The following is a 526,657-nucleotide window of genomic DNA, read 5'->3' as shown; positions in this document are numbered from 1 at the left end:
ATGTCCGGCACATAGCTCGCGTGCGATTGAAGCGGTATTGAATAGCATATTTCGTGACAGCGGATTTGTTGTCGAAGCACCATACCGTGGCCCGCACGTTCACCGGATCTGACGTCCCCAGATTTCTTTCTGTGGGGAAAGTTGAAGGATATTTGCTATGGTGATCCACCGACAACGCCTGACAACATGCGTCGGCGCATTGTCAATGCATGTGCGAACATTACGGAAGGCGAACTACTCGCTGTTGAGAGGAATGTCGTTACACGCATTGCCAAATGCATTGAGGTTGACGGACATCATTTTGAGCATTTATTGCATTAATGTGATATTTACAGGTAATCACAATGTAACCGCATGCGTTCTCAGAAATGAAAAGTTCACAAAGGTACATGTATCACATTGGAACAACCGAAATAAAATGTTCAAATGTACCTACGTTCTGCCTTTTAATTTAATAAACCTACATGTTACCAACTGTTCGTCTAAAATTGTGAGCCATGTGGTGTCACCGCCAGACACCACACTTGCTAGGTGGTAGCCTTTAAATCGGCCGCGGTCCGTTAGTATACGTCGGACCCGCGTGTCGCCACTGTCAGTGATAGCAGACCGAGCGCCGCCACACGGCAGGTCTAGAGAGACTCCCTAGCACTCGCCCCAGTTGTACAACCGACTTTGCTAGCGACGCTTCACTGACAACTACCCTCTCATTTGCCGAGACAATAGTATTAGCATAGCCTTCAGCTACATTTGCTACGACCTAGCAAGGCGCCGTATTCAATTGATAATTAATATTATGAAGAATGTATCATCAAGAGAGATGTTCTACAATTGTGGATTAAAGTTAAGTATTACATCATCTACGTACCTTATTGACAATTCTCAAGATATTGTCCTGTTCCAGACCTCACGCCAGTCAGCGTGTAATTAAACGCGTGCATTTCGGCCTCCTCTAGAAAAACAATGTTGGCTCTTCTGCCAACACTACAAGCCATATGTTTGTGACTATTACAGCGCCGCTTATCACAAAGCGAAAAAAGCGGTCCATCTAAAACATTCATATTTCTTTACGTACTACACGAATATGTAATAAAAAATTGGGATTCCTATTAAAAAAAAAAAAAGTTGATATCCATTTGACCTATGGCAGCGCTATCTAGCGGGCTAACCATAGCGCCATCTAGTTTCCCCCTTCAAGCTAGACAAGTTTCGTTCTTTGTAGTTTTTTTGTTTGACGCTTATTTCGTGAGATATTTGGACGGCCACGGTCAATGGACCACCCTGTATATACATGTATAAAAAACGGTTAGCGTCCGCGCTGTGGTAGAGAGTCGTAGGCGGGGCGGCTGTTCGAATCCCGCTAACACTTCTGTTTTAAGAAGTTTGTTTGCGTGGCCATCCTCCGCAGCAAGCACAAAAATATTAGTTTTGTAAGTAAAAACTGCGTTTTCTTGCTGTATGATGATCTAAAACCAACACATATCAAAACAAAACTGTATCGTTCTAGATCCCACGGAAAACGCCTTAGAGTAAAAAAAAAAAAAAAAAAAAAAAAAAAAAAAAAAAAAAAAAAAATTGTGGATGGCGTCTTGCAGAAATAAATTAAAGCGCAGCAAGAAAAGGCGGTTTTTATTTACAAATCAAATACTTCTTCTTTAGCCTATATTTTTTTCATCACTGGCCACATTATTTAAGTTATATGACAGCTGAGAGGTAACATAATGAAAATACCCACGTGCATTTTAATGAAGTTGTAGCGAATTTCACATTTTATTTGACTATTTTCTATTTGTAATTAAATTTCCAGAGACGAGGGACAGGCTTCCAAAGCCCATGTCAAATCTCGCTAAATAATGACGCGAATGACGTTTTTCACATACAGTAATATAGGGATAAGAGTGTGCCCGACCACAAGAGTAATTTTCGATTACTCGGATGTGCTCCCGTCATCACACGCTACCGGCTTGTGTTTGTTATACTGACGTGGAAAACATTAATTGAAACTTCTTCCAACTACACGTTTTTTCAGTGTATTATCTTAGGAATGTTATATAAATTAAATAACATGAACAGTGATGGAAGAAAAAATCAGTTTGAGCGGGAATCGACCCGTCGCCTCAAACTCATTCGTCTTACGTTGCTCGATGGTTAATTACTTTTTTTTTTCATTTTGTTAGTTCTTATTCTTTGTGTTTGGTCGAAGCGGACATCACATGACATCCGTCGAAGTTCGTTGTTGATCATTACAGGGGCAGTGTGTGATCTGTGCTTTTACCAGTGGGGAGGATGTCTTAGGGGGTTAATAAAATTATATACGTTACTAGCTTGGACCGTGGCGTTACCCGTGGTTAAACAGTTATTTATAAATAGATGTTAATGCCGAAACTCACTATTCACGCGTATGTACTATCAGAAAAGCCATCCCTTGTTATATCTTTAAAAGTACATTATAGGTGAAGCTTATTTACAAAATCATCTACATACAGATATACGAGGGGAATTCAAAAAGTAAAGGCACATTTGTGAAAAGCTGTACTTATTCTGATGATAGAAAACTGAAACATGCGTTATTTTTCTACGTAACCTCCCTGGACTTCAATGCAGTTTTTCCGACGTTTTACGAGTTTTTTTATTTCATCAGAAAATACGATCATCAGTTGCATCTGTAACCAATTTTGCACCGCAGAAATGACGCCTTCATCGCTTTCAAATCTTCTTCCCTGTAGTGCTTCCGTTAAGGGTCCAAACATGTGAAAATCGGTTGGAGCCAGGTCTGGACTGTATGGTGGGTGTTCCAGCACCTCGAATCTCAACTCCTTTATTGCGTCGGCTGTCCGTTCGGCAGGATGTGGGCGAGCGTTATCTTGCTGCAGGATGACACCCCTTCGCAGTTTTCCACGACGTTTGGATCTGATTGCAGGTTTTAGTTTCGTACGCAACACATCACATCCACCATACAATACAGACCTGGCTCTAAAGCCTCGTTTACGCTGGGGCGGCGTCTTGCAACATTGTGGCATGCTACGGAAATGTGGCGTGCGTCGTCTTGTCGTTTAGTTCTAAATGTTTTGAATTGCTTACCTACTACATAACACTTTTTCAAAGTTAATAACCGAGCATAATAATAGTATTAATAGTAAGACTGTATTAAGAACTTTCAGTGCTCGGCTCCACAAATTTAAATTATCTGTAAAGTTTTACTCCAGTGCGTGGGAAATAAACATCCCAGGTTGGGATGCATAAACTAAAACCATGCTAAGGGGGGGGGGGGGGAAATCTCCCCCCCCCCCCCTGCAAATCGCACACTGTACTGAGGGTAGCTCAACCGTCTGACGGAACACACTGAGCTACCGTAACGGTCGTTTGATCATAAACTCTGTCTGATACCTACGCGCAGATATATAAGGCACATAATAGACGCGTAAAACTTCTCTTGCAATTTTCTTGGAATTTCGAAAGTAGTGCACCTTGCTACTTGTCACATAGTGTTGTTTTAATGGCCTACTAAAGGTGCACAAAGTTTGAAGTAAATCTGTGATCCCAACACATGGCCTCCCCTTGTTAAGTGAAAAAACGAACAGTTTCGGGCTTCCGATGCAATGCAGTTCGTATTTCGCCGTTCACTGCTTACAAGGGAACCTCCCCATCGCACCCCCCTCAGATTTAGTTATAAGTTGACGCAGTGGATAGGCCTTGAAAAACTGAACACAGATCAATTGAGAAAACAGGAAGAAGTTGTGTGGAACTATGAAAAAATAAGCAAAATATACAAACTGAGTAGTTCATGGGAAGATATGTAACATTAAGGACACTAGGAACGCAGGAGCGCCGTGGTCTCGTGGCAACGTGAGCAGCTACGGAGAGGATAGTAATAACACAACATTATTTTACAATGAATAGAGCACATCCTCAACTCAAAACATCTACAAAAATAATAACAATAATAATACCATAACTAGTAATAAGTAAAATTCCATAAAATAACTTTGTTTTCTTATATACTAATTATTCTCTGTAAATAACTAGATCGTACAATCAAATCTTACTCCATATTCACTCCGCCATACGTATAAATGTAGCGTACAAAGGCTCAGAAACGCTAAATTGCTAAACTACAACAATAAACGGTGCAAGAACCAACTAAAAAACCTCTGACTGACAGACTTTCGAAAAATATTAAAAAAATTAAAAAAACAAAAAAAATACCAAATGAAATAATTACCTGGACAGTACAGTAACAGAAAAATAAAAGCAAAGAATGGATTGTCTCGTCTTTACAAGTAAAATGTAAACTGTATTTTGTAAAACGAAATTGTTATTTTGTAAATAAAAGTCTATATACGATAAAAAAAAAAAGAACGGAAGGTCCTTGGTTTAAATCTTCCGTCGAGTGAAAAAGTTTAACTTTTTATTTTCAGTTTATGTGACAAACTCTTATGTTTTCATCACTTTTTTGGGAGTGATTATCACATCCACAAGCAAACCTAAATCGGGCAAGGTAGAAGAATATTTTTACCCATTCGCCAAGTGTACAAGTTAGGTGGGTCGACAACATATTCCTGTCATGTGACGCACATGCCGTCACCAGTGTCGTATAGAATATATCAGATGTGTTTTCCTGTGGAGGAATCGGTTGACCTATGACCTTACGATCAAATGTTTTCTGTTCCCATTGGAGAGGCACGTCCTTTCGTCTACTAATCGCACGGTTTTGCGATGCGGTCGCAAAACGCAGACACTAAACTTATTACAGTGAACAGAGATGTCAATGAACGAACGGACAGATAATAACTATGCGAAAATAAAGAAAGTAAAATTTTCAGTCGAGGGAAGACTTGAACCAAGGACCTCTTGTTACGCAGCTGCTCACGCTACCACGGCGCTCCTAATTTCGCGCTGTCCATTATGTTGCTTATGTTACCCATGGACTACTCAGTTTGTATATTTTGCTTATTTTTTCACTGTTCCACACAACTTCTTCCTGTTTTCTCAATTGATCTGTGTTCAGTTTATCAAGGCCTATCCACTGCGCCAACTTATAACTAAATCTGAGGGGGGTGCGATGGGGAGGTTCCCTTGTTAGAAGTTCGGACGCATGGGTCCAGAGTCCAGGAAGGGATGGATGGTTCACTTTTTATCTGAAACTACCAATAAGTAAGACCGCTTTTATTGCCCAAAATATTTTTTTTTCTGATAAAACATTGCAAGAAAAGCAGTCCTGTTTTAGATGTAGCAGAGACGAATTTGAATGCGAGTGTGGGGCCTAGAATACTGGAACTGGATATGAACAAAACTAAGTGAACTAATGGAGCGATTTCGGTCTTCCGATCCGACGTAGTTCGTAGTCATGGCGCTTTTTAGGGGGGAGCGGACCAGTGGAGTGCGCTCAATACCAAGCGAGGGGAGAATCGCGCATGCGCACTGTAGCTCCCAGTATATAAGGGAAGCGATGGGTTAAGCGAACTAAAGAACTATAGTTTACTAAAAGAAAAATCGCTTAGAAGAGTTCCTTTCCGGGATTAGTTAATTTGCATTAGTTCGTTCACGAACTACAACATAGAAACTCAGGCGGAACAAAGACTGCGAGTGGCGTCAATACAAGGTACGGACTGACGTCATCAGATGGCGTTAGCTGTCCGATGCGGTTCTCATGACGTCACGAATTTCACCCAATCAGCATCAGATTTTGTGCGCAGCGAGTCCCTGCACCGCGGGAAGGTAGGTATTGATTGGGGGGTGATCCTTCGCAGTTCATGTCAAGCGCCCGTTGAGGCTGCGTCGCTGCGCATCAAAGACGTTTCAAGGTACGAATTTAAATGTAGTAAAGAAACAGCACGCCAAAGAATTGTATAATGGTGCTAATAATGATGATATTTAGTGTATGGTTCTGCAAATCGAAGAGGTTTAGGTGAATAATCTGTGATGTAACTTGGCATCAAGGGTCACGTTCGTTTTATCGACGTCCGTAGTCTGCAAACCACCATGAAATTCTTGGCTGATGTGTACAACGCATTTTTCGGGTTGCTTCTTGTATGATTACGTACGAGCCTGGAAAGAACGATTACACAAATGCGTCTTTGTGCGTTGTAAGTAGACCATCTTGTCTTCGCGGCCATCATGGGGGAGATACGTAGGGGCTTGGGATATATTTCCTCGATTACTTACTTAGAGCTAGTTATGAAACGAGAAGGTTTTTGCGGAATAGTTTGCGTGTATCTTTGTAAATATCTGCCTGTTGAGGATTTTTCAGCATCTGTGCGATGCTCTCCCAAGGGTCTTTCGAACCTGCGGCCATTTGGTCTCCCTTTGTGTTCTATTTAGTGTCAGAACGCAAGCGAAATCTGTAAAATTAAAACGAAAATAATACCGCGTGTTAGCCAACGAGAAACACAAGCAGTCGTTTTTAAATTTTGAGATATCGAGTGATTAACTGTCAAAACTCACGAGTTCTAGTAGAAGTGGAGCAAAATCTGACTTTGGGAAAATGTTCAGCGGTTCTAATGCAAATTTTTGACAATCGCCTAAATTAAATGTCTGTTCGGCACGAGTGCAGTAGAATACCTTACATTAGAACAGAAAGAAGTGAATGCTTCGTGCTGAGTAAGAAAAGAATAGTTTGGGCTGAGGAAGAGATATTGCACGCAGTAAATTGGAAATTAAATATGCCGCCAATAAATTACCCAGTGACTATTGTCGCTAGTTTCGTGACACGACCAGGACCTACAAGCAATAACTTTTTGCTGCCGATACTTCTGCCCGACAATATTCGCACGACTACAGTACCAACTAATAACAGAGTAGGACGCCTATAAAATAAATTTTTGCTTCTTTAATGAGAAGGGGTGTCAAATGGCTGTTCGTAATACCAAAATGTAATATATGAACATAAGGATAAGGAGGCACGGGGTAACTGGCCCACTGTTTTTCAGCATGCCATTTTAAGACCTACTGTTTGTTTTATTCAACATAATTTTTAAATATTCTAATATAAAATGAAAGTTTCATATAGAAAGGGAATGCGGAAGTGTCCGTATCGACCCGTCTGCATAGACCCATGACGTCACCAATATGGCGGAAATGGCTTTTCTGGACGTCTCGAATATGGCACTTATGATACCACTACATACACACAACAACAAACATGAAAATACGTATAAATAACACTTCCCTCCAAATATACAAACTATCGGGACAACCGCGGGAAATTGGGGAATGTCAGATTCCACCCGTCTGCTTTGAACCATGACGTCGCCAATATGGCGGAAATGTCTAGTCTATGCGTCTCCAATATGGCGCCTATACCATAGGCAACAAACGCGAAAATACATACCCTCCAAAATTACAAACTATCGGGACATCTGCGGGAAATTGGGGGTTTTAGGGAGGGGAAAGGCTAAATGTAACAGGAAAAAACCACGATCCTAAAACACGCAAGATGAAATCTGCAGGAATTCCAAAGTCTACGGGAATCACACACATCCCTTGATCTATCTAAGTCAACGGCATCTGAAGATACCAAAACACCAACGCCTACAGCAAAAACTACTGAAATTGGGACCACAGCTGACAGTACCAAAACACCTATACCTACATATAAAAAACATGAAAATTGGGATCGGCCATTTCCCTTGACCTATATAGGTCAACTATAACTACTGATACGAAAAAACAAACACCTACAACTATGAAAAACAAAACCACAATACGTCAAAAAATATAAAACTCAAACATTTCTGCGTAAATTAAAACGCATTAAATACACAAAATATTACAACTCGACAAAATAGACAAAAAAGTTACTTACCACAAACGAATTCCCCCCCCCCCCCCCCCTATAAACACACACACACTGAGACCGAGAGAGAATACCCTTATGTCAGAGGGTCAAAGCAGACGGGTGGAATCGGATGCTTCCGTTGACCCTAAAAATTTTTTTGGGGGGGGGGGGGGGAGGGAATTGGACCTAACCAGTCTATAATCTGTGTATGCTGTTTTTTGATTTGGTGTATTTGTGCCTGTTGACGAGCATTAAAGCCACACTGCAAAATCAAACTTACTTCAATAATTCTATTAGTACCAATATCAGAGGAGTTGTATCACAGGCTGTCGTTTATAGCAACAAAACATCGAAGGGTTGTGAAGTGTCAGTGGTATGAGAAGAGATTTCATGATAGTAACATGGTCTTAATAAGCTTATCTGGATCAATTTACTTGGTATGTGCATTATGCATGCATAATAAATTAATAATGCTGGCCTCTGTGAGTTAATATTATTTAAAACAGTAACACTGGCCCAGTTAACAAATGGTGCCGGTCTCTATCCAAGCCTGTTTGTAGGCACCTCTGCCAATCCTGCTCTCTAATACATACCATTCTTTCCTTTAAGCATGCAAAGAAGTGGCATCATTTAACAACTGACAAACATGGTAAGGCTAGTGTTTACTCGTCTGATAGAACTCGTCTTATGTTTCCTTTCAAATGCTAACTGCTCCAACAATTCTAGGCTTAGAAGGGTCATGAGTGAATGAGGGTTCATAACTTATGTTTGTCCTGGTTTTCCCCATAGGTTTAGTTCTTTCACAGTGGCAGTGAGCTTTTAAAAAATGGCAAAGGGATGATCACAATAAGAATGTGAAATATCGAGAGCTCCCCTTATGGGAGGTGAAAGATAAATAATTAATCCATTCACAGTTATTGTAGTTTGTTTGATGTAGCATTCAAATATACCCAGCACATCACCTGATTACAACCCCAATCTGTCTTACATTAAAGACTTTCGTGGTTAATATGGAGAACCATCAGCTGTATAATGGAACGTCGACAATGAAAATTTGTGCCGCACCTGTACTCGAACCCGTATTTTCTGCTTATCACGATGCTTTTCTGTTTGGGTATCCAAGCATAACTCACAGCTAGACTGAAACTTCCATATGTCATCAACTGTGTGTCTGCAACTTGTACTCGTACATCCTTTATGTATGTTCCCGTATAGGGGAGACATTTCACTTAAGTCGCTTGTCCAGTGTTGGTGGATAAATACAATATTGCAGTGCTTTTGTTATTCCAAGTTACGAAACAATGTACCTTCAGACATAAATATCGTCTGTTAGGCTTCTGTTCCATCTATGAAAAATGGGCCTATGAGCTCATGGTTCATTCTATCACACCACAGGTTTACACTTCATAGACACTTTCTACCCAGCGAAGTGTACGGGGGTTGTCAGCAGACCAATAGAGCATGTTCCTACAGTTTATCTGGCCGTGATTGATAAATGTGGTGCCATCAATAAACAAGATATGATACATTTGAAGTATCCTGTCTTAGAGCCCATGTACAGAGGTTAACAAGATTCATTTCTATGCAGCTATTGAGGGAGACGATACGATAGGGATGGTGATGGGACCTATGTCGATGGAAAATGCACAGGTCACTTGCCCGACTCACGCTGCTTCCTTGTGTGATTGCAGAGGTGCTAATGTCCAGATCAACTGCAACAGCAGCAGCAACATTACTTTTCTTCTCTTCTGTCATCACTTGTTTCCTTCTGTTGCACTGTCTAGGTGCTACAGTATCAGTTTCACGTAAATGGTCGAAGAGGTTCATAAATAATTGCCAAGGTGGTTGATATCTGTTTGGATGTCTTACCGCATGTGCCGTACAAGAATGAACTGCCTTCTTCCTAACTCTCCATACAACATGAGCATGTTGGTTTTTTCTGCACTGGTAAATCCCAACATTCAACCTTCTGCTTGTACTGTCACGCACTGACTAGCAAGTCGCAATGCCCTCAAGGAACACGCTTGCACACTGTAAGAAAATGTAACATCGTACCTAGCGACAACGCAGGTTGAAAATCACAAACAATTATCAGTGTGAGAACTTCTCAGAATGCAATAGCTCGTAGATGACTCGAACTAGAATCCTGCAGCAAACACCACTGACATGCTTTTAGTTTGTGAATGTCAACATGCATTGTTCCGTTTAAAACGGTGTATGTCTGCACAAAAAATACTTGCTATGTGTTATTACGATCTGTTTATTGGCTAACAGTATGAGCCCCTGACTACCAATCCACTCTCTGAAAACTGCACATCACCCACTTGTACATTCCCGCAATATTTGCAGTGGAACTTCTAGGTTGTCTAATAAAGGATTAGTGGCTCTCTGTGGGAATTATTAAGTCCACCCATTGCACCACATTATTATGGTGGAAAACAGTTGGAAAAGTTACATCTCATATGACTGAGAAGATAGTGCTGTTAAGATTTCTGTCAGCAGGGATAATTATAAAGACTAGGAATATTTCGACTCCTGTCCAAGCAAAGCTAAATACACTATTATGGAGGAGGATCTCATGATGACACCTAAAGTACCTCCGATTTCATTATTTAGCTCTTTGTGGCAAACAGTGCCCAAATTTTTTTAAAATTTTAGTTAATGATTATTTTATTTTTGCCTTGTTTGTCACTGATACAGCTGCTTTCATTTTCTGCATTAATTGTAGGCAGGTGCCTTCTTACCCAACCACAGTATTTCTTGCCCTTAACTTTCCACTAATGCTTGTGACTTCTGTGTATTTCTATAAATTCAGCAGTGAACTCTCTGGGACACTGACGCGTACCACCCATTTTAGAATTCAGGCTGCACACTGGGTTAGTGGGTTGTTGCGGGAATTATTAAATCCTCCATTGCACAACATTGTTATGGTGGAAAATTTACAGCCTAGCTACATCTCACATGACTGGCACTGTCTTAGTGCCGTTAAGATTCCTGAAGCACTAGACAGCAGAAGCAGAAGTTATCTGATTATGTACAGTATATAAACCATGGATTTAATGTACAGGGGACTCATCAGTATAAGTAATATAGGTCCTTATAGTGGAGATGTTGAGTTGCAGATAGGCATAAGAAAAGACTGTCACACATAAGCATTTAGCCGAAAACACGTTTATCAGAATTACACACACAAGACGACAGTCTCTGTCTGCCGAGGCCAGGCCCATTATTCCATCCTGGGTTTTCCGTTGGTTATTATAGGCCGTAGTGGAGACACATATAATGTGTCAAAGAAAACTACAATTAATCTTAATTTATAGCCGTCAGTACAAGTTAATTACATTAGCCAGCAAAGAAAGCTGTATCATTATTTAAAAATAGTTACTGAATGACATTTTTGCACAAGGTTGGGATGTAATTTTCTTGGGCTTACTGGAGACTGGGATATCACTCATCTACTGTGATGAGGGACCTCACCGTGCTGAAAACCTGTATTTTGAGCGTATCCAACATGGCCACCAAAACATTGATCCTAACACCTGCAAAAGTACAAATAACATGCAAAGCAATTCAGTGACTAAACCCAATGAAATTAGTGGAACAACCGTGGGAAACATTTTTTGGGTGTGGGGGAGGAGGCAAACTTAAAATTCAATAGTAAATACAACAGTTAGAGATCGAACACAACAAAAAATAGAAACTGCAAAAAAAGACAAAATCATACAAAACACATCATAAGTTCATGGTATCCAAAACTAGGATTAACTTACATAGCCCAATCCTCAGCCCTAGACAAGGATACTAGTACCCCACCCTCACCCCACAACTACAGAAGCCGAGGAAGATTACAGGGGTCGACAGAAGCGTCCGATCTCACGCGTCGGCTTTCGCCCGTGATGTAAGGGTGTTGTCGTGTGTGACGTAATGACGGCGCGGAGCGTGTTAGTAAACATCGTTGTGTTGCCATTTGTTGTGCTCTCTGGTGGTTTGTTCAGGGTTTTCGTTTGTGTGGTGCAATGGCCTCAGTTTGCTTTTGCTCATTATCCAGAATTGTTAGCGTCGGCTGTGTTTGTAGCGGAATTCGTTTCAGTGAGTTCACGAATTTGTGTGAAGGTTAATTTAGTGTTGTCCGCTTTACGTCGTGTGGTAATTTTAGTAAAATTAATCAGTTGTTGTTTTTGTTCAGGAATGGTTATGACGGATAAAATTAACAGTGCACAGGTCAAGGGAAGTGTTCGATCCCAATGTGTAGGTGTGTGTGTTGCTATTGGTATCGGGAGATGTTTGAGCTATATAGGCCAAGGGAAGTGTTTCATCCTAATTTATGGGATCGGGATCTGCTGTTGAGCTATGTAGGTCAAATGAAGTGTCCGATTCCAGATGATATTGTGTTTAGTGTGGGGAGTTTTGTGATGTCTGTTTTTTTTCGGCGTTTTTTGTGGTTTTGTATGGAGGTGGGTGTCTAAATTTGTTTGTATTTAGTTTGCCCCCACCCAAAAACACCCCATTTCCTGTGCTTGTCCTGTTAGTGTCATTAGGCTTTTTGTGGAAAGTGTGTGTGTTTGTTTTTTGATGTATTTTCGTCCTCATAATGTGTACGTAACGACTTTATATGCACCATATTGGAATCGTGGTTTATGGTCGTTTCCGCCATATTTGTGAAGTCATGGGTCAAAGCAGATGGGCGGGATCGGACGCTTCCGTATTTCCGATTACAGCCTTAAGGCATCGAGGTCATTAGAGACTGAGCTCAATTTTGGGCTGTTGAAAGGATGGGGAAGGAAATTGGTTGTGCCCTTTCAAAGGAACTGTTCTGGCATTTGCCTGGAGTGATTTGAGGAAATTGTGGAAAACCTAACCCTGAATGACCAGACACAGATTTGAACCATTATCCTCCCAAACATGAATCCAGTGTGCCATCTCACTCGTTGATTTTGCTATGAAATTTTAGACGAGAGTTGCAACAAGTTTTCAGATATTTTTGAGATGATAGAAGACCTAAATGTCAGTAGTTTTCTACAATACGAGAGAAGGAAAGTTGCTACTCACCATATAGTGGAGATGCTGAGTCGTGATAGGCACAAGAAAAAGATTCACACAATCATAGCTTACGGCCATTAAGGCCTTTGTCAGCAGCACGCGCGCACACACACACACACACACACACACACACACACACACACACACACACACACACACACACACACACACACAGGCAGTGTAGTTTCAGCTCTCTGAGACTACAGACGTGTGTGCAAGTTGCGCTTGCATGGGTGTGTGCGTGTAAAGCTATGATTGTGTGAATCTTTTTCTTGTGCCTATTGCGACTCAGCATATCTGCTATATGGTGAGTAGCAACTTTCTTTCTCTCGTATTGTTACATTCCATCCTGGATTTTCAGTAGTTTTCTACAGTTTCATTTGAGCCTTTGTTGAATAACAGCTTTGCTACTGCATACTTTAGAGCATCTGGGAAACCATTTCTTCGAAAGACTGATCCATTAATTGGTATAGGGGTCTGACATTGTGCTAGAATCTGTATTAATTATTTTAGTGGGTATTATCATTTCATCAAGAAGAGTTTTTATTTTCTAATGATAATATTAGTTTTCTAAATATTTAGCTGTAATGCTTTCAAATTTCATTAGAACTACTGTACTATCCTGATTGAAATGAAGTTATGGACATTATCTAAGTAACCTCTTACATCCACATTTAATTTTGATATATTTATAAACTGTTTTTAAAAAGCTCATTGAAGTCTTCTGATATAAGGATGTCACCAAACTTAATTTTGGAGATTTGTGGTTTGCCAGCTATGATGTAAAGTTAAGAGTTGATGACTGATGATACTGCCTTTGATTTGTGCCGTTCAGAATGAATTTTTTACGTGGCATTTAATTTGTTGCTTTTACCACTCTTCGAAATTTTCAAGAAATGTCTCAGGATTTTTAGAACTTGTAATACAATGATCCAGTGGCCAGTTTACTTCAAATCTACAAAAGAACAAGTTTATATTTTCTTTACTGAAGTACAATTTGCGTACTTTTCCTAATGTCTGGTTCATTTAATTTTTTGCAGCCCCGAAAACAACCCAGACTGATCAGAAGACCGTGGCTCAATGCAGAATTTCCTCGCATCATCAAATGTATATAATTTGTCAGAATGTGCAGTTTTGCTATCACGTGTGAATTCTGTGAAGTTTAGCTTCAAACCAAATACTCGAATGCTGAAGAAACAGGCGAATCTGACGTAGTTTACACACCAGATTTGTTGCACTTTCTAGGCTGCAGTTTATCTGCATTTGTAATCTGCAGCCCTAGATTGAGTCACATTTGCTCAAACTTAACTCCAACTTCCATGTTTTGCATTCATCTCACACTTGTGGAAGTTAAATATTCACTCACCTCGATGAAGTGTCCATTGGTGTTGCCTGCTCACTCGTGACGTCATTGCCATACGATTTACACATTGGAATCTAGCGCACACCTGCTACGAATAGCCGATGTAGACAATAATGAAACTTTGTTGTCTAGTACATGAAACCAGCAATTTTTATCAATTTTGGAGTTTGTTTTTGAGATAAATGGGACAAGTTGACAGAAAAAATTAGCAAAAAATAAGTGACTCGTATATAGGTAGGGACATCTGATCCTCACTTACAGTAACCACAACCTTTTTTCTCTAAAAAATATATTTTAAGTCGTATTTTTAAGGTCTAAAACTGCCCACTAAAGTTTCTCATGCAAAGCACTATTTCAAAGCATCATTCTGTAGTATGACATTGAAATCACGTGATCGATGCCTCCTTCCCTCGTCCCATAAAACAATTTAGCGTAGAACCATATATCTTTTTAAACAGTGGAAAGTCCAAAATGGACTAACTATTTTATGAAAAATAGCTTCCTACGCACTGTATAGAGGAGACATTGCGTGATAGGCAGACAACTCACACACGTAGGTGTGACAACTGTCTCTGGCCACTGTAGCCGGTCTGGGACTCCAACTGCACCTGACTGTTGGCAGAATAGAAGGCTGTATAGTGCTGCAGTGGGGGTAGGGAAGGTGATAAGTAGGTGGAGGATGGGACTGGTGAAGGTTGAGGTCAGGCGAGTTACGGGGACAGAGGATATGTTCCAGGGGTAGCTCCCATCTGTGCAATTCAGAAAAGCTGGTGTTGATAGGAAGCATTGTCCCAGCCTTGTACAGAAACAGATGTGTGGTGCCATCTCTCTCCAGTCACCTCCCACATAGCCACTGTCTGGCCACAAAAGAGCACTCACCTTGTGACTCGGCACCACCTAGGGCTGGGAGCAATTGAATCACTTTCTCTGCCAGGATTTCAGCTACCTCTCATCCCCTGAAATGAGGAATGTCCTACTCACTACCCTTCCCACCCCTCCCACAGTGATATCCTGCCACCCATTGAACCTACACAATAATCTCGTCCGTCCCTACTCCGACCGAGCCTCGTCTCTTGGCTCACATACCTGCAATTGTCCTATATGTGAAACCTGTTCCATACATCCTCCCATCACCAGCTACTGCATCCAATCACAAGCATCACCTATCCCATCAGAGGCACAGCTAAATGTGAATGCAATCAGGTGATCTACAAACTAAGCTGCAACCCCTGTTATGCAGTCTACATGGGTGTGACAATTGACAAGATGCCTGTCTGCATGAATGGCCAGAGACTAACTGTGGCTGAGAGACAGCTGAACGTGTTGCCCAACATGATGTGCTTCACTTAAATGACTGCTTCACGGCCTGCATCTCTGTATCCTTCCTACCAACACTGGCTTTTCTGATTACAATATGTCCTACATTCCCGTAACTCTCCTGGCTTCAACTTTGGCTAGCCATTGTGTTTCACCCATCAACACCAGCTTTGTGTTTAAAAAAGGACAAGCCTGGTTTTATGCAATTGACAAAGTACAGATATTTCAGACTATGTTTGGCTAAAATATAATTGGTGTTTGGTTGTTAAGATATTACTGTGATGCTGTTTCCGTTTGGTGTTAACTTTTACGTTTGAGGTACTTCTTGGCCACCATGTGATGATACGACAAGGTCTCCTTACAAAATGCTTATGTCATTGTACAGTAAGTCCTTTTTCCATGCCGTGCAGCACAGTATGGAGCCCATCCTGGAGCCTGCCATGGATTTCTCAACAATTCAAGTACATATTGGGTATTCAATGTAAAACGGTTCAGTTAGTTCAGACTTGAAGTTGATTGATCCTTGGATATATCTTCAAGTTGTTAATTGTACATTCCAGTGTTTTAAGATTGATGCATCGATTATAAAGAGTCATTATCCACTACATGGGCTTTATATCGTTAGTTAGGAAACAATCACAAGAAGATTTTTTTTGTCTATTTTCAGGGTTGTCGTCTGACCAGTGCTGGGGCATAACAGCAAGAAGTTGTGCTTCGTCACCCACTCTCGCACTTTTCTGAACTCTCCAGGTGAGAACTCTCCCTGCAACACATCCCGTGTTCCTGTAGCCTCTCTGGCCTCAATTGAAGATGGTGATGCAGAAAAAATTCCAAGCTTCATTGTGAGCACACTGGATACCCTAGAAAACTGGTTCCAGTGAAATGGGTGAAACTGAACATTGCAAAAACCCATATGGTACATTTCCAAACCAAACACTCAAACTGTGCAGAGCTTAAAATACTATGCAATAATCAACTTATGGAAGAAGTTCACACTGTCAAATTCCTAGGAGTAAATATGGACAAGAACTTGAACTGGAACACACATATTGACTCCTTATCAAATAAACTAAGCAGTTTTGCATTTGCAATGCAGATAATTGCAAATTCTACCGACACGAGTACACAAAAAATAGCATACCATAGTTATTTTTAATCTGTTATTAGGTATGGTAAAATTTTCTGGGGAAGTTCAAGTAGAGTAACTCGTACACTGAAACTTCAGAAAAACTTATCAGATATGTGTACCAGACAGAAAACAGAATCTTATTGCCCATTATTTCAACAACTGCAAATCCTAACTGTACTCTCCATATACACTCCTGGAAATGGAAAAAAGAACACATTGACACCGGTGTGTCAGACCCACCATACTTGCTCCGGACACTGCGAGAGGGCTGTACAAGCATTGATCACACGCACGGCACAGCCAACACACCAGGAACCGCGGTGTTGGCCGTCGAATGGCGCTAGCTGCGCAGCATTTGTGCACCGCCGCCGTCAGTGTCAGCCAGTTTGCCGTGGCATACGGAGCTCCATCGCAGTCTTTAACACTGGTAGCATGCCGCGACAGCGTGGACGTGAACCGTATGTGCAGTTGACGGACTTTGAGCGAGGGCGTATAGTGGGCATGCGGGAGGCCGGGTGGACGTACCGCCGAATTGCTCAACACGTGGGGCGTGAGGTCTCCACAGTACATCGATGTTGTCACCAGTGGTCGGCGGAAGGTGCACGTGCCCGTCGACCTGGGACCGGACCGCAGCGACGCACGGATGCACGCCAAGACCGTAGGATCCTACGCAGTGCCGTAGGGGACCACACCGCCACTTCCCAGCAAATTAGGGACACTGTTGCTCCTGGGATATCGGCGACGACCATTCGCAACAGTCTCCATGAAGCTGGGCTACGGTCCCGCACACCGTTAGGCCGTCTTCCGCTCACGCCCCAACATCGTGCAGCCCGCCTCCAGTGGTGTCGCGACAGGCGTGAATGGGGGGACGAATGGAGACGTGTCGTCTTCAGCGATGAGTCGCTTCTGCCTTGGTGCCAATGATGGTCGTATGCGTGTTTGGCGCCGCGCAGGTGAGCGTCACAATCGGGACTGCATACGACCGAGGCACACAGGGCCAACACCCGGCATCATGGTGTGGGGAGCGATCTCCTACACTGGCCGTACACCACTGGTGATCGTCGAGGGGACACTGAATAGTGCACGGTACATCCAAACCGTCATCGAACCCATCGTTCTACCATTCCTAGACCGGCAAGGGAACTTGCTGTTCCAACAGGACAATGCACGTCCGCATCTATCCCGTGCCACCCAACGTGCTCTAGAAGGTGTAAGTAAACTACCCTGGCCAGCAAGATCTCCGGATCTGTCCCCCATTCAGCATGTTCGGGACTGGATGAAGCGTCGTCTCGCGCGGCCTGCACGTCTAGCACGAACGCTGGTCCAACTGAGGTGCCAGGTGGAAATGGCATGGCAAGCTGTTCCACAGGACTACATCCAGCATCTCTACGATCGTCTCCATGGGAGAATAGCAGCCTGCATTGCTGCGAAAGGTGGATATACACTGTACTAGTGCCGACATTGTGCATGCTCTGTTGCCTGTGTCTATGTGCCTGTGGTTCTGTCAGTGTGATCATGTGATGTATCTGACCCCAGGAATGTGTCAATAAAGTTTCCCCTTCCTGGGACAATGAATTCACGGTGTTCTTATTTCAATTTCCAGGAGTGTACATTTATGAAACTATCTTCCTACACAGCAGGCAAAAATTTGAGGAAAATCATTTTAACCACACATACAACACAAGAAATAAAAATAATTTTATGCTTCCCACACAAATTGAAATTATATGAACGGGTTCCATAGTATATGGGGATGACAATATATAACAAATTAATGGGCAAAAATATATTTAATGTTTAGCCAGAGATACTAAAAAATAAGGCTACATTAGACTCTGGGAGAGAAATGCTACTATTTGATAGAAGAATTTTTAGAGGACGACATGATAATTTGAGCTAGGGTAATTTAGTGTTAGATTTTTAGATACTATTATTATTGTTGTTGTTGTTATTATTATTATTGTTGTTATTATTATTATTGTTGTTATTATTATTATTGTTATTATTATTATTATTATTATTATGCTGTATGTAAACATAAGCTTTCTAAGTTTACGGTAAATTTTACCAAACTTTTGATGTCTCCTGTACCTGAATCAAATGATTTTTGATTATGTATGATGTTGTTGTTGTTGTCTTCAGTCATGAGACTGGTTTGATGCAGCTCTCCATGCTACTCTATCCTGTGCAAGCTTCATCTCCCAGTACTTACTGCAACCTACATCGTTCCGAATCTGCTTAGTGTATTCATCTCTTGGTCTCCCTCTACGATTTTTACCGTCCACGCTGCCCTCCAATGCTAAATTTGTGATCCCTTGATGCCTCAGAACATGTCCTATCAACCGATTTCTTCTTGTCAAGTTGTGCCACAAACTCCTCTTCTCCCCAATTCTGTTCAATACTTCATCATTAGTTATGTGATCTACCCACCTAATCTTCAGCATTCTTCTGTAGCACCACATTTCGAAAGCTTCTATTCTCTTCTTGTCCAAACTATTTATTGTCCATGTTTCACTTCCATACAAGGCTACACTCCATACAAATACTTTCAGAAACGGCTTCCTGACACTTAAATCTATACTTTCTTCTTCAGAAACGCTTTCCTTGCCAGTGCCAGTCTACATTTTATATCCTCTCTACTTCGACTGTCATAGGTTATTTTGCTCCCCAAATAGCAAAACTCCTTTACTACTTTAAGTGTCTCATTTCCTAATCTAATTCCCTCAGCATCACCCGACTTAATTCGACCACATTATGTACGTTATGATACTAATAAACCCCAATTCTTCACTAGTCCCTGTCATCCACTTACCCGTCCCAGTCTCTGCACCCAGTCCAACACTACACAGCCGTGTATTCCACTGAGGCCCCCACTAATATTTTTCTCCCTGCGCTACTTCTCTCCCTGCGCTACTTCTCTCCTTCCCCCCCCCCCCCTCCCCCTTACCCACTACTTAGCCTCCCGACTGCAGCCAGGAGTCCTGCCATGTCCTTTCACCCTCCCATAGGAAGCAATTCACCTTCCTCCACCCCTACCTTGCTATCCCGCCCCCTCCCCACTGCACCAAATTACAGTTGCACCTGCACTCTGGCTGCAGTGGCCGGAGACAGTGGTCGTGCACGTGTGAGTTGCGCTCATGTGTGTGTTTTCTACTTCATAAGGTGGCCTTCTGGCCAAAAGCTTACATGTGTAGCAGTCTTTTCGTTGTGCCTATCTTTGACTCGACATCTCCGCCGTTTATGTTTTGCATTTATCAATAGCTAGAATGCACGGCAACTTTCAGAGAATAAAATAGCAAGTAAAAAATCACAAGAATGACAAGGAATTGTAAAAAATTACAAGTTATGTTTAATGCAGGATATTTTTCAGATTCTTGTGCAGAGGACATTCCGGCCAGGAAAAGCCACCGATTAACAGGCTGGTCGTACTGTGGTGCCTAAAAGTCCACAAGTATAACCGGCAAAACACAAAAAATTGAATAAGTCGAGGCGGAAGTATACACCGAGGAAAAAACAGAATATCAGCCTGACTTCCCGAACGTAAGGGGAGACGACTGAAAGAAATAGTGGCAACCTGATCTAGGTGCTTCTATGGCTGTAGTCTGCAGACCCGTGTTCACAAACGTAGTGCTGAGTGAATTACTGATAGCTGTGAGGCAACACTTTAATTTTGTGTTGTGTAAAATATGACTGTAAAAATTGTAAGATTTTGTTGCTGTTGTAGTCCTTATTTAATTACATGAGACATGGATGTCTCAAATTTTCAGAAATATGCCTTTTTAAAATGCTATAGTTATATGTACTGGAATAGCTTGAATATTGTAAATTGGTGTACTAAGCACTGATGTAAATAAATTATTATAATATTAAAACATACTAGAGAAATGTCATTACCCAAACAATACATAGACCCAGTAACACTTTAGCATCCATTTCTGTTGTTCAAATGATAATGCCATGTTTACTGACAATCCTGAAATGAAAGAAAGCATTGTCTTTCACTACCTTCTAAATTATTACCCATAAAATTGTGTTTCTGTCGCCTTTAATTAGAGGTATTCTGTTTCAAAGAGAGAGTACATTATTTTGGGACACCCTGTATATAAATTAGTGTACACAGGTCATGTTGTGAAGATGATTTGTATACACTATTATTTATATATATTTGACAATGCTGGCACTGATTTTGTGTGTAGCATTTGACAATACCACTATGGCTCCTGTTTATTAGGACATGTTTTTATAAAATAGATCTGAAGATGTCATTATAGACTGAAACTGGTAGTCCGATGACAAAAAAATTAGTGACCATAGACATGAGGTGAAAGAAATTCATTCAATATTTGGATCACTGTTCAATTTGCAACCATATTACAGCTTGTGAAAGTTTGTTAAATAGTTCAAGTGATGCTTTGCTAGTCTAAGGCAGTTGTGAATTATCCAGAACTCCAGTGGCAAAGAACTGTGTCAAAGGTAAGTAAATCTTTATTCATTTATGTAATAAAGTGAACTAATATTTCATGTGTTAAAGTTTGATGTGCCACAGCATGAAAGAGTTTGAAGAACACTCAGTTGTGGTGAGACAAAATTAGTGTCACCTGATCACAACACTGTGAGTCAGGATGTTGGACAGTTTATCACTGAAGTTATTCAGTATCTACATTGATGACATTGTAAGATATAGAAACAAGGACATCCTGAGTTACACATATCAGAGTATGGGACAATAAATGCCTGCATTTTGCAGACTATCAGATTTTGTTTGGTGATGAAATGAAATTACAATGTCCCATACCTAAGTTGCATGTGGTGGGCTAAGAACACAACATGGAAATCTCAATAGAAAGAAGGTAATGGTATTTAAAGAAGTTGAGCCAAAAGGATAAAAATTGTCAATAACAAAGATTTAGCAAGTCAACAGTTTTAATTGTTTGGGAAATCAATTAGGTTGTCACCATAATAGATGTGGACAACAAACTTCATCAGTTTCAGTATATATGAGGCACTATTAAAAAAACCTTAAAGAACAGTTTGAAAGCAAACAAAAATAGTTGTCTAAAATTATTGCAGTGATATCTCGGCTGGGTTCTCACACATGGGGATAAGATTAAAATGCTAGCAGGTGAAATGATATTTCTAAGAACAGTGAAATGTTGCACCTGCCAAACCCAGATTAGGAACGAGCAAATTGGAGAGTAGACTGTTGAAGGGATAACCAACAAAATAAAGAAATATCTGGGGGGGGGGGGGATTGATGTAACGCATTTTTCAATGACTCACTTTGCTTTTGTTCACTGCCAGGTCTGTGCAGACATTCTGAAAGCAGCAATGAATATCTGTGATGCTGTGGTTTTCCACCAGAAAAACTCTGCTTGGAATGTGCGCAACAGCAGAAAAGTGTTAACTGCTTTTCTGTTGCATGAGTCTGTGCCTCACATCTCTGATGACCTACACCTTATTTTAAGTATTGTTCCATCCATGAATTTTCATTATTGCTGCTCATCAAATTGATTCTTTATTTTTCCTGTAGGTTGGTTAAGTATGTAATTGTAGGTTGATACTGGATAATTCAGTTGTAATGTAATGAAAGTTCATATTCATTGCTGCTTACAGAATAAGTGAACCATACACGATACCATGTTCTGACAACTGAAAGTGAAAACACACTAATCCCTGTTGAATTAAGACATACGTATTCTTAATATTTACACCTAAATTACATGCACCAAATAGAATACACACCTGATTAATAACATGTTGATCTATATCTTCCAAACACAATGCTACAGCTACTGTCTGAGGCATGGAGTCGAAGTACTCAGTGGGTCTCCAGAGGCATGTGGCAGTAGATGCCTATGCTCAGATCACACTGTTCTCATAGCCTACAAAATGGCCTACAATGAAGATCTCTACTTACTTCACTAATGATCAATACGCAAGGTTTTTATAGGGCAGTCATACATAAGTGATCTATCTACCATCTGGTGAACAAGATGTATGAGACAGGCGAAATACCCTCAGACTTCAAGAAGAATATAATAATTCCAATCCCAAAGAAAGCCAGGTGTTGACAGATGTGAAAATTACCGAACTATCAGTTTAATAAGTCACAGCTGCAAAATACTAACGCGAGTTCTTTATAGACGAATGGAAAAACTGGTAGAAGCCGACCTCGGTGAAGATCAGTTTGGATTTCGCAGAAATGTTGGAACACGTGAAGCAGTACTGACCCTATGACTTATGTTAGAAAATAGATTAAGGAAAGGCAAACCTACATTTCTACCATTTGTAGACTTAGAGAAAGCTTTTGACAATGTCGACTGGAATACTCTTTCAAATTCTAAAGGTGGCAGGGGTAAAATACAGGGAGCGAAAGGCTATTTACAATTTGTACAGAAACCAGATGGCAGTTATAAGAGTCGAGGGGCATGAAAGGGAGTGAGACAAGGTTGTAGCCTGTCCCCGATGTTATTCAATCTGTATATTGAGCAAGCAGTAAAGGAAACAAAAGAAAAATTCGGAGTAGGTATTAAAGTCCATGGAGAAGAAATAAAAACGTTAAGGTTTGCCGATGACATTGTAATTCTGTCAGAGACAGCAAAGGACTTGGAAGAGCAGTTGAACGGAATGGACAGTGTCCTGAAAGGAGGGTATAAGATGAACATCAACAAAAGCAAAACGAAGATAATGGAATGTAGTCAAATTAAATCGGGTGATGCTGCGGGAATTAGACTAGGAAATGAGACATTTAAAGTAGTAAAGGAGTTTTGCTATTTGGGGAGCAAAATAACTGATGATGGTCGAAGTAGAGAGGATATAAAATGGAGACTGGCAATGGCAAGGAAAGCGTTCCTGAAGAAGAGAAATTTGTGAACATCAAGTATAGATTTAAGTGTCAGGAAGTCGTTTCTGAAAGTATTTGTATGGAGTGTAGCCTTGTATGGAAGTGAAACATGGATGATAAATATTTTGGACAAGAAGAGAATAGAAGCTTTCGAAATGTGGTGTTACAGAAGAATGCTGAAGATTAGGTGGGTAGATCACATAACTAATGAGGAGGTATTGAATAGGATTGGGGAGAAGTGCAGTTTGTGGCACAACTTGACAAGAAGAAGAAGGGACCGGTTGGTAGGACATGTTCTGAGGCATCAAGGGATCACCAATTTAGCATTGGAGGGCAGCATGGAGGGTAAAAATCGTAGAGGGAGACCAAGAGATGAATACACTAAGCAGATTCAGAAGGATGTAGGTTGCAGTAAGTACTGGGAGATGAAGAAGCTTGCACAGGATAGAATAGCATGGAGAGCTGCATCAAACCAGTCTGAGACAACAACATTTTGAAAAGGGTAAATAACTTACAGAAATGTTTGATACTGTGCTGAATGCAGCACATCATAGTTTTATTCCCTGCCTAACGCTGTTAGTTCCTGATGTTTCCACTAGGTGGTATATGCGAATGAGTTGTTTCAGCAGTCATCACGGGGTCATATTGCAATTCAGAGCATGCACAGTGTTGTTTTATGGTTTCATGACTCCAAATCCACTACTAAAATTCAGAGATAATTCAGGACTAAGTATTGCAAGCCACTACTTCACAGACAAACTGTTATTAACTGGTACAGTGATATAAAACCAGTTGCAGGTTCAGCCAGCAGTCGCTGATGCTGCAATTGAACAACTTTGGCAGCCTCACATTTGTTGCCTATGTAAATCAAGATGCAGCAGCTCGGAGTTGAATTTGCAAAGTGGTAGTGTGGAAGATGATATGGAAAGGCCTTTCAGTCGAACGCTACAAACTGGAACAGTTGCAATTTTTTAAAAGCAAGTGACAAAGAAATTGGGTGAGTTCTGTGTAGGACTGTTTGACTAGAACTGGATATAGTGAAACAATATCCTGGCTACCACAATAATCTGATTTAACCCCAATGGATTTATGTGTATGGGATTACATTAAAGGGGAACATCAGTCAGCTGCGACAATGTATAACACGAGCAGCAACATCGAGCCGGCCACTGTGGCCGAGTGGTTCTAGGCGCTTCAGTCCAGAACCACACGACTGCTACGGTCGCAGGTTCGAATCCTGCCTTGGGCACGGATGTGTGTGATGTCCTTAGGTTAGTTAGGTTTAAGTAGTTCTAAGTTCTGCTCAGAGTCATTTGAACCATTTTTTGAGCAACATCGAATATTGTGTAATAGGATTTGGCAGGAAATTGATTACGGGTGGGACATCTGTTGTTACAAAAGATAGCCACATTGAATATTTATAAATAAAGCTTCAAGATACACTACATTCAGTGCTATATCAAACATTTTTGTAAGTTATTTACCTTTTCATGATTAAAATTTACTTTTGTATAACTAGTTTACAAACCACCTGGATACAACTGATATAGCACCATCATGGGTGTGGATGATACTGCCGTCAGCACCCAAGATTCACAGTTTGCCAAAACTGAGGATGTACTGAGAGAAGACCTTGACATAACTTGTGAAAATCTACAGAAAAAAGTGGGTTCAATCCAAACAAAACTGATGTTACACTGTTTCAGCTTTACAGAGAAGCTAGAAGTGCTCTTATCGTTCCCTATGATGAAGTCACTTTGAAACATAATCCACGCCCTATGTACCTCAATCTCACTCTTGACAGAACACACACCTTCAACCACCACTTGAAAAAATTGTCAGCAAAAATCAAAACTAGAAGTAAGCTGATACAGAAGCTGGCCAATGTATTGTGGGTGCTACCAGTAAACAGTTCAAGAATCAGTACAATACGCCTCATATATTCAGCTGCCATACCAACTTGACACACACCTAAACAAGACAATGCGAGCCATAACTGGAACCGTTAGAGCAACTCTGCTCCAGTGGCTACCATTACTGAGTAGTATGAAACCTCCCAAACTAGACTGTCAGACCGACCCTCAAATCATAGATAGAAAAAATGTAATGCCACCCATTCCTGTTGATGCAGGTTTCCTTCGATGGCAGCAACTGAGACTGAAATAAAGATAGCGAATGCAGGTCCAGTGTTCCGGAGACTTCAGCATCTATGATCACAGAAGACAGTGCTGAAACATGAGCTGGAGATATAAAGTGGAAAATAAAAGTATATAACATTACACACAGCGTGACAAATGAATTAAAAATTATAAGAACTATTAAACACGTAAACTAAAGGAACTGATGCCTATTTTGTCCACTGCACTTTATCATCAACAAAAGTAACTGTGGTCAAGCCAGTCCATTTCTTCTGCAATGAGGTCATGTATGCCTTGTAATGCACCCCTGAAGGATGTATCTTGGCAAACCAGGGCCAGCTCCTAAGTGGTCACATTGGGTCCATTCTGAAGTTCCCCATTGACTCACTCTTGTTGCAGATATCACAGTTTGTGTGAATCCTGCTGCTGTTGGATGACAGTCTTCTGTATGAGAAAATCCTGGTAGCTTCAAAGTTGGATCTGTCACGAGGTGGGAGTTCATGACACTCTGATCTCGCCAAACTGATGTCTACTGAGCATTTTGTGGCAGAGACATCGTGAGTTCACAATTTTGCTCCTTCACAAATACTGCTCCTCTATCATGTCCATTAACTTTTATAACTGTGACTTAGCTGCTGTAGAAGTTCTAGATAATGTTTCACTGCCTGCATTTTATCACTGCTAACTTCGCAATTGAAGGTCAACCTTCTCATAAAGTTTCTGTGACCCTGAAAGTAGATGTTTGCCTTTCTTTCATTCTATGCATATATGACAACAAATTGCAGCATTTTAATTTTCTGTCAGTGAAATAAGTAAATAAATGTTCAAGGTAAGTACCTTAATTTTGCCATAAGTTCTCTACTTCTTTATTTACATGTTATTGGCAATATGGATCTCATCAAATTGAGGCTTTTTGTGAACTAAGTTGACACATGTAAGTGCTGTCACTTCGGGCTTTGTGGGAAAGACAGCTTTTAGTCTGAATGTTGTGACAATTGCACTCCTACTATTCACCCACCACAGGAGGTAAGGCAAAAAATATATATCACTCAGATCATGGGTGAATACTCATAAAGTGCATTAAGCATAGGGTTGGCATGTTATTTTTATTTATTAATTGCAATCATATAAAAAACATTCCCTTCTGTGTGACTAAAGCAGTTGTACAATACATTCAGTACATTAAAATTTATTTACATAATGATGGTTCAAATGGCTCTGAGCACTATGGGACTTGACATCTGTGGTCATCAGTCCCCTAGAACTTAGAACTACTTAAACCTAACTAACCTAAGTACATCACAAACTATGCCCGAGGCAGGATTCGAACCTGCGACCGTAGCAGTCGCGCGGTTCCGGACTGAGCGCCTAGAACCGCTAGACGACCGCGGCCGGCATAATGATGGTACACATTTGTTTTCTTAACTCTAAAAGTGTAATATTAAGAAAGTAATTCATACAATTTAACTTAATAATAATCATACAGAATAATTAAAGAAAACACAAACTACTAGAGAGACTATAAAATCAGGGTAAGTAATGAAACAAAAGGAATGTATTATGTTTCCAGAATGAGATTTTCACTCTGCAGCAGAGTGTGCGCTGATATGAAACTTCCTGGCAGATTAAAACTGTGTGCCGAACCGAGACTCGAACTCGGGCCCCGAGTTCGAGACTCAGTCCGGCACACAGTTTTAATCTGCCAGGAAGTTTCATGTATTATGTTACTTATTATGTAAATTTCTCCAGCTGACATTTGGTTTGCAGCCACTTCGGTACATAAAGTTTAGCCTCTGCTGAATGGGAAAACAGACTACAGTTCAGCCATGTGTTCATTTCCTACATATATTGCACTTATAGATCTCATCGGGAACATTCAAAATTGTAATTATAATTTACTGATCAGTCTTTGCAAGAGTTAGCAAAAAACATGGCCCTCACAGTAATTTGTAAATGGCAATACTATGCTGTTGTTAATAACTCAAGTGCGAGGGTGTGCTAAAAAGTAAGCTCCGAATTTTTCATGTGAAAACTCTCAAAGGCTTTTTAAATGCAACAAGCATTATTAACATTGTACATCTTTGTACGTCATGTCTAAATATTTGCAGCCCTCTGTCACCATGGTGTGTACCGTGGCAGTCTGTAACATAACTATGTCAGTGTGTGAGGAACAGTGTACTGTAACAGAACTGCAAGTTCAAGGAGTTTGTCCATACATGGAGCTCAGCCTCCTTCAGCATGACAATGCTGGACCACACACTGGCACTGCAACAATCTGATGCTTCACGTTCACTGTTGTCGGTAATGCTGCACGCAATCCCGATTTGGCCCCATCTGATTTTCATCTGTTTCCAAAATGTAAAGAATATGTTTGAGGATATCACTTTGACAGTGATGAAGCGGTGCAAGCAGAGGGGAGGGTGTGGCGTGGCCCACAAGGAAGACAGGCTGCAGTGTGTATGTCACGGAGGTAGGCTTGAGCTCACTCGCTCACTTGAATCAGCAAACAAAATGCGTTTCTCAACTTGTTAACTCACAACTGGCATGTACGTACTAATGACGACCGTATCTTCTACAGTGAGCTAGCGTTATGAAATCTTACTGATTACTAGTTGTACAACAAAGTTTAAGATCAATTCTCAACATAAACCATACACTACTGGCCATTAATATTGCTACACCATGAGGATGACGTGCTACAGACGCGAAATTTAACTGACAGGAAGAAGACGCTATGATATGCAAATGATTAGCTTTTCAGAGCATTCACACAAGGTTGGCACCGGTGGCGATACCTACAATGTGCTGACATGAGGAAAGTTTCCATACACAAACAGCAGTTGACTGGCATTGCCTGGTGAAACGTTGTTGTGATGCCTTGTGTAAGGCAGAGAAATGCGAACCATCACGTTTCCGACTTTGATAAAGGTCAGATTGTAGTCTATCGCAATTGCGGTTTATCGAATCGCGACATTGCTGCTCGCGTTAGTCGAGATCCAATGACTGTTAGAAAAAAATGGAATCTGTGGGTTCAGGAGGGTAATATGGAACGGTGTGCTGGATCCCAATGGCCTCGTATCATTAGCAGTCGAGGTGACAGGCATCTTATCCGCACGGCTGTAACGGATCATGCAGCCACATCTCGATCCCTGAGTCAACAGATGGGGACATTTGGAAGACAACAACCATCTGCACGAACAGTTTGATGACGTTTGCAGCAGCATGGACTATCAGCTCAAAGACCGTGGCTGCAGTTACCCTTGACGCTGCATCACAGACAGGAGCGCCTGCGATGGTGTACTCGACGACGAACCTGGGTGCACGAATGGCAAAACGTCATTTTTTTCGGATGAATCCAGGTTCTGTTTACAGCATCATGATGGTCGCATCTGTGTTTGGTGACATCGCGGTGAACGCACATTGGAAGCGTGTATTCGTCATCGCCATACTGGCGTATCACTCGGCACGATGATATGGGGTGTCATTGGTTACATGTCTCAGTCGCCTCTTGTTAATATTGACGGCACTTTGAACAGTGGACATTACATTTCAGATGTGTTACGGCCCGTGGCTCTACCCTTCATTCAATCCCTGCAAAACCCTACATTTCAGCAGGATAATGCATGACCACATGTTGCAGGTCCTGTATGGGCTTTTCTGAATACAGAAAATGTTCGACTGCTGCCCTTGCCAGCACATTCTCCAGATCTTTCACCAACTGAAAACGTCTGGTCAATGGTGGTCGAGCTGCTGGCTCATCAAAATACGCCAGTCATTACTCTTGATGAACTGTGGTATCATTTTGAAGCTGCATGGGCATCTGTACCTGTACACACCATCCAAGCTCCGTTTGACTCAATGCCCAGGCGTATCAAGGCTGTTATTACGGCCAGAGGTAGTTGTTCTGGGAAGTGATTTCTCAGGATCTATGCACCAAAATTGCATGAAAATGTAATCACATATCAGTTCTAGTATAATATATTTGTCCAATGAGTGCCCATTTATCATCTGCATTTCCTGGTGTAGCAATTTCAATCGCCAGTAGTGTATAACAGCTTGTTTGTAGAATTTACTCTCTTCTGTGTAACAATTCTCATTTCACACAAGATGTGGTGCCTTGTGCAACTGATAATCATTTCGACATGATTTTAATTTTATTGTACCTCAGTACAGCCATAACAAATTATTAGTAGGCCTATGCACTTTCTGCCATTGTAGGACTAATAACAGTAAGATTTCATAATAATTGATTGTAGTAGAAGATGCAACTCTTGTTTGCCTATACACACGCAGTTATGAGTTGACGTGTGTAGAAACGCAGTTTTCCCACCGAGTTGAGCGAGTGAGCTCGGCCTACATTTGTGACGTACACGCCGCGGCCTGTCTTTCTCGTAGGCCTTGGGTTGTGGCTCTGTCCAGAAAGTCAAACATTATACAGTGATGGTATCAACAAACTAGTCTCTTGTTGGGGGAAATGTGTTCATTGCCAGGCTGAGTACCTCGAGAAATAAATACATAGACATGAAGAATAAATATGTAGAATGTTAATAATGTTTATTTTATTTAAGAAGCTTTAAGAGTTTCCACGTACAAAATTCAGAGGCACTGCATGTCAGCATGGCCTCATATTTATATTCAAATTAATTACAATTACATATGCTCCTATAGACTGACACAACGTTACACTGATCCGACGGTGTTCTTACACTACTTGCGCGCTTATCATTCCCTATCAGCACTACTGCTGTCCTTCAATACTTCCTCATCATTCACGCATTCTGTCTCTCTCCTCTCTTCTGTTAATGTCCCTTACACAAGTATTTCTGTCTACAATGGATAATCTGAACTTTATAGTGTATTGCCAGGTGTACTGTCTGTGACTATCTTCAATAACTCTAATGTGTCGGGAGGGGGGGATGCGTCATGTCTCTTAGCATCCACTTTGGAGTGGACACGAGGACACCACATGCTCAGACTGTTCTAAATCATACAGTGCTGACAGCCTCTTTTTTTATAGTGTGTACGTATTGGGGGTAGGGCTTGCACGGTTTTTTAATTGTCTCTGTGGCACAGTCCATCAACCTGAAACACTGGTTCAGCATTTTGGTATGTGCTTGCCTTGCATGTTGATTTTCTATTTCTAGAAGTGTTCTCACTGATGTAGTTAGCCTTAGTAATTTATTCTGAACAGCAGCTTCACATTTATTTGATTTCACATGAGTTCACAATCCATGTCCAGCACTAACAACTTTCTTACCTGGTTCTTTAAGAATAGGAAGTCCCGCTATATAGCACAGTCAATGAAGACCAAAACAATGTCGACTGGAGGAAAAAATTAATTTTATCACAATTTTTTGTACAGTGGTAGGATGGGGTGCCATTAACAGTATAGTCAAAATCTTGGCCGGGGGGTGGGGGGGGGGGGGAGTGGGGGGGGGTGAGCATAAGTGTTGGGATGGGGAAAGGGGTGGCATTTAAAGATAACTTTTTTACATTTTTCTTGAATATCCAAAAAACCACAGCATCAAACGAAAATGTTTCCCAGTACAAAATTAAACTACATTAGAAATCCTGTAAAAAAAGTCCAGTTCATTTTTTCTTAGGATTAATAGATTCCATGTTGCAGGGGATGGAAAAATTGCAATTATTAAAAACAGTGTTTTGATCATATAAAATTGGTGTTTATTGTTGATGCAGTGGATTAAGAACAAATATTAAATGTATTGCAACATATAAATGCAGTAGAACCATATTAAGGATTAAGTTGTGTCTTGGGGGTGTTGATGTGGGAATGTGAGGGTGGACGTTAGAAGTGTGAGGGAAAGTAGGTAGCCATATTGTGTTCAAACCTTCTACATAAGTCTGCAAAATGAAGGGTGAGCAGGCAGTTCCACGTCCTCTCTACTGCACTATGCCACAAAAAGCAACTACAGGGTATTACACCAACTCTGGTGCAATGCAAACTATGAATCACTGGTGATGCAGTGTGCAGACAGTCCTGGGGGGGGAGTGGGAATACAGATATGAGTTGGTAATAATACAAACACAAGAAAAGCATGTGGACAGATTCTACATAAATCTCTGCACACTGTTCTACACTGTATACGGGAAGTAGATTATTAGTCGTCTTATACAGCAGTTGGTGCATTCTTCTGGCAAAGGTGACTTCCTCCAACACGAGTGCTGTTTGCTTTTCACTTTACAGGTAGACTATATCTCTCCAGCATTTCCCCACCCTCATGCTCATCCTTGGCCTCAACTATAGAAACTAAAAATATCGCATTATTGATGGGGCTGTAAAAGCTATGAGTGCCCAATAAGACATGGACTGATGTCGTGGCTTAACAAAGCTTAATTTTTCAAGAGAAAAAAGGGTAATGCTAATATTCCTCAAATTTGTGCAACATTTGAAATAATGCAAGGGAAAACTGTTTCATAATTGGAAAGAAAGCAACACAAACTTTAAGTGACTAGCTTAAAAATAAATGGTATGATACAGAAAACAAAGCTCTGGGACATTTCACATCACACAAGGAGTGTTTGGGGACAGCAGGGCAATTTGTGAAAAGACTGTCTCGGAAAAATCAGGACGGATGGGAACACTAATCGTGCATAAAAGTGTGTGTTCAAATTCAAAACACCCATCACAGGCATCTACTTCAGCTGAAAGCATGATACAAAATCATTACTATTTTCAGAATCAACTATTGTTACATGTGATTTTAAATTAAACCAATTAGCCTGAAATTATGAATGATGACAGCAAATATGGAGCAATGTATACTGAAAATGCATAACAGCAGGGTTTTAAGTTGTATATTACAAAGTATATTGTGGTTCAGAATTTAAATCTAAAGTGTCCATTCCAGTAGTTGGGGCAGCACTGCTCTAATTTCACTTTCATATTACTCATTCATTTACACATCATGTTCTGTAAACCCCATCACGAAGGAGAGCTTTCAGTGATGTGTCGCAAGTCGGGCTACACAGGAACAGGCAGAAGCACCACTGCTGGCTACTTCTGTAAACTATATTGGAAACAAATTATGACTATGCTAATCTACTCCAGTTGTTGATTATGGTAATTGCTTTGAGAGTGCTTTATCAGTAACCATGCCACAGCATGCTTACCAATAAGTCCTGAAACACTGCACATAAAAATGGTATTTTGCTGGGACTCATACCTCAGATTCTGTTGGTGACTCAGGTGTTTTGGATAGCTCTTGTGCTAGGAATCATTTGTAAACCCAACAGAAGGATTATCTTAGTGTCACTATGCTGCAGTACAGGGTCAAAGTATGAACATTACACACTTCCTCCTGCTTATCTAATAGAGCAAATCAGTTGGTTCTTTTGGCATTTGATGTGATCTACTGTGGGCTTTAAAAGGTTATGGAGGCACCATTAGTTTGTGGGCAGTTCCTTACAACCCCCCCCCCCCCCCCCAAAAAAAAAGTTTGTTTACCATTTTTTCAAACCAAAACCGAGCTGCAGATTCCAAGACGGCTACTCACAGCAAATGGCTAAAATCTGTACAGTATGTCCCTAAGATCCCGATCTCAAATAACCTTGAAAATTTTCTTGATATCTTTATCCTTTTTTAAGATACAGAGGTTCAAAGTTACCCTACTTCTGCACATAAAATATGGTATGGGGCTAAATCTGAATAACAATTAACTCCAGCAATTTGCACAAGTTTTAACAGTATAATGTCTAAGAGAGGATATAAAATGTAGACTGGCAATGGCAAGGAAAGCGTTTCCGAAGAAGAGAAATTTGCTAACATCGAGTATAGCTTTAAGTGTCAGGAAGTCGTTTCTGAAAGTATTTGTATGGAGCATAGCCGTAACTAGTTTGGACAAGAAGAGAATAAAAGCTTTCAAAATGTGGTGCTACAGAAGAATGCTGAAGATTAGATGGGTGTAGATCACATAACTAATGAGGAGGTATTGAATAGGATTGGGGAGAAGAGAAGTTTGTGGCACAACTTGACTAGAAGAAGGGATCGGTTGGCAGGACATGTTCTGAGGCATTGAGGGATCACCAGTTTAGTATTGGAGGGCAGCATGGAGGGTAAAAATCGTAGAGGGAGACCAAGAGATGAATACGCTAAACAGATTCAGAAGGATGTAGGTTGCAGTAGGAACTGGGAGATGAAGAAGCTTGCGCAGGACCAACAACAACATTGTGTAAGCTTCTTTCTAAAAGTACCATATTACTGTTTACAAAAATCTTAATCCATTATCAATAAACGTCACAAAAACTTTGGTTATGGGTGCCAAAACTGAGCTGTGGATTCCAAGAAATCTATTGCAGCAGATGGCTGTAATTTTTATGATATATTCCTAAGACACCAATCTTGAACCACCTTAAAAATTTTCTTGATATCTTTATCCCTTCCTGAGATGACAAAGTTTCAAGGTTATCCTACTTGTATATGTACAATACACATGTAAAATCCAATGTGAGGTGCAATGTAGTTTATTGGCATAGCATGGAGAAATATGTTGTAAAATGTCTGTTACAATCATAAGGCTTCTGGGAACCCCATGTTGCAGGACTGAGACACGTGCAATATTTTTCAGCATGTAAAGTCTGAGGTATAAAATTAGTTTTATATTATTTCAATTTCACATAAGTAGACTATCAAAATTTCACTGATCAGTATATTTCTTTTCATATTAGTGACATGCCTTGCTCCAAGAGGGAAAAGAAGGGAACCAGTGGAAAAATCAAAATATGTTTCTGTTTATTTTAAAAAACTGACTGAAAAGTGCAGTACCAGTTGCCTCATTCTACCTTTCTCTGCACTCAAAAATTTTAGCAAGCAAACATATTTTCACTTTTGTATAGTGAGAGAGAAGGAGAAAGGGGACAGTGGTAGTGGCAAAGAGACGGAAAAGTAACAAATAATGGTAAATAGCAGACAGTGGTTGAGCTATAAAAAGAGCGAAGGAGACAACAGCAGCACAAAATGAAAATGAAAGTGTAACCATCTGTATAAGCTGGCAAGTCAGTATTGTAGAAAAAATGCAAAAAATGGAGGTGTATGTATCTTTACTAAATCAAGTATCAGGTACAAAAGAAGGTGTGAAGCTGAATCAGTGGAAAACCATTCTGAAGCAGCAGATATATAGTTGTATAAAATACAGGGAAAAGTCATAGTGTTAGCAATATACAGGCCATGTGATATCGTAGACTTTACCAGCGTAATAACTGCTGATATTCTTTACGGGTTTGCACCCGGATCATGTCGTCGTCCAGACACAATATTTTGGTGGACCAGCTGGCTGCCATCTTCAGGTGAAAAAAATGGAAGACTCCCTCACTTTTAAAGAAGAGCTCCTTACCTAGTGATGTCATCAAGAAACTTCGTCCTGGTGCTGCGGTTCCTCCGAGATTATGGTTTACCCAAGATTCATAAGAGTGGTATTCCTCTGTGTCCCACTGTCAGCAACTTGGGCACTCCTACCTATAATTTGGCCAAATATTTAGCTTCAGTCCTCAGGCCATGTGTGGGAAAATGTGAACATCACATATCAAATTCGTCCGACTATATTCGACAATTAAAATCGTTCTACTGTGGTCCTTCTGACTTGCTCGTCAGCTTTGATGTTATTTCTCTCTTTACTCGGGTTCCTCTTGAAGAGTCCCTGTTACTAATCAGTGAGAAATTAGATGACGAAACCACCAAGTTATGTCATCATGTGTTGACTTCAACGTATTTTCTTTTTAATTATGTATATTTTGAGCAAACTGATGGAGTGGCTATGGGGAGTCCACTCTCCCCCATAGTCGCCTACCTTTTTATGGAAGACTTTGAGGAGATGGCACTCAATACTTCCTGTTTTTTGAGATACGTTGATGACATTTTTATGGTTTGGCCACATGGAATTGATGCTTTGGATTGCCTTTTAGAGCATTTTAATTGTCTACATCCAAGTATTCAGTTTACTATGGAAATTGAAAGTGATGGTAAAATTCCATTTCTTGATGTTTTAGTGCAAAGAAATGATGATGGGACTTTTGGACACAGTGTATATCAGAAACCTACTCATACTGACCACTATCTTCATGCAACCAGCTATCATCCACCACACCAATGTAGTGGAGTTTTGTGGACTCTGGTGAAAAGAGCTTATGCCATTTATGACAAGGAACATTTGAAAGAAGAACTTGATCATTTGAAGATTGTTTTTAAACAGAATGGATATACGGAACAACAAATATGCCATGCTCTTCATTTTGGTCCATCGCGCGAGCCAATACAGGATACTTTTGAAGCTGTTGCTTATTTACCCTTTGCAGGAAGTATATCATCCAAAATTTCAAGAATTTTAAGAAAATATGATATTAAAAGTGTTTTTAGGTCAGTGGCTAAGACTAGAGCCCTTCTTGGCTCAGTTAAAGATAATTTGGGCTTGACGAATCCCGGGGTTTATGAAATTCCGTGTCACTGTGGAAAGAAGTATATTGGTCAAACTATTCAAACTATTCAGGACCGGTGTACAGAACATCATCGGCACACTTGGTTATTCCAGCCTGAGAAGTCGGCAGCAGTGGAACACTGCCTTAACGAAGGACACAGGATAATATATGACAAGACACAATTGATCTCTCCTGCTTCTCGCTATTGGGAATGTGTTCTTAAAGAATCCATTGAAATTAGATTATCAAGTAATATTAACAGAGATAAAGGTTTTCCTCTAAGATATGGAATCCGATTTTGTCCCACATTAAACAACAAGTCTTCTTTTCGATCACTGGATTCTTCCAACTTGTGCTGTTGCAATTTATCGTTTCTGCCGTCTTCTCCCACTGGCGTGCTGCGTGTCTACTTGCCGCCAGGAGGTGCTGCCCATCATCTCGCGCATGTGCGGAGCTCTGTCTGTGGTGTATAAAGGTTTCCATCGTTGTGGCTGGAATTCAGTTCCAGCAAGGCGGTGCACGAGCATTAACTCACCTGAAGATGGCAGCCATATAGTTCACTGAAATATTGTGTCTGGATGATGACATGATCCAGCTGCAAACAGGTGAAGAACATTACTAAATATACAGACCACCTACTGAGTGAAACACTGCTTAACATTCTTTTTACTGAAAGAGCCACTGTAGTTGTCTGTGGAGATTTCAAGATAAATCTTATGAATGAAAGTAGGCTAAAAAATCCATTTCTAAATCTGTTATGTAGTTTCGATCTGTTTCCGCACATACACGAACCCACAAGAATAACATATGACACAAACAGTCTTATAGATAATATATTTTCAAATGTACAATACACAGAAGTAAAAGTAATAAATACAGATTTGGGATTTTCTGACCATAATGCTCTTGCCCTCAAAATTCCTTCAGTGCCACTGTGAGAAAAAAGTGGACTTCATGTATAAAAGAAAATTTTCCACTGAAACCTGTGTAAAATTTACAAATATGCTAACTAGTGAGTCCTGGACAGAAGTGCTGTCCCAAACATGAATGATTCATATAACACTTTTTCTTCAGTATTCATGGGATATTTTGAAATATGCTTTCCCAAAAAGCTGTAAAGAATCACATCTCATCACAATACAAAGCCACATTCTTGGATCACAGCTGGCATCAAAACATCTCGTGGAACTCTAAAGAGACTAAATTCAAAATTCAAGACATCTACAGATCCACAGTTCATGTAATATGTTAAGAACTACAAGAGGGTATATTGAAAAGTAATTTCCAAGGCAAAATTTACGTTTAATGACAATGTAATAAGAGAGTCTCATAACAAATCAAAAGCCATAGGGGTGTTGTGAAGACAATGATTTTACTCGGTAAATGACTATTTCGGCCAATAAAAAATTCTGATAATGTTTATATTAAGGCAAAACTGAAAACACTGTCTTTCATCCACTAAAGTTTCTGTTAATTTTGTATATCTGATGGTCGGCTATTGAGTGTGGTAAAATCTCTACTGAATTATTGAACCGAATATAAGGGCTTCCTGTTTACGGAAGACAAAAGTAAAGCCTTAGGGCACACAGACTATGCAGTTACAATACTGTTAGTATTCATGTATAAAATGTTGTATTACTGTGTCTTGTATGACCAAGTATTATTCTTTGTATTTTTTTAATGTAACTTTATATGTATTATCCTTTCACATAACTAATGAGGAGGTACTGAATAGGATTGGGGAGAAGAGGAGTTTGTGGCACAACTTGACCAGAAGAAGGGATCGGTTGGTAGGACATGTTCTGAGGCATCAAGGGATCACCAATTTAGTATTGGAGGGCAGCGTGGAGGGTAAAAATCGTAGGGGGAGACCAAGAGATGAATACACTAAGCAGATTCAGAAGGATGTAGGTTGCAGTAGGTACTGGGAGATGAAGAAGCTTGCACATGATAGAGTAGCATGGAGAGCTGCATCAAACCAGTCTCAGGACTGAAGACCACAACAACAGCATCCTTTGTACTTTTGTTATATAATTTTATATGTATTATTCTTTGTACTACTTGATGTAAAATTTTGTATGCTCCTTTTCCATAAATTGTTTCCCATAAATTTACATGTACTTTTGGACAACATCCATGCTTTATTTATTGTCTAAAGGTGGATAAATAAATAAAAGTGTGAGAGAAAGAAAAGGACTGACAAGGGGAGGCCGCCAATTGTGAAATTCAGATTCGATTCATACTGCGCATAATAAAAGCTCATATATATATATATATATAATTCCCGGCAATCAGTTGCAACAATTATGCATATAATAAGTTGTTGAAAGTCGTTTGTCGTGGCGACTTCGAACATCATTATGTTTTCCGCAAACAAAGTTGTATTTCACAAATGTTATTAATTGTCTTCATAATGTTAACCACGTATAGTTAACGGAAAACGTAGAAACGATATTCCGAAACGAATACGTATAGCGTAAGTCAAACGTTCGAATTAGAATAGAAACCCCACGAACAAAAATTTGGTGTGGCAGGTATGAAATATAAACTCCGTTACTCGCTCGTTACACTTGAAGGACAGATGTTGAATGGGCCGAAATGAGCTGCTGCATAACAGCGTAGTTGCCTGCTAACTTCGAAAGAAGGTAGATGCGGTCCCTAGCGCAACTTATAACATCGTCGAAAATCAGTGCGGACGGGAGAGCTTTGGTACACCCTGTTAAAAAAACGGAAAAATGGAGGCGGTACAATTGGAGAGTGATCCGCCTTCACCAACATGCATAAGCAATTTATATATATATATATATATTTTTGAATTACAAAAAACTAATAATAATTCGATCCGGCGACCTTCAGATTACGAACCCGAGAGCTTACCGCTGCGCCAGGACGCTCTGGAAAACTATTAATCGTAGAGAGTATTTCACCGCAACGGTTTCTTTTAACTGTCGATTTTCTCGACAACGGCTGAGAAGTGCATCTTGGTGCTTTGCCACATTACTCCTCTGGTCATGAGCTTTTATTATGCGCAGTATGAATCGAATCTGAATTTCACAATTGGCGGCCTCCCCTTGTGAGTGGCAGTGGAGCATAGTTGACAGTGACTGAACAGTGCAAGGAAAGAGTGAAGGAGAGAGTGCCGGTGACAGAAGAGCAAAGAGAAGGAAAAAGTGGAAGTGGGTGAGAGCCAGTGATAATGAGAGACAGAACTATGACAAGCAGGGAAAGAGACATGGTGGCAGTGAGAAGAGACAACAGCTGTGTGAAGAAATGAAGGAGACAGTAACTGTGAGAGAGAACAAGAGGGAGACAGCAGTAACAGGACAGAATGGAGGAGACAGAGGCTGCAACAGTTAGAGAGGTGCAAAAGACAATGACAGTGAGTTTGACTGAATGAGTAAGTAGAATGTGTGACTTGAGTTACAGTTAGAGGAGCTTGTGGAAGTGAGAGGTGAATTGCTTGTTAAAAAGAGTGTGAATATGTTCACATGCCAAACTTTTTAAACATGCTGAGAAAGGTAGAACGAGGCAGCTGGTATCCAACTTTTCAGTCAGTCTTGCAAGTAAACAGGAACATATTTATATTTCTTGTGCTCCAATAGGAGCATTTTCCCACCGGTGTATTTATGCTAGAGAAACAGATACTTTGAAACAAAAAAGTCATTGCTGCTCCTCCTATACTATTCTGTTGCTGTTATTGTCTAAAAAATCAAACAAAGGATTTATGTATAATACAATGGGATGGATAAAAAACTACTCACCAACTGTCAGCAGGAGGAAACACATATAAAAGTTACGGAAATGTGCAGACCTACGGACGCAGTGACTCCTTTTTCTGGCAGCAAGGTTGAAGGAGGCGGAGGAGGGATGAAGGAAAAGGGGTGGCATTGTTTAGGTAATGTGGAAAGTCACAGAAAAGTTGCCCAGAGCCCCAGATCAGGGAAGGTTTACCGGACAGTATCAGAAGGTAAGACTGACTGTTGAGGACTGCACCGGATGAGATCTGAAAATCTGGGAGCTTAAATGTGGAAGTTAGGGTAATAAGCAAGACAGTGATGATTGATAAACCATAGTGCAATAGTTAATAAGAGTGGATAGCTAAGTAAATTATACATGATAGACAGGTGGAGGTTTAGGGGTGGGGGAAAATAGGTCAGAAAATAAGATATAGAAAACTAGAAAAGAGTGTAGAAAGGAATAGTTACTGAGAAAAAATGCTGATACCAAAGAAATTAACATAAAACAAGGGCAGGTGGGTGGCGAGAACCGAGGACATATTGTAATGCCAGTTCCTACCTGCAGAGTTCTGAGAAACTGTTGTCGGGGAAGGATACAGCTAGCAAGTGTGGTGAAATAGGCATTTGTGATTGTCATGTAGAGGATGTTCTCAACAGTATATTGTATGTTGCCTGTATACAGCCTCTGTTTGTACCCATTCATTCTAACTGGTAACTTTGTTGTAGATGTACCAGTGTAGAAGGCTGCACAGTATTTACATGACAGCTGGTACATGACATTTATGTTTTGTATGTTTTGCCAGTTACAAGGCTGGCATAGGTGGTGGTAGGAGGATGCATACGGAAAGTTTTACTGTCAGGACAGTTACAGGTGTTGGAGTCACAAGATACTGTGGAGACTGGGAGGGTGACAAAAAGCTATTTTCTATGTGTGATGGGCTATATGTTGGACAGAATGAACCTCATTTCAGGGCACGATTTTAGGAAGTCAAGGCTTATTGAAGTAGCTGATTAATACAGTCAAGACCAGGATAATACTGTGAAAAGGGGAGTACACTCAATGAAGCCTGAGATAAGAATGGTGGGGTATTGCACAAAGAGCCTGCATGTGAACAAATACATTTGCTTGGAATGCCAAGGCTGTATGGGAGGGAGAGTTTGATGTGGAAAGATTTGCAACTTTCAAAATGTAAGCACTATTGTTTGTTAGCAGGTTTAATGTGAACAGAAGTGTGTAGCTGACTCTTGGTGAGAATGGGATCAACGTCAAGGAAAGTGGTATGGGATTCGAAATAGAAACCTGTGAAATTTAACTGGGAGAACATATTTAGAGGTTTCAAAAATATTGGCAGTTCAGCCTTTCCGTAAGGCCGTATGGCAAAGATATCAGTTTATGCCACTTTGTACAGGTCCCTACCCAGCCCTCTATGAATTAGCAACGTCAGGATCTTTAGAACATAATTATTAGAATGATGTAGAATTTATATTCTTGAACCAAATATTCTGATAAGCTGGAGGAGTGGCTATTGAGGTGTTCTTGCATATTGTTTTATAAAATCTGGGGATATAAAATTTCCTGCTTGATGTCTACAGGCAACCTGTTTCAGATTATTTTGTGGTACATACTACTCCAGTGGATATCCCCACATCTTTTTTGTGTCCAATTCTACTTGTAACAAAGGTAATTTACATAGTACAAGGCGGAGTTGGAAAATAAGTTTTCCCTGTCGACTGTGGGCAGAGTTGTGTGATATGGGCAACAGATGACACAGCAAGTGAATGCGCACGTGCAGGACACCACACACCATTGGGTAGAGGTCAACCATGATCAAGCAGATGGCACTGTCGCAGTACCTGCGCAAAGTGGAGGCCAGTCACTCAGTCTTTCCCGGAGCTATGGAGAGAAGGTGTGTTTTGGAGTTGTGGTCAAAGGCTGAAGTGAGAGCTGTTATCCGCTAAGAATGGGCACGTGGAGTATCAGGCACAGAAATTCATAACCACCTTGGAGAGGTGTACGGGTCAGGTGTGATGTCGAGGCAAATGGTGCGGAGATGGTGCCAGCAATTCAGTGGTGGACGTCAGCAAGTGCAGGACACACCGAGACCTGGACGGACGTGCACGGCCACTACAGATGCAAGTGTCAGGAAGGTGGATGACACGATTAGAGAGAACTGGCATATCACCATCAATGGAGTAGCAGCAGAGCTTTGAATCGGCCACGAGCGAGCTCACAAGATCATCCACTACAATCTTCAATACAGGAGGTGTCAGCGCAACAGGTGCCCCGCTAACTGACCCCGACACACGTGGAACAACGCATGGCATTCAGCCTGGAACAGCTTGTGCATTACCACGAATCTGACAATGACCTTCTGTTTCAGACTGCGACGGGGGATGAAACGTGGGTCCACCGTTACATGCTCGAATCAAAGGCCGCATCCGTGGAGTGGAAACGTCCATCATCATCTGTCCGAAAGAAGTTCGTAAGCACTCCGTCTGCAGGTAAAGTGCTACTCACCAACGCCAAAGGAGTTTTGCTGCTGGACTTTCTGGAGGATGCAACCGTCAGTGCTGCGCGGTACTGGGCCACTCTGCCGAAATTGGAAGAGGTGATTCGGAAAAATCGGCCTGGCCTTCTCAGATCTGGCGTTCTGCTGTCAGATGACAATGCGAGACAACACACGGCGACGGCAACGCAAAACCGTATTGCAACTCATGGTTGGCAGCGTCTACACCATCCGCCTTACAGTCCGGATCTTGCACCGAGTGACTTCCATCTGTTTCCTGCTTTGAAGAAGACTCTCGGCGGAAGGCGCTTTGGCAGCAATGCTGATGTCAGACGATCCGTTCAACGCTTCTTCCATATGCAACGCCCTGTTTTTTTCCTGGAAAGCCTTTTGAAGTTTATAATGTCTCAATGTACTTGGAAATTATGTAGAAAAATAAAGATATGTCTTTATCTTTAATGCATCATTCTCTTTTTTTCCTTTCACACACAACTCTGACCATAGTCGACAGGGGAAACTTATTTTCCAACTCCCCCTCATAAGAAAATAAAAATGTAACATAATGACTAATACAAATACGGAGATATTGTGTGTCCATTTTGTTTTACTGTACACACAGAGAGCCATGCTGAGGGATGACAAACGTCTTCAGCACAGGGCAGCAGTCACAGTGATTTAATGAGCTGCAATACCTGCTGAAAGATGGAAATAAAGTATTCCATGCTGTGCCATGCCACCCTGGAGATGTGTGAAATTCCCAAGAAAGTATATTAAAGCAGTACAGGCATGCTGTACAGAAAGGTAGGGAAACTTTTGAGAATGAGAATGATGATGTGAACTGAAATACAAGTTGTCACTGTACTCATATCTAAAGGATGGAAAATATACCAAATGTTAAACTACAACTGGTGTGGAATCAAACTTCCTGGCAGATTAAAACTGTGTGCAGGATCGAGACTCGAACTCGGGACCTTTGCCTTTCGCGGGCAAGTGCTCTACCAACTGAGCTACCCAAGCACGACTCATGCCCCGTCCTCATTCTAGAAACACCCCCCAGGCTGTGGCTAAGCCATGTCTCAGCAATATCCTTTCTTCCAGGAGTGCTAGTTCTGCAAGGTTCGCAGGAGAGCTTCTGTAAAGTTTGGAAGGTAGGAGACGAGGTACTGGCGGAATTAAAGCTGTGAGGACAGGGCATGATTCATGCTTGGGTAGATCAGTTGGTAGAGCACTTGCCTGCGAAAGGCAAAGGTCCCAAGTTCGAGTCTCGGTCCAGCACACAGTTTTAATCTGCCAGGAAGTTTCATATCAGCGCACACTCCGCTGTAGAGTGTTAAAAAACAAAGTGATGTAACTTACCAAATGAAAGCGTTGGTATGTTGATAGAGTCTCTGACAAACACAAACACACACACAAAATTCAATCTTTCACAACCTACGGTTGCTTCATCAGGAAAGAGGGAAGGAGAGGGAAAGATGAGATGAAAGGATGTGGGTTTTAAGGGGGAGGGTAAGGAGTCATTCCAATCCCGGGAGCGGAAGACTTACCTTATGGGAAAAAAAGGACAGGTATACACTCGCACACACACACATATCCATCCGCACACATATGTGTGTGTGTCCGAGTGTATACCTGTCCTTTTTTCCCCATAAGGTAAGTCTTTTCGCTCCCGGGACTGGAATGACTCCTTACCCTCCCCCTTAAAACCCACATCCTTTCGTCTTTCCCTCTCCTTCCCTCTTTCCTGATGAAGCAACCGTGGGTTGTGAAAGATTGAATTTTGTGTGTGGTGTTTGTCAGTGTCTCTATCAACATACTAACGCTTTCGTTTGGTAAGTTACATCACTTTGTTTTTAGATATATTTTTCCCACATGGAATGTTTCCTTCTATTATATACATAAATTTAAAGTAGTAAATACAGCTTTGGTGATGAAGTCCAGAAGATCAGGATTGGAAGTACATGGTCAAACTACTGTTATATACTACAGCATCTGAAGCAACAGGTAGACTGAAACTTTTGCTCTAGAATATAAAACCTTAGACAGGGTTGTGTATTCTGTCTGGAAATTATTCATACTTCTAGTATTGTGGCTGTGAACTGCTTAGTTCGTCCAAAATTAACTTTCATTACTAACTAGAAATACCAGTAGGGAGTGTGTATATCAGCATGTGAGTGAAGAGCCCCAAGGCCTCTGGACAGACTTCTGCACTACTTTGCCCAACTTTACACAACATTCTTTCTGCCCACTTCTGTAACATAAATTTAATTTTTCATATTAACTGCAGTGCCACAGAAGATTGTTCCATTCAATAGAACTAAGCAAAAGTATGCTAGGAGTCTGGTATCTAATGATACTCAGCAGTAAATTCTGACTCCACAGATATGTACTTCCAAACTGACTCCAGTATTTTGGATACTGTTATGGCTTCAATTCCTAATAAAGTTATTATTTGTTTCACAAGATCTATTCTTTCATTCTGGACCCCTTGAATGTTGATGAACTCACATTTGCAGATATGCAGGTGGTGCAAAACTTATTTTGAGCAGTTTGCTTCTGTCTGCAGCACTAGTTAACTAAACATCAGGATCTGTCCTTTGCATTCCTTTTCTAATTAAATTACATAAATTTCTATGATCTTTGTTTGCCTTTACACCAACACGCAAAATTCTCGATTTGCATCATGCAACTTTTATTTAACCATATTTGGGCGCATTTTTTGTAGCAGCTGAGTGAATTAATTTTTTTGATGTCAAAACTAGAATTTTGATAAAAGGCTATATGTAATTTTTGATAATTTTATTTTTCTGATTTAGAACCAAGAACTATCATGGTAAGTATTCTTCCCACTGCCCTTCTATGCATTATTATGCATTGGCATTATGTGTGAAAAATAATGGCATTTTATGTTTTTATTTTATCTGCCACTATTAGTAAAATAATCTGAGAAACTTCATTTACCTCAAAATAAAGAAATGAGCTAATGCAAGTCACAATACTATATATTGTAGAAATGAAGCAACATGTTCAGGCTTCATATGTGACAACAACAGAGAATTCACAACAAAACATACTAATTGCAGTAGCAGTTTTTATACAGTTGTTACACATGCAGAGGTGGTAAGACATGTTCCAATGAATGTAGTAAAACAGTTAAATTTGTGGTAAGTATGTTTCCTGCAGTCCACAAAGATATGTTTTAACTTTGCAGTAAGTACACTTCCCATGTCTTGTGGAGAAACACTTTGAAGGTAGAGCATTCTTCCCACTGGACTTTAAAAATGTATGATTTGGTGATGCGTATACTTTCCATGTACCCTGAAAGGCATAAAAAGACTTTCCGAAATAATTAAAAGCTATATTTAACTAGAAACTACAGCTGTTGCAGCAAACGACCACTCGATGACAGGAGTGTACAAAGATGGCACTACATATTCTTACAAATGTAGTAAAGAAATAAAGTTGTTGGTAAGTATATTTTCTGCTGCCTGCAAAAGGGTTAAATTCTTGCAGATATTTCCAATACAGTCTATATAACATAGAAATGAAATAACACCCCCCCCCCCCAAAAAAAAAAAAAAAACTGTAATTGCATTATACAACATCATTTTCACTCTGTGTTCCAGTTTACTGGAGATCTCAGCAGAACAAAGAGTCCATGTAAAGAAAAGACTGTGCAGTTTACTTTTTGTTTATATTCCTTTGACATACTGCAGTAGGTAAGTATACATGATCCTTTTTATCAACTTATTTGTAATTATCTTTCAAATTTCTAGGGACCCCAAATTTGTTGCTTCATTTTAAATGGGACCTTGATGAATATTTTCCCCACCAGAGAATATAACACCTTTCTGAACCCTAGACGAGGAGGCAAGGACTACGTGAAAATTATTTTTTGTCTTGCATTGTGACTGTGTAACTCACATTTCAGCTAAAATTGATTTTTGTCATGAGCAATAAAAATCCTCAAGATGTAAATATATTTGGAAGTGAATAAGCATTCCAAGATCCTTATCTTCTGCAAGACATACAGGTATCTACTGTACATAATATTGTCATATCCCAAGCACCTTATTCATTAGTTCAGTGAATGAGGATTCTCCACCAATTATGGTCTTTAAACTTTTGTTCCTCTTCAATGCAGTCTGTCTTTCAAACCATACATTAGTCTTGGTAGCCTGTTGGCAGCCATTCGTTGCATACATTCACACCATCTCAGCCACTGTGATGTTAATCTGAAAACAGCCTCAAGTTGTGGGACTGCAAGATGGAATAACATCACAGTGGCTGAGATGGTATGAATGTATGCAACGAATGGCTGCCAACAGGCTACCAAGACTAATGTATGGTTTGAAAGACAGACTGCATTGAAGAGGAACAAAAGTTTATATATACTCCTGGAAATGGAAAACAGAACACATTGACACCGGTGTGTCAGACCCACCATACTTGCTCCGGACACTGCGAGAGGGCTGTACAAGCAATGATCACACGCACGGCACAGCGGACACACCAGGAACCGCGGTGTTGGCCGTCGAATGGCGCTAGCTGCGCAGCATTTGTGCACCGCCGCCGTCAGTGTCAGCCAGTTTGCCGTGGCATACGGAGCTCCATCGCAGTCTTTAACACTGGTAGCATGCCGCGACAGCGTGGACGTGAACCGTATGTGCAGTTGACGGACTTTGAGCGAGGGCGTATAGTGGGCATGCGGGAGGCCGGGTGGACGGACCGCCGAATTGCTCAACACGTGGGGCGTGAGGTCTCCACAGTACATCGATGTTGTCGCCAGTGGTCGGCGGAAGGTGCACGTGCCCGTCGACCTGGGACCGGACCACAGCGACGCACGGATGCACGCCAAGACCGTAGGATCCTACGCAGTGCTGTAGGGGACCGCACCGCCACTTCCCAGCAAATTAGGGACACTGTTGCTCCTGGGGTATCGGCGAGGACCATTCGCAACCGTCTCCATGAAGCTGGGCTACGGTCCCGCACACCGTTAGGCCGTCTTCCGCTCACGCCCCAACATCGTGCAGCCCGCCTCCAGTGGTGTCGCGACAGGCGTGAATGAAGGGACGAATGGAGACGTGTCGTCTTCAGCGATGAGAGTCGCTTCAGCCTTGGTGCCAATGATGGTCGTATGCGTGTTTGGCGCCGTGCAGGTGAGCGCCACAATCAGGACTGCATACGACCGAGGCACACAGGGCCAACACCCGGCATCATGGTGTGGGGAGCGATCTCCTACACTGGCCGTACACCACTGGTGATCGTCGAGGGGACACTGAATAGTGCACAGTACATCCAAACCGTCATCGAACCCATCGTTCTACCATTCCTAGACCGGCAAGGGAACTTGCTGTTCCAACAGGACAATGCACGTCTGCATGTATCCCGTGCCACCCAACGTGCTCTAGAAGGTGTAAGTCAACTACCCTGGCCAGCAAGATCTCCGGATCTGTCCCCCATTGAGCATGTTTGGGACTGGATGAAGCGTCGTCTCACGCGGTCTGCACGTCCAGCACGAACGCTGGTCCAACTGAGGCGCCAGGTGGAAATGGCATGGCAAGCCGTTCCACAGGACTACATCCAGCATCTCTACGATCGTCTCCATGGGAGAATAGCAGCCTGCATTGCTGCGAAAGGTGGATATACACTGTACTAGTGCCGACATTGTGCATGCTCTGTTGCCTGTGTCTATGTGCCTGTGGTTCTGTCAGTGTGATCATGTGATGTATCTGACCCCAGGAATGTGTCAATAAAGTTTCCCCTTCCTGGGACATTGAATTCACGGTGTTCTTATTTCAATTTCCAGGAGTGTATATATATATATATATATATTTTACAAAATCTCATTTGTGCTTATTAATTAATGATATGGACAGTCATCTTCTCGCTTTTTCAGTAATTTGTATGGTGTCCCTGATTATGTAGAGAGTCTTCCACTCATATGCCAAAACTCTCTGCAAGTACTGCTGTCTCTCCATGGATGGCTGAGTTCCATTCCTCCTGAACACATGCAATAAGTTGGTCTCTGTTGCATGTACAATGTTAATTGAAGAATGCATCCCATAGTCTGGCCTACAGGTGCTCTGCAGGGTCTGTATCTGGATTTAGCTTCAGTTTTGGCAATGCAGAAACCATCATACATCATTCTTTCATAAAATTCTTGACGATAAACAATATTTTTTTGTTACAGCATGGGTTTTGTTGGCTGGGCATGACATTTTGTTTCCCAGAAGTGTCTACCAACAACGTCTTTTACAGTTATGCTTCTGGTGGTCTTCTGTCTTTTTTGGTAGCCATTTGGGAAATTCAGGCGTTTGACAACTGCTCAGCTACTAACGGCAGTTTTACACTTTACCGTATGTCTGATTTGGTTTTAGTGTATCGTGTGAGTTTTGTTGGTTATTCACCTCCATTTCTGTTACTAACATTAACACGAAGTCTAAAGAATTTTGGAACAACACCCAGTGATTGAGTGATTTTGGCATTACAGATTCCACTGGCATGGGGGCCTTGAATGTGGGAACGAACGTTTTTACACTTTGGTCTCAGTTTTTGATCATGACACCCTTAAAAAAGATGAAAAACAAAAATTACCATGCAATATATAGACAAAGTTAAAAATTATTTTACATAAGCAATATTTAAATCCAATAAATTGAAGAAAATTAAACTTTTACATCAATACTTTTTATCTGTCTCATTAAAATTGAGTGATAAAATTGTTTTTCTGTTCTTCCATTAGGTGGTGATGATGATGTTTGGTTCATGTGTCGTTCAACTGCGTGGTCATCAGTGCCCGTACACAGTCCATTCTAGCCACTGTCATGAATGATGATGATGATGAAATGATGAGGACGACTCAAACACCCAGTCCCCGGGCGGAGAAAATCCTCAACCCGGCCAGGAATCGAACCTGGGACCCAGAGGTAGCAATGCTAGCCTCTAGACCACGAGCTGTGGACAACTTTCTTTCTTCTATTAGGTCAAGGCATAAAAATAGCTAATACAATTACTGAATGGCAAATTTTCATTAACATACCAAGTACAGGTGTGTTAAATTTAGGAAAATGTTCTGCTTATATGTAGTGCACCCCATAACAACTGTTGAGATGTATCCACAATGATGCAACAAGCAATACAGACTAGCATGAAGTTCATACAGCCAGCACTACCTGTTGGTGTAAAGTGATACTATCTCCACAGACCATCAAACTTCAGTGGCTCTGTTGATAAAAGAGGGGATAAACTTTCTGTCCATCGAGTAGGTTTCATAGAAAACACTGTCATATTTTAGTGGTACTTTTTTGAGCAATATTAGGTCTTTATTTGTTTGGTAGTAGTTACTATCCACTTGAATCTTGTGAATTATTTCTTTGTCTTCAGAATCTGTATCAGAGACAACACTACCAAGATATTTAAAAGATGTTTCCCCTCCGATTCAACATGCATTGTTAATACTGGCAGATGAAGTGGCCCTCCTTCCTGGAGCTTAAAGGGTGACAGAAGCACTACCTTGTGGCAGGTGGGAACTCCATAGGCTAAGGGAGATGACTCTGATGGACAAATCTCCACAAGTGATATGGCTAGTGAGTCACCCTCCGAAAAAATGAATTTGCTTTCAAAGTTAAATCTGGCCTTGAATGAAAGCAAACTGTTGTACCACAGGAAAATTCCATAGAGAAAACGTGGGTAGGGGAGAGGGGTATGTTGGGGAAGACATACATACATATATACATTAATCATTGTCCCATAGATCATGAATACGACATTTTGTAATGGAATGCCTCACTTTAACATAAGTTTTCTTCATGTCATTTTTTTTTCAGTTACTACTTCATATCTAAGAATTCATCGACTGAGTAGAAGTAGTTGTCATTCAGAAATTCTTTTAATTTGCTTTTAAATGTTGGCTGGCTATCTTTCAGACTTTTAATACTATTTGGCAAATGACAAAAGATTTTTCTGGCAGCATAATTCACCCCTTTCTGGGCCAAAGTGAGATTTAATCCAGAACAGTGATCATCCATTCTTCTAATGTTGTAGCTATGCACTTCGCTGTTATTTTTGAACTGGGATCAGTTATTTATGACAAATTTCATAAGTGAATATATGTATTGTGAAGGTACTGTGAATATCCCGAGTTCCTTAAATAAACATCTGCAAAGTGATCTTGGGTGGGCTCCCGCTATTATTGTGATTACACGCTTTTGTGCAATGAATAATTTCTCTCTTAATGACAAATTGCCCCAAAATATGATGCCATATGAAAGCAGTGAATGAAAATACGCATAGTAGGCTAATTTATTGATATGTTTATCACCAAAATTTTCAATAACCCTAATAGCATAAGTGGCTGAACCTAAGAGTTTCAGCAGATCATTGATCTGTTTCTTCCAATTTGATTTCACATCAGTGCACACACCCAGAAATATTGAGTATTCTGCCTTAGCAACAGACTTCTTCTGTTCATAGTCTATATTTATCAGTTGTGTTGTGCCATTTACTGTACAGAATTGTATAAACTGTGTTTTCCCAAAATTTAGTGAGAGTCCATTTGCAGCTCGCTCAGACCCTGGGATAAGTGTTGAGGATGAGGTGAAACAAAGATGTTCGCCGGAAAGGAGACAGTGTGTGCCCCAGTTGTGAGTAAGAGCAATCAAAAGTCTTACACCAGAGGACAATTTGGAAAGTGATCAACGGATAAGTACATACTTTACATACGAGGGCACTTCAAAAAGTAAGTTATAGACGCTGTTCCATGCAAAGATCTGTGGTAGCACAAGTTGCTATTCCAGACAACAACACAACCAACTTCCCTTCTACTTTGCCGACAAAAGATAGTTGCATAGAATCCTTAATTTATGGTAGTAGTGCCAGAGGAAAGACTGCACACTGTGCGGATACTTTTTATGTGTGCGCTGATACGAAACACAAATGTAAGCACACTACAGCCACAAGGTGTGACAGAGGACGACGGTTTTATTGGTGGGAAGGAGCAGTTTACACCCTGACTTTGCAACTTCTGAGTGCCACCAACGCCAAAGAAGAAGAGGTCGGGACAACAATGTCTGTTGTTCTGGAAGAAAAAAGAAGAAGAAGATTGTATGGAATTACATAATTAATTACTTCCTTCCTTCCTTCTTGGCTTTGAGATACTAATGATCTATCAGTCTACAAGTTTGGTTATTAAGAGCTTAAATGTGAGTGTTGAAAGTGTATGGAGACTATTAAAACAGAAGAATTTTGAAAAAGACTATTAAAACAGAAGAATTTTGATTTCACAGCTAGTGGGTGGCAAACATAATTTTCCACTATCACAGTGCTTTCTTGCAGACAGTGAAGAAGAACAATACAGCTACAAGTGGCATTGCACTGCAGGACCAAAACTTCAAGGAGCGACACGTGTGTAGAAAGAGATATGAAATTAAAGGTAACTACGAACATATGACTGACAGATCACATTCACAAAATTGGTACCCTGATTAAGTTCTCCGACAGCGAATACCAGCGGTAACATTTCAGACCACCGCCCAAGAGTGGCGCGTAGTCAGAAGATAGTACACATCCAGCATTTCCTGCACAGTTCCTGCAGTGTAACATGTTGTTCATCTAGAAATACATGTTTCAACCCTTCCTCACAATCAGATAAAAGATGATTGTGTATAAAAATGTTATTTAGTTATTACGGAGAGGACTTCCTACGAGTTACAGCGAAACACCGAGCGCAAAATGTCACCGACTGAGCATCTCCAACTGCTGTTTAGGGGTTGCTAATGCTTCAGTGGTGCTTTAGAAGGCAGACAAAATGGTGCTGCCTAAAGTGACAGTGTCCACAACCAATTGAAAGAAGCTGAAGAGGAATATCATTACATTCTTTTCTGCTCTACTATCAGATGATCTGATTAATAAGAGATCTGTGCAACCAATGCTGTAATTGGTATATAAGAGTAACAAAATACAGAAGAGTTTAAAAAGCAGTTAAACCACTTCATAACGAATTGGCGTGGATGTGAGTTCTCTTACAGCCTTCGACCCTCTGCAGGTGGAGAAGAAATAATACGGTACTGAGTAGCCGGTCCAGAGCTTCGAGAAAGTACGAGAAGGTGAGTGTAATAAAATAGAATTAACAGTTATCATGTAGAACATCAGGATGGCAGATCATTAGTGAAGTTTTTGACTCAGTTACAACCCATAACTTGAGCTGTAACACTTCAGTCTGATGTGGTATCAATAACAGATGCATCACATTGTGCGAATGAAATGGCGCGACAACTGGAAACGTACTCCAACGTTGAAGTATGCGGGACACGATTCTTGTGGCAAAATGTCTGAATTGCACACAGATTCACTTGAAATCTCAGCAGTATACGGACCAAATGCAGTATTGCATCCACCGCAGTATAAAGGCGCCAACTACCTGACCGAGGCCACGTGGCACGAGTGATTTTGATCGCGAAGGAAGGCTGTTGACACTGACCACAGACAACCGTGTCCGGGCAACTGAAGAACCGACTGGCAGAAATCGTAAAATTCCCAGTGAAGAGGAGGACATCCATACAGCTAGTTAGTAATACCATCGGCACACGGGAGGAGTTAGCTAACGTTGACACGATGCTCGACGAGTTTTGTGACGTCACTTCCTGCTATTCCTCGTTGAGAAGCCATTTCGTCACTTGAAACACAAAATGAGTTCTGCGATATTTCGGCAATGTGCCATGTGAAGTAGAACCAATAGGAAGAAAGAATGCTCCCTACATCACAAGCAGGAAGCAAGATGCCATACTGTACTTGTTGAGTTCAGCAGAAGCCCATATTCGATGGGTTTTATGTCGTACATTACACCATATGAATATATACTGTTTTTAAGCAGCAGCACATTCGTGGTCCCGAGATGAATCATTATTGGTACTAGTTGTAATAAAATGACTGGAAAAGTCATATAGGCAATTAAAGAAATTTTGCATTTAGTTATTTTCCCATTATAGCTCGTAAGTAAAGAGAATAAACCATTTTAAAGCAATGATCCATTTAAGATTAATGAAAACATGTCATTCTTATTATGATTGATCATACAATTAAGAATCAGTAATATTTCAGAGAATAAAATACAAATAAAAGAAGGTGTGGAAGGTGCATATCAGTTAGCATATTTGGTTGTAGCACTGCCTCACCGAACCACTGATAGATCGGACACAGCTTTGCATCTCGCTATATACAATTTTTTTTTTCACCTTCACATTTCCCAAAAGGTTGTGGGAGTTTCATATGAAATTAATAGTAATAATATCTGTAATATTTGTTATGTAAATATGAGTGCACCCTGTGTTAGAAGGGAGTGTGTTTGATTTGGTGAACTTTTAATAAGCTGATGTGTTTCCTGAGTGGACATGTATCTTCCATTTTCATCTTATTACATGTTCACAGATATTAAAATTTTTTATTTATGTATACCACAGAGAGAACAATATGACTAGCTTACGGCCAGAAAAGGAAATGCTCATTTTAATAGAGCTAAGGTAAGAAGTCTACATCTACATCTACATTTATACTCTGCAAGCCACCCAATGGTGTGTGGTGGAGGGCACTTTACGTGCCACTGTCATTACCTCCCTTTCCTGTTCCAGTTGCGTACGGTTTGCGGGGCGAACGACTGCCGGAAAGCCTCTGTGTACGGTCGAATCTCTCTAATTTTACATTCGTGAGCTCCTCAGGAGGTATAAGTAGGGGGAAGCAATATATTCGATATCTCGTCCAGAAACGCACCCTCTCGAAACCTGGACAGCAAGCTACACCGCGATGCAGAGTGCCTCTCTTGCAGAGTCTGCCACTCGAGTTTGCTAAACATCTCCGTAACGCTATCACGCTTACCAAATGACCCTGTGACGAAACGCACCTCTCTTCTTTGGATCTTCTCTATCTCCTCTGTCAACCCGACCTGATACAGATCCCACACTGATGAGCAATACTGGTGTATAGGTCGAACGAGCATTTTGTAAGCCACCTCCTTTGTTGATGGACTACATTTTCTAAGGACTCTCCCAATGAATCTCAACCTGGCACCCACCTTACCAACAATTAATTGAATATGATCATTCCACTTCAAATCGTTCCGTACACATACTCCCAGATATTTTACAGAAGTAACTGCTACCAGTGTTTGTTCCGCTATCATATAATCATACAATAAAGGATCCTTCTTTCTACGTATTTGCAATACATTACATTTATATGCGCATGTAAGGGTATACGGGTTGCACCCTGCCGTACGGTACGTAACATGTGCTCGCCAGCCAGCTTATTTGGAATCCTGACAATTTGCTTGGTCAGTACACGTGTGTCTGGTCGCAGTGCGATGCAGCGAGTACACCACTGACCGCAGCGGCCTTGAGTGCGAATATGTCTCTATTCTTATTTCACCATGGAGCCTTTCGATATGACTGTAATTAGAATGTCAGACACAGTGATGATGGGTGGATGTAGCATGCATGTTTTATAATCCGCCTTTGTTAATAAAACTGTTTAAACTTAATTCTCGTGTTAGCGTATTGCCATACCGCAAGGACCAACCACTTACAAATCCAGACAAAATATTCATGTAAATCATCATCCGGGGCAACAACACAAACTATCCCCTTATAGAAGTGGTGTCAACATGGGGATAATTATGGAAAATATACAGTCCTGAAGAGGTGCAGATGCGGAGACATCCAACGCTGGAATTCAGGTTGGTCTACACCATTTTGGCTAGAATACGAAAGGCAGTGATGGATTTTTATTTTACATTTGAGTGACTCATTGGCGTTAAATTAGACGAAATGTCACATTTCAGTCAGAGTATTGTTGTCGATCTACAAATTGTTATTAATGAACTGCAAAGAGAGATTCGGCAGTTAAAAGCAGAAAGAAGTGAGCGCAACATTCCGAAAGACTTGTCAAATGACAGTTCATGCAGTACAGGTACAACCATAATAAAGAATTTTTCATTATTGCCATCAGTACCAGTGTTTAGCGGGAAACCAGAAGATGATGTGAAAGTGTTTTTCTGTAAACTTGAAGGTGCCGACCTGTTAGGATCATGGACAGATTCTGATAAGCTAGTGGTTGCCAAATTAAGAATTCAGGGAGCAGCACAAGAGCACAAGATTTCATTAGTTTGGAGCCTACTTGCATGAAAACAGAAGATTACAATGAGTTTAGAATGATTGTTGTTCAGAGATTTAAATGTAAAAACTGTGATCAGATTTTACAGAGAGCAGCTTCACAGTTTGCGAATGTGATGAACAAATCTATCGAGCAGTTTGCCGACAGAATTCGAAACATCAACACTCAAACGTACGAGTTAGTAGAAGATGAAAATGAAAATCGCATTCAGTTGTTCGAAGCCGACCAGAAAGCCTTGGACACATTCATTCGTGGGTTGCACAGAGAGGAAGCAAGCAAAGCTATTCGATTGGCATGATGTAAAACATTTCAGGAAGCGGTAGAATCAGCCGTTGGTTTCGTTGAAGCACTAACACGACCGAATGAGATGCAGAAACAAGAACGCAGAGTTTTCAACACAACAGTACAATGCAACAGATGCAGTAATCTGGGTCACAAGCGTAAGGATTGTCAAGATAATCGAATCTGCTATAATTGTGGGATGCAGGGTGATGTTTCGAGAGATTGTTGCAACAAGAAGAAAAGTAATGCGAGCAACAGACATTCTGCCAGAGACAGTGATTCCTGTTAGTTCCAGTGAAAATCAGACCGAAAATGACTTCGTTATAGGTGCTGTATATCATGGGAGAAACATCAAATTACTTATTGACACAGGAGCACAGACCTCATTAATGTGGTGTAGCATAGAAATTGAAACTGCCGCTATTAAAAGTGTGAGAGTTAAACGGAGGAAAGCTACGTAACTTTGGAGAAATGACGTAGAATTAATTCTTGGCCAGGGCCAAGATGAAGGTGAAAATAAAGATAAAGATAAATACACAGCAAGGGTGCAAGCAGTTTCAAATAACGAAACGCGTTACGACGGTGTACTTGGATTTGATTTCTTGTCCACTAACGAGGTAGAGATATTTGTCGCAGAAAGAAAGATCAGACTAGGCTGTAGCAACTACAACCTAGGAAATCGTTCTTCAGATTGTACTCAACTAGCAGCAACACTGACGCCATGGGAATGGACTGTCCAAACGATGCAGCAGTTCAAACCATACCAGTCAATGTTCAAATAAATCAGCCTCAGCAAATTCCCAAGGGAGCAGGAAAGACAATCTACGTTGAAGTTAAGTCACACCGATGCAAGGAAGGAACTTTGTTATTAATTGAGCGATCCGAGAAAAGTGAGTTACTGGATACAATGCATTGCTATGATGCTAGAAGTGCAGGTGTCACTAAAATGGTGAGACAGAATGTCGTAAAAGTCCCAGTTACAACAACGAACATGAGCAATGAGGATGTTGTTTTGCCATGAGGAATAAAAGTTTCTGAAGTGTCGAGCGAAGTAAAAGTGACGTAATACAGATTCCAGATGAGGTAACAAATGCTGCAGTTATAAACACAGATTTTTGTAACAGTACCGCAAAATTGCAATAAGGAGATGAAGCTAATAATGAACGGAAGTGCAAGATTTGGAAGAAGATAGAACATTTGACAGCTGATGAACAGAAGATTTTAGTGCCTGTTTTGTTGGAGTATGCAGATTTATTCCGAGAACATGCAAATTTACCTGTCACTCATTTAATTCAGCATTGTATTCAAACAGGGAATGCAGCCCCAATCACACAGAAACCTTACCGAATACCATTCAGTCAAAGAGTGTTGGTAGAACACATGGTTAAAGAACAATTAGAAGCCGGAATTATAAAACCGAGAGATCCTTCAGACCCACCGTGGTGTTCGCCTGTTGTAATTGTATAGAAGAAATCAATTTCTGGAGAACCACAGTTCCGTTTTTGTGTTCATTACCAATCTTTGAATGCTGTGACCACACCCAACATTTACCCCTTACCAAATTTAGTGGAAACCTTGGGTTACTTGGGCAGATGTCGAATATTTTCTGTATGTGATTTAACATGTGGTTATCCCCAGTTAACAGTGCGTCCAGATGATCAAGCAAAAACTTCATTTGTAACTGCAGCAGGAGTATACAAGTATCTTCGTATGCCGTTTGGACTTCGTAATGCTCCAGCTACATTTTAACACCTGATGCATTCAGTTTTACGAGGGCTCACCCCAACACAAGCACTTGTTTACCTTGATGATGTAACAATTTTTGGTGAAAACATGAAGCAGCATACTGAGAGAGCTGTTTTTGAGCATATAAGAAGTGCAAACCTGTCTTTATCAATAGATAAATGTCATTTTGCGCAAAGTAAAGTTAACTATCTTGGTCATGTTATAACCAGTAAAGGTGTTCGACCTGATCCAAAGTTAATTGAAGATGTAAAGTATTTTCCTGAACCACAGAATTTGAAAGAACTATACCGTATTTATTCGAATCTAAGCCGCGCTTTTTTTCCGGTTTTTGTAATCCAAAAAACCGCCTGCGGCTTAGAATCGAGTGCAAAGTAAGCGGAAGTTCTGTAAAATGTTGGTAGGTGCCGCCACAAGCAACTTTTGCCATCGAATATATGTAGCGCTACACAGGCATGCTTTGCAGGCACAAAGATAAATACTGGCGCCAAAACCTCTGCGACAGTAAATAAATTAAAAAAGAAAAAGATGGAAGACGAGCTTTTTTCTCCGCCCCGAGTTTCGACCACTGCATTTTCATACATTATCCAACGAAGTAAATACAAATTCCGTATTGTTCATCTTTGAATGTAGCAGCCTTTCAATGTACTACGAAAATCCAACTGGCAAGACTGTTTGGGATGTTTGTCAATTTGGCCAACTCTACGTTCTGAATTTTTTCCTACCTGTGATAAGAGATGGTTGCTAATAGGAACTTTTATGAATTGTGAATCACATGCAGTGTTCTCTTCATCATAAGAATAATACGAATATAAACGTTTTGCCATGTATTCTTTTGTGTTTGCTGCTATTTCATTTAAATCCTGTCTGCCTAATAAACTACGAAACTAGAGTGAGACAACAGCAATCGCGGAAGAATATACATATCATGCCATGTTTATATTAGTATTATTCTTACGCCAATTAGAGATACAGTCAGAAATGAAGCACGACAACTGACTAGATTTTTAAATCTAAGATGACTAATTTCTGTGCAGAAGGTAACGTACTAAAGAGGTATCTGCAAAGATATTCAAACGGAGAAAAATTTTCGCTAAACTCTCCTTCACAACATCTTCTATCATACGCAGTCTATTATTTGGTTCTTGTTGATCATTATCAAAGAAAGCAGCAGTGTACGTAACAAGAAGTAGCAGTCTCTTGCCATTGTTTCGCTAATGAGACGATTTTATTTATTTATTTATTTTTTCAATTGTAAGCGGCGGTAGCGCGTACAAAAGCAAGTCATGCCGCGGGCGGCGACAGGTCGTAAACACTCATTATCAGAATGCGACAAACAATGCGTGACACAGTACAATAATGCATTTTCAGCTTTGAGTGACGTAAACACCCATAACAAAGTAACGGCACTTATCAGATCAAAGAAAAATAAGCAATCAATTCAACCCAGACAAAGCACTTGAAAAAGGAAGGGTACCCGTATAAATACGGACGGAGTGCCTGACGCATAGCAATGGCTACCTGGTAAAGCTTAACTGCTAAGCTTACGACTCGAACCATACTACTGTAGCTGTATCGTCATTCATTCGACCTAAATTGTGTCTCCTATTACAATGGACCAACTTTGTTTCGATTTGGAGGTGCGGCCTAAATCTTCTCTCTCCTCTTGAATTTCGAATCTCAAATTTCAGGTGCGGCTTAGATTCGGGAAAAATTTTTTCCCTTGATTTCGAGTCTCATTTTTCAGGTGCGGCTTAGATTCGAGTAAATACGTTAATCATTCTTGGGATTGTCAAATTTCTACAGACGATTTATGGCTGGTTATGCAAATATAGCATGTCCACTGACACAGCTACTGAAGAAAGGGGCAACATTTAATTGGTCATCAGAATGCAAAAAGGCAATGGAAGAACTTAAAACTGCTCTAACCACAGCCCCAGTGTTAGCCTATACGGATTTCAGTAAACCTTTTAATCTTTCAACAGATGCATCCAATTTTGCCAGAGGTGCAATCTTGTCTCAAGAAGTTGATGGTCATGAACATCCAATCTCATCTGCTCCCAGACAATTAAACAAAGGAGAATGTAATTATACAGGATGGTGCATGAAATGTGTTACCAATTGTTTCTTCCACAATTTACGACGCACATTAGATATCCTGCTGGGATCTCTAAAGCAGTACCAGCAGAGCTTGGAAAAACAAATGAGTTACAAAATGATGTGTAATTCAGGATACTGCCACCAGGAGACTAGTAAGCAGCAATGGCTGACAATGGAAGACTGACGACACAGTAACGATTGGCAATTGTGTTACTTTTTCATTAAACAAAAAGCCTTGTTGTGACTCAGAGGTGTTTTCGACAACAGTTTAACACACAATGGGACCCTTGCAAGAAGACCATCCACAGGTTGTACGATAAATTTGTACAGGAAGGAACAGTATTGGAAGCGAAGTGACCTCGGCCTAAGCCCGTTTCTTCACCGGAGAATATTGAAGCGGTAGGAGTCGCTGTACAGAGAAGTCCCGGGAAATCGTGTAGAAAGGCAGCAGTGCAACTGGGAATATCCATACGCTCCGTTCAAAGCATTCTTAAAAGTGCCCTCCATATGTACCCATATAAGATGACCTGTGCACAGAAGCTCACTGAAGAACACAAGCAGCAGAGACTACTGTTTGCTCAGTGGGCGAAGGATAGGGAAGAAACTCTCAACAACGTTTGGTTTTCAGACGAGGCGCATTTTCATTTAGACGGTGTGGTTAACAGACAAAATGTACGCTTTTGGGGCACTGAAAACCCACAAGTGCTTCATGAGGATTACAGTAGTGTGGGCAGCAGTTTCCAGTCACGCACTTGGACAAGAAAACTGTGAACAGCGAGCGTTATTTGAGCATGCTTCGCAATAGCTTCATTCCACAGCTTCTTGCTACTGCCTTGCCCTTCAACACGCAGTGGTTCATGCAAGATGGAGCAAGGCCACACACTGCAAACACTGTGTTGGAGTTTCTACACGAGCATTTCGACATGCTGATCGATTCACTCAGGTTTCCAGGTCGCTTCAATGACGGACAAAATTGGGCCCCCAATAGTCCAGACCTCAATCCGTGTGACTTTTTTCTTTGGGGGTACCTATAGGAAAAAATTTTCCAGAAACACCCACATGATTTAATGGAGCTCCAGAAGACTTATTCTTCAAGCTTGCAGTGAAATTATGGAAGACATGTGCCGTAGGGTAATAACTAACTTCAGTGTTGGTTTGAAGGAAGTTAGGAAACGAAATGGTAGACATATTGAGCATGTGCTGAGTTATAACAAATCTCGATGGACGGCTCTTCATTGTAGTATATGTTCCTTTCAGATTGTATTGACAATAAAGTTTATATTCAAAAACAAAATGGTAACACATTTCGTGTGCCACCCTGTACTATTACTGAGAAGGAGCATTGTGCTTTGGTATAACACATAACAGATGTTTCTTAACAGGAAGAGAATTTACAGTTATTACAGATCATGCCGCATTTAAATGGTTATTGAGCTTAAAGAATCCAAGTTCCAGATTAACAAGATGGGCATTAAGACTGAGTGAGTACCAATTTAAGGTTATTCACCGACCTGGTAAACAACATGTGAATGCTGACACAATGAGTCGAAAAGTCAACATTTGTGTTACAATAAGTTGAGAAGAGTTAAAGGCAGCTCAAGAAGAAGGTCCACAATGCAAATCATGGAAAAATGCTCAACGCTTTGTCGAAATAGATGGAGTAGTGTACAAAATCACTAGTAAAGGAAACCGCCTAGTTATTCCGGAAAGCATGAAAGAGCAAATCATGAGAGAACAACACGTCTTTATTATCAGGACATTGTGGTAAAGAAGCAACAAAAATTAAAATAGCTCAAATTTTTTGGTGGCCGAGCCGCAAAGTTGACGTTTTTGAGTTTGTTTCACAATGCGATTCCTGTAACGGATGGAATAATGTAGGAAAAAATAGAGAACGATTGCAAGAACTGCCAGAGACAAGTGAACCACTTGAACGAGTAGGACTAGATGTCGTAGGACCGTTGCCTAAGACTAAAGATGGAAAGCAATGCATATTGACAATGTTAGATCATTTCTCAAGATACCTTCTCATGATACCAATACCTGATCAGAGCACTGAGACTATAGCTAAAGTTTTTGTAAAAGAATGGATTCTTATGTTTGGATCACCATGAAGTAGTGATCAAGGAACGAATTTTATGAGCGAATTACTTAAACAGACTTGTAAGCTCATGAAAATAACTCAGCACACCCTGAAGGAAATGGAAGAGTCAAGCGAGTCCACAGAACAATTATTAAAATGGTTAGCCATTATGCGAGCAGCAAACCCGACAATTGGGGTGTCCATTTACCATAGTTGGTAAATTGTTACAATGCCAAAATGCACAATGTAACTGGCCTAAGTCCATATGAGATCGTCTACGGAAGAAGAAATTCGCCCATGGACTTTGCACGATCAACTGCCGGAATCAGCAATGAACATGTAAGGGATCTAGCACGCAAGCTAAAAGGAAGCATGGAGGGGAGTGAAACAGCGAACTCATCAATCGTCTCTTCAGCTAGCAAGACAACACGACCACCAAGCAGCAGTGCCACAGTATTGAGCTGGAGATCTTGTGTATCTGAGCAATGTGGTGTTAGAACACTACGGTATCAGAGGAATTGCATACAACTGGATTGCTACATTCCTAACCAATTGGATGCAGAGAGTCAGCATGAAATATACTAATAGGCAAAGCAACTCAATAACCGAAATACTATCAAGTAATAAAATTGTATAAAGCAAGGTGTTCCACAGGGCTCAGTATTGGGACCCTTACTTTTCCTCCTGTATATTAATGACTTGAGCCTCAATGTTGATGCACACAAAACAATAATATTTGCTGATGACACATCTGTACTCCTCAAAGGGGAGAATACAGAGGCTGTGCAAAAAGCTGTAAACTTGGCTACTGATCAACTCAGCAACTGGGCAAAAATCAACAGATTAACTATCAACGCCAAAAAGACAGCTTCCATGAACTTTCACACAACACAAAATGCAAATTCCTCTCAGTCATTTGTCACTATAAATAACCAGTCAATAGATACTGACACTGTTTTCAAATTCTTAGGTCTGTGGGTTAAAGATAACCTGAAATGGAATATACATACGGGAAAGGTAAATGCCAGGATTTGTACTGGCTGTTATGCATTGAGTGTACTGAAAACGTGCTAGCCTGAAAACATTAACCAGTGCATACTACGTTTACATACAAGCCCACCTAAAATATGGTGTAATATTCTGGGGAAATTCTCCAACTGCTCTGAGCACATTCAGAATCCAGAAGAGAGCAATGAGGATTATTAGTGGGAGCAAACCCAGAGACTCCTGCAAACCCATCTTCAGAAAGTTGGAAATCCTTACGCTGCCTTGCCTCTACATTCTTGAGACTCTGAAATTTTTCAGAAACCACATAGTGCCAACTGACCCCAGAGTCGTAAAAAAAATGAAATACATGAACACGACGCCAGGAAAAACGCAAACCTGCATGTTATACGTACAAACACTCAACTGTGTAAAAAGGCAGTTTTCCACATGGGCCTCCAACTGTTCAACAATCTTCCCACTAGTATTAAGTCCATCGAAGACAACATAAAATTTAGCAAAGCTGTGAAGTCATATTTGTTGTGTCAATGTTTTTACTCTGTAAATGAATACTTAGAACAGTAATCTTGCTGTTTGTGTTAAATTGAAAACATTGAGCAATATAATACATTAGGATACTATAGGCCTACGTTAATATATGTTAATGATGTTAAATGATATTTTCTGACATCTGCAACACACTGTGTACCATCAGATCACATGGAATAAATAAATACACTCCTGGAAATGGAAAAAAGAACACATTGACACCGGTGTGTCAGACCCACCATACTTGCTCCGGACACTGCGAGAGGGCTGTACAAGCAATGATCACACGCATGGCACAGCGAACACACCAGGAACCGCGATGTTGGCCGTCGAATGGCGCTAGCTGCGCAGAATTTGTGCACCGCCGCCGTCAGTGTCAGCCAGTTTGCCGTAGCATACGTAGCTCCATCGCAGTCTTTAACACTGGTAGCTTTGAGCGGGGGCGTATAGTGGGCATGCGGGAGGCCGGGTGGACGTACCGCCGAATTGCTCAACACGTGGGGCGTGAGGTCTCCACAGTACATCGATGTTGTCGCCAGTGGTCGGCGGAAGGTGCACGTGCCTGTCGACCTGGGACCGGACCGCAGCGACGCACGGATGCACGCCAAGACCGTAGGATCCTACGCAGTGCCGTAGGGGACCACACCGCCACTTCCCAGCAAATTAGGGACACTGTTGCTCCTGGGGTATCGGCGAGGACCATTCGCAACCGTCTCCATGAAGCTGGGCTACGGTCCCGCACACCGTTAGGCCGTCTTCCGCTCACGCCCCAACATCGTGCAGCCCGCCTCCAGTGGTGTCGCGACAGGCGTGAATGGAGGGACGAATGGAGACGTGTCGTCTTCAGCGATGAGAGTCGCTTCTGTCTTGGTGCCAATGATGGTCGTATGCGTGTTTGGCGCCGTGCAGGTGAGCGCCACAATCAGGACTGCATACGACCGAGGCACACAGGGCCAACACCCGGCATCATGGTGTGGGGAGCGATCTCCTACACTGGCCGTACACCACTGGTGATCGTCGAGGGGACACTGAATAGTGCACGGTACATCCAAACCGTCATCGAACCCATCGTTCTACCATTCCTAGACCGGCAAGGGAACTTGCTGTTCCAACAGGACAATGCACGTCCGCATGTATCCCGTGCCACCCAACGTGCTCTAGAAGGTGTAAGTCAACTACCCTGGCCAGCAAGATCTCCAGATCTGTCCCCCATTGAGCATGTTTGGGACTGGATGAAGCGTCGTCTCACGTGGTCTGCACGTCCAGCACGAACGCTGGTCCAACTGAGGCGCCAGGTGGAAATGGCATGGCAAGCCGTTCCACAGGACTACATCCAGCATCTCTACGATCGTCTCCATGGGAGAATAGCAGCCTGCATTGCTGCGAAAGGTGGATATACACTGTACTAGTGCCGACATTGTGCATGCTCTGTTGCCTGCGTCTATGTGCCTGTGGTTCTGTCAGTGTGATCATGTGATGTATCTGACCCCAGGAATGTGTCAATAAAGTTTCCCCTTTCTGGGACAATGAATTCACGGTGTTCTTATTTCAATTTCCAGGAGTGTAAATAAAGAAGAGTCAAGTCAAAAAGTTTAATAAGTTTTGGAAAGGACCATATACAATCTCGGAGGTGTTGTCGCCAGTCACTCTTAAGCTCCAACTACCCTTTCGTTTAATTGTTGTTCATGTCAATCATGTAAAGCCATTTTTGGGTAGATTTTCTGTAGTATCGCAAGACGATGAGGACCGACCGAGAGGCAGACCTGCTGTTCTCAAACCCAGGAAGTGAGAATCGCGAGGTCGCAGTCCAGACTTCGAGGCCGAGGCATCGCCACGTTCCGAGCGATCCTGTTCCAGACACCCCTACAATGTGTGTAAACGTGTGTAGTGTGTGTGAGAGCAATGTTGTTGTGGTCTTCAGTCCTGAGACTGGTTTGATGCAGCTCTCCATGCTACTCTATCCTGTGCAAGCTTTTTCATCTCCCAGTACCTACTGCAACCTACATCCTTCTAAATCTGCTTAGTGTATTCATCTCTTGGTCTCCCTCTACGATTTTTACCCTCCACGCTGCCCTCCAATACTAAATTGGTGATCCCTTGATGCCTCAGAACATGTCCTACCAACCGATCCCTTCTTCTGGTCAAGTTGTGTCACAAACTTCTCTTCTCCCCAATCCTATTCAATACTTCCTCATTAGTTATGTGATCTACCCATCTAATCTTCAGCATTCTTCTGTAGCACCACATTTCAAAAGCTTCTATTCTCTTCTTGTTCAAACTATTTATCGTCCATGTTTCACTTCCATACATGGCTACACTCCATACAAATACTTTCAGAAATGACTTCCTGACACTTAAATCAATACTGGATGTTAACAAATTTCTCTTCTTCAGAAATGCTTTCCTTGCCATTGCCAGCCTACGTTTTATATCCTCTCTACTTCGACCATCATCAGTTATTTTGCTCCCCAAATAGCAAAACTCCTTTACTACTTTAAGTGCCTCATTTCCTAATCTAATTCCCTCAGCATCACCCGACTTAATTCGACTACATTCCATTATCCTTGTTTTGCTTTTGTTGATGTTCATCTTATATCCTCCTTTCAAGACACTGTCCATTCCATTCAACTGCTCTTCCAAGTCCTTTGCTGTCTCTGACAGAATTACGTCATCGGCGAACCTCAAAGTTTTTATTTCTTCTCCATGAATTTTAATACCTACTACGAATTTTTCTTTTGTTTCCTTTACTGCTTGCTCAATATACAGATTGAACAACATCGGAGAGAGGCTACAACCCTGTCTTACTCCCTTCCCAACCACTGCTTCCCTTTCATGTCCCTCGACTCTTATAACTGCCATCTGGTTTCTGTACAAATTGTAAATAGCCTTTCTCTCCCTGTATTTTACCCCTGCCACCTTCAGAATTTGAAAAAGAGTATTCCAGTCAACATTGTCAAAAGCTTTCTCTAAGTCTACAAATGCTAGAAACGTAGGTTTGCCTTTCCTTAATCTTTCTTCTAAGATAAGTCGTAAGGTCAGTATTGCCTCACGTGTTGCAGTGTTTCTACGGAATCCAAACTGATCTTCCCCGAGGTTGGCTTCTACTAGTTTTTCCATTCGTCTGTAAAGAATTCGTGTTAGTATTTTGCAGCTGTGACTTATTAAACTGATAGTTCGGTAATTTTCAGATCTGTCAACACCTGATTTCTTTGGGATTGGAATTATTATATTCTTCTTGAAGTCTGAGGGTATTTCGCCTGTTTCATACATCTTGCTCACCAGATGGTAGAGTTTTGTCAGGAATGACTCTCCCACGGCCGTCAGTAGTTCCAATGGAATATTGTCTACTCCGGGGGCCTTGTTTCGACGTAGGTCTTTCACTGCTCTGTCAAACTCTTCACGCAGTATCGTATCTCCCATTTCATCTTCATCTACATCCTCTTCCCTTTCCATAATATTGTCCTCAAGTACATTGCCCTTGTATAGGCCCTCTATATACTCCCTCCACCTTTCTGCTTTCCCTTCTTTGCTTAGGACTGGGTTTCCGTCTGAGCACTTGATATTCATACAAGTCGTTCTCTTATCTCCAAAGGTCTCTTTAATTTTCCTGTAGGCGGTATCTATCTTACCCCTAGTGAGATAGGCCTCTACATCCTTACATTTGTCCTCTAGCCATCCCTGCTTAGCCATTTTGCACTTCCTGTCGATCTCATTTTTGAGACGTTTGTATTCCTTTTTGCCTGCTTCACTTACTGCATTTTTGTATTTTCTCCTTTCATCAATTAAATTCAATATTTCTTCTGTTACCCAAGGATTTCTACTAGTCCTCGTCTTTTTACCTACTTGATCCTCTGCTGCCTTCACTACTTCATCCCTTAAAGCTACCCATTCTTCTTCTACTGTATTTATTTCCCCCATTCCTGTCAATTGCTCCCTTATGCTTTCCCTGAATCTCTGTACAACCTCTGGTTCTTTTAGTTTATCCAGGTCCCATCTCCTTAAATTCCCACCTTTTTGCAGTTTCTTCAGTTTTAATCTACAGGTCATAACCAATAGATTGTGGTCAGAGTCCACATCTGCCCCTGGAAATGTCTTACAATTTAAAACCTGGTTCCTAAATCTCTGTCGTACCATTATATAATCTATCTGATACCTTTTAGTATCTCCAGGGTTCTTCCATGTATACAACCTTCTTTCATGATTCTTAAACCAAGTGTTAGTTATGATTATGTTGTGCTCTGTGCAAAATTCTACCAGGCGGCTTCCTCTTTCGTTTCTTAGCCCCAATCCATATTCACCTACTATGTTTCCTTCTCTCCCTTTTCCTACACTCGAATTCCAGTCGCCCATGACTATTAAATTTTCGTCTCCCTTCACAATCTGAATAATTTCTTTTATTTCATCATACATTTCTTCAATTTCCTCGTCATCTGCAGAGCCAGTTGGCATATAAACTTGTACTACTGTAGTAGGTGTGGGCTTCGTATCTATCTTGGCCACAATAATGCGTTCACTATGCTGTTTGTAGTAGCTTACCCGCACTCCTATTTTTTTTATTGATTATTAAACCTACTCCTGCATTACCCCTATTTGATTTTGTGTTTATAACCCTGTAGTCACCTGACCAGAAGTCTTGTTCCTCCTGCCACCGAACTTCACTAATTCCCACTATATCTAACTTTAACCTATCCATTTCCCTTTTTAAATTTTCTAACCTACCTGCCCGATTAAGGGATCTGACATTCCACGCTCCGATCCGTAGAACGCCAGTTTTCTTTCTCCTGATAACGACATCCTCTTGAGTAGTCCCCGCCCGGAGATCCGAATGGGGGACTATTTTACCTCTGGAATATTTTACCCAAGAGGACGCCATCATCATGTAATCATACAGTAAAGCTGCAATGAGTGTGTGTATTTCAGCCATGTGTTGTGAAAATTTTGTATTGAAGCTATTACACGAGTGCACAAGTTAAACTAAACCTTTTATTCCACAGGTTACCACAAAAAACTTATTTATTTTATGGTCATTGTTAACTCTAGTATTTAGAACTAACTAACCATGTTCATTTTTATTCTAATGTTTGCTATAATAGTGTATTCTACTAATGCTGTAGTAATAGTATCACAGAGTACAGGTGTTTTGTTTGAACCACGATCAGACATGGTAGTTTCAACAAGTAATGCAAAACTTGTCCTCAAGTACAATTTGAGTGAAATCCAGCAACAGTTCAATTTTGTCAAGAAGCAAATTGATCTAATTTGTTCTTTTAAGGGTAATGATACAATTTTGGAAATGGGTACATCTTGGTGTAATAACTGGATCACAGCCAAAATGCAGGTAGAGTCTACATTTGCTAATTATTAACAAGAGACTTTTTTTTTTTTTAAGCTTTTGTCACACAAAACTTTAATTAGGCATAAACGTGCCCGGTTTGTACTGTATTTGTTACTTTAACTAGTCGAGATCTACTTGAAGTTAAAGGCAAAATATTAGCTCTTGAACAACAGTCCAGTACAGATTCAACTAACCTCTCTAATGGAATTATCGTATTAAAGAATGCAAAGAACTATTACTAACCACACAGTTTTCATTGAACAGATTGTAAAGCAATTTATCTCACATTTCCACATAACTCGTAATGAAACGAAAGCAAATATCCAAGAATTATTCCAAGAATTAAATGCTGTGAGTACACACTTAGATTTAAACACTCTTTTGTTAAGGATTACTGATAGTTTATCAAATGCTAGAATTGATGCCCTTAACTTAAGAACAGCCTTAGAAAGTAGTTCAAGTGATTGAGCAGTGTACTACTACATCCAGGACAATTTTTACATCTCCTATCAATTGAATGAAAGCTAGATGCAACCTATACTATGATTTACCCTGTTAACTCTTACAGTTTATATGCTTACTACAAGTTAACTAGCACACACTCTTTAATGATTGAAGATGAATTAACTGTTATTGTTTCTATTCCCATTGCTAGATCAAAGCATAATTTTGAAATGTATAAGATTTATACTTGCCCTGTGAAATGGAGACAGGCAAGTATTCATGTAAAGTATGTACTGAATGATTATCTACTGATCAGCAAGGATCAAAGATATTTTGTGTTCCTAAATGAAAACGATTTGCATATGTGTAAATGTAGTAATGAGTTAATTTGCCCTGAATAGGCAGTATTCTTAGACAGTAGAGTGTACAGGTGTGAGAAAGAATTGTTTACGAATCATCCCCTAAGAGACGATTGCCCTAGAATTTTAACGCATCTTTATCATCCATGTCTTCAAAGATGTTCTGAAGGTATAATTTTCTCATTTAACTTCACCCTTGATGTCAGATTTACATGTAAAAATTGTGTACACCTGCACTACCCTTTACACTCAAATTGAATAATAGTGGATTAATCTCGAATGCAAGATGGCCGCGAGTGTAGAAGTGTGTGAATCTAACTTGAGAAATAGTTATAGTTATGCTGTTAAAAAGGGTGTTTGTAAGAATTGTAACACTGAAATAACAACGCTAAAAGAACGAATTGCTAGCTTACAATTCATAGTCAGTTCCTTAAGAAGCGATATTGACTCACTCAAGAAAGAAAATCGGGATCTGCGATCGAAGCCAACACTAAGTGAAGTGATGCAAGACAAAAGTAATATATCGTCCGAGTGGGTAAAAGTGCCGTACAAAAATAGTGTTCCAACTACAAAAAGAACAACAAAGTCTGCTAAAACTGCCACATTTTCGGAGAAAAACAAATATCATGTTTTGCAAACAAGTGACTGTGATAACGACTCTCCAAATGATCGTGAACTTGAAAAAGACAGTGAACTGAAAATGAATAGCGTTTTTTCAAATAATGTCAACAACAAACACAGATCATCAGGGAAAAAGAGTAGTGTACTATTACTAACAGACAGTCATGGCAGGAATCTACTCAGCATGCTCCGTGAGAAAAATCGCGACATAGCAGTGACTAGTGTAGTGAAACCGGGAGCGGGATGTAAAAATGTTGTAGACATTAACTCTCAGACGAAATTAATGCAAGAAAATGACTTTATCGTCTGTATAATGGGTTCAAACGATGTGGCAAAAAATGAAGCAGAGGTATGCTTGAAAACGCTACAGAATTTTTTACAAGCTAATAAATGCAGAAACACAGTAGTTGCCACACTTCCTCATAGGCATGATCTGATTTATAGTTCGTGTGTAAACAAAGAAATTCGGAAAACAAACATTAAAATAAGGAAACTGTGTTCTCAATACACTAAGTGCGATGTACTGGATATAAGCAAGCTACATGGAAATCTGCACACGAAGCATGGAATGCATTTGAACTATGATGGGAAAAGATTTGTTTGTGATCGTGTTAGTGAAATAATCAAAGAAAGACTTGTAAGGGATAGAACAATTTATCAGCTTCCTGAACATCCTTCCAACAGCGAGGAAAACAAAATAAACAAGAAAGAAGAACGAAAACACAACGCTGCTGACGTTCCTAATTTAAACTAGAGGTATGTGATGCTGTAAATATGATTCCCAATTACCAAATCGTGAATACGCCCGAACTAAAAATTTATCACCATAATGTGCAATCCCTGCGTAATAAGATCGATGAAATTAACATTCTATTAACACATGAACTTAATGATATCTCAGTGTTATGCATTTCTGAGCACTGGCTTAACCCAGAATTAATCCAGAATACGAAAATAAACAAATTTGTCTTGGCTGCTTACTACTGCAGGAAAAACAGCAAACAGGGTGGGGTAGCAATTTACACAAAGGATAATGTAGATTTTATTACACTACCTGACTTAACTAGGGCAAATGTCGAAAAGGATTATGAAATTGCAGCTATAAAAATTACTCAGTTCAACCTGGTTATTGCTACAGTTTACCGATCACCGTCCGGGAATTTTGAACTTTTCTTAAACAAAATGGAGTCATTGCTAAATATAGTAAATAAAATGGATTGTGAATTGATAATCTGTGGTGACTTCAATATTGACTTCCTCACAAATAGTGGAAATAGGGAGACCATCTTGAACCTTGCAACGTCCTACAATTTAAAGGCTGAAGTAAAAGCAGCTACCCGAGTATCAGAAACTTGTCAAACAGCTCTTGATCAGTTTCTAGTAAAGAAGAGTTTACACAACACCTCACTAAAAATTTTCAATGCAGGTTTTAGTGATCATCTTGCTCAAATATTAAGCATAAAAGTACAAGGCAGTATTATTAACAACATGTCTTTTAGAACAGCATATCGAAGCTATAATCAGCATAATGTAAACTACTTCAACAACTTATTACAGAAAGAAAAATGGCTAGGAGTGTACAAAATGAACGATATAAATGAAAAATTCGACACTTTCATTGATACATTAACCCATTTCTTTGAACTTGCATTCCCACTGAAAACATTAACCATACGGGGAAACTCTACAACAAACAGCTGGATCACAAAGGGAATAAGGGTTTCATGCCAGAAGAAAAGACTACTTCATGAAATATGTAACTCGAAAAATTTCTCACCTGTAGTACGCGCATACTATAAAAAATACTCCACAATATTAAGAAAAGTAATAAAAGCAGCAAAAATAATGCATAATGATGAAGTCATTTATAATTCAGCTACTAAATCAAAGGCCATGTGGAGTGTTATAAAAAAAGAATGTGGAGAATACAGACAACCTTGGAAAAATATAACACTATCACATAAAAATAAAAAAGTAACAAACCCCTTAGAAGTAGCTAACACATTTAACAACTTTTTCACAGGTGTTGCTGAAAATATGTTACAATCAAACTTTAAGAGCATCCAGGCAAATGAATATAAAACAAGTACATGTAGAGGATCAATGTACATCAGTTCTGTTTCACAAGATGAAGTAGCTAAAGCAATAAAAGGACTAAAAAATTCCAAATCGGCAGGTGTTGATGGTATACCTGCAACAATGTTAAAGAAGAGCGCATCAAACCTAATTGAAGTACTCACACATTTATGCGACTGCTCACTTCAGGCAGGCACTTTCCCTGATGTGTTAAAAACATCAAAAGTTATTCCTGTATATAAAAAAGGGGATAAAGACAATGTAAATAACTACAGACCCATCACAATTTCCTCCTGCATCTCTAAAGTACTGGAAAAAGTTATGTATGAGAAACTTATGAAATTTATAAATAAAAACAGCATCCTATGTAATGAACAACATGGATTCAGAAATAAGAGGTCAACGACAACTGCTGTCTATGAGTGCATCAATTCCATCCTAAACCTGATGGACAAAAAACAGGAAACAATAGGAGTCTTTATTGACTTGTCAAAAGCTTTTGACATGGTGGACCATAAAATTCTGCTATCAAAGCTAGAAAGATATGGTATTCGAGGTCTGTTCAACAAGTGGATCAGTTCCTTCCTGACAAATCGTATGCAGGCAGTGTGCGTCAAGCACACAAATATTGAACTAAAAACTGTATCTAATCACTTATCTGACTATAAACAAATAAAATGTGGTGTACCCCAAGGATCCGTATTGGGACCCCTTCTGTTTCTTCTGTACATAAATGATCTAAGCTTAAATATTGATGCACACAAATCAATCATACACTCCTGGAAATGGAAAAAAGAACACATTGACACCGGTGTGTCAGACCCACCATACTTGCTCCGGACACTGCGAGAGGGCTGTACAAGCAATGATCACACGCACGGCACAGCGGACACACCAGGAACCGCGGTGTTGGCCGTCGAATGGCGCTAGCTGCGCAGCATTTGTGCACCGCCGCCGTCAGTGTCAGCCACTTTGCCGTGGCATACGGAGCTCCATCGCAGTCTTTAACACTGATAGCATGCCGCGACAGCGTGGACGTGAACCGTATGTACAGTTGACGGACTTTGAGCGAGGGCGTATAGTGGGCATGCGGGAGGCCGGCTGGACGTACCGCCGAATTGCTCAACACGTGGGGCGTGAGGTCTCCACAGTACATCGATGTTGTCGCCAGTGGTCGGCGGAAGGTGGACGTGCCCGTCGACCTGGGACCGGACCGCAGCGACGCACGGATGCACGCCAAGACCGTAGGATCCTACGCAGTGCCGTAGGGGACCGCACCGCCACTTCCCAGAAAATTAGGGACACTGTTGCTCCTGGGGTATCGGCGAGGACCATTCGCAACCGTCTCCATGAAGCTGGGCTACGGTCCCGCACACCGTTAGGCCGTCTTCCGCTCACGCCCCAACATCGTGCAGCCCGCCTCCAGTGGTGTCGCGACAGGCGTGAATGGAGGGACGAATGGAGACGTGTCGTCTTCAGCGATGAGAGTCGCTTCTGCCTTGGTGCCAATGATGGTCGTATGCGTGTTTGGCGCTGTGCAGGTGAGCGCCACAATCAGGACTGCATACGACCGAGGCACACAGAGCCAACACCCGGCATCATGGTGTGGGGAGCGATCTCCTACACTGGCCGTACACCACTGGTGATCGTCGAGGGGACACTGAATAGTGCACGGTACAGCCAAACCGTCATCGAACCCATCGTTCTATCATTCCTAGACCAGCAAGGGAACTTGCTGTTCCAACAGGACAATGCACGTCCGCATGTATCCCGTGCCACCCAACGTGCTCTAGAAGGTGTAAGTCAACTACCCTGGCCAGCAAGATCTCCGGATCTGTCCCCCATTGAGCATGTTTGGGACTGGATGAAGCGTCGTCTCACGCGGTCTGCACGTCCAGCACGAACGCTGGTCCAACTGAGGCGCCAGGTGGAAATGGCGTGGCAAGCCGTTCCACAGGACTACATCCAGCACCTCTACGATCGTCTCCATGGGAGAATAGTAGCCTGCATTGCTGCGAAAGGTGGATATACACTGTACTAGTGCCGACATTGTGCATGCTCTGTTGCCTGTGTCTATGTGCCTGTGGTTCTGTCAGTGTGATCATGTGATGTATCTGACCCCAGGAATGTGTCAATAAAGTTTCCCCTTCCTGGGACAATGAATTCACGGTGTTCTTATTTCAATTTCCAGGAGTGTATTTGCAGATGACACCACGATTCTACTAAAAGGAGACGACGATGAACAGTTACAGCAGACAGTAAACACGGTCACGAAACAACTTAGCAGCTGGGCACAGAGTAATCAGCTTGTAATAAACAGTAAGAAAACCGTTGCTCTAAAATTCCACAATGTTCCTAACAAGGATATGTTTATCCCATCAGTCTCTATCAATGACGAACCAGTTGGTAACAGTACTGAAACCAAATTCTTAGGACTTTGGCTGCAGAGTAACATCAGATGGAATAAGCATATTGAATGTCTCAATGCAGAACTGAGCAAAACATGTTATCTTCTTTGTTCATTAAAATCATGCTGTAGTGAGAAAACAGTATTGAATGCATATCATGCATACTTTCATTCTCGTCTTAGATATGGGGTCACCTTCTGGGGAAACTCTAAAATAGCTAATAGCACTTTTAAACTACAAAAAAGGGCCATTAGAATCTTGTTTGGGTGCAAGCCTAGAGACTCTTGTAAACCCCTGTTTAAGAAATCTGGTATTCCCCCATTACCGTGTGTATACATTATGGAAACCCTTTGGTTCTTTAAATTAAATGTAATAGGCAAGGACCAGAGGCTACAAAAAAAACTGTGATATACATGAGCACTTTACCAGACAAAACAGGAACTTACATATGACTCAAATCAGCACAGCACTGTGCCAAAAAGGTACTTTTCACATGGGAGTTAAGCTTTATAACAAACTTCCTGAAAACATAAAAGCTATCACTGAGGTCAATACATTTGGAAAATCTCTAAAGTCATATTTACAGCATCACTGCTTTTATTCCATTGAAGAATATTTAAATTTATGAAATGTGTTATATAAATACTTGTGTGCAAAGTGTATTATTGTAAGCTTAAATATGTATGCCTTGAAATTACTTTCAGCCTGTATATTTATAACTTGACTTGTCCAATGTCTTATGCATAAGCTGCTATGTAGACAACAGGACCAATAAAATACAATCTACAATCTACACTACATTTCATGCAACTGGACATTTGATATTAATGAGAAAGTTAACTAAATTTTTAAGGCTTTCGTGGCCACTTGTTGACAAACTGCCTATTGGCTTCTGTCTTGGGTTCTTCGGCCGACGTTCATCTAATGATTTTTCTGACGTTTCGCCAGCACGAGTGGCTGGCATTGTCAAAGCTTCACCCTCCATTGCCGGTGGTGAACTGGAGCCGAGCTCGCAGCCGCAGACTATATGTACCTGGCGCGCCAACGTCCGAGGGCTTCTCCGCGGTCACTTCCGGTGCGGTTCTCCTCTTGCTACCTGCGACGGTTGTTCGCTGCAGTAGGGGATGCCAGGATCCGTTTACCTTAAGGCGAGCCAGTTCACGTGGAATGGTGATTTCTACGAACAGCTGGAAGGTGTCGCCATGGGTAGTCCTCTCAGTCCAGTGGTGGCCAACTTCTTCATGGAACAATTCGAAGCACAGGCACTGGACTCGGCGACTTGCAAATCTAAGGTGCGGTACAGGTACGTCGATGATACTTTCGTGGTGTGGAGCCATGGTGAAGAACAGCTCGGTGACTTCCTAAGGCACTTGAACAACCTCCATGCCAACATAACATTTACCATGGAAGTAGAAAAAGACAATAAACTGCCATTTCTACATGTGCTGGTCACAAGGGACGGCGAAAACCCGGGACACAGCGTGTATCGAAAACCGACACACACGGACCGATACCTGCACAAACTGTCAAAACCACCACCCGAGCCAGAAAAGAGGCATGATTAGCACGCTCGTAACGAGAGCAGGATGAATATGTGAGCCGCAACACCTCAAACGACAAATGCAACACCTGGAAACTGCTCTGAGGAGCATTGGGTACTCCACAAATTACATTAGAAGTGTAACAGAGCCAAACACTCGGCGAAGTAAGGAACCAGAAGAAGAAATGTCGTGTACGGCCTTTCTGCCATACATACCCAGAGTGACGGACAGAATCAGCCGTATATTGTGCAAACATGGCGTAAAGACGATTTTCAAACCGACAAGGAAGATCAAAGAGTGTCTTAGATCGGCGAAGGAGAAAAGAGATCCACTTGCAATGTCGGGAATATACCGTATACCAAGCACATGCGGAAAAGTTTATGTCGGAATGACTGGACGATCCATTAACACCAGGATCAAAGAGCATAAGCGACATTGCAGGTTGGGGCAGGTGGAGAAATCGGCCATGGCAGAGCACGTACTGAATGAGACCGACCACGTAATAAAATTTGCCGACACGGAAGTTCTGGCTGTAGAGAAGCACTATCACACGCGCTTGTTTAGAGAAGCTGTAGAAATACAAAAACATGCGAACAGTTTCAACAAGAAAGAGGAAAGCCTTAAGGTAAACGGATTCTGGCTTCCCGCACTGCAGTGAACGACCGTCGCAGGTAGCAAGAGGAGAACCGCACCAGAAATGACTGCAGAGAAGCCCTCGGACGTTGGCGCGCCACGTACATATAGTCTGAGGCCGCGAGCTCGGCTCCAGTTCACCACCGGCAATGGAGGGTGAAGCTTTGACAATGCCAGCCACTCGTGCTGGCGAAACGTCAGGAAAATCATTAGATGAACGTCGGCCGAAGAACCCGAGACAGAAGCCAATAGGCAGTTTGTCAGAATGTTATCTGTTTATTACAGTGATTCATACATATTAACGTAAGGAAAGCATTCCTTATCCAGTTTTTCTTAAGACAAAATTTAATTAAGGGTATTTATGAAAATTTGATTTCTTCCAATAATGAGTTAAACTTCATTGAAGCAGCAAATAAAATTAAGTCCTTTGATTCATCCAGTAATGTTGATGCATACTTGATTGTCAGTATTGTGTTTTTATTGCTTTTATTAATTTGTCTTTTGTCAACAGCATTTGTCATGTATGAAACTGTCTTCTTGAAGGCACGCTTCCCTGTACCGAACGTTACTGTGTCTGCAAATTAAATATATGTTGCAATGCCTTCTGAGGCAAAAAAAGGCGAAATAGGTTCATAGTGCCCTGGAGGTCATTGCTCTTTCTCTGGGGAGAGTGATGTAAGGGTCTACGGGTTGCACGCAGCCGTACGGTACGTAACACGCGCTCGCTAGCCGGCCTATCTGGAACGCTCACAATTTGCTTGGTCAGTACACGTGCGTCCGGGCAGAGTGTGACGCAGCCAATTGCGCCACCGGCCGCCGTATTAACTAGCGTGGCCTTGGGAGCGAATATGTCTCTTTTCTTAGCTCACCATGGAGCCTTTCGATATGACCGTAATTAGGATGTCAGACATAGTGATGAAGGGTGCACGTAGCGTGCATGTTTTATAATCCGCCTTTGTTAATAAAACTGTTTAAACTTACTTCTCGTGTTTGCATATTGCCGTACCTCAAGGATTCACCACTTACAAATCCTGACAAAATATTTGCGTAAATCATCATCCAGGGCAAAAACGCAAACTACCCCGATATACACATCTATTCTGGTGAACAAACTGTATGGTTTGCAAGACAAATATATTCACAACCACCGATTGAGAGCACAAAATCACGTCAACCAGTTTGTGGTGTGTGCCTACGGCACTGTCTCTCCTGATGTGGGATATACCGTTTGCATGGACGTCGGTGTTACCTGCCTCGTCCCATGTGCCGACAGCTTTAGTCCTGATCCATGGATAACTTCCATTTTAGATCATAATGATGTGGAATGCGTCATTTTACATTCACATCACAAATTAATCAGTAAATACAGCCACTTGCTGAACATTTATGTTTTATTACTATTATTATTATTATTATTAAATATACAGATGTGAGTTAGTAAGTCCTATCCACCAACTTTTACACACTACAATAACAGAAATAAGTCTACATAATGGATGGAGTTGTCAAGTGAAACTTTTCCAGTTTTCAAATATTACTGTACTGTTTGTTCAGACATTTTATATCACTGATAAATGATCAAATTTTTTAGTTGCAGCATTGTGCAATCCTTTTAATTAGGAGTAATGAATGTCATTCTGATATTGTAATTATATACATCGTTGTTCCTCTTGAACTGCAGTGTATTATTTACAACCATCTTCATTAGGGAATAATATAGTAGTAGTCAGAATGCCAAATTCCTTAACCAGTTATTTACAATATGATCATGGCTGAGCATCACCACATTTTTGGGCAATGAAGGCTTTTTAAAAAAGGTGAGTTACTCCAATTATTATTCCATACGACATTATTGAAGGAAAATATGCAAAATATTTCAACTTACTGATTTGTCTCTCCCCAGGGTTTGTAATGATTCCAAGTGGATTTGCAAAAATTCCAAATGTGACTAAACTAAGTTGTTTTAGGAGTTCTAAAATATGCTTTTCCCAGTTTAAATTCTCAATTTGGAAACCTACAATTTTTGAACTTTCCACCATATTCATTAATTCCTCACCATATGTTACACTTATTGTTGTACCCTAGATATGCAGAGCTGAATAAAAACTGAAGGTGAGACTATTTGTAGAAAACCAATGACACTTAAGAACATTGTTTACTATTTCTTCTGTTGCTGTGTTTATGTTTGCATCAATTACAATACTAGTTTCATCCGCAAAAGGAACTAATTCTGCTTGTATATTACATGGAAAATGGTTTAGCTGTATAACGAACAATGAGGGAGCTGAGAGTGAGCCTTGGGGAACTCCCTATGCGATTTCTCACCATTCAGAGGAATCTCTGCTGATTACGTTGGTTGCATTCTGCATTCTTTTGGTTAGATATCATATCATCCATCAGTCAGTTACACCATCAGTGATTCTTGAATGGATCCGCAACTGAAGACAGGGTTTTTATCAGCAAGGAACTGAGAGTAGGTAGAATGTTCCAACCAATGTTTACAAAGACTTCATGACTAAGTTGAAAAGTAGTGTCATGTATCTGTGTCGCCTCTGAATGTAGTGCAGCATTCAATGAAAGTTACTTGGTCTGCCATAATAATGTGTAACTTACTTTTCAAAGTCCCCTTGCAAATAGGTGGAAAGACCCATTCTTGTTTGTACACACAGTTCCAATCAATCACTGACATCAGTCACATCCACTACATATATAGGAGTGTGCAATTGCAGCAATTTTAAGTGGAACGACCCCATAAAACTAAACATACAAAAGGCAGATGCCAGACAGAGAGTCATTGGAAGACTCTCCAGGAGATAGGTTACAAAAATCTCTTTGGTCTGACACCCATACCAGAAAGAACTGATAGAGGAAACAGAAAGCATCAAAAGAAGATAAAATACATTTTTTCAGAGGTTCATTTGTTAGTGTGGAAATGTCACATAGATGATCAGGCACACCAGTGGCAGGTGCTATAAAGGAAGTTTTCTCCAAAATGGTGCAGTTTACTTTAAAATTCTGCAAGTGTAGGTTCACAGAATACTCAACCAATGTATCACTTCCTCCTACATATATCTCACAAACAGACCATGAAGGTATACTTACAGAGATTCGATCTCACATGGGGGCTTATCAACAATCATTCTTCCTGCAGGCTATTTGGGACTGTAAAAGGAGAGGGGGGTGGGCAAGGTGGCAGTAACAACAAAAACACTGTGTCACACTCAGTTAAGATGGCTTGGGAAGTGCAAAGTTTGCAAGCTCACTATCGAATCAAATAACTTGTCTATACCCACATTTTGTAACTATTTCTGTAGTGGAAGAGAGAATCTTTCCAAACATAATTATTTATATTTTACTCAGATTTTTTTTTCCTGTTACAATGGATACAGTTACTGCCCATGGAAACCTTGGCAGCTTTCTCCTCCTCCTTTGAGAGACAGAAGGATTCATGTTTTACGTCTGAATTCCAGCCTTTGAAATAGGAAATATTTCGGGCCCACCTTGTCATCTCATTCCGATCCTTTACATTTCCTGCATACAATGTATGTAGATTACTACTAAGCAACTGTGTGCAAATGAGGTGAGGTGTAGTGAGCTTAAAAGATAAAAGAAATGTAGCAGCCATATACGAAAATGTAATTTAATGTTCTTTTGACATAATACTTTACAACAGGTTCTAGTACAGAACTGTGTATGCTAAGTGAAACACAGAGGCTTATACTTAACAACAATTTGATCATTTGCAATCATTACTGACATAATATTTTTTATACATGAAACACATCAAAGGATATCTGAATGTTATATCACAATTACAGTTATTTAAAGTATTCAACATGCAAACAAACTAATCTTATCATGTTGACCTTAATTCTGCAAGCCAAAGAAGATAGCAGGAACCACACTTGAAGTGGAATCTTAGTCATTAAAGCCAATTAACCCAGAGTATATTGCCATAAAAATATTTTAAACAGGAAGGGATTCATAAGGAGTTTGACATAGAATACCTAAAACTGAGCATACACTAAAATGTTTTTATAAATACAGATCTATCTGTTAAAAAATCTATGCAGTTAATTGTCAAAAGAACACATTAAATTATGTTGTATATACACTTAAATACATATATGCAATATAAAAATATAAACAAATAACATAATACTTTTCAGTTACTTAAAAAAGAAGAGGAAAAAAATAACAGGAGGATGTGGAAGAGAAAAACAGATTAAAAAGTTATCCACAGTTGCATAAAAATTGACAATTTTGTTCTTTAAACCTTATTCATGGATTAGAATATCTATAATATGTAACACATTTCTTTCATAAACATCATCAGGCACCTAAATGTGCACTTTGTCTAAACTTTGCCATTGTAGCCAGATGTGTGGTCTGAACAAAAAAATATTTCTCCACCTGATACACTTCACACCATCTCAGTTTTTCACAACATGCACTGCAGAGTAAATTTTACGATATATATCATTCCACCATCAGCTGTAATAATTTAAAATTCCTAGTCTTAACATACCCTAAAATTTTCCAATAAGAATGGCAATGTTAACAAATTATGACAATTCCTGTCAGTTAGTCTTTGAAAATCTTTGTAGATACAATGTTCACTGTGGACATTCTTTTGAAGCTCCTATATTCCCTCACTAGTGTCAAACTCTTTCTTAAAATAAATTAATCATCCTTCACTTGTGCCTCCTGGGGGTGAACATACAAGCCACAAAATTAATTTCAAACTGTGATGTCCCATAGTGAAAGATTGCAGGAAAGTCATCCACAGTGTCTGCAACTCATATAAATCCATAGGAGACAGAACTGCTGAAAGGGAATTTGAGCACTATCAGCCATTCTATCCTCCCAGAGTTTTACATTTTTCTTAAGCACATTTTCCTTCGGATATACACACAAATTCCCAATAAATAATACTGTTCCTTAGTTTAGTGACGAAAGTTCTTATTACAGAAAAATTGGAGTTAGTGGTTGAATTGTTTGCAGATGAAACGTGAAGAATTAATATAAAGATGGCTCCGGCTCATATCTTACACTCATTTTGATGAGAACATGTGACTAATTTGCCACAGCAACCCATGGCTCAGGACTTTTGAGGCTATTCCACAGCTGTGTTAAATGCTCAAAACATTACTGTGGGGCAGGAAATTTTAACAGTTTTGATAAAACTCCAAAACTTTGCTACCAGATGGCATCAGAGTTTACATTTTACAGCCTCAGACAATTTAACGCACTTTTTTGCAGCTGCGACCTTCACATTGTTTTTATATCTGTAAACACTAACATAAAAGCAGCTGGACTTCAGAACTCAAAGATCCACAGCTGATACAACAGAGGTGTGGCACTCACTCTAATAACCATAGGCAGATTCCCAACCTAAGTGAGGACAATCTTCACCCACACAACCCTCCCCATAGAATAATTTCTATAATTGTGTAAAACACTGAAGATGTGATGGGCCTTGAACTGACAAAATTTTTCTTGCTAGAGTAATAAGGAACATATATACTGTAAAATATAAACAGTATTGTGATTCTGTCATGTTTCCTTCGTTTAAAATAATAAGAACCACAATTTCCTTTTAACTGAATTCTTAATGACATTTATTCTTGTGACGTTACCTATCTTCTGTGACAAAGACGAACTTAGTGAGAATCTGTAAGTGTGTGCTGTCCCTTGCAATCCTCTAATATGTTTTGTCATTATGATGTACCACAATTTATGAGTAATTTCACACAGTGATTGTATAAGATAAAGATAACTGACCATTCTAAGCAACTGTTCCACACTGCTGAGTGAACAAAGACAGATTTCTGCTGCCAGAAACGTATACACCTGGGCGTCCAGACTCCACCGCATTCCACTCTGCTCATTTCTTCTTGCGGTCCGCTGTGCATTTTGGACAGAACCACTTGCCCTTTGGTTTTGTCACCAGACCCACGCACGCAAAGTGGAACCACTCTATCGGACACTGCAAGCACACAGACACATTTACTAGAATAGTGAACAAGGGCTACTGCAATAACAAACAGCGCAAAAATTAGGGATATATTTAAATTAATGACATCACATTTTTTCTTCAGCTCTCCCTGGAACTGTATGTTCTGAAAGTAGCAAGTGCAACATCAGTGAAAACAAAAATGCAATTACATGGAATTTAATCTGGCTTAGATGAAACTGAGTTTTTACCAAAAGAAAAAAGAAATTTAAATTACAAGAATGTAGCTGGATGCAATGCGTAATGTTGTCATAGTTGTGGTTTTCAGTCGTACGACTTGTTTCATGCAGCACACGAATTTTTGTCTACATAACACTCAAATAACACTGGGTGTAGCAATATAACTTCCCAATTTCAAAATGCAATAAAATCACCTTCATAAAGCAGAATTTTTTATGAAACTTCCTGGCAGATTAAAACTATGTGCCCGAACGAGACTCGAACTCGGGACCTTTGCCTTTCGCGGGCAACTGCTCTACCATCTGAGCTACCGAAGCACGACTCACGCCCGGCAAGATACTGGCAGAAGTAAAGCTGTGAGGACTGGGCGTGAGTCGTGCCTCGGTAGCTCAGATGGTAGAGCAGTTGCCCGCGAAAGGCAAAGGTCCCGAGTTCGAGTCTCGGTCGGGCACACAGTTTTAATCTTCCAGGAAGTTTCATATCAGCGCACACTCTGCTGCAGAGTGAAAATCTCATTCCAGAATTTTTATATTTATTTTTAATACTGTAGGTATATACTTAATGTTTTGTTTAACACAGTTTTGAAAATCATATTGGGGAAGTGCACCTCCCCATTCTCCCCATTGTCCAGGTGCGCCAATGTAGCTTCCTTGGTATATCAACAATATAAGAAAAAGACAGATTACTACTCACCAGTGAGTAGTAATCTATTCCTTATATTGTCAATGTCATTTCCTTCTTTAACACGGGCACCATTCAAGCTGCAGCAGTCACAGCAGGGCAGGAGTGGCCTTATTCGACAGGTGCAGTTCTGAAGTGTTGTCCTCTTCCAGGTCAGTCAATATCATGCGTCTGAGCACTGAGGAGCCTACTTTTTGAACAAATGCTGTGTCACGCAACCCAGCTCTTCTTTTGAAATCGATTCAACGCAATCCCGTTGGTCCACGTTCTGGACTGGAAATCAATTCTTGCACGGGCCATCAAATTCAGACAAACCGCGAGTACAACAATGAGAAGCACTGGAGTCCCTCAGCCCATCACATCATGTGATTGCATTGAGAGCTTCAATCTCACAATCCCCACAGCATTCCGTGTGCAGTCAAGTGTCTGTCATTGCACTTTCCGATTGCTGAATAAGGCAAATTCTTCATTATCATCCGTAGAAGTTGGTGATTGTGCAGAAGCTCTCTGAACGTGACCCCAATTCTTGGAGGAACACACACACACACACACACACACACACACACACACACACACACACACACACACACACACACGACCACTGCCTCTGGCTGCCGAGGCTGGACTGTGAGCAACTGTGCATGATGGGAAAAGCAATCTGTGTGGGTGAGGTAAGGAGGAGTTTGGGGGGGGGTGGGGGAGGGATAGTGGGGGACAGTAAAGTGCTTCTTCTACCCACTATTCTTCCCACCCCTCTCGCAGGGGTATTCCGCTGGCTACTGAACCCACACAATATCCTCATCCATCTTTATTCTCCCACTACCCCAACACATGGCTCATATCCCTGTAATAGACCTAGATGCAAGACCTGTCCCTGACATCCTCCCACCACTACATACTCCAGTCCGGTCACAAGCATCACCTATCCCATCAAAGGCAGGGCTACCTGTGAAACCAGTCATATCATCCACAAGCTAAGCTGCAACCTCTGTGCAGCATTATACGTGGGCACAACAACTGACAAGCTGCCTGTCTGCATGAATGGCCAACACCAAATTGTGTCCAAGAGAGTGCAGGATCACCCAGTTGCTGAATATGCTGCCCAACACAATGTTCTTCACTTCAATGACTGCTCCGCAGCCTGCACCATCTGGATACTTCCTAGCAACACCAGCTTTTCTGATTGCAAGATGTCCTACATTCTCTTAACTCCCCTGGCCTCAACCTAGCTTAGTCACTGTCCTTCACCCTGCTCCGGCCCCAATACTACACAACCTTCTATGCACCAATGCACACACAGTTTCTTTCCCCTCCTCTTGTATCTCTTTTTCCCCTTTCCCTCTCCCGCCTAACCCTCCCGACTGCACCTAGCTGCCCTACCCTGTCCCAACAATGTCTCTGAATGCTCCCACAAGCCCTTCCCAACACCACCCCAGCCACCTCCTTATGCCCACCACTCTGATTTCTTCTCCAATCACGTGCAGTTGGTCACAGTCCAGCCTCAGCAGCAAGAGACAGTGATCATGTGTGTCAGAGTTGTGAATGCTGCTATTGATATTACCCTACATTTGTCTGACCAGAAATCCTCATTCCTATCCATTTCACTTTTCTGAACTTGACTATATCTTCAATGGGCCTTCACATTCCCCTTTCCAGACTTTCTAGCTTCCCTACCACACTCAAATCTCCAACATTCCACACCCTGACTCTTAGAATGTTAATCTTTTGTTGGTTGTTCAATATTCTTCTCTTGGACACCATCCTTTCGGCAGTCCCCTCTTGAAGACCTCATTAGGAGACTAATTCAGAATCTTCTGTACTGGAGAGATCACTGTGACACTTTTTCAATTACTGGCCACAAGTCCTGTGGATACGCATTATGTATCTGTAATGCAGTGGTTCCCACTGCCTTCTGCAGTCTCATAACATCGATCACTGCTGATTATTCCACCTTTTAGGGGCAGTTTCCCACTGGAAGGGAAAGGGTGTGTCCTGCTGCTATGTCAGCTCCCCCGCCCTTTTCAAAGAGGCCATTGGCAGAACAAGGGTGATTTCTTGTGCCGGAAGTGTTTGCCCGCCATTGCTGACGATTTTTATTCAAAATTTAAGCAATGGCATTGTTCAAACCTGGGACCCAGGACGCTTTTGATCATTGACACATCATATTTTGGAAACAACCGAGCTCATTTAAGTACTTTTTACTTTTTGATTACTGAGATAGCTCACTCAGCAACAGATCATCTAGTTATTTATTGTTATCTCCCCCCCCCCCCCCCTCCAAAAAAAAAGGAAAAAAAAAAATATCCGGGTCATACTAACTGTGAAGTCTGAAGTCTATATTCCACAAAAAAATCAAATGAAAATTATGAAAAGTCTTAAAAATGGCTGTGAAACAGCAATTGTGTAATTCAGAATAGACTGGAAAAAAAGCCAAACAGTTGCAAATTGAGGTTTATTTTCCCTTGACCATGGTTTTGATATTTGTAAAAATATCTTCTCCGGAAGTATTGGCCTTACTACATCACGTGATCCCTTCTGAAGAAGATATTTATATAAACATTGAAACCATGGTCAAGGAATAATAGACCTTTATATACAACTGGTTGGCTGATTTTTTCAATCTATTCCAAAAATTATGAAATTCACATATGGTATAGAACTCTATGGGTCTCTAGCAAGTCAAATTAATTTCATTTGGGACTGGAGATGCATTTATTTTTTAAAGGGGCAAATTCCCAAGCCTTAACAAATTTCCTACTTGAGAACTGGCAAGCAAAATGCTTTGCACAACAGAAGTGTCAACACAGTGAGATCTCTCATGCCAGTAGTATAAAGATGCCATTGGTGTAGTGTTTGGCTGAAACGGTCAGCCCACTACCTGTCTAGTACCTGCTACTTTAAATTGGACTACAGGGTAAAATGAAGGACACGGATTTAATCTGAAGAGCACACTAGACTGACAGTGTCACTTGCGCAGAATCTAACACAATAATTGAGAATTAAAATCGGTCAGCAAAGTATGTGACGTTGGTAGTGGGGCATCCCGAGAAAGGCGAGAGGTTTCGGGTCCGAATACCCAGCCGGCACACGACACGAAAGCAGAAGCAGTACTCACATCGGGGTTGTCGCAGCCGATCATCTCACCATAGGAGACCTGGTGGCAGAGGCAGTAGGTGGGCTCATTGGGATCCACCGGCATGTCCAGCACGTCAGACGGGTGTGCGATGCCCGCCAATGCTGCCGCCACTGCCGCACCGCCACCCAAATCCCCGCTGTCGCCACTGCCCGCACCCCCTGACCCTCCTCCGCTCCCGGCACCGCCGCCCGCACCGCCACCTCCGCCCTTCTTCTGCTTCTTACGGGACGACTTGACCGTGCCGGACCCGCCGTCGTCTTCTGAGGATACGCCGCCACGCTTCTTGCTGCGCTCCTTGTCCCTCAGCTTCTTCCGGCCTTCTGTCAAAACAAGGTACACGGTTAGGGCAACTGAGACAGTTGAAATTTCACCAACAGTTTGTGTCAAACTGGTTGGCTGTGTTGTTTCTCCACTGAAACGTATATATGGTTGCTGAAAGAAAGTGGTGTTCAATATTGTAAGTTTGTGCCAGTTGAGAAGTGTTCAATCTGGACTAGGCATATGTTTACAGCAAGATGAGGTGCTACCTGAAAGTCAACATCATTTGAATTTTGGGTGCAAATAGTTACAAGTGCAAAGTGTGGTGTCCTCCAAATGAATACTAAAAAGAAACCATTAAATTTTTGTTACACAATAAAACACACAAGTTTAAAGATCGTCAATTAAACTAAATACCTAGGGTTGAAAATTAAGAACAACTTAAACTGGAGCCATCACATAGAAAATGTTGTGGAAAGGGTGATCTATAGACTTGGTTTTATTGGCAGAAAACTCTGATGATGCAGTCTACTAGGGACTGTACACCATGCTTGCCCGTCCTCTTCTGGAGTACTGCTGTACGGTATGGAATCCTTATCAGATAGGACTGACAGAGGACATCAAAAAATATCACGATATAGGAGGAAGAGTTTCACGGCCATGATACACAAGTTCCAGTGGCCATCATTACAACGTAGGCAAACTGTTTGATCTGCCAGGAAGTTTCATATCAGTACCCACTCTGCTGCAGAGTGAAAATTCATTCTAGAAACAATCTCTCCCACACAGTGGGTAGCTAAGCCACATCTTCACATTATATAATTTATTCCAGGAGAGCTTGTCCCGCAAGGTACACAGGAGAAATTCTGTGACTTTTGAAAGTTAGGAGACAAAGTACTGGCAGAAGTAAAGCTGTGAGGATGGGTCGTCAGTTGTGCTTGGGTAACTGTTGGTAGAGCACTTGCCCACAAAAGGCAAAGGTCCTGGGTTCAAATCCTGATTTGGCACACAGTTTTAAAATGCCAGGAAGTTTCAGTCTGAAAAGTGATTCCATGAATCTTCTGCCAAACACTTAAGTGTCAATTGCATAGCAGTCGTGTGGATGTAGAAGTACCACTACGTGTCTTTCTGTATCTCCTACTCGAATCAAGAAGGAAAATGGTCATGCCCTGTATGATCCGACCTGTTATTGGTGAGCACATTTCTATTGTCATGCTTCTGTCAGTTTGTGGTTTTGCAATGGTTGTTAAGAGCAGCATACCTGTATAAAATTTCGTTTTAAACTTGAGCAAACTGCTGTGGAAACACACCAACCATTGAACCAAGTTTTATGAGACAAAGTCAGTTACAGAATTATGACTGGTTAAAGCATTTCAGAAATGGACAAACATTGATTGTTGGGTGCCATTTCTGTCAGCACTCAACTGGCATCTAACCATAATATGTTGAGAAAGTAAGAAATGCGATTCTGCAACGTCACAGACAGACCGCTAGACACCTCTGCAACGCCTTGGGCACATGCAAATATACTGAGTCAGAGGATTTTAACATAACAAGGCTATGCCGAAGTTAATGCCATGACTGCTTGCTGATGACTAAATATAACATGTTCAAGTCTGCAGGGAACTTAATCAATTGCTTCAAGACAAGTAAAAAGTTGGGCTTACGACTATGGCAGTGGAACTAAGAAGCTAGCACCACAATGGAAGAGCCCTCATTTCACTTTGGCCAATTAAAGCTCAACAAGCCAAGAGTATAATAGTAAGCCCACATGGATCTCTCTCTCTCTCTCTCTCTCTCTCTCTCTCTCTCTCTCTCTCTGTGTGTGTGTGTGTGTGTGTGTGTGTGTGTGTGTGTGATAGAGAGAGAGAGAGAGAGAGAGAGAGAGAGAGAGAGAGAGAGAGAGAGAGAGAGAAAATGTTCATAAAGAACTTGTTGCTTTTTGTTATCTGGTCAATGTGTTCTACTGCAATGTTAAGGGTGAAGTACATGAGAAGAAAATGTGTACAGAAATAATGTAGATTTTTTTTCACAGTGTCTACCACAGCAATGAATTAACTAAAGAAAGTGACATTTTCCACATTTGCTGTATTAATATCATTTGTTCACAAATAGTGCCTTCTAGGCTTTCCTCAAATACACATACAAATATACAGTCATAGTATTTGAAATTATTATTAAATTTCTTCCACACTTAGCTTTACTCTTTATCAATATAAAACCTTTGTAAATGTCAAAGCTGTTAAACCAATGAGACAACATTTAAGAACCAATGCAAATAGAAAACACAACTATAAAGATACTGTCATTTCAGTACATAAAGCATAGTTTTCTCTTGCAGGTAAATGCATTTCAAATATGTGTACATTCACATCATTACATTTCTATTCCTGGAGGTAATATAATATATTCTGTTTTGTACAGAACCACAAAATCTCTTGAGAATGGTCTGTAAGACTGAAACTAGTTTTGAACAAAATAAATTAGCGCGGCAAAGGTGGAAAATGTCGCTTTCTATTAGTGAACAAGTGACTTGGTCACTCCACAGTGATAACTCACAACCGCTTACAGGCTAAATTATTCAGTAATTTTAGATTAAAAACACCCACCATACCGCCAGACTGGAGGCTGCCTGTGACTGGATTCAAAAGTAGGAATATTTTTAGTAGCAAAAATTATTCCATTTCATTGTTGTAGGATATTGCAGCAACCAGTTTCAAATCTATTTGAGAATAAAAAAAAAACCTTTGTTGCAAAATTATTTAGTGCCAATGACTCGTTTCACTCTTTATGGTTATCATCAGATTGTCTATGATCTATAAAAGCAAGAAACCAAAGAATTAGTAACAGATAGAAGAAGGGGCATGGTCCTATCATGGTCGTAAAATGAACTGAAAGCAAAGGAGACTTATGTAAAAGTAGCTCAATATGAAACCCATCATCATATAGCCATATAAAATGGAAAATGGATGCAACATTAACTGGATACCAGAATGAGATTTTCACTCTGCAGCGGATATATAATCGATCCATTATAAGAACACATAAGGTCGACCTAGTTCAAAGAAAAGAAACCACCCCGTTTATCATCAAAATGGTACAGGAAGGTGGCAGACAAATTTCACAGATGTACTGCATTTTACCTCACACCACCTGACACAGCCATAATAGCACAAAATAGGGCCACACTTACAAAAATAAAGGCAGTATGAGCCGCACACAGCACAGTGTCCTTTTGGCAAGCACACATACACTAAATAATAATAATAATAATAATAATAATAATAATATTTATTCAACATCGAATAATCAAATACAATCCCTAGAAATAATAAAGTTTCAGGACATCATACAGATTATTCTTCTGAATACGTCAGTTTATAAACTAGAAACTAAAGATTTATTTGTATTAATAAATTTTACATTTGGTAGTATACAATCATTATATTACAAATATTGTTTTTATCAACATTATATTAGTTGTAGGTTACTTAGAACTATGAGCTTGACATACTTATGAAGCACTTTTCATACGGATATAATACTCGTCTAGGGAATAAAAAGGGTTTTCAATTAGAATTCTTTTTAGCTGATCTTTTAATTTGTTAGTAGGAAGGGCTGTGAGACTTTTTGGTAGGGCATTGGCTAGCTTCAGCCCAGCATGAAGAGCATTTTTTTCATATAAAGCTGTTCTTTGGCTATTTACATGGTATCTGAACTTTTGCCTTGTATCATACTGGTGCAGGTCACAGTTGAAATTTGGATTTATTGTTTTCACAAGCAATATAACTTTCAATATGTATACACCTATAATGTAAGCACACCTAACTTTGAGAACAGATTCCGACATGATTCTCGAGGTTTGGCACCACAAATAATTCTGATAACTTTTTTCTGTAGTATTAATAATGTACTTAGGTTGGCTTGAGTTGTTGCACCCCATATTTCTACAGCATAGTTTAAGTTTGATGAGAATAGGGCATGATAAGCAGTTTTTAGTACACACATGTCCTTACAATATTTGCTAATCATATTTATAGCAAACACATTCTTCGACAGCTTACATGCTAAGGAATCAATATGCATGTCCCATTTGAGGCTGTCCTGGATAGTAATTCCCAAGAACTTTGTCCATTTTTCCTTTTTTACAATGTCACTTCCTATGGATAATTTCATGTCAAATTCTATTTGTTTCCTTGTGTTAAATTCCATCATTGCAGTCTTTGAAGCACTTACATTTAGATGGCTTTCATTAAAATACTTGACTATTTCATTAGTTACACTGTTGCACTGTACCTCCAGACTCTCATAGTCTTTGTGTTTACACACTACTGATGTGTCATCTGCATACAATATTTCTGTACAGTTAGGAGAACAATACCGTGTATCATTAACATAAATCAAGAAAAGAAGGGGTCCCAAGAAAGAACCTTGAGGCACTCCATATTTGATATCAGTAATTTTAGATTTGTAAGACCCACTGTTTGTTTTAAGCAAGACAAATTGTTTTCTATTGCTCATATACGATTTTATTAGCTCATAGCCAGTTCCTCCGATACCCAGGTTCCACAGCTTGTCAAGTAATATGGTGATGTTGACACAATCAAAAGCTTTTTCTAGATCAAGGAACACTCCAGTTACATACTCCTTGTTCTCTATGGCCATTATTATTTTGTCTATTAATTGTGCTGCTGCTACTCATGTTGACTTGTTTTTCATAAAGCCATTCTGATTTTCAAATATTAAATTGTGTTGACTCAGGAATGTCATTAGTCTAGTATAAATAACTTTCTCAACTACCTTAGAAAATGCAGGTAAGATTGAGATGGGGCGGTAGTTTTCAATTTTAGATTTATTACCTTTCTTGTGAATCGGGGTTACTTGTGCTGTCTTTAGACTATCTGGGAAACAAACTGATGCAATTACATCATTTACTGCTGTGGCCATGGCATCAGATATGTTGTCTATGCATCTTTTCAGTGTACTGATAGACAATCCATCATAGCCTGCTGATTTTGTATTTTTTAATGACATTACTATGTTTTTAACTTCCTTGTTATTGGTTGGGGCCAAGTATATGGTTTGTTTGATTGGAATGCCCCTATATCTATGCTGAAGATTCTTAAAATGGTCATTGACAGATTTTCCAACAGAAGAAAAGTACTCATTAAAAACATTTGCAATCTGACATTGACATTTCATGATATGCCCTTTATGGTTTATAGTAAAATCACTTGTTGATCTGTCCTTGCAATCCCTAAAGCTATTTATTACTTTCCAAACAGCTAAACCTGTGTTAGTAGAGTTTCTTAACATTGTGGCTACATATTTACTTTTAGTTTCTAGCGGAAGATCTTTATAGTAATCCTGATAGTTCTTAAATTCTACCTTTAGTCTATTATTATTGTTATTATTTATCATTGCATATTGGAAAAGTCTAAGTTTCTCTCTTGCTGTTTTTACTTCTTGATTTATCCAGTTATTTTTTTTGTATCTTTTTGCAGTCATTTACTGTAAAGGTCATTTCTGGACATGAGACATTGAAGCAATAATAAAAATCTGACGAAAACTCACTGAAAGTAATGCTGTTTTTTTCACCCCATTGTAGGCTTTTTATCAAACTGTTGAAATCTTTAACATTGTCATCATTGGTCATTGTTTTTGTCACATATTGTTTCTCTTTTCTATTGACATGAAGATTTTCAGCTTCTATGAATACCTGTACTGCGTGGTGGTCAGAAACGGGAAGCTTCAGAACTGATGCACTGCATGTAAAGTGGGACATGTTAGTTATAATGTTGTCAATGCATGATTTTACACTATTGACCTCTCTAGTGGGCTCATTTATCAGAAATGCTAAGTTAAATTGAGCTAGTATTAGCATTATTTTTTTAGACACAGAGTCATTGGACAGCAAGTCAATGTTTATATCTCCAGTTAGTATTATGTTAACCCAGCCATTTTTACTGCAGTGTTTACTGTCAATGTCAACAAGCAGGTCATTAAGAACATCAAAGAAGCTATCTAGGCTACCAGATGGAGGTCTGTATAGGCCTATAATAATTAAGTTCTCTTTCCTCCACTTATAATTAATTGCTGCTAGTTCTATTACACCCTCAATGCTGAAAGCACTTACATCTATTACACTATAATTACTACCACTGGCTGCCAAGATAGCTACCCCACCACCACGTTTCTCTTTTCTACTGAAGAGCAAAAGATCATGTAAAGTAGCTTACATACACTAATTAGCTCATCTGTGTACCAGTGTTCGCTTATAACTAAAACATCAGGGTTATCCAACTTGATGTGCTTATTGCCAAGACTTTGAAAGTTCTGCTGAATTAATTTGAAAGTGAGCTTGGATTGTTGAACGCTTGATGGACGTGTCACCCTACCAGAACCACTTATACATTTATCCCTAAAAACGAAATATCAGTTGACAGAGTGGGTTTGGTATTTTTCACTATCCATTTATTCAAGTTGGTCTGTTTCCATGTACTGGGAGCCTGGGAAGAATCAGCTTTACCTGGTGTTTTCAGCAGCCATTTGTCCAATGTCGTCTGTCTATAACCATTCCTGCAGTCTTCTTGTGTTGTGGAGCACTCATTCTTCGAATGTGTGTGTTTTGAGTATACATTGTTCCTAGCATTTACGACGATTTCACAAATAATGGACGCTAAGTGACATTTTCCGCACCGATTGAGGTGAAGGCCGTGAGTGGTGTAAAGATCTCTACTAAAATGTTGCACGTTAACCATTTGTATATTTGCGTAACGGTTGCAAATTTCTGCATATTTACTGTTTGTATATGCTACTGCCCTGTTTACACACGAGAATTGAGGCAAGTCATACCTGTGTGGAATATCGAGAACAATGACGTTTGAGTCATTTAAATGGTTTAGAGCAGATTTTAGGGCATTAACAGCATGCAAACCATCGTCGTGTGCGACGTCATTTGCACCACCACATATTACAATGAAGTCTTCCTTCGTTGTCTTTCGAGAGATACTGTTTACAGTTGAAAGCACTTGGTCAAGACGAGCGCCAGTTTTAATAAAACTGGAAGCATTCACTTCACTGTTTACGCTTTTTATTTCGTGTGCAAGGCCTCTAAGATGACTATCACCCATTAAACATACGTTTATTCTTCTTGCTGCATTTGTGGTGTTAGTTAAATTAACTGTCGTCTTGAATGTTCAATTTACCTTGCTTTTGTTTACGAGTGACGGTTTTGGCTGGCGACATTCCACATTTTGCTTAATAACAGGCTTTTTTTTCAGATGATGCACGATTTGATCTTTTGCAGGTAGGCCTACCGTTTTTTTGGAGCACGACAGGAGAATTTATTACTAAAGACGACAAAATGATTGCGCTATGGTTAGCGTTACCAGTACACACAGAATGTGTTGGAAAACTTGAAATGGCGACGGAATCTTCAGTCACTGTGTACACTTTATTTCTGTCGAATTCACTTACGCCCTGCTCGGCGGTTTTTAGTTTTCTATGATCATTTTCAAGACATTTGAGCCTATCAGCTAACACTTTGTTTTCTGCCAAGGATCTGCGCACAATTTCTTGCAACGAATTAATAGTTTCAACTAGTTTTGCTTTGTCAGGATGGACTCCACATGTTACACACTTACATTTTGATCTGGATGATTTTTCACTCCGAGTTTTTTGCGTGGCACTAGACTTGAAACTTTGCGAAGCACTTTTGTTGATCATCTTCTTGCTATTGATGCCGGATAACATTTGAAAATTCGAAATAACTGGAGGCACAAATTCACTAAACTTCTCAATCGCTGCCATCTTGCTGCAGTGATAGAAGGAAATGCAAACACTGTGTTTAATAAATTAAGAAACATACAGTATAACCCCACTTTTACGTTCCTGGAATTAACGTTTTCCCACCGTTTACTACATTTTTTATCAGCCCCGTCAAATTTCCTATCCCTTCAGTGTTAATTTGCACCTGATTTTGCGTCTACATATTTGTAATTTTCTTGTGATTTAAGCATTATGAAAAATTTTTTGCAGAGAAAAAATGACACTGGCATGATGTTGGCTGTCCAGTAATGTTTACAAATATTATGTGGTTAAGTTTCTTGACAACAAGGCACTCTACTCAGCAGATCTGAACTGGCAAACATGTAAAAGTTGGAACAATTTGTGCCATATCTCCCGCTGCTGCCAAGCTCTACTTGGCATGGTGGCTGATATGAGTAAGTTGATTCATTCGAATGAAGATATCGTGATCAATCACAACCATTTCCAAACTATCTCTACTGCGCAAACGCAGTTTCATGATAGTTGTGGCACCTTTGTCGAGCCTTATTTAGCGTGTTTCGGCGTATGGTCACTTGGAGCACTAGTTGACACCATCATTCAATAAAAGACGACTACAGTGTAAGAGACACAGAATAACACACATTCAACCACCATACAATATACTTATTTACATATTTGCACTTGACAACGAGACAAAATTCTCGAAAAGCCTTGTGCTAAGAATGAAAAAATACGTAAAGAGCGCAGTATTTCATTATTTAAATAAACATCAATTATGACATATGAAATTGAGTCAAACATTTCTACTTCCTAGACAGTTATCAGTTCCAGTTACACAAGCGGTCTTCATTCAATAATAAACCTTCATTAGATAATAAACAAGTCCCTGACAAGTCTTTTGATGCCTGTTATGTACATTACATCATATATAAAGTTCAAGGGGGTATCCTATGCATAACTTTTGCAGCTTAAAATGTTATTTCCCACATTTTACACCATTTTTTGAAGTGCCTTGAAAAGTGTAAATGCGGGTTTCACTGTATAAGCAAACCATGGAAACCACAAGAAGCCAGAAGTACAAGGTAATAAAACAGAATAATTGCATTTAGACTTCTTCGCGTTGCCATGGTTTGCTTATATGTATCATATTTATTACATTTACATGCTTTCTATATTTTGTAAACGTGCATTGCGATGGTCATGTGCGGCACCTGGGCAACTATTGCCACACTAAATGTGGTGTTGGCATCTTGTTCTCCCACAGTAGAATTTGTTGCATGCGAAAAGGACACTGTGCTGTGCGTTGCTCATACTGCCTTTATTTTTGGAAGTACGGCCCTATTTTGTACTACTATGTCAGCTGGTGTGTGCAAGATAACATGCGATATGTCTATGAAATTTTTTCATCAACAATGTAGGAAAAGATGAGATTGTTACTTACCATAAAGATGACAAATCAAGTTGCAGACAGGCATGATTAAAAGACACTCACATAGCTTTTGTCAATGAAACAAACAAACAAACAAGCACACACACACACACACACACACACACACACACACACACACACACACACACACAAAGAGAGAGAGAGAGAGAGAGAAAGCACACCTCACACACTGTCACTGCCTGTCTGCAATTTGATGTGTCTTCTTTAGGGTAAGTAGCAATCTAACTTTTCCTACATTGTTGATATTCCTACCTGGAATTTCCATTGTCTGAAATTTGTCCACCATCTTTCTGTACCTTCATGATGATATACTGGCCGTTTTCTTTTCATTTAACAAGGTCCACCTTGCATTTTATGTGTTTATGATGGATGAGATTCATATTCAGCTACTTTTAAGTATGTTGCTACTGCTTTAAGTTCATTTTACCTGTGCACTCATGCCGAATATTCATTGGTTTTTTGTTCTTATAGACAATCTTATGATGCCGCTAAAGGTTGAAATGCATCATGGACACTAAACTTACTCGCCCAATGACACCCAGTACTCACATCAACACTATCACCATAAACTGCTTTCATTCTCTGATGAATCTCCAATGCGGTGACACCTTCTGCTCTCAAGAATTCAATGACTGCACATTGCTTAAATCGCATTGACCGACCGTCTGCGCAGGGTTCCATACTTTACACTGTAACAACACAATCGTTCAATGCTAAGGCTTCCCGCCAACTGGAGCTGTAGAGAAGAGGCTACGGAACAAGCCAGTACCTGCCGCATACCAATGCTGCCAACTGTTGAAGAGTTACGAAGGTGGAGGCATTACTTTTCAGTCAATCCTCATAGCTTTATTTTCTACATAGGTAACCAATTTTCAGTTACTGGTCATATACATCACCTGGCAAAGTCCACTGTAAATATAATGTGCATCAGAACATGTTTGCAAAATAAAAAGTGTACAAACACAATGACATATCAATGCGATCAATGATCTGGCACCATGCCAACTGTGGGCAGTCGAATGGCCCATCTAAGATACATGCCGCATAGTCCAATGTAGTACTCAGCTGTGAGACCTAGCATTTTATAAGAAAGAACCGTGTATGTTTGTTTGTTAGCTAAAGCTTGAAAGTTGGTATAATGTGGCACTTTCAATGTGGCAAATTAACTAGCGGACGTCTCGAACTGTCACTGCACCGAATACAATCAGAGGTCGGGCCTGGACTCTGTTGTTAACAGTACTCTGGTAACCTGGACAGCAATTGTATGGCAAATTCCCGAGTGCTTTGTGTTGTACGTCGCCCATTATTTTCTATTCTTATTTTGAAATAATTGAAGCGAGAAATCCTGGTCTGTCACATATTCGATTATGAATTAAAAACCAGAAGAGATCAGCGATCCCTGTGACAATGTGTCGGTTCTGCTGTAGCCTGCTGCCTTGAGAAAGGGAGGGCAGGCTCGTTTCCCCGCATCACTCCTCTCTCCTCTGGCAGTAAAAATTATAGATTTTTTTTATGCTTGTGGCCATCTGCCACTATAGCCTACATTGTGCTACAGTGACTGGAACACAAAATCTGTAACTTTTTTGAAATTACAATGAAACGAACACCGTTAGCTGCTTACAGGCGCTGACATACGTCAACAGGGACAGGTGAAAATGTGTGCCCCGACCGGGACTCGAACCCGGGATCTCCTGCTTACATGGCAGATGCTACTTCCATCTGAGCCACCGAGGACACAGAGGATAGCGCGACTGCAGGGATTTATCTCTGGCACGCCTCCCACGAAACCCACATTCTCAACGTATTGTCCCGCACTACATTCGTAGTGCCCCCACCCATTCGGACATGTCCAGAAGAACAGATACGATCTTAGTATATATGTATAGTTAAGGCTCACCGGCCACTTGACCATCTTCTTCTTCTTCTGTGCCAGTGCACAAACAGTGCCCGAACTCTTATGGGAATCGGCAAAGCGCCGCGAGTAATGAGTGTAATGGGCGGGGGCACTACGAATGTAGTGCGGGACAATAAGCTGAGAATGTGGGTTTCGCGGGAGGCGTGCCAGAGATAAATCCCTGCAGTCGCACTATCCTCTGTGTCCTCGGTGGCTCAGATGGACAGAGCGTCTGCCATGTAAGCAGGAGATCCCGGGTTCGAGTCCCGGTCGGGCCACACATTTTCATCTGTCCCTGTTGACGTATGTCAACGCCTGTAAGCAGCTTACGGTGTTTATTTCATTGTAATTTCAAAAAAGACGTATGTCAATGCCTGTAAGCAGCGAATGGTGTTCATTTCATTGTAATTTCATTCTAACGAGCTGCATGGTCACCGATGGTATCTGTTCTTTCGGACATCTCCGAAAGAACAGATACCATCTTAGTATATATGTAACTTTTATAACTGTGCCGAAATTCTTCCCCTGATGTTAAAATAGAGTTATTGCACATTCAGTTCTACTTCTACACTAACTGCCGGTGTGTTCTGTCTGTACCATTGTCATGCACGGGTTGCATGGCAATGAATGCCCACGAAAGGTCAAAATTAATTGTATGAAGATAAGTTTGCTGCTTTTCAGCAGAACAATCATTTTTGAAAGCTCACATACAGCCAAATCAAGGAAAAAAAGAGCCATTTTGCATGAAAAAAGTGCTAAGTTTTTGCAAAAGCGAAAATTTCACTCACAAAGTTACCAATTGGCACTATTTTTAACAATCAGTTTCAAATAACTAAGGCTTTGTTTGTTTTCCCTTCTGATGCAAATATTGCCAAAAAGACGCTACATTTTTAAGTCCCTAGTCATGGCATACTGAGTCAGGAATCAACACATGTAAATGAGTTTGGGTATGTCTGATGAAGAGAATACACATGTTATTAATCCACTAAAATCTCAGAGGTAATTTGGCAGGGATTCGAAATGTGGTGTAACAATTCTTAACAGCAACCCAAGAAAAAGCAGATCGTAAGTCCAAAATGGAGCATAAGGCACCAAGGTCAAGAATAATAGGTAACAAAGAGCCAAATTATTTTAAACATTACAACTCAAAATGAAAACGCGCGCGCGCGCACACACACACGCACGCGCGCGCGCACACACACACACACACACACACACACACACACACACACACACACGGAAACATTCCACGTGGGAAAAATATATCTGAAACAAAGATGATGTGACTTACCAAACGAAAGCGCTGGCAGGTTGATAGACACACAAACATACACACAAAATTCAAGCTTTCGCAACCCACGGTTCCTTCATCAGGAAAGAGGGGAGGAGAGGGAAAGACGAAAGGATGTGGGTTTTAAGGGAGAGGGTAAGGAGTCATTCCAATCCCGGGAGCAGAAAGACTTACCTTAGAGGGAAAAAGGGACAGGTCTACACTCGCGCACACACACACACACACACATATCCGTCCGCACATACACAGACACAAGCAGACATTTGTAAAGGCAAAGAGTCTGGGCAGAGATGTCAGTCGAGGCGGAAGTACAGAGGCAAAGATGTTGAAAGACAGGTGTGGTATGAGCGGCGGCAACTTGAAATTAGCAGAGGTTGAGGCCTGGCGGATAACGAGAAGAAAGGATATACTGAAGGGCAAGTTCCCATCTCCAGAGTTCTGACAGGCTGGTGTCAGTGGGAAGTATCCAGATAACACGGACGGTGTAACATTGTGCCAAGATGTGCTGGCCGTGCACCGAGGCATGTTTAGCCACAGGGTGATCCTCATTACCAACAAACACCGTCTGCCTGTGTCCGTTCATGCGAATGGACAGTTTGTTGCTGGTCATTCCCACATAGAAAGCTTCACAGTGTAGGCAGGTCAGTTGGTAAATCACGTGGGTGCTTTCACACGTGGCTCTGCCTTCGATCGTGTACACCTTCCGGGTTACAGGACTGGAGTAGGTGGTGGTGGGAGGGTGCATGGGACAGGTTTTACACCGGGGGCGGTTACAAGGGTAGGAGCCAGAGGGTAGGGAAGGTGGTTTGGGGATTTCATGGGGATGAACTAAGAGGTTACGAAGGTTAGGTGGATGGCAGAAAGACACTCATGGTGGAGTGGGGAAGATTTCACGAAGGATGGAATGACCAGCAACAAACTGTCCATTCGCATGAATGGACACAGGCAGACGGTGTTTGTTGGTAGTGAGGATCACGCTGTGGCTAAACATGCCTCGGTGCACGGCCAGCACATCTTGGCACAGTGTTACACCGTCCGGGTTATCTGGATACTTCCCACTAACACCAACCTGTCAGAACTCCGGAGATGGGAACTTGCCCTTCACTATATCCTCTCTTCTCGTTATCCGCCAGGCCTCAACCTCTGCTAACTTCAAGTTGCCACCGCTCTTACCTCACCTGTCTTTCAACAACATCTTTGCCTCTGTACTTCCGCCTCGACTGACATCTCTGCCCAAACTCTTTGCCTTGACAAATGTCTGTGTATGTGCGGACAGATATACATATGTGTGTGTGTGTGTGTGTGTGTGTGTGTGTGTGTGTGTGTGTGTGTGTGTGTGTGTGTGTGTGTGTGTGTGTATATACCTGTCCCTTTTTCCCCTCTAAGGTAAGTCTTTCCGCTCCCAGGATTGGAATGACTCCTTACCCTCTCCCTTAAAACCCACATCCTTTCGTCTTTCCCTCTCCTTCCCTCTTTCCTGATGAAGCAGCCGTTGGTTGCGAAATCTTGAATTTTGTGTGTATGTTTGCGTTTGTTTGTGTGTCTATCGACCTGCCAGCACTTTCGTTTGGTAAGTCACATCATCTTTGTTTTTAGATATACTTTTCCCACGTGGAATGTTTCCCTCTATTATATATATATTTCTCCTCTATAGGTGACAATAGGGAAAAATATATATGTTGTAAAGGGCAGTACTCACTCTTTGAGGAGGTGCCATCGTCCTGATTGCGAGAGTTGCTGACTGCCTTGTCCTGTATCTCTGCCTCAAACCTGGCCAAGTCAGAGTCGAGCCGCCGGATGTGTTTATCCACCTGAAACCGTGCCAAAGCATTGACGCATCGTAGCCAAAGCACTGACACATCGTACGGTTAAGCTTAAAATGACAGACACAGGAAAATTGAAGGCAGAAAATTAGTCTAGTTCAGTATCGTGTATATAGATAAACGTAGTCAGTTGCAGGATCATCACAGTCCCGTCCCTGTTATGGCACAAAAATTGGTAACTTCCTTTAAATGTACAGAAATGTAAAACTGTTCACCTCACAAAATGCAATCTTGTGATTATAAAACAGTGTAGACCACAATGTACCGTAATTACCAACTTCAGTCAAATCTACAGATCCAAAATAAAGGAGGACATTGACAGATACATCTAGCTTTGTCAAAAGTAAGCAATGCACAATGCACACCAGTCCTCCCGTATTTTAGGCCCGAAGACTGCCTAATTTGCACCAACTGGTAATCAAAATTTTAAAAATGTAATACAGTGATCTATACCTTTCTGCTAAGAAAATTTGCCAGATGACAAAGTACAGCTTACACACAGCTGCTGCTGGCACTGACTTAGTCACATGACTAGGGACCACAAAGAAAAACCAACTTTGTGAAGACTTCAAAGGTTTCTTTGCACAGAGATGTGCTTCAACACTGGCAAGCAAACTCTGAGATAAATTTGATTTTAAAAGGTGCCGTAACAAACAGGTCTACACATGTGAACAAGGTGACACATACTGTTGTCCAATAAAACAGTAACACCAATAAGGACAGCAAATAACGATAGTTAACTTATTCTGCATTTAAGGTATAGCAGGTACATACATACATTTTCACTCGCTACTTCAGTCCATACACATAAAATCACACCTGTATGAGACCAGTAAAGTGTCTGAAACTATCATTACATTTGAGGTGATAAAGTCACAGGATAGCAATATGCACACATACAGACGGTGGCAGTATCGTGCACACGATGTATAAAAGAGCAGTGCGGTGCATTGGTGGAGCTGCCACTGCACTCAGGTGAGTCGTGTGAAAAAGCTTCCAAAGTGATTATACCCGCACTATGGCAATTAACAAAGTTTGAACGGGGAATGGTAGTTAGACATTCTGTTTCAAAAATTGTTAGGGAATTCAATATCTGAGATCCACAGTGTCAAGAGTGTGCCAAGAATATCAAATTTCACGCCAATGGCCTTCACTTAACGGAGAGCTGTCAGTGCTAACAGACAAGCAACACTGTGTGAAATAACCACAGAAATGAATGTGGGATGTACGGCAAACACATCCGTTAGGTGCAACAAAATTTGGTGTTACCGGGCTAGGCAGCACACAATTGATGTGACTGCCTCTGCTAACAGCAACTGCCAACTGCTGCGCCTCTCCTGGGCTCGTGACCATATAGGTTGATCTGCCCAGGTAAGTCCCTATTTCAGTCGGTAAGAGATGACGGTGGGGTCCGAGTGTGGCACAGACCTCACGAAACTGTGGACCCAAGTTATCAAAAGGCACTGTGCAAGCTAGCAGTGGCTCCATAATGGTGTGGAATGGAATGGGTCCTGGGATCCAGCTGAGCCAATGGTTACATTCAGCCATCTGGAGACCATCTTCAGCCGTCATGTTCCCAAACAACTATAAAATGTTTATGGATGAAATGTGCCATGTCAATGGGCCACAATTGTTAGCAATTGGTTTGAAGAACATTCTGGACAATTTGAGCGAATGATTTAGCCACCTAGGTCACCCGACTCGAATCCCATCGAACATAATCGAGGTGTCAGTTTGTGCGCAAAATCCTGTACCGGCATCACTTACACAATTAAGGATGTGGCATGACAGTAATAGTCTAGCTCCCTTCTGTATCGACCTAAGTCAGTACAGCACAAGCAATATACAGTTGTGTGTTATATTGTTGAAACATAAGAACGTGGAAGCCTTGAAGAAAGGGCACAGACTATACACTCAAATTGGCACCCCACACCAACACACCAGGTGCTGGACCGATATTATGATCACAAATGGAATTTCAAAGTGTATACAGATATATCCATTGTGATTTACGCAACACTGGGACTGTCAGAAAAGATTACACAGTTCCACTCACGTGTCTAGTTTTCTCACCGGGTGTAGCAATGACAGTGCACGTCTCTCTCTGCTGCCGCGTCAAGTGAAGCTGCGACGATGGTCTCCGTGCTGACAATTCTCGATGCTTCAAGTCTTGCTGCAATGCCCCTGTGGATACTTGACACGCACTGGAAATGAGCCCGTTTTGTCACAAAGGGTATGCGATTGAGCAAACCATATTTCTAGCCTCTCGTCAACTAGTTGTGTGGGATTAGCGAGACCTCGCACGGCACAATCCTCCTGAACCCGTAGATTCTGTATTTGCAGTTGTGGAATCCGAAGTTGTAACGTTGTGGAATGATAAACTGCAGTCTGCATAAGCCATCAGGTGCCGGTAAACATTTCCCCTTCTTGCACGAAGGGTAACACCATCATCTCTGTTAAAAACAACACTGAACTGCAGTTCCTAAACCAGAATTTTGCTGTGTACCTTTGTTTGTATACAGAGTGCAGATGGTGTCAGTCCTACCTACTTTACGAGATCACACTGAAATTCTAACTGTTTGCATATCCAAGGGTTTTGTGCATTTCACGGCAATTTGACACTTGTCGCATGCCACCTTTGTGGTGTTGTAGCTTCAATACCCAGCAGTGTCATTTCAAAAAAGCCATTAATTCTTTACGAGAAATGCGAACTTCAGAACAGAAGTGGCCAGTGGTTTATTAAGATGAGATGTCGATTGGTATACACCACACTGTGGATGAAAGTTGTCAGAGTGTGACAGGGGTACTGCCAAACAAAAGTGCCAGTCAACATTTAATTACTCTGCTCTGCAGGACACTGGCACACAGATGTGCGGCTGTGCTGCACTTTTAACTATACTGGAGGGTACGTCGATACTGCCTCCCGTTCCCGATTCGGGTGTAGCTGTGGGCTGTCTGTAAAATGCAGGAGAGGGATGGTGTGCACCCCAACTCTGCCCCATCTTAAAATGGTGCCCACACAACTGTAGCACGAGGATGTGGCCCCTCATTTATGTGACACTTCTATGACATCACTTCTGCTTACATTATTCCTCTCACTGGCATTTGTGCTTCTGCTTTGTACATTGATATAAATTGTTCAGTCACTGTGTATACAGTTATTCCTCTTGAAAGTTTTGAACGTGATTGAAATGACAAATGTGCAGCGGCACAATTTACGAGGGGGGACCCAAAAGAAACCGGACTCCGAGGGCACTGCCACTCGTAGACGTAGTGTAGGTTTCTCAAAATGATGGTTTTAGTAGAGACCTCCACGAAACAGCTGTGCAGATGGTGTCAGTGTAGAGCTGAACGTGCAAGTGTGGTATTGTGTTTCTCTGACTGTTGGCGGGTTACCTCTGTGAAGTCGTTATTGCAACTTTAAAAGAACAAAGAGTGTGTGTGAAATTTTGTTTCCTGCTTTAAAAAAAAAAACTGCAACGGAGAGACACCAAATGCTTCAGAAAGCTTTCCAGGAGGACGCTATGAGCCGCACAGGTTTTCGAGTGGTTTGGGTGCTTTAAACGTGGTGAGATGTGTGTTGAGGACTGAGCTCGTTCTGGACGCCCTTCAACATCGCAAAATGAGGAGAACATTGAAAAGGTCTGCCAAAAGATCAACGAAGATCGTCGCCAAACGATCGACCGAATTTCAGCAGAGACAGGAATCAGTTGGAGCTCGTGCCAGCGTATTTAGAGTGAGGATTTGCACACGAGACGTGATGCTGCTAAATTTGTTCCGCACCTTCTCACACAGGAGCAAAAAACCATCCGCACGAATGTGTGAAAAGAGAGATTGCACGTGATCGAAACTTCTTGAACAAAGTCATTACAGGGGATGAGAGTTGGTGTTACGGGTATGACCCAGAAACCGAGCAAGCGTCAAGCCAGTGGAGGACTCCCAACTCTCCCAGACCAAAAAAAGCAAGGCAAGTGAGGTCAAATGAAAAAGACTACGATCATTGTCTTTTTTGACGTTCGTGGAATTGTGCATCGGGAATTCGTACCCCCTGGCCAGACTGTTAACCAGCACTTTTACTTGGATGTTTTAAGGCGTCTGTGAGAGGATGTGAGGAGGAAACGCCAGATCAGGTGACTGGTTTCTGCATGACAACGCTCCAGCACACACCACCGTACGAGTGACCCACTATTTGGCATCTCAGAGGTGGTCTGTCGTTCCCCACGCTCCATATTCGCCGGACCTAGCCCCATGCGACTTTTTCCTATTTTCATGAATGAAAAAACGCTAAAAGGGGAGCGTTATGATGATGTGGAGGCGGTAAAAACAGCTTCGCAAAGGGCACTCGACAATATCAAACTTGAAGAGTTCCAAACATGCTTCCAACAGTGGGAAAAAGAGACTTGACAAGTGCATCGCATGTAATGGAGAGTATTCTGAAGGTGACTGAAGTAATTTTGTAAAAAGGTTCGTCAATAAATTTTTTATGAAAACAATCCGGTTTCTTTCGGGTCCCCCCTCGTATATTCTATCTTTCTACTAACACCAAAAGCAGTTTCCTTAGAGAGTTCTGCAGAAGTATGGTCTGCATTGATGGGTGTATAATATTGGTCAACTACGAAAAGCTGTAAAAAATTAGCTGCACTACATGTGTCAACAGAGAGTATACATACAAGGCCTGATCAACAAAGACTGAGACTGCCTTTTTTTCTTTATTTCAGATGTTTTATTACTCCACTTTGATGTTTACATGAGCTTCTTCAACGTACTCCCCTCCTATTTGGATGCACTTTTTATGGCATCCTGCCAGTCCTTGAAAACATGGTGCAGGCCATTCTTTGTCAGGTCCTTTACCTCAATTTTCCTGGGTACTGCTTCAGAATTCTGTAATCGAATGCTTTAGAGCTTTGCGTTTAGTGATGAGGATAAAAAAAATCACAGGGTGCAAGATTGGAGCTATAAGACACAAGACATACACATGTAATATTGAATTCAGCCAGAAAATTCCATGACTTGATTGGCCACACATTGGCAAGATGAAGCCACCACCCAGTGCAAGAAAGTTCTGGTTGTTTCCTTGCAATGTGCTTCCTCAGTTTAGCCTATTCTGGTGTATAGTACACTGCTGTAACAGTAGTGTGAGGGAGAGCTGTGGGCTGATCAATCATTCCATGACAGTAAAAAAATGTGATCACCACCACTTTCCCTGCAGATGGAACAAATTTCTCCTTTTTTTGTGTTGAAGAACAAGGTGCTCACTCATTTCCCTTCAGGATCATAATGATGCAGCCATGAATCATCACGGGTGATAATAATAAAAAAAAAAAAAAAAAAAAAAAAAAAAAAAAAAAAAAAAAAAAAAAAAAAATGGCTCTCAGCACTATGGGACTTAACATCTATGGTCAGCAGTCCCCTAGAACTTAGAACTACTTAAACCCAACTAACCTAAGGACAGTACACAATACCCAGTCATCACGAGGCAGAGAAAATCCCTGACCCCGCCGGGAATCGAACCCGGGAACGGGTGATAATCGATTCCAAAAATGCATTTCCCGCCATCAGGAGAGAAACCCAACACCTCACAGCTTGTCTCCATTTGCACAGCATTTTGTTCAGAGAATCAACAGACGTGGAATCTGTAGGGCACAAACACAGATCACACGGAGATGATCGCGCATAATGATAAAGGTATTGACATACGAAATTCTCAACACTTCACTGAGGCTACGTAATGTTATCCGCCGATCCTCACGGACAATCACAGCAGTTGTGTTGATGTTGACTTTAGTCATAGCAGAAGCCGAAACACCCGGCCCAACACAGAAGTTGGCCTTCTTTGAAGTCCACAAACTACCTCCAGAACACTGTTGCACGAGGTAGCTCATCTTCAGTGTATGCTTGTTGCAATTATTTAAGTTCCGGTGGCCATACAGTTTAAATGAGCACAGAATTTTATTGCACCATACTGCTCCTCTCTTGTCACCTGTTCTGCTATGTGAAATGCAAAGAGTGTCTACAAAATATAGCATTACTGCCAAACTACCAATATGTGAGTGCTGCTGCCTCAGGACATTACACACAAAAACCCGCTCTAATCAAATATTCTTGGGCAGATAGGGAATTATCATGGAACTTGCAGGAAAAACAAGGCAGTCTCACTTTTTGTTGATCAGTCCTCATATATTTAATTGTATTATACTGCTGAAGATCGTTTATTTTACCTGCTCAGGGTGACACTACTGAATGAAGAAAAGTCCTTGCCTCAAAACATCTATCCTGTTCTGTAACTCTGTTTACACTCCTTTGCTACCACATCCATGCTAGCACGTAGTTCCAGAAATGAAGGTAAGCACAATTCTTACTGATACTTTCACACTAACAACTCTCTCTCAGCTAGTTTAAGGCTTTGACACATGACTGATACTGAAAGGAACACTTTTCACCAGTTAATAAGAAGCTTGTAAAGAACATACAATGTTTAATAATTTTGAATGCTCACGACTCGATGCGGAATGTATGCTGTCCAACAGCTTCAATCCTTTTTTTAATAATAATAATAATAATAATAATAATAATATCCCCGTGGAGGCCCGGGAAAAGAATAGGCCTCCGGTATGTTCTGCCAGTCGTAAAAGGCGACGAAAAGAATAAACCACTAATAGGGCTAACCCCCCTTTTAGTGTGATTACTTGGTTCAGGACAGAACTAAAGAAGCTTCGGACAAGCGCCGTCATGGTCGGGGACGACGCTTGAACCCTATGCCCGCCCACAATGGTAACGACACTGCTAGCCAACTGGAAAATGATTTAAATCCAAATAGAGGTGTTTTGCAGGATATGCTTCCTGCAACCACCATAGAAGGAAAACAAAGACAAGAGGATGAGATGGTCAGATGAAGTTAATCGACACCTCATGTTCTGTTATTACCAAGCAACAAACCTAGGAACCAACACAACTGGATACAGATCACAAGTATACACAACATTTATTACCAGATACCCAGAATTAAAATTTTTAACAGAACAACGACTAGCTGATCAGATCCGTGTAATAATAAAAAATAACAGGATACCCCAGTCACAATTAGAAAACATCAAACAACAAGTACAACAAATACTGGAACAAAATAATGTGCAATCAGAAGAAGAAGAAAATACAGTAATGGACTCAAACATCCCAGAGCAAACAAACAAAGACCAACACGCACCAATTAAACAATCAGAGGAAAACGAAATCTTAAGACAGCCACCAGAACAAGCACAAATAGAACACGAAGTGACACAGATGTTAGATATAGAAGAAAGATTTCAGCTAACATATATAGAATACAAAGACACAAATACAGACATTAGACCATTCTTGCATAGACCACCAAATAACCCACAAGTCGAAACAACAATAAAAACTATCAACACAATCATACACAACAAAATAAATGAAAACACAACTATGGAAGAGTTACAACTACTGGTTTATATAGGAGCACTCACTACACTAAATATACACACTAGGCAGAGATCAGAACCAACCAACACACAGAAGAAACCCACAAAACCAGCATGGCAACACAGGCTACAGATCAAAATAGAAAAACTGAGAAAAGACATCGGACAGCTAACACAATTTATAAGAAATGAAATCTCGGAAAAAAAACGAAAAAGGTTAGGTAAAATCTCACAACAAGAAGCGACAGAGCAATTAGACGAAAAGAAGCAGAAATTACAAGCATTAGCCAAACAACTCAGAAGATACAAAAAAAGTGAAAATAGAAGGAAACAAAACCAAACATTCAACACAAACCAAAAGAAATTTTACCAGACAACAGATAACACACACATTAAAATAAACAATCCACCAAACATAACAGACATGGAACACTTCTGGAGCAACATATGGTCAAACCCGGTACAACATAACAGGCATGCACGGTGGATAGAAGCAGAAACAGACACATACAAGATCATACCACAAATGCCTGAAGTGATAATTTTGCAACATGAAGTCACCCAAGCAATTAATTCTACTCACAATTGGAAAGCCCCTGGAAAAGATGAAATAGCAAATTTCTGGCTAAAGAAGTTCACCTCAACACATTCACATCTAACTAAATTATTTAACAGTTACATTGCAGATCCATACACATTCCCTGATACACTTACACAGGGAATAACTTATCTGAAACCTAAAGATCAAGCAGACACAGCAAATCCAGCTAAATATCGCCCCATAACAAGCCTACCAACAATATACAAAATATTAACTTCAGTCATTACACAGAAATTAATGACACATACAACACAGAACAAAATTATAAACGAAGAACAAAAAGGCTGTTGCAAAGGAGCACGAGGATGTAAAGAGCAACTGATAATAGATGCAGAGGTGACATATCAAGCTAAAACTAAATGAAGGTCGCCACACTACGCATACATTGATTACCAAAAAGCTTTTGATAGTGTACCCCACTCATGGTTACTACAAATATTGGAAATATACAAAGTAGATCCCAAATTGATACAGTTCCTAAACATAGTAATGAAAAATTGGAAAACCACACTTAATATCCAAACAAATTTAAATATCACATCACAGCCAATACAGATTAAGCATGGAATATACCAAGGAGACTCATTAAGTCCTTTCTGGTTCTGCCTTGCTCTGAACCCACTATCCAACACGCTAAATAATACAAATTATGGATACAATATTACTGGAACATACCCACACAAAATCACACATTTGCTATACATGGATGATCTAAAACTACTGGCAGCAACAAATCAACAACCCAACCAATTACTAAAGATAACAGAAGGATTCAGCAATGATATAAATATGGCTTTTGGAACAGACAAATGTAAGAAAAATAGCATAGTCAAGGGAAAACACACTAAACAAGAAGATTACATATTGGATAACCACAGCGACTGCATAGAAGCGATGGAAAAAACGGATGCCTATAAATATCTAGGATACAGACAAAAAATAGGAATAGATAATACAAATATTAAAGAAGAACTAAAAGAAAAATATAGACAAAGACTAACAAAAATACTGAAAACCGAATTGACAGCGAGAAACAAGACAAAAGCTATAAATATATACGATATTCCAATATTGACCTACTCATTTGGAGTAGTGAAATGGAGTAACACAGACCTAGAAGCACTAAATACACTTACACGATCACAATGCCACAAATATAGAATACATCACATACATTCAGCAACGGAAAGATTCACATTAAGCAGAAAGGAAGGAGGAAGGGGATTTATCGACATAAAAAACCTACATTATGGACAGGTAGACAATTTAAGAAAATTCTTTCTAGAACGAGCAGAAACTAGCAAAATACACAAGGCAATCACTCATATAAATACATCGGCTACACCACTGCAATTTCATAACCACTTCTACAACCCTTTAGATCACATAACATCAACAGATACGAAGAAAGTAAATTGGAAAAAGAAAACACTTCATGGCAAGCACCTGTATCATCTAACACAGCCACACATCGATCAAGACGCATCCAACACATGGCTAAGAAAAGGCAATATATACAGTGAGACAGAACGATTCATGATTGCAATACAGGATCAAACAATAAACACCAAGTATTACAGCAAGCATATTATTAAAGATCCCAATACCACAACGGATAAATGCAGACTTTGTAAACAACAAATAGAAACAGTAGATCACATCACAAGCGTATGTACAATACTAGCAAATACAGAATACCCCAGAAGACATGACAATGTCGCAAAAATAATACATCAACAGCTTGCCTTACAACATAAACTTTTAAAACAACACGTTCCTACATACAAGTATACACCACAAAATGTACTGGAGAATGATGAATACAAATTATACTGGAACAGAACCATTATAACAGATAAAACAACGCCACATAACAAACCTGACATCACACTCACCAATAAAAAGAAGAAATTAACACAACTAATCGAAATATCCATACCCAATACAACAAATATACAAAAGAAAACAGGAGAAAAAATTGAAAAATACATCCAACTGGCTGAGGAAGTCAAAGACATGTGGCATCAGGATAAAGTTGACATCATACCAATTATACTATCAACTACAGGAGTCATACCACACAATATCCACCAGTACATCAATGCAATACAGCTACATCCAAACATATATATACAACTACAGAAATCCGTAATTATTGATACATGTTCAATTACCCGAAAGTTCCTAAATGCAATATAACACATACCGTACAGTTAAAAGGAAGTGACGCTTGATCAAGGTCCGCGTCACTCCATTTTTAACCGGACTTAACGTCTGAGAAAGTGAAGGAAATAATATTAAAAAGAACCACCTGGAATTTCCATAGCCACCCACGCATTATCATCCTATTCACCACCTCAGAGATCATGGTATGTTACAGAAAACCAGCAAAATGTTTCTGATAAAAAGACTGTGATTATCTTTGATAAGCTGGACTCTCAGGTCGAACCACAGCCACATCCCTGGAAATTGCGACATATTTGGAAACAAGAAAGTCAAATCTTTGTGACAAGCTCAATTACAAATTTCATGGGAGTCTCAGGCTATCATATACTATCACCTGACTGGTTATGACCAATGATAACAAACTGCCATTTGCAGCATGTAACAGTAGAGTCAGGGACACCTTAAGTGCACTCTGAGTAACTAGGTTTATATACAGGGTGTACATAAAGCCAGGGAACACTTTCAATTATTTATTGCACAAGAAGCAAACATTGTACAGATATCATACACATCTCATATTGAAGAGTAGCCCTGAAAGTTTTTTTTTTATGTATACCGCCACAGCGTAGTTTGGTAATTTGCTGATAGTCACCACTAGTAGCAAACATGGTGACTGTGCTACAGAAGGGGACAGCTGTTTCATGAAATGGCCTCCCTGATCACCAGATCTCACTCCGTGTGTCTTTTTTCAGTGGGGACACATTAAAGATCTGGTGTATGTATTGCCTCTACCATGTGATGTAGCAGAACTCCGGGAGAGAACACGGGAGGCGATTGCCATAGTTGACGATGCATTGCTGGGACGGGTATTCGATTACCGTATTTATTCGAATCTAAGCCGCACTTGATTCTAAGCCGCACCTGAAATATGAGACTCAAAATTCAAGGGGAGAGAGAAGTTTTAGACCACCCTAACATGACACAATTGAGGTCGAATGGATGAAGATACAGCTACAGTAGTTTGGCCCGAGCCGTAAGCTTAACAGTTAAGCTTTACCAAGTAGCCATTGCTATGTCAATTAATCAAAATGACAGTCACAATCGCATTATTTATTTTGTCGCCAACAGGTTTCAACCTGTGATGGGTCATCTTTAGGGCAATTTACACTGTAAAGTTATAATATTAGTAAGTAATCATGTACAAGCAATCACTGCTATCTCCACGCAACTATGTTGTCTAAAAATTAATTGCTATGTGTCAGACGCTCCGTCCATATTTATACGGGTACCCTTCCTTTTTCATGTGCTTTGTCTGGTTCGAATAGCTTGCTTATTTTACTTTGATCTGATAAGTGCCATTCTCTTTGTTATAGGTGTTTAAGTCACTCTAAGCTGAAAATGCATTATTGTACTGTGTCATGCACTGTTCGTCGCATTCCGATAATGAGTGTTTACGACCAGGCGCCGCTTTCGGCAGGGCTTGCTTTTGTACGTGCTACCGCGGCTTACAAAAAAGAGAGATTGTCTCATTAGAGAAACAATGGCAAGAGACTGCTATGTGCTGTTACCTACACTACTGCTTTCTTTGATAATGACCAACATGAACCAAATAATAGACTGCGTTATGATAGAAGATGTTCTGAACGAGAGTTTAGCGAAATTTTTTCTCTGTTTGAAAATCTTTGCAGATGCCTCTTTAATACATTACATTCTGCACAGAAATTAGAGTCATCTTAGATTTAAAAATCCAGTCAGTTGCCGTGCTTCATTTCTGACTGTATCACTATTCAGCATAAGAATAATACGAATATAAACATGATACGATATGTATATTCTTCCGCATTTGCTGTTGTCTAACTCTAGTTTCGTAGTTCGTTAGGCAGACAGAATTTAAATGAGATAGCAGCAAACACGAAAGAATGCATGGCATTATGTTTAGATTCTTTTACCTTTTCTTTTCATTTATTTACTGACACAGAGGTTTTGGCGCGGTATTTTTCTTTGTGCCTGCAAAGCATGCCTATGTAGTGCTACATATATTCGACGGCAGAAGTTAGTTGTGGCGGCACCTTCCAACATTTTTCAGAGCTTCCGCTTACTTTGCACTAGATTCTAAGCCGCAGGCGGTTTTCTGAATTACAAAAACTGGAAAAAAAGTGCGGCTTAGATTTGAGGAAATATGGTAGTGTATTGACATCTGCCGGGTCACTCATGGTTCGCATATCGAATGTATGTAAAAAAACTTACACAGTTTCTCTTCAAAATGCAATATATATGACATCCTTACAATGTTTAGTTCTTGTGCAATAAATAATTGAAAGTGTTCCCAGACTTTATGTATGCCCAGTGCATTGCATCATCATTTATAACATATCATGATCATATAATTACCAAGCTGATGGCCAATAATTACAGACATGTCACAAACAAAAAGACAGACAGTTTATTTCCGTGTCGGAATTGGTCTGTCGGAAGTTGTATCCCTTAAAAAGACTACCTGTGAACAACTAAATAGAAAGTAATATATGTGAACTTTGAAAGGTAGAAATTATGTGGTCACAAAATCTTCAGGTATTCATCAATCCATACTAACACAAACATATTACAAAAGAACAGGGCAGAGGTGAGGGGCAGAGCGTACGTACCAGCTCGTAGGTCTGGATAGCCAGTTGCACCTTGTCATCCCCGTACTCCTTGGCCTTGTCAAACAGGTTCTGTATGTTGTTCATCTGCTCGCGGCGGCGTTCCGCTGGCATCGTGCGCACCTGCTGCAGATACTCCCCGGCCAGCTTGTCGATGTTGCGCATCAGGTCCTGTGCCCGCTTGTCCAAGTCCCGCATCAGCATGAAGTTCCGCTGCAGCTCGATTGGCAGGTGCTCCAGGCCTGAAATGTTAACCGACCGTCCATAATGCAATGTCCCTGCAAAATTGAGAACTACTGTGTCGGGACAAATACAAGGCGCACCCCTAATTTTCTGGGAGGGGGGGCAAAGAGAGAAAGACAACAGAGAAAACTTTCTGCCACATTATGGCAAAATGTTGTAATGGTGTGTGTGTGTGTGTGTGTGTGTGTGTGTGTGTGTGTGTGTGTGTGTGTGTGTTTTATTGCGCGCTGCATAACAGGAAGTGGACGACTGCATTTATATTTGATATGGAGAATGGGAAGGTAACTTTATGTGATGAGAGAATGACCTGTAGAGAAGCAAGAGGATGAGGTTAGGTTGGAATGTGACAACGTGATTGTGAGCTGGCAATGCCAACAAATCTCTACACAAAAATATGGTTCGCCATGTTCACTTTCAATAATTCATTGCAACAGAAGACACAGGTTCACGGTAACTGCATTTTTGCTTATATTACTCTTTTAAAAATACTGTCAATCTTAGTCACATTGTCTGCTTTTTAATGTAGATGAATTATGCAGAAATACCAGCATTCCAATGAGAATTTGAGGGTTTCTGAGCAGGAAACCAAGGGAGGGGGAATATCCTTGAACCTAAAAGAAAAATCTTTAAAATAAATGAAAAATGGCCTCAATTAACCTACACCAAACTACACAGAGCTGACTAACCATAGAACAACAGTATTCTCAGTGTTGGGAGGGGTGTGTTTTAAATAATGAACACGCGAAGTTTGCTTTGGTCAAGCATTCATTCAGTTATTGGCATCCATAACAGATTGAGAATTATTAATCGGTCTGAGCACAACTTATGTCTATACTGCTCTGATCAATCAACAGAACTGTCCTCTTTCATTCAGGAAAACATGTGGTAATCACAATTATGTTTCACGTCTCCGGCTTGTGACTGTAATGCATGCAGCCCATTCAAATTGGTCAGTGGAAATTTAACGCTTTCAAGTCTCACAGACTCGCTTATACGACGTTAGAGTAGCTGGGGTACAAAATTTACACCACAATAATTACCTCCCGCAAACAACATCTGAAACATAAGCCATTTATGATCTATGAGATGGTTAGATTGCTACTCAACACATAGGCCTAGAGTAGTGCTGTCTGGCAGGCAAGGCACTCTGTAAAAACTATTCCATATGTGTGTGTGTTTTGCCCACAACTGAACTACATCTACATCTATACTCTGCAAACTACCGTGAGGTGCATGGCAGAGGGAACATCCCATCGTACCTGTTATTAGAGTTTCTTCCTGTTCCATTCACATATGGAGTATGGGAAGAATGATTGTTTGGATGCCTCTGTGCATGTAGTAATTATTCTAATCTTATTCTCACAATCACTACGAGAGTGATACATAGGGGACTGTAATATATTCCTAGAGTCATCATTTAAAGCTGTTTCTGAAACTCTGTTAATTGACTTTCTCAGGATGGTTTATGCCTATCTTCAGAAGTCTTCCAGTTTAATTCCTTCAGTATCTCTGTGACTATCTCCTACGAATTAAACAAACCCATGACGATTCATTCTGCACTTCTCTGTATACATTCAATATCCCCTATATGTCCTATTAGGTATGGATTCCACACACTTTAACAATATCCTGGAACCAGTCACACAAGTGATTTGTAAGCAATCTCCTTTGTAGACTGATTCCACTTTCCCAGTTTTCTACCAATAAACCGAACTCTATGACCTAATTTACCCACAATAGACTATATGATCATTCCATTTTATTTCCTTACGAAGTGTTACACCCAGGTATTTGTTAAGTGTTGGCCGATTCCAACAGTTACTTAATGATATTAGCTATAGGAAACCACATTTTTTCATATTGTGACATGCACAATTTTACATTTCTGAACATATAAAGCAAGTTGCTAATATTCGCACCACTTTGAAATCTTATCCATGCCTGACTGAATATTTATGAAGCTTTGTTCAGATATTACTTCATTATAGATGACTGCATAATTTGCAAAAAGCCTGATGTTACTATTAATGTTGTCTGCAAGATCATTAATATACAACATGCACAGCAAAGGTCCTGACGCACTTCCCTGGGGCACACCTGTAATTACTTCTACGTCTGAGGATGACTCTCCATCCAAGATACAGTGCTGTGTCCTCCCTACCAAAAAGTCCTCAGTCCAGTCACAGAAGGCCAGCCACAAGGACTTAGATGGCTGGTATCTAGCAGCCTTTTTGCAATGTATGTGAATGTGACTTAACAGCTACTTTCTGCGGTGAGTAAGAATCTAGCTTTTTCAAGTTGTTGTTGTCACTCCAGCCTAGATTTTTCCCTGTTCATTTATGATGTATGACTGACACTGTTATTTCCACTTTCCTGTACAGCTAAAATGAACTTCATAATATCCACCAAACACATTACATTCCTGCCACATTTAACAAACATTTCATCATAAAAACTAAAACTGCAAGGTGAATTCAGAAAAGTAGGCCTATCTTAGATAATGGACAAGTGTTTGATGAGTATTTTGATACTTGCTATTTCAACTGTGTGTATGGATTCAGATTTAAGTGAACAGCTTTTGTGGAAACATGTAAATAGTCAAAATGCGTTCCAGTCTTAGTACATTTGTCAGATACTTTTTGAAACAAATTTCGTGTCACTCTGCATCCAATTATTTATATTGAAAATCTCATTTTGATAGTTTGGAATGTTACTGTAAACATATCAATGATAAAATAAAACAATGACAAACCCGGGATGGAACACAGGCATTGAGTCACAAATATGCGTGTGTTTTCTACTTCTAGATGTCTTTATTCAAAAATTCAAAAGTTGACTTTTTTTTTGCACACTTTTCCCCTGTGGTTGTCTGGGAGTCAACACTGTCTCTATATGGTGGGTAGCAATCTATGCTTTTGAAATTGTTGTTAATTTGGTAGAAAAGAAATTGGGTCAACAGAAGCGTCCGATTCCACCCATCGGCATTGACCCGTGACATAAGGCGGCTGTTGTGTGTGACGTCACAATCGCGAGGAGTTTAGTTTGTGAGTCGCGTGTTTGTAGGCGTCGTTTTGATGCGATCCGTGGTGCTCTCTGGTTGTGTGTTAGGCGATGCTTTTGGTTTAGTTTGCGTGTGTGGCATGTTTACAGGGGGCGTATTGTTGTGGTCGATGGTTCTATCTGGTGGTGTGTGTTTATGGGTAGCGTGTTATGTGGTGTATAGGGTTAATTTGCGTGGTAGCATTGCACGTGTGTGGTACCAGTGGTGACTGTGCTTTCAGCGGAATATTTTTCAGCGCGTTAACGATTTTGGTTTTGTTATTGTAGTTTTTTTCTGGTCGTTGTGTGTGAATTTTGGTAAATTGCATTGTTTATGTCTTTGGTAGGTATGGATATGACTGACAAGGTCAACAGTTTTCAGTAGTCGATGATGATGGGGGCAGTGCATTGTCTCTAATAAAATTTCTTCAGCTATTCGGCCTGTTGGCTGAAGTTTTAAAGTGTTCAGTGCGCTGTGAAGAAATGAGGCTTACTAAAATTCCGGTGTCTCGGACCAGGGTTGGCTATATGTGGAGATGTAAGGATAACAGGTCACAGGAAGTGTTTGATTCCAATATTTATTTATATATTTTTGTGGTAGGATTAAGTGTGGTGGTGGTGGTGAAAGTTTTGAGATTTATAGTGTGGTATCAGTAGTTGCTGTTGACCTATATTGGTCAAGGGAAGTGTTCCGATTCCAATTTTGTCGTGTTTATTGAGGTAGTGGTGATTGTGGACGTGGTTGTAGTTTTGGGTTTATAGTTTTTTAGAATTAGCTAACAATGTGATGTCACACCGATACACTGATGATGGCTCTAATATGGCAAAGATAAAAACCCATCAAGTTGACATTGAACAATGTGAAATCATCAGCAAAATAAAATTAAAGAAACTGATGGCACTTTCAAGGAAATAGGAGTTTTGAGCATGGAATTTTCTTGTTATTAACGCATTCAAACATATTAAAAACTTGGAAATATTAGACCGCAGTGGAAAAACAGGGATTTTCACAAGGACCTAAACACAAAGCTATAAAATACCATATGTATTTAAAAAGAAGACATGACACATTTGTTGGCTTTGCCAAGTCACAACTGAATGGTCACCATCCAACCTAATCGAGACTTTGGGCTAAGCTTCAGTCAAGTCCATCACGACATTCTCATAAATTTAAGAGAAAAATAGTAGTTATAATAACCAACACAACCCAAAACATTTTCCCTCAGTTGATTGCCTTTTCCACTAGACATATGTGTAGATCTTGTAAACAAGACGATCTGAGCCACTTCCACGAGAAATAAACAACATATTATAAACAAAACATACTAGGCCTACTGGCATTTACAACTGCAGCATAAAAACAAAAACATCCCACATACCACCTGGAAAATCAATAGTTGGTATTGACCTGAATTTTCAAGTCTATTTGGTGATTAAAATTTACTGACAATAGAAAATTCATGTGTATGATTGATGCACTCTTCAGAAACAAAACATCCGGAAATACGAATTAAATCAATACAGTAAAACCAAACTTTCTGTTAGATTTCAGTGATTCATATAGAACAGTGTGAGATAATATTGATGTAACAGTCTCTCACTGGTATTATGAGGATGTGCGAAGTAGGATACAACTCTCAATCAATCCATACGCATTACGCTTCCACATCGATCAGATTCGTTCACAGCCGATTCAGTATTTTAAAAATCAGGCATTACTTACGGTTGCAACCTATTTGGCCGAGATATATATGCGATCAATTTGCTCAAAGAATGATTGTAACTTCCATTTCGATAACACACTCAAAACCAGCAATTCTACAAATTCTGAGTAAATGACAGCAAGGAATCAATACAATGCTTTTAAAAAATAAAAACTCCTCTAACAATAAATACCTTAGTTATTGCGCGCCAATTGTTAAGACGAATTAATACCAGTTCAATATAACGCATCTTACAGCTAAAAAAAAATTACCGCTAGTTTTTCTAGCTCCTTAAGTTTCATTTCAGCAGGGCCCGATAACGCAACTGGATCATTTAAAATAATGAAAATGCAATTGCAAAGGGTGAGAATATCATTTCAACCTATTGTTTCTAAACTATTTGTTGGTGGTTTTTATTTCGATCAATTGATTCATGTATAAAGTGACAACATTAACCGCTCTGGAAGCTTCGAGAGGGTAACCTTTAATTGCCTATACAGTGGCATTTTTACCCGTAAATACCGAAAATATGGGATAGGTATTATTCGTGTCAAACTTCTTACTTCAATTTTCCCTCTTACGTCATATTCAGACACACAGTAATTACTTACTGTCTAAATAATGTTCCAAATACAGTGCACACGTCATTGTTGCGATTTGAAGAAAATCCTACACACAAATATAAATGAGCATCATTTATCCTTATCACATCAAAATGTCCATCTTCCTGTCCACTTCACTGGCCTCTTCCGTTTTTCATTTCATTACAGCAAATTTGATCAACCAGACGGTTAATTCCACACAGCTTCCACTTCACAGTCGATACCTTATTACGTCGTCTCTGGAACACAGCCAACTGAACAAAGTTAACTGGTTGCCAACATCACAGATGTGACACATACATGTGTCCTTTTAATTTGGACAAACTGGAAGACGATCAAATAAGTGGGGGGCAATGTGTCAAAAAGTTTGTGCGTGAAATCCCGTGACGTTTATTGGTTGATGAACAGTTGTTATATAGAGAAAGAAACGAAAGGGTGTTTTCATTAGCAGCTGAGTGATTATTTCAGCTTTGTTTCCCCTATGGTGGAACTAGTTCCTATATTTACATCAAGGCATATACTCATTTCAGTCACTCTCTTCTGTGTCTTCCGCAAGTGCTTGTTAGGGAAGTGAAAATTATCTCCCACTATAGAGATATCAACCTGTTGAACTTCTGATTAATCTAGCTGACATCTGTGCGTTCTTTCGACAGTTAATCGATATCGAAGGGTTAAAAGTTGACAAAGTGTATAAAATTGTTAAATATGAAGTTGTACGCGCTGAATATCCTTTATAAAGGACCAAACGGTGCGGTTTGGCTGAAAACATCATACGAGCTGGCCAGCTTCAGTTACTTTCAGAGAAGCAGCATTCAAGAGTTTATGGCGTTTGCGAGTAAAACTATAGTTGAGAGGACACACACGCCAGCTAGGCAGTCGGTTCGTGAGAAAGGTAAGAATATTCAACGTTGTTATATTTAACATAAGATTGGTTGACGTTTGTTCTGTAACCCGTAACCCGTACGTGGGAAAATGGGGCGGGGGGGGGGGGGGGGGGGGGATAGCGATTAGCGTGCTGCTCACACGCCAACACGTTTCGGTGGACACATTAAGTTCTGTGGAAAGAGAGACACAGTAACGGCTTATACAGATACCAAGAATTACAATTTAAGTTAACCATCACAGTTGAAACTAATTATTTGGTGTACAGTAGTCGGCTTAAAAATCGTAAAACGTGAAACGTGCAAGAGTTGACCATATTTTGTTCGTCTACATAGAGAAAATTAAGCCTACAGAAAACTTTGTAAACGATTGGTAATTATTCTGTCATTTTATACATGTAGTGATGACATAACTTGGCCACCATAGGAGCAGAAAAATTCGAAACTGAGCATAGCACTAAAAATTCGTCACCAGTGGATACATAGACAGTGTACTTAAATTTTACTCTCAGCTAGTGAGACACAATTGGTATGGTATAAAGCCAGATATTATTTGAGAGTTTTAATCAATAATTCGCAGCTAATGGTTTCACAGTGTTTGGAAATTACAGCACCATCAAATACAAGTAGGTCACTGCTTATAATAGTTGCTCAAGCACAGCCCAGGATGTTGCTCAGTAAAATTTAACCAATCCAGTGTGCTTAAAAATAGACCATCTAACCCACATGTATACTTGAAGATGTAAAATTCAATGCTGTTGATTTTTTTTTCCCCATTCATCTTTACTTTTTGTCAGCATCTTTTAACTGTGGGCCCAGTATGTTTGGGATTAATGTGTTTTGCCCATAATATTTAATTTCCCCAGTATAATTACAAAATCTGTACACCTGGTTTACTCTGTGCTTGTTGTTTATTCTGTGATCCACAGCGACTTATTCTTTTTTTCTTCATGTTCTGTGCATTGTTAAAACACAGTTTCGATAAAGGGTTAGTATTTACAAAACCTCTGCATGTACACACATACACTACAAACCACTGTGAAATGCATGGCCACTGTTTTTTTGCATGGCACCACATGTAAGGGTTCTTCCCATTCAGAGTGGAGGAATAATGACTTCTTAACTGGCTCTGTGTGTGTGTGTGTGTGTGTGTGTGTGTGTGTGTGTTGTAATTAGTCTGATTTTCTGTGATTTGTTAGCACTCTCCTTTGTAGATTGACTGCATTTTCCCAGTATTCTACCAATCAGTCAAAGTCCTCCTACTGCCTTATCTAACTGAGACTATGATCATTCCATTTCATATGCCCATCAATTGTTAGATTCGGTTATTTGTGTTTGTGTGTGTGTGTGTGTGTGTGTGTGTGTGTGTGTGTGTGTGGGCTGATTATGATGATGAATTGTTGATACTGTAGGTATGACACATCTTTTTGTTCCGTGAAGTGCTTAACTTTACATTTCTATTCATTTAACCATTATCTCATGATGTGACTTTTCTGTAGCATATATTGCGAAGTGTGGCATATGGGGTCCTGCTGTTTAAAGCAATGATTTAAGGCATAAATCATTTGAAAATTTTAGTTATACAACATTTATTTTAATGATTCAGTGTTTTTTAAAATATGCCTTGTTGATTTAATGGCACTAAATAAAGCATGCAGTATTTTATGTTTTATCACACAAATTAATATACTTTTGAATGATTTTTAAATTGTGCATGTAAATGTTCTGTTGGAGAACTGAATGTTACCCTCTAAAAACTATGGTATCTCTGTAGCAAGTAAATTTTCACATGTAATTAAATTCCAGAGTCTAAATTTGTACAAATCTGAAGTAGAGAGGTACAGAACGAAAGTCTGCAAAACTGACATTCAGTGCTACCTCTTCCTTTACTAACACTCGGAACATATTTCATGTTAACATTCACTTTAATTATTTTAATGGACAATCAGAAACATTCCTATTTTTATTTGAGAACTAGACAGCTGTTTTTATAAATAACACTGCTCGTTGCAGTATTTCCTACAGTGTAATTTAAGCAATATTCCCATCAACATTGTCCTGAAGGTCTTCCTCTGAATGATCCTCTTGTTTGCTATCAGGATTTTGATCACTGACTATTGTAAAATTGTTGTCTTTTGCATCTGCTTCTTGATCACAGATATCTTCCTCCATCCACCATCTAACAATTTCATCAAACTTGGACCATCAAAATTTTGTACCTTGTTGGGGAGGGGGGTTCTAATCTCCAACATTTGTCAGCTGTAAACAAAGAGGTGATAATGCAGCCGATTTGAGGAGGATGAGGGGAGGGGGGAGATACAGAAACAATTCTGCCAGAATTGACCTTGGAGAGAGTGAGCTCGAAAACTTTTGTACGGCCTGAGAGACTGCACCTCTTGAGTTCATGGTTAAATTAAGTGACCCATCTTTGCACCACCTTCAGATCTTATCAAGATCTGATTGAATATTTCTGCAGCTTTTTGTAGACACTACTTCACTATAGATAACTGTGTGGCAAGTATGAGGTTGATGTTAATATTACCTGCTATACCACTGATATACAACATGAACTACAAGGACACCAAAACTATTGTGGAGGGCACCTAAAAAGTTACTCCTAGATCTGTTGGTGACTATGCCAGCTGATTGGTTCTAGGCGCTTCAGTCTGGAACCGCGCGACCACTACGGTCGCAGGTTCGAATCCTGCCTCGGGCATGGCTGTGTGTGATGTCCTTAGGTTAGTTAGGTTTAAGTAGTTCTAAGTTCTAGGGGACTGATGACCTCAGATGTTAAGTCCCATAGTGCTCAGAGCGGTTTTTTTTTGTTGGTGACTATACATCCAAGATAATGTGTTGTGCCCTGCCTAGCCTCATGTTTTCTTTCCAAACGCCTCCAACATTCTATTAGACATACCATCGAAGTAATCAAAATAAGGAAGTTGACCAGAAAAGGAGTACTTACTTAAGGTTCTGAAGGTGAGAACATAAGAGAATGGGTATCTTGGGCTTTAGAAATTAATCGTTCAGTTCAGTATGCAGAGTTCAAGAGATCAACATGCGGACATGGGTTGCATCATTTTCAGTATATTGCCACTGCAGCAGTCAAATATCTAAAGCCACAATGATGTCATTCAGATCTTGCCATGAGCTGTTCCATTCTGCTGTGTTTTAATCACTTCATTGGAATTCCATTTTTGCACCCATTGGTGTTGGTGGCGGTGGCATCAACAGCAGCAGCATTGCTGGTGTTATTATTATTATTATTATTATTATTCCTGATAGAGTATATGACAACACACGGAAACTTTTGGGAAATATTATTTATAAAGCCTGCATGCCCCAACTAATATTGATTCAAGCAAATATTTAGCTTTTTGCTTAAATGACTCGTCATTTATGACTCTTTTTTAAAAAAATCTGTTGATTCTGATTGGCTGTTGCATGATACTGTTTCGTCAACAGTTTGTGCCACCATACTCTATCTGCTTTTTGGCATCAAACGTGGATTTTAGAAAAATGCAGTTTTACAGATAAATGAATTTGGTGAATGGTAGAAGGCACATACATCTCCATATTTCTAAATCAGTTGTAAACACTTACCTTATAAGAATGAAAACAAACTCCACTAATAAAGATTATTTGTTAATTCATCCTTTGACCATGTGGCACCGTAGTATATGACGTCAGATACATATACAACACACCTACAAAGCAGGATGGGATTAGATGAGGGTAGGACTGCAGTAAGTAATGTGGCCATAAAAGTATCGCACTGCTCCGTCATGATGATACTGACTGCACAGTAGGAACAGTTAGGTCATATGGAAATGTGATTCGGTGGGCAACCCGCCAACTAACAACAAAACTGCAAATCTATGCACTGAAAGGTGACATCACAGGAGCAATGAACATAACGTCAATAGGCAAAGTCTACAACTGGTATCGAATATTCCTCTTTGAACACTCCCTCCCCCCCCCCCCCTCCCAAAAAAAATCTCTCTTCTCTCCCCCTTCTCTCTCTCTCCCCCCACCCCCACCCCCTCCTGGGAGAGATATATTTGACCTGGAGTTCAGTATAAATAAAATGTTGCTTTAGCTTGATGTAAAAGACGTTTTGTAAATAGTTAGCAGTTGCCATGTTATTTTTATTTATATGCTCCATTACATGAGTACTGCTACATTTGTTGCTTTACATAATTATAACTCTTGTTGTAGACTTAAAGAAGCTATTTTAAATGTTGCGAATTTCTCTTGGATTGGTTACTGTCTTAAAATTAGTGAAGAGTTTGCTTTGAAATTTGTGAGTGAAATTCTTAAATTTGGAAACTCCATTGAAGTATGGAAATTATACAAGTGTTTTTAAAAGAGGTTCTTGCTAGTTGCCTAGTTTCTGTCTTTCATTATTGCATTTTTCAGTAGTACATTTCTATGCCTGTCAAAGTTTTGTGTTCTACTGTTTGGTTAACAGTACGTGGACACATGGCATTGTTAGTTATTATGAACTGATGCTAGTAAGCATTCAGTTTCCATCTCCCAGTATCATTGCTGTTAAGAGAGGTTGATAATCTGATTGCACTGTTGGAAAATATCCCTTTATAATGATTTCTTTTTGTATTATTGCCATTATTTCTCCCATTTTTCCAGGGTTACTATTTGACACCATTGTTTCATTAAGGTTTTGGGACATTTGTTACAGCTAACTTGATCTTGTTATTTGGATGTCTCTTTTGCAAGTTGGTCTGCAAGTTCATTTTTGTGCATGTGCAAGCTTTAACCCAGTTATTCTTTTGCAACATTGTCATATCTTTATCTTGTTTCCTCTTTCATCAACTAAGCTGTTGTGATGGTTTGAATTCCTCAGAGAATGTGATGTTCTTTTAGCGTTAGTGTACATTACTATCGAGGCTTCAAAATAGCAAGTCAGTCAGTCTGATTGTTGAGCACTCATTTCTCGGTTTAAATTTCATCAAGTAATCGGGCTTTTCGTTGATGAAAATTGCCTTATTTGTCACTGCAACAAAGAGCATTACATTTTTAAGTTAAGATAATCTGCTTCACAGTGATGCAAAAATTGGCAAATTGGTTTAAATATTCAGAGCCATAAAATTATGCATTTCACAAAATGAAAAAACATAGTATCCTTGATTGTAATATCAATGAATCATAGTTAGAATTGGCTAACTTATACAAATACCTGGGTGTAAAACATTGTATGGATATGAAATGGAATGATCACATGGGCTCAGTTTTGAATGAAGCAGGTGGTAGACTTCAGTTTATTGGTAGAATACCAGGGAAAAGAAGTTAATAAATGAAAAGCACCAGTTTGCTTTTGTTCTACCAAGAACCGACGGAAGATTCTGTTAATATGAAAAGAAATTAGTTTACAAAGGAGATAGCTTATAAGTCACTCATGCAATTGTTTCTAGAATATTGCTCAAATGTGTGGGACCCGTACCAAATTGGACTATCAGTGGACACTGAACATATGCGAAGAAGGGCAGCACGAGTTGTCACATGTTCAGTCTGTGGGACAGTGTCGGAGAGACGCTGAAGAAACCAAACTGACAGACTCTTGAAGATTGACGTAATCTATCCCAAGTAAGCCTACTTACAAAGTTTCAAGAACCGACTTTATTTGATGACTCTGAGTGTCTACAACCATGTACGTGTAGCTCACAAAGAGATCGGGAGGACAATATTTGACTAATTACAGCACACACAGAAGGATTTAAACAATCATTCCTTCCGCACTCTGTGTGTGAACAGAATGAGAAGAAACCCTAGTAACTGGCACAATGGGATGTACCCTCTGCCATGCTCTTCAGTGGTTTGCAGAGCATAGATGTAGGTATAACTTGGTCTCGCTAAGTTTCATACTGGTTGGTGATATGTTCTGCAGACGTTGCAGCAGAGCTTGCAAATGATGTGATTGCATTCACAAGAGGCATTTCATCTGATAAGTAGATAAGCCTGTGATGGGACTAGAGTGGGTGTATCGGACAGTTGTTGCACCAGGATTTGCTGCAGGGTACAACCCATATGGCAAGGGGTCAGGAATAAGTGTGGTGTAGGGATGTACTGGACTAAGATAGTTGAATAAGTTGGATTGGTGATGGAGCACAACTGTCGACTATCCCTTGCTACATGGGTTATACCCACGGGGAAGACTGTTGCAAGCAGAACTGTACTAAGGGGATCCTTTGTCCCTGGTAGGAATTGCCAAAGCTCCACCAAACATTCAGCCACCGATATTGCAAGCCTTAAATAATAACACATCACAAATTGTTACTTTTTGTGATCTTTCCAAGACATTTAATTATGTAGATCATGTTACATTAGAAAAATGAAATTGATGGCATTACACACAACTGTTTTGAATCATACTTAACAATGGGAATGCAAATTGTTGTCCTGAATATTTCAGTGTCAGAAGGGTAGAAAATTTTAGTAACTGATGAGAAATCACAAAGGGAGTCCATTGGGCTTCCAGGAATGGTCAGTATTCAGGGAAATAAAAGGAACTTTGAAGCAAAAATAGTCTAATAAACGTGGACTCAGCAATGCTTACCTAAGGAACTATGAGCTCTTGTTCATCTTTGCTATGTAGAACTGTGAAACACACCTCTTATTGAACAACTGCTGATAGCTCTTAAAGTGTATGTTTGAGTCCATGCTTGCTGGGCAGTATTTTCTTGTTTTGGTTGATACTACCTCGTCCCAAAATATGGCAAGCAAATAACTTGCAGTTGCAGGTATATGTCTCCCAGTATATTCCTGAAAAATGACTATTCCCCCTGGGATGCCCTGTAGATGTGAGTGATCTTTCTTCACTTAATGTTCAACAAGCAGAAGAAGCACTTTCTGCACATGATACTAGTGTTACAATAAATACCGTTAGAGAGAAGCAACAGAAGGAATTTTTAATGTTGTTCTACAGAGTATTATTGAAAGTGGTTCTCTGGAAATGGATTATCTCTAAAATTTTGAGAAAAACAGTACATTCAATTTTGTACATGGAAAGAATCATTCCAACAAATAATATAGCACATGAACAGGAATCAGTGATGTAGAATACTCCAAATTTGTTTGAGTGTACGGGATATATACTGTTGAAAACCTGAAGTGGAAGAAGCATATTATTGAGCTTCTTAAACATTAAATTGAACTGCTGTTGCTTTTAGTATAATTGGTAGTCTTGGATACTAACAAATCAGCCTCCTTTCATATTTTGCATGTTTACTTTCAGTTATTCTCGTGGAATAATTTTCTGGGGTAAATCATCAAACGAAAGTATTGATTGCACAAAAGCGAGCAGTAAGAATAATATGTGGTATTCACCTATGGTCGTCATGTAGGTACCTCTTCAAGGAGATGGGAATTTAAAGTGCACCATCACAATATGTATGTGATGTGGTTCATTATAAATAATCCATTTCAATATGAGAAAACTGGTAACATACATACCTATGACAGTAGAGGAAGAAATTACCATTACTACACTTTGTTGAAGCTGTCAATGGCTCAAAAAGGAGTTCAGTATGCAGCAACAAACCCCACCCCCCTCTCGCGTGCGTGTATGCATGGGACGGAGGGGAAGGGGGGGATGGAAAAGTAGGCAGCTTTATATGTACAGGTTAGAACTTAATTTCGAGTTGAGTTATTTCAATCCATCACACTGTCCAATTTTGGCGAATGTTGCACATCCTCCTCAGATGTTCCATTCATCTGTAACTTGGGCTGATCTTCTTGTGCGCCTGCTTAACTTCATGGCCACAGTCTTTCATTCACTGACTTTAAGACCAACCTTCTCAAAGTGATTGTGCATGTATTCCAGTTTTCTTGGACTTAATTTATACCTCTCAAGATTATATAGTGAGCAGGCACAATTGCTTTCAATTCAGGTCCATACCGCTTCTTTATACTCTTCATGACATTGCCCAAGACAGTGATGAAGAGCATGTATCATTGTAGTAATCAAATTACACATTATGTAAACTTTCTAAACAAACTGAAAATAAAGCAAAATAGTTAACTCATTCTTTATGGGAGCTAAAGGAAATTGATTTAAGTATGATGTTTAATAGAGTACAGATTTTATTTGCTTCTTATAAAATATTAATAGTCCTCCATTGCCAAAAATAGAAAGCCCACTTGTTGCCATTTGAGATCGTACAGTATCGTAGCAAAGTGGCAGCAATAACTCCATTGTTGAACAGAAGCAAGTTCTGTACTACTCAACCACAATATCATTGCACATTAGAAATCCGGGTTGATGTTACAGTAAAGAAGTATAGTGGCGACTAAGGAACACCTCAACACATTGCTTTGTCCATGCCTTCAGGTCAGTTGTGCATATACTATCAACCCCAATTACATACTGACTCATGATAAACTGAGTGAAGCTACCTTACTCCAGCATGCAATAATATTGTGGTCGACTAATAAGGGACAGCTCATTACTATTTATTTATCCTTCTCCGGAAGGAAGAGGGTGGCCACTTGGACAGACTACTGCTGCCATATGTTGCCTTAGTCTGCCACAGGTGTTAATGTTGTGCCACCATTTTCGAGAAACCAGTTATCAGAATATCACTACATTTAAAATTTGATATAAAAAAAGTTTGTCTGAGAGCAAAAAGAGTTTGTACCAGTTATTATGTTCACATCGAGTATAGATTTAAGTGTCAGGAAGTCATTTCTGAAAGTATTTGTGCGGAGTGTAGCCAGGTATGGAAGTGAAACATGGACGATAAATAGTTTGGACAAAAAGAGAAGAGAAGCTTTTGAAATGTGGTGCTACAGAAGAATGCTTAAGATTAGATGGGTAGATCACATAACTAATGAGGAGGTATTGAATAGAATTGGAGAGAAGAGGAGTTTATGGCACAACTTGAATAGAAGAAGGGATCGGTTGGTAGGACATGTTCTGAGGCATCAAGGGATCACCAATTTAGCATTGGAGGGCAGCGTCGAGGGTAAAAATTGTAGAGGGAGATCAAGAGATGAATACACCAAGCAGATTCAGAAGGATGTAGACTGCAGTAGGTACTGGGAGATGAAGAAGCTTGCACAGGATAGAGTAGCATGGAGAGCTGCATCAAACTAGTTTCTGGAGTGAAGACCACAACAATAATTTTACAGCTGTGTGAAATGAACTGGGTGGACCTTGCAGACCTCTCTACAGGAAACAGTCATATGCCATACATTCGTTAAGCTTATTGAATGCCACAAAAATAATGCCAAAAAAATAACTGACCCAATTAACATATATACATGTATGGCTTACAGTAAGCAGAGACCAGAAAGAGATGGAAATGAGGCTGGATGCTGCTTCAAAAAAGAAAAGTTATTCAGCATAGCCAGTTGGATTGCTTGTTCACAATATCATATGGCTCATAAACAAAGTTAATTGCAATTTCGTTCTATTAGGTTAGAGTTTAACCACAAGTCAAATTTTTTGGTAAAATCGGAAATAGCACATACAAATAGGTTTCTGCAGTGACAAACGTCTCAGGCTATGCTACAAATCGGTGTATTACAGCAATCATATTTTCGTGTAGAGATTCATTAGCTTTGCCAAATCGCAAGCAAACTGTCGCATTCCATCCTAACTTAATCCTCCTGCTTCACTGGTGGTCAGACTTTAAACACGTTTAGTTTTCTTCCTGCTCTTCATGTTGAACCAAATGTGATAAATTCATATCTTCTCTCGAAAGAAATTATTAGATGCAGAAATTGTCATCGGCTATTGTATACTATCACGTTTGGCTACAGTCAATATTGACAAACTGCCATCATCAGCAAGTAATGCTAAGAGCCACAGACACAGTAAATGCACATTAGACACTGAATATAGTTCTTCATGTGTTGTGATGCATTAGCTAAGTACTGTCATTGAAATTTTAAAGCAAAGTTCAGTGTCTGTAAGACGACCTGTGTCCATGCAGAACTTTTATTGCAATAGCTGAAACATAGTTATAAGAAGTGCTCAATTTGCGACACTACAGACTGGTGTGCCAAAAAAAAAAGTGCAGCTTTTGAGGTGTGGTACAACGGAATTTTGCTGCGGTTGAAACAATGTAAAATAGATGTTACATTCATACTTTGGAAATGGTAAGAAAAGTGTTAAAATAGCATTTGAAGAAAGTCTAAATTTCGAAACACCTCCTGGAAGCTCACGGTACCAGAACCTCTCTTTTTACAAATAGAGCCCTAATTATAAGTAAAGAAATAAATTAAGCAATCTAGATGTCTTTATTCACAAGAAAAGTCCTACTCCAGCCATATCATCAGCTCTGCTATATTTTTGCACAGCCATTTATGTGGGCATGACAATCAACCAGCCATGCTCTTGAAGGAATAGGGACTGTGAAACTGTAACCGGGAGCAGAGACTGAAATGGGTCTCTCTTTCAGACCAACAGGATCAGTTCATGGAATGAATACTAGAAATAGGAATAGCCGCTAGGCAAAATCAAACAAGGGAAAAATCCAGAATGGAAAAACACGAATATTATGAAAAGGGTATGTTGCTACTCACCGTATAGAGGAGATGTTAAGTGACAGACGGGCACAACAAAAAGACTGCTATACAGCTGAGCCAAAAAGCCTTCTTCTAAAAGAGAAACGCATTCACACAAGCACAGTTCAGACAAGAGGGTCATTTTGTTGTGTCTGTCTGCGAGCGAACATCTCTTTATGGCGAGTAGCAATCTATCCTTTTCATAATTTTAATTTGCTGGATATGGACTGGGAGACTCAAATGTTCATAACGGGTGGCAGGGACAAAGAATCCAGTCAAATTTTTTAAAGTGCTTTATCTGAAAACTACCTTGAGCAGTTAAACAGAGAACCGACTCGTGGCAATAACATATTAGACCTTCTGGTGACAAACAGACTCGAACTATTTGAAACAGTTAACGCAGAACAGGGAATCAGTGATCATAAAGCGGCTACTGCATCGATGATTTCAGCCGTAAATAGAAATATTAAAAAAGGTGGGGAGATTTTTCTTTTTAGCAAAAGTGAGAAAAAGCAGATAACAGAGTACCTGACGGCTCAACACAAAAGTTTTGTCTCAAGTACAGATAGTGTTGAGGATCAGTGGACAAAGTTCAAAACCATCGTACAATATGCGTTAGATGAGTATGTGCCAAGCAAGATCGTAAGAGATGGAAAAGAGCCACCGTGGTACAACAACTGAGTTAGAAAACTGCTGCGGAAGCAAAGGGAACTTCACAGGAAGCATAAACATAGCCAAAGCCTTGCAGACAAACGAAAATTACGTGAAGCAAAATGTAGTGTGAGGAGGGCTATGCGAGAGGCGTTCAATGAATTTGAAAGTAAAGTTCTATGTACTGACTTGGCAGAAAATCCTAAGAAATTCTGGTCTTATGTCAAAGCGGTAGGTGGATCAAAACAAAATGTCCAGACACTCTGTGACCAAAATGGTACTGAAACAGAGGATGACAGACTAAAGGCTGAAATACTAAATGTCTTTTTCCAAAGCTGTTTCACAGAAGAAGACTGCACTGTAGTTCCTTCTCTAGATTGTCGCACAGATGACAAAATGGTAGATATCGAAATAGACAACAGAGGGATAGAGAAACAATTAAAATCGCTCAAAAGAGGAAAGGCAGCTGGACCTGATGGGATACCAGTTCGATTTTACACAGAGTACACGAAGGAACTTGCCCCCCTTCTTGCAGCAGTGTACCGTAGGTCTCTAGAAGAGCGTAGCGTTCCAAAGGATTGGAAAAGGGCACAGGTCATCCCCGTTTTCAAGAAGGGACGTCGAACAGATGTGGAGAACTATAGACCTATATCTCTAACGTCGATCAGTTGTAGAATTTTGGAACACGTATTATGTTAGAGTATAATGACTTTTCTGGAGACTATTAATCTACTCTGTAGGAATCAGCATGGGTTTCGAAAAAGACGGTCGTGTGAAACCCAGCTCGCGCTATTCGTCCACGAGACTCGGAGGGCCATAGACACGGGTTCACAGGTAGATAACGTAGTAGTTCATTATTGAAATGAACAGTATTAGATCCAAATCTACTGCCCTTGTACCAAGAAACATTGGAGATTTTAGAGGGTTCCAAGAGAAAGATAAACAGCAGATATAAACCTGTGTCCAAAACTGTCATCTACCGAGGCAACAGAGCATTGTATTCATAGGAGATGAGGCATTTCTCCACTGGTAACCATGGCAATCAATTGTGCTCACTGAATAACAAACAACATTGCGAGACATACTGCCTGTGTCTGTCAATGGTCTAGCGGCAGGTACTGTTTTTAAAAGACTTGGTCTAGATCTCTTTAAACCTACTGGGGAAGAAATAATACTACAGAAAATTTGTGTACTGAAAGTCAAGAGGGTCTCCGGAAGAAGTCACAGTGTCTACAACAAAACATTTTTCTCCACACATCAAGCCAGAAACCGTGGACGCCGCTGAAACCATTAACTGCTCATAGAAGACAAGATGGGAAACATGCAAAAAAGGGGAAGCAGTATTATGGGACAGATTCTCAGGCCAAACAGAATTGTACTGGTTGTAGATTAAAATTCTGGAAAACAGAAAAATTAACCAACCTTGCAGCAAACGTGAAAAAGGAGATTAAAATTTTATGATCACATCCACAGTCTCCCAGCAACAAGAGATGCTTAATCAATTTTAAAATACACAAGAAGACAGAGAAAATATCTAGAAAGAGCCCAAATAAATTCTGTAGAAGTTGCAGACAGAAACTCGTGCAGACAAATAATTGAGAAATGGAAGTGCAGTTGGAGAACAAAACTGGGGAAAAAAAGAGAACAAAATGAACTGATAATTAAGGGGACCACACCCTGCCTATCTAACACATGTTAATTTAGGCAAGTATTTGACCCATTTCTGAAAAACTATTTGATGCAGGACCTTAATATTTTTACTGTGTGTTACATGATGATAATAGAGGCAGCTCTACTAAAATCTACTTTATCCATTTTATAGGTTTTAAGAAATACTTTTTTAAATTTATTAACAAAAATATTAAGTTTTTCTGCAGAAAATATTTTTTTGTGAACTTCCTTATGGGGGGAATATTAATGAATGTAGTACCAGAGGTGGCTTTTTATGTTATGCAGAGTCTCTGAAAATTTCATTCATTTATCTATGATAGTTTCTGATTTAATGGGGCATATGTACTGAAAATTTTAGTTTGTGGGAATTTGACTTTAAAGAAAAAAACTTTTGAAATTTGTTACTTACAGTTAATTAAAACTGTCGTGCTGCATATGATGGCCCTTCTTTGGCCTCTAGAAAGTCTTCCAGCTTCTTTTTCTCCTTCCTGCATGTTTGTCTTGCTTTCTTGTCTATATTAGATGCAGACCTGTCTGCATCGGCTATCATCATTTTATCGCAGTGTTGCAGCCCAGTGGTCATATTTTCACGAGGATTAATTCCCATCTTTTTCAGTACCAAACACTTTCCAATATTAACACAATTGAATGTAATAACAGCATCATGAACTCCTAGTTTCATGTATGCATGCCTACAAATACAGTTTTAGGAAGGCGGTTCCAAATTATGCTCTTGAAATGTTCATTTGGGTTCTATATCTGCCCATGCAGGCATTTCCTTAGAAGATAAGGATGAGACAAATCTCTCAAAATAGGTTTAATTGCTGTAATAACAGCAGCAGGAAGAGGATGCTGGTGAGAATAAGATTCTCCACTTGCCTGAGCCCTATTGTATTTGCGTGACAAATTTTCTCCTGACGGACACAATACATGGCTTATCAGTAGAGGACTTATGGAAGAATATGGCCCAAACATCTCTCTTCATTGTCTCTAGATTTTCTTTATTTCTCCTAATTGCCTGCCCATAGTATACCTGCAAGTTTTCTATAACCACTACTCGCAATCACACTTGAACAAAACTAACCAAGTGTTTGAAAGCATGTTGTTATAAGCAGCAGAAACAAAAGAATACCGACTGTTGCATTCCAAGGATAGTCAACACACTTGGGAGTAAGGAAAAAAAAAATCCCTAACGTGCAATGTAGGGGATATAAAGATCTAAAATATATGCAGAAAAGTCGGTGACAGAAAAGTGGGCGTGGCACATAAACACACGTGTTAGGAAAATGCTCTTTAAATGCTTGAAAATTTTTTTTTTCGGCAAAACCCTTTTCAGAGTACTTAAATGAAACCTTAATCTGTCAAAATATGATGAAAACTGAAAATCAGAATTTTTTTTACCTGAACCACGATGTGGTCCCCTTAATGGAGGAGAAATGAGGACTGCGTGGAAACTCAGAAAATTGACTCTCAGAAGTAGCAATCTGCCCAGGGTTTGCATGGGTAGCACTTAAGTATCTACAGCTTAACAACTTGTCTGGTTTAGTGGTAATTTTGTTTATTGGGCAATGTGTAGAGATATGATTAAAGTTCAGAGCACAACATTAGGTAACTGAATATAAACGCAATGTGTTACAGAATACATGTGCCACGTCTACGTTCGTGCGGATAACCTGGCTGGTGTGCTGATCTCAGACCAAGAGTACCCGCATCGCGTAGCGCACACGCTCATCACAAAGGTAATATTGCACTATTGTCGCCTGTTAGTAATGTCTACCATTTCTCTGCACTGACAGAAAGCTGCAGATTTATTTGTATGAGCAAAATCTCAATTTGTTATGTATTTGTCACAAATATGTGCAGTCCATTTCTGATTTGTTTGCTATTTAAAGTAGAATGCTCCCCAAATCTTTTCTGTAAGCAGTCTTTCACATCTTCAAAATGTTGGCAGACTGTCATTGTTAACTACCAGAGAGTTACTCAAGACTCTTTCTTATTGCTGAAACTAGTGTGCATGAGAAGACAGTCTTCGATGGTCCTATTCACATACAAAAGCATACAAGGTAGCACGATTCGTATGCTATACAAATGAGGTCTCAATACCAGGAATACTTACAGAAATGATTGTTGCAGCAAATGCTTACAAGGAAGGTTTGTTGGAAGTATCATGCTTGCTGTCTTGTGTGTGTGCATTGTAATGGCAGCAAATACAAATAAAATCTGTCAGATGTGTACTGACCCTGATCGAGTCGCAACAAAACTGATGCTTGAATCTGCTGATGACCGACCTACATTCCAAAAACTAATATGTGCGCAAAATTATTATATCATCTTATAGGTTGACTCTTACACAGAAGACTACAGCAACCAGCCACTTGTTACAGTGCTATTTATTTATTTAAACAGCACAGTTACCTGTTTCGAACCGATATGTTCATCTTCAGATGGCTAGTTCATGTTTTACATTACATTTCGTGTTCTGTTTCTCCACCTGACGAAACTTCATTGGGGTGGTGATGCCCTACAACCAAAACAAGATGCAAGACAGTCTTTGCTGGCTGTTGTGGCCGAGCGGTTCTAGGCGCTTCAGTCCCGAACTGCGCTGCTGATACAGTCGCAGGTTCGAACCCTGCCTCAGGCATGGATGTGTGTGATGTCCTTAGGTTAGTTAGGTTTAAGTAGTTCTAAGTTTTAGGGGACTGATGACCTCAGATATTAAGTCCCATAGTGTTTACAGCCATTTGAACCATTTGACAACGTCTTTTTAGTTGTAATTGTTATTAAATGGAAGATGTTTTGGTTACTTACATGTAAGCAACTGAAACATCTTCCATTTGATGATGATGATGATGATGATGATGATGATGATGATGATGATGATGATGATGATGATGATGATGTATTATTATTATTATTATTATTATTATTATTATTATTATTATTATTATTATTATTTGTTTACATCACTTAAAATCATCATGAGGCACAAATTACAATTAAAAGACGTTATCTCACATCTTGTTTTAGCTGTAGGGCTTCGCCACGCAAAGGACGTTTCGTCAGGTGAGGAAATAAAACATGAAATGTAACGTAAAACGTGAACTAGCCATCTGAAGATGAACCTAGCAGTTTGAAATTGGTAGTGGCACTGTTTAAATAAATAAATAGCATTGTAAAAAGTGGGCAGTTGCTGTAATCTTCTGTGTAAAATTCAACCTATATTTTGTACACAGCCATGGGCTCAATATGTCAGCTTTTGACAAAATAGCAGAAATACCATCAGTGTTCTATATCTTTCTGTTCGCATGTATCGCATGCCTGAACACCATTATGCTATTTGGCGAAGCCGACATCAGATATTGGTGGGTTCAGTTTACTCCACAACAAGGGGGTAAACACTTGTAATGCGGCACCTACTTGTTACATCAGTGTAATAGGTTTTGAGCATATGAGGGTACTGCTAAGTGTTGCTATTATAATGTGCGTCTTCGGAAGTAGTACATTACAATTGAGCATTACCTACCACCCAATATTAGCTAAAGTAAATAATCTAATGAATTGAAATTTGATACAGATTTCAGTACATTCTGCTTTATAACATACTTGAAACATAATTAATAATATGAGCATGTGATTCGGAATTAGATTTCCATAATTGATATTGAAGTGGTTTATAAGATTTTTAGGAAACGAGTTAAAAAAAAAACTCTTGTGAGTGAAGTTACTGAATATGTGATTCAAAAGCTAACTATAAAGAGTCATTGTAGCAGCATTTTATTGGTTAATGGCATTCTATGCTTCCAGCCACATTATTATTATTATTATTATTAATAATAATAATAATAATATTTTAAAAACCTGTATGAATTATGGTAGATTGCTACTCATTGTGTAGATGAAATGTTGTTTTCGTCCATGCTGGAATTTCCATTTTTTAAAATTTTATTTTAGCTGTATTTTTTTTCTTTTCTCTTTCATTATGAATCTCTGCTACTTATTTTCATTAGCTATAGTAGGCATTGGAGTTAAAGTGCTGACTAATGCACATTACACAGGTGCTGGATGAATTCGCCACAAAGATTCCTGCTTCGTCATGGCCGACGGCGGATGAACAGGCAGTGGCATTCCCACAGATAAACACGTACCTGGCACGCTACCAGAACCCTCGTGAGGCAGACCCGATGACAAAAATTCAGGAGGAGCTGGACGAGACAAAGATCATTCTGGTGAGTGCTTGAAAGGCTGTCCATTTATGTACGTGAAGATAGTTTTCCCATTTCTTTCTCAGTGTGAGCACAGAGGTTGGTACGAAAGGTGTAGAATTAAGAGCTGTACTGTTGAAATTATTGATAGTGTGCAAAGAGAGAGACTTCCACGAGAGGGATGTCCAGCCACCCAGGATTGTCGCATCTGTAGTGATGGTCAGTCCCTCACTAAATGTACAGAGGGTCTCCCAAACGCCTTCACAAGACAGATATTACCCTTCCAGTCTTGCCCAGAAACAGATGTCTCCAGTCACGTAGCACACAGGAGCACTCCTCTTCTGTCACAGTATCACCCAACACTGGGGCGACTGAATCACACTCCCCATCAGGGTATCACCTACTTCTTGTTGAGTCCCGAAATGAGGAATGTCATCCCCAATATTCTCTCCACCCCTCCCACCGTGGTATTCCACTGCTTCTCTAACCGGTGCAATATTCGTATCTCTCTACTGCACCCCTTGCACCGTGGCTCGTATCCTTGCAGTAGACCTAGATGCACAATTGTCCCATATATTCTTTCGCCGCCACCTACCCCAGTCCTCTCCTGTCCCCATTAAATGTAGGGCCACCTGTGAAAGCAGCCATATGATCTAAAAGCTAAGCTGCAACCTCTGTGTTGCACTCTTTGTGGGCACGACAAATTAACACTCGGTCAGCCCGCACAAATGGCCACTGACAAACGGTGACTACTTCACAGCCTGCACCGTATGTATTTTTCCTGCCAACACCAACTTTTCTGGATTGCACTGCTGGAACTCTCCCAATAACAAATTCTTCATTTGTGTAACCCACGAGGCCTCAGCCTTCGCTCATCCCCGTCCTCTACCCTCCTATCCCCTTCTGTGCTCCCACTCCAGCAGTGCGTACAGCTTCTACCCCACCAGTGCCGCTCCTAGCTTTTTCCTCTTCTGTGTTTCTCAGTTGTCTGCCACGTCCCTCGCAGTTGTGGCATGTTTTATAGATTGGTGAGACCGACAGGACTGTGAAGGACCAGTGCACAGAGCATAATTGTCAGACATACATAAAAATGATTGTAATACATTGCCTCGATAATAGTCATCTGATGGAGTATAATAACACAGAGGTTCCTGTACTACCAGCTTTTGAGATAGTGTTGAGAATAAACTAGTGACTGACTTTGGAAATAAAGATGAATTTTTCTGCTTAGTCACCTAGGAATCCTGTTCTCTCCCTGCTAGAGAGATAGAATTAATGTTTTTTTAATCATCTCCTGATAACTGATCTCTCTCTCTCTCTCTCTCTCTCTCTCTCTCTCTCTAGCGTGTGTGTGTTTTTTGCATTAACATGCACAATATTTATTGCACAGTAATGAATATTGTGGAAAAACAGTATACAGACCATCACAGTTTGTATTGATAGTTTGCGCAGCATATTGAAAAAGCCTGCAGACCTTTAAAAATATTAATGCTCCGTCAATATACTGCGCAATATATTTACTGTGTGTTGCACTATGCGTGGCAGTTCTTGACTAGACCAAGAAAAATTCATTTTGTTGTGAACGAAATTCTGCAAAAAGCAAATGACACAAGATCAGGAAGTGGGCTGAAAAATGCATATGAGAGTTACCATATGGTACTTTGAGAAGTGAAATTCTTGGTTGATCAGAAAACATTGGATTCATCATTGTCCGCAATATCAAAGGAAGCTAAAAATAATGGTGTCATAACAGTTAGCAGAAATGTGTATTTTGCTTGTAGCAGTTCTGTCTTGCTAGATGAGATAAAGTCAACTGTTCTTGTAATGTAAGTTTTCGATTAGTAATCAGTAAAAAATTAGCAGTTGGGGTTGATTTGGGAGCGGAGACCAAACTGCGAGGTCATAGGTCTCATCGTATTTGGGAAGGATGGGGAAGGAAGTTGGCCGTGCCCTTTCAAAGGAACCATCCTGGCATTTGCCTGAAGCGATTTAGGGAAATAATGGAAAACCTAAATCAGGATGGCTGGACACGGGATTGAGCCGCCATTCTCTCGAATGCAAGTCCAGTGTGCTACCACTGCACCACCTTGCTTGATCGGTAAATAGTTTTATTTCGTTTGCAACGGGTGTTGCGGTAGAAAAGTATATAGAAAACATCACATGTTAAGAACAAATAACACAGTTCACTTCTTTAATTTGTAAATAGTTGTTGTTGTGGATTACAGGTCTTTGCTACCATGAATGAACACCTGGTTCCTTGAAATGTTCACCAGAAGCATTTCAAACTTGTTTTGTCAATTCTGCGCAATATCCACTTTTGTTTTCCCAGGCAAGCAACACGGTCACCACAGACAGTAGTTCCACATCACAGAGTGCTGACATGTTTGCTATGGAGGCAGAGCTCTAACTGATGCTTCCTGGACATAAATATTGTGCAGTACTTGGCTTCACACACCTGTGCAATACATTGACACAGTAGTGTTATGTCAGTAACAATGAGCATGTGAGGTCAACTTTTCTGCATATACCATACTGCGGTTGTCTGTTGGCGTAGCACTGCCCACCGAGGGTTTAAATTCCCTTGCACAGCACACACTCATAGCTGTTGTACCTTGAAAATGATGTGATGTTGACCTTTCGAAATATCAGGTCATGTCAAAGATGTCACCCGGCTGCATTCCTGTAAGCTGTTTGGACATTTGTCTTCTTTATTCCTCCAGATAGTTAGGATATCATCCTCTCTAATATTACCCATGGCAAGATAAAAGTACACTTTGTTGCAGGACCAACCTTATGATGTTTGTCTCGTAAGCATGTCGGTGGTGACCTTAGGTCTGTAGATGATATGAAGCTGCAGAAGTGTTAATGGCTATCGGAAGGTTTCCACTCAATCGTGTACAGAACTCAACAATTTTAGTTTCACTGAGTAACACTTTTCATCATCTTTAATAGACTTCATTGGGTTGATGAGCAGTTCAGTAGATATAAGGGGAATAATCAGCTTTCACATAAGGCTAGACCCTACAATACTTAACATTTGTACTTCAGTGGCAAAGTTAATTGTTTTGGTGTGGCACTGAATACATACGAGGGGGCCGTCAAAGGAGAAAACCGAACATCCACCACAATGGGACCATGGAATAGTTCCATTCAAAAGTAATCACCACACACGTTAAGATGTTTATCCCACTTGGAGAAAAGATGATCAGTTCGTGTTTTCTGTCTACAGCTCGTGGACTAGTGGCTAGCGTTGCTGCCTCTGGATCACAGGGTCCCGGGTTCGATTCCCGGCCAGGTTGGTGATATTATTTTTTTTTTTTTTTTTTTTTTTTTTTTTTTTTTTTTTTTTTTTTTTTTTTTTTTTTTTTTTTCTGCCCAGAGACTGGGTGTTTGTGTTGTCTTCTTCATCAGCATCATTTGTGACAGTGGCTGGATTGTATTGTGTAAAACAAATTGGACTGTGCCAAAAATTGGAATTTGTACGGGTGCTGATGACTGCGCAGTTGAGCCACACACAAACCTATCATCATTATTATTATGTTTTTTAGAATGCAGTCAGCCACTGATGAATCCACAACCTCACGAACACTTGCATTGCCGTGTCCAACTGAAATAGATGTCCACATGTGTCTTCCATCAGGCCACCAAAGATACGAAAATCACACAGTGAAAGATCTGGATTATATGGAATTTGGTGTAGTGTTTCTCAACCAAATCGCTGAAGCGTAGCATGTACCTGATAGGCAGTTTGGCGACGATCGTGCAATGGAATTGTTCCGTCAGACAGCATTCTGACAGCCCGAGGGCAAATGACAGAGCAGACAGCGGAAACATCGCACATCTTCCACTCCAAAGAAACCAAAGGCTCTACACACAAGTTCCAGTAAGGTCACGATGACCTCCGACTGAAGAGGCCTCCTCCTTGTTGAGTTCTCGAGCCTGGAACTGGAATCGATGCGCAGCACTATGAAGACACTGTGGTGCACCATAAAGTCAGAATGCCCGCACTGTAAAGTCAAAATGCACGGGAATGCTGTTGGACGAAATCATCTTGTTGCATGATAATGAATGCCCATACACTGCCAATTGGACGAAAGCTATGCTTCAGAGATTTGTTTAAGAAGCATTAGAGCATCATCTGTACAGCTGTGTGTTTTTCGCATCTTTGGCAACCTGAAGAAAGACGTGCGTGGACTTTGATTTCAGTCGGACAAAGAAGTACAAGAGGGTGTGTGGTTGTGGATCTGCTAGCAGCTCAACCCCATTTAAGGAAACAAACTGATCATTTTTTTCCCTCCCAGTAGGATAAATGATTAACACGTGTGGTAACTACTTTCGAATGGAACCATCCCACTGTCGCATTGTGGTGGGTGTTTGGTTTTCATTGGTCTAACTCTTTTAGTTCACATTTACACAAAAGCAAAACAGTTTGTATTAGGCAGTGCCCTATGGTAATTTGTTCCAGTAGATTATTCTTCTGTAGTTCAATTAATCTAGTCTATAATGAACTCCACAGTGTCTAACAATCACTGGTTTTGATGACAATTACATTTTACACATATGTAAATCACAAGACAGTCCATCTAAAATGTCCATTAATTTAGGTTACAGAATTCACTCGAAAGTTATTAAACATTCGAGTTCTTGAGTTTTGTACTGTCTGCTGTGAATATTTTTGCTTGCAACGAACATCCGTGTGATGTGAGGTCAGTAATTCTCTCCTACTTTAGTGTAGTCTTACTCTCATAGTATGTTACATCTACATGGTTATTCTGCAAATCACATTGAAGTGCCTGGCAGAGGGTTCATCAAACCACCTTCACAACAATTCTCTGTTATTCCAATCTCGTATAGTGACCAGAAAGGATGAACACCTATTATCTTTCTGTACGAGCTCTGATTTCCCTTATTTTATCGTGGTGATCATTTCTCCATATGTAGGTCGGTGGCAAAAAATATTTTCGCATTTGGAGGAGAAAGTTGGTGATTGCAATTTCGTGAGAAAATTCTGCCACACTGAAAAACACCTTCATTTTAATGATGTCTAGCCCAAATCCTGTATCATTTCAGTGACACTCTCCCCCATATTTCTTGATAATACAAAATGTGCTGCCCTTCTTTGAACTATTTCACTGTACTCTGTCAATCTTATCTGGTAAAGATCCCACATTGCACAGCAGTATTTAAAAGAGGACAGACAAGTGTAATGTAGGCAGTCTCCTTAGTAGATCTGTTACATTTTCTAAGTGTCCTGCCAATAAAAGGCAGTCTTTGGTTAGCCTTCCCCACAACATTTTCTCTGTGTTCCTTCCAATTTAAGTTGTTCGTGATTGTAATTCGTAGGTGTTTAGTTGAAGTTATGGCCTTTAGATTTGACTGGTTTATCGTGTAGCTGAAGTTTAATGGATTCCTTTGTGCACTCATGTGGATGACCTCACACTTTTCGTTATTTGGGGCAATTACCAATTTTTGCACCATACAAATATCTTTTCTAAATCGTTTTGCAATTTGTTTTGATCTTCTGATGACTTTACTAGTCGATATACGACAGCATCATCTGCAAACAACCTAAGACAGTTGCTCAGATTGTCTCCCAAATTGTTTATATAGATTAGAAACAGGAAAGGCCCTATAACACTAACTTGGTGAACTCCAGAAATCACTTCAGTTTCACTCGGTGACTTTCCGTCAATTACTATGAACTGTGGCCTTTCTGGCAGGAAATCACAATTCCAGCCACATAACTGAGACAATATTCCATAAGCATGCAATTTCACTAAAAGCCTCTTGTGTGGTACAGTGTCAAAAACCTTCCAGAAATCTAGAAATACGGAATTGATCTGTAATCCCTTGTCAATAGCCCTCAACACTTCATGCGAATAGAGCTAGTTGTGTTTCACAAGAATGATGTTTTCTAAATCCATGTTGACTGTGTGTCAATAGACCATTTTCTTCGAGGTGATTCATAATGTTCAAATACAATATATGTTCCAAAATCCTGCTGAATATCGACGTTAATGATATGGGCCTGTAATTTAGTGGATTACTTTTGTCTGAAAACTGCGTACTTAACACCTTTGTTCTCCAGAGCTCACATTTCTTACTGTGCCACTCACTCGTATGCCTTCTTGAGATCCAGCAAGGATATTGGTAAATCTAGCCTGTATGCCACACTCTGAAGCTCTGCTGCTGTTCCTTAATTTTCATTTTGGTTCTGTCGTTCGTTTTCTTAATAGACATCTTGGATAATTTGCAGAGCAGGAAAATCGGTAAACCCCCTCCCCCCCCCCCCCCCCTCTCTCTCTCTCTCTCTCTCTCTCTCTCTCTCTCTCTCTCTCTCTCTCTCTCTCTCTCTCTCTCTCTATCTATCTATCTATCTATCTATCTATCTATCTCTCACCCTCGCCCATCCATGACCACTCCATCCCGTTCTCCTCTTTAATCTCCTTTTCCTGTACCAAACTACACAGACTTAGTTCACAGAGCAAGCCCATTTGCTCCAAATTTCTGAAGTCCGAAGACTGGTCTGATGCAGCTTTCCACATTAGTATATTCTGCAACCTACATACAGGTACGAGGTGTGATCAAAAGGTAACAGCAATTTTTTTTTTTTTTTAAATTTTGTGGGCGTCAAGCATTCGATTTTCAAAATTTTTTATCTTATTGATACACATGTTCCTGATGTGTGTTTGCAGTTTGAGCTGTTTTGAATATTTAGTTTGTTGCTAACAACCGAAAATGTTGTATGTGTTTTTGTGTGCTTGGTGAATTTTTACTTTTGAAAAGGATGGATAAAAAATTTGCATTAAATTTTGCTTGAAGAATGGCATAAAGTTGTAAGACAATGGGTTTACGAGTGGTCTAAAAGTTTCAAAGAGGATTGTGAAGGTGACGTCTGCAGTGGGTGCTCTGGCACATAAATTAGTAGTGACAGTGTGGAAGTAGTAAAGAAAATGATTCTGGAAAATCACTGAATCACCATAAGAAAGGTTGCTGCTGATTTCGGCATAGCCTGTGGCTCATGCCAAGTAATTTTTTCGCATGTTTTGGGCAGAAATGTGTAGAAGCAAAGTTTGTTCCGAACTGGTTGAATCTTGACAAAAAAAATACGTCACATAGACATAACTTAGGAATTGCTGAATAACATTGACAACAATCCAGAAGGTTAAACCATTGACTAAATATGGGTATACAGGTATGACGTCAAAACTGAGGCCCTATTGCCGTGATGGAAACTGCCTAAATAGCCAAACTGAAAAAAAATTAGAGAAGTATGTAGCGGTTCCGCCTGCTTTATTTCTTCGTTTCGTATGTTGTCCTCAGTGTCGATGTACTGCGTTGCTACTACACTGGCTGAAAAATGGGGTTTGTAATTTGCACACTGACTATTGTAAATAGTCTAGCACAGTTGCATTTCACAGATGTTTACTTCCACTTTTCACAACCCCCATATACACATTTAATATATGGCCAGTGCACTATTGTTTAAACTTTCCATAAGCGTCATTAATAGTTCGCAGGCAAACCTCCACATACTGCTACAGTAGTTTACTGTTGAACACCTACGAGCAGTAATAAGATAACCACATAGTTCAGTCCTTCAAATAAATTGATCAGTCACTGTCATAGCTTTAACACATGACCTATTGTTGTAACACTTACTTCACGGTTAAGTTGATGCATTGTTTCATTCTAAGCAAGACAGGTTCCTCGTCTGAAACTCTGCTGTGGACTGAGTATCTTTTAAACAAAAATCGGGCCTTTATATATCCTCACCATAATAAGTGCTGAAACTACACATTGTTTGAAGTTTAACTTACAGAAATTTCAATTAAAACTTAACTCATTAAATTAACTGAATATATCGAAAAATTCGTTCTTTTTAACAGTTAATTCTTTTACAAGAGTTAGGCCGAATTATTTGTTTAAATCATGAAATTGACCTGTATAGTTATGCAGACAATACTCCTGACAAAACTGTTAATTACTTTGAAATTGATTAAGGGCTGGCTTTGCTAACATGTTTCTAATAGATCCAAATAGATCCTTTAATTTACTATTAGTTGTTCCTCTAAATGTTTGTACTTAGTGCAGAATTTACATTTGTTTATATGTCAACAGGATCTAAGTTAGGAAACAATTACTGATTTCGCCCTATAATGAAAGATACTAACTAGTAATAGTCAAAATAAATTGGAAAATCAATTGCATACATTAAACTTAACACAAAATTAGATCTGGTGTTATGTTCTTTAAAACTAAGGGCCACATAGTCACAGGGTGTCTGTGACCAGCCCCAGTCAACAAGATATTTCCACAGGTTTCTTGAAATTACTGCAACTGAGCACCTTTTTTTATTATCCCATTACCAATTTCGGAACGTCTAGCAATTCATCAGATAGTACGTATTTATTGATTGTCTGCAGCAGTATGGGAGTCGTGTGTAGCTTTGGCAAGATGTGCCAGCCGCGGTGGCCGAGCGGTTCTAGGCACTTCAGTCTGGAACCCCGTGACTGCTACGCTCGCAGGTTCGATTCCTGCCTCAGGCATGGATGTGTGTGATGTCCTTCGGTTAGTTAGGTTTAAGTAGTTATAAGTCTAGGGGACTGATGACCTCAGATGTTAAATCCCATAGTGCTCAGAGCCATTTGAACCATTTTTGGCAAGACGTTTAAATGAAACATGTAAACACTGAGTGTGGCGAAAATTGTTCGCATTATGAGATGTTATAAAGAGATTAGATTTTATAAATTGTACTTGTCAGTTTTACCATATTGCTACATATTACTTTTGCAACAGAGAAATAGATATACTGGGTGAAAAGTATTTAAACCGACAAACTCTGGGAGGTTGTAGGGGACATCAAAACACATATTTTTCCCTAATGTCTTTTTGTTCCTATGATGAGTATTTAAACCGGTAGAGGAAGATTTCTCCGGCGGCAAGTTAATTAAACCAACAAACACTTTTCCAATTTTTATGACTGAGACATTAACACAACCCAATTTCATTTACAGTAGATTTTCAAAAATTCCTCTATTGACACATAAACAAAGGTTACATTGTCGCACCATGTTCTGTTTGACACGGGCAAAAGCCCCAGGAGTATCCTGAATTGTTACTGCTGCTCCTACTACTATCCGGGCAGCCAGATCCTCTTCTGATGCAACAAGAGTTGCGTAAACAAGGTTACACATCTCTCCCATCACAAAAAAGTCCAGAGGGGACATATCTGGGGATCGAGCAGGCGACAGTTCAGGACCATCTCTACCAATCCACGTTTCTGGGACCCATCACGACAGGAATTGACGCACATGACGACTGAAATGTGCCGGCACCCCATTATGTTGGAACCACATGCTTGTAGGGAGTGGGACGTCTTCCAGCAAGTCTGGCAATGCTCTGGCGAGGAAATTGTAACAGTGCCTGCCATTTAATGGCCTAGGTAGCAGATACGGTCCAATTAAACAGTCTCCAACAACACTGACCCACACATTAACGAAGAACCGTGCACCGAAGAACAACGAAGAATTGTGCATATTGAAGACTCCATTACGCCCGAACGTTGCTTTATCGGTAAAAAACACAGAGGACGGAAATGTAGGATGCATTTCATTTCATACTGTTCCAGGTACCACTGCGAAAACTATGCTGTAGGTGGATAATCAACTGGTTCCAGGTTGTGGACACGCTGTAAGTGAAATGGATGTAACAATTTCTCTTGAAGGACTGTTCTTACATTCGTCTGATTCGTCCCCATGTTATGTGCAGTTGCACGAATGCTGATTGAAGGAGCCCGCTCCACATGCTGCAAGACACCTTCCTCAAATTGCAGCGTCCTTACCGTGTGACAGCGTCCCTGTCCAAGTAATCTGCTAAATGACCCGGTGTAATGTAGATGTTGGTACACAGCAGCAAAGGTCGTATGATGCGGGATACGGCGATTAGCATATTGTTGTTGATAAACCCGCTGTGCAGCTCATCCGTTGTGGTGCACTACATAGTACGCACCAACCATATTGTGTACTCACTCCAGGTGTATCGCTCCATTAGTAAACAGAGCCAATACCCTACTACATTGGTGGACAGCAGTTGCCTACAACTGAAAAGCATAATAAACCCTCTAATAACTGAAGAGCATAGTATGGCCTCCACCAGTTTAAATAGTCCTCATAGGAAAAAATGACATTAGGGAAAAATATTTGTTTTGATGTCCCCTACAACCTCCCAGAGTTTGTCGGTTTAAATACTTTTCATCCTGTATACTTACTGATGCCAGTGTGTATTACAAGACTGAAGAAGGAGACACTCTACCATAACAAAAACTCTTTGACATAACTTTAGCTGTACTCCTTGGGTTATTTGCATTTTTAAAGAATATGGAACATGGTACCTGTGAATAAGTGTGTAAAGTGCACTACAATTAACGTCATCAGCGGGCGCCTCCCCAGGTGGCGGATAGGGGAATACTCACCAGATATGGTGGGTACCGGGGAAATAAAATACGCGGGATGGACCAAAACTAGCAACTGCTGCCTTGTAGTATGATATTGGCTTATCAAAGGCTAAAGGAAGAAAACCTCGAGTAAAAATTACCTGGTCGTCCGGGTTGGGGGTTGTGCAGTGGGCCAGCTCCTCACTCACATAAAAATGCTAAAAAACCTAATAATATGCCTCGGAAAAATTGGAACTTTGGACGACGAACTGGCAATGAGAAATGGAAAATTATGTTTGGATGCTGGAATGTGCAAGGTATTTCCACTAAAATAAATTTACTCCCTGCAGAACTTGACATGTTCAACATGGATGTTGTCGTACTCTCTGAAACAAAGAAGAAAGGCCAAGGAGAAGAAGAACTGGATAATTATGTACATATCTGGAGTGGGGTATCAAAAGCAGTAAGAACCAAAGCAGGAGTCTCCATTATGATAAAGAAATCATGGAAAGAAAGAATCACAAATTGGACATTCATCAATCAACGTATTATAACTGTTGGAATGACATTATTTGCTAGGGAAGTTGTGATTATTGGCGTATATGCACCCACGAACGACACAAAAGGTAAGGAGAAAGATACATTTTGGGACACCCTCAGGGAGACTATTGAAAAAATCCCAAGAAGAAAGGAACTGATTATCATGGGAGAACTGAATGGAAGGGTAGGAATTAGAGAATCTTGTAGAATAGTAGGAAAACATGGAGTGGACGAATATAATGACAATGGGGAATGATTGATTGCAATTTGTAAACAATTTGATCTAAAAATTACCAACACATTTTTCAAACATAAGGACATTCATAAATATACACTCCTGGAAATTGAAATAAGAACACCGTGAATTCATTGTCCGAGGAAGGGGAAACTTTATTGACACGTTCCTGGGGTCAGATACGTCACATGATCACACTGGCAGAACCACAGGCACATAGACACAGGCAACAGAGCATGCACAATGTCGGCACTAGTACAGTGTATATCCACCTTTCGCAGCAATGCAGGCTGCTATTCTCCCATGGAGACGATCGTAGAGATGCTAGATGTAGTCCTGTGGAACGGCTTGCCATGCCATTTCCACCTGGCGCCTCAGTTGGACCAGCGTTCGTGCTGGACGTGCAGACCGCGTGAGACGACGCTTCATCCAATCCCAAACATGCTCAATGGGGGACAGATCCGGAGATCTTGCTGGCCAGGGTAGTTGACTTACACCTTCTAGAGCACGTTGGGTGGCACGGGATACATGCGGACGTGCATTGTCCTGTTGGAACAGCAAGTTCCCTTGCCGGTCTAGGAATGGTAGAACGATGGGTTCGATGACGGTTTGGATGTACCGTGCACTATTCAGTGTCCCCTCGACGATCACCAGTGGTGTACGGCCAGTGTAGGAAATCGCTCCCCACACCATGATGCCGGGTGTTGGCCCTGTGTGCCTCGGTCGTATGCAGTCCTGATTGTGGCGCTCACCTGCACGGCGCCAAACACGCATACGACCATCATTGGCACCAAGGCAGAAGCGACTCTCATCGCTGAAGACGACACATCTCCATTCGTCCCTCCATTCACGCCTGTCGCGACACCACTGGAGGCGGGCTGCACGATGTTGGGGCGTGAGCGGAAGACGGCCTAACGGTGTGCGGGACCGTAGCCCAGCTTCATGGAGACGGTTGCGAATGGTCCTCGCCGATACCCCAGGAGCAACAGTGTCCCTAATTTGCTGGGAAGTGGCGGTGTGGTCCCCTACGGCACTGCGTAGGATCCTACGGTCTTGGCGTGCATCCGTGCGTCGCTGCGGTCCGGTCCCAGGTCGACGGGCACGTGCACCTTCCGCCGACCACTGGCGACAACATCGATGTACTGTGGAGACCTCACGCCCCACGTGTTGAGCAATTCGGCGGTACGTCCACCCGGCCTCCCGCATGCCCACTATACGCCCTCGCTCAAAGTCCGTCAACTGCACATACGGTTCACGTCCACGCTGTCGCGGCATGCTACCAGTGTTAAAGACTGCGATGGAGCTCCGTATGCCACGGCAAACTGGCTGACACTGACGGCGGCGGTGCACAAATGCTGCGCAGCTAGCGCCATTCGACGGCCAACACCGCGGTTCCTGGTGTGTCCGCTGTGCCGTGCGTGTGATCATTGCTTGTACAGCCCTCTCGCAGTGTCCGGAGCAAGTATGGTGGGTCTGACACACCGGTGTCAATGTGTTCTTTTTTCCATTTCCAGGAGTGTACTTGGCAACAGAACACCAAAGAACTTCATTCTATAATAGATTGTATTATCATTAGGCAAACAAGTAGTTTCAAGGCGGCAGACGTCAGATCTTATAGAGGAGCCCAGTGTGGATCAGACCACTATCTAGTTAAAATGAAGTCTTTCTGGCCGTGGAAGAATGCAAGGAGTGATACAAGTGACATAAATAAAATGAACCAGACTGAGAAAGATGAAATTTACCTTTTAATATTGACAGCTTACAAGACGAAAGTATCAGAACACTCTTTGCGGCCAGGATGGTAAGGAAACTGGTTGAATCATTTGAAGGAAGTACAGAGGAAATATATGACTATATAAAAGCTAATGTAAAAATCATAGCAACAGAGGTGTTGGGTAAAAAAAGATAGCAACCACAACCGTGCAGCAGAGTGGTGGTCAGAGGAACTGGAGGTCCTCGTTAGAGAAAAACGAAATGCGTTCCTTCAGTGGTTGAATGATAAATCAGAAGAAACGAGGTCAACATACAAGGAAAAGAAGAATGAAGTGATGAAAAAAATAAGGATGGCAAAAAATGAAGCATGGGAAAGAACATGTGCCAAGGTGAATAGCAAATTAGGATTTGGGAGAGCAAAAGAAGCATGGTCAGTATTGAAAGGGCTTCGACAGGATACAAAAAGCAAAACTAATCTCCAACTGATAACACAAAAGGAATGGGAAGAGTATTTCCAAAAATTATTAAATGAGGACAGAGAAGAATATCTAGAAGAAGGAACAGGGGAAGATAAAGGACAATGAAGATGATGAGATCCAGATTTTGGAAAGTGAAGTACTTCAGGCGTTGAGAACAGGAAAGAATGGTAAATCACCGGAACCAGGCAATATCAATCTGGAGTGTCTGAAATATGGTGGTGACAAAATTGTGAAACTGATAACACAGCTCTTCAACAAAATGATACATGGAGATTCAATGCCCAATGAGATGAAGCTAGGTTACATTAATACAATATTTAAGAAAGGGGATCGCAAAATTTGTTCAAACTATCGAGGAATTTGTGTTACAAACACATTAATGAGAATTTTTGCAAAAGTAATTAAAAACAAACTTGAAAAAAATTTTAGAACCCAAGAAGAACAATGTGGATTCACGGCTGGGAGATCATGTGTAGACCGTATTTTCACATTACGACAGATTTTGGAGGAACATAGGGAAAAATAAAAAAAAATATAGGATTAATTTTCATAGATCTAGAAAAAGCATATGATACTGTTCCAAGAAAATTACTTTGGAAAGCACTACATATGGCAAACATAAACCCTTCCTCGATTAAAATAATACAACAGATGTATAAAGATAACATTTGCCAGGTGAAAGTTGGTAATAAACTTTCACAGAAATTTAGAACAAGCAAAGGCCTTTTACAGGGCTGTCCCATGCCACCATCATTATTTAAAATCTGTATAGATATTAGCCTTAGAACATGGTCTTGTAAATGTAATAGTATGGGATTAGAAATAAGAGATGGAGTTTACCTACATCATTTATTATTTGCTGATGCTCAAGTAGTCGTAGCACAAGATGGGGAGGATGCTAACTATATGTGCAATCAACTAGCAGTAGCATACAAAACTTGGGGTTTGAAGATTAATTACCAAAAAACAGAATACTCGACTAATGATTCAGATGAGCTATACATTGAAGGAAAGAAAATCAAAAAGATAAACACTTTGTTATTTGGGATCCATTTTAGAAATCGAGGGAAAGTCAGTCAGAAATCAATAAAAGAATTAGTAGCGGACGGAGGGTCATTGGGATGCTTAACTCAGTCTTATGGAGCAGGAATGTAATGAGAAGAACTAAAAAATTAATATACAAATCCATATTAGAGAGTGTGGTTCTGTGTGGAACGGAGACCTGGACAGTTAACATGAAGCACATTAAAAAATTACAAGCTCTAGAGATGGACTTTTGGAGAAGATCGTCAAGAATCTCCAGGAAAGAAAAGATAAGGAACATCAAAGTAATAAGGAGAATGGAAATAAAAGAAAGAATATATGACGTAATTGATAGGAAGAAATTACAGTGGTACGGGCATGTACGACGAATGGAGGAAGCCAGAATACCAAAATTGATACTGGAGTGGGAACCGGAGGGGAGAAGAAGACGACGACCTGTGACCACCTGGCTCCAAAATGTACAGCACACAATGAGGAGAATGAGCGCAGAGGAAGAGGACACGCAAGATCGAAACACCTGGAGAAATACTTTGAGAGTATAGTTTAAGAACGTTTATTGTTTGTATTGTAATTTCCAAGTAAATTATTATGTTGGAGATAAGCTTCTGTATTGAGGAAAAGCTCAAAAATAATAAAGAAAACATTAATTATGTTTTCCAGAATACTGTGTACACAAACATCCAACCAATGGACTGTAAGTAATGCAACAAAATCTACCTCATAACATGAATAATTCTCGCCCCACTTAGTGCTTATGTTTTGTTTATGCATCTTGCCATAGCTACACGACCGAACACTGCAACAGACAATCAATGAACATCTGGTGATGAATCTCTAGGTGGTACGAAACCAGTAACGGGATAATAAAAAATTGAAGAACAAAACAAAAGGCATTTGGTTGCAGTAATGCCAATAAACCTTTATTCGTCACAGTCGGGTGATCCTCGTCCGTAACAGATAAATGTTCTAAAACATTTCCACTTGTGGCAGTAGCACCTCCAGATATAAGAAAGGCGGCAGCAGATAATGAGAACGAGAAGCGAGAAACATATCGAGCATCCATTGTTCGGAACTCTCGCATGTCCGTCACGACTGAAATCCAGAAGCAGATTCCTACTTACAATTGCACCAATTCTGAGCTCAGCAAAAGCCCACCGTACTTAGCTGTGGAGAACAGTCTCCTGGATGATTACGGACAGCAAAAGAGAAGCTAGCATCAGGCTGAGAAACTGTCAGCAGGTTGAGAACAGAAGTGACAAGATGAGAGACTAATTTGAAGTGGGGTGTTGGTGATGATGAATGTTGTGAATGTGGGGCAAGTGGGACTCTGAACATACGTTGGTCTGCAGTATCCTGAACGAACGCTGTGATGTGGAAGAGTTGTTTGCAGCAAATAACTGTGCCATTCTGGTTGCCGAACATTTGAGTCGTGAAGCATAAAATTCTCTGTAATAATATTGGATTGTAGTATTTATTATACAGGGTGATTCAAAAAGAATACCACAACTTTAAAAATGTGTATTTAATGAAAGAAACATAATATAACCTTCTGTTATACATCATTACAAAGAGTATTTAAAAAGTTTTTTTTTTTCACTCAAAAACAAGATCAGAGATGTTCAATATGGCCCCCTCCAGACACTCGAGCAATATCAACCCGATACTCCAACTCGTTCCACACTCTCTGTAGCATATCAGGCGTAACAGTTTGGATAGCTGCTGTTATTTCTCGTTTCAAATCATCAATGGTGGCTGGGAGAGGTGGCCGAAACACCATATCCTTAACATACCCCCATAAGAAAAAATCGCAGGGGGTAAGATCAGGGCTTCTTGGAGGCCAGTGATGAAGTGCTCTGTCACGGGCTGCCTGGCGGCCGATCCATTGCCTCGGGTAGTTGACGTTCAGGTAGTTACGGACAGATAAGTGCCAATGTGGTGGCGCTCCATCCTGCTGAAATATGAATTGTTGTGCTTCTTGTTCGAGCTGAGGGAACAGCCAATTCTCTAACATCTCCAGATACTGTAGTCCAGTTACAGTAGCACCTTCAAAGAAAAAGGGACCAAAAACTTTATTGGCCGAAATGGCACAGAAAACGTTCACGTTAGGCGAGTCACGTTCATACTGAGTTGTTTCCCGCGGATTCTCAGTGCCCCATCACGCTGAACAACTGTCGTCGATTCACTTCTGCCGTACTCAATAACACTAAAAGCTTTCTGTTGAGCGGTCGCCATCTTAGCCTCAAGCGAACAAATGTACAACTAAATGAAACTTTATAGCTCCCTTAATTCGCCGACAGATAGTGCTTAGCTCTGCCTTTTGTCGTTGCAGAGTTTTAAATTCGTAAAGTTGTGGTATTCTTTTTGAATCGCCCTGTATTGTATTTTAGTGTTCTTTGGACTCAGATAGGTAAATAAATAGATGCATAGATGCCTTTGTGTGTAAAGTGTCTAAACTTGTCATCACAATTCCTATGGGAGTAACAATAGGTGGCTGTAGTATATTACTATATTCCTCAATTAAGGGGAGTTTGAATGCCCTATCCTGACTATGTTAATTTAGTGACTTGGTTTCCCTGTATTTCAGCAACCACTGTAGCCATTGACATGAAACTTTTGCAGGACATTAAACTGTGTGTTCTGAATCTACTTAACTACATTAATTGCATTTCAGCCATTTCTTTCAGAAATACAACTTTTTAACTACGCAGTTAAAGTTTTGTGTAATTTTCTGTACATTCTCCTAAATAATTCTAATTATACATAATGTTATGTTCTGCTTTTAGTTCAGTAGACACAGGATATGTATGTTATTACTCCCTGAAAATTTGAATACTCTACTTGAAGTGGTTTCTGAGATTTAGGGAAAAAAACAAAAGAAAATGTAAATTTTCAGGAACGGCTTCTAAAGTTTCAGAAGACCATAACTCTATTAATATATGCTTAATTTTTTTATTTTTAGTCACTCAGAAGCACCCGCACCATACTGTATATCATCCTCTCGATCTTTTTCCATTTTTTTTTCTTCTTTTCTTCTTTCTGGGCTCCTTAGTGGCCAACTGTGCTGCACACTCTGCCTTATCAGTGTGAACCTTGTTCATCCGTTAAAGTTCTCTGATGCAGTTTGCTCCACGATTAATTCCCGTATGCCGTAGCACTTTCACCCTACGAATGTAGCCATCATCAAAAGCAATAACCGCATCACTGACCCCCACTTTAGTGTCTTCATTCCAATAAAAACATTTTTCGGTAAGCTAGTCCATATAAGATTATTGAATGACTCGTTGGGATTTTGAGTCTGACCGTGCAGACACTTCTTCAGAATTTGCCGGGTACCTGCTGCTGGGATGGAATGTGTATGGCTGTATGAACTGTGGGAGTGCTGGGCATTGTGGTAATTGCACCATGAATCAGGTCCAGGAGGGAAAAGGTGATGTACTGGTTTTCCATCAGTTGACAGTCTGTGAAAGAAGGTAGCCTATAATGCCTGCTTCATTTTCAACAAATCTTCAGTATTTTTTCTAATGGCCTTCCCATAATACTGCTGTAGTTCATCAATCATTTTGTCTGTCAGCCTGCCTCTTATGGTTTTGCTATCAGAAAGTTTCTTGTCTCTCAAACTTTGTTTCAACTTTCTCAGTCTGGTGCCCACCCTCTTCTCGACATGACCTACACGTTCCAGTTTTGTGATAATCTTCTCGCCATAAGACTGATTATCTACTACACTGTTATATGCTTTTGAGTCTCCATCACCTAAGAACTTAGCCTAACACACTCCCCTTTCATTCACAGATTGACTAAAAATTTAAATAGCTGCAGAGGCCTCCATACCATCACCTGTTCCTTCATAATTTCTGCCACAGATATGGCCTTCTTCATTCCTTGATTTACACTTATAACAATGTTTGGTTAAAATCTGGAAATATATTACCTTTCCAGTATCCACACTGGTCACTGTAGCAACATAATTCTTAGAACTGCAGCCGCACTTCTGCCAAGTGCCGTCAAAAGTATGTCAGTCATATCGTCATTTATTTCAACAGCTTCAATTTGCAGCACCTTTCATTGACTCACATTCAACAGGTTCCACAGCAGCTCCAATAAATCCTGCGTACAAGGTGGGCCCGGCGTATTTTTCCACGGCACACGTGGGTTTCTGCTGCAGTGTGTCCTTTGCCAATAGCTCTCGATCCATAAAGCCACCTAACATTTACTTCAAAATAATTATCTTTACACTTACCAGAATTCTAAAATGAATGAGTATATTTACAACTGGCACAATTAATGTTAAGTTCCCTGGCTAGTCCATTTGATACCTCACTGTCTTTATGTAAAAGTAACTGGCCCTCCATGTATTTTACAACACACACATTCACCTAACACCCTTGTTATGATGTGTAAATCTCTCAGACTATAACCTAACCTACCATTTACATCACTTTCACTTTGAGAAAACTGTGTATCAAAACGTTTTATTTGAACCTTCGAAGCACTAATGGGTGTTTCTGTAGATACTGACGAGTTTGTCTGTATTTCACAGTCTGTAAGCTCACACGCCTAATGTTAAACACAATGTTTATCTTTATTCAAAAATCTATTACCATGAAACCAAAGTTTCTTAAAAACACTTTGTTTTGGTGTCATACTTTACTTTTTGAGAGATTTACCAATCTCTTCATCACTTTTCCTTGGAAAAACATTAGCACTTCAACATACAATGTATGTTTGTACTGTGAAACAATATGATACTGTTTTTGACAATGCCACCAATACAAACACATAATTTAACCTTTACAACACAGCAATCCACAGCCTTCTATGTAAAAAATTGCCGATTTTATTAGTTCTTGAAGTAACGCATGTAATAAAAATTTTAACATTTTCAACCAGTGTAGATTATATTTAAAAAATAAAATGGAATACTTCCCATGTGAGTTTGTAAGTGATACACATACCATTTTATTCAGAAAATGTGAAAAAAAAAAAATTTTCCGTTCCAGCTCCGGTTAATGCTGCTTGCAAACTTTTGTTAGCAAGCTTTCACAGATCCTTCTAGTATTTATCTTAAATCATCTGAAACTGTGGGCTTTACCATTCCCATGATAGTGGGGCAAGCAAAACTGTAACCTCAGTATATGTACACTGCCCTTTGTGAGTCTAATTTGCTATAGGTACCACAAACTTGAGCAATATTATCTTAGAAGCTAGATTAAGGAAAGGCAAACTTACGTTTCTAGCATTTGTAGACTTAGAGAAAGCTTTTGACAATATTGACTGGGATACTCTTTCAAATTCTGAAGGTGGCAGGGGTAAAATATAGGGAGTGAAAGGCTATTTACAATTTGTATAGAAACAAAATGGCAGTTATAAGAGTTGAGGGGCATGAAAGGGAAGCAGTGGTTGGGAAGGGAATGAGACAGGGTTGTAGCCTCTCCTCGATGTTACTCAATCTGTATATTGAGCAAGCAGTAAAGGAAACAAAAGAAAAGTTCGGTATTAAAATCCATGGAGAAGAAATAAAAAGTTTGAGGTTCGCTGATGACATTGTAATTCTGTCAGAGACAGCAAAGGACCTGGAAGAGCAGGTGAACGGAATGGACAGTGTCTTGAAGGGAGGATATAAGATGAACATCAACAAGAGCAAAACGAGGATAATGGAATGTAGTCGAACTAAGTCAGGTGATTTTTGAGGGTATTAGATTAGGAAATGAGACTTAAAGTAGTAAAGGAGTTTTGCTATTTGGGGAGCAAAATAACTGATGATGATCGAAGTAGAGAGGATATAAAATGTAGACTGGCTATCGCAAGGAAAGCGTTTCTGAAGAAGAGAAATTTGTATAGATTTAAGTGTCGGGAAGTCGTTTCTGAAAGTATTTGTATGGAGTGTAGCCATGTGTGGAAGTGAAACATGGACGATAAATAGTTTAGACAAGAAGAGAATAGAAGCTTTTGAAATGTCTTGCTACAGAAGAATGCTGACGATTAGATGGGTAGATCACATAACTAACGAGGAGGTGTTGAATAGGATTGGGCAGAAGAGAAGCTTGTGGCACAACTTGACTAGAAGAAGGGATCGGCTGGTAGGACATGTTCTGAGGCATCAAGGGATCACCAATTTAGTATTGGAGGGCAGCGTAGAGGGTAAAAATCATAGAGGGAGACCAAGAGATGAATACACTAAGCAGATTCAGAAGGATGTAGGGTGCAGTAGGCACTGGGAGATGAAGAAGCTTGCGCAGGGTAGAGTAGCATGGAGAGCTGCATCAAACCAGTCTCAGGACTGAAGACCACAACAACAACAACAACAACAACAACAACAACAACAACAGTTCATATGAGGAATTTGTAAGCAACCTACCTTGTAGACAGATTGCTATTTCCCAGTGACCCACAGTCGGTTAACTGCTTTAATACCTGTGATGGAGCCTATATTATAATTCCCCCCCCCCTTTTTTTTTTACTAAAGGGGGGGGGGGGGGGAGAGAAAGGATAACCTTCGCTCTTTCCTCCATAACCTCAGCACCTACTCCCAAATTCAATTCATCTGATCTTTCTCAACTTAGTGAGCCACCTTCCTGGATGTCAATCACCACCACTTAGACGGATCCATAAATACGTCTGTTCGTATCGAGTGCACCAAGTTCCTACCTACTTGGAGTTTCCAGTGTTAGATTACATAAAGTGGTTCGTTTCACATTCCAGCACAACACAATTGAAGCGGTGCTGCAGCGCGGGGAGAAACTGGACGACCTGGTCGCCAAGTCGGAGGGGCTGAGCATCCAGAGCAAGGCGTTCTACAAGACGGCGCGCAAGACCAACTCCTGCTGCAGCTTCGGCTAGGCGGGGCGCGCTCGGCTGTGGCGCGCCACACGGACTTCGGGAAGGCTGCACCGGGGGCGGAGGCGTGCCGCTGTCTGTCCCTGCCGGTGCACCCGCTCCTCCATCCTCCCCTTTCCCCCATGTAACGGAAGCGAATCTGCCACTGGCACGATTTGCGAAAGCGACTCAAAAGCTGTGAGTGGAGAGTCGCGACATTGATAATGTGCTGACATTTGCCCCCATTGAGAGATGTCTGTCCCCCCCCCCCCCCCCCCCCCCCCCACTTCCTCCTCCTTCCCTCTTCTTGTGCACCTCATTGTCTGCAAGTTTGTTATTTTATGTAGCATTTAAGTTACCATGTTTTAAATTATTTAATCTCTTCCTGTGTGATAGTTGTCAGGTGCGGCCAGTTTATTTCTGAAATATCTCTCTCATTCGATGTGTAGTCGTGTATATGATTTCTTACTGAATTCCAAATACTTCTCAACGTTTTGTGGGAATGCAGTCTCTCTCTCTCTCTCTCTCTCTCTCTCTCTCTCTCTCTCTCTCTCTCTCTCTCTCTCTTTCCCCCCAACCCTCCCGAGAAACAATTTTCCTTTTTGCCTGTAGTATATAGCCCCTGTCAAGAAAAGAGCTAGACTGTTGTTGCCTGCAGTTCAGTGTATTGTGTTCTCCTTTCCTTGCATTGCTGCTGCTGTGTTTTGGAGCACTAGTTGTCCTTTGAACTGCAAACAATGTACAGGAGCCGCTCTAAGCTGTTCTGGAATTGGTCCCAGACCACTGGTTCTGGAACCCTCCGGAAGCAATTACTGACCACCGGTGTCGAAACACGGCGGGCGATGCAGTGTGTGTTCCCCTTCGTGTCATTTCTCTCTTAGCTACTGTCGACTTGTCTCTTGCAAGATTTAATTTTATTGGTGTTCTTCCTTCATTGGTGTTAGGCTAGATACATAGTACAATACCTTAGCTGACAATGTATGTCAGAAACAAATATGAAATATATTTATCTCCCCATGTAAGTGGAGTTTAGGCTTTATTTTATAAAGTGTGCAAACTGTGAAGGCATCACTGGTTGTGTTAAAAATTGTACAAGCAGTTGGATGGTGCATGTAGGTGCATAATTGAGCTGCTTCCAAAGTATGCAATTTTTATGAGTGTGTTCGACAAGTATGTCTCTTGTGCGAGTGAGTGTGTGTTAATCTGTGGGTATTTCTACGGCTACAGGAGTTACAATCATTTCGTTTTCGTGGATGTTTGTTATTTGTATTAGCATGCAAAACTGTTTGATCTGTTGAAATTATTTGTGTGATGGAGATTGAAATGCATTTTTCACATTCATTCCATTGATTGTCAACTAACTTGTGAGAAATTGTAAGAAACAACTGTCTGTTTATATGTATACATGGACATCACAGATGAAAAGAAACCTTAATGGAAAAACAATTGTGTACTTGAAATTCAATTGGTTTAAATTGTGAATGAACAGGTACTACAATTAAATAAATTAAGAGATGTCTCTCAGCCTTCGAGAATATTTTAACTACACAGTGCCGGTATATTTATCCTCTAGAACAGTGGAAAATTTTGAGGGAGCTATATAATTTTTGATTATGCTCTATTTTCAATGAGAAGAGAATGGAGTTACCTGCATTTAAGATGTGGTCGTTTTTGTTATTGAAGTTAAAATAATTGCAAAGAATTTACAGTTTACTTAGACTAGACAAAATATGTATGAAAATACAATTTCTTTTTACTTCTAAATTGTTTGTTTCAAGTATACACATTTTATTACACTAGTGTTTAGTCAGTTTGCATATTATTATGCAGCTCTCATAGATGAACACATACTATTACCTCCATACCGGTTTGAGTCAACAAGTTTACTGTGAACATTTCCTACAACAATGATGGGTTGTTGGAGACTTTATTTTACATTAACATTACACTTTCCTGTAGCAGACACAGAAAGTTCTCTATAATGCTGGCGAAAATATGTGGATTGTTGGAAGGTTGTGTATTCTGCTTGGTTGTAGGTGTTTCCTGTGCAAATAACTTCGTCACTACGACAGGACTCTTCAGCTTTTAAGATAAATCTGTAAACTCCTAAGTCATTCTCAGAGGCACTGTAATATGATCCTCTTTTGACAAATGTCTGTTACTAACAAAGACTGTTGATACAGGATCCCACAGTTGTTAATTGCACCTGAGGGGAAGGTCGAATACTAAAATAATATTTTTAATAGTCTCTCCATCTGAATTTACAAGAAACATTCATCCAAAATGTTTTACGGGATCTACAGATTTCAGATGACATTTTGGCTGCAAAGAAAAATAACTCAGTTGAAATAAAACAAATATGTAAATAATTTAAAAAGTATTACAAAATCAAATGTTAACATTATGTTGATATCTTGGGCCTCTAGAAAACAAGAATATTTAAAAATTTTCACTTCTCTTGCCAATCTTTGTTATAGAAGTTTTTCATTATGAAGGAGTTTCTAAAATGAGCTGTTAAACTGAAAGGAATACCAGCAACATCATTTTCCTTTGCCTACACTTTTCCCGTCAGTTTCTCTCACAAGTTGTTATACACAGAAGGTTACATTTCTTCCCTGGCAGTGGAATTTGTGCTGAAAAAGTAGTGTCTAAGCAGTGTGGCAGCGATGGTGTGTACCTCATATTTATGGTTTCTGTTGTGCAAGAGTACTTAATGAATCTCAGAACTGATATTATTGATGCGTGTTTGCTTGTAAATTACAAATGATGATCTGATAGGGGAATTACTGAACATTGTGTCACTGTACAGCTGGGTGAGCGAGAGGAATAGGAACAAGCATTTTGTGTGTGTGTGTGTGTGTGTGTGTGTGTGTGTGTGTGTGTGTGTGAGAGTGTGAGTGAGAGGAGAGTCTCACCATTAACTAATGGTCATTGTTGTTACAAATTTCCTGAGCAGTTTGGCACCTGAAGGGTGAAAGAGGTGTTATGAGGGACCATTCACCTTACAGAAATGCAAAATATAGTAACAGACTTAAGGAACTAGCAATAATAATATAGTATATTAGTGACCAAAGCCAAATTCATTGTGAATGTTCTAGACGAAGGTGTACGGAAATTGTCCACACTGCTGAGAACTGAAAGAATAAGAAAGTGTCAATCAAACTCTTTCTAATACAAGCATTTATTTACTAGAGAAAATATATGCATACAAACACATTAGACAGTATTTATAACACAGCAAATAGCGCCTTTTTACTTTATCTGTAATATCTTGCCAAATAGTGTCAAAAATAGTTTTCCTCATACAGTGAATTTGATATTTTATTTTTACTGTTCAAACAATTTTCACTAAGAAACATATATTACGTATGTTCTTATTACACGCAATGTAGGCTTTTTCTTTTTCCACGTATAATGAAAACTAAATAGCATTTCCTTTCAGATAATTGGTCTGTCTTGTGGGAGAACAGAAAACTAATATGAAAAAAAGGTCAGGCCCCTGCACAGCCTTTGTAGATTTCCATACGAAAAACGAAACAAAGGTGTATAATCTGTTGCTATAACTTGGTTCAGCACAGTGAGAATAGGTTACGTTGTGATGTTACTCGACGTTATCACCATTCTCTGTTTCTGCCTGTGCGCTCAGTCTTGGGCATTGTTTGGATTTTGGAACCCTACATTTGGCACAGTCAGTTAATTGTTGACTTCTCTGCACCACTCGAGATGTGGTTGGCAGTTGATTTATGTGTGGGCATATTACATGTACCTGCTACCTGTAGTCAATTTAAGGAAGTAAGTCACTCGAATAAATGATTCGAGGAGTTCTTGCCGTGTCAGATTCGTCAGTCTTGTGCTTTTGACTACTTCCTCTGGGGCCATCAGCAGGAGATTTTGGTAGGCTGTTAAGTACTTCAGTTGGTCACATAGGCATTTAAGAATGTCGGCACAAAATATTACAATGTCGAGACAAGTTGCTTGTGTAAAACAGGCTTTAGCTCTGTAAGACAATGTGCAAAATTCCAAAAACATTTCAGCCTCCTTTGTGCACCTTTCAACTGCCTTTCTGTGCTTGTGTTCCACCAACCACTTTTCATACAATATTGGAAATGATGTGCAGACTCAATGGATACACATAAACAGCTAGTTACCTGCTTGATACACAGCTTTCATTGTGTGACACTTGGTAACATTCCATTTTTGTTAATGTTTTCATACTATTGTGTAGAGCAGCTGAAAAAATGTAGCATCCTTCACCTTCCATTTTCAGGAAAAGGCACTATCCCCACAGGGTGGTTTCTGTTCTGACCCTTATGTTTGAGAGCAGGTGGTATGACCTGTCTCGTCAGCTCAGTTTTAAAAATATTGTGAAACTCCAGTGAAATTAATTCTTTTCTGCAGCTCGGGTGAACACAGTATAGTGTAAGAACGAAGAAGAAATAAAATTAAGTCATCATCAAGTGCTTCAAGTTAGAATGCTGGTCTCTGTTGGGTTCTTCCCCCTGGTATTCTGAGACAGTATCATAAACCATCAAAAACAGTGCACTTTTCCACACATCACGTTTCTCACTTACTTGTATTTTTCGTCTTAAAAGTGTTCAGAAATTGTCACACATTCATACAAGAGGCAGTGTTGGTAAAAAGTAGGAAAGCTTCTATAACATGTCCAGGAATAAATCTGTTGAAATGAAAGCCACTCTGTCCACTCGTGCTGCATGTGGCTCCTTCGCAGTAAATCACGCACGCTTTCAAATATACCTTGTGTCACATGCATTGCTCACGTGCTACTGCAATGCCTGCACACTGTTGGTGGCGTAAACCAATGCATTTAAATGACCCCATTGCCAAAAATCTAACAGTTACAGGTCCAGTCATTGGGAAGACCATACTACATCCTTGACCAATCCATCGTCCAACAAGATGACCTACACCACCGAATACTACACAATACTCATCACAAGTAAAAACAGTCCATATCTCACCAGGTGTTTGTTTAAAGACATATAGTTATAGGAACTTTTCTTATATATATGTATAATTTTTTTTTCTTTTTTTTTCTTTTTTTTTAAATACCCTACAAAGTAGCGGTTTCTATCGTTTCTTCATGACAGAATTGCTATATCTCTGAACACATAAATGCTAACAAAACCAAATATGGAGAACTGCGTACCTACAGCTTCAGATAGAGGGGCAGAAGTTGTAAAGATGGAAATCTATGGAAATGACAGGTATCAGATATTTGTAGGTATGTCACATTTTTGCTATGTTGGACGAGTTGACTACGATGGCGTGGCACTTCAGGAGGGCACTTAACAAATGCTGCAGGCCAACATGTGTACAATAGGCACCATTCAGTACCTAATTATTAACCCTTTAATGCTGGCAATGGCTGTGTGGTACGCCATTGCCCATATGAACAAATTCCACTGCACACAGAAATAATGTGTCGATAGAAACAGATGCACAACATGTCTTGTGGATTTTGACTGTCATTGGCAATGTTGAAAGTATATATTTTGGTTAGTTGGTGTTTTAAGTTATAAATTATTGCATATTATTAATTTTCACATGGGTGTATATATATGTAAGGCTCACTGGGCATTTGAGCATCTTCTTATCTTCTTCTGTGCGGATGCACAAACAGTGCCCGAACTCTTACGGGAATCGGCAGTAAAGCTGCGAGTAATGAGTATAATGGGCAGGGGCACTATGAATATAGTGTGGGACAATGAGTTATGAATGTGGGTGTCACGGGAGGCGTGCCAGAGATAAGTCCCTGCAGTCGCACTATCCTGTGTGTCCTCGGTGGCTCCGATGGATAGAGCGTCTGCCGTGTAAGCAGGAGATCCCGGGTTCGAATCCCGGTTGGGGCACGCATTTTCAACTGTCCCCGTTGACTTATATCAACGCCTGTATGCAGCTAGGGGTATTCATTTCATTGTAAGTTGAGAATTAATTTTACTGAAAAAGTGGTGAGTACATGTTACTGCATCTTGAGTCTGAGAAGGAATATCAGTTCTCCTCACAAGGGAACCTCCCCATCACACCCCCCTCAGATTAATTGTAAGTTGGCACAGTGGATAGGCCTTGAAAAACTGAACACAGATCAACCAAGAAAACAGGAAGAAGTTGTGTGGAAGTATGAAAAAAATAAGCAAAATATACAAACTGAGTAGGCCATGCGCAATATAGGCAACATATAAAGGAATGTTGGTTCAAGAGTGCTGTGGTCCCGTGGTTAGTGTGAGCAGCTGTGGAATAAGAAGTACTTGGTTCAAGTCTTCCCTCGAGTGAAAATTTTAATTTTTTATGTTTTATGTTTTCATCACTTTTTTGGGAGTGATTATCACATCCACAAGAAAACCTAATTCGGGCAAGGTAGAAGAATCTTTTTACCCATTCGCCAAGTGTACAAGTTGGGTGGGTTGACAACATATTCCTGTCATGTGACGCACATGCCGTCACCAGTGTTGTATAGAATATATCAGACGTGTTTTCCTGTGGAGGAATTGATTGACCTATGACCTTGCGATCAAATGTTTTCGGGTCCCATTTGTCCTTTCGTCTACTAATTGCACGGTTTTGCGGTGCGGTCGCAAAACACAGACATTAAACTTATTACAGTGAACAGAGACATCAATGAATGAACGGAGGGATCATAACTTTGCGAAAATAAAGAAAGTGAACTTTTCACTCGAGGGAAGACTTGAACTTACGACCTCTCGTACCGCAGCTGCTCACGCTAACCACGGGACCACGGCGCTCCTCAACTTACATTATCCTTGATGTTGCCTATCTTGGTCATGGACTACTCAGTTTGTATATTTTGCTTTTTTTTTTTTTTTTTTTTTTTTTTTTTTTTTTTTTTTTTTTTTTTTTTTTTTTTTTTTTTTTCCACACAACTTATTCCTGTTTTCTCGATTGATCTGTGTTCAGTTTTTCAAGGCCTATCCACTGTGCCAACTTATAACTAAATCTGAGGGGGGTGCGATGGGGAGGTTCCCTTGTCAGTAATGCTTTTAAATGACAAGTGTTTGACACACACACACACACACACACACACACACACACACACACACACACACACACTCTTCTATGATCCTCTATTGTAACAATAATTTTATTGGCTCATTTCGATATCAAACAGCAGTCTAGAAATAGAAAAGAGAGAGGAAAACAAAAAACCACATATGAATGGAATTGGTCTTTTCAGTGTGTGTGTGTGTGTGTGTGTGTGTGTGTGTGTGTGTGTGTGTGTGTGGAGGAGGGGGGGGGGGGGGTGACTCCGATACTATTTCTAGACAGTGACGGCGTGACCTAAAAGCAATAGGGCAGGTTCACATTGTGTGCTCAGAATTTCTGGTGTCCACATCACAGTTTGCACTAATGTAGTGAATGTGACGGAGTGCTAGTTTATCATGTATGGAGCTCTCATTCTTAATCAACCAAAGCTATTTGTGTGCCTTCGTATCGTGCAATTTATTCAGAAATGGTGCTTATCTACATCTTTCCAGTTGAAAACTTTCAGATTCTCTTGTAACTGTAGAAATGGCACAGATATGTAGAAGCCATATACTCTTAAAACAAAATATCTATATATATACTGTTTCATGTGGATAGTTTGAGATGGGCACAGAGTTGTCTGTTGCTAGTAGTTTGATACGGATAAAATTGAATTATGACTATTGAACCACAGGTATGAATCACACGATTCATCTGTGGGTGACACTTTTCCATGTTTAGTGTCTTCTTGTTGGAGATAAAGTACATCAGTTTTCTTTCAAACTAATTTTCTCAGTGGAATGTCTTCTGCCCTCTTAATACCCCTCCCAGTATAGTTTGTTATGTATTTATTCCATCTTTTCATAAATAGGAACACTGAGACAACAGGCAGTTGTGTTTGTTGCACATACTAGAACAATTTTACTGTGCACAAAAGGTATCTCCAGAAAAGGTGAGATTGATGGTAGCAGAATTTATTCATTACCCACACTGCAGAGTGTCACCTCCAAAATGGTACTTCGGACAATGGTGGACAATTGGAGAGCTTCGGGACGAGTGAAAATTCGTCAGCTTGGCAATTTCTCTTAGACATTTCCTGGAAGGTTGCAGACTATCAACTGCTAGAGGCCGGATATATATTTCTGCCTGTTTAGTGTTACGAAAATAGGCTCTTGAGTCTGCTACTGCTTACAAATGAGTGTTCCTCCATTGAACTAATACTGCGATTTTCTCCTTAACATTTCAGACAATTGTTGAGATTTACCAGAGCACTAATTTGGATCTCAGAAATAGGTAGGAGGGGGTGCATTTTTTATTTATTTAAAGTAAAATCAAGTCTGTGGTACAAACTGTGCGAACAGGCTTTTGGTCCGATTGTAAACAGAGTGCAGCCTTTCTTCATAGCAGAGTGTGGCGAGCACATAATTGTAGCTGCCTTTTACCCCCAGGAAAGGTCTCTCAGAACTTGTCTAATAGTAGATTAAGTGGACCTCAGGGTGGGGGGACTGAAATGAGGAAAAATCATGAGATGTGTTTGGTGCTGAACATAAGGTGTGTAGTCTATTTCTCTACCTGTTAGATCACTGGGGCCAAATTTTATTTATTTATAAATGTTAAAGACCAGACCTATTAGTCAACAACAATATTACTGCACCTGAGAGTGAGGGTGCTTCAGTTGGCTTATCGTAAGTTTTCGTGATATTTCACGAGGACACACTGAAACACTTGATAGTGTATGCACAAGTGTCTCGGAATCTTTCACAGTGCGATGCTCTTTCCTTACTCACAGCTGTGCTTGTTTACTGTAATGCCACTGCGTGTTGTGATATTTGAGGCCAAATGCAATAATATTGTAGTCGGGGGTAGAAATTCGGTTATTTCATAAATGCAGCTTTGTGTTTACATAGTGTGGAAGGTGTAGCACTTAACACAAAGTATAACTTGGCCCTTATAGGGGATGGAGTGAGTTTACTGGCTTTGGCAGGCAGGTGGGGATGTGTGGGAAATGAGCCCCACCTTTTTCTCATATTGTAGGCAGCGTACTGGAATCAACATTGTAGTCAAAGCAGTGCATGCAGTGTGTCATTTTGTTTGGAAGCAAAGGTTGGCAACAGACAGACATTCCATATCTTTCTGGAGACTTCCACAGATTCCTTTGCTCCCAGAAAAGAGCCTAATTACATTGTGCATATAACACATGTAGAAATTTGTTATTGTCATTGTCACTTGTTTAGCAATGTCTACACCTTTCACCAGTACCTACGATTAGTGGTGTCAGTGCTTTTTCCTCCGCTGTTGTCTGTTTCTCTGTAACTCTTCAGAAACAATTTTATTCCTCAGTAACAACTGAACCCAAGCATTAGATGGACCACCCCCCTTTGTTTTGTTCGATATGCAATGCACAATACATTTTCGAACGTGTAGTGCGCTCTCTCTCTCTCTCTCTCTCTCTCTCTCTCTCTCTCTCTCTCTCTCTCTCTCTCTCTGTGTCTCTCACTCTCAGCGTGCTCACAACATTGTAGTTTTGTGGTATCATTGGTTAATATATCCAGAAATCTGTCTCTGCAGCCAATAATTTTGAATTTGGTTGTCGTTTCATTGTGTGGACTCCTGAACCATATATAATAATGCTCATAACTATCCGTTTTTCTGTGCTTATTACAGAAAATTCCATTTAATAAAGAATAGTCATACTTTCTGGAGTTATTCTTGATCTAATTTCATTGTCTTGTTTGCTATCATTTATAAGTTTCAGCTCTCAGTATTTACATTTGTCATTGTCTGCTGTCATTCTTAATCCGCCTTACAATGCTTTCATCTGTTCCACTAATTACCATGTATTTTGTTTTATTTTTGTGTACATTTAGACCTCATATTTGTATGTTGTATTAGTTTCATTTATTAGGACCAACTTATTTTTTTTATATCTTTCTTTACAATTGTGTAGTTTCTTCTGTTGATATTTAATAACAAAAACTAAAATGAAACTCTTAGTTACCTTTACATGCAAATATAGGTTAGGCTTCACTATCTTAACATCAACTGAAACAACAAATTACTTTAACCATTAACTTTTATTATTTTTGCACAACACTTCTGGAGTATTGTATCTGTCATAAGCTGGTTTTATGTCAGTTAAGAAGGCATAGATTTACTATGCATGACTTTTAGGGTAATCTGCTGCACTGTCTTCCAGTGGCCAGAAGCACGTAATTTTCTGGCCATATTTATGCCACATCATCACTTGGGATACCATGTAAATATGATCTACAAAAGTGACTGGTTGCAGCAATCTGTTTCAACTGGTATCCTACAAATGTCTGTATAGATAAATCAATTTTTATTACACCATGGTTGCACAATTTAAACACATTGAAGTAATGGCATAACAATAAAAATTTGCTTCATTGTAGCTATGCTGTCTAATGATGATTGTAGTTTTATATCGGGTGAATGCAGTTCCTCCACACATTTTGTCAGTGATCTCGGTGAGGAAATTTGTAGGGATATCTGCAGTTAATCAGCACTTCCTTGTTCACCATTACTCTGCAAATAGGCTGAGATATATATTTCTGATTGTGCCAAATGCATTTTTTAAAAAAATTAATGTCAGACAACCAAAGAATTAATGAAATCTCTCCAATTTCCTTTTTCTAATTTTCTGCTCAGAAATTGTGACTCTGTGTGGGTGGTGTTTAATAGAGATGAAATGTATACATAAAGATAAAATATTACACCAAAGTTACAGTGCATATTATGTGGAACAAATCAAGGATGCGTACATCAGAAAGAATGTTGCTTTTGTGTACTGCAATGATCATCATAATACACTGGGCTATAAGCCTGGTATGTTTAAACTTACATGATACGCCAATTTGGGAGGCATTATTTTTAACAACAAAACTTGGAGATATTTGTATAAGTTCAACAATAACATGCTCTCTTAAGTTAGTAATATGAATATATGATGCCATCCAGTGCTCAGAGCTGCTTGTCTATGCCTAAAAGTTCATAGCTGCGGTCTGCATTTTAAACTTTCGCATAGAAAATTTAGGAGTAAATCTACGGACAACAGAGGGTGGGATTTAGCCAATTTCATAAAATGTGTTACACATACTGAATACCAAATGAAGTGCTAAACTGTCGAGCTGTTAAATCTGTATGTATTTTTGTTTCAGTTTTTATGTCAATATCTGTTATACTTGTCTGAAGCATTCCTAGCAAATAAGGCTCTGATATATCTGTGGTTTGAATATTGTATCGAGTCTCCAGACACAGCTCCTGTGGGGTGTTGTATGTAAACTGGTTGTACTGCATGTAATATTGTTAATTCATGTGTGTCAGCTGTAAGAATGTAAACAAATTTTATATATATATTATATATATACGTATATGTTGTATAATACCTTTGGACTATATTTCTCATTCCTCATGGCACTAAATTTGCTGAAACATGCGAGGACTCGCTGCCAAAAAAAATTAACCATTTTGTGTTTTTAAAAGTGTGAAAGTAGAATTGTCCCTGAAACTGTAAAGTGCACAAGGGAAGCTACATTATATTGACATTTTTTTTTACTTTTGGGCCTTTGAACTACAGCTAAATGAAACACAATTTTCGTGCTGTACGTGTTTCGCCTTTATTCTCGTCGAGGCATCTTTTGTGACCTGGAATATGTACATATTTTTATTATTTAATTTGCATTTTGGGGCAATGTACCTGTAGGTTACAAACAGTTCAGAAAAATAAAAATCACAGAACAAAATCTGACATGCCACAGCAACCTGACCACACAAGCAACAACAGAAGTAACAAATACACGTAGACTGACAACCGAACAAAACTACTTTCAGTTCAAGAATGAATATTATGTTCAAAGTGATGGACTGCCTATGGGAGCCCCAATATCAGGAACATTAGCAAATATTTTTATCAGTCATCTAGAAAATCAGATATTTAGAAAGATAACCACTAATGACTACTGGTTCAGATATGCGGATGGCATTATTTGTCTGGTATATGAACCAAATGAAAAAAATAATGATCCCCGTTTGGAAATTAACAAAACACATCAGAATGTAAAATTCACACTTGAAAAAGAAAATCAAATAAACTTTCTTGACATAACAATAATAAAAGAAAATGGCAAACATACATATAACATCTTTAGAAAACCAACAGCCACAGACGTAATAATACATTTCACAAATAATCATCCCCCACAGCCAGAAGCTTGCAGAAGTAAGACATATATTATATAGATCCAACAAAATCCGACTCAACGAGAGAAACTATGAAAAAGAAATGAATGCAATCATACAAATAGCTAGGAATAATGCGTATGAAACACATGTAGTACGCACTCAATCAAAAAATGAAATCACAAACACAAATACAAAACAAACACAACACTCCCAGAATACAAGATAAATCACAAGCTGCAAACACATGCAGTGACAACATCACACAGAAAAGGAGCAGACAGTACACTGTGATTTACCACATAAATTAGCACACAGATTGGCAAACTTAATAAAGAGATGGGGCTTCCAAATAGCATATAAGACCGTGCAAACCCTCCAATCACACTTAAGCCAATCAACTACCAAGAGGGATAAAGTCCAGGGATCAGGAATATATATATTTGAATGTCAAAGTTGTGATGCAGTATACATAGGCATGACATGCAGGAATTTTAAAACACAGTACAAAGAACATACCAGGTGCTGGAATTATGAAACAAACCATTCAACATTTGAAACACCACAACCACCATCCTACAAACGTGGAACAAGAAATGAAAATACACAAACGGATCACAGATATCTCAAAAATTACACTTGAAAGTTGGCAATAATATTTGATTGGTGGCAATGACATTGACAGTTGGCAACACAGACCAAAACATTCATCAAAACAAGTGTTCAGTTCCCAGTGCTGTGAAATGTGGAAAACAAAAACCCTAAGTGCCAACTATAGGAAGAGGAACAGCACCAAAAATGGAACATTAACGTAACATGTATAAAAACGTCCATGCAACCTGTAAGTAGAATTTAAAATATTACGTCATAGCAAAAAACCAACCACTGGAACTGTTTATAACCTATAGATTGCCCTAAAATGTAAACTAAATAGTGTGGCGTCCAGCCTGGATGTGGTTTCCCACATCCCACTAAGTGTATACCAATCTGGTTCCCAAGTTATGCCTCAGATACAATCTACACAAACATTTAGAACACTTGCTCACTGAATGTGCTCTACATGCAGAGAGATTGGGTGCACTTCTGTCCTGGGTGGTGAATAGGAGTGACTGATGACCTTAGCTGATAGGTCTCCTTAAACACTTTAATGAGAATCAAAATCTAGAAGTCATGCTTGATAGAACACTCAGTTACAAATCCCTTCTATTAACACAAGCCAAAGTCAAAACTTCTGCAGAAATTGTGTGGCACAGCGTGGGTATCCACTGAGTCGACGCTCTGTACTTCAGCTCTGTGACTGATTTACCTTGTTGCAGAATATTGCTGCCCACTTGTATGAACAGTACTCTCACAAGACTTGTTGACACACGTCTCAGCCATATTATGCACCTTATAATTAGTACAGTCACACCTACACTTATAGTCCACTCAGAATAACGTGGCCGGTACATGCACAGTCAGCAGTGCACGGGGGGATGGGGGAGTGGGGGTGGTACAGGCTATGAGCAGGTGCTGTTCTACTCTGAAGCCTATGCTCACTTTTTTGTAAATACTAAATGGGCCCTTCCCCACCCATACTTGCATGGTGACTATTCAAAAACTATCTCTCACCTCTGCTTTGATTAGCCTCCAAAACAAATTGCTGCACTGAAAATTCAACAAAAGCAGCAATTTATTTTCCCCTCGCTTGCTAACCATTTCTAACTTTCAGAGAAGCATGATGAGTTGTGAATTTTGAGTGGAACCTACACATTTCTCTTGTTGCCATGTTAAAGTTTGCTGCTTGTGCCAAAATATAGCAGAGTTGAAGCAGTGTCACCTCACTAACACAACAATTGTGACAGAATTCTGAAATGAGCAATGTTGTGGATATTTCAGCCTGGCTTTATCACAGGCATGTTGCGATCACAAATGAGTCTTGTGACAGAGACCATCCGAGTCTAAAAGAAAAATTCAGTATGTTAGCTAAATTTCTAATGCAGCAACTCATTATCTAATATGCACCAAGCGCAAAATCATGGCGACCTCTGTTTTCCATTGCAAACTTTTTTGTTCAGTATCTTACTTCCACATAAATATTGCAATAACTATGACCATTAGTGAAGTGACGGGCACATCACCCTGAACCTGACATTTAAAGCTATAAGTAATGCAAAAATGAAAGTTTTTTACCACAAAGATCTGTAATATCATTTGAGAAAGATTGCAGGGCATGTGCCAAAGGGCCGTCATTGCTGACCGGCTGAAAGGTTGCAGACACCGTCGTCCTCCCCTTCCGAACAAACAAATGATCTCACCCAACGCTTTGGATGAAAACTGGTCACTGTGTATCGCGCACCGTATCCGACATGGTCTCTACTTTCTGGCTGCTCATACTTAGGCACATACCACCTTGGCACTTGTACAGGAATAAAAAAACTACAGGAAAATCGTCTCCATCCTGCTCAGAGACATTCCAGCCGTCAGGAAAGGAAGACTTTGGTCTTGTCACCCAGTGCAGGCAACAACTTTAATACTAATGACTGTGTGTGTGAATTCTTAAGGGACCAAACTGCTGAGGTCTTGGGTTTCTAGACTTACAGACTACTTGAACTAAACTTGTGCTAAGAACACACACACACACACACACGTCCGAGGAGGGGCTGGGGGCCGCGCAATCAGTGACATGGTGCCTCTAACCATACAGCCATTCTGCATGGCAACACTAATAATTGCTGGAGGCAGAGGTGGCAGACAAATGCTACGCCAGCACAACGAAATATTCCATGCCTATCGACCAAGCCACCTGGTTTCAAATTGCACACAAGAGCTGGTCAGTTCTTAGCTGAATAAGAACAGCACTGGCAGGTGCATCAATTCTCTGCACAAGTTATACTGTGGTGCTGAGAAGCTGCTCACTCTTTAGTTTGAGAACATTCTCAAAGAGATCTCCCTGGCGATCCAACAGAGTTCCTGGTGACGACTGATGAATCGATAGACTACATTTGTGGCCTGATAAATCTGAGGTAATTGTAAATACATATTAATTTTTTGTGATATAACCTTACACTATACAAATAACCGGGTTTCGATGTCATCGATCATCTTCAGATAATAGTATGGACGCAGTATTTCCCTCCAGCCACTGAGAACAAGTTGATATGAAAAAGTCATCTTGAGGATGAATCATAACAAGTATATTTGAGGCTGAACTGGAGGACCTCTTCTTTCCAAAGCAATGAAGGAAACACTAAAAACATTGCTCGCTTTCAAATAAGGTTGTATAATTACTTGACAATTTTTTAAGAACAAGCATTGAACAATCAAAATCATTGAACAATCAAAATGTCTAAACTTTCTGGCAGATTAAAACTGTGTGCCGGACCGAGACTCGAACTCGGGACCTTTGCCTTTCGCGGGCAAAGGTCCCGAGTTCGAGTCTTGTTCTGGCACACATTTTTAATGTGCCAGAAAGTTTCATATCAGTGCACACTCCGCTGCAGAGTGAAAATCTCATTCTGGAATCAAAATGTCTTTTTTCTTCTTCTTCTTCTTCTTCTTCTTCCTTCATGTGGTAAGCATTTATTCAGTGTCGTAAACAATGAATATTCAAACAAAAGGTAGAAAATGTCATAACAACCAAACCGGTTGAAATTTTCTTATGCCACTTCGGGATAACGTAATGAGATATCTCGGCAATGGAAGCACGCAATCGTCACCTGCCCCTAGCAAACTAAAACCTTTGCCCTCAGCAGGCAAGGTGACACCATCTTTTTTTCTGATAACCGAGGTATAATACTCATCAAATTCCTCGAGCACGGAAAAACTGTTAACAGTTATGGGGTACTGCGAGAGAGACTGTGGCCTACACAAGTCCATCGAGAGCAAACAGCATGGGATGCTCACTGAGGGGGTGATTCTGCTCCGCGATTACACACGTCTCCGAGGTCGCACAAAGTGTAAGAGTCGAGTTCGAGTGGGAGCAGGTTGAGCATCCACCCTGCAGCTCAGACATGTCACCCTGTGAATTCCGTGAGTTTGGTTCCCTAAAAAACACATCTCAACGGGAAGCGCTTCATCTCGGACAACAAACTGAAGGACTCGGTGGAGGAATGGCTCTCGTCACAGGCACAGGAGTTCTGGGAACAGGGAATTATTTTGCTCGTGAAATAGTGGGATAGTGGTGCTCGCCCTCTGCTGATTACTTTTGAATACAGACTTCAGTCATACCCAGTGTTGTTTTGAACATCCCTCATAAATGGTCCCATTAATATATTCCAATCTTTCAGTTCCTTTCAGTAGGTCTCATTTGTTTGAGATTGTATTTCTCAAGAAATTGAATTTATTCACTCTCTATTTTCTGATCGTTTGTTACAATTTTTCATGGGACCGAGTCTTAACCTCTGAAAGCCACAACTTGTCTCTTGTGTCACGATTGTTAAGTTACAGCTTTTGTCAGTAATATTTAATTTTTGAAGTGCTTCTGAAGGGCATCCTCACTGCTGCATATAAGAAGTTGGTTATCAGCGAAGAGAGTTAACTGGTTGAAATTAAGAGTGCCTACTTATTTTTAGCTATTGTCTCAAAGATTTATCTCAACTGAAGAAACTAATAAACTGGAAGAGCCTTTGTAAAGAACATCATTTCAGCTGTACGGCACATGTCAACAATTGTTGAAATGCCTGTTTAAAAAACCTTTTACTTACCCAGCCCAAGTGATTATAAAACCTGAGACAAAAGAAGTATTTGCCTTAGAGTAACAACAAATTTAGAATTTTACAAGGATGTACTTTGTTTCAGATACTTTTTAACATCTATGTATTTAATTTTCTGTTCTCAAATTTTTATTAAGATAATCTGTTAAAGAACCAGGTTCTGTGCATGGATTATTTAATCCGCCTATAATGAAGTTTTTATATTGCTCCCAGTAATTCACTCCCCTAAACGGAATGTTGGAGCAATATGTATGCTGCTATATTGAGATTTCTGTGGAATGCCTAAGGGTGCATATATACCCATAAAAAAAAGCTTTAGGAATATTTATGAGAGTGTGTTACACCAATATATATATACACATATTTTGAAATCTGTGAGAGAAAACTTTACACTAATTTTTTCCCTTTACAGCCTTCAGATGAACAAAAAGAATGTTGCTGTGCAAAACAGTAACCAACTATTGAGAATCCAGATACATTTATCAGATATATTTATGTTGTAATATCTCTTTATATTCGATGAATTATTCAGATACAATTCTACCCTTGAATGACGTTTACTAATTTTCTATCTTCATACTCGCAGAATCCATGCGCAAAATAGTTTCATACAATAGCTATGCCATGAGCGCATAAGTATTCTATGTAGTACTCTCTCTGGTGGTTGTTAGAAAAAAAAAAAGAAAGGGAGTTTCCGAGATTGTCTTCGTGCCGATTAGCCTGTGCTTGGTTTGGAAGAACTGTAATCTGATTATTGAGATTTATTACAGAAGATAACTGATACGAACTGTACGATTAAATGGAAATATATATAGATGGCTCCTTCAAGTAAATGGTGTGTATTTTAAATTTGAGAATTAATGATATTTATCGATATATTGCGTAGTTGTTAATCAGAAGGGACTTCCGAAAGACTGGGTACGAACCTGCACTTAATAATCCAAGAGCTCCATTGCTTCTTCGGAAGGTTAAACTTCATCAAAGCCAAATATCCGCTTGATCTGAGGTTTCCCGACTGATTATACAACGCTCCCAAAATTACGAGGCATTTTATTTGTGCAGATTAGCAGACTGCCGCAAAGCACGAGCCTGCAGAGAAGAAGAATCATCGCCTGATTTCATTCTAACAAGTAAAATTTCAGAATCATTTTGAGTGACTGAGCTATGACTGTATTTCCTATCATGAATGATTGATTGCTCGAACGAATTGAGAGCTACATAATCACGTAGAAAAGAAAAGATAGAAGGAAAAAAAATTACAGTGGCGCCAGTGTGACAGGGCTCTCTTGGATTGTTATATAATATATGTATTTTTTGTTTCATGAAAACCAACGAGAACGAGAGGTAATTAATCCGAAGAGAGATTCGGTGCCCATAGTAAAAGATTGCTGATACCAAGAAACGATTTCAACTATTGGACAACACCGAGACTACAGAACAAGGCCAGAGAAATCTAATTTTTTTTATCCTGTAGTTAAAATAGTTTGAGATCAATTTAGGAAGAACTTTTTTCCAGATAGTAGTTACATTGTAGAACTGTATATTGTGTGATTTTCGTATCTGGACATTGAACTTTATGCCATCTGTGAAGTAATTTGAAAGTTAAGTGTGTCTACGACAGTAAATTTGAAACGGTATTTAGTGATTAGACGTTGATACTGACAGTTATTTAATTGTATTGACTAGAGCGGCATTTAAAATGTCATTGAATCAGCAACGAGACGTGCAACAGCCTTCAGCTGTTTGCGCAGGAGCAGAGGCCACGGATAACAATTCTGAGACTGTTGTGGCTAGCGGTAGCAGTATAAATAATCCCGCTGGTTCAGAAAACATTCATACAACAGCTGATCAGACTGTTGTTGACACATTAGTTGTTATTATGCAACAGTTGTCTCTATTAGCCGAAGGCCAAGCGGAGGTGAAACGAGACTTATCCGTTATACAAAATGAATTCAAAAATCAACTAGCCGAAAATCAAACAGAATTACAAAATCAGTTAAGAGCAACCTTTACCGAATTAGATCAGAGATTAAATACCCAGACACAGGAAATAAAGGAACAGGCAGAAAGGACCGAACAGAATCTTATTGCTCGAATTGAGCAGGTCCGCCAACAATGCCAAGAAAACAATAGTAAATTAAAAGCGGAACTAACCGAATATGTATCCGTCAAAATTGACACGATACAAAAACAAGTAGAACTGTTTCCTCAAGTAATACAAGCTCAAGAGGACATACAGTGTTCCGTAGCTATGATACCAGAAATAACAGAATCCCAAGACAATCTAAAGAAGCAATTTGACGAAGTGAAGGAAAAACAGGAGACAGTGGAACATAGAATGAATGTACTTGCGGGAAAGTTTTCAGAAATGACATTAGAGCGGCAAAATTCTCCTTCGGAAACGATAGAAGAAACTGTGAAAGTAGCTTTACAGTCAATTTCAGAGAGTTCCGAGGATAATTTTTTTAACAAAGGGTTAAAGGAAGTTCGAGAACAACTTGGCGAAGAATTCTCGCGTTGGAAAGAAAATATCGAAAGATCACTAAATCTCTCGCAGCAGGATTTAGAAACAGCGAGAAGTAGGAAACAAAACTCTCAATCTGCGCGTGACATTCCGTCCACGTCAAGATCCGATGTAGATAGAACTGGAACATCACAAGTTAGATTGGATATAACGGAGAGCCACAGGGAAAAGTACGAACAGGATGATTTTTGGAATCGTAGTAGCGTTGAGGAGAAGATGATTAAACAGAGACAATTTCAAATCTTTAACCCTGACAAAAGGAATGTTCATCCTGTAGTCTTTATTCGAAGTTTCAGTGGTCTATTTCCACGATCTTGGACAGAATGGCAAAAGATTAGTTTTGTATCTGGGTATATACAAGGAACAGGAGCATTGTGGGCATCCGAACAAACATCTTCTTGTAAATGTTACAAAGAATTTGAGCAGGCTTTTCTAGCAAAATATTGGTCTGCTGGAGTACAAGAAAGACTTAGGCAGGAAGTATTATATCCTGAGTCTTTCTCATTTTCTAGAGGATCTGTAAAGAGATATTTTGAGAAATACATTAATAAATCTTTGTATTGGGATGTACCGATTCCTTTGCCGGATATACTTAGAATACTCAAGTCCAGACTACCCACCAGTATAAGGAATCAGCTGTTGTATGTAAATGATAAGGATATAGACTCATTTATGACTACGCTTGATCATATTGATATAATTGAGGAGGACAATAAAAGGGCAAGAGAAATGTCATATCAAAGAAGAGTAACAGAAGCGAATCCGAGCTGCAACTCGAATGGGAATGGCAGTAATAGTAGCAGTAACAATAATCATAACCAACTACACTCTCCGAGGAGACTTAGAAATGGACAAAATGCAAACAGTAATTATTACCATAATGGAAACTTAAGTAATGGTGCAGCGAGGGGCTATTTTAGGAACAATAGGAATTTTAATCGATATAATCCAATGTATGGCAACACAGGACAGTTCTACCAACACCAGCAAAACAACAACAATAATTACACGAATCAAGCGAGACAATATAGACCGAATTCACCACAACAACCGATAATCACTGAAGTAGCTGAAGAGATAAATACCAATCGGACCAATAATCAGTCAAACTAAACATGACCGCATCGTGCCCCGGAGGAGCGGTCAGGGGATCTGTTAGGGGCGAAACAGTAAAATTACAAATGTTAAGATATAATGATGGTGAGCTGTTGACTGAAGAGTTAACAAAGGATTTAATAACGTGTCATAATGACAGATCGAGTGTTCCGGTATCGGAAGTATGTGTTGAAATAGAGGAAGTTCCAACGAATGTGATATTGGACACCACCGCTTCCGCCAATGTCATCTCAGGCGCTCTTTTTCGGAGAATTATTAGGAAGAAGAAGGTACCAATTTTGCCAGTACAGAACTGCAAAATCATCGGAGCTGTTGGAGCACGCTCTCCCAATGTCAAAATACAAACACAATTAGAGATGAAAATGGGAAATGTAGCAATAAAATGCACGTTCCTTGTAGTGGAGAAGTTATTAGTGGACTGTATTCTTGGTATTGGGAGTATGCAGGAGTACGATTGTCAGATAGATTTTTTGGAAGGAATAGTTCAATTTAGAATAAATGGAGAAGAGATAGCACTGGATTTAAATAGAAAGGAAACGGTGCATGAGGAATATTGTCGCGGTGCCATAATTCAATTAATTGACACTACAAACGGTCGTTGGAAGGAGCTTTCAAAGGATTTGATACAACAGGAGGACTTTAACCAAACAACAATGATAAAAGCTAGTGAATCAAATCAGCTTACCAGAGAACAAAGGCAGCAGCTTCATTGTTTGTTAGAGGCATATGAAGAGATTTTTGATGAGAAACCAGGAATTATTAAAGGGTATATTTGTCACCTACAAGTGAAGCCACATCAGACTTACTGTTACATGCACTATCCGATCCCCTGGCGTTTAAAACAATCCGTTCAAAGGGAGATAAATAGAATGTTAGAATGGAACTTGATTGAGCCATCAACTAGACCATATTGTTCTCCGCTCTTAGTCGTTCCAAAACCTGGAGGCAACGGACGAAAAGTATGAAGACCAGAATTTAAAATGGGAAGAAAAGATTCGACTCGCACTTGTCAATTGAACTAAAAAGGCAATACAACGGAAATTGACATATGAAAAACGGATTCACCGGATTCAGACGTTTCATCTTGGAGAAAAGGTTTTATTGAGGCGACACATCCATTCCTCGAAACTGATGAAGAACATAAAGAAATGGAATCTTATTTATACCGGACCATATGTTATTGTAAATATACCAAATCCTGGATCATACTTGTTGGCATATCCCGAATCGAAAAGGATAAAGGGATTATTCCCGCATAATGATATTAAGAAATTTAGTGAAGGATCGTAGATCTGTGATACCAAATATGGAGAAGAATTTAGTGTGGAATCTGACTATGAGTCGAATGTGTATATAAATATCAAGAAGTTTATGTTGTCTAGAGGTTAAGAGACAGTGAGACTACTCCTGTGCTAGGTTAAGAGACAGTGAGATTACTCCTGTGATAGGTTAAGAGACAGTGAGATTACTCCTGTGATAGGTTAAGAGACAGTGAGATTACTCCTGTGATAGTTTAGCACAAAATTTTTAAGATAGGTAGAAGAATTTGTTAATTACTAGTGTTTGTAAGTGTGGACTATGAGCAGAAGCCACAGTGATATACAATGAAAGTGCATCTACATTTCCTCAAGACACGGCACTTATGTGAGAATTGCGTGTGAAACTTCATCAGTGTGGGATATGTAGGTAAATACGCTGTGTGTATGATGTGCGCTGTTCGCGCAAGAAACCAAATGAACTGTGAAATGAAGCAACAGTCGATAATGTCACTGTTGCAAACAATTGAAGAAACTCTCTGGTTGCGCGAGAGAAAATTATTACAATTTTTAGATTTTTTCATTATGCCTCCTCTACCAGGAGAATTAATTTAAGAATTTTAACTAACATTTTAAGAATAGCAGTTTGTGTGTTTCATATTATGGACATAATTGTTGAAATATACTTCCATAAATGTTCATGAGGGGATGAAGAAGATTCTACGAGTGGATGATTTGTTAAATGAACATACGTCATCATTAATGATATTTATTTGCAAGTGGATCTATAAATCAATTAATTATAAGAATAATGAAAATTTTTCAAATTATACCTTTTGTGGAGTCAGTGTCATATACCTATGTTTAAAATTTTTCATCAGGTGTAAACTTAAATTTTATCCTTAATTTCGTAATTGAAAGCAAACCTCGGACAGATTCAATGCTCTACTTCCACCTGCACTATAACAAAACGAAGATTAGATTAAAAATTTTTTTTGAGAGGAATACATTCGATATGAGCTACAACAAAATTTAAATGCCCACAGTCTATTTGGCAATGTTTTGGACAATCAGCAATTGTAATGCAAAACAACTTTGGTATTGAGGACTACAAAAAAATTCGTGATTGTCAGGACTGATGGATATTCCAGTCTAGTACAGATGGAAGAATATAAGAATCCACTCCGATTTTGAGTTCAACGATGAAATATGGACTTCGTTGCCTTAATCCACTCTCTTCCAGGGATTTATTCAGTCAGAACCTTTTCTTATTCCACTTTAAACCTGTTTCATGTTCACGTCCCTGACCATCTGTTCCTGAGATCATCTTCCTGTTTCTACGGCACGTTACCAGCTTCTATCCTGTACCATAAGCCATCGCCTGTCCTCCGTGCCGTGTCCACCAAACGCTGTACGTCGCCTACCCGGTGTCCGTACCCAGTGTTCCTGTTCCATCGACTTCACAACGAGATCGCCGGCTACATCGTCGAAAGAAGAATTTATAAAAATTTTTTTTTGAACAATATTGTAAAATTTTTTTTGGCTATGAGGCACTTTTCCTTCGATCTAATCTATAGAGCTTCTATATATTTCAAAATTACTGGATTTAGGCTTTCCTATCTTCTTTAATACCTGAGCTGGGGTCTATTCTTCCGGGTTTTCCAGGGTTTCCCTGTGAAGGCCAGTTCCCAAATGGGTAGACCTTTTTCCTAATTACACCAATCTACATCTTCCCTGGTTATGTACTCGGGATGCGGGTATACCCCGGTACATGTAAAAGCTACAGCTTAGGTATTCTCGTAACTTATTGTCTTAACATGTTACCCATACTCTCTATAGTAAAATTCTACTAATTCAAAATATTCCTCTTTTGAATAAACAACCCAACAAATTTTTTCTGTTAGCTCGCAAAGTGTATTATCATTAACTTTGCTCGCTGCGAGGGGCAATTGTAATATCTCTTTATATTCGATGAATTATTCAGATACAATTCTACCCTTGAATGACGTTTACTAATTTTCTATCTTCATACTCGCAGAATCCATGCGAAAAGTAGCTCATACAATAGCTATGCCATGAGCGCATAAGTATTCTATGTAGTACTCTCTCTGGTGGTTGTTAGAAAAAAAAAAAGAAAGGGAGTTTCCGAGATTGTCTTCGTGCCGATTAGCCTGTGCTTGGTTTGGAAGAACTGTAATCTGATTATTGAGATTTATTACAGAAGATAACTGATATGAACTGTACGATTAAATGGAAATATATATAGATGGCTCCTTCAAGTAAATGGTGTGTATTTTAAATTTGAGAATTAATGATATTTATCGATATATTGCGTAGTTGTTAATCAGAAGGGACTTCCGAAAGACTGGGTACGAACCTGCACTTAATAATCCAAGAGCTCCATTGCTTCTTCGGAAGGTTAAGCTTCATCAAAGCCAAATATCCGCTTGATCTGAGGTTTCCCGACTGATTATACAACGCTCCCAAAATTACGAGGCATTTTATTTGTGCAGATTAGCAGACTGCCGCAAAGCACGAGCCTGCAGAGAAGAAGAATCATCGCCTGATTTCATTCTAACAAGTAAAATTTCAGAATCATTTTGAGTGACTGAGCTATGACTGTATTTCCTATCATGAATGATTGATTGCTCGAACGAATTGAGAGCTACATAATCACGTAGAAAAGAAAAGATAGAAGGAAAAAAAATTACAATGTGCAACTCCAATTAGTGTTCATTCCAAGTTTGCAGTGGGGCTGTTGTACATTTGTGTTGTTGAGTCGGGTAGCAAAAACATAAGGAATGGTTCTATAATAAAAAACTGAGCAATAAATCACAACTTAAAGAAAAGAAATGGGGTGCCGAGCTCTGATACTTTCTACAAAACACTATTAAATTTGCCTACACTCTGTAAAGAAGCTGATCACACTCGGCTGCAGCCAAGTTCTTTCACTCACTCTTGCCACTCGAGTGGTGCTTTTCGCAACTGGACAGGTCAGCCTGTCCAACATAATTAGCTCCCTGTCAGGAAATGTGAGAGTGTCTGGTGCAACTATGCAGTGCATCTGGTGTCTCTGTTGCCGGTACCCAGGTGACCGAGCGCTGCAGCCAGTGGACGCCGTCTCAGCCATGCTGACTTCCCAACGAGTGGAGCACAATGTGTGTGTCATCGGGACACGTGAAGCTGACTGCAGTCGACAAACACTACCCGACTGTCGGAAAAGCTCCACGCCACTGTCAGAAGTGCTGTCGATACAGATGTGCAGGCGAAGCAGATTTGCCGACATCCACTGTACAATTGTCGAGCCTAATCTCCCAGTTGAAATATAGAAAGAGCTTCATTATTAGGACTTACCCACTGGAAGGAACAACGGAGACTGTGTCACCAGACAGTAGTAAGGTGCCATCAGATATCCTTGCAAAGAAATAGAATAGAATCCCAGGAAACAGTCTGCCCTACACCGTCTGGGATCACCCAAACATCTTAGGGTGGGCGTTCCCAGTTGCAGGACAACCGTGCAAAAATAGGATATTCTTCCACTTGATGGAGACATATCCTGCGAGTACAGAACAATGCGGAACTTGGGCCACTTTCTTTTTTGATCTCTAGTAGAATAAACCTGCACGACAAAGGACCTGACTGAGGCAAATAACAAGGCCTTCAGAGTTTGTGAGCTTTGTAATAACTGTTCAAAGGTGACGTGCACTCATAACAACACAGGAAAAATTTTCATCTTAGTTTATGGAAATTACAGGCAGTCATATTTACAACAATGAATGGTAATTAAATAAACATAAGAACAAAGACCGCTATGGTGTAATGTGCCATAAACAAATTGTAAAATAAGTTTTTAATTTTCCTAATATATGTACATTAAAAACATTGACTTTATAAGAGTTTTGCAACAACTGTTCAAAATTAATATACTCCCAACGACAAAATATTTCCAATTTATTTCATGACAATTATATGAAGTCATAATTACAACATATGAGCAAAAATTTATACGGCATTAATGTACCAGTAACAAATCTTCTATAAAGTAAGTTAGTATACCTTGGGATATGACTTGTTCTTATGTCAAATTTGAAAGTGATACTAATGCATTCAATGTTCAATTCTTCCATTTTAGGTATACCACCATATGTCATACAAGGTACTACCAAAAATCGGAGAATTTCGCTGTACAAATCACTTTGTACAGATCAGAAAACGTCCCAAAGTCCTCCATCAGCTTCAAAGTAGTCACCTCAAAGCATGTATGCAATGATCCCAGCATTGTTCCCATTTTAGGAACCATTCCTGGAAGTCCACAGGGAAAGGGTGTTCAGGACCTGTTGCGATTCCACTTTGATGTATTAAACTGAGTCAAAATGTCACCCTGTCAACGATTTTCATTTTCAAAAACGGGGGGGAAGTTGCACGGGACTAGGTCTGGTGAGTAGAGAGGATGGGAGACTTCCCATGTTATTTTTGGCCAGAAATTCATTCACATGTGAGGTGTGTATGGGTGCATTGTCACAGTCTTTATTTTTCCCACAACTCTGGCTGTTTGGGTCAAGCATTTTCCCTCAGTCATCTCAAAACATCAGAGTAAAACTTCCGTTGACAGTCTGGAAAAAAAAAGAAAGAGAGAGAGAGAGAGGAAGGGGAAGAAGATGAAGAAGAAAATTGGGTTCGACATCACATTTCTGCGAACTTGTTGACCTTTTTTCGGGCTTGGAGAAGACGGTGTTTTCCATCATGATGACTGCTTCATTGCTTCAGGGTCATATCTGTAGACCCAATATAAATCACTTGTTATGAATCTGGATAAGAATTTTGGACGCATTCAAACTTTTTGTAGCAGCTCGGAGCGGTCTGAATCATGAGGTTTCATCGATCAGTACTGATAAGGCTAGGGACAAACTTTGTTGCAGTTTATCTTGTATTCAGTTCATTGGTTAGAATTCGATGACTTGTACTGTACAACAGCGCAAGACTGTAAAAAAAAAAATCGTGAAATGTCTGCCTTCGCTCGTCGTGAATCGCCTGCTCTTCCATGACCATTTCTGATGTGCTTATTGACGGTCGACCAGAATGTTTGTCATCTTCCAAGATTCTTGTCTTTCCTTGTATCACCTGAACCACTCAAATGTCCTTGCTTGACTCAGTGCACTCTCACCAAATGCCGGGTTTCACCTGCAGTTCTTCAACTTGAAATGTAGTGTGATGCAAATCCATTGCTCCTCCAAGTTATCCATTTCACAATTTGCAGAACTGAACTCGTCGTGACACGCAGCAAAACGACTCACAACGGCATGCGCCAAAGTTGCTGGAAATTTGTGCTGCAGTAGGTAAAAAGTGTACTTTGAAACATCTAGCGGCGGAATGTCGTACTACTACTGATTTGAACGGTAAAATGAAATTCTCGGATTTTTGGACCTCGTACATCAAATCAAGAAAATGGCAGCCGAAGACTTCACAGTATCATTTAAGCTCATCACAGCTGTGGACCCAGTCATAATGAAGATTATACAATGATGGAAATTCTAAGATAACTAGTTCTTTCACTAAAGGTTTTTCTATCATATTTTTAGCTCACTTTAAACACACTGGCAATATTTCAAGAAAGGGAATGCACTGAATCATTCTAAACTTGCCGGACACACATTCTGCAGTCTCCTGTCGTTTTATCAAATTCATTTTACTACAGAGGGACTTCATTTTCCTCATATTACATGAAGTGTGTGTACATACACTGAGAAATGCGTAACTTACCACAGTTAATGGCAACAGTACAACACTTGCTTTATTGAATTATTAATAAACTGTCATGGATGCCAGTTTTAATTGATGGTTATTGTATACTAAAAAATTCTACTTCTTCATATTGCAATGTTTGTTTATCCCTGGAAAATTATTCACCTGTGAATTATGTCAGGAGAAGTTGAATTTATTTATGGTGCTTGAATAAATCTCATCAGAAAGAGCACGGTGTCGTAATACCCAATGCTATTTTTTCTTTTTGTTTAAAGTTTTTTGCGTGATGCCAAATTTGAATTTTTAACATTTAGGGCTTGCACAGGCAGGTGATTGGTAGGGATAGCATCTTGAAAAGAGAAAATGTTTAAGTCAGGTGATACTCAGGAATTACATTATGAAATGAGACACTAAGAGTTTTAGACAAATGTTGCGATTTGGGCAGCACATCCTGAGACATCAAGGAATTGTAAATTTGGTAATGGAGTGGAGATATGTGTGTGTGTGTGTGTGTGTGTGTGTGTGTGTGTGTGTGTGTGTGTGTGAGAGAGAGAGAGAGAGAGAGAGAGAGAGAGAGAGAGAGAGAGAGAGAGAGAGAGAGAGAGAGAGAGGGGGGGGGGGGGAATTGTAGAGGCAGATTAAGGCATCAGTACACTAAGGAGGTTCAAAAGGATGTGGGTTGCAGTAGTTATTGAGAGATGATGAGGCTCGCACATGATAGAGTAGTGTTGAGAGCTGAATCAAACCAGTTTTCGGACTGAAGACCATTGTATCAGTATTGCATTTACAATAGGAATGCTGCTGGATTGCTCGTGATCTGTTTCTTAATTCTTTCGTTGGTTACTATTTTTTGCATTATTGCTTGCACTGCTGAATTTCTATGACTTTGTATCGAATAAGGTAATTAACGATCACACTAGTTATTTTCTTTTTATCAGAAAACATTGAGAGAGGTAAATCGAGATTCAGGTAGAACCACAGAACGGTTAGTTCTGAGCCAACTGCTGCAGCCATTACAGTAATCTCGCATGTTGTACCACTTTGTGTTTAGTTTTAGATGGTCTTTGCTCAACTATCTCAAAACTCACTCTTATGTTACCTGATGGTGTTGCAGTTCTCCAGCGTTGGAAATGAAGGAGATCAGGTTGGAAAACATCTGAAGGTATACACAAGTATCGCACGGCCAGTGCTTTGTTCCATGAGATACGGTGTTAGCAGTGGATTCTAACTGTATAAATAGTGCTTGAAACATACACATGTATTACGGCCAGGCCCCTAAGAACAGTAGAGGGCAGTGCAAATGCCATAAGAGAGATTTTGGCTTATGAATCTGTGGGTGTGCCACTGGAGTTTTCATCTGAGGAAGAATTGCCACAACCTGTAGTTTCAGATTCTTCGTGAGAAGATGGCGTGACTCTGCGTGATGATTTACTGAGTACTGATGAAGGAAGTATGCATTTTTGTAAGTTTATTTTATAATTGTTAATATATGTGCTACACACACACACACACACACACACACACACACACACACACAACACACACACTCTTCTCAGTTGCAACAATTATGTTTATAAAATTACCAAGTAAGCAGCAATCGCAAAATCATGTTTTATTTATTCAGTTTTGCAAATCGAAAAGTTTGACCTCTCCTTAAGTCAGTATTGCTACTGAGGGCACATATTTGTTGAAAGCACCGATGATGGCTGTTAATCAGTTGAAATCGATTTGTAAAAGTGAATAAATAAAACACAATTTTGTGACCGGTTGTGCTTATTTGGTAATTTTATGGTTTACGGTTGCTGCACAACTTGGAAAGCACATGGAGCCCACCATTCATAAATTATGTTTATATGTTGCAACTGTACTCGAATAAGGAAAGAAATGTCACAAGTATTCGATCTCGTGGGGAAATACCGGTCCCTGTCAAGGAGATAAAAGAAGAGGTGTTGTTGAAGAACAATGGTACGACATTGGCTGTTTATTAGGGGAAAGAGCAATGAGAATAATCTGATTTCCAGCATTTTGCATCCTTATGTGGAAATTGAGGCCGATTTGAAAAAGAAGCCATTTATAGTTACATTATAACTGCTCTAGGTAGGGAACAGATGCGCTGGACCAAATGGATCATAAATAACCAGTCAAGAACCATCAAGATATTGGCCTGTTCACACAATTTACAACTTGCCGAATTTGCTTGTGGCGAATAAATGGCTACTGTACAATGCCGAAATGCAGGGACTCGTACTGCAGCTGGGGAGCTTGCTGAGAAGTACAGAGCAACCAGGAAGGCTAGTACAGTTTGGCCACAAGAAGAAGAGCACGCTCTGAGAGGGGTGCGGGAAACGGAGTAAGTGAGCTCCACCCACAGTGCAAAGGCGCCGAGGGGTGACGGACAGTGCAGAGGGAATGAGCCGCGCAAACATCGTGCAGTGCCGGCAACGTGCTTGCATTCACACAAAATTTGTGCTCTAAGCAGCACTGACAGTGCCGCCTATAAGCCAGTGCCGCTGCTGCCGCAACAGCTGTCAGCTGCTACATATTGCGCACCTACAAAAGGAAAAATTGAGAAGGCCGTAACAAAAAATTTACAGGATTTGTGAAATCGAAGTTGGCAGTTTCATACTGAACGACAGTACTTGTGGCTGCATCAACTCTCAAAGGCAATTCAGAATTGAAAAGAACCAGTAGAAAAACATACACTGTGGGAAATAAAAAGAGAATGAATAAAATGTTGAACATTTATTCACACGTGAAATGTATTTACACACAAATCCTTCCAAGTCAGATTCATTAAGTTCCTCACCTGTGCACAATGCATTATTGTTGCTACTGTCTAATTCAACTGTACCAGTATTGATAATGAATTGGTCTATTGCAGTGGTTCCCAGCCTTTCTCAGACCATTATCCCTTAGAGCAATCAGACATTAGCTAGTAACACCTCGCCCCCCCCCCCCCACCCCCGCCACCCACACACACACACACACACACACACACACACTTTCACCAACTTTAGTGGGGGAAGACATTTTATTGGAACAATTTTACTTATAAAATGATGAAAGGTGTGTGTGTGTGTGTGTGTGTGTGTGCGCGCGCGTGCACACAAAGTAATTTGCAGCGTATTGCAACAGCTACCTACAACTCCTCCTCAGAAAAGAAAGCTAACTCTCCACAGTGAGGGTACACACTTGTTACAAAACAATCTTCTCCTGCATTACTCCTCTCCATTGTGGCACTTGCTTGACCTGCACACTGCAATCCAATTTAATATCAACCAAGTTCAGATGTGTGCACTATACTCACTGTTCGTAAATTACTTCATTGCTGCACTCCTTACTCTGGAACTGGCAGAAATTCGATGTCTCCAGGTGTAAATGCTTTGTGTTTAACTACTCTAACAATGATGATAAGAAGAACAACAACACTGTGTATGGCGCTATAGTAGCCCTTATTATTTACAGCTGTGTCATGCTATCAATTGATTCATTTACCCATTTTGAAATGAGTAATGAAGCAATTTCTGGATTACTGCAGGTACTATTTACAGCTTTGAGAAAACATTTTCTTGAGATATTTCACATTTGTTACATATACTCTATGTGATCAAAAGTATCCGGACACTTCCAAAAACAAGCATTTTTCATATTAGGTGCATTGTGCTGCCACCTGCTGCCAGGTATTCCATATCAGCAACCTCAGTAGTCATTAGACATCGTGACACAGCAGAACAGGGAGCCCCGTGGAACTCACGGACTTCGAATGTGGTCAGGTGATTGGGTGTCACTTGTGTCATACATCTGTACATGACATTTCCACACTCCTAAACATCCCAAGGTCCACTGTTTCAAGTGTGATAGTGAAGTGGAAACATGAATGGACACGTATAACACAAAAGCGTTCAGGCCGACCTCGTCTGTTGACTGACAGAGACTGCCGGCAGTTGAAGAGGGTCGTAATGTGTAATAGAAAGACGCCTATCCAGACCATCACCCAGGAATTCCAAAGTGCATCAGGATCCACTGCAAGTACTATGACAGTTAGGTGGGAGGTGAGAGAAATTGGATTTCATGGTCAGGCAGCTACTCAGAAGCCACATATATGCCGGTAAATGCCAAACAACGCCGTAGTTTGTGTAAGGAGCGTAAACGTTGGACCATTGAACAGTCGAAAAACATTGTGTGCAGTGACGAATCACGGTACACAATGTGGCCAACCAATGGCAGGGTGCGGGTATGGCGAATGCCCGGTGAACATCATCTGCCAGTGTGTGTAGTGCCAACAGGAAAATTCGAAGACGGTGGTGTGGTCATGCTTTTCGTGGAGGGGGCTTGCAATCCTTGTTGTTTTATGTGGCGCACAGGCCTACATTGATGTTTTAAGCACCTTCTTGCTTCCCACTGTTGAAGAGCAATTCGAGGATGGCGATTGCATCTTTTAACACAATCGAGCAACTGTTCATAATGCACAGCCTGTGGCAGAGTGGTTACACAACAATAAAATCCCTGTAATGGACTGGTCTGCACAAAGTCCTGACCTGAATCCTACAGAACACCTTTCGGATGTTTTGAAACGCCGACTTCGTGCCAGGCCTCACCGACCAACATCGATATCTCTCCTTAGTGCAGCACTCCATGAAGAATGGGCTGCTATTCCCCACGAAACCTTTCAGCACCTGATTGAACGTATGCCTGTGACAGTGGAAGCCGTCATCAAGGCTAAGGGTGGGCCAACACCATACTGAATTCCAGCATTACCGATGGAGGGTGCCACAAACTTGTAAGTCATTTTTAGCCAGGTGTCAGGATACTTTTGATCACATAGTGTATGTCTAACTTTTCATCAGCAATGTACAGGACAAAGCCCAACATGTGTGTGTTTTGGGTGGACTATGTGAGGCCACAGTAATGCTAGAGTGTCTTACAAAATTGTGATTGAAAATAATTTAGTTTCATGACTAAAACAAAAATCGAATCATTTAGTTTTTATCTCTCAGGTGGCAATTACACCAAGGTAGGGAACCATAGGTCTATTGCGATTTTGACGACACCATTGCAACTCCAGTAATCTCCCAGTTGCTGGACCTTCCTGCAGTACCCTCTCAGTTAGCAACAGAAGCGATTAACATGCAGTCTTATACAGATTGTCTTTGGATGTCTCTCTTGAATTGCTGTGACCCTTAAACAAATGTTTTAGTTTTGCCCATACCAGTTTAACTGCACTCAAATCACAAAAGGTGGCAAATGGAAAACCATGTGACCTTTATTTTTTGCCATTTTCCGACATCCTCACTTTGGTATCACACCTTGTGGATGTTTGGTCCACCTGCATATTATGGTATAGAGAACTGTCCATCCAGTGACTGACTTTGGAGGAAGATTTGGGAGAACCATCATTTGTGTACCACCTTTCAAAGTTTCCAGAATTTGTTTGACCATGGCAATCACTTTTTGTAGATTTATACCAGAATTTAGTTGGGCTTCCCTGAAACACCTTCCTCAACCCAATAACAACATTTTTAGAGGAGACTCCCCACCCCGTAACACCATCATCATCATCCTTCTGCCAACATTTACTAACCATCATATTGCTGTCTGGCAAGATAGAGTATTTCTGTAGCTGCTACACTAATATATTTCATTTCTCCAATGAAACGTGACTGCCAATGAATAATGTCTTGATGCGATAGCAGTGAAGACCTCTAGTCTGCACTTCTCTCCCTGCGAGTCCCATGGATGACAAAATATTCCACCGCGTTTTAAAAGGATTTTCGTATAGCTGAAAAGGTTTTCTTTTTTCTGAAGAGTGGAGAAACCTGGATGGAATAATGAAATATTATCAAAAGAATAGATTGCTACTCACCATATGGCACAGATGCTGAGTCTGCACCTACTAAACACGTAAGACTTTCTGCGAAAACGGCCAACATACAGGCACGCATTCATGCAAATGCAGCTCACACACATATGACCATTGTCTATGACTGCTGGGGCCAGACTGTGAGCAACCGTGGATGATGGGAGAAGCAATCTGGTGGTAGCTGGAGCAGAGGGCGGAGTGAGGGTAGGGCAGTTAGATGCAATCGAGTGGTTAAAGAGAGGGAGGGTGGGGGTGTGGAAAAGGAGGGAAGTAAAAGTGCACTAGTGGAAGAGAAGGTTGTGAAGTGGGAAAAGGGAAGGGAATGGGTAGGTGAATGACTAACAAAGGTTGAGTGACCCCAGGACAATTATGGGAACACAGGATATATTGCAGGGAGGGTTCCCACCTGCACAATTCAGAAAATCTGGTGTTGGTAGGAAGGATCCAGATGGCACAGGCTATGAAGCAGTCATTGAAAATAAGATATCGTGTTGAGCTGCGTGCTCAGCAATTCAGTGGTCCAGCTGTTTTTTGGCTACAGTTTGTCAGGGACCATTCATGTGGACAGACAGCTTGGCGGTTGTCATGCCCAGGTAGAACAAAGCACAGTGGTTGCAGCTTAGCTTGTAGAGCACTTGACTGGTTTCACAGGTAGCCCTGCCTTTGAAGAGATAGATGGTGCTTGTGACTGGACTGGAGTAGGTGGTGGTGGGACAATGTGTCGGTCAGGTCTTGCATCTAGGTCTATTACAGGGGTCTGAGCCATGAGGTAAAGGGTTGGGAGCAGGGGTCGTGTCGTGATGGATAAGGATACTGTGTAGGTTTGGTGGGTGGTGGAATACCATTGTGGAAGGAGTGGGGAGAGTGGGTAGGACATTTCTTATTTCAGGCCATGATTAGAGGTAGTTGAAACCCTGGTGGAGAATGTGATTCAGTTGCTCTATTCCTGAGTGGTATTGAGTCACAAGGGGACTGCTCGTTGTGGTTGGATGGTGGAACTGTGAGAGGTGCTGGCTGACTAAAGAGGTAAGGCAAGGGAGATCTATTTCTGTACAAGGTTAGGAAGGTAATTATTGTCTGTGAAGCCCTCAGTGAGATCCTTGGCATAAATAGAGAGAAGGGGTGGCAGCTGTCGAAGTGTTAGTGGTGGCTGATGCGATACGTGAGTGGACTGAAGTCGACTGACTCTTACCGACTTCTGCCGATTCAGGACTGGAGACGCCTCATTATTCTCTTTGTGAAAAAACTGTACCTGTGTCAGTCCCAAAGATATTCCCGAGAGATGAGAAAAGCGAACACGTTGTTTTGCGAAGTCTGACTGCACTGGAAGCAAATCATTTGTGAAGTGTCATATGTGTTAGCAAACTGTCTGCAATAAATGCAGAGCAAAAATGCTATTATTTTTGTTCATTATGACACCCAGAAAATGTGTGTCAGTTTTCTTAGCAACAGTAGATAAATTGAGAAAAGCTATTTCATTTTTGTTGATTTTGTAACAAAATATCCAGCACTTCAAAGAACAGATTCATTGGTAGCCACAATAACCCAGTGAACCAGGATAATAAAAGGGGAAGATACCTAGCCGATACGTGACCCAGCCGCTGTTCGAGGTATGGCCAAATATCAGCAGTTAGAGTGTTAAGGAGTTGTAATACTAGATCTTAAACCTTTGCATGACACATAGGCCTCTGTGTCTTGTACAAGAAGTTAAAGGGGGGCTATGTTGCCAACACTGGAGACAATGAGAGCCTGGGGCACCAATCTAAATACGTTTCAGTTAGTTGTCGAGTGCCTGGTGTAGTGGTTGCTGTGACGGTTCGATTCCGGCACGAGTGGCCACCACTTTGAATTCCCACCGAGTGGCACCTCTGGTGGCCACCATAACTGAGACAGCCCTCTGGGATCGGTTGCGCCTGAGCTACTGGGCAGCGTGTGGGCAGAACCTACTGGAGGTGGACGACAGAAACTTCTCGCTGCAACAGAGAAATCTGATAAAGAGTGGATGCGGTTTCTGTCCTGATGTTCCATTGCACTGGTCAGAGCACTCGCTCGGTCAACCGGAGGTTCCAAGTCGTCATCGGATCAAGTGGGCATGAAGAGTTTTACGAAGGGGCCCACTGGAACTGCTGCATACCGCCGTTCACAGAATCGTGGACTCTGAGTGATCCGTTAAAGAGCCACACAAAAAAATAAATGATGTTGGTCGAGATGTCCATTTGCAACTGTTAAGCCTATGTGGATTCGAGTGGCCGTTACAGCTTGTAAAGGCGTATTCACTGCTCAAATGATTGAATAACTTGATTGGTTGTATTGAAGTTTGTTATTATAGCGCATCACGATTATTATATTGAGTCCACGTGGTTTTGGATGGGCGTGCTTGCCTTCACAAGAATCATATGTGCTACTCAGTTGATTACTTTGTATCCTGTTATTTATTTCATTATTGTTGAAAAAGTTGTCATTCACATTTTGAAGGAGTGCTCTATATGGGAAATAATAACGTGTGAGCTATCAATTCGACGTACTAATGGACTTGTCTATTGTGTAAGGACTACCTCTGGTCATTTTAATGTTATTCTGAAATGCAGGATGGTGAACTCAGTGCATAAATTTAAACCCTTTCTTGTGAGTCGATTTCTGTCTGTCATGTTAGTTGATGGGATTTGATTTTTATTTACAGATAATCTGTGGGCCCTTCTAAATTGTTATTCTAAATGCAGGAAGGTGACCTAATATATAATTTGAAAGTTGTTCTGGTTGATTCTAAGTACACTTATGTCAAGCTAGTTCATTAGCTGCTGCCTTAATAATAGTCATTTGTTAAAGATAAAAGGGGAATGAAAGTTTCAATTGTAATTTTCCCTGTCCTTAAAAATTGTATTTAAAAAAATTGCGTGATTAAAGTTGTTGTATCAATTCTCTTACAAGGCTAACTGGGGGTTCACCTCTTGAAAGAATTTTTCCTTAAATATGTGTGTGTAATAAAACCATGAAACTTTGTTCATTGGAATGTCATTACATATGACTGTAAACCCCAGCACCACCACTATGTCACAGTTGCGGCCTCAGCTGCTTCCAGGTAAGGCGAAACTTCACTTTTCATATAGTACTACGGGCCATTCTGGTTCCGTGTCATGCAAAGGGTTAATTACTTTACTTAGTTTTTCTAATTTACAACAAAAATGATTTTCCTAATTTAAAAGAAAAGTGAAAATTTCTCTACATATTAATATGATGAATCTTTGTTTACTGACAAATGAAAAAAGGTCTTTACTATAAATGTTGTGTAGCCTTCATGGTTGCTGATGATAAATTTAACATATTCAATCACAGCAACAGTCTGACAACAAACACTACACAAATTTAAAGGATTGTGAAAATGTGTAATCTCAAAATGCCAAAGTTCCGAAGATGGAGTAATGTTTCTGATAGAATCCTGAACAACAAAATGCAAGTCCTCAGAAGCAGTGTCACAAATGAGATCATCACTGTGTGGTTTGGGACTGCAAGAAATGGATAGTCATCATAAACAGTACAAATTCATGTACAATACAGATAAAAAATTACTCAACAAACAGTGGTATAAACAAACACATACAAAAGTTACGGATATGTGAAGCTTTCGAAGCCCGTGACTCCTCCTCCTTGCAGGAGGGCTGAAGGGGAAGGAGGTTTAGGAAATGGGGAGGATTATGGAAAAGTAGAAGTCACCTAAAACCCCGGGTTGGGGGAGATTTAGCGGATGGGATTAGAAGGAAATATGTTTTCAAAAATTGATTATTTTTGTTGACAAATTTAAGTACTTAACTGTTAGACAAATCTGTAGAAAAACAACAAAGAAAAATATACCTCTGGTATCCAGCTGAGGATGTGGTGGCAAGATGTGAACTAAGGTATGTGCGTCAGTTGATTAAGCAAATGTAGCAATTTTTACACTTCCATTACAAATGCTGTACAAAGAAAGTAGTACTTTGTGTCTACGATTATACCGGATGTGGTGGGATAACCAACTGGAAAATAACATGGTGTAACTTCCTAAAAGCAGATAAATAAATAGCTAATAAAACACCGTAAAAATGAATATAACAACTGTGGACATTGAAAGTTAATGGCAAAAGTTGAATCCAGATTACAGAAGAAACAAGGTTTCCAAGGTCGAGTCTTGGTGTCACATGAAAGCAGAGGGTAGTAAATATGGGCATACAACTTGGAGGTTGTCAAACTTTTTTGTTCAAGATTCAATACTGATATTGTGAGGTGGCACCTAGGGCTGTGTGTGTACCAGTCTTATTATTAATTGGTAATCATAATAAATTAGCATGTTATGAGCCACCAACAGACTACCTATAGTAAGGGTGCAATAAGCTGGCCCCCCAGGTACTGATTGTTTAAAGTTGGGGGTGTTCAAAACACTTTGTATCGACTGTTCTGTTTGATTTCTGCCACTCTCGGGGATCCCAAGGTTGGCACTGCAATTGCTTCATGAAGTATTGTGTTGTCTGTGTGAGGGGAAGATTGATTAATAACAGTAATATACTGTACTTGCATTTAAATGGCTTATGAAATAAGACACGGTGTCACAAATGTCTACTAAACATTTTGAATGCCAATAATTTAATTTCATGCTCCTTGCTACGAATATGAACTGCATTTTAAGATGACCGTATCTGTAATGCGAATCCACGTTACTTCTGTTTGAAATTCATACCCGCTCAGATATGAAGCAGACTGGAAGACAACAAATAAAACATTCCCCTCACATGTCCCCTGGCCCACCAAAAATTAAAATTAAGCACATCATACACTATTACTGTTTCTGTAATTATTTGTTTGTTACTGAGCAGAAAAACTACATTCTTCGGAAGTTCAGCTGTTAGCTGCTATACAGGTACTACAGCATTATAAAATATGGCTCAGAACAGCAGGCTGCCCAAATACTTTATTCGGGCTACGGTTTGACAACCACTGACTTAAAAACTTGAAATATAAATGTAAGTATTTTGTATTCATATGGCAAAAGCCACATAAATAGAGAGTAACAGAACTTGTCTCAAAATATTCTCAGCTACTAGTTAGGGGGAAGATACCTTAGCAGAGCTTAAGGGCAGTGGATTAATGACAACAGCATCTCTCTTAGTTACAGTTACTTGCAGAAAAAGCTCTGACATATCTGAGCAAGTAGTGGCAAATGGCATAGGACGCCTCAAAGTCCCTCGATAGTCGATGGAGGTTCGTAGATGGAACCTGTAAGATTCCATTCAAACTTTTATGGGTGTGATACTGATATTTTCACTGTGGAACAATGAACAGATCAACATGTTTAGCTCATATAGTAAAAGTTGTGCATATGAAATTGTAATTCCTAACCAGCCATTCACATTATGATTAGTAGTTTAGACATGCAGGGCATTATAGTGTGCAGATTAAATGGCTGCTACAGTGCGCTGCCATTTTGCGCATCCCTCCTGAGTATTAATCAATTCTCCCAACCTTCCTCAATTTGCCAATGCAGGAGAAATGTAAACTGAAAAACCTAGGCTTTCCCCGACTTCAACTTTAAGGTCACCATTAGATTTCATCTGTGTTTTTGAATCTGGTAAACTGAGAATAGTAGATCTGAATGTAGTGTAGTGTAGTCTTTCATTTTGCCTCACCAAACACAGTGTCCCCACTCTTCGCATAATTACCACCCATTTAAGCAGTAACCTGCCTCATTTAACTCATTCAGTGCAGTAACCTGCCTGCATACATTTTACACAGTAAATGCCCTTCCCCCATTCCCATTTCACTCAATAACATGTATCTTCACCCTTTTGGCACAGTAATCTGGCCTCCCCAACCAATATGAGGAACAAACCTGGCCAACAATCCGTTTGATGCACTCAACTTCCCCTCAAGCCATTTCACACAGCAACCTCCACGTAGTGATCAACTGGCCACCCCATTTCACACAGTAATCCAACCCAACTAATGTCTTGTAGTAGCATGCCTGTCTAATCCATTTGATGCAGTAACCTGCCCACCACCCAACTCACACAGTAACTGGCCTTCCTCCACTCCTATTTCATTTCACTACCTGCACCCCATCCAGTAACCTACTACCACTTCATTTCACATAGTAACCTGCCCCAATCCATTTCATGTATGAGGGGCATTCAACAACTAATGAAAAACATTTTTTTCGCACCCAATTGCAGTTGACAAAATGTGGAATTTGTTGTGGTGCTTCAGTCCCTGTAGTTTCATGAAGTTCCAACATGTGGCACATTATACAAAGTGTCTGTAATGAGGTGCATTCCAAGCACAGAGCCGTCATTGAGTTTCTGTTGGCAGAAAACTAGACCACTGCTGATATTCGTAGGCACTTGCAGAACGTCTACAGGGACCTGGCAGTGAACAAAAGCACAGTGAATCATTGAGTGAGGCATCTGTCATCATCACAAGAAGATTGCGCAAACTAGTCCGATCTCTCACATACAACCACAGGCATCACCGCAATCAAAAGCCTCGCTGTTCAACTGGACGTCACTGTTGGTTGTGATAACACACCTGTCCACCAGTTGGGGTACGCAAAGGTATGTGCCCACTGCATTACTTGCTGCCAAAAGAAGACTGCAAAGAGCAATGAAGGACCATCTGTGCCATATTGTTTGTGCGCTCATCGCCACAATTTTTTGTCAAACATCGTCACAGTCGATGAAACATAGGTTCATCACTTCAAACTGGAGAACCGAGCGAGGTGGCGCAGTTAGCACACTGGACTCGCATTCGGAAGGACGACGGTTCAAACTCGTCTCCAGCCGTCCTGAATAAGGTTTTCTGTGATACCCCAAAATCATTTCAGGCAAATGCCGGAATGGTTCCTTTGAGAGGGCACGGCCTCTTTCCTTCTCCATCCTTCCCTAATCCGAGCTTGTGCACGGTCTCTAATAACCTCGTTGTCGACGGGACATTAAAGACTAATCTCCTCCTCCTCCTCCAACTGGAAACAAAACAGCAAGCACTGGTGCCACACCACCTCTTCTCCGAAGAAATGTTCAAAGCAACACCTGCAGCTGCTAAAGTCATGGTGACGGTCTTCTCAGACTGAAGGATTGGTGATCCGACATTGACCAGTAGAATGGTACCATGTAGGCGTACGGCCATCGCATTGAATGGAGACTATGTTGAAAGCTAGAGCTTTGTAGCCAAAGGAGTGGGGAAACAATATGATGTATGGGAGTTCTGAATAAAGCCAACATCCTTACAGAAAATGTATGTGTTGCATTACTTACTGAATGCTCCTCATAGTAACCCGATCTCAAACAATTTCACAAGTTAACAGTGCTCCCAGGCACCTTCATACCGCCCCCCTCCCCTCCCTTCACACATCTTCCCAACTGCAAGTACATATTTCACCATCACACTCAAATATTTCTCTGATATTCCTATAGCAATCGCTGATGTGAATTACAGTTTTCTTTTGTAATTTAGAGTGGCACGATTTGCCTCCTACCTTGTGTCACTTCTATTTCTTCTCCAGAACCCTTCTCACACGCAGCAGCTTAGCATGTAAACATCTCCATACTTGAAGTTAAGGAGTTGGATAACAACAATTACTTTTGACTATGCTTCATTTAGAAAGCACTGTTGCTAACCCTTGTCTTAACAATGACAAGATTTTTGTTATTCAGTTTAAGGTGAACCCCCCCAAAAAAGTTTTTTTCTGCTATATAAATATTTGCCCTTTTCTGGACACACTGATGCATAATTTTTGAAAAAAATCTGTTTAAATGTATTTTTAAAGTTTTTTTTAACTTTTACTTGGCACATCATGATGTCTACATTAGTCTAGATTAGGTGTGTGTGATACAGTTATTTCTTTCAATGATGTGGGAATTGTGAGAGATTAAAAGTCCTGGATCAGCTGCGAATAAATATAGGGCAGAATATGGCAACTACATTGCAAGCCATGGACCGATTAAGAATACGTAAAATTGAAATTTCTGCTCAGCAAATGACCAAGGAGGCAAGAAAGAAAAGAAGAACGAAGAATTTAGGTGAAGGAGGAGGATCAGATTATGGACAGGGCTGCTTTTAGCCAGTTTCATTTTTTAAAAAACAAGAAAGGTGTGTTTCTATAGACTTATTACTTATTTTAAACTTGAATTTTCTCAAAACTGTAAATTTTCATGCAAAAGATCCATTTTCTCATGAACCAATAAACATAAACACATAAATTTATGGGGATTGTTTATATAGAGGAGGTGATTATATGGGTCTACAACAGTGTTTTGAGAGTTATATAATTGATGCCATGTTGTATAAAACACAATAATTCGTTCAAATAAACAGACAAATTTATAAAAAATTGTATCTCAGGTTAGACTATGTGTACTTTTTCGATTCTAGATTGGTGAACTAAATACATTCAGATAATCAATCGGCAAAATTTTGGTGGTGATATCTTCAGTAGTTTTAGAAATAATAGCTTAAACGTTGAAAGAATTTAGCATTGATGGCATAACGGGTGTGATCTCATCTTAACTGAAGTTGGAAGAAGATCAGTTTGATGAAGTGTCGATTTGTGCACCACCACATACCATTACCTGGAGATTTGCACACTCCAGAAGAGTCGGACCTTTGCAGTTTAAATGTACTACATGATGTCTGATCTATTCTATCCTGTGTAATTCAAAATTATTTGTTGCATCACATTCAATACCAAAATAGTCTGCAGTCACTAAACTTACCTGCTCACTAACAATAATTCAGTACCTGATCACCAGCAAGCCAAGAAAGAAAGAAAGAAAAAAGAAAAAAAGAATTAATTAATTATAATGGGCTATTCTCAGGAGAAATTGTGATGCACTCTCATGGTTCAACTCTGATTTTTATACTCGATTCTTGTGGCTATCACTGTGACTCATCCTGAATTCCGAATACCGTATGTACTCGAATCTAAGCCGCACCTGAAAAATGAGACTCGAATAAAGGGGGGAAAAAAAAAATCCCGAATCTAAGCCGCACCTGAAATTTGAGACTCGAAATTCAAGGGGAGAGAAAAGTTTTAGGCCGCATCTCCAAATCGAAACAAAGTTGGTCCATTGTAATATGAGACACAATGTAGGTCGAATGAATGACGATACAGCTACAGTAGTTTGGTTCGAGTCGTAAGCTTAGCAGTTAAGCTTTACCAGGTAGCCATTGCTATGCGTCAGGTGCTCCGTCCGTATTTATACGGGTACCCTTCCTTTTTCACGTGCTACGTTTAGTTTGAATTGATTGCTTATTTTTCTTTGATCCGATAACTGCCGTTATCCTCGTTATAGCTGCTTACGTCACTCTTAAGCTGAAAATGTATTACTGTACTGTTCGTCGCATTCTGATAGTGCGTGTTTACGGTCTGTCGCCGCTCGCGGCATGGCTTGCTTTTGTGCGCGGTAACACCGCTTACAATAAAAAAAAAAAAAAAAAAAGAGAGGAATTGTCTCATCAGCGAAAAAATGGCAAGAGACTGCTATTTGTTGTTACTTCTTTGATAATGATCAACAAGAACCAAATAATAGACTGCGTATGATAGAACATGTTCTGAACGAGAGTTAGGCGAAAATGTTTCTCTGTTTGAAAATCTTTGCGGCCGCTTCTTTAGTACATCAAATTCTGCACAGAAATCAGAGTCATCTTAGATTTAAAAATCTAGTCAGTTGCCGTGCTTCATTTCTGACTGCATCACTATTAGGCATAAGAATAATACGAATATAAACATGACACGATACGTATATTCTTCCGCGTTTGCTGTTGCCTCACTCTAGTTTCGTAGTTTATTAGGCAGACAGGATTTAAATGAGATAGCAGCAAACACGAAAGAATACATGGCAAAATGTTTATATTCGTATTGTACTTATGGTGAAGAGAATACTGCGTGTGATTCACATTTCATCAGGTCCCTATTAGCAACCATTTGTATTTGTATTTACTTCGTTGGATAATGTATGAAAATGCAGTGGTCGAAACTCGGGGCGGATAAAAAAGCTCGTCTTCCACTTTTTTAAATTTATTTACTGGCGCAGAGGTTTTGGCGCCAGTATTTATCTTTGTGCCTACAAAGCATGCCTGTGTCGCGCTACATATATTCGACGGCAGAAGTTAATTGTGGCGGCACCTACCAACATTTTTCAGTACTTCCGCTTGCTTTGCACTCGATTCTACGCCGCAGGCGGTTTTTTGGATTACAAAAAATGGAATAAAAGTGCGGCTTAGATTTGAGTAAATACGGTAATTAAGATTTGGAAAAATGCTAGCATCAGCAACTCTCTCCATTTCAGCTTTCCCTCGATTTTATTATATCATGGGTGAGTTACACAACCTATTTCAAGCAGAGACCTGCCCCCACTCCCTTTTCATGCATTAGCCTCCCTCACAGCCATTTCGCATCATACTTGCTTCCCTTCAGTTTTCATGGCCAATCTCCCCTCTCCCCATCCTTTTAGCTCTGTGCAAGTAGTAATCCCCTCAATCTTTAAATAATCAGATTCCAGTGTATTAAACAATTGTGTAACAAACAATCAGTTATGAAATCTCTTAGTCACACTTATCATTTCTTACAAAGTATTGGATGGTTATAATTAAACTGACGGAGTTGCGAGTGCTGCAGTGTGGGCCATATATATTGCGGGATGATGAAACACCGTAGGCATGTTCATTAATTGGAGCCCTTGTGTAGTATACTGAACAAAATAACGGTTTCATTTTCTGCCACCAGGTGAAAATATGGCATTGTAAGTAGTCAGAGCCCCGGTAGCTGAGTGGTCAGCGTGACAGACTGTCAATCCTAAGGGCCCGGGTTCGAGTCCCGGCTGGGTCGGAAATTTTCTCCGCTCAGGGACTGGGTGTTGAGTTGTCCTAATCATCATCATTTCATCCCCATCGACGCGCAGGTCGCTAAAGTGGCGTCAAATCGAAAGACCTGCACCAGGCGAACGGTCTACCCGACGGGAGGCCCTAGCCACATGACATTTCCATTTCCATTTCAACATCAGTATGCTGTTTGTCATTTGGCAACACGTGTTTATTTCTTTCGTGAAGTGGCTGTTGGTGTATCAGCAGTGTCACGTGCCCTCACTTCACTTCACGTGACATTGCGGAGAGGTTTGGTATTTAAACTGAGACATTGGCCCAAGTTTGGTGATGAGGAACTTTGTCATCACTTCTCCTCCCGTTGCTGGCCAAATAATGGCAGTGAAAATTGTTTCCACCACCAGGATTCGAACCGGCTCATTCCTAGGACGAACGTCTTGCACGAGCGCGTGTTAGCGACCTGAGCCACAGAGGCAGGTGCTTATGTGACTGTGTGGTGTAGTTTCACAGCTCCATCATTCTCAGTTTGTTTCTCATTGAGGGCCTATTAAGTGTACAGTGACACCACCATGTTATAAGGGTCTTCTCATGCAACATGCAGTTCCAGTTTTGCAAGAACGTAACTATGTCCACACCACTATTTTCAAGCAAGATGGGGCAACACCACATATACGTGGCTGTTCTATAAAGAATGATCATAATTGTTTTTGACAATGTACCTTTACTCATCCTCATAATTTTGATGGTCCTTTCCAAAGTAGTCTCCCAGGGATGTGATGCACTTGTCCCAGCATTTCTGCCAGTCCTCAAATAATGCTGGAAACCATTTTTTGAGAGGTCCTTCAAAATCGCCTCTGCAGCCTTCACCACTGCTTCTGATGATTGATAATGTCTCCCAATAAGGCGTTTCTTCATGTTAGGGAATAAAAAAAGGTCACATGGGGCTAAATCTGGACTCTGGGAGGGTGAGGGATGCACTTCACATTGATTTTTGCAAGATATTCAGCAACAACATTGGCAATGTGCGGCCACGCTTTATCGTGGTGCAGCATCCAGCCTGCTTCACGGCAATGTGGTATTTTGCGCCTGATATGGACTTGCAATGTTTCCAGGACATCCCTGTAGTATTGTCCAGTTACTGATGTGTGTGTAGGTACAACATACTGACAAACCATTCCATGAATATAAAAAAAAATGAGATGACCATAACTTTCCCAGCAGAAGCAACCACTTTTGCTTTTTTGGGGGTCAGTGATGAAGGAGATTTCCACACTGAGCTTTGCTGTTTGCTCTCAGGATCAAAATGATGTAGCCAAGTTTCATCAGCAGTGATTACATTTGAAAGAAACTTTGGATCTTCCTCTAACATCAACTTTAACTGCATGCAGACATGCACGCGAATGTCATTTTGGTAGGGAATCGACAGTCTTGGAATCCATCGCTGACAAACAAGTGTCGTGTAAGTTTTCTGTCACCAGTGTGTGGGTGACACCTAATGAAACATTCAGTATGTCAGAAAGTGATCTTAAGGTAATTCGTTGATCCTATCTCATTATGACAGCAGCAGTGTTGATGTTTTCTTCCATAAGAGCAGTAACTGGAGCACCGGGTCCATCTTCCTTTGAAATTGACTGTCTCCCCTCTTTAAAACATTTTAAACCACCTTCGAGCTGTGCTGTAGGGAAGAACAGACTCTCCATAGGGCTCCTGTAACATTGTATAGGCCTCAGCTGAAGATTTGTTGAGACGAAAGCAGAATTTCAAAGCCGCACATTGTTCCTCGCGTGTTACCTCCACTGCAGCGGTAGGCGGTACTAAACATGTCTGACCTCGCCTGCCTCTCACAGGTGGGAACCAGGAGTCCCAACAATGAAACTACTACTGTGTGTGTGTTGCACATTAAGCTAACAGAATATTATAAGATTAAATTTTAGTGTGAGAAATTATGACCATAAAAAAATTATCATTCTTTACTGAACAGCCCTCATAGCTTGCCAGTTGAAAGATTTGCTTTGAGAAAACTTCGCTAACGACCACATCATCGCTAAACACTTTCAATATGTGCAGCCATTTATACATTTCGACCTAAATCTGTACGACTTCTGGTTGTCTGCGTATCTGAAACATCGTGTCTGTCAGGGATGTACCCGGCTCATCCTGATCTGAACGCTAGCACTCGACAACATATTGATTTGATTACATAGCATATCCTGTGAGCAATTGTTGGCCGTGCTGTATTACAGACACACCATGTCGCCCAGCCTTTAGACCATATTGAACACACCTAATCAGTCTCATGAGATATATCCTAATAAATGTGCCAAAATCACCATTATGATGTGTTTGATCATTCTTCCCCTTTTCCTGCACCCACACCAATTTCCGACTGCTTACAGCACACAGCCCACACTGCAGCACTGTCAGTTTAATTATAACCACATAGTTCAATGTCACTTATGACACTCAGGTTCATCCGGGGTGGAATGAGGACAATATTATGAAAAGCACACTATATAGTGGATATACTGAATTGCAGACAGGCACAACAGAAAGACTGCAAAACAAGTAAGCTTTTGGCCAAAAGGTCATCTTCTGAAGAAAAATAATACTCACACACATTCATGCAAAAAAAAAAAGGCCACAAGTTGCCTTCGCGTGACTGTGTGTGTTGTCTACCCCAGAAGAAGACCTATTGACCAAAAGCTTACTTGCTTATTTGTCTTTTGTTGTGTGTGTCTGTAGTTCAACATCTCCACAATATGGTGAGCAGGAATCTTTTGTTTTCTTAATATTGACACTCAGATTTAATTTTTTTGAAATTCAGTAATTGTAGACCATATATGGTAGAGCCATATGAGAACTATCTTCCAACAATTGTTTTTCAAAATTATATAAACATTTCTACAACCAATATTCAGAACTACTAACATTTTTCAGAAAAGCTAGTTTCTTCCTAAACTATGTGTTGTACAGTGATATCTTCAGTGGTACATGTGGAAACTGTCTGCAAAATAGATTTAGTGGTAAAGGTTTTTAAAACAACAGTGAAAGCTCCAAAAACATCCTCATAAGTCCTTGAATGCTGTGATGAATGTCTGCACATAAATATAAAGGCCTTGCCCAGGCAATTAATTGCAAACAAATATCAATGTAATGCTGGGAGACAACTTTTAGAGCAAAGGCATCCTGGACAGAATTGGCTCCACTCAATTTTCTAACCTGAAGATTTTGGTGTCACGGGCAAAAACAAATGACAAGAAAATGGGTACACGACAAAAGAAATTTAAAATTCAGAAAGTGTTGCAGCACAAGACAGAAGTCAAAATTTGATTACGTATCCTGCCCACATTTTTAATCTCTCACTAAATTATGTATACAACAGAATGCAACAATGAAGGATGGTGGTGTCTGGCTATCACACACACAGTCAAATAAAATTAATCTATTAGCAATACTCATAATTGTAAATATAGTAATCATATAAATAACAAGTTTGTCTTCAAACTTCTGTGGAATCGTCCATAACAGGAATGAAACAGTAGAATTAATCTAGGGACTGCAGGTCAATCCACTTATATCGTGGTCGTCTCACACTTGCTGGATTTTTATAAAATAAGTTCACAAAGTTTGAATAATTCATCAACCTTAAGAGTATAGATTAACAATATGGAGCTAATGCAGTGATAACATTACATATATGCCCATTTACACAAATCTAGGACAACAGGCCCAAATCTGTTTTTTTTTTCTTTTTAATTACCAAATATTACAGCAGTAGCCTGAACAATAATACCTGACCCTGGAGAAGCTTGGTTAGGTAACTGACAAAGTCACGTGCTGGCTCAAAAAATTGGATTCAATTTACTGGTTCAACAATTACCAGGCAACAAGAGGCACACGCTATACAGATATTATCAAAACAAAAAATTCTGCACAGGCACAATAAATTGCATGTTATTTCTCTCCCAGTCTCTGCTTCACCTACCCCCCTCCCACAAAAAATTTCAAATTATGTAAATGGCCTATCTCTTGCATAATATGTAGTAAAGTTAAAATACACTTACTGTGGCTTATTTTCCACATAAAGACTGTAACAATATTATTTAATGAACTTGTCAGCAACAAAATACCCAATACCAACTAGCGGCACGATAAAATAGGTATTACTAGAACTCAATAAAAGCAACTTCTCTCAAAGTGGAAATTTCCTCTGTAAGGCAAACAGTGCTCTTAACAACAGACAACCAGTAATTTGCAGACTCGGCAGGAGTAACCTGTCGGGACGACAGTGCAGCCGTCCGGAAGCGTACGGCTCCCCTCGTCACAAACATCACGACGTCTCGTGATGGCAGAGAATCTGGTACCGTAAGCCACGCCGTGAAACTTCCTCGTGGGCCGCGTCTGTCAGCAGCAGAGGAGTTCTGCTGTGGTGCAGTCGTCCCCCAGTGGCCGCTAGGACTCGCCGCCGTACTCCGACTGCTGTCGGGGCTGTGTGGCGGTGGCCGCAGTGGACGAGCTCGCTGTCGGCACAGTACCAGTGCTGGGGCCCACCGTGGTCACCCAGCTGGAAGACTCTCTTTCAGATAGTGGCTGCTGTTGCTGTGAAGGGCTGCTCGCACTGAGAACTTCCATCGGCCTTTGGAAAGTACAAATGGTCGGTATCAGTAAAAAGCAAACGAAGGACACATGCAATTGAAACTCTGTTACACAACTAACATAGGGAGAACCTGATACAAGCATTTTCAATAATTAAGCAAATAACTGTACCGGAAAAATGATTTATTTAATCAGTACAGTTTTTGTCTATTTTTTCACTTAATCCTCACCATCTTCCCTGCTCCTGTCCCACTGATTATGTCTTTTAATTCCTCAGCAGAGCATTCTTTGCCTCGATCTCAAAACCTTTCTGTACATTTTTTTCCTTTCCCCTTCATTGCTATTGATCCTTACGCCATACGAGGCTTCTTTTCTTGAACTGAACAGATAAAAATCTGAAGCGTTGAGGTCACGACTCTGAGAAGGACGAAGCAGGAGCTCCCAAACCACTCTGCCAACAGTTTCCAGCAAAAGTGTCTTAGAATTATATACAGAGTGAATCAAGAAAGATTTTACAACTTTGGAGTGCTATAGAAATTTACTGGGATAACTTACAGAATTGGTAGATGTATCGTTTTGCAGCAAACAACCTCAAGTTTGATTCATGTAGTGCACAGTTAAAACGGCTACTTTCACTAGTGCGGAGTACGCTTGCTGTGTGTTTCGGCTTCGTGAAACGAACTCTGCAACAACTTTTTGGTGTAAATATGGGACAGCAAAATTCCGTGTCCAATCCTGGAACAAGTTCGTGACACCCCCAAAAGTTAATGTCTTTTGTGCTCTTAGCAAATTCTTATTCATGGAGAAAACAGTCACTGGTATTGTGTGTCTGGTTGTGCTTGAAAACTTTTTAATTTCACAGAGCAATGAAGACGACCGAGATGGGACGGTTTGCTACCAGCAACGCAGTGCACCACCTCATTTCCCGACAGAAGTTCGAGGTTTCCTCAATCGCTTCCCTGATCGTCGGATTGGCCGTGAAGGGTCAATCGCATGGCCACCTCACTCCTCAGACTTGACACCACTGGATTTCTTTCTCTGGGCTTTTATTAAAGACCGTGTGTATGTCCCTCCTTTACCAAACAATTTAGCCAACCTGAAAAATCAAATCTACACTGCCATTGCACAAGTTATGCCCAACTGCTACAAGGAGTGTGGGAAGAAATTGGTAACCGGTGGGATGCTTGCCAAATCATAAATGGTAACCACATAACCAAAATGAGACTTCAAACTTTTAGGTGAAACCTGAGGCTGACTGCTACAAATGACACATCTACCAATTCATAATTTATGTCAATAAATTTCTACATCATTCGAAAGTTGTAAAGTCCTATGAGGGGTGTATGTTCAGTCAGACATGACTCATATCTATAATTCAAAGGTCGTGACAGCTGTTAGATGAGAAAGTTTCAGTAAAAACTTAATGAGTGGCGGTATTTGTGGCAGGGAGAGTGCGAAAATTGGGAATTTGGATCTGATGGGAAGTGTGTCTAGATGGCCGAGACAATTCTGGCAACCATTCTAGAGAGGCGGTCTGATGCAAATTTTCAACTCTCACTGGTGCATTGCTGCAATGCCCTGTGAGGCTGGAAGTTATTAGTTCCTTCCCTCCTCTTCCCCATCCTGTTTCCTTTCCATTCCTTTCACTCCAATTAATCATTTAGCTGGATCATATGTGGTCGAGCCCTGTCTTCCGCCTGCCCTCCTGGACATTTAATCTTTAGTGTGGGCTTGACTTCATTCTCAATTGTGCCAGAGTGGTATACAGTATTGACAGAGAGTTGTTTCTACAAAACAGTCACAGAAAATTAAACCATAGACACTCTTGATAACCATAACTGTCCCAGGTGATTGTAGAGTTTCAAATTTCTTACAGACAGGCGATTCATGGTGTTTCCACCCCATGCTTTGATTCTGGCTAGAAATGCATTCCAGTTTCATCACAGGTTAGCATCCTATCCAAAAATATATCACCTCCATTACTGGAATGATTTTGGAGCTTGGTGCAAATATAAAATCTGTGTTCTTTGTGATGGGCAGGATGCTCTCTGGGAACCCAACTTGCAGAAGTTTTGCTGTATTTCGGTTTTTTTACCTGTAAGGAATCAATTTCTCAGATAAATGAATCAATACAAGCCGACACTGAGGTCGATACTGCTAACAGACACCCCAAGCAGTGCTCATCACTTGCGTTTCTGTGGACACTTAAGCGTTTTCATTCATGTGTAAAAACATGCACAGTTTGTGCAACTACTGGTGTGTTATTTGCTCATTTGAGAGATTATTTCTGACGGTTGTGTACTTTGCGAAAGTAAAAACCAGATCACAAAATGCTCCTCTTTGAAAATGCTTTTCTCATGTGGACACGACATTGTAATTAAGACTATAGGTGATATGGTTATAACAGTTGACTAACACTTTTCACAATATTGTCAGCTAACACTTGGAAACATTTCAGCTCCTGGCATTAAGTCCTTTTGTCTGTTTAATAATTGAATGGGTAAAATTTCTCCAATGTGCAAACATGTTTGTGTATGTCTGCTTACTGCATTACAGCTTACTCCCTTTTTAAAATAACAGGATAACTGAGTAACATCCACAGGCAATTGACATCCAGCCTAGCTTTCACTGTTCAGTGGAACCATTACCTTTTAAATAGTAACAGTGCTATTTAGCATAAAACGCACGAGCTGGGGCAAGTTAGTTTAAACATGAACCTGCCGTGTGCTCATCACTAACTAGCTGTAGCTCCATCACATGCATTTCCAATCTATGAATGTTTGGAAAAATTTGCTCAATTCGAGATCACTCACCCTCTCCTCAGACCTCATTATCAGGTTGTTTTTCTCTGCCTGTATATTTCAAGTGCAAAGACAACATTTTTCAGTACTGGTTCCATCTTATTTAAATTGCGCATTTCTGCCTTCCCGAGCTGACAGTCATGAATAAAAAACAATCCACGAAGTGATATATGCGCTTGTGTCTGTATATGTGTGGATGGATGTGTATGTGTGTGTGTGTGCGCGCGCGCGAGTGTATACCCGTCCTTTTTTCCCCCTAAGGTAAGTCTTTCCGCTCCTGGGATTGGAATGACTCCTTACCCTCTCCCTTAAAACCCACATCCTTTCGTCTTTCCCTCTCCTTCCCTCTTTCCTGACAAAGCAACCATTGGTTGCGAAAGCTTGAATTTTGTGTGTACGTTTGTGTGTCTATCGACCTGCCAGCACTTTCGCTTGGTAAGTCACATCATCTTTGTTTTTAGATATATTTTTCCCACGTGGAATGTTTCTCTCTCTCTCTCTCTCTCTCTCTCTCTCTCTCTCTCTCTCTCTCTCTCTCTCTCTCTATATATATATATATATATATATATATATATATATATGATGAGACTTACCAAACAAAAGCGCTGGCAGGTCAATAGACACACAAACATACACACAAAATTCAAGCTTTCGCAACAAACGGTTGCTTCATCAGGTAAGAGGGAAGGAGAGGGAAAGACGAAAGGATGTGGGTTTTAAGGGAGAGGGTAAGGAGTCATTCCAATCCCGGGAGCGGAAAGACTTACCTCAGGGGGAAAAAAGGACAGGTATACACTCGCGCACACACACACATATCCATCCGCACATACACGGTGTCTGTGTATGTGCGGATGGATATGTGTGTGTGTGTGTGTGTGTGTGTGTGTGTGTGCGCGCGCGCGCGAGTTTTTCCCCCTCAGGTAAGTCTTTCCGCTCCCGGGATTGGAATGACTCCTTACCCTCTCCCTTAAAACCCACATCCTTTCGTCTTTCCCTCTCCTTCCCTCTTCCCTGATGAAGCATCTGTTTGTTGCGAAAGCTTGAATTTTACTCAGATAATTTATTGTTGTCAGTGGTGACCATCTTCAGATCACATGTTGCCACTTATTTAGTTTTTAATAAATTTAAAATTTAATTTCTTTTGCACTTTTAACATATTTCATCATATTGCTGTAAAGACTTATAGCATCTCATAATTTCAGACCTTACCAGTTTCTGCATAATTGCAAGTTTTTACTTGATTGCATTTTATGTAACTGTACAGGGCCACTGTAAGTGATTAATTTGTTTTCACACTTCTATATTTCCCAAGGTATTGAACGTACAAGTACGATTGGTTCACGAATAGAACTGTAAACACACACAGTCTCCATTGTGCCCAACAGTTGGTGTTATGAGTGCAGCGCTTTGAGAAAATGGTGACAAAGTAAGGAAAGAGTTTTTGTGTTGGAATATGCAAGATGTTTACTGTTACAACAGTGAATTTCACCTTCCAACAAGATGAGGCACCACCTCACTGGAGCAGACTACCTAAATGATGAACTTTTGTATCGCTGGATTGGGCATAGGGATGAAGATGATGTGGCTCTTTTCCCTCATCCTCCTAGGTCACCAGGCCTAATACCTCGTGACTTCGGGGGTATGTTAAGGATTGTGTTTACACACCCCCCTTGCCGAGAACACAAACAGCTCAGAGAATGCATCAGTGCGACAGTGATGGCCATTGAGAGGATGTCACTACATAAAGTACGAAACGAACATGACTACCGCTCAGTCATGTGTCGTGTGACCAGAGGGGGCACTCTTAGAACATTTGTAGTGTACAAAACACAAACTTGGCGAGTTTCAAGCTCTATTCATGCATCAAGCATGTCTGTACATGTAATAATATGGAAAATAGATAGCTCTGAAAATGAATGAATCAATTATAGCAGCCCTGTATATAGGTTAAATATGCATACAGTAGTGACACCCAACTAGTTTGCAACACAAACGTATTTTTTGTCGTCAACAGTAGCGCCATTTACATTACGTCTTTGCTGCCACTATGAACTAGTTCGTATCATATTTTTTTGCTATGTTCGACAAAGCCAAACAGCATTTTTTTCTTTCTTGGTGATTATTATACAGGACATTTTCTAAACATGTACTTCATCACCTTTTTAGGCACACTCATACTATACATATGAAAGTAATACTTTTCATTGCATTATAATATATTGTTTACGAGATATAAACTGCCTAATAGTTGCACTCAGTTTCCACTTTTTTCTGCAGATCTGAAGATAGCCACCACTGACCGAAATAAGATAGTCCAACAACAAAAAGTTTTGTGAACATATGCTGGAATAAAACAAACATAGTCTGCACTATGTCTGCTTTACTGCAAGTTACAAGGGGTCACCTTCCAACAGTTCAGTCCGTTCTACTTAAATATTCCTCAGTTCGTACTGCCACACACTGTCGACAAAGGGTAGCACCGATGTGTATTTATTTGGTTGCGGGCCTTATTTTAAGTGTTGGTAAGTCTTTTTTTGAAAGTATTTGTCCAGTATGTAGCAGTGTGAGAAGTGAAACTGGTGTGACAAACAGAATGGAGAAGAAGTGAATAAAAACTTTTGTAATGTGGTGCTGCAGAAGACTGCTGAAGATTAGGTGGATAGATTAAGTAAGTAATAAATAATGAAGAGTATGGAATACATTTATGGCACAACTTGAGAAAAAGAAGGGGTCAGTCGGAGGGACACATCCCGGGGCATCAAGAAATCTTTAAAATTCATAATGGAGGGAAGTGCAGGGAGTATAAATTGTACGGGGAGTCTAAGATATGAAAGCAGTAAGCAGGTTCAAACGGATATAGGTTGCAGTAGTTATGCAGAGATGAAGAGGCATGCACAATGTAAGACTAGTGTGGAGTGCTGCATCAAACCAGTCTTCAACCTGAAGGACAGAAGAACTGTTTTCTCGTTGGACAATGTTTCAGTCAACTTGTTTCATGTGCTGTGATGGTATGTTCTGCTCCCATGTGTTTCCCAAGACTAAGGTACTGTGAAGACTTGTAGAAAATGAGCTCTAACAAGGAGAGGTCCCCAGGGGTGGGTTAGAGTTTTTGAAATAATCTACATGTGGATGTAGCTTTGGGTCCCAGGTATCTCACCCTGCAGCAATTCATCCCGGCAATCTCTTGTTTGCAAGTAATTGTCCAAAAAAAGTTAGGAATTTTATGTGAATGTCCTAGAGCCTTAAAATTATGGTGATAATTATATGGGCATTGTAGTGTAGTGGTTAGTATATGAACCTGATATCTAGGTCGTGGGTTCAAATCTCATTGGAAGATTCAAAATTTCTTATTTTTCAATCTTTATTGAAATCTCTCTGATCATTATTTTTATTCAACTAATTGGTTTAAGTTTGTCACATCACTTCAACCACCATATTAGCCTTTTTAATTGCTCTCATTTTTTCTTCCTATGCTTTTTTTCGTTTGGGATCTTTATGGATGTAGTTTTAATTATTTTGTGTACTGACTTCCATCTGGTTTCTTCCACTTCATTGTTTTAGATTTTCATCCATGTTATTGCATTTGTTATTTCTATGCCTGATTTTGCTTTAATATCATTTTATTTATAATCCCTTCTTTCATTTACATCTTCATCTGCACTATTTTGTCCATGGTGCAACATGAATTTATGTTTTAACTGTTTGTATGACAATTACCATCCAAAAAATAAACAGCTTAAAACTTCCTGGCAAACTAAAACTGTGTGCCGGACTGAGACTCCAACTTGGGGCCTTTGATTTGCAGGAGAACTTCTGTGAAGTTACGAAGGTACGAGACAAGATACTGACAGAAGTAGAGACGTGATGACGGGTCGTGAGTTGTCATAAGGTAGCTCAGTCATTACAGCACTTGCCAGCAAAAGGCAAAGAGCCTAAGTTCGAGTCACACTCCAGCACACATTTTTAATCTGCCAGGAAGTACACATACTGCTGTAGAGAGAAAATTTCATTCTGAACGTACATCTCATATGTAATGAAAAATACATTTTTGACACTGTTGCACAACCAATGTAAATAGAGTATTTCAACTTTTATTTTTTTTAAATAATCAAAAAGAAAGAAAGAAAAGAAGATAGGAAGAAAAAAATAAGAGCAAACGAAAAAGTTAACACAATGATTAGAATGGTGTGACAAACAATTAGAAATAGGAGAAAAGTTACAATTAAACCAATTAATTGAAAGGAGATTTCAATGATGTTTTAAAAACAAAACATTTTCAAGCATCTGATGAGATTCGAACTCATGACTGTCTACATGTCATGCTGGTATGCGAACTATTACACCACAATGCCCATATAATCATTGTTATATATTTTAAGGGTCTAGGACATTAACACAAAATTACAAAAGCCTTTTCGTTGATTACTTGCAAACGAGAGCTCAGCAGGGTAATATACCGGGGACCCTAACCTACCTTACCATATCAATGATTTCAAAAATTTGATTGCACCCCTGGTGACCTCTTCTTTCAACTGATACCATTCATTGTTTGTCGTAGTAGCACCAAATGTCTTTTAACAGGAAGCATTTTACACTCTCATATTCTGTATATAATATTTTGATTCTTGAGTTTCTCCCAGTCACGTAATAAAAAAATTCTGGTGGAGGCACTTTCAATAGTACATATCAAATTTTATAACTTGTGCAACACATTTATGGTGTTTCTCTGTTGAATTTCGTGGCACTGCAGAACTGACACACTTGATCTATTATGCCAAGGACAAAGCATCTGTGTTTGTTGTACTATTTTGTGGGACCATAAATAAATGCTTCACCTGCCAAATTTAAATTTCTACTACTTCTGCATTGCACTTACTGTATACTAATGTTTTGTTCACATGCTTACAATTATTATGTTTCACGAACTTCCTTCACTGTAACTCTACTTACTTCATCAACAGTTTCTGCATGTGTGCTTGCTGAGTGTCCCACTCGGTCCTTTCCTCTAATTTCATCTTGTTGTTCATCTGTTAAGTTTGCTCTCAATCTATTTATTCTCTTCTGTGATAAAGTTAAATATGCTTCTTTGCTCCTCATCTCTTTCTTTTCTTCATTATTCTTTCTGATTCTTTTCATTTCATCTTCTACATCTACATCCATACTCCACAAGCCACTTGACGGTGTGTGGTGGAGGGTACCCTGAGTACCTCTATCAGTTCTCCCTTCTATTCCAGTCTCGTACTGTTCGTGGAAAGAAGGATTGTCGGTATGCTTCTGTGTGGGCTCTAATCTCTCTGATTTTATCCTCATGGTCTCTTCGCGAGATACGCGTAGGAGGGAGCAATATACTGCTTGACTCTTCGGTGAAGGTATGTTCTCGAAACTTTAACAAAAGCCCGTACCGAGCTACTGAGCGTCTCTCCTGCAGAGTCTTCCACTGGAGTTTATCTATCATCTCATCATTGGCAAGATCTCCTATTTTACATCTCGACAGACTCTTAAATTTTAATATCCCACAACACAGTAAAGTTCTCTTTAATACACTGTTCACTACCTTAATCGATTCACTAATTTATTTCACTTTTCTTTGATCTGCTCTAATCAGTTTCCAAAAGTATACTGACAAGTTCGCCTCACCACTGCCTAAATATACCACTCTCACCTGCAACTTATCCCCATGACAACATGATACTGCAACATTTGAGATCATTCTCTAATGTTTTTGGAATATTTTATAACATTCTGGAACATTCCACAACAATCTGAAATATTCTAAAGGAAATCTCTGCTACTTCAGGATTCAGCATTCTCAGCCACTTCACTGAACTCCCGTAAGAAGTCTATTGGTGTGATGCCTCTCTTGGCACAGATTCTCCGAGCCCAAACTGTACAGTTGCAAACCAAAACCACCCCTGTGGACGGAGGATTACCATAACATCTAACACTATAGGGCTGCAGGTTGAGTTGTGGAGTTATAGTGATACACATGGACAAACCATACTTATTACAGCTATTTATTTCTTTAAATTAATCAGTCCTTCCCGTACATTGGACCAGGGTTTTAAACTTACAATTTTTTTACATCATGGTTACTTAAGAAGTGAACAACAGAAAACTGTAGATGGAATGTAACAATATTATGAAAAGGACAGCTGGTACTAACCATACAGCGGAGATATGAGCTTTTGGCCAACAAGGCCTTTGTTAAAAATAAATAACAGACAGATAGGAACACCCCCCCCCCCCCCCCCCCACACACACACACAGTCTCTGTCAGCTGAAACCAGACTAAAGCAGCTGGACATGATGGGAGAGGCAACCAGGTGGGTTGAGGAGGAGGCTGGGACAGAAAGGGGGGGGGGGGATAGCAGGGTAGGGGTGAGGGTGGGGGGACAGTAAAGTGCTGCTAGTGGGAGTAGGGAGTGTGCAGGGACAAGGTGGAGAGAGGGTAGGGCAGCTGGTGCAGTTGGGTGGTTAGATGGCGGGCAGGTGGGTGATTGAGGGGGGCGGTAGGGGAAAGGAGAGAAGTAAGACGACTGGCTGCGTTAGTGGAATAGAGGGCTGTGTAGTGCTGGAATGCGAATGGGAAAGGGGTCAGATGGATAAGGACAATGACTTACGAAGGTTGAGGACAGGAGGGTTACAGGAATGCAGGATATATTGCAGCGAGAGTTCCCATCTGCACAACTCAGAAAAGCTGGTGTTGGTAGGAAGGATCCTGATGGCACAAGCTGTGAAGCAGTCATTGAAATGAAGAATGTTGTGTTGGGTAGCATGCTCAGCAGCTAGGTGGTCCAGTTGTTCCTCCACCGTAATTAGTCGGTGGCCGTTCACGGGGACAGACAGCTTGTGGGTTGCCATGCCCACATAGAATGCAGCACAGTGGTTACAGCTTAGCTTGTAGATCACGACTGCTTCCACAGGTAGCCCTGCCATTGATAGGGTAGGTGATTTTTGTGACTGGACTGGAGTAGGTGGTGATTGTGGGAGGATGGGTGGGACAGGTCTCACTGAGGCCCGTACAGACCGTAATTACCCTCCGAACCTTGTACAAAAACAGATCTTCCGTGCCTTATCTTCTCAGTCATCCACCACCTCCCAATGACCCACTGCCGGGTCACAGAGGAGAATTCCCTCTCGACCCAGTACCATCCGGGACTGGAGCAACTGCATTACATTCTCTGCCAGGGTTTCGACTACCTCTCGTTGTGCCCTGAAATGAGAAATGTCGTACCCACTATCCTCCCCACCCCTCCCACAGTGGTATTCCAACCACCCGCCAAACCTACACAATATCCTCATCCATCCCTACATAGCCCCTGCTCTCGAGCCCTTGCCTCGTGGCTCATATCCTTGTAATAGACCTAGATGCAAGACCTCTCTCATACATCCTCCCACCATCACCTACTCCGGTCTGGTCACAGGCATCACCTATCCTATCAGAGGCAGGGTTACCTGTGGAAACAGTCATGTGATCTACAAGCTAAGCTGTAACCACTGTGCTGCATTCTACATACGCATGACAACCAACAAGCTGTCTGTCCACATCAATGGCCACTAACAAATTGCGGCCGAGGGATAACCGGACCACCCTGTTGCTGAGCATATCGCCCAAAGCGACATTCTTCATTTCAATGACTGCTTCACAGCCTGTGTCATCTAGATCCTTCTCGCCCTCACCAATTTTCCTGAATTGTGCAGATGGAAACTCTCCCTACAAAGTTTACACTCCCCTAACCCTCCTGGCCTCAACCTTCATATTGTCCTTCCCCATCTAGCCCCCTCCCTGTTCCCATTCCAGCACTACACAGTCCTCTATTCCACCAATGCAGCAAGTCTTTTTACTTCTCTCCTCTCCACCACTGCTAACCTCACTACCCCACCCTCCATCTAACCACCCAATTGCACCAGCTACCCTAGCCTCTCTCCACCTCATCCCTGCACGCTCCCGCTAGCAGCACTTTACTGTCTGCTACCTCCACCTCTAACCCTCCTATCCCTCCCCCTTTCCGCCCCAGCCTCCTCCTTACCCCACCTGGTTGCCTCTCCCATCATGTGCAGCTGCTCATAGTCTGGCTTTAGCTGCCAGACACTGTGTGTGTGTGTGTGTGTGTGTGTGTGTGTGTGTGTGTGTGTGTGTGTGGTCTACTTTTGATAAAGGCCTTCTTTGCCAAAAGGTCTTTTTGGGTGCGTATCTGTGGTTCAGCATGTCTGCTATATGGTGAGTAGCAACTACCCTTTCCATAATATAGTTACTTAAGAAGTGACAATTTTAACATGATAAATAGTGTAAAATAGCGTAAGTAGAATTAGCAATACCAGAGAAGGAAAGTTGCTACTCACCATATAGCAGAGATGCTGAGTCACGATAAGCACAATAAAAAGATTCACACAATCATAGCTTTCGGCCATTAAGGCCTTTGTCAGCAGTAGACACACATACACATGTGTGTATCGCGAATCAGTATCTCCTCCCCGCTATATGGTGAGTAGCAATTTCCCTTCTCTGATATTGTTACATTTCATCCTGGATTTTCCATTGTTTGGTAAGTAGAATTAAAAGTTATATCACTATCTACTAACAATGTAAACATCAATACTAAGAACTAATAAGGTTAATGTTACTACTACTACTACTACTACTACTATCATCATCTTCTTTTCTTTCTCAGACCTTAGGTCTGGTTAAAAATGGAAAGTGACGCGGACCTTGATCAAGCATCACTTCCTTTTAACTGCACGGTGTATGTTATATTGCATTTAGGAACTTTCGGGTAATTGTACATGTATCAATAATTACGGATTTCTGTAGATGTATATATAAGTTTGGATGTAGCTGTATTGCATTATGTACTGGTGGATATTGTATGGTATGACTCCTGTAGTTGAGAGTATAATTGGTATAATGTCAACTTTATCCTGATGCCACATGTCCTTGACTTCCTTAGCCAGTTGGATGTATTTTTCAATTTTTTCTCCTGTTTTCTTTTGTATATTTGTTGTATTGGGTATGGATATTTCGATTAGTTGTGTTAATTTCTTCTTTTTATTGGTGAGTATGATGTCAGGTTTGTTATGTGGTGTTGTTTCATCTGTTATAATGGTTCTGTTCCAGTATAATTTGTATTCATCATTCTCCAGTACATTTTGTGGTGCATACTTGTATGTGGGAACGTGTTCTTTTATAAGTTTATGTTGTAAGGCAAGCTGTTGATGTATTATTTTTGCTACATTGTCATGTCTTCTGGGGTATTCGGTATTTGCTAGTATTGTACATCCGCTTGTGATGTGATCTACTGTTTCTATTTGTTGTTTGCAAAGTCTGCATTTATCTGTTGTAGTATTGCGATCTTTAATAATATGCTTGCTGTAATATCTGGTGTTTATTGTTTGATCCTGTATTGCAATCATGAATCCTTCCGTCTCACTGTATGTATTGCCTTTTCTTAGCCATGTGTTGGATGCGTCTTGATCAATGTGTGGCTGTTAGATGATACGGGTGCTTGCCATGTAGTGTTTTCTTTTTCCAATTTACTTTCTTCGTATCTATTGATGTTATGTGATCCAAAGGGTTGTAGAGGTGGTTATGAAATTGTAGTGGTGTAGCCGATGTATTTATATGAGTGAGTGCTTTGTGTATTTTGCTAGTTTCTGCTCGTTCTATAAAGAATTTTCTTAAATTGTCTACCTGTCCATAACGTAGGTTTTTTATGTCGATAAATCCCCTTCCTCCTTCCTTTCTGCTTAATGTGAATCTTTCTGTTGCTGAATGTATGTGATGTATTCTATTTTTTGGCATTGTGATCGTGTAAGTGTTTTGAGTGCTTCTAGGTCTGTGCTACTCCATTTCACTACTCCAAATGAGTAGGTCAATATTGGTATAGCATAAGTATTTATAGCTTTTGTCTTGTTTCTTGCTGTCAATTCTGTTTTCAGTATTTTTGTCAGTCTTTGTCTATATTTTCTTTTAGTTCTTCTTTAATATTTGTATTATCTATTCCTATTTTTTGTCTGTATCCTAGATATTTATAGGCATCTGTTTTTTCCATCGCTTCTATGCAGTTGCTGTGGTTATCCAATATGTAATCTTCTTGTTTAGTGTGTTTTCCCTTGACTATGCTATTTTTCTTACATTTGTCTGTTCCAAAAGCCATATTTATATCATTGCTGAATAATTCTGTTATCTTTAGTAATTGGCTGAGTTGTTGATTTGTTGCTGCCAGTAGTTTTAGATCATCCATGTATAGCAAATGTGTGATTTTGTGTGGGTATGTTCCAGTAATATTATAGCCATAATTTGTATTATTTAGCATGTTGGATAGTGGGTTCAGAGCAAGGCAGAACCAGAAAGGACTTAATGAGTCTCCTTGGTATATTCCACGCTTAATCTGTATTGGCTGTGATGTGATATTTAAATTTGTTTGGATATTAAGTGTGGTTATCCAATTTTTCATTACTATGTTTAGGAACTGTATCAATTTGGGATCTACTTTGTATATTTCCAATATTTGTAGTAACCATGAGTGGGGTACACTATCAAAAGCTTTCTGGTAATCAATGTATGCGTAGTGTAGCGACCTTTGTTTAGTTTTAGCTTGATATGTCACCTCTGCATCTATTATCAGTTGCTCTTTACATCCTCGTGCTCCTTTGCAACAGCCTTTTTGTTCTTCATTTATAATTTTGTTCTGTGTTGTATGTGTCATTAATTTCTGTGTAATGACTGACGTTAATATTTTGTATATTGTTGGTAGGCATGTTATGGGGCGATATTTAGCTGGATTTGCTGTGTCTGCTTGATCTTTAGGTTTCAGATAAGTTATTCCCTGTGTAAGTGTATCAGGGAATGTGTATGGGTCTGCAATGTAACTGTTAAATAATTTAGTTAAATGTGAATGTGTTGAGGTGAACTTCTTTAGCCAGAAATTTGCTATTTTATCTTTTCCAGGGGCTTTCCAATTGTGAGTAGAATTGATTGCTTGGGTGACTTCATGTTGCAAAATCATCACTTCAGGCACTTGTGGTATCATCTTGTATGTGTCTGTTTCTGCTTGTATCCACCGTGCATGCCTGTTATGTTGTACTGGGTTTGACCATATGTTGCTCCAGAAGTGTTCCTTATTATTATTATCATTATTATTATTAAAAGATCTTGTACAGTAACATCGTTGTAACTGGCAACTTGAAGTACAAGTATTTGTATAAGTTTCTTTTTCAGGTCGAAAGGGACGATCTTTTTGCATCTTTGTAGGGTTTCGACGGTTGCTAATAACTTCTTGAAAATTGCAGCTAAGTGCTCCGCTCATTTTAGGTTCTCATCTATTATTATTCAAAGACTCTTTACTGAGGGAGTGGAATTTGTGTGCGCCTCATTCCTGATATTTGTGGCTAATAATGAGCCTACAATGGACAACAAGGATAGCTTGGGTTTTGATGGATTAAGCTTTAATCCTTTATTCTTTGCGCATTTTGATACACAGAGGTCAGCATTGAAATTCTCTTGGTTGTACCTCTTCATTACAGCTTGTGTAATTTATACGCATAGAATTAAACATACTGCAATTAAATGATAGCTGTGAGAACCAGTTGTAAATGCTGGACATACACTGTGTCTTGTGACAATTCAGAATTTGTGCCAGACCATCACTCTACCCCAGACTACTCACCAACTGAGAGCAGCTGCCTCCACTGTCAGAGCAAGCCTGAGTCAGACTTTTCTCTGTTTTTTTATCGTGCCGTACCTCACTCAGTAAAAACAAAGTACTTACAGGTTGGTCTGACTCCTTAGTCCCCTTTTTCTCAGGAACAGGTGAAGTTATCAAGTTGAAATTCATGCCAGATACTACAGTCTATGGTCCCTTTAAGCTTCTAAGTGAATGCAATTAAAAGACACAACCATTTATGTCATCTTTTGATATTTGCAGACTCACTCATCAAAACATATAGGGTACTGTACAAGTGAGGGGGAAAAAGAAAACCTGAAAATTATCTAGGAATTGATTTAGAAAGTACTGGAATTCCCAGGACCAATATCATGCCAGTATTGATATTGATAATAGGCAAAAATCTTTGAGATTCTACATTCGCAGGATGGACAAACTACCTATATAGGTAATTAAGTTTGTATAGATCCATCAATGCACAAGTCCTACTCGCATTTACTTACCTGTATTTTTCTCGAGTCGTCAGTCTTCCGACTGGTTCAAAGTGACTTGCCACGAATTCCTCTCATGTCAACTCACTCACCTCAAAATAGTGCTTCACCGTATGTCCTTAATTATTTGTTGGATGTAGTCCACTCTCTGCCTTCCCCTACAGTTTTTCCCTCTGTAGAACTCCCTTAAGTACAACAGAAGTTATTCTACATGTTCTTAACAAATGTTCTATCCTCCTGTTCTGTCTTCTTGTCAGTGTTTACCATTTTTAACTTTCTTCCACAGTTCTGAAGGGAACTTCCTGATTATATATCCTACTAGTCCACCTAATTTTCAACATCCTACTATAGTACTACATTTCAAATGCTTTGATTCTCTTCATTTCTGATTTTCTCACAATCCGAGATTCACTACTGTACGATGCTGCACTCCTAACGTACATTTTCAAAAGTTTTTCCCTCAGTTAACCACCGAAGTCTGGTACTAGCAGACCTCTCTCTGTCAGCAATGCCTGCTTTGCTTCTGCCAATCTGCTTTTGATGTCCATGTGACCATCATGTGTTATTTATTTCCAAGGTAGCAGAATTCTTCCACTCTGTCAATTTTGCTGTCCACAACGTCGACTGTATGGAGGGTAGCCATGCATGGAAGTGAAACATGGACGATAAATAGTTTGGACAAGAAGAGAATAGAAGCTTTCGAAATGTGGTGCTACAGAAGAATGCTGAAGATTAGATGGGTAGATCACATAACTAATGAGGAGCTATTGAACAGAATTGGGGAGAAGATGAGTTTGAAGCTTGACTAGAAGAAGGGATCAGTTGGTAGGACATGTTCTGAGGCATCAAGGGGTCACCAATTTAGTACTGGAGGGCAGCATGGAGGGTAAAAATTGTAGAGGGAGACCAAGAGATGAATACAATAAGCAGATTCAGAAGGATGTAGGCTGCAGTAGGTACTGGGAGATGAAGAAGTTTGCACAGGATAGAGTAGCATGGAGAGCTGCATCAAACCAGTCGCAGGACTGAAGACCACAACAACAATGTGGATGTTAAGATAATCGCTAATACTTTTTACTTTTTTCATTCTTCAGTTTACTCTCAATTCATGGCAGGTGCTCATTAGACTGCTCATTCCATTCAGCTGGTCCTGCAATTCCTCTTCACTTTCACCGAGGGTAGATATGCCACCATTGAGTCTCATCACTGACATACACTATGTGATCAAAAGTATCAGGACACCCCCAAAACCATACGTTTTACGTATTAGGTGCATCGTGCTGTGCCTGCTGCCAGGCACTGCATATCAGAGACCTCAGTAGTCATTAGACATCATGAGGGAGCAGAATTGGGTGCTCGGCAGAACTCACAACTTCAAATGTGGTCAGGTGATTGGGTATCACTTGTGTCATACGTCTGTACGCGAGATTTCCACACTCCTAAATATCCCTAGGTTAACTGTGTTGGATGTGATAATGAAGTGGAAACGTGAAGGGACACATACACCACAAAAACTACAGGCCGACCTCGTCTGTTGACTGACAGAGACCACCGACAGTTGAAGAGGGTTGTAATGTGTAATAGGCAGGCATCTGTCCAAACCATCACACAGGAATTCTAAACTGCATCAGGATCCACTGCAAGTACTATGACAGTTAGGTGGGAGGTGAGAAAACTTGGATTTCACGGTCGAGCGGCTGCTCATAAGCCACACATCGCGCCAGTAAATGCCAAACGATGCCCTACTTGGTGTAAGGAGCATAAAAATTGGACAACTGAGCAGTGGAAAAGCATCGTGTGGAGTGACAAATCATGGTACACAATGTGGCGATCCGATGGCAGGGTGTGGTTATCGCGAATGCCCGGTGAACGTTACCTGCCAGCGTGTGTAGTGCAAACAGTAAAATTTCATAGGCAGTGATATTATGGTGTCGTGTTTTCATGGAGAGGCTTGCACCCCTTGTTGTTTTGCGTGGCACTATCACAGCACAGGCCTACATTTATGTTTTAAGCACCTTCTTGCTTCCCACTGTTGAAGAGCAATTCAGGGATGGCGATTGCGTCTTTCAACACGATCAAACACCTGTTCATAATGCACGGCCTGTGGCAGACTGGTTACATGACAATAACATCCCTGTAATGGACTGGCCTGCACAGAGTACTCACCTGAATCTTACAGAACACCTCTGGGATGTTTTGAAATACCCATTTTGTGCCAAGCCCCCCCGACCGACATCAATACCTCTCCTCAGTACAGCACTCTGTGAAGAATGGGCTGCCATTCTCCAAGAACCCTTCAAGCACCTGACTGAACGTATGCCTGCGAGAGTGGAAGCTGTCATCAAGGCTAAGCATGGGCCAACACCCTATTGAATTCCAGGATTGCCGACGGAGAGCGTCACGAACTTTTAAGTCATTTTTAGCCAGGTGTCTGGATACTTTTGATTACATTGTGTGTATACTTTCATCCTGAATTTTAATCCAACTCCTGAACCTTATTTTATTTCGGTTCATTGGTTCTTAAATGTATAGATTGAGTAATAAAGGCAAAAGACTACACCTCTGTCTGAATATCTTTTTAATCCAAGCATTTCACACTGTATATTCTGTTCTCATTGTTGTCTCATTACTAAGCAACGAACACACATGCTTCTCCATTCCATAATAGGCCCACCAGAGGCATGCATACAGTGCAGGGCTGCAGCCCACCCTGCAACAAGAGATGTAGCAATCTATCCCCACATACCACAAGGAGGAGCCTCTGGTAGCACTGTTCAGAAAGCTCACGTGGACGGACATACACAAAGGCAATAAAAGTCCTGGAATAGCTACTAATATCATGTCAGACCACCACCAGTGGAGCAACTTGACGTGGCATGGACTTGATAAGTCACTGGAAGTCCCTTGCAGAAATATTAAGTCATGCTACCTCTAAAGCTGTGCGTAATTGCTGAAGTGTTGCTGGTGCTGGATATTGTGCAGGAACTGACCTCTACATTATATCCCATAAATGTTGGATGTATTCACGTCGGACACTCTGGGTGAATAAATCATTAGCTCGGATTGGCCACAGCGTTCTTCAAACCAGTGGTGAACAATTGTGGGCTGGTGACACGGTGTATTGCAATCCGCAAAAATTCCATCGCCGTTCAGGAACATGAAGTCCATGATTGGCTGCAAATGGTCTCCAAGTAGCTAAATGTAACCATTTCCAGTCAATGATAGGTTCAGTTGGACCAAAGGACCCAGTCCATTTTTGTAATCACTGGAATTTTTTGAACAGACCCCACAGAGTGACAGTGTCCAGAGCATCACATCATGTCCGCACAGGGTCTGTTGTGGCTTCCCCTGGCAGTGGGGGCAGAGACACGTTGTCTTCTTTTCAGACAAGTTCCGGTTCAATGCAGAGCATTATGCTGTACATCTCCACGTGTGGAGACTTCAAAGAGAAAGAACATTGTCAGACTGGATTTGTTACCTTATGTCTGACACCTTAAGACTGGAAGCCGTGTCTAGTGTTCGAAGTCTCTGTGACTTACCTGTCGACAAGATGGTGCGAGATTGCACATTACCCGTGCTGTCCTGACTACGTCGACACAGAAGGTGTTTGACAGTTGCGCTGCACAGCACTTACTGCAGGTCTCTCAAATGCTGAAAACATCTAGTCCGGGGTTGTTGAGAGACTGACGTACCATGATTTGCTGACCACTATGACTGATGAACTCTGGCACAGATTTGATGCAACACGAAATTATGTACTGCTGTCTGTCATCCGAGTTCATTTTGACTTGTCACACTGCCGGGTTAGATCCACTTTACTGTCAGGTGTGGCAGTTTTGCACACTAAATTACGCATTCTCTCGGAAGCGTTCATTTCCTTTTATCCAGCATCGGACAAAGTTGGGACATTTATGTTACTTCTCCACTTTCCTCCATCTTCCCACTATTCTTCTCTAGAACTATTTTGTTCCAGTCCAGATTCACTCTTCTAATAGTAGTCTGGATCAAGTCAATCCTCTATAACTCTGGCTCTCCCTCTTGCTCTGAAACTAGGTAGACAATATTAAGGGGGATAGGACGTCAAACGGGCCGTCTTGGAGCAGAAGAGAGAGCACAGGACATCTTAATTTCCACTGTCTATACTTTTACGAATAAATTCATAAAACTTGGTCAGCACAACCAGGAAGGATTCATCTATTGGCTGCGTTTGTTGCTATAGGTACACGTTTCTTCATAAGTAAGACAGATTCTTCGATGAATTTTGCACAGCATACAAACCATACTTACAGGTGTATGAAACTCTAGAAATTAATTAATTTAAGAAAAAATGAATGTGCTGTTACATTTTAAACTTTATGTTTAGAAAAAACTCAAATATTAGAGTTAATTATCTCAATTTTTACCACAGTTTTTAATATATTTAATATATTTTTGAACTTCCGCCACTATAAGTGTAAATCCTGAATCCTTTCTGGTCATTCTGAGAAAGTTTTATGAATTTATTTTTAAAAGTATAGACAGTGGAAGTTAAAAATTCCTGTGGTCTCTCTCCTGCTCCAAGTCGTCCCGTTTGATGTCCTAACCCCCTTAATAGTAACCAAAGACTTTTGCACATGATTCAGTAATTGCGTGAAAGGATCTGCATAAATATTCAATCAGGTCCTGATAGAATTTCAAAGTGGCACAGAGATTGGCAACTTGCTTTAAATGTTCAGAAATTTAAAATTGTGCATGTCACAAAATGAAAAAAATATAGTATCCTATTTTTACTCTTTTATCTTCCATTGTCTTTACGTGTCCAAACCATACTAACTTACTCTTAAGTTTTCCGTAACATAATTCTTAGGAATTTCAGTTCACTAGCTTGGAGTCAACTGTCCTCTCTTCTTACAAATGTCCAGCTCTCCCACCACCCTCTATGCCAGCTGTGGGCAACCTTTGGTGACCCACAGGCCCGATTCACATACTTACTTCAGACTGCGGGACAAACCATCGTGTGACTGATGTGACAGCACCACTCCTAGCGCATAAAATCAAAACTACAGTGTGATATAGAAACAGTCAAATTTCGAAGGTTCACTTTTTCATTTTATTGATATGTTACCTGAACCCAATTTCTGGATGGACAAAACAGTAGTTTGCAAACTAGCATATAAACCACGTCAAGATTATATATAACAAACATTGTTGTATCACCGTTCATCTACATCTATACTGTGTAACCCACTGTGATGTGCATGGTAGATGGTACATTCCACAACAACATTAATTAGGCTCTCTTCCAATTCCATTCATGTACAGAGCACGGGAAGAATGACAGATTGAATGAGTGCATGGATGTTGTAATTATTCTGATTTTATCCTCACAATCCCTATGTAAGCAATATGACCTGTTAAGTGGAACCTGGAAACTCACCACCCAATGGCGCAAGTGAAGGAATTTGCAGCCTACAGTCACAGAACTGCCTGAGCCTCTTATTCAGAGGAAAAACAAAGTTTTATCATACCTTTAAACAGCTGAGGCTGCAACAGTTACACCAGTAACTCAACAAGTAATTGAAATGTATTAATGTTGGCTCTCGAGGCTCTCGTGACCTCCAGTGTTGACAATACAACCCGTTTAACTTCCTGCGTGTGCCACAGAGGTCTACATGTCATGAAAAGGGTTAAGGGGATACGGAATTGGATTTTGGGTTAAAAAATCGAATTTTTTTTGATTGGCGTATTATATTCTGCCATGTTTCCTCTTTAAAATGACGTATCATACATAGCTCTACTACAATTATAACTATTTTATTTTTATATATTTGTGAGATCGGGTATTGCGCTTTAGTTATACACGTCTCTCGTGGCTGACCATGAACTTTTTGGCAGTACCTTTAAAGTGACATGAATTCAAATATCCCGGTTTCCAGCGACTATTTATACACTAGTTGCCCGAAAATGTTTCTCTCTGGTTTCCTCAAGTTACTCTTTGACTTTGTGGCGGGACTGTTTTGTAAACAGTGTGATATAAGAAAGTAGTTGTTGTTGAGTTATTTCGTATTTAGTGCTTCATTTTTCGCAGTGAAAATGCCTAGAGCTAAAGCAAAAGTATTTAAAAAGCGTGTGAACTGGCAAAAGAAAAGAAATAATGATTCATTAGCAAAGCAAAGCAGTTCATCATCATCACTGTTGGAAAATGTGAATCCACTTATTACTGATTTGCCGAACGAACTTACACCAAATGAAAACAGTGCTTCTCATAAAAAACTAAGAGATTTGGAAGAGAAATATAATTTACTTGATAGAGGGAATGAAGTTTTTGAACTCATTGATACGAATATATTGTGTGAAGCTCTTGAAAACAGTTTGTGCTGCAAAAAATGTCATGGAAACGTTTCTCTGAAAGTAGAATCCCATGTTGGCCTGGCTGCCCAGTTTAATTTAATATGCAGTGTTTGTAAATACAGCTGTAAGTTTCCAAGTTCGGTTTCAGTAACTGTAAATAATGGATACAAGAAAACTGAACTTTATAGTGTAAATATTAGGTTAGTTTATGGATTGCGAGCAATTGGTAAGGGCAAAGCAGCTGGTGATATGCTATGTGGTGTTCTAAATCTTCCAAGTGCACCTTCAAAGTTTGAAGCTTACAATTATGTACTAGGATCTGCAGTTGAAGATGTAGCACAGAAGTCAATGCAGGTTGCTGTGGAAGAAGCAGTGGAAGAAAATGACGGCAGTCGTGACCTCACAGTGGCGTTTGATGGCACGTGGCAGAAAAGGGGCCACACCTCCAACAATGGTGTTGTAACAGCAACTAGTGTTGATACTGGCAAGGTTATTGATGTTGCAATAATGTCTAAATACTGTAGGTGCACAGGCAGGCTGAAAAATGAACACAGTGATGACTGTATTGCTAATTATTATGGTAGTAGTGGTGGCATGGAGGTTGCTGGGGTGAAGAAAATTTTTCATCGCTCTTCACAGTGGTATAATGTTCGCTATGTCAAATATCTGGAAGATGGTGACTCTAAAGCATTCAAAGAAGTTTTGGAAAGCAAACCATATGGGAACAGTGTAAATATAAGCAAACTTGAATGTATAGGACATGTGCAGAAGAGAATGGGTGCCAGGCTGAGAAGGTTAAAATCAGTTATGAAAGGGAAAAAACTAGATGATGGGAAAACCTTGGATGGCAGAGGAAGATTGACTGATTCCATAATAGACCACATTCAGAACTGCTATGGCCTTGCAATCAGGCAAAATACAGGCAATCTTGAAGAAATGAGGAGAGCTATATGGGCTTTATATTTCCACACCGCATCCACGGATGAGCATCCACAACATGATTTGTGCCCCAAAGGTGAAAACAGCTGGTGTAAATACAATAGGGGACTAACAACAGGAGAGAAATACATTCACCACCACAGTCTACCATCAGCCATCATGGCAGAAATAAAGCCCATTTTCAGAGATCTGGCTGACAGAAGTCTTCTGATGAAATGTCTTCACGGAAAAACGCAGAACCCCAACGAGTGCTTGAATAGTGTGATATGGCATCGTCTCCCAAAAACAGTGTTTGTCGGAATTAATACACTACATTTTGGTGTGTATGATGCTGTGGCAACCTTCAATCTTGGAAATATAACTAAATGCCAGGTCCTTCAAAAGTTGGGTATGTGTGTTGGTTCCCGTACGGTACGTACTATGTTCTTTTTAGATCAGCACAGACTAAGGCATGCTGATAATATAATCAAGACATTAGTGAAAAAAGCAAGACAGGTGCAGAGGGGTGCCAAAAGAAGACTTGAAGATGATTATGAAGACTGTGAAGGGGGTATTAGCTACGGATCAGGAATGTTTTAATCTTCTTTCTCCGTTTCCCGTAAGTTTACTTTTTACTTCATCTAGGAACATTATCTCAGGTACTGGTCAACCTAGAAGTCTGAAATTTTTATGACGTAGTGACATAGGTCCCTATTACATACTGAAACAACGATTTTTTAATTACTTTATTTACAAAAGACTTAGGGGTGATAGTCTAGTAAAAAGCGATGGAAAAAATTTACTCAAAAATAAATGTACAATATCTCTGTAAGAAAATACTTTGACAATAAACTGTTGTTTCAGTATTGTTGTAACATATGAATGCACATACAGTAAAATTTTTACCTCTCTGTCTCCAGTAGTTTGTGAGAAAATGTTCCCTATAGTAGGCATATATTAACATTGCGGGGATAGGTGATTCCGTATCCCCTTAAGTGTACCCCAGGTGATGCCTGGCATTCAAATAATTTTCCCATTGTGGCCAGTTAATAACATTTATATAACTGTAGGCACTTTGTCAGGGACTGTCGAAAGTCTTATAAGCAACATGTGTAGACCTTGTACTATACAGATTTTAACACTGAGCTACTAAACTGTTATGAAATGTGACAGTTCATTTGCTGATGGCAGTAACAGTTTTATTCGGTTTGACGTGTCCAGTTTCACAAGGCTTGTGCGCTTGTATGGCTCAGTGGTTAAGTACCGGTCCACAGATCCAAAGGTCCGAGGTGCGATCTCTGGTTTTGTTAACAGATTTTCTCTGGACAGTTTACGTCTACCTTCAAGAGTCCAATTTGGTATGGGTCCCACACACTTGAGCAATGTTGTAGGATGGGTCACATGAGTAGTCTGCAAGCAACCTCTTTTGTAGACTGACTGCACTTCCCTAGTATTCAACAAATAAATTAAAGTCTACTACCTGTGTTACCCCCAATCGAGCCTACGTGATCATTCCATTTAATATCCACAGAAAGTGTACGAGTTGGCCCATTCCAGTAGTGACTTACAGATATTATAGTCATAGGATACTATATTTTTTCATTTTGTGGCATGCACAATTTTAAATTTCTGGACATGTAAAGCAAGTTGCCAATTTCTGCACCACTTTCAAATTTTATCAGGATCTGACTGAATATTTGTGCAGCTCCTTTCACACAATAACTGTATCATATAAAAAAGTCTTTGGTTACTATTAATATTGTCTACAAGGTCATTAATAAACAATAGAAACAGCAAGGGTCCCAACACACATCTATGGGGCACACCTGAAGTTACTTCTACATCTGAAGAGGACTCACCATCCAAGATAACATACTGTGTCATTTCTATAAAAAAGTTCGCAATCCAGTCACAAATTTCACTCGATACCTCATACGATTGTAATTCTGACAATAAGCATAGGTACGGTACTGAGTCAAATGCTTTTCGGTAATCGAGAAATACTGCATCTACCCAACTGCCTCAATCCAAATCATTCAGTATGTCATGTGAGAAAAGTGCGAGCTGGGTTTCACACGGCCGATGTTTTTGGAACCTGTGCTGGTTGACACTGAGGAGGTCATTCTGTTCAAGACATCACATTATGTATCTTTTGCAGTTAAGCTTGACTTTTTCATGCATATATGTATAGTCTTGACGTCATTTACATGCTGTTTTGGAAAATACTGTTTTGTTGTCTGAATGATCTGAAGGTAATTTTGAAAACAATTGAAGGATAGATGCTACCTGTGGGTCACTGGTTGTCCACAAATCACCTTTAGACCTAACCACGTATTATTCCCACTATGCTGGAGTCACACAAGTAAAATTTCACTACTCGCTATCCTCCCCGGTGCCGCCAGCAGCAGTAACTGTAGCGAGCAGTGTCGTGCCGCAGCAGGCTGCGAGGCGCCGACTCACCTGGCAGCAGGCTGCGCTCGGCCGGTCGACGAGATGACGGGCTTGGGGATCTTGCGCTGGCCGCTCTCCCGCTGTATCACCTCCAGCAGGCTCATGCTGGGCAGCCACGCCTGTAGGTGGGACGGAGACAGTCAGAGGTTCAGAGGCTGGCAGCAGAAAAGTGCAGTCTCGTTACAAGTATTTCCAATCTGACAAGGGCAGGTCCCCAGTGTTGCGATCGACTTTTTGAAACTATCTATATGGTGGTGTAGGTTAGTGTCTCGGGTATCACACACTGCAGCCATTCACCCTGCTGGGCCCTCGTTTGCGAGTAATTCACGAAAAAATAATTTTGGAATTTTGTATGACAATCAATACATTAAAAAAGTCACATTACATAGTGTGGTTGTGTGGTATAACAGACAGGATAACAGCTTCCCATGCAGGAGGTTATGGGTTCAAATCTTGTCAACTGTATTAAATTTATTTTTATTTTTAAAATTTACTGAAATGACTTCAATTATTATTTTTATTCAATTAACTGGTTTAAATGTAATTATTTATTTCTATTCCTTTGTCACAACATTTTAATCACCATATGAACTTTCTCATATTTTCTTTATAACATTCTTTTGCCTATCAGAATTTCTGCGAATATGAATTTAATTATATTTATCTATTATACTGTTCCAGTATAATAGATAAATATAATTATATTATATTTATATTAATATATTATATTAAAATATAATAAATAGTAAATGAAGCAGGCAAAAAGGAATACAAACGTCTCAAAAATGAGATCGACAGGAAGTGCAAAATGGCTAAGCAGGGATGGCTAGAGGACAAATGTAAGGATGTAGAGGCTTGTCTCACTAGGGGTAAGATAGATACTGCCTACAGGAAAATTAAAGAGACCTTTGGAGAGAAGAGAACCACTTGTATGAATATCAAGAGCTCAGATAGCAACCCAGTTCTAAGCAAAGAAGGGAAGGCAGAAAAGTGGAAGGAGTATATAGAGGGTTTATACAAGGGCGATGTACTTGAGGACAATATTATGGAAATGGAAGAGGATGTAGATGAAGATGAAATGGGAGATAAGATACTGCGTGAAGAGTTTGACAGAGCACTGAAAGACCTGAGTCGAAACAAGGCCCCGGGAGTAGACAACATTCCATTAGAACTACTGATGGCCTTGGGAGAGCCAGTCATGACAAAACTCTACCATCTGGTGAGCAAGATGTATGAGACAGGCGAAATACCCACAGACTTCAAGAAGAATATAATAATTCCAATCCCAAACAAAGCAGGTGTTGACAGATGTGAAAATTACCGAACTATCAGTTTAATAAGTCACAGCTGCAAAATACTAACGCGAATTCTTTACAGACGAATGGAAAAACTGATAGAAGCGGACCTTGGGGAAGATAAGTTTGGATTCCGTAGAAATGTTGGAACACGTGAGGCAATACTAACCTTACGACTTATCTTAGAAGAAAGACTAAGAAAAGGCAAACCTACGTTTCTAGCATTTGTAGACTTAGAGAAAGCTTTTGACAACGTTAACTGGAATACTCTCTTTCAAATTCTGAAGGTGACAGGGGTAAAATACAGGGAGCGAAAGGCTATTTACAATCTGTACAGAAACCAGATGGCAGTTATAAGAGTCGAGGGGCATGAAAGGGAAGCAGTGGTTGGGAAAGGAGTGAGACAGGGTTGCAGCCTCTCCCCGATGTTATTCAATCTGTATATTGAGCAAGCAGTAAAGGAAACAAAAGAAAAATTTGGAGTAGGTATTAAAATCCATGGAGAAGAAATAAAAGCTTTGAGGTTCGCCGATGACATTGTAATTCTGTCAGACACAGCAAAGGATTTGGAAGAGCGGTTGAACGGAATGGACAGTGTCTTGAAAGGGGGATATAAGATGAACATCAACAAAAGCAAAACAAGGATAATGGAATGTAGTCAAATTAAATAGGGTGATGCTGAGGGGATTAGATTAGGAAATGAGACACTTAAAGTAGTAAAGGAGTTTTGCTATTTAGGGAGTAAAATAACTGATGATGGTCGAAGTAGAGAGGATATAAAATGTAGACTGGCAATGGCAAGGAAATCGTTTTTGAAGAAGAGAAATTTGTTGACATTGAGTACAGATTTAAGTGTCAGGAAGTCGTTTCTGAAAGTATTTGTATGGAGTGTAGCCATGTATGGAAGTGAAACATGGACAATAACCAGTTTGGACAAGAAGAGAATAGAAGCTTTCGAAATGTGGTGCTGCAGAAGAATGCTGAAGATAAGGTGGGTAGATCACGTAACTATTGAGGAGGTATTGAATAGGATTGGGGAGAAGAGAAGTTTGTGGCACAACTTGACTAGAAGAAGGGATCGGTTGGTAGGACATGTTTTGAGGCATCAAGGGATCACAAATTTAGCATTGGAGGGCAGCATGGAGGGTAAAAATCGTAGAGGGAGACCAAGAGATCAATACACTAAGCAGATTCAGAAGGATGTAGGTTGCAGTAGGTACTGGGAGATGAAGAAGCTTGCACAGGATAGAGTAGCATGGAGAGCTGCATCAAACCAGTCTCAGGACTGAAGACCACAACAACAACAACTGTTCCATTCCAGAATGAGATTTTCACTCGCTAAGCCATGTCTCCGCCATATCCTTTCTTTCAGGAGTGCTAGTTCTGCAAGGTTCGCAGGAGAGCTTCTGTAAAGTTTGGAAGGTAGGAGACGAGGTACTGGCAGAAGTAAAGCTGTGAGTACCGGGCGTGAGTCGTGCTTCGGTAGCTCAGTTGGTAGAGCACTTGCCCGCGAAAGGCAAAGGTCCCGAGTTCGGGTCTCGGTGGGGCACACAGTTTTAATCTGCCAGGAAGTTTCAACTGTTCCATTACTTGAAAATTCTGTTTATTGGTTACAAAACAAAAGACAAAATATTTGTATTTGTGCAACAGTGAGAAATGTGTTTTTGTTACCAGATGTGCAATTTTTTTTTTTTGGGTGTGCGCGGTGCTAGTCATACAAACATTTAAAATATACCCTGTCTATTCCACTATGAACAAAATAATCCAGATGAAAATTTAAATGAAAGATGGATTTATAAGTAAAACGAAACTCGAGCACAATGAGAAATAGATATAATGAATCAGTAGTGCGGAAGGGGGGGGGGGGGGGGGGGGAGGGGGGAGAATTAAAACAGAAAATTAATTAAAAACAGGTGAACACAGATTTTAAGTGGAGAAAGAATGAAAGGAAGAAAAATGACAGCAAATGAAAATGCTGATATTATGATTAAAATTATGAGACAAAGGAATGGATTTGAAAAATTACATTTCAACCAATAAGCTGTATAACAATAATGATCAAAGTCATCTGATACAAATTTTAAATAAAAAAAGTGCACGTGACAAGATTCAAACCCACAACCTCTTGCATGTGATGCTTTTAAGCTATCCATTGTACCATGCAACCAGATCACAACATGCAACATTTTTAATGCTGTTTAGTGTCAGACAAATTCTTTTATTGTTATTATTATTACTATTAATTATTAATCATCAATCACTCAGAAACTGGGGCCCACCAGGTTGAATGGCTGCAGTGTATGATACCTGGGATCTCAACCTACATCATTATATAAACAGTTTCAAAAAGAGAATCTAAATGCTTGACAGCTCTCATTGTGAGCTACATCTGATCTGAGTTTATAAATTTATACAGGGTTAGCATAAAGTCCTTGTCTGAGTACAATAAATTATTTCTTAGGAACTGTGCTACACACTACTATGGGGTTTATTGCAAATGATAGCTTAACTCTTAGTTTCATACAGATACACATCCACATGTGCTCCATTTGTTGCACACTGTGATATTCACTGTCTCTCCATGTCTTTCCCGACGGACAATACAGCAGTCCAAATAAACACATTACTTACATTGTTAATCTGGTTTCATTTTATAATTACAGTATATTTGGTATCTCTTTTGTTACCCAATTGTTCTCAAATAAAAAGCCCTAATTGCAGTTAAACAAATTGACAATACATCTTCCTACCACTGGATGGAAGTATTAGAGAGTACTTTGACATGAAATTGTTGAAAATTACACTTACATAGCTCAAAATGTGAAACGACTTATATGGGTCCTAAATACGCGCGCGCGCGGGCCCACACACACACACACACACACACACACACACACACACACACACACACACACACACACACACACCATAGGGTGATTTTGCTAAATAGGGACAAACTGCAGGAAATTATGACTGAAAGGATAAGGAGCAAAAAAGCTCGCAGAGCATATGGCTGGAAATGTGTTCCCAGGGTACGTGGTGACAAAATATCTTCAAGAGTGACTGTGATATCAGCACTACAGTGGTGGCCCGCCATCATTGGGAAAGCCAGACGACCGTGTGAAACATTCTCCACAACTGCCACTATCCATTCTCACAATACGTGCAGGCCTTATTACCTACAGACTTCTGTTCAGGATGACTGTTTCGTCACTGGTCTGTCCCACTGGCCATAATTTTGCTGGGATTTCTGCCAATTGTCCCACTCACGGCTGAGGCTACCATTGCAAGAGGAAGTATCGTCAACCTTCGCAACACACACCCCTGGGCTATAGAGAATCTCCACAGTATGGTGACGGTGAACTGTCAACACTAGTTTGGCCCCAGTGCGAGGGTAGGGATTACTGCCGACTGCCTCTCACGTGTGGAGCTTAAACACTGGTACAGACAGGACATTCCCACTTGCTCATGTGAGCTTTTAGTCACTGAAATTTACATGTGAAAGATTTTTTTTTTATCTCCACCTTCAAGTAGAATGCATTTCCAGCCAGATGTCTATAAGAATGCACCCTGCACTGTAACTTACAGTTAAAGAGTTTTTCATAAAAACTGCCCAGGTATATATAGAGAGTACTTTGACATGAAATTGTTGAAAATTACACTTACAGAGCTCAAAATGTGAAACTACTTATATGGGTCCTAAATACACACACACACACACACACACACACACACACACACACACACACACACGGTGAACTGTCAACACTAGTTTGGCCCCAGTGCGAGGGTAGGGACTACTGCCGACTGCCTCTCTCATGTGGAGCTTTAACCTTTAACCACTCTCTGTCCATCCCCCGTTCTCCCTTTCTCTCTAAATGTAATTACTCCCACCACAATAGGACGCTGGTGTTGTTACCCCCACAGTATTTCTTTTAAAATAATAAATAATGTGTGTACCAAATTTGGTTCAAATTATTCCAGGTGCTTAGCATGAGCTTTTCACCCACACCTTTGTCTTTGTGCGCCCAAGCCAAATGTATTTCACTTTGTCTTTGTGCGCCCAAGCCATATGTATTTCACATGTATTTGTACATACATTTCATCTGTATCTCTAACAAATTTCGTCCTGCAGTTTTATTTTCAGGCATCTCAATTTTTGACATCATATCTGCTGAAGCGTGTGTCATACAATGGGATTGTTTTGCAAGTACATCCAATTGTATATGTAGCTACTGTCTGCAAAATGTGTTGTCAACAGAGTTAGCTGTAAAGAAGTTATAAATTAAAACATCAGGCTACAAGTGGCACTATATAGTTTTTTCCTTTCATCATTTTGTGGGGACTGTCAGCAAGAAAAGTTTCATAAAGGTTTGAAATTACATGTAAAGTTTGTTGCAATTCAACAAGTGCTGTCATTCTCAAACACTGGATGAATAAAATAATGGGTGTGTGTTTCATGCAATACACTTCTTTTCCACCCCCAGCCCCACCCCTTTGATAAGTAGGTATGTATAAGATAGCCTATCTGTTAATTCAGGGTATATGCCATGTCCATTCCAAATTGCATCAAAATCCATCCAGACATTTCGGTGTGAAGAAGTAAAGTGCCTGCACACACACACACACACACACACACACACACACACACACACAAACATTGTGAAAAACCTGAGGATCAAAGTGGCTGAGAAAGAACAGAAGCAGTGAAAGAAACAAAGACATGTAACAATAGGACTCACAAAGAGAACAGCAAACGGCACAGAACAGAGAACAAAAGTTGGAAGTTGAAATAGATGCAAAAATATAGACAAAGGAACACAACTGACATTAAAGGAGCAGCACTCAAGAATGAAAGAAAGAAATTTAATGATATATTTAATACGGCAAGTAACAAACAGCTTCAAGTAATTTGAAGTGCTGTATCAAACTATCACACACAGGACGACAGACATTCATATCATTCTCTATACATTCGGTCTAAAATTTCCTGTTATTCCACTAAAAAGGTTACTGCAAATGCGTAGATGGTTCCTTTGAAACAAAAATGGGCCATAACAACAACAATTAATTAATTAACAGCCAATAACAATAATTAATTAACCTCACTACTGCCTGTGAGTCATAGATACTGTCAATTGCACTTTTATCATTTGGGTGTCTTATAGAATCTCTTTCTGGTTGGCATTCTACTTTATATACAACAAGTAGTCAAAGTTTTAACCTTCAAGTGGAAGTGCTGTTTTTTTACAACACGAGTGGACGCACTGCGTATTTTGTACATGTGTCAAAAATAGCAGTCTATGTTACTAAGGTGAGCATGTATGAGCAATGTAACAGTTTCATCTTAGTTTAATTCAAAAAAGAAACTTGCATTATATGAGTTAAGTCAGCGTTTAATTAAACAATAATAAAATGAAGTTTAACTATATCAGTCTATTTCCCCATAGTAATGACCCAGTCAGAGCATTAAACAGTGCAGTTGCTTCACATCCAAGCCAACTGCTTAATCGTTTGCTAATTATCTCAAAGACAACTGCCTCTTTGTGGATCTGCACTACTAGTGCAGAATCTGGGACGTTTTCACACACGGATCGAAAATTTTCTCTCATTAGCACACTGTTTATTTTATACACTGCTGCTCTCCTGAACGTATGACAAAACAACTTATCACACTGTTAGCTGAAGCAATAATGAAGGGATAGATCCAGGCTCATAATTTTAAAACAATGATGGAATGGTATAAGACAACGGTATTTGTGGTTGGTGCACTTTATTCACAGCCATATCCATTTGAGGGTTAATATCCCGCTCCCCCCCCCCCCCCCCCCCTATAAAAAAAATGTTACCCAATTCATATTTTAATTGGATAGATAAAAAATCTACTCACCAAGCGGTGACAGAACACACACATAAAAGACTGTTGTAACTGGCAAGCTTTCGGAGCCAGTGGCTCCATCTTCAGGCAGAAGGGTTGGAGGGGAAGGAAGAGGGGTGAAGAGGGAGCCACTGGCTTTGAAACCTTGCCAATTACAACAGTCTTATGTGTGTGTTCTGCCACTGCTTGGCGAGTAGATTTTTGATTTATCCAATTAAATTATTTTGTCACTAATTAACATTTTGTCTGTTTTCAGGTACATATCCCAGTCCCGCTATACAACGAAGTTCCTGAGCCAGGATACTGTATTACTGCGTTAGATGAGCCAAAACAAAATGATGCAAGCATCGATAAAGTGGAATATCATGAAATTATTCTTTTTTTGCGTTTCAAGTGGATCAATGTTGCAAGAGTTCAGTGCTGAGTTGGGGGAAGTATTCAGCAAAAATGTACTCCTGTATGACACAGTACTCAGGTGGCACGGATGTTTCCAGTGTTGACAAACAAGTCTGAAAGACAATACATGAAATAGTAGACTACCACTTTGTGAAAAATCAGGAATCACAAGAGAAGTGGAGGCCTTCATGCCCGAAGACCAGCATGTCACACTCGTGGCAATAGTAGAAAAAGTGAAATCCAGTCAGGAAGCAGTTTTCACCAGCTTACAGAATGCTGAATGGTAATAATTAAACTTTCGCTACTTCATAGGGGGCCCATGAAAAACGAGCAATTGTAGGACAATGGAACTTTGCGGAAACTATTGGAAGACATGCAGAAGAGGAATAACAAACTATTAAAAGAAACACATTTTAATTTTACAATGGAAAATCCAGGATGGAATATATATCATGAAAAGGAAAGTTGCTATATAGCGGAGGTGCTGAGTCAAAGATAGGCACAACAATAAGACTGTCACAAAGAAATAAAGCTTTTGGCCATTAAGGCCTTCATCAACAATAGACGAGGACACACGCGCACACACACACACACACACACACACACACACACACACACACATACACACACACACGTCTATTGTTGACGAAGGCCTTAATGGCCAAAAGCTTTATTTATTTGTGACAGTCTTTTTCTTGTGCCCATCTCCGACACACGTTTTTATTTGCCGCATGAAGAGTAACAACTGTTAATCGTGTACCGTGCTTATATTCCAGGTTGCAAATGTTCCTCAATGGGATGATCATCTGCATCCATGACTGCATTAAAGATCCATTTTACAGTTGTTCAGAGCACTAGCAGTTGTGACACAGCTCGTGCACTGGTCAAAGGCCGCACATTAAGTCCAGCATTCTGAGCCATGGCAAGAGTAGCTTATACAACAATCTGCGGAGCAACTGACTGTCGGCCTCTCCGCGGATCAATCTGCAAATAGCCAGTTAATGTCAAACTTCTGAATCGTGTTGTTCATCAGTGGTGCAGAAACAGGATACCTCCGTATTCCTCTAATGTGTTGATACTCGTGAACAGCATCTGCGCTACTGCTAGTGTTTTGATAAAACAGCTTTATGAGCAAAGCCCAGCTCACATTGTTCGTGTCCATGTTGACTGACTGCAACCGTAACGCACGCTGATGCTCGTGTTTCAGCCCTACTTCGCCATACCAGTACTGGCGTCTTAATTGCAAGTCGTGGTACTAAAACTACAGACAATGCAAATTGTGCAACAGATAGTTTTAACATCATTTCTATTAAGACCGGTACCTGTACAGTAAATAGTTTTCTGTCTACGCTGGCTCAAATAGTTACAGTTTCATTATAACCAACCTTTACATGGAGTGTGACAAAGGTCGCCACATGCTGGGCTCCACAAATGCCTACAGCCATTCAGAAAGCCTGGAAAGCTGAGCCAGCAGCAGAAATGTTGTAGCTACACCACGTCAAACTGTGTAACTTTTTTAGCTGCCTATTCACTGTGGAAAAATCCTGGGTGTATCACTAAAATTCCAAAGCAAAGAGCAAAGCGAGCAGTGGAAACACAAAGATTCACCATCATTGAAAAAGACCAAAAGTGAACTATCATCGAGGAAAGTTGGGACTTACGCACTGTGATGCTAATACACTGTTTCTGCAAGAGCCAAACTGGAGCATCAAAATAGTACCGAAATCTCCTGGAGAGCTTACGTGAGGTTATCAAGTCAAACCATTACAGGAGCTGTCCCAGGAGGTGATTTCTCTCCATGATAATGAACCAGCTTTTTCTGCTACAGTGGTCACTCACACACGCCGCTACTTTTCATTATCAGATTTTGCCACAACCACTGTATTTCCCTGAAATGACACACCACGACTTCTTCCTTGGACGAAGAAACCACTATTCGGCAAGCATTTCCGTAATGAGCAAAACATGATTTTTGAGATGAAACATTTTATGAACAGACAAAATGCAGATTAGTACAATTGAGGCCTGAACCGAGTAATTCACTGTTGGTATAAATATGTCACACTGAAGGGTGAGTGAGTGCAGAAAGATGATTGGCCACAATCTCACTTTTTTCAAGGTGACAATTAAAACTTTACAACTAGCTCTTGTAAAATGAGTCACTGAAGGCTGATTATAAGTAGAATGGCACTTCTTGTACAGTGAAGGTACTATGTTTAGATGAAAAGAAGGAAATACATCTGGCCACAAAAGATGCTTCATTAAAATTAAGGCACAACGTGCCCACAAAATAAACTGTGATTTTGGAACTGTATATAACCATGTGAGCTGAAAGCAATTAGAACAACACTTCTGACTATTTCTCCGACTTTGCACTCTTACCTTATCCCGGGATGCAGTGGCCACGATGTTCCTCTTGGGCTCCTGGTCATAGGCAACCGACTCGCAGCCGAAGTGCTCGCAGTACTCGTGAACGAAGTGGCGCTTCTCACGGTTCATCGGGTCGAACGAGTAACTGCGACTCTTCTGTTTGGACTGCAAATGAAATGTATGTGGTTAAGGTGAAAAGTAAAATGAGCACATAAGTTCTTGGGAGGTTAGAAATTTGTGCCAGAATAGGAGTTGAATCCGAACCTCGGTCGTAACTGCACTTAGCGACTGAGCTATCGAGCACACATCGCGACCCACACCCTCAGCATTTTTTCTGCCAGTACTACTGCTCCTACCGCCCAAATTCCACAGTGATTCTCCTACGTACCTTTTGGCACCAGCACTGTTGGAAGAACAGACACGGTGGAGATATGGCTCGGCCACGCTGTACAATATGCTTGTTCGCCAACCTATTTAGTGAGCTAGCTCGCCACAGCAGTGAGTGACTGGCCACTCACAGCGACTAATGGTGGAGGAAGACAAGGCGAGGAGAGGGAGGTATAAGGGAGAGGCAGATCTGTGTGACAAACTATTGACAATGAGTCTATTCTGTGGCCACTAATGTTAATTCAACAGAGATGTATTGCTCCTGGTGGCTGATAATGCAATTCATGGAAATTTAATTTCTAAGACTGTTGCACTGATGAGAAATGACAATGAAATGAAACTTACATTTCTTCTAATTGATGAAGAGAACAATATGGGGCAGCTAAGTAAGAAACATAATATTTCTTACGACTGATACAGCCTTATGATGAATATCATTTTCTGACAAAGTTAAAACTGACCTCAACTTGTATTCAGAGACTGTTCTATTCACACCTTAAACATAAAAACACTGGGTGTCAATGAATACAGTGGTTTTCACTGAAGCAAAATGTCTGTTACCACACACCGAGCACTGCTAATTCTAAGACAAACTGTTATGTTGGAATTACAAGCAAGCTTCTGTGTGCAGATTTCATTCTCTTCACTGTGGAAAATAGTTAGTCACAGAGGTATGTGCGTCAGTTGTTGACACAAGAGAGGGAGGTGTGTGTGTGTGTGTGTGTGTGTGTGTGTGTGTGTGTGTGTGAAGGGGGTGCCGGGGTTAATGTAACAACAGTGCTTGAGAAAGGCAAGATTCCGGACTGGATGTCACACAGTTTTAATATGCCAGGAACTGCACAGTGAAATATTTGTTCTTAAAATGGACATCACTTGTGTTGGATGCAGTTGGAAAACTTACAATCTAAAACCAGCAAACAAAATAATACACCCCCTCCCCCATGCGCAAAGATATATATATTATTACAGGTTCAGGAAATCTTTTCGGGGTAGGAGAAATTTCCAAGCAGATACAATTTCACTTTGTGTCTGAAGTCAATTTTGATATGAGCTAATAACCCACCCCGGCTTCACACAGGTGTCACTAATCACCTACGCGTGGACAACTTGTCTGGCACAGCAGTAATTTTATTTGCAGATCAATGAATAGAGTAATGGTTAAAATTCAGGAACAACATTAAGTAACTGAAAATCATCAATTTTATATAATTAAACAAATGAAGAAGTGTTTGACAGGAAAGTTTTCAAAAAGTATCAATGTCATCTGTTCCATATTTAATTGGTGTTTGGAGTGATGTAACGCTAATGATGAGAGCTGCAAGTTATTCTGCCACCGCGTCTGCCCAACTGCAGCGACACTTCGGAAAGAGCTCCAGCCCCTTGCCGGTCGCCTGACTCCAGCGTCAGTCCAGTGTGAGCTACATGTTCTGTGTGATCATTTCTTACATTTCCCTTTAACATTTAAGTCCACACCAAAAAAATCTGTTGTATCTGAGAGCAGAGGAATATTTCTAAAAAAAACCCTGAAGGGTTCAGTCAACACACACCTATTCACTTGATGTGAAACAACAGCTCACAGACATTGATGCAAACAACTTCTAGAGGTCACATACATAACAAAGAAAAACTGTGTGCAAAAAAAATGCCGTACAAGCAGCAAGAAACAGAGAGAAAGGTGTGCTCACAAGTTAAAAATCAGGATAGTACTTTGTGAACAAAGTGGCTCACCTCGGGATAGTCAGTCAAAGGGTTAAAGAACTGCCTGTAATATGTTTTCAAATTGTTTGTGTCGGATCAGATATTTATACTTCAGAATCTAACTCTCACGCTATCTATAACCTTTCTGGTGTATAAATATCTCACCCGATACAAAAAAATTTATAATGTTTACTGTGTCCAATTACTTCCAACAACTCTATGGCTTATTGATATTAGACAGTAGGGTTACGCAATATTTGCATTTCATCTATCGACCTCTTCCTATATGAATCACAGTAGACATGTGTATTAACTTTTTAATATCACGACAACACCTTATGTGGATATAAGTGACAGGATGGACAATATTTAGTACTTTAGACTAAGGTTGTAGGTAGACACCGACACCTAAGTTAAGGGGTCGTTATCTGAAGTCCACATATTTTATATTTTTAGTTTTGACTCGTATATGTTGAGTATTTGTGCCTGGCTCGCATCAGATCCGTATTATTTGAACTTAATCGAACCACTGTGTCCTCATCAAATTTCTTGGCCTCTGATACATTTGAGGCCAGTGAGTCTTTACACCTATAAGGTAACATTGGAGATGATGTTTAAGACTTACTTCTGATAACATTTTCCTGTTAGTTGCTCGTATAACCTTACTACAATTAAGTTATAAGGGGGCGTTTACCACACTGAGTATTCTGTTAGCTGGTACTTCGGATGGATGATACAGTTTACAGACACAGCGTTATAGGTGTCACCCTGTCAAGATTTAATGATATCGGTATGCATAAATAGGCAGTGACTTATATTTTAACTTGTTGGTGCAGGTCATCAGTGGTGTACCAGCAAAATTACTTATACCGTCACAGATATTGTTAGGTCAATGTTGCCATACATCTTCAAATGAGATACCTATAATACTTGAATACTGATGATCATGAGGATTCTAGTATAATACTTTGGAATTCTGTGTATTATACTTAGATGCTATTTTGATATTTGCCAATATAAGGCACATATGGGTCACTACTACATTTTTACCCTCCTGTGGAGGTTGTCCACTATCGTGATTTGCAAATGTGTTCAAGGTCATTCTCTAACCCCGTTGGATTGCTGTACTGTTCACCTGTCGTTGCACTCTTGAATTGCCTACTTAACCAATTCTTATACTTGATGTAACATTGCATTTCCTTGACACTTAGGTGATGGGTATAAATTCGTTATTGTTTGATTTTAGCTAGTCAAATATTCTGACAAGGTTTTAGGTACCGTGACATTTAAGACCCATGCAGACAGTTCCCAACTCAACAACGTCATTAGACAGAATATGATGACACTGGATGATGTACTTAAGATTCTGATAGTCATATATTCCTACACCTGGCTTTAATGCAACCTTGAGAATGGTTTGACATGGTTATAGGTGGTACCCTTAGTCATAGGGATGGTATACCTTCCATTTTGATATGTTCAGACTTATATAGGTGACCTCCTATATTTTTATTTTTCTTCTTTTCCTTAGGGAGGTAGGTGTTTTTTTATATACACAGTGATCGAGAATCTTCTTTGTCACTATCACTAGATGAGGCAGCTACTGTCGTTGCATTAATCCACTCAGCACAGTGCGAGGTGGTCTTACATAGGGGTTCTAATGTGGTGCCTACGGGGACCAGGTGTTTGATGATTTTTATAGTACGATTTCATTTGTTTAATTCGTGAATGCAACTGGGTTTTACGACAAACTCTTTTTATGCTTCTCATCATTAATATTGTGGCAGCTATTAATCGTACCACACGTAACACAACCTAGGCTATACATACGTAACTTATGTATTCTGATATGGTTACGTCACATTTTATTGTATTTTAATTTATTTTATTATTCATTTATATTAGTTAATTATTTTTTTAAAAATTCTTCCACTGGGCATATGACTGTATGCAGTACATTTGATTGTTGTGATGCATGGCCTATTACAACTCTGTGGTACGGATTTATGAATAATAGCATATGCATATGTTCATCTATTATGTTCATATTTTTCCCACGTGGAATGTTTCCCTCTATTTTGTTAATATATTATGCTATATTTGAGTAAAACAGTGAAACTATTAACAACAGCATGACATAGGCAGAAGCATATTTTCTCTAATGTTACATGTAGTTTTAATGATGAAAATGGAAATGTCGTGTGGCTAGGGCCTCCCGTCGGGTAGACCGTTCGCCTGGTGCAGGTCTTTCGATTTGACGCCACTTCGGCGACCTGCGCGTCGATGGGGATGAAATGATGATGATTAGGACAACACAACACCCAGTCCCTAAGCGGAGAAAATCTCCGACCCAGCCGGGAAACGAACCCGGGCCCTTAGGATTGACAGTCTGTCACGCTGACCACTCAGCTATCAGGGCGGACAGTTTTAATGATATACAATATGTCCTTTTGAGCAACTTAAAACATAGTTTACATAGATACCTGTCAATTGTTAACGTATGTTCTGTATATTTTTATAATAGTACATTTGTTCTACTCATTGTACAGGGGCCTGAAGATGGCATTAATGTAACGCCGAAACTGGTAGCATATAAGAAGTTCATAAATTAAATTTCTACAATACATACAGCTGTTGGTATATTATTGTTTTAAGAGATACATGCCAGCCATTGTCCCACAGTCCATAATGGATCAACAAAGATACATCCTTCATGTCCATTGTGTGTTCCGTTGAACTTGGGCAATTCCAGCAGGACAGTGCGACACCCCCACACTTCCAGAATTGCTACACAGTGGCTCTTCTGAGTTTAAACACTTCTGCTGACCACCAAACTCCCCAGACATGACAATACTGAGCATATCTGGGATGACTTTTAACATGCTGTTCAGAAGAGATCTCCACCCGCTTGTACCCTTACAGATTTGTGGACAGCCCTGCAGAAGTCATGATGTCAGTTCCCTCCAGCACTACTTCAGACATTAGTCGAGTCCATGCCATATCATGTTACAGCACTTGTGTGTGCTGGTGAGGGGCCTACACAATATTAGGCAGGTGTACCAGTTTCCTTGGCTCTTCAGTGTAAATATAAGAACATTACTTAAGAAATCATTAAAAAGTCAGCATATCTTTAAATATAATAAATTTAAGTTCCTGCCTCATTTTTCTGTCCCTATGTGAAGCCTAATTGCAGGACGTACTGTAGGGATTTTGACAGTTTTCACTAACAGACAAAATGAACCATGAAGAAGGTTTGTGTACATAATTTATTACTGCTACACTAGACAAGTTTGCTGACCATAGATACATATAAGGAGAGGTCCCAAGCAGTGGGATTAAGTTTTTTAAATCACTGCTGTAGGTTTGAGATAGCAGGTGTGACACACTGCAGCTACTCGCCATTGTTTGTGAGTAATCAACGGAAAAAAAAAGATTGGAATATCATGTGATGTTTTACAGCTTTGAAAAAGTTGTGTGTAATAGACAGGCTGCACAGTGTAATAGTTAAGACACAGGTCTCACACGTAAAATGTTGTGGGTTTGAATGTCATCATGTGCTTGAAAACATAATTTTTAAATCTTCACTGAAATGACTTTGCTCATTACTTTTACTCAGTTAATTGGATTAAATGCAGTTGTTTTATTTCTATTGCTTTGCCACTTCACTTTATTCACTGTATTAACTTTTTCAATTGCTCAGACTTTTCTGTTTGTATCAGCCTTTTCCCACTTGGAATCTTTGTGCACATCAATTTAATTCTCTTTATTTCAAACAATGGAAACTCCAGGTAGCAATATCAACTACGTAGGAAATGAGAGATTGCTACTTACTGTAAAGAAGACACATCAAGTTGCAGACAGGCACAATTAAAAGACACTTACATAAAGCTATCAGCCACAGCCTTAATCAGTAAGACACACACACACACACACACACACACACACACACACACACACCATTCACAGAGACAAGACAACACACCTCACACACACGACTCCCAACTCCAGCATTTTGGCCAGAATGCCACTATCACATGGGATGCGAGCGGCAGTCTGGAGGGGTTGCGGATGGGGAAGGAGATGGGATAGTAGTGTACAAGTGGGGAGAGAGATGAATACTGTCTGGTGAGGTGTGCAGGGAGTAGACTGCCAACAGGCAGTAGGCTGTGGGGCAGCGAGGTGAGGAGGAAAGGAGTGGAGTGGGAAAAGACGGGTGGATGCGTTGGCAGAGGGCTGCACATCTGTCCACTTTGAATATGCCAATCACCAACAGTACTTGAATTTTGACAGCTGTCATTCCCTTCACGCCAAAAAATCCCGCCCATACAGCCTGGCCTACCCGGGGTGGCATACCTGCAGTGACAAAAACTCCCTTGCTCAGTATGCTGAGGGTCCAACCGAGGTCTCCACAGACAGACACTCTCCCCCAGGCCTAGTCCGCAAAAAGATGTCATGTGCCTTTTGTGGTGTGGTGTGCTAGCTTGTTTATATGAATGGTGTATATTTCTCCTTTGCTGATGAAGGGTATGGCCGAAAGCCCATGTAAGTGACTTTTAAATGTGCCTGTCTGCAACTTGTCATCTTTATGATAAGTAGCAATCTATCTTTTCATACACTGTTAACATTCCTGCCTGTAGTTTCCACAGTTTGAACATTTTAAACAAATTCTTCACTACAGACAAAGCAACACAGATACAGATTGAAATGAAGGAAGGGATTATAAAGTTAAGAAAATTCAAATAAAGAAATAATGAATGTAAGAAATGGAGAAAAATATAGGTTGATAAAACTGAAGGAATTAAATTGAGATTAGTAAGTTAGATAAAAATAATTAAAATTACATGAACAAAGTTTTCAAACAGAAAAATACTGATACGAAAAAAATAAGAGAACGAAAAAATTGGTACAGTGATTAAAGTGACATTACAAAGTAACAGAAACACAAAAATACATGGTATACATAAATTTTGGAGACCCTTTCAATTATTTATTGCACAAGAAGCAAATATTGTACAGATATACATACCTTATTTTGAAGAGAAACCCTGAAAGTTTTTTTTAACGTATACCGTCACACCTTAGTTTGATAATTTGCCGATAGTCAGCGCTAGTCGCAAACGTGGCGAATTCAGGGGCGGAGCGAGCTTTCAGCTTTCTGTGTGTTGGAGTTCGACAAAACCAAGTGTGCTACAGCTGTTCAATGGATATTTAAAACTAAGTATGGTAAGAAGCCACCAATAAGGAAGGCCATTTACCACTGGCACAACAAATTCGTTACAATACGCTGCTTGCTTGTGCCCCGCAAAGAGAAGCGCCCGTACCAATGTGAGTGAAGTTAATGTGGAGCGCATATGAGAGACATTCATAAGGAGTCCAAAGAAATAAGTGCATTGTACATACCGTGAACTCGAAACAGCTCCAATAACAGTGTGGAAAGTTCTGCGACAGAAGCTGTCTATGAAACCATTAAAATTGGATCTAGTGCAGAAGCTCAATGACGACAACAAAGACAAGCGTTTTGAGTCTTGTTCGAGTTGCAACAATTGAATGAGAATGGGGACGGCATTATTGCGCACTTAATTTTTAGTGACATAGTCACTTTTCACATTAATGGGAAAGTGATTGGGCATAATTTGTCAAATCGGGGGGTAGAAAGCATCCACACGAATGCATATTGAATTTGAGTGTGATTCCCCCAAGGTACCGTATTTACTCGAATCTAAACCGCACTCGAATCTAAGCCGCACATGAAAAATGAGACTCGAAATCACGGAAAAAAAATTTTCCCGTATCTAAGCCGCACCTGAAATTTGAGACTCGAAATTCAAGGGGAGAGAAAAGTTTTAGGCTGCACCTCCAAATCGAAACAAAGTTGGTCCATTGTAATACGAGACACAATTTAGGTCGAATGAATGACGATAGAGCTATAGTAGTTTGGTTCGAGTTGTAAGCTTAGCAGTTAAGCTTTACCAGGTAGCCATTGCTATGCGTCAGGCGCTCCGTCCGTATTTATACGAGTACCCTTCCTTTTTCATGTTCTTCATCTGGTTTGAATTGATTGCTTATTTTTCTTTGATCTGATAAGTGCCGTTCTCTTTGTTATAGGTGCTTACGTCACTCTAAGCTGAAAATGCATTACTGTACTGTGTCATGCATTGTTTGTCGCATTCTGATGAGCATTTATGACCTGTCGCCGCTCGGCTTTCTTTTGTACACGGTACCACTGCTTAAAAAAACTAGAGTTTAGCGAAAATTTTTCTCCATTTGAAAATCTTTGCAGACGCCTCTTTAGTGCATTACATTCTGCACAAAAATTAGAGTCATCTTAGATATAAAAATCTAGTCAATTGCCGTGCTTCATTTCTGACTGTATCACTATTAGGCACAAGAATAATACAAATATAAACATGACATGATATGTACATTCTTCCGCATTTGCTGTTGTCTCGCTCTAGTTTCGTAGTTTATTAGGCAGACAGGATTTAAATGAGATAGCAGCACACACAAAAGAATACACGGTAAAATGTTTTCTTATGGTGAAGACAATACTGCATGTGATTCACAATTCATAAAAGTTCCTATAAGGAACCATCTCTTCTCACAGGTAGGAAAAAATTCGTAACGTAGAGTTGGCCATATTGACAAACACCCCAAACAGTTTTGCCAGTCAGATTTTCATAGTACATTGAAATGCTGCTACATTTGAAGATCAACAATACAGAATTTGTATTTACTTTGTTGGATAATGTACCAAAACGTAGTGGTCGAAACCCTGGGCGGAGGAAAAAGGCTCGTCTTCCACTTTTTTTTTTTTTTTTTTTTTTTTTTTTTTTTTTTTTTTAATTTATTTACTGACGCAGAGATTTTGGTACCAGTATTTATCTTTGTGCCCTACAAAGCATGCCTGTGTGGCGCTACATATATTCGACGGCAGAAGTTAGTTGTGGCGGCACCCACCAACATTTTTCAGAACTCCCGCTTGCTTTGCACTCGATTCTAAGCTGCAGGCGGTTTTTTGGATTACAAAAACTGGAAAAAAAGTGCGGCTTAGATTCGAGTAAATACGGTAAATGTTTTTTGTGCCTTGTCACGTCGAAAACTGTACGGGCTATTCTTCTTTGCCGAGAGCACTGTCACTAGATATTCCTACTTGGACATGTTGCAGTGATGGCTGATCCCTTGAATGCAATGGGACTCTCCATTAATCTTTCAGCAGGATGGGGCTCCACCCCATTTTCATCGTGAAGTTCGTGGGTACCTGAACACAGAGCTACCGCATCAATGGATAGACTGTGCTACAGAAGGGGGCAGCTGTTTCACGAAATGGCCTCCACCATCACCAGATCTCACTCGGTGTGACTTTTTTTGTGGGGACACATTATAGATCTGGTGTATGTATCGCCTCTACCACGTGATGTAGCAGAGCTCCGGGAGAGAATATAGTAAGCGACTGCCACAGTCGATGATGCCATGCTGGGACGGGTGTGGCAAGAATTCCATTACCGTATTGACATCTGCCGGGTCACTCGTGGTTCGCGTATCGAATGTTTGAAAAAAAAAAAAAAAAAAAAAAAAAAAAATCAGAGTTCCTCTTCAAAATGCAATATGTATGAATCTGTACAATGTTTAGTTCTTGTGCAATAAATAATTGAAAGTGTTCCTGGCCTTTATGTACAGCCTGTACATTTAACCAATTAATTGAATAAAAATAATGAGGAATGTAACTTCAATAAATATTTAAAGATAAAAATATTTAAATCACCTGATGAGATTCAAATCCACAACATTTTTCGTATGAAGCCTGTAGCTTAACTTACACTGCACTACCAGTGTATTAAACTTCGCCTTTACAAAGCTATACAGCGTAATGTGAAATACTGACTTTTTTATTTATTTATTGTTGATTACTCGCAAACGAGGGCCTACCAGGGTGAATAGCTGCTCAGTGTTATAGATGGGACCTTAACCTACATCACTGTGTAGGTGATGCCACTGCTGGAGTCCTCTCCTTGTTAGTTCTACCAGTGTGAAGCCAGGGCAGGTAGCTTGTTGCCCATTTTTTGTTGTAAAATTTTACTATTATAGTAGACATAACTCGTACACATCACAGAGACACATCATAATGATTATCCACAGAATGAGGAATAACTAAGTAATTAACTTCAAAAGCTCACACTGTTGGCACCCCAGTGCAGAGTGCTTTCACGCTTTCCCTCACCTCCTTGGCCAGCTTGACGAGCTCCGTCAGCTTGTCGTGGACCATGGCACAGAACGCAGGGTCCTTCTTCGCCCACTGCCGCATGTAGTCCGAATAGCGCGGGGTCAGCTTGGCAGACAGGTCCGGATTGCGGATCTGCAGGGCGATGGCCAACCTCCGGCTGCGCTCCACGATCTTGCACTCGTCGTTGCAATCCAGGCTGCAGGAAAGAGCAGGCAGAAAAGTGGGATTAAGCGTTTGGGTCTTTTCTCTTCTTTTCTTCAAAATAACTGTGATATTTACACTCTGAAGGCAAAGGACTGGCTCCAGATTGATAAGAAGTAAGGCTACGCTTCTGAGCAACTAACCCATTAAATCTACCATTTACGGTGCTAGCCTCGTATGAAAGTGTAAGTTATAGCTCGTTTGTAGAAAACTATAGCACTCCGTCTTCAGGCCACAAGTGGTCTACCGGGACCATCTGACCGCCGTGTCATCCTCAGTGCAGGATGCGGATAGGAGGGGCGTGGGGTCAAAACCCGCTCTCCTGGTCGCTATGATGGTATTCTTGTCCGAAGCTGCTACTATTCAGTCGAGTAGCTCCTCAATTGGCATCACGAGGCTGAGTGCTCCCCGAAAAATGGCAACAGCGCATGGTGGCCCGGACGGTCACCCATCCGAGTGCCGACCACGCCCGACTGTGCGTAACTTCGGTGATCTCACAGGAACCAGCGTATCCACTGTGGCAAGGCCATTGCCTTGTAGAAATCTATACATTCAGAAATTCTGAAGGTAGCACGGACAAACTACAGGGTGTCAAAGGCTATTTACAGCTTGCACAGGAACCAGAGAGCAGCTGTAACAGTTGAAGGAGATGAAAGTGAAACAGAATTTGAGAAGTGAGGGAGACACAATTGTACCCTAGCCCCCCATTTTATTCAATCTGTACATTGAGCCAGCTGTAAAGGAAACCAAAGAGAAATCTGGAAGGGGAATTACAGTTAACAGAGAAGAGATGAAATCTTTGATATCTGCCAATGGTATTATCATTCTCTGACAGATGGCAAACGACTTAGAAGAATAGTTGAACAGAAATGATACTGTCTTGAAAAAGGTTATGAAATGAATACCAATGAAAGTACAAACAAGGGTAATGAAACTACGGTGAATTAAATCAGGGAAGATTAGGAAATCAGACACTAAGGGTAGTTGACGAGTTTCACTACTTGGGCAGCAAAATAACTGATGACGGACAAAATAGAGAGGATAGAAAATGCATACTGCTGTCAGCAAGAAAAGAATTGCTGAAAAAACAGGAATTTGATAACAATGAATATAATTTAAGTATTTTCTGTGATCATTTGCATGTGGGTGAAATGTGGACAGTAAACAGCTTGACACAAGAAGAGAATAGGAAGCTTTAGAAATGTGGTGATGCAGAAGAACGCATAACATTACACGGGTAGACTGAGTAATGAAATACTGAACCAAACTGGGAAAAAAGGAATTTATGGTACAACCTCACTCAAAGAAGGTATCAGTTGATGGGACATATCCCAAGCCATCAATGAACAACTAATCTGAGAACAGAGGGAAGTGTGTGGGGTAAAAATTATAGAGGGATACCAAGAGATGAACACAGCAGACAAGTTCAAAATGAATGTATGTTGCAGTGGTTACTAGGGGATGAAGAGGCTTGCACAGGGTAGACCAGTGCAGACTTACAACCCCCCCCCCCCCCCCCCCCCATGTGTGTGTGTGTGTGTGTGTGTGTGTGTGTGTGTGTGTGTGTGTGTGTGTGTGTGTGGGCGCGCGCGCGTGTTTTTCTTTGTAACACACACCAACAATTAGCAATAATGGTATGGGTAGTGTTAAAACTTGATACTTAAAATGAAGCACATCATTTCACTCCTATTTATTGTGCAAGAAAACGGAAAAGCAATTTTTGTAACCAAGTTAGAAAGAATCAAATTTAAAATGCAAACACACACACGAGATACGAAATAAACACAAAATGCCTTGTTAATAATGCAGCAGAACATGTGCACTGTCTATGAGGTGACAGTAACAAATGTTTCACTAATGCTGATCATTTTACACTGCTGCTAGGTGCTGCTGATACCTAATGGTCCCAGAAGAAACTATGAAGTCCACAGACAACACAGGTGTTTGAGGGAGTCATGAATATACATACAACATCACAGAAAAACACCACAACTGATACGACATGATCAATTTCCTGTAATATTATGTCTGTCATATACTGAGTGTTAAAGAATGAAATCACTGGCACCAGGTCATTAGTTCAAATGACTACTTTATTAAACACTACCAGCCAGTTTTGAGTGTGTCCTCATTCCAAGTGCACAAGCAGAGGTGAGAATATAACAAAAACTGCATGCTGTTTAGACAGTTTTAAAATTTTCTACAAATACTTTTTACACACACATGGCTTGACTGCTGACTGTGATATATGTATGCTTTATAGCTACTTATTCCGCAGTTGTGCCCAATGACGACTGTGCCGTATGCTACCGTACACAGCATGTGATTTTTGTTACACACTTATGACAACAATGTGTCCACTTTCATTCGTGCATGTGAAATGAGAACACACTCAAAACAGTCTGGTAATAGATATTAAAGTGTCCAGTTACACAAGCAGCACAGTGGAATTCATAATTTTTTTAAAAAATTTATTGAGGCTTTGGTGCCTACTGAGAAGATGTTAACCTGTTTGGTTTCCAACACACACAGATCACTTTACAGCGGTCTTTAACTTTGCAGCCGTCCTCATCCAAGACACAACATGAAAATATTTGCATCTTAGTACTTTGACCTTCCCCCCGTAAACCATGGACTTTGCCTTTGGTGGGGAGGCTTGCATGCCTCAGTGATACAGATAGCCATACCGTAGGTGCAACCACAACAGAGGGGTATCTGTTGAGAGGCCAGACAAACGTGTGGTTCCTGAAGAGGGGCAGCAGCCTTTTCAGTAGTTGCAGCGGTAACAGTCTGGATGATTGACTGATTTGGCCTTGTAACACTAACCAAAACGGCCTTGCTGTGCTCGTACTGCGAACGGTTGAAAGCAAGGGGAAACTACAGCCATGATTTTTTCCGAGGGCATGCAGCTTTACTGTATGTTAAATGATGATGGCGTCCTCTTGGGTAAAATATTCCGGAGGTAAAATAGTCCCCCATTCAGATCTCCGGGCGGGGACTACTCAAGAGGACGTCGTTATCAGGGGAAAGAAAACTGGCATTCTAGGGATCGGAGCGTGGAATGTCAGATCCCTTAATCGGGCAGGTAGGTTAGAAAATTTAAAAAGGGAAATGGATAGGTTAAAGTTAGATATAGTGGGAATTAGTGAAGTTCGGTGGCAGGAGGAACAAGACTTTTGGTCGGGCGAATACAGGGTTATAAATACAAAGTCAAATAGGGGTAATGCAGGAGTAGGTTTAATAATGAATAAAAAAATACGAATGCGGGTAAGCTTCTACAAACAGCATAGTGAACACATTATTGTGGCCAAGATAGACACGAAGCCCACGCCTACTACAGTAGTACAAGTTTATATGCCAACTAGCTCTGCAGAGGACGAAGAAATGTATGATGAAATCAAAAAAATTATTCAGATAGTGAAAGGAGACGAAAATTTAATAGTGATGGGTGACTGGAATTCGGTAGTAGGAAAAGGGAGAGAAGGAAACGTAGTAGGTGAATATGGGTTGGGTCTACGAAATGAAAGAGGAAGCTGCTTGGTAGAATTTTGCACAGAGCACAACCTAATCATAGCTAACACTTGGTTCAAGAATCATGAAAGAAGGTTGTATACATGGAAGAACCCAGGAGATACTAAAAGGTTTCAGATAGATTATATAATGCTAAGACAGAGATTTAGGAACCAGGTTTTAAATTGTAAGGCGTTTCCACAGGCAGATGTGGACTCTGACCACAATCTATTGGTTATGAACAGTAGATTAAAACTGAAGAAACTGCAAAAAGGTGGGAATTTAAGGAGATGGGACCTGGATAAACTGACTAAACCAGAGGTTATACTGAGTTTCAGGGAGAGCATAACGGAACAATTGACAGGAATGGGGGAAAGAAATACAGTAGAAGAAGAATGGGTAGCTCTGAGGGATTTAAGTAGTGAAGGCAGGAGAGGATCAAGTAGGTAAAAAGACAAGGGCTAGTAGAAACCCTTGGGTTTATTGAATTTAATTGATGAAAGGAGAAAATATAAAAATGAGATTGACAGGAAGTGCAAAATGGCTAAGCAGGAATGGCTAGAGGACAAATGTAAGGTTGTAGAGGCATATATCACTAGGGGTAAGATAGATACTGCCTACAGGAAAATTAGAGAGACCTTCAGAGAAAAGAGAACCACTTGTATGAATATCAAGAGCTCAGATGGAAACCCAGTTCTAAGCAAAGAAGGGAAACCAGAAAGGTGGAAGGAGTATATAGAGGGTCTATACAAGGGCGATGTACTTGAGGACAATATTATGGAAATGGAAGAGGATGTAGATGAAGATGAAATGGGAGATAGGATACTGCGTGAAGAGTTTGACACAGCACTGAAAGATCTGAGTCGAAACAAGGCCCCAGGAGTAGACAACATTCCATTAGATCTACTGACGGCCTTGGGAGAGCCAGTCCTGAGAAAACTCTACCATCTGGTGAGCAAGATGTATGAGACAGGCGAAATACCCTCAGACTTCAAGAAGAATATAATAATTCCAATCCCAAAGAAAGCAGGCGTTGACAGATGTGAAAATTACCAAACAATCAGTTTAATAAGCCACAGCTCCAAAATACTAACGCGAATTCTTTACAGACAAATGGAAAAACTAGTAGAAGCCGACCTCGGGGAAGGTCAGTTTGGATTCCGTAGAAATATTGGAACACGTGAGGCAATACTGACCCCAAGACTTATCTTAGAAACTAGATTAAGGAAAGGCAAACCTACGTTTCTAGCATTTGTGGACTTAGAGAAAGCATTTGACAATGTTGACTGGAATACGCTCTTTAAAATTCTGAAGGTGGCAGGGGTAAAATACAGGGAGCGAAAGGCTATTTACAATTTGTACAGAAACCAGATGGCAGTAATAAGAGTCGAGCGAAATGAGAGGTAAGCAGTGGTTGCGAAGGGAGTGTGACATGGTTGTAGCCTCTCCCCGATGTTATTCAATCCCTATATTGAGCAAGCAGTGAAGGAAACAAAAGAAAACTTCAGAGTAGGTATTAAAATCCATGGAGAAGTAATAAAAACTTTGAGGTTCGCCGATGGCATTGTAATTTTGTCGGAGACAGCAAAGGACTTGGAATAGCAGTTGAACGGAATGGACAGTGTCTGGAAAGATGAACATCAACAAAAGCAAAACGAGGATAATGGAATGTAGTCAAATTAAGTCGGGTGATGCTGTGGGAATTAGATTAGGAAATTAGACGCTTAAAGTAGTAAACGAGTTTTGCTATTTGGGGAGCAAAATCACTGACGATGGTCGAAGTAGAGAGGATATAATATGTAGACTAGCAATGTCAAAGAAAGCGCTTCTGAAGAAGAGATATTTGTTAACATCGAATATAAATTTAAGTGTCAGGAAGTTATTTCTGAAAGTATTTGTATGGAGTGTAGCCATGTATGGAAGTGAAACGTGGACGATAAATAGTTTGGACACGAAGAGAATAGAAGCTTTCAAAATGTGGTGCTACAGAAGAATGCTGAAGATTAGATGGGTAGATCACATAACTAATGAGGAAGTACTGAATAGGACTGGAGAGAAGAGAAGATTGTGGCACAACTTGACTAGAAGAAGGGATCGGTTGGTAGGACATGTTCTGAGGCATCAAGGGATCACCAATTTAGTATTGGAGGGTAGCGTGGAGGGTAAAAATCGTAGAGGGAGACCAAGAGATGAATACACTAAGCAGATTCAGAAGGATGTAGGCTGCAGTAGGTACTGGGAGATGAAGAAGCTTGCACAGGATAGAGTAGCATGGAAAGCTGCATCAAAATTAGTGCAGGACTGAAGAAAAAAAAAAAAACAACAACAACAACAGTACTTTCAAGTATTTACAATGTTTGTGTGTCAGTATATTCACAAAAATACATTTTTTTGAAATTGTTTCCTGTGGAGTGAGTGGCAACAGTCATCACACAACATCGTGTTTTTCATTTAAAGGAGACCTTCACTGTGCCAGACAACACGATCTTTTTAGCCAATGCCCAGAGGCTGTAAAAAGATGACACTTACTCTGTCTACATATGTTCTTGCCTTTATTATAAAGAATAAATGAGAAAAATATTTATTCCTAGTCAGCATACTTGTTAGTCTTCGTACACCTATCGAAGGGTACTGACACTGTACTGCTTAACATTGATAGTGGCAAAAGCAACTGTTTGTAATAAAAATCACAACTGTCACCACTAGAAGTAATAGTTCCGCCAGAGCTGAGGTGAGCTTTTCACCTCAACAATAAAGCTGACAGAGGGTGAAACACAACTTCCATCCTAAATATTTGGGCGTAACACTGGACAGGACCCTAACCTACAAAGAACACCTAGAAAGCTGAAAACACGGAATAATAATATTAGAAAATTGGCGGGTAGTTCCTGGGGGGTGCAGCTGCATCACCTCTGCAAACAGCAGCAATAGTCTACACTACTGCAGAATACTGTTGTCATGTCTGGCAGAGAAGTCACCTTAGCAACATGGTAGATGCGCAGCTCCATGATACCAGGCACATTACTACTGGGACATTAAAATCTACCCCAATACCACGGCTCTCCATCATTGCCAACATAGCCTGCCAGAACTAAGAACACAAATAGATGATGCAAAATGCCTACCTATTGAAGACCTCATTAGAAATTTACCAAATCGCCAATTGAAGTCACGAAAGCCGATATGGAATAACAGCTACAAAAGAGGAATGGGAAAACTCAGTCAGTAATTATCACCTTATAACTGACCCCTCAAAAGCACTACAAGGGTTTGACTTTGCTAGGAAAGACTGAGTTAAGCTCAGTCGTATCCGAAGTGGCCACACTAAATGCGAGGCCACAGTCTATAAATGGGGATTCGTAGATAACCCCACCTGTGACTGGGGGGTACCTGAGCAGACTCTGGACCACATCACACATGTGTGCCCTATTAGGAAATACAGTGGATCCAAGACCTGCACATCAATGTGTAGCCAACAGCTTCTAGTCTCGTGTCATAGTTCTGTATATATCACATTGATCACTTGCATGTATAAGAAATATTTTATTTACTAATTCATTATTTTAAATATATTTGTATATATATTCCTTTGCATTGCAATGACAATCTTTGTATATATGCTGTTGGCATGTCATACAATAAATAAATAAATAAATATAATAGAGGGAAACATTCCACGCGGGAAAAATATATTTAAAAACAAAGATGATGTGACTTACCACACGGAAGCGCTGGCAGGTCGATAGAAACACAAACAGACACATACATACACACAAAATTCAATCTTTCGCAACAAACTGTTGCCTCACCAGGAAAGAGGGAAGGAGAGGGAAAGACGAAAGGAAGTGGGTTTTAAGGGAGAGGGTAAGGAGTCATTCCAATCCCGGGAGCGGAAGGACTTACCTTAGGGGGAAAAAAAGACGGGTATACTGTGCGATGGAAGACCTACCTGCACTTTTGGAATACGTGACATTAGAGCACCAACAACAAATGTACCTGCAACATGATGGATCACCAGATCACTGCACCAGACATGTATCCCAGTACCTGAGTAATGCATTTCCTCAATGGTGGATTGATAGTGGTGGACCCATTAACAGGGCTGCCATATCACATGACCTAGCCCCTTTAGACTTCCATTTACGGGGCTGGTTAAAGGGGGATGTGTACGCTACAAAGGTGGATACACGTGAAGAACTTGTCGATCACATCACCGGCACTGTTGACCACATCAAAGCCTGCCGAGATGGTGATCGATGTGCAACACATCATTATTATTCTGTCCACCACAGTGTCTACACAGCATTTCAATAATATTCACACTTGTCTTGATAATCATCCATGGATGTGTGTAGTCTTCAACCCACTCCAGTTCCATAACAATAGAAAATTGTAGAGCTTTTTCGATTTTTTTTCTCATGTAGAATCACCTTGCACCTTATGTGACATTCCTCTCGAATCACCCAAAACACCGAACAAATTTCACCCAAAACTGGTACACATATCACTTGTTGTTGTTGTGGTCTTCAGTCCTGAGACTGGTTTAATGCAGCTCTCCATGCTACTCTATCCTGTGCAAGCTTCTTCATCTCCCAGTACCTACTGCAACCTACATCCTTCTGAATCTGCTTAGTGTATTCATCTCTTGGTCTCCCCCTATGATTTTTACCCTCCACGCTGCCCTCAAATACTAAATTGGTGATCCCTTGATGCCTCAGAACATGTCCTACCAACCGATCCCTTCTTCTGGTCAAGTTGTGCCACAAACTTCTCTTCTCCCCAATCCTATTCAATACTTCCTCATTAGTTATGTGATCTACCCATCTAATCTTCAGCATTCTTCTGTAGCACCACATTTCAAAAGCTTCTATTCTCTTCTTGTCCAAACTATTTACCGTGCATGTTTCACTTCCATACATGGCTACACTCCATACAAATACTTTCAGAAATAACTTCCTGACACTTAAATCTATACTCGATGTTAACAAATTTCTCTTCTTCAGAAACGCTTTCCTTGCCATTGCCAGTCTACATTTTATATCCTCTCTACTTCGTCCATCATCAGTTATTTTGCTCCCCAAATAGCAAAACTCCTTTACTACTTTAAGTGTCTCATTTCCTAATCTAATACCCTCAGCATCACCCGACTTAACTCGACTACATTCCATTATCCTCGTTTTGCTTCTGTTGATGTTCATCTTATATCCTCCCTTCAAGACACCATCCATTCCGTTGAACTGCTCTTCCAAGTCCTTTGCTGTCTCTGACAGAATTACAATGTCATCGGCGAACCTCAATGTTTTTATTTCTTCTCCATGGATTTTAATACCTACTCCAAATTTTTCTTTTGTTTCCTTTACTGCTTGCTCAATATAGAGATTGAATAACATCGGGGAGAGGCTACAACCCTGTCTTACTCCCTTCCCAACCACTGCTTCCCTTTCATGTCCCTCAACTCTTATAACTGCCATCTGGTTTCTGTACAAGTTGTAAATAGCCTTTCGTTCCCTGTATTTTACCCCTGCCACCTTTAGAATTTGAAAGAGAGTATTCCAGTCAACATTGTCAAAAGCTTTCTCTAAGTCTACAAATGCTAGAAACGTAGGTTTGCCTTTCCTTAATCTAGTTTCTAAGATAAGTCGTAAGGTCAGTATTGCCTCACATATCACTTACAGTCTGGAAAGAATCACTGTGGGTGCAAAAACCACCTACCTACCACAGGAGTGGGGGTGTGGGGCAGAAAAACAGTGTAGCCCATAAGGCGCGAATATCCATACTTCATTCATCCGGTATTTCAGAATGAGAGTAATTAGTGACTTCCAATAAATTTTAGATATAATCTTAAGCCTTCACAAAACTTTTTCTCATTGACAACTCCCACAAAATATAATATATATATAACAAGGTGGAATCCAAAATTTTCGGGACTGCTAGGTGGCGAGAGCTGCATATCACATGAGTCAGTGTGTGGAGTGGCATTCAGCTGGGAGGTGTGTCCACAGTGATTTCCGTAATACTCTGTGTTTGGTGTGTGGCAATTTTACGATGGATCCGTGAACAGAGTAGCGTGTGTGTATCAAATTCTGTGCAACAGAGACCCTTGCAATGATTCAACAAGTGTTTGGGAGACAGAGCACGAACTGTAATTGTGTGTGAGTGGCATGCTCGGTTCAGGGCAGGCCATACAGATGTCGAAGATTATGCTCATACTGGAAGGCCCATTAGCCCCACAATGCCAGACATTGTCGCCAAACTTCAACAATTGGTCGTGCGGACTGACATCGAACTATTCAAGACCTTGCAGATGGAGGGGGTATTGGTTATGGAACATGCCAACAAATGTTCACTGACGAATTGGGCATGCATTGTGTCGCCGCAAAATTAGTGCCAAGGATCTTGACTGCTGATCAGAAGGCACAGTGTGTTGAAGTGTGCATAGACCGTCACACCGCATCTGATGATTCTACCTTCCTGTCACGTGTTATCACTGGCGACGAGAGATGAATTTATGGTTATGATCCAGAGATAAAGCAACAATCGTCCCAGAGGAAGAGCCTGGGCTCCCCAAGAACCAAAAAAAAGACAGGTGAAGAGCAAATTGAAGAGCGTGATCATTGTTTTCTTTGATACCGAGGGAATTGTGCACAAAAAATTTGTCCCACCCAACCAAACAGTGAATTCCATGTACTACTGTGACATTTGCGACGGCTCCGCCTGAACTTTGGCGTCAAGGGAACTGGCTGCTGCATCGTGACAACATGCCCTGTCACATGTTCTTGCTCACCATGACCTTTTTGGCAAAAAACAACATGTCGGTTGTACCCCACCCACCGTACTCGCCAGATTTGGCACCTTGCGACTTCGCGGTATTCCCAAAACTGAAACTAAAAAGAAAGGCTGTCAGTTCGGCACTCTAGAGAGGATCTGAGAAGGATCACTAGCAGTGATAAACATCCTCAAAGAACGAGACTTCCAGTAAACATCTGGACAGTGGCATGAGTGCTGGGACTGATGTGTGCGTGTGGATGGGAACTACTTTGAGGGTGAAGGTGACCATTAGTTTAAAGGTAAGGTTTTCAACAGATGGCAGCACCAGTCCCGAGAATTTTGTATAGCACCTCATATACACTCCTGGAAATTGAAATACGAACACCGTGAATTCATTGTCCCAGGAAGGGGAAACTTTATTGACACATTCCTGGGGTCAGATACATCACATGATCACACTGACAGAACCACAGGCACATAGACACAGGCAACAGAGCATGCACAATGTCGGCATAGTACAGTGTATATCCACCTTGCGCAGCAATGCAGGCTGCTATTCTCCCATGGAGACGATCGTAGAGATGCTGGATGTAGTCCTGTGGAACAGCTTGCCATGCCATTTCCACCTGGCGCCTCAGTTGGACCAGCGTTCGTGCTGGACGTGCAGACCGCGTGAGACGACGCTTCATCCAGTCCCAAACATGCTCAATGGGGGACAGATCCGGAGATCTTGCTGGCCAGGGTAGTTGACTTACACCTTCTAGAGCACGTTGGGTGGCACGGGATACATGCGGACGTGCATTGTCCTGTTGGAACAGCAAGTTCCCTTGCCGGTCTAGGAATGGTAGAACGATGGGTTCGATGACGGTTTGGATGTACCGTGCACTATTCAGTGTCCCCTCGACGATCACCAGTGGTGTACGGCCAGTGTAGGAGATCGCTCCCCACACCATGATGCCGGGTGTTGGCCCTGTGTGCCTCGGTCGTATGCAGTCCTGATTGTGGCGCTCACCTGCACGGCGCCAAACACGCATACGACCATCATTGGCACCAAGGCAGAAGCGACTCTCATCGCTGAAGACGACACGTCTCCATTCGTCCCTCCATTCACGCCTGTCGCGATACCACTGGAGGCGGGCTGCACGATGTTGGGGCGTGAGCGGAAGACGGCCTAACGGTGTGCGGGACCGTAGCCCAGCTTCATGGAGACGGTTGCGAATGGTCCTCGCCGATACCCCAGGAGCAACAGTGTCCCTAATTTGCTGGGAAGTGGCGGTGCGGTCCCCTACGGCACTGCGTAGGATCCTACGGTCTTGGCGTGCATCCGTGCGTCGCTGCGGTCCGGTCCCAGGTCGACGGGCACGTGCACCTTCCGCCGACCACTGGCAACAACATCGATGTACTGTGGAGACCTCACGCCCCACGTGTTGAGCAATTCGGCGGTACGTCCACCCGGCCTCCCGCATGCCCACTATACGCCCTCGCTCAAAGTCAGTCAACTGCACATACGGTTCACGTCCACGCTGTCGCGGCATGCTACCAGTGTTAAAGACTGCGATGGAGCTCCGTATGCCACGGCAAACTGGCTGACACTGATGGCGGCGGTGCACAAATGCTGCGCAGCTAGCGCCATTCGACGGCCAACACCGCGGTTCCTGGTGTGTCCGCTGTGCCGTGCGTGTGATCATTGCTTGTACAGCCCTCTCGCAGTGTCCGGAGCAAATATGGTGGGTCTGACACACCGGTGTCAATGTGTTCTTTTTTCCATTTCCAGGAGTGTATATCTGCTGTTCGTGCAGTAAAATTGCTGCTTGAAGTACCCCATTTTAATTTGTTGCTTGTTCACTACTAACTATACTCTCACCACATTTTGCAGACAGTATTCTCACATACCATTGAATGTACCAGCAAAACTACATCACTGCACGACACGCAGTTCAGAGACATGACATAATAAACGATGAGATGTATGAAAAACTGCTGCATCACGCATGACTAAGTTATTCCATCTTTGCTAGTAACTGTATTTACAACACATTTCACAGGCAGTAACTACATATACCACTGGATATACCAGCAAAATTATATTGTGGTATAACATATAGTTCAGGAAAAATGACCCCATAAACATTGAGCTGTGTGAAAATGAAACTGCAGATGATAATTTTACGAATGATTGGATGTACACAGGGACATTAAGCAGGGCAAAATTTGCAAAAGATGTGTACAAATACATGTTAAATGTATATGAAATATATTTGACATGTGTATGCAGGCAAAGCCATAGGTAAAGAACTCATCCTAAACTCTTGGCATGATTTCAACCAAATTTGGAAAACATATTAGTTAAGATCTGGAAAGTAATACTGTGGTTGTAAGAACCACAAGCCTCTGATTTGGGTGGGTGTGGTAACGTGAAGAGGGAAGGGGGGAGGGGGAGGAGGAGGTGGACAGACAATGTAGGGGAAGGAGGAGATGCAGGTGGGGTGGGGGGAGGGTGAGAGAGAGAGAGAGAGAGAGAGAGAGAGAGAGAGAGAGAGAGAGAGAGAGAGAGAGAGAGAGAGAGAGGGGGGGGGGGGGGGGGGGGGAAGATGGAGTAACAGATGATTGGAATACGAACCCACACAAAATGGGGGCCATTTCTCTTTCAAAATACAGAATTTAAAAAAGTTGGTATTACTGAGGATCAGACTGTCTACTTCATAATTACAAGACTTACATTTAGCATTCGGATAATAGCGGCTCTATTACATTCCTCAGTGTTTTGTACTTAACAGGACTCAGAAATCTTCAAAGGCAAACTTTTCAAGTTTTCTTTAGAATTCAGAATGAGATTTTTCACTCTGCAGCGGAGTATGTGCTGATATGAAACTTCCTGGCAGGTTAAAACTGTGTGCCATACCGAGCCTCAATCTCGGGATCTTTGCATTTCGCTGGCAAGTGCTCTACCAACCGAGCTACTGAAGCACGACTCACATCCCGTCCTCACAGTTTTAATTCTGCCAGTACCTCATCTCCTACCTTCCAAACTTTACAGAAGCTCTCCTGCGAGTCCCGGTCCGGCACACAGTTTTGATCTGCCAGGAAGTTTCTTTAGAATTGCATCCGACTGCATTAGAAAATTAATGTCCAGGCACTTAGCTTCAAATCTTACAAGTATGCAGGAAATCAAAGAAGGCAGAGCAGTCCATAAGGTCCCATTAATGTTCTCATGCATTTTATGCCTCTGTGTGAAACTATTAGTGCAGGCAGGATCAGGCTCACATTTTACATTTTACTTTTGAAATGTACTTTTAAATATTCTAATGAGATCTGCCTTCAACTATTTTAGTAATAGCACAGATGCTTTCAAACCTTTACTATAATTAAACTGTAAACATGCAGGTCTGTACATTGAAAATATTTGCCAAAAACTGACTGCAGGTGATGTAGGGAGCAGAACAGAATACAAAAAGAGAACTTTTATATACTTTGTTTGTCTGAACATACCAATCTCCTAACTACCAGACGAATGTTCACAGGATTTTCACAGGTAACTTGGGGCAACATACAGGCTTATTTCAACAAAATCAGGTTAAAAAAAAGGACATCTTAATTTGAAGTTTTAACATACTCCCCTTACTTACATCCACTCCAGGTGCAAATATATAAGTAATTATGTTAACACACCAGTAAATAAATCATATGCATTCATAAAGTAAGGGACATGTCATGAAGTCTTAGGAGACTGTTCAACTTAGTAGTTCGGATGTTTACCTCTGTGACACAATCATCATGTCGTCGTACACCAAAGAAATAATATATGGCACTGTTAGTTATTCTGTTCAGTGTTTTTGGAAGTTTTCATCAGTGACAGAATTAAGCACTGCAATCTTATCTTTACGAATACAAACTAACGATGCATTTATTTGCCTAGGATGTACGGATTTATTAGTTTTCCTTTGTGTATTGAATACTTAACAAAATTACTTTGCTTCTTTCAATAGGTTTTATTTATATTTGACTTCTGGGCTGGAGAAAGTAAATTTATTGAGTTAGCTTTGTGATTTATGTGCTCACTTGTTACATTTTGATTTTGTTTGGTTAGCAAATGAAAATGCCTACAAAATGGTTGAGTCTTTCTCAGTACACTAGAACAACTAAACAACTGAGGCCTACACAGTCTCAAGAATCCAATGAAGATTGTGAAGCAAGAATTGCTGCAGCTCGACAACATCCGGCTTTAATGCGCCCTTTGGAAACTACTTCTTAAAGTGAGACATGATGTAACTGTAATTGGAGCATTGTGCATTATCTCGCTCCTCAGAAACCTTCACTTAAAGAGGAAGCTGCCGAAGTTCTCAGTGTGTTAGCACAAATCTCTTTCGATCTCTTGAAAGCAGTGACAAATGAGATGCACAACTGAGCATTAATTATTGGCACAACAAGTCATGCACCTTGGAAACCCAAGTAAGTTCTCAGCATGTTCTCAAAGCTGCTTCACAGTCTTTCAAAAGCAGCTGCCAATGGGTAGCACGACTCAGTGCTGATGGTGAGCCCGATTCAACATCTCGCATCTCACAAATGTTTACACTGTGTGAGGAGTGTTTAAGTAATGATTGAGATCGTTACAATTTTTCTACAGCTTTAGAAAGTGATGGCAAACACTAGCAGCATTAAGAATTAGTATGGAGAATTATGAATGCATGCAAGATTGTGAAATTTTATAGTGAGTGAAAGGAAGAAAATAGATGGAATACGGCAGGCAGAAACTGAACAGCAGCACGAAGCTCGCTTAGATGCTGACTGACTTCGTCACTCATTAAATGGAATGTCTGTTTCATCTCAAGATTCAGAGGAATCTCAAGAAATCGTTGAGGGGCACGCTGAACTTCCTCAGAGAGATAAAAAAGTGCACTTATGTATAATCCTATGACTGATTATGCCACATTGATTCAATTGGTGGAATGGTTGTGAACTGTACATCTTGTGAGGCTCTGGAATGAAGGTGTTACTCAAGTGGAAAAGTGCATATTGAAAATTTTATCAACCCCCTGAGATCTTTGCTCAATGGTTACCATCCACAATCAAAACTTTTTGGATAATGCCTGTGCGCACGATAACATAAACGAGGTTTTTTCGGTGCAAAACAAATAACGGAAGAACCATTCATGCCAACCGTTTACGTTCAGGGCACAGTTTACTACCTTACTGGTATTCTGCTGCCTGAAAATGAGCCAAAGTTTCTTTGGATATACTTTGTTTCTAATGATGAAGAACAGGCAAATATTAGGAACTACAACTTTCTACAACTGAACAATGATATGACTGCTCTGTTTCAAAACATGCTGCATCATGTGACTCCATATATTCACAGTTTTAAAGCTGCATTAGACTATTTCTGCAAGGGCGAAATAACGATTATAAAACTGTCATTAGTGCAGATAAATGACACACTGCTGGACATTTCAGCAGGTACAATATTCCTATCAACTGATGGGGAATTTAAATGAAATGATGTATTACTGCACACTAGAGGCAATTGCCTTCAACGCATTTACAAGACATGTCAGCCTTACGATGCCCTACAATACCCTATAACTTAATGCCGTGGAGAAAATTGATATAATTTTGCACTGTATCGAGTCCATCCAACAATTATATGCTCACCACCTACAAATATTATGAAATTATTTTGGCTACTTGCACAGATTTTGTTGACTATTTAGCTAGTTTATCATCGATATGTATGCCAAAATTAACACCAGCACTTAGTGTGCATACATTTCAACCGGACAGTTAAGTGCTTAAGATTAAGTGCATTTGTGGGACACTACACAGAAGGATGGCAGCACGGACAACCTGGGCGAATTGGTGATCCTTCTGTCCAGTTTTACCAGCTGCCCACACCATATGAATGAGCGTATGCAGGACTTTTTTGTTACATCCAAAAATATGGAAGGCCCAATCTTTTTATTACATTACAATACATCCAATGTGAAATGAACTCATGAACCATTACATAAATCGAGCACTGTTTACCATTATAAAGACACAAAGGGTTCACAGACCTTGCAGGGCATCAAACAGAAACTCTCCTAGTGTGCACATCTGCTGATGTTCTAAAAGATATCCAAGATCACTGGGAGAAGATGGATACCTGTCCTATTGTTGATGTTCGCCTGAGCGAGACAGATTTACAACTACAAGGACATCACATAACCCAGAAACTGTTCTGGACAAAAGATGGGTTGTGCTCTATTTGGCAATATCGTCTTAAAACATTTAAAGTTCACATTAATGTTGAAATAAGCAATAGCGTTGAATCTATTACATATATTTGCAAGCGAGTGAACAACGGCAGTGACCAAGCCACATTTGCATCGAGAAATGAACACGACGAATTGCAAGGTTTCAATCAGGCTGATACACGCACACTTCAGAGGCAATATGGCACATTCTGAACTTCCCTATACGTGAAAGACACCCATCTGTGAATCATCTCAATGTTCATCTTGAAAGAGGACAGCAAATACATGTTAACCCTGAAAATATTATAGATTGGATACAGAAACCAAGACATATTTTCAGGTTTGTGAAACTGATTTTTTGCAAAAACTCTGTTGTACAAAGAGTTCCATCATGCATACAACAAGCAGCACAGTGTCTCCCACTGTAGGTGTGGCAGAGCTGTAGATGGCAAACCATGCATATTTGAAGAATACGTTATTGGAAGAGTGTGCATGGTTAATACAAACAATGCCGAATGTTTCTACTTTTGTTGGCTTTTACATACAATGAGGGCCCTACTTGTTTTGCCAATCTGCAAACGGTTCACGGGGTTGAATGCCTCACTTATCGAGATTCTTGCCGAAAGCGACATTTTACTTAATGACGACAAGCATTGGGATGACGCTCTGGCTGAAGCACGTGTTACTGACAGTCCACGTCACTTGGGGCATTTGTTTGACATTTTGCTGGTATTTTGTGCCCTTTCTCAAGCTGCTGTGTTGTTGCAAAAATATCAGGATAAGTTGGCAAAAGACTTTTATAGGAATATCAGACAAAATATTGAAGGCGAACTGGACACTAGACTGCTTAATAGTGCTCTTCATCAACGCCTGATAGTTATTCACAATTTGGTTATGTCTATCGGAAGAAATCCTCTCCCTCAGTATGGCTAACCAATGCCATTAGTACAAGGCGAATGCATCAACAAAGTGTACACAGTGGAATAAAGTTACAATCCAGCAGAACTTGTGGAAGCCTTGGAAAACAATGTCCAAAATCTAACGGAAGAACAGGGCAGAATATTCAAATGCATTTGGCAGTGTGTCGACAACAATACCGGAGAAATTCTGTTTTCAGATGCACCTGATGAGACAGGAAAAACATTGCTCATCATGTTGGCAGAATTACGAGCCCATGGAAAACTAGCTCTTGATGTGGTAAAACTGCTGGTAAATGTTTAAAATCTCAATATATTTGGATATAGTGAACACACAGTGTGTGACATTTCCAGGAAGAGTGAAAGTTAGGCTTCTGCTACTTAATAATATGGGATAAGTGCACCACGGCTAACCATAAAGCAGTAGATGCGATTGATAGAACCCTCAAGGATAGCTGACGAAATATTCAACAGGTAGACTTTAGCAGTTGTACCTCGGGGAATAAGGCCAAATGAAGTAAAACCGTGCTTGAAGAGCCCAAGTCTGTAGTGACAGAACACACAGATGCAGCTAAAAGTGAACACGTGGCCATGAATACGAGGCACTACAAATGCTCAGGGGTTTCCTGTTTATTATAAAAAATTGGCGAGGGCACATATCCAGAAGAAGGTGGTCTAATCACTCTGTCTGGTAGTTTGAGCCACACAGTACTTCCACTTCAAGGCCTCATTTCTTCCACTTATGGTGATCAGAAGGAAACAAAAACTTTTCCATATTTTGCAAGGAAGTAGTTTGTGAAAACTCTTGGCTTTATGAAAAGGTTATATTGGCACCTAGAAATGATCAAGCTGCAAGAATTAACTCTGACATACTTACTCGTGTTGAGGGAGAAATGTTGAGTATAACTCTATTAATGGAGTTATAGAGCTAGATGACTCTACAAATTATCAAGATGAATTTTTAAACTCTTATTAGTGCACCTGGTCTTCCATCGCAAAAAAAATTAATTTGAAACCCAGTGTCCTGATTATTCTGCTGCAAATTCAAGTCTAACAAAATTGTGTAATGGTACAAGTTTTAAAGTTACCTCATTGCAATGTAAAATCAGAGAAAAGTAAATGTTCAGGGAAGTTTCGCAGGTTTTTATACCATGAATACCACTTATTCCTAACAATTTCGCTTTAAAAATGTACAATTTCCAGTGAGGTTATGTTATGGCATAGCCATAAACAAAGCACAAGGCCAGACACTGTGTGTTGCAGGTGTGAGCCTTCGTTTAAGTTATTTTTAGCACTGCGAGCTCTATGTGGCTCTTGCCTCATTTTAGTGGACAAAACAAGCTCTTTGTTCTTGTCCCAAATCATTGTAATTCAAACAGCGTGCGCAAAGAAGCTTTATAAGTCAACAATACACCTCCCACATAGAAAGTCTCAGAAACAGCTATAAATAAACATGCAGGCAAGGCTGGATTTCTCAGTTGTTTCTCCTTAACAACACAACTCATTCTATACCACATAGGAATTCCTGAATAGAAATAATGATTTTTTACATAAAAATCCTGTAAATGACCACCATGTAGCCATATAAATATCTTTTCTCATCACACAGTACAGGATGCCCCAGGATGAATGGTTAATATTCAGAGATATCACAGGAACAATGATTTGAAGCAAAAAAACTCTAGTAAGAGCTATGACCACTTCATCTTTGATGCTGTAGAACAACTCTCTTCAACTGCACACTCTTCACTTTCCATATTTTGTGAGGAAATAGTATGGACCAAATGAAAAAACTACCTCCTCGCAAAATATGGAAAGCAATAAGCCTGCAGTAGAAAGGGCGTGTGTGTCTGCAGAGGCTTCAGCATACTTCCTCACTCATGTCTGTAAGTGTTGAAAAATTTCAGGCACGTTCCGAATGCACTGATAACCCCATCCACAATGCATTAATAGGAGTTCACTGACACAATCAACAGGGCTGGAATACACCAAAGTTTTTACACCTCCCCCCCCCCCCCCCCCCCCCCCCCCCACCACAAAAAAAAAAAAAAAAAATTTACGTTGGGAGACCTGGGTGATTATGTTGCTGGTGAGAGGCATGATTGATACACTTTTTGTTGAAGCACTATTTACCAGTAATGAGGTATTCCTGTTTCTATGTTTGTTTTGTTATCATAATGTTTATTGTGAACGAGCTGTGGAGCATGTAACCAACTAACGACTCTGATGTAAACTACTTTCTACATACAACAACAAGAACAACAACAACAACCACCACCACCACCACCACCACCACCACCACCACAAGTGTGCTGTGCACTTATAATTCTGATATTATTATTAAAGCAACACTGACACGTCTATGAGGGACAGGGAGTAGAGTTCCCACAGTGCAGCTGACTCACGTTTTTAGAGTTATGCCTCGCGGTGTGCCAGCCAGGTCCGTAAGGTCGACCGTGCGGCCCGCACGCACGTCCGTCATCTTGGCAGCGAGCAGCGACATGGCGATGCGGCGGTATTCGTTGACATTCTCTGCACAGGGGCGCGTGGTTGAGCGATGTCCGCACTCGCAGGTCACTACCACCTGCAGGCACCCACGAGAAGTTACAATTATACTCCGAAAGATACTGGAACAGTGCATGACAGATGGTGCCTCAAACCAGTACTAGTCATTCCTTGTATTATTTAACTAGTGTATTGGAGAGAGAAAAATCGTTATCTATAATGCATCTCAACAAAAGTGTGGCTACTCAAACTTGGAAAAAAAATCCCTGATGATTCCAGGTGTGAGGAGGAAAAGGGTGTCAAGAAGCTCCTGATAAATCAATGACGAGTGGGAGCAGCATACCACAGTAACGACTTTTATTTCCCATCAGCTGAGCTGTATGCCAACCAAGGGCAGTGGTTTAACCACTGTTTATAAACATTGAGAATTTAACTGGAATAATATTCATATAATTAATACACTTTCAAATATTTTTAAGTACCTTCAAAATTGTGATTTATAGAATTTGATTTCAATGCTAGGTTCAAAATGCAGAATTCAGTGAGGTTTTACAAAATTCCTGAAATTCCCCAAGCTTTCCCTGGTAAAATTTAATTTCCTGAGAGCTGCAGGTTTTCCAGAAGAATCACCACCCTGCAACACTGTTAACTTTAGTGTTCATCACTGGCCATGCAATTAGATATTATCATTTATAGGCATTATCTTGATTTTCATCCGCATTTAAAGTGATCTTTCGTTCATTAAACAAGAAATTTTGTTCAAGTCTTTCTGCATTTCCTTGCAATCATCCACCGATGATTGTACTTTACTGTAGACAACAGCCTTATAGTGCTGCTGATGAATCGTCTACCTACACTGAGAACACTAACGGGCCTATTGCAGTAGTTTGGGGAATAGCCAATGTTTCTTTAATTTCAGCTGGTCTTTCCACTGTCCGGCATAACACAACTGGTCCTATACGCCAAATATTTGTTCAACCAGTCACACATCTCTATACAACTAAATCATGGCCAGTAGTCGACGGTGTGGTACAGTGTAATACCTTGCAGAAATCTATCAAGCTGCTGAGTATGTACAATGGGTTAATGGAAACTTAAGGTTACAAACCCTACAGTTGAATGTGTATATTTTATTTGATACAACCAATACAGCCAACTGATAGTGCACAAATTATGTTATTTTTTGACAGTCTCTGTACTGGTTTAGGCACTTGTTGCTTTGTGGCAAGAGTATGAATGTACCCTCCTGGTAAAAATCCTGTCCCTGCATTTCGAGCCATGCTGTCACAAAATATTTCACTCTTCATCTGAAGTGAATCGTTAGCCTCCTAGGTGCTCCTCCAAGTGCGAAAAAGATGAAAGTCGCTTGGAGCAAGGTTCAGGCTGTAAGGAGTGTGGTTGTCTTCTCAGCTGTGTGAGGCTGTTCATTGTCATGAAGGGAGGTAACACCCTCCTGATTGCTTTGTGCAGTACTGTCGAGGTTGTGCATTATTAGTCAGCAGTCACTGTCTTTCCTCTTTCAAAAACTCCAAGAGTCTGACACTAGCACTATCCCACCATCACCTCCCGCCGCCTTGCATTTGGAGAGGGGAGATGTTTCCATACCACTCACAGAAGCTTACTGCTGCGGATATAGTAGAGGACCCGTATTTTGTCGCCTGTGACAATGTCGTAATGACAACTGCTTTCTTTTGTGGAGAACCAACGTAAAAGTTGCAGACCTGCACATGTCCCATTTCCTTTGAGGTGATTAGATTTCATGGAACACAACAGGAACAAACTTTCCGGTACAGCAAAATATCGTGAACAAAGTGACAAACTCTTCCGAATGAAATTCTCGAGTTCTACTGCATGACATGATCTTCCTGTTATTCTGATTTAGCTCCTCCACGCAAGCTGTGTTCAGATCTGTCAATGCCATGCTAGGTGAAATATTACTGTATCTCATTGCTACCTATCAGAACCCCTCGGAGAGCATTAAAGATAAACACCAGTCGTAATTGTCCAATTGTAAAGTGACCTGTCTCCAAATTACATACAAAAATAATCACTATTTTAGTATACATATAATTCGAAAACGATTCTTTGCTGATTAGCATTGTTCTTATGTGAGAAACATAATATAAATGTGAAATTAATACTGTAACTAATCAAAAGAAATGTACCACACGGTCAGGATGTACCAGTAAACTTATCAGTATAAAATTACTACAGCAAATTAAATAGAACATATAAATAAAGCACGTTAATTGAATCTCCGATATATGTTAGCACTAAAATTCAGGCACTAGTTGATTTGTTATAAACAAATTTAGAAATGTAATTGTTACCTGTAACATAATTAGTGAGAAAATGTTATATTAACTCGTGACTAAGCTGAAAATAGGTTCACCTTGTTCAGCACTGAGATTGTAAATTTTTAGCAGTGTGTAGCTCATATTCAGTTTAACTTTTAATTGTGATTTTACATAAAATTGTAATTTTCATTGTAGGTAATTGTTAACAAAAGTATAAATAGAGGTCACGCAGGCGCCTTGGGGCACTCAGCTTTTGACTACGGCTGGGAACAAATGTATTGTAGGCTCACTCGTTGATTGATTGTTGTGAGCTCTGTATCGTTTGATGTCAACTTTGGGAACATCTGATGTAACCGGTACAGTTCACCAGGCTCGGACACCAGAGTCCTGGAAATATATTGGTGTTAAAACTGCACTGTACTTTGGAATTTATTTGGGAGTCTTCCGCAATCCTTTTCATACGCTGCACAGCGACGAGACATGAATCCAGGAATTTTACAAAATTCCAAGAACTAAACAACTCTCAATGTTGGTATAATTGACGTGAAAACAACAGCGCATCGACTGGGCATTTCACTCAAAACATTTGCAATGCGGAGGTGGGAAAATATAAACATCTCATAGATCACCCACTGCGATACTCGTCGGCGACTTTTCTCTACCACCTGCAGTCTTTCGACACCATTCTGCAATGCAATGATGAGACATTACAGTATCTCCATAAACCTCTGCCAGCTGACGGTGCGTTTCAGCCACGGTTACATATTTCTCCAAAGAAATCTAATACCTGAGCAGATTTCTTCTGCTTGACCCATTTTCCAAATGAGTCATCATTTGTGTTTACCTACATCCAGCGCTGTAAGTGGTAGGTGGCTGAAACTGTGCACTGTTTCCAACTGCATTATCAAAATTACCACACACAACAAACTTCTCTGTAACAGATGAAACCCCAGGAATACTGACCTTGCAACCTTAGCTATGTTGCACACGAGTGACTGGATAGGAACAATCTGATTCTTTCAGAGCAGCCCCCCCCCCCCCACCCCCCCTCCTCCCATCATCACTCTTTGTGAACTCAGAGTACGCTATAGGGTCCTGCAACACACAGTTGCCAGCAATATTTTTGTGCAATGCTGCCAACCTGATCTTTCACCTCTTTTTGTAAACAGGAATGACCTGCACTCTTTAGTAGCCAGGAGGAACTATTTGCCGCACAGGACAAGCTAGAAAAATACCAACTACAGAAAGAGTTAATTCTGCAGTATATTAAATGTCAAATATAAAGCCCCTTTTACACCTGAGTGAATGGAAGCGAACAAAAGCAAATGTGTTTTCGCAGGCAATTTGCCAATGTTCACTAGCATTCACTCGTATCTGTAAACAAGCATTTATGCAGGAGGGAACAGAAGAGAATGTGAGATAATGAACACAGCCTATGAACACTACATTATTGTATTTTGGTGCTAATAATCGCCACACAGGGCATAACACTATATAGTCGGAGCCATACTGCAAAACTTTTGAAGCAGGAAAGCGTGGATACCACCACTTACAGTCATGGAGTTAGCCGACTTCACTGTCGCACCTACGCACTTTGTTCAGGATGTAGGCTATGGTAACGGTGTGGTAATGGGAATTAAGTACAGTTGCTAAAAATGTATTTATTCTGCCAAATGAGTAAATAGACAAGTGACAACAATGTCCATTAACCGCCAATCGCAATGACTGTCTTTGCATAACAGTTCCACTCAAACACTGATCCCGGAGGGACTACACTTCATGAAGACAAGTGTGTCTTTCAATCATGTGAACCCAGGAGAACATTGGACGTGTGTCCGGAATAAATCAAACCTTTTTCTTGCAACAGTAGGGCACAGTGTATTTCACGGACGTGATGAAACAAAGGTCGAAACGAACAGAGAGCATCAAACAAACTTCTGTACGTATCTGTGGGGAGCTCCTGTTAAGCTTGACCCACGTGATTCATACACTGAAGTTAGAAACTCTGGAAAAATGCAACTCTACTGTACGGCAGCTCAGTTCTCCGTGCCATTGCTTTTTCTTTGCTGATGGGCATTCATGCGTACTACAAATTGCCAAAATTTTGCCTATCAGCAGGTACACACACTGATAAGATATCTGATGCAACTAACTTGGACCAGCCGAGAGTGGTTCAGGTCTGTTCACACGTTTTTGCGGCACGGCTGCCACACTGGATTGCAGCTCCAGCATTCCTTAGCATCATCCCAAAGCTTTGAACATATGCCAGTTGACATTTTTTGCGGTACTCTCATTACAATTGAGGAGGAAATTTAAAAGTGGAACATTAATTACCAACAATCACATTACCTGAAAAAACTCTAGCATTTACATTCTGGTTATTAATAACCAAAGACACTTGCATTAGTCACTGCTTCCCATTTTAGTAGCTGCTATACAAGGTGAATCAACTAAGACATAACATCCCCTTTATTTTGTGAATAGTTACAGATATTGAAACGAGAGTTTTGGCAAATGATAGTATGCTAAGGGGCACATACTCTAGAACATAATAATTTTTAATAGAATGATATTCTTTTTTGAATGCAGTCTAAAAGTGTTTGGAAAGATGAGTACAGCAATGTAATGCTTGTTAATTTTGAGGTTGAAACTCTTTGCAAAAGAATCCAAGAAATATTCTAAAGTTGAAAACCAAGGCAGCCAAAATCGGCTATTGTGTTGTAAACACACTTATGGGATGCTACTCCGTCGTACCCAGCCTTTTGACTTTTTACTTGTCGACAATGCAGAACTAGCAGGAAGTTGTTGTCAATGGGTGGGTCGTTATTGTGTGAGCATTTCTTGTATGCAGACATGCACACCAATGAGAAGATGTTCGACATGTTACTGTTATATGGTGAATGTCATACAAATGCTGTCAAAATGGTAATGTAAAACTACCTGGGGAATTTTTAGTTGTTTCTACAATCAGGAAACATATGCACATTTGAAACAGTTTTTTTAAGCTCCATCTATGCGCCAGAAGCTAGTATATGCTATAGTTCCATATACAAAAATCATAGCTGATCCTATATCTATTTCATATAAGAAATCAAACAATGGGAAATACAGCATGGAATGTAACAATATTATGAAAATAAAAGTTGCTACTCATTATTTAGCGGATATGCTGAGTTGCAGATAGGCACAACAAAAAGACTCTCACAATTAAAGCTTTTGGCTGTTATGGCTTTCATCTATAATAGAACACACACACACACACACACACACACACACACAAACGCAACTTGCACACATGGCTGCAGTCTGAGGCAACTGAAATCACATTGCAAGCAGCTGTGCATGATGGGACTGGTGACTGGTGACTGGTGACTTATATTCATCACATACACAAAAACTTCAGTTTGGCATAAAGCGCCATCTTGTGAGAGTCTGTACGTGTGGTGAAAACGAATATATATATATATAATAAAGGGAAACATTCCACGTGGGAAAAATATATCTAAAAAGAAAGATGATGAAACTTACCAAACAAAAGCGCTGGCAGGTCGATAGACACACAAACAAACACAAACATACACACAAAATTCTAGCTTTCGCAACCAATGGTTGCCTCGTCAGGAAAGAGGGAAGGAGAAGGAAAGACAAAAGGATATGGGTTTTAAGGGAGAGGGTAAGGAGTCATTCCAATCCCGGGAGCGGAAAGACTTACCTTAGGGGGAAAAAAGGACAGGTATACACTCGCACACACACACATATCCATCCACACATACACAGACACAAGCAGACATTTGTAAAGGCAAAGAGTTTGGGCAGAGATGTCAGTCGGGGCAGATGTACAGAGGCAAAGATGAAGTTGAAAGACAGGTGAGGTATGAGCGGCGGCAAATTGAAATTAGAAATTAGCGGAGATTGAGGCCTGGCGGATAGCGAGAAGAAAGGATATGCTGAAGGGCAAGTTCCCATCTCCGGAGTTCTGACAGGTTGGTGTTAGTGGGAAGTATCCAGATAACCCGGACGGTGTAACACTGTGCCAAGATGTGCTGGCCGTGCACCAAGGCATGTTTAGCCACAGGGTGATCCTCATTACCAACAAACACTGTCTGCCTGTGTCCATTCATGCGAATGGACAGTTTGTTGCTGGTCATTCCCACATAGAACGCTTCACAGTGTAGGCAGGTCAGTTGGTAAATCACGTGGGTGCTTTCACACGTGGCTCTGCCTTTGATCGTGTACACCTTCCGGGTTACAGGACTGGAATAGGTGGTGGTGGGAGGGTGCATGGGACAGGTTTTACACCGAGGGCGGTTACAGGGGTAGGAGCCAGAGGGTAGGGAAGGTGGTTTGGGGATTTCATAGGGATGAACTAAGAGGTTGCGAAGGTTAGGTGGACGGCGGAAAGACACTCTTGGTGGAGTGGGGAGGATTTCATGAAGGATGGATCTCATTTCAGGGCAGGATTTGAGGAAGTCGTATCCCTGCTGGAGAGCCACATTCAGAATCTGATCCAGTCCCGGAAAGTATCCCGTCACAAGTGGGGCACTTTTGGGGTTCTTCTGTGGAAGGTTCCGGGTTTGAGGAGATGATGTGGCTCTGGTTATTTGCTTCTGTACCAGGTCGGGAGGGTAGTTACGGGATGCAAAAGCTGTTTTCAGGTTGTTGGTGTAATGGTTCAAGGATTCCGGACTGGAGCAGATTCGTTTGCCATGAAGACCAAGGCTGTAGGGAAGGGACCGTTTGATGTGGAATGGGTGGCAGCTGTCATAATGGAGACCTTAGACAGAACCTTAGGCCCCCTACAAAACCTTTCACCCGATTCCATCAACCTCCGCACCCCACCAACACCCCGCACCCCTACCTTCTACCTTCTTCCCAAAATTCACAAACCCAATCATCCCGGCCGTCCCATTGTAGCTGGTTACCAAGCCCCCACCGAACGCATCTCTGCCTACGTAGATCAACACCTTCAACCCATTACATGCAGTCTCCCATCCTTCATCAAAGACACCAACCACTTTCTCAAACGCCTGGAATCCCTACCCAGTCTGTTACCCCCGGAAACCATCCTTGTAACCATTGATGCCACTTCCTTATACACAAATATTCCGCGTGTCCAGGGCCTCGCTGCGATGGAGCACTTCCTTTCACGCCGATCACCTGCCGCCCTACCTAAAACCTCTTTCCTCATTACCTTAGCCAGCTTCATCCTGACCCACAACTTCTTCACTTTTGAAGGCCAGACATACCAACAATTAAAGGGAACAGCCATGGGTACCAGGATGGCCCCCTCGTATGCCAACCTATTCATGGGTCGCTTAGAGGAAGCCTTCCTGGTTACCCAGGCCTGCCAACCCGAAGTTTGGTACAGATTTATTGATGACATTTTCGTGATCTGGACTCACAGTGAAGAAGAACTCCAGAATTTCCTCTCCAACCTCAACTCCTTTGGTTCCATCAGATTCACCTGGTCCTACTCCAAATCCCATGCCACTTTCCTTGACGTTGACCTCCACCTGTCCAATGGCCAGCTTCACACGTCCGTCCACATTAAACCCACCAACAAGCAACAGTACCTCCATTATGACAGCTGCCACCCATTCCACATCAAACGGTCCCTTCCCTACAGCCTTGGTCTTCGTGGCAAACGAATCTGCTCCAGTCCGGAATCCTTGAACCATTACACCAACAACCTGAAAACAGCTTTTGCATCCCGTAACTACCCTCCCGACCTGGTACAGAAGCAAATAACCAGAGCCACATCCTCATCTCCTCAAACCCGGAACCTTCCACAGAAGAACCCCAAAAGTGCCCCACTTGTGACGGGATACTTTCCGGGACTGGATCAGATTCTGAATGTGGCTCTCCAGCAGGGATACGACTTCCTCAAATCCTGCCCTGAAATGAGATCCATCCTTCATGAAATCCTCCCCACTCCACCAAGAGTGTCTTTCCGCCGTCCACCTAACCTTCGCAACCTCTTAGTTCATCCCTATGAAATCCCCAAACCACCTTCCCTACCCTCTGGCTCCTACCCCTGTAACCGCCCTCGGTGTAAAACCTGTCCCATGCACCCTCCCACCACCACCTATTCCAGTCCTGTAACCCGGAAGGTGTACACGATCAAAGGCAGAGCCACGTGTGAAAGCACCCACGTGATTTACCAACTGACCTGCCTACACTGTGAAGCGTTCTATGTGGGAATGACCAGCAACAAACTGTCCATTCGCATGAATGGACACAGGCAGACAGTGTTTGTTGGTAATGAGGATCACCCTGTGGCTAAACATGCCTTGGTGCACGGCCAGCACATCTTGGCACAGTGTTACACCGTCCGGGTTATCTGGATACTTCCCACTAACACCAACCTGTCAGAACTCCGGAGATGGGAACTTGCCCTTCAGCATATCCTTTCTTCTCGCTATCCGCCAGGCCTCAATCTCCGCTAATTTCTAATTTCAATTTGCCGCCGCTCATACCTCACCTGTCTTTCAACTTCATCTTTGCCTCTGTACATCTGCCCCGACTGACATCTCTGCCCAAACTCTTTGCCTTTACAAATGTCTGCTTGTGTCTGTGTATGTGTGGATGGATATGTGTGTGTGTGCGCGAGTGTATACCTGTCCTTTTTTCCCCCTAAGGTAAGTCTTTCCGCTCCCGGGATTGGAATGACTCCTTACCCTCTCCCTTAAAACCCATATCCTTTTGTCTTTCCTTCTCCTTCCCTCTTTCCTGACGAGGCAACCATTGGTTGCGAAAGCTAGAATTTTGTGTGTATGTTTGTGTTTGTTTGTGTGTCTATCGACCTGCCAGCGCTTTTTATATATATATATATATATATATATATATATATATATATATATATATATATATATATATATAAAAAAAACAAAGATGAGGTGACTTACCGAACAAAAACGCTGGCAGGTCGATAGACACACAAACAAACACAAACATACATACAAAATTCAAGCTTTCGCAACAAATTGTTGCCTCATCAGGAAAGAGGGAAGGAGAGGGGAAGACAAAAGGAAGTGGGTTTTAAAGGAGAGGGTAAGGAGTCATTCCAATCCCGGGAGCGGAAAGACTTACCTTAGGGGGAAAAAAGGACAGGTATACACTCGCACACACGCACATATCCATCCACACATACAGACACAAGCAGACATCTGCTTGTGTCTGTATGTGTGGATGGATATGTGCGTGTGTGCGAGTGTATACCTGTCCTTTTTTCCCCCTAAGGTAAGTCTTTCCGCTCCCGGGATTGGAATGACTCCTTACCCTCTCCTTTAAAACCCACTTCCTTTTGTCTTCCCCTCTCCTTCCCTCTTTCCTGATGAGGCAACAATTTGTTGCGAAAGCTTGAATTTTGTATGTATGTTTGTGTTTGTTTGTGTGTCTATCGACCTGCCAGCGTTTTTGTTCGGTAAGTCACCTCATCTTTGTTTTTATATATAATTTTTCCCACGTGGAATGTTTCCTTCCATTATATTGATATATATATATATATATATATATATATAGCGCTGGCAGGTCGATAGACACACAAACAAACACAAACACACACACACAAAATTCAAGCTTTCGCAACAAACTGTTGCCTCATCAGGAAAGAGGGAAGGAGAGGGGAAGACAAAAGGAAGTGGGTTTTAAGGGAGAGGGTAAGGAGTCATTCCAATCCCGGGAGCGGAAAGACTTACCTTAGGGGGAAAAAAGGACAGGTATACACTCGCACACACGCACATATCCATCCACACATACAGACACAAGCAGACATATTTAAAGACCATATTTAAAGACCATATTTAAATATGTCTGCTTGTGTCTGTATGTGTGGATGGATATGTGCGTGTGTGCGAGTGTATACCTGTCCTTTTTTCCCCCTAAGGTAAGTCTTTCCGCTCCCGGGATTGGAATGACTCCTTACCCTCTCCCTTAAAACCCACTTCCTTTTGTCTTCCCCTCTCCTTCCCTCTTTCCTGATGAGGCAACAGTTTGTTGCGAAAGCTTGAATTTTGTGTGTGTGTGTTTGTGTTTGTTTGTGTGTCTATCGACCTGCCAGCGCTTTTGTTCGGTAAGTCACCTCATCTTTGTTTTTATATATAATTTTTCCCACGTGGAATGTTTCCTTCCATTATATATATATATATATATATATATTCAATAACAGTGGTGAATATGCATTTGTGTTCATGCAAATTTCTGCTACCTAACAAGTAAGTAATAAGTAATATTATTCTGTTTGCACAGCTGCAAAAGTGCATGATATAGTTGTAGTGTTATTTTCAGCTATTACATTATACAAATTGCAACTACATGTTTTTTTTTTGTTTCAGTTTGTTGTACACTTGTTGATAAAACATTACTGTGATGGACTCCCTTGTGTATTGGGGCAACGGAAAACACAAGGTTTTGACAGCACACGAACTGATGGTGATGGTTTGCCCTTCAGAGAGTGAAGATGGGCTGAAATTCGACGATTCTGACGAAGGTCCAACTATAAATGCCCAAGACCTTGAATCTCCAGATAGCGATAGTGATCCTGCAACTGATATCCAAATAAAAGCGAAGTTTTCCTTCCTCTCCTGACTAGTTCCAATTCACAGCATAGAACAAATTACAGCAATCAGTTCTAGAGCTATCTACACTGTACAAATTTTCTAAATATTTCCTCACTGAAGAAATTATATAAAAAATTATGGATGTAACAAATTTATGTGCTATGCAACAACATCCAAACAAGCCATCTGATTGTACACATTATGACATTTATAATTTTTTTGGAATATGCATCATAGAGGCTTGTCTCACTAGGAGTAAGATAGATACTGCCTACAGGAAAATTAAAGAGACCTTTGGAGAGAAGAGAACCACTTGTATGAATATCAAGAGCTTAGATGGCAACCCAGTTCTAAGCAAAGAAGGGAAGGCAGAAAGGTGGAAGGAGTATATAGAGGGTTTATATAAGGGCGATGTGCTTGAGGACAATATTATGGAAATGGAAGAGAACGTAGATGAAGACGAAATGGGAGATAAGATACTGCGTGAAGAGTTTGACAGAGCACTGAAAGACCTGAGTCGAAACAAGGCCCCGGGAGTAGACAACATTCCATTAGAACTACTGACGGCCTTGGGAGAGCCAGTCATGACAGAACTCTACCATCTGGTGAGCAAGATGTATGAGACAGGCGAAATACCCTCAGACTTCAAGAAGAATATAATAATTCCAATCCCAAAGAAAGCAGGTGTTGACAGATGTGAAAATTACCGAACTATCAGTTTAATAAGTCACAGCTGCAAAATACTAACGCAAATTCTTTACAGACGAATGGAAAAACTGGTAGAAGCGGACCTCAGGGAAGATCAGTTTGGATTCCGTAAAAAATGTTGGAACACGTGAGGCAATACTAACCTTACGGCTTATCTTAGAAGAAAGATTAAGAAAAGGCAAACCTACGTTTCTAGCATTTGTAGACTTAGAGAAAGCTTTTGACAATGTTAACTGGAATACTCTCTTTCAAATTCTGAAGGTGGCAGGTACAAAATACAGGGAGCGAAAGGCTATTTACAATTTGTACAGAAATCAGATGGCATTTATAAGAGTCGAGGGGCATGAAAGGGAAGCAGTGGTTGGGAAAAGAGTGAGACAGGGTTGTAGCCTCTCCCTGATGTTATTCAATCTGTATATTGAGCAAACAGTAAAGGAAACAAAAGAAAAATTCGGAGTAGGTATTAAAATTCATGGAGAAGAAGTAAAAACTTTGAGGTTCGCCGATGACATTGTAATTCTGTCAGAGACAGCAAAGGACTTGGAAGAGCAGTTGAACGGAATGGACGGTGTCTTGAAGGGAGGATATAAGATGAACATCAACAAAAGCAAAACGAGGATAATGGAATGTAGTCAAATTAAATCGGGTGATGCTGAGGGAATTAGATTAGGAAATGAGACACTTAAAGTAGTAAAGGAGTTTTGCTATTTAGGGAGCAAAATAACTGATGATGGTATAAGTAGAGAGGATATAAAATGTAGACTGGCAATGGCAAGGAAAGCGTTTCTGAAGGAGAGAAATTTGTTAACATCGAGTATAGATTTAAGTGTCAGGAAGTCATTTCTGAAAGTATTTGTATGGAGTGTAACCATGTATGGAAGTGAAACATGGACGATAACTAGTTTGGACAAGAAGAGAATAGAAGCTTTCGAAATGTGGTGCTACAGAAGAATGCTGAAGATAAGGTGGGTAGATCACGTAACTAATGAGGAGGTATTGAATAGGATTGGGGAGAAGAGAAGTTTGTGGCACAACTTGACTAGAAGAAGGGATCGGTTGGTAGGACATGTTCTGAGGCATCAAGGGATCACCAATTTAGTATTGGAGGGCGGCGTGGAGGGTAAAAATCGTAGAGGGAGACCAAGAGATGAATACACTAAGCAGATTCAGAAGGATGTAGGTTGCAGTAGGTACTGGGAGATGAAGAAGCTTGCACGGGATAGAGTAGCATGGAGAGCTGCATCAAACCAGTCTCAGGACTGAAGACCACAACAACAACAACATGCATCATCAGTGCTTTGGTGCCACCAGCCAACATATGTGATATATGGAGTGATGTATTTGGAGTTGAGACTTTGTCACAGAAGTACTTCGAGAGATTGCACAGTACCTTGCATTTCAATGACAACCTGAAGCGGCCAGACGTCCAAGGTCCTGAAAGTGACAAACTATACAAATTAGGGCCAATACTAGACTACCTGAACCAAGTATGTCTTTCAGTACTCATGGGTGGATGTCTTTTAATTGATGAACAGATTTGTGCTATCAAGGCAAGACACCACATGAAATGTATATGAAAGATAAACCACAAAAATGGGGTTACAAACTCTTTATGGTTTGCGATGACTTCGGTTTGCCACAAAGTCGAAATTTACAGTGGACCGTAAAATTTCGGGCTGATGAGGAACCTGATATCGGAGTTAGTGGAAATGTTATTTGACTGTCAAGAGAAGTGCCAAGACACCAGAATTACAAGTTATATTTTGACATATATTATACTTCTCTGGATTTAGCCGTGTATTTGTTCAAGAAAGGAATTCAGTGTGTTGGTACAATTCAATGCGATAGAAATCCTAACTGCAAGTTCAGTGACGAAAAAGAACACAAAAAGGAATCGCACAGGAATTTTGAGCCAGTTGATGTTTCTACTGTTTTGTACAAGGACAGCAACAATGTCAGTTTCTCCTCCACTTTTGTTGGGGAACTTCTAAAATCAGAAGTGAGAAGATTTGGCAGGAAGAAAAAGGAGCATGTAATGGTGTCTTGTCCAGCACTTATCTCCATATACAATTCTCATATGGGAAATGTCGATTTGCTTGACAGCAACATAGGAAGACATCACATCAAGATAAGATCAAAGAGATGGTATCTTCATCTACTTTTTCACCTACTTGATACAATGATGATAAATTCATGGATACTGTACCAAAGAATGCTTCTTTAAACACAATCAACAGACATGCGCATGAATCACGAAGTTTAGGGCTGAGTTAGCCCAAACTCTAAACCAGGTAGGCCAGAATCCCAGAAAGCGTGGAAGACCAAGCAGCTTCGACCCAACAGACAACAAGAAAATAAAAGTCAAGGGATCTTCACTACCACCAGAAGATGTACGATTGGATCCAGTAAACCACTGGCCGATTTGGAATGAGGAAAGAACAATGTGCACAAAATCCAAAGTGCAAAGGCAAGACATTTATTTCATGTGAAAAACATAAAGTAAATTTGTACTTGAATAAGACAAATAACTATTTCACCTCATTCCACAAAAAAATTAAGTAACTTATACGTATTTTGATTACAATGCATTTAAGTTTTTTCTCTATTGTTGTAATTTTGATAGTTTTGTTTCAAAATTTTGTTTTATAAGAAAAATATAAAACAAATATTTGTGTGAATAAGGACAATATGTTTCACCTCATTTCTCGGATGTAAAGTCACTTAGTTGCATGCAAATATACTCTAAATGAAGATAACATTTAAGTTTTTTTCACTGTTTTTGTTAATTCTATAGTTTTGAAATGTTTCAGCTTTTTCCTATTGAGCTTACTTTACAACCTATGCATTGACTATGCATGTGCGGCTTTGCGTATGTGTGAAGTACCAAAAAAATCAACTTTTCTCAAAAACTGTAAGTGGAAGATTTTTTAGAACATTTTTCTAATGTTCCATAACCAGTTCTAAATGTGTACCAAATTATAGTTACCGAGAAAAAAATTGCGTAAAGAAGGATTAAATTACTAATATTAACAAAATAGCCACCCATGCCAGTGGCGTAAGAGGACAAGATGAGTTGACAAAATCACACAGCGAGCATGTGTTCTAGCTTTTTTAGGCAAATTTGAAATTGTTTCCCTACTTGATAGACTGCATGTATCCTACATCAAATTGACTGTTCATCTCAATTTCCTGTACAATATTGCAGTACAGTGTAAACACCATTATCGTTTACATTGTCTTTACAGTGTTAATCCCCTAAAACTTGCACCTCTTATTTAGTGAACCATTCAAGGTACTGAATTGAGGGTTTTGACAAATGATAGTAGGCAGATGGGCACATCACTTTATAGTATGTTTAAAACTAATTCTCGGACCACCAGAGATACTGAAGCAAGTATGCTTTTTTATACTTTTTAAATGCAATTTGAAAGATCTCAAAATAATGGCTATAAGGTGTAACAACACTTCTTAATGTTGGTGTTGAAATTCTTCACAAAAGTATCTGAGATGTGTGCTAAAACTGAAAGGCAAGGTGGTTGCAATAGTATGATGTCGTGCAAACACTGCCATGATGAGCTCTCCATCATTACATGTGACAAACAAACGGACATATCCTACTGAGAAAAAATGTATTTCACCTTGGTCTTACTTTATATGACACAGATACAGCACAGCCAAAAACTGTTGTAAATGGAACAACACTATCTGATCAAAAGTATGCGGATATACCTATACAATGCAGAATTGACGATCAGATCATCAGATGCCCCAAGAGGTGGACCCGCTGGTATAAAAGGAGGCGAGGAGTATTTTGCTATCAGTAGAGTTGCAAAACTGCAGACTGGATCTCTCAGGAAAGCTAAGAGACTCGATGTGGACTAGTCATTGTATTTCATCTGAGTAAGAAATCCGTCAGGGATATTACTACCTTTCCAAAGTTGCCCATGTAGACTTGTCAATGACATGAGTGTGAAGTGGAAATGTGAAGGAACAACTATGACTAAACCGATATCAGGCAGACTTCGTGTAATGATGGACAGCAAACATCAAGTGCCGCTAAAAGTGGTTGTAAAAAAATAGCATGAAATCAGCAGAAGGAATCACTCACAAGTCACAAAATGCTACCAGAAGTCCAGCGAGCACAGTGACTCTATATAGTGACCTACAAACAATGAGGTGCAATGGTTGAACAGCTCCTCACAACACACACTTTTCTGTAGTTAATGCTCGGTGACACTTGTGCTGTAAGGAGTTACACCGCTTTACAGTGGATGGCTGGAAACCTGTGATTTGGAGTGATGAATCACACTATACCCTGTAGCAATCCGGTGGAGTACGGGGGAGGTGGTGTTACGGTGGGCAGTGTTTTTCATGACCAGAATCTGGTCCCCTTACTGCATTTAAGAAAATACTAGATGCGGAAGGATACAAACACATTTCACAGTGTTGTCTACAGTGTACAGTAGCAGAATAGATTGGAGATGATAACTGACTGTATCAGCATTAAAATGCACCTTGTCATAAAGCAGCGTCTATGAGGCAATAGTTGGTAGACAACAATATTCCTGAAATGGACTAGCCTGTGCAAAGTCCCAACTCGAACACAATGGGAATACCTTTGGGATCTTTTGCTCCTGATCCCACTGACGTTCTGACATGTCATTGAAAGTGACCCCAGGAGAGTTAAAAGTCATCATAAACGTGATGGACAGACCCCATGCTGACGTCCACCATAACATGTCCAGATACTTTCGATGAGATAATGTATATATACTAACTTCTACTGTGTAACAATGGGCTTAGGAAAACTGTGTCAAATCTACATACGTACTCATGTTTAAATAAACAGCTTTTATAAAAACAAGTAACAGTTGAAAGGCTTGATACAATGGCAGAGCTTGGCATGAGAACACCAATTGGTGATTTTCACATCACACTATCTGACACTGGTCTTTCAATTTTAATACTTTTCTCAGACACTTTTGCGAAACATTTCATCGTCAACATTAAGAAGTGTTATACAAATATACTTATCATTTTGAGATCTTTTGAATGCTGTTAAACAAGTATATGGACTGGAGGAAGAAATCTCTCAGTGGGAACAGTCTGAAGGAACTGGTGAAGGACTGTTCCAGAAAAGCACAACACTGCACAAGAAATTGTTTATATTGTAGCTGTAAGCAATAGGCTTATACGAGGACACTTTCCTGACACAATTCCTGCAACTGAAATGAAGCAGCAATATGGGTTTGCAAGACTTGTTCCTGTCATCATTATTGTAAAATTTGTAACTCGGGACTAGCTTGGCAGTGATGGATGTTGAGTGCAACATAGGCAATGTATCAAATAAAGCAGTTCAAGAAAAGCTTATAGAATATAAACTGGTACTAAATGGCAGTAAGATTCAGTTTTTACTGTTTATAACACACAATTCCACTAAAACTGATATTTTGATTACACAAAATGGGCATATGATTAATGAGTCTGAACAGTTAAAATTTCTAGTTGCTCAGATAGATAGTAAAATGTAAAGGAAAGCCCATGTTCAGGATCTTGTTCAAAAACTGAATGCTGTTATATTTGCTAATACAATGGTATCTTCAATAAGTGAGAGTCCATCATGAAAATTAGTCCACATCGTTTATTTTCATTTGCTTATGACATACAGGATTATATTGTGGAGGAACTCATCCCATTCACAAAGGGTATTCTTGACTCCAAAATGGGCAGTCCAAGCAATATGAGGTGTATGTTGTTCTTGTAGACCCTGGTTCAGGAGTAGGGGAGTTCTGACATCGGTCTCTCACTGTATATTTTGTTTAACATTGTTTGTTGTTAACAATATGAGCTAATTTCCAAGAAATAGTACCTTTCAACAAATTTATACTAGGCAGAAAGTGAATCTCGATCACACCTACTTGACTCTTGTTCAGGAAGGCATGCAATATTTGCTGAAAGCCATTTTCAATACACTACCACTAGAAATGGAAAATCCTGGCAATAATCATCGCACACTTAATTCTAAACTGAAGAATTTCCATATGGCTGACTCTTGTTCTGTTACGGAAAAATTAAGCTAATTCCTGTGTTGTATTGTTGATTACGGTAATATATACTGAGAGTTTGTCATCTGGATACGATTCATCTAAACATTATTTCGCCTACACATTATTGCGTCTCTGTTAATTTCACGTACTGAAATTTTTCCTTGAACATGAAAAGTCATTGTGGATGAGCAGGAAAAATAAACTTGTAATGTTTGGATACAGCATTAGTAGTGTGTTACTTGACATAGTCACACCATTTAAATACCTGGATGTAACATTGCAAAGCAATATTAAATGGAACATGCACATGAGGATCGTGGTAGGGAGGGCAAATGATCGACTTCAGACAAATTTAGGAAAGGGCAGTTCACCTGTCAAGGAGACCACATATAGAATGTTAGTGAAACCTAGTCTTGAGTACAGCTTGAGTGTTTGGGATTCATATCAGGTCATATTAAGGGAAGACAACGAAGCAATTCAGAGGCAGGTTGCTAGATTTGTTACTGGTAAGTCTGAACAACTCTGGTGTTACAGAGATGCTTCAGAAACTCAAATGGGAATCCCTGGGAGAGGGTGATGTTCTTCTCGACGAACTCCACTGAGAAAATTTAGAGCAGCAGCATTTAAAGTTGACTCAAAATGATTCTACTGCGACCAACATGTTTCACGTAAGGGCCATGAAGATAAGATACGAGAAATTAATAGAGCTAATGCAGACACATATTGACAGTTGTCTTCTCCTCACTCTATCTGCGAGTGGAACATGAAAGGAAATAACTGGTAGCGGTACAACGTAACTGCTGCCATGCACTGTATGGCAGCTTACAGAGTATGTACGTAGATGTAGATAGGCTCCTCAACTTGGTCCTACAGGATCAGATGTGCAAAATAGAAAATGAAAATACCGTTGGAGCTTGGTCTTTTTTTTAGTGTGTTTTGGATTTTAAGGTATCTGAAGCAAAAATGCAGCAGCAACATTTTGAATAATGACATTAGCGGCTCGTTCTGGGGGTCAACATTTTTCTAACTGGCTGGACAACAAAGTGTTAAACATGGAACAAGACTGTGCGCCTCCCCACTTTCTATCAATTCCTTAAAATCCCAAGTCTGCTCTCGGCAGCCAGAAACTGCAATCATGTGTGTGTGAACTGCGTTTGTGTGAGTATGTGTGTTTGCATGGGCATGTGTGTGTACGATGTCTAATTCCGATGAAGGCCTTTACGGCCGGAAGCTTACTTGTTGACAGTCTTTTTGTTGTGCCTATCATCTCTGCTATATGGTTAGTAGTAATCTATCCTTTTTGTAATATTGCGATTTTGGTCTGACATTTCCAACAGTTCACAAAGAAAAGGGATGTTGCCTCTTATGTGACTTGCCCTGTATATTGTTACGTATTACTCATGCACTAAAGTGCGCGTCATTTACGTAGGCGGCCGAGTTTAGGTTCATTCTGCGCATCTGACGTCACAAAAAACAGTCGGCCAATGAACAGAGAATGACGTTGCCAGATCTCGACTGCAGTGCAGAGCACGGATGAGTGTCTTCAGTTTTAAAAAATGTTCAGTAATAAATAAATTAATTGAACAAAAGCAATGTCTTGATAGCACACGTTCTTTTCTAGAAAGTTTGGAAAAAGCATTCTTTATACCAACTGCTTCATATTCTATTAATTAATTGAACCAAACAAGCAATAAGCCTGCTCATGCAGGCGATAGCAAGGAAAGGGGTTTGTATTATTCTCACTAACCACTTTTTTGCAATAAAGAACAGCGGTAATTGTTTCTTTCCTATTGTACTTCGACGAAACATGAGTAATTCATAGTCATACCAACAGTGTTTGTCAGTATTTTGCACGCTATATTAAAGTCCTTCGGAATATATATTGAATGACGAGCTGCATTAGCATAATGGTTGTAGTGTTTGGCTGAAAAGCAAAAGGTTCTGAGTTCAAACCTTGTTCTGTGCTTAATATTTTCTTTATTTAAAAACAATATCGAAGTGTCTTACTTCACGAATTTTATTAGTTTGAATGTAATTTCTAGTGGCAACTAAAATCGACCATACGGAAACTATACGCTATGGACTTTTACCTCTGGAAACTCTTCAAAATTTCGTGCAATGGTTTACTACACATAATACTGCACAATAACTGCATTGAACATCGAAACAAAATTAAGTCATTTATGGGAGGAAGGTAACAGTCCAGAAGATGTGTAAAAATCAAATTATTGGGCCAAATAGTTTTTGTGAAATTGAATGATAAAGTGTGTCAAAGCAGTCTAAACACCATGTGTCTGCACATGCGAGCAGTGCAGTGTTGACAAAATCGCGCACAGCTCGGAATGCGGGGCGCACGTCTCTGTAGCAGCGAAAGGGTTAATGCGGCCGTGGTGGGTTTACTTCATAAACTGCGCGCTCCCCCCTAAACGTAAGTTTGCGAACTATACTATACTATGGCGCTGCTTCTCTTGGCGCGTGCGTCGTTAGCAACTGGGAACGCAGCAATCTCCCGCATCTGGGCGGTCATGCGCGAACCGCCAAGATAAAAGAACTGTACTATACACATAGCCAAATAACTGAAATGTTGGGTTACAAAGCACATTTGGTTAGACATAAGGGAAAACTCAAAGACCCTTATACTGACAAGGTAAATAAATGCATAAATAAGTAAGACAGACTGATCAGACAGCATGCACACTCGTGGGTCCTCACCATCTCGCGGCACGGCGTGTCGGGACAGGGCCCGTCGTGGCAAGGTGCCGCACACGGGTGTCCGCAGAGTTGGCGCTGCTTGGTGCAGGGCTGCGTGCACATCTGCGGGCACGGTCCCGCGTGGCAGGCCGTCGCGCACGTGTGCCGCCCGCACGGGAGGTCCTTCCCACACGGCCGGCCACACGACAGCTCCGTCTGGTGGCACGGCACCGCCTTCCGCAGCTGCAATGACGACAGTGGTCACCTCGAGAGCATTGTGACACGTGTAATCAGTAGCAAGACAGGTACTGGCAGAAGAGAAGCTACGAGTACGGAACACAAATCGTGCTCCGTTAGCTCAGTCAGTAGGTGTGTGACAGACGACATTCCACGGTGGAATTACAGTCTGGAACACAATTTCAAACTGACAAGACATTCTAGAAGGGCTCACATTCCAATACAGAGTGAAAGGTTGTTGTAGAAACACCACCGAAGGCTGTGAAAGTGCCATTTCTCTGCAAATATTTTTTTATTATTATTTTTTTAAAATTTTTTTTTTCAGGCATTCTAGAATGCACGCATTACACCTTGGCTAACAACAACAACAACAACAACAACAACAACAACAACAGACTTGACCTCTCAGGTCGTATCGGTGCAACTGATTAACTGTGCACATTCAGGCGTCCTGACAGGTTATTGTTTCCATTTCATGCGTAATATATGCACAACAATAATAAAATTTCAATTGATTAAAGCACCTATACTGGGTCTTAGACAGTATCCCCTGTTTCGTTTGATGTTGAGGTGCCTTTCCAACACAGTTGGAGAGACTCTGCAATGTTTTTTTGAGTTTAGGGGGAATTTCAAGTGGCCTGAGGCACAAATGGGACTTTGGATTGACTAGGGATGCGTGCTAGGGTAGTCCGTGCAGTAGTGCAAAGCCACCGTACCAGGGAGGCACGTGGTTAGCAAGAGACCAGAGTTCAAATCCCAGTTATGGTACAAATTTTCATTTGTCACTTCTATTTGCACAAATACATTAATAATAATAATAATAATAATAATAATGAGTCACAACCATCCATCACAAAAAAATTTGGTGCTAAAGGCTCTTCTCTATAGAACTTTAACACTTTCACACAGGGAAAGCCTCGTCAAAGTACTAGAACATCTACTAATAGTATTCTCAAAGAATGGTTACGGACAGTCAAATTAAACGGGCATTGCATTCAAAACTGAGGACACATGAAAAAGAGGTTGTGACAAACAGAGAAAGAGAAACCAAGATTTGTTTATCAAACATCCCAACATCCAGATAGATCGGTAGACTCCTATGGAAACTAGCATCCAATGTATTTTGCTCCCTTCAACTAAGATAAAGAGTTGTCTCTGTCATGATAAAGACAATCTAGGTCTCTAAAAGCCGAGTGCATATCACATTCCGTGCAAATATGGTACATCTTATGTGGGGAAGATTATCAAAATAGTTGAGAAGAGATGCAAGGAACATCAGCATCACATCCGACTAAAAAAAAAAATCAGCTGACGCTGAGCACTGCTTCGAATATAATTATGAAATGAAATACAATGAGACTAGTATCATGGTGCAAATTCCAATTTTCTCTGACACCATAATTAAGGAGTCTATTTAAATGAAATTAGAAGAAAACCTAATAAGTATAAGATCAATACCCCCTCCAAATTACTCAGGTCAAATTCACAATCAGCTATAAATATCGATGTGAGACCAATAATAGTTCAAAGTCTGGCTGAGTCTGGGCAGGTATAACAGCAAAACTCGCAGCATCTGAAGAAGATAGTAGGATAGGTTATCACAATATTGTGGACAAAATGGAAGCAACTCAACTATTGGACTACTAGAAGCACACCATTAAACAAAGAGCTGACATATGTGGTGTAATATGTCTGTAATTATATAGTAAGAGCACAATACATGGGCAGCTACAACAGTTTACATTAAGATAGGCTTTATTATCCTCTGCATAAAACGAACAATATGAAACAGGACAGAATACTAGTCACTACACTAAGGACGCAGGCAATTAGAAGATTTTTTTCTATTATATGTTGGCCTGTAACATTTCATCTAACATCAAAAAACTGAAACCCTGAAATCAATTACGAAAGCAGGATCATAATGTTGAAAATACTGTGCCAAAAGCAAAATTGAATAATAAATGAGCAACAAATGGAAGACAAGTAAAAGGAAAACCATTTCTTTGAACATTAAATAACTTTAATTCTCTCTTTCTCATTTATTTATTAATGAACTGGGAAGTAATTACGTGAGCCAGACCACTGTGACCTCTGTAGTCTGATTAAAATTACTTGTAATTAACACCTGACACGCTGGAGCTGGTTTCTTCCAATCAATCACAGCACTCAGTGTCATGCCCAAACCATCAGCTGTTGCAAAACTGCTGCAACACTTGGGTCAGTTCACTTCCAATTCCTTGTGTGGCATTCTTTCTTGATGTATCTGTGTCACATGGCTCTGGCACTTTTATTTTGTAATTCAGCAAGCACGATAACCACACCATAAACAACACACTTATAATGATGCTAATGAAATACACACAAGTCTCATATACAGCAATAATTAAACACTATTGGATACTTCCGCACAAGACAGAATTTGGTGTCACATATCAGAGAGATTGGCTTACATTAAATAAGCTTCACACAACATTGGGTAAAACCTAGTTTTTGAAGGCTGCAATTCATTGTTGCGACTGGGTGATCACAGTACAAAATAGAACTCAGTATTGGTTAGCGTATCAACCTGGCAAGTTGATCTTGTCAAATGCCACTTTTTTTTTATTTCTAAATATAAACAAAAGAATTTGATTATCATTTTTATTCAATTACCTGGTTTAAATCTGATTTTTTTATTTCTAATTCTTTGTCATGTCATTTTCATCATCGTATTCACTTTTTTATTCAATGTAATTTTACTACCCATAATTCTTTTTTCAACTGGAATCTGCCTGTGTCGCCTATAATCTGCAACCAAATGTCAGTGAGGATTGTTTTGTGGAGTGACTTGCCTGGTAGCCAGTGGCCGATGTGGCAACACTATAGTGGCAAGTGACAGATAATAACTATCAAGTAATTTTAAATAGACTATAGTGAGGTTTTCCCATCGACACTTTACATGTGGACCATAGTGATGCTACCATAGAATTGCTCTGACATATATAACACACAGGGAGCTGCTGATTGGATAAAGCATTTACATCTATCAAACACTCAGTTGGCACAAGTCTAGTGGTGGCACACGCAGCACTATGTCACTCATTGTCCCTTGCAGATGTCGTGTTTGTTGGCAGAAAATAACATTAATTTGCACATGGTTGACTATTTGACACTTCTGTTATTGTGTAATTGTACTGAATAATAAAAAAGAGAGATAGTACTAACAAATAATTTAACTGAGGCTGTGAAAGGTACTGCCCTATGAACTGCAAAATCTGCACAAAACTCTCCTTCCTTCAATGAAACACGTCCGATGATTTTTCTATTGTTCTAAGCAATGCGGGAAGTCTGCTGGCTGAATTATGTACAAAGATAGTCATGATTCTGCTTGATTCTCTTCTACAGAGTCAAAGTGCCGTCCTTCAAATTTCAATTTCATGTTCAGCAAGAGGAATAAATCACAAGGCAGTAGATCAGCAAAGTAGGGTGGGTGGAGGAAAATGATGGTTGTCACAGTTCTGAAGTTCTGTCGCTACATGCGACGGCTCTAGCAAGAGAACTGGACTGGAAGCTGACCACGGAGAAGCCCTTGCACATTAGCGCACTAGGTACATACAGGGTGTTACAAAAAGGTACGGCCAAACTTTCAGGAAACATTCCTCACACACAAATAAAGAAAAGATGTTATGTGGACATGTGTCCGGAAATGCTTAATTTCCATGTTAGATCTCATTTTAGCTTCGTCAGTATGTACTGTACTTCCTCGATTCACCGCCACGATTTCATACGGGATACTCTACCTGTGCTGCTAGAACATGTGCCTTTACAAGTACGACACAACATGTGGTTCATGCACGATGGAGCTCCTGCACATTTCAGTCGAAGTGTTCGTACGCTTCTCAATAACAGATTCGGTGACCGACGGATTGGTAGAGGCGGACCAATTCCGTGGCCTCCACGCTCTCCTGACCTTAACCCTGACGACTTTCATTTATGGGGGCATTTGAGAGCTCTTGTCTACGCAACCCCGGTACCAAATGTAGAGACTCTTCGTGCTCGTATTGTGGACGGCTGTGATACAATACGCCATTCTCCAGGGCTGCATCAGCGCATCAGGGATTCCGTGCGACGGAGGGTGGATGCACGTACCCTCGCTAACGGAGGACATTTTGAACATTTCCTGTAACAAAAGTGTTTGAAGTCACGCAGGTACGTTCTGTTGCTGTGTGTTTTCATTCCATGATTAATGTCATTTGAAGAGAAGTAATAAAATGGGCTCTAACATGGAAAGTAAGCGTTTCCGGACACCTGTCCACATAACATATTTTCTTTCGTTGTGTGTGAGGAATGTTTCCTGAAAGTTTGGCCGTACCTTTTTGTAACACCCTGTATAGTCTGCGGCCGTGAGCTCGACTCCAGTACACCACCAGCAACGGAGGGTGAAACTTTGAGAATGATAATCATTCGTGCTCGCGAAACACGAGAAAAATCATCAGACAAACATTGGCCGAAGAACCTGAGACAATAGCCAAAAGACAGTTTGTCAACAAGTGGCCACAAAAGCCTTAACAATTTTTGATTCCAAACTTTTACTTGTATGCTGTCAGTGATTCTACACTGTGTGTTGAATGTGTAACACAGTACAATTATGTTTTTATACCTTGTAATAGTGCTAATCTTGACTATAAGCTTTGTTTTGTTTACTAGTTTAAGGTGACAAGACAGATGTGGTGCTGATTAAACTGAATGAAACTGTTCATTAGACAAAGTAAAAATTTTCAATCAAAGACTGATGTGGACTCCACAAAGTGCTACATCATTTTAATTGCTTCCTTTACATTCATCTTCTTCTTCGGACCTTTGCCCCACTTCAACGCGGGGTCGGGCTTGTTACTATGGATTTAGCGAGGTTAGTGTCAGAGGGTGGCCAGATGCCCTTCCTGTCGCCACCCCGCACCCCGTGGGATGGAAGTAGTGTACCCCAACTGTCTGCGTACAGTATAAGCCATGAAAGAGTGCGAATGTTTTCAAGTGTCTGCGAGCTGTGTAACTGAGGCGGTGGGACCAGCCAGGTATTCACTTAGGGGATGTGGAAAACCGCCTAAAAACCACGTCCAGGCTGGCCAGCACACCGGCCCTAACCGTTAATATGTCCGGCAGATTCGATCCCAGGCTGGGGCGTCTACCGAAGTACAAGAAACAGCCCTTTAATGCCCTCGGCTAACCTGGCAGGTCAATTGCTTCCTTTATATTATTTTGTTATTGTCATCCATGTTATTACATCTGTTATTACTGCTATCATTTTCCTTGAATTTTGTTTTGTTTATAAAAACTTCTTTTGGTTAATTCTTCATCTGCATTACTTTGCCTAGGCTGCAAGAAGAATTGATGTTTTAAATGTTTGCATGACGATTACCTAAAAAAAAAAAAATAATAATAAAAAAATAAAAAAATATCATCATATTTTATGATGAAAAATAAATCTGTCACTATTACACAGCCAATATAAATAGATTTTTCAACCCTTATATCAATATTTTCAAATGTTTAAATATTATTAGATAAATCAAAACAATTAAAATCTCATGAACAAAGATTCCACATCAAAAAGGGAATAAAAGGAACAAAAAAGGAGAGTTACAAAAAAAGTTAAATGACATAACAAAGGATTAGAACTGAAAACATTATATTTAAACCAAATAATTGAATAAAAATATTGATTGCAGTCATTTCAACTATGATGTAAAATTGTAAGTAACACTAAATAGGATCTGTACCCACAAACTTCACTGTACCAGACAAATTACTTACTAGGCTACAGTGCTGTTATGAAATGACTGCTGTTTTCAAGGTTGTAGTGGATCACAAGAAATTCTGAAATTACATTTTGTTGATTACTCAAAAATGAGGGCCCTCCACTGCAGGGTGTGATGCCTACGCCCCCATATAAATGATTTCAGGAAGTTGATTCCACACCTGGGGACCTCTCCTCGTAAGGCAACCAAATTTAATATTACTTGGAATAACATTATCAAAATTCACAGAACCATCACGCCATATTGCAAACTGTGATTGAAACAAAGATGAAACGGATGAGTTTTGTTGACGGTACCCAGGTATCCTCTGGCCAAAGCAGGCACCGTCGCATCATTTACATCTCCGTGGTTCCATCATTTCTACCAGTTGTTTCCTGACAAACAAAATGGCGAGTACTGTCAGGACCACAGATTTTTCTTGAAAATTAATGTGAAAAGTGTACTGAGAACATTTATAATAGAGGACTAGTTGTTCCCATAAACAGGAGGAACCAATTCCAACTTATTTTGCAAACACAGTGGTGGTGGTGGTGGTGGTTTCTGTTGCAGTGTTCAGTCCAAAGACTGGTTTGATGCAGCTCTCCGCTCTAGTCTGGCCTGTGCAAACTGCTTCATCTCTGTGTAACTACTGCAACCTACATCAAACTGAATCTCCTTACTGAGTACAAGCCTTGGCCTCCCTCTACAACCTTTACCACCTCCACATTTTACCCCATTACCAATTCACAATTCCTCGATGCCTCAGGGTCTGTCCTATCAACCGATCCATTCTATTAGTCAAGTTGCACCATAAATTGCTTTCTTCTTCCAACTGCATTCAGTACCTCTTCATTAGTTATCTGTTCTACCTATCTAAACTTCAACATTCTTCCGTAGCACCGTGTCGCATAAGCTTCCACTTTTTTCATGTCTGTATTGTTACTGATCCCTGTTTCACTTACGTAAAAGTTTTCAAATAGTTATGGCTACAAAATGAATCTTTTAGCAGAATTTGAAACATAAAAACATTCCCACCAAAATTCAAAAATTAGTTGAATAATCAACTTGCATTAAAAAACAGTCATTATTTTGACTGCACATTGTCTCTTCTAAAATATGACAACTAGCCTATTCCTTTAATATATTAGAGCTATGTGCCATTTTTTCTCAAAAGTATGATATGCGACTTCTATATACACTCCAGTTATATTTTATATGCTTTTATATATATGTTCCTTGCTGCTAGCGTCTCGACATGTACATAGCTGTGATTCAATTACCATAAATTGTCAATCAGTGTTTACAATAATCACACACAATATGTACATTTCTGGACATATCACGGCACTATGCTTCTGTGAAGATGACGTTGACGTATGCTAAACCAATACTAAGTAAGTTTCGGTAATATACTTGTTGCTGTGGTCTTCAGTCCTGAGACTGGTTTGATGCAGCTCTCCATGCTACTCTACCCTGTGCAAGCACCTCTCAGTACCTACTGCAGCCTACATCCCTTTGAATCTGCTTAGTGTATTCATCTCTTTGTCTCCCTCTAATGATTTTTACCCTCCACGCTGCCCTCCAACGCTAAATTTGTGATCCCTTGATACCTCAGAATATGTCCTACCAACCGATCCCTTCTTCTAGTCAAGTTGTGCCACAAACCCCTCTTCTCCCCAATTACATTCAATACCTCCTCATTAGTTATGTGGTCTACCCATCTAATCTTCAGCATTCTTCTGTAGCACCACATTTCGAAAGCTTCTATTCTCTTCTTGTCCAAACTATTTATCGTCCACGTTTCACTTCCATACATGGCTACACCGCATGCAAATACTTTCAGAAACGACTTCCTGAAACTTAAATCTACACTCCTGGAAATGGAAAAAAGAACACATTGACACCGGTGTGTCAGACCCACCATACTTGCTACGGACACTGCGAGAGGGCTGTACAAGCAATGATCACACGCACGGCACAGCGGACACACCAGGAACCGCGGTGTTGGCCGTCGAATGGCGCTAGCTGCGCAGCATTTGTGCACCGCCGCCGTCAGTGTCAGCCAGTTTGCCGTGGCATACGGAGCTCCATCGCAGTCTTTAACACTGGTAGCATGCCGCGACAGCGTGGACGTGAACCGTATGTGCAGTTGACGGACTTTGAGCGAGGGCGTATAGTGGGCATGCGGGAGGCCGGGTGGACGTACAGCCGAATTGCTCAACACGTGGGGCGTGAGGTCTCCACAGTACATCGATGTTGTCGCCAGTGGTCGGCGGTAGGTGCACGTGCCCGTCGACCTGGAACCGGACCGCAGCGACGCACGGATGCACGCCAAGACCGTAGGATCCTACGCAGTGCCGTAGGGGACCGCACCGCCACTTCCCAGCAAATTAGGGACACTGTTGCTCCTGGGGTATCGGCGAGGACCATTCGCAACCGTCTCCATGAAGCTGGGCTACGGTCCCGCACACCGTTAGGCCGTCTTCCGCTCACGCCCCAACATCGTGCAGCCCGCCTCCAGTGGTGTCGCGACAGGCGTGAATGGAGGGACGAATGGAGACGTGTCGTCTTCAGCAATGAGAGTCGCTTCTGCCTTGGTGCCAATGATGGTCGTATGCGTGTTTGGTGCCGTGCAGGTGAGCGCCACAATCAGGACTGCATACGACCGAGGCACACAGGGCTAACACCCGGCATCATGGTGTGGGGAGCGATCTCCTACACTGGCCGTACACCACTGGTGATCGTCGAGGGGACACTGAATAGTGCACGGTACATCCAAACCGTCATTGGACCCATCGCTCTACCACTCCTAGACCGGCAAGGGAACTTGCTGTTCCAACAGGACAATGCACGTCCGCATGTATCCCGTGCCACCCAACGTGCTCTAGAAGGTGTAAGTCAACTACCCTGGCCAGCAAGATCTCCGGATCTGTCCCCCATTGAGCATGTTTGGGACTGGATGAAGCGTCGTCTCACGCGGCCTGCACGTCCGGCACGAACGCTGGTCCAACTGAGGCGCCAGGTGGAAATGGCATGGCAAGCCGTTCCACAGGACTACATCCAGCATCTCTACGATCGTCTCCATGGGAGAATAGCAGCCTGCATTGCTGCGAAAGGTGGATATACACTGTACTAGTGCCGACATTGTGCATGCTCTGTTGCCTGTGTCTATGTGCCTGTGGATCTGTCAGTGTGATCATGTGATGTATCTGACCCCAGGAATGTGTCAATAAAGTTTCCCCTTCCTGGGACAATGAATTCACGGTGTTCTTATTTCAATTTCCAGGAGTGTATACTTGATGTTAACAAATGTCCTACCAACCGATCCCTTCTTCTAGTCAAGTTGTGCCACAAACCCCTCTTCTCCCCAATTACATTCAATACCTCCTCATTAGTTATGTGGTCTACCCATCTAATCTTCAGCATTCTTCTGTAGCACCACATTTCGAAAGCTTCTATTCTCTTCTTGTCCAAACTATTTATCGTCCACGTTTCACTTCCATACATGGCTACACCGCATGCAAATACTTTCAGAAACGACTTCCTGAAACTTAAATCTACACTCCTGGAAATGGAAAAAAGAACACATTGACACCGGTGTGTCAGACCCACCATACTTGCTACGGACACTGCGAGAGGGCTGTACAAGCAATGATCACACGCACGGCACAGCGGACACACCAGGAACCGCGGTGTTGGCCGTCGAATGGCGCTAGCTGCGCAGCATTTGTGCACCGCCGCCGTCAGTGTCAGCCAGTTTGCCGTGGCATACGGAGCTCCATCGCAGTCTTTAACACTGGTAGCATGCCGCGACAGCGTGGACGTGAACCGTATGTGCAGTTGACGGACTTTGAGCGAGGGCGTATAGTGGGCATGCGGGAGGCCGGGTGGACGTACCGCCGAATTGCTCAACACGTGGGGCGTGAGGTCTCCACAGTACATCGATGTTGTCGCCAGTGGTCGGCGGTAGGTGCACGTGCCCGTCGACCTGGAACCGGACCGCAGCGACGCACGGATGCACGCCAAGACCGTAGGATCCTACGCAGTGCCGTAGGGGACCGCACCGCCACTTCCCAGCAAATTAGGGACACTGTTGCTCCTGGGGTATCGGCGAGGACCATTCGCAACCGTCTCCATGAAGCTGGGCTATGGTCCCGCACACCGTTAGGCCGTCTTCCGCTCACGCCCCAACATCGTGCAGCCCGCCTCCAGTGGTGTCGCGACAGGCGTGAATGGAGGGACGAATGGAGACGTGTCGTCTTCAGCAATGAGAGTCGCTTCTGCCTTGGTGCCAATGATGGTCGTATGCGTGTTTGGTGCCGTGCAGGTGAGCGCCACAATCAGGACTGCATACGACCGAGGCACACAGGGCTAACACCCGGCATCATGGTGTGGGGAGCGATCTCCTACACTGGCCGTACACCACTGGTGATCGTCGAGGGGACACTGAATAGTGCACGGTACATCCAAACCGTCATCGGACCCATCGCTCTACCACTCCTAGACCGGCAAGGGAACTTGCTGTTCCAACAGGACAATGCACGTCCGCATGTATCCCGTGCCACCCAACGTGCTCTAGAAGGTGTAAGTCAACTACCCTGGCCAGCAAGATCTCCGGATCTGTCCCCCATTGAGCATGTTTGGGACTGGATGAAGCGTCGTCTCACGAGGCCTGCACGTCCGGCACGAACGCTGGTCCAACTGAGGCGCCAGGTGGAAATGGCATGGCAAGCCGTTCCACAGGACTACATCCAGCATCTCTACGATCGTCTCCATGGGAGAATAGCAGCCTGCATTGCTGCGAAAGGTGGATATACACTGTACTAGTGCCGACATTGTGCATGCTCTGTTGCCTGTGTCTATGTGCCTGTGGATCTGTCAGTGTGATCATGTGATGTATCTGACCCCAGGAATGTGTCAATAAAGTTTCCCCTTCCTGGGACAATGAATTCACGGTGTTCTTATTTCAATTTCCAGGAGTGTATACTTGATGTTAACAAATGTCCTACCAACCGATCCCTTCTTCTAGTCAAGTTGTGCCACAAACTTCTCTTCTCCCCAATCCTATTCAATACCTCCTCATTAGTTACGTGGTCTACCCACCTTATCTTCAGCATTCTTCTGTAGCACCACATTTCGAAAGCTTCTATTCTCTTCTTGTCCCAACTATTTATCGTCCATGTTTCACTTCCATACATGGCTACACTCCATACAAATACTTTCAGAAATGACTTCCTGACACTTAAATCTATACTCGATGTTAACAAATTTCTCTTCTTCAGAAACGCTTTCCTTGCCATTGCCAGTCTACATTTTATATCCTCTCTACTTCGACCATCGTCAGTTATTTTGCTCCCCAAATAGCAAAACCCTGTTACTACTTTAAGTGTCTCATTTCCTAATCTAATTCCCTCAGCATCACCCAACTTAATTCGACTACATTCCATTATCCTCATTTTAGGTTTGTCGATGTTCATCTTTACCCTCCTTTCAAGACACAGTCCATTCTGTTCAGCTGCTCTTCCAAATCCTTTGCTGTCTCTGACAGAATTACAATGTCATCGGCGAACCTCAAAGTTTTTATTTCTTCTCCATGGATTTTAATTTCTACTCCAAACTTTTCTTTTGTTTCCTTTACTGCTTGCTCAATATACAATTGAATAACATCAGGGAGAGGCTACAACCCTGTCTCACTCCCTTCCCAAACACTGTTTCCCTTTCGTGTCCCTCGACTCTTATAACTGCCATCTGCTTTCTGTGCAAATTGTAAATAGCCTTTCGCTCCCTGTATTTAACCCTGCCACCTTCAGAATTTGAAAGAGAGTATTCCAGTCAACATTGTCAGAAGCTTTCTCTACGTCTACAAATGCTAGAAATGTAGGTTTGCCTTTCCTTAATCTCTCCTGAGATAAGTCGTAGGGTCAGTTTTGCCTCACATGTTCCAACATTTCTATGGAATCTAAACTGATCTTCCGCGAGGTCGGCTTCTACCAGTTTTTCCATTCGTCTGTAACGAATTCACGTTAGTATTTTGCAGTCGTGACTTATTAAACTGATAGTTCAGTAATTTTCACATCTGTCAACACCTGCTTTCTTTGGGATTGGAATTATTATATTCTTCTTGAAGTCTGAGGGTATTTCGCTTGTCTCGTACATCTTGCTCACCAAATGGTAGAGTTTTGTCAGGAATGGCTTTCCCACGGCTGTCAGTAGTTCTAATGGAATGCTGTCTACTCCCGGGGCCTTGTTTCGACTCAGGTCTCAACTCAGGTACACATAAATGTATAGCCAAGGTATAAAGATTTATAATGTCCCTAATTTTGTAGGCTTCTGAAGATGACCGATTGATTTGTTGCAATTGGTAAAGTGTAATAAAAATATATTTCTAACTGATGATTGAAAAAATTATGTAAAAGGCTGCACTCTAGAGAAATAACTTCAGAAAGACTTCCTGACACTCGAATTTCTCTTTTCAGTCACAAGTTATTTTGCTGCCCAAATATCAGACCTTGCATATGACTTTTAGTGTTTCCTTGTCCTCAAAGTGGCCTACTTTATTTCAACTACGTTTCATTGCTTTTGTTGATATTCACCTTATTACTGCTCTTTTTAAAACACTATACATTATTCTGTTCAATTAATCTTCCGATAAGGAAAAAGAAAGAAGATTGGAATTTAACGTTCCATCAACATCAAAGCCATTAGATTGATTCAAGGAAGGTGAAGGAAATTGGCCATGCACTGTAAAAGCAATCTAGCTGGCATTTGCATTTAGGAAAATCACGGGAAATATATATCGAAATGGACAAACGAAGGTTTGACTTACTGTCCTCCGCAACATGAGTCAGTGTGCTAAAGACACTGTGCACTTTGGTTTGACTGATTGACCCTCTGAGCCCTTCGCTATCAGATACAACTACTATGTCATCAGCTAACCTCAAAGTTTTTATTTCTTCTCTCTGGACTTTAATTCCTTTTCAGAATTTCTCTTTTGTTTCCTTTAGCACTTGTTCGACCCTGCGAGGGGACACCACCTTACAGTAGGCACCTTCAATGCCGGGCAGGAGAGTTTGCGTATTTTGTTGAAGTCGAGAGCTGTGCCAAGTGGTAGCGTAGCTACAGGTAGGGTTACCCAAGCCTGATTGGTCTCTACTGAGGAACCAGTGTCCACGACATAGGACAGGGAGGGCTCTAGGGACGTAGTGAAACCAGCTTCCCTGCAGGAGTACCGTATTTACTCAAATCTAAGCCGCACTTTTTTTCCGGTTTTTGTAGTCCAAAAACCGCCGCCTGCAGCTTAGAATCGAGTGCAGAGTAAACGGAAGTTCTGAAAAATGTTGGTAGGTGCCGCCACATCTTATGCTGTCAAATATATGTAGCACTACACAGGCATGCTTTGCAGGCACAAAGATATATACTGGTGCCAAAACCTCTGCGTCAGTAAATAAATTAAAAGAAAATGTAGAAGAATGTAAACTTTATCCCATGTATTCTTTCGTGTTTGCTGCTATCTCATTTAAATCCTGTCTGCCCAGCAAACTAGGAAACTAGAGTGAGACAACAGCAAACTCTGAAAATATACGTATCATGTCATGTTTATATTCGTATTATTCTTATGCTGTATATTGATACAGTCAGAAATGAAGCACGGCAACTGACTGGATTTTAAAATGTAAGATGACTAATTTCTGTGCAGAATGTAATGTACTGAAGAGGCGTCTGCAAAACTTTTCAAACGGAGAAAAATTTTCACTAAACTCTCGTTCAGAACATCATCTATCATACGCATGGTTCTTGTTGATCATTACAAAAGAAAGCTGTAGTGTAAGTAACAACAAATAGCAGTCTCTTGCCATTGTTTCGCTAATGAGACAATTCCTCCCTTTTTTTATTGTAAGTGGCGGAAGGGTGCACAAAAGCAAGCCATGCCGCGAGCGACGACAGGTTGTAAACATTCATTATCAAAATGCGACAAACAATGCATGACACAGTACAATAATGCATTTTAAGCTTAGAGTGATGTAAACACCTATAACAAAGAGAACGGCACTTATCAGATAAAAGCAAAACAAGCAATCGATTCAAACCAGACAAAGCACATGAAAAAGGAAGGGTACCCGTATAAATATGGACGGAGCGCCTGACACATAGCAATGGCTACTTGGTAAAGCTTAAATGTTAAGCTTACAACTCGAACCAAACTACTGTAGTTGTATCTTCATCCATTCGACCTAAATTGTGTCTCATATTACACTGGACCAACTTTGTTTCGATTTGGAGGTGCGGCCAACAACTTTTCTCTCCCGTTGATTTTCGAGTCTCAAATTTCAGGTGCGGCTTAGATTCGGGAAAATTTTTTTTCCTTGCTTTCGAGTCTCATTTTTCAGATGCGGCTTAGATTCGAGTAAATATGGTAAACCTAATACAAATCCTGGACCTCCAGGATGTGTGTCAGGCATAGAACTAGTAACCCCATACTGTAAAAAAAAAGGATATTACAGATATTCCACAGAAGCCTCAGATACTGGATGGAAAGCATGTATCACAACTCCGGCACAGGAAATGGATAAAGGATCTGACAGCAGCATCATAGAATGTGAGAACAATACTTCAGCCTGGAAAAATGAAAGAAATAGCCAATGTAATTTTGAAACTTAAATATGATGTTGTGGGGCTACAGAAAATAAGATGGCAAGGAAACGGGCAGATAGATAAACCTGCGCACTCACTAGTACATAGTGAACCAGAAGAAAGAACAGGCCAACTTGGAACAGGGTTTACAATAACTAGGGAAGTTAGGAAAAGCCTATTAAAATTTGAACCCACAAATGAAAGGATGCACAGACTCAGACTAAGAGGGAAATTTAGCAATATTTCAATAATGAATGCACATGAACTAACTAAGGAAAAAGAGGATACAATTAAAGAATAGTTCTCGAAGACTTGGAAAAGTATGCTGTGCAGTAACTAAATATAACCTGATGGTAGTAATAGGATATTTTAATGCAAAAATAGGGAGCAATGAACGTCCATATGGAGATCTGGAAAATATTCACTACATCAAGAAAACAAGAATGTAGACATACTAAACCAATTCAGCAAGGAATAATATGGTTATTACAATTACTTGTTTCCCACACAAAAGGAAGTAAGCAGTCAATGGAGTAGTCAATCAGACTGGCCATCTTTTAATGATTGCGCACCAATCCCTGTCAGCTGTGGATATACGGAGCGGCAGAGGACCAAACCTGTGACACAGACCACATTGTCATAAAATCAGTCTTGAGAGAGAGAAACTGTCACTAACAAATATGGCAACAGTACAGGAGAGGTGATGAAATGGAATACTGTCAAACTGATAATCCCCCCCCCCCACCCAAAAAAAAGCAGAAAGTTGAGCAATGAAGAGACCTCAGTAGGAGCACATGAAAGATGGAGCAGGATTGAAAAAAAAAGCAACTAAAGATGCTGCAGAAGAAATAACAGGCATAAGAAGGAACAGAAGAACCCAGGAATGGTTTGACAAAGATTGCAGGTCAGCAACTGAGGAAAAGAACAGGGCAAGAACAAAAGTACTACATAGAGAAACCAGAAATAATGTGGAACAACACAGGGAATTAAGGAGAAGAGCGAACAGACTGTGCAAGAGACAGAAAAGACAGTGGACTAACAAGAAATTCTGAGGACTAGAAGAGCCAAAGAAACAGAGTCAAATAAGGAAGTTTTATCATGCTGCAGGTAAAATAAAGAACTGATTCCAGCCAAAAATAAAGGCATGTTCCAGTATAGATGGGAAAAGATAAGGGAAGAAGAACACACAGTGGGAAGATGGGCAGAGTATTTCAAAGATACACTAAGCACCAGCCTATAAGATGAAGAGACAGCCGCACAGGAGGGAAGAGTGGAGCTGGAAGTAGACAATGAAACCAATGAGGCAAGAAAGCCAACACTACAAGAGGTCTCCCAGGCTGTGCACAAGTCAAAAAACAATTGAGCCCCTGGGGAAGATGGCACAATCCTCGAGTTAATAAAAACTGGTGGTGAGGCAGTAATAAAGGAACTACCCTCATTAATATCAAATATGTACAAAACAAACTATGTCAGATAATTGGAAAACTGGAATAATAATCCCCATTTATTAGAAAGGGGACAGAATTGCATTTGAAAACTACAGAGGTGTAACACTCCTAAGCACAGCTTATAAGATCTTCACAAGTATATTAAACAAAAGGATACAGAAGACATACTAGGGGAATATCAGTGTGGCTTTTGACCAGACAGAGGAACAACTGGTCAAATATTTGTGATAAGACAAATGATGGAAAAGTTCTACGAATGTGATATAGATCTGCATTTCCTATTCATTGACTTCAATCAAGCCTTCGACAGTGTCAACTAGCAGGAACTATACAGAGCACTGGAAGTAGTTGGTACACGTGCTAAACAAATAAGACTAATCAGAGTGACAATGACAGAGACAAGAGCAAAAGTGAACGTCCTTAGCAGAACAGTGAATGCTTTGACTTTAATAAAGGTGTGAAGCATGGAGATAGTCTCTCCATTGTCCTATTCAATGTAGTCCTGTATAGTGCAGTAAATGAAATCAACAAAAGAGGCACCATATTCATGAAAACTAGCCAGATATGTGCATACGCTGATGACACCGATTGCTCTAGTAGGAAGAAATATCAATACACTCCAAGAAACATATCAGGCAATGGAAAGAAAAGGCTTAAAAATTGGCCTCATAGTAAATGAAAAACAAAACAAAATATATGGTAATGCCAAACTCTGAGGCCAGAAGAACCCATAAAGACATGAACATCAACCGGAAATTTTCAAAGGCGTGTCCTCTTTCAACTACTTGGCTGCCCTAATAACAAATGATAACAGCATTGGAGAGGCTATAAGGGAAAGAATACAAGCAGGAAACAGAGCTTACTTTGCAAATATGTACCTTTTCATAAACAGCCTTGTTACAAGAAAAACAAAACTGCCAATATATAACTCCCTAGACCGCCTGGCTATCACATACTGGTCAGAGGTATGGTTGCTGACAGAACATGACAAAAAGGTGCACTAAGAACCTTTGAGCGGAAAATACTATGCAAAATCTATGGTCCAATAAGGGAGGAAGAAGGCTGGAGAACACACTACAATGTCAAACTACACGTGTTAATAAAAGGTAGGGACATAGTAAAATTTGTGAAATAACAATGAATGTTATGGCTAGGAGATGTGGAGAGAATGGCAGAAGATAAAATTCCAAAGAAAATGATGATCCATTCAGCTAGGCAAAAAGGGAGACCTAGAGGAAGATGGCTTGATGACGCAATAGTGGATCTCAGGCAGTATGGGAGTCTAGTGGTGGAAAAGAGCAGGAAATAACCGAGAAATGTGGAGGAAGATCATTCAAAAATCAGGGTACATAATGAATAACAGGGGGGGGGGGGGGGGGAGACTACATCCTATCTCATTCCCTTCTCTACCATTGCTTCCCTTTCATGTTCTTAGATTCTAACTGCAGTCTGTTTTCTGTACAAGTTGTCGATAACCTTTCACAGAGTATTTTCACCTACTACATTCTGAAAATCAAAGAATGTATTCCAGACAACAGTTCCAGAAACTAAAAATGTAGGTCTGATTTGCTTTAATTTATGTTCTAAGGTAAGTCATTGCGTCAGTATTGCAGTATTGATGGTTGCTATTAGTGTGTCCAACTAGGGGAGTAGCTGAAGTATCCTTGTATATTAATCTTCCAGTGAGTCACAGGGTAAGGAAAGAAAAACGTAGGTTTACGGCATTTATAGACTTAGGGAAAGGTTTTGATAATGTTGACTGCAACATTCTCTTTGAAATTCTGAGGGTAGCAGGGGTAAAATACAGGGAGCAAGAGGCTATTTACAAAAGGGGGGGTCAGGGATTCAGAAATTAACGTACAATAATTTTTTTTTCTCGTCTCTTATTGCACATGGAACATTGAAACTTCACAAAGACACAGTTTGAAGCTTGCACTACAGTGGGTATTATGTTCTCGTGTGCAGCACTAGCAAGAGAAGCCAGAACAACAAATATGGTGTGTATGTTACTGTTGCCAATTTGTGAAGAGCAGTGAAGTGTAGTTCGATATTTGTGGGCCAAGGTGCATAAGCTGGGTGAAATTCACAGGGACGTGCACGGCATGTATGGGGACAACTGTACGATGTATCCATTGGCGTGCATTCTTCCAAGAGGATTGTGTAAAAATTAGTGATCTTCCATGCTCCAGATGGCCGGTAACAGCTGCAACCCTGCAGAATGTTGGAGCCATTGAGACAGAAATTTTGAACGACCAGTGTGTGCAACAGCGAATGTTATCACAGCACTTCAACACTTTATATGGTGCGGTGTATGATACTGCTCATGACATGAAATTTCTTAATGTTACTACTTACTGTGTGCCTAAGAACCTGACAGACAACCATAAAGGCCAGCGAATGATAACAAGCTCCGAACATTGCTTTACATTAAATAAGGGAATGACTTTCTGAGAGAAATTGTCACTGGTGACGAGTTATGAGCATACCAATTCATGCCCAGAACCAAGCAGTCCTCTGTGGAAAGGAAACATGCTGGTTCCCCAGTATGAAAAAAATTCAAAGTGACTCAATCTTCTAGGAAAGTGCATGTGACAGTGTTCTGGGATATATAAAGTGTGGTATTGGTGGACTTTGGTGAACATAGGACCACTCTGAATGCTGCAGCCTACATTAAAACTTTGGTTGTTGAAATTTTTCATGACAATCCTTGCCCCCATGTTGCTGCTCTTCTTTGTGAGAAAAAGCCAGATTTGGACGGGAAGTGCTCCGAGTATTCACCATACAGTTCAGACTTTGCTCCGTCAGACTTTCATCTGTTTGGTGCTATGAAGAAATTCCTGGCTGACCACTGCTTTGTAACAGATGTGGAAGTAAAATCAACATTCTGCAGATGGCTGTACTTCAACTAAACATCCTTCTATGAGCAAGGCATATTCAAATCAGTACTGTGATGGGGAAATGTATTGAGAACATTGCTGACTGTGTAGAAAATGTAAGTAAAATATGCAAGTTCATTTGTGATTTTTTGTTTTTGTTTTGTTACATATTAAATTTTCTGGTAACAAAATTACTGTCTGTTACTTTCCGATCTTCCCTCGTACAACTTATCCAGAAACCAGACAGCAGTTATAAGAGTTGAGGTTCATGAAAGGGAAGTAGTGATTAAGAAGGGAGTAAGACAGGGTTGTAGCGTATCCCTGATGTTGTTTAATCTTTTCACTGAGCAAGCAGTAGAAGAAAAAAAAAGCGCTCCGTCTTCTGGCCACAAATGTCCCATCGGGACCATCCGAATGCTGTGTCATCCTCAGATGAGGATGCGGATAGGAGGGGCATGTGGTCAGCACACCACTCTCCTGGTCATTATGACGGTTTTCTTTGACCGGAGCCGCTACTATTCGGCCGAGTAGCTCCTCAATTGGCATCACGAGGCTGAGTGCAACCCGAAAAATGACAACAGCGCATGGCGGCTGGATGGTCACCCATTCAAGTGCCGGCCACGCCCGCCAGCGCTTGACTTCGGTGATCTCACGGGAACCGGTGTATCCACTGTGGCAAGGCCGTTGCCTAAGCAGTAAAAAAAACCAAAGAGAAATTTTGAGTGCAAATTGAAGTTCAGGGAGAAGAAATAAAAAATTTCAGGTTTGCCGGGGACATTGAAATTCTGTCAGAGACAGCGAAGGACTTGGAAGAGCACTTGAATAGAAAGGGCAGTGTCTTCAAAGGAGGTAGCTTGTTTCACAAAAGTGAAACAAGGATAATGGAAGGAAACGAAACACTAAAAGTAGTAGATGAGCTTTGCTATTTGGGCACCAAAATAACTGATGATTGCCAAAGTAGAGGGAACATAAAATGTGGACTAGAAATGGGAAAAAAGTGTTTCTGAAGAAGAGAAATTTGTTTATTTGGAATACAGATTTGCCAGGAAGTGTTTTCAGAAATTATTTGTATGGAATGTAGCCCTGTTTGGACAACAAGAGAACAGAAGCTTTCGAAATGTGGTGCAACAGAAGAATGCTGAAGATAAGATGAGTTGATCTCATAACTAAATTTGGGAGAAGAGGAATTTTGTAGGGAGCACATTGTGCTTATGTGGGAGTGATAAAGATGCTTGTAAAACAATAAACTGGTAGCCAAGATTGCAGGAATTCTTTTTATTCGATGATTACCAGTTTCGGCAAAACTAAAGCCGCCATCATCGGATCTTAGGACACAAACAGGTTATAACGTCAAGGCAAACAGTGGTGATATTAATAGTTGTCTATAACACGCAGGCCTTACAAAATTGTCGTAAGTAGCACATAGGCGTCCAAGAGAGATGACATTATAATGTTGAGTGTCTCCATCACATACAAGTGCAAATTTTGTAAGGCCTGTGTGCTATAGGCAACTATTGATATCACCATCGTTTGCCTTGATGTTGTAACGTGTATGTGTCCTAAGGTATGTAACTAAATTTATATCTATACATATTATGCAAGTTGAATCGAAGCCCACTTTTATAGTGTTTTCTGTCCTCCCTAGATCCGATGATGGCGGTTTTAGTTTCACCAAAACCGTTAATCATAGAATAAAAAGAATTCCTGCGATCTTTGCTACCAGTTTATTGTTTTACAAGAAGAGGAATTGGTGGCATAACCTGACAAGAAGGAGGGATCAGTTGGTAGGACACATTCTGAGGCATCAAGGGATCACTAATTCAGTACCAGAGGGAAGCGAAGAGGGTAAAAATTGTAGAGGGTGACCTAGAAATGAATACATAAAGTAGATTCAGAAGGATGTAGGTTCCAGTAGTTACTCTGAGATGAAGAGGCTTGCACAGGATACAGTAGCTTGGAGAGCTCTATCAAATCAGTCTTTGGACTGAAGACCACAACAACAAAACATGAGATGAATAAGGATGTAGGTTCCAGTAGTTACTCTGAGATGAAGAGGCTTGCACAGGATACAGTAGCTTGGAGAGCTCTATCAAATCAGTCTTTGGACTGAAGACCACAACAACAAAACATGAGATGAATAAGGATGTAGGTTCCAGTAGTTACTCTGAGATGAAGAGGCTTGCACAGGATACAGTAGCTTGGAGAGCTCTATCAAATCAGTCTTTGGACTGAAGACCACAACAACAAAACATGAGATGAATAAGGATGTAGGTTCCAGTAGTTACTCTGAGATGAAGAGGCTTGCACAGGATACAGTAGCTTGGAGAGCTCTATCAAATCAGTCTTTGGACTGAAGACCACAACAACAAAACATCAGATGAATAATGATGATTATCAATTACACAAAAGATTACCTGATATCATAGAGGGGCCTGAAGATAAAAGGAACATAACACCAAAGTCAACTGCTAATAAGATTAGATCTATAGATATAGCTGAAGGTGTCAACCCTAGTAAATAATGATGTAAAGGACTATCACAGAAGGGAAGGGTCTGCAAGGTCTAGGCTACATACTTCAGAACTGGGAAGTCTAGAGCCAGTATTACTCGCCCCCGTTCGGACGCACCTCGTGTCCACCGTAGCACCAGCGCTGCACGAGCACCGTGCAGGGCGGGCAGGTGGGCTCGGAGTGGCAGCTGTGCAGCGGGGCGTGGCCGCAGGGGTGCTCACGCGGGCAGGGTCGGTCGCAGGTCGGGCGCCGCGTGCCGCACGGGACCGGCGGCTCGATCACCTGTGCCCCGCACTCGCACGTCAGCTCGTCGAAGCCTGCAAAATGTGGAGAAAGCCTGCAAAATGTGGAGACGCTCCAGTGTAGCTTGTAATACTGGGTCATCAAAAAGTCAGTATAAATTTGAAAACTGAACAAATCACGGAATAATGTAGATAGAGGTGTACAAATTGACACACAAGCTTGGAATGAACGGGGTTTTATTAGAACCAAAAAAATACAAAAGTTCAAAAAATGCCCGACAGATGGCGCTTCATCTGATCAGAATAGCATAACAAAGTAAGACAAAGGAAAGATGATGTTCTTTACAGGAAATGCTCAATACGTCCACCATCGTTCTTCAACAACAGCTGTAGTCGAGGAATAATGTCGTGAACGGCACTGCAAAGCATGTGCGGAGTTACGGTGAGGCATTGGCGTCGGATGTTCTCTTTCGGCATCCCTAGAGATGTCGGTCGATCACGATACACTTGCGACTTCGGGTAACCCCGAAGCCAATAATCGCACGGACTCAGGTCTGGGGACCTGGGAGGCCAAGTGTGATGAAAGTGGCGGCTGAGCACACGATTGTCACCAAATGACGCGCGCAAGAGATCTTTCACGCGTCTAGCAATATGGGGTGGACCGCCATCCTGCATAAACATCGTACATTCCAGCAGGTGTTTATCAGCCAGGCTGGGGATGATGCGATACTGTAACATATTGGCGTACCTCTCACCCGTCACGGTAGCAGTTACAAAACCAGAATCACGCATTTCCTCAAAGAAAAAAGACCCGATAATGGTAGATGTGGTAAATCCGACCCATACCCTGACTTTCTCGTCGTGCAGTGGAGTTTCCAAGACAGTTCTAGGATTTTCGGTAGCCCAAATTCTGCAGTTGTGGGCGTTGACAGACCCTCGGAGCGCAAAATGAGCTTCTTCGGTCCACAACACGTTAATCAATCAATCGTCATCTTCCGCCATCTTTTGAAACGCCCACACCGCAAACGCCCTCCGCTTCACTAAATCGCCAGGTAACAGTTCATGATGCCGATGGATTTTGCACGGATAGCATCAGAGGGTACACCTCAGTGCCAACCAAACAGTAGTGTATGGAATGCCGGTGCGGCACGAGCGCTGACTTCCCCATGCATAGACGAACCCGCTACAGTCTCCATTTCTTCCTGAACTGTCGCAGCAGCATTACGTCTTGTGCTCGGTGTGCCACTACGGGGTCTATCGCCTAAACAACCCGTGGCTTCGAACTTCGAAATCATTCTCGTCACTGCTGCATTTGTCAACGGACCTTGACCAGTTCGAATCCCCTCGCTATGGCGATAGGATCGCAACGCTGAACTAGCACATTCCCCATTCTAATAATGCAACTTCACTTAAAGTGCCTTTTCAGGTAACGTCAACATGCTGCGACTGCTGGTGCATCTGATTCTCTTTCTCATTACAGCTCCTTTTATACACGATTGTCATGTCCAGTCACTGATGTTTTGCTGTCCAGCGCCATCTGTCGGACAGTTTGTGAACTTTCTTTTTTCTTTTTTCTTTTTCTAATAAAACCCTATGTCATTCCAAGCTTGTGTGTGAATTTTTACCTCTCTATCTACATTATTCCGTGGTTTATTAAGTTTTCAAATTTATACTTACTTTTTGATCACCCGGTACATCTGAGATACGGGACTTAGGTTCAGTGGGGGATTGGTCTCTTCATTTTACTTCACGGTGCAGAATTGGTAGGTTACAATTATTTGTGTGATCCTGTCACATCCAAAAATCTAACTGTTAGTAAATTTTTAATTTACCTTATTTACTTGCAATACAGAATTAAAGTTTATGATTGAAGTCAGAAACATTTTGTGCTCTTCTCTGTTTAGTATTGCTATTAGTTTCATGTGCGTTGATGATTGGTTCTATGAGCTGCTGCATCTAGTTCATTTAAAGTACTGTTGTTGAGAGGCATATGTTACTGTTTGCTATCTCACTGGCCATTAGCCTTAGCACTGCTTTCTGCTTTATTATACTGCTTGCTGCAATAATGCCTAATTAGGCTGGGGACCGATATTAATACATAATATTACAACTTGCTTTTGTGCTGGGAGAATGTCTGTTCCTGACCCACCTCTTTACTGTTGGTTATACTCTGCTGGAGTGTTTCGGAAACAAAGCCCATTCAGATTGTTCTGTTCCCATTAGGTTATCTCATGGTCACAACTTTCTCAAAAATTCCTCACAGAGTTTTAATGTTAGCCTTGACTGACGTTTAAGGTGGTCGATGTTACCATTACGAGCTTTTGCTGGGAGATGTCACTGAAGGACATACAAGCCAGGCATGGAGTGTGTCAGGTGGTGACAATTTGTCAGGACAGCAAAATGTTCCAACATGAAACAGTCTATACACTTGTATGATGGGTAGTGATGTGACCAGACTGAAAAGTGAAGAAATACAAAGAAATGTATAAATGAAAGCACGCAGCAATCAGTTGTCTTTTTTTTGCGGGTTTTATTATGCAAATCTAGATTTCAGCTAGTGCCTAGCTATTATCAATGTACCATTTTTTAAATCTCTCTGCATGTTGGTTCCCTGTTGTTTGGGAATCAGTCACAGTTTCTCGAGTATTCAAAGAATGGTGACTGACACCCGAACAACAGGGAACTAATATGCAAGGGGTTAAAAAAATAGTGCATTGATAATGGCTAGGCACTAGCCGAAATCTGGATTTGTAAAGTTTAAAGAAAAGTTTAATCTAAGTCAAAACATCTCAATTGATGAAGGAATGATAATGTAATGGTACAATGATGTGTTGTTGCGAATAAGAAGATGGACAGTGAAGTAGAACAGTTAACAATGATTGCTGATTAACTTTTATATTAAAGAGCGACACGCATTGTTCATCTGAGTGAGACTGTGGTTGGTTGGTTGGTTAGATTATACTGCACAGTGAGTATTGTTGTATAATTGAAAGGTGCAGTATGTGCATATCTGGTAAGAGAGACTTAAATATGTAATTAAAACACGCACTGGCCATAACTAATTCTGTGATGGAGTGACATTTATGGAAGTGTTTTGACCGCGTTATTGGTTGTGGATAGTGCTGTACCCACCCATATTTACAACACATTTTTCACCGTGATTGTTGCCGCTGCCGAATTACAATCTCACAAGTTGAGTATTTCTGGTCAATTTTAAGGCAGACACAGCTGCTGCCCCTATTACCACCATGCCATCTGGCGACAACACAGTGGTGTTGTGAGCATAGTATCGCGCAGTGGTCGGCGACAGCATGTTAGTATCTTTTGCATTCTGTTGGTATTTTGTTTAGGTAACAATAAGTTACACACGTCAACAAGTGTTTGTTTTTATACGTACTTGTGCCCTTTCATCATGGCGGATGAAAGAGACAATAGGATTATTTACAATGAATGCGCAGATGTCTTGTCTGACGTTCCGGACAACTTGGCCAATTGGGAAGAAGACACATGATATAAAAAAAAATGAAAGTGAAGCAGAATCATAAGAAGATAGTAAAATACGTCCAAGAAGAATTCGGCGAATGCTACGGTTGTCAACTGATTTGGATGAATCAGATAAAGAAGACAGTGCACAGTGGTCAGACTTTGATTTACTGAGGACCAATAATAAATTTGAATGATTCCCGGGTCCAAATATATTTTCCAAAGATACACATAGTGTCAAGGATATCGTACAATTATATATTGGGAATGATCTATTTGAATATATTAACAATAAAACGAAAAAGTACAACAGTCAACATTGCAATAGAAGGAAACTGGATTTAAAAAACGCCAAATTTGTCGACGTTACAGGACCCGAACTTAGAAAATAGTTTGGGCTTGCTATCCTTATGAGAATTTAAGAGAAGCAAGGATCAATGATTATTGGTCTACGAATCCGATATTTCGCAAAATGATGTCCCGCAACCGATTCAGACAAATATTATAATTTTTACATTTTTCTGACAGCAACTATCAACTGGATAACTCTGACCTGCTTGTCACAATGGAATTCGTAATTGATTATTTTTCCAAAAAGTTTAAATAAATGTTTAATCTAAGTCAAAACATCTCACCTGATGAAGGAATGATACTGTGACGTGGATGGTTAAATTTTAAAGTTTACAATCTGTCGAAAATTACGAAATACGGCATACTCATTCAGATGTTGTGCGATTCGAGTACGGGATACATTTCCCCATTCAAGATATACAGGGTTATTACAAATGATTGAAGCGATTTCACAGCTCTACAATAACTTTATTATTAGAGATATTTTCACAATGCATTGTACACACATACAAAAACTCAGAAAGTCTTTTTAGACATTCACAAATGTTCGATATGTGCCCCTTTAGTGATTCGGCAGACACCAAGCCGATAATCAAGTTCCTCCCACACTCGGCGCAGCATGTCCCCATCAATGAGTTCGAAAGCATCGTTGATGCGAGCTGGCAGTTCTGGCACGTTTCTTGATAGAGGAGGTTTAAAGACTGAATCTTTCACATAACCCCATGGGTTATGGGGTTAAGTCGGGAAAGCGTGGAAGCCATGACATGAATTGCTGATCATGATCTCCACCACGACCGATCCATCGGTTTTCCAATCTCCTGTTTAAGAAATGCCGAACATCATGATGGAAGTGCGGTGGAGCACCATCCTGTTGAAAGATGAAGTCGGCGCTGTTGGTCTCCAGTTGCGGCCTGAGCCAATTTTCCAGCATGTCCAGATACACGTGTCCTGTAACGTTTTTTCGCAGAAGAAAAAGGGGCCGTAAACTTTAAACCGTGAGATTGCACAAAACACATTAACTTTTTGTGAATTGCGAATTTGCTGCACGAATGCGTGAGGATTCTCTACCGCCCAGATTCGCACATTGTGTCTGTTCACTTCACCATTAAGAAAAAATGTTGCTTCATCACTGAAAACAAGTTTCGCACTGAACGCATCCTCTTCCATGAGCTGTTGCAACCGCGCCGAAAATTCAAAGCGTTTGACTTTGTCATCAGGTGTCAGGGCTTGTAGCAATTGTAAACGGTAAGGCTTCTGCTTTAGCCTTTTCCGTAAGATTTTCCAAACCGTCGGCTGTGGTACGTTTCGCTCCCTGGTTGCTTTATTCGTCGACTTCTGCGGGCTACGCGTGAAACTTGCCCGCACGCGTTCAACCGTTTCTTCGCTCACTGCAGGCCGACCCGTTGATTTCCCCTTACAGAGGCATCCAGAAGCTTTAAACTGCGCATACCGTCGCCGAATGGAGTTAGCAGTTGGTGGATCTTTGTTGAACTTCGTCCTGAAGTGTCGTTGCACTGTTAGGACTGACTGATGTGAGTGCATTTCAAGCACGACATACGCTTTCTCGGCTCCTGTCGCCGTTTTGTCTCATTGCGCTCTTGAGCGCTCTGGCGGCAGAAATCTGAAGCGCGGCTTCTGCTGAACAAAACTTTATGAGCTTTTTTACGTATCTGTAGTGTGTCATGACCATATGTCAATGAATGGAGCTACAGTGAATTTATGAAATCGCTTAAACCATTTGTAATAGCCCTGTATTCCGTCGCTGAACAGCCTTTAGCAAAAACAGTGCTGGAACTATTGACACCTTCTGACGGAAAGTGGCTTCACCTCTGCATGGATAATTATTATAACATTGTAGAACTCGCAAGAGAAGTTACTTGAATAGAAAATTCGAGTTTGAGGAACGATACGGCAAAATAAAGGATTTCTGGAAAATTAAAGTGCGCAAAAGTCAATGTGTTTGAAGCTTGTCACCAACAGAAAGGTGACAGGCAGCCGACGACAAGCCGAGTAATCCGAATTAGCACTGCCGGTGCCAAGCGAATAAATTTGTACGAGACGCGCGGATGGCAAAGTGTTAACAACTGGACTAAAAATAGAGCCATCGTTAGTGCAGTACGTTTCTAAGTACTGCACAATAAGGCAACTGCACAGTGACGACTGTATCTGTCATTCTACATAAATGCACATGTCACGGTGACGGGTATACCCCTCATTGAACATCAGTGAGCCGATAATACTACAAATATCATTTTGCGAAAAATTAGGTCTAAAATCACCTGTCCCGAGCCACGAACCACTTCAAAATCTGCGAAAGAAAGATGCCTCGATCAGAGAATGCACCAAGATCCTAGCAAACTCTGGACTTCTGACATTCCTGATTTCAGAATCAACAGGCTATGTTCAAGGCATCCCTCTCTTGCACTTGCAAATAACCTAATTGGGATTAGTGTCAATTATTGGAGGAGATAATAGCTCCAAAATGACCAGCACCATGCCAACCATTATCCTGTAATACTGAGGCTGTCCATCATTTTCACCAACACTACAAGATATGGTCAACTCTCAACCTAATGAGAGCAGATATGGACAACTTGCAGATTTATTTTTCAAATGGGGAACGCCAAAATGTGACACCGTTGCACTGAGGCAGACTATCCAACACAACAGGGAAGAAGGTAGTGCCAGGACATACAGAGGGAGCTATGAGGAATTACCGATGGCAACCCCAAAATTCCATCTAATTTACACAACCGCTAGATGTTTGTATGTGATTGGTAATAATTTAATGTGATGTAACCCAACAATGAAATGTATGAGGGTTGACTGAAAAGTAATACCTCCACCTTCATAACTCTTCAACAGTTGGTAGCACTGGTATGTGGAACATACTGGCTTGTTCCGTATCCTCTTCTCTACAGCTCCAGTTGGCGGGAAGCCTTAACATTGAGTGGTTGTATCGTTACAGCGTCAAGTATGGAACCCTGTGCAGACAGTCGGTCAATGCTATTTAAGCAACGTGCAGCCACTGAATTCTTGACGGCAGAAGGTGTCACCCCAAAGGAGATTCGTCAGAGAATGAAAGCAGTTTATGGTGATTGTGTCGATGTGAGTACTGTGCGTCATTGGGCGAGTAAGTTTAAAGATGTTGAGGCGGGAACATCTGACCTGCCTGACAAACAAAGAGTTGGATGTCCTGTGACAGCAATCACCAAGTTTCGCAAACAAAATGTTGACAGATCGATTCAGGACGACTGTCGTAACATGCAAATAGAAATTGTGAGCACAATCGGCATTTCACAAGAACGTGTCATCATATTGTTGTTTTACTTGGCTATCAGAAGATATGTGCATGTGTCCCACAGCAGATGGGTGCCACTGCACCAGAACTTCAGAGACTGAATCTCACCACCGTAAGGCATCTTCCATATAGTCCAGATTTAGCACTGTCTGACTTCCACCTGTCCTCGATAATGAAAGATGATCTGCAGGGACATCATTTTGCTTCTGATGAAGACATTGAGAGAACTGTAAAGACTGTGGTCGTGGAAACAGAGTGTCGACTTCTTCCATGACAGCTTCAGAAAAGTTGTTCACCATTGGCAGAAATGTATCCAATTGGCCAGTGGTTAGGTAGAAAAGTGAATATTGGTAATTAAAGATCACATTCTAAGGATTATTTCTGCATTTGATTTATTAAAATATTCCCATTCAAACCCAATTAATGGAGGTGGAGGCATTACTTTTCATTCAACCCTCGTACTTAGATGCCATATGCTAAATAAAATACATGGATATTTCTCCAGATACAGTACTCCATTATACAGAGGTAGTGTTCCAATGCCAGCATCACATGTATTACTCCGTAATACATGTAAAACAAAGCACAGAACTATAGACACAGAAATGCTGAATGAAATGTGTTTGGCTGTCAAGAGAGCCATGCGTGATGCCTTTAATGACTACCACAGCAGAATATTGTCACGTGACCTTTCACAGAACCCAAAGACATTCTGATTGAGTGTAATGAATGAGACACGAACTGAAAGTGAGGGAAACAAAGAAAAAGCTGAAATGCTTAACTCAATTTTTCCCAAAGGGAAACCCATGAGAATTGCCCCAATTTAATCCTCATTCCATTGAAAAGATGAACAAAATGAGTATTAGTGTCAGATGTGTTGAGAAACAGCTGAAAACATCGTGGCCCTATGGAATCCCTATTAGATTTTATAGTGAATTTGCAGCTGAGTTAGCCCCTTGTCCATCTTCTAACTATAATTTATCGTAGATCCCTCAAGCAATGAACTGTGCCCAAAAATAAATAAATAAATTAGAGAGAGCACAGATCACAGCCATCTACGATCTAGGGTAGCAGAAGTGATCCAAGTGATCCACATAACTACCATCCAATGTCCGACCTGGTAGCTGAGTGGTCAGCGTGACAGACTGTCAATCCTAAGGGCCCGGGTTCGATTCCCGGCTGGGTCGGAGATTTTGTCCGCTCAGGGACTGGGTGTTGTGTTGTCCTAATCATCATCATTTCATCCCCATCGACGCGCAGGTCGCCGAAGTGGCGTCAAATCGAAAGACCTGCACCAGGCGAACGATCTACCCGACGGGAGGCCCTAGCCACACGACATTTCCATTTTTTTACCATCCAATATCCCTGATACCAATTTGTTGGAGAATCTTAGAACATGTTCAGAGCTCAAGCATAATGAGGTATCTTCAACAGAATGACCTCCTCAATGCCAACCAGCATAGATTCTGAAAACATCGATCATGTGAAATGCAACTCTCACTTTTCTAGCATGATATCCTGAAAGCTAGGGATCAAGGCAACCAGGTAGATGCAGTATTTCTCAATTTCCCAAAAGCAACTGGCTCAGTACCACACCTATGCTTACTGTCAAAAGTATGATCATATGGGGTATCAAGTGAAATTTGTGACGAAGCTGAGGACTTTTTGTACTAACGATAGCATGTTATCCTGGATGAGAGCCACTGTCAGATGGAGAAGTAACTTCAGCCCCAGGGAAGTGTGTTGGGTTCCTTGCTGTTCATCATGTATATTAATAGTAAAATCAGGCTTTTTGAAGATGATGCAATTACCTGTAATGAAGTACTATCTGAGAGAAGCTGCATAAATATTTAATCAACTCCTGACAAGATTTCAACATAGTGCAGAGATTGACAACTTGCGCTAAATGTTCAGAAATGCAAAATTTTACACTTCACCAAACTAAAAAAGTGTTGTGTCATATGACTATAATACTAATGAGTCACTGCTGGAATTGGCCAACTCGTGCAAATACCTGAGTGTAACATTTTGTAGGGATATGAAATTGAATGGAATGATCACATAGGTTCAGTTGTGGGTAAAGCATGTTGTAGACTTCTGTTTATTGGTGCAATAGAGGGGAAGGGCAGTCAGTCTACAAAAGAGATTGGTTACAATTGCTGACAAATCACTCATTAGACCTGTTCTACAATGTTGCTCAAGTGTGTGGGACCCATACCAGATAGGACTAACAGGGGATATCGAATGTACACAGAGAAGGGAAGCACAAATTGTCACAGGTTTTTATGATCCATGGGAGAGTGTCACAGAGATACTGAAGGAACTGAACTGGGAGACTCTGCAAGACAGACGTGAAATACTCTGAGAAAATCACAAGTTTCAAGAATTGACCTTGAATGAATACTCTATGAATTTACTACAACTCCCTATGTATTAGAATAATTACTGTATCCACAGAGGCATTCGAAGAATCATTCTCCCTGCACTCCACACGTGGTTGGAAAGGGAAGAAAGCCCAATAACTGGTAGGGTGGGACATACCCTCTGCCATGCACCTCATGATGGTTTGCAGAGTATAGATGTAGATGTAGATCCCCTCTCTGTAGCGTTCCTCCAGAAGTGGTGCCAAGTACCCACCACAGTTGCAATGGCTTCTTGACTGGAAGGAAAAACACTGACCCACAAGGAATTTCTTCTGTTCTGAGGATAGACGGAGCTTCCTGGCAGAAAAATCTGGAGGATAGGGCGGGTGTTCCAGCACTTCATAGTGCAAATTCCTCAGTTTTCCCATTGCCAAGAACTTTTGTGGATAGGTGCATTGTTCAGATGGAAGATAATTTTTTTTCTTCTTTATGTCAGGTCTGTTTTCATGAATGCCTGCATCTAGTTTTGTTAGAAGTTGAGAACAATATTCTTCCATTATGATTTTACCTTTTTCAGGACAGTTGAACAACAATGGACCATCCACATCCCAAAACACTGATGCCACGACCTTCCCCACCGATGGCACAGTCCTTGCCTCCTCCGCAGCTGAAGAACTGGCTTCTATCCGCTGCATAGAGTACTGCTTGGATTCGGGAGTGTAGCATTGAATCCATATTTCATCCACTATCACGTATCAACACAAAGAGTTACTTCCGGTTTTCTTAAAAAAGTCTTTCTATGTGGTCTTTCCAACTGCAGTTGTTCGTAATTTTAACACCCAGGTACTTAGTTGAATTGACAGCCTTGAGAATTGTACTATTTATCGAGTAATCGAATTCCAGCGGATTTCTTTTGGATTGCACGTGGATCACCTCACACTTTTCGTTATTTAGCGTCAACTGCCACCTGCCACACCATACAGCAATCTTTTCTAAATCACTTTGCAACTGATACTGGTCTTCGGATGACCTTACTAGACGGTAAATTACAGCATCATCTGTGAACAACCTAAGAGAACTGCTCAGATTGTCACCCAGGTCATTTATATAGATCAGGAACAGCAGAGGTCCCAGGACGCTTCCCTGGGGAACACCTGATATCACTTCAGTTTTACTCGATGATTTGCCATCTATTACTACGGACTGTGACCTTCCTGACAGGAAATCACGAATCCAGTCACACAACTGAGACGATACCCCATAGGCCCGCAGCTTGAGTAGAAGTCGCTTGTGAGGAATGGTGTCAAAAGCCTTCCGGAAATCCAGAAACACGGAATCAACTTGTGATCACCTGTCGATAGCGGCCATTACTTCGTGCGAATAAAGAGCCAGCTGCGTTGCACATGAACGATGTTTTCTGAAACCATGCTGATTACGTATCTATAGATCATTCCCTTCGAGGTGATTCATAATGTTTGAATACACAGGGTGTATACGTGGACAAGGAAAAAAAATTCCCGGATTTCTCGTGCATTTCCCGGTTAAAAATACACTTTCTCCCGGATGAAAATACACTTTTTTCCGTGTTAAGTGACAGTATCCTTTTGCTCGGAACTGTAAAACTTATCAATTTATAGAGATTGCAACGCGCTTTTGTAAGCCAGTCGTCGTTCAAGTCACGTGACCTCGCCAACCGATACAGCGGATATTCAAAGCAAAAGACATGTCATGTCGTCAGCCAATAGCATTATCACTGTTAAGTAGCGCGTACACACAAATAGGAAAAGTTAATGGTTTAAATTAATATACATAGTGTTGCTACAAGAAAAGCAAAGCTTTCACATACTATATTGGTATCAACGATTAATAAGCTGCACGAGAAGCTTAACTTTCAAGTATAACATTGATCTTCTTTGTGCGTGTTACACTTTAAGATACATCACACAAATGTGCCAGTAAAATTTTTAATAACGACATAAATGTATGATCTTCTGGGCTCGAAATTTTTCTAAATGGTCATCCTCAAAGAGTTGATTTTTAAATGAGAGTCAAATACTCTGTGATTAAAGAAGTTCATCGCACATAGGTCATCTTGGGTAAAAGGAAGTTTACTTTGAAAGTAAGGCTTTTCTCAATCATTCGCAATATTTTCCTGCGTCCTGTTAGAAAGAGGTTCGTTTCAGCAGTCGCCAGAGAGCGCCAATTGCAGGAGTCACACCACTTGCGCAGCTCCGATGACACAAGAAGCCCGTATGTTCGTACGTGTAAAACATTAAAAGATCTTAAGTTACGTCATAAAGGAAAAAAAGACATCAGAGAATATTCCTAGAGCATCGGAATTTCGTGAACCATAATAACGTGCATAATTCGGTTTAAAGTGCACATTCGTACGTCCAGATTCGGTTGTAAATTTTCTTGGCATACCAGTACTGTATTATTTCATTTTTGGTTCTTTACTATGGCATAATGCCATACTTGCAAGAAGACGAAAACATGCTCTTTTGAAATGCAGAGAACAGTTGAAACAGTCCGCAGCTCGTGGTCGTGCGGTAGCGTTCTCACTTCCCACGCCCGGGTTTCCGGGTTCGATTCCTGGCGGGGTCAGGGATTTTCTCTGCCTCGTGATGACTGGGTGTTGTGTGCTGTCCTTAGGTTCGTTAGGTTTAAGTAGTTCTAAGTTCTAGGGGACTGATGACCAAAGATGTTAAGTCCCATAGTGCTCAGAGCCATTTGAACCATTTTTTGAACAGTTGAAACTAGACAATAGTCTGGAATTAAGCATTTGGTTACAAATAAATTGACTGCCTCAGCGGAAAAGATTTATAAAAACTACTTTTTTTAAGATAACAGACAAAAATAACTTAATTGTTCTGCAAGGCGATTAACGCTTGACAAATTGCTGCCCGGGGCAGATACCCCGGGTCGCTCCAAGTGAATATGGCTGCTTGCGCGCGACAGTAAAATTTTTCCGAATAGCATCTTGCTGCTATTCATATATAGCTATCAGGCACACTTTAGTAGCCAGAGGCGGGAGAAGGTACTACACACACGTGACGCAACTGCGCATGCGCATGGGCCCGCACGCAACTGCTCACACGAATCTAATATGAATAGTTGCGACGTCACGCTCATCGGAGGCAATTTGTTGTTATGAAGCATTGCATAGTCTTCCTAAAGCCTCTGACACATTTTGTTGCTGGCAGATGCTTGTATGAGCACTGTGTTTTGTTCTTGTACATGACACATTTCCTTTGCAACTTAAATTTTATTTTAGTTTTTTTCTCTCGTTCATGGTTTATTGCTGCAGTATTATTCTGCAGTAGCGGGATACAGTAATATCCTTTGTTTGACAAAAATTTAACTGAAAACTAAAAAAAAAAAAATCCCGGAATTCTAAAAAATTCCTGGGTATTTCCTGGTTTTCTCTCGGATGAAAAAATTCCCGGGTTTTTCCCGGACCTCCCGGTCGTCCCGGGTCGTATACAACCTGATACAGTATATGCTCCAAAACCCTCTCCCCTCTCACCCCTGTGGTGCGATAACACGAAACAGGCTGCCCTTCTTTGCACTTTTTCAATGTCCTCCGTCAAGCCTACCTGGTAAGGATCCCATACCGTGAGGGGCGGGGGGGAAATCATGCGAGTAGTGCTGTCATTTCTAGGCGAGGCTGCAAACTTTTCAGACAGCTCTCACTGATAACTACATCATCTGCAAAAAGTCTGAGGTTACTACTAAGACTGTCTGCCCAGGTCAGTAAAACACAACACGAACATCTGTCTGAACACACTTCGCCAGTGGGTGCTTCAGGTTAGTGCCCCTACTGTCAATACCTGTCCACTGGAGGTGACACCTAACCCACTGAGGAACCCCAGCCTCCACTCCCTGAGCGACCCGAGGCCCCGGGGCTACTCACTGGACTGCAGGCAGGTCTTGCAGTTGCCGCGGTGGCACAGCTCCTCGCAGCGGTGCTTGCCGCAGCTCAGCACGTGGTTGCACACCAGCGGGCACGTGTGGTCCTGCTCGATGCAGCACTCCTGCCCGCACTTGTGCTTGCCGCAGGCGCGCTTCTGCGAACAAAAACACACGACTCTCTCAGTTTCCGGGTGGAATACGGTGGCCGGCCCTTAAAATTCACAAAAACAATTTTTAAAAAGTCATTTTAATATTGCAGTAAAAAGTCTTAAGTTGCATTATACACTCCTGGAAATTGAAATAACAACACCGTGAATTCATTGTCCCAGGAAGGGGAAACTTTATTGACACATTCCTGGGGTCAGATACATCACATGATCACACTGACAGAACCACAGGCACATAGACACAGGCAACAGAGCATGCACAATGTCGGCACTAGTACAGTGTATATCCACCTTTCGCAGCAATGCAGGCTGCTATTCTCCCATGGAGACGATCGTAGAGATGCTGGATGTAGTCCTGTGGAACGGCTTGCCATGCCATTTCCACCTGGCGCCTCATTTGGACCAGCGTTCGTGCTGGACGTGCAGACCTCGTGAGACGACGCTTCATCCAGTCCCAAACATGTTAAAGGGGGGCAGATCCGGAGATCTTGCTGGCCAGGGTAGTTGACTTACACCTTCTAGAGCACGTTGGGTGGCACGGGATACATGCGGACGTGCATTGTCCTGTTGGAACAGCAAGTTCCCTTGCCGGTCTAGGAATGGTAGAACGATGGGTTCGATGACGGTTTGGATGTACCGTGCACTATTCAGTGTCCCCTCGACGATCACCAGTGGTGTACGGCCAGTGTAGGAGATCGCTCCCCACACCATGATGCCGGGTGTTGGCCCTGTGTGCCTCGGTCGTATGCAGTCCTGATTGTGGCGCTCACCTGCACGGCGCCAAACACGCATACGACCATCATTGGCACCAAGGCAGAAGCGACTCTCATCGCTGAAGACGACACGTCTCCATTCGTCCCTCCATTCACGCCTGTCGCGACACCACTGGAGGCGGGCTGCACGACGTTGGGGCGTGAGCGGAAGACGGCCTAACGGTGTGCGGGACCGTAGCCCAGCTTCATGGAGACGGTTGCGAATGGTCCTCGCCGATACCCCAGGAGCAACAGTGTCCCTAATTTGCTGGGAAGTGGCGGTGCGGTCCCCTACGGCACTGCGTAGGATCCTACGGTCTTGGCGTGCATCCGTGCGTCACTGCGGTCCGGTCCCAGGTCGACGGGCACGTGCACCTTCCGCCGACCACTGGCGACAACATCGATGTACTGTGGAGACCTCACGCCCCACGTGTTGAGCAATTCGGCGGTACGTCCACCCGGCCTCCCGCATGCCCACTATACGCCCTCGCTCAAAGTCCGTCAACTGCACATACGGTTCACGTCCACGCTGTCGCGGCATGCTACCAGTGTTAAAGACTGCGATGGAGCTCCGTATGCCACGGCAAACTGGCTGACACTGACGGCGGCGGTGCACAAATGCTGCGCAGCTAGCGCCATTCGACGGCCAACACCGCGGTTCCTGGTGTGTCCGCTGTGCCGTGCGTGTGATCATTGCTTGTACAGCCCTCTCGCAGTGTCCGGAGCAAGTATGGTGGGTCTGACACACCGGTGTCAATGTGTTCTTTTTTCCATTTCCAGGAGTGTATTATCCAGGACAACAGTAAACTATTCGAGATGTAATTACTTAATTGTATTTCTCTGCTTCTAGTCACTTTTATTTATGTTAAATTAAACACGCATGCTGAGCATGTTCTACTCATCTTCAGGCATTTATACATACAAAAAATTGTTACTTAAAAGTAAAATGTGAAACTAACTTAACACAGGACATGTATGGGAATAATGATGTTGGACAGAATAAGGAAAGAAAATGGTTTTCTTGCTTTAAAGACGCTCCACATTAAGGACGACCTTCAGGGTTTGATGACGTTCGTTTAAATGTATTAATTCACAATGATCCATGTCAGTGTACTCGAGAAAGGGCAAATGTGATGAAGCGTGATCATTTCACAACATGTCACATCTTGTGAAATTGGCACGCAATTTGGAGGGTAAAAAATTGGGTTTATCGCTATTTCATGTTCTAAGCCAATATCACAAAAATCAGCAAGCGGCCATATGTGCTTTTCTGCTTATTCGTGATCAACTGCGTCATCAACAACGCTGATCATTCCTATCCCATATCATTACTGGTGATGAGAAATGGTGTCTTTGTGTCAAAATAAGGACAAGAAAGGAATGACTGAGCCCAAACAAAGCAGCAACTCCCTGTACAAAGAGCCATGGACATCCACAAGACAACGTTATGCACCTGACGGAACAGCGATGGTGTAGTGTACTACAAATTGTTTCCCTCAGGTGTAACCATCACTGTTGGCATTTATTGTTGACAACTGAGACATCTTGCAGATGCAATTCAAGAACAATGACCAGGAAGATTGCATGACGTGATGCTACTCTGCGATAAAGACCACCCGTAATCTGCCAGACACAAAGACAGGAGTCGGGTTGGGAAGTCATTTTGCACCCACCTTATTCACCTGATATTATGCCGTCAGATTGTCGCCTTTTACACTCCCTATCAAACAAACTTCAAGGGGCTTCCTCTCCGGATGAAAATACACTCTGAACATGGCTCTACTACTACTTCACCTCAAAATCGTGTGATTTCTACAGTCGCATAACTGAAAAGTTACTCCACTGTTGGTAGACTCTTGTAAATAGTTAAGCAGACTATATTATTGGTGACTAAAGTCCCTGTCATGTGTATCTCTCGTGTTTACTAAACTTATGGAAAAATGCTACAAACTTATGCACCGACCCATTATATGCACATCACACGGTCCAGGTTTCCAAATGTAGCAAACATGGCCACAACAAATTAATCGAGGTGTACGTGCTCAAGAGTGTTTACCGTATTTACTCAAATCTAAGCCGCACTCGAATCTAAGGCGCACCTGACAAATGAGGCTCGAAATCAAGGAAAAAAAAATTTTCCTGGATCTAAGCCGCTCCTGAAATTTTAGACTCGAAATTCAAGGCGAGAGAAAAGTTTTAGACCGCCCCTCCAAATCGAAAAAAAAATTGGTCCATTGTAACGTGAAACACAATTGAAGTCGAATGGATGAAGATACAGCTACAGTAAATTTGGTTCGAGTAGTAAGCTTAACAGTTAAGCTTTACCAAGTAGCCATTGCTATGTGTCAGGCGCTCCGTCTGTCCTTTTTCACATGCTTTGTCTGGTTTGAATCGATTGCTTATTTTGCTTTGATCTGATAAGTGCGGTTCTCTTTGTTATAGGTGTTTACGTCATTCTAAGCTGAAAATGCATTACTGTACTGTGTCGTGCATTGTTTGTCGCATTCTGATAATGAGTGTTTACGGCCTGTTGCCGCTCGCAGCATGGCTTGCTTTTGTGCGCGCTACCGCGGCTTACAATAAAAAAAAGAGGAATTGTCTCATAAGCGAAACAATGGCAAGAGACTGCTATTTGTTATTACTTACGCTGCTGCTTTCTTTGATACTGAACGAGAGTTTAGCAAAAAATTTTCTCCATTTGAAAATCTTTGCAGACGCCTCTTTAGTACATTACATTCTGAACAGAAATTAGATCTTAGATTTAAAAATCTAGTCAGTTACCGTGCTTCATTTCTGACTATCACTATTCAGCATAAGAATAATACGAATGTAAACAGGACATGATACGTATATTCTTCCGTGTTTGCTGTTGTCTTACTCTAGTTTCGTAGTTTATTAGGCAAACACGAAAGAATACATGGCATAATGTTTACATTCTTCTACCTTTTCTTTTAATTTATTTACTGACACAGAGGTTTTGGCGCCAGTATTTATCTTTGTGCCAGCAAAGCATACCTGTGTTGTGCTACATGAATTTGAAGGCAAAAGTTAGTTGTGGCGACACCTACCGTCATTTTTCAGAACTTCCGCTTACTTTGCACTCGATTCTAAGCTGCAGGCGGTTTTTTGGATTACAAAAACCGGAAAAATGGTGCGGCTTAGATTCGAGTAAATATGGTAACTATATTATACGGAATGACTAACGCTGAAACCCAGTATATTAAAGCAGATGAGATGTACGAATGTAGCGCAAAGGGAGTACTGACTAAAATGAACAAGAGCCACAAATACCTAGATTACATTAAATAAGTACACTGGGCAAAAAAAATTTGGCACCCCTGGAAGACATCAAGCCAATACTGTGTAATACCACCTGTACCCTGGCCTCAATTTGATGAGGATGAGTGCAGCCACTTGATTAGACCACTTGGAGCTACAAAATTGTGGGGATGCTGACTGCTACATTTGTCCCACTGTTTCAGTCACCACCTGAACTTTCTAGAGGATTAAAGTTGGGCGAGTTGGTGGGGCAGTTGTCACGATAGAGACTTCTACCTTAAAGACTTGTTCACATTGTTTTCATTAATTACTAGACAGAGTTACAGTTCAGTAGGGCTGTACCACCCCAGGGAACTTACGGGATGGAAATTTCACCTCTAGGGGGAATAATTAGCCAAAAACTAATGTAAACAACAACAAATATTTATCAAAACATGAACAGCCATCTGAAGAAGAAACTGTTGTTGGTTGGTTGGTTGGTTGGTTTGGGGAAGGAGACCAGACAGCGTGGTCATCGGTCTCATCGGATTAGGGAAGGATGGGGAAGGAAGTCGGCCGTGCCCTTTCAGAGGAACCATCCCGGCATTTGCCTGGAGTGATTTAGGGAAATCACGGAAAACCTAAATCGGGATGGCCGGACGCGGGATTGAACCGTCGTCCTTCCGAATGCGAGTCCAGTGTCTAACCACTGCGCCACCTCGCTCGGTCAAGAAAGAAACTGTTGTTCCGAAACCAGTGACAGTACTATTTGTGTAAGTAAATAACATTTTTAACAGTGGCTGGTTGCTATTTCTTCTTTGCAAGTATCAACCTGAACTATGAACCAGAAAACTAGGAAGGATAGGGTAACGGATGAAAATATGATCCCTGTGGCAAGAGGCTGAGAGGGCGCGTCATAGGGACGGACCAGGATGTTGTTTAGATCGGATGGGTGAAGGAACGACACCCTACATAGGGCGCGAAGGATCTCGGGTAGGATGTCCCTCATTTCTGGCCACAATGATAGATAATCAAACCCGTGCTAAAGGAGATGGTTCAGTTGTTCCAGTCCACAGTGATACTGAGTCTGTGAAGGTAACACTATGATACAGTTCAATTTTTTTTCCTTTCTCTTGGTGGCTGTTCTTTTCTTGTTTCGTGTTTTCCTTTCTTGTTGCACTGGAAAATTTATTTTAGTATGGATTTTGTAACTCTATATTTTTTGTGCAACTTTGTTTCTGTTTACATCATAGAGCTGCTATGCCTGGAATTGTTTTTTTTTTTTTCCCTTTTCTTTTTTTTCCTGCCGCATGCTTGCTCATTTATTAACATGTTATTTAAAATTATTTTCCGTGAACATGATAATGTGACATTTTAGTTAGGTATGAAACTGTAGATTGTTGTACTCAGTGTTACAGTAAGTGAGAATCGTTCAACTGAAGAAACATATTGATACATCAATAGTTAAACAACAACGCCGTGCTGCTGGAGTCTGAGTGTACTGTCTCCTTGCCAATGTTAAAAGACTGTTCTATCAGTGGTGTGTTTCGATTTTTGTGTGTACCATGGGCAATGAAATAAATAACCAAAGGTGTCACATTGTTTTTCATTGTGAACTGATATGCAGAACATTAATCTTAAAACTACAATGTGCATGTCACTGAGCTGTGGGAATGCTACATGTGTACAGTACCCAATGTGAACCGCACGGACCATATGGTGTACTGCAGACTGTCAGATTAAACTACAAATATATTAATGGATTTTCTCACACAAACTGATATTCAGGACATTGATCTAGAATGTACGATGTGCTGATCACTGCACAACTACGGTGAGCGTACAGTAACTACTGTGAACATTACGGAATGTTTGGAGCCTACCACAGATTGTGAAATCACATGATAAATGTATTAACATACTTTCTTATGGTGCATTGTGGTACTCTGAAATGTTCCGAACTGAGATCAAGTGATAAACAGCAAATTCAAAACTGTGACTGAACGTCCAACAAGTTCATAATTGAATTAAACCTGCCTTACCTACATAGCCAGTAGCAAATACACTACTTGAGAGGATTCTACAAACACTGCGTGTTTCTGCTGCATCCACAAATGGACCCTATGATCAAGATTGGCATGACTATGATAATTGCTGGACTGCACCCTCATGGATTATATGGACCAAAAATCCTGATGACAACAAGCCAACAGCATTTGTTAAGTGAAAAATGACTTTATACATGCTAGAAAAGATTGACTCATGCAAACCACTACTAGAAAGACTTTTTGGATTGAAGTTATTAATTGCGTTAAAGTTGTGAAAATTTTTCATTGTCACTGTCTATCAAGTACTCGAAATTGCGCTTGACTTCAACAGCATTTCCCAGCAACTTTCAGAATCGAAATCAGTTTCGTTCATTAAATAAATTGCTAATGCATATGTTACATTTTGCAAGTCCATTATCCTTTGTCATAATCCTCATTGTATATTTAACGTCTACAGTCTCTTTTTTTAAATTCTCTTTTATTGCACAAATGTGAATATTTTGTGCAGTTTGCTAGTTTTATTTTCTGCACTTGCACAATGCCTTGTTTTTGTGCCAATTCGTCTGTGGATTATTGCTGTATGCAGGGAAAATACATGTGTTGTGCTGTACAACTTGCTCTAAATGTTCAGAAATGTAAAATTTTGCATTTAAAAGAGAGAGAGAGAGAGAGAGAGAGAGAGAGAGAGAGAACGTAGTGTCCTATAATAGCAATAAGTCACTGTTGGAATTGGGCAACTCATACAAATATTTGCGTGTAACACTTTGTACAGATATTTATTGGTAGAATACTGGAGAACTGCAATCAGCCTACTAAAGAGACTGCTTACAAATCACTCGTGCAACCCATACTAAAACACTGCTCAAGTGTGTCAGACCCATGCCACATAGGACTAACAAGGGATATTGAACATATACAGGGAAGAGGAGCACAAATGGTCACAGATTTGTTTAATCGATGGGAGAGTGTCACAGAGACACCGAAGGAACTGAACTAGCAGACTCTTGAAGACAGACGTAAACTACCCTGAGAAAGTCTGTCAACAAAGTTTCAAGAAATGACTTTAAATGATTACTCTAGTGATACACTACAACTCACTACATATTGCTCACACAGAGATTGTGACGATAGGATTAGAATAATTACTGCACACACAGAGGCATTCAAACAATCCTTCTTCACAAGCTCCATCTGTGAAATGAACAGGAAGAAACCCTAATAACTGGTAGGTACAATGGGACGTACCCTTTGCCATGCGCCTCATGGTGGTTAACAGAGTATAGATGTAGATGTAGACGTCTGTGATTAATATAGCACACAGCAGCCAATCATTATGGCCAGTGTGCAACCACAGGTGAAGTATTTTGGTAGGAAGAAACTGGTGATTTGGAAGACGCATGACAATTTACATTCATGAAAATGCCAATGCTCATAATGTTACGGTTTTCTGGGCCTTGCTTGCTTGTGTCTAGAAAGCTGGCACCTTGGGTTGAGAAGCACTAGGTGAAGACGACAGGAGATAAGGCATTGGGGTTGTGGAGGATGAGGACAGAGTGTCTTGGTCTTCAGTCCAAATTGTGAAGCTATTATCAATGAACCTGAACCAGACAATGGATGTGGAATGCAAGGAAGGTTCCTTCTAGATGGCAAGCTGTGCCGCAGATTTTTTAATGTACACTCCTGGAAATTGAAATAAGAACACCGTGAATTCATTGTCCCAGGAAGGGGAAACTTTATTGACACATTCCTGGGGTCAGATACATCACATGATCACACTGACAGAACCACAGGCACATAGACACAGGCAACAGAGCATGCACAATGTCGGCACTAGTACAGTGTATATCCACCTTTCGCAGCAATGCAGGCTGCTATTCTCCCATGGAGACGATCATAGAGATGCTGGATGTAGTCCTGTGGAACGGCTTGCCATGCCATTTCCACCTGGCGCCTCAGTTGGACCAGCGTTCGTGCTGGACGTGCAGACCGCGTGAGACGACGCTTCATCCAGTCCCAAACATGCTCAATGGGGGACAGATCCGGAGATCTTGCTGGCCAGGGTAGTTGACTTACACCTTCTAGAGCACGTTGGGTGGCACGGGATACATGCGGACGTGCATTGTCCTGTTGGAACAGCAAGTTCCCTTGCCGGTCTAGGAATGGTAGAACGATGGGTTCGATGACGGTTTGGATGTACCGTGCACTATTCAGTGTCCCCTCGACGATCACCAGTGGTGTACGGCCAGTGTAGGAGATCGCTCCCCACACCATGATGCCGGGTGTTGGCCCTGTGTGCCTCGGTCGTATGCAGTCCAGATTGTGGCGCTCACCTGCACGGCGCCAAACACTCATACGACCATCATTGGCACCAAGGCAGAAGCGACTCTCATCGCTGAAGACGACACGTCTCCATTCGTCCCTCCATTCACGCATGTCGCGACACCACTGGAGGCGGGCTGCACGATGTTGGGGCGTGAGCGGAAGACGGCCTAACGGTGTGCGGGACCGTAGCCCAGCTTCATGGAGACGGTTGCGAATGGTCCTCGCCGATACCCCAGGAGCAACAGTGTCCCTAATTTGCTGGGAAGTGGCGGTGCGGTCCCCTACGGCACTGTGTAGGATCCTACGGTCTTGGCGTGCATCCGTGCGTCGCTGCGGTCCGGTCCCAGGTCGACGGGCACGTGCACCTTCCGCCGACCACTGGCGACAACATCGATGTACTGTGGAGACCTCACGCCCCACGTGTTGAGCAATTCGGCGGTACGTCCACCCGGCCTCCCGCATGCCCACTATACGCCCTCGCTCAAAGTCCGTCAACCGCACATACGGTTCACGTCCACGCTGTCGCGGCATGCTACCAGTGTTAAAGACTGCGATGGAGCTCCGTATGCCACGGCAAACTGGCTGACACTGACGGCGGCGGTGCACAAATGCTGCGCAGCTAGCGCCATTCGACGGCCAACACCGCGATTCTTGGTGTGTCCGCTGCGCCGTGCGTGTGATCATTGCTTGTACAGCCCTCTCGCAGTGTCCGGAGCAAGTATGGTGGGTCTGACACACCGGTGTCAATGTGTTCTTTTTTCAATTTCCAGGAGTGTAGATTAGGAAATGAGACACTTAAAGTAGTGAAGGAGTTTTGCTATTTGGGGAGCAAAATAACTGATGATGGACGAAGTAGAGAGGGTATAAAATGTAGACTGGCAATGGCAAGGAAAGTGTTTCTGAAGAAGAAAAATTTGTTAACATCGAGTATAGATTTAAGTGTCAGGAAGTCGTTTCTGAAAGTATTTGTATGGAGTGTAGCCACGTATGGACGTGAAACGTGGACGATAAATAGTTTAGACAAGAAGAGAATAGATGCTTTCGAAATGTGGTGCTACAGAAGAATGCTGAAGATTAGATGGGTAGGTCACATAACTAATGAGGAGGTATTGAACAGAATTGGGGAGAAGAGGAGTTTGTGGCACAACTTGACTAGAAGAAGGGATCGGTTGGTAGGACATGTACTGAGGCATCAAGGGATCACCAATTTAGTATTGGAGGGCAGCGTGGAGGGTAAAAATCGTAGAGGGAGACCAAGAGATGAATACACTTAGGAGATTCAGAAGGATGTAGGCTGCAGTAGGTACTGGGAGGTGAAGAAGCTTGCACAGGATAGAGTAGCATGGAGAGCTGCTTCAAACCAGTCTCAGAACTGAAGACAACAACAACAATGGTATCTTCTTCAGAACCTATAAATTAACACACACAGACATATGTTACACATTGAAATACATCATCATCAAACATGAGGATGTATTTCAACGTGTAACCTATGTCCATATGGGTTAATTTATAGGTTCTGAAGAAGATACCATTATTGGCATTGAAACCTATGTAAACTAACAAAAAACTTTATCTTGCAACTGAAGGTTGATTTTCTTAACTTCTGAATAATTCACAGCTGCTGAAGAGCTGCACTATGTTGAAGATTTGTAAATTTTATGCAAGACCAGCCCGGCCATTGTCAAATTAAGGATATGACATACGAGGTATGAACTGGATACTAATGCACGGAGTTTATATAATTGCCATCTCTTTTTAATTGCAGTCCTCTCATCTCTCATCTGGGAGTGGGTCGGTATGTTGAATACGGCTCATCAAAGGGCTCACCATAGGAATATAAAGGCAAAACAGGCAGAGAAATCTCTGAGTGATTTGCAACCACACAAAGATCAGTGTCCTCTCATGAAAAGCCATGCACTGTCATTAACCTGTCAGACAAGAACCTGGACAAAGGAGTCATCTCGGCCCTTAATTAAGGATTAAATTCCACTCCTACACCATGCACTGTACCTATTGAGATGTTCATTAGTGGAACAGAACAGGCAATGCAGTTTCCACATCGACAGCAAAAGACTTACCCCCCCAGTCACATTTTAGCGTCAGCCGAGCCGCCCAAATCTAACATCAGCAGATCAGAGAAAGAGGGGCTCTGAGTAATGCAGAAAGATGAAGATTTTGTGGCTGACAAGGGAAACGCCATGGCTGTTCTTAATACCACTGAATATTACAGCAAAGTAGCAACTTTGTTGGAAGATAACACATACAAATACCTAAGACGGAATCCAACTCTGTTGTACGGCAGAAAAATGGTGGCACTCCTGAATAATTCTAGTCTCCAAGAGGAAGTCATCAAAAATCTTAAAGAGCACGAGCTTCTAGACCACCTAGGCTGCACGGATCACCTAAAGTCCATTGGTATTACATTGGGCCAACTGTTAGCACCATTGGTTCTCCTACCTACAGGCTGGCCAAACATTTGACTTAGCTGATGACTTTGACCTACCCCCATGAACCATGGACCTTCCCGTTGGTGGGGAGGCTTGCATGCCTCAGCAATACAGATGGCCGTACCATAGGTGCAACCACAACGGAGGGGTATCTGTTGAGAGGCCAGACAAACATGTGGTTCCCGAAGAGGGGCAGCAGCCTTTTCAGTACTTGCAGGGGCAACAGTCTGGATGATTGACTGATCTGGCCTTGTAACACTAACCAAAACGGCCTTGCTGTGCTGGTACTGCGAACGGATGAAAGCAAGGGGAAACTATGGCTGTAATTTTTCCCGAGGGCATGCAGCTTTACTGTATGGTTAAATGATGATGGCGTCCTCTTGGGTAAAATATTCCGGAGGTAAAATAGTTCCCCATTCCGATCTCCGGGCGGGGACTACTCAAGAGGATGTCGTTATCAGGAGAAAGAAAACTGGCGTTCTATGGATCGGAGTGTGGAATGTCAGAACTCTTAATCGGGCAGGTAGGTTAGAAAATTTAAAAAGGGAAATGGATAGGTTAAAGTTAGATATAGTGGGAATTAGAGAAGTTTGGTGGCAGGAGGAACAAGACTTTTGGTCAGGTCAATACAGGGTTATAAATACAAAATCAAATAGGGGTAATGCAGGAGTAGGTTTAATAATGAATAAAAAAAATAGGAGTGCGGGTAAGCTACTACCAACAGCATAGTGAACACACTATTGTGGCCAAAATAGACACAAAGCCCACGCATACTACAGTAGTACAAGTTTATATGCCGACTAGCTCTCCAGATGATGAAGAAATTGATGAAATGTATGATGAGATAAAAGAAATTATTCAGGTAGTGAAGGGAGACGAAAATTTAATAGTCATGGGTGACTGGAATTCGAGAGTAGGAAAAGGGAGGGAAGGAAACATAGTAGGTGAATATGGATTGGGGGGAGAGAAATGAAAGAGGTAGCCGTCTGGTACAATTTTGCACAGAGCGTAACTTAATCATAGCTAACACTTGGTTCAAGAATCATAAAAGAAGGCTGTATACATGGAAGAATCCTGGAGATACTAGAAGGTATCAGATATATTATATAATGGTAAGACAAAGATTTAGGAGCCAGGTTTAAAATTGTAAGACATTTCCAGGGGCACATGTGGTCTCTGACCACAATCTATTGGTTATGAGCTGTAGATTAAAACTGAAGAAACTGCAAAAAGGTGGGAGTTTAAGGAGATGGGACCTGGATAAACTGAAAGAACCAGAGGTTGTACAGAGTTTCAGGGAGAGCATAAGGGAACAATTGACAGAAATGGGGGAAAGAAATACAGTAGAAGAAGAATGGGTAGCTTTGAGGGATGAAGTAGTGAAGGCAGCAGAGGATCAAGTAGGTAAAAAGATGAGGGCTAGTAGAAATTCTTGGTTAACAGAAGAAATATTGAATTTAACTGATGAAAGGAGAAAATATAAAAACGCAGTAAATGAAGCAGGCAAAAAGGAATACAAACGTCTCAAAAATGAGATCGACAGGAAGTGCAAAATGGCTAAGCAGGGATGGCTAGAAGACAAATGTAAGGATGTAGAGGCTTATCTCACTAGGGGTAAGATAGATACTGCCTACAGGAAAATTAAAGAGACCTATGGAGAAAAGAGAGCCACTTGTATGAATATCAAGAGCTCAGATGGAAACCCAGTTCTAAGCAAAGAAGGCAAAGCAGAAAGGTGGAAGGAGTATACAGAGGGTGTATACAAGGGCGATGTACTTGAGGACAATATTATGGAAATGGAAGAGGATGTAGATGAAATGGGAGATATGATACTGCGTGAAGAGTTTGACAGAGCACTGAAAGACCTGAGTCGAAACAAGGCCCCGGGAGTAGACAACATTCCATTGGAACTACTGACAGCCTTGGGAGAGCCAGTCCTGACAAAACTCTACCGTCTGGTGAGCAAGATGTATGAGACAGGCGAAATACCCTCAGACTTCAAGAAGAATATAATAATTCCAATCCCAAAGAAAGCAGGTGATGACAGATGTGAAAATTACCGAACTATCAGTTTAATAAGTCACAGCTGCAAAATACTAATGCGAATTCTTTACAGACGAATGGAAAAACTGGTAGAAGCCGACCTCGGCGAAGATCAGTTTGGATTCCGCAGAAATGTTGGAACACGTGAGGCAATACTGACCCTACGACTTATCTTAGAAAATAGATTAAGAAAAGGCAAACCTACATTTCTAGCATTTGTAGACTTAGAGAAAGCTTTTGACAACGTTGCCTGGAATATTCTCTTTCAAATTCTGAAGGTGGCAGGGGTAAAATATAGGGAGCAAAAGGCTATTTACAATTTGTACAGAAACCAGATGACAGTTATAAGAGTCGAGGGGCATGAAAGGGAAGCAGCGGTTGGGAAGGGAGTGAGACAAGGTTGTAGCCTCTCCCCGAAGTTATTCAATCTGTATATTGAGCAAGCAGTAAAGGAAACAAAAGAAAAATTCAGAGTAGGTATTAAAGTTGATGTAGAAGAAATAAAAACTTTGAGGTTCGCCGATGACATTATAATTCTGTCAGAGACAGCAAAGGACTTGAAGAGCAGTTGAACGGAATGGACAGTGTCTTGAAAAGAGGGTATAAGATGAACACCAACAAAAGCAAAACGAGGATAATGGAAAGTAGTCGAATTAAGTCGGGTGATGGTGAGGGAATTAGATTAGGAAATGAGACACTTAAAGTAGTAAAGGAGTTTCGCTATTTGGGGAGCAAAATAACTGATGATGTCGTAGTAGAGAGCAAATAAAATGTAGACTGGCAATTGCAAGGAAAGCGTTTCTGAAGAAGAGAAATTTGTTAACATCGAGTATAGATTTAAATCTCAGGAAGCCGTTTCTGAAAGTATTTGTATGGAGTGTAGCCATGTACGGAAGTGAAACATGGATGATAAATAGTTTGGACAAGAAGAGAATAGAAGCTTTCGAAATGTGGTGCTACAGAAGAATGCTGAAGATTAGATGGGTAGATCACATAACTAATGAGGAAGTATTGAATAGAATTGGGGAGAAGAGAAATTTGTGGCACAACTTGACTAGAAGAAGGGACTGGTTGGTAGGACATGTTCTGAGGCATCAAGGGATCACGAATTTAGCATTGGAGGGCAGCGTGGAGGGTAAAAATCGTAGAGGGAGACCAAGAGATGAATACACTAAGCAGATCCAGAAGGATGTAGGTTACAGCAGGTGCTGGGAGATGAAGCAGCTTGCACAGGATAGAGTAATATGGAGAGCTGCATCAAACCAGTCTCAGGACTGAAGACAACAACAATGATGACTTTGATAGTGGGCCATGTGTGAACATCACCTCAAAAACTCTCGGATGTTCATTGAGACAATTAAACAGATCAGAGCTGTCCCAAACGAAATTTTAATCAGTCTGGATTTGGTCTCACTATTTACAAAAATTTCTGAGGAGGACACACTGCTGGCAGAGCATTTTCGTCCTGAAACAATAAAGTTGTTCCGACATGTTACGATGACCATCTACTTCTTGTACAGCAGTAAATTTAAAGAAATGATGGACAGAATGGCTATGGGTTCTCTGTTGTCTCCAGCAATGACCAACTTTTTTATGAAACATTTTGAAGAATGTGCTTTAATTTGGCTACCCTTCATCCATATTAATTTTATCATTATGCTGATGACACGTTTATGGTCTGGTCACATGGTGTAAAAGCTGTTTAGCAGTCCCAGGAACATATGAATAGCATGCACCCAAATGTCCAGCTCACCATCAAGGTGGAGAAAGGCGGAGGGCTGCCATTTTTAGCTGTCCTGGTACAACAAAACCAGGATGGACACCTCAGCCACTCAGTGTACCCCAAGCCGACACACACCGATTTATATCTTAGCACCCAGTGTTTTCATCATCCAGTCTGGAACAGAGCAGCTTTAAATACACTTCTACAAAGAGCAAAAACTGTTTCTGATGAGGACCACTTGTATTCTGAAATTAATCATCTGAAGTATGTGTACTGAAAGAATGTCTATGGGTCATGTGATACCAAGTCAGCATTCTCCAAGGGAAGGGAAATGTGAAAATGTTGAACATACATGTGATGAGCCACCGGTTGCATTCCTTCACTTCTGTGGTATTACATTCACCAAAATAGGCAGAGTCCTGGAAAGAGGAGGTATCAGATCTGTTTTCCAACCTCCTAAGATAAAGCAGATGCTATGCCCTCTTAAGGACAATCTTGACCTCAGGATTCCTGGGATTTAAAACAACCCATGTGAGTGTGGAAGCAATTAAATTGATCAGTCTATCTCCATCGTTTCCACCCACTGTGCAGAACATCAACGGCATAATAAAAACTGGGAATTGGATAAATCTGCAGTTGCTGAGCGAAGCCTCACAAACAAACACAAAATAATCTGCGATGAAACAAAAGTTTTGTCCCAGGCTCCTACATAATGGGACTCTATAATTAAAAAGGCTGCAGAAATGAGACAGTATGATAAAACCTTCACCCGTGATGGTGGATATAAGTGGTGCATGGAGCGAGTTCTCAATGCAGAGAAGAGCCAGAGATATTCGTTGCAATGTTTGCAGTGCTTTGTCGGGAGTGATGGTGCCACCAATGCAGAGACTGACACCATCTGTGACAGCATGAAGTAATTAACAACTAATGAAAAGCCATCTCTGGGCTATATATTGCTATCACAACAGCAATTGTCCGCCTCCGGTAGCTGTGTGGTCAGCGCAACAGAATGTCAATCCTAAGAGCCTGGGTTCAATTCCCGGCTGGGTCGGAGATTTTCTCCGCTGAGGGACTGGGTGTTGTGTTGTCCTAATCATCATCATTTCATCCCCATCGACGCGCAGGTCGCCGAAGTGGCGTCAAATTGAAAGACTTGCACCCGGCGAACGGTCTACCCGATGGGATGCCCTAGTCACACGACATTTTTTACAACAGCAATTTGCAGTTGCTCCTGACCGAGACGATGGTGGAAATCACTGAAAGTCAAGGTTTTATCCTGAAATGAAATGGCAAGAAGTCTGAGAATGATTGATACGAGGGTTGGCTGAATAGCAATACCTCCACATTCGTAACTCTTCAACAGTTGGCAGCATTGGTATGGGCCAGGTACTGGCTTGTTCCGTAGCCTCTTCTCTACAGCTCCAGTTGGTGGGAAGCCTTAGCATTGAACGGTTGTGTTGTTTCAATGTGAAGTATGGAACCCTGCACAGATGGTCGGTCAATGCGATTTAAGCAATGTGCAGTCACTGAATTCTTGAGAGCAGAAAGTGTCACCCCAAAGGAGAGTCATCAGAAAATGAAATCTGTTTATGTGGTAATGTAGGTTGATGTGAGTACTGTCATTGGACGAGTAAGTTTAAAGATGTTGAGGTGGGAACATCTGACCTGCGTGACAAACAAAGAGTTGGATATCCTCTGACAGCAACCACCGAGTTTCACAAGCAAAATGTTGACAGACTGATTCAGGACGATCGTCGAATCACTCGGAGAGAAACTGCAAGCACAATCGGCATTTCACAATAATGTGTGGGTCACATTATTGCTATGTTTGGCTATCGGAAGATCTGTGCACGATGGGTAACCCAGATGCTGACTCCTGAAATGAAAGCGCACAGACTCGGAACCTGAGAGAAACTCCTCTCGGGTTACATGAATGAAGGTGACGCCTTTCTCCATTCATTTGTGACAGGAGACGAAATGTGGGTACACCATTACAACCCGGAGACGAAAGTCTATGAAATATCGACGCAAAGACTCGCCCCAAAAAAAGAAATTCAAGATGCAGCCCTCAGCTGGAAAAATCATGGCCACAGTGTTCTGGGTTGGGTTGGGTTCTTTGGGGAAGAAGACCACACTGCGAGGTCATCGGTCTCATCGGATTACGGAAGGAAGTCGGCCGTGCCCTTTCAAAGGAACCATCCCGGCATTTGCCTGGAGCGATTTAGGGAAATCACGGAAAACCTAAATCAGGATGACCGGATGCGGGATTGAACCGTCGTCCTCCCGAATGAGAGTCCACACAGTGTTCTGGGATGTAGGTGGTGTTATCCATGTCGATTTCCTCGGTCGTGGAACAACAATAAATTCAGAACGTTACACCACAACGCTGCGAACTCTGACACGATGGCTAACAAGGGTCCACAAGGAAAAGGGAAATGTTTGCTGCAGTATGACAATGGCAAACCACACGCTTCATGTGCCACCACAGCAGGACTTCAGAAACTGAAACTCACTACCGTATGGCATCCTCCACGCAGTCCAAATTTAGCACCATCTGACTTCCATCTGTTCCCGATAATGAAAAACCATTACGCTTCTGATGAAGACTTTGAGAGAACTGTGATACTGTGGTTGCTTTTTTCTCTGCCCCGAGTTTCGACCACTGCATTTTCATACATTATCCAACAAAGTAAATATAAATTCCATATTGTTCATCTTCGAATGTAGCAGCATTTCAATGTACTATGAAAATCCGACTGGTGAAACTGTTTGGGATGTTTGTCAGTATGGTCAACTCCATGTTCTGAATTTTTTCCTACCTGTGAGAAGATATGGTTGCTAATAGGAAGTTTTATGAATTGTGAATCACAAGCAGTATTCTCTTCACCATAAGAATAATACGAACATAAAAATTTGCCATGTATTCTTTCGTGTTTGCTGCTATCTCATTTAAATCCTGTCTGCCTAATAAAGTACGAAACTACAGTGAGACAACGGCAAACGCGGAAGGATATACATATCATGTCATGTTTATATTTGTATTATTCTTATACCTAATAGTGATACAGACAGAAATGAAGCACGGCAATTGGCTACATTATTAAATCTAAGATGACTCTACTTTCTGCACAGAATGTAATGTACTAAAGAGGCGCCTGCAAAGATTTTCAAACGGAGAAAAATTTTCGCTAAACTCTCGTTCAGAACGTCTTCTATCGTACGCAGTCTATTATTTGGTTCTTGTTGATCACTATGAAAGAAAGCAGTAGTGTAAGTAACAACAAATAGCAGTCTCTTGCCATTGTTTCGCTAATGAGACGATTCCTCTTTTTTCTTTTTTTTAAGCAGCCGTAGCACGCACAAAAGCAAGCGATGCCGCGAGCAGCGACAGGCAGTAAAGAGTCATTATCAGAATGCGACAAACAATACATGACACAGTACAATAACGCATTTTCAGCTTAGAGTGACGTAAACACCTATAACAAAGAGAACGGCACTTATCAGATCAAGAAAAATAAGCAATCAATTCAAACCAGACGGAGCACGTGAAAAAGGAAGGGTACCCGTATAAATACGGACGGAGCGCCTGACGCATAGCAATGGCTACCTGGTAAAGCATAACTGCTAAGCTTACGACTCGAACCAAACTACTGTAGCTGTATCTTCATCCATTTGACCTAAATTGTGTCTCATGTTACAATGGACCAACTTTGTTTCGATTTGGAGGTGCGGCCTAAAACTTCTCTCCCCCCTTGAATTTCGAGTCTCAAATTTCAGGTGCAGCTTAGATTCGGGAAAATTTTTTTTCCTCGATTTCAAGTATCATTTTTCAGGTGCGGCTTAGATTTGAGTAACTACGGTACCCGACAGAAGGCCACTGTCGGACTAATACACCTGTAAGCTTTGGCATACTGATCCCACCTCACAAGCTTCTAATATAGCTAGGTGGAGAGCTGACAACTAATTAAAAGGTTGATGATAAAGAATAAGATTAATTTCCATTTGGTATTAAGTACCACAATATTGCCGTCAATGTGCAAGTTCCTGAAGAGGGTAGATGGGTTGCGGGCTTAAGCTAGGGCTAAAGAGAGCAACATTGTGATCTTGATGCAAAGGCTGTTCTAGGACACTCAATCTGCTGGAATCTTCTCTTCACATTCTGACTCTCTCATGTAAATCACATAAGACATTGACAATGTTTGGCATATAATGAATTACGCTGCCGTTTTACTTTTACAAGTACAAGGTGTGTTAAAAAGTGAACTTCACTTGTATCTTTATTACTCTCATTGGACTACATTTTGAGGCATTGTCCCTCTCAAAATAGTTATCTCTACCAGCAACGCACAGTTACTCCATTTCTTCCCTTTTTGGAAAGCTCCTGGAACACATTTCCGGGATAATGAGCAGGCATTATCACATTGTTCAAAGTCTCTTCTAAGGTTTGGAAACGATGTCCTTTCAGTGTAGTTTTAAGTTTGGGAAACAGGAGAAAGTCTTCTGGGGGTACGTCCAGAGAATTGAATTGATGGGGCACAATGGGAGTCAGAAGTTTTGCCAGATAGCTGTGGACAAGGAGCGACGCGTGAGTCAGCGCATTGTAATGATGTGACACCCCATTTTTCTTTTTAAAATGCACACTTCTTCCTGTGTACAGCATCCTTCAAATGTTCTAAAATTCCTTGGTAGAGTTGCTTGTTTACCATTCGACCTGGTGGTAGATGTGGAAGGACATCATGAATGATGGTCATCTTTAACTTTCATCTGACTATTTTTAAACTGTGTGAACCACTTGTAACACTGAGTAGGACTTAAGCACTCATCACCATAGGTTTCCTGCATGATTTTGGTGTGTGTTTGTGTTTTCTTGAGTTTCACACAAAATTTAATGCAGACGCATTGCTTCTCTAACTCTGCCATCTTGAAATTCCCAAACTGTGCGACAAAGTTCTACTTAATAGAGCACTGAACAATAACTAGGAGACACAGAACACTGAAATTTCCGGCAGTTACACATTGAACACAAGAGGGTGCAGGATGCCAACTGCAATTTGCTCCAACACACCACTGGTACGCAATTACAAACGTTCCAGAATTTTTCGAACAGATCTCGTACATAAATGATCTGATAAAAAGGTTGGGGAGTGATCTACAACTGTTTGATGACAATAGTGTAGTGCACGGGAAACTGCCATTGTTGAGTGGCTGTAGATACATGCAGGATGATTATACAGTACCAGTGGAGTGCTGCCTGACAGAATAACATCTATTAAACATAAAGACAAGACACTGCAAATTGGCACAAAATGGAATGAGCCCTAAGGTCGACAGTAGGGAAGACAAATGGACGACTTTAGACTGTTGGGAGAATTATAGGAAATTTTAGTTCACCTATTAAGGAGATCGTGTACAGAACAACAGAACACTTGAATTAGCCTTCCTTTAGTACTGCTGAAGTGTTTCGGATCCCCACCGTGTCAGATTAACTGAGAACATCGAAGCAATACACAGGTCCACTGCTGGATTTGTCCCGTGTAGGCACTGCCAACAAACAAGTATCACAGACACGCTACGTCAATTCAAGTGGGAATATCTGGAAGGAAGGAGACGCTCTTGTTGCGGTGCATTATTGAGAAAGTTTACAGAAAAGGCATTTGCAACAGGTTGCAGAATGATTCTAATGCCACAAACTTACATATGAAGCATGTGAGAAGTGTAGTGAGACTGACATCACTGACAGCAATCTGGCAGTGCTGTGTTGTTCTACTTGTTTAGATCTTCCAGATGCTCAGTCCAACAGTCAGTTCCATACACCCACCGCACGAGTTTTGAGTGCCATCAGTAAGATGTGTTTTTGTTGTGTGTTATGAAAATGGAACAGAAGAATTTAAAGCAATGCTAGGTCATCTAGTTTTGTGTTATACTTAGAGAATACGCGTGTGTGACCTTCGAAAAGTTTAAACGTGCCACAAATCACTTTTGGAAGGCCAAAATCACACTGACAATAAAACTCACTCAGGGAGACTTTCAGCTTCAAAAACTGATGTAAACATCAAATGTGTGCATGCTCTTGTGAAATCAGACTGACGTTTAACAGTAAGCACTTTCACCATACATCAAATTTTGACCAAAGTTTTGTACATGCGATAGGTTTGTGCTAAAATGGAGCGGAAAAATCTCACAACTGGGCAAAAGGAGAATCAAAGAAATGTGTGCGTTGATCTTGAGAGGAATGCGAATGGCCACGAATGGTTCAGTCGTGTGATTGCAGGTGACGGAACCCTGGATTTCTGAGAACGATCCTGCGACAGAGCGGCAAAGTGAGGAGTGGCACACTGAGTCATCTCCTTGATGAAATAAGAGCACAAATGAGCCCATCAAAAATTGCAGATTTGCTTTTTTGAACAGTAAGGGATCGTGCATAAAGTATTTGCTCCTCCAGGAGAAACTGTCAACCAAGTATTTTACGATGATGTCCTTGAAAGGTTCAGGAAAAGGATAAATCAAGTGAGAATGGACATTGCAGACAATTGGATGCTGTATCATGACAACGCCCCGTAGCACACAGCCATTTCCATAACAGACTGTTTGACCTCACAAGGCGTTCTTGTTATTCCACACCCCTGCTATTCACCTGACCTTAGGCCTTGTGACTTTTTTCTTTTCCTGAAATTGAAATATGCCTTAAAAAGGATGTAATTTTGGGACGATGGAGACAATTCAAAAGAATGCAAACGGTATGCTAAAGGCCCTACCTGAAGCTTTTCAGTGCTGCTTGACCGGGAACAACAACTACTCTGACAGTTTATTGCTGCTGAAGGGAACTACATGGAAAGGAACAATGTTGTTGTTTGAATAAAACAAAACCTTTGGTAAATAAAATACCAGCCGCATTACTTTTCTGATACATCTCATACCACATGAGGACTGCAAAGACAAGTCAGAAGAATCAGGACTCATATGAAAGCAGACAGTCATTTTTCTTCGGCTGTATTTGCAAGTGGAACAGGAAAGGGAACGACCAGTAGTGGTACGGGTTACCCTCAGCAATGGACTGTATTGCTGCTTACAGAACATATATGGTAATGTAGATAAATTCTGTCTCACAGTTTATACAACACGCTACAATGTACTAATAAGTGGTCATAATGGACCTCTATATTCTTACTTTATTGAATGCAAACTGTGAGGTCCACCTATAGCAGACAAAAATTCAGGCCAAGATCAAATCTAACTTCAGATTACCAGCATACTGAATGGATTAAAGTGGTTTTCAAAACACAAATATTCAGAGCTGCAGATGTAGCTCCCATTCCTCTTATCTGCACAGTCTTCTAGCGATGGCAAAATCAGGGGGGAGGGGATATAAGTAGTCACACACAGGAAGCAAATAGTTAAATTGGAAGAGGGGCTGAAGAAACACTACTACTGTTTTTTTAAGGTTCTGTACCCAATCCGTGAGAGCGGAACCTTTGCAGAATCACTGTTGTCCGCCTGGATGTCTCTCTTGCTGTTGAAAACTCATTTCTTAGAGGTGGTATAGTTATCAAGTTGAAATTTATGTCACATACTAAAAGCTATGGCCCCTTAGCAGTGTAAAACATTGAAGCTTCCAAGGCAATCCAATCAAAAGAACGGCCATTTATGTCACATATTTTCATACTCACAAACTCACTCATCAAAACCTGTAAGGTATTTCTCATTGGCCGTGAATCATGAAATTTGACAAGAAGCAAGGTTTCACAGTACAAATAAAGGAAAAAATCTGGAAATTGTTAATTTGTAATTATATCACACAAAGAAATTTCTTTGGTTAAATTTTACCACAGTTCAAAATTAAAACATTCTTGAAGGTCTCGGAACCTATAGCCTGCCGGTATCAATGGCAGTAACAGACAAAAACTGCATGGATGAACTGTGTGTGTACATGATAAAGTCTGTACAGGACAGCTCACCTTGGTGCAACGGCGGCTGCAGCGGGCGTCGTCGGCACGTGTGGTCAGCTCGCAGCAGGGCAGCTCCTTGTCGAGGCTGCCGCAGCGGCACTTGACACTCGTCACCAGTGGACACGGTGGGCACGGCCCCGTGTGACACGGAGCCGCACACTCGTGTGGCTGTGCTGCGCACCCGGAAAAAGAAAGTCTTCCCCTGAACTACACGTAAGCTGAGAACTGAAGTTGTTAATGTGGCAAAAATGTATGACAATGGGAAAGACAATGCTGACAGAATGTGAAAACATTCTGTAGTAAACAACAAGACCACTCACGGAATAGCAGAAGTGTTGAGTCAACAGGTACACAAAAAAGAATTAAAACTTCAGTAACTTTTTGATGAATGCCTCAAAACGTCAGAGTGGGCATTTTCACTCGGCAGCAGACACTCTCATTCTGGAAACATCCCCCAGGCTGTGGCTAAGCCATGTCTCCGCAATATCCTTTCTTTCACGAGTGTTAGTCCTGCAAGGTTGGCAGGAGAGCTTCTGTAAAGTTTGGAAGGAAGGAGACGAGGTACTGGCAAAAGTAAAGCTGTGAGGATGGGGCGTGAGTCGTGCTTTGGTAGCCCAGTAGGTAGAGCACTTGCCCGCGAAAGGCAAAGGTCCCGAGTTCGAGTCTCGGTCGGGCACACAGTTTTAATCTGCCAGGAAGTTTCATATCAGCGCACACTCCGCTGCAGAGTGAAAATCTCATTCAGTATGTTACACTGTTGAATTCGATATCTGAAGAATGGATTAACTAGGTTCTACTGTATTCACAATCTTGGTTGGTCTGACTTCCCCCTTAGTCCCACCATCCCATTTCCAATGTTTTAACAGTACAGACTGCAGCTACAGTCAGGACTGGACTTGTCGATGGCTCACTGGCTGCAATATGCATCAGTAGACATATGACAGTTGTTGGTGCGATAATTCAATCACTTTTAGCATGAAATAGTTTGTTTTTAACTTAATCAGTAAGTGTTATTGTGTAAATATTCTTCTTACATTTTGACCTGTTGAAAACTAAATTATGGCTCCAACTAAACATAAATATATGATGCTGTCTTTACAAATGGACATTGAGCCCAGTGACTTAAGTAAGTGGATCAATACAGCTGATGCCGACTGCCCAACGGAAACAGAATTAACAGACAACCAATTCATTGACAGTGTAACTAGAACAACAGATGAGAAAGAGAAAGAGAAAGAAGAAGATGACAATGAAGGCAGTGAATGTACGGCTCACGTATAACATATATATATATATATATGCTAAAATTGTATTTGATATAGTCCTTCAGCATACTGAACAAATCTCTAGGTCTACTCCAACAGAAATTTCGTGGATTAAGAAATGGTGGAACATAGTGGCAAAAGCAAAGTTGTCGTCTGCGAAGCAACAGAAAATTACACACTTTTTTTTGTCCTGCTTAAGACCAGAACAATTTTTTTTAACCATGTGATTTCTCATGTTTTAATCCGTTTAGTGCAAATTAGCTGCATGTCAATGCAGTACTGTAAACGGGTATGTACAGATGTTAAACTTCCACTCACAGTAACAATATATTACTGTACAGATACAGATGTATTTTACAGTACAGGTGCTATTGTACATTAGACTTTTGTGAGAGATTTTTTTGTGTGTTAGTGTATTCTTTTCATTTTCTTAATGTTTTAACATGGAAAGATATTTTAGACAGTGTTTCCAATTGAGCAATAAAGTGGTGTGTTGTGTATTGTGATGTTATGGATCAACAGAAGTGTTCCTCTGATAACCTGATGTTTTTGGGTTCCAACCTGGTCCGCAGAGGACTTATTAGCAAGGTCCTACTGTAGTATCATTTATAATGATTTGCAATATGGTTTCTACAAAAGTGCACATATGTGGTGTAATAAGTTGCATGAATAATGAAACGCAGACCAATTTTTGTTGTTCTATAGGTATCCCAAGGACTGTAAGAGTTATGAAACAGTACATTATAGGACTGTTCGGTTAAGATTTTCTAGTAACATTTTAAGAACAAGAAACAGACAGTAACAGCAGAACACATGAAGAGTTTTAGAAAGATGATATATATCTACACAATAATTTCAAGTTTTGTTCACCACACTGTGGTACAAACCAGTTTATGAATTTGTAAAGTAGAAAACTGATATGGAATGCTATACCCACATTATTTAAACAATCGGAAAGTTCAGGTTCATAATAGTACTGATATAGCTTCATTAGTTATGGTACCAATAAGCCACCACAACTGTAGCTGAAAGAAAACTACCACAGGCATGATGATATAATAATAATAATAAAACTGTTTTTCAAAATAAAAGTAACCAATTCTGAGACTGGTGCTACATCAGGGCCATAAATGTCACAATTTTTAAACATAGTCATATTCTGAGGAAAAGGTAATTGTATTCAACAATGCTAAAACATGGGAAAGTAGAGATAAATGCAACAATGAGCAAATCTTTTGAATCTGTGCAAAACCATTGTGCACTACAGAAAGTGCCAATGATAAGACTGGCCTGCAAGAGAAACTTGCTTCTTATCGATGAATTACTGAATTTGTATTGTCTTGCTTTCATTGGGATAAAATCAAACAATGGAAAATCCAGGATGGAATGTAAGTTGTGTGTGTGTGTGTGTGTGTGTGTGTGTGTGTGTGAGATGAAAGCTTTATTTGTCACTGTCTTTTTCTTGTGCCTATCTGTGACTCCGTGGCTCCACATCTCAGCAACTTTCCTTTTTATAATATTGTTTCATTGGGATAAGCTGCAATTATATGAAATTTCAAGGGAATGTCTTCATGGAAGCATTGTAGCTCATGGCATTTTATTTGTGAAATTTAGCTCTGTTTATATTTATTTTACAATTATTCAGGTCCCTTGTCTTTTTGTAACTCTTGAAGTGCAAAAAATATAACCAATTTTGTAAGTTAAATAGAAAAATAATTATAAATGAACATTAATATTATGACAAAAACAGCTGTGTCACACCAGCAAATGTCATGACTGTATGTGTTACACAGTTGTAATACAGTACATCAGGATAGTCACTAACCGAACTGGCAGATTACTTTTCCACAGTTATATTATAATAAAGGATATACTTACGCTGCCTGCAACCTGTCACAATGTTTAAGTTAGCTGAACTTATGACAATGGTTAGCAATGTGTTTCAAGCCTCCAGTGCCCATCACCAAGCATCAAGACACACAAATTATTTAAACACGCATTATCCTACTAATATTATAAGTGAGATTATCGCTAACATCAGTGGTGCCCAAAGTCTTCACTGGGTGCATGGCATATAACTATGTACAAACAGAAAATGTGTGATGCAGTTCTGGACAAAAGGTGTGCTTTCACATAAATGTTTATGGCAATACTATACTGACGATTTACTGAATGTAGGTCCATTTGTTGGTGTTGTGAGCAAGCATGTGTCCTCACTTTTTTCAATGTTTTTAATCACTTTTCACATTCCACAACGTTTTTACAGTCAAGACAACACAGCATGCTGTACTAAAACGTGACAACTTGACGTATATACAATCCTTATTTGTGATTAATATTTTGTACATGCACAGAGAGTGACAATAACAGAAAAACCTGGCCAACAAAGAACGTTATACATCAAGTTAGTATGTGTTAGCACAATTTGGCTTGTAGGCCTCACTTTAAAAGCATTAAAGTAAGTGGTAAGTGACGGATTTCAGTGCAAAGAAAGTGTTACAGAAAGTAGGACAGATGCTTGCTTACTGCAGCACCAATGAGCTTACACTCAGTAACTTACTAGCATAGTATCACCATAAACATTTACATGACAGAATGTCACATATGGGAGTTATATGCTCTGGTCCTCATGTCCTTTCATGTGGCTGACAACCAATCCTGTCCTATTATGCACATGAAACAGTTAAGTATGGTTGAAACCAGGACACTGCTCTTAAAAGGAGTGATCACACAGTGATGCGTTTCATAGTTAGCTGCCAGTTATTGACAATGGCACAACACTCTGAAATTGTGACTGTGAGTAAGTGCATTTAATTACAGTCTGTTGCTGACATGTGTTGACAGCCACTTACTTTTTATTCAATGACCAGTATTACGAGCAGACAGATGGAGTTGCGATGGGTAGTCCGTTGTCTCCTGTGATCGCAAATTTGTTTATGGAAGACTTCGAGGAGCGTGCATTGGAGTCAGCGCCTTTGAAACCCGCTTGTTTCTTTAGATACGTTGACAATAACTTCGTTGTTTGGTCTCACGGTAGGGAGAATTTGAATGTCTTTCTAGAACATCTGAACTCGATCCACCCGAATATTCGTTTTACGATGGAGGTGGAAGAGGATTGTTGCCTTCCGTTTCTTGGTTAGGAGGAAGGATGATGGACCATTGGGACATGCAGTCTACAGGAAACGTACTCACACTGACTTGTACTTACAGGCTAATAGTTGTCACCATCCGGCACAGCGTGAAGGGGTACTTCGTACCTTGGTACACAGAGCACATGTCGTTTCCGACGTTGAGACTTTGCAAACTGAGCTGTCCCGTCTTAAAGTTACATTTTGTCAAAATGGTTATAGTGATAGACAGATGGAACGTGCGTTGCGCTATCGACCAACTGTACATCGGGTGATTGACGAAAATCCTGAGTCGATACCTAAGTCTACTGCCTTTTTGCCTTACATAGGAAACACGTCCAACGAGATTGGTCGTATTTTACGGAAATACGATGTGAAATGTGTTTTCCGACCTCCATCTAAAATTAGAGCACTTTTGAGTTCCGTTAAGGATGATCTTGGACTGCGTAAGGCGGGTGTATATCGTATTCCTTGTAGCTGCGGCATGGCATATCTTGGTCAAACTATCAGGACCGTGGAGGACCAATGTACTGAGCATAAACGGCACACACGATTACAGCAGCCAAACAGATCTGCTATTGCCGAACATTGCTTGGATACAGGTCACCCCACGTTATATAATAACACCGAGATATTGGCACGCACGTCCAGTTATTGGGAGAGTGTTATTAGGGAGGCAGTTGAGATTAAATTAGTGAGCAACCTCGTTAACAGGGATGAAGGTTTCTGTTTAAACTCTGTTTGGAATCCGGCTCTCTCCCTTGTCAAAAAACAGAGGGACAGAGTCAATGCTACCTCACCTGCGAATTCATAGTCTCACTATCGATAGCTCTGACTTTGGTCATCTTTGGTGGCACTAGTGTTCAGAGTGTGTCCTGGATCAGTCCGAGAACCAAGGTTTTAACTTTGCATGTACGTCGACTGTCTGTTGCAGTTTGCCTTGAAAATGGCGGGGTGTTTTCCCACCGAAATCTCGGTGGTCGCTGAAAGTGTTACCTGGCTGAATTCCCATAAGTTATTTGAAAATAACAGTCTAGGTTGACAAACATTGTTATTTCTGAAAGTACTGGATGTCTCAACTCACGGAAAACAGAAAATTAAGTCTACAAATCAAAGTCTTTGGATACGAAAAAGGATGTCACTAAGCCTCCATAAAAGAGCTATTTTGTCTAAAATTACAGTCATCAGTCGTAATCATTTCACGAGCTTGCAGTGGTGGTGGGGGTGGTGAGGCACCTCATACTTACAGGGCTGGCCACACGGCAGCAGCTTGCCGCAAACTTGGCCACACGTAGGTACTGGATCGAGGCACGAAGTTCTCACATAACCTACTTCTCCGGAGGCTTTCTCCTCACAGTCTTCCTCTCGCGACGCCCCAGTTGCACCCGTATCCGAAGCCGGCCCGCCGGTCCCCTCCGGACTGGACTCTGTAGCGTCCGAGGCACCTCCAGACTCTGCCGTCGACGCAGTCGCACCTCCCGCTTCTCCTGCAGTGCCCTGCAAATGTTACACTTCGTAGGTATAGCTGCTATGGAGTTTGACAGCTGCGTAAATGAAACAGTAACAAATATTCTGCTGCAGTGCAGTGTCAGTTCTGATGACAGTGCCACCTTTTCTGCCCCTGGAATATATCCAAAATTTTCATTTATTTCAGATTTTTTACATGATACGCTAATAAATAGATGGCCGAGGTTACATACTTTCGATACATGCAGTATATAAACACATCTATACAATATACAGGGTGTTTCAAAAAGAATATTATTTTGTCCAAATTATCAATTGCTGCACCTTGGCTCGGCTGTTGGAGAAACGAATACATAGTCTAATTTGTATTAATAGCTGCTAGATGTAAATTGCCTTCTGTTCTGCCTGGTAACCGTCATACAAGGTGTGACTGGAAAGTTTTAAGAAAGGGCTTGTAATTGTACAATGGTGGTACTTATATGCTACTGTGATGCATCTCCTTCAAAATAGTCCCCTTCTGACTGAACACACCAACTCCAACGGTGTTTCCACTATTGGAAATATTCCTCAAATTTTTTTTCCTGAAATGTGTTAAGGGCGCTCTCCGTATTTGACTGGATGTCTTCAATCGAGTCAAATCGCTTCCCTTTCAGTGAAAATTTCATTTTAGGAAACAGATAGAAGTCCACTGGGGCCAAATCAGGGAAAATTGACAGTTGTGGAAGCACAGGAATTTTGAATTTGGTAAAAAATTCAATGACGGAGAAGGCACGATGATCCGGAGCATTGTCACGGTGTAGCACCCAACTCCTGTCTTTACACAATGCAGGCCTTTTCTTCCCCACATTCTCTCACAAATGCCCCCCCCCCCCCCCCCCCCCCCCTTATTGCGCTTAAGGGGATACGGAATCACCTATCCCCGCAATGTTAATATATGCCTACTATAGGGAACATTTTCTCACGAACTACTGGAGACAGAGAGGTAAAAATTTTACTGTATGTGCATTCATATGTTACAACAATACTGAAACAACAGTTTATTGTCAAAGTATTTTCTTACAGAGATATTGTACATTTATTTTTAAGTAAATTTTTTCCATCGCTTTTTACTAGACTATCACCCCTAAGTCTTTTGTAAATCAAGTAATTAAAAAATCGTTGTTTCAGTATGTAATAGGGACCTATGTCACTACGTCATAAAAATTTCAGACTTCTAGGTTGACCAGTACCTGAGATAATGTTCCTAGATGAAGTAAAAAGTAAACTTACGGGAAACGGAGAAAGAAGATTAAAACATTCCTGATCCGTAGCTAATACCCCCTTCACAGTCTTCATAATCATCTTCAAGTCTTCTTTTGGCACCCCTCTGCACCTGTCTTGCTTTTTTCACTAATGTCTTGATTATATTATCAGCATGCCTTAGTCTGTGCTGATCTAAAAAGAACATAGCACGTACCGTACGGGAACCAACACACATACCCAACTTTTGAAGGACCTGGCATTTAGTTATATTTCCAAGATTGAAGGTTGCCACAGCATCATACACACCAAAATGTAGTGTATTAATTCTGACAAACACTGTTTTTGGGAGACGATGCCATATCACACTATTCAAGCACTCGTTGGGGTTCTGCGTTTTTCCGTGAAGACATTTCATCAGAAGACTTCTGTCAGCCAGATCTCTGAAAATGGGCTTTATTTCTGCCATGATGGCTGATGGTAGACTGTGGTGGTGAATGTATTTCTCTCCTGTTGTTAGTCCCCTATTGTATTTACACCAGCTGTTTTCACCTTTGGGGCACAAACCATGTTGTGGATGCTCATCCGTGGATGCGGTGTGGAAATATAAAGCCCATATAGCTCTCCTCATTTCTTCAAGATTGCCTGTATTTTGCCTGATTGCAAGGCCATAGCAGTTCTGAATGTGGTCTATTATGGAATCAGTCAATCTTCCTCTGCCATCCAAGGTTTTCCCATCATCTAGTTTTTTCCCTTTCATAACTGATTTTAACCTTCTCAGCCTGGCACCCATTCTCTTCTGCACATGTCCTATACATTCAAGTTTGCTTATATTTACACTGTTCCCATATGGTTTGCTTTCCAAAACTTCTTTGAATGCTTTAGAGTCACCATCTCCCAGATATTTGACATAGCTGTGAAGAGCGATGAAAAATTTTCTTCACCCCAGCAACCTCCATGCCACCACTACTACCATAATAATTAGCAATACAGTCATCACTGTGTTCATTTTTCAGCCTGCCTGTGCACCTACAGTATTTAGACATTATTGCAACATCAATAACCTTGCCAGTATCAACACTAGTTGCTGTTACAACACCATTGTTGGAGGTGTGGCCCCTTTTCTGCCACGTGCCATCAAACGCCACTGTGAGGTCACGACTGCCGTCATTTTCTTCCACTGCTTCTTCCACAGCAACCTGCATTGACTTCTGTGCTACATCTTCAACTGCAGATCCTAGTACATAATTGTAAGCTTCAAACTTTGAAGGTGCACTTGGAAGATTTAGAACACCACATAGCATATCACCAACTGCTTTGCCCTTACCAATTGCTCGCAATCCATAAACTAACCTAATATTTACACTATAAAGTTCAGTTTTCTTGTATCCATTATTTACAGTTACTGAAACCGAACTTGGAAACTTACAGCTGTATTTACAAACACTGCATATTAAATTAAACTGGGCAGCCAGGCCAACATGGGATTCTACTTTCAGAGAAACGTTTCCATGACATTTCTTGCAGCACAAACTGTTTTCAAGAGCTTCACACAATATATTCGTATCAATGAGTTCAAAAACTTCATTCCCTCTATCAAGTAAATTATATTTCTCTTCCAAATCTCTTAGTTTTTTATGATTTTTTATGAGAAGCACTGTTTTCATTTGGTGTAAGTTCGTTCGGCAAATCAGTAATAAGTGGATTCACATTTTCCAACAGTGATGATGATGAACTGCTTTGCTTTGCTAATGAATCATTATTTCTTTTCTTTTGCCAGTTCACACGCTTTTTAAATACTTTTGCTTTAGCTCTAGGCATTTTCACTGCGAAAAATGAAGCACTAAATACGAAATAACTCAACAACAACTACTTTCTTATATCACACTGTTTACAAAACAGTCCCGCCACAAAGTCAAAGAGTAACTTGAGGAAACCAGAGAGAAACATTTTCGGGCAACTAGTGTATAAATAGTCGCTGGAAACCGGGATATTTGAATTCATGTCACTTTAAAGGTACTGCCAAAAAGTTCATGGTCAGCCACGAGAGACGTGTATAACTAAAGCGCAATACCCGATCTCACAAATATATAAAAATAAAATAGTTATAATTGTAGTAGAGCTATGTATGATACGTCATTTTAAAGAGGAAACATGGCAGAATATAATACGCCAATAAAAAAAAATTCGATTTTTTAACCCAAAATCCGATTCCGTATCCCCTTAAGAATATGCTATATGCAGAAGGATACGACCACATTTTACAGCATTCTGGACTGAATTCAGTACAGAAATGAAGGTTGAATGTATCAGAATGATAATGTACTCTGTTTTAATGCAGCATCTGTGAGCCAATACTTTGTTGAGAGTAACATCTCAGAAATGGACTGGCCTCCCAGTCTCTACCTGCACTCTACAGACCACCACTGGGATGACTCAGAACGTCAACTTTGCTGGGATAACTCGTGGTCCACTATCACTAGATCTACTGGATTTGGTTGGCCTGCCATTCCTCTGCAGATGTTCTGACACCTCACTAAAAGTGTCCCCTGCGAAGTCCCAGCCGTCATAAAGGCAAAGGCATGACACAAACCCACATCAATGCCCACTACCGGGTGTCCAGATACTTCTGGTCAAATACTGCATATACTGTTGTTACTAAATTCTTATCGATGCGGTATTTAATCAAAGCTCATTATTCATAATCTGCTGATAACAATAGTGCAAACATTTCAGTTGGAAACAATTTCTTTATAGAAATATTAATAAAATGTGCACATCAAAATTCAATTCTACTAAAAACTGTTTGTTTCTGGATTGACTCAGCTTATTTTAAAGCCCTCATTTTCCACTACCCAACAAAAGATTCATTTTCCTCAAAAACTTTATATTTCGTAAGTCATTTACATTAAATTTTTTTTTGCGTTGCAGAGTGTTTCAATGTTGAAATGTAATTCTTTCTGAAGTCGGATATTAACCATTTCACTAAAATAACATGTTTTTTAATTACTCAAAATACTGAACGTTGTATTCTTAAAAATTCTTTGCAAACTTTGCGAATCCTCGCACATTACCACTTCTGTATTACAATGTAGTACTATTATTTTGTCAATTTTTAATTATACAGCTTTTAATTAAATTTACTTAACAACTGTACATTTTATGTTTTTCCAAATATAATATAATTGGTTACATAAAAATCTATTCACCAAGTGGCAACAGGACAAAAAACATAAAAGTTAAGGAGAGGTGCAAGCTTTCGGAGTCACGCTAGCTTTCGGAGTCACTGACTGCTGCTGCTGCTGATAAAAGGACTCAAGGGGAAGGAAGATGAATCAAGGAAAAGGGAAGTTTCTCCTACTCAGCCCATCCTGTAAGTATTCCTTGACCCACAGTTCCAGGCGACTTTTCTGTAGCTCTCCACATTTCTTAAACCTTGCCAGTCCTTTTCCTTCATCCCTCTTCCTTCCCCTTCTATTCTTCTGCCAGAAGAAGGACCCACTGGCTCCAAAAGCTTGCAGATTTCCTTAATTTGTGTGTTTTTTTTCTCATGCTGCAACAAGGTGAGTAGATCTTTCACCTGTCCAATTACATAATATTTTTCCATCTTTTATTTCAACATTTAAAATACCAGGTGATCAAAAAGTCAGTATAAATTTCAAAACTGAATAAATCACAGAATAATGTAGATAGAGGGGTACAAATTGACACACATGCTTAGAATGACATGGGGTTTTATTAAGGAGGAAAAAAAAAAGTATTGCTAGACGCGTGAAGATCTCTTGCGCGCGTCGTTTTGGCGATGATCGTGTGCTCAGCCGCCACTTTCGTCATGCTTGGCTTCCCAGGTCCCCAGACCTCAGTCCGTGCGATTATTGGCTTCGGGGTTACCTGAAGTCGCAAATGTATCGTGATCGACCGACATATCTAGGGATGCTGAAAGACAACATCCGATGCCAATGCCTCACCATAACTCCGGACATGCTTTACAGTGCTGTTCACAACACTATTCCTCGACTACAACTATTGTTGAGGAATGATGGTGGACATATTGAGCATTTCCTGTAAAGATCATCATCTTTGCTTTGCCTTACTTTGTTATGCTAATTACTGCTATTCTGATCAGATGAAGCGCCATCTGTCGGACATTTTTTGAACGTTTGTATTTTTTGGTTCTAATAAAACCCCATGTCATCCCAAGCATGTGTGTCAATTTGTACCTCTCTATCTACATTAATCCGTGATTTATTCAGTTTTCAAATTTATACTGACTTTTTGATCACCCTGTATAATAAGTATCACAGGCCCAAACCCTCAGCGAGGTGACACATTGGAAAGTGAGATGTCGGGTTTGGCCTTTCTGCCATATATTCCCAGAGTGGCAGACTAATTTAAACCGACAAGAGAGACCAAAGAGTGTTTCAGATCAGCAAAGGAGAAAAGGGAGCCACTTGCAATGTTGGAAATACACCAAGTACCATTTACATATGGAAAAGTATGTTGGAACGAGTGGACGATCAATCAACACCAAGAAAACAAAACATAAGCAGCATTGCAGGTTGGGGCAGGTGGAGAAATTCACCATGGCAGAGAACACAATGTGTGACACTGAGCACACAGTACATTTCTCTGACACCCATGTTCTCGCTGCAGAGAAGGGCTATCATACCTGATAGTTCAGGAAAGTTATAGAAATACGCAAACACGACAACACCTTTAACAAGAAAGAAGAAAGCCTCAAAGCGAACAGAACCTGGATTCCTGTGCTGCACCGAACAACCGTAGCAGGCAGCAAGAGGAGAACCACAGTGGTAATGACCAGGGTAAAGTCTCTGGATGTCAGTTTACTAGGTACATACAATTTGTGGCCACGAGTGCGATTCCAGTCCACCACGAGCAATGGAGAGTGAAGCTTTGACAATGACCACCACTTGTGCTGACGACTCGTCAGAAAAATCGTCAAACACACATTGGCTGAAGAACCCGAGAAAGAAGCCAACAGGCAGTGAGCCAACAAGTGGCCATGAAAGCCTTAATAATTTTGTAAAAGGAAATTACTGTTAATAAACATGAATAGATCTACATCCAATGTCCACTGTATTTTGCATGAGGTGCATTTTAGTTAGGCTACCTCCAATTTTTTTTCTCAGGACTGCAAAGTGACAGAAACATGGAGTTTGTTTTAAAATACGTGAGCACTTGTCGTGAATGTGCAACAGATATGGCACCACTGTACAGTGCACACGACTGTAGAGGCAGCGGTGAGAGTGAGGACTGATCTTTATAATTAAAATAGCAAAAAGTGTCTTCCAGATGGGTGCCAGAAGTGCTGACAGACAACTGCAAGGGTGTACGCATGGTATATTGCTAGGTAACGTTGACATTTGATAACAGTACCAGCTGTACCGGTATGAAATGAGCTTTAAGATACAAATGTGTCGATAGGGAACAATTGTTGTGAACGAGCCTTTTTTTTTCTTTGTTTGGTTGGTATGGTATCTGTCAAAGATATTTAGCATACATCAAGTCATGGAACAAACGACATCATATGTTTTCATCGTGTTAACAGTGTCGAATTTTGTACCAGAAAGTGATGATTTGCAGAAAGCATTAATATTTTGTTTTCATTTGGAAAAAAGTGCTGCACAGTCACATCGAATGCTTGTCGAGGCATATGGTGATCGTGCTCTATCACAAGCAACATCCTTAAGATGGTTTCAGTGGTTCAGAAATAATGATTTTGATGTAAGAAATGAAGAACGTGGAAGACCACCAAAAAAGTTCGAAGACGCCAAACTGCTAGCAATATTGGATGAAGATGATACTTTGAGTCAGAAGAAAATGGCAGCAATGCTAAATGTTGCACAGCAAACAATTTCTGACCGTTTGAAAGATATGAGAAAGATCCAAAAGTGTGGAAAATGGGTGCCACATGAATTGAATGAAAGACACATGGAAAACTGAAAAACCATTTGTCAAATTTTGCTTCAAAGACATGAAAGAAAATCAATTTTGCATCGAATTGTTCCTGGTGATGAAAAATGGATTTATTTTAAGAATCCTAAATGGAAAAAATCGTGGGTTAATCCGGGACAACCATCAACATCGACTTCAAAACCAGATCGATTCGGCAAGAAGACAATGCTCTATGTGTGGTGTGATCAGAAAGGTGTGGTGTATCACGAGCTTCTACAACCAAGTGAAACTGTGAATACTAATTGCTACAGACAACAAATTATCAATTTGAACTGTGCATTGATCAAAAATACCAAAATGGACCAGAAGACGTGGCAAAGTAATTTTTTTACACGACAATGCACCTCCACAGAAAGCAAAACTGGTTCAGGGTACAATCAAAACACTTGGCTGGGAACTGCTACCCCATCCGCAATATTCACCAGACTTGGCCCCTTCCGACTACCATTTGTTTTCAGCAATGGGACATACATTGGCTGAGGAACACTGATTCCTACGAAGAAGTCGAAAATTGGGTGTCTGATTGGTTTGCTTCAAAAGACGAACATTTCTATTGGCGTGGTGTCCACAAATTGCCAGAAAGGTGGTCAAAATGTATAGAAAGCAATTGTCAGTACTTTGAATAAAATGTTTTTACTTTTAAATTCAAAATTAGTGTTTCATTTTCACAAAAAAACGCTCATTTCATACCGGTACACCTGGTATGAGTGGAACTTCTTGGATGAGACACATATGTGATGTTCTAGTGGTCAAACCAGACTTCTAAAGAAGTGTTTGCAGCAGCCACAGAATCGTGGCAACAACATTGTGAATAATGTGTAAGGCTGCAGGGAGATGAGGTCAAGAAGAGACAAGTTTCACAGTTTTTGTTGATTAGCCTGTGGGGAGGGAGGGGCAGGGGGGGGGGGGGGAATAAAGGGTAGATAGATTGTATATGCAGACAGGACAAAATATTCCTGTATTTCCCAGTAAAAAATTTGCTTTAGTACATTAGTGACAATATGCTTTTCCTCAGAGCTGTAGAACATATCAATCCTTTGAATGGTACCATTTCCCAATACTTTAGGAAAAACACGGCAAAAGACAAAGTATTTTGGAAAGATCTTCGATGCGCAGCGATGTGTACACTGCATAGTTTGGTATTACGAAAGTATAAATACGAATTCCACCGAATGCAGTACGGTAGCTTCAGAAGCACTGAAATCGAGATTGTGCTGCGCGACGTGCTTTTGTCAGTCAATCAAGGCTCACATTACATGATCTCGTCAACCAATCAAGGCTCACGTTACATGATCTCGTCAGACAATAACAGCAGAGGTTCAAGAGCAGAGGATGCGTGATGTAGTCAGCCAACAGCTACATCACTTAATTTGTGTGAACACACAAGCAGGGAAAGTTAATGGTTCAAATACTTCATCCAAGAGCCACTGACACATTTTGTTGTCAGCAGACGCCATGTCCGCACTGAGTTTTGTCGTCGCAAATGGTGCACTTCCTTTGCACTAAAGCTTTTTTTTTTGTGTTATTCTCTTGTACTTTTCCACATCGGTTTTACAGGTGCTTTGACAATGACACTTACTCAAAATTAGCTGATCACACAATTAAATAAACATCCTATTACAGCCTACTAAGGACCACATTTATGTTTATTAAGCATATGGAGGCTGTGGATCATCAAAAACACAAAATTTTAACTACAAGCAGTGCTACACATTTCACCCCTTGAAGGTAAGTACTGGCCAGTCTGTCTCGTAATTTGTTGAGACTACATACACAAATGAGTGAGAACACCGTCAGCACTGCCCACTGTAGGACTGAATACTGTCTGGTAACTCTGCAGGCACGCAATATGCCAAGAAAAGTAAATGACCAGAGCAGGGATGAATGGGGAGCGAATGCATAAATCCACAGATTAGGCTACCTTGACGAAGGACAGATTGTTTTGGCCCAGTGTTTGTAAACAGATATCTATAAAACGGCGCTGTCAGCTGTTTGCTTACTACTACTGCGAACAGCTGTGGAAAGTTGTCGAAGGACGGCGAAACCACGACGAGACAAGGTGTCAGGTGTCCACCCCTCACCATACAATGTGGATGTCAGAGGCTCGACCCCCTGTAAAGCAGGATAAGGGGAGATCTGTGGCACATCTGATGACCGAGTATGAGGCCAGTGTAGGCATAAATGCCTAGGAGCACACCATTCGGCGTATATTGTTGAACGTGCAGCTCCACACCAGATGACCCCTACGTGTTCCTATACCGACACAATGACATCACCAATTACAACGGCAGTGCACACAGGTTCATTGAGATTCGAACACGGATCAATGGTAATGTGTCACCTGCTTAGACAAATCACGTGTCCTATGAGGGCAAGTACAAATATTTTCCGCAATACTGTGACAACACTTCTTACCCTGTTCATACTGATTTCTGTCCTAATTTATTTTTTTGTTACGCTGTTGTGATCCCACTATGGAAGTTTGAGTCTAATTCCTCCATCTGTCTTCCTTTTGTTGCAGACTGACCACGGCTGTTCCATTAGAAGTTTGCAACCAATAGGTACAATGAGTGGTGATTGGTAGGTGTATCGGGTGCTGAAATTCATCAGAGACTTCCAGCACAATACGGGAACAGTATCATACCGCAATGGAGTGTCTATGACTGGATTACAAAATTCAGAAATGATCGCGTAAGTGCTACACGTGAGAAAGAAGCCGGGCAATGATCCACGGTCACAAATGATGACAACAACATTTAGAGTGCACACGACACAGTACTGGTAGGCAAGTGACTTGATGACATGGAACATTGTCTGCAAATTAGTCACAGTTCTGCCCGTAAAATCGTCGACAACAGTCAGGAGTTTCATAAAGTCTGTACGAGATGTGTTCTCAAACAGCTCACAGCTATGCATAAACGAACGTGCTCGGACATCTGTCAAAAGCATCTGGATCACTTTGGTACTGAACTTGGTGCCTTCTTAGACAGAATCATCACTGGTGATGAAACACGGATCCACCATTACGAGCCAGAGTGTGCATGGCAGAGAAACATCCACAACTGCCCAGCAAGAGAAAGTTCAAAACCGAACGGTCTGCAGGAAAACTTACGATTACCCTTTTCTGGGATGCAGAAGGTCCAGTACTGGAACATAATCAGGAGAGTGACAACAATAAACAGTGCATGTTACAATGAGGTGCTTACTGAGAGGCTAAAGTCTGGAATTCCAAGAAAACGCCGAGGTCTACTGTCAAAAGGTGGTGTGTTGTTGGACGACAATGCCCATCTACATACCTCTGCCCACACTGCGGGAACACGAGTTTCAAGTAACAGCCCACCCACCGTACAGTCCTGATCTTTCCCCCCTTTCAACTGCAACTTGTCAGTTTCACTCAAACTGTATTAACAGGCCACTGACTCACCTCGGACTGAGAAATGAAGGATGTGGTGCATGTGTGGCTCACTGCTCAGCCGGGAAGCTTCTTTTCTTAGTGCGTCAGGAAGCTTGTGCAATGATGCGTTAAGTGCATTGAAAGGCAAGGTCGCCATATTGAAAGAAAAATGATGTTAACATATGTGTCTTATCTGTATTGCAATAAAATGTATAGCTATGTTGGGGGTGAATTTTTGGCTTACCCTTGCCCTACACCGGTTGATGATTGTGTCCTGATACACCACCATCCAGCTGAACAGTTGCCACTAGAGGGGATATTATGCTACGGGTGGCACTCACCAGGCCGTGCTAGGGTCCTGTTATAGTAATCAAAAGCACCATGTCAGTCATGGACTCACGAACATTATTGCCAACAGCATGCATCCCTTATTGCTAGATGTCTTCACTGATGGCAATAGCATCTTTCAGCCCAATAAATGTCCATGTCACACAGTGAGAATTGTGGCCTGGTGTTTGAGGAACACGAGAGTCAACAAACACTGACATCTTCCCTTCAAATTCGCTCGATCTGAAAGTGATGGAGGTTATCTGCAACACTATTGGATGGCAGCTCTACTTTCACAAACCATCAGCCCACAATTTATGGGAATTGCTTGACATGAGCAGAAACATCTGAAGCCAAACAGGTGATGTGATAAAAATATAATGGAAATTTATAATTTCGCAGGCTTTCTACACCTGATTTTCAATTTGTTTTTAAAAAGATGTTTTCGGTACATATGTTCACATTTTCAGCTTTTATGAATATATAGTTCATTGTTGACAGTCGAAAATGATATATATGTTTTTGAGAAAGATAAATCAAAGAATATGCATTAAATTTCACCAAAAAACTGGAATGAAGTGCAGCACAGCGTATGAAATGTTGACTGTGGCTTTTGGTGAATCTACAATGTGTAAGACAAGAGTTTACAAGTGGTCAAAAAGGATGTTGAAAATGGCGGTCCTGGATGCCCTAGCACATGAATTACTGATGACAATGTGGAAGAAGTGAAGAAAATTGTTCTGGAAAATCACCAAATCACCATCAGGGAAGGTGCTGATGATGTTAACATATCCCTTGGCTCACGCCATGCAATTCTATTCGGATATTTAGGTCATGAAACATGTATCAGCAAAGTGTTTTAAAATTGTTGAATTTTGACCAAAACCAACATAGCGTAGTAATCACTCGGGGGGGGACTGCTGAAGGAAGTCAACAACAACTGAGAACTCCTAAAGGAGTTTATAACAGGTGACGAAACATGGAATTGTGGGTAAGATGTCAAAACTGAGGCCCCAATGTCCCAATGGGAACTGCCTGAAGAGCTAAGACTGAAAAATATTCGACACGTTCGATCACATGTGAAGGTTCTTCACACAGTTTTCTTCAATTAGACTGGGATAGTGCATCATGAGTTCCTGCCTTATGGTTGTATGGTCAATAAGAAATACTTCCTGGAAGTTATGCACAGTTCACGTGAGGCAATCTCAAGAAAACAACAAGAACCAAAACAAAACCACGTTAATGCTCCTGCTCACCGTCTACGCTTGTTCGTGATTTTTTGGTAAACAACAAAATAATTGACAAATTGCCTATTGGCTTCAGTCTCGGTTTCTTTGGCCGACATTCATCTAATGATTTTTCTGACGTTTCGCCAGCATGAGTGGCTGGCATTGTCAAAACTTCACCCTCCATTGCCGGTGGTGAACTGGAGCCGAGCTCGCGGCCGCAGACTGCATGTACCTGGCGTGCCAACGTCCGAGGGTTTCTCCGCGGTCATTTCCAGTGTGGTTCTCCTCTTGCTACCTGCGACGGTCGTTTCCTGCAGTACGGGAAGCCAGGATCTGTTTACCTTAAGGCTTTCCTTTTTCTTGATCAAACTATTCGCGTGTTTTTGAATTTCTACAGCTTCTCTGAACAAGCGCGTGTGATAGTGCTTCTCTACAGCCAGAACTTCCGTGTCGGCGAATTTTATTACGTGGTCGGTCTCATTCAGTGCGTGCTCTGCCACAGCCGATTTCTCCACCTGCCCCAACCTGCAATGTCGCTTATGCTCTTTGATCCTGGTGTTAATGGATCGTCGAGTCATTCCGACAAACTTTTCCGCATGTGCATGGTATACGGTATATTCCAGACATTGCAAGTGGGTCTCTTTTCTCCTTCGCCGATCTAAGACACTCTTTGATCTTCCTTGTCGTTTTGGAATTCGTCTTTACGCCATGCTTGCGCAATATATGGCCGATTCTGTCCGTCACTCTGGGAATGTATGGCAGAAAGGCCGTACCCGACATTTCTTTTTCTGGTTCCTTACTTCGCCGAGTGTTTGGCTCTGTTACACTTCTAATATAATTTGTGGAGTACCCACTGCTCCTCAGGACAAGAGCAAGACATCAGAAAGCTCTTCCATGCATGTCTCACCACGAGCTATTTCACGTGGAATGGCAATTTCTACGAACATCTGGAAGGCGTCGCCATGGGCAGTCCTCTCAGTCCAGTGGTGGCCAACTTCTTCATGGAACAATTCGAAGCACAGGCACTGGACTCAGCGACTTGCAAACCTAAGGTGTGGCACAGGTACGTCGATGATACTTTCGTGGTGTGGTGCCATTCCACGTGAAATAGCTCGTGGTGAGACATGCATGGAAGAGCTTTCTGATGTCTTGCTCTTGTCCTGAGGAGCAGTGGGTACTCCACAAATTATATTAGAAGTGTAACAGAGCCAAACACTCGGCGAAGTAAGGAACCAGAAAAAGAAATGTCGGGTACGGCCTTTCTGCCATACATTCCCAGAGTGACGGACAGAATCGGCCGTATATTGCGCAAACATGGCGTAAAGACGAATTCCAAACCGATAAGGAAGATCAAAGAGTGTTTTAGATCGTCGAAGGAGAAAAGAGACCCACTTGCAATGTCGGGAATATACCGTATACCATGCACATGCGGAAAAGTTTATGTCGGAATGACTGGACAATCCATTAACACCAGGATCAAAGAGCATAAGCGACATTGCAGGTTGGGGCAGGTGGAGAAATTGGCCGTGGCAGAGCACGCACTGAATGAGACCGACCACGTAATAAAATTCGCCGACACGGAAGTTCTGGCTGTAGAGAAGCACTATCACACGCGCTTGTTCAGAGAAGCTGTAGAAATTAAAAAACACGCGAATAGTTTGATCAAGAAAGAGGAAAGCCTTAAAGTAAACGGATCCTTGCTTCCCGTACTGCAGCAAACAACTGTCGCAGGTAGCAATAGGAGAATCGCACCGGAAATGACCACGGAGAAGCCCTCGGACGTTGGCGCGCCAGGTACATACAGTCTGCGGCTGCGAGCTCGGCTCCAGTTCACCACCGGCAAGGGAGGGTGAAGCTTTGACAATGCCAGCCACTCGTGCTGGCGAAACGTCAGAAAAATCATTAGACGAACGTCGGCAGAAGAACCCGAGACAGAAGCCAATAGGCAATTTGTCAACAAGTGGCCACAAAAGCCTTAACAATTTTGTTACAAAATAATTATGTTGCCTCACCCGCTGTATTCGTTGGACACGGACTCCTGCAACTTCTTTATATTCCCGAGGCTGAAGAGAACCACGAAAGGACATTACTTTGCCACCGCCGATGGTATAAAAACGGAATCACTGAAGGAACTGGACTCCATAAGGAAAAATTAATAAAAGCAGTAAATCAATAAAAAACATTCTTTAGGAATAACAAAAATTCCCATTACATAAAGAAACCTACGAGGGACTTGTCAGAACCATGCCACAGAGAATCTATACTGTATTTCGTTCCTAAGGTGGACAAACACACTATTAAGCGACATAAAAATCTGTGTACATTGCCACATACGCTGACAGTGCAGTTGCAAGTGGTAATGAAACTGTACGAGGATGTCAAAGCCATTTGCTAAAAAAGTGGCAGTAATCTCGTTGAAAACTTACAGAGGCTGAACTGCTTGACACAGCTGGAACCTCCAAATGACAGTCTTAAAATTCTGAGAACTCCAGACCGAGCCGTGGTGTTCCTCACCTGCATGTCCCGCAGAGCCACCTTGCCACAGGGGCAGTGGGTGACGACGTCCGGCGAGAGCGCGCAGGGGGCACACCGCCCCTCGTGGCACGCCGCCTCGCACCGGTGGTTGCCGCACGCCAGCGCGCGTCCACACACCTCGCCGCAAGCGAAGCTGTCGGCTCGGGCCTCGTCCGAGTCGCAGGGTACCTCTCGAGTTGTCTTGCCGCACCAGCACACTGCAAAGGTTGCATCCTAACTTTGTACTGTGTCTCACATTTCAAGTTTAACAACTTTGATGTAGAAAGACTTATAATGTCACACAAGAGGAAAAGCCCTGTTAGCAACAGAAGCTGATATTTATAGCAATACGTTAAATGAAAAACACTAGCTTTTTGAGAAATTAGTAAGATAGGGGTGTACGATACAATACTTACTCATTTAGCTGAGCAGATCTTGTTGAGTTTAGTTGTCATTAAGGCTTCTCCACAGAGAAAACAATAAGAGAGTCACAAGTGAAGTGCTAGCAAAAGTAAACAAAAAAATTGACTGTATGGATCATAAAATTCCACTTGGGAAACTGAAGTGCGATGGTATTTATGGCACCCCTCTTGCACGTATGGAATCTTATCTTTATAACAAAAAGCAGAGTGTCTCACTAATCAGCTGTATCTCTGGCCTGAAAATATCCTCACAATGGAGCAACATAACATGTGGAGAGCCACAGGGATTTGTATTGGGTCCACTCTTCCTTGTAACCTATGGGACATAAAGTATGTAAATTACCTTCCAACAAGTTGCTTTATTTTATGGTTTTATTGTCCACATCTAGTTTTCTAGGCCTAAACCGATGAGCAAATCTCCACAGTTACGGAATGAGACAGTACATAAAATTAACATCACAAACATTAATACGAGATAAGTTAAAATCTACGCGAGTCACAGGTGACACCCTGCCAAGGAAAAAATTGCGCAATCAACAATATAACATATGTATTTGGTGAATTTTTATCCAGGAACTCCCCAAAGAAACAGAATGAGTGGACCATGAGGAAATTCTTCAGTTCTGCCTGTAAAGTTTATGAATTACTGCTAATATTTTTTAATTGTTCTACTACTTTACTGAATATGGATGTAACACAATACTATACACCTTATCTCACAAGAGTCAGGGAGATGTGAACCAAAAGCCTGCCTGGTATTAAATGAGTGAAAGCTGCTAATTCTTGGGAATACGGTCATACTGTTAACAACAAAACACGATTGAAAAAAATATGTATTGAAAAACTACTATCAGAATTCCCAGACTGCTGACAATGGGACAACGAGAGGTTCGTGGACTTACACCACATACTGCTCGAACGCCCTTTTCCGAGCCAAAATATACCCTTTGCAAAAGGGAAAAATTACCCCAAACTGTACGTCATAAGTGAATAAAAATAAGCAAAGCAGACTAATTTTCCTTTTGGAATAGCACTTATTTCAGATGCTGTTCTAATGGTACATATAGCAGCATTAAGTTTTTGAACATGATCCTGAACATGGGCTTTCCATCACAGCTTACCATCTATCTAAACATCTGGGAATTTGGGTTTGGCAGACTCACTAATCTTATTTCCGTTCTGAATAATCAAAATGTGACTTTTGTTGAATTGTTACTCAGCAACTAAATCTGAGTCTTATTGTGATTTAGCATCAATTTATTTCCAACAAGCCAAGAAACTTAGTCTTGAATTGCACTACCTGAGACACTGCCTATGCTGCAGTCAGTCAATACTCTTCACATCCATGCTAATGTCATCAGAAAAGAGAAATATCTCTCAGTCACTTACCAGAAGCAGTCCCAGCACTGACCCTCATACTGTGGAGAATGACCTTCTGCTGACTGCCCTTAAAAGTATGAAAAGGACCAAACAACTGTCAGCTGCTATTCTTATTCCACAATGGTCCAATTTCTGCAGTAACATTTTACGATCAACACAACAAATCCCTATGGTTAAGTCAAAGACAATGTCTAGTGTTTACAACTTTTTCTTTAATCTGTCCGATACTTCACAGTGAAAAAGAGAATATAGCATTTTCAGTTTTTAAACCACGTCTAAAACCAATCTTTACATTTGACAGTACATTATGTGAAGTGGAATGATCAATTACCCTCACATGTATAGCCTTTTCAATAACTTTAGCAGACATTGATGGCGTAGACATAGGTGTAAAATTGTCTACATTATCCATTTCTCCTTTTTATAAAGCAGTTTCGCTATTGAGTACTTTAATTGTTCAGGAAACTGAAGATTTCTGAAAGTAAAATGGCTAAATATTGTACTAATGTATGCAGCATAGTGTTTTATTATTCTGCTAGATACCAAAGGACACTTCAAAAACTTTAATGTTTGCTGATGACAAGAACTCCAATGGATACAAAGTCAATCTTAGGAACACAGCTCCAATGATAGCTGTGAACTGCCTGTAGACATATTTGGCTAACACTTAAAGTTTGTGTCTCACAGGGTCTCATTTTGTAATGTCAAAGAAGTAATGATGACCTTTCAGCTCCAGACGTAGACATTGATGATACTACAGTAAATTCAGCACACTGTGCACCAACTCATAGGGGTCCAGATGAATAACAAGTGGAAATGGAGTTAACTCCTCTATATTACAAAAACGCTATCCTCAAACACAGTACCAGTTACAGCATAGGAGGCAACAAAGATCAGATTTCCAATGTTTCAAGTACTTATTGGTCAATTTTAAAAACTTAAAGTGCTGTCACAATCTACTCATTACGAAGTATAGCCTTCTGTTAAAAGTTCAACACAATAAGATAATTATTACTGTTAGAAGCTGTACATTTGTCTTGAGGCAGAAAAACTGACAGCCCACAAGTACACACAATTCATTCATTCAGTATACGAGAATGAGGACATTTAACAACTTCTGACAAAGTTTACACACAGTTTCAAATCTTTACAAAACTTTTTCTCGCTGACACCCTCCACTGACAAGGAGAGTTCCCAAGTGGTGGATCGACTTTATGAAACCTTGTATATGGAGACTTAGGTTAAGGTCCAGGTGTCAAACCCTGCTGGCATCCACCCTGGTAGGCTCTCATATGCTAGTAAAAATCAGAATTTTGCAAGATACTCTACAGTTCTAAAATAGGGTCATTCAATGAATGGTTCTACAGTGTAACATTTAAGGTACAGGCTTCATGTGCATGAGGTTGCAGATTCAAATCATATCAGGTGCTTTGGAAAATTTTATTTTTAAATCTTTATCTAAATGATTTTGCTCATTATTTTCATTCGGGTAATTGGATTAAATGTAACTTTTTTTATATTACTTTGTTCATCCTATTAATCAATGTATTAAGTTTCATAACTGCTTTAATTTTTTGCTCCTATCATTCTTTTTCCACTTCAGATCTTAGTGATCGTGAATTTAACTACTTTTATTCATCTATCATAACATTTAAAGATTTGAAAGTGCCAATGCATTGGCTAAAATCCAAAATACTCTATTTATATTAATAATATTATGAAAAGGAAAGTTGCCATCATATAGCGGAGATGCTGAGTCGCAGATAGGCACAACAAAAAGACTGTCACAAATAAAGCTTTCGACAAGTAGGACCTTTGTCAAAAATAAACACACACACACACACACACACACACACACACACACACACACACACACACACGTGTGCGCAAACAGAACTAACTCACACGACTGCAATCTCAGGCAAATGTAGCCACACAGTAACTGAAGTGTGGCTACAGTTGGCTGACACTGCAGTCGAGTGTGTGAGTTGCGTTTGTTCGTGTGTGTGTGTGTGTGTGTGTGTGTGTGTGTGTGTGTGTGTGTGTGTGTGTGTTTGTTTATTTTTGACAAAGGTCCTACTTGTCGAAAGCTTTATTTGTAACAGTCTTTTTGTTGTGCCTATCTGCGACTCAGCGATATGGCGAATGGCAACTTTCCTTTGCATAATATTGTTACATTCAATCCAGGATTTTCAATTGTTTACTATTTATATTAATTTACTATTTATATTAATTGAGCAGTTGTGCCAAAAATGTAGCTTTTGTAACAAAATATACATTTTGCACCTTTTTTGTATGATTAATTTCAAGGAAACATTAATTCTTATTCTTCTATGGACAAAGTAATGCAGATGAACATTTAAACAAAAGAAGAGATTATAGATAAATTAAATTTAAGTGAAATGAGGAATGGAAATAATAAATAGAATAACATGGACAAAATTATAGGTTGATAAAAATAAAAGAAATTAAATTGAAACTAGTATATAAAAATCATTAAAATCACACAGAACAATAGGAAGAAAAAAAAAAGAGAGCAATTTGAAAATGTTAATATGTTGCTTAAAATGACATAAAAAAAGTTTAACCCAATTAATTGAATAAAAGTAATGATCAAAGTCATTTCAAAAAATGATTTTAATTTTTTTTTGAAAGACCCTGATGAGATTTCTACCCACAACCTCTTGCACGTGAGGCCTGTACCTTAATCGTTACGCTGTTCAACCACTATTTTTAAAGCCGAAGAGCATCACACGAAATTCCAAAATATTTTTCGTTAATAGTTTCCAAATGAATTCTCACCAGGGTGGATGCCTGCAGCGTGTGAAACTTGGGAGCTTAGCCTACACCACTGTATAGATGATTTCAAGAAGTTGATCCCGCAGCTGGGGACCTCTCTGTAAAGAAATTTCAATGAACAAATGATAAAAGAAAGTACACACACACACACACACACACACACACACACACACACACACACACACACACACACAGTGGGGAGGGGGAGAGGGAGGGGGAGGGGGAGCGGGAGGGGGAGATGAGCTGCAACAAGAACAAAATGGCAAAGATGGTGAGAGATTTCAGAATGGATCTACCAACAAGACGTTGCCTTTACTTGCTGATGATAGCTATGACTTTCGGCTATGGAGGCACATAATGAAGAAGAGAGTTTGGGGGTGTGCCTGGTGCAGGAGAGAGGGAGAGGGTTAGCCGCTACCCTACCCTACCTTTGGTTTCTACCAGCTGGCACTTGCCGCACGGTCCCGGGTGGCACGTCCGCTCGCAGCGGTGCCGTCCGCAGGACAGGGAGCGGCCGCACGTCGCGCCGCACACCACCTGCTGCCCGCACACCACCAGCCGGCTCTCCCGGCCGCAGCCACATGACCTGCAGCATCCGGCCACACACATGTCAATCTTCCCTACATCCACATGTTGTTATACAGTGATATCACATACCATTGTATACGAGATAGTTCGAGAACATCACAGCTGCACGTAGAGTGGATGTCGGAAATGCAGCAAGTACAAGTCTAATGTTGCAGGTTGAACTCTTCACAAATCGAAGCACCTCTGTTACATTACAAAGATAAATTCTGCCGAAATTTTTACAAAGGCACAGACGGGTTTAGAAAGGATAGATTGCATGCAACCGGTGGTGGCGTATTTGTTGCTGTTGGTAGTAGCTTATCCTGTAGTGAAATAGAAGTGGATACTTCCTGTGAATTATTATGGTGGAGTTTACACTCAACAACCGAGATAGGTTAATAATTGGCTCCTTTTACTGACCTCCCAACTCAGCAGCATTAGTGGTAGAACAACTGAGAGAAAATCTGGAATACATTTCACATAAATTTTCTCAGCATGTTATAGTCTTAGGTGGAGATTTCAATTTACCACATATAGACTGGGACACTCAGATGTTTAGGACGGGTAGTGACATTATACTGAGTGCACTACCCAAAAATTACCTCGACCAATTAAACAGAGAACCGACTCGTGGAGATAACATCTTGGACCTACTGATAACAAACAGACCTGAACTTTTCGACTCTGTAAGTGCAGAACAGGGAATCAGTGATCATAAGGCCGTTGCAGTATCCCTGAATATGGAAGTAAATAGGAATATAAAAAAAGGGAGGAAGGTTTATCTGTTTAGCAATATTAATAGAAGGCAGATTTCAGACTACCTAACAGATCAAAACAAAAATTTCTGTTCTGACTCTGACACTGACAATGTTGAATGTTTATAGGAAAAATTCAAGGCAATCATAAAATGAATTTTAGACAGGTATGTGCCAAGTAAAACTGTGAGGGACGGGAAAAACCCACCGTGGTTCAAAAACAAAGTTAGGAAACTACTGCGAAAGCAAAGAGAGCTTCACTGCAAGTATTAACGCAGCCAAAACCTCTCAGACAAACAGAAGCTAAACAATGTCAAAGCTAGTGTAAGGAGGGCTATGCGTGAAGCGTTCAGTGAATTCGAAAGTAAAATTCCATGTACCGACTAGACAGAAAATCCTAGGAAGTTCTGGATTATGTTAAATCAGTAAGTGGCTCGAAACAGCCTATCCAGACACTCCGGGATGATGATGGCATTCAAACAGAGGATGACACGCGCGTAAAGCTGAAATACTAAACACCTTTTTCCAAAGCTGTTTCACAGAGGAAGACCACACTGCAGTTCCTTCTCTAAATCCTCGCACAAACGAAAAAATGGCTGACATCGAAATAAGTGTCCAAGGAATAGAAAAGCAACTGATATCACTCAACAGAGGAAAGTTCACTGGACCTGACGGGATATGAATTCGATTCTACACAGAGTACGTGAAAGAACTTGCCCCCCTTCTAACGGCCGTGTACCGCAAGTCTCTAGAGGAACAGAAGGTTCCAAATGATTGGAAAAGAGCACAGGTAGTCCCAGTCTTCAAGAAGGGTCATCGAGCAGATGCGCAAAACTATACACCTATATCTCTGACGTCGATCTGTTGTAGAATTTTAATACATGTTTTTTGCTCGCGTACCATGTCGTTTCTGGAAACCCAGAATCTACTCTGTAGGAATCAACATGGATTCCAGAAACAGTGATCGTGTGAGACCCAACTCATTTTATTTGTTCATGAGACCCAGAAAAGATTAGATACAGGCTCCCAGGTAGATGCCATTTTCCTTGACTTCCGGAAGGCATTCGATACAGTTCCGCACTGTTGCCTGATAAACAAAGTAAGAGCCTACGGAATATCAGACCAGCTGTGTGGCTGGATTGAAGAGTTTTTAGCAAACAGAACACAGCATGTCGATCTCAATGGAGAGACGTCTACAGACATTAAAGTAACCTCTGGCGTGCCACAGGGGAGTGTTACGGGACCATTGCTTTTCACAATATATATAAATGACCTACTAGATAGTGTCGAAAGTTCCATGCGGCTTTTCGCGGATGATGCTGTAGTATACAGAGAAGTTGCAGCATTAGAAAATTGTAGCGAAATGCAGGAAGATCTGCAGCAGATAGGCACTTGGAGCAGGGAGTGGCAGCTGACCCTTAACATAGACAAATGTAATGTATTGAGAATAAATAGAAAGGAGGATCCTTTATTGTATGATTATACGATAGCGGAACAAACACTGGTAGCAGTTACTTCTGTAAAATATCTGGGAGTATGCGTGCCGAACGATTTGAAGTGGAATGATCGTATAAAATTAATTGTCGGTAAGGCGGGTACCAGGTTGAGATTCATTGGGAGAGTGCTTAGAAAATGTAGTCCATCAACAAAGGAGGTGGCTTACAAAACACTCGTTCGACCTATACTTGAGTATTGCTCATCAGTGTGGGATCCGTACCAGATCGGGTTGACTGAGGAGATAGAGAAGATCCAAAGAAGAGCGGCGCGTTTCGTCACAGGGTTATTTGGTAACCGTGATAGCGTTACGGGGATGTTTAGCAAACTCTAGTGGCAGGCTCTGCAAAAGAGGCGCTCTGCATCGCGGTGTAGCTTGCTCGCCAGGTTTCGAGAGGGTGCGTTTCTGGATGAGGTATCGAATATATTGCTTCCCCCTACTTATACCTCCCGAGGAGATCACAAATGTAAAATTAGAGAGATTCGAGCGCGCACAGAGGCTTTCCGGCAGCCGTTCTTCCCACGAACCATACGTGACTGGAACAGGAAAGGGAGGTAATGACAGTGGCACGTAAAGTGCCCTCCGCCACACACTGTTGGGTAGCTTGAGGAGTATAAATGTAGATGTAGATGTAGGTTAGTGCTATTGGGCTTCCTTCGTTCCCACTGTAGTTTTACGAGTATGACGAGTTTCAAAACTGTGGCGCAGCACTCTCTTCACACTCATCGGCATGTTCTCTCTTAAGTGTGCAAGAGTGTAAAGCAAGTTGTGAAATATTGTTAGAATGGAAGAGGAACAAACAATCTTGCTGCTGTAAAGTAGCACTGACAAGGAGGCGTAATAGCCGACTGTCGGAATCAGATGGGCTTTAACAAAGCTGCATTTTGTGGAACTGTGGAGGGTGTAAGACGAAAATTTATTGATGCAATGTACACAATTGCAACTATGTTCCACTACAGGAGGAGCGATAACTGGAACAAGTTTCACACTACAGTCCATGTATGAGACAAGGAAACAAACAAATTTCGTCCAATGCAAACAAAATGGTTGTATCCTTGTTTATTCCACCTCCACCGTGAGAAGACACGTGTGCTGCAGCAAATGAAAACTGGGCACAGAGCAACGTCACTATCATGTTCCTACAACAAAAAAGGGCAATGTTTCTGTATTCGTTTGGTAATGGCAACTTGCATTTATGGGCTAATAGCGAGTTGTGTAGCTTATCATTCATTTCTGTAATTGATTTTCGTAATTACTTACCATTTAGATTGCATTTCATCCTCAAGTCACGATTTTTCGTAGTGTTTGGTAACAGGTCAAAACTTTGTATCTGACAATGTAATTCTTAGAATATTCTCTGAATGGATATTAAATATCAAAATAAGCTTACAACAGTGTCTGAAAATGTTTTTCTATATAAATTTATGTATGAACAGAACAATATTCACCACTAACCAGTCAGTCATTTTAATGGTATATAATAATCATCATGCCCAATGGTTGCTAGCGTCATTCAGGTACATTAGACATTCAACTTGCATTTTGAGAATGGCTATAAAGCGAAAATCATGACTGTAAAAATTACCAAACTATCAGTTTAAGAAGTCACGGTTGCAAAATACTAACATGAATCCTTTACAGAAGAATAGAAAAACTGGTAGGAGCAGACCTCGGGGAAGATCAGTTTGGATTTCGGAGAAACGTAGGAACACACGAGACAATACTCACAAAGGATAGGTTAAGGAAAGAGAAACCTACACTAAAAGTAGGAACACACGAGACAATACTCGCAAAGGATAGGTTAAGGAAAGAGAAACCTACACTAACAGGATTTTTTAGACTTTGAGAAAGCTTTTGACAATGTTGACTGGAATATTCTCTTTCAAATTCTAAAGGTGGCATGGGTAAAATACAGGGAACGAAAGCTAGTTACAATTTGTACAGAAACCAGATGGCAGTTATAAGAATTGAAGAGCACTAAAGGGAAGGGGTGGTTGAGGAGGGAGTGAGACAGGGTTGTATCGTATACCTGATGTTATTCAATATGTACATTGAACAACCAGTAATGGGAACCAAAGAAAAATTTGGAGTAGGAATTAAAGTTCAGGGAGAAGTAGTAAAAACTCTGAGGTTTGCCAATGACATTGTAATTTTGTCAGAGACAGAAAAGGACTTGGAGGAGCAGTTGAACAGAATGGACAGTATCTTGAAAGGAGGATATAAGACAAACACCAACAAAAGCACAGCAAGGATAATGGAACGTAGTCAAATTAAATTAGGTGATGCTCACAGAATTAGATTAGGAAATGAGGGCCTTAAAGTAATAGATGAGTTTTCCTATTTGGGCAGCAAAATTACTGATGGTGGCCGAAGTAGGAAGGATATAAAACAGACTGGCAATGGCAAGGAAAGTGTTTCAGAAGAAGAGAAATTTGTTAATATCGAGTACAGAACTAAGTGTCAATAAGTATTTTCTAAAAGTATTTGTATGGAGTGTAGCCATGTATGGAAGTGAAACACGTACAATAAACAGTGTAGACAAGAAGAGAGTAGAAGAGTACTGAAGATTAGATGGGTAGGTCACATAACTAATGAGGACGTACTGAATAGAATTGGGGAGAAGAGAAATTTGTAGTACAATCTGACTAGAAGAAGGGATCGGTTGGTAGGACACATTCTGAAGCATCAAGGGGTCTCCAATTTAGTACCGGAGGGTAGCTTGGGGTGTAAAAATCATAGAGGGAGACCAAGAAATGAATACAATAAGCAGATTGATAGAAACATAGCTAGCAGTAGTTACTTGGAGATGAGGAGGCTTGCAAAGGATAGAGTAGCATGGGCAGCTGGATAAAACTAGTCTTTGGACTGAAAACAACAACAACAACAACAACAATAGTGTATGTAGTGGCAATGTCACAAGTCTGCAGTTATACTTGCAAACTCTTGTACTTGCTCTCCTTTCCGAGTGGAACAAGTCCACTCGTACCTGACAACAGGCTCACGTGACAAGTGGACTGCAGTGGAGATCTACGAGCTGAGTCTACGCAGAGACAGCAGTTTTGGAGACGAAATCCCAGGACTTGCTGGTGAGTTTAAAATGAGTATAGAGAGCTCATTTCTGAACTCCAATATACTGTGTGTCTATTGTATCTTGACCACTCCGAGCCACTTTTTGCCCAGACGCAAAATAAAAAATGTGTCAACAAAATGTTGCTTTGTTACCTGGGGGCCACCAAGCAGCATTATTTTATTTTTTGCAACTCTGCTTCTCAGAAATATAAGGCCAGCTGTTCATCTTTTTTAAACAGAACCCTATATTTTTTATTAGGTAATCCATTCCATCTCCTCAAGACTTATTCAGAAGCATAGTGCAACACAACATTCACATAAACACAATGTTATTGAATACACGTAAGGAAGGAAACAAGACTGGGTGTAATGTCCGTTTGACATCGAGGTTATTACAGACAGAGCACAGCTTGGATTGCGTCAAGGATGGGGGAAGGAAATTTGCTTTGCCCATTCAAAGGAACCACCTGGCATCTGCATGGACCGATTTAGGGAAGTTGCGGAAAACATAGGTTTGAACCGTCGTCGTCTCAAAAGTGAGTCCAGATCAAAACATCGACTGTGTCTTCTGAATCAGCACACAGTGCAGGTATCCAGGGAAATGTTAACTCAGTGGTTCCTAAACTGAGGATAATTACCCCCTGAGGAGTGAATTGAAATTTTCTGAGGGGTAAAAACTAAACAATTTGATTTTGTTTCAGTCACGCAAATAAATTATTTTCAAAAGATCATTACTATTATCACAATTTTGTAAGACTCTAAAACTGATTATATAAATTATCAATAATTACTTTTTCTCAATTAGTAGCAGTAATGTGGTGGAGGTTACAGGTTCCTCACATGGTCTTCCAATTACACACTTATCTTGTGCACTGTCTCAAATTGCTGATGATAAAACTGGGGCATTTATGTCACAAATGCTTAATTTCTCAAGAAAATGTCTTCCACAAGTTGTAGATAGTACCTTGAGTAGTCCAGAAATTGGTTCATTAGTTGCTTCAAAACAAATACATGAATTAATATTTTAACTTGTTTGATTTTAAATGGGATTGTCGGATGCAGGTCAGGCAAGTGCTGCAATGGAGAGGAGTAATGCGGGGGAAGCGTGTTTTAAAACAAGTGTCAACCCTAACTGTGTGGATAGTTAGTTTGCTTATCTGAGAAGCAGTTGTGGGTAGCACTTGCGATGCACCACGAATTCCCCTTCGTTCTAACACTCTCTCTCTCTCTCTCTATCTATCTATCTCTCTCTCTATCTGTCTATCTCTCTCTCTATCTATCTATCTCTCTCTCTCTATCTATCTCTCTCTCTCTATCTATCTCTCTCTCTCTATCTATCTCTCTCTCTCTATCTATCTCTCTCTCTCTACCCCCCCCCCCCCCCCCACACACACACACACACACAGACAGAGGGCAGTTGCACTCAGTTGTAGTAGTGTAAGAACGGTTGAGAACAACCGGGGTTAACTACTCAACCTTCTGGAGTTGACAGTAAACAAATAGAAGCACACAGAAACTGCATACTGCCAATTTAGTCAACTGTCTTCATATGAAGATGTGTGCGAGTAGAATGTACACTAATGAACTGAAGATAGAAATGGTACTCGTCTACGGAGAATGTAAGTTAGTAGAACAGTAACAGCAATAATGTTTTCTTATTTACAATAGAGGTGCATGTAATATTTTCAAACAATATGTTGAATACAGTAAAGGAAAGCCTTGATTAAAAATTGTATCATCATGACTTTCCTTTTACTGTGGTTGAAGGCAGGTTTAGTACTACTCGAGTAGGCCGAGGAACTCTGCAGAGAGCACATTGTTTACGTCCGGCGTGGGGGTGACGATTTTGGTTTGCGGGACACTCAACGGTGAGGTTATCAGCGCCTGTACAATTTCCCGATCTTTTCACTGTGCAGTCTCGCCATGTTTGTGAATGATGATGGCAACACAAACACCCAGTCCCCGGGTGGAGAAAATCCCCGACCTCTCTAGAAATCAAACCCGGGACCCTGTGATCCAGAGGCAGCAATGCTAACCAGCAACTGCTGCAATTTGCATGAAAATGCCGTGGGATGACACGGCCATTTGGATGCACTTTTAATAACTTATGTCTTGACCACAGTTTTATTTTTAAACAACCTTACGCATTTTGACTTCGTCATTTTCTAAGCCAGTGTTATGTCAGTCATATAAAACCGTCAGATACATTGTATCACGTCAACATTCTCGAGCAAGTGACAAGTGCAAACTGTTACCCTGCTGTAGCAGTTTGGCTTGTCATGTGCTCGAGAATGTTGATGTGATGCAATGTATCTAACGGTTTTATATGACTGACATAATACTGCCTTTGAAAATGAAGAAGTTGAAACGCGTAATGTTGTTGAAAAATAAAACTGTGGCCAAGACATAAGAAAAGTTATTAAAAGTGCTAACTAGAAAGGGGATGAGTACCCTTAGCATGGACAAATGGTACACACTGTATTTCACTGAACAACATGCTGCACCCAACATGAAACTAAACACAATTAAAGTGATAGGTCACAATAATGCTTCTAGCTCTCCATTAATCAATTAACTTCACAGCAGCATTAAAAATAGATATAACAAAAGCAGATCCACATTTATATGACAATACTTTCTAACACAATCACCAAGTCTCTATAAACAACAGTTTGAAAATTCTAACTGTTAAATTCCTTTGACAGTAGAGATCCGCTCCTCAGTTATAAGACCATTCCAGAACTGCTGCGTGAACATCCTTGTTATCCAAGAAATCCGGCATTTCACAGGTATTTATTTACAATTGTGCATTCACGGACGTACCACGCAGCATCTGGCCTTGTGGTTAATCTCCTGAACTGCATGTACAATGAAACAATTTTGCAATAATTTCAGTGGTATATGTGCATACTGTACCTAAAATGTGCCACAAATATAGTTTGTAGTGAAAAAGCAACAAACTGCAACACCATACCTTGTGCAATACGTTTACTATATGAACATCAGAAAGGCCGTACGCGATACAACACTTTTCTTATCATCCTTGTAGGGGTTGCCAGAAAGAAAAAAAAAATGTTTGAAATTATATGTGAAGTTTGTTCCAAGTCATTAAGTGTTCTCATATTCAAGTGCTGGTTAAATAAAGTCTATGAATTCATGTGTTGTGGGTAATGCTTCTTTTCCACTGGCAGCCGCACCCCTGTAACAGGCAGGTAACTCTTATCCCCATAGCAATTGTTGCCTGACAGTAGGGTGTGTACCAAGTTCACTTTAAATTGATCCAGTGGTTTAGGAGGAAATGTGGAAACACACACACTCACTCACTGTGACTGACTGACTGACTCTCTCTCACTCGCACTCTCACAATTATGTATGGATTCAGCCTGTGTATGTTTGTGCTTGCAAAACCTGAAAAGTGATTGGCTGATTGATGTGAAGTTTTGACACAACTTAGCATTAAAATATTCAGGTGTTTTTGTATACCTACTGGAGTAACACCTGCTGACAGACATCCAACACAGTGTATAAAGGGGGAAAACATTACTAAAAATCTCAAAAGTTTTTGACCAATTTATTTTAAAATTTTACATGAAATTCTAATGCACATAGGCTATCACCCGAAACTTTGCAAGCCTGCCCATTCCCAGATTACAGCTACGCACAAAACTGTCATTGAAGCTACTGTCCCAACAGATCTTGCCGCTAGAGAGGTCTCTCGCAAAGAAAGGGTGGGGCGGATTGGACAGTCTCTAAATCTGTACAGACCATGGAACAACCAACAATACTGTACGCTCACAAGCACTGTGAAACTGAACATATTACAAACATGTGCTTTCTCTTTTCCTTCTTTTCCATTTATTCAGACTGAGCCTCAGTGATGTGTGGCTGGGTACAGCTACTGTTTTATATTAATGGCCTTGAAGACAATATCAATATTAACCTGAGACTTTTCACTGATGATGCATTTACCTATAATGATGTACTGCATGAAAAAAGCAGCAAAAATATTCAATCAATCTTGGTAAGTTTTCAAACTGGTGTAAAGATTGCCAGTTTGTTATACATTATCAGAAATGTAAAAACATACAGTATTCTGAGACTGCAGTATAAGTGTGTCACACTGGAATTTGTCAACTCCTACTAAAACCTGGCTGTAACAGTTTGCAGGGGTATGATATGGAATGATCACACAGTATCAGTCTTAAGTAATGCACACAACTGACTTCAGCTCATCACAGAACAGGGGAAATGCAATCAGTCTACAAAAGGGCATAAAGGAGACTGCTCACAAAACATTTGTGCAACCCAATGTGGTAAACTGTTCAAGTGTGTGGGACCCGTACAAAACAGGGGTAACATGTTTAACATAATACTTAGGGTGAGTCAAAAAGGGTGTTACAACTTTGGAATGATACAGAATCGGTAGATGTGTCATTTTGTAGCAAGCAATCTCAAGTTTGATTCATGTAGTGCATCAGTACCCCATTCCACCAGTGTACTGCACAGTTAAAATGACTACTTTCACTGGTGCAGAGCGTGTTAGATGTGTGTTTTGATTTCATAGAACGAACTCTGCAACAACTGTTCATTGTAGATTATACACCGTGTACACTAAATAACCTCAAAGCAGGCCTACAATTTAGTGTTGGCAAAAGAACTTCATTGAGATGGGTTGTTCACTGTGATACAATAGATCACCCAAGCACCCGTGTGTTGATGAGTAAGCTGAACAGGTTATGGAGAGCTTTGCCCACGGTCAACAAATATCAGTGCAACGTGCATCTTGCGAGACTGGCATTCTGCAAAAGACAATTTGCCGAGTACTGCATAGATGTTTACACTTGAAATCATACAGATTCACACTGGCACAGCATTTCAGTGATGCAGATAAGGTTGCTCATGGGGAATTCTGTGTGGAAATGTTGCATCGGATAGAGGATGACAAGACATTCCTGAACACAATAATCTTCAGTGATGAGTCAGCATTTCTTATCAGTGGCATGATGAACACACACAACTGCAGCATATGGGGCAGCAAAAATAAATGTGCAACCCTGCAACACAATCATGACAGCCCCAAAGTTAATGCGTTTTGTGCTATTAGCAAATTGAAAGTGTTCGCCCCTTTCTTCTTCACAGAGAAAACTCTCACTGGTATTGTGTATCTGGATATACTTGACAGCTGTTGAATTCCATAGATCGATGAAGATGACCAAAATAGGGTGGTTTACTACCAGCAAGACAGTGCACCACCTTATTTCCTGATGGAATTTCGAGGTTTCCTCAATAATTGCTTCCCAGGATGGTGGATGGCCGTGATGGGCTAATCGCATGGCCACCTTGCTTCCCAGACTTTAGACGCCACTGAATTTCTTTCTCTGGGATTGCATTACAGACCAGGTGTATGTTCTTCCCCTAACAAACAATTTAGCTGACCTGAAAATTGAATTTATGCATCTGTAGCACAAGTTATGCCCGATTTGCTGCAACAAGAGTGGGAAGAAATTGATTACCGTTGGCATGTTTGCCACATTACAAATGGCAGTCAGATCAAGCCAAAATGACTTGAAACTTCTATGTTAAACTTACTGGAAAATGACATCTATGTATTCTGTAATTATCTCAATAAATTTCTATATCACACATGGTTATAAAGTTATTTTTGACTCACCTTGTATAAAAAGAAGGGCAGGGTATACAGTCACATGTTTGCTAGCGTCAAAAACCGTAACTGCAGATGTTTATGAGGAACAGGTACTTACAAATGTTCAAAACCTAGATTTAGGCATGGAATCTAGGTATATACCGTGTGATCAAAAAGTCGGTATAAATTTGAAAACTTAATAAACCATGGAATAATATAGATAGAGAGGTAAAAATTGACTCACATGCTTGGAATGACATGGGCTTATATTACAACGAAAAAGTTCACAAAATGTCCGACAGATGGCGCTGGACAGCAATATCTCAGTGACTGCGCATGACAATCGTGTATAAAAAGAAATGTAATGAGAGAGAGAATCAGATGCGCCAGCAGTCGCAGCATGTTGACGTTACCTGAAAAGCCGCTTTTAGTGAAGCTGTATGATCAGAATGGGGAATGTGTTAGTTCAGCATTACGATCCTATCGCCAAAGGAAGGGGATTCAAACGGGTAAAGGTCCATTGACAAATGCAGCTGTGGCGAGAATGATTTTGAAGTTCGAAGCCACGGGTTGTTTAGACAATAGACCCCGTAGTGGCCGACCGAGCACAAGGCGTAATGCTGCTGAGACCGTTCAGGAAGAAACAGAGACTGTAGCGGGTTCGTCTGTGCCCAGGGAAGTCAGCGCTCGTGCAGTCGCACGTCGCACCGGCATTCCATACACTACTGTTTGGTTGGCACTTAGGCGTACCCTCCGATGCTATCCGTACAAAATCCGTCGGCATCGTGAACTGTTACCTGGCGATTTAGTGAAGCAGAAGGCATTTGCAGTGTGGGCATTTCAAAAGATGGCAGAAGATGATGATTGGTTGAGTAATGTGTTGTGGGCCGACGAAGCTCATTTCACGCTCCGAGGGTCTGTCAACGCCCACAACTGCAGAATGTGGGCTACCGAAAATCCTAGAACTGTCGTGGAAACTCCATTGCTCGACGAGAAATCACGGTATGGGTTGGATTTACCACATCTACCATTATTGGGCCTGTTTTCTTCGAAGAAATGCGTGATTCTGGTTTTGTAACCGCTAGCGTGACGGGTGAGAGGTATGCCGATATGTTACAGAATCGCATCATCCCCAGCCTGGCTGAAAAACACCTGCTGGACCATAAGATGTTTATGCAGGATGGCGCTCCACCCCATATTGCTAGACGCGTGAAAGATCTCTTGCGCGCGTCGTTTGGTGACAATCGTGTGCTCAGCTGCCACTTTCGTCACGCTTGGCCTCCCAGGTCCCCAGACTGCAGTCCGTGCGATTATTGGCTTTGGGGTTACCTGAAGTTGCAAGTGTATCGTGATCAACTGACGTCTCTAGGGATGCTGAAAGACAACATCCGACGCCAATGCCTCACCGTAACTCCGGACATGCTTTAGAGTGCTGTTCACAACATTATTCCTCGACTACAGCTATTGCTGAGGAACGATGGTGGACATATTGAGCATTTCCTGTAAAGAACATCATCTTTGCTTTGTCTTACTTTGTTATGCTAATTACTGCTATTCTGATCAGATGAAGCGCCATCTGCCGGTCAGTTTTTGAACTTTTGTATTTTTTGGTTTTAATAAAACCCCATTTCATTCCAAGCATGTGTGTCAATTTATTCAGTTTTCAAATTTATGCTGACTTTTTGATCACCCTGTACTATGATCCCCTGCATATCAGTACCACAGGGACTGTGAATGCAAGGTTAGATGAATTACAGTGCACACAAAGGCATTTAATCAGCCAAGAGAAGGAAGAGACATACATGGAAAACACTAACAGGATAAAAAGAATGCAAGACAGCAAAAAATTGGGGTTGGGAGGGGGAGAGGAGGGAGAGAGACAGTATTGCCAAACACAGTGGTTTGCTGTCAATGTCATTAAATTTATTGATGATGGGAAGGAGAAAGCAACGGCAGTTATGAAAGAGAAGGTGATTGAATGTGAAAGCATGTTAAGCAGGTGAAAGGAGTGTAATTTAAGCAAGGAGAGACACACTGCTCAGAATAGTGAGGTTCAAACATATTTGCCCCTGATGAAGGAGTAAAGTTTACACAGTAAATATTGCACTGATAACAGGGATAAACTTAGTAGGAAGAGTGCAGTTTCTGCAGTATTATGAACATTAAGACAAATATCAACTTTGTGAAACCCTTACAGCTTTCAACACACAGAAATGGTCCTCTGTGAGAGAGACTGTTTTATCTACAGGAGTAAAATGTGTCAGAATAAACGAGTTGTCACATGCGAATGAGGCAACACAGTCTCAGAAAAACCATGCTATAGACTAGGTTTTCAGAAAAAACTGAAGCAGTGGAACCAAACTGGCCTGTGGTGATTTTATTTGTTTACTAGCTATACATCCATGCTTCACAACGGAAGCTAAAGAAGGACCTTTGCATGTGTCATTCAGTAAAAATGAAACCCTCTTAGGATCATTTTGTCAATAAATTACTCTTTCCTAGGCAAGAAGCCAAATATAAATGCAACCGATCAAAAGAAGAACACCAATTTCATTAAGTTTTTAATACACAAAGTGAAATCAGTAAACCCACATATCCTATCCAGAAAAATTCGATGTCAGTTTGTATTTGTAAGCTGAAAAAAGATTGTGGCACTTAATTCTGTCACTGATGTAAACTTCCTAAAATGCTAATGTAACTAACGGCACCATCTATTGGGTCTTTTGCGTACTATGGTGTCACCCTGAAAATTTAAATTACAGTATTTTCCCCCTGGTCCAATTTAGATGAAATAAAGCCTGTGAGCTGCTCCAAGCTATGCTCAAGATACCTGTGAAAACCTCACGAAAATTCGTCTAGCAGCTTTGGATATTAATGTCTTCAGATAGACAGACACAATGGTTTTACATTTTTATTACATATTGGTGTTCATTTATTACTTTTATAACCTCAATGAACCACTTTAGTCAATCATTTAGCTGGTTGTCATCTTTGATAAGTGCATGTTTTATTACTTCTGAACTGCCCATTATCTCTTCATATGTTCTTCCATCTTTTCTCATCTGTAAGTACCCTTTTAACCGCATGTCATTTTTCTACTTTTTGTTTAAATTTAATTTTCTTGTTTTCAGATCCTGAGATTTTCAGTTTTGTTTTGCAGATCATCCATGGTTATTTTTAGTTCTTCCATATCATCTCTAATTTCCTGGAGCCATCCTACTTGTTACTTCACATTCCAGAGTTTTCTATAATAATTCTTGTTTATCTGGTTTCTAGTGTCCTCATGATGTAGCCAAGAAAGAAATCTTATTCTAATGTGTAATACTCTCCAGTTCCCTATACATCACTTCAGTTGCCACTATTCTCCCTGCTCCCCTTTTTGACCTTTTTTAAATGCATGTTACAGCTATTACTCTCTCTACTTTTAGGATTTTGTTGACTGTGTGACTTTAAAAAGACATACACTTGTGTATGTTACCACTGACCTAAACACCGTCTCTTAGTGTTTACTTTCTTGAGGGTATTTTTGTTCTGTCGTTGCAACTACAAAAATCCATGATTTTTTTTTTTTTTTTCCACCAGATGCGTTTTAATTTATTGGGGTAAAGCATCATCATCGGTCTGTAATTAAGTTATTTATGTTCTGATTTGCTTCTAGATCGAGAAACAGTTCGTTAAGAATAAGTCGATTTGTACTTACGGTGATTTTTGGTTGATTTCTCGCTTACATGGGGCAATGCTATTTGCTAACACATTGTTGTTTTCTGTGTTAGACACTCATAATTTTGGTCTAATTTTTAGTTGTTCTGCAGCTCTATGCATTTCTTATGTTTTTCACAACACACTTTTATGCACACCACTGCGTGCTGTGAAAAAAAAAAAAACGACATAAAAATGCACATAGCTGCAGAACAACTAAAAATTAGACCAAAATTGTGAGTGCCTAACACAGAAAAAAGAACAATGTGCTAGCAAATAGCATTTCCCAATGTAAGCAAGAATTCAACCGAAAATCACTGTAAGTACAAATCAACTTATTTTTAACGAACTGTTTCTCAATCTAAAAGCAAATCAGAATGTAGATAACTTAATTACAGATTGATGACGATTTACCTCAATGAAGCGAAATGAGTCTTGTGGGAGGAAAAATTATATATATCATTAATTTCTATAGTTGCAACGACCGAACAAAAATACGCTCAAGAATTACAAAGCAGCTATGGACACTATGACCACACAAATGAAGAACTTGGTGTTTTAATTTTGTTTTGATTAATAGACCACAAAAGTTTTTGATCCTTCACCATTTTAACAGTTCTTTATTGACATGTAAGAAATTTGCTGAAATGTTGTTGGAGAACAACGCATTGACTCGGCTGTCAACCCAACAAGGTTTTATCATCACAGATTTTCTCATCCATTGGTGTGGCGGATGGGCTTGCCTAACAGTGCGACAACTGTCGAATACCAAACTTGTGTGATCATGTGCAATACACAGTACGATCGGTTTAATGTGCATCTCCCATCACAGCTACCACATTGAAATTCGTCTGTCATCTGTAGCCAAACCTATTCAAGTTGTGCCGCCTGTCAACCGAATGCAAGTGTGCAAGCGCCACATCAATGAAGCCATCCGGTTGTGTCACTAAAATGGGGCTTCCACGTTTGCATTCAGTTGACAGCCAGCTGCGATTGGAATAATAATGTCTAACATTGACCAGATCTGTACTTGAGGCACATCTGAAGATGAGAATGGAATCCCTGAAACTGATCACATAATAATAAGAGAGACATTTTATTTATAATTGCATATCATATACAGCTGCATTTCCACCATCTGCTAATCAGTTTTGGCTCTGATGCAGCCAGAAATTTGTCTTTCAACTTCAGTTAACTCGCACTGTACGAGGTGCATTCAAGTTCTAAGGGCTCCGATTTTTTTTCTCCGGACTGGAAAGAGATAGAAACATGCGCATTGTTTTAAAATGAGGCCGCGTTCATTGTCAATACGTCCCAGAGATGGCAGCACTGCATGGCAGATGGAATTTTACTGCCAGTGGCAAGAATGAGAACTGTTTTAAATACTTAAAATGGCGACGTTTTCCTTACTTGAACAGCGTGCAATCATTCGTTTTCTGAATTTGCGTGGTGTGAAACCAATTTAAATTCATCGACAGTTGAAGGAGACATGTGGTGATGGAAATATGGATGTGTCGAAAGCGCGTTAGTGGGTGCGACAGTGAAGGCAGAACATCGTGTGACAACAAACCGAAACAACCTCGGGCTCGCACAAGCTGGTCTGACGACATGATTGAGAAAGTGGAGAGAATTGTTTTGGGGGATCGCTGAATGACTGTTGAACAGATCGCCTCCAGAGTTGGCATTTCTGTGGGTTCTGTGCACGCAATCCTACATGACGACCTGAAAATGCGAAAAGTGTCATCCAGGTGGGTGCCACGAATGCTGACGGACGACCACATGGCAGCCCGTGTGGCATTTGCCAAGCAATGTTGACGCGCAACGACAGCATGAATGGGACTTTCTGTTCGTCGGTTGTGACAATGGATGAGACGTGGATGCCATTTTTCATTCCAGAAACAAAGCGCCAGTCAGCTCAATGGAAGCACACAGATTCACCGCCGCCAAAAAAATTTCGGGTAACCGCCAGTGCTGAAAAAATGATGGTGTCCATGTTCTGGGACAGCGAGGGCGTAATCCTTACCCATTGCATTCCAAAGGGCACTACGGTAACAGGTGCATCCTACGAAAATGTTTTGAAGAACAAATTCCTTCCTGCACTGCAACAAAAACGTCCGGGAAGGGCTACGTGTGTGCTGTTTCACCAAGACAACTCACCTGCACATCGAGCTAACAACAGTTTCTTCGTGATAACAACTTTGAAGTGATTCCTCATGCTACCTACTCACCTGGACCTGGCTCCTAGTGACTTTTGGCTTTTTCCAACAACGAAAGACACTCTCCGTGGCCGCATATTCACCAGCCGTGCTGCTATTGCCTCAGCGATTTTCCAGTGGTCAAAACAGACTCCTAAAGATGCCTTTGCCGCTGCCATGGAATCATGGCGTCAGCGTTGTGAAAAATGTGTACGTCTGCAGGGCGATTATGCCGAGAAGTAATGCCAGTTTCATTGTTTCGGGTAAGTAGTTAATTAGAAAAAAAAAATCGGAGGCCTTAGAACTTGAATGCACCTCGTACTACAACAGGTTGGCTACTCAAACTTAACCCTTTCGTGGGCAAAATTATTCAGCTATTTTTTTTTTAATGAATAGAGAGCAGATAGTAGTTAACAGATAGACATATTTATCATACAGAGTATCAAATTTGCTCCAACTGTGAAAGTGAGGTCACACAACAATGAGGGAAGTATTCTTCCCACCGCCCTTCCTTGGAGTTAAATGACAATTTTCAATATATGTCATATTTATTTGATAAATTTACTTCTCTTGTTACAATGATTGTTCACAATTACTTGCCATGAAATTTTCTGAAACATGGATCTATGCAAAGTGGTACTTGACAACATGTACAAAAACAGCGAGTGCTCTTTTCCACATCTTTGGTACTACAATGACGGCACCTCCAGTAGGTTTCTCCTAAAATTGGTTGATGCTCCCCTACAGCCACATGACGAACATCTTCAGGTACTTTACCCCTTTTTGCCAGAAAGACAGGTTTTTGTCCACGCCTTTTTCGCGATGAGAAGCCAACGATCAATTTTCTGGCTAGATGGATCCTGTATGTGAGCTGATCATGCTGTCCACTTTCTCTTTTACGTATTTTCCACAGGATAAAACTGTTCACTACAGCAATGTCCACCAGGAAATAAAATATTCTGTGCCACCATTTTACAGAACGTCTGCCAATAGCACACCTTTCTCGTATTTAATCAAACTTATCGACGCCACCCATTATTTTGTTGTATTCTGCAACAACTTCAGGACAAGAAATCTCTGTACTAGTACCATCTTTGTTTTTCCTTTTCACTGTGGCTGTTTCTCTTGCCTCATGAATCGAGGACAGGAAAGCGGCTAGACTGTTATCCATCCATTTTACTGCAGAAATGGCTTCTTTTGTTTCAAACTGGAATTCTCCTCGTTCCAATTTTATGTTTTCCTTCATAAATTTGGGTAAATCTTTCCTGTTGGTCTTCACTGTTGCACATCCATACACACCCTTCTTCAAAAATGTTGACATCAATTTCATGGTGGTGAAGAATCTGTCAAATGCAACTACATTATTTTTATTATTTATTTCCTTTGTTAGATCTACTACAACCCTTTTGCCCAATGTCAAGTCACTATCTGTCTATACTTGCCTGTGTAAACATCAAAGTTCATTATATATTCAGTGAGTGGATCTGACAAGCACCACACTTTGTAGCCTTGTTTCACCGGCTTCATTGACATATACTGTTTCATAGACGATCGTCCTTTGAAACGAATCATCGATTCATCCACTGACATAAATGATGAGGGCTCACAATTATTCTTACAGCTTTGCAAAAGCTTTTCAATCAATGGCCGTAATTTATACATTTATCATATTCTGGGTGATTTCTTGGCTTTGCAGTTTCTTTGTTATTACCGTGAACATTCTCTACAATCTTTTTAAATCTTTTACTTGTCATTATATTAGCAATTGGCTCTACTTTTAGTATAGGATCTGAAGTCCAGAAGTTAGAGAGAGCAGGAAGTTTTTGAATTCTCATTACAATAAGACATCCTATGTAAGCTCTCATTTCTTGAGTAGTTGTGTCCACCCAGGTTTTTGATGGATATCTACTACCACGATTTTGTTTTGCATACAAGTTTGTTTTATTTACAATGAGAGAGAAAACATCATCATCATCATCATCATCATCATCAAAGAAATTAGAAAAATAAGTGAGCTCCTGATCATTGGCACTACAGAGAAATTTTTGTTTTCCTTCCATTCGTGTTTCAAAGCTGTTCTTTACATTGTTGAAGTAAGGACTGTCGCCGTTCCATTCTTCTTCACTTTCACTGTCCAACATGTCACTACTGGCAACAGTTGGAAGCACGAATGATTCACTGTCATCTTCATCACCATATATGTCTCGTTCCACAGAACATTCAGTTCATCTGCAGCACCTTCATCTCCTTCAGTTTCTGAATCACATTTATCAGGTAATGAAAATAATACATCGTAAATTTCAACATGTTTGAGATTGGTGAGGTCTAGGGAATGACACATCTGAAAGGAAAGCAACACCACGAAATAGAGAACTGGAGGGTGTAAAAAATACTATGAGAGATTTAACGGAAGCAAGCACTTGGTTTGGTATGGTAAACTTGACATTCTTTAGTAACATAATGATCTGTGCATTATTTCTGAAACCCACTACGTCAAAAATGTCAAATAAATGTGGTAAAATATAGAAATATTCGTTCTAGAGACGTAAAACAATGGGCTACCAAAGAGGCAGTGGGAAGGATACTACAAGTAAAGTCCACAAGTAATGTAAGTAAAACACATTTTACAACAAATAGGGAACACCAAATAATAAGACACCATAGCAAAAATCAAAAGTATTTACCTTATGCTATTGCTTTGAGGAAAAAAAATCACAAAGTGTCACGCTAACAGCTACAGAGCAACACTCGGCTATTCAATGCCTCTGTGCGAAGGTACAGCAAAAATGGCGGGAACTTCCGATTGGAAGTAGTACCATATACTGTTCACTATGTGTTAGCACCATACAGAAGTGGAAACTGTGAATCCCACGGGACTAGGAGCGAGTTCATTGTAGTGGGAAGCATGTTTCCCATGGCTCACGAAAGGGTTTAAAAAAAAAAAAAATTCCACGGGAATTCCAGGTGTGAGGAGAAAATGGTGTTAAGGAGCTCCTGATAAATTAATGGTGAGTGGGGGGGAGGCAGCATACTACCATAATGACTTTTCTTTCTTCTCAGCTGAGCAAGCAGTAACTTAATCACAGCTCTTTTACACATTGATAATTTATAAGGAATAATACTCATATACTTAAAATACTTTGAAACATTACGTATTTTAAACTTTGTGGTTTATAAAACTCAATAAAATTCAGTTTCAATGCTAGGTTAAAAATGCAGAATTCCCTGAGATTTTATGAAATTCTAGAAATTCCTTGATATTTCCAGTTAAACTGTCATTCCCAGAGAATTTCAGGTTTTCCATATGAACTGAAACCCTGCTAGAAGAACCAGTAGAGGTTAAAAGCATTAGGGTGAGATGGAGACTGGAACACATCCGACAAACAAACGAGGAGGTGCACAGAGCTGCCAGCTTGCTCAGCACAGCCGCTCACCTGTTGACCTGGACGGTGCAGGGAGGACACGGCCCCGGGTGGCAGAGCAGTGTACAGCGGTGGGTGCAGCCGTCACCTCCACTATCCACTCTGCCGTGCTGCTCCTCCTGGCCCATCACGGGAGTGCCTCCGCGCGGCTTGCCGCACATCTCTCCGCAGCTGTGCGGCACCTCGTACGGGGTCCATTCGGGGTCGCGCCGCTTCCCGCACCAACAGCGGTACTCCATGGGCACGCGGGGCACCTCGTGCCGGCACGCCGGGCACGGCCAGCCTCCGGAATCTGCTGCCGGGGAGAACAGGAAGTAGTTTTATTCAAGTCGTTCCCTGTATTGTGCTAGTCTTTTGTCTCTACCTGACTGACATGCACCAAAACATAAGAAGGTGCTACGGCACTGCTTGTAACATCTATACATATTATAAATTAAAGCCTTTACCAGAGTTTCTGTTTGTATGTTGTGACTAATATCACGAACCACTTAATGTAGGGAGTCTGATGTGGTTGTCAATAGATAAACTGAATCACGAGGAAGGTTTGTCTGTGTAACTGATGTGCTGAGAACAATAAGATCCTAACGAACAAAGTCATTTATTTTGAGACTGTAGCAGGTACGTGCGCCCCTGACATCTGTTAATCTTATGGTCGATCAGTTTTATTTGTATCTGTTGGCCAATATTGTTTATATGAACATTCGTGGAAAGCTGCATCGTCAATTTTTCGGATATTGATTTCCATATGGGCACAAAGAACAGAACATTGCTTTTTGCTCTCTGCTGCTCGATTGTTATCTAGGGTTGGCAACATAATTTAGTGTTCACATCATGTACATAGTAGTAATACTAGTATTGGAATTGGTTATAATTGTGTATGTGGTACATTTAGTTATGTTCTGATTCCAGTTTCACATTAATTGCAATCTTTACAATTGTCCTAAGACACAAATCTTCCTGGCAGATTGAAATTGTGTGCCGGACCGAGACTCGAACTCGGAACCTTTGCCTTTCGCGAGCAAGTGCTCTACCATCTGAGCTACCCAAGAACGACTCATGACCCACCCTGACAGCTTCCTTTCCTCCAGTACCTTGTCTCCTACCTTTCTAACTTCACAGAAGTTTCATATCAGTGCACACTCCCCTGCAGAGTGAAAATCTCATTCTGGAAACATCCCCCAGGCTGTGTCTAAGCCATGTCTCCGCAATATCCTTTCTTCCAGGGGTGCTAGTTCTGCAAGGTTCACAGGAGAGCTTCTGTGAAGTTTGGAAGGTAGGAGACGAGGTACTGGCGGAACTGAAGCTGTGAGGACGTGTCGTGAGTTGTGTTTGGGTAGCTCAGAGGGTAGAGCACTTTCCGACAAAAGGCAACGGTACAGAGTTCGAGTCTCGGCCCTGCACACAGTTTTAATCTGCCGGGAAGTTTCATATCAGCGCACACTCCTCTGCAGAGTGAAAATTTCATTCTGTCCTAAGACACCTTTGTCATGACATGATATAAATGAAACTTTCTGAACTAACATTACTAATAAACATAATCATAAACATTAATTGACATTTCATAACATACAGTGGGTAAATTATTTTTTCACAGAAAATACAGGATGTTGAAACTTGGTTAAGAAACAGTTTAGACTTACAGTAGGTTGTCTAAAATTTTATTTTCACAAACACAAATTTTTCTGAAAACTGTGTCTGTGCTCTGGTCCCTTATGGTTCTCAGTGCTTCAGTCTATTACTGCTATCCGTACGCCAGGCAAGTTGCCTGGCTATACAACTGCAAATAATACTGAATAACAATAGTTTTAAATATTAATGAATATGTTTATCTGCGGGCAGTCAATCGATATCTAAGGAAACTTAAAAAGTGAAATTTTCCACTGAATTAAGCTAGAGTGGAGGCCTTATGGAACAAACACAACTGTTTTTAAATAGCCAACAAAAAAGGTTGTTTTCAACAGTGTGTTCTTCACATGCCAAAATGTGTCTGTGAAATTTGGATTTTAAATGAATTTTTCAAAGCAAACTTTGATTTGACCAACGACTAGTGTGTAAACAAGGAAATCATGAAAAACAAATATTAGAATTAAGGCACTATGTTCAAACTATGGAAATTGTTCAATTCTAGATACAGGAAAGTTGGATAGAGGTCAACATACTAACCACGGATTTCATTTGAACTATGCAGGTAAATGTTATTTGTGTGAAAAATTAAATCAAAGAAAGGATCCAACAGAAAAGCCTTATTTATAAAAACAGTTCGTTCACAAGTGAAAGTGGTCCAACAGAAACTTTTTTAGAGTAAAACAGCCTTCACCATGTATACATGAAGGTGAAGTACTTGACAACATCATAAATGAAAGTAAACTAACAAAACAGAACAAATTGACGAATTTTTAAGTGTTAGTAGTCCTCATATTTATCTTTTGAATGAACTAGAGTGCAAAATTGAAGAAATGTGTAGCATTAATTTAAGTAATTAAGAAACAATCTGTGTCTGTTACAGGAAACAATAATAAAGGTGGGAGTGTTGGCATTTACGTAAAAAATAATTTTCAGTGCAAAAAAATTGATTGGGTAGATAAACTTGCATGTGAGATGGTTTTTGAAATAGCTGCAATGAGAATAAAGCTTAGAAATAGCAGTTTAATAATAACTACCTTGTACAGATCTGCTAACAGTAACAAGTAAGAATTTTTTCTGTCATTTAGAGGAACTTGTTGACTATCAGCCCCACAAAAAACAGACTATAATAGTAGTGGGCATAGACTCCTGAACTAATAGTATACATTATAATAGATATATTGATATTTTACAGTCCTATAATTACACCCATGTGAGTTTAACGTCAACAAGAATTACATGTGACTCTCAGACATGTATTGACCATGTTATTATGAACTTAAGAAAGGAAGACCTTGTAGTTAGAACTGCTGAGACTCTCATTTTAAATCATAGTGCATTAGTCCTAGAGCTTCTTAAAGACAAAGAAATAGTATCTGATGGGGACCTATTTACCTATAAAAGAAAGCTTGACTATCGTACATTAAAGGAAACCCTGGCACACACAAATTGGCATCATGCAGGCCTATACGAAATAAAAGATATTAATGAAAAGCGGGACGAATTTTATATAACATTAACCTATTGTCTTAATCAAGTATGCCCAGTGGTCAAAATACTAAAGAAAACTGACAGTTCCAGTAATCTCAAACTTCCCCCCAACATGATAAAATTAGAGGAGGATTTATATATTCTTTTTAGAGACTCCCAAACTGCAGTACTTCCAATCTAAATACAAAGCCTGTACAAAAACCTTCAGGGAAGCACTTAAGACATTAAAAGCACAGATGTATGCTGAACAGATGAGGCAATCTAGTAATATTACCAAAACAGAGTGGAGTATAATAAATAAGGAACGAGGAGGGAGCGACAATGCAGTGTGCTATAACAATAGTAAGTGACAATGAAAAATTGCTGAGTGACCCAAAGGAGGTATGCGAGAGATTCATAGACCAGTTTAGTAAGATGAGTAGGGAAGATGTGATCGACCCAACACAGGTTGTAAATCCCAGCAATGTCAGTAATTCAGTCTTTCTGAGGTGTGTTACAGAACTGGAAATCCTGAAAACCACTTCCAAAAAAGCAAATACATCCAGTGGCTGGGATGACAGCTCAGCTAAATATGTGAAAGAATGCAGTAATGAATTAATAAAGCCACTACAGCATTTATTAAACAGCTCTTTCAGTCAGGGTTATTTCCAGTCTTGTTAAAAGTCACTGAAATAACACTGGTGCATAAAAGAGGAATAACTAACAATATACAAAATTATAGGGCTATTTCACTGACATAAATACTAGATAAGCTGATGGAAAGGCTACTTTTTGATCAACTTTTATCATTTTTCTGTAAGTACAATCTATTAAAAAACTGCCAGCATGGTTTCAGGAACGGCCAGTCTACAATAACATCTGTAGCTACATTTTTGCAAGTGGCACTGAATAAATTTGATGATTGAAACAAAGTTATTGGCACCTTTTTGGAGCTTTCCAAGGCTTTTGGCTCTGTAAATCATTCTGTTCTTGTACACAAATTATAAACTAATGGTGTCAGAGGAGCAGCATCAGATTTGTTAATATCCTAGCTTGCTGACAGGAGACAATGTGTAAAACTGCATTATACGACTGGGAGACACACACAAACAGAGAGACACACACAAACAGTAAAATAATCTTATAAAATTCTTAACCGTGGAGTCCCTCAGGGAAGCATTATCGGGCCTTTTTGTTCATTGTGTACATCAATGATATAATAAGTCACAAAATTCAGACCTAGTAAATTATGCTGATGATACCTCATTTATTTATAATATAGTTAGCAGTGCAAAATAATGCAGAGAATATTAGCCTCATCACAGAATATTTCACCAAAAACAAATTGGCACTAAACAAGGACAAGACAATTCTGATGGAGTTTCTGCTAAATTACAAACCAAGACAAGTGGATACAGAGCCAGAGCTATCAGCTGAAACAACTGATAAACATAAATTCCTGGGTATTATAGTAGACGAACTTTTTATATGGAAGGAGCACATCAGATACACGTGTAAAAAGATCTCCTGTAACACCTACCTGCTAAAACGCCCTTCTAACATAATAGCACAACTCGTTCTAAGACAAATCTATTTTGGAATTATATACTCCCACCTGCAATATGGTATTGAGATCTGAGGTGGTGCACCAATGGTATACATGGATAAGGGTTTTAGAGCCCAGAAAAGAGCAATTAGGATAATAGCTAATATTAATAAGCGTCAGTCGCATAGAAACATTTAAGTGTAACATACAAACAGTGTATTCATTATATGTTCTCAGAACTATACTGTTAGTAAAAGAAAATATGAAGCATAGTGTAATCAATAGTGAAATCCACAATTATCCTATAAGAAAATAGAGAGGATTACCACATAACATTTAGTAATAAAAGAACAACAGATCATAATCCATTTTCTGCCGGAAGACATTTTTATAACAGATTGACAAATAACTGAAAATTGTTAAAAGGAAACATATTTAAGACAAAATTAAAGCAAACGTTCATTGATAAATGTTTGTACTTCGTCAAGGATTTTTAATGTTATTGTGTATTTTATCTTTACTTCTAAACTTTTTTTAATGTTGTGTTTGTAAAGTGACTATCTCCACAACTGTTAAGTTACGAGGGCATTTTAGAAAGTAGGGACTGTTCCCGTCTGATGCCACTATGCATGCACCGATTGCGTGTATTTTGGTATGTACGTGCTCGGCAGCTCAGTCGGCATCCATCCGTGACAGTGTGTCTGGTTTTTTCAATATTCGAATTTGAAATGTGTGCTGCAATCAAAAATCCTGCCAGTTGTGATGCGTGGTCTGTGATACTGTTTTTGTTGGCAAAAAACCTAAAACCTACAGAAATTTATCTTGAACTGTGGGAAGTGCACAAAAACAATGATCGAGTGAATGTTCCGCCTGGAAATCGTGCATTCGGTTTAAAAATGGCTGAACCAACATTCATGACTAAAAGAAGAGTGGACGCCCAAGCACTGTGACCGACGATCTTGTCGCTAAAGTTGATGAGAACGACTCGTGAAAACAGTCGCTTCACAATAACGGAGCTTTCGCTTTCTTTTCCACAAGTTTCACGGACTTTGTTGTTTGAAATTGTCACTCAAAAGCTAGGCTACCACAAATTTTGTGCACAATGGCTGCCCAAAATGCTTACAGAGCACCATAAAGAGCAGCGAATGGGGGCAACGTTGACATTTCTGGAGGCCGACCACAAACTAGTGATTCATTACTGGATCGAATCGTAACTGGTAATGAGACTTGGGTGAAACACGCCAATTGTGAGACAAAATTACAGTCCTTGGAGTGGGGCACACAAGATCCCCCCAAAAACCATGAAAATGTTTGCAAACCTAGTCAGCAACGAAGTTGATGGTGACAAGTGTTTTGGGATAGACAAAGTTTGCTTCTTATTGATTTTCTCGAATGTGGAGCAACCATAAATTCTGCCCGGTACTGCCAAACTTTGCACAGCCTTATGAGAGCAGTTCAAAACAAATGCCGAGGAAAGCTGATGTCCAAAATTTTGTTTCTGCATGACAATACCTGACCTCACACGGCAAACCACACTAAAGAACTCTTTAATTTATTCAAATGGAAAATTTCCCCTCATCCGCCCTACAGACTTGATCTTGCACTAAGTGACTTCCACTTGTTTGCCAAGACGAAGAAATGGCTTACAACGCAGCGATTTGATGACGACGTGGAACTCCAGGCGGGCATGACTCACTGGCTGAAGTCTCAGGTGGCAGTACAAAGCTTGTCCACTGCTGTGATAAGTGCCTGAATGTGTTTGGCGACTATGTGGAAACATAGTATGTCAGTCACTCTTTCAGACTTATATAATAAAATGTATTTCTTGGACTTAATGCCAAAACGTTCCCTACTTTCTGAATAGCCCTCTTATTATGGACAAATAAAGCACTTATTATTATTATTTATTTTCTCAGGGAGCCGTAGAAAGTTCTCACTAAGAACAATCAGAAAATAAAAAAAAGACACAAGAGCAATAACAGGAGTGAAGGGTGTTGTGGAAAGGGTCAAGACTTTTAAAATGGAAATTGGTAGGACATATGGCTCAAAGAAATGATGGAGATGGACAAAAGCAAGCACCGAAGTGCAGCTCTAGAGAAAGAAGACAACCACAGGAGTCCGTGCAACCAGTGGGATAAAGAACTGAAGAAAGTCGCAGGCTTCAACTGGAAGGGGACACCAGGAGACAGTGAGGTGTGAGACCGGTGATTGAAACAGAGTTTGTTAGATTGAAATTAAAGAGGCTACGCCTTGGAAAGGTTAAACTGGCTGATCAACAAAAAACAAGTAAATAGTTTTACGTTATTAAAGTATAAAATTATAAAGATAATTTATGGACTTCCTGTATTTCAAAATAAGATGCCGACACATTAACGTGGCAGTCTATTGTGAATGTAAAATGGACGCAGACTTGGACCGCCACAGGAAAAGCAGAGGCACAGTAGCCCTGCCTCCCTCTCGCAAGGCTAATGACAAATAAAAGCTGACACTGTGACAGCAACTGCCGATTCTTCTCAGTGTGATGGGAGTTGTTCTTGAACCGTGTGATGGTCTTCAGATAGCATCTTCGCACTTTCCAAAATAATTAGCATCAGACAATGCAAAAAACGATGTAAAGCAAAGCACAGAAAAATACCCAATGCATTTGGTAATGCTTTGCTAACATTGGGAGTGTCATAAACAAAGCAATGCAGTCCTGACCTCTACTAGTATCTTACACAACCTGCACTTGCCCCAATATGGGTGGGCCTTTTAAAGAAATATTGATGTGTGTGCACTTCAGAATACAATGTAGCTAAAAAAAGATATCTGAAGACTGATCTAGCCCATTTAAAAGCCTTCATTCTTCACTTTTCAACAAACATTTTATTTTTTCCGAGAACATTATATTTCACAACTTATCCATAATCAAAATTTTCGTGTTCCAGAATATTTGTATCAAAAGACACTTTTACAAAAATTCAGTGTCTTAGTTTATTATTTTTGTTTCAAAAAATGCATACAGTCATTAAAATAACCTGTTAGATCATTAATTATTCAAATTTCAGCTGGAAACTTCTTTGTGATCTTTGAGTATCTTCATGCACATTAAACCGCTCTACCATAAAGTAGGGCTAATAATTTTACCATTTTCTAATTATACAGCTTTTAATTAAAAAACTTACTTCAGCAACTACTGATACCTTTTAATTTTCCTGCTTGTTCTATTAACATCCGAAATGAAACAGCTTAGTATTTTACCAAACTGTAATTTTCTATGAAGAGCTGTGCACAAAGCCTGAGCCCATCAGATCCTAGCATTCATTATGTAAAATATGACATACTCGATATCGAGTTAAATTGTATATTTATTTTTTTGTCTGTCCACTTCACAAGTATGTAGTCAGAGGGCCAATATTTACGCGACATTATGTCATTAGAGTACGGAAAATAATCTGGGAAGTTAGTACATTCATTTATTTGTGTTACCACTTAAGAAACTCTGTTAAAACACTTGTAGATTACGTGACACGTCAACTTGTGATATACAAGCATAGACTGCAAACTAATGCACACATGCTTGTAGAACATGAACAAAAACAATTAGGACGATCAGGCAGAAAGTAAAGCACAATTATTAAGCTATGACATCACATTTATTTTCCAATACAGTCACCATCAAGAGTAAGATGTTTCTCCCAATGTGTAACAAGTTTTTCCATTCCGTCACTGAAAAATTTATCTGACTTTTCTCAAATCCAAGACTTCACAGCTGCCTTCATCTCATCGTCTGAGGCGTAATTATAATACTTGCAGTCTCTACTGAGTAGAGGGAAAAATATAGTAAGGCGCAAGATTGGAGGAATAAGAGGGGTGTGGGATCAGCTCTAACTTCACGTTTTACAGAGTCTCTCGAGTTGCGCGTAAGGTGGTGGGCGAGCATTGTTATGTTGCTAGATGATTGGCACCAGATTGCCTCTAACATGACAAACTTTATGTTGTAGATGATGTACTGAGAATAGTTTACCATTGCACCTCATGCCATTTAATCAGTCTCATAAATTAGATGACCTTCCCGAAACACGGTCGAAAGGATTTTTTTGCAGATGATTGTGTTTTGCATTTTTTCACCTGAAGAGAAGATGGATGTCAATATACAGTGCTCTCTTTTTTTTCTTTTGTCTCACACTGGTGGACCCACGACTTGTACCCTGTTACAATATTCAAAAGGAAGTTGCCTCCTTTGTTGCAGTAGCGCTGAGAAAGTTGCTTGAAGCATTCCAATGGACACTGTTTGTCACTGTCCTTGGGACTACATTGTACCCAGAATATACAGTACCCTAACTGTTCAATAATGAAACTGACACATTCCTCGGATACTACAATACGGTTCGCAATAAACTTATGGGCGATTCGCCAGTGATTTTAAATCGATTTGTCGACAAGTTAGCGATTTTTATCACCTGTGGCAGTGATCGGATGTATGCTGCACGTTTCATAGATAATTATGACTTTTCCTGGCTTGCAATCACAAAATTTTGTCACCCATCAATTTACAGTAGACCTACCAACAGGATCATCACCACAAACAGCCTTCAAATGACAATGAATCTTACTACGAGTCACTTTTTCAGCAGTTAAAAATTCGATAATAGCATACTGTTTAACTCACACTGACATAGTGCTAGAACACATTTTCATATATCCGTCACTCAAAGCACACCGGATGAACACAACACATTCAAACTGCAGAGCACCCATCACATTTCTCGATGTCATTTACGCTGCATTCTACAAGCACGTATGTGTAACTTTCCACCCTACCCTCTTAATTATTGTTGTTGTGGTCTTCAGTCCCGAGACTGGTTTGCTGCAGCTCTCCATGCTACTCTATTCTGTGCAAGCTTCTTCACCTCCCAGTAACTACTGCAACCTACACCCTTCTGAATCTGCTTAGTGTATTCATCTCTTGGTCTCCCCCTATGATTTTTACCCTCCACACTGCCCTCCAATACTAAATTGGTGATCCCTTGATGCCTCAGAATATGCCCTACCAACCGATCCCTTCTTCGAGTCAAGTTGTGCCACAAACTCCTCTTCTCCCCAATCCTATTCAATACTTCCTCATTAGTTATGTCATCTACCCATCTAACTTCAGCATTCTTCTGTACAACCACATTTCGAAAGCTTCTATTCTCTTCTTGTCTAAACTATTTATTGTCCATGTTTCACTTCCTCACATGGGTACAGTCCATACAAATACTTTCAGAAACCACTTCCTGACACTTAAATCTATACGCGATGTTAAGAAATTTCTCTTCTTCAGAAACGCTCTCCTTGCCATTGCCAGTCTACATTTTATATCCTCTCTACTTCGACCATCATCAGTTATTTTGCTCCCCAAATAGCAAAACTCGTTTTCTACTACAGTGTGTCATTTCCTAAGCTAATTCCCGCAGCATAACCCGATTTAGTTCGACTAGATTCCATTATCCTCATTTTGCTTTTGTTGATGTTCATCTTATATTGTCCTTTCAAGACACGGTCCATTCCGTTCAGCTGCTCTTCCAAGTCCTTCGCTATCTCTGACAGAATTACGTCGTCACTGGCGAACCTCAAAGTTTTTATTTCTTCTCTGTGGGTTTTAATTCCTATTCCAAATTTTTCTTTTGTTTCCTTTAGTGCTTGCTCAATATACAGATTGAATAACATTGGGGAGAGGATACAACCCTGTCTCACTCCCTTCCCAACCACTGTTTCCCTTTCATGCCCCTTGACTCTTGTAACTGCCATCTGGTTTCTGTACAAATTGTAAATAGCCTTTCCCTCCCTGTACTTTACCCCTGCCACCTTTACAATTTGAAAGAGAATATTCCAGTTAACATTGTCTAAAGCTTTCTCTAAATCTACAAATCTAGGGAAATGAGTACATAGAAGGTCTATACAAGAGCGATGTTCTTGAGGACAATATTATAGAAATGGAAGAGAATGTAGATGAAGATGAAATAGGAGATATGATACCGCGTGAAGAGTTTGACAGAGCACGGAAAGACCGAAGTCGAAACAAGGCCCCGGGAGTAGACAACATTCCATCAGAACTACTGACAGCCTTGGGGGAGCCAGTCCTGACAAAACTTTACCATCTGGTGAGCAAGATGTATGATACACGTGGAATACCCTCAGAGTTCAAGAAGAATATAATAATCCCAATCTCAAAGAAAGCAAGTGTTGACCGATGTGAAAATTACCGAACTATCAGTTTAATAAGCCACAGCTGCAAAATACTAACACAAATTCTTTACAGACAAATGGAAAAACTGGTAGAAGCCAACCTTGGGGAAGATCAGTTTGGATTCCGTAGGAATGTTGGAACACGTGAGGCAATACTGACGCTACGACTTATCTTAGAAAATAAATTAAGGAAAGGCAAACCCTCTTAATTAACAGTTCAAATTACTAAATACAAGCTGCTCACTTTAAGTTTAAAGCAATAAAGGCAATGAATGAAACAAGCAAGCTCTGTGTGTGGTGAAATTATGTTGTTATTTACTTTGAAAGATCCTATTACTTAGAGAAAGAAGACTGGGGAAATGGACATTCACAAGTCCTATGAGACCCAGTAACAGGTCAGTAAAGTGACACTATGGTTTACAACGACAGTTGTGAGAACTAACATCGTACCAAAACAGGCTTTTCTGTTATGCTTCCAGCAGAAGCAACAGCGTTGAGAGGGAGTGCAGAGACTGTTCGGGACTACTCTGAAGGTTCCCAGAATGAGATTTTCACCCTGCAGCAGAGTGTGTGCTGATATGAAACTTCCTGGCAGATTAAAACTGTGTGCCGGACTGAGACTCGAACTCTGGACCTTTGCCTTTCACGGGCAAGTACTCTACTATCTACGCTATCCAAGCACGATTCACGCCCCGTCCTCACAGCTTTACTCCCGCCAGTACTTTGTCTCCTATGTTTCAAATTTCAAAGAAGCTCTCCTGCAAACCTAGCACTACTGGAAGAAAGTATTTTGTGGAGACATGACTGAGCCACAGCCAGGGGGATGTTCCCAGAATGAGATTTTCACTCTGCAGCGGAATGTATGCTTATACAAACCTTTCTGGCTGGAGAGCTTCTGTGAAGTTTGGAAGGTAGGAGACGAGGTACTGGCCGAAGTAAAGCTGTGAGGGCAGGGCGGGAGTCATTCTTGGGTAGCTCAGATGGTAGAGCACTTGCCCGCGAAAGGCAAAGGTCCCGAGTTCGAGTCTCGGTCTGGCACAAACTGCCAGGAAGTTTCATACTTTGAAGGTGATCAGATGGAGTCACAAATGACTCTAGTCCAATTTAGGCTCATTCTGAACACCTGTGACACGCATTTTCTGACAACCGATGGGTAATCAATAGTATTCTGAGTGCACTGCTGTAAATGTTGTAACCATTACGAGTATTACACGCGATCGTAGCGAGTTACTTCGTAAATTTTTATTTCATCTGTTACGAGTGTCATAGCTGAGAGTGGTGCTAAGTGAAGAAATCTACACAGGCAGCTGAGAGACACGGTTTGCAGGAGCCACACTTTTTCCAAGTGCAGAGCTCGTGAACTCCCATACTGCTACTGTCACTCTGAAGAGTCAACAATTTGACCTCCGTCCGTGCCTAAACTTGCGCGAACCGGCGCTCTTTGCGGATCAGACTACAACTTTATCTAAATAAAGATCAATTTTATAAATAAAAGTCAGACACTTTTTGAACAGCCACAGTATGTAAGACACTGACCGGTGCGGCCGGAGCGGGCCCAGCGGCGCGTGCAGCCCAGGTGCAGCACGTGGTGGCAGGCTGCGCAGCTCCAGACGGGGTCCCGCGGCCGCAGTCGCTCGCAGCACACCAGGCACTCCAGCGTGCTGCGCATCAGCTGGACCGAGAGCCGCTCGCGGTGCCCCGAGTCCGAGGCCCCATCCTCACCTGCAGACATCAGCGAAACCGACGCTCACCTCGGTACGAGTGTAATACTACGAGTGAAGGATATTTACTTAGCACCTAGATGAGAACATCATTTCCCTTGGTGTTCTGCAGGACATCTGTCTGGGAGGTGGACAGGGAGTTCTACATCTGCTTATGATGAGAATACCACTTTATTCTGACATACAAGGGTAAGTCAATTATTATCCGCTATGCAGTTATAAAATTTTATTGTAAGCAAATAGGAAACTTACAGGAACATCATTTTTCGACATAGTCTCCTTGCGTTTCAACGCACTTGGTCCATGTTTTACAAGCTTCCCGATGCCCTTATAAAAGGAGGTTCTCGGTTGAGCTACGAGCCAGGAATGCACCGCTTCTCTTACTGCTTCGACCGAGACAAATCGATGGCCCCTTAATGCCTGTTTGAGTGGACCAAACGGGCGATAGTCAGAAGGGACAAGATCGGGACTATACGGATGATGATCCAGTACTTCAAATTTGAGAGTTTCTGGAGCATTATGGCAGTGTGGGCAGCAGTATACGGACGGGCATTGTCATTCAATAAACACAACACATTCTGACAACAATCCTTGGCGACTGCTTCGAATTGCAGCTCTATTCTGGCAGTAAGCATTTCATTGCAACGTACACTGTTTATTGTTGTGCCTCTTTCCCCATAATGTTCCAGTACTGGACCTTGTGCATCCCAAAAAACCGTAAGCATCAGTTTTCCTGCGGACGGTTGGTTCTTGAACTTTTTCTCGCACGGCAAATTTGGAGGTTTCCATTCCGTACTGTGGCTTTCACTCTCCGGCTCGTAATGATGGATCCATGTTTCGTCACCAGTAATGATCCTGTCTAAGAAGTTGTCCCCTTTGTTACCATAGTGATCCAAATGTTTTTTGCAGATGTCCAAGTGCGTTTGTTTATGCAACTGCGTGAGTTGTTTTGGGACCGATCTTGCACAAACTTTATGAATCCCAATTCTGTGGTGCATGAATTTGTAGGCAGAACCATGACCACGTGCCACTTTGTCAATAGTTAATCATCTGTCTAAGAGGATCATTTCACATGAATGCTCAATGGTTTCTTCATCTGTGGTGGTAAACGGTCGTCCTGCTCCTTCGTCGTGCGTAACACTTGTGCGACCATTCAGAAATTTTTCAATCCATTCGTAGACACTACGTTGAGGCAAAACACTGTTCCTGTACTGTACCCAAAGTTTTCAATGAATTTTGGCCCAATACACCTTCCGAATACAAAAAAACGGACCACTGAACGTTGCTCTTCTTTGGTGCAAATAGACAGCCATGATTAACAGCATGGCAGCGATAACTAAACTAACCTAGTAGCTTCAAAATTGTGAAGATATAACAACAAATAAACAAAGCATGTATCATCACCATAAAACAACAGTACTACTAAAATAAGCAAAAATATACCTAAATTGCGGATAATAATTGACTTACCCTCATATATTAAGCCATTGTTGAATATTGTGATTTATTTGAAAACTAAAAATTCAAAGATTTTAATTTTTTTTTTTTTCGATTTTAAAAAGAAAATCTATCAGTCTCAAACTTTTGACATTTGATATAAATCGAAGTCCGACGCTTCAACTGAAAACTTTATGATCACTGCCCACTGAGACACTGGATGCCACCTGGTGGCACTGTGGGCAGGTGACGCGGTGACAAAAGTATGTAAGGAGGACAGTGAAACTACCAGTACGTGCTAAATGGTTAGATGTCCACGACTCTTCATAGAACGTGGGGTTCAGAGGCTTGTCTGTTATGTAAAGTGGAACAGATGGTGACCTGTGACATCTCTGCCGAAAGAGCACAATGTTGGTGCACACAGAAGCATTTCGGGGCACTCCGTTCATCGTACATTGCTGAACACGGAGCTCTGCGGTGGACTACCCCTAAGTGTTCACAGGTCGATCCAACGACATTGTCAGTTACGATTACAGTGATCGTGCAAATGTCTGGATTTGACCACCAATCAACGGAAACATGTCTACTCTTCGGATGAATCATATTTTTGCTACACAAGGTCGATGGTTGTCTCCACAAATGCTGTCATCGAAGTGAACAGTGGCCTGAAACATGCAGCGTGCCACGGATACAGGCCGGTGGGAACAGTATTAAATGCTATTCTCCTGCACTTGCATGAGACCTGTGGTAGTAATCGATGACAAGCAGACAGCTGTGAATCCTGTTGTAGGAATATCCGCAACTAAGCACTATACCAGAGGTCGAAAATATCACAACAGTGTAAGGTTCTCTTATTTGGAACACGACCAATTTCAGGCCCTTATATGACCATCTTTAGGTGTCGTACTGAAAACAGATTGCTATTTTCAGTACAACACCTGAAGATGAACCTAACAACCGTAGCAGTATTTTCAACATTTGGCATCCTACAGTGTTCTGAGGAGAATTATAGTGAACTCATGTTGATGTCTCAGTGAATAAATTCACCTGACGTAAATTCTACAGAGCCCATATAGGTTGCCACCATCACGTATGCAGATCAGCAGCCTGTTATTTATGTGAATTACATGACCTGTGCATAGACATCCAATGTCACATACGAGGGCAGTTCAATAAGTAATGCAACACATTTTTTTTCTGAAACAGGGGTTGTTTTATTCAGCATTGAAGTACACCAGGTTATTCCCCAATCTTTTAGCTACACAACACTATTTTTCAACGTAATCTCCATTCAATGCTACGGCCTTACGCCACCTTGAAATGAGGGCCTGTATGCCTGCACGGTACCATTCCACTGGTCAATGTCGGAGCCAACGTCGTACTGCATCAATAACTTCTTCATCATCTGCGTAGTGCCTCCCACGGATTGCGTCCTTCATTGGGCCAAACATATGGAAATCCGACGGTGCGAGATCGGGGCTGTAGGGTGCGTGAGCAAGAACAGTCCACTGAAGTTTTGTGAGCTCCTCTCGGGTGCGAAGACTTGTGTGAGGTCTTGCATTGTCATGAAGAAGGAGAAGTTCGTTCAGATTTTTGTGCCTACCAACACGCTGAAGTCGTTTCTTCAATTTCTGAAGAGTAGCACAATACACTTCAGAGTTGATCGTTTGACCACGGGGAAGGACATCGAACAGAATAACCCCTTCAGCGTCCCAGAAGACTGTAACCATGACTTTACCGGCTGAGGGTATGGCTTTAAACTTTTTATTGGTAGGGGAGTGGGTGTGGCGCCACTCCATTGATTGCCGTTTTGCTTCAGATTCGAAGTGATGAACCCATGTTTCATCGCCTGTAACAATCTTTGACAAGAAATTGTCACCCTCAGCCACATGACGAGCAAGCAATTCCGCACAGATGGTTCTCCTTTGCTCTTTATGGTCTTCGGTTACACAACAAGGAACCCAGCGGGAACAAACCTTTGAATATCCCAACTGGTGAACAATTGTGACAGCACTACCAACAGAGATGTCAAGTTGAGCACTGAGTTGTTTGATGGTGATCCGTCGATCATCTCGAACGAGTGTGTTCGCACGCTCCGCCATTGCAGGAGTCACAGCTGTGCACGGCCGGCCCGCACGCGGGAGATCAGACAGTCTTGCTTGACCTTGCGGCGATGATGACACACGCTTTGCCCAACGACTCACCGTGCTTTTGTCCACTGCCAGATCACCGTAGACATTCTGCAAGCGCCTATGAATATCTGAGATGCCCTGGTTTTCCGCCAAAAGAAACTCGATCACTGCCCGTTGTTTGCAACGCACATCCGTTACAGACGCCATTTTAACAGCTCCGTACAGCGCTGCCACCTGTCGGAAGTCAATGAAACTATACGAGACGAAGCGGGAATGTTTGAATATATTCCACAAGAAATTTCCGGTTTTTTCAACCAAAATTGGCCGAGAAAAAAAAAAAATGTGTTGCATTACTTATTGAACTGCCCTCGTACTTCCACAAACTATTGGATTCTTGATACAGAGAAAAATGAGCTATTAAGCTGGTGGTCATAATGTTTTGGCTCATCAGTATATGTCTTTACTGCAATAGGCCTATTTTGGATACAGCTGCGAATGTCAAGCTACGTGTGAATAACACACAGAATTTTGTCATTATTTGCTAAAATTTTTAGCAGTTACATGTTATGGCTATTTGGTGTGTGTGTGTGTGTATACATTGGTACTTATGTGTAGTTATTCTTGGTAGGTACTGCTGTCTGTTAAATTGCTGTCTATGAATTTGTGATCTACACTACTGGCCATTAAAATTGCTACACCAAGAAGAAATGCAGATGATAAACGGGGATTCATTGGACAAATATATTATACTAGAACTGACATGTGACTACATTTTCACCCAATTTGGGTGCATAGATCCTGAGAAATCGGTACCCAGAACAACCACCTCTGGCCGTAATAACGGCCTTGATACGCCTGGGCATCGAGTCAGAGCTCGGATGGCGTGTACAGGTACAACTGCCCATGTAGCTTCAAGACGATACCACAGTTCATCAAGAGTACTGACTGGCGTATTGTGACGAGCCAGTTGCTCGGCCACCATTGACCAGACGTTTTCAATTGGTGAGAGATGTGGAGAATATGCTGGCCAGGGCAGCAGTCTAACATTTTCTGTATCCAGAAAGGCCCGTACAGGACCTGCAACATGCGGTCGTGCATTATCCTGCTCAAATGTAGGGTTTCACAGGAAACGAATGAAGAGTAGAGCCACGGGTCATAACGCATCTGAAATGTAACGTCCACTGTTCAAAGTGCCGTCAATGCGAACAAGAGGTGACCGAGATGTGTAACCGATAGCACTCCATAACATCACGCTGGGTGATAGACCAGTATGGCGATGACGAAATCACGCTTCCAATGTGCGTCCACCGCGATGTTGCCAAACACGGATGCGACCATAATGATGCTGTAAACAGAACCTGGATTCATCCCAAAACACAACGTTTTGCCATTCGTGCACCCAGGTTCGTCGTCAAGTACACCATCGCAGGCGCTCCTGTCTGTGATGCAGCGCCAAGGGTAACCACAGCCATGGTCTTCTAGCTGATAATCCGTGCTGCTGCAAACGTCATCGAATTGTTCGTGCAGATGGTTGTCGTCTTGCAAACGTCCCCATCTGTTGACTCAGTGATCGAGACGTGGCTGCACGATCCGTTACAGCCGTGCGGATAAGATGCCTGTCATAACAACTGCTATTGATACGAGGCCGTTGGGATCCAGCAGGGCGTTCCGTATTACCCTCCTGAACCCACCAATTCCATATTCTGCTGACAGTTATTGGATCTCGACCAACGCGAGCAGCAATGTCGCAATACGACAAACCACAATTGCAATAGGCTACAATCCGACCTGTATCAAAGTCGGAAACGTGATGGTACGCATTTGTCCTCCTTACACGAGGCATCACAACAACAATTCAACATTTCACCAGGCAACGCCGGTCAACTGCTGTTTGTGTGTGAGAAATCGGCTGGAAACTTTCCTCATGTCAGCACGTTGTAGGTGTCGCCACCGGCGCCAGCCTTGTGTGAATGCTCTGAAAAGCTTATCATTTGCAAATCATAGAATCTTCTTCCTCTCAGTTAAATTTCGCATCTGTAGCACGTCATCTTCATGGTGCAGCAATTTTAATGGCCAGTGGTGTATGTTTGTGACAGCTTGTTGGTCCTTTTCAACATCAGTAGATGCTGTCCAACGTATTTGAGTTTATATGTTGATGAATTTCTAAGAGCATATTTGGCAGTTGCACAGTGATGCTGTGTCATTACAAATTTGCTTTACGTAGTCTATGAACTTAGTTGATTAATCGTTTAATCTTTGCTGCTAATTTTATCTTTGACTGTGAAATTTTATTGAAATCTTGTATTACAATAAAGGATTAAACAGACATTTCTTGGTCAAAGATAAAATTAGCAGCAAAGATTAAATGATTAATCAACTAACTTCACACACTTGTGCAACTTTGTAACCATACAGCATCGCTGGTGCAACTGTCAAATACGCTGCCGTAAATTCGTTAACATAAGCTGAAATATTAGACTGGTGAATAAGTTCATAGCGTTCTTCTTTTGCAAGGTATTCTGGTTGCTATGGGCTTATTTATCGATTGTCCTGTTTTATTTGTAGTTCACTGTTGCTATTTGAGTTAACATATTGTCATTTGAGAATACTGAGTGGAGCTGTGGATGCTAGAAAATGGAGTACTAAGTGCAGAAATTTGAATATTTTCCTTCACAGTCTTCTGTTCCAGTTCAACCGGGGGTGACAGCAGCACAGGTAGCCAGAAACATTTGTGTTATGTATGGGGATAATGCCACTGGACAGAGCATGGCACGATTTTTTTTTTTTTTAAGGAGGATAATTTTGTCATTACTGTCTCTCCCTGTTCAGGAGGAACTTCGGGTGTTTGATGAACGTTTAATTGCATTAATCCACAATGATTCATGTCTTTTGTAACGGGACTTTGAATTTCGCTGACACTCGTTCCCTCAGACATAAATTATACCGTCGCAGCGGTATGAGCGCTCGACGGCAGAGAAAATACTAAAATTGTAACTTTTTTTTTTCTTATCTGTTTCTCTTGTCTCTCAAGAGCGGAAGCTTAATGCTGACGTAAAAAAACTTATTAGCTAGTCTTGATCTGATTTTAATGTGTAGACATATTGAGGAAGTTATGAAATTTGGAGGAGGGAAGCATTTAATATCAAGACGGTTTTGTGTACATTAGAAATTCCTGGACAATGAAACTTATTGCAAGATTTCAGAGCAGACTTTTCATGCAGAAATGAAGTAGGAGATTTTTGAAGACCTGGACGCTGCACGAAAAAAGAAGACATGTTAACATGGTAAAGAATGAACTCTTATCTACACAATTTCCCCCTGTCAGTTACATTTCGTTATTCTCTGTTCCTTTCAAATACTTTTTGTAGTGGAAATTGGTTTGACTTTTGCTCAGAAACGCCACAAGGACCACCCCAACAATAGCTTTTCCGAATCACGAAGTCCGTTAGCTTTTCTGTAATACGAAGTCCGATTTGCATTTTATTCTTTCCCTTTTTCACGGTCATTTACGATTTCAAAACACCTTTTTATTCACCATTTCTTCCCACATTTTTTACCTTTTCTATTCTTTTCTTCACTTTTTCTTTTTTATTAACCACTACACTTTGTACTCAAGAACTGGCAAATGTAATGAACTGTGATCATTACACCATTGTGCGACAACTGCATGCAACGGGGAAAGTTATAAAGATTGGGTGTATGGTCTAAGTCAAAATCACAAAAATCAGCAGGTGGCCATATGCACATCTCTGCTTGCTCCTCAGCAGTTGGCTCGTGAACAGCACTGACCATTCCTATCCAGGTATCATTACTGGTGATGGGGAACGGTGTCTTTATGCTAATGTAAGGAAAAGAAAGGAATGGTTGAGTGGAAACAAAGCAACTCTCTGTACATAGCCCTGCGTGCATCCACAGAAGATGAAAGTTATGCATCTTGTTGAACAGGGCTGGTGTGATATATATCTCCAAGATGTAATCTTCGCTGCTGAAATTTATCATCAAAAACCGAAACACCACGCAGCCAGATAGACGTGGCAGAATTATGCTGTTGGCTTTACCATTGTGGAACACTGGTCCTTGCTACTACGTAAATTGGGCTACCGTGTGCTCTCTCACATTCACACTACTGTAAGACCATGTGAGGGCATGTATTTGCACACACAATTTATGCTGCAAATGCCACCACATATGACACCAGAGCAAGGTATAATCAAGTGGGGCTTGATACTATCACAGAGTTATTTTGAGTAATTATCTGTACGATGATTTTATTCTGGAACAGCTACTGCTGGTAGTTAGTTTGGATGATACTTCAAAGGTCCCTGGGAGTTGGAGAGTGACAGTGAGGGGCTGAGGTAGCATTTACAGACAGGCTGACTCATATCGTAATATCCTGGATTTGGGCCAGCCACTGTGGAACCGTGACCGAAGACCTCCAACTATGGACCTTACCGTATTTATTCGAATCTAAGCCGCACTCGAATCTAACCCGCACCTGAAAAATGAGATTCGAAATCAAGGAAAAAAAAATTTCCCGAATCTAAGCCGCTCCTGAAATTTGAGACTCGAAATTCAAGATGAGAGAAAAGTTTTAGATCACCCCTCCAAATCGAAAAACAGTTGGTCCATTGTAACATGAAACACAATTGAGGTCGAATGGATGAAGATACAGCTACAGTAGTTTGGTTCGAGTCGTAAGCTTAACAGTTAAGCTTTACCAGGTAGCCATTGTGTCAGGCGCTCCGACCGTATTTATACGGGTACCCTTCCTTTTTCGCGTGCTTCGTCTGGTTTGAATCGATTGCTTATTTTGCTTTGATCTGGTGAGTGCCGTTCTCTTTGTTATAGGTATTTATGTCACTCTAAGCTGAAAATGCATTATCGTATGATAATGCGTGTTTACGACCTGTCGCCGCTCGCGGCATGGCTTGCTTTTGTGCGCGCTACCGCGGCTTACAATTAAAAAGAAAAGAAAAATAGAGAGGAATTGTCTAATAAGCGAAACAATGGCGAGAGTCTGCTATTTGTTGTTACTTAAACTGCTGCTTTCTTTGATAATGATCAACAAGAACCAAATAATAGACTGCATACAATAGAAGGTGTTCTGAACGTGAGTTTAGCGAAAATTTTTCTCCGTTTGAAAATCTTTGCAGACAACTCCTCAGTACATTACATTCTGCACAGAAATTAGGGTCATCTTAGATTTAAAAATCTAGTCAGTTGTCGTGCTTAGATTCTGACTGTATCACTATTCAGCATAAGAATAATACGAATATAAACATGACATGATATGTATATTCTTCCGCGTTTGCTGTTCTAGTTTCGTAGTTTATTAGGCAGACAGGATTTAAATGAAAAAGCAGCAAACACGAAAGAATACATGGCATAATGTTAACATTCTTCTACCTTTTCTTTTAATTTATTTACTGACACAAAGGTTTTGGCGCCAATATTTATCTTTGTGCCTGCAAAGCATGCCTGTGCAGCGCGTCATATATTTGACGGCAGAAGTTAGTTGTGGCGACATCTACCGACATTTTTCAGAACTTCCACTTACTTTGCACTCGATTCTAAGCAGCAGAAGTTTTATTATTTTTTTAATTACAAAAACCGGAAAAAAAAGTGCAGCTTAGATTTGAGTAAATACGGTACATTCAGAGAATATAATTTAATGACATATATACTCTATGGAACAGGCTCGTGTAGAAAAAGAGTCAACAATACTCAAGTTATCATATTTGTGCGAGTGTAGGCGGGTTCCTAAATTTCGGCCGGAAAAGTCATGGTGCAGCCTATAACGGAGATCTTTTCCCATCGGATCATAAATTGTCAATTTCAAAATGACATGTACACATCTTGGCGGTTCAACTTAATGTCATTACAAATCACTGCAGCATAATGTCAGAATCTCTTATAATAAAACCAGCTGGGAAGCTTTCTGCCTCGGGGACAGTTTTACAATTAAAAACCACATTCAGTGGAAATTTTTGTTCGTCAGCTGTAATACTCAACAGTACCGTGCAGTGCTGCTTTGCACACAATGTACCCCTACATTATCTTGCAGTTCTTCTGTGCTTGCTATGAAAATAGGACAAGGAATTCAGCCTTTGCAAGACACCTTTTTCTGTTTTGTTTCACCAAGACATGTTTCAACACTTTTTGTGCTATCTTCAGTGGGTTATTTCGTATCTTCTATGTAAAACTGTTGTTACATATTAACATTTAGCAAAACTTTTGGTACATAATATTTAGAATTGTGAATGAATAATTGTTGTAAAATATTATACATCATTTGTTCATAGTTCACAGTTTAGGTATGTATGCACTGTGTGCTGTTTATAACATCATGTCAAAGTCCTATTTATAGCTTAATTGGCAAATAGAGTGGAAGTACGCATTAGTTTACATACCTTACCTTGGGCATTGATGTTGGTATATGGTATATGCCCATTTGATTCTTGAATTAATGGGTTTTCTCTTTGACAGACGCTCATGAAAGCATGTGTGTCTACGTTGCTGCACGTTGTCAATTGAGTCGTCATATCTTATAAATGATTCTATATAACTAATCAAGGTTTTTTTGCAATTGATAGCATGAAATGAGGCACATAATTATGGTGTATGATAAAACTTGGAAACTTTTTTATTCTCGAAAGTACGGAAGTAACATGTCCACAGCAGTGAGAAGTCGGCAGCTCAGAACACATACAGATGTCCATATCACTGTAGGAAAACACAAGCGGTGCACGTATACACATCCACGGCACCTGGGAAATAGCACAGCAGGACGTGTATCTCCCCTCCCCCCCCCCCCCCTCCACACACACACACACACACACACACACACACACACACACACACACACACACACACACACACACACACACACACACAGGCGCGCGCGCAGAGCAGAGCAGAGCAGAGCAGAGCAGTGAAAGCATTAGTAACCTCGAGTTGTATGAAGACTTGGGTCTCCTTTTTGTGGTCTGGAGTAAACTTACGTCTTAAGGTCTGTAACTGAATGTGAAGCAAAGTTTGCTACAAGGGCTGTGCCAAACGTTGAGTTATTGATAGTAATAATTTCACAGGCCGTAGAAAGGTACTCAGGTTGGAGTCTGTCGAAGAGAGATTTGTTGAAACATTTGCTCTTACACTGAAGTCCCTCAATGATCAGTCGTATCCCAGAGGCTCACCTCGGTAGGGCTGGTGGGCGCGGTTCCGTGGGCTGCCCATGCTGCGGTTTCCACCGCTGTCGGCTGGCTGCCCCCTCCTACTCCGGCTGTCTTCTTCAGGTTGTCTATCAGCTGGCACCTGCATAACAACATCTTATGACACAATGTAAACCTTTGTCAATGGCTCCATAGAAGCACATGCAGTTATTTATTTTTTAAAAAAGAAGGCAGAAACTACACACAAATGTATTTGGTAAGCTGTTTCCTGTTGTCATTTCCCCAAATGTCGGTAGGAGTCAAATATTTTTGAACAAAACGTATTTCCGCCATCAGCAGAACAGTTGTACACACATTCCCTACCGATATCGAGTATTGCCGGTACAATCATCTTCACAGGAGAAAAACAGTGTACATCAATGGATCAAAAATACATTTATGTCATATATACCCAACCAAATGTAGAAGAAACATCACTGCCGTATTACACTGGTCAGTCAGAAATTATGACCACCAATGACCTACTATTGATATAAACCCATCCAGGCGACAGCAGCATCACCTAGTCAATGACCCATGCATGACAGTCGAAGAAGGGGGGGGGACAGTCGAAGAAGGGGGGGGGACAGTCGAAGAAGGGGGGGGACAGTCGAAGAAGGGGGGGGACAGTCGAAGAAGGGGGGGGACAGTCGAAGAAGGGGGGGGGACAGTCGAAGAAGGGGGGGGACAGTCGAAGAAGGGGGGGGACAGTCGAAGAAGGGGGGGGGGCAGTCGAAGAAGGGGGGGGGACAGTCGGCAGTCGAAGAAGGGGGGGGACAGTCGGCAGTCGAAGAAGGGGGGGGACAGTCGGCAGTCGAAGAAGGGCGGGGGGGACAGTCGGCAGTCGAAAAAGGGGGGGGGGGACAGTCGGCAGTCGAAAAAGGGGGGGGGGACAGTCGGCAGTCGAAAAAGGGGGGGGGGGACAGTCGGCAGTCGAAGAAGGGGGGGGGACAGTCGGCAGTCGAAGAAGGGGGGGGGGGACAGTCGGCAGTCGAAGAAGGGGGGGGGACAGTCGGCAGTCGAAGAAGGGGGGGGGACAGTCGGCAGTCGAAGAAGGGGGGGGGACAGTCGGCAGTCGAAGAAGGGGAGGGACAGTCGGCAGTCGAAGAAGGGGGGGGGGACAGTCGGCAGTCGAAGAAGGGGGGGGGACAGTCGGCAGTCGGAGAAGGGGGGGGGACAGTCGGCAGTCGAAGAAGGGGGGGGGGGACAGTCGGCAGTCGAAGAAACGGTGTGAGGACAGTCGAAGAAACGGGGTGGGGACAGTCGAAGAAACGGGGTGGGGACAGTCGAAGAAACGGGGTGGGGACAGTCGAAGAAACGGGGGGGGGGGGGACAGTCGAAGAAACGGGGGGGGGGAGACAGTGGAAGAAACGGGGGGGGGAGACAGTGGAAGAAACGGGGGGGGGACAGACGAAGAAACGGGGGGGGGGACAGACGAAGAAACGGGGGGGGGACAGACGAAGAAACGGGGGGGGGCAGACGAAGAAACGGGGGGGGGGACAGACGAAGAAACGGGGGGGGGGTGGCAGACGAAGAAACGGGGGGGGACAGACGAAGAAACGGGGGGGGGGACAGACGAAGAAACGGGGGGGGGGCAGACGAAGAAACGGGGGGGGGCAGACGAAGAAACGGGGGGGGGGCAGACGAAGAAACGGGGGGGGCAGTTGAAGAAACGGGGGGTGGGGTGGGGACAGTCGAAGAAACGTGGGGGGGTGGGGACACAGTCGAAGAAACGGGGGGGTGGGGGGACACAGTCGAAGAAACGGGGGGGTGGGGGGACACAGTCGAAGAAGTGGGGGTGGACACAGTCGAAGAAGTGGGGGTGGACACAGTCGAAGAAGTGGGGGTGGACACAGTCGAAGAAGTGGGGGTGGACACAGTCGAAGAAGTGGGGGGTGGGGACACAGTCGAAGAAGTGGGGGGGGGGAGACAGTCGAAGAAGTGGGGGGGGGGGAGACAGTCGAAGAAGTGGGGGGTGGGGGACAGTCGAAGAATGGGGGGGGGGACAGTCGAAGAAGTGGGGGGGGACAGTCGAAGAAGTGGGGGGGGGGGACAGTCGGAGAAGTGGGGGGGGGACAGTCGGAGAAGTGGGGGGGGGGACAGTCGGAGAAGTGGGGGGGGGGGACAGTCGGAGAAGTGGGGGGGGGTGACAGTCGAAGAAGTGGGGGGGGGGGACAGTCGAAGAAGTGGGGGGGGGGGGACAGTCGAAGAAGTGGGGTGGGGGGACAGTCGAAGAAGTGGGGGGGGGGAGACAGTCGAAGAAGTGGGGGGGGGACAGTCGAAGAAGTGGGGGGGACAGTCGAAGAAGTGGGGGGGGGGGACAGTCGAAGAAGTGGGGGGGGGAGCAGTCGAAGAAGTGGGGGGGGGGAGCAGTCGAAGAAGTGGGGGGGGGGGAGCAGTCGAGGGAAACGAGGGGGCGGTGGGCAGTTGAGGGAAACGTGACGGCGGGGTGGGGGGGGGGGGGGAGTCGAGGGGTACGTCAGGGGGGTGGGGGGAGTCGAGGGATACGTGACGAGGGGGGGGGGTGTCGAGCGATACGTCACGGGGGGGGGTGGGGGGGTGTTCAGCGATACGTGACGGGAGGGCGGGATACGTGATGGGAAGGCGGGAGTCGAGGGATACGTGACGGGAGGGCGGGAGTCGAGGGATACGTGACGGGAGGGCGGGAGTCGAGGGATACGTGACGGGAGGGCGGGAGTCGAGGGATACGTGACGGGAGGGCGGGAGTCGAGGGATACGTGACGGGAGGGCGGGAGTCGAGGGATACGTGACGGGAGGGCGGGAGTCGAGTCGAGGGATACGTGACGGGAGGGCGGGAGTCGAGTCGAGGGATACGTGACGGGAGGGCGGGAGTCGAGTCGAGGGATACGTGACGGGAGGGCGGGAGTCGAGTCGAGGGATACGTGACGGGAGGGCGGGAGTTGAGTCGAGGGATACGTGACGGGAGGGCGGGAGTCGAGTCGAGGTATACGTGACGGGAGGGCGGGAGTCGAGTCGAGGGATACGTGACGGGAGGGCGGGAGTCGAGGGATACGTGACGGGAGGGCGGGAGTCGTGGGAAATGGGTGGGGGGGGGGGGGGGTCGAGGGATGCGGGTGGGGGGGTGTCGAGGGGAACGGGAGGGTGGGGGTCGAGGGGAACGGAGAGAGGAGCAGGTGATGCACACAGAGAGGGAGGAGGAAGAGGAGGAGACGGACAAAGAGAGGGTCAGGAGTTTAGAATGTACATCCAATTTGTATATTATTTACCAATTGCGAAGCGTTGCTAGGTTCACTAGTAAAATACAAAGAAAAATAGACAAACAGCATCTAAGAATATAGTACTCTCATTTATCATGAATACTGTACAGGACATGAGTGTAACATATCCTGTAACATTAAGTTTACCACTGATGCCAGCAGGGTCTTCCAGGAAGCACAGCAAATGCATCACCTCTGTGTGAGCCACAGGCTGGCAATGTTCGAAATGTAGCCTTATTCCCCATTAACCATTTGAGTGCAATCATGGCACACAGTACTGGTCATGATGTATTTTTTATTTATGTGACAATGGAAGTTGCATCCTTCATTAATTAACAGTGTTTCAGACAAAACTGTATTTCATCAAAAATACAGGATGTTTGACTATTATAAATACAAGCGAGAGGGGCAATAGAAGACACTGAAACAAGCGAATAATCCTAATATAGATTTGGAAAGCAATAGTTTCCCTGATATGACATATCACACCTGACAAGGTTCCTAATGGTGTGATCCGCATTTTGAAACAATCTATACGATGATGGAGACAAGATCCCACATACAGCACACTGCAGCGATTTGCCCTGGTGGCTTCCCCTTTGCAGATAATTGGTAAAAAAATTTTTAAAAATATTTGAATTTTGTGTGACACTCAATAGTGTTAAATAAGTTGCATTATATAGTCTGGTTGCATGGTGTAATTGATAGGAAATAGCTTCACATTCAGGAGGTTGCGAGTTTGAATCTCATCAGCTGTATTAAATTTTTATTTTTTTAAAAATCTTCATCAAAATAATTTTGATCGATATTTTTATTCAATTAACTGGTTGAAATGTATTTTTTTGTTTCTATTCCTTTATGACAATTTTAAACACCAAATGAACCCTTTCATTTGTGAATATGAATTTCATTATATTTAAGTATTATAATATTCAATTATATGAAAATTTCGATATGTCATTTAAAAAAACAAAAGATGAAATAATCTATTTACATTTGTGCAATGGAGTGAAAAATGTAGTTTTGTTACCGGATGTGGATTGTTTATGGTAAATACCATAGAAACATTTAAAACACAACCTAAATATCTATTGTACTATGGACAAAAAAATGCAGATGAAAATTTTATCGAAAGACAGGTTTACAAATAAAACGAAATTCAAACATAATGAGAATTAGATATTACAATAATGTAGATGAAAAACAGGGTCATAAAACAAAATAAATTTAACCAAAATTAATTAAAACACATGTACAAAGATTTCAAGTGGAGACATAAGGATACAAAGGAAAATGAGAGCAAATGAAGCTATTTAATTCAACTTATTTAACACTACTGAGTGCCACACAAATTTCAGAATTTTTTTAAATCAATTACTGGTGAGCGAGGGTGCACCAGGGTGAATGGCTGCAATGTGTGGTACATGGGATCTTAACCTACATGACCATATAGATAGTTTCAAAAAGTACATCACACCACTGGGGAGCTCTCCTTCAGAGTACATGAGCATCTTTTACCAGAGTCCCTGAGGATCCAAACTGCAGATATGCACTTAATGACTAACACATTACAACAAGTGTTCTCGATGCCACCGATCATGTGAAGACAGGCTTCAGCATGTCTTCTCAATGATGCTTGCACACATTCAAATATCCCAGGTGTGTTCTGAATGCTCTGACAACCATTCACGCTGGAATTGGTCAATACCATCACCAGGGCTGGAATACACCAAAGCTTTTACATATTCCCCCTCCCCGTTACACAAGAAAACCACCACCAACAGGTTAACATCAGCGGATCTATGAGGCCAAAGTATTGGTAAGCCACAACTCATACAGTTGTCAAAACACTGTTTACCTGTAGTTAGGCATCTGGTATGATTTTTTTTAAATTTTTATTTGTTATGGCTTTAGGGCACAAAACTGCTACGGCCATTAGCACCCATTCTATGGCTTACGGAAGGGTAAATCAGCAGCAATGGGAGCTAAACTCAAAAAGTGGGGAAACTAAAAAACAGAAGGAAAGCTTAGAAAACCACTATAGAAGGGGAGGGGGGTGTCCCCAAAAAGAACTTTAAACGACCGACATCACCTCACGGACACTGATAAACTCGAGGACGTGATCAGCCGAGTGCGTGTCACCTGCTAAAATGGAAGATTTATCAGGTGACAGCTGTAAACGGACGCGTAGCGGAGTAAAATAGGGGCACTGAAGTAAAAGGTGTCTCACCGTCCACAGTTGAGAGCAGTGGGGACAAAGCGGGGGAGGATTGCCACTTTAAAAGATGTCTATGGCTAAAAAGACAGTGCCCTATCTGGAGTCTAGTTAAAATTACCTCCTCCCAATGACGAGTTCGGGAGGAAGAGGTCCAAGCACAGGGAAGAGCTATCAAGTCCCACAATTTATTATTGGAGGTGTAGACCAATGTGCGTGCCATAAAGGAGCAACACGACGACATAAAACACTCTGTAGACTGGCGAAGGGAAACATGCAAACAGCAGGCTGAAGAAGAGAGATTGCAGCCTTGGCCGCTATATCGGCCGCCTCACTTCCACGGATACCAACGTGTCCTGGGATCCAGAGGAATGCCACAGAGACGCCCCCCAAGTGGAGGCAGTCCTGAATCTGGTCGACCAGAGTGTGGACAGGGTAAAGAGCTTCGAGACTGAGGAGAGAGCTGAGCGAATCTAAGCATATAATATACTGTATCCGCTGATGGCAATGGATGTATTGGACAGCCTGGAGAACAGCATAAAGCTCCGCAGTAAAAACCGAACACTGGTCGGGAAGCCAAAATCTATTAGGGGTATTGCCAACAATATAGGCACTCCCAACACCAAATGATGTTTTTGAGCTGTCAGTGTAAATAAATGTGGCACCCTTCATTTGTGCGCATAGAGCAGCAAATGCCCGACGATAAACGAGAGAAGGGGTACCATCCTTGGGAAGCTGACAAAGGTCACAGAGCAGGCAGATCTGGGGGCGGAGCCAAGGCGGTGCTGTACCCCCGGTTGTCAATAAAGTTTTAGGAAAGTGGAAAGAAAGAGAATGTGGCAGTTGACAGAAGCCGACTCCCAAGGGTAGTAGAGAGGAAGGGCGGCCTGCATACACTAAATCCAAGGAGGCGGCGCAAAAAAGGTCATGGGCCGGATTAGCAAGTGTGGAGGACAGTTGGCTAGCATAACGACCCAGGAGGACAGCTTGCCGTTTGGACAGCGGAGGTTCAGCAGTCTCAGCATAAAGGCTTTCCACAGGGCTGGTGTAAAAAGCTCCAGACACTAAAAGCAATCCACGATGGTGGACTGAGTCGAGACGCCAAAGAACAGACGGCCAAGCAGAGGAGTAAACTATGTTTCCATAGTCCAATGCCGAGTGCACTAAGGCACGACAGAGGCGGAGAAGGACCACTTGGTCTGCTCCCCAGGAGGTACCATTCAGAACACAGAGGGTGTTGACGGATCGCAGACAGCGAGCCAAAAGATACGATACGTGGGAGGACCAGCAGTTTTCTGTCAAACGTAAGTCCCAAGAATTAAGCGACGTCCGCGAACGGAAGGTCGACAGGGCCTAGATGTAGGGAAGGCAGAGGAAACTCCATACAACGCAAAAAACTGACACAAACGGTCTTACTACGAGAAAAGCGGAAGCCGGTTTCGATGCTCCAAGAGACGAGGCGATCGAGACATCCTTGAAGATGCCGTTCAAGGAGGCTGGTCCGTGGAGAGTTGTAGAAGATCGAAAAATCGTCCACAAAGAGGGAGCATGAGACATTGGGAAGGAGACAATCTATAATTGGATTTTTTGCGATGGCAAACAGTACAACACTCAGCACGGAGCCCTGGGGGACCCCGTTTTCTTGGGAGAAAGTACGAGAGAAAGTAGTGTCCACCTGCACTTTAAATGTGTGTGCTGTCATAAATTCATGAATAAAAAGGGGTAGGCGACCTCAAGAGCCCTAAGAGAAGAGTGTGCAGAGGATGCCTGTCCTCGAACAGGTATTGGATGCTCTCTCCAGATCAAAAAATATTGCTACTGTTTGGTGTTTCCTGAGAAAACTGTTCATGATATAAGTGGAGAGAGCAACAAGATGGCCAACTGCAGAACAATGCTTTCAGAAACCGCATTGCGCAAGTGTTAAAAAGGCCTCGGGACTCGAGGCCTCAGGCTAAACAGCAATTCACCATATGCTCCAAAACCTTACATACACTACTTGTGTGAGAAATGGGGCGATAGCTAGAGGGGAAATGTTTGTCCTTTCCAGGTTTCGGAACAGGAATGACGATAGCTTCCTGCCATCTTCTGGGAAAAGTACTGTCGGTCCAAATTCGATTATAAAGGCGAAGGAGGTAACGCAGACTATGGGTTGATAAATGCAGCAACATTTGGACATGGACACCATCTGGTCCTGGGGCGGAAGAGTGAGAAGAAGAGTGCGCGTGTTGGAGTTCCCACATGGAGAAAACAGTATAATAGCTTTTGCTATTTTGAGAGGAGAAAGCAAGTGGTCGCACTTCCGCTGCACGTTTCTTTGGGAGAAAGGCTGGTGGATAATTTTAAGAGCTTAAAATCGCAGCAAAGTGTTGACCCAATGAGATAGAAATTGCGACTGGGTCCACTAAGGTAAAATGCGCGACAGTGAGCCCAGAGATCGTGGAGAAACTAGGCGCACCACATAACCGTCGAATTCGACTCCAAACTTCTAAGGAGGCAGTGAAGGTTTTAAAAGAACTAGTAAAGAAGTCCCAGCTTGCCTTCTTGCTATCGCAGATGACACAACACATAACTGCTTATAGCGGATACAGTTGGCCAAAGTAGGATGGTGGCAGAAAATGCGAAGAGCATGTCTCTGCTCGCGTATTGCCTCACGGCACGCCTCGTTTCACCAAGGAACTGGGGGGCGCTGGGGCAAATCGGAGGTGCGAGGTATTGAACATTCTGCGGCTGTAAGAATAACTTCTGTGACACGAGTGACATGATCGTTGACGCTAGGAAAGTGACGGTCATCGAATGTCGCTAGAGACGAAAAAGGTGTCCAATCAGCTTGTGCAAACTTCCAGCACCTTGGGTGCATAGAGGGCAGTTGTGGCTGCAATCGAAGGACACATGGAAACTGGTCACTCGAGTTTCTATCGGCCAAAGCGAACCATTCGAAGCGCCGAGCTAGCAGAACAGTACCGACCGAAAGGTCCAAATTACAGAAATTTGTCGTGGAGGCAGACGAAAATGTTGGTTACCCAGTGTTGAGGCACACATGATCCACTTGGTGGAAGAGGTCAATCAACAGAGGGCCTTGCGGACAAGGACGTGGAGATCCCCAAAGCGGGGGGGTGGGCATTGAAGTCCCCAACTAGCAAATAGGGAGTGAGAGCTGACCAAGGAGATCAGCTCTTGCCATCAGTGTGGACATCGGAATGTATACGGTACAAAGAAAGAAGGTGTATCCAGAAAGGGAAAGACGGATGGCGACACCTTGGAAGGAAGTGTTTAAGTGGATTGGGTGATAATGGAGAGTATCATGGAGAAGAATCATGAGTCCTCCATGGGCTGGAGTGCCTTCAGAAGAGGGGAGATCATATCGGAACGACTGAAAATGAGGGAGAACAAAGCGGTCATGGGGACGCAGCTTTGTTTCCTGAAGACAGAAGATGACCGGCGAGTAGGATCTTAAGAGGATCGACAATTCATCCCGATTGGCTCTAATGCTGCAGATATTCCAATGGATAATGGACATAGGATGGACCGAACAGGGGAGAATCTTACCACGGTTGCTCTCAACTCAACAAATGCTGAGAGCCGGTGGCTGACAGCGTGGAACGGCAGTCAGACAAAGGCAGAGGATCCTGATCCATAGGTTGTTTAGGGGCAGCTCCTGCCACCAGTGATCGGCCGATTGATCGACCGCCAGCAGTGCGCCTTGGTGACACGGAAGACGGGTGAGGGCGGTTACCGCCAGGTGGCGCTGTAGATGAGACACGCTGTGGCGGAGAAGGAGAGGAACTTGGTTTCTTATGAGCCTTCTTGGAAACAGGATGTTGAGATGAGGGAGGAATTGATGGGAGTGAAGTCGGGGTACATAAAAAATCTTCGTAAGTAGACTCTTTTTTGGAAGTCCGGGTGTCTGATTTTGGGGCTCGTGACTTAGCAGGAACCAATGAAGGGTGAGCTGGTGATAGTGGGGAGGTTGAACAGGTGATCTCTGCACTGGTCGATCTGACGACCGTGGCACTAAAGGTGAGATCACAAGTCTGCGTGGCTGCCTCCTTAGTAGGCTGAGGAGATGCAAGGACAGTGCTATATTTACCTGCTAGAGGCACAGTGGGCTTTCGACTGGCGAATAACTTACGTGCAGCAAATGTAGACACCTTTTCCTTCACACTGATTTCCTTAATAAGCCGTTCATCTTTAAAAATGGGGCTATCTCTAGACGAAGCAGAGTGGTCACCCATACAGTTGATGCAATGAGGGGATGGAGGTGGACAAGCACCCTCATGGGCATCCTTGCCACACACAATGCATTTGGCCAGATTGGAACGAGCGGCTGGTACGATTAAAGCGCTGACACCGATAGCAACGCGCAGGGTTGGGGATGTAAGGGCGAACTGAAATTATCTCACAGCCCGCTTTAATGTTCGATGGAAGATGAACTATGTCAAATGTCAACAAGATAGTATGGGTTGGTACCATGTTCTTGTCAACACTTTTCATGACTCGATGTACAGCCGTTACGCCTTGGTCGGACAGGTAGTTTTGAATTTCCTCGTCGGACAATCCGTCAAGTGAGCACGTATAAACCAACCCGTGTGATGAATTTAAAGTGTGGTGTGCTTCCACCCGAACAGGGAAGGTGTTTAGCAGTGGCGTTCGCAACAAATTTTTGTGCCTGGAGGGCACTGACTGTTTCTAACAAGGTGCGATTTCGTAATCGGGAACAAGACTTTACACGACCTGCAATTGCGTCGACACCTTTCTGAATAATGAAAGGGCTGACTGTGGAGAAGTCTTGGACCTTTGCCCGACCGTGAAACAACAAGGAACTGTGGCACTGATGGAAGAATTGTCCGTGGCTGAGACTCATCTAACTTTCACTTGTGAGCAGAAATTGTAGACGTAGAGGAAACCATTGCGAAAGTATCCCCCATGATTATCGGCGTGTCCGATGGTGCACTCCTTCCTTGTGGGGGCCCTCTCTGAGGGCACTCCCGCCTTAGGTCAGGTCACATCTCACGAGAAATGGACGGAGGGAACAATTGGGCATGTTCGGAAGGTACGAGCTCGGGTAATCACCCCCCCCCCCCCCCCCCCCCCCCTGGGCCTGGCAGTTACCAGGGGGTGTGTACGTGTCCTACCTGTCTACCCGGGGCGGGAAATTACGCGTTACCCCTTCACCGGCTACGCGTGGGTCGGCCTTGACACAGACAGGGAGGAAAGAAAGAGAAAGGGAGGAACAAAGAAAAGGAAAGGAAAGAAGAGATGTCTCAGATGCTGCAGTGGAGAAGAGGGTAAAGAGAAGAGGTAAGGAAAAGAGAAGGACAAAGGAAGGACAGACATTCCAGCATAGAAAGCAAAGAAGAGAGACTATGTCTTACAGTTACAAGTGTCCGTCTCCGGATGTAGGCACGAAACATACTCCCACAAGGGGGACAAGGGGAAGGGAAGAGGCAGAGGTCAGTGGGGGGAGAAGGATGCGGAAGTATGTGGAAAAGAAAGGTATGCAGCCCGGAAAGGGCTCCCGTGCTCGCCACGTACATATCCACGAAAGAGTTGTGGACCCCCTGGGGGAAGGGGGGGGGTATCTGGTATGATGATAAAATAAAACGAGGGCAGTTTATCACTTCTTTACTTATGCTTTGCTTGTGTTGTTTTGAAATCAACACACACCTAGACATTATGTGTTTTAACACTGGCATTACGGACACTTGCACATTTGTCTTACTGAGGAAGCTGTTGGTTTCTGCACCTACGTTTATTACAATAGTTTGTTTCAATACTCTCTACTCACCTCTTTCGTTTCTACCTTTAATGGGCAAACACACTGTATACAGAGTCACGAACAGAGGTGTAAGTGTAAGATGAGAAGGAACACTTACAAGCAATAATGAAAATTTATACAAGAAAACTGAGCAACTAAATGTAACAATGAGAAAACAGACTGATGTTTCACAGGCATTTGGTTTAGATGAATGAAAACAGGATACAAAAGAGAATTTTTGAACATGTAAATTGCAAAAGAATGTCCTCATGGCAAGTGGCTCCAAGAAATCAGAAGTGATCTGAAAGAGATGAGGATTAAATAATATGAAATTCTAAACAGAGATAATGTTGCAAAAGAATGCCTTAGACTTTCATCTCCTTGAAAAAAAGAGAGAGAGAGAGAGAGAGAGAGAGAGAGAGAGAGAGAGATAGATAGAGAGAGATAGAGGGAGAGAGAGAGAGAGAGAGAGAGAGAGATAGAGGGAGAGAGAGAGAGATAGAGGGAGAGAGAGAGAGATAGAGGGAGAGAGAGAGAGAGAGAGAGAGAACAATGGACCAAAGCAGTCTGAAGTTTGGAAACAACAGCACTGTGCTCAATGGAAAATTAGAAAAGGCAGAAGTTAAAATCATAAGTAATTATTATGTCTTTTCCACAAGAGGTCCAAATTTAGAGAGAAAAGATTCCCCATGCTATGATGGCTTAGTGCAGGTCTCTCAACCAGATACCACTTAAGTGACTTGTGTGCCTCAATCCTACCCCACTTGAGTAATCCTAGCGGGTATAAAGCGAAACTTACTGGAAGATTAAAACTGTGTGCGGACCGAGACTCTAACTCGGGACCTTTGCCTTTCACGGTCAACTGCTCTACCATCTGAGCTACCCAAGTATAACTCACGCCCCGTCCTCACAGCTTTACTTCTGCCAGTACCTTGTTCTCCTACTTTCCACAGTTCACAGAAGCTGTCCTGCAAACCTTGCAGGAGAGTTTCTGTGAAGTTTGGAAAGTAGGATATATCCGTTCCTCAAGGAGTGCTAGTTCTGTAAGGTTTGCAGGAGAGCTTCTATGAAGTTTGGAAAGTAGGAGACAAGGTACTGGCGGAAGTAAAGCTTTGAGGACGGGGCGTGAGTCGTGCTTGGGTAGCTCAGATGGTAGAGCAATTGCCCGCATTAGGCAAAGGTGCAGAGTTCGAGTCTCGGTCCGGCATACAGTTTTAATCTGCCAGGAAGTTTCATATCAGCGCACACACTGCTGCAGAGTGAAAATCTCATTCTGGGGTATAAAGAGGTTGCCAAAGACATGGAGGGGGAGTAGGCGGGGGATGGAGGGGGGCCAATAAAGAGAGAGAGGGAGTAGGCGGGGGATGGAGGGGGGCCAATAAAGAGAGAGAGGGGGGAGGCGAGGGAGAGAGGGGTGGGGTGGGAGTTACAGCTTGATAACTCAGTCAGCAGGAGCGCTGCCCATGACAAGCGAGGATCACAGTTCAAGTTCCGTCCCAGCAACACAGTTTAAATCGGTCAGGAAGCTTCAAACTGGTGCACACTTCCCTGCAGAATGAAAGATTCATAGTGGAAACAAAAGTAAATGAAGACAGTAGTCCGAAGATCTGCCTTACCGGGCCCTGAGCTGCTGCCGCGTCTACTGCCACAGCCGCCTCCGCCTCCTCCCCGCTGGCTGCAGCCGGCTGTTCCGCGTGGCCCCTGCTGCTCCCGCCAGTAACGCCCCTCCACATCTTCGAGTCAGACCTCCCGTGCTGAGCGGGCGCCGTCTTCCGCCTGCCGTCCGGCGCATCTCTTCGCACTTCCGTCTCACCGTTTTCGGCTTCTCGCTCGACTGGGCCGGACCCCCCACCGTCCGGTGCTGTTCTGCCTCTGTCCCTATTCGACCAGATCTCGAGTGACACTTTGAACACAGGAAAGGAAGGTGGTCTGGGAGAAGGGGGTAAGGAATGGTATGACTGTAGTATCACAAATCTGAGGCAGTAATACTGTGCTCTTTTGCACCTGAATGACAAGTAATTTTTGTATTTTTAATATTTATTATTCAATATTTTAGCTGAAACTGAAGACGATTTACAGACTGGGCTTTACCAGCTTTTAAAATTAACCCTGTGGCATGTAACGTCCACTTCAGTGGACTTGTCTTAATGGTCATTTTTTTGTGTTTTCAATCACTCCTGAATTTGCAAATATACGAGGGCTATCCATAAAGTACATTACATTTTCGTTTGTGTCCGTTAGGGGCGGGGCTAGCGCGGCCATCTCGGTGTCATGGCATTCCGCCGCTCAGTCGGCATCCTGCCATGCTAGTGAGAGGTTCGTGCTGTACTCCGTTGAGTTACTGTGACAGTTTGAAATGTCAGCGTTAACTGAAAATGCCGCAAAGTGTGAAGTGTGTGCTGTAATAAGGTTTCTGACTGCAAAAAACTGTACACCGATAGAAATCTACCGGCACCTTTGTGAAGTGTATGGGGATAACATAATCACTGAAGGTGGAGTGCGTCAATGGGTCATAAAATTTAAAAATGGCCGAACCAACGTTCACGACGAAGAGCGAAGTGGAAGACCCAGCATAGTGACTGCTGAACTTGTCGAAAAAGTCGATGCCGCAGTCCGTGAAAACCGTAATTTCACAATAACGGAACTCTCTATGAGTTTTCCACAAATTTCACAAAGTTTGTTGCACGAAACCATTACCGAAAATCTCGGTTACCACAAGTTTTGTGCAAGATGGATACCAAAAATCTTGACAGAGATTCACAAAAATCAGCGAATGGCTGCAACGTTAACGTTTTTGGACGCTTACGAGAAAGATGGCGACTCATTACTCGATTGCATCGTTACTGGTGATGAAACATGGGTTAAGCATGTGAACTGCGAGACAAAATTGCAGTCAATGCAGTGGGGGCAGACAAATTCCCCCCCAAAACCCAAGAAATGCATGCAGACAATGTCAGCAAGGAAGGTGATGGCGACTGTCTTTTGGGACAGAATAGGTGTGATTTTTGTGGCTTTCCTGGAAAGAGGCACTACAATAAACTGTCAAAGGTATTGCCAAACTCTGCACAACCTCAGAAGAGCAATACAAAACAAGCGCTGGGGAAAGTTGGGCTCAAAGATCTTGCTGATTCACGACAACGCCCGGGCCCACACGGCAAATGCCACTCGTGAAGTTCTCGAATCTTTTAAGTGGGAGTTGTTTCCTCATCTGCCGTACAGTCCTGACCTGGCACCGAGCGACTTCCACTTATTCCCAGCAATGAAGAAGTAGTTGGCTATGCAGCATTTTGATGACGACGCACAGCTTCAAGAAGAGGTAACCACGTGGTTGAAGGCGCAGGCGGCCGAATTTTATGACGAAGGAATTTCCAAGATCACCCATCGCTACAATAAGTGCCTTAATTTAAATGGCAACTATGTAGAAAAGTAGTATTTACGTGTGGCTTTCATCAGTATATAATAAAAAAAAAATTCCAATACTTTATTTATTTTTAATTCCAAAATGTAATGTACTTTGTGGAAAGCCCTCGTAGAAAGTCCACTCCCTACTGGTGTTGTGCCCTGCACGTGTTTGCAACCTCACAACTGACTGAAGACGCCAGAGAAGGGACCATTAAAAACTGTCCACTGCAACGAAAATCGTGCAGCACAGGTTAATTTAAATATCTTCATGTCTAAAACAGAAGTTGTGGCACTTACAGAATATGACCCAGTTAGAACCAAAACAGTCATTAATAATGAAGCATTAGAACAAGTTCACGAATTCCTCTATATTGGTTGTGATGTTGCTTAAACTTAAAATGATAATGTGAAGACAAAGCTATACAGGCGATTTTGTTAAATGGGGGCTATTACTGAGAGATGAGGCGAAATGAAATGAATTCTGGCATCAGCTGCAACTGGGCATTCAAAGTAATTCAATGGCAACAAGAGAAAATTTATTCTGGACTGTGACTTGAACCCAGATTTCCAACTTTGTGCAAGTGTTCACCATAGCTGCTTTGGCTCTCTGAGCACGCTTTCCGTCTCACTCAGATTCACAACTCTGAGCACCCTACCTATGTAGCATCCTGTCTACTGTACTCATTGCCCACGCAAGAGTTCGGGTCGGACGGAGAGCGTGCTCATATAGCCAAAGTGATTAATGCAATCGCTCGTGTAAAACAGGAAATACGGGTTGAAGTCCCAGTCCGGCACAAACTTGCCCCCATCACTGAATTAATTTCAATGCCTTATTGCGACTAATGTTAGAATTTATTTCATCATATATATGTACAACTGCGGGATCAAGAAGGGTACCTGTTCTTTCGGACATGTCCAAAATAACAGACACCACATGTATATAATCCCTGAGAGAGTAACAAGCTAAGAAGATCATAGACTTATGGGTGGAAGTGCATTCCAGGGAAAGTAAGCCCACTTGAAGATGGAGCTAAAAAATCTTTGATAGTGTAGATGTCAATTACTGAAAGCAAACATGGGAACGTACCAGGCAAACAGGTATGTTGTTCTTGTACTAGTGTTTTAGTTCCACATTCAAGAGGGCACTAACATTCCCATGATAGTAACATGCTCACACACTGGTACTGGGCAGGAGGGTATCGTTTCACTGTTACTCACTCTGGTCACCAACAACATTACTGCCCTCTCGAGAGTGGAGCTAAAACACTAGTACAGCGACAGCATTTCACTCGCCCGGTGTGTTCTCACATACTCTTTCAATGACTGAAACCAACGCTGTGATAGACCTTTTATCTCCACCTCCAAGTTGGGGTGTACCTGCCATTGAACACATCTTAAACCATATATGTCTGTATCCTTATCTTCTCAGGGACTTTTTCCTGTCGTTTGTCCCCATTTAGAAGTATCACCCTGTAGAACCTCCAGTAGCTATGACACACAATCAACAGCATTTACAAGCAGCAGTAGAGATAAATTCCTCAAACTACATTGAAGTAACAGCAGTACCAATGTTGCACAAATCTGAACATTTGAAACTTAAAATATGATGAAGTGCAGAGGTGAGATTTCTGGACGCGCTACCTGGCTGCATGTTACATAATAGAGAAATGAAGATATCAGGAAATTAAACATTTAATCTGATTAAAAAAAAAAGAACAGGTAAGTAGAGGAACAAATGGAAAAAGCATATACATTACTAAAAATCTAGCAGCTTATGTAATGGCTTCCAGGGGGCAACAAATGTTTGGTCTGCAGTATTTTACTGCCTTAAGTTACAATTCTGAAATGCTGCCATTATGTACTCATTAAGGAGTATATCCTGTGGTAAAAGTTTGATACAATAAGATGCATATTATGGTTAGAAACTGTGTGTATCTTGATACAATGTAGCTGATGGTGTGTAAATAACCGGACTACGTTTGTCAAGTATTTGACACTGACAGCACTCTGTGACTTACAACTGAATTTACATATAATTCCAAACCTTCACGAAACTACTCCTTGCTGACTAACCACAAAATGACAAAGGAAAAAAGTTTATGAGTTATTACATTTTCACTGTCCACACAGCCATACTTCAGAGCAATGCATGACATTTTAATTTATTGCTTCTTCACTACAGACTACTCGCCACACAGTTTTGTAGAGAGTATCTGCACATACTAGTGAGTGCATATGCAAAATTATATAATTATATAGCACACTGTTCAGGAGATGTGACAACATGAAACTTTATATGCATGAAAAATTACCTTCTGTTTAAAGCAGAATCTGGCCTGAGCAGCCAGAGATAGCTGGTGCGTGTGTGTGTGTGTGTGTTTTCTGATGAAGAGTTTTTAAGGAAACTTAATGGTACAAGTCTTTTCGTTTTGCTTGTCTCCAACTCCACTTGTCATCTTTACAGTGAGTAGTATATTATCAATAGTGTTATCACAAAATGTGACTTTTCTCTGTTTTGAGATATACTTCTGAACATTTAAATCAATATGCCAATCTTTGGATCACTTTGAAATATTATCAAGATCTGAATGAACATTTGAGCAGCATCTTTCAAACAGTGCATTGGAAACAGGGACTCAAAAAATTTGCATTTTGTGATAAATGCAAATGTAGAGGTGAATTATGCCTCAAAACGCAAAATTATACAACAGATAATAATTCATAGCAGACTGTAACCAGGCGAATTATTTCATCAGAGATAGTTTGGAACAGCTTTATTTTCTGCATATAAATATAGCAAATGTAACCAATTTTTGGTTACTGGTAATGCAAGTCATTTGATGTGACTTACTTAATTCCTTTGGCACCTATGGGGGTATAGCGCATCCAGAAGAACTTGCCACCCATCTCTGCCTTAGGCCATTTCCCTCAATTACGCCCAGCTCTTGCCAACTCTCCTCACTTCCCCTTCCATTGTCCTCTTCCACGTACCTCTAGGTCTGCCTCTCTTCCTCGCACCTTGGTGATTCCATTGCAATGTCTTCTTTTCAACTGCTCCATCTGGCTTTCTCAGTGTGTGCCCCAGTGACCTCCGCTTTCTAGCATGTATCTGTTCTTCAGTAGGTGCTAGTTCGTTTGTCTTCAGAGATCCTCATTATTTTTTCTGGCCAGCAGATATTCATTATGTGCAGGAGGGACCTATTTATGAAGCTCTGTAACAGTGATGTTAGAACTTCATTGAGCAGCTGAACTTGGAAAGTAGTTTCCAACTTCCACTGGCATACGGAAGTACAGGCTTCACATTTGCATTAAAAATACAAATCTTAGTTTTGCAGGTGATGTTTCTGTTTCTCCGTATTGGACACAGTTGTGCAAAGCTACCATTTGTCTCCTTTATGTGGTTCTTCAATCATCTCTGGCTCCACCGTCTTATATCACCACGCTACCCTTATAAAAGAATGAATTGACAATCTCTACTTGCTGTTTCCCTACAAGCACTTTCACATTCCCAGAATTCATCCTGATTTCCTTTGTTTTACCTACATTTATCTGGAGCCCAGCACTCTGCTTCAAGTGTGTTTAATTTAGCTCCCATATCTGTCAGCCTTTGAGCTAGTAAACTTACGTCATCTGCGAAATCCAAATCCTCCAGATGTTCACTGATCCCCCACTAGATTCCTCGTCTACTGCTGGCTATGACTCTCCTCATAACTGAGTCGAGGACACGTAGGAAGAGCATTGGTGACAAAATACAACCCTGCTGGACTTCGGTTGTTATTCTACTGGATCTGCGTGATTTCCCTTGCGGAGCACATATTAATAGCCTTCGTACAAATCTTTGGTGATGTTTAAAATCTTTTGTGGTAAACCATACTTCTGCAACACGTGCCGAGGTACTTTATGTTCCATATCATTTTGGCAATGCCCAATTTGGAAAGATAATGTGCGTAAGAAGGGGTCTGCAAAATAAAAAGTGTACAAATGACGTATCAGTGCACTCGAGGCTCCGATGCCACACCAGCTCTGAAGTGGTCAAACATACTAATTAACCAAGTGATCTGGCATCTTAGAAGAAAGAAATGCATAGGTCTGTCTATTAGATAAAGTTCAAAAATTGGTATAACATTGCCACTTTTAACACTGCAGTTGTAGGGAGTAGGTGTTTTGAAGTGTGGCTGTATCAGATACCAATAGATGTTGAGTCTGAACTATCTCATGTACAAAACACCCAACCTCAGCAAGTAACAGCACAGTAGATACTACTGAATGTCTTGTGTTGTGGATTACTAGTTGTTTTCTTTTCTCAGCAGGATTCTGATTACAACCCTCACATTCCAGAGGGTATCGGTGATCTCATCAGCCCCTTGTCAATGCTGCTTTCATAGAAATGCAGAACACGGGTGAAGGTTGGCTGGGACAACTCTTCTCCTCTCTGGTTGTCATAATTATATGAGGGAGGACTGTAAAGTTTCTACTCTGGTATTGCAGCTGGAATGTTGAAATTGCTTGATGGAACAGCTTGAAGTTCGTACAATAAGTGATATTTTCTTGACTCTCGCAAGAGAAGTCTGAACTAAGAGACAAACAGGGCACGCACATTACTATTGTCAACTTGTAAAGGGCAGCAAATTGTAAATTATATTTGTAGGCTAAGGGTATAAACTGAGTGGAATTCACAGGACATGGGTGGCACGTACGTGGAGAACTGTATATGTCCAGGTGTGTGTGCATTCTTCCAAGAGGGCCATGTGAACCATAGTGATTGGCCATGCTCCAGCCAGCCGGTAACAGCTGCAACCCCACAGAATGCTGGAGCCACTGAAGCAGCAATTTTGAGAGACCAGTGTGTGCAACTGCAAACCTTACCACAGCAGTTTGACATTATCTATGGTGTGGTGTACAATACTCTTCGCCACACGTTGAAATTTTGTAAGGTTAGTCTTCGCTGAGTGTCGGAGAACCTGACAGATAGCCACAAGGGCCAGCTAGTGATGATACGCTCAGATCACTTAACGTGTCTGCAGAAGTGTGTGACTTTCTGAGAGGAATTGTCACTAGTGATGAGTTATGCACATACCACCACAGGCCTAAAACGGAGCAGGCCTCTATGGAGTGGAAACATAATTGTTCCCCAGTATAAAATAAATTCAAAGTGATTCAGTCTAGTAGGTAAGTAAGAGCTTGTGACATTGTTTTGGGGTATGCATGATGTTATACATGGTGTGTTATTGATGGACTTTACTGAACACGGGACCATTGTGAAATGCTGCAGCCTACATTAAAACTTTCGGTTAAGTTGTGCCGTACGCTCTGTGACAAACTGCACAACATTAACGTTGACAGTGTCAAATTTCTCTGTGACAATGCTTGCCTCCTTGCTGTTGCTCCTTTACGTGAGAAAACGGTCAAATTTGGGTGGGAGGTGCTCCAGCATCCACCATATAGTCTGGACCTTCCACCATCCGACTCATCTGTTGGACCCCATGAAGGGTCCTAGGCAGCCAATGCTTCTGACAGTACGGAAGTGAAATGGGCAGTCCACAGATGGCTATACTCCAACCAAAGGAATTTCTACTGACCGTGCATATTGACACTGCTATCACAACAGGAGAAGTGGGATGAGAACATTGGTGAGTATGTAAAAAAGTAGGTAAAAGATGCTAGTTCATGTTTTTGTTACCTATTAAACTTTTTGGTACCAAAATTAGTGAGCATTACTTTCCGATTTTCCCTCATAATTTGTTTATACTTGAGACCACCTGCCAGTTTATAGTGTTCACACTATGTGCAATAGCAAATGCAAAACAAGAGCTTTCTACATATTTCAAATGAGTCAAAATTCATACTAAATGATTAATGGAAAATCTCATATTAAGATGTGAAACAAATACTAACAAATAGATAGAGGGGCTGGCCACTACTTACCTCAGCTCAGTACAGCCGATAGATACACAAAACAGAACAGAAAATTGACAACCATGCCTCCATCCTTGCTACCCTCCCTGTTGCTTCATAACCTGGGTTGTGAGTAACTGAATCCACTTTCCCTTCTTCCCATTTCCCCCCCCCCCCCCCCCCCCCCCTCTCTCCTCCCTGATGAAGGAACAAAGTTCCGAAAGCTAGGAATGTAAATTTTCTGTTCTGTTTTGTGAATCTATCAGCTGTACTGAGCTGAGATAACTACTGGCCAGCCCCTCTATCTCTTTGTCAAAATTCATACTCTAACTTTCAAATAAAAGTTATGCTCGGTTACTACTACACTAATTAGCTTGTCGGTTTTATATGTAGCACTGTCAAGTGTGGGTCGCACAGCTACAAATGCGCACAAAAAGTAGAAATCAATATTTTGCAGATTTCATAATTATTGAATTGGTTGGAAAAAGAAAAATTATGTCAGGAAACACCTTACATCAGAGAAGTACTCTGTTCACTGATGGGAGAATGTTGCTGCTTCTAAATAGGAATTATCTCTTTTGAATACTTAAATAGATGCAAAACAAAAAGCAAGCAAAGACCAATTTGCAAAAAAATTATGGAGGTTTACGAAAAAGCAAAGATTCCAGTGACAAAGATCACCAATCACCAGAAAGTTATTTCAGAGTGTTAATGCTTCATATTCAGGCATAATGTAACAACTTTTTTAATGTGTACATTTAATCATAAAAAAGTGCAAATTTCACCAAAAACAGACACACTATTTTGAGGTGTCTAATTCTTTTAATAGCTACCTGTATCACTTGCAAAATATTTGAAGTTACTGAGACACATCAAAAGTTACTTCTTCCACAGACATCTATCCATCCAAGACAAACTACTACAGGAGGAGGAGGAGGAGATTAGTGTTTAACATCTCGTTGACAATGAGGCCATTGGAGACAGAGCTCCAGGTAAGTGTCTGTGCCCTTTCAAAGGGACCACCCCGTCATTTGCCTTAAGAAATTTAGGAAAATAATGGAAAATATAAATCGGGTAGTCCGGACACAAGTTTGAATGACTGTCCTCCCAAATGAGAGTCCAGTGTCCTAACCACGTTACCCCACTCGGTAAAATAAATCTTTGTGGTTCTTCCACCTGGCTAGTTGAATTCTGCAATATCTCTATTTGTGATGAAGGGGGGTGATATTTACCGTATTTACTCAAATCTAAGCCGCACTCAAATGTAAGCCGCACCTGAAAAATGAGACTTGAAGTCAAGGGAAAAAAATTTCCCAAATCTAAGCCGCACCTGAAATTTGAGACTTGAAATTTAAGGTAGAGAATAGTTTTAGGCCGCACCTCCAAATCAAAACAAAGTTGGTCCATTGTAATATGAGAGACAATTTAGGTCGAATAAATGACGATACAGCTACAGTAGTTTGGTTCAAGTCATAAGCTTAGCAGTTAAGCTTTACCAGGTAGCCATTGCCATGCGTCAGGCGCTCCGTCCATATTTATACGGGTACCGGTACCCTTCCTTTTTCACGTGTTTCATCAGGTTTGAATTGATTGGTTATTTTTCTTTGATCTGATAACTGCCGTTATCTTTGTTATAGATGTTTGCGTCACTCTAAAATGAAAATGCATTACTGTACTGTGTCATGCATTGTTTGCCGCATTCTGATAATGAGTGTTTACGGCCTGTCGCCGCTCGTGGCATGGCTTATGGCTTGCTTTTTAGCGTGCTACAGCCGCTTGAAAGAGAAAGAGAGAGAGAGAGAGAGAGAGAGAGAGAGAGAGAGAGAGAGAGAGAGACTGCTATTTGTTGTTACTTACACTGCTGCTTTCTTTGATAATGATCAACAAGAACCAAATAATAGACTGCGTATGATAGAAGATGTTCTGAACGAGAGTTTAGCGAAAATTTTTCTCCGTTTGAAAATCTTTGCACACGCCTCTTTAGTACATAACATACTGCGCAGAAATTAGAGTCATCTTAGATTTAAAAATCTAGTCAATTGCCGTGCTTTATTTCTGACTGTATCACTTTTAGGCATAAGAATCATACGAATATAAACATGACATGATATGTACATTCTTCCGCGTTTGCTGTTGTCTCATCTAGGTTCGTAGTTTAATAAGCAGACAGGATTTAAATGAGATAGCAGCAAACATGAAACAATACATGGCAAAATGTTTATGTTCGTATTATTCTTATGGTGAACAGAATACTGCATGTGATTCACAATTCATAAAAGTTACTATTAGCAACCATATCTTCTCACAGGTAGGAAAAAATTCAGAACATAGAGTTGGCCATATTGACAAACATCCCGAACAGTCTTGCCAGTCGGATTTTCGTATTACATTGAAATGCTGCTACATTCGAAGATGAACAATACGGAATTTGTATTTACTTCATTGGATAATGTATGAAAATGCAGTGGTTGAAACTCGGGGCGGAGAAAAAAGCTTGTCTTCCACCTTTTTTTAAATTTATTTACTGGCGGAGAGGTTTTGGTGCCAGTATTTATCTTTGTGCCTGCAAAGCATGCCTGTGTAGCGCTACATATATTCAACGGCAGAAGTTAGTTGTGGCGGCACCTACCAACATTTTTCAGAACTTCCGCTTACTTTGCACTCGATTCTAAGCCGCAGGCGGTTTTTTGGATTTCAAAAATCGGAAAAAAAGTGCGGCTTAGATTCGAGTAAATACGGTAGTTTGTGGGGCACTCAACTGCACGGTTATTAGCACCCGTACAAATTTCCATTCTTCACTGTCCAGTCCCGCCACTTTTTCTGAATGATGATGAGGACAACACAAACACCCAGTCGCCAGGCGGACAAAATCCTCGAGCCAGCCGGGAATCTAACCCAGGCCCCTGCCATCCAGAAGCAGCAACGCTAGACATTAGACTGTGAGCTGCGGATCCGGATTTATGGGGCATTCGAATGTGACAGTGGCCAGGTGTCGGACTGCACGGGAACGTGAATGTAAGCCTGCTCATCCTCAAGTTTCTGGTTGACCACGTCCGACCACGGTAAGGAAAGACCACTGTATTGCCCACCGAGTGCACTGTAACTCCTCCATCCTCCATCTGTGTACCTGTCATCTGAAAGAAGAGTGGGTCCAACGTTGTTGACACTGGTGGCATCAGAGACAGAGCACAAACTCCAATTGTATAGAGGACGGGGAAGGAAATCGGCCGTGTCCTTTCAAAAGAACCATCCCGGCATTTGACTGGAGCAATTTAGGGAAATCACGGAGAATCTAAATCTGGATGGCCAAACACTGGTCTGAACAGTCATCCTTCACAACGTGAGTCCAATGTGCTAACCACTGACCATATCGCTCAGTACCTGCCATCCGAGAATAAGGAGTGTGCTCCTTGCAACATTGTGTGCCATCCCACAACAGTGGTCGGAGACTAGCAGCAGCTGCACCAGGGAATTATCATCCTGTGGTCAGGCTGCCACTAATGTCACAACACAAATGGCTGCACTCAGAATGTCATCTCAACTGGGAAGCACCGACAGTCAATAAATAGCATCGCACTGTGTCCTGAGACGACTCGTGGAATGACACTATCCTAGATGACCACCGCCAGCGAGCACGGCAGCTACCTGGGAAGAAATCCATTCGTACAACGTTTTGGAGAGGCACGGCAGTGGGAGTCGTGGCACCACTGTAAGAGAGCTGTCTGGTACAACTTCAGGTCACAGCTAGTAGTAATTCAGGAAACTGACAGCACAACGGTACATTACAATCATCCTGCATCCTCGTGTGTCCCCTCTCGAGCGAAAGTACTGTGGTAGCATTTTTCGAACAGGACAGAACTCGTCCACTCACGGCAAGTGTTTCTACTAACTACCTCCTCGATGCCGAGGTACTCTCGTGGCCAGCGACGTACCCACGTCTGTCCCCGACAGAACGAGTGAGGGACCGCCTCGTACGCCAACTCCTTCCCGTGGTAGTACCCAGGATATCGAGGACGAGTTGCAACAATTGGGGGTCAGCTTGCTTAGGGAACAATACGATGCCTTTTTAGCATCCTTGCTAACTGTATCAGTGAGTGCACCCAGACCAGAGAAGTTACAACATCATACTGATAAGTGGACTTATACTGCCTAGTTCTTTGTAAATTTGACTCAATTTTGTAATCACTGAAATAACATTACATACCCTCTCAACCCGCGATACGTATCTCCCTCCCGTATTGGGGGCTTCACTTTTTTCATCACGCAGTTTATTTACAATCTATTAACATAATCAACAGTAGCTGAGTACGTTCTGTAACAGTATTAAACCATGGAAAATCCACGTTGGAATGTAACAATATTCTGAGAAGGAAAGTTACTACTCACCAAATGGCGGAGATGCTGAGTCGCAGATAGGCACAACAAAAAGATTTTCAGACTTAAAGCTTTCGGCCAATGGCCTTTGTCAACAATAGACACACACACACACACACACACACACACACACACACACACACACACACACACGCACACACACACACACACATGCGCGTGCACATGTGTGGGAACGCAACTCACAAACGCACGACTGCAGTCTCAGGCAGTGGTTTCAGTTGCCTGCTCACCAAGTGCTGGCGCCCGTGGCAAGAGGCAGTGTTCTGCCCGGAATGAAATACTTATCATCCGATTGTTCGAAAATTATTAAAACAAAAACATTTCATTTTTGCACATCTTACAGTCCGATGCCTTCACTTGATAAAGGGCTAAAATTCTTTTCAGTATATGCCACAGTTACTGCACTGAAGCAAATTAAGTGAAACATTACGTGGAATTTTAAAGATTTTGCAGAGGTAAAAACACAATGTATAAACCTTGTGTACAATTGATTTTAGCACATATATTACCAGTGAATGAAATGAAAATAAGGTATCAAAATTTTATTTAAAATTGAGACCAGAATGATATCTCATTTCCTTCTTCAGTTATTGGATTTTAAATCCGAAGGAAGATCACACGCTATTTGCACACTCGCGTCCTTGTGTGCTGCGAATCATCTGGCCATAACAACCATCATCTGATAAACAATTCAAGATATCAAAACAAGGTATTTTGGAAATTATAGCATGCAATGACGCAAATATGTCATATGATAAATACTCTAAACTTTTTTATTAACCGAGATATGGAAGTCCACAGTAGTGAGAGATCAACAGCTCAGGACACGTATGGATGTCTACAACAAGTAAAAAAAAAAAAAAACCCAAGCAGTGCACGTATACATGCCCACAGCAACTGGGAAACAGTAAAGCAGGATGTGTATACACGCCCACATCAGTGAAAGGACTAAAAAACAGAATTTTTATTACACAGGTATGGTCTCTGTCCAAAAGAACAGACACCACTGTGTCAATCCACAGCCATTAGTCAGACGGGGGACATATTCTGATAACCGAAATGGTTAAGGCGACTGCTAGTATGCAGCAGGAAATTCGGGTTCAAATATAGGTTCGGCACAAATTTTCATCTGTCTCAATGCCCCAATACAGCAAAAGTTGGAAATTCTTTCATCATGAAATTTAATTAACACATGCCGAATCACAGTTTTTAATAAAAATAACATTTCAGTATTTTTAATTACTATTCATTTAAAAATAAATTAAACTTTGATACAGATGTGCAAAATGCTTTATTGTTAAATGAAAAAATATTATATACACTGAATAACAATGTTCATTCTCCAGAAATAAGAAAGTATTTTATTTTCTATTTGACATATCGCATTTTTGCACCTATTTTAATTTATTGTTGGTACTAGCATTTTCAGGAAATTGGTAAGTAAAATAAAAAAATGTTTTATTTTTATTAAAAAAATATGATCCAATATCTGTGAATTAAAATCTCTACACGTTAAAATACTGAATTTAAATAGGAGTACAGAAAATAATTTGCTACGCGAGATATTCAAACCAGCAGCTGTAGACTGCCAAACTTTCACATTGCGCATTCATCAACAAGCGAGTCTGACAATGTGCCAAAAGTTATGTAATTAAGAGTGCTCAGAAATCTGATCTTCAAAGGCAGTTATAAAGTGTGTTTGAGAATTGCATTATACTGCTTAGGAAATTTACATTTGGGTACTCGGCTACCAATTCTCTACTTAGGACATTCGGGAGGACGACGGTTCAATCCCTGGTCTGGCCATCCTGATTTACGTTTTCCGTGATTCCCCTAAATCGCTCCAGGCAAATGTCGGGATGGTTCCTTTGAAAGAGCACGGCCGACTTCCTTCCCCGTCCTTCCCTAATCCGATGAGCCCGCTGTCTGGTCGCCTTCCCCAAACAACCCAACCCCTCTTTACTAATGAAGAAAACTGACGGTTTGTTGTTAGATGGATAAACTTTTCGGCTTATCAGCTGCTTTAAAAATTAAGCGTGCTCCATATCTGGGAAACCAGTTCTCAAACTATACAAGAAACACACCATTACACGTGGTGCAGGTTACCGGGTACAATCCACCATGCACCATATGGTGACTTGCGAAGTACCTATGTATATGTGGATGTAGATTATAGTATTGTGTCAATCTACCCACTGTGAACTCAGACTTCAATTTGAGCACAACTATGAGTACCTTTGTACTGCTTATATAATAACGAGAACAATCAATTTTTGATAGTATAATATAACTCGATAACCTGGTAAGTCTCCCCAGACATGCTGTTCTGGGCGACTTTTCTGAAATCTACCCTTTTTCCTTGACCCCTCCAGTCTTTTTCCTTCACCCCTCTTCCTTCATCTTCAGCCTACTGCTGGAAAGAGCTGCCATAGGCTCTGATAGTTTGCATAATTATAACCTTCTTTTATGTGTGTGCTGCTGCTGCTGTTGCTTACTGCTTATGATCAACTTTACACCTGTTCTGCAATTTAGTGGCTTACAGTTTCCAGGCTGAAGTGAAACATCTCATTTAGGGGATTTTAATGTTAATGGCCATGTTTTGCACCAGCTCGAGCTTTACTTCAAGCACCGTTAATGGGATTGACCTACAGTGTGCCTAAAGAACAATTTCTGTAGGACATGTTCATTTCTGCAATGCCTGCCCTGGAACTATTTGGAGATGTGTAGCGGGCAGCATCTTGTGCACAAGTAATGGAGCATATCTTGCAAATACTGTTACTGGCCTAATAAAATAGCAAACTGCAGTTTACCTCTGACTTTTTCAACTGCCGCATTTATTGTAGATGAAACTGTGTGGCTTTTTGGTTCCAGGCCATAAATCCCAGTGTGTTCACATGTTTTTCGTGCATTTGCTAAAATTTTGCATAACTTCGTCACTAGTAAAATTCATTATAGATCTAAAACATATTTACACATTAATAACAGTTCAATATTGAAAATATTTTCAGACCAGTGTAAATTAAATGAACTACAGCATTTATTAGTACTAAATGGTTAAAATGTTACATAGTGCACAGTCCCAGTTCCAGTTTACTCGTCTAACAGTATCCAGGATGAACAAGAATTTGAAAAGCTGTCATAGCCGACTCATAATGGGAGGTACCCTCCATGGTATATGGTTACTGTGAAGAAACTTCTAAAGGAAAAGAGATTACTGCATAATAGGTGTAAAACAAAGAATGGGCTATAGACAGAGAGATGTTGAATGAAATGTGTTTAGCTGTCAAGAAAGTAATGTGTGAAGCCTCCAATGACTACTGTAGCAGAATACTAACAGATGATCTTCCACAAAACTCAAAGAAATTCTGGTTGGATGTAAAGGCTGTTAGTGGCACCAAAGTTAGTATCTAGTCACTCACGAATGAGCAGGAACTGAAATTGAGGGTAATCAGCAAAATCTGAAATACTTCACTCCATTTCAAATGTTTCTTTACAAAGGAAAACCCATGAGAACTGTCCCAATGTAATGCTTGTACCACTAAAAAGATTAATGAAATTAGTATGTGTCACTGGTGTTGAGAAACTGCTGAAATCGTTACAACTGAACAAAGCTCCGGGCCCTGATGAAATCCCTGTCAGATTCTATACTGAATTTGCAGCTAAGTTAGCCCCTCTTCTCACTATAATCTATCATCAATCCCTGTCACAACAAAAACATGTCACATTCGTCTGCAAGAACGGTAGAAGAAGTGATTCACAAAATTACTGTTCAATATCCTTGACATATTTGTTGCAGAATCTTGGAACATATTTTGAGCTCAAGTACAATGAGGTGTCTTGAGCAAAATGACATTCTCAATGCCAACCAGCATGGATACTGATCACATGAAACCCAAAATGCACTTTCCTCACATGACATACTGAAAGCTTCGGATCAAGGCAACCTGGTAGATGCTGTACAGCTGTATTTCTTGATTTCTGAAAAGCATTTGACTCAGTACTACACTTATGCTTACGGTCAAAAGTATGACCATATGGGGGGATATCAAGCGAAATTTTTGACTGGATTGAGGACTTTTTGATAGTGACGACAAGCATGTTATCCAGCACATTTTAAATCGAAAAATTGTTCCAGACAACTTAACCAACATACTTGGCAGTAATATATAAGGGGCACATACTCTCCATTCAACTCTGTCGAAAGCTAATGCAAATGGCAGTGGAATATTGCATGTAACTTAATAAATTTCACTATTCACACCATCAATCTCTTTGCACGCCATGTGCCTGAAAATTTAGGACTAAGGCCGTGTCCTTCGTAAGTGACAGAAGCAAGCGACAGCTTCAGGTGACAAAATACAAAGCAGGTGTAGTTACGGAGGTGGCCTACGAGAGCAACATCTGTGTCGCTGCCCGTCTTCCGCTGCAACTGTGGAAGTTTGAATTCAAAAGTTTTTGAATCTTGTCACTGCCGCACACATGACAGCCACATGCCTTCTCAGCAAAGCAGTGGAGCGGACATGGTGGCAGCTATGAAATACTTATCACTCGATTTTAAGAAAAGTATTCAGTGAAAAAATTTGACTCTTCCACATCTTATAGTTTGACATCTTTACTCGATAAAGGTCTGAATTTATTTTCATTATTCGTCATAGTCACTGTGCTGCACAAAATTGAGTACACGGTGGCACGAAATTTTTAAGAATTTGCAGAGGTAAAATCACATTGCGTAGACTTTCTGTATAGTTCAGTTAAGACCATACATTATTGCGTATGAAATGTAACCAATATATCTAAATAGTATTTAAAATTGAGACCAGAATGATATATCTTTTCATTCTTGAGATATTGGTTGTTATATGCACTAACGGGCTGCTCGTGGCATGACCAAACCTTTCTTGTGCTTCGGGAATCAAGTGGTCGTAAAAATTGTCTCATCTCGTAAACCATTCAAGACATGGAAGAGAGAATTTTTGGAAATGACAGCACGCAGAAAGAACTATTTTATCGTATGATTAACACTGCATACATTTTTTTAAACACATGAGCAGAGCAGAAACAATACTCCCTATAAATTACACCATGAGGTTTCGTCCAAATTTTCTTAGCCAAACAAAGAGAAAGAAACAGTTAAACAAGGTACCAAAGTGACCAGCGTGGGGTCTAGTTTTGCATGAAAATGTTTAACTGTTGAAAGTAATCAGGGAAATTAATGAAAACTTAATTAATGAGTTGAGGAAAAATTGAAATATTTCACAAAAAGCTGCTGTAAATGAAATGTCAAAAATTTCATCTGTTCAAGGCCTAGCTATTTTGCACATAAAAAGATAGATGGGTGTGGTATTTAAATGTCTAAAAGGCTTCCTTCAAATTAAGTATAAAGTTAAGATTTTTGAGAACACAAGACATTATAAAGGCAAACGAGAAGCCAGTAAGATCATGCTTTTTGAATGAAACTTGAAAATAAAAAAAATGAAGGAAACCGGTTCTTAATATTTTATGAAATGTTTCGTGTAAAAGAAATAAGTATATCAGAGAAATGTTCTACGTGTCTTTGAAGGATGCTTGAAATCATGAGCAGAAAATGAGGTGCACCAAACATTTTCCCAATATTTTTTGTTTCATACTTTTAGAAAAATCATTTCAGAAAACTTTTCACTTTCTTTTGCATGCTTTGCTTTTACAGACTATTTGGATTAATTGAAACGCTTGGCCTTAACACTGACTGCTGATTAATTGCGTTCGCAACGTCAAACACCTGTAAAATTTCATGGTTCATTGACATTTATTAGGAATTTAATGTGTGTGATACACTGGGGTAGGTGTGTATACACTTAGAGATCAAGTACTTTGGCAAGACCTTTAACATATACTTAACAGGGCAGTGTAAACAGTATACATAAAACTTAGTACACAGAACTGTAACTGAGTCAATTAAAATATAAGAAGTCACTTAAAACAGAAGAAAGTAACTGGGATTGAACCTAGGACCTTAGGGTAACCCTAATTACTGCCTGTAACACTACTGCTATACCACAGTTCACTGATGCTCACTGGTATCAATTTATTTATTTATGTAGTCAGTCAATCTTCTGCCTATATTGGCTGTTAAAAGTTCTTGATCGTGTAAAAAACATTCGTCTTTAATTTATTGATGAGATAGTCAAATGCTCCTCTGATCTTCCACGCATTCACATGCATTCGAGGAATTTGTCTGGTGATCTTCGTAGTTGATGATATAAATTATGAAATTATCCATGGAGATCGTCGCTCGCACACAGGACACCCGAGCTTTCCGCCTGATGCTGCTGCTTGTCACTGGAGTGTTGCGTATCAAGAAGTCGCTTGCTTCTGTCGCTCACGTAGGACTCGGCCTAAGTTGTTCTTGATGTATGGGGGGGAGTTGGAAGGAAAATAAGTTTCTCCTGTCGACTGTGGTCAGAGAGAGAGAGAGAGAGAGAGAGAGAGAGAGAGAGAGAGAGAGAGAGAGATTTTATTTTTCTACCTAATTTCCAAGTACATTGAGACATTTGTTATACCGCTTTATAAGCTTCAACAAGCCTTCCAGGAAAAAATCAGGGCGTTGCATATGGAAGAAACATTGAACGCCAGTTCGCTTTAATCAAGTCATCCACATTCCTGACATTTGCACCTGTAGTGACCGTGCGCGTCCATCCAGGTCTCGGTTTGTCCTGCACTTGGTGACGTCCATCACTGAATTGCTGGCACAATCTCCACACCATTTGCCTCGACATCAAACCTGACCCGTACACCTCAACAAGGCGGTTATGAATTTCTGTGTCTGATACTCCATGTGCCCATTCATAACGGATAACAGCTCTCACTTTCACCTTTGACCAGAATTCCAAAACGCACCTTCTCTCCATAGCTCTGGGAAAAGACTGAGCGGCTGGCCTCCACTTTGCGCAGGCACTGCGACAGCGCCCTCTGCTTGATCGCGGTCGACCTGTACCCAATGGTGTGTCGGTGTCTTGCACGTGCGCGTTCACCTGCCACGTCGTCTTTCGCCCATATCACACAACTCTGCCCACAGTCGACAGGAGAATCTTATTTTCCAACTCCCCCTATTACTTGACAATGAATCCCATCTGACAATCACTGTCAAGTGTTTGCGGTTTCATTGTCAACTATATCTTTAAATTCTTTCCGCACGGTATTGTAAAAGCATTTCACAGCAAATTTGCAACACCTGTCGCTTATCCGAGTGCATAATAGATACTGAGAATTCTCATCTCTCTCATCTGTCATACCCATTTACTTTTACAGGCTTGTGATGATAGATTGCTAGACTGCCGCTTTTTGTGCCAACACCCACTGAACCTGTGAATGCTCTTCATACAACGAGCAAGCAGCACTTGGTAAAAAGTGCTGATATCACAACTCTGCAGAACTGAAGAGAGTTGAGCTGGCTGAAAAATGCCACACTGCACTACTAAATTACATGTCGCACTGTGCCTAGTATTTCCTGGGAGGAAGGAACAAATGTGACCTAGACAGAGCCTCGACCCACCTGTGGCCCGTACGCCCTGCACACATTAAGTTTGGTGAGCCGTGGCCAGCCCTGTCGTAGGGTATACAAGGGGCACGCACAGTGTCTGAGGTCGTGCGACAACTTCAAGGACACAAAAATGAGGGTACTCGTGTGACACAGAATTACCAGCTCCCTCAAGGAGTTTGAAAGGAACTTCGTTGCGGGTATCCATTTGGCCGGCAGGTGAAATCATGCAATATCCAGATTGGTGGAGTATTTGGATCCAACAGTGGCCCATTGCTGAACTGCATGTGAATATGGGGGCAGACATTCATGCTATCAAGGTTCTGATCAACCTTGTCTGATCACAAACGGCAACTGGACTGAGGAATTACCAGTCCTACATGTAGGCTGCTGTTAACACTCCGCACAACACTGTTCTCTGAGTGGTGCCATGATTGGGAAGCAAGAACTGCTGACTGATGGCACAATATTGTGTCCAGCAATGAATCCACAATTCATTTATAACACCTTTCCCAAATGAATCAGTGCATAAACCTAAGTTGCAGGAGGTGCAGCGTCATACTGATTAGTGGGATAATATTCGGAATGAGATTTTCACTCTGTAGCAGAGTGCGCGCTGATATGAAACTTCCTGGCAGATTAAAACTGTGTGCCAGACCGAGACTCGAACTCGAGACCTTTGCCTTTTGTGGGCAAGTGCTCTACCATCTGAGCTACCCAAGCACGACTCACGCCCCATCCTCACAGCTTTACCTCTGCCAGTACCTCGACTCCTGCCTTCCAAACTTCACAGAAGCTCTTCTGCGAACCTTGCAGAACTAGCACTTCTGGAAGAAAGGATATTGCGGAGACATGGCTTAGCCATGGAGGATATTTCCAGATGAGATTTTTACTTTGCAGCCCAGTGTGTGCTGATGTGAAACTTCCTGGCAGATTACAACTGTGTGCCAGACCGACACTCGCACTTGGGACCTTGGCCTTCTGTGAGAAAGTGCTGTACCGTCTGCTATGTTCTTTGTAAATCTGACTTGAATTTGTAAGCACTGAAATAAGAACAAATTACCACTCAACCTGTATAGTTCTAATCCATTTCGAACTCCCCCTGTGAGTGTTTCATATTTTTTTAGGCTTTGCATGTACTGAAGTTGCACGAGAGATGAGCAAAGTCAGTGACCCTTAAGTAGAGCTACGAGAAATACCCACATTCTAAAAATGCGAAGTGTTTCGAAAGTGTAAAAAAATGGTTATTCCAACAATACCTGGGTATAGAGCACAATGTTTTCAGTTGATTTCAAGGTGCGATAAAATGCAAAATTTCTGCAAAATATATTATAATTAGAATATTTCAGTGAAATTTATTACTTACATGCTAAAAATTTGAATATACAGTTGCTAGACTTTTACTGTCTTTAATAATCTGTTGTTATACATGAAAACACCCCGTAAAGATGACACAAAAGCAAACATTACGATTGTAAACAAACAGATTACTTGTTGTGTAACTACCAATTCGCTAAATATGATCTTCTGCAAACCTGTGCAACACACACATTTATGCACTACTGAGCTAACATGGAGTAGGTAAAACGAGATACATCTGTCATATTTTACATCACTGAAAACTGAACGCTAAACCAAGGATGTTGCATTTATACCTGGGTAGAGTAATGAATAAATAAAAGAGAGGCAAGAAACCAGCATCAAAGTCAAGCTACATAGTATGGCTGTTTTTCTGTCATCTGCTGTATTTTTTACTCTATTTTTTGTAATTACTGAAGATTTTATAAAATACGAGTAAAGCTACAAATTTTTTGTAAATATTTTTGCCAGATATTTATGGTATCACTGGAATTGCATGCTCTTATTTAACATTTATGGTGTAATCTTTTTTAATTTATGAATGTGCGAAGACTGAGGAAGAGAAAAATCAAACTTTAAGGTAAGAATTTTGAAATATGTACTATTATGAAGTGGACAGATTACTACTCACCAAGTAGTGGAGATGCTGAGTCACAAATAGGTACAACAAAAAAAAGTAAGCTATTGGCCAAAAACGCCTTCATCAGAATGAAGCCACACACACACACACACACACACACACACACACACACACACAGTCTCCGGCTGCCGAGATCTGGCCATGGCAGCCACAGACTGTGGTCATGTGCATGAGAGTTGTGTTTGCGTGAGTATCTGTGCATGTGTGTGTGTGTTGACCAAATCTAAAGAAGGCCTGCACATATCACAGACACAAAAAATACAAATGCTAAATTCAAATTTTAAAATGTTAAATTTTCAAAGTTTGTTGCTATTTTATCAAACATGACATGTAGAGTCTGTGGCTGACTACCAATTTACTTGATTATGGCAGAAAAAATAACAGCAATTAGCCACTTTTTGTAATGCTATTTATATAAATAGCACTGTTAACAATTTCAAACTGACAAGTTCATCAGATGGAACAATCATGTCAAGATATTTGTTTCCTACTTTACATCAGTGAAAAATAATGTAAAGCACAAAGAAAGTATCATAAGGTGAACAAGCTGTCTGACGATGAACCTGTCAGTTAGAAATTTGTAACTGTGCTCTTTATATGAATAGCATTATAAAAAGGGGCTGACTGCTGTTATCTTCTCACAAGAATCAACCTGTATCTCAAAGTTTATTGCTAATATCAAGTAGCTTTACTCATAAGGTGTACACTTCCCTTGTATGAGATATTACAGCTGAAAATATGGTGACACAAAGTTCAAGCACATGTTTCTGTTTCGAAGCTCACAGATCTCATGTGCTGAAGACAGAGTGCGCACACGCACACATGTGCACACCCTCTCCCACCTCACCTGTTGCCTTCCCCGGCCTGCCAGTCGCTGTAGCGGCCGCCGTCCTGCACCCGCCGTCCGCCGCTGTCCGTGAATCGCCCGCTGCCCACCTGTCGGGGTCGGTCACCGCCTCCTCCTCTCCACTGCCGCTCCCTCACCCTGCCGCCGCGGCTACTGCCACCGTAAGCTGGCGAACCGTGTGTGTTGTCTGCACCTTCCCCATTTATCACCTGTGGTGCAAACAAGTATGTAACCGATCTTAAAAGACACTTCAAAATTAAACACAAAACAAACAGATTTAATTTTTCATTGTTTAAAAGCATGCTTCACATTTGTAGTATATCTGAAGAAATTCATGTTACCACCATAAGCTGCTTTTTGTGACTAATGCTTTATTATAACTAGTTTTGGCAGACAGTACCATTTACAAGTAAACTCTTATTGTAACGGTGGCATGTGACCAAGTCACAATAAACTGTTGACACTCAGCAAATTTATTCATTTATTTAATTATCTCTGAGTTACATTTGTAATTAATTAATAGGTTATACCTAAAAACAAAGATGATGTGACTTACCAAACGAAAGCGCTGGCACGTCGATAGACACACAAACAAACTCAAACACACACACAAAATTCAAGCTTTCGCAACAAACTGTTGCCTCATCAGGAAAGAGGGAAGGAGGGGGAAAGACGAAAGGATGTGGGTTTTAAGGGAGAGGGTAAGGAGTCATTCCAATCCCGGGAGCGGAAAGACTTACGTTAGGGGGAAAAAAGGACAGGTATACACTCGCGCGCACACACACACACACACTCCCGTTACCCACCAGGCCTCAATCTCCGCTAATTTCAAGTTGCCGCCGCTCATACCTTACCTGTCATTCAACAACATTTTTGCCTCTGTACTTCCGCCTCGACTGACATCTCTGCCCAAACTCTTTGCCTTACACATGTCTGTTCGTGTCTGTATAAGTGCGGATGTGTGTGTGTGTGTGTGTGTGTGTGTGTGTGTGTGTGTGTGTGTGTGTATATATATATATATATATATATATATATATATATATATATATATAAAAAGAAAGATGATGAAACTTACCAAACAAAAGCGCTGGCAGGTCGATAGACACACAAACAAACACAAACATACACACAAAATTCTAGCTTTCGCAACCAATGGTTGCCTCGTCAGGAAAGAGGGAAGGAGAAGGAAAGACAAAAGGATATGGGTTTTAAGGGAGAGGGTAAGGAGTCATTCCAATCCCGGGAGCGGAAAGACTTACCTTAGGGGGAAAAAAGGACAGGTATACACTCGCACACACACACATATCCATCCACACATACACAGACACAAGCAGACATTTGTAAAGGCAAAGAGTTTGGGCAGAGATGTCAGTCGGGGCAGATGTACAGAGGCAAAGATGAAGTTGAAAGACAGGTGAGGTATGAGCGGCGGCAAATTGAAATTGAAATTAGCGGAGATTGAGGCCTGGCGGATAGCGAGAAGAAAGGATATGCTGAAGGGCAAGTTCCCATCTCCGGAGTTCTGACAGGTTGGTGTTAGTGGGAAGTATCCAGATAACCCGGACGGTGTAACACTGTGCCAAGATGTGCTGGCCGTGCACCAAGGCATGTTTAGCCACAGGGTGATCCTCATTACCAACAAACACTGTCTGCCTGTGTCCATTCATGCGAATGGACAGTTTGTTGCTGGTCATTCCCACATAGAACGCTTCACAGTGTAGGCAGGTCAGTTGGTAAATCACGTGGGTGCTTTCACACGTGGCTCTGCCTTTGATCGTGTACACCTTCCGGGTTACAGGACTGGAATAGGTGGTGGTGGGAGGGTGCATGGGACAGGTTTTACACCGGGGGCGGTTACAGGGGTAGGAGCCAGAGGGTAGGGAAGGTGGTTTGGGGATTTCATAGGGATGAACTAAGAGGTTGCGAAGGTTAGGTGGACGGTGACGGGATACTTTCCGGGACTGGATCAGATTCTGAATGTGGCTCTCCAGCAGGGATACGACTTCCTCAAATCCTGCCCTGAAATGAGATCCATCCTTCATGAAATCCTCCCCACTCCACCAAGAGTGTCTTCGTCCACCTAACCTTCGCAACCTCTTAGTTCATCCCTATGAAATCCCCAAACCACCTTCCCTACCCTCTGGCTCCTACCCCTGTAACCGCCCCCGGTGTAAAACCTGTCCCATGCACCCTCCCACCACCACCTATTCCAGTCCTGTAACCCGGAAGGTGTACACGATCAAAGGCAGAGCCACGTGTGAAAGCACCCACGTGATTTACCAACTGACCTGCCTACACTGTGAAGCGTTCTATGTGGGAATGACCAGCAACAAACTGTCCATTCGCATGAATGGACACAGGCAGACAGTGTTTGTTGGTAATGAGGATCACCCTGTGGCTAAACATGCCTTGGTGCACGGCCAGCACATCTTGGCACAGTGTTACACCGTCCGGGTTATCTGGATACTTCCCACTAACACCAACCTGTCAGAACTCCGGAGATGGGAACTTGCCCTTCAGCATATCCTTTCTTCTCGCTATCCGCCAGGCCTCAATCTCCGCTAATTTCAATTTCAATTTGCCGCCGCTCATACCTCACCTGTCTTTCAACTTCATCTTTGCCTCTGTACATCTGCCCCGACTGACATCTCTGCCCAAACTCTTTGCCTTTACAAATGTCTGCTTGTGTCTGTGTATGTGTGGATGGATATGTGTGTGTGTGCGAGTGTATACCTGTCCTTTTTTCCCCCTAAGGTAAGTCTTTCCGCTCCCGGGATTGGAATGACTCCTTACCCTCTCCCTTAAAACCCATATCCTTTTGTCTTTCCTTCTCCTTCCCTCTTTCCTGACGAGGCAACCATTGGTTGCGAAAGCTAGAATTTTGTGTGTATGTTTGTGTTTGTTTGTGTGTCTATCGACCTGCCAGCGCTTTTGTTTGGTAAGTTTCATCATCTTTCTTTTTAGATATATTTTTCCCACGTGGAATGTTTCCCTCTATTATATATATATATATATATATATATATATGTGTGTGTGTGTGTGTGTGTGTGAGAGCGCGCGCGTGCGCGAGTGTATACCTGTCCCTTTTTCCCCCTAAGGTAAGTCTTTCCCCTCCCAGGATTTGAATGACTCCTTACCCTCTCCCTTAAAACCCACATCCTTTCGTCTCGTCTTTCCCTCTCCTTCCCTCTTTCCTGATGAAGCAACTGTGGGTTGCAAAAGCTTGAATGTTGTGTGTGTGTTTGTGTTTGATAGTGTCTCTATCAACATACCAACGCTTTCATATATACAGTCATGATCTTCACATATCTTAAATCATCATTATTGTCTATAGCAAGGCCCATATCTCTCTCAAGTGCTCGCCACACTTCACTGCAGCATCGTTGGCCAACCATGGGTCTTAGAAAGTGTATGGGGCCAGCAAGAATGGACCGGTCAAAAGGTGCGTCATCGTTTGTTTTTTCCAAATTGGCAGGACTCTTCTTTGGTTATTCCACTTTAATATGTTATCCTTTGATCTTACCATTTGACACCTAAGTCTATTTAGGCTCTTCCACACTCTACATTCCAAATGTGATCCAGCAGGAAGTTTTTATTTAATGTTCCCACTTTTTAGGCTGCCTTTATCCAATTTCTGTTTCCACATTGATTCTCTGGTTGTAGGTCGACTTTCATTTAGTGGATTTTCAACTTTTATCAAATCTTTCTTAGATTTAAATCTCTCCACCGCTGGCTGGCGTGCGTACAGTAGATGTCTTCTATCTTCGCACTGCCTGCTTCATTCAGCCATCACCAACGTTTGTCGTCTGATCTGCGGGGAGGGGGGGCGCTATTCCAGAACACATATAATGGAAATCGCGGTTTGTAGACTTCAGGCATCCCATAATTAATAGACATGAGTCATTCAATGCTGCATCTTGCTTCGGGGCATGTGTCGATCTTCTCCATACGGAGCATGCATATTCAGCTGGAGCAAAGCACAATGCCAGTGATGATGCACGTAAAATTTCAGGATTTGCTCCCCACTATGAGTTGATAAGTTTGCGGATTATACTGTTCAGTGAGTTGGCTTTCGCTCTAGTTTTTTCTACATGTTTCTTGTAAGACAATGTTCAGCCTAATGTGACTCCAAGATAAACTGGGTTTGGGCAGTGTTTAAGTTTAACTGAGTGCCATTCCAATTGTAACTCTCTGTTTGCTTCCTTATTGTTCAGATGAAATAAACAAGTCTGTATCTTTGCTGAATTCAGTCGAAGCTGGTTCCCATTCTAATATTTAGTTAATACTTCTAAGGCATCTGTTATGTTTCTCTCAATATGTTTGTTTGATCTGGATTGGCAGGCAATGGCTACATCATCAACGTAGATAAAACTTCTTGTCATTGGCCCAACTGGTTGGTCATTTGTGTACAGCTTGAAAAGTGGAGGGGACAAAACACTACCTTGTGGGAGCCCATCATCAAATGTGCAGGCCCAATAAACAGTGTCAACATTTTGTGTTACTCCAACATATGATACTGCTAAAATGACTTTACTTGAAAATTTTTTGTCATACCAAATCTAGTCGTCAATACAGCACTAGTCACCAGTAACACGAAATTCTTTGAATACATTAAGGCTGTGGAGCACGATTTATATAATGAATACTACACCAGTTACTTGTTTTTTCAGGCTTAGCACGGAGCGTTTCAAGAATTTATTCTCATTTTCAAGTGAATTTGTTTACATGAATATTTTTGGTGGTGTTTTCATGTGTTATTTTCTGCCTCTCTTGACTCTTTTTGATATTGTTATACTGCAATCTGAAAATCTGACAAAATGAATATTTGAGTGTTTTTAAATGCCAAAGTTAGAAATAGTATATATTGAAAATTCCTTCCAGTTTGCCCTATGTAGTAGCTACTGCATAGGACAAACTGGTAGGAATTTTCATATTAAATACACTGAACACATCAACTGTTACACACATAACGAATTAACAAAATCAGCAAAAGAAACACACGTAAGAAACACTAGACACCCAATCAAAAACATAGAAGATCTTAAAATACTCCACTACTTCCAAAGATCATATACAATGGATTTAATGGAGGAGCTTGGAATTTTTTTAGAACACAAAAAGCAAGGAGAATAAATTCTCAATGATAAACTAGGTAGTGAATCAGGTAATTTTTTCACATGTTTCTCCTGCATATGATAAGTGTAGTAATTTTCATAAATGTTTACATTTCCTCATTAGAAAAAAAAAACCTAATCAATAATCCAGTCATGAAAGTACATTTTACGTGTGTGACATTCTATATAACAGAGGAGGCACAATATCTGTAAGCAGCAAAAAATACCACTTCTAACATTACCATCAAAAATACTCAGATTCATTTTGTCTAATTTTTTTTTTTTTTTCTCTCTCTCTTTTTTTTTTTTTTTTTTTTTTCCAAACATTCGATAGGCGAACCATTTTTTACAAACATTCGATAGGCGAACCATGAGTGATCCGGCAGATGTCAATATGGTAATCGAATTCTTGCCATTCCCATCCCAGCATGGCATCGTCGACTTGTGGCAGTCACTTCCCGTATTCTCTCCCGGAGCTCTGCTACATCACGTGGTAGAGGCGGTACATCCGCCAGATCTTTAATGTATCCCCACAGATAAAAGCGACACGGAGTGGGATCTGGTGATTGGGGAGGCCATTTCGTGAAACAGCTGTCCCCTTCTGTAGCAGGGCTGATCCATCGATGCGGCAGCTCCGTGTTCGGGTACCCTCAAACTTCATGATGAAAATGGGGTGCAGCCCCATCCTGCTGAAAGATGAACGGAGAGTCTGATAGCGTTTTAGGCATCAGCCATTGCTGCAACATGTCTACGTAGGAATATCCAGTGACAATGCTCTCCGCAAAGAAGAATGGCCCGTACAGTTTTCGATGTGACGAGGCACAAAAAACATTTACGTTTGGGGAATCATGCTCAAATTCAGTGCAATCGTGTGGATGCTTTGTACCCCAGATTTGACCATTGTGCCTGTTCACTTTCCCATTAGTGTGAAAAGTGGCTTCATCGCTAAAAATTAATCGATCAACAACGCCATCCCCATCCTCATTGAATTATTGCAACTGCGAACAAAACTCAAAACACTTCTGTTTGTCATTGTCACTGAGCTTCTGCACTAGCTCCAATTTGAATGGTATCACAAACAACTCCTGTCGCAGGACTTTCCACACTATCAATGGAGCCATTTCAAGTTCGTGGGATACACTTTTGTGGCGGCGTTCGTAGCGACAAGCAATTCGCTGTAGAAACGGCTTACGAAGTCACCGCCACACTTTTAATAGCGGGCCGACCGGTCCGCTGGAACAGTGAACAGAAAGATGAAAACCCAAACACTCTGATTAAATAAAAGTCGGTACTTATCTTTATTGGTGAAGATACAGTAACACAGTAGTGAACTCGGTGTCTACAGAAATCTGTCTAGTTCGAGTCGGAGCGGCTAGGTCAGCGTCGGCTGACGACAAACAACAACTCTGCTGCGATGAACACACAACTGACTAGCAAGTACACAATTCGGTGGCGAGTATACAACTGAGCGGCGAATACAGAACTGTCCTAGCGCTCGCGACTCCAGCGCTTAAGAAGCCAGAAGCCAGCGGTGGCGCGTGCAGACTTGCGGCAATTTCCTGTATCGCTGGCGCTGCTTATGCGGACGGCGTCCGGACTTTGATGCTGCCAACCTTTTTGGCAGCGGGCTCGGGTGGCATTACTGGCTAGGATATAACATACACGACACACCGTTTTTTTGGACTTCTTACATGTGTCTCTCGTACGCGCTCCACATTCACTTCACTCACACTGGGACGACTGCTTCTCTTTGCCGGGCACAAGCAACCCGTGGTAATGAATTTGTTGTGCCAGTGAGAATTGGCCTTCCTTGTTGGTGGCTTCTTACTGTACTTGGCTCTAAACATCCGTTTAACAGCTGTAGCACACTTGTTTTTGTCGAACTCCCACACACAGAAAGCTCACTCCGCACCTGAACTCACCATGTTTGCACCTAGTGCTGACTATTGGCAGGTTACCAAATTATGCTGTAGCGGTATACATGAAGAAAAAAAAAAAAAAAATAAATAAATAAAAAAATAAAAAAAATAAAAACCCTTTCAGGGTTTCTCTTCAAAATGACATATGTATGATATCTGTACAATGTTTGGTTCTTGTGTAATAAATAATTGAAAGTGTTTCCAGACTCTATGTACACCCTGTATGTTCAACATGACCGTGCAATAACTACTTACAGATGGCAATACTAGTTGTGGAGGCTATATAAAGCATGTCTGGAGAACACATACAACACTGTAATCATTCTCATAATGCAAAAATAGAGCTATTTATCTGACGTCCAAAAGGGAATGATCATTGGATTCCAAGCCAAGGGTGGAAGCATTTCCGAAACGACAAGTTTTTAAATTGTTTGCACGCCATCCTGTTTAAAGTTCACTGCGTATGACAAAACGGCACTCTCCAAAACAAGTGTCTAAGTAAGCAGTTGCACCATGGGCCACAGATGACAGGAATGAACAACGGCTGCAGATCCATATATGGGCAAATAGAAATGCAACTGTTGAGCAATTGACGGCCCATACGAACCAAGAGGCTACTACGAGTGCCTCCTCATCTACTGTTCAGCAAACACTGCTGCTCATGGGCCTCTGCCGCAGGTACCTGCTCACGCACCCGTGCTGACTGGTGTTCATCACCGATGAAGGCCGGAATTCATACACCAGTGCCGCAACTGGGCATCTACCGAGTGGCGAAAGGTGGCTTTTTCAGACAAATCGGGTTTTAGCCCTCACTGGATGCACGGCTGTTGGCGTGTACGGCATGAAACGCCTGAAAGCAAACACCCTGCAACCATCTACAGAAGGTTCCAAGCCAGAAGGCATTCCCTGGGTGATTCCTGTCGTTCTGAAAGATGCAACAGATCAACACAAGTATGGATTTATCCTTGCAGATCATGTCCACCATTACATGCAGTTTGTTTTTCCTCGATACAATGGCATTTACCGGCTGCAACGTGTAACACAGCTCACTGTGTACATGCATGACTAAGGGCATTAGAATGTATTTACCATACTCCTCTCGTCAACAAACTCCCCAGATTTTAAACAACCGAGAATCTGTGGGACCACCTCAAAATGAGCTGTTCGTGGCACGTATCCTCAATCGAGAAACCTAGCGCATCTGGCACATCCCAGTTCTCTCCCTACATGTCTACACTGCAAAATATGGTTTTGACAGGTGGTCACAATGTGACAGGACAGTGTAGTTGTCAATAAAGCACTATTCACTAAAAGCAGCTCATGGTGCTAACACAAATTTCTTCAAAAAGTAAATTGTCCTTAAAGCCAGAGACTGGTTCAGACAGCACAGTGCTACATTAGGAATGGTCCTTGAAATGTAGCAATCCGGAACTGATCCACTTGCTCTGATAACACTCCTAATATAAATACTATTTTTGCTTCTCTTTCGTGTTTCATTTAATTGACTTATACACCATGTGTTGCTCGGTGGTAAAGTGCCACACTACAAACACAAAAGTCTTGGGTTCAATCCCTGGTCAAATCCTAGAATTTTTATCTGTCATTTATCACTTCCTTTACTTCTGACAATGTTTAGTTGTGGAAAATATTGAGTTGCCCCACAGTTCCGAATCCGCATTAAACTGCAGGCCCCCATATAAATGGCTGGGTAAGTTAGTTCAAAGGTCGGAAGAAGGTAACTGCATACCCCTTCCAAAATGACCGTGACTAGTATAGCACTGTGGTGTTCAAAACAATTTTCATATTGACGATTGCTTTACTTTGGCATGTACACCATACACACATGAAATATCCGAATTATTTTCCATGTTGTAATTTTTTAAATCTTATCAGCTTTAGATTTGGGAAACGAACAAGAGAAGCAATATTGGCACTATGTTAAATTTTGGGGAGAAGATTAGAAGTAGACAAAAAAGTACATAATTTATTGATGTAGAAAAGACATATGATACGGTTGAATGGAAGTTATTACTTAGAGCAGGGCTTCCCAACCTTTTCAGCTGGCGGACCCCTTCTTCAGTCGAAAATCCATGGCGGACCCCTAGTCAGTCAAGAGCACAGTAACTTCAAATTTCAGAACGAAACCCATGGGAACTGAAAGCTTCTTAATGCAGGTGCCATGTTCCCAATGACCCCCCCCCCCCCACCAAGTATCAATAGTCTTTGGTTTAGAGACGAATGAAAACAACTTGAAATTAACGATCCAATTTTAATTCCCACTGTATCCAGACACACACTAGTGGATTTACTCCCTTTGGCAATTAACATTTCATTTCACACGCTGGAGCTGTCTTCTTCCAAGAGCAATCAACGTCACGTCCAAACTGTTCGCTGTTGACAAGCTGTCGCTTATGGTCTGTTCACTTCCACAATTTGGCTACTGTTGTGTAAGGAGCATGCATATTTCGTAACAGTCGTGTGTGTGTGTGTGTGTGTGTGTGTGTGTGTGTGTGTGTGTGCGTGTGATTTTTTGTGAAATCCAAAGAAAAATGTTCAAATGTATGTAAAGTCTTCCTTCGGTCGTCCTCCCTCCTCATTCATTTCAACTGGAAACTTCCCTTGCTGTGAAGGCGATGGAGAAACTGCAGCCTTCTTCAATGATCCTGACTTCAGCCACCGATCCATGTTAGAAGTAATAAACTGGTCAAAAATCGACTTATGAAACAGGTAGTGCACTGACAAGGCAAGTTTAACTTTTAATGATGCCTGGGGCTGCATACGTGAGCCAGCGAGCGCTGTGATTGGTCGACAAAGCTCGCTCCGCGCATGCGTAAAAGGTTTCAGCGCACAAACGACCCCCGTATTGTTGCTAACAGTCGATCAGAGAAGCTGCATTCTCCGGCATTAAACAGTGTATATGTTCTCACTTAGGAACCGCAATGGCCGCTTGGGGATATGACCTGAGGTGAAAGCACACGTTTTTCAAATGGGGGAAAAAAAAAAGGTTGTGATGAATTTGATTTTCACATTTTTATTCAATAATTTTACTCATTATTTTAAACGATTTGGTTAAAGGTGGCCGCGGATCCCCTAGAAAGAGCTGGCGGACCCCTAAGGGTCTGGATATTAATGGTAAAAAAGAAAGAAACAAATATGAGGAGAGTGAGACAGGGATGCCCTTTATTACGTTATGTCGTACACTCATAAAGGATATCCTAACAACAATGAAAGAAAAGATGACTGGAATCAAAATTAATGGTGTGCATATTTACTGTATCAGATTTGCTGCTGATTTGCAGCATTGGCACACTCAGAGAAGGAACTAAATAAAATGGTTGGGGTCTTCAACTAAAAATAAATATCAAGAAGACAAAAATCATGGTTATACACAAGAAAGGGGGTGGAGGTCCAATTGACATACGAACACACAGTGAGCAATTAGATGCGGTTATAGAGCCCCTTAGGGAGATAGCTTTCGGGGCTGGAAAGATAGCCAATGCACACTCAGTACGTCTGCCAGGGCGGCCTCACCCGAGATGTGGAGGTGGCCTTGCCTGAGGCTGTCGAGCACGCAGGCTGCAGTCTTCTGCAAGTTGTGGCTCACATCGGCACCGACAATGCCTTTTGGACAGGTTCTGAGGCCATCTTCAGATGTTACAAGCAGCTGGCAGAGGTGGTAAGGATTGTTGGCCTCACACGCAGGGTGCAAACAGAGCTTGCTATTTGCAGGATCATTCCAAGAGTCGACTGGGGTCCTTTGGTTTGGAGCTGTGTGAAATGTCTCAGCCAAATGATTAATCGTCTGTGTAATGGTGTCGGACACAAATTCTGGATATGCGTTATCTGGTGTGGATTTCTAGGACTCCCTTTGATAGATCAGGGGAGCACTACACAAAGGAAACGGCTACTCAGGTAGCAGAGTACTTGTGGAGTGCACATGGGGGGTTTCAGGCTAGCCAGTAGTTTGAGGTACTCTCACGAACACTCACCAGTCGATACGCACATAGCGAAATCAGACTGTGTTCAGAGTAAAGGCTGTTTGACTGTAAAAACTTCATCAGTAAACTGTCAAAGTATGCACAGCAAATTTCCCGAGTTTACTGCCCTCCAGAAAAGTTCTCAACCTCAATGTAGTCTCAGGACTGGGAGCTGACTAAAACCCACAGTAAAGCTCTGAGATATTTAGCGAATCTTGGAATGTTTATCAGACTGACAGATTACGGGGGTGTTCGTTGCAGTTGACAAAAATATTGTCTTTGCTGAGGTTGAAATTGAGTGCGATAGTGAAATTACATTGCGTGCATAACAGGTCCAGGTGAAACCAAGTTAATTGTTGAATGTTTTTACTGACCACCTGACCCTGCTGTGACTGTTATAGAGTCATTCAAAGAAACTCCATGGTCAGTTGTTCATAAATACAGGGTGTTTCAAAAATGACCGGTGTATTTGAAACGGCAATAAAAACTAAACGAGCAGCGATAGAAATACACCGTTTGTTGCAATATGCTTGGGACAACAGTACATTTTCAGGCGGACAAACTTTCGAAATTACAGTAGTTACAATTTTCAACAACAGATGGTGCTGCAAGTGATGTGAAAGATATAGAAGACAATGCAGTCTGTGGGTGCGCCATTCTGTACGTCGTCTTTCTGCTGTAAGCGTGTGCTGTTCACAACGTGCAAGTGTGCTGTAGACAACATGGTTTATTCCTTAGAACAGAGGATTTTTCTGGTGTTGGAATTCCACCGCCTAGAAAACAGTGTTGTTGCAACAAGACGATGTTTTCAACTGAGGTTTAACATAACCAAAGGACCGAAAAGCGATACAATAAAGGATCTGTTTGAAAAATTTCAACGGACTGGGAACGTGACGGATGAACGTGCTGGAAAGGTAGGGCGACCGCGTACGGCAACCACAGAGGGCAACGCGCAGCTAGTGCAGCAGGTGATCCGACAGCGGCCTCGGGTTTCCGTTCGCCGTGTTGCAGCTGCGGTCCAAATGACGCCAACGTCCACGTATCGTCTCATGCGCCAGAGTTTACACCTCTATCCGTACAAAATTCAAACGCGGCAACCCCTCAGCGCCGCTACCATTGCTGCACGAGAGACATTCGCTAACGATATAGTGCACAGGATTGATGACAGCGATATGCATGTGGGCAGCACTTGGTTTACTGACGAAGCTTATTTTTACCTGGACAGCTTCGTCAATAAACAGAACTGGCGCATATGGGGAACCGAAAAGCCCCATGTTGCAGTCCCATCGTCCCTGCATCCTCAAAAAGTACTGGTCTGGGCCGCCATTTCTTCCAAAGGAATCATTGGTCCATTTTTCAGATCCGAAACGATTACTGCATCACGCTATCTGGACATTCTTCGTGAATTTGTGGCGGTACAAACTGCCTTGGACGACACTGCAAACACCTCGTGGTTTATGCAAGATGGTGCCCGGCCACATCGCACGGCCGACGTCTTTAATTTCCTGAATGAATATTTCGATGATCGTGTGATTGCTTTGGGCTATCCGAAACATACAGTAGGCGGCGAGGATTGGCCTCCCTATTCGCCAGACATGAACCCCTGTGACTTCTTTCTGTGGGGACACTTGAAAGACCAGGTGTACCGCCAGAATCCAGAAACAATTGAACAGCTGAAGCAGTACATCTCATCTGCATGTGAAGCCATTCCGCCAGACACGTTGTCAAAGGTTTCGGGTAATTTCATTCAGAGACTACGCCATATTATTGCTACGCATATGTGGAAAATATCGTACTATAGAGTTTCCCAGACCGCAGCGCCATCTGTTGTTGAAAATTGTAACTACTGTAATTTCGAAAGTTTGTCCGCCTGAAAATGTACTGTTGTCCCAAGCATATTGCAACAAACGGTGTATTTCTATCGCTGCTCGTTTAGTTTTTATTGCCGTTTCAAATATACCGGTCATTTTTGGAACACCCTGTACCTAGATTATGCAATACTAGTTGGTGGTGACTTTAATCTACTGTGTGTGTGTGTGTGTGTGTGTGTGTGTGTGTGTGTGTGTGTGTGTGTGCGCGCACAAATTTCTTCTACAGCTTGAGAAAGGAATTTCATTCTGAAAGTTAGCAAAGCTCTGTATCTTTTGTTTGTGTGTCTGTTGACGACACAGCACTTCTGCCTTTCGGTGAGTTGTCTCTTTATTCCTAAGCAATTCATTGACAATATGGTTATAGGACATGAGGTTTTCTGTTTTGTCAAGTGCACAATTCTACATTTCTATCTCTGTACCACTTTGAAACCTTATCGAGATTTGACTGAACATTTACGTAGCTTCTTTCAGATGGTACTTTGTTATAGATAAGTGCAGCATCTGCAAAAAGTCAGAAGTTACTGTTAATATTGCCTGTAAGGTATTTAATATACAGCAGACAACTTCACACTAATTAGTCTGAACTGCGAGCATTCCACCAGGAAATCACTGATCCAGTGACAGAACTGAGGCAACACACTGCAGACCCACAATTTCATTACAAGCTGCTTGTGAGAAACATTGTCAAAAGCCTTCTGGAAATCTAGAAATATGAAATTAACTTTAATTCCCCTGTCGACAGCACTCATTACATCGTGCGAATAAAGAGGCAGTTGTGTTTCACGAGAACTGTATTTTCTGAGTCCACTTTCTATGTCAATGGATCATTTTCTTTGCGGTGTTTCATTATGCTGGAACGCAGTACATGTCCCAAAATTCTAATACACTATGTCATCGAAAATATCCGGACACAACCAAAGACATACGTTTTTCAAATTAGGTGCATTGTGCTGCCACCTACTGCCAGGTACTCCATACCGGTGACCTCAGTAGTCATTTGACATCGTGAGAGAGCAGAATGGGGAGCTCTGCAGAACTTTCGGACTTCAAACCTGGTCAGGTGATTGGGTGTCACTTGTGTCATACGTCTGTACACGAGATTTCCACACTCCTAAACATCCCTAGGTCCACTGTTTCTGATGTGATAGTGAAGTGGAAACATGAAATGACACGTACAGCACAAAAGCGTACAAGCCGACCTCATCTGTTGACTGAGACCGCCGACAGTTGAAGAGGGTTATAATGTGTAATAGCCAGACCATCTATCCAGACCATCACACAGGAATTCCAAACTGCATCAGGATCCACTGCAAGTACTATAACAGTTAGGCGGGAGGCGAGAAAACTTTGATTTCATGGTCAAGCAGCTGCTCGTAAGCCACACATCACGCTGGTAAATTCCAAAAGATGCCTCGCTAGGTGTCAGGAGTGCAAATATTGGATGACCGAACAGTGGAAAAACATCGTGTGGAGTGACGAATCACGGTATACAATGTGGCGATCCGAAGGCAGGGTGTGGGTATGGGCAGTGGTTTTATGGTGTGGTTGTGCTTTTCATGGAATGGGCTTGCACCCCTTGTTGTTTGGCACAGCATTATCACAGCACAGGCCTATATTGATATTTTAAATACCTTCTTGCTTCCCACTGTTGAAGAGCAATTCGCGGATGGCAACTGCATCTTTCAACACAATCGAGCACCTGTTCATAATGCACGGCCTGTGGCAGAGTGGTTACATGACAGTTATATCCCTCCAATGGACTGGCCTGCACAAAGTCCCAACCTGAATCCTATAAAATACTTTTAGGATGTTTTGGAACGGCGACTTCGTGTCAGGCCTCACTGACCGACATCGATACCTCTCCTCAGTGCAGCACTTCATGAAGAATGGGCTGCCATTCCCCAAGAAACATTCCAGCACCTGATTGAACGTATGCCTGCGAGAGTGGAAGCTGTTATCAAAGCTAAGGGTGGGCTAACACCAAACTGAATTCCAGCATTACCGATGGAGGGCACCATGAACCTGTATGTCATTTTCAGCCAGGTGTCCAGATACTTTTGATCATACAGAGTAAATGCAGATTCTACCCAACAGAGATGGGTCGTTCGCGAACTAACAGGTCTAAAGGAACAGTTCACCAAGATGAACGGAACGAGCGAGGGACGAATTCTAAGGAACCGTCTTTCATAGTTCACTTCGGTCGCGGCTTTCTACTTATAGTTCCCGGGAACGGGAAACGGTCGGTCTCGTTTCCAAACGGCATGTCAGCCGGTCTCGCTCCAGCCTTGGTCCCATTTGCCTCTCTGTCTCGGTCTCGCTCGGCCAGACTAGTCCTCCTTCGGGTACCCGCTTGTCACAGTTCCACTGCCAACTGCTCATAGTTCAGTATAGATTAGTAGTTGTTTGTTTTGTTCTCTTTGCACGCCCAGTCTAGATCTGTGTCAAACCTTTTTTGAATTCTAAACTTCTGGTTCTTTTCGTGTTCTACTCAGCACCCAAGACTGATAATTAAAATTACATAATTAATTTTACAGCTACGTGGTAAGTAATACATACGTCTTTCTGGTAACAAAATGGCGTATGAGCTTACTTCACTATTTCGATAAACAGCAGAAGAAATTCTTGTAAAAAGGCAAGAATTTTTGTTGTTACACATGCAAAGGAAGTATGCACAGCACACACTAGTGGCCATTTTCCATCTTTTTTCAATCCAAGGTAAAAGAGCATGTTCATTGCTATGGAAGGTAGACGGACTTACAACCGAATGAAGCCCACGTTCCATAATCGAGTGTCTGGTGTCACATTTTGTAAAGAGAATATAACTCCTACAATATTATTTCAGTGGAGCACGAAAAGTCGGCCCTGAGTACTAGACTGCTCATTGTCGCTCACCAATCCTCATCTATTGTTTCAAAGTTGTTTCATTAGCTTATTTGTTATTTCTTCACTGCCTAATTATTACATGTTTATCTATTCTGTTGTAAATAGCAGTTGTAAATAGGCTGTTTAGGTTTTTATGTTGGTAACGCCACGTAGCGCTCTGTATGAAAATCACTGACTGTGCTGTGTGCAGTCTGTGGTTGGTTTGCGTTGTTGGAATATTTGCTATTGTAGTGTTGGGCAGTTGGATGTGAAAAGCGCATAGCGTTGCGCAGTTGGAGGTGAGCCGCCAGCAGTGGTGAATGTGGGGAGAGAGATGGCGGAGTTTTGAGAGCGGACGATCTGGACGTGTGTACGTCAAAAAAAGGAAATTTGTAAAACTGGATGTCGTGAACTGATATATATATATATATATTATGACTTTTGAACACTATTAAGGTAAATACATTGTTTGTTCTCCATCAAAATCTTTCATTTGCTAACTATGCCTATCAGTAGTTAGTGCCTTCAGTAGTTAGAATCTTTTATTTAGCTGGCAGTATTGGCACATGCTGTATTGCAGTAGCTCGAGTAACGAAGATTTCTGTGAGGTAAGTGATTCATGAAAGGTATAGGTTTTTGTTAGTCAGGGCCATTCTTTTTTAGGGATAATTGAAAGTTAGATTGCGATGCGCTAAAAAATATTGTGTGTCAGTTTAGTGTTGATCAGAATAAGTAAAGAGAGAAATGTCTGATTACATTCAGTTTTGCTCAGCTGTTTGAAAATCTAATAACGTCATTCTTTACATTCAAAGGGGAAGTTTCAGGGTCAACAAATCGTGCATAATTGGCAAGCAGTCTGTACTCAGTGCCAACTTTTTGTGCGCTACCTTATATTATTTCACTGCTATCAGCGACATTACGCTACAGTTCGCTAAACGAGATGTTTCGCAGAATCTCGAAACTTAAAAGAGTGAGAGAATTCTGTTAAAGTGCCCCCTCTTGGCGCCTTCCATCCTTCAGTCACCTATGCTACTAATTTTCAATTTTTCATAAGAACCATATACCGAGTACAATGAACGGTGAACGAGTAAAAATGAACGGTTCCCAAAAAAAGAGCGATCACCAGTGAACTAGTTCCCAAGGATGAACGACTTTTCCCATCTCTACTACCCAAGCCTGCAGGTCGTTCTGCTGTATCTGATCACGAATGACACCTGTGCAATGTCCTCGATACATTGCAAGTGTCAGTCGTGATTCGAACAGTGTTCTCGTAGCTGTGCACTAAATCGGAGCTAAGCGAATTCAAACACGGGCAAACCGTCAGTGCTCGTAAAGCGGATGTTTCTGTAACCAAGATAGTCAAAATGTTTGGTGTTTCAAAAGGCATTGTATCAAAGATTTAAACTGCACACAGGGAAAGCAGGAAATCATTATCCACAAGTCACAACACGGATGAAAGTGTGAGTCGAGTGAACACGAAAGACAGTTATTGAAGAGGATTGAGACGAAAAATTAATGACACCTGCAGAAGTCACTGCAGAACTGAATGTCGTACTCGCGAATCCTGTCAGTGCCAAAACAAAGTGATGGGAGCTCCACAAGCAGGAAATTTCAGCACAAGTTAGAATTCTGCAACCACCCCTAAGTGTTGCAAACGCCTGTAACAAGAAAACTTGGTGCCACAGCCATAAATCTTGGATTACAGAGCAGTGAAAGAGTGTAATTTGGTTGGCTTAATCTTGTTTTACAGTGTTAACAACCTCTGATTGATTTCGTATCATGAGATCGAAGTAGTGTAGGTTTGATGATAATTTGGGCAGCCATATCACGGTATTCCGTAAGCCCCGTAGTCAACTGCCACAGATTATGTGACCATTTTTGCTGTCAGGTCCATCCCATGCTACACTGTTTGTCTTCCAACAGCGATGCTATGTTCCGAGATGACAGGCCCCGTTCACACAGCTCACAATGTCCACGGCTGGTTTAGTGAGTAAGAGGGTGAATTGTCACATCTTGCCTGGGCACCACAGTCACCAGATCTCAATATTATTGACCCTTTGTGTACTTTGGAGAGAAGGGTGTGCGACTGCTACCCGCGTCTACTGTTTTGCAAGAATTGTGTAAGACTCCCTTGGAAATCATGTTGTGTTGTTGTTGTGGTCTTAAGTCCTGAGACTGGTTTGATGCAGCTCTCCCTGCTACTCCATCCTGTGCAAGCTTCTTCGTCTCCCAGTACTTACTGCAACCTACATCCTTCTGAATCTGCTTAGTGTATTCATCTCTTGGTCTCCCTCTACGATTTTTACTCCCCGACGCTGCCCTCCAATACTAAATTTCGGATCCCTTGATACCTGAGAACGTGTCCTACCAACCGGTCCCTTCTTCTAGTCAAGTTGTGCCACAAACTCCTCTTCTCCCCAATTCTATTCAATACCTCCTCATTAGTTATGTGATCTGCCCATCTAATCTTCAGCATTCTTCTGTAGCACCACATTTCGAAAGCATCTATTCTCTTCTTGTCTAAACTATTTATCGTCCACGTTTCACTTCCATACGTGGCTACACTCCATACAAATACTTTCAGAAACGGCTTCCTGACATTTAAATCTATACTCGCTGTTAACAAATTTCTCTTCTTCAGAAAGGCTTTCCTTGCCATTGCCAGTCTACATTTTATATCCTCTCTACTTCGACCATAATCAGTTATTTTGCTCCCCAAACAGCAAAACTCCTTTACTACTTTAAGTGTCTCATTTCCTAATCTGATTCCCTCAGCATCAACCAATTTAATTCGACTACATTCCATTATCCTCGTTTTGCTTTTGTTGATGTTCATCCTATATCCTCCCTTCAAGACACCGTCCATTCTGTTCAACTGCTCTTCCAAGTCCTTTGCTGTCTCTGTCAGAATTACAATGCCATCGGCAAATCTCAAAGTTTTTATTTCTTCTCCGTGGATTTTAATACCTACTCCGAACTTTTCTTTTGTTTCTTTTACTGCTTGCTCAATATACAGATTGAATAACATCGGGGATAGGCTACAACCCTCTCTCACTCCCTTCCCAACCACTGCTTCCCTTTCATACCCTGGAAACCATACACGACCTGTATTTATTCATTTGAAGGACAACTGGATGCTGTTTTGACTGCCGACGGTTTTCCTACACATGTGTTAGTCACGGTAATGTGTTTTAGTTTTGGTGTTTCCATATTTTTGTCTACCCCCGTACAGCAAGATCAGTCAGATTTGAACAAAGAGTCACCATTATCATCAGGAACAAACAGCAGATGCCGAATCAACAGGCACCGCTGAGGAAAACAGCTACACCACTAGAGAAAATAGTTTTATGGACAATGGCAGTGAAGTACTGCAAGCGCCCACGGTGAGATGTACTGTATACTCCAAATGGGCACTTCATTCAGCAGTGTGTGATAGTACTACACTTGTAGGAGTGATGGAGAGCACGCCATTACCATCTCCCCATGCTACTTCTCGGGTGAAATGTGACGGAGCTTCAAGCCAGTTTGCCTTGGCGGCTAATAGAAATTATGTAACTGATGACCGACTGACAGAAACAGTCACTCCACCACAGAATGAAAGTTTCACTCCACATCGTACATCGGCGGTACTCACCGGCGAATCCGAGGTGGGACGGCGCGCCGGTGACGGTGGCCGGTCGTACTCGGGCGCCGGCTCCCGCCAGTTGCGGTTGCGGGCGTCGTCTGCCCCCGCGGGCTGCCGGCGCTGCTGCGGCTGCCAGCCGCCCCTCCCACCCCCGCCCCTCCCCCGGCCCCTGGCCGAGCCGCGCCACTGCGTGTCCGGCCGCCTCTTGGCACCCTGCCCGAAAGGGGCACGGCGCGATGCGAGCCCACTGTCACCGTCTCCGCCGGTGCTGCCCTTCTCGCTGTCACCATTACCCTTGCTGCTGCTGCTGTTGTCGTTGTTGTTGTTGTTGTTGTTGTTGCTGCTGCTGCTGTTGTCTGTGGTGCTGCTCTCACTGACGATCCCATTCACACAGCTACCGTTCTCAGTTGACACGTCGGCCCTGCCAGCAGACTTGTCTTGTGTTGAGCCTGCCCCCTGCTGCTGTTGGGCTGCTGGGATGAATTCAGGAGCATCCTGAGTGAGAAACAGAAGTTAGCAACTACACTTTTTTACGTATAGTTCTCCAGCTGCTGTATATTTCTTAAAAAATATTTTCCTGCATGTTGTTGTTCTTTTGTTTTGAAATAAATATTCATTTCCTTCCAGAATGACTTTTACCCACCCTCGTAGGCAAGGACATTAAAGCGTATCTGTGTGATGGCACTCGACTCTTAGTTAATTCTGTCCGAATATCATTTGCGAAAAATCTTCATTACCTGTACCCGGTTGGCGAGTGGTCGAGGGCGTGGTGTGAAAACTCCTAAACGCCTGCCTTTATTCCAGTGTCTTGGATTAAATTCCAAACCACATTGCAGTGCCTCATTAAGTGAGCGGATGTGAAACTGTCGATGGTGATCTATACAGCGAATGAGATAGTTAATCTCGGCGGCTCCTCGGTGCTATTTGAGAGGAGTAAGGGTGCCAGCACCAAGTTTCATCTTCACCCTTCCCTTCATTCATAACACAAACCCAACGCTACACTGTATGAAACTTCATAACAGAACAGAGGAAGGCAATGACAAACCATCTCCACTAGGACCCCACCTACAACAGCGAACCAGGATCTTTATATTTGTCACCGTATGTTCAGTTCTGGAAGTATGGGGTTATTTTGACTTTGAGAATGACTCTTCACTCTACAGCAGAGAGTGCACTCGTTTGCAACTTACTGGCAGATTACGACTGGGTGTCACACTAGGAATCGAACCTAGGACCTTTGTCTTTTGGGAGCAAGAGCTCTGTGACGCTGTCCACACACGATTCACGACCTGCACTCACAATTTACTTGTGCCAGTCCTCTTCTCGTACCTTCCAAACTTCACACAATCTCTACTCTCAGATTCTGAGTATTGCTCGGACGGTGAAACGTTTGTCCACAAAATGCAAAAGTCACTGATCCGAGTCCTGGTGAAGCATATAGTTTTAATCTGCCAGAAAGTTTCACTTTATTTTATTACTTAGCAGTTAGCTAATTTTAGCCCTCTTGTTATGCTTACAACATGTTATAATCCACACAGAAGCATAGGATAAAAAGCAACAAGCAAAAATAATGTAAGAGTCATATGACACTGTTAGCTGTCAAAAAGGGTGTTCTTCCTCCATGCACACTGGCCCCTGTCCTTGTGGGTATGCAAGACTTGTGTCATATTTGTATTTGTGGAGTGTGAGAGTAATGGCTGCATGTACAGTGTAGTGTTACATTGTTGTATAATGATGATGATGATGGTGGTGGTGGTGATGGTCGTGATGAGAGAAGGAAGAGAGTAAAACCTGTTGCTAACACACAGCTTAGTTCTCATGAACACGACCAAGGTGGCGGCCAACTTAATGTGTCCATCTGATGGACAGATCACCATAAACAGTATCACATGTCTTCACTTCAAGAGAGACTGCAGAGAGGTTTGGAATTTAGTCCAGGAGATGTGCACAAAGAATGGTGGTCAGGAACTTTAAACCAAAACCTGTTCTCCCCCTGCTAGCCAAATAGCAGCAGTGAAAATTTCATCTATCACCAGCATTCAAATCAGCTTCCCTTAGAGTCGAGAGCATGCATTAGCATCCTTGTCTATGCAGGTAGATAAAGCAATGGGTTATGGTGACCAAATAATAGTTTTGCATAACCGTAGGTGGTACAGACAGCACTACCACAGATGTCTGTTTACATTCAAATATTTACACTAACATCTTTTAATGTTTTCTGTATGCAGGCACAGTGACAACACCTGCACGAGGGTTTCACTTCTACTTTATTGCACAAGGGCTTCACATGTGTGAATTCTGCCCCTGCCTACTACAGTTGTGCAAAACTGTCAAGAGGGTGCCATCACACGTTGCTTCACCTGCCACACACTTGCATTGAATATGCTATAACTATAACAATTTTTAATGTGATGCACCTTGATAATGCCTCCGTGTATGAAATTAGCTAACTGCAAAATAATAAAATAAGGCCTTTATTTTTAATTATAAGGGATGTACAAAAAGAAACAAGCCGGAGTCTGGAATGCACAATCCAGTGACAGGAGAGTAATATCGTGGCACGTGTAACGGGGTGTGGCTCCGACCAGAGGGTAGAAGTTCACAGCCTGTCGCTAGAGGCCGCGTGTGCACATCACGTGACTACACAGAGCAAGCAGCAGCACACATCAATCGTCCAACGCTGCCAGTAGCATTGCAAACAGTGACACGGAGATGTCACAAAAGAAGAGCAAAGAGGTGTTTGTTTCCTGACAGCAGAAGAAGTACGAGGAACGGACATTCATCGAGAAATGTCACAAGTGTATGGCGAACACTGCGTGTCCCTCGTAACGGTCAAGGTGTGGTGCAAGTGCTTCAGGGAAGGAAGGGTGTCATCAGCCGATGATGCACAGTCTGGAGCACCACACTGCACTACCGATGACATCGTCCAGCTGGTGGATGCACTCATTACCCGGGACCACCGAGTGACAGTGAAAGCCATAGCCGCTGTGGTCGGATTGAGCGTCTGAAGTGTTCACACCATCACGAAGGGACGACTGCCCATGTGCAAAGTGTGTGCCCAATGGGTTGCCCGACAGTCTTCAACCACATCAGGAAGCATGTCGAATGGCCCACTGTCTTGTCCACCTGCAGTACTATGCTCAGGAAAGGAATGCATTCCTGGCATGAGTGGTGGCCGGAGATGAGTCACGGTGTCATAGCTTCGAACCAGAATCAAAATGACAGAGCCGTAAGCATCCAGGGTCACGGCACTGCATAAATTCAAATGGGAGTTCTCGGCCACCCTCTATACAGTCCAGACCTCTCTCCCTGCGACACGCCATTTTTGGTCCACTTAAAAAGGCTCTGAGGGGCAAACGGTTCACCTCGGACGACGACGTCCAGCTGTACGTGCAGAACTGGTTAGCATTGCAGCCCCGGGAATTTTACGAGACAGCCATTCACCGCCTTGTGTCACAGTGGGACAATGTCTCAACAGCCAGGGTCAATACTGCTAACATACAGGTACTGGTTTCTGTAATTATGCCTCCGGCTCGTTTCTTTTTGAATGTCCCTTATAAAAGCACAGCCTATGCCATGAGCAAATCTTTGTTATATGTACAATTATAACAATGCAATAAAAATTACAGACTTTTTCCTATGACCTCTTCCTTTCCCAGTGTTTATTCTACCATACAATGTCCCCTACATTCATGATTTGGCCAATTTATTTTATTTTAGGCCAGATGACCACATTTAACTCATGCAAGAGAAGTCCTGTGAGCTAACTGTCTGTGAATCATGCAGAGTTTGTTCTGTGTTATACCATATTTTAACCGTTTTTGGTGTTCTGCACCTCATTTGGTAAAAACAAAACCCTTATAAGATCTTTTTGTTGTCGGTCTCTCAAGAACTCTTCCCCTCGGGAACAGGCAAAGGTATCAAACAGAAAGTTCTGGCACATACTAAGGTCTACTGTCCCTCACCAGAGCAAAAAATTTAAGCGTCCAAATCAATGCAATCAAAATATATGATCATTTATGTCATATGTTGATAATAGCAAACTCACTTAATGAAACCTGTAGGGTGCTTCCTGTTGACCTAGAATCATGCAATTTGACAAGAAGCAAGTAAAAAAAAATACAAAAGTTTTTAATTTGTAATTAGTGTATTTTAGGCACTTTTCCACACTAATTAAGGCAAATGCTGAGTTGTTCCCCAATCCCCACTTCACAAAGCATGATACACTAACAGTTAAAATGTGATAACACACACAACAAGGTTCAAACTCTTGTAACCAGAATCTGACAACCACGAGACACAGGCCAAATGCGTTGATGGCGAGTCACCAAAAACCACAGAAAGACAACAACTGTGGACAACAGTGAAGATGACGACGACAGCTGTGGATGGATACAGCAGAATGGCAAGTCTGAAGAGTGAACCAAACTGAGAACCTAGACGTAGCAAGATCAGGAACCGAACAACAATGGGCATGACATATGATACAAGAGTGCAGTCGGAACAAGACTGGCTGCTGAGCCTCTGCGTGCCTGCTTTATAAGGCGCCCGTGAGCGCAGACAGGCTGACACGGTGGGTGTGGCCCGTGCAGAGTGCCACAGCAGTGACAGCAGCAGCTTTCAGATTATAAGGGCACTGCCTAGCGGCTGTCCTCTACGTCCACGCCTTCTGGAAGGCTGTCCAAATTGTAGGACCGGGATACCAGACAGACGATTCACAGAGGTCAACTGAATGTCAGGTTTCTCTCATAATGTAATGATGATGTGACATGTACACAAAAAGAAAGTTAACAGAACTCTAATATTATTTTGCGCGAATAATGGAGAAACATCAAATAAAGACCATTCTGCATGTAAGGCAGAAAATTAAGATGCTTGGGGCGACCAATGACGGGCTAGGTCTGCAGATGCTGGACGTTTACAGTAATGAGTGTGAATGTGGAATGCAGTACATCGGACACACACAGCAGCGCACCTCACAGTGCTGTATGGAGCACAGCAGGAATGTTCGACTAGAGAAGACAGAGATGTCCGCAGTGTCAGAACGGAGCATCAGTGAGGAACTATGCAGTACCAACGGGTTCTGGGACTCTATTGGCAACGAGGCAGTAGAAATACTTCCGCCAACACACTAATAAACTGGGACAGCAGTATTCAACTCAGCACAATGTGGGATTTTGCAATCACAAAAATATGACAGGAGTGATCCGTTCTGTTGGTCGTGCCACTACTCGCCTGATAATATTTTATCATTATTTATTTTCTGTCTGAATTAGTTTTTGGAATGTTGGTTGATGTGACATATTGATCTGTGGCACAGCTCAATGATCAGGTTTTGTCAGAAAAAGACAGTTTGATTGTGAGTTGGCAAAGTTAACAAATGTGAATAGAATCCTTTGATATGGTGCTGCACTGCTGAGTAGCTTAGCCCAATGTCTAGGTTACACTGAAAAGTCAAAGACTGCTGCGCATTGGTGACAGTTAACCCATCACAGATAGGTGGTGTGCACATCTTCCCTCCCTACGCTTACTAGACAACAGGAAGGACTCCACCCACAAAACTACGCAGACAAGAAAAAAAAAAAAAAATTCCCAGGCTTTTCCCAGTTAAAATTATCTTTCTCCTGGGTGAAAATACACTTTTTCCTTGTTAAGTGACAGTGTATTTTTCCTTGGAACTGTAAAACTTATCAATCCTTTGAATGGTTATAGTTTTATACACTACCATTTAACCTCCCAGCCCTTTAGAAAACCAAACTCAGCGGAAAAAAAATTAAATTGGAAAGATCTTTGATATGCAGCAACATGTATGCATGCATATTCTCATATAAATTTCCACCAAACGCCGCATTTTACTTTGCAAAGCACCAAAATCAAGATTGTAATACACTTTTGTAGCCAGTCGTAGCTCATCCCATGATCTCGCCAGCCGATGACAGTGGATATTCAGAGCATAGGACATGTGATGTAGCCAGCCAATAGCAATATCACTGTTAAGTAGCGTGTAAACACAATTAGGGAAAGTTAATGGCTTAAATTAATATACATAGGGTTGCTACAAGAAAAGCAAAGCTTTCACATATAATATTGTGTCTCCAAGATTAATAAGCTGCAGGAGAAGCAAAGCTTTCATGTATTGTGTTGATATTTTTTGCACTTGTTACACTTTAAGATACAGCATACAAATGTGCCAGTAAAATTTTTAATAAAGACATAAATGTCTGATCTTCTGGGCTCAAAATTTTTCAAATGGTCATCCTCAAAGAGCTGATTTTTAAATGATAGTCAAATGCTCTGTGATTTACAACATTCATGGTACATTCTCACACGTAGTTAATCTTGCATAATAGGAAATTTAATTTGAAAGTAACGCTTTTAAAACAACCATTCACAATATTTGGCTGCGACCTGTAAGAAATAGGTTCGTTTCAGTAGTTGCCAGAGAGCACCAGATAACAGGTGTCACCGTGTGTGCGCAGCTACGATGATGCAGGAAGCCTGTATGTTCATAGGTATAAAACATTGAAAGATCTTTACATTATGTCATAAAGGAAACAAGACATCAGACGATACTCCAAGAGCATCAGAATTTTGTGAACCATACTAAAATACATAATTTGGCTGAAAGTGCACATTTGTATGTCCATATTCGGATGTAAATTTTCTTGGAATACCAGTAACAGATTATCTCATGTTTGGTTCTTTATTATGGCATAATGCCATACGTGCTAGAAGATGAAAATGTGCACTTTTGAAATGTAGTGAACAGTTGAAACTAGCCAATAGTGTGGAATTAAACTTCGCTTCAAATAAATTGACTGCCTCGGCGGAAAAATTAATAAAAAGCTAAATTTCTTTCGCAAATCGACAGAAATAACTTCATTGTTCTGCAATGCTTGACTGCGAGGAAGGTGGAAATAAAATCTGAAACTAATAACATATTTTAGCCTCCTGTACTTATGTGAATGTATTTTAATTCACTTGACAGCTCCCGGCCACAGAAATCCATTTTGTTTTCATTTGACGTGAGAGCAATAAACGAAGAGGAAACAGCAAAATCACTAAACATAAATGCAGGTCACATGGAGATTCTCCACCTCTCCACTATAACTCTGACTGCTCTGTGCATCAGAAAAAAACCTCGCAATTAATATTGGCTGGGATAATTTGTAACCGGGAGAACAAGAACTCTTCAGAAAATTTGAATTCTTTATTTTCTACAGCTAATAACTTGCTTTTTTGTGTGACATAAAATTAAATATACGATACATGAAACCAGCAGAAGAGACAAGCAAGACAGTACAGATTTCTTAAATTCTTAAGTTCTAACATTTTTCTCTCTATAACCTTGTTACAGCTTTACATGGCGTGCTTTCCTTTCTGGGAAAGGCTCTATTACCTTATCAAAGTTCGTCAAACATTTTGCTAAATGAAAAAACGAAATGTCTTCTAATGCTGAAAAAGGTGTTAATACAAACGGTACCCAAGACTTGTGTGGTTTCTCAATCTGATTATGTGTATTTTGGCACTGTCTGCTAGATAAAACGAAATAGGCCTGTCTAGTATCGTAGCAATTGTAAAACACACCAAATAAACGACACTCTTTCGACACAAATCATCATTTTTATAACATGATAGAATATAATTCATGAAGTACCAATATCAAATGCCTATTAGGCCTACTACTACAAGCAAAAAGCTTTATGTTAGAAAATAGTTTCACATTTCATTCACACGCTCCAGCTTCTCAAGCATGAGATTGAAAAGTAGTAGTATGAAATTTTTATATAAATTTGGAATCACCTTATTCTTCCATAATTTGTGTGATGTCCCCATTTCTTCTTCTTCTTCCTTGTTCTAACAAACCATCTTGTCATCACTAATTCTATAACGTATTCTGCAGTTAATTTCACTATCCCTGCCACAATCAACAGTTTAGTTATCCCGTGTTTATTCTCCAGTTAGGCATTAGTAAGTGCTCATACAACGTATGCTACTCCCAGAACAGAGCTCAGGCGGTTGCTACCGGAGACAGTACAACTGGACCTTACTGGTGTAGCGGTCTGGCCTAAAATTTTCAATCGAAATTTCATTTTTTTGGATACACCAAGAAGATTATGTATTATCTTTCTTATCTATTATTCCTGTTAATCATTTATTTCCAGTCTGATACTCTGAATCTGTGGATTTCACTGGTAATTATAACAACGCTGATCATTCGCAAACCCAGTCAATCAAATAAACAAACAGCAACTGCCATTCACCCGTTCGGCTATATTCTGCTCAGCTTGTATAGCCCTGTCCTCTTCTGTCGGCAGGAAAGTTTATTTTTAGATGAGACGGGGATTCCCCTGGCAGAGAATGATGTACAACAAGCACACATTCAAAAATCAACTTATGATTTGTTCAGAAATAAACTTAATATGTTCAGAAACCAACATGGATGCGTTTCAAAATCATATGACTAATCGATAGACCAATGTGCGCTGGATACTGGTGCTTTGTGAAAGAACATTTTTTTTCCCCCCCTCAAGAAAATGAATTTGGTGGCCCCCCTCCCTTTCCCTGAAATTGTCGCCTGTGGTAGACAGCCCGATTTGCCCGCAATGAATCTGGCAGCTTGCAGTGCCAGTAAAATTTTTCCGTGCAGCATATTGCTGCTGATGTTGCTTACACAGCTAAAAGCTACACTTCTGCAGCCACTAGCAGGAGAAGGTACTACACATGTGTGACTCAACTGTGTATGCACATGAGCCCGCCCGCAACTGCTCAAACAAATCTAATGTAAACCGTTAAGATGTCACGCTCATTGGAGGCAATTTGTTGTTATGAAGCACTGCACAGCCTTCCTAAGATCTTTTGACACATTTTGCTGTTGGCAGACACTTGTATGAGCACCGTGTTTCGTTGTTGTATATGGCACATTTCCTTTGCAACCTAAGTTTTATTTTGGTTATTTTTTTTCCTCTCATTCATGTTTTATTGTTGCAGTATTATTCTGCAGTAGTGGGATACATAATATCCTTTGTTAGATAATTGTTTCTTACCACTCAAAATTACAAAAATTTAACTGAAAACTAAAACAAAACAAAAAAATTCCAGAAATTCTAAACAATTCCCAAGTTTATCCTGGCTTTCTCCCAGATGAAAAAATTCCCGGGACTTTCCCAGATCTCCCAGCTGTCCCAGGTCGTATACACCCTGGATAAGCATCAGAAAAGAGGAAACACTGCAGTCTCACCTCCCAGTTGGTGCCATTGACTTGGCCACTCTGCTGGCTGCGTGGGACGAACTCCTCGGCATCAACAGAGAAGGGGGCGGGTGCCTGCCTCCCCCTGCCACGACGGCCAGGGAATGCACCGCGAGGCGGCGGACCTCCACGGTGCCGCCCCCGCGTGCCCCGTCCCCCGCCATACGCCTCCCCCGACGAGCGGAAGTCCCGGGCCTGGCGGTCCTGTCTCGTCACTGGCGGATCTCCACCGCCGCCACTAGCGTACTCATTTGCCGAACTCTGCCCGCCGCGCTGGTACTGTTGCTGCCACGATGTCGAGTTGTTCCAGTTGTCCATAGCTGATAGTTCAGTGGGCTGCTCCCTACAAACAGATTTAAGTCTAGGTCAGCTTTATGGAAAACTGTTGACAAACTGCAAGGTTTTGACTCAAAGACAGCTTGGAAAGACTGTAAGTGGACATAAGAACCAAAATTTGGCGGCTGACCCCTACCAAGAGATCAAAGAATTCAAATTGTGGACAATTGTGCTGTTAAGTATTAGACATTTGTAATTTATTAACCTGGTTACCATCACCTAATTGTGTAGCATAAAAGTCTTATCATCATGGTGCAATCTTGCTAATACCACGTTTTTTCCTTCTTTTTTACATGTATTGAAAATCTATATTTGTCAACAAATACTCATAACTTTTAATACCTTTTTTGTTTTCATCACTGGCCACATGAAAAGAAAATAACAATCTGGTGTAGACATGCAAAAATGATGCAAAGTAATTACATACATTAGTAACAGTGCTCAATCTCCAGAAATTAAAAAACATTTTATTTTCTGTTTGATATTTTCCCCCAAATTTTAATTTAGTGTGTTGTGAATACTGGCATTTTCAAAGTGATCTGTTACTAAAAATAAAAAGATTTTTTTTTATAAAAGTTGTTATTCAATATTTGTTGATTAGCGTTTCTATTTATTAAAGTACGGAAATCTAAGAAAGTAAAAAAGCTGCTAGTGAGAGTCAAACCAGCAACACTACATCCTGAAGACTGTTATGCTACCAGTTGGCTACAAACAACAGCGCTGATAAATTAAAAGTGTGTTCTGCTGAACAGCACTGTGAAATCTACTAATCATTGAAGGTATTTTTTTCATACGCTTTTGATAATTGTGTTCTACTGCTTTAGGAAATTCAGGTCTGGATGATGAATTTCAGGTTCTGTAAGCACAAAGAAAATAATCAAATAGGGCCTGTCCCTACTGTCCCATTATTAGATTGAAAAGATACAACAACAATATGAAACATTAATAATAATAATAATCTTGAAAATTAATAACTGTTTCTTTGCATATGGTATGTCACTAAGTTTGGATAAAACATAACACATGCAACACTATTGCACAAGCCCTGATTACACCATTAGTAATAATGCAGGAGAGTAAACTAATAAATAAAACAGAATATTCTAACTTCTTGGTAACAACCTTAACTGGACATCACATGTTACTGAGCATCTTAAATATCTAAGCTCTGAACTACTACATTTGAGATAATATTAGATTTTGGAGATGAAAATCTGGAAAGGTAACCTTCCTATTTTCAGTCATTAGTGACTTGCCACTGATGAAATGTGTAACAACAGGTTCTAACCGTCTCTTGTAGACAGCTCTTTAAACGGCTGGACATAACACCAGCCTCACAATGTATGTACATCCTTAGAAAGTTTGCTGTCAATAACCAACCATAGTTTGAAAACAACAGTGAATTCATAAATACAGCACTGGAAGCAAAAATGATGTATACTATTTATCACACAGTCTTAGTGAAACACAGAAAGAAGTGATGTTTTCAGCCACAAAAATCATTGACCAAATGCCCAGTAATATAAATAGCCAAGAAGATAAAAAAAGTAACTTCAAACACAAGTTGAAATCCTATCTCCTTGACAACTCCTGTCACACAACAGAAATAAACCACTGTAGGCGTGAGAGGGAAAAAAGGCAAGTTAAGAAATCACATAATCAGTCAGCATGTTGCCGCATTTTTAGCTGCGAGAAAGTGTAAAACTGACTGTTGGCATATCATGGCAAGAGTCTGCCATTGTGGTCCACAGGCATGCAAATAACCAACTAACTTGGAGGGCACAGACAAAAAAAAAAAAGGTGCTTATTAGCACCACATATGTTTCACCATTCCAGAAAAAGAATCTATAAACACCTTCGAAGCTAAAATGTCTGAAATTAGAGTGAAGGAATTCTCATTCACTGCATACAAACTCAGGACGATATTGCCCAAACATCTGATAGTAAAAAAAAGGGTCGACAGAAGCGTCCGATCCCACCCGTCAGCTTTGACCAGTGACGTAAGGCTGTTGTGGTGTGTGACGTTATAACGGCGCGGAGTTTAGTTTGTGAGAGTGGCGTGTTTGTAGGTGTCATTTTGATGTGATCGGTGGTGCTCTCTGGTGGTGTGTTGTGTGTTAGGTGATGTTTTTGGTTTAGTTTGCACATGTGGCATGTTTATACGTGGCGTACTGTTGTGGTCGGTGGTTCTCTCTGGTGGTATGTTTATGGGTAGCGTGTTATGTGGCGTATGGGGTTCACTGGTGTGGTAGCTTTGCACTGTGTGGTATCGGTGGTGACTGTGCTTTCAGCAGAATATTTTTCAGTGAGTTAACGATTTTGGTTTTGTTATGTTGACGTTATTGTAGTTTTTTTTTCTGTTCATCGTGTGTGAATTTTGGTAAATTGAATTGTTTATGTCTTTGTTATGTATGGATATGACTGACAAGGTCAACAGTTTTTGGGTGTCGGCGATGATGGGGGAGAGTGCGTTGTGTCTAATAAAATTTCTTCAGCTATTCGGCCTGTTGGCTGAAGTCATGATGTGTTCAGTGTGTCGTGAAGAAATGAGGCTTACTAAAGTTCCGGCGTCTCTGACCAGGGACAGCTACATGTGGAGATGATGTTAAAGATAACAGGTCAAGGGAAGTGTTCGATTGTAATTTTGATTTTCTGGGTGCATTTTTGGGGTAGTATTAAGTGGGGTGGTGGTGAATGTTTTGAGATTTATAGTGTGGTATTGGTAGTTCTTGTTGACCTATATAGGTCAAGGTAAGTGATCGATTCCAGTGGATTTTGGGAAGGTTGTGGGGTCTTATTTTAGTGTTTTTTGTCGTTTGGTGTAGTGGTGTGTGTTTATATTTAGTTTGTCCCCAACCAAAAGCCTCCCACGCTTGTCCCCGTTAGTTTGATTAGGTTTTTTGTGGAAGGTGTGTGTGTGTGTGTGTGTGTGTGTGTGTGTGTGTGTGTGTGTGTGTGTGTGTTGGTTTTTCGATGTATTTATGTGTTCATGTTTACGTAATCACATCTTAGGTGCCATATTGGAGTGTTAGTGGATGGTCGTTTCTGGCATATTCATGACGTCATGGGTCAAAGCAGACAGGTGGAATTGGATGCTTCCGTATTTCCGTAAAAAACATGCAGAATATACTTTGCAATTTTCCGCAATCCTGAGATAGGTAGAACCTAACATTTATAGGAAAAACTCAAACAAGTGATCAAAGCAAATCAAAGATAAGAAGGATAATGGATAAAATCGAACAAAATTAAATGGGAAAAGTTAAGGAATTTTGTTATTTAGGCACCATGATGACAAAAGACATATTACTGAAAAAGTGGTTTTATATAAAAGAGAAAGGAAATCATCTAGATTTTAATCTTGACTCACTGTATGTATGACTGTGAAATTTGGACATTGTTGCAAACAGAAAGAAAGGGCTAAGAAGGGACGGAAATGTGGCTTTGAAGAGGCTAATGCCAATGACTGGACACTCACTGGAAAAGTTTTGAAAGAAGTCAAATTGTGAAAACACCTTGCAGCAGATAGTCACAAAGAGACAAAGAGGCCAGCACAAAACAGAAGAGTCCTACCTTTTTATCTGCCCAATCAACACAGCAGCATCAAACTGCATAGCATAACACTTTAAACACTGTTTTCAAATAATATACATTAACACATGTAATACTCTCACCTTGCAAAAGAGAAATTAGTGTCTTATTGTATGTTCTTCCCTTTATTTGTCAACAAAGTGCAAACGTGAAGTTTCAGAGAAGTGAGTAAAAAACAGCAGATGGCTCACTCTGCACACCTGACAAGAACTTGGTAAATATGACTAATTACTCAATGTGTTAACATTTTCACTCTGAAACAAAGATTTAGATTTTTGTCAGATACCCTGTTTACGACTTGCAAATGCACTGCGAACTTACATAAAGACGTTGGAGACAGAAACAGCTTTTAGAGAAGAGTTCAAATTATTTCTTATTGAGAAGCATTTCGCCATCTAAGTAAGTTAGTTCGCAAGAATACTAAGCCCTTATTTACTGTCGAGTTCTGTTAGCTGAGGTAACATCTATGCTACATTTTTCTTTGCAAAAGAATTGTTTCTACAGTTGGTTTTCTGTTTCCTCTGCTTCAGATGCAGTGCAATACACCACCTCCGAGAGGAGATCTGATGCTAGATGGATAGAGTGGCAGCATGTTTCTTGCGTGTTATATTTTGCAGCAGTGATGTACAAAATGTTCATGTGTTTTTAGTTTTTGTAAGTGTTTATATCAAAACTCTCACATTAAAATTACTGCACGTAACACAAAACATGCAACGCAGCACGCATACAGCATCTGAGAAAGAACTATGATTGGATGGCAGCTGTCCTCCACCACTCAACTTGCTGAAATGTCATTCACAAAGTACTTTTAATTGGGATATACTTATGTCAGTGATTTACTTCTTGTGCATGTCACAATCTCGGTGTAGATTATGTATTTGTAATTTCCCTTCAAATCGTGTGGCTATACCAGTCTTAATACCCTGGACTAGTATTCATGAGGAGTAGGTTTTATTCCCCATCCGGCCATCCAAACTTGACTTTTTGCAAATTGCTAAGATGAATACTTGGTTGATTCTATTGATTAGGCCATGGCCAACTTTCTGCCCTATCCTCACCAAATCCTTTCCTAATTTGTTTATGTTTTATATATGTATATATTTTGCTATGAAGTTATCTCCCATGTCCCATGCTGTTGTACTGAATTGTCTATCGATCAATAAATAAAATACAAAAATCAATTTTTTTGTTGCGCAAGGCTATTATCTTCATCAGCTTGTGTTTCCCTAGTCTCTATATTTGTTGAATTTCGAACACTGGTTGTACACAAACACAGAGTTCTACAGATACATGATCTTGATGGACCAGAGAACAGACAATGTCACATTTTAAATTAATTTTTATTTGGCTTTACCCTTTTGAGCTGGTGTGCTCCCTTTACTATAAATTTAACACTAACAAACAGAATAGGTGATAACATATCTAGAAGCCTATTTAGTTGTTTATTCAGTTTTCACTGGTGATCAAAATGTTTGGCAATGTTCTCATGGAATCCAGAACAATTAAAATGTTTCAGTAGCACATTCGAAAACAAGCATTTTTCATCTAGGCCAAGCATAGGGCAATATAAAAGTCAAATCCTGCTCCCAGTGGAAAAAATCCACCCCAGAACACTCAGGTATTCATACATGACACATTCGGATTTATGGTCGGGTCGACAGAAGCGTCCGATCCCACGCGTCGGCTTTGACCCGTGACGTAAGGGTGTTGTGTGTGACGTCATGATGGCGCGGAGTTTGGTTTGAGTGTGGCTGTCTCCAGTTCTGTTTTATCTTATTTTATTTACTTTACTGATGTGTTCGGTCTATCTCGTGAGATTATTTTTTTAAAATTTAAAAACGCTTATTACTTATTTTAATTATCTGTTTCCTCCAATTTCTGTTTTAGTTTATTATATTTATCTTTCTGATCTGTTTGTTCTATCCCGTGAGATTTTTTTTTTAAAAAAAGACAAAAAACACTAATCAGCTACTGAAGCATCTTTATCTTCTATGGGTTGCAGGGGTTACGACCCCTGGGGAGGTGGGTGGGTATTCATGCATGGCTGTTGTCACTTACACGTTGTAGCTACGCAAGGCGTCTAAATTTGTTTATATTTAGTTTGCCCCCCCCCCCCTCCACCCAAAACACCCCATTTCCCGCGCTTGTCCCGTTAGTGTCATTAGGCTTCTTGTGGAAAGTGTGTGTGTGTGTGTGTGTGTGTGTGTGTGTGTGTGTGTTTTTGTTTCCGCCATATTTGTGACGTCATGGGTCAAAGCAGACGGGTGGGATCGGACGCTTCCGTATTTCCTTATGGTCTTGCAGTCATGTAACTACTATGGTTCTTCAGCACAGTATTTGAATTTCAAACATCTGCAAGTGTCGAGGGCTCAAGGGTGTTACTGGACCTCCTCTGAATTCTCAGTTGTGGGTGGTAACAGACAGGTCTATAATATAACCCAAGATCTAGGTTACAATGAAATGATCTGGTTGTGATTTGGCAAAGTCAACAAATGTGAGTGCCAAGTAAAGGTTGTTGTGTCAGACTGATGTGTGGTGTAGCTAAATGTTTACGTTCACACCACATTAAAAGGCATTAAAATTGCAAAAGGAAATTCAGAAAATGATAGGAACAAGTCTCCAATGAGTACTTCAATGCATATTATGCACATATATCATACAAGAACTACAAAAAATGCAAGGGGGTCCACTACATAACCTTCACTGTGAAGAGAGCATGTGATCTTAGATACCAGTTGCACCACACAGTTATGTGCATACAATGTGCCTTACTGAATTTTCTATGCATATCTGATACGTCTCTTTAACCACACAAACATTGCATTGTGGAGGAAGATATAACTGTATAGAGAGGGAAATAATGGTGAGTGGGGGCATGCAGTTAGGTAAATGAATGGAAGAAGTATAGGAGAAATTATTTTCTTGATTTCGCAAGATACAAACAGACCAAAACAATGATCAGGTGGAAGGTGGGTACATTACATTGGAAAAAATGTATGAGCAATAAGCATATGCACATTGCTAGACAAAAATGGATGGATGAGTCTAAAGGAGGGCTCTAATAAACAGTGGATGTCAAATTATAATCTGCTGACAGCTCTCACTGAACTCTCATACGTGAGAAACATTCAAAATCAGTGAGATCAAATACTGAAATGTTACCAATTCACTTATTGTCTTTTTGTCAGCAGATTGTACCACCAAAGTGGGTCAAGGATCACTAGGATGCCCAAGAACAACACAATGCAAGTTACAAATGTCACCACAGATTGGGTTGTGCCCCGAATAACACACAGAACAAATACATACTTTTACTACAATAATTTTTTATGTAATCTCCTCCCCCCCCCCCAATGTAGTTCTGAAAACAAGTTCTGTAGATTGCAATATTTACTAAATGTCGGCAACACCACTGTATTAAGATGCCACTCTTACGACAATTGATGATTTCGTTTTTTATTTCGCTCTGGCACTGGCGTGCCGACATTCACTTCACTGATACAAATTTGGATTAACAGAATGCTACACATACTATAACGAACTTTATTAAGGCGGGATTGCGAAAACCTAGAAGCCACCCAAAACGTACAGCAAGCCAAATAAGCGCTTTCACTCTTTTAAATATAACTATCAAGAAAGAAAATTTCGAAGAAGCAAAACAACAGCGGGATTTGTCAAATAAAGTATCATGCAGATGTACGATATGGTGAAAGCTACATTAATACCCTATATGTCAGAACAGGGCAGAAGGAAAATAATGTTAAATTAGGCACATATATGGAATTGGCTCACCTTTAAAACAGTGCTCGAAATTATGAGTTTCGAAAGAATACACGTTTCCTAACCTTTCAACAGCTGGAATTGATGTCACAGGTTACTTCGGCTCAAAGGCAATTTCACAAGTTCGATGAAACAATTATTATGACGTCACAAAATAAGATAAAATTGCACGTCTTTTTGGATTAGCCATGACTAGGTCAATAACACTAGTCATCATCTAACAGACCAAGGTACAGAATTTTCATATGACCACATTTTCAAATCGCTACCATCATTTCGGCATCCGTTGTTGACAATAGAATAAAATACAAGTGTTGGCAACCATGTGCCATCGACGACAAATGAAACGCCGGGGTACAGACTGCAGAAAGATGCTACAAGTTTTGGTAGGCTTTGAAAAGTCGCCACGTTTCGATATTTAAAGGAAAAATTCTACGTTGAAATAAAAAGAGCAACTGTCGAAGCTTCAAGTCAACCGAAAGAACAAATAGCTTTCAATTTGCGTGAAACATTTTTGCCTAGAATAGCAGTCAAATTTATTTGTCTTTGACACGTTGTTACAGTTGGCTCAATAGGCAGGATCTTCAAAATGGTAAAGTGGAGACGGTTTTGTAACGACCAGAAACGGAGTACCCAGAGCTCCGGGCTTTATAGGATCATGGCAGTTTATCTATTTCCGCGATTTTATTTGAGTGTTACCTGAGATTCAGCACAATGACGAGATGTCACTTTTAGCGAAAACAGAAATGCGTATTGCTACAAACTGTTTATGTTGGGAAACAGAAATAGCCTCACTTGTCAGTCATATGCTCCAGTTTCTCACTTACGAGATCTTAAGACGAAGTACGAATTCCTTCGACAGACGAAATCCAGATATAAATTCGGAATCGTATTTTTAGAAATAATTGAGACGATGTCTCACTTTCTTCTTACTTTTCATTATAACAAACAATTCTGTCAAAATCTCGCGATCACTGCCTGATTCTATAGCTATTCCTGCCATCGTCAAAACCTATTTTTCAGATAAACTAGCTAACCAGGGCCGAAATCACCGGTTAAATTATTCCAAGTTTATACTCCAGTTACGCGTTGTTCCGAGTTGACATACTGCGTTTCCTACCCTATTTCAAGAATAGAGTCAAACGGCTGATAACCGGAGTTTGTACGATCGGCCCTTAGTTGATACGCTAAAGGGACCTTGTAATTTGACAGATTAGAAAAAAAGTTAAAGATTTTATCTTACTTGAAATCAGGAAAACGGAGACATATTTGTCGTTGAAGGAAAAATACAGTTACCCGATGTTATAAGCTTCAGAAACAATGCATACGGCCAATCACATAATTCTGTTAATGTATGTCTCACATTCAAAACTAAGTCGCGTCTAACAAATATTCAGTGCATTTGTACTGTATTTTCATGCATCGTGAAAGTGAAAGACTTTATAGCAAAAATTAATAGTTTGTTGTAGAAATGATTGTTGAAGATTTCTGCTGGATGATAAAAGTCACAAGTGTTGGTTTCCGTGCTAAAACTTTCGTGGTATTATATAGCCCCAGCTGACCCAAACTCAGAAGATAGCTAGTCAGTTAAAGTTCGAAAGGCACATCGGTTTGGTGGTCCAGATGCAGACGTCGATGATTTAATGAAACAAATGTATGAGGAAGGTGATGACGAAATGAAAAATAACCATTTTTGAAACCCTGGACAAAATATTGTCACAAAATACCTCTGCATTAGTTGAATCTGCTTTATAGGTCAAACAGATATCAACTGCGTTTTTTTTAAAAAATAGGAACCCCCATTTTTTATTACATAGGACGTGTAGGACGTAAAGAAATATGAATGTTTTAGTTGGACCACTTTTTTTACTTTGTGATAGATGGCGCTGTAATAGCCACAAACGTATAAGTACGTGGTATCACGTAACATTCCACCAGTGCGGACAGTATTTCAAAAATGGCTCTGAACGCTATGCGACTTAATTTCTGAGGTCATCAGTCGCCTAGAACTTAGAACTAATTAAACCTAACTAACCTAAGGACATCACACACATCCACGCCCGAGGCAGGATTCGAAACTGCGACCGTAGCGGTCGCAGGCTCCAGACTGTAGCGCCTAGTACCGCACGGCCACTCCGGCTGGTGGACGGTATTTGCTTCGTGATACATTACCCGTTTAAAAATGGAGTGTTTACCAATTGCGGAAAAGGTCGATATCGTGTTGATGTATGACTATTGTGATTAAAATGCCCTACGGGCGTGTGCTATGTATGCTGCTCAGTATCCTGGACGACATCATCCAAGTGTCCGGACCGCTCGCCGGATAGTTACGTTATTTAAGGAAACAAGAAGTGTTCAGCCACGTGTGAAACATCAACCACGACCTGCAACAAATGATGATGCCCAAGTAGGTGTTTTAGCTGCTGTCGCGGCTAATCCGCTCATCAGTAGCAGACAAATTGCGCTAGAATCGGGAATCTCAAAGACGTCGGTGTTGAGAATGCTACATCAACATCGATTGTCCCGTACCATATTTCTGTGCACCAGGAATTGCATGGCGACGACTTTGAACGTCGTGTACAGTTCTGCCACTGGCCACAAGAGAAATTACGGGACGATGACAGATTTTTTTTGCACGCGTTCTATTTAGCGACGAAGCGTCATTCACCAACAGCGGTAACGTAAACGGGCATAATATGCACTATTGGGCAACGGAAAGTCCACTATGGCTGCGACAAGTGGAACATCAGCGACCTTGGTGGGTTAATGTATGGTGCGGCATTATGGGAAGAAGGATAATTGGCAGTTGATATCTGTTTGACCTATGGCAGCGCCGTCTAGCGGACCAACCATAGCGCCATCTGGTTTCCCTCTTCAAGCTAGACAAGTTTCGTTCTTTGTAGTTTTTTCGTTTGACGCTTATTTCGTGAAATATTTGACCCAGTCACGATCAATGGACCACCCTGTAGGTTGTGGTCACTCGAAGATTATGCTAGACGAGATGAGATACTGTGGACAGGAAGATGCGCATCCGAGTGTGTGGAGACTATATGTGCCGGATGAGGTGAGCATTCTAGCAGTCAGCGCTAGAAAGGTAACTGTCATGTGTCATGCCATACATCAACCCATTGATCTTGTAGTGGAATGTAAGCGAAGCATACCACTGAAGAATAACTTGGTCATCCCAGCCTCTGGCGTCTCGTCTAAGAACGGATTCGGTGAACTGTGGATAGTCAACTGCCGCCGACAACCGCTGATGCTTCCAAGACGCATGTGCGTTGCAAACGCTCAGCTGTTAATTGCGGAACAGCTGAACATCATACAAACCTCCTATGCCGAGTCTGTGGGCGAAATTACCGCTGCCACTCTGAGATCAGATCTTCTAGCTCGATTATCACCAGATCTCACTAAGGAACAACAGAAGAAGCTACTTGCCATTTTTCAAGAGTTCTCTGAATGCTTCAATCCACAGGTGAAGAGAAAATTAGACAAATCGACGGTGAAGCACCGGATTAGCAATGGAGACCATCAACCAATAAGCCAGAGAGCATACCGCGTGTCAGCAACGGAACGTCGAATATTTCGCGACGAGGTAGAGAAAATGATGAAGAATGACAGCATTCAGCCTTCGCAGAGCCCATGGTCGTCACCAGTGGTCCTCGTCAGGAAGAAGGATGGCAGTTGGCACTTTTGTGCTGATTACAGGAAGCTTAATAAGATAACTAAAAAGGACATTTACCCTCTTCCACGAATTGACGATACACTAAATTGTCTAAAGGGGGCTAAGTTTTTCTCAACCATGGACATGTACTCGGGACAGTGGCAAATCGAAGTAGATGAGGCTGATCGTGAGAAAACTGCATTCATCACCCCTGAGAGCCTGTATAAGTTTAAGGTAAAGCCGTTTGGTTTGTGTAATGCACCAACAACTTTTGAACAAATGATGGATAATCTTCTAATGCACCTGAAGTGGACGATGTCTTTGTTATTTAGATGACATTATAGTGTTCTCAGAGACAAATTCAAATGGCTCTGAGCACTATGGGACTCAACTGCTGTGGTCATCAGTCCCCTAAAACTTAGAACTACTTAAACCTAACTAACCTAAGGACATCACACACACCCATGCCCGAGGCAGGATTCGAACCTGCGACCGTAGCAGTCGCACGGTTCCGGACTGCGCGCCTAGAACCGCGGGACCACCGCGGCCGGCTTCTCAGAGACATTTGATGAACATATAAGAAGACTGAGGGCCGTTCTTAGGTGTCTCCAAGACGCTGGACTGAAACTTAATCCAAGAAAGTATCTTTTTGGAGCAAAAGAAATCAAAGTACGAGGGCAGTTCAATAAGTAATGCAACACATTTTTTTTCTCGGCCAATTTTGGTTGAAAAAACCGGAAATTTCTTGTGGAATATTTTCAAACACTCCCGCTTCGTCTCGTATAGTTTCATTGACTTCCGACAGGTGGCAGCGCTGTATGGAGCTGTTAAAATGGCGTCTGTAACGGATGTGCGTTACAAACAACGGGCAGTGATCGAGTTTCTTTTGGCGGAAAACCAGGGCATCTCAGATATTCATAGGCGCTTGCAGAATGTCTACGGTGATCTGGCAGTGGACAAAAGCATGGCGAGTCGTTGGGCAAAGCGTGTGTCATCATCGCCGCAAGGTCAAGCAAGACTGTCTGATCTCCCGCGTGCGGGCCGGCCGTGCACAGCTGTGACTCCTGCAATGGCGGAGCGTGCGAACACACTCGTTCGAGATGATCGACGGATCACCATCAAACAACTCAGTGCTCAACTTGACATCTCTGTTGGTAGTGCTGTCACAATTGTTCACCAGTTGGGATATTCAAAGGTTTGTTCCCGCTGGGTCCCTCGTTGTCTAACCGACCACCATAAAGAGCAAAGGAGAACCATCTGTGCGGAATTGCTTGCTCGTCATGTGGCTGAGGGTGACAATTTCTTGTCAAAGATTGTTACAGGCGATGAAACATGGGTTCATCACTTCGAACCTGAAACAAAATGGCAATCAATGGAGTGGCGCCACACCCACTCCCCTACCAAGAAAAAGTTTAAAGCCATACCCTCAGCCGGTAAAGTCATGGTTACAGTCTTCTGGGACGCTGAAGGGGTTATTCTGTTCGATGTCCTTCCCCGTGGTCAAACGATCAACTCTGAAGTGTATTGTGCTACTCTTCAGAAATTGAAGAAACGACTTCAGCGTGTTCGTAGGCACAAAAATCTGAACGAACTTCTCCTTCTTCATGACAACGCAAGACCTCACACAAGTCTTCGCACCCGAGAGGAGCTCACAAAACTTCAGTGGACTGTTCTTCCTCATGCACCCTACAGTCCCGATCTCGCACCGTCGGATTTCCATATGTTTGGCCCAATGAAGGACGCAATCCGTGGGAGGCACTACGCGGATGATGAAGAAGTTATTGATGCAGTACGACGTTTGCTCCGACATCGACCAGTGGAATGGTACCGTGCAGGCATACAGGCCCTCATTTCAAGGTGGCGTAAGGCCGTAGCATTGAATGGAGATTACGTTGAAAAATAGTTTTGTGTAGCTAAAAGATTGGGGAATAACCTGGTGTATTTCAATGCTGAATAAAACAACCCCTGTTTCAGAAAAAAAATGTGTTGCATTACTTATTGAACTGCCCTCGTACTTGGGCACCTTGGGTCAAACGAAGGTGTGCGGCCAGACCTGGAAAAGGCGAAAGCTATAACGGAATTTCCTATTCCTAAAAGTATAACAGATGTGAGAAGCTTCCTCGTATTGTGTTCTTATTACTGTCGTTTTATCAAAGACTTTTGTATCAAAGCCAGGCCACTACAAGAGTTGGTAAAAGCTGATGCTAAATTTATCTGGGGTGGTGCTCAACGAGATTCTTTCGATGTGCTGCGACAAGCTCTGACGACTGACCCTGTACTTGGTCTGTATGATGAGAGAGCACCTACAGAACTACTCACTCACGGGATCGGTGCTGTTCTGGTGCAGATTTCAGATGGAAAAGAGGTTACATACAACCTATGCATCTAGGACACTTACAAAAGCCGAGAGAAACTACTCAACTAGAGAAAGAGAAAGTCTTGCTGTGATCTGGACCATGTGCAAATTTCGACAGTATCTCTATGGCAGGCCATTCACAGTTGTTGCAGACCATCATGCACTTTGTTGGTTGACAGGTTTAAGGATCCAACAGGACGACTTGCCAGGTGGGCACTATGTCTTCATGAGTATGACATTACCACAGTGTACAGAAGTGAAAGAAAACACCAAGATGCCGACTGTCTCTCAAGAAACCCTGTGCAAGACCATTAAACTCTGATGAAGATAGTGACTGTCTCGCTGCACTCCAGGATCTCTCTGCTGAGCAGAAGAAGGACGCCTAGATATCTCAAATTATGCTTGCCTTAAATCGGTCAGAGGATGTGAAAGGACAATTTAAGGTAGTTAATGGATTACTTTGCAAGAAAAATTTTGATCCGTTTGGCAAGAGGTGGCTACCAGTTATTCTTAAACACATGCGCTTAGGTGTTCTACAGAAATTCCATGGCACACCTGAGGCCGGACATTTAGGATTTATTAAGACATACGACAGGATCTGCAAGAGATTTTTCTGGCCAGATTTATTTAGGAATGTCCGTCACTACGTGTCGCACTGTCGAGAGTGCCAGAGGAGAAAGGCAGGTCCTCAGAAACCACCTGGCCGACACATACCAATTCCACCAGCCGAACCGCCTTTCCAGCGTGTTGGGATTGACCTTCTCTGACGATTTCCAATGTCTGCTAGTGGCAATAGATGGATTATTGTTTGCACTGATTATTTGACGCGGTATGCTGTCAAGAAAGATTAAGGAAAGGCAAACCTACGTTTCTAGCATTTGTAGACTTAGAGAAAGCTTTTGACAATGTTGACTGGAATACTCTGTTTCAAATTCTAAAGGTGGCAGGGGTAAAATACAGGGAGCGAAAGGCTATTTACAATTTGTACAGAAACCAGATGGCAGTTATAAGAGTCGAGGGACATGAAAGGGAAGCAGTGGTTGGGAAGGGAGTAAGACAGGGTTGTAGCCTCTCCCCGATGTTGTTCAATCTGTATATTGAGCAAGCAGTGAAGGAAACAAAAGAAAAATTCGGAGTAGGTATTAAAATTCATGGAGAAGAAATAAAAACATTGTAATTCTGTCAGAGACAGCAAAGGACTTGCAAGAGCAGTTGAATGGAATGGACAGTGTCTTGAAAGGAGGATATAAGATGAACATCAACAAAAGCAAAACAAGGATAATGGAATGTAGTCTAATTAATTCGGGTGATGCTGAGGGAATTAGATTAGGAAATGAGGCACTTAAAGTAGTAAAGGAGTTTTGCTATTTGGGGAGCAAAATAACTGATGATGGTCGAAGTAGAGAGGATATAAAATGTAGACTGGCAATGGCAAGGAAAGCGTTTCTGAAGAAGAGAAATTTGTTAACATCGAGTATAGTCGTTTCTGAAAGTATTTGTATGGAGTGTAGCCATGTATGGAAGTGAAACATGGACGATAAATAGTTTGGACAAGAAGAGAATAGAAGCTTTCGAAATGTGGTGCTACAGAAGAATGCTGAAGATTAGATGGGTAGATCACATAACTAATGAGGAAGTATTGAATAGGATTGGGAAGAAGAGAAGTTTGTGGCACAACTTGACCAGAAGAAGGGATCGGTTGGTAGGACATGTTCTGAGGCATCAAGGGATCACCAATTTAGTATTGGAGGGCAGCGTGGAGGGTAAAAATCGTAGAGGGAGACCAAGAGATGAATACACTAAGCAGATTCAGAAGGATGTAGGTTGCAGTAGGTACTGGGAGATGAAAAAGCTTGCACAGGATAGAGTAGCATGGAGAGCTGCATCAAACCAGTCTCAGGACTGAAGACCACAACAACAACAACATGCTGTTACAAAAGCCGTGAAAACAGCCGAAGCATTCGAGGTAGCCAAATTCATCGTAGAAGACATTGTATTAAAACATGGTGCCCCAAGGTCGTTAATTACGGATCTAGGGAAAGTTTTTCAATCGAATCTTGTGACAGAGAAAAGTTGTCGATGGAACATTACTCATCACATGACGACTGCCTACCATCCGCAAACTAACGGGCTTACTGAACGCCTTAATAAGACATTGGCCGATATGCTATCAATGTTTGTCAATGTTGAGTAGAGCAACTGGGATGAGGTTCTAACTTTCATGACGTTTGCTTACAACACCGCCAAACAAGACACCACAGGATTTACGCCATTTTTCCTGGTGCATGGGTGTGAGCCGACTACGACGATGGACACTGTGATTCCATTACACCTCATGACGTGGACGACGACTACATCGTCCAGGTGTTAACCAGAGCTGAGGAAGCTCGGCATATAGCTTGACTCCGCATGCTGCAGGCTCAAGAAAACGATCGCCGAAGGTATGACGCGAGCCACCGCCCTGTTGTCACCAGCCTGGTGACCTCGTCTGGATCTTCACTCCTGTTCGGAAGATTGGTCTCTCTGAGAAGCTCCTCAGGCGCTACTTTGGACCTTATAAGTTTGTAAGACAGTTGTCAGATGTTACTTATGAAGTTGAAGATTGCGACCCCGACACAAGACGACGAAAGATCAGAGATACGGTCCACGTCCTTCGAATGAAACCCTATAAGGATCCTGCAACCCAGGGTACATTGGGAGCTCCAGCGACAGGCAACAAGCAGAAAGGCGACGAAGAACGTAGCGGCAAGGGAAGTTCTAAGAAGATCACCGCCAGGGTGAACATCAGTCATCGGGAGTCGGAGTTCATGGACTAGGAAGACGTAACACCGAGGCGCTGTTCTCTTCAGGGGGGTAGGACGTCAAACGGGACGACTTGGAGCAGGAGAGGCATTACAGGACATTTTAATTTCCACTGTCTACACTTTTACAAACAAATTTATAAAACTTTTGCAGCATGACCAGGAAGGATTCAGGATTAGCAGTGGAAGTTCAAAAACTCAACAAAATATTTTTTTATATATCTGAAATTTCATCAGTTTTTCACTTATTATTGGCTGCATTTGTTCCTATAGGTACACTTTTCTTCATAACTAGGAGAGATTCTTCGATGAATTTTGCACAGCATACAAACCATAGTTACAGTGTATGAAACTCTAGAATTTTCCAAATCTATTAAAAACTGTGGTAAAAATTGAGATAATTAACTATAAAATTTGAGTTTGTTCTAAACATGAAGTTTAAAATGTAACAGCTTATTCATTTTTTCATAAATTAAATAAATTCTGGAGTTTCATACACCTGTAAGTATGGTTTGTATGCTGTGCAAAATTCATCGAAGAGTGTCTCTTAGTCTACTACTTATGAAGAAAAGTGTACCTATAGCAACAAATTCTGCCACGAGTAACTGAAAAATGATGAAATTTCACATGAAAAAAAAATTATTTTGTCAGGTTTGTGAACTTCCACTGCTATGAGTGTGAATCCTGAATCCTTCCTGGTGATGCTGACAAAGTTTTATAAATTTGTTGGTAAAAGTATAGACAGTGGAAATCAAAATGTCCTGTGGTGCCTCTCCTGTTCCTAGTCCCGTTTGACGTCCTACCCCCCTTAAGGAGGGAGCAATGTAGCAGAAGAACCTGAGCAGCAGAGTCACGGTAGTGTAGTGGTTGCCGGCACGGTAGCTCAGCGTGTTCGGCCAGAGAGTTAGCTGCCCTCTGTAATAAAAAAGCAGAGTTAATCGATCAACAACGAACCTAAACGGATGTGTTACGACATCGGCCCCGAGCAGATGCAACGAACAAAGGCGAACAAAAGAGATTTAAAAAAAAAGTGGTTATGATACTAGATTGTCGCATGGAGGGCCGTGAGTTCAAAACTTCTCTGAACTGAAAATTTTAATTTCTATATTCCGTTCGAGTACATTCTAGAAGTATCCACAAATGGCAAGAACCGTTGTACTGGAATGTTCTGTAGCTGTATATATACCGTATGTGTTCTGGCCGGAGGCAATTTGCTCCGCGCTCTTGTATGTGCAAGGGCTGAATAAATCTTCGTTCAGTGAAGTTAGTGTTCATCATGCATCTACTTACACCTTCTTCGACGTGAAAATTTATATGCTGAAAAATGAACTATGTTCTCTCTTGTTTAAGGAAAGAATTACTGCTTTGGTGTTGAGCAGTTTCTGTGGGTAGTACTGACTGAGATTACAGTGTGGTGTATCTCTTACTGCAAAATGTAGTCTACAAACGATAACTGTTCTGCTATTCATTTATTCTTTTACCATGTTCCGTAGATCTCATCAGGAGGGAAAACAGTGGTTAGTATACTGAATTTGCATTCATGGCGACAAAGGTTCAAACCCTCTTTTGGCCACCGAGATTTAGGTTTTCCTTGGTTTCCCTTAACTGCTTAAGACAAATTCTGGGATGATTCCTTTGAAGGGGCTCGGTTGTTTTCCTTTCCCATCCTTCCCTAATCCGAGGTTGTACTCCATCTGTAATGACCTCATTGTCGATGGGATGTTAAAGACTCCTCCTCCTTTGGAAGGCAAACCCTGTTTAAGTTGAGGAGCAGTGCCAGTAAAGAACTTCCGTTATACTCATATTTTGGTTTCTTGCACATCCACCTGAGTTGTGAGATGCTATTATGGGATAATTACTTAGGCTCAAAACTAATGTATAAATGGCAAAAGAAAGCTATCAATTCACTGCAGAATCTTAGCACACTTGAATCAAGCAGAGATTATTTCAAGAAGTTAAATATAGACATATGTAGTCTGTATACCTACAACTGCCTTATCTTTGTTAAAGAAAACCCAAGGAAATATGACCTAAGAGGGACAAATGACCATAACACAAGAAATAGACATACAAAATGGCTCTGAGCACTATGGGACTCAACTGCTGTGGTCGTAAGTCCCCTAGAACTTAGAACTACCTAAACCTAACTAACCTGAGGACATCACACACATCCATGCCCGAGGCAGGATTCGAACCTGCGACCGTAGCGGTCGTGCGGTTCCAGACTGTAGCGCCTTTAACCGCTCGGCCACTCCGGCCGGCAATAGACATACAATTAACATGCCATATACTAAGCTGCCAAAGAGTCATAACAGCTACAAATATCTTGATTTTGTCGACTTCAAGAAGTTACCTGAAATTGTGAGCACAGTGCCAGTAAACAAATTTAAAACTAGTCTTGCGCAATGGATGAAAAGTAAAGGATTTTACTCATTTCAAGAGTTCTATGAGTGTGTAATAAATGACCCACATTTTTTTATGGGAATGAACAATAAATAAACAACAGACTACTTTATAACAGTATTACCTGTCCCTGGCATGCATTGCAGTGCTTGTTTTTGTTTTTAAGTCGATACACATATACAAAGCAGACACAACTGCATGCAGAAAATAAATGAAAACAATGATTTTTTCTGCATTAAATGTAATCTGAAAAAAAAATTATTCAAGCGCTTTGGGATATACGGAATTTTCGGCCTTTTTATCTTCTGTAGAAATCAACTGGCAAGCACGGATGTTCCATATTTAATGCACACACTTGAACCAATTGACATTGTGTCTTGTTGATGGTCATTGAGAATGAAAGGCAGCTGGGGAACTGAAGTCATTTGAAATCAAATGGTATGCTACTGGGAATGGTGAGAATATGTGGAATCACCATATCTTCTCATTCTGACTTGCCATTTAGAACTGTCACTTTGATGAAATTTGGCATAAGATTTTTGACAGAGAGCTTGGCTCCATTGCACAATCGTGTCACATCATTTCATCCCAAAATTACTGTCACTGTAAATTTTCCCAGGTAACAAATGACACATGTTATTGTAGAAATTCTCTCAGGCTTACAGAGATATGCTGATATATCATTGTCTAATATCGGTTGTTATCAAATACTTTTACATTTTATGTGTTCTCACTCCCATTTCCACGATTATGGGTGGTTTGTTTGTCTGTATTTTTATGTAAATAATTATGTAAATAATGAATCACATATACAGGATGATTCCACGATGATGTTAAGCTTTCAAGGGTGGTGGAGAAGGGTAAATGTATCAATCTGAGGTGAAGGGCCCTGCTCAAGAAACAACAGATTCAAAAGGTTAGAACTATGTCCCCAACCGAAACTTGAACTCAGGACCTTTGCCTTTCACGGACAAGTGCTCTACCATTTGAGCTAACCAAGCAAAACTCACGCCCCATACTCACAGCTTTACTTCTGCCAATACTTCGTCTCCTACCTTCCAAACTTCACAGAAGCTCTTCTGCGAGTCTTGCATAACTAGCCCTCCTGGAAAAAAGGATATTGCAGAGACATGGCTTAGCCACAGCCTGGGGGATGTTTCCAGAATGAGATTTTCACTCTGCGCCAGAGTGTGCACTGATATGAATCTTCCTGGAAGATTAAAACTGTGTACCGGACTGAGACTTGAACTTGGGATCTTTGCCTTTCGCAGACAAGTGCTCTACCATCTGAGCTACCCAAGCACGACTGACACCCTTTACTCACAGCTTTGCTTCTGCCAGTACCTCTGTCTCCTGCCTTCCAAACTTCCCAGAAGCTCCCCTGCGAACCTTTCAGAACTAGCACTCCCAGAAGAAAGGATATTGGAATGTTCGCAGATGAGCTTCTGTGAAGCAGACAGAGGTACTGGCAGAAGTAAAGCTGTGAGTATGAGCAGTGCTTGGATAGCTCAGATGGTGGAGCACTTGCATGCATAAGGCAAAGGTCCTGAGTTCGAGTTTCGGTCCGGCATACAGTTTTAATCTGCCAGGAAGTTTCGCAAGAGAGTCAAAAGTTGCAAGTGAAAGCCATTCTGATATCTCTGACAGTAGAACACATGTACCGGCGCTGTTGTTGCCAAACTTGTAGGTAGTCAACTTTCACAGGTGGCAGCATGGACTAAAAGAAGGAAAAAATAATAGGCTCTCTAATGTGTACCTTAAGAGCCATGAGCACTTGCTCATCTTCAATACTGTGAACAACAACTCTTGTAGTGCAATCTCCATATTTTTGATGGAGATAGTATGGATCAAAAAATGAATAAACAATGCATACCTTAGGAGCTATGGCCACTTGTTAAGTAGAAAAGATGTGTTTCACAGTAGCAGAGATGATCAAGTGCTCATAGCGCGTAAGTTATGTATTTTAGAGATCATGTTTACAAGAATTTTTTCCTTGCACGGTCCATCTACCACCTCGGAAAGTTGCATACCCTACAATGTTAGCAACAACACTAGCAGTACGTGTATCCACTGTCAGAGGCATCAGAACGATTTTCACTTTGGACTCGGTCATTTTTGAACCAGTGTCCCTCACCTCAAATTGATTCCTTTGGCCTTCTGCATCAGCACTGAAAGTTTCAGTATTATGTAAAGGATTGTTGCTACTCAGCATATGCTGACTCAGCATCTATGCTATATGGTGAGTAGCAACCATCCTTTTCATAATATTGTTACATTCTATCTGGATTTTCCATTGTTTCACTCCTGAAAGTTGTAACATCACCATGGAGCCATCCTGTATACACAAAATCTGACTGAAATTTACAGAATTAAGCTTCTACATATCACCTCCTTTTCACTCTGACTCCTATGGGTGGTAGGTGGTTTTTTTCTCCACAGAAGCCTTCATGGGTGTGTGCATGACAACTCACCAAAATTCATTGCCGTTGTATAAATGGTGTAGGAATGATAAATGCATGGAAGATGAACAAACAAATGTTAATTTTTATATACACTCCTGGAAATTGAAATAAGAACACCGTGAATTCATTGTCCCAGGAAGGGGAAACTTTATTGACACATCCCTGGGGTCAGATACATCACATGATCACACTGACAGAACCACAGGCACATAGACACAGGCAACAGAGCATGCACAATGTCGGCACTAGTACAGTGTATATCCGCCTTTCGCAGCAATGCAGGCTGCTATTCTCCCATGGAGACGATCGTAGAGATGCTGGATGTAGTCCTGTGGAACGGCTTGCCATGCCATTTCCACCTGGCGCCTCAGTTGGACCAGCGTTCGTGCTGGACGTGCAGACCGTGTGAGACGACGCTTCATCCAGTCCCAAACATGCTCAATGGGGGACAGATCCGGAGATCTTGCTGGCCAGGGTAGTTGACTTACACTTTCTAGAGCACGTTGGGTGGCACGGGATACATGCGGACGTGCATTGTCCTGTTGGAACAGCAAGTTCCCTTGCCGGTCTAGGAATGGTAGAACGATGGGTTCGATGACGGTTTGGATGTACCGTGCACTATTCAGTGTCCCCTCGACGATCACCAGTTGTGTACGGCCAGTGTAGGAGATCGCTCCCCACACCATGATGCCGGGTGTTGGCCCTGTGTGCCTCGGTCGTATGCAGTCCTGATTGTGGCGCTCACCTGCACGGCGCCAAACACGCATACGACCATCATTGGCACCAAGGCAGAAGCGACTCTCATCGCTGAAGACGACACGTCTCCATTCGTCCCTCCATTCACTCCTGTCGCGACACCACTGGAGGCGGGCTGCACGATGTTGGGGCGTGAGCAGAAGACGGCCTAACGGTGTGCGGGACCGTAGCCCAGCTTCATGGAGACGGTTGCGAATGGTCCTCGCCGATACCCCAGGAGCAACAGTGTCCCTAATTTGCTGGGAAGTGGCGGTGCGGTCCCCTACGGCACTGCGTAGGATCCTACGGTCTTGGCGTGCATCCGTGCGTCGCTGCGGTCCGGTCCCAGGTCGACGGGCACGTGCACCTTCCGCCGACCACTGGCGACAACGTCGATGTACTGTGGAGACCTCACGCCCCACGTGTTGAGCAATTCGGCGGTACGTCCACCCGGCCTCCCGCATGCCCACTATACGCCCTCGCTCAAAGTCCGTCAACTGCACATACGGTTCACGTCCACGCTGTCGCGGCATGCTACCAGTGTTAAAGACTGCGATGGAGCTCCGTATGCCACGGCAAACTGGCTGACACTGACGGCGGCGGTGCACAAATGCTGCGCAGCTAGCGCCATTCGACGGCCAACACCGCGGTTCCTGGTGTGTCCGCTGTGCCGTGCGTGTGATCATTGCTTGTACAGCCCTCTCGCAGTGTCCGGAGCAAGTATGGTGGGTCTGACACACCGGTGTCAATGTGTTCTTTTTTCCATTTCCAGGAGTGTATTGCACTAGCTATTACTTGCTAAACTTTCATATCAGTAGTTTTGTTAAAGTGAATGATAGTAAGTAAACTGCTGTGTGAGCAATAATGCCACTTGCCCTCATGTGTCTGCCTGTTCACTTAAGCACAGATCGTGATGTGTGCTCCTACTCTGACATCCCCAACTGTCCCAATGCATAATGTGGCAGCACACACAGCACGGTTGTCAATCGTGCGTGTGGAGGAGCATGGGCAGGAGCAGATATCTATGCATTGTGCTACTGAAGTACCTATCCGTTATACAACGTGTGCATTACATTACAAATTTAATAGCTTTTTACCATGATTTGCGTCCACTGGTGGAAAAAAATGTTCCATTCCTTATTTCACCCATTTAAGCCTTCATTTTTATTTTCTGTTTTCTAAAGTAACCGTTGTTCATACTCAGGGTTCAAGCTCTCTCCATACCAAATTTCATCGAAATCATTTCAGTGCTTTAATTGTGAAAGTCTAACAAACTGAGTACTTCTGCATTTAACAATAATATGTGGAAGTACGGGCTAAATATGTTAAGGATAGTACAAGCATTGTATTCATTATGCTGAACTGTGTTATGCAGCACACACCAACCAGTGAAAGCATTTTTAAGATGTGATGACTTGAAAAGTCAAAGAGTAGATAATTTTTTCTGAATAAATATGTTTTCCTAATTTATAATCTTCAAATCAATAACTATGTTGTAGAACACATTTTCTAAAGCAGCCTATGCTTTTCTTCGATGTTCAAGATCTCTCCATATGAAATTTCATCGAAATCATTTCAGCAGTTTTCCCTTGTAAAGGTAATAGACAAACACACTTCTGCATTTATAATATTAGTATGGAAGTTAAATATCTCAGACTGTGTAACTATTTTATTTCTGCCTATTGTGCTTGTTGTCATTTAGCAGTTTACTTATTTATTGTCTTTGTCATTCACTTAATTATGTAATGTATTTATACTGTAGTTGCTCTATTGCATAATTATTTATCACCATAGTCGTTTACTTAATAAGCCAGCAAGGTTAGACGAGATCGCTAAAGAGCTGCTACCTGGACTCAGGTAGGTGCACCAGCCCCGGATGGAATCTGCCCGGTGGATTAACGACGAGAGCTGGTGTGCTGACCAGCCTGGATGTGGTTTTTAGGCGCTTTTCCACATCCCACTAGTTGAATACTGGCCTGGTTCCCATGTTCCGCCTCAGTTACAGGACTTGCAGACGTCTAAACATGTTCACACTATGCCATGGATTAGGTTACTCTAGATGCAGATAGCTGGGGTACACTACTTCCATCCCGGTGGGTACCGGGTGGCGGCAGGAAGGGCATCTGGCCATCCCTTAACTACTAACCTTGCCAAATCCATTCCTAACAATACCAACCCTTTGCCACGCGGGATCAGACACCAGTGAAAGACAGAAAGAAAGACTGTCATTTACTTAATTATGCAGAATACCTGTCTTTCATTATTTTCTTTGTTTATCAGCAATTTTTTTTATTATTACTTTGATGTCTCCTATTGTAAGAGTGCTGGAAGGTGAATAAAGCATTGGTTTTCGTATTTGTGTTTGCCTCATGGTGTACTTTAACAAATGACTAGTATATCACAGAGACTTAATATGTATACTGTATTACCAGTAAACTGTCTCTATACTGCTCACTGTCTGTCTCTTTAGCTGAGTGGTCGGTGTGGCCGACTGCCATGTGGGGGATCTGGGTTCGATTCCTGATACTGCCAGAGATTTTTCCTTGGCTAGTGGACTGGTACAGGTTGCTCTCAGCCTTATGGTGCCAACTGAGGAGGTACTTGACCCATCAGTACAGGCACCGAGGTCAGAAACCCGACAACGACCAGGAGAGTAGTGAGCACTTCCATACTGCGTCCAATGACACCATTGTCTGAGGGTGACATGGCGGTCGAGTCGTGCCCGACTAGCCCGTCTAGGGCTAGAATGCGGAACTTTGCTTTACTTAATGGTTAATGCTATTCATGCTTATGTCATCTAAATTAGAGTAAAGTAAGGTAGCTGCTGCTCGTCGGCATGTGGATTAGTGTTGAGGTCCGGTGTGCCGGCCAGCCTGTGGATGATGTTTTAGGTGGTTTTCCAAATGCCTTGGCGAATGTGGGCTGGTTCCCCTTATTCCGCCTCAGTTATACTATGTCTGCGATTGCTGCACAACCACTGTTTCCATGTATGTGTATACCATAATTACTCTACCACACAAACATTTGGGGCTACACTCATATGGTATGAGATATTCCTGGGGCAGGGGGGGGGGGAGTGGTAGGGGGGGAGGATTCCACTGGGGGCTGAACCACACAATAACCCTGGGTTTGGTGTGGGGCGGTGATGGGGTCGGTGGACTACTGTGGTCTGTTATGGGGTGTGAACCACTGACGCCTCAAGTGGGACGAAGCCTCTCCATTGTTTCTAGGTCCTCGGTTTAATACACACACACACAAATACATAAGGCATAAAGTAGCTGCTACTCTGAAAATAGCTGCTGCCTCCCATTACAGAGGGTGTCTTAGATGAAGTGCTACAGAACATATACAATTTATTGAAAATGTAATGTTCTTTTTTCAAACACATTAAGTAACTACTCCTATTCATGCATCAGGAATTATATCATCCATATGACCACCAAAGGCCGCATAGCAACGAGCAATGTGCGTTCATTAAAGTTATCAATGACACGTTCACAACATCTGCTGGGATGCCGTTAATAACCCTTTCAATTTCATCCTTCAATTGACGTGTTGTTTGTGGTTTGTTCACATACACTTTTGATTTCACAAATCCCCACAATAAAAGGCCAAAGGCATAAGATCGGGATGACGACGGTTCAATCCCGCGTCCGGCCATCCTGATTTAGGTTTTCCGTGATTTCCCTAAATCACTCCAGGCAAATGCCGGGATGGTTCCTCTGAAAGGGCACGGCCGACTTCCTTCCCAATCCTTCCCTAATGCGATGATACCGATGACCACGCTGTCTGGTCTCCTCCCCCAAACCAACCAACCAACCATAAGATCGCTTGATCTAGCAGGCCATTCCTGGTTGCCTAGCAAAGAGACAATTTTTCGAGGAAACTTTTCATTCAGAAGAGCAAACGTTACACAGGATGTGTGACATGTCGCACCATCTTGTTGAAACCAAAAATCGTCATTTTCATCACTAAAAGGGAAAAACTAATCAGAAAACGGTCGCCGTTCACAGCGACGGCAAATCCTTCATCATTTTCAAACAATACGGGCCGATCACTCCTCCTGCCAAAACCCACACCACAGAGTCGTGCGTTATGGATGCATCTTATATTCCACAGTCACTACCGGAATTTCTTTACCACAAATTCTGCAGTTCTGTTTATTACGTACCCACTACGGTGAAAGTGAGCCTCATCTGAGAAAATTATTCTTTTTGTGAAGCTCTCGCTCTCCGCTTGTCCCATTGAACGAGTAGGTGTCTCTTTCCATGACCTTCAGGCTGTAACTCTTGTGTAAACTAAATCTTGTACGCACGCATTTTCAGATCTTCTTGGTGATAAATTCAATTGTTGAGCTCGTCGGCGAATCGATTTCCTGGGGCTTATGGTCACACTGTCACGCACGACAGCAATGTTCTTTTGTGTTCGAACTGAACGCGGTCATCCTGTTTTCTTAACGATTGAAGTAGAACCCGTAGTCTCAAACTTCCGGATCAACTTTCGAACTGAAGATTCGGTTGGAGCAGCATTACGTCCGAGTGTCACACGCAATGCACGAAAGGTTGCCGTCGGACTTCCACTGTTATCGTAATAACTTTTTGTCACTGGGATACGTTGCTCAGTTGTCATCTGCTCCATGACGAAAATAAACATCAGACAACGATGCTCACCACACAAAAGCTATCAGGCTACTAATGGGACGTGTCGCAGATAACAGATATGAAAAAACCACGGCTGCCAACCGTCATATGAAAAAATGGCGCAAAATTCAAATTCGTCCTTACTTCTGACACCTACGCAGGGTGAAGGTAAAATGCCGCACTTGGAAGCCGGCATGCGATTTCTTGTCCAGATTCAAGACAAAAGTTTATCCAGCAAAATCAGGTCATGTGCATTTTGAAAACACAATTAATGAGACTGAGGGACTGGCAAAACTGTTACACCATGCGGTACATCTGAATGTACTGAGGAATGTGTATCACTGCTCCCTACCGTGCCATCAACTGATGGGACATCAAACCTACATCCATCATGGTTTGAATCCTCGGCAGGTTACTTTTTTATTTATTAGATGTCCGTTCCATAGTGTGACCGCTCAATGTCATTCAATACGATCACGACGACACCCCTCGATCGCCGTTAGCATCTCGCGGTGTCACTCGCCTTCAAACATGGCAGTGGTCGTTTGAAAATTCGTGGCGCTAGCTCAATGGTCGTCAATTGATTTAAATGTTATTCCCGATTGACTCTTAATTCAATTACTGCCACACGGGTTGAGGAGAAAGAACACATCCTGGTGATACCAGCATTATGCGTACTTAGATGTTCGATTAATCTGAATGGTTTGGAATGTTCCAGCGATTCTATACGAACTCTATGCTGACGCACCGACAAAGACCACTTTCGCAGACAAACATGCGAGTACGTAATGGATGTTCAGTTTCTCAATGTAGTTCGTCGCACTCACTCATTATACGTCTGCTGTAAGAACAATTTCACGCATTTACATTTTTGGTGTCCCACAATATTGGTTGGCTAAATATTATGACGATACGTTGTATACAACTTCCACAGATATTGTTTATCATGTAGTCAAGGCTACGCAATGAAGCCAAAATCGTGGATAAAATTGAAATGTAGTTTGTTTATTAACACTTTACTTTTCACTAACTAAATATGACATATGAATCGGGTTTGGAGGTGATGATCCTATCCTTCTTTTCAATATTAGAATGGTCGATATCGTGTTCTGAATAACGCGTGTCATATAATGTCCAAATATCGACATGACCCAGGCTCTCAATTCGGCACTTAAATGTCTATTCTTCATCTACATCTACATCTACATCTACATTTATACTCCGCAAGCCACCCAACGGTGTGTGGCGGAGGGCACTTTACGTGCCACTGTCATTACCTCTCTTTCCTGTTCCAGTCGCGTATGGTTCGTGGGAAGAACGACTGTCTGAAAGCCTCCGTGCGCGCTCTAATCTCTCTAATTTTACATTCGTGATCTCCTCGGGAGATATACGTAGGGGAAAGCAATATATTCGATACCTCATCCAGAAACGCACCCTCTCGAAACCTGGCGAGCAAGCTACACCGCGATGCAGAGCGCCTCTCTTGCAGAGTCTGCCACTTGAGTTTGCTAAACATCTCCGTAACGCTATCACGCTTACCAAATAACCCTGTGACGAAACGCGCCGCTCTTCTTTTGATCTTCTCTATCTCCTCCGTGAACCCGATCTGGTACGGATACCACACTGATGAGCAATACTCAAGTATAGGTCGAACGAGTGTTTTGTAAGCCACCTCCTTTGTTGATGGACTACATTTTCTAAGGACTCTCCCAATGAATCTCAACCTGGTACCCGCTTTACCAAGAATTAATTTTATATGATCGTTCCACTTCAAATCGTTCCGCACGCATACTCCCAGATATTTTACAGAAGTAACTGCTACCAGTGTTTGTTCCGCTATCATATAATCATACAATAAAGGATCCTTCTTTCTATGTATTCGCAATATATTACATTTGTCTATGTTAAGGGTCAGTTGCCACTCCCTGCACCAAGTGCCTATCCGCTGTAGATCTTCCTGCATTTCGCTACAATTTTCTAATGCTGCAACTTCTCTGTATACTACAGCATCATCCGCGAAAAGCCGCATGGGACTTCCGACACTATCTACTAGGTCATATATTGTGAAAAGCAATGGTCCCATAAGACTCCCCTGTGGCACGCTAGAGGTTACTTTAACGTCTATAGACGTCTCTCCATTGAGAACAACATGCTGTGTTCTGTTTGCTAAAAATTCTTCAAACCAGCCACACAGCTGGTCTGATATTCCGTATGCTCTTACTTTGTTTATCAGGCGACAGTGCGGAACTGTATCGAACGCCTTCCGGAAGTCAAGAAAAACAGCATTCTTCCTCTCGAAATGTTCGATGTGATTGTCTTTCACACGCAGGATTCAATTTAACATCGTATGCACTGTTTTTAGTATTTTAGGTCCCCGTTAATTAATATCTGATAGTTAATAAGCGAACTATTTTTATGCTGGCGCGTTGTTTGTATCAGTTACCCCCGCAACCGTCCAAGGCTAAGATTCTCTGAATGTTCCGTGCACAAGCGTTCCACAATTTCATAAAATGCAGAATTACGTAAACTATAGCTTTCCGTTGCGTACAATTTTCGTGGGTTCCACAACCATAATAGTTTCCCAAGAGTATTTTTCCGAGCTAACACAAAGTTCGAATTATGTTGTCGGAATCATTTTCACTTCACCCGACAATAAACGTCTCTGATCACTTCGTCACACGTAATGTATTTTAAACGTGCTTGAAGAGTCTTTAAATAATCTCCTTAACGAATTTCGCAGTAGCGTACCACTTTTTCATCGACTAGCCCGATCGCGATAACTGAAGGCAGAGAGCTCAATAATGTGTTACATGTTCTCTTATATGTATTAGAAAACAAACGCGCCCCTATATCTTTCTGTCCCGCTTGGTCTTTGCTACTTTGCTTTTTATTACTTTTCATTATATTGCTTCTTAGTAATACTGTGCAGTTATTAAAGTTTCGTATTACTTTCCCATTTTTAATTCTTGCAAAATAAAGTCTATTTATCCCCGATTTTAATTAATATGGTGCTAATTGACACGTCTACCCGCAAAGTACTGTTATAATACACTCCTGGAAATGGAAAAAAGAACACATTGACACCGGTGTGTCAGACCCACCATACTTGCTCCGGACACTGCGAGAGGGCTGTACAAGCAATGATCACACGCACGGCACAGCGGACACACCAGGAACCGCGGTGTTGGCCGTCGAATGGCGCTAGCTGCGCAGCATTTGTGCACCGCCGCCGTCAGTGTCAGCTAGTTTGCCGTGGCATACGGAGCTCCATCGCAGTCTTTAACACTGGTAGCATGCCGCGACAGCGTGGACGTGAACCGTATGTGCAGTTGACGGACTTTGAGCGAGGGCGTATAGTGGGCATGCGGGAGGCCGGGTGGACGTACCGCCGAATTGCTCAACACGTGGGGCGTGAGGTCTCCACAGTACATCGATGTTGTCGCCAGTGGTCGGCGGAAGGTGCACGTGCCCGTCGACCTGGGACCGGACCGCAGCGACGCACGGATGCACGCCAAGACCGTAGGATCCTACGCAGTGCCGTAGGGGACCGCACCGCCACTTCCCAGCAAATTAGGGACACTGTTGCTCCTGGGGTATCGGCGAGGACCATTCGCAACCGTCTCCATGAAGCTGGGCTACGGTCCCGCACACCGTTAGGCCGTCTTCCGCTCACGCCCCAACATCGTGCAGCCCGCCTCCAGTGGTGTCGCGACAGGCGTGAATGGAGGGACGAATGGAGACGTGTCGTCTTCAGCGATGAGAGTCGCTTCTGCCTTGGTGCCAATGATGGTCGTATGCGTGTTTGGCGCCGTGCAGGTGAGCGCCACAATCAGGACTGCATACGACCGAGGCACACATGGTGTGGGGAGCGATCTCCTACACTGGCCGTACACCACTGGTGATCGTCGAGGGGACACTGAATAGTGCACGGTACATCCAAACCGTCATCGAACCCATCGTTCTACCATTCCTAGACCGGCAAGGGAACTTGCTGTTCCAACAGGACAATGCACGTCCGCATGTATCCCGTGCCACCCAACGTGCTCTAGAAGGTGTAAGTCAACTACCCTGGCCAGCAAGATCTCCGGATCTGTCCCCCATTGAGCATGTTTGGGACTGGATGAAGCGTCGTCTCACGCGGTCTGCACGTCCAGCACGAACGCTGGTCCAAATGAGGCGCCAGGTGGAAATGGCATGGCAAGCCGTTCCACAGGACTACATCCAGCATCTCTACGATCGTCTCCATGGGAGAATAGCAGCCTGCATTGCCGCGAAAGGTGGATATACACTGTACTAGTGCCGACATTGTGCATGCTCTGTTGCCTGTGTCTATGTGCCTGTGGTTCTGTCAGTGTGATCATGTGATGTATCTGACCCCAGGAATGTGTCAATAAAGTTTCCCCTTCCTGGGACAATGAATTCACGGTGTTCTTATTTCAATTTCCAGGAGTGTAGTTCGCATAGCTTATAAGCAGGACTTCATTTTGTCACACCACGATAGACTATCACTTGACGGTTGCATCCATTAAACTGCAGGTATGTGTCTAGTAGCCAAACAGTGCAAGGCCATAACTAGTCCTGTCAGATTCATATAGGGCAGCTTCCCGATGGAGTTCACAAACGATGAATATGTTAATGTGATTTTGTTCCTGGTGCATCTGATAACCAAGCTGCTGATGCTGCTCGTGGATATTCTGCACAGTATCCTCAAAGGCGCCATCCCAATAAGGATGTTTTTCTTTGCCTGGAGCAATGTCTCTGGTAAATAGTAATTTTCGTCCACAAGGAATGGACAGATGTCGTCCAAGGACCAGACGCACTCCACAAACAGAGCTCGCGGTTCTTGAAAATGTTCACCAATCATCTCGGCGAAACACTCATGATATTGCAAGGTAGTTCCAAATGTCTCAAAGGCTGGTTGTTGAATTGTAGCACCATGAAGATGGTTGGTTGGTTGGTTGGTTGGGGAAGGAGACCAGACAGCAAGGTCATCGGTCTATTCGAATTAGGGAAGGGCGGGGAAGGAAGTCGGCCGTGCCCTTTGAAAGGAACCATCCCGACATTTGCCTGGAGCGATTTAGGGAAATCACGGAAAACCTAAATCAGGATGGCCGGACGCGGGATTGAACCGTCGTCCTCCCGAATGCGAGTCCAGTGTCCTACCACTGCGCCACCTCGCTCGGTGCACCATGAAGAACTGCATCCATATCATTACACGCTAATTCATTACCAGCGGCCAAATACCGCATGTAACGAGTACAGTTTTGTGAATAGCTTTTGTATCAAGTGGAGGACAACGAACGTCCACATGTGATCAAACTTATCTGGACACTTGGCTGAAAATGACTTACAAGTTCGTGGCGCCCTCCATCTGTTCGAGTCCTCCCTCGGGCATGGGTGTGTGTGTTTGTCCTTAGGATAATTTAGGTTAAGTGGTGTGAAAGCTAAGGGACTGATGATCTTAGCAGTTAAGTCCCATAAGATTTCACACACACACCCTTCATCTGTAATGCTTGAACTCAATATGGTGTTGGCCCACCCTTAGCTATGATGACAGCTTCCAGTCTTGCAGGCACACGTTCAGTCAGGTGCTGGAAGGTTTCTTGGGGAATGGCAGCCCATTCTTCACGGAGTGCTGCACTGAGCAGAGGTATCGATGTCGGTCGGTGAGACCTGGCACGAAGTCGGCGTTCCAAACAATCCCAAAAGTTTTCTATAGGATTCAGGTCAGGACTCTGCGCAGGCAGTCCATTACAATGATGTTATTGTCGTGTAACCACTCCGCCACAGGCTGTGCATTATGAACAGGTGCTCGATTGTGTTCAAAGCTGCAATCGCCATCCCCGAATTGCTCTTCAAAAGTGGGAAGCAAGAAGGCGCTTAGAACATCAATGCAGGCCTCTACTGTGATAGTGCCACGCAAAACAACAAGGAGTGCAATCCCCCTCCATGGAAAACTCGGCCACACCATAACACCACCGCCTCCAAATTTTACTGTTGGCACTACACACGCTGGAAGATGACATTCACCAGGCATTCGCCATACCCACACCATGCCATCGGACCGCCACATTGTGTACCGTTCTTCGTCACTCCACGCAACGTTTTTCCACTGTTCAATCGTCCAATGTTTGCGCTCTGAACACCAAGCGCGGCGTCGTTTGGGATTTACTTGCTTATGAGCAGCTGCTCGACCATGAAATCCAAGTTTTCTAACCTCCCGCCTAACTGTGATAGTACTTGCAGTGGATCCTGATGCAGTTTGGAATTCCTGCGTGATGGTCTGTGGATAGATGTCTGCCTATTACTCATTACGATCCACTTCGGAGGTCTCTGTCAGTCAACAGACGAGGTCGGCCTGTACACTTTTGTGTCGTACGTATCCCTTCACGTTTCCACTTTACTGTCACATCGGAAACAGTGGACCTAGGGATGTTTAGGAGTGCGGAAATCTCGCGCGCAGACGTATGACACAGGTGACAACCAATAACCTGACCTCGTTCGAAGTCCATGAGTTCCACGGAGCGCCCCATTCTGCACTCTGACGATGTCTAATGACTACTGAGGTTGCTGATATGGAGAACCTGGCAGCACAATGCCCCTAAAATGAGAAACGTATGTTTTTCGGGGTATCCGGCTACTTTTTATCACACAGTGTACGATGTGGCCACAGGGATCTAGTTTCAGTCGTGAAGTTATTTTCAACATCCACAAAAGGCATTTTTGGTCAGAAACAACCCACTTATCGCCCGCGAACGTGGCTTTCAGGCATACTTTGGAAGAAACCGTGGGCTGAAATCATGGGAGGAGTGCTTTTGGGGCCTTACTTACTAGCCGACTGGCCGAGCGGTTCTAGGCGCTACAGTCTGGAGCCGCGCGACCGCTACGGTCGCAGGTTCGAATCCTGCCTCGGGCATGGATGTGTGTGATGTCCTTAGGTTAGTTAGGTTTAAGTAGTTCTACGTTCTAGGGGACTGATGACCTCAGCAGTTAAGTCTCATAGTGCTCAGAGCCATTTGAACCATTTGAACCTTACCTACTGTGGAACAAGTTGAATGCGCCAATTTATCTTATGTTTCCTCGCAATACTTTTCTGACGCATTCGAAAACGTTCCACGTGGTATTCAGTGACAGATATGGTTTGAGCATGATGGTGCACCACCACACTTTGGGATGAATTTGCGCACTATTTAAATCAAGCGTTTCCTGGGAAGTGAATTCGTTGTGGAGGTTAAAAACCATTCGACAGCTAAGATCGCATAAAATATATTTTTATTCAACACAGCCTGTCTCAACAGACTATGTTGTCATTTTCAGGTCTTAAAATCTTTCGTTGCAAAACATATTTCTTTTACGCTGACCTCAAGCACAAGATGTCAAACGAATAGAATCAGCACATTGTAAAATGTTTGTCATCGCTAAAGTATTTGAAAACATAAAGCACCTCGTCCAACACGCTGTATCCATATACATATTGCTTACAGCTGCTCGTCGCCTCACACAAAATGGCTCTGAGCACTATGGGACTTAACATCTGAGGCCATAAGCCCCCTAGAACTTAGAACTACTTAAACCTAACTAGCCTAAGGACGACACACACATCCATGCCCGAAGCAGGATTCGAACCTGCGACCGTAGCGGTCGCTCGGCTCCGGACTGTAGCGCCTGGAACCGCACGGCCACTACGGCCGGCTCGTCTCACACAAACTTGGGGCGCAATAGCACAACTGTTTACATACAGGTGTGCTGGATGTCCTGCATATGTAAACACCATATGCAAACAGTTGTGCTATTGTGTACTGCGGACATCCAACATATGTAAAAAGTTGTGCTCTTATGTACCATACGTGGATGATGCAACAAGCAACTGTGAGAAATATGTATATGGACATAGCCTGTGTTATGTTTTCAAATACTTTAGCGATGACAAATCTTTTATAATGTTCTGCTTCCATCCATTTGACATGTTGTGGCCAGCCGCTGTGACCGAGCGGTTCTAGACGCTTCAGTGCAGAACCACGCTGCTGCTACGGTCGCAGGTTCGAATCCTGCCTAGGGAATGGATGTGTGTGATGTCCTTAGGTTAGTTAGGATTAAGTAGTTCTAAGTCTAGGGGACTGATGACCTCAGATGTTAAGTCCCATAGTGCTTAGAGCCATTTGAACCATTTGACATGTTGTGTTTGAGGTCAGCGTAAAATGAATATGCTTTACAACGAAAGACTTTAAGACCTGAAGATAACAGCATAGTCTTTTGAGACCAGTTGTCTTGAGTAAAAAAAAAAATATTTTACGCGATCTTGTCTGTTGAATGGTTTTTAACGATTAAACAGATCTCTCTACATTTCACTCAAACTGAGAAATTACAGTCTCTTTGTGGAGGTCCATACTTCTAGCCTCCACGTTCCCGCTTCTTAATCAACTAATTTTTTTTATTCGTGGGTACACTTAAAGGAAATGGTTTACGGTACTCCATCCAAGGATGTACACGACCTAATAGTTCGCCCGTATGCCGCTTCAGAAATCAAGGATGCAGGTGCGTTACGTAGGGCCCAGCAGAGTGTGATCCAGTGAGTGATAAAGTGTTTGCAAATTCGAGGTAGTCAATTTGAACATCTTATCTAAAGTGAACCCTACTTCCGTCCCGGGGGGTATGGGGTAGCGGCAGAAAGTGCATCCGGCCACCCCTTACAATAAACCATGCCACTTCCGTACTTAACCCTGCCGACCCTGAGCGCAATGTGGGATAAAGGCAGTAGCAAAAAAAGAAGAAAGAAGATCTAAAGTGAACATATGTCTTAGCTGAGTGAAGGTAAAACTGGACGTCAAACGTACAGAACTGTGCGTAGCAAACTAGTGCAGCCTACCTGTTCTGTTTTTTGTACCTCGTAGGATACAGACGATGTTGCTGTATTCATTATCATTTTCTGTTGACTTAATTTGTGTCGTGGACGAAACGAAGTCGCCGTTCACGTCTGTAGAAGCTCAGGTTATATTTTAATGTTTAAATAAATGTAACAATGGAGGAAAAATATTTCGACCACAAAAATGTTCAAATGTGTGTGAAATCTTATGGGACTTAACTGCTAAGGTCATCAGTCCCTAAGCTTACACACTACTTAACCTAAATTATCCTAAGGACAAACACACACACCCATGCCCGAGGGAAGATTCGAACCTCTGCCGGGACCAGCCGCACAGTCCGTGACTGCAGCGCCCTAGACCGCTCGGCTTATTTCGGACACAATCAGAGTAACCAGAGGAATACCTACCATTTACATCCTGGTTATTAGCAACCGCACTCTGCAAATCACATTTAAGTGCCTGGCAGAGGGTTCATCGAACCACCTTCGCAACAATTCTCTATTATTCCACTGTCGTACAGCTCGCGGGAAAAACGAACACATATGTCTTTCCATCCGAGCTCTGATTTCCCCTATTTTATTGATGTGAATTGCTATGGCAGCCAGTCCACAGTGACGGGTAGCCGAAAGAAAGGCACGCGTACACACACGCCGACTGGCATGAAGTCTGGAACAGGATAACTATTGAACGCTAATAAGAAAAGTATGCAGCTCCTCGAATACTTAACTTTATTCTTTGTTGGTTTACAACGTTCTTCCTGAGACATTTATACGATAACTATCAAACTATGTAAGGCTAATGGCGCCTTGCTAGGTCGTAGCCATGGACTTAGCTGAAGGCTATTCTAACTGTCTCTCGGCAAATGAGAGAAAGGCTTCGTCCGTATAGTCGCTAGCAATGTCGTCCGTACAATTGGGGCGAGTGCTCGTCCGTATCGTATCTCGAGACCTGCCTTGTGGTGGCGCTCGGTCTGCGATCACACAGTGGCGACACGCGGGTCCGACATGTACTAAATGGACCGCGGCCGATTTAAGCTACCACCTAGCAAGTGTGGTGTCTGGCGGTGACACCACATTTATTATGATGATCGTTTCTGCCTATGTAGGTGGGCGTCGACGAAATACAGGGTGTCCCAAAAAGAATGACCCGATTTTGTGTGTGTGTGTGTGTGTGTGTGTGTGTGTGTGTGTGTGAAATCTTATCGGACTTTACTGACCTGATTTTAAATAGAATAGAAGGGCTTAACACCAACAAATTGCATACTAAATTACTCAGATAATACAGAAGTTTATAAAAATCCATAATAAATGTTAAATATGTCCTCCATTCGCTGCACGGACAACATCTAGCCGATAGCCGAATTCATCTCAAACTGGGCGTAAGGTGTCTTGTGTCACTGAAGCTACAGCAGCTGATATTCTGGCTAATAGTTCATCAGTGTCACGAGGTAAGGGAGGAAGGTAAACACATTGTTTACCATATCCCCACAGGAAGAAATCACGTGGTGTTAAGTCAGGGGACCTAGGAGGCCAAGAGAGTAAAGCCTGGTCTCGCGGTCCTGTACGCCATATCCAACGTTGAGGCACGTTGGCATAGAGGAAACTGCGCTCGCAGCTACATCTAGCGGATTTTTTCTGAAACTTTAGACTGTGCTGATTACATCTAGCGCTGTTTCAGTTACCTAGTGACATTTGTCTCAATATTATTACAAGTTAAAATCGGATCATTCTATTTGGGACACCCTGTGTTATTGCATTCGGAGGAGAAAGTTGGTGATTGAAATTTCATGAGAAGATTCCACAGCAACAAAAAACGCTTGTTTTAATTATGTCCACCCCAAATCCTGATCATTTTACTAACAGTCTCTTCCTTATTTCGCGATAATACAACAAAACGTGCTGCTCTTCTTGGAACTTTCTCGATGTACTCTTTCAATCCTATCTGGTGTGGATCCCACACCACGCAGCAATATTCTAAAAGAGAACAGACAAGCGTAGTGTAGGCGGTCTTAAAATAGATCTGTTACATTTTGTAAGTTTCCTACCAATAAAATGTAGTCTTTGGTTCGCCTTCTTCACATTTTATGTGTGTTCTTTCCAATTTAAGTTTCTCGTAACTGTAATTCTTAAGTATTTAGTTGAATTTATGGTCTTTAAATTTCACTGATTTATCGTGTAACCGAAGTTTAACGCATTCCTTTTAGCACTCATGTAGATGACTTGACACGTTTCGTTATATATGATCTACTGACAATTTTCGCACCATACAGATATATTTTCTAAATATTTGCACCCGCGAACAAACATTACAGATTAGCATGGTATGGTCTATAAAAGTAGCATTGCAACTTACATAAATGAATCAGGTACTTATATGTGAAGGGCTTATTGCAATAGTGGCGCAAGTCCACTTTTAAAACAAAATGGAGTTATCCTCACGTACGTACTCACACAAGTCGTTTTTAATTTATTTGTTTTGTGGGACAGTTCCAGCTTCGTCTTGCTGCCAACAGGGTGCACCTCAGTGCTGTCGCATTAGAGAAAGCAATAGAGTAAATATCTCTGGAGTGAGCACTCACATGCGCAGAACACATTTTCTGTTGTCATTGTCAACATACATAGCCGGCCTGGTCACGTGATCTCGGGACGTCGCGTGTTTGTTCGTATAGCGCACTGTATATTTAGAATGTCACCACATCCCTAGTACAGACGGATTCTTTTCGTACGTGTCGTGGATTATATTTATATGTGTTGCGAAGACATTTTAACAGTATCCATTTGATACCGGGAATAAACCAGCTACGTAACTTTTAAGGGCAAGTGATATTACATTCAGCTACTTTGCGATAGGTGTCGTAGTTCAGATGCACTCGATTTTTGGTAGTTTTTGGTATGATACCGCACTTTATAGTATTACAGAGCCTGAAGTACATTTTTGCAGTGATAGTCCTGCAAAACGACTTGACAGTACGTTAGTACTTTCGCAAGTGTCCGGAAAACACCGAATTTACCACACATTAGCTATTATATCCCTGCTAATTCGTCCTTTTTTCTTGTATTTCTGCGTATTTATTTTCTCGTTTTTGCGACCTAAAGCACAATTTTTCTTACTGGTGGCACTTTGAGGTATTAATTAAACGCATTTTAAGTACTTGCTCCCAGTTTATTAAATAAATAGTAGACGGAGTAATCTATATACATAATTGACAAGTCACTGATAAATGCATGGAGGATAGTATTTACTGAAACAACTAACCTTTCCCTTTCCTGTTCCAGTAGCAAATTTACGAGAGGAAGCGATTGTTTGTAAGCTTTTGTACGAGCCGTAATATCTATTATATAGTCATAAAATCGTAGAAAAATAGGTCTACAGAATCAAGTCTTAATTGTAATGCGTCTCGAAATTTTTAAACGTATACAGTGTCTCTTACTAAAATGAAAACTATAATTAGAGCTATATGGAATGTACCCATGAAAAGTTACTATCTCTCCTTTCACATATTTTTCTTTCTATCCGTAGCAACAACGTAATTCACCATCGCTATTACACTATCAACAAACGGTGAAACACAACAAAAACTCTTGGTATTACAAACTTCAAACGCTGCAGAAAGTACACAGGCACAGCGAAGTCCCGAGATCACGTGACGATCCTGGTTTTAATGTTGACAACATGCGCAGAACGCAATGCTCACTCCAGAGATATTTACTCTGTGGAGAAAGCAAGCAGGAATTTATTTCAGTAGTGGTACAAGTCCGTGTGCTTTTGTGCATTGCAGCATGTTGCTATTTCTCGCGAAGATGATGGCTTCACGGGCATTGTCAAGTGACTGTGATACAACTGATGATCCAGATTTTCAAACGATTGCATGTAAAAAGAATTTACTTACTTTTATCACAGCATTATAGGCATTTTGTTCCAAGAAAGGAATATGCGAGAATGAAGGTCATGTTGACGATAACAGTGGAAAATGAGGGTGTCCATCTTAATGTATTTCACATATACATATGTTTCCAGTCATCTGGTGCTGTATAAACCATAACTTGTGTTACTTTCTATCTAGATACCAGTACTGATGACGATGAACCTTCCAATGAAAGTGCAAAAAATGACGAAACAGGAGACACTGTTACTGATGTCTGTGCGAACGGTGCAGCCGCTAACATGCACACAAAAAGGATGCGTACTCGAGGCAAGAAGGGTGCAAGAAAAACGGACACATATGAAAAGCATATTCGAAAGAAAAAAAGGAAAAGGTAAAATAATTCCTCCATAAACATTTCGCAATGTGGACTGCAGGTGTGCACGTAAATGTTTCAATAAAATTTCAGAGGATGAGGAAGACATTATTTGACAATTTCTGGGCTATGGGTGATATTAATCGGCAAAATAGTTATCTGAAACGTTTATGCACGTTATCATTCAGTTAACCGGCGACAGCCAAGAGATGGCTCTGGTTCTCAGAAAAGCCATATTTATGAATAGCGATTACATGTGAACGGAAACTGCGCAATAATACGCAAGAAGTTTTTCTTGAATACTTTTGACATTTTCCAGTATGATAAAAAAATACAAATGAGTTAAATATATTTCAATTTAAATCTGATAATTATATCTATATATATAAAACAAAGTCGGGTTTGTTACAACACTTACAACTCGAGATCTGCTGGACCAATTTTCATGGTTTTTGATTTGTTGGATTTGTCTCCGCCCCGAATAGCAGAATACATCTTAAAAAATAATGAAAAATTGACGAACAAAAATTTTCATGGTTTTTGATCTGTTGGATTTGTCTCCGCCTCGAATAGCAGAATACATCTTAAAAATAATGCAAAATTGACGAATACTTGAAAAATGCGTTATTTTCCCTAAAAGTTCTTTAGATTCGGAGCTGTCAAATTGTTTTGTCAAAATCTGTAAGTAATGATTGACATTTATGCATGCGTTCATAAACTATTTAAAATGGATGAATAAACTATTATGTGTAATTTTTTTTTAAAAGATTGAAAAATATTATGCGTGCGTTCAGAAATGTGTAATGAATACTTAATCTATATATATAAAATAAATTCGTGTTAGTTACACTATTTATAACTGAAGAACGGCTCGACCGATTTGGCTGAAAATTGGTGGAGAGGTAGTTTAGAACCAAGAGACGGGCATAGGATACTTTTTATCCCGTTCGACCGCTATAAAACGTAGTATAACAGAAACGCATCTGGCGTGGAATAACAAAACGCAAATTAGATTTAGTAGTTCAAACGAATGTACCCCTGTTGAACCCCCAACAAAAAGAAGTTTATGATAAATTAATGAAGGCAATTGATGATGGAAATAGTGGTTTATATTTCCTGGATGCCCCTGGTGGAACTGGCAAGACATTCCTCATGTCAGTAGTTTTAGCCACTGTTCGTGCGAGATCCAACATTGCGGTTGCAGTTGGTTCTTCCGGAATAGCAGACACATTGTTAGAAAGATGCCGTACGGCTCAGTCAGCATTAAAATTACCGTGAAATCTTCAAGCTATTGAATAACCAACATGTAATATTACAAAAAACTCAGCAGTGGCCGAAGTTTTATCAACATCCAAGATCTGGGACGAATGCACAACGGCTCATAAACGTGCATTAGAGGCACTTAACCGAACATTGAAAGATCTACGCAATGACTCGAGATGTTTTGGAGGAGCAATGATTTTACAGTGTGGCGAATTCCGCCAAACACTGCCAGTAGTTCCAAGATCAATGGCTGCAGATGAAATAAATGCTTGCCTCAAATCTTCGAATCTATGGCGCTTTGCGAAGAAACTTTAACTGACAACAAACATTAGAGTTGCATTGCTTAATGATACATCTGCTGAAGATTTCTTTGAGCAATTGCTGATTATCGGTAATGGTCGAGTACCTGTCGAAGAATCGAGCGGATTGATTTCATTTCCTCATAATTTCTGTAACTTTGTCTCATCGAAAGACGAACTTATCAACAAAGTATTCCCAAACATCATTACTAACTACAAAAGTAATGAATGGTTGAGTGAGCGAGCAATTTTAGCGGCTAAGAATAAAGATGTAGATGACCTAAACTACATAATTCAGAATGAGATCATTGGTAAAATGCATTCATTCAAATCTATTGACTGTGTAACAAATGAACATGAAGCCACCAACTATCCAATTGAAATTTTAAACTCTTAGGATGTGCCTGACATACCACCGCACAATTTACGCCTAAAAGTTGGCTCCGTAGTAATCATGCTTCGAAACATTAACCAACCAAAACTGTGCAACGGTAAACGTTTTGAGGTAAGTAAATTGATGACCAATGTTATTTACGCGACGACACTCAAAGGAAAATTCGAGGGTGAGGAAGTTCTCATTCAGAGGATCCCCATGGTCCCAACTGATGTGCCGTTTGAGTTTAAGAGACTTCAATTTCCGATCCGTCTTGCATTCCCCATGACCATTAACAAATCACAAGGCCAATCCTTGAAAGTTTGTGGTTTAAATCTGGAATATCCATATTTTTCAAATGGTCAATTATATGTGGCATGTTCACGGGTCGGAAGACCATATGCGTCGTTTGTTCTTGCGCCTGATAATGAAACAAAAAATGTTGTGTATCACAAGGTACTGAATTGAAGAGTGGAAGCTATGCACCAAAAAACATAAAGAATCATTAAAGTACTTAATTTTTATTTGTCCTAATAAAAAATTGAACTTAACATGCAAAATCTGATTATTTATTGGCTTTAAGGCGGAACAGAGTTCGCCGGGTCAGCTAGTATATATATATATATATATATATATATATATATATATAATTATCAGATTTAAATTGAAATATATATATATATATATATATATATATATATATATAATATTTCATACTAGAATGTGGTGTTCCCAGTTTGGTACAGCTTTGCCACAGGAGACACGAAAGTGGTCGAAGACGTCCGTCTTCTGGTCGGCTCCTGATCGTTGTCAGAAGGTGGCTGGTTTTTGATTACGCAAAGACTTCTATTATTTGGCAAAGAACCACCCGGATTTCTTTGCGTAATCAGTATGAATTTTATAATTACC

The 526,657-nt window shown here is 41.3% G+C and overlaps 3 protein-coding genes and 1 long non-coding RNA gene across 5 annotated transcripts; 2 read left to right on the top strand and 2 right to left on the bottom strand.

Moving 5' to 3' along the window:
* The first annotated feature begins 5,732 nt into the window (after positions 1–5,732).
* Positions 5,733–20,495, top strand: LOC124554023. The gene is made up of 3 exons (XR_006968212.1): positions 5,733–5,801; positions 16,162–16,244; positions 19,994–20,495. It is a non-coding gene; the product is annotated as an uncharacterized LOC124554023 (long non-coding RNA).
* Positions 20,496–80,219: 59,724 nt separating this feature from the next.
* On the bottom strand, positions 80,220–119,802 carry LOC124554206 (inhibitor of growth protein 5-like). Its single transcript, XM_047128274.1, has 5 exons — positions 119,561–119,802; positions 113,968–114,206; positions 100,990–101,101; positions 86,586–86,926; positions 80,220–82,582 (listed from the first exon to the last, which is right to left on the bottom strand). The coding sequence occupies exons 1-5, from the start codon at positions 119,595–119,597 to the stop codon at positions 82,481–82,483; spliced, it is 831 nt and encodes a 276-aa protein (XP_046984230.1). The 5' UTR covers positions 119,598–119,802; the 3' UTR covers positions 80,220–82,480.
* A 14-nt stretch (positions 119,803–119,816) lies between these two features.
* On the top strand, positions 119,817–159,010 carry LOC124554207 (synaptobrevin homolog YKT6). Its single transcript, XM_047128275.1, has 4 exons — positions 119,817–120,443; positions 134,917–135,017; positions 137,334–137,504; positions 158,626–159,010. The coding sequence occupies exons 1-4, from the start codon at positions 120,257–120,259 to the stop codon at positions 158,761–158,763; spliced, it is 597 nt and encodes a 198-aa protein (XP_046984231.1). The 5' UTR covers positions 119,817–120,256; the 3' UTR covers positions 158,764–159,010.
* A 47,247-nt stretch (positions 159,011–206,257) lies between these two features.
* LOC124553803 (transcriptional repressor NF-X1) lies at positions 206,258–491,958 on the bottom strand. Of its 2 annotated transcripts, none has more exons than XM_047127780.1 (20): positions 491,666–491,958; positions 483,941–484,292; positions 474,709–475,194; positions 455,332–455,540; positions 432,894–433,155; positions 420,054–420,171; positions 409,107–409,292; positions 396,734–397,013; positions 376,304–376,461; positions 371,275–371,492; positions 356,376–356,625; positions 350,745–350,908; positions 328,028–328,181; positions 314,492–314,691; positions 292,917–293,138; positions 272,495–272,673; positions 252,461–252,659; positions 242,170–242,322; positions 232,228–232,337; positions 206,258–207,604 (listed from the first exon to the last, which is right to left on the bottom strand). In XM_047127780.1, the coding sequence occupies exons 2-20, from the start codon at positions 484,265–484,267 to the stop codon at positions 207,421–207,423; spliced, it is 4,059 nt and encodes a 1,352-aa protein (XP_046983736.1). In that variant the 5' UTR covers positions 484,268–484,292; positions 491,666–491,958; the 3' UTR covers positions 206,258–207,420. The 2 variants fall into 2 exon arrangements, with proteins under 2 accessions (XP_046983736.1, XP_046983737.1); XM_047127781.1 differs by having other exon boundaries at positions 491,719–491,958.
* Between the last annotated feature and the right edge of the window lie 34,699 nt (positions 491,959–526,657).

This window comes from Schistocerca americana, chromosome 11 (assembly GCF_021461395.2).
Source record: "Schistocerca americana isolate TAMUIC-IGC-003095 chromosome 11, iqSchAmer2.1, whole genome shotgun sequence".
In the NCBI taxonomy this organism is placed as follows: Eukaryota; Metazoa; Arthropoda; class Insecta; order Orthoptera; family Acrididae; genus Schistocerca; species Schistocerca americana.
The sequence above is the reverse complement of the archived record's forward strand: the minus strand, read 5'-3'. Positions and strand labels throughout refer to the sequence as shown.

Bases quoted from the DNA above. Each gene is read 5' to 3' on its own strand.
- LOC124554206 (XM_047128274.1), bottom strand. From the start codon at position 119,597: ATGACGTGTGCACTGTATTTGGAACATTATTTAGACA. The intron at 101,102-113,967 runs GTACGTACGCTC...GCACGGTTTCAG, and splicing joins CTATCCAGACCTACGAGCTG to GTGGATAAACACATCCGGCG. The intron at 82,583-86,585 runs GTGAGTACTGCT...GTGTGCTTGCAG, and splicing joins TCGGCTGCGACAACCCCGAT to TGTCCGATAGAGTGGTTCCA.
- LOC124554207 (XM_047128275.1), top strand. From the start codon at position 120,257: ATGAAGTTGTACGCGCTGAATATCCTTTATAAAGGACCAAACGGTGCG. The intron at 120,444-134,916 runs GTAAGAATATTC...AATGTGTTACAG, and splicing joins GCAGTCGGTTCGTGAGAAAG to AATACATGTGCCACGTCTAC. The intron at 135,018-137,333 runs GTAATATTGCAC...CACATTACACAG, and splicing joins CGCACACGCTCATCACAAAG to GTGCTGGATGAATTCGCCAC.
- LOC124553803 (XM_047127780.1), bottom strand. From the start codon at position 484,267: ATGGACAACTGGAACAACTCGACATCGTGGCAGCAACAGTACCAGCGC. The intron at 371,493-376,303 runs GTAGGGTAGGGT...CAACCTTTGCAG, and splicing joins CCAGCTGGTAGAAACCAAAG to TGTGCTGGTGCGGCAAGACA. The intron at 252,660-272,494 runs GTGAGTCAGCTG...TCTTTCCTGCAG, and splicing joins CGAGGCATAACTCTAAAAAC to CCTGGATTGCAACGACGAGT.